The sequence below is a fragment of the Amblyraja radiata genome, chromosome 8, assembly GCF_010909765.2.
Source record: "Amblyraja radiata isolate CabotCenter1 chromosome 8, sAmbRad1.1.pri, whole genome shotgun sequence".
In the NCBI taxonomy this organism is placed as follows: domain Eukaryota; kingdom Metazoa; phylum Chordata; class Chondrichthyes; order Rajiformes; family Rajidae; genus Amblyraja; species Amblyraja radiata.
In genome coordinates this window covers 29,783,150-30,201,241 of record NC_045963.1, presented here as the reverse complement: position 1 = coordinate 30,201,241, position 418,092 = coordinate 29,783,150, and the positions used below count along the sequence as shown (strand labels likewise).

Genomic DNA, 418,092 nt, shown 5'->3' with positions numbered 1-418,092 from the left:
GTGCCTTTTTACTTCAACCCAAACCCAAACAACCATTTGCAGGCAGTGCTTTTTTAGCTCTAATCATATTTTCATTTTCAAACCAAATTAAGGGTACTCACAGTGCTGTAGACATATGTCAGTGCCGTTCAGAGCTCTGATTGAGGCACACCACTTGCAGAGACTGATTGAGGCACACCACTTGCAGAGACTGATTGAGGCACACCACTTGCAGAGACTGATTGAGGCACACCACTTCCTGGTTATATAGTCCCACCCCCTCCCTCCAGCAGGGGCAGCAGAGAGAATGGGGAATTTTGTGAAAACATTAATATCTCTGTCAATTTTCATCGACGGGAAAAATCCTCGGCACACATGCGGCGGTGGGGGGCTCTGAGCGAGATGGCAGCGTACTCTTGGAAATCGCAGCACAGAAAACCAAAACCGGTCAAGAACAGACTTTTAGTAATATACTAGACCAAGTGCAGACCCGTTGGATCTGTTTCCCCAACGGCGTTTGCGGGGGGGGGGGGGGGCTGCGGCATCACACTCACATTAACCACCCCCCAAACACACAGGTGGGGGGGAGGGGGGGTGAGAAGGGGGAGGGAGGAGAGAGGAGAGGAGGGGGAAACGGGACAGATTTGGGAGGGAAGGAGAGCGGGGTAGGGGTGAGAGAGGGGATGGGAGAGAGATGTGGGAGGGGGGGATGGGGAGGGAGGGGAGGAAGGAGGAGGGGAAGAGGGGTGGGGTGAGAGAGGGGAAGGAGTGGGGAGAGTGGAGGGGGAAGGGGGGAGAGAAAGAGGAAGAGTGGGGAGGGAGGAGAGGGGTAGGGGAAGTGATGGAAGAGGGACAGAGGGGTAGGGGGAAGGGGGCGGGGGGAGAGAGGGAAGGGGGTGGGGTAGAGAGGGAAGGGGGGTGGGGGAGGAATGAGGAGAGGGAGAGGGGGAGAGGAGTGGGGAGGGAGGGAGGGAGGGGTAGAGGGAGTGGTGGAAGAGGGACGGGGGAGTGGTGGAAGAGGAACAGAGGGGTAGGAGGAAGGGGTGGGGGAGAGAGGGAAAGGGAGGGGAAGAGAGAGAGGTGGGGGAGGGAGAGGGGTGGAGTAAGGGGAGAGAAGTGGAAGAGTGGGGAGGGAGGGGTAGGGGGAGTGGTGGAAGATGGACAGAGGGGTAGGGGGAAGGGGACGGGGAGAGAGGGAAGGGGGTGGGGTAGAGAGGGACGGGGGGTGGGGGAGAGAGAGTGGAGGGGGTGGGGGGAGAGAGGTGGAAGAGGGGAGGGAGGAAACATAGAAATTAAGTGCAGGAGTAGGCCATTCGGCCCTTTGAGCCTGTACCTCCATTCAATATGATCATGGCTGATCATCCAACTCAGTATCCTGTACCTGCCTTCTCTCCATATCCCCTGATCCCTTTAGCCACAAGGGCCACATCTAACTCCCTCTTAAGTTCCGATTGGACATATGTGAACATTGGGCATTGTGACATCACACAATGGAACGTTCACCAGGGGCTGGGGCTCCTGCAAAGGCATATGTAAATTAATCCATTCCGATTGGACATCTGTGAGCATCGGGCATTGTGACATCACACGATGGAACGTTCACCAGGGGCTGGTGCTGCTTCTATGGGTGAGAAGCCAGTTTATTTTTGAAATATTGGGGGGGGGGGAATTTGATTAAAAACGTGTACTTAAACACGACGAAATGTAATGAGTAGCGGATACTTAGAAAGAAAAGTGAAATCTCTACCGAAATGGAAAAGATGTCGGCGATTCTGCGTCTGGTTTCGGAGTTGCAGTGAATCAAAGGAAGAAATGCAGCCAGCAGCCGTCCATGTAAATGGATCCATTCCGATTGGACATCTGCGAGCATTGGGCATTGTGATTGGACATCTGCGAGCATTGGGCATTGTGACATCACACGATGGAAACAAATCAAAAGGAAGAAAGGCAGCCGGACGGACGGAAGGCGACAGGCACACAGTTTTATATATTAGATGATAGATAGATAGATAGATAGATAGATAGATAGATAGATAGATAGAAAGATATAGATACTGAGGTGCTACAACGCTGAGAACTATATTCCACACTCTGTATCTTCCCCTTTGCTTTATCTATTGACCTTGAGTTTGATTTGATTGTACTTATGTATGGTCCATCTGACGTGTTTCGATAGCATGCAAACGCAAAGCTTTTCGCTGTACCTCGGTACATGTGATAATAATAAACCTAATACCGAGATATTGAGGGTTCAATCTGTATGGAGTTTGCACGTTCTCCCTGTGCCCACATGGGTATCCATTAACATAGAAACATAGAAAATTGAATAGATGATTCTTCATGATCCACAGAACACTGAAGGTGTGGTTTTCAATGCTAATGCTACCGAATGTCAAGAGGCGACTATGTTGTTGAGGATAGTTCTCGTTGTCACATTATAGGGTAGATGTGACCGTGCTGGAGAAGATACAGAGGGGTTTCACCAGGATTTTTCTGGATTGGAACAATTTACTTACAAGGTGATATTGGATTGACCGAGTTTCTTTCTAGGAGGCTGAGTGATCAAATAGAAATATACAAGATTATAAGGAGGTCAGAGAGCAAAAAAAGTGAAGTTGAAGTCTGGAATGTGTTGCCTGGAGTGAGCGTGAAGGCAGATACTCTCACAATATTTAAGAAGCTTCTGGACAAGCACCACAATTGTCAAGGCAAGGACCCAAGTATGCATACAGATTAGCACAGATATGTTCACTGGTCGGCATGGACAGTATATATATATATATATATATTGTGTAGGAGGGAACAGCAGAGACCGGTTTACACCGAAGATATACACAAAATGCTGGAGTAACTCAGCGGGACAGGCAGCATCTCTGGATAGAAGGAATGGATGACGTTTTGGGTCAAGACCCTTCTTCAGATTGAAGAAGGTCTGAAGTGCGGGTCTAGACCTGAAACGTCAACATTTTATAGCCACTTTTAGTCTTCCTAATGTGTTCTTTATATTCTTCCCAGCATCCTTTCTATTTCTCAAGGGCCTGGTCTAATTCCAAGTTCCAAAGCCTTACTTAATATCTTGTCATCCAAGGTTCCCGAACCTTGCCATACCTATCTTTCTTCTTCAATGGGACATGAGGCCCGGGACCGTTGGAGACAGCGGAGGAGGGTCAGGGCGGTGAGTACTTAAATCGGGCACGGGGCTTGTTTTCACAGAGGCCCGGGACCGTTGGAGACAGCGGAGGAGGGTCAGGGCGGTGAGTACTTAAATCGGGCACGGGGCTTGTTTTCACAGAGGCCCGGGACCGTTGGAGACAGTGGAGGAGGGTCAGGGCGGTGAGTACTTAAATCGGGCACGGGGCTTGTTTTCACAGAGGCCCGGGACCGTTGGAGACAGTGGAGGAGGGTCAGGGCGGTGAGTACTTAAATCGGGCACGGGGCTTGTTTTCACAGAGGCCCAGGACCGTTGGAGACAGCGGAGGAGGGTCAGGGCGGTGAGTACTTAAATCGGGCACGGGGCTTGTTTTCACAGAGGCCCGGGACCGTTGGAGACAGCGGAGGAGGGTCAGGGCGGTGAGTACTTAAATCGGGCACGGGGCTTGTTTTCACAGAGGCCTGGGACCGTTGGAGACAGTGGAGGGGGGTCAGGGCGGTGAGTACTTAAATCGGGCACGGGGCTTGTTTTCACAGAGGCCCGGGACCGTTGGAGACAGCGGAGGAGGGTCAGGGCGGTGAGTACTTAAATCGGGCACGGGGCTTGTTTTCACAGAGGCCCGGGACCGTTGGAGACAGTGGAGGAGGGTCAGGGCGGTGAGTACTTAAATCGGGCACGGGGCTTGTTTTCACAGAGGCCCGGGACCGTTGGAGACAGTGGAGGAGGGTCAGGGCGGTGAGTACTTAAATCGGGCACGGGGCTTGTTTTCACAGAGGCCCGGGACCGTTGGAGACAGTGGAGGAGGGTCAGGGCGGTGAGTACTTAAATCGGGCACGGGGCTTGTTTTCACAGAGGCCCGGGACCGTTGGAGACGAGTGGAGGAGGGTCAGGGCGGTGAGTACTTAAATCGGGCACGGGGCTTGTTTTGCACAGAGGCCCGGGACCGTTGGAGACAGCGGAGGAGGGTCAGGGCGGTGAGTACTTAAATCGGGCACGGGGCTTGTTTTCACAGAGGCCCGGGACCGTTGGAGACAGCGGAGGAGGGTCAGGGCGGTGAGTACTTAAATCGGGCACGGGGCTTGTTTTCACAGAGGCCCGGGACCGTTGGAGACAGCGGAGGAGGGTCAGGGCGGTGAGTACTTAAATCGGGCACGGGGCTTGTTTTCACAGAGGCCCGGGACCGTTGGAGACAGCGGAGGAGGGTCAGGGCGGTGAGTACTTAAATCGGGCACGGGGCTTGTTTTCACAGAGGCCCGGGACCGTTGGAGACAGCGGAGGAGGGTCAGGGCGGTGAGTACTTAAATCGGGCACGGGGCTTGTTTTCACAGAGGCCCGGGACCGTTGGAGACAGTGGAGGAGGGTCAGGGCGGTGATTACTTAAATCGGGCACGGGGCTTGTTTTCACAGAGGCCCGGGACCGTTGGAGACAGTGGAGGAGGGTCAGGGCGGTGAGTACTTAAATCGGGCACGGGGCTTGTTTTCACAGAGGCCCGGGACCGTTGGAGACAGTGGAGGAGGGTCAGGGCTTACCAAATCCCGTAACGTTCCACACTCCATAGGGAGGGTTTCTGGTGGAAGCCGGATTGGTGGAAGCAGACTAGAGGAAGCAGCTGATTGGGTGCGCCCTCAGGTTAGCATTTAAGCTTTATGGTTAAAGGTTCAGTGCTTTAGTAAAGGTAAAGTGGGCTAAGGGTACAGTGGGCTAAGGGTACAGTGGGCTAAAGGTACAGTGCTTTTTGTTTATATAATAAAGGTACAGTTTAAAGGGCAAGAGGGAGCAGTTGTTGTGAGTCAGATACCTGCTGATTTCTCCCAGCAGTTTCTATTGTATTGTACTGGTATCGGATCCAGGGTAAAGTGAGAGAATGACAGTCAGAGCAGTGTACTGTTCTGGATGTCAGATGTGGGAGGTCATGGTGTCGGATGGCCCTCCAGACGTCCACATCTGCACCAGGTGCAGAGAGATGGGGCTCCTAAGGGACCGTATTAGGTTCCTGGAGCAGCAGCTCGATGACCTCTGTCTTGTCAGGGAGAGTGACGAGGTCATAGAGGGGAGTTATAGGGAGGTGGTCACTCCAAAACCACAGGAGAGAGACATATGGGTCACGCTAAGGAAGGGCAAGGGGCAGAGGCAGGAACGAGGGAGTACTCCAATGTCGGTACACCTTGCAAATAAGTACTCCTGTTTGAGTACGGATGAGGATGACAGCCTGCCCGGGAGTAGCAACAGCGGACGGGCCTCCAGCACAGAGACCGGCCCTGTTGCTCCGAAAGGTAGGGAAAAAAAGAAGAGGGCAATAGTAATTGGGGACTCTATTGTTAGGGGGTCGGATAGGCGTTTCTGTGGACGCAGTCGGGAGACCAGGATGGTGGTCTGCCTCCCTGGTGCCAAGGTCTCGGACGTGTCTCAACGCATCCAAGATATCCTGAAATCAGAGGGAGAGGAGCCTGAGGTCGTGGTACATATTGGTACAAATGACATAGGTAAAAAAAGTGAAGAGGTCTTGAAGGGAGGATTTAGGGTGTTGGGAGGAGAGTTAAGGAAAAGGACCAAAAAGGTAGCAATCTCAGGATTACTGCCTGTACCACGCGACAGTGAGAGTAAGAATGGAGCGAGGTGGAGGATAAATGCGTGGCTGAAAGACTGGTGCAGAGGGCAGGGATTCAAGTTTCTGGATCATTGGGACTTCTTTTGGGGAAGGTGGGACCTGTACAGAGAGGATGGGTTGCACTTGAACCCGAGGGGGACCAACATCCTGGCGGGGAAATTTGCAAAGGTCACTGGGGGGACTTTAAACTAGAATGGTTGGGGCGAGGGACTCAAATAGAGAAAGCTAGTAGACCGAATGGGAGGCAGGAAGCAGAAAAGGGAAGCACTCGGACACAAGAGGAGAAAGAAAAAAAAGGAAATAAACAGAGAAGAAGAGACGGGGGGTTTCTTAAATGTGCATATTTTAATGCTAGGAGCATTGTAAGAAAGGTGGATGGGCTTAGAGTCTGGATAGACACATGGAAGTATGATGTTGTGGCGATCAGTGAAACATGGTTGCAGGAGGGCTGTGATTGGAAACTAAATATTCCAGGATTTCGTTGCTTCAGGTGTGATAGAATTGGAGGGGCAAGAGGTGGTGGTGTTGCATTGTTAGTCAGGGAAGATATTACAGCAGTGCTTTGGAAGGATAGATTGGAGGGCTCATCTAGGGAGGCTAGGGAAGCGGAAAATCAAAATGTGACAGGAGGATCCAGAATGTGTGAAGATAAAGCTCTAGATGTAAAAGGGGCAAAAACGGATAGGAAGGGTAGTAAAAATCATCTGAAAGTGCTTTATCTAAATGCACGGAGTATTCGAAATAAGATAGATGAATTAACGGTGCAATTAAGTATATATGGTTATGATATCATGGCCATTACGGAGACATGGCTGCAAGGGGATCAGGACTGGGAGTTAAATATAGAGGGGTACTCGACAATTAGAAAAGATAGACAGGAAAGGAAGGGAGGAGGGGTGGCCCTTTTAATAAGGGAGGGAATAACGGCAATAGAGAGGAAGGATATTGCGTTGAAGGATCAGGATAGTGAAACAGCTTGGGTACAGATAGAGAATAACAAGGGGAAAAAAACACTAGTGGGTGTAATTTATAGACCTCCAAATAGCTGTGACGCTGTTAGTCAGAACATAAATCTGCAAATAGTTGACGCATGTAAAAAGGGAACTGCTGTAATCATGGGGGACTTCAATTTTCATATTAATTGGGCAAACCAAACTGGGCAGGGTAGACTAGAGGAAGAGTTTATAGAATGTATTAGAGACGGGTTCCTAGAACAGTATGTCACAGAACCGACAAGGGGGGAGGCAATCTTGGATCTGGTCCTGTGTAATGAAGCAGGATTGATTAAAAATGTCATAGTTAGGGACTCGTTGGGAACAAGTGACCACAATATGGTCGAATTCCATATTCAAATAGAAGGGGAGCAGGTTGAAACTCAGGCTAGGGTGCTTAGTCTAAATAAGGGGGATTATGAAGGTATGAGGACTGAGCTGATCAAAGTTGACTGGGATAGCAGACTCAAGAATAAGACGGTACATGAGCAGTGGTGTACGTTTAAGGATCTACTGTATAACCTTCAAGAAAAATTTATTCCTATGAAGAAAAAAAGGGGTAAGGGTAAGAACAGTCAGCCATGGCTCAGTAAAACTATAAAGGATAGTATTCAGCTGAAGGCAAGGGCATATAAGGTAGCCAGAGATAGTGGGAGGGTAGAGGATTGGGAAGCATTTAAAGGTCAGCAAAGAATAACTAAGAGATTAATTAAGACGGGGAAAATAGACTATGAAAGGAATTTAGCGAACAACATAAAAACTAATAGTAAGAGTTTTTATAGCTATATAAAAAGAAAAAGGGTGGCTAAGGTGAACGTTGGTCCATTGGAGGGTGAGACTGGAGAGTTGTTGGTGGGGAACATGGAAATGGCAAAGGCATTAAACGAGTATTTTGTATCAGTCTTCACCATAGAAGACACAAAAAATATTCCAACGCTGGATAAACAGGGGGCGGTAGGAATGGAGGAGCTAAATACTATTAAGATCACCAAGGAGGTGGTATTAGGGAAATTAATGAGACTGAAGGAGGATAAATCCCCTGGGCCTGATGGATTACATCCAAGGGTCTTGAGGGAGATAGCGGTGGGGATTGTGGATGCATTGGTGATAATTTTCCAAAACTCCCTGGAGGCAGGAACGGTCCCAGTGGATTGGAAAATGGCCAATGTAACACCTATATTTAAAAAAGGAAGTAGACCGAAGGCGGGTAACTATAGACCGGTTAGTCTAACATCGGTGGTGGGTAAAATGTTAGAGACAATTATTAAAGAAACACTAACGGGGCACTTGGATAAACATGACTTCATCGGACAGAACCAGCATGGTTTTGTGAAGGGGAAATCCTGTTTAACGAATCTGCTCGAATTCTTTGAGGAAGTAACAACCCGGGTGGATAAAGGGGAACCGGTGGATGTGGTATACTTGGACTTCCAAAAGGCTTTTGACAAGGTGCCACATAAGAGACTATTGCTAAAAATAAAAAATTATGGGATTGGGGGTAATATATTAGCATGGGTAGAGGATTGGCTGACAAATAGGAAGCAGAGAGTGGGGATAAATGGTTCATACTCGGGATGGCAACCGGTAACTAGCGGGGTTCCGCAAGGGTCGGTGCTGGGACCCCAGTTGTTCACAATTTATATAAATGATTTGGAGGAGGGAACCAAGTGTAATATATCAAAATTTGCGGACGATACAAAATGGGAGGAAAAGTTGGGGATGAGGAGGATAGGAAGAGTCTGCAAATGGATATAGATAAGCTAGGTGAGTGGGCAACAACTTGGCAGATGAAATTTAATACTAATAAATGTGAAGTCATTCACTTTGGGAAAAAAAATGATAGGGCAAGTTATTTTCTAAATGAGGAGGAGCTGCGTTGTAATGCAACGCAAAGGGATCTAGGGGTATTAGTACATGAATCACTAAAGGTCAGTATGCAGGTGCAGCAAGCAATCAGGAAGGCCAATGGAGTTTTGGCCTTTATTGCTAGGGGGATTGAGTATAAAAACACGGAGGTCTTGCTGCAGCTGTACACAGTATTAGTGAGACCACATTTGGAATACTGTGTACAGTTCTGGGGTCCATACTTAAGGAAGGATGTACTAGCCCTGGAGGCTGTGCAGCGAAGGTTTACAAGATTAATTCCTGCAATGAGGGGATTGACATATGAGGAAAGGTTAAGTAAGCTGGAGCTCTACTCTTTGGAGTTTAGGAGAATGAGAGGCGATCTCATTGAAACATATAAGATAGTGAGGGGCCTTGATCGGGTGGATGCACCGAGGATGTTCCCAATGATCGGGGAAACTAGAACTAGGGGACATAGTTGCAGAATAAGGGGGGGCTCTTTTAAAACTGAGATGAGGAAGAACTTCTTCACCAAGAGGGTGGTTAATTTATGGAATTCACTGCCCCAGGGAGCAGTGGAAGCAGAAACGTTAAATATATTTAAGTCTAGAATAGATGGTTTTTTAGCTGCCGAGGGGATAAGGGGCTACGGGGAGAGGGCAGGGATATGGACCTAGGTATGGTTAGTATAGTAAGACCTGAGTGATCTCCTGGACAAGTGTCGATCGCCTGGATTGGGGTCGGAGAGGAATTTCCCGATTTTTTTTTCCCGAATTGGACCTGGGTTTTTATCCGGTTTTTTGCCTCCCCCAGGAGATCACGCGGTTCTTGGCGTGGAGAGGGGTGATAGCGGTATGAAGGGGAGGGTAGTGTCTTGTGTTCTGTGTCTTGTGTCTACTGTTTGTGGGTAAGTGTGTCTGTTTAGTGTTCAGCCATGAGCGAATGGCGGTGCGGGCTCGACGGACCTGGTGGTCTACTCTCGCACCTACTTTCTATGTTTCTATGTTTCTATGCTGCTCCTTAGCTCTAATCAACTGGCTTTTAAAAGACTCCACAAGTCAGATCTGGATTTAGTCCCAAGAAACCACACCAGGTCTTTCTCTATTTCTTGCCTCAGAGTGTGAGAATTAGCCTTCTCCCAATTTAGCGTTTATCACATGAAGATCAGTGTTATTATACATCCTAAATGCTCCCCACAGAAAATTCAGTCACAATAGTTGAGTGAAGATCTGATCATTCGGTAATGCAACAGATCAATAAAATGATCACATCCTTTTCAAACCACTCTCTTGTTTCATCCCTTCATTCATTTCATCTATTATCTTACAACCCACCCAGTTTCTTCCAATTGTGGCCTAATGATCATTCAAGAATATAATCATTACACAACTGACAGCAGCTATCAAGATATTAATGTCATTATTTATTATGGCTGTATTTATCAAGGAATCCTATATATTACACTAAAGCTGACCGTTCAGATCAACTATTCAACGCCAACCAGTGGACAGTCAGCCTTCCATATAAACCCTATTCCCTAGCACTGAGTCCAAAGCCCTTTGTGCCCAAGCAATTAAAATGTTAATCTAAACAATTCTTAAATGCTACCAGCAACCCAGCTGCAATCCACTATCCCTAACAATACACTACAGGTATTTACCACTATCTGGGTTAAGAAGGTTCTCCTCATATTCCTTCTGAATCTCTTCCCCCTTACCTTAAACCAACATCCTCTAGTTTTATTTACCTCTATGGGGATAACTTTACTGCAGTCAGCCCTATCTATATCCCCTCGTAATGTTATAGTTTAGTTTACTTTATTATTGTCACATGCACCAAAGTACAGCGAAAAGCTTTTGTTTGCGTGCTATCCAGTCAAAGAAAATACCCTCTTCCCATCAGAACTGCCCCCTCCATCGAATCTTTTAAGTCGAGACTTAAAACTCATCTTTACTCTCAAGCCTTTCTTGACATCCTCTGAGGGAGGGCTATATATATATATGTATTTATGTATGTACTTAATCTATGAACCACTGTTGTATAACGTTAGTACCTCCACCAATGTAAAGCACTTTGGTCAACGAGAGTAGTTTTTTTATAGAGATAAAAGTGACTTGACTTGACTATGCATGATTACAATCAAGCCGATCACTGTGTACAGATAAAGGATAATGGGTACAACATTCAGTGCAAGATAAATTCAGAGTTAAAAAAAGTTCAAAGGTCTCCAATGAGGTAAATGGGAAGTTAGGACCGCACTCCAGCTTAGGAGACAACCATTCTATTGCCTGTTAACAGCTGGGAGGAAATTGTCCCGAATCTAGAAGTAGGCGTTATCAAACTTCTGAACCTCTTGCCTGAAATCCATGTCCACTCTTAACATCATCCCATCCTCAGCTTTGAAACTCCATCTTTATATCTCTTATCTTAATTTCCCATTCTGGCCTTAAGACATTTGGCTAAACACACTTCTTGGGCCAGGCCCTCTCCTCCACCTTACTCTAATATCACCCCAAAGCTCTGCATCATGAAACCACTTTAAACATTTTGCTATTTTAAAATAGTGTGGTATAAGTATGTTTTAATACAAAGTCTTCCAAACAAAAATAACTTTAAATACTGTACTAGATAATAAAGTAGGAAGTACTCAGATTTCTATGCCATTAGTTTTGATCACAGGCCACCATAATCACCATGGGTGATTGTGCAGGCTTTAAACAAGAAACATTGAGAAATACATTTTAGCAAATAATAAAATGTCCTGATTTTGTCCAACTAACAGCTGACAATTATCCCATTCCTTAGCTTGCATCTGAGTAAAATTTATTTCAAAACGCATTGATAGTTTACTATTATTTAAATGGTAAATGGAGCTTCAGAAGCGTTTTCATTTTGCATGTTAAAACCCACCTGAGAACCATGGGCGATTTTGCAATTTTACTGACGGATTTTTCACTTTTAAAACTTTTCATATAACAAATGAATAAAGATAAAAAGTCAATAATGCCTTACTTTTGATGAAATGCAGCGAGCAAACGCGATAATTCCCGATATTTTCGATCTTTAAATCTCCACGGCAAATGTCCGCTAAGCACTTCCGCTGTTTTTGCACCTTCAGCTCCCTCTTGAATTTACCTTAGTTTCTATCTTTCTTTTGGACTGTAAATTTAGGTAGCTGTGCCTCACGGTCACCCCGACTGGCACAGTAAATTGCAGCTCAAAAACTGGCTGTTTTCGATGTTTTTAACGGGTGTGAAAGTGCGTGTTTTCCCATTCACTAACATGTACCGGAAGTGACGCTTGTACCCGTTAAATTTTGCGGTCACGTGGGTGCGGATCTACGCTCCAGTGACCTTTCGTGAAATCACCCTATTCCATTTTATCTGTTTATTTATTGTGTATATGGTCTATGGTATATAAACACACTGAACATTTTTATGTCCTGTTCTGTATTATGTTCACATATTCTGTTGTGCTGCAGCAAGCAAGAATTTCATTGTCCTATCTGGGACACATGACAATAAAACTCTCTTGACTCTTGACTTGGACTTAAGAAAAGAAAAAAAAGGGTTCTAGGGGAAAAAAGAGGTACCTTAAATTTAGTTGCGTCTGGTTGGGTAACTATGGTAGGGTGAAGACTATTTCATGCTTTAATTGTGCGGGGGAACTCCATGGAGCAGCCAGCAACTCAGGATAGAAGAAATTGGGTGACGTTTCGGGTAGAGACTCTTCTTTAGACTCCCTCTGGTTTTAGTGTCTTTAGTTTAATTTAAAGATACAGCGTGGAAACAGGCCCTTCAGCCCACCGAGTCCACGCTGAGCACTGATCACCCGTACACAAGTTCTTTCCCACACATTAGCGGAGTAAGTCAAGAGTCAAGAGTGTTTTATTCTCTCACGTCCCAGTTAGATCAATGAAATCCTTACTTGCAGCAGCACAACAGAATATGTAAACATAGTACAGGTACTCTGTGAACAATGTTATATACGAGAAAACAAAACGGTGTATATTTATATATGAATATATAACTGTATAAATATATGTGTGTGTGTGTGTGTGTGTGTGTAATAATATATACCCACACACACACACACAATTTCCCTCCTGGGATTAATAAAGTTCTATCGTATAGTATTGTGTGTGTAAGAAGGAACTGCAGATGCTGGTTTAAACTGAAGGTAGACACAAAAAGCTGGAGTAACTCAACAGGTCAGACAGAATCTCTGGGCAAAAAGAAAATATTACGTTTTGGGTTGGGTCTTAAATAGGTTCCTGCACACCTTTGGAATGTGGAAGGAAACCAGAGCACCCGGAGAAAACCCATGCGATCAAAGGGAAAAGAAGCAAATTCCATACAGACAGCACCCATATTCAGGATCAATTCTAGGTCTCTGGCACTTTTAGGCAGCAACTTTATGGCCAGTGTACAGCCCCATTGTCTTGAACTTAATTAAAACAAGTGTAGCATTTCCTGCGGTTGCAAGGGATAGTGCCAGGAGAGGGGGTGGTTTGGGTGGGAAGTGACAAATTGATTAGGGAGTTACAGGGGGAGCAGTCTCTGCGGAAAGCCAACAGGGGAGGAGATGGGAAGATGTGGCCAGTGGTGGGATCCCATTGGTAGACAAAAAGCATCTGTGGAGCGAAGGAATAGGCGACGTTTCGGATCGAGACCTTTCTTCAGATTGATGTCGGGGGTGGGGGGATGACATGAAAAAGAAAGGAAGAGGCGGAGACAGTAGGCTGTGGGAGAGCTGGGAATGGGAGGGGAAGGAGGAAGAAAGCAAGGACTACCTCAAATTAGAGAAGCCAATGTGCATAACGCTGGGGTGTAAACTACCCAAGCAAATATGAGGTGCTGCCCCTCCAATATGCGGTGGGCCTTACTCTGGCCATGGAGGAGGCCCAGGACAGAAAGCGGAATGGGAATTGAAGTGTTGAGTATTTGGTTGGTTATTGCGAACTGAGTGGAGGTGTAGTGTGAAGCGATCGCCAAGCTTGCGTTTGGTCTCACCGAGGTTGATCATACGCCGAATAATCCAACCACATTTTTGTTTGGATGTGGAAAGAAATAATAGAAATTGGATTCATTGCAACGTGTAAAAAGAGTTGAGATACAGTATTATAATTTTGCTGCATGTCATTGTGGTATATATCATGTTTTGATTGATGAATGTTTAGTTTGTGGCTTTATTTGAAGCAGAAATAATATGTGAGTGCTTCATTGAGCATAATTCCGACTGGTGACTACGCACTTCGACCAAGCACATTATCGCACGCGCCATGCAAGCCGTCTTAAATGACCACCTAAACTGTCATTTGGCAACTTAAAAAGCTGCCACGGTTGAATGACCACCTAAACTGTCATTTGGCAACATAAAAAGCTGCCAAGGTTGCCCGGCTGACAACAGAGAAAAAAAAGTGAGAGCCCTGCAAGGTGTATAATATTTTTGACACTGTCACAACGCACTGTAGTCTCTAAACAACCCTTCAGTAATTATCCTTGCCCTCCATTTCAGAATAATAGTGTATTTAGCCAATAACTCGACACTAGCACTGGCAATAAAAAAATAAAGCGCAGCTTTCCAGGCCCTTATCTCATTGGCCACGCTCGGCCGCAAATCGGTGTCAATCTGGTGGACCATCTTCCTCTAGTCGTGGGGTGGGGGTTGGGGGATTGGGGTGGGGGGGGAGGGGGAGGGGGGGCTCACAAGTGGAACAGCTTAGGGCCTCTCTTCGTCTAAATCAGGCCCTGCTTCTGGTGTGAGGGACCACTGTTACCAGTACATATTCAGGAGGTTGGAGCTGCTTCTCTTTCTTTTTCCCGTTTTTTTTGTATTCTAATCTTTGTGATACTAGAACCTTCAACCTTACCATCATTTTCAAAAAAGCTATTCATTTAAAGCATCATACAGCTCCAAAACAGACTTGGCTATCAATTTTTCCTACAGATACTGAGACTAGTTGAATGGGAAGCAAGAGGTAAGTGAACCTTAATACAGAGAATTGTGAAATTACACGTTAGCAAAACAAAAATCAAGGAAGGCAACAGACAAAATGGCACCGTTTTAACAACGTTTTTGGCTTTGCACTTCACTTGAAAGTAAATGGCAAGATATGTTGAGAGACTGGCTGGTCAACCATACAGGATCCTGAGATTTGTAAATAGTAGGCAAAGAGTGAAGTAAAAATAAGGTCAGATTTAATTGAGACAAAAGATTGAATGGACCACAATCGGTGGAATTCTGGTCGCCACACTTTAAGAAGGATGTGATGGTGGAAAGAAAAAAAAATGACTGACCTAGTTAAAAAATTGACTGACCTAATTATAAAATTAAGCCAGAGTAACGAAGGATGACAGGAGAGCAATGACTAATTGGAATAAGGTGAATAGAAAGAAAGGTAGACAAAAATGCTGGAGAAACTCAGCGGGTGAGGCAGCATCTATGGAGCAAAGGATATAGGCAACGTTTCGGGTCGAAACCCTTCTTCAGAAAAGAAAGAAAGTTCCTTTTAGCTGATGGTTCAAAACACTAGAATAGAGAGTTATGTTATTTTGAAAATGTTGCACTGGCATAGATGGACGTAGATAGGATCTGGAATTTACTCTTTGTAGGTGTAGTGGAAACTGAATTAGTGTTTCAAAAAGTAGGTTGAAAGGCAAGAATCTGCAGCAATACCTGGAGTAGAAGTGCTAGGATTGCTCTACTGGGAGACAAAACAAAGTTAACAAAATGAATAACCATCTCTGCTAATACAATTTGTAGAAGTGTTATAATTTTGTCACTGACTACATTTTCAAAACATATCTCAGCCAGAAAACCTTCCTTTCAAGAACATTTACATGATCACTGAGAAATTGTCCTTCCCCACACAAATCAGCACAATGCTGACACCAGAGTGCTTGAGGAAATTAATGGATCAGGCAGCATCTGTAGAGGAAATAGATGGACAACATTCCGAGTCACGGTCCTTTTTCAGAATTTTTTGGAGGTGGGGAGGGGGTGAAAGCTAGAAAATAGTGTTGGCAGTGGAGCAAAACCTGGCAAATAATAGGTGAATAGAAGTAAACATTCAAAAACTTCCAATTCTACATATCTTATCTAGTGGTGGTTTGTCTTTTCCCTATAATGTGAATTGTAATAAATACACATTATACAAATGCACTTCCGTTTAAATTCCACAACCAGTTCATCTGGATGTTCTGGTTATCCATATCCAGAATGACACCTGCTGCTCTTGCGTTTTGTAACTAAGGGACAAACAGGATGATATCTCATGTCATTATCATCTCAAGTGTAAAGCACTAAAACGTTACAATATAACAGCTTAAACCATGAAAGCATATTCCATTTCTTCACATCCCCAAAATATAACAGCAATATATGATATAATAGCAAAATATTTGACAAGAACACAAAATCTACTGGTTCTATATTTGATAAATATATTGATCTTACAGATTTAACACGAACCGTAGGGGTTGCGTTTCGACTCAGAATGTGGTGGGGACATGGAACGGGCTGCCAAATGACGTAGTTGAGGAAGGTATTATAACAACATTTAAAAGACACATTATAGGTACATAGAGAGATATGGGCCAAAAGTGGGCAATTGAGACTAGCTTAGTGGTTAGCATGGATGAATTGGACTGAAAGGCCTCTTTCCATGCTGTATGACTATTTCAAATGTTGGTATTTTGAGTAAGGCTTTAGTCAACCAATAGTTGAAATTAAATTAGATCATTTCTTAAAGTATATTCTTCAATCTTATTTTTAAAGGGATTTTCACGGTATATGGTAATTTTGTCACAGGTAAGTCATGAGGAAAAATAATTTGAAGTACCAATAATTATTCTAACTCATCTTTCTTGCGAATACTATTTCAACTGAATTTCTGAAGATGTAACATAAATCACAGCCGATCCCACAGATGCATTTGTGGCAATTAATTAATTTCCCTGCACCCAGTACTCAAGCAATCAGGACAATTTCAGGATTTGGCACAAATTTACCAAAGACTGTTTTACTAACACCACATCTATAGATCCCAAAGCGCAAATCAACACCTTACCACATGCAGTTAGATATTTAAAAGATTAAACCAGCAGAGGGTTTGAAATCTGTATTTGAGATTCTATACTTGCTATTGAGAATCTCATTACTTGCATTAAGTTAAATTTAGTGTACAAAGTGAACAAAATGTCTAATTGGTGGCTACCTAATAGGAATCTGAGGGATATCTTTTTCCACACAAAGGATCGTGGGGGGATGGAACAAGCTGCCTGAGGAGGTAGTTGAGCTGGGACCATCCCAACATTTAACAGTTAGACAGGTACATGGATAGGACATGTTTGGAGAGATACGGACCAAAAGCAGGCAGGTGGGACTGATGTAGCTGGGACATGTTGGCCAGTGTGGGCAAGTTGGGCTGAAGGGCCTGTTTACACGCAGTATCACTCTATGACTCTATAATAAATCATGAATTCGTAACCATGGTGGTGTCTAACCGAAATCATGCCTTTTTAGAGTGTTACTGAACTCCCAATCTGAAGAAGAGTCTTGACCCGAAACATTGCCTATTTCCTTTGCTCCATAGATGCTGCCTCACCCGCTTAGTTTCTCCAGCATTTTTGTCTACACCCAATTTAACTCTGATAATATACAAAAATGTACCCAAATTCTTTCTGCTGCAATCCATTCTAGAAGCAAACATACCACACAGTTCTTGGACTGTTGTTTACTCTTCTTAGTTTCTAACACATTTCACATCAATCTGAATGTAGGACAAAGGTAGTAACCTAGTTAATGGTTAATTATTCTTTGTTTTTGGTCAACTCGACCAATGCAAATTTGTTCTCTTTCAGTCAAATATAAGGATTCCTGAAAGCCAGTAGTTGATATTAATAGACAAGATATAAACACAAGGCACTGATGACATTATGCTAATAGCCATTAAACATCATTTGTTCAGAAGGATTCTCATATTTTAATGAATACTCTGCAAATCATGTTTGTTAGTTTTATTACCCTACAGATTTCCATACATTGATCATAATAACAAGGAGGAAAATTTATAATAGCATAATTAGAACCATCTTAAAAATAATCTTTACACAGTTAAGCAGCGGGAGATCGACGAGCAAAGTTTAAAACATACTCCATTAAAAGTGCGAGAAAGCTAATTTTAAAATTAAGATATGCTTCAATAGAAATGTTACACTATTTTGGTGTGACCACGGAATCCTCAAAACATTACATAACTTGCTTTGGATCAAATGTTTCACGTTGTTTTAACGGTACGGGATGGAAAGAAGGAAATTAACAACGATCCTGTTGCAATACACAAAATAGTGAAAATATATTCCCGAAACTATACGCCGCATGCAGCTACAGGGTGTAAATTGTATGTCTCCGTCACTAGATGCCCATGATAAACAGCAGGATAATCAAAAGATAGACACAAAACGCTGGAGTAACTCAGCGGGACAAGCAGCATCACTGGAGACAAGGAATAGCTGTAGGAAAGAACTGCAGATGCTGGTTTAAATCGACGGTTGACAGAAAATGCTGGAGTAACTCAGCGTGCCAGGCAGCATCTCCGGATAGAAGGAATGGGTGATGTTTCGGGTATTGACCCGAAACGTCATCCATTCCTTCTATCCAGAGATGCTGCCTGGCACGCTGAGTTACTCCAGCATTTTGTGTCTATCTTCGGGTTAAACCGGCATCTGCTGTTCCCTCCTACACAATATATATACTGTCCATGCCGACCAGTGAACCTATCTGTGCTAATCTGTATGTGTACTTGGGTCCTTGCCTTGACAATTGTGGAAGCTTCTTAAATATTGTGAGTATCTGCCGTCACCCTCTCTCCAGGCAACACATTCCAGACTTCAACCACTTTTTTTACTCTCTAACCTCCTTATAATCTTGTATATTTCTATTTGATCACTCCTCAGCCTCCTGGAAAGAAACCCAGCCTGAAGAAGGGTCGACCTCTTCAGAGATCCTGCCTGACCTGCTGATTTACGCCAGCATTTTGCGCCTATCTTCGGTGTAAACCAGCATCGGCAGTTCCTTCCGACACAGGATAATCAACAGATAACATGGGAGCAGTTATACTTTACAAGTCCTGACATTTGTTCAAAAATATTTAGAAATCGGAGAAGAAAACTTACAGGCATCATTTTGGACCCGAACCGCATTGAAGCAGGATTTGTTTTTCTACTTCTCTCAGCTCCGGAAAGTAAATGGGCGAGAGTGGAGCTGCGGTGGCCGCGGCCTGCTCGACCACCCCGATCCCTCAACACAAACTTTCTGCTTCCTCAGCCTGGTCTCAGTTCAACGTAACCCCCGCCAGCGTGGACTGCTGTGTCTGCTGGTCGTGGTGGTGGCGGCGGCGGTGGCGGGAGGGTGCAAGGAATGTGCCCGCTTGCAGGCTGCGGGCAGCGGTGTGTCTTGGTTGTGTGATCGTTTGGTCGGTCGGTCGATCCCCTCACTCTCCACCACAACAGGCGGCCCCGCGGTGACGCACGCCGCCTGACGTCACTGCCGGAAGTGGGCCGCCCCCGGGCTCTGCGTAGCAACGCTGAGCAACACCGTGCAGGAGCATGAAACCTGCCACTCACGCAGCACCTCTGGAGCAGAGAGTCACCTGTGTTTTATTTGTAGAAACAAGGAAAAACAAAGTGCTGGAGTAACTCAGCGGGTCAGGAAGCATCTTTGGAGAAGAGAGTCAAGAGTGTTTTATTATAGAAATAAGGAACTGCAGACGCTGGTTTACCAAGGAACGACACAAAATAGTGTTGTAAGTCAGCGGGTTTGGAAGCATCTCGAGAAGAGAGTCATAGAGTGAGACAGTGTGGAAACTGGCCCTTCGGCCCAACTTTCCCACACTGTCCCAGTTACACTAGTCTCACTTACCTGCGCTTGATCCATATCCCTCCAAACCTGTCCTATCCATGTACCGTCTAACATTTTTTTTAAACGATGGGATAATCTCAGCCTCAACTACCTTCTCTGGCAGCTTGTTCCATACACTGACCACCCTTTGTGTGAAAAAGATACCCCTCGGATTCCTATTAAATCTTTTCCTCTTCACCATGAACCAATGTCATTTGGTCCTCGATTTCCCTACTCTGGGCAAGAGACTGTGCATCTACCCAATCTATTCCTCTCTTGATTTTGTACACCTCTATAAGATCCCCCTCATCCTGTGCTCCATGAAATAGAGACCCAGCCTACTCAACCTCTCCCTATAACTCACACCCTCTAGTCCTGGCAACATCCTCGTAAATCTTTTCCGAACACTTTCAAGCTTGACAATATCTTTCCTATAACATGGTGCCCAGAACTGAACACAATATTCTAAATGTGGTCTCACCAACATCTTATATGACTGCAACATGAGCTCCCAACTTCTATACTCAGTACTCTGACTGATGAAGGGCAAAGTGCCAAAAGCCTTTTTGACCACCTTATCTACCTGCAACTCGACCTTCAAGGAACCGTGCACCTGTCCTCCTAGATCCCTCAGCTCTACAACACTTCCCAGAGGCCTACCATTTACTGTGTAGGTCCTGTCCTTGTTGGACGATCCAAAATGCGACACCTCCCACTTCTCTGTATTAAATTCCATCAACCATTCCTCCGCTCACCTGGCCAATCGATCCAGAACATGCTGCAATCTTTCACAACCATTTTCACTATCTGCAAAACCACTCACTTTTGTATCATCAGCAAACTTGCTAATCTTGCGCTGTATGTTCTCATCCAAATCATTGATGTAGATGACTAACAGTAACGGGCCCAGCACCGAACCCTGAGGCACGCCACTAGTCACAGGCCTCCAGTCCGAGAAGCAACCTTCCACCATCACCCTCTGCTTCCTTCCATGGAGCCAATTTCTGGATGCTTTCAAGAGAGAGCTAGACAGAGCAGATACAATTTCTGTGTTCAAAAGGGAACTGCAGATGCTGGAATAAGGGTTTCGGCCCGAAACGTCGCCTATTTCCTTCGCTCCATAGATGCTGCTGCACCCGCTGAGTTTCCCCAGCAATTTTAGATACAATTTCTGGATGCTTTCAAGAGAGAGCTAGACAGAGCTCTTAAAGATAGCGGAGTCAAGGGATATGGGGAGAAGGCAGGAACGGGGTACTGATTGTGGATGATCACCCATGATCACATTGAATGGCGGTGCTGGCTCGAAGGGCTGAATGGCCTAATCTTGCCCCCTATTGTCTAATTTGCTATCCATTCAGCTATCTCTTCTTGGATCCCATGCTATCTCTCCTTAGATCGCAAGAGTGTTTTATCGTAGAATCAAGGAACTGCTTTCAACAAATTGTTTGACTTGCTTGATAACCTTCTGTGTTTTATATACTAGAACACCTCGATGCCTTCTGAACTTCACTCATTTGCATTCACTACCTTTATTTAATAACCCCAATTTTGATTGCTCTTACTGTACTGCATGACTCATACTTTTTTACCCAGTCATTCAATCTATTTATATCCTGTGGCAGTCACAATGTCCTCATAACAAAATGCCCTTCCACCTCTTTTTATATCATAAGCTTTTCAATGTATCTCAGCATACATGATAATAATAAACTAAACTAAACTTGACAAACTTGGAAACCTTACCTTTCATTAATAAACTAAACTCAACTAACTTGGAAACCTTACCTTTCATCCCAGGGATGGCAGAGGATGGAGTGTACAGAATTTGCCAGCTGATTTGACCATGATTTATTTATTGAAATCATATTCTATGTCGCTCTTCCAGGGAGATGCTAACTGCATTTCGTTGTCTCTATACTGTACACTGACAATGACAATTAAAGTTGAATCTGAATCTGAATCAGTGTGGATGTCGAATGAGACAAACTCAGCGCTACAGATCCTGGCAACATTGTTGAGACAAGAGCCTTGGAGCCGTCATGGATGCCGGAAGTCGGTCGAGTATGCACCACCAAGAGAACAAAGAGGGACCCGGCTTGGGGGGCCGCCAAGAGAACAAGGAGGGATTCGGTGTGGGGGTAATGCTGAGAGGACAAATAAGGACCATTGGGGATTATATTGAATACTTTTGTAACTTTGTTGGCGTCCTATATGTGGTGACTCCATACTTTGTGTATGTTTTGCAAAACAAAGAATTTCACTGTGACATGCAACGTGTGATAATAAAGTATCTATCAATCAATCAATCAATCATTCCCTCGACCAGACTATTAATGTAAATGGTAAGCAATTGAGGGCCAAGAACTGATCTCTAGAGTATCCACTAGTTACATGACTCCAGCCTGAGAAGCATCCATTCATGCGGGTTTTGAATCCAAATACTTTCCCCAACACCTCAGGGTGTTAATTTGTGCACGGTGCTGGCCACTTATGTTGTGCCTTGGCAACACAGATAGAGGAACGCATCAAAAGTTATAGAGGTGATAGAAGAATCCAAAACTAGAGAGAATATATTTGTATACAGAATATGAAAAATACTGTACATAAATACTATACATCGACTCAAACTCGCACAATAGATAGAACAAAGCATTGCATGATATACAATTCACCTCTATCCACTTACTCCACAATGGAATATAGAGGTGAATTGCGTATAGAAAGGGTATTGAGTACGAATGATACAGCTGTGCATGTCATTGTGAGATCACATTTGGAATACAGTGTGCATTCTTTTCCCCAGGATAGAGGATTCTAAAATAGATTTAATGTGAAACAAAAGAGATTTAAGAGGGATCTTAACTTTTTCACTCAGAGGGAAGTCTGTATCTGGAATGAGCTACCAGAGGAAGCTATAGAACTGGATAAAATTATGACTTTTACAGGTCAATTAAACTGAGTTATGGATAGAAAGGGTTCAGAGGGCTATGGACTAAATGCAGGCAAATAGGACTAGTCTAGTATGCCAAGTTGATCTGCAGGGACACGTTGGGCTAATGTCTCTGTTTCCATAGCTCTATGATTGTCACCCTCATCAACCCTCTTGGTTTCATTAACAAAAAGTTCAAAACATTGAAAAGAAAAGCATATTCTCTTGAAAATCAAGAGGAGACAATTTGTAGCTTAGTGTCAGTAAGGGGCGGTGCAGTGGTAGAACTGCTGCCTTTACAACACTAGAGGCCGTGTTTGATCCTGACTCGCGTGTTGTCTGTACAGAGTTTATAAGTTCTCCCTGACCGTGTGTTTTTTTTCCACGTGCTCCAGTTTCCTCCCACACTCCAAAAATGTACAGGTTTGTAGGTTATTTGGTTTTGGCAAAATTGTAAATTGTCTCTAGTGTGTTGGATAGTGCTAGTGTATGGGGTGGTTTTTTGGTTTGCACGAACTAGGTGTGCCGAAGGGCCTGTTTCCGTGCTGTATCTCTAATGTCTAGAGTAAAGTCTAAATCAAATAAGCTGCCAGGGTTATAGGTCATCAGGACCCCAAGAAAGAGAGTGTGTAGAATGCCTCCGAGATGGATTCTTAGAGCAGTTTGTAATGGAGCCGACCAGAGAAACGGCAATTCTGGATTTGGTGTTGTCTAATGAACCAGATTTGATAAGAGAACTCGAGGTAAAGGAACTACTTGGAGGCAGTGATCATAATATGATTAGTTTTAATCTGCAATTTGAGAAGGAGAAGGTTAAATTGGAAGTGGCAGTGATGCAGTTGAACAAAGGGGACTATGAACGTATGAGAGTGGAGCTGGAGACTAGACTGGAAAGGGATCCTAGCAGGAATAACGGTGGAACAGCAATGGCAGGAATTTCTGGGCATAATCCGGAAGGCAGGATCATTTCATTCCAAAAAGGAAGAAAGATTCTAAGGGAAGTGGGAGGCAACCGTGGCTGACAAGAGAAGTTAGGGATAGAATAAAACTAAAAGAAAAGATGTATAACACAGCAAAGAGTAGCCGGAAGCCAGAGGATTGGGAAACTATCATAGGACAACAGAAGGAAACAAAATGAGCAATACGGGCTGAAACGATGAAGTACGAGGGGCAGCTGGCCAGGAATATAAAGAAGGACAGGAAAAGCTTCTTTAGATATGTTATGGGAAAAAGAGTAGCAAAGTCAAATGTGGGTCCCTTGAAGGCAGACACGGGTGAAATTATTATGGGTAACAAGGAAATGGCAGGAGAGTTGAACAGGTACTTCGGATCTGTCTTCACTAAGGAAGACACAAACAATCTCCCGAATGTACTGGAAGACAGGGGATCTAAAGGGGGTAGTGAAACTGAAATAAATTTTCATTAGGAGAGAAATAGTATTGGGTAAGCTAATGGGACTGAAGGATGATAAATCCCCTGGGCCGGATGGTCTGCATCCCAGGGTCCTCAGGGAGCTGGCCCTAGAAATAGTGGAGGCATTGGTGATCATTTTCCAATGTTCAATAGATTCAGGATCAGTTCCTGTGGATTGGAGGATAACTAATGTTATTCCACTTTTCAAGAAAGGAGCGAGAGAGAAAACGTGGAAATGCAGACCAGTTAGCCTGACTTCTGTGGTGGGAAAGATGCTGGAGTCAATTATTAAAGAGGCAATAATGCGGCATTTGGATAGCAGTAAAATGATTAGTCCAAGTCAACATGGATTTATGAAAGGGAAATCATGCTTGACTAATCTTCAGGAATTATTTGAAGATGTGACGAGTAAAATGGATGAAGGGGAGCCAGTTGATGGAGTGTATCTAGACTTTCAGAAAGCCTTTGATACGGTCCCGCACGGGAGACTGGTGACTAAAATTAGAGCACACGGTATTGGGGGTAGGGTGTTGACATGGATAGAAAATTGGTTGGCAGACCGGAGTGAACGGGTCCTTTTCAGAATGGTAGGCAGTGGCGAGTGGCATGCCGCAAGGCTCGATGTTGGGGCCGCAACTGTTTACCATATATATTAATTAGTTGGATGAGGGAATTAGTGGCAGTGTGAACTGTGAAGAGGATGTTAGGAGGTTGCAGGGTGACTTGGACAGGTTGAGTGAGTGGGCAGATGCATGGTAGATGCAGTATGATATAGATAAATGTGAGGTTATCCACTTTGGCGGCAAAAACAAGGGGGCAGATTATTATCTCAATGGGGTTAGGTTAGGTAAGGGGGAGGTGCAGTGAGACCTGGGTGTACCTGTACACCAGTCACTGAAAGTTGGCGTGCAGGTACAGCAGGCAGTGAAGAAAGCTAATAGAATGTTGGCCTTCATAACGAGGATTTCAGTATAGGAGTAAAGAGGTTCTTCTGCAGTTGTATAGGGCTCTGGTAAGACCACATCTGGAGTATTGTGTACAGTTTTGGTCTCCTAATTTGAGGAAGGACATCCTTGAGATTGAGGCAGTGCAGCGTAGGTTCACGAGATTGATCCCTGGGATGGCGGGACTGTCATATGAGGAAAGATTGAAAAGACTAGGCTTGTATTCACTGGAATTTAGAAGGATGAGGGGGTTCTTATAGAAACATATAAAATTATAAAAGGACTGGACAAGCTAGATGCAGGAAAAATGTTCCCAATGTTGGGCGAGTCCAGAACCAGGGGCCACAGTCTTAGAATAAAGGGGAGGCCATTTAAGATTGAGGTGAGAAAAAACTTTTTCACCCAGAGAGTTGTGAATTTGTGGAATTCCCTGCCACAGAGGGCAGTGGAGGCCAAATCACTGGATTTAAGAGAGAGTTAGATAGAACTCTAGGGGCTAGTGGAATCAAGGGATATGGGGAGAAGGCAGGCACGGGTTATTGATTTGGGACAATCAGCCATGATCACAATGAATGGCGGTGTTGGCTCGAAGGGCCGAATGGCCTCCTCCTGCACCTATTTTCTATGTTTCTATCTATTTCAGCCTCTGTGGGTTGTAAGCAGAGATTTGGAGTTAGTGGCACAAAAGTGGAGTTTATGGCAGAGACCCAAGAGAATGTCTTCAGTTCTCTAATGTTTTTGGTTGAAATGTCTGCTCACTCAATGCATGCCATCAGACAAGTGGCATAACAAAGAAAAGGCAGCGTGCAAAATGAGAGAATTGGTGGTATGATAGAGTTCGAAGACATCAATATACATGGAGCCTCAGAAGACATCACTGAGAGTCATATATAGCTGACAAATCAATGAAGATAGATACAAAATGCTGGAGTAACTGGTCTCCAGAGATGCTATCTCTGGAGACCCTCTTCTGAAGAAGAGTCTCGACTAGAAACGTCCCCAATTCCTTCTCTCCAGAGATGATGCTGCCTGTCCTGCTTAATTACTCCAGTATTTTGTATCTATCTTCGATGTAAACCAGCATCTGCAGTTCCTTCCTGCCAAATCAATGAGATCCTTATGGCACCAAAAAAATGGTCAAGCTGCCAAATGGTCAGCTATTTTGGGAAATTACAGTTAACTTGTTTTTATGTCTTCCATAACCAACATATCATTGGAGCGACTTCAGAAATTTGCTGTCTGGAGTCACTTGGTGGCCAGAACAAGCAACTACATTACTGACAATAAAAGATGTGTAAGAAGGAACGGCAGATGCTGGTTTAAACCAAAGATAGACACAAAAAGCTGGAGTAACTCAGCGGGACAGGCAGCATCGCTGGAGAGAAGGAATGGGTGATGTTTTGGGTCGAGACCCTTCTTCAGACTGCAATAAAAGGCTTGCAGACTGTGCAGAATTGCCCTCTGCAATATTTAAATACATTTTGTTAAGTTATCTTTTATGCAAAACTTCTTAAACTTCCTTTAGTTTTTTTTTGGAAAACTTTTTAGTGGTTTACCCATTGAACATATTCCATACTTTCAATGGAATTGAAAGTTAGCATTCCTTAATTCCTGTCTGACTCTGGAACTCTCTGCCACAGAAGGTAGTTGAGGCCAGTTCATTGGCTATATTTAAGAGGGAGTTAGATGTGGCCCTTGTGGCTAAAGGGATAAGGGGGTATGGAGAGAGGGCAGGTACAGGATACTGAGTTGGATGATCAGCCATGATCATATTGAATGGCGGTGCAGGCTCAAAGGGCGGAATAGCCTACTCCTGCACCTATTTTCTATGTTTTTATGTTCTACGTTTCTATGATTGGAATCTGCAAAGTAAAATCCTGAATCATTCTATACAGGATCCCTGCCTACTTGACAGTTAACTGCCTGTGTACTAAAAACGAATGGATGTAAGGTTTCACTCAAACCTTTCTATACGTAAAGAATTTGGAATCCCTGCTGGAAATTTGCTACATTAACCAGTTTGTCAATTTGAGATATAAGGAATTGCAGATATTGGAATCGTGAGCATAACACAAAATGCTGGAGTAAATCAGTGGGTCAGGTAGATCTGTGGAGGGAATGGATAGGTGACGTTTCACGTCAGGACCCTTCTTCAGACTGATTGTCAATTCCCTGACTGTGTCTGGACAGAGTTTTTTTTATCAGCTTCTCTAGAATAACTCTCAAGCTAAAAGTAAGAGTATGGAAAAAGAGCTTTTAAACTTTTTTTTAATTTAAAAAACCTACAGCTATGCTAGGGTTTATATATTTAAAAAATGCAGGACATTCCTAACCTAAAATTCCTAACGGCATCTCTGGAGAGATGGAATAGGTGACATTTCAGGTCGATCTTGACCTGATCTTAAATGAGCATCTGCAGTTCCTTCCCACATTGATCTGTCGTTTTCCACACCTTCCCTTCCATATAGGGGGGTTCCACGTAAGGTCATAGGTTCAAAGGGCGTGAAGCATGGAGCAGCTCAATCCATGTGGAGTACATGGCAGCTTCCGGCATGTACTGTTAATACACGAAACGCGTACTTTCTTACCGCCGTTAAAAACCGCTGAAATGGTCATTTTTTGCACTGTAAATAATTGTGGAAATCGGGGTAAGTGTGAGAGACATTTATTCTACTTCAGAATTCCAAACGTGAGGAGAAATGACGGTAGAGAGAAGCGAGAGCTGAAGGGACAACGACAGCTAAAGTGGTTGGCGAACATTGGCCGTGCAGATATCAAGATTGTAAATATTGGCAATTATCGCATTTGCTCACTGCATTTCATCAACATTAAGGCATTATTTGTGTTTTTTTCTTGATTCCTTTGGTATCTAAAAAGTTTCAGAAGCGATAAATCTGGCTGTAAAATTTTAAAATCGCCCATGGTTCTGAAGTGGGTTTTTACATGCAAAAAGAAAACACTTCTGAAGCTAAATTTATCATAAAAAAAATCTCCAGACTGACGAGTGGCGTGTAGAAAAGTAATTTTTCTATCATTATACTATTGAGGTATATTTTGGCAAATGATAAAATGTCTTGACAGCTTAAATACCCACTCCCTTTCAAAGATATTGGAAATTTGCTGAGGTTGATTATGTTCAATTAACAGCTAACAACTATGCCATTCCTTGGCTTGCATCTGAGTAAAATGTAATTCAATACCCACGTATGGTTTGCGATTTGTTTTTAATGATGCATTTTGCTTCATAAGCGTTTTCTTTTTGCATGTAAAATTTTACAGCTAGATTTATCACTGAAACTTTTTAGATACCAAAGGAATCAAGAAAAAACACAAATAATGCCTTATTGTTGATGAAATGGAGCAAACGCGATAATTCCCAGTATTTTCAATTTTGATATCTGCACGGCCAATGTTCGCCAACCACTTTAGCTGTTGTCCCTTCAGCTGTCGCTTCTCTCTACCATAATTTCTCCTCACTTTTGGAATTCTGAAGTAGGATAAATGTCTCTCACGCTTACCCCGATTTCCACAATTATTTACAGCGCAAAAATTGACTATTTCGGCGTTTTTTAACAGGTCCATTACATTGGAAGCCATGGTCAGTGCTTACCTGCAGTTCATCGCGTGTACTCCAGTTGGCGTTGCTGGCAACAGTACGGGTCACAGGTAGTGACCTCGACTGCGTGCAACCTCCCTATATCTAGACTCCCTATCCCCTGACTCTCAAACTGAAGAAGGGACTCGACCCGAAAAGTTACCCATTCCTTCTATCCAGAGATGCTGCCTGGAGTTGCCGCTGAGTTACTCCAGCATCTTGTGTCTATCTGCAGCTCCTTGCTGCTGACAGGAATTCCGTGCCTTGTGAATGACGTCAGCAGAGCCGGCGCCGCGCATTGTGGGAATTGTAGTTTATTGATGCGGTGGTTCCGACCGGAAGCAGGACGTCAACAGCCGACGGGTTTTTTTTTAACCTCTTCCCATAAATGGTCGGGGTCGCACACATGCGCAGCTGGCTGCGTGTGAGCGTCGGCCTGTCCATGCCACCGGTGCTTCAGACAATAACGGGTTGCGCCATCGTCGGCGGCTGCTCTTTGTTTGAATAAAAGTCGCCGGCTCTCGCTCCTCGCTGCAAGCGGACTCGCATACGGGGCGCCGAATCACCAGGGGGAGAGGTGCAGTTATGTCGGGCGATCAGATCACGACGCTGTGCGAACAGTTGATGAAGGCGGTAAACGTGATCATGGACGGAGGCTCGAGTTCGCGCTACCGGCTGGAGGCCTTGAAGGCGAGTTCTCCTTCCCGAGGAGACGATGGGACGCGTGCATCACAAATGCATTAATTCGATGCTCCCTCCCCCCTCCCCCCTACTTCAAATCGCACATAATCCGGACACACGGTTTTCGCGTACTGGAGTTGTAAAACTCCTACTGCACCAGCAATCAGCCGAGTTTTAATTTGTCCCAATTAGCGCGCAATGCAAATTTTCCCTTTTGTTTAAAAAGAAAACATTCTCTTTGCAAAGCACACATTTCAAATATAAGGTTAGCGCCATTGCGGCGCGCTTTGTCTTTTCATTCATTCTGTGGAGTTGTTTGATCGCAATGCATTTTTTTTACATCATGGAAGCAGGTTTCCCCGTTTGCTTTCATTTTGACATCCAATATTGCTGGTGTGTGTATTGCAGTTTCAGGTGTTTTTTTAAAAATCCTGGTGACATTGCACACGACTTCCTATTCCGAAAATACGTTTGACCTGCATCTGATAATGGCATTTCATTGCCGCAGTTTTATATTGCCAATAATAGTCATCGAGCGCGCGTTTGTAATAATTATTAATTCATTCAAATGCTTTTGGACCGCATTTGACGTTCGTGCAGAAGTAATTAGATGTTCTTTTGTTTTGTGCATTTATTTTTGTAGGAGGCGTGGGGCAAGGGAGATTAAGATTAAGCTTGCCCTACTTGTATTTTAGCCCAATTTCAAAATTGTGGAAATCAAACTAACATGTATAGCAGTAGTCTGCTCAGAGTAGGAAGAGTGATTTTGGGTTGATTCATTTGCTTTAATTTCATCTATCCAGTGTAGAAATGTTTATATGCTGGCAAAAAAAATGGAGTGAAGTGTTTAGTAAGTTTAGTAACATACCAATCTGTCCGTGACGTATATAGGTGATGTTTCGGGTTGCGACCCTTCTTGATGGTGATCCTATAGGAACCATTGAGTAAATTAGATGTAGCCATGATGTTTTTGGGTAGGGAGATCCAGGCATTTGCAAATGCAAGTCATTTTTTAAATTTTATTTCCAAATAGCTGCCTTATATGTGATTGCACATGCAAAGTTGTGGCATTTCCATTTCCCTATCACTATCTTTACCAACAGTGAAATTGAGAATTTGTGAGTTGTCGAAGTAGACGGGATGTAGCTGCTGAGTTTTCAATGATAACACATTGTAGCAATGATATTATGTCAATTTGCATCCATCCCACTTTATTCCCCACAATCTCCCCTAGATTCTACCATTCAATTGCACAATGGCCAATCAATCTACCAACCTGCAAGTATTGGGATGTGGAAAGAAATCGAAGCATCTGGAGGAAAGCAGCTGCCTCCCAGCACTGGAGATGTGGGTTCAGGCTCAATCCTAACCTTGGATGCTGTCTGTGTAGTTTGCACCTTCTCTCTGTGATTGCATGGGTTTCCTCCCATGTCCCACAGAGGTTTGTACGTTAACTGGCTTCTGTGAAATTGCCCCTAGCGTCTCGGCAGTGGATGCTAAGCATGGGTCGATTGTCAGCATGGGATTGGTAGGTTGAAGGCCTTTATCTAGGCTGTATCTCTAAACTATACTAAAACCACAAGGCCAAATGGATTACATGTGTTCACTACACAGAGAACTCCATTGAAGATGGGTGACCTGAGCTGTGAGACAGTAGCTCTACTAGTTGCAATACTGTGTTGCTCAAAGATGACCATGATTGTGTTCGATGGCTGTTGGAGCACATCCACACAGTTGTGGAGAATGTCTTCTAAATTCTGAACTGTCTGATAAATATTTGGCATATTTCTGGGTAGTCTGGGTAATTAATTTCCTACAGCATACCAACTCTGATCTACTTTAGTTGCCATTGAGTGGCTGGTCCAATTTAGTTCCTGGATAATAGTGATTCTCAATATATTGAGGGACTGGTGATGATTCTCTTGATTTCCAAGGCTAGCTGGTCAAGTCCTTGACCTGCCAAAGATACTTCACAACCTTTTTTTTTGCCAATGGCTTAACGCCTGAGACTACCGAGAAGTAAATCTGTTATTTTGGTTTTGAGCCATTAAGGAACATTTTATCTTTGAGGAAGTTGGTCCTTAATCTTATTGACTTTGTATGGCTGTGGATTTCTTGCAAGCAAGCAGAGGCACAGAGTTGCCTGAGGGAGGTAATTCACAGTTCACTGCCAGGAAGCTAGCTCTGTACTACCACCTGTGCTGCGAAAGATTGCTTATTTGGGTGGATCTGCTTCAGTAAGTAAGACACCAATGTAAATATGATCCAACCCATTTATACGTTCAGCAGTGTAAGTATAGGCACTGTCACTGAAATTATAGAAAGGAGGCTGCTACATTATATCCATTCTGACTAAAAATCAGCCCGCTTATCCTAATTCGTGTTTCCATCTGACATAAGAGGCCATTAAGCCTTTGGCACCCAGTAAAACCATCAATCCCACTCGTCTATTTATTTTGTGGCAACCTATTCTCTCTTGTACATGTGCAACTATATTTTTTCCTCTCTATCCAATTCTCCTATGAGTCCCCTACACTGTTGGTAATTGGCAGTAACCAATTAACGTGCTAATCAGCATGTCTTTGGCATATCGGCAGAAAACAGAGGACCAAGCGGCAAATCCACGCACTCACGGGGAGAACGTGCAAACACCATGCCAACGGCACTGGTGGTCAGCCCCCGCCCCGCCCCCCCCCCCCCGTTGCAATTAAATGTACTGTCAAAGTTACTAGATTGCATGTTCTTTCAGCCCCGGTAAAGATTTGATTGCACAACGGAAGATGAATAACAATGAAAACTGCAATTTGTCAAGTCTTAAGGATAATATAACTTCGTATTCGAATAAGTTAACATGTGAACCAAAAGCTTTGAGCAGTTGGATTTAAGGGAGTCCCAGAACATAGTTGAGATAACAGGTGCCCCTACTTGCAGGCACTGCTCAAGGGTAAAGTTAGCTTTGGTATTTTTTTAAAGTGGTACAGAGTCCCCATGTTTGGGATAAGAGATGGTTACGAAAAGATCTTCTGGCTTGGCAAAGAATTTTTAAATTCAACATCCCGGCTGATAATTGCAATTGAAGGTGGCCGATTATGTAGCAGGAAACAAAGGCATAGATTATGAATGAGATGTATATCAAAACCTGAGGTCAATGAGGCCAACATTGAAAATGGTTAAGGTTGTGGATTACAGAAGATTGTTATGATTGAAAATAACTTTGTTTAAATCGTAAGAACATTACGATTGTTCTTATGGGAATTTAGGAATGGGCATTTAGCTTTTCAATCCTACAGTGCCATTAAACAAGATTGTGGCTGATCTTTTATCTCTACCATTTTCTTGTCCTGTCCCCATAGGCTCTTGCTTCCACCATTGTCTTAAAAATGTATTGACATCTTTAGTGTCCCCAGAAATCTTTCCATTCTAACTGAGCACCTGTAGCCCTCTGGGTTAGAAAATTCTCAAGATTCACTGCCCTTTGAGTGAATTGATTTATCTTTGTTTTGGTCTGCCCTTCATTTTAAGACTGACCCCCTTTTTCTAGATTCCTCAGCTAAGTAAACCTTGTCTATTAACCCTTTAATGCAGTCTCCTCTCATCTCAACTCTGAAGAATGTGGATCTGGTCTATTTATCTCACATGACTTTCCATCCCAGCAACTAGTCTGGTAAATGTTCACTCTCCGCTAATCTATCCCGTTATAGCACTTTGTTGCCCTTTGTAATCCTGTTGTAGACCTTTGTAGCACTTTAAAAAAATCTGCACTTCCATTGCAACTGCAACATATTCTTTCTCTTTTTGCACTCCCTGTCATACTCGTGTACGGTTTGTTATACTCGTCTCTGATGTGATTAGCCTGGACAGCATGGAAAACAAAGTTTTTCTACTGTATCTTGGTATGAGTGACAATAGTAATCCAGTAGCAAAATATGCTGGAGAAACTCAGCGGGTGAGACAGTATCTATGGAGTGAAGGAAATAGGCAACGTATCAGGTCGAGACCCTTCTTCAGACTGATGTGAGGGGGGGGGGGAGAAAGGAAGAGGTGGAGACAGTGGGCTGAGGGAGAGCTGAGAAGGGGAGGAGAAAGCAGGGACTACCTGAAATTAGAGAAGTCCATGTTCATACCGCTGGGGTGTAAACTGCCCAAACGAATTATGAGGTGCTGCTCCTCCAATTTATGGTGGTCCTCACTCTGGCCATGGAGGAGGCCCAGGACAGAAAGGTCGGATTCGGAATAGGAGAGAGAGTTGAAGTGCTGAGCCACCGGGAGATCAGGTAGGTTAATGCGAACCGAGCGTAGGTGTTGGGCGAAGCGATCGCTAAGCCTACGCTTGGTCTCACCGATGTAGAGCAGCTGACACCTAGAGCAGCGAATGCAATAGATGAGGTTGGAGGAGGTGCAGGTGAACCTCTGCCGCACCTGGAAAGACTGCTTGGGTCTTTGATTGGAGTTAAGGAGGGAGGTAAAGCGACAAATGTAGCATTTCCTGCGGCTGCAAGGGAAAGTGCCACGAGAGGGGGTGGTTTGGGTGGGAAGGGACGAATTGACCAGGGAGTTACGGAGGGAGCGGTCTCTGCGGAAAGCAGACAGGGGAGGAGATGGGAAGATGTGGCCGGTGGTGGGATCCTGTTGGAGGTGGCGAAAATGTCAGAGGATTATTTGTTGTACGTGACAGCTGGTAGGGTGGAAGGTGAGGACAAGGGGGACTCTGCCCTTGTTACGAGTGGGGGGGATGGGGAGTGAGAGCAGAGTTACGGAGTATAGAGGAGACCCTGATGAGAGCCTCCTCTATAGTAGAAGAGGAGGACCCCCGTTCCCTAAATAATGAGGATATCTCCGATGCCCTGGTGTGGAACACCTCATCTTGGGTGCAGATCCGGCGTAGACGGAAGAATTGGGAGTAGGGGATGGAGTCCTTACAGGAAGCAGGGTGGGAAGATGTGTAGTCCAGATAGCCATGGGAGTCAGTGGGTTTATAGTGGATGTCGGTCAGTAGTCTATCACCTGCGATGGAGATAGTGAGGTCTAGAAATGGTAGGTAAATGTCGGAAATGGTCCAGGTGTATTTGAGTGCCGGATGGAAGTTAGTGGTGAAATGGATGAAGTCAGTGAGTTGTGTGTGGGTGCAGGAGGTAGTACCAATGCAGTCGTCAATGTATACAGCCGTCACATACAACAAATAATCCTCCGACATTTTCGCCACCTCCAACGGGGTCCAACCACCAGCCACATCTTCCCACCTCCTCCCCTGTCTGCTTTCCACAGAGACCGCTCTCTCTGTAACTCCCTGGTCAATTTGTCCCTTCCCACCCAAACCACCCTCTCTCCTGGTACTTTCCCTTGCAACCGCAAGAAATGCTACACTTGTCGCTTTACCTCCCCCCTTGACGCCTTTCAAGGCCCCAAGCAGTCTTTCCAGGTGCGGCAGACTGCACCTCCTCCAACCTCATCTATTGCATCCGCTGCTCTAGGTGTCAGCTGCTCTACATCGGTGAGACCAAGCGTAGGCTTGGCGATCGCTTCGCCCAACACCTCCGCTCGGTTCGCATTAACATACCTGATCTCTCGGTGGCTCAGCAATTCAACTCCCCCTCCCATTCCGAATCCGACCTTTCTGTCCTGGGCCTCCTCCATGGTCAGGTTGAGGACCACCGTAAATTGGAGGAGCAGCACCTCGTATTTCACTTGGTCAGTTTACACCCCAGTGGTATGAACATTGACTTCTCTAATTTCAGGTAGTTCCTGCTTTCTCCTCTCCTTCTCAGCTCTCCCTCAGCCCACTGTCTCCACCTCTTCCTTTCTTCTTCTCGCCCCCCCCACCCTCACATCAGTCTGAAGAAGGGCCTCGACCCGAAAACGTTGCCTATTTCCTTCGCTCCATAGATGCTGCCTCACCCGCTGAGTTTCTCCAGCATTTTTGTCTATCTTCGATTTTCCAGCATCTGCAGTTCCTTCTTAAACAGTAGCAAAATATCCTACTTTTAGGAGAGTAAATTAATTAAAACAATACACATTGCACTATGTTGTCTCACCGAGGCCTTTCATAATTTTAGTAAGAATATTAAACTTTTGTATTCAAAACCTTTGCAATAAAGACCAACATATTGCTTGCCTTCCCAACAGCTTGCTGGACCTTAGGTTAGTTTTCAGTCTTGTGTACATGGAAGCCTTGATTTCCATGAACTTTAACGTTTCCTATTCTACCTTTTAAAAAAAAAACTTTTGTGCATTTTCTTCAACATTGCATTCCACGTGCCATGTTTAAAATTAACATTTTTGTTCAACAATGGACCATTTTTCCAATATTACTATAGTGACTACACTTCAGAAATAATTAATTGACTCCCACAACTCATCAGTGTGATATTTAAAAATGCTATAAACTGATTGGTGTTTGTGGGCCAGTGGACTGACCTTGTTATTGAATAACTTGGTAGTTGTGATTACTTTCTTGCAAGCAGTCTAACAGCACTGAAACAATCAATCGTGTATTGACAGAGTTTGAGGTGTTATCCGTGCATATTTGGATATAGCATATACGTGGTGTGAAGGCAAGAAGCCTTTTGATGCATCTTCAAGGTCTCATTGTTAACTTGGACATGGGGAACTATTACTAAATATATGTGGTGATAAGGCAGGTGAAGTTGAACAAAGCATGCCTCATGTTTCATTGAAATGAAAAGGCATTATACATGTATAAATAGTTTGTGTGGCTCATTTTGGAAATTTCCTTGAATCGGATATCTCATGCCAGTTTTTTGTAATTCCAGATAATATGTGACATTATGAGGAAATGTATTGTTTGAATCTGTTATTTTGAAGTTCCATAGGCTGTTGTTAACGAAGCCTGGGGAAATCTTTATCTGATGTCCTTTAATCATGTACCACCAAAAATCTGTTCATGCTTATTTATCTAATGTGTCCGGAAGCTTGATCCATGCGTATTGGCTGTCGCTTTACATAAAATGTAGGAACAATTACAAATTGCTTTCCAAGTATCTGAAATAAGAACAAAATGCTCTGAACACTAGAATGTCGAAACGATGAACTGAAGATGCTAGTTTATAAAAGTGATGGAGTAACTTGGTTAGGAAGCATCTCTGGAGAACATGGATGGATGATGTTTTGGGTTGAGACCCTTCTTCAGACTGATTGTGGGGGAGAGGGGCGGGGGAAGAGGGGTAAGAAAGCTGGAAGAGCTAGCAGGAGAGCAGCAAGACTCACAAAGGGAGCAGTGAGCAAGGGTCTCGCAGAACTGTTAGAAAGAGGAGGAGAACCTCTTCAAAGTAGGTTTACCGTGAGGAGATTTCATAGTGGAGCATAAAATGTAGAAATAAGGAATTGCAGATGTTGGTTTTCAAGAAAAAAACCACAGTGCTGGAGCAACTCAGCAGATCATGCAGCATCTCTGGAGAACAAGGATAGGTGGTTGGAGGAGGAATGGAGTGGGGGCTGTGGGTAAACAGGTTGGTATGGGAAGAGGGAACTAAAGTGGCTAGCAACTGTTCGATAAAGCAGTTTCCCAGTTTGCACTTTGTCTCCCTGATGCATTGGAGGCTAAACCTGTCTCACTTGCAAGGGCTGTTGTGCTCTTGAATGGAGGTGAGGGAGGAGGCGAAGTGGCAGATGTTGCATCTCTAATGGTTGCAGGGTAAAGTGCCTGGGGAGAGGAAGAGGTGGGGAGGGATGAACAAACCTGCTGCTATACCTTGAATAGCAAGAGGAGTGTATTGTTAATAAGTCCCATGGCATTTCCCAGGGGCTGTTATTTGACCCGTGCCATGTTTTACACTAAAGGAATAAAATAAAGTCCTTAAATAATCAAGTCAGCATGAGTCAAGAGAGTTTTATTGTCATGTGTCCCAGCTAGGACAATGACATTCTTGCTTGCAGCACAACAGAATATGTAAACATAATCCAGAACAGGAGATAAAAGTTCAGTGTGTCTATATACCATAGACTATATATATACACAATAAATAAACAGATAAAGTCCAATAGTAATAATATACTGTTATTGTTCACAGCTTGTTTGATGTTGTGTTTAATAGCCTGATGGCTGTGGGGAAGTAGCTGTCCCTGAAACTGGATGTTCCAGATTTCAATCTCCTGTACCTTCTTCCCGATGACAACAGAGAAATGAGTATGTGGCCAGGATGGTGTGGGTCTTTGATGATGTTGGCAGCCTTTTTGAGGCAGCGACTGCGATAGATCCCTTCCTGGAGGTCCTGGACGTTCAAGTTACCGAACCAAGCCTCGATGCAGCCAGTCAGTATGCTCTCTACTGTGCACCTGTAGAAGGTTGAAAGAGCCCTCCTTGACATACCGACTCTCCGTAATCTTCTCAGGAAGTAGAGGCGCTGATGTGCCTTCTTTATAATTGCATCAGTGTCCTGGGACCAGGAAAGATCTTCGGAAATATGAACGCCCAGGAATTTGTTGACCCTTTCCACCATCGTCCCGTAGATATATTGTGGGTCGCTATCCTACCCCTTCCAAAGTCCACAATCAGTTCCTTGCTTTTGTTGGTGTAGAGAGCCAGGTTGTTGTGCTGCCACCATTTGGTCAATCTCACTTCTATACTCTGACCCATCACCATCAGTGATTCGTCCCACAACAGTGGTGTCGTCGGCGAACTTGATGATGGAGTTTGCATTATGTCCGGCTACACAGCCATGAGTATAGAGTGAGTACAGCAGGGGTCTGAGCACGCAGCCTTGAGGTGCTCCCGTGCTGATTGTTATCGAGGATGACACGTTTCCCCACACTTTTCTGTGTGTTGAAAGTTAACATTCTGTGTAAATACCTATTGTTAGAGTAGTCTTATTTGTATATTTCTCACATCTGGAGAATTTTAGATGTATCTTAAAAATGGCAAACAAGCTGTGGGAAGAAATTCCACTTGTTGACTGAAAATATTATAATAGTGGTGGTGATCAATTTGGGAAATATCAAGAGCTGAGGATTGGGGTTGCATAAATATTTTGGTTATCAGCTTGGAGGATATTAGAGGGAAGAGTGAGACATGTATGGGATTAGAGGAAAAATGAATTTTACACGGTACATAGAACCTATTCCTGTGCCGTGCAGTTCTTCGGCCCACAATGTCTGTGCAGAACATGATGCCAAGACTAACTTATCTGCCTGCATGTATTCTCCGAAGGATGGTCCCGAAATGTCACCCATTCCTTCACTCCAGCGATGCTGCCTGTCCTGGAGTTACTCCAGCCTTTTGTTTTTATCTTCGGTTTAAACCAGAATCTGCAGTTCCTTCCTGCACATGTATTCCATATCCCTACATACCCTGCTTATCCATGTGCTAATCCAAAAGTCTCTTAAATGCTACTATCATATCTGCATCTACCATCAGCCTTGGCAGCGCATCCAAGCATTTGGCACCTGCTGTGCAAAAAAAACTTGCTCCGTGCATCTCCGTTAAACTTTGCTCCTCTCACTTTAAAGCTATGGACTCTAATATTTGATATTTCTAACCTGGGGAAAAGGTTTTGGCTTTCTCTTGTATGTATTCCTCACTTAATTTTGTATACTACATACTAGTGTCAGATCTCTCAATCTCTGGCGTTGTGGAGACGACAATCCAACCTCAGCCCTGTACTTTTCAGCATGAGGGCCACATTATATATTTGGCACATTTTTGCGGGCTGCAGGAAATAAATAAAGAAATGTCTCACTCTCACTCGCTCTCACTTACTCGCTCTCACTTACCCGCTCTCGCTCACTCTCTCGCTCTCACTCTCGCTCTCACTCTCTCGCTCTTACTCTCTCGCTCTCACTTTCTCGCTCATGCTCTCTCTCTCTCTCTCTCTCACACTTTCTCGCTCTCTCTCTCTCACTTTCTCGCTCTCACTCTCACACTCAAATGCACACGCATATCGAAACACACAGACACATTAACCCGCACACCGACACACAGACACATAGACCGACAGACAGACAGGCTCTCTCACTCTCTCTCCCCCCCTTCTCTCCCTCTCACACACACACACACTCATACACACTCACTGTGATCACCCCTCAGGCATATTAACATTGACCCACGGCACGCATAATGCTCACCCATCGGGCACGCACATACACCGAGCCAGCTACTGATCCGCCGATTTCCGCAGGGCTGGCGAGAGAGGGGGGGGGAGAGAGAGAGGGAGACATACACACATACACACACACACACACACACACACACACACACACACACACACACACACACACACACACACACACACACACACACACACACACACACACACACACACACGGAGGCTTCCGCTGGCTGTGCCGACATGCTTTGGCGGAGACCAGGTCAAAGGGTCCAGGTCAGTGTGGTGAGCAGGAGCTGTTCACGGGTCACCCTCATGGGGATGGAGACCGCTACAAACCGAGCCTGGCTGACCCTGCCGCCAACTAGCACCCCCCTCCACCACGCTCCATTCCCCACATCACGCTACCATTTCTGATATTTCTATCCTGGGGAAAAGGTTCTGACTTTTTCCTGTTTGTATGCCTCACTTAATTTTGTATACTACATACTAGTATCAGATCTCTCAATCTCTGGCGTTGTGGAGACAACAATCCAAATCTCTCCAACCTCAGCCCTGTAGTTAATGCCCCAAATCCAGGGGCCTCCAAACTTTTCAGCATGGGCCACATTATATATTTGGCACATTTTTGCGAGCCGTAGGAAAAAAATAAAGAAATGTCACACTCGCACACACTCTCACTCTCTCTTTCTCACTCTCTCACCCTCACTTTCTCACACTCACTTTCTCACTCCCACTCATTCTCACAGTCACACTCACACAGAAAGGCACACGCATACCGAAACACACAGACACAGCAACACACACATACAGACACAGACACTCTCTATCTCCCCCTCTCTCCCTGTCTCACACACACATGCACTGTGATCATCCCTCAGGCATATTAACAAAGACCCACGCACGCATAATGCTCACCCATCGGGCACGCACACACACACAGAGCTGGCTACCGATCTCCGCAGGGCTGGTGAGAGAGAGGGGGGGTGGAGGGGGAGAGAGAGAGAAGGGGGGGAGAGAGAGAGAAGGGTGGGAGAGAGAGAGCAGACAGGTGCTTTCTGTATGGAGTTTGTACCTGCGTGGGATTTCTCCGGGTGGTCTGCTTTCCTCCCACTCTCCACGTTTGCAGGTTAATTGAATTTGTCCCCAGTGTGTGTAGTTTAGTGCTAGTGTGTACGGGCATCGCTTCGATGGGACGAAGGGCATGTTTCCGCGCTGTCTCTCTAAAGCTGCGCTACCACAGAACCCGCTAAATAGCTTTCTGCACCGAACATGTTAAGAGCTTGCTGCGGGCCGGATAAAATCTCGTGGCGGGCTGGATGTGGCTGGCGGGCCATGGTTTGGAGACCCCTGCCCTAATCCATTCATCATTCGGGTAAATCTCTTCTGCATTCTACCAGTGTTGGGCTGACCGGAACCGCACGCAAATCTTCAAATGTAGCCTAACTTTTAGAATTGAAGTGCGGCTTGCTGCTACTTTCTGAAGGGTAATTAAGGGTATTTTATAAAATGCTGTCTTGACTGTTAAAATAAAAAAGAACTGAGCTTAGTCAGGGTGGTTGGGCAAGAATTAAGTTGTTCCAAGATTGGGGGGTTGCACGGGAGAAGAGAAGTAGTAGCCATAGGAGGGAGACAAGATGGTCTTAATTTGTTGTAACAAAAGTCCATGAGCTTTTTTCTATTGGTGACGTGGAGATAGTTAATTGGAGAGATACGTTTCAGCATGTAAAATCTTTAATCAAGACCCAGCTGTTGGAAGTGAAGCAGCTGGCGTGGTTGGTCAGCCTCTGCAGACATTTTGTCGAAGAGTTGCCGTGAAGGGAGGTTGGCTAGCAGCAATGATGAACTAGCAAAGTTAGCGTTTCTCCAAACCTGGATGAGTGACCTAATATATCGAAGCTGAAAAAGGAAAGCAATGAAAATATTTAGCTGAGAAGATTGTTATGCTTGAGTGGACAGTGAATAAATTAAATGAGAGGCAAGAATGTTGGATTAAGGTGAGATATTAAAGATGAACAAATACCAGCGGAGTTTGTGGATCGACTGATTTGGCAAGTGCAGGAAGCTACAACCTGGTGGGGAAGTTTCTAGATGTGCGCATTCAAATAATTATAACAATAGGGTGATGTAATAAGGTTTCAATATGTAAAATCATATGTGCATTTTGCCCACAACTGTGTAGATCTCTTTTTTTCAGTTTAGCTAATTGAGTTCAGTTTGGGGAAGATGGGTTGAGGTTTTGGGTCGAATTGGAGAAGGTATGGAAATAGTTAGGACCAAAATGAAAAGCAAAAGGCTGCTGGAAAGGGAGAAAAATTAAAGTAAGAGTGATGTCTTTAGATTTTAGCGATAGTTAAAATGCAAATATAAATATACAAGGACAGCAAGCAGTCTGAAGTAGGGTCCCGACCCGAGACGTCAACTATCCATGTTCCCCAGGGATGAAGTGTTTCTTCTGCTGCTGCTGATGTCAAGCTCGCTGGTCTGTGGGTCCTTGTTTTCTATCTGCCTTTCTAATGTAGTGCTGTCTTGCAATCTATGCAAACTGTTATAGAATCTGAAATTTTTAGAACTCTTGGTACTGGGTATTTACACATATTTCTCTATTATTTATTATCTAATTAGAGCAAATATGCCTGAGCTCTTCATTTACTCTTCTGGAATTGCCAGCAGATCTTCTGTGAAGATAGACAAAATATTTGTTTAATTTTGCACAATGCCTTCATGGTTTGCATTTTTTAGATTTAAGACCCTGGCTTCAGATTTAATTGCTCTGTTTTTACATAATTCACTTTACTATAATCATTGTTTTCTCGAGGCTACGCAGTTACAGATTATGAATTAATCTTTTCTCATTGTACATTGCTTCATCTATAATAGCCTGACATCTTGCTTTTCCAGATTAGCACGTTGAGAAACCATCTTTCCTCCTCTGCAAGGCTGTGATGGATATCATTGGGCAAATCGAGAACTATGGGAAACTGGGGGATTTGCATTAGAAAACCATTAACAATAAAATTATATACATTTTTTAAATTTATAATATTTTCTGAACAACAGGCTTATGAGCATGTTCTTTTGGTTTTAATCTTGCAGTTTTGTGAAGAGTTCAAGGAGAAATGTCCGCACACGGTACAGTGTGGACTACGTCTTGCTGAGAAAAACAATACTGGGATAGTCCGCCACTTTGGACTTCAGATTCTGGAACATTCTATTAAGTAAGTGATATTTTACCTTTGTATTGTAATGCTAGTTCAGTTCAAATAAGTAGATTATGATGCAGTTGCAAATCTGATGATCAGTTCGTGAATCCTGATTTGACTCTGGATTTTGCATTTACTTCGTTTACTCTGTCCAGTTAGTTTACTTAACATTTTAAATGTTTTCTATGTAAAATGTGTTCTACTTCTACCTGCACCTGTCCAGCAGAAGGTACAGAAAGTTGAAAGTGATTACCACCAGACTGGAGAACAGCTTCTTCCTCTCTGTTATCAGGCTGCTGATTGGCCCTTTCATCGAGGGTGCCATCCAATTCACCTCTACCCCAATGTGGACTTGGTGGAACTGATGCGCTACAATGCTGAGAACTATATTCCTTTCTCTTTGCTCCATCTATTGTACTTCAGTTTGACTTGATTGTATTTATTTATGGTATGTCTGATCTGTGTGGATAGCATGCAAAACAAAGCTTTTCACTATACTTGGGTACACAAGACAATATTTAACAGGATAGTATTCCTAGTTTCTACAAAGTAATGTGATAAGGTTGATTACCCTTGAAGTTGCTGCAACAGAGAAATCTCTGGTCTGGGGAGAGCAGTTCAACCAAACACAAGGGGAGACAGCACAAACCATGGCCTGGAAATGGTGAGAAGGAATGCAAGGTCCAGAACAGCTGCTGCCAGTCACTGACAATGGTCTGCCCTCACCCTGCTAGCCAGTTTACAGCTCTGAAATCCAACTCTGCACACAATGACTGCACTGCTTGTCCTGGGTGTCCAGACAGTCTCCCCATTGTTTGCCATGGGGCTATTTATTATAAGAGGAGCATCATTGCAAAGCTGTGCTTTGTGTTAAATTTGTGATACAGCAGCAGGTGATCATGCTAGATTCCTTGCATAGTGCATGCACCTGAGGATGTCCAATTAAAAGCAGTAGGATACACATCTGAATTTTCACGCTGGATGATAGAGAGGTGTAATGAATGACTGTCTCTGAATGAGTGCTAAATACGCTAGCTTATTTGTTTTGCCCTATTTCTAAGTATAATGGTAGCAAAATAGAATATTTGGGTAGTCAAGAGATTTTCATTTATGAACCACCATTCATGATCCTTGCAGCTCAGGACGTATTTTTGAAATTTGAATTTGAGAAAATACAGCTGACAATTAATACAGCTGGCAAACATCTCTAGTCATATAATAATTACCAGATGATCTGTTTTTGTGATATATTTGGACAAATATTGGTCAGGCCACCTGAGATGATTCCCAGAGCCCTCCTATGGGATCTTTTGAATTCAAATGAGACTGGATGTTGTCTGGACTTATCGTCTTAGCTGAAAAATGGCATAGATGATGGTGTAGCAGACCTTGGGCACCGTAGTTGTGTCGACCCTGATATTTGCTGAAGAATCTTGAATGGTACTTAAACCTCGATCTCTGAATGGTACTTAAACCTCGATCTCTGTTCCAAATTGAGGCATAGCTGTCAAATTACTCAATCTATTACTAGATCTCGATGTTTTTCCTTTTTGCACAATGTTGTTTTAAAAAAAAGACAATATTAGAATGCTGTGATGTGCAGCATTTTTTTCAGTGACTTTTGTTCTTTTAAAGATTTCGATGGAACGGCATGGTACATCGTGATAAGGTGCAGCTGAAAAACAGTGTGATGACTCTTCTTTCACGTGTAAGTTGGCTTTATAATAATCTCCATTTCTGATCTTGCTCCTGCCATTAGTTTGTATTTACACAAAAATTTGGATGAATGGACTGAGTCCCAGATACTTGTGTTGTACTAGATGCAATGAAGCCATGAGTGAGATAACGAAACATCATACCTTGTAATGCACTTTAAGCAGGTGGATTTGAGGTGATTTGTGTGGGGAGAACATGACTTTTGCCTAATGATGATCTCTAAGCACTGAGTTTGAATGTTTCCAATATAATTTTACTGGGATGGACTGCTGTGGATGCTGTGCGGGTGTAGAGTTATCCAACATTTATAGCATGCAAGGATGCCATTTGACCTGGTGTGCCCATGTCCTAATCCAAAAGGCAGGAGCAGGTACCAGGGGAAAAGGGGCAAAAGTTAATGGCGGCAAATACAAGGGGGCAGATTATTATCTCAATGGGGTTAGGTTAGGTAAGGGGGAGGTGCAGCGAGACCTGGGCGTCCTTGTACACCGGTCACTGACAGTTGGCTTACAGCAGGCAGTGAAGAAAGCTAGTGGAATGTTGGCCTTCATAACAAGGGGATTTCAGTATAGGAGTAAAGAGGTTTTTCTGCAGTTGTATAAGGCTCTGGTGAGACCATATCTGGAGTATTGTGTACTGTTTTGGTCTCCTAATTTGAGGAAGGACATCCTTGTGATTGATGCAGTGCAGCGTAGGTTCACGAGATTGATCCCTGGGATGGCGGGACTGTCATATGAGGAAAGATTGAAAAGACTAGGCTTGTATTCACTGGAGTTAAGAAGGATGAGGGAGGATCTTAAAGAAACATATAAAATTATAAAAGGACTGGATAAGCTAGATGCAGGAAAAATGTTCCCAATGTTGGGTGAGTCCAGAACCAGAGGCCACAGTCTTAGAATAAAGGGGAGGTCATTTAAGACTGAGGTGAGAAAAAACCTTTTCACACAGAAAGTTGTGAATTTATGGAATTCCGTGCCACAGAAGGCAGTGGAGGCCAAGTCACTGGATGGATTTAAGAGAGAGTTAGATAGAGCTCTAGGGGCTAGTGGAGTCGAGGGATATGGGGAGAAGGCAGGCACGGGTTATTGACGGGACGATCAGCCATGATCACAATGAATGGCGGTGCTGGCTCGAAGGGCCTCCTCTTGCACCTATTTTCTATGTTTCTATGGAATCCTAAAATCTGGAAAGATATGGAATTGAGTTTCCTTGGGAAAGAGTGAGCCAAGTAATGGATTTTACTTTCTTGGTATAAGTTTCTCTGACTCGTTTGTTCACTTGCTTCTTGGAAATGTAGTTTGTGAAACAATAAAAGATCCAAAGTGTTTTTGGAGACACTAGCTGAAGCAAATTTACTGATGCTTGTAGAATGTGTGCAGTTTGGAGCTGCTGTGATTTTTATGCCCACAAATTTATATGATTCAAGCATCTTGGATGCTGCCAATGATCTTGTCACTATAAAGATGCTAATCGTTTTCATAACAAAATATCAATCGAAATTACTGCATAGTAGCAGGACTATACAAATATACTGCAAGTAAAGAAAAATAACTGACTAACATGTTGAAGGAAAGAGGCGATTGTAGAATATTTGTCTCATCATTAGGATGGAAAGTGACACAGAGACTAGGGTCCTGAACTTAAAGAAAGGAGACTTAGAAGATATGAGACTGCAATTGACTAGGATAGACTGGCAAATTATACTTAAAGGGTTGATGGTTGAGATGCAATGGCAAAAATTTAAAGACTGCATGGATGAACTCCAAAAATTGTTCATCTGTGTCTGGCGAAAAAATAAATTTGGGATGGCGGCACAACCGTGGTTAAAGAGGGAAATCAAGGATAGTGTTAAATCCAAGGAAAAGGCCAGAGGAAGCAGCAAACCGGAGGACTGGGAGAAATTTAGAACTCAGCAGAGGATAAAGGGGTTAATTAAGAGGGGGGGAAAAGAGCATGAAAGAAAGCTTGCGGGGAATATGAAAACTGACTTTAAAAGCTCCTTTAGATTTGTAAAAAGGAAAAGATTAGTGAAGACAAATGTAGGTCCCCTACAATCGGAGACGGGTGAATTTATAATGGGAAACTAAAAATGGCAGATCAGTTAAACGAGTACTTTGGTTCTGTCTTCACCAAAGAAGACACATCTCCCAGAAATACTAGGGGACCGAGGATCTAGTGGGAGGGAGGAACTGAAGGGAATCCACATTAGTCAGGAAATGCTGTTCGGTAAACTGTTGCGACTGAAGGCAGATATGCCAGGGCCTGATCTGGTTTGCATCCCAGAGTACCCAAGGAGCTGGCCCGAGAAATCGTGGATGAATTGGTGATCATTTTCCAATGTTCTCTCTACTCTGGATCAGTCCCTGTGGACTGAGCCAATGTAACCCCACTTTTTAAGAAAGGAGGGAGAGAGAAAACGGGGAATTATAAACCAGTTGGCCTTGCATCGGTAGTGGGGAAGATGCTCGAGTCGATTATTAAAGATGTTACAGTTGTGCATTTGGAAAGCAATGACAGGATCGGTCAAAGTCAGCATGGATTTATGAAAGAGAAATCATACTTGACTGATCTTCTGGAATTTTTTGAGGATGTAACAAGTAGAATGGATAAGGAAATGTGGATATGGTGTATCTGGACTGTCAAAAAGCCTTTGACAAGGTCCCATACAAGAGATTAATGTGCAAAATTAGAGCACATGGTATCGGGGGTAGGGTATTGACTGGTAGAGAACTGGTTGGCAGACAGGAAGCAAAGAATAGGAATTAATGGGTCTTTTTCAGAATGGCAGGCAGTGACTAGTGGGGTTCCGCAAGGCTCGGTGCTGGGACCCCAGTTATATACAATATAAACGATTTTGATGGGGGAATTAAAGGTGACATCAACAAGTTTACATATCACACAAAGCTGGGTGGCAGTGTGAGCTGTGATGAGGATGCTATGAGGCTGCAGGGCAACAGAAAAGCTGATTATTTGGTGTCAGATTAGGAAAAGGGGAGGTGCAACGAGACCTGGGTGTGCTTGTACATCAGTCACTGAAAGTAAGCATGCAGGTACAGCAGGCTGTGAAGAAAGCTAATGGCATGTTGGCTTTCATTGCGAGAGGACTTGAGTTTAGGAACAAGGAGGTCCGACTGCAGTTTTACAGGGTCCTGGTGAGACCGCACCTGTATGCAATTTTGGTCTCCTAATTTGAGGGACATTATTGCTATTGAGGGAGTGCAGCGTAGGTTCACCAGATTCATTCCCGGGATGGCGGGACTGACGTATGATGAAAGAATGGGTCGACTGGGCTTGTATTCACTGGAATTTAGAAGGATGAAAAGGGATCTTATAGAGTCATATAAAATTCTCAAAGGATCGGACAGGCTAGATGCAAGAAAAATGTTCCCGATGTTGGGGGAGTCTAGAACTAGGGGTCACGGTTTCAGAATAAGGGGAAGGCTATTTTGGACTGAGATGAGGAAAAACCTCTTTACCCAGTGAGTTGTGAATCTGAAATTCTCGGCCACAGAAGGCAATGGAGGCCAATTCACTGGATGTTTTTAAGAGAGTTAGATTTAGCTCTTCGGGCTAAAGGAATGAAGGGATATGGGGGGAAAAAGCAGGAACAGGGTACTGATTTTAAATGATCAGCCATGATCATATTGAATGGCGGTTCTGACTAAGGGCCGAATGGCCTACTCCTGCACCTATTTTTCTATGTTCTATGGTTCTCTGTTTCTATCAATTCTTCCTTCAGTCAGTGACCATTTTTAGAAATAAAGGATATTTTATGCAAATATTTGGGTTGCCTGAATGTGAAATATTGTGTATTTGAACGATTGAAAGTAATATTGGCAGGAGTTCTTGATTTTTCTGAAAGGTTGGGTAGTTTAGACACATTGGGAGGCGGCGTCAGTTCAGTGTTCTGCACTCTTCATTAATACTTTGATTTATTTGGCACCTTTTAATCTGACACACTTGTCGCGTGTCCTAGGACTCTTTTCAGGACTGGTTATCTAACATAAAATTGACCGTTTCTCTTTCAATATACCTAGAGATTGCAAGCAAATTGGAGGAAGGAATAATGGTGAAATGTAATGAATAATGATGAAATGTAATGAATGTCTTAGAGATGTATCTGTGTTGTTTTGCAAATAATAGGATAAATCATGAACCAAAGAATAATTGTTGAGGCTTGTTAGTTGGTTTCTTGTGCTTTTTTTCTCTGCCTATCATGTTCTTTCTTATTTCTGCTATATTCAGAAATCTGTATTTGTTATAGCTGTACGTATTTACTTAATAGGACGAAAGCTTGTTTTTTGAAGATAGATCTGTATTTATTATACAGATCAAGAAATGATTTTCTTTTTAAGCCCGAGTCTAGATTCCTGTAGTTTATATGTTCTTGCTTTCACAGAATAATTTTCTCAATGATAGAGGTAGAAAGTAATTATTTGTTACATGACAGAATGACTGCCCTTATTCTTCTAAGGAACTTCTCAATCGGGTGGAGTTTTGCATGAATCCATGACTTCTTGAACCTTTTGGAGGACATCTGCTTTTGGAGGCGAATCTGTACTGAGGGTCTGCTCAACCACTGTTCAGGAGGATGGGTCATTGCATTTTGACCTGATCTTTATTTCTTGATTCTGGGCTTGTTTACTTTGTTAAACTGCTATGTTTAAATAAATTCCAAGTAGTAGATTCCGTGATATGCAATGCAAATCAACATCCGACATAAATTATGGTCTCTGTTTTTATTTTTGGTTTTGGAATCAATCCAACATGAATTTGAGGATTAGATGTTTTGAATTAGTGTGCATTTTAAGAGGCTGGGGTTTGTAATGGCTGGCTGGCAGTTCCATTCAGAAGCAACGGCTACTCTCAATGCACGTGGCAGTGCATTCCTTACTTCTGCAATTGCGTAAACCATTGGAGAAATTGGAAAAGCACTAAATCAGCTGCAGGTACATCTGACCTTGCTGCACCATCGGAGTCTGCATTGAATCCAGGGGCGATTCTCTCAGGTGATGAAACGAGGGGCCAATTGCAGTTGGTCATTGACCCCTCTGCCTTACAATGGCCGGAGCTGATGCACCTGACACATCTCTTATCCATTCATCTACTGATGTGTGCGGAAAATATAAGTAGAGCTGAGGGTTTTTCAAACTTATTAACATAATATTGGTTTCAAATTAACTTTAAATGTTTACATTTTTTAAGTTAAAAAAATTAATTGTATTTCAACTATTTCTAAATGTTTCTGATTCTAGACATTTAGAAAGAGTGGAAAAGGCCATTGGCAGCCTGTGCTTTCAGGGTGGTCTGGGGGTGGGGCCTCAATTTGTGCTGCCTGAGGCCATGTCATCGCTTTCAGACTGCTCCGCCTTCCAGAACGGCCATGGCAGCAAAGTCTTGAGGACGTTGGGAACTGTGTGGCAGCAAAAGGTAAGTGTGATTACAGGGATCCTGCAGAAGTTGAACGTGAGAAGAGAGCCAGGTTGAGTATCATCTGGCCTACTTTTTAAAACTGTGTGCAATTTTTTTCAATTTGAAGCAGCAATATCTCTTGTGTACACAGACTACAGTTTTGGATACTGTACGTGGGTGAAGTTTCTTTGAGCCATGTGAAGGAACATGGGTTTGGTCAATGTGGGTTACGTTGAGGTAAAAGATCACCTGTGACCTCATTCACTGGGGGAGCAGGCTGCGGTGCTGAATGACCTTGTGCTACTTCTGATGTTCTTTATAAGCTTGTTCTCCACCTTGTAGTCATCTCTGCAGTCGCATACATTGATGTGTTGCCACAGCTAAAATCCAGCATGAATTGCAATAAAGTCAAACAATGCATTTGATTAAATATTTCTTGTCTCATCAGGGTACTCATAACATCATGGTGGAAGAGGCTTACATCAAAGATGCCCTTTCCCGGATTGTGGTAGAAATGATCAAGCGAGAGTGGCCACAGCAATGGCCAGACATGTTAAATGAGATGGATAAATTAACTGCTATGGGAGTAAGTTCAAAACCACTAGAAAAGGGTGGTCTGACTGGAATGCTCATTTGTAAAACTGTGTAAATTTTCAACAATGATTCCAGCTTTTCCTTTCGTTTTTTATCTTTTAAATGTAAAGTTCTGAATATGCAACAGAAATAGATCATTTGACTGAACCTGGCCTTGCCTACATTTGTGCTGCTGTACACTTGAGCCTTTCTCTCTTTTCAGTTCAACTCTATTGGCACTTCCCTATCTCTAAAATGCATTTGGCAAATGTGCTGCCTGCACTGAAGGATGGCACTACTACTTAATTCCTTATTGTTTTCCTCCTGGTTTGGTGGTGTGCTCCGCAAATGAAAATCTGCTCTGCCTACCATCAAACAGTCCAGTCGTTTTGAAAACCTCTCATATCCCTTTTGCTTGCTCTTTTTTCCCCATGGGGAAAAATACCCCCACTTAAATGTTCAGGTTTTTGCTTATCTCATTCTGCATTTAAAATAGTAGAAGTATGTTAGATGCAATTAGAGTTGGCTGTCAAATTGCAGAATATGATCCATGATACATGGTAATCTGAATCATTTTTGATTAATTCCAGCAATTTGAAAGAATTGATTATTGAGATAGTGGATTCTCTGGTGGCCTTCTTCCAAGGTTGTGACGAATTTGGAACTGTTCCTGCAAATTAAAGGGTAGCAAATGTAACCACATTATTTAAGAAAAAAGGGAAAGAGGAAACAATTTAATTATAGTGAATGATTACTGACCTCTTGGCCTAATGCCAGTAAGAAAATACTGGAATCTCTCATGAAGGACATAATAATGTTGCTGTTTAAAGATAATATGGAACAGAATCGCCATTGGTTTATGAAGGGAAAATCACATTTGACTAATCTAAGTTTTTTTGTGGATGAACAATCACCAAGCATTTTGGATGGGGGAGAAACACTGAGACCATGGGAAAACCCACATAGTTACAGGGTGAACATGCAAACTCCATGCTGACAGCACCAGATTTCAGGATTGAACCAAGGCCACTGCAGCCCTGTGACGGTTACACTACTTACATTGACATTGCACCCTGCAGAAGGATCCAGCACTGAAGGTTTGTTAACCAGATTAAAGGATGTGGAATTGTTCGTAATGTACTGACATGGATTAGATAGAAAACAAAGTGAGAATAGACTGATTCTTTGGATGATGAGTTGTGACTTGTAGCCTACTGCAGATAACTGTGTGTGGGGCTCCAGTTATTTACCATGTACATCAATAATTTGACCAAGGAGACAAAAATGATTTTGTTTCAAGTTTGCTGACGGTGGTAAACTCAATATATTTGCATGCACAAAGGAAAATGTAAAGAGGCTTCAAGGAGTATGGGTAAGCTGAGTAAGTGGACAAAAACTGTAGTAAATGACTGAGGAGGGGAAAGTGAGGGCCGCCATTTTGCTCAAAACAGAAAAGCATATCATTTGTTAAATGGAGTGAGATGGAGTTCTGTTGACGTTGAAAGAAATCTGAGCATGTACTCAAGTCGCTGAAGGCCAACATGTAGGTGCAGCAAATGATTAAGAGAACAAATGATCTACAAGACTTTATAATGAGAAGGTTTAATTACAGGAGCAAGGTAATCTTAATGCAACTGTACGTGGCCTTGATCAGACTGCTTAAAGCATTTTGTACAGTTATGTCTCCCTAACTAAGAGGATATAGTTGCCGTTGAAATAATGGAGTGAAGGTGCAGTAGAAGGATTCCAGGTTTGACTATCTAAGGAGGGTGAGAAGACTGAAACTGTGTTCTTTAACGTTTGAAGAATGTAAACGATCCATTAAAAGTATACAAAATTCTTCAAGGGCTTGACAGGCTTCAAGCAAGGAGGATGTTTCCCCTGTCTGATGGCCCTATGATCGACATTTGAGAATGAGAACATTGTGGATTAACATGGAAGCATAGAAACATAGTGCAGGAGTATCCCCTTCGAGCCAACACCATCCATCTATCTATCTATATTACTAAAACTCTGGTCTTGACTGCTTTTGGCCCACTGTGCTGCGATTTCCGACAGCACGCCGCCATCTACGGCCGTCATTTTTGGCCACCTCGCTCAGAGCCCCCCTCCGCCTTACGGGTGCGGAGGATTTTTCCCATCGATGACAAATCAGAGAGATATTAATGTTTTTTAAAAATTCACCATTCTCTCTGCTGCCCCTGCTGGAGGGAAGGGGAGGGACTATAAAACCAGGAAGTGGTGTGCCTCACTCAATCTCTGCAAGATGGATGAAGTCAAGGGTCACGTCTCTGAGCTCTGAATAACACTGAACAAATGTCTACACAACTGAGTACACTTAATGTGGTTTGAAAATGAAAATATGGTTTGTTTGAAGTAAAAAGGCACTGCCTGCAAATGGTTGTTTGGGTGCTTTGGCTTGAAGTTGAAAGGCACTACTTAATGCAAATGGTGGCTTGGGTGCTTTGACTTGAAGTTGAAAGGCACTACTTACTGCAAATGGTGGCTTGGGAGCTTTGGTTTAAAGTTGAAAGGCACTAACTGCAAATGGTGGCTTGGGAGCTTTGGCTTGAAGTTGAAAGGCACTACTTATTGCAAATGGTGGCTTGGGTGTTTTGGCTTGAAGTTGAAAGGCACTACTTACTGCAAATGGTGGCTTGGGAGCTTGAAGTTGAAAGGCACTACTTACTGCAAATGGTGGCTTGGGTGTTTTGCTTGAAGTTGAAAGGCACTACTTACTGTACGTGGGGGCTTGGGTGCTTTGGCTTGAAGTTGAAAGGCACTACTTACTACAAATGGTGGCTTGGGTGCTTAGGCTTGAAGTTGAAAGGCACTACTTACTGCAAATGGTGGCATGACGTTGAAAGGCACTACTTACTGCAAATGGTGGCTTCGGTGCTTTGGCTTGAAGTTGAAGTGCACTATTTACTGCAAATGGTGGTTTGGGAGCTTTGGTTTAAAGTTGAAAGGCACTACTTACTGCAAATGGAGGCTTGGGAGCTTTGGCTTGAAGTTTAAAAAAATCACCATTCTCTCTGCTGCCCCTGCTGGAGGGAGGGGGAGGGACTATAAAACCAGGAAGTGGTGTGCCTCACTCAATCTCTGCAAGATGGATGAAGTCAAGGGTCACGTCTCTCTGAGCTCTGAATTACACTGAACAAATGTCTACACATCTGTGAGTACCCTTAATGTGGTTTGAAAATGAAAATATGGGTTGTTTGAAGTAAAAAGGCACTGCCTGCAAATGGTTGTTTGGGTGGTTTGACGAAGTTGAAAGGCACTACTTACTGCAAATGGTGGCTTGGGAGCTTTGGTTTAAAGTTGAAAGGCATTACCTATTGCAAATAGTGGCTTGGGAGCTTTGGCTTGAAGTTGAAAGGCACTACTTACTGCAAATGGTGGCTTGGGTGTTTTGGCTTGAAGTTGAAAGGTACTACTTACTGCAAATGGTGGCTTGGGAGCTTGAAGTTGAAAGGCACTACCTACAGCAAATGATGGCGGGTGTTTTGCTTGAAGTTGAAAGGCAGTACTTACTGCACATGGTGGCTTTGGTTCTTTGGCTTGAAGTTGAAAGGCACTACTTACTGCAAATAGTGGCGGGTGCTTTGCTTGAAATTAAAAGGCACTACTTACTGCAAATAGTGGCTTTGGAGCTTTGGCTTAAAGTTGAAAGGCACTACTTACTGCAAATGGTGGCATGAAGTTGAAAGGCACTACTTACTGCAACCTGCACACTGCTGAAAGTAGTATGAAACTGCACTTGAATTTGGTGGCCTTGGATCCAGCTTGAAGTGGTATGAAACTGCACTTGAATTCGGTGGCCTTCCACCCTGCTTGAAGTGGTTGGAAACTGCACTTGAATTCGGTGGCCTTACATTCTGCTCATAGTGGTAAGAAACTGCACTTGAATTTGGTGGCATTGCACCCTGCTTGAAATGGTAGGAACATGGATTTGAATTTGGTGGCCTTGCACCCTGCTTGAAATGGAATTTCAAGGAATAGTCATCAGTCAACTGCCAGCCCACCAGCCGTGAGTGAGCTGCCAGCAGATCAGGTTTGAGGGACTGAGCTGCCACCCCAAGAACCCATACCAGCACTCCAGAAAGCCCCCCACTGGCCACCAATATTGGAATTGGTGGAGAGGTGGAATATTGCGTCGGGGGACCAGCCCTCCCGTGTGAACATGGGACCCAACGGGTCCCACTTAGTCTAGTCATTCAATATATTCATAGCTGATCATCTAAAATATGTACTCCGCTCCTTCTTTTTCCCCATATACCTTGATTCCTTTAGCCCTATGAGCTAGATCTAACTCTCTTGAAAAACATCCAGTGAATTGGCTTCCACTGCCTTCTGTGGCAGAAAATTCCACAGATTCATAACTCTGGGTGAAGAAGTTTTTCCTCATCCCAGTCCTAAATGGCCTACCCCTTATTCTTAAACTGTGATCCCCGGTCTGGACTTCCCCCAACATCTGGAACATTTTTCCTGCAACTATCCTGTCCAATCCTTTAAGAATTTTATATGTTTGTATAAGATCCCCTCTCATCCTAAATTCCAGTGAATTGAAGCCCAGTCGACCCATTCTTTCATCGTATGTGAGTCCCACCATCCCGGGAATTAACCTGGTGAACCTATGCTGCACTCCCTCAATAGCAATAATGTTCTTCCTCAAGTTAGGAGACCAGAATTGCACACTATACTCCAGGTGCCGTCACACCAGGGCCCTGTACAACTGCAGTCGGACCTCTTTGCTCCTAAACTCGAGTCCTCGCAATGAAGGCCAACATGCCATTAGCTTTCTTCACTGCCTGCTTTACCTGCATGCTTACTTTCAGTGACTGATGTAGAAGCACACCCAGGTCTCGTTGCACCTCCCCTTTTCCTAATCTGACACCAAATAATCAGCATTTCTGTTCTTGCCACCAAAGTGAATAACCTCACATTTATCCACATTATACCGCATATGTCATGCATCTGCCCACTCACCCAACCTATCCAAGTCGCCCTGCAGCCTCATCGCAGCTCACACTGTCACCCAGTTTTGTCATCCGCAAACCTGGAGATGTCACATTTAATTTCCTCGTCTAAATCGTTAATATATATTGTAAATAACTGGGTTCCCAGCACCAAGCCTTGCGGCACCCCACTAGTCACTGTCTGTCATCCTGAAAAGGACCTGTTAATTCCTACTCTTTGCTTCCTGTCTGCCAAACATTTTGCTATCCATGTCATTACCCTACCCCTAATACCATGTGCTCTAACTTTGCACGCTAATCTCTTGTGTGGGACCTTGAAAACGGCTTTTTCAAAGTCCAATTACACCACATCCACTGGCTCTCCCTTATCCATTCAACTTGTTACATCCTCAAAAAATTCCAGAAGCTTTTACTCAGTTTTTATGTTCCCCGCAAACTGTATTTCATGCTCTTTTCTCCTCCTCTTAATTAACTCCTTTGTCCTCCTCTGGGTTCTAAATTTCTACCAGTCCTCCGGTTTGCTGCTTCCTCTGGCCAATTTATATGCCATTTCCTTGGATTTAACACTGTCCTTTCAAGAGAGAGCTAGATAGGGCTCTTAAAAATAGCAGAGTCAGGGGATATGGGGAGAAGGCAGGAACGGGGTACTGATTGGGGATGATCAGCCATGATCACATTGAATGGCCGAATGGGCTCGAAGGGCCGAATGGCCTACTTGTGCACCTATTGTCCTTGATTTCCCTCTTTAGGTAGCCAAGAAGATAAGCTAGCCAAGAATATAAAGCAGGATAGTAAAAGCTTATTTCGGTATGTGAAGAGGAAAAAATTAGTTAAGACCAAAGTTGGACCCTTGAAGACCGAAAAAGGTGAATTTATTATGGGGAACAAGGACATGGCAGATGAGTTGAACAGGTACTTTGGATCTGTCTTCACTAAGGAGGACACAACCAATCTTCCTGATATAGTAGTGGCCAGAGGATCTGGGGTGACAGGAACTGAAGGAAATCCACATTAGGCAGGAAATGGTGTTGGATAGACTGATGGGACTGAAGGCTGATAAATCCACAGGGCCTGATGGTCTGCATCCCAGGGTACTTAAGGAAGTGGCTCTAGAAATCGTGGATGCATTGGTGATAATTTTCCAATGTTCTATAGACTCGGGATCAGTTCCTGTGGATTGGAGGGTAGCTAATGTTATCCCACTTTTTAAGAAAGGCGGGAGCGAGAAAATGGGGAATTTTAGACCAGTTAGCCTGACATCGGTGGTGGGGAAGATGCTGGAGTCAATTATAAAAGATGAGATAGCCGCTCATTTGGATAGCAGTAACAGGATCAGTCTGAGTCAGCATGGATTTACGAAGGGGAAATCATGCTTGACTAATCTGGATTTTTTGAAGATGTAACCACGAAAATGGACAAGGAAGAGCCAGTAGATGTAGTGTACCTGGACTTTCAGAAAGCATTTGATAAGGTCCCACATAGGAGGTTATTTTGCAAAATTAGGGCACATGGTATTGGGGGTAGAGTGTGGACATGGATAGAGAAGTGGTTGGCAGACAGGAAACAGAGTAGGGATTAACGGGTCCCTTTCAGAATGGCAGTCCGTGACTAGTGGGGTACCGCAAGGCTCGGTGCTGGGACCGCAGCTATTTACAATATACATCAATGGTTTGGATGAAGGGATACAAAGTAACATTAGCAAATTTGCAGATGACACAAAGATGGGTGGCAGTGTGACTGAGGAGGATGCTATGAGAATGCAGGGTGACTTGAACAGGTTGGGGGAGTGGGCACATGCATGGCAGATGAAGTTTAATGTGGATAAATGTGAGGTTATCCACTTTGGTAGCAAAAACGGGAAGGCAGATTACTAACTAAATGCCGTCAAGTTGGGGAAAAGGAGAAGTACAACGGGATCTAGGGGTCCTTGTACATCATTCTATGAAAATAAGCATGCAGGTACAGCAGGCAGTGAAGAAAGCGAATGGCATGTTGGCCTTTATAACAAGAGGAATCAAATATAGGAGCAAAGAGGTCCTTCTGCAGTTGTACAGACCCCTAGTAAGACCACACCTGGAGTACTGTGTGCAGTTTTGGTCCCCTAACTGGAGGAAGGACATTCTTGCTATTGAGGGAGTGCAGCATAGGTTTACAAGGTTAATTCCCGGAATGGCGGGACTGTCATATGCTGAGAGAATGGAGCAACTGGGCTTGTACACTCAAGTTTAGAAGGATGAGAGGGAATCTCATTGAAACATATAAAATTGTTAAGGGCTTAGACACACAAGAGGCAGGAAACATGCTCACGATGTTTGGAGAGTCAGAACCAGCGGCCACAGTTTAAGAATAAGGAGTAAGCCATTTAGAACGGAGACGAGGAAACACTTTTTCTCACAGAGAGTGGTGAGTGTGGAATTCTCTGCCTCAGAGGGCGGTGGAGGCAGGTTCTCTGGATGCTTTCAAGGGAGCTAGATAGGGCTTAAAAATAGCGGAGTCAGGGGATATGGGGAGAAGGCAGGAACGGGGTACTGATTGGGGATGATCAGCCATGATCACATTGAATGGCGGTGCTGGCTCGAAGGGCCAAATGGCCTACTCCTGCACCTATTGTCTTTAGCCACAGTTGTGCCGCCTTTTCCACTTTATGTTTTCGCCAGACAGGGATGAACAATTTTTGGAGTTCATCCATGCAGTCTTTAAATCTTTCCCATTGCATCTCTATTGTCCACTCTTGAAGTATAATTTGCCAGTCTATCCCAGCCGATCCCGTCTCATACCTCCACACCTTCATAGTCTCCTTTCTTTACCTCATACCTCATAGTCTCCTTTCTATAAGTTCAGGACCCTAGTCTCTGAATTATCTGTATCACTTTCCATCCTAATGCAGAATTCCACCATATTATGGTCACTGTTGCCCAAGAGGCATTGCACAACAAGATCACTAACTGATACTTCTTCATTACACTATGCCCAGTCTAGGATGGCCTCTCGTCGATTCATCTACGTATTGGTATAAAAAACCATCCCGTATACATTCCAGGATGTGACGGAGATTTGGAAACCTTGGGCAAATTGAATTGTTACTTTCTTTATTTTTATTTTTTACTCCTTGAGCGTGAGAAATTCTATGTCCCGCCAGCCTTCTTTCAAAATTTAGCAACTCAAAATGTGGGTGTGTCTTCGACGCAGGGGGATACGGTACTTTATTAAGAGATATGGCTTTTGAAGACTTTATAAAAGTCGACTGACAGCTTACGGTGAGGAGAACAATCTGCGCATGAGCAGTTTAAAAAAAATTTAAAGCCGACTTACTGCCTACCCTGAGTAATTACTCACGGCACGTGCCTGCCCTGTTCCTACCCTCACTAGCACGAGGTGCTGGAAGCAACCCAGAGATAACCACCCTTGAAGTTTGAGATTGAGATGGGATTTTTTTAAAAAATTATTGTGCTAATGAACCTTTGGATTTCTCGACTCCAGAGGATTGTAAAGGCTTGGTTATTGTATCATTAAGAAGATAATTTGATAGATTTCTGGACATTTTAGGGAGTAAAGCAAGTGCTGGAGAGTGAAGTTAAGATAGAACTGCAAGGATGCTGATGAAATGTGGCACAGGGTTAAGGGGCTATTTATCTGTGGGCAGGAACTACAGGTGCTGGTTTAAACCGAAAATTAGACACGCAAAGCCAGAGTAATTCAGTGGATCAGATGGCATCTCTGGGGGAAAAAAGGAATGGGTGATGTTTTGGGTCGAGACCCTTCTTCAGTCTGAGAGTCAGGGGAAAAGTAAACTAGAGATGTATCTCTACATCTCTCTATATATCATCTATATCTCTTTTTTCCCTTTCCCCTGAGTCTCGGTCTGAAGAAGGGTCTCAAATCGAAACGTCACCTATTCTTTTTCTCCAGAGATGCTGTCTGACCCGTTGAGTTACCCAAGGTTTTGATGTCTATCTTTGGCCTATTGACCTGGTCCTTTTTTTCTATGGTTGCGTTTTCTTATAGATGGTATCAGTTAAGCAAAATGTTTTAAAAAAGAAAATCATTATTCATCTTGAAATTTTGAAAACATTACACATTTGCTATCTAGTTTGTAATTCCCTTGTTGAAATAACCTATTGTTTGTATCCTAATTTTATAATATTAGCCCTGAACAGTTTTGAAACTATTTTATTTTTTAGGAAACTCAAACAGAACTGGTAATGTTGATTCTACTGCGCCTGGTGGAAGATGTGGTAACTTTTCAGACTATACCCGCTCAGAGGCGCAAGGATATTCAGCACGCACTGACTCAAAATATGATGCAGCTCTTCAGTTTTCTTTTGGATATCTTGCAGGAACACACTCAGAATTACAAACAACTGGTAAATGCTGCATTTTTATTTACGGCTGCTAATCTTGCAAAATGAAGCTCAAAAGTTGTCTTCTAGAATATTAAAGTTTGCTGAATGGTATAATGCAATGGCACGAGTTGATATTTCCAGTTAATGAATGTCAACAAGGCTAGGAGTTTGTTTCAGCTCACTGGAGGAAGGCAGGATAACCTAATGACTAACTGATAGCAGGCGGACATCTACAGAGACGTCTCAGTTCAAGTACACAGGTTACTAAAATGTCATGGACAGATGTAGAAAATAATTGAAGGAGCTAGTGGACTCCTGGACTTGGTTTTAGAGGTTAATGTTCAAAAGGTTGAAGTTATACCACAGTTTTGAAAACCCTGGGTAGTCCATACCTGGAGTACTTTCAGCAGTTCTGGGCACTGCATTTTTGGCGAATTTTGGTGATGTTCTTGGAGGGAGTGGTTTCAGATATGGCAGAGTAGTTCTTGGGCTCCAAATGTTAATTTGTGAGGTGAGATTATGTAAATTAGGTTACGGGATGGCTTGATTCAAGTGTTACCCATTCTGGTGTGTAGAGGTGGGTGGTCCACAAATGTTGGAAGAAGTCTTCTTGGGGAAAGTCTTCTGCATGCAATGGTTGGTATACTCTATGACACTTCCTGTTAAATATAGTTGAGAGGGGTCTTTGTTAATTTCAGTTTGATGGATTTTTGTCTATTTGAAGTACCTGGAGATGTCTGGTGAAGGAGTAGATCCAATAATTGTCACAGTCGTCATAATCACATTAAGTATTGGATCAGACGGGGTAGTAAATGATGTGTTTATATTGTGATTATTTTGTAATTACTGTGAGATTTACTGGAAAATTAATGGCTTTGGGTATAAATAGGATTTGACTACCTATGTCACATTTTGTGAATGAACATTTTGTTGATTGTTGTTCCACTTCTTCCATGGTGTGGAGAAAACCTCTGAAAATTCTTGTTTGGGGCTGCCTCTTGGACAAAATACCTAGTTATCATGGTATTGACATGTGCCTTTGGAGGAGGATAAGGACAAACTTTAGTCAAGATATTCTTCCGCTCAATGTTAGATGCTTATATGGTTGGCTGACCAGTTTATTTACTGGCCCATGGCTTTTCTGGTAAATAGTCACGTGCCTAGACATTTTAATAGTGAATTGTCAGTCTGCTTTTATTGTGCATGGTTGTGGATATTTTGCCAATTCTTTAGCTGATTCCTTTGATTTTCCCAATATCTGCATATATGTGACCTGTTTATTGAGCCACTGTTTTTGATTTATATGCATTATAACTGCTTTGTCTAATATTTTGCTTTCAATTTCTTTCAGAAAGCAGATACTACTCAAGAAAATAAGGTAGGTTTTCTTTTACATTATTTCTTGTTTTATTCACTGTCCTACATGTAACATAGAAACGTAGAAAATGGGTGAAAGGTAGGCCATTGGGCCCTTCGAGCCAGCACCGCCATTCAATATGATCATGGCTGATCATCCAAAATCAGTACCCTGTTCCTCCTTTTTCCCCATATCTCTTGATTCCGTTGGCCCCAAGAGCTAAATCTATCTCTCTCTTGAAAACATCCAGTGAATTGGCCACCACTGCCTTCTGTGGCAGAGAATTCCACAGATTGTAACACAAGATGGTGTGGAGAAACCGACCACAGGGAACCACAGGTGTTTCACAGATGTAACACCAGAATAATAAAACTCAACATTTCTCTGAATAATAGCCCTGCAATTGGTTTTCCTGTGGTTGCAAAGTGTTTCGAAGGCTTGGTTTTAAGATTCCATTAAACAAAAACAAATGCTGGAAATACTCAGCAGATTAGGCTGCATGAGTGGGAAGAGAAAATTATTTAATGTTTCAGGCCGAAGACACTTCATCAGGCATCCATATTTCCAACATTTAAGATAGACACACAATGCTGGAGTAAATCAGTGGGTCAGGCAGCATCTCTGGAGAAAATAAATAGGTGATGTTTTAGGTGGAAACCCTTCTTCAGATTGAATCAGGGGAGGGCGAAACAGTTTCCCTTTCCCCTGCGTCTGAAGGGTCTCGACCCAAAATGTCACCTATTCCTTATCTCTAGAAATGTTGCCTGACCCGCTGAGTTACTCCAGCATTTTGTGTATCTTCAGTGTAAACCAGCATCTGCAGTTCCTTCGTACACATTTCCAGTATTTTCTGTTTTCATGTAGATTTGGATATTTTCAGCATTTTCATGTTAAAGAAGCCTTGATTTTTATTTTGACTCCTAAAACTTATTGAAAGGAACATTGGTAAATATCTTAGTTCTTTCATCCATTGTGGTGCTATGTATGTGTAATGCTGTATCCCGCACTCTTGAAAGATCTTTTAAATATTGCATATGTTTAGTAGTCTTTGAGTTCATTTTCAAAATCTTTGTCCCCTTTTAGGCTAAGGCACACTGTCGTGTTGCAATAGCAACACTTAGTACCCTGGCTGGATATGTCGACTGGGTTGCTTTGCACCACATCACAGCTGATAGCTGCAAGCTACTTGAAGTGCTGTGTATGTTATTAACGGAACCAGAATTGCAACTAGAGGCTGCAGAGTGTCTGCTTATTGCCATAAGCAGAAAGGTAATATCGTCTGGCAAAAGTTAATTTTGAAAATTAACGTTTTGATTTGGGTACTTCGGGAGCTTTTCTTTTCTGGGAGGTCAAATGCGAGAGGAAACTGTTGGTATATATTTTTTGTTATTGCCATGCATACCAAGAAACGGTGAAAATCAGTGTTGTGTGTTATCCAGTCAAATCATCCTATTACATGCCAGTCTGAAGAAGGGTTTTGACTCAATGTCATGTATTCCTTTTCTCCAGAGATGCTGTCTGACCTGCTGAGTTACTCCAGCATTTTGTTTAAGAAGGAACTGCAGATGCTGGAATAATCGAAGGTAGACAAAAATGCTGAAGACTAAGGTAGACACAAATGCTGGAGATTTGACCAGCATTTTGTGTTTATCTTTGGTGTAAACCAACATCTGCAGTTCCCCCCTACACATACCATTACATGAGTACAATCAAACCATGCACATGTATAACGGGTAGTGCAAAGTGAAGAAGACCAGCATGCACAATATAGTGATGCAACATAACAATGTTACAGCTACAGAGAGAGTGCAGATTAAAAATGCGCAAGGGCTGCATTGATACAAATTGGGAGATTGGGACTACATCTTTGGCTTCTGAGGTCCATTGAATAGTCAGATAACACCAGGGAAGAAGCTGTTTCTGAATCTGGTGGTATGTGCTTTCAAGTTTTTGTATCTTTTGCCTGACAAGAGAGGGGAGAAGTGGAATGACCGGGATGTAAGTGATCCTTGATTATGTTGGCTGCTTTCTAGAGCCTGTAGTGTTAATTGTGTTCCGGGGGGGGGGGGTGATAGGGAAGACGTTGGTTTGTTTGATAGATTGGGCTGTATCCACGACTTGCACTTTCTTGCTCACCACATTGAAGCACCCTCACAGGATTTCTTCTATGGAAATTGGCAAGAGAAGTTGGACACATGCTGACTTTCTTTAGTCATCTGAGGAAGAAGATGTGTTGGTATGCTTTCCTGTCCATTGTGTCATTGTGGGTTGCGGCAGGAAATATTGGTGATATTTACACTCGGAATCGTGCAGTTCTTGATCATTTCCACTTCAGCATCATTGATGCGGAATGTACACCAACCCCTATCAATGAAGTCAACGATTAGGTTTGGTTACCCTGGGACTAACTACACACTTGAAATATTGTGTTCATTTCTGGTTGTTGCACTAGAGGAGGTTGTGTAGGCTTTGGAAGGGCGCTGAAGTGTTTCACCAGATTGTTGCCTAAATTGACAATAGGTGCAGGAGCAGGCCATTTGGCCCTTCGAGCCAGCACTGCCATTCAATGTGATCATGGCTGATCATCCCCAATCAGTACCCCGTTCCCGCCTTCTCCCCACATCCCCTGACTCCGCTATTTTTAAGAGCCCTATCTAGCTCTCTCTTGAAAGCATCCAGAGAACCTGCCTCCACCGCCATCTGAGGCAGAGAATTCCACAGACTCACCACTCTCTGTGAGAAAAAGTGTTTCCTCGTCTCCGTTCTAAATGGCTTACTCCTTATTCTTAAACTGTGGCCCCTAGTTCTGGACTCCCCCAACATCGGGTACATGTTTCCTGCCTCTAGTGTGTCCAAGCCCTTAACAATCTTACACGTTTCAATGAGATCACCTCTCATCCTTCTAAACTCCAGAGTGTACAAGCCCAGCTGCTCCATTCTCTCAGCATATGACAGTCCCGCCATCCCGGGAATTAACCTTGTAAACCTACGCTGCACTCCCTCAATAGCAAGAATGTCCTTCCTCCAGTTAGGGGACCAAAACTGCACACAGTACTCCAGGTGTGGTCTTACTAGGGGTCTGTACAACTGCAGAAGGACCTCTTTGCTCCTATATTCGATTCCTCTTGTTATAAAGGCCAACATGCCATTCGCTTTCTTCACTGCCTGCTGTATCTGCATGCTTACTTTCATAGACTGATATACAAGGACCCCCAGATCCCATTGTACTTTTCCTTTTCCCAACTTGACGCCATTTAGATAGTAATCTGCCATCCTGTCTTTGCTACCAAAGTGGATAACCTCACATTTATCCACATTAAACTGCATCTGCCATGCATCTGCCCACTCTCCCAACCTGTCCAAGTCACCCTGCATTCTCATAGCATCCTCCTCACAGTCACACTGCCACCCAGCTTTGTGTCGTCTGCAAATTTGCTAATGTTACTTTGAATCCCTTCATCCAAATCATTGATGTATATTGTAAACAGCTGCGGTCCCAGCACCGAGCCTTGCGGTACCCCACTGGTCACTTCCTGCCATTCTGAAAGGGACCCGTAAATCCCTACTCTTTGTTTCCTGTCTGCCAATCACTTCTCTGTCCATGTCAGCACTCTACCCCCAATACCATGTGCCCTAAATTTGCCCACTAATCTCCTATGTGGGACCTATCAAATGCCTTCTGAAAGTCCAAGTACACTACATCCACTGGCTCTCCCTTGTCCATTTTCCGAGTTACATCTTCAAAAAATTCCAGAAGATTAGTCAAGCATGATTTCCCCTTCGTAAATCCATGCTGACTCGGACCGATCCTGGAATGTAAATTGGAATGTAAAAGTTTCAAAGGTCTTTAATTGTCAAGTGTACCACTTAAGGTACAGTGATACCCTACAGCCATATTAAAAAAGGCAACAAGGCACACAACTATATAAAAGTTAACATAAACATCCACCACAGCGGATTCCCCACATTCCTCACTGTGATGGAAGGCAATAACGTCTATCTTCTTCCCTCATTTTTTCCCGTGGTCGAAGCTCCCGCCACTGGCGGTCGAAGCTCCTGCAGCCGGTGGTCGAAGCTCTCGCGTCGGGGCGGGAGAAGCTCACTTGGAGCTCCCGAAGTCGGTCTCTGACCAGAGACCGCGAGCTTCACAATGTTAATTAGCTATAAAGAGAGGTTGTACAAACTGGGATTGCTTTCTTTAGAGCATCAAAGGGTGAGGGGTGACCTGGTAGAGATGTATCAAAGTATGGGAGGCATAGATAGGGTAAATTAGTCTTTTTTTTTTCTCCCGGGGTGGAAATATTAAGTATTGGAGAGCATGGTTGCTGGAACACACTGCTGCGGAAGGTGATAGAAGCAGATAGGACATCAACATTTAAGAGGCCTTTCGACAACACATGAACAGGTTGGGAATAGAGGGATGAGAACCTTGTGTGGGCACATGGGATTCATTAGTTTAGCCTCAGGGTTAGTATCGATACTGTGGGCGTCAGGGCCTGTCCTTTGCTGTACTGTTCTGTTTTTTTCGGGATGTTACCTGGAGTTTTTTTTAATGATTTTTGTTTTTTTCCACCTGGATAAAATTAAAGTGGTAATGGATTCATGATGTTTTTGAATGGAGTGCACTATGAAAAACTTTGCTGTACTTGTGCACAATAAGTATTTTGGCCACAATACTTGACTGTATCCAGTTAACTTAGTTTGGCAAAATTAAATCTCACTTTTGAGGTTACCACAGTCAAATATGTCTTAAGTACCTATAGCTATTTGTACTGCTTTTTTTATAAGGGACTTCTTCATTTGATTGGCTTTCTTTCCTGGGTTGTATTTACTGTGTATGGTAGATGGTGTAACTGTAAAACTCTAAACCCATATTTACTCACCAGTGTTTTCCACATTTGCTAGGGCAAGCTAGAAGATCGGAAACCTCTCCTCGTCCTTTTCAGTGATGCTGCCATGCACTGTATTTTATCAGCTGCACAGTAAGTGTTTTGTGAGAAGTATCGTAATATAAATTATGATTTAAATGGGTATATAATTTTCTTCAGAATTGGCATTTTAAATTTCAAAATTCTTAGTTCCTAGACTTGTTTAGATGATAAAATAATATGAAACAAACAACATGGTGACATATTTGGCGATGAAGTGCGAAGCAGAGTTTAACTAGAGATAATTTTGAAAGAATTTGGATTTAGGAGCTCTTATAAATAAATAGTTTACTTGATGCAAGGGTTGGGATTGTCATGGGGCCATGATGAAAAGTAAAAATTGAAATATTTCTTGGAGAAAATACAACTACATGATTCATAAATCAAGAGCAGGCCATAATATGCTTAAAGCAAATTTTTGCAATGTATTTTCAGCAGGTTAGGTTTAAAGATTAGCTGAGAGATACAGCGCAGAAACAGGCTCCTTGGCCCATTGAGTCCGCGCCGACCAGCGATCCCCGCACACTGACTATCCTACATGCATTTGGGACAATTTACAATTTTACCAAGCCAATTAACTTACAAACCTGAGTGTAGGAAAAACCGGTGCTCCTGGAGAAAACCCTCGCAGGTCACGGGGAGAACATACAAACTCCTTACTGGCAGCACACATAGTCCGGATGGAACCTGGGTCTCTGGCGCTATAAGGCAGCAACTCTCCCGCTGTTTGACTGTTGCCGCCCTGTGACAAATAAGTGAAATGGGTTTATACAGCAAAAGAAAATTCATGTCTTTGTTTTGTGAAAGAATGCAAGCATTATGATATTTTTAAAGTCTGGGTTACGGAGCATGTCCTTTAAGGTTACAGGGCAAATTTCATAAGCTGGTTACGAAAGCTAGGTGGGATACTTGGCATTTGTTAATGGGATCACTTAATTGAGGGGGGAAATGAAAATTATTTAGACAGGTTACCAAATTTTTGAGGTTTCGGAGATCTAAAAGGAATATTCTCGGTCAATGACCTGGACTGTTAACTCTGTTTTTCTCTTGACAAATATTACGTGATCTGAGTATCAGGCTATATTGGGAACAAGGGAATTCATCCATGTGCTATCTGTTGACTGGGATTATTTTCTTTGGGTCAGAAAATGTTAAAGGGAAATATTAATGTAAAATTGAGAAGTTTATTGAGAATTTTCTCTGTAAATTGAAGGTCAAAGACGAAAATATTTAACAAACAAACCAGGCAGAACATGACAGACTACTTCAAAAAGAATGCACTGATAGAAAGACTGGTGGAATTGTATCCTATGATAACCAGCAAAAAAGCAATTAACCTGATTAATTAGAAATTGTGTTGTGTAATTAAGTTGAAATCTCCTTCAAAGATTAATCTGAGACTCAAGGAGCCAAATGGTTTCCTTCAAATACTGTTCTTTGAGATTATCCATTTTGGAAAGATTCAACGTTTTATTCTTGCAGGACAGCTCATGGAGCAGGGCTTGTGGAACAACACTACATGTTTCTTAAAAGACTTTGTCAAGTACTTACTGCCTTGGGAGGACAGCTGACTGCACTGTGGGTACGTTGAACACGAGTGCCACCTTTGCGTTTTCGTGGTAACTTCATGCTAACCACTGTTTACAGTACAGGTGCACAACCTTTTATCCGGAGTTCCGGAAACCGAAAAGCTCCGAAAACCGGACATTTTTTCCAGGATGTCGTCTGCACACCAAAGCTCGCGTTTGGCGCCAAACTTGACCCGAAACGACCCACGGTCAACCCAGGTCTGTACTACTGTAGCGGCTGCCTCCTCCCCGGAGACCGGGGAGACACTTAAACATCTGTAAATCATTGCTTAAATGTTAGTCAGTTAGTTTGGAGGGCTTTTATGTGAAGGGGAGGGGGGGGTGGGTGAAGGGGGAAACTTTAATTCTTAGTCCCCTACCTGGTCGGAGAGGTGGGGAGCGGGCAATGCCTTACCGGGTCACCGTGCAGTAAGCTCCGGAGCGCTGTGGCCGCCGACTCACAACATCGCGGAGCTGGGGCTGCGGGCGTACGACCGCGGGCGGCGCCGGTTGTAGCTCCGACCCCGGCAACTCTACCCCTGGCTGCGCGGCGCTCCAAATCCAGCGCGGCCCGCGGCCCGCGGCCGGACGCCCGCAGCCCCAGCTCCGCGATGTGTGTCGGTGGCCACAGCGCTCCGGAGCTTACCGCACGGCGACCCGGTAAGGCATTGCCCGCTCCCCGCTGGTATCCCAGCGCTGCGACGCCGCCGACTCCCAACATCGCGGAGCTGGGGCTGCGGGCGTCCGGCCGTGGGCGGCGCTGGATTTGGAGCGCCGCGCAGCCAGGGGTAGAGTTGCCGGGGTCGGAGCTCCAACCGGCGCCGCCCGCGGCCGGACGCCCGCAGCCCCAGCTCCGCGATGTTGGGAGTCGGCAGCCACAGCGCTCCGGAGCTTACTGCACGGCGACCCGGTAAGGCATTGCCCGCTCCCCGCCTCTCCGACCAGGTAGGGGACTAAGAATTAAAGTTTCTCCCTTCACCCCCCCCCCCACCACATAAAATCCCTCCAAACTAACTGACTAACATTTAAGCAATGATTTACAATGATTCCCCGGTCTCCGGGGAGGAGGCAGCCGCTCCAGACTTTTCAAGCCGCCCGCGCTACCTACCTAATCTACGCTAAAAATCTTCCATTCGGAAATCCGAAAAATTCCGAAATCCGAGTAGTGTCTGGTCCCAAGGCTTTCGGATAAAAGGTTGTGCACCTGTATTGATAAATAGCCATAGTATTGTCTCTGGCTATTCCTGATGCACTACAAATGCGAACTAAACTTCTAACTATGAACTGTCATGGTTGCACTTGGGCTTTGGGCTTTTTGTTTTGTTTTGCACTAATATTGGAATATTGGGTTTTTATTTTTTGAAGCAGTATAAAACGCATACAGCATGCCTGCATCGGCCGTGGCATTGAGTGAAAAGTTGCAAAGCTATGTTGTAGCTGTGTAATATTTTGGTGACCCTCATTTGGACTATTGTGTGTAATTTTAGTTAAAGCATTATAGGAGGAATGTGGAGGCTTTGGACAGTGCAGAAGATGTTCATTCAGATATTGCTTTTCGAGTCTTACTGTCTCCGACTACATTTTATCTCTGCTTTGTTGTTGCCTTTTCCCAACTAACAATGATCTATTCTACATTTTCCTTGGCTCCATTCACTTTGTCCTGTTTTCACACCTTACACTTCCTTATCTATACACTTCCTTATCTATGTACCTCCCACTCCCCTGACATCAGTCTGAAGAAGGGTCTGGACCAGAAATGTCACCCATTCCTTCTCTCCAGAGATGCTGCATATCTTGCTGAGTTATTCCAGCATGTTGTGTCTATCTAGCCTTATTTGCCTCTTTCCTTCCAATCATCCAAGGACCCAAAAAGTCCTGGCAGGTGATGCAGCAATATGCTTGCATTTTTTCCAGTTTTGGTGCACATGGTGTGGTCTCCTGCAGACTGAGGGATGCAAATAAATATCAGCGATTGATTCAGAATGAATGCCTGCTTTGCAGATCATCTCCCTGACTCTCAGTCTGAAGAAGGGTCTCGACCCGAAATGTCACCCATTCCTTCTCTCCAGAGATCCTACCTGTCCTGCTGAGTTACTCCAGCATTTTGTGTTTACCTCTATTCAGTTTTCAATTTGAGCTTCTAGTTGCTAGTCACTTGAATTCCCCTGTTCCCATTCTGTCTAAGCTTGAGGTGCATTATCTTCAGTTTGGGCAAGTTGTAGCCTTGGGGCCTCAGTATTGAATTTAACAAATTTGGGTAACGAACATTTATTTTCATTGAAATACATTATTAAAGTATTAATTACAGGAGATTTAGAGAATTGTACTGCAAGTGCAAAATCAGCTTTATTTTGTCAGAGATAAATCATAATGAATAAATATTTTCATTTTTAGGAGAATGCAAAATGCAATGGGGTAAAGAAAATTTTGTTGCAGTTTATTTGCATTGCTGAAAAGTTTTTGTATTTAAAAAAAAAAAAAGAGAATTAATACCACTGAGCTACCCAGGCTACTGAACAGAAATGTTTTGGAATAAATGAGTTATTTACAGTTGATAAGATATAATCATTAAAATGTTGTGATCCTTGTGATTCTGTGGCCTCAGCTATTTTCAAGCTAAATTTATAACTTGCCTTAGGAAAATCAAAGATGTTTTTTGAACACTTATCCCAGTCTTGAATTGACTGACCTTTTGTTTTTCCAGGGTAGTGATAAAGATGTCTGCCAGCCTCCTAATTTCAACAAATATTTACAAGCATTCTTGGCATTCACTAATCACCCCAGTCAGGTAATTCTTCTGTGTATGGTACAGATATTTTGTGGTAATGTATCTTCAATTTACATGGTGGCTCTTGACCAAAGATGATTGCAGAGCTGCTGCAAACTGTCTAATATTTTTGGTACTTGTATATAGTGTCTGCCTTTTGCTTATTCTCTAAAATGTGAAATTCATTTGTTCCGGGTTAATGCATAGTAGGAATGAGTTATTTGCATAAATTGTCTGGCTTTGATGGCAAAGCGAGAACAAATTGTGGCCTAAGAATTAACCATGAATTTTCATTTTTCTTTTGTCTAGTATTTAAGATCTTCAACCCAGATAGCTTGGTGCTCATTTTTAAGATATGAGCACGTCTCCAAGGATCCTGTTTTGCTGGACGTTATCCCACAATTGTTACATGCAACAATGGCAAACCTTCTGAAGGTATGCGTGGTTGTGCGTTTACTCTTTTTTAATATGATATCTTCCCCCTGAGTGTATTGGGAAAACTTGTTTTGTTTGGGGTTATCACTTATGTAGTAGAAACATGATTTGTGGCAAATTTTTGAGGCAGGAAGCTAATTTCCCCTCTGAGCTTGGAATATACTGAAGCAATGAGGTCACTGTGGGAGCTGGAGATTCTATCTTGTGCGGAGTAGGAGGTGCCTGGTGGATAGCTTGTGAGGTGTTGCCATGTAAACTGGGCTTCCATCTGCACTTGATGTGTGGACTAAAAATTCTGAATGTAGAAATGTTCTGAATGCAATTTTAAATGTTTATTCTCCATCCACCTCCACTTGAGCAGTCATAGAGTCATACAGCTTGGAAGCAGGCCCCATGGCCCAACTTGCACAAGCTGACTGCCATGCCCCAGCTACAATCGTCTCACCTGCCTGCTTTTGGTCCACATCCCACTAAACCTACCCAATCCATATTGCTGTCTAAATGTTTCTTAAAGTTATAGCACCTGCTAAATGTTGCGATAGTACCTGCACAGGCATGCATAAGTCAGTGAGTGTAAGCATTTTTTTCAGCTCAGCATACCAAAGTGGACACTAATCTATTGCATGACATTGGTGTCAGATATGCAAACTAAGTGACTTGTCCTGTGGAGCTGACTCGTGCCATTGTGTGCTTCAGTGAACAAATTGATAATGCTTTTTGAACTTTGCCTCGGAATATGTACAAATGCAAGTAACTCACCATACCACAGGTTGATATAGATTACTGTGTCGATCCAGCTTCTGGCATTGGGTCAGTGCAGATTGAATCGTCTCTCATTAGATTAGTCAAGTCAACAGAGAAGTTTGTCGACAGTGATGCGCTGTATTGTGATGATTATAAATTAGGAGAGAATGACAAAGCAATTACTTCACTACTTTGGTTCTCTTATTTAAAAAAAGAATATACTTGCATAGGAGGTAACCAACCAATTTACTGGGCTAATCTCTGGCATGAAAATGTTTGCCCTATGAGTGGCTAAAGAAATTAGATCTATATTCTGTGGAGTTTAGAAAAAATGGAGTGTGAAATGTGCAAGTTCCTGAGGAACATGACAGGGTAGATATCGAGGTATTTTCACCAGTTGGAGTAATCCAACTGTGGGAGCTGGAGATTCTATCTTGCGCGGAGTAGGAGGTGCCTGGTGGATAGCTTGTGACATAATTTAAAGGAGAAGGCAGGAACGGGGTACTGATTGTGGATGATCAGCCATGATCACATTGAATGGCGGTGCTGGCTCGAGGGGCCAAATGGCCTACTCCTGCACCTATTGTCTATTGTATATTGTTTGTCATCATGAAGCAAGCACAAGATGGAGGTAGACCATTGCCTGAGAGCAAACAAAATATTAAAGTCACATTTTCTGTTGCACAGTCGGATATTGGAATTTAACACAGAGCACAAAATTTTGGTTGCAATGTTTTATATTGGGTATTTATGAAGTGTGGATTGTTTCATACCTTCAAGGGTTATTTAAAGTTGAATCTTCCATTCACAAGCTTTTACATGCCAATCAGAAGTATGGAATTCCCATACCAAACTGAAAAATGGATCTGTAATACTATTATGCTCCCTGTCAGAGCCTTGCTGGGAATTATGAAGGTGCTTTGTGATTGAACTAAAATTATGATAATATGTCAATTTCTGGTTGGCTGTAGTTTACCGAATAATTACCAATAAAGGGATTGTCTGAATTTTACGAATAATTACCAATAAAGGGATTGTCTGAATTTTCAGTTTTTTGTTTCAATTCCATCAAAATTTGTGTGGGAATTCAGTGGAAGAAATTGTATGGAGTTGTTTAAACTTATCCTGTCTTTTAATTAGGTTGGTTTTCCTTCCAAGAGTGACAGCCCAAGCTGTGAATATTCCCGTGTAGATTTTGACAACGATGAGGATTTCAATGCATTTTTCAATTGTAAGTAGTAATACCTTTTAACAAAACTATAATGTGATTCTAGTTTTCTTCCTAAACTGTTTGTTATTGAACATTTTCCACAAATCCTTTGCTTCTACCTTGGTGTACAATGGAATTAGCAATTTGCCTCTAAGTAAGAATGAGATTTGATTATCGTATTGGTATTTGTCAATTTGCTTAGCATGCATACAGAGCATGAGCCTTTGGTCCAGCTAGCCACTTGAAGCAATTTCAATTTGATAGTGATAGAAATGTTTATGTGACTTGTGTTTTGCAGCATTCAGAGCTCAACAAGGAGAAACCATCCGGCTCTCTTGCCGTCTTTCACCAATGACTGGATTCAACATGGCTTCGGAGGCACTACAATATCAGCTTACTGCAATCATTGATGTTGGTCCAACCATGTGTAAGCTGACTTAAGCATTGTTTCTCTATTGGATTGTTTATTGTTGTGGTTATTAGAAATAACTGGGAGTAATTAGAAATTCTAAATTGCTGCTTATAATGATTTGGTGTGTGTTTATCGTTAATTTTCTGTACTAAAAAGATGTCCCTGGTTCAGTTTTAAATGAAATGCTGGAAATTTCATTCCAATTAAATGTACACAATTATATTTTCATACTGTGTTTTTTGATGATCTTTGGCTGCCTTTCTAAGTTGATTGATTGAAGAGGATGCTTTTTCAAGTGTCCTAAACTTAGCCAGGCCAGTCGCATTTCTACTGTGGTTTCAGGAGCAGGTCTGACGCTGAGTATCTTGCAGTGAATAATTCACCCCCCTAACATGCTGAGGAAATTGGGAGCGTGATGTAATATTCAACGCTTGTCTATACAAGTGCTGCAATAATTTAATCATCCAGGTCAAAGTAGGCTACTTTATTCCCTCCTTCACCAGTGCACAGTGGTTTCAATGTGTACCACCTGCAAATACACTGCAGTTACCTGCATAGGCTGACCTTGACATAACCTTCTAAATCTATGATCCAAAATATCAAAATGAAAATAGTAGGTAAATGGAAACTCCACTGCATACAGGTTCCCCTCCAAGCTGTACACCATACTGACTTGGAAATGTGTCACTATTTTCTTCTTGTTGCTGAATCTGTGTCCTGGAACTATTCACCAGAGGTGCATTGGGAATACCTCCACCAGAAGGACTGGAATGGTTCAAGAATTTTTGCAATAGGAAAGGACAGTCAATGCTGGTCTGTATAGGAAAGTACTGCAGATGCTGGTTTAAATCGAAGTTAGTCACAAAGTGCTGGAGTAACTCAGCGGGTCAGGCAGCATCTCTGGAGAGAAGGAATGGGTGACGTTTTGGGTCGAGACCCTTCTTCAGACTGATGCTGGTCTAGTCAGTGACCTTCAGATCCTGAAAATGAGAACCATTAAAATCTTGCTTTATTTACCTACTGCCATAATGGTGGTGGATATTTATATCCCGGAATATATTTTGGATTTGTTGATCAATTCATAGGCAACTCTGGCAATATCATGTTTTATCTTTTGTTTTTTGCAGCTAAGACTGGCAAAGGACTTTGTTCTATATTTTCGCCATCTTTTGTGCAATGGGATGCCTTGACCTTCTTCATGGAGAGTGTGATGAGCCAGCTTTTCCGAACAATGGAACCTGAGGTTTGTGTAAATGATGAAGAAAGAAAACAGATTTTCATTAGGCTCACGATCCAAATGGTAGCCAGTGGCCAGGCGAGCAAAACCTTTCTCCGAAATGGTGGCAATCATTGACAAGTCAAATATATGAACCTGAGAAATGAAAGCACTAAGCCAAAGGTGGCTTTAGCCGACTCCACTGTTGATTGAGTATGGTTACATTTCTATAGTGACTACTCTTCCTCTCCCCATGTCTTTTGATTACTTTGGTCCCACCCCACCCCCCCCCCCCCCCGAATAAAATGGGCTTCTGATCATTCAAGGACAGAGTATTCACTGCCTTATCTAGTAGATATTGTGAAGATTCACAATCTTATGAATGAAGAATTTATCTCTTCTCATGGCTGGCCTCTTACACAGAGTGTGACCCTTGGTTTGAAATGCTCCAAGTAGGGGGAAATGGTTTACTTTTCAATTAGATAATCTCTCATTATTTGAAATTCCCAGTTTCTCTCTCTTCCCTTCCACCCTGGTTGCCAGCACTAATGTGTATCCTTCCCAGATACTATTGGTCGTGTGTATGAATTGAGGACGGGGTAGGATGGAAGGAAGTAAGGCAGCCTTTTTAGAGATGGAATATATTTTCCTAAATATGTGAAATGTCTAAATTTGTTGTCAAAATATGTTAATTCTGTTCCCCTTCCCCTCTTTTGGTGTCTCAATCTTTTATTGTGCGTAAAATGCATTTGGATGACCTCTGTACATTTTGAAGCCTTATTTATCCTATCAATAATGAATTTTGCTATATTTTAATTTGAATATTTCAATTTTAATGTGATAAAATATGAACAAATATAAGAATAGAGGCATTGGGAAGCAATATTTTGAAATGTAAATGTGTAATTGCACCATGTCTAACTTTATTAATCAAAAGTGTGGATGTTGCATTAATATACAAGACTCTCTGACTTGATTTCAACAACTTGCAAAAATGCTTAGAAATTAGATTTTGTTCTGCTGAATTTGTATTAGAGCCATAGTATTGACAACTGTTGACAAAAGTACATGGAGTTTTACACAAACTCTTTATTGGAAAATGCAATCACTCGCAGCTTTCATGGACAATAGACAATAGGTGCAGGAGTAAGCCATTCGGCCCTTCGAGCCAGCACCGCCATTCAATGTGATCATGGCTGATCATCCCCAATCAGTACCCTTTTCCTGCCTTCTCCCCATATCTCCCGAACTCTATCTTTAAGAGCCCTCTCTAGCTCTCTCTTGAAAGTACCCAGGGAACCGGCCTCCACCACCCTCCGAGGCAGAGAATTCTACAGACTCACAACTCTGTGTGAAAAAGTGTTTCCTCATCTCCGCACTAAATGGCTTACCCTTTATTCTTAAACTATGGCCCCTGGTTCTGGACTCCCCCAACATCGGGAACATGTTTCTTGCCTTTAGCGTGTCCAAACCCTTTATAATCTTATATGTTTCAATAAGATCCTCTCTCATCCTAAATTCCAGAGTGTACAAGGCCAGCCGCTCCGTTCTCTCACCATATGACAGTCCCGCCATCCCGGGAAATAACCTTGTAAACCTATGTTGCACTCCCTCAATAGCAAGTATGTCCTTCCTCAAATTAGGGGACCAAAACTGCACAAAATACTCCAGGTGTGGTCTCACTAGGGCCCTGTACAACTGCAGAAGGACCTCTTTGCTCCTATGCTCAACTCCTCTTGTTATGAAGGCCAACATGCCATTAGCTTACATCACTGCCTGCTGTACCTGCATGCTTACTTTCTAAGTAAGCTACCTGTTTCCACGATTCAGTTAAAGCGATTGATTTGAGCCATCTTCATCTTTGTTCATTCTTCTGTGATGAAACACTCGGATGATCACAACTTGCACACCATTTTTACAGTAACCAAGTGGTGGGTATGATGACAGAAAATTAGGAAATGTTTACATTTTAAAAGCTCAATTGGGGGAATTATTTTTGGGAGCAAACATAGATCAGTACAGCACAATAACAGGTCCTTCATGTCTATGCTGCACATGATATCAAGTTAATCTCCTCAGCATGCACATGACCCATATCCCTTCTTACCCTGCATATCACCATGCCCGTCTAAACATCTCTTGGACAAAGTCATTACATTACAATCCAGATTCATAAAGGAAATGGTCTGGATTCTCAGTGTTGCACTGAAATGTAATATACTCTCAAATCAACCTGGTATGCTTGATATGTATGACATAAGGTCATTTAACTTTTTTGTTTGTTTTTACAGCACCTACCAGTTGCAGATGGGATTGAACTTCTGAAAGCTGTTTTAAGTTATCAAACCCATGATCCCCTCATCCTGTCTTGCATCCTGACAGCTGTGTCCACACTTTCTCCCTTCCTTCTCCACAATGCCACAGTTCTGCCACAAGTTCTTGAAAAGGTATTTTTGCTCATTCATTTCAATCTAAAATAGTTAGAAAACCAAACAGTTTGAATGATTGAAATGTATCAACAGTATGTATGGTATGAAAGATGACAATTGAAATGCAGTTTGTCCAAAAGACGATTCAACACTGTTCCTTTGTTCATTGAAACATCTTAATGAAACGCAATGACCTGTTTGGCGATGTGGAAAAGTGGTTTTATTCTATTAAAGGTGCAAAATGAGGAGCTGGTAACTGATTGAAAGTTACTGCAAGGAAGCAGGCCCTTCGGCACACCAAGTCCACGTTCTGGTCGAATTAAACGACCATTGATCACCAGTTCAAACTAGATCTATGTTATCCCACTTTCTCATCCACTGCTTATAATTGAGGCAATTTACAGAAGCCAATTAACCCACAAACCCACATTGCTTTGATATGTGGGAGGAAACCCTGGCCATCACGGTTAAAATGTGCAAACTCCGCAGACAGTACCTGAGCTCGGGATCAATTTGGCACTGTGAGGTTGCCGCTCTACTAGCAGCACCACTGTGCTTCCATCTGGCACTCAAATACACCTGGTCCATTTCTGACACTTCCCTACCATTTCTTGACTTCACTATCTCCATCGCAGGTGATAGACTTCTGACCGACATCTACTATAGACCTACTGACTCCCATGGCTATCTAGACTACACTTCTTCCCACCCTGCTTCCTATAAGGACTCCATCCCCTGCTCCCAATTCCTCCGTCTACGCCGCATCTGCTCCCAGGATGAGGTGTTCCACACCAGGGCATTGGAAATGTCCTCATTCTTCAGGGAACGGGGGTTCCCCTCCCCTACTATAGATGAGGCTCTCACTAGGGTCTCTTCAATACCCCGTAACTGCTCTCTCCCCATCCCCCCCCCAATCGGAACAAGGGCAGAGTCCCCCTAGTCCTCCCCTTTTACCCCACTAGCCGTCACATACAACAAATAGTCCTCCGTCATTTTCGCCACATCCAACGTGACCCCACCACTCGCCACATCTTCCCATCTCCCCCACTGTCTGCTTTCCGCAAAGACCGCTCCCTCCGTAACTACCTGGTCAATTCTTCCCTTCCCTCCCGCACCACCCCTCCCCGGGCACTTTCCCTTGCAACCGCAAGAGATGCTACACTTGTCGCTTTACCTCCCCCCTCGACTCCATTCAAGGACCCAAGCAGTTATTCCAGGTGCGACAGAGGTTCACCTGAACCTCCTCCAACCTCATCTATTGCATCCGTTGCTCTAGATGTCAGCTGATATACGTCGGTGAGACCAAGCGTAGGCTTGCCGATCGTTTCGCCGAACACCTCCGCTCGGTCCGCATTAACCAACCTGATCTCCCTGTGGCTCAGCACTTCAACTCCCCCTCCCATTCCGAATCTGACCTTTCTGTCCTGGGCCTCCTCCATGGCCAGAGTGAGCACCACCGGAAATTGGAGGAGCAGCACCTCATATTCCGCTTGGGCAGTTTGCACCCTAGCGGCATGAACATTGACTTTTCCAATTTCCGGTAGCCCTTGCTGTCTCCTTCCCTTCTCAGCTCCCCCTCAGCCTTCTGGCTCCTCCTCTTCCTTTCTCCTTTCTTCGCTCCGCCCCCCCCCCACCCTACATCAGTCGGAAGAAGGGTTTTCCCGAAACGTTGCATATTTCCTTCCCTCCATAGATGCTGCACCCGCTGAGTTTCTCCAGCACTTTTGTCTACCTTCGATTTTCCAGCATATGCAGTTCCTTCTTAAACCACTGTGTCAATTGTTTGCACTGATGAAATTGAAAGTTGGAGAAATAGCAAGAGTAATTATAACAGTGGTTAGGCATTGGTTATGCTACTGAATGGAGAAAGCGAATGGAGAACGAGCAGGCCATTTCGTCCTTTGTTCTCGTTTAAAAAAATAAATAATTGAAACCTGAATTGCATCTGATATTTTGACGACTGCATGTGGTCTATCATTTGACAGCGTTAGATTTAATTATCAATGAAAACAAAGAAATGGCCAAACAATTAAATGGGTATTTTGCACCAGTCTTCATTACAAAGGATACAATTAACATCACATTGCTATAACTGGGGTATTGGTAGCGAGGGAACAACTTGAGGGAAAATTGCCATCACCAGGGGAGTTATGCAATCAAATTATTGGTGCTGAGGGGTGACTCGTGCTGATAGACTTTGTCCTAAAATCTTAAACCAAATAGCTGGTGAGATTGTGGATCCATTGTTTTAATTTTTGAACATTCCTTAGATTTGAGGAATGTATTTTTATTCAAAAAGGGGAGTTCAAAACAAACAGGCCAGCTGACTTACCATATGGAAAATTTTGGATGCTGTTATTTAAAGACATTGTTGCAGGATATTTGGACACATTCAAGATAATCATGCAAAGTCAGCAAGGTCTTGTGAATGGAGAAATCAATAAATTGCTCAAGTATTGAGTTTTTTGAAGAGCTATCAAGTACTTTATATAATAGTTAACCAGTGGTTGTTCTATACTTGGATTTCTGGAAGGCATTTGACATGGCACAGCATCAAAGGTTAATACAGAAAATGAAGACTGGTGTATGAGGTTACTTATTAGTGTAGATATGTTTCTCTGGCAAACAGATGACACCAATGTTCTTTCTTGTTGGCAAGGTTTAACAAACGATGAGCCAGAGGAATTGCTGCATGGATCTCAATGTTTCATTTTTCATCTAAATTATGTAAATGAAGACACATTTTTTGCACTGAAATGTTTAGGTTTATGTTTGTCAGGTTTACTGAGGTACAGTGAAAAGCTTTATTTTTGCATGCTATCCAAACAAATTTGATGTACAATCTGATGATACAAATACAATCAAGTCACACTCCAATATAATTGATAGAGCAAAGGGGAAGATACAGAGTGCCGGATGTAGTTCTCAGCATAACAGCGCATCAGATCTGTGAGGAAAGTCCAATGTCCACATTGGGGTAGAGGTGAATTAACAATGTGGAAGGCCTTTTCAGAAGCTGATACAGAGGGGAACCTTGTTTGAGTCTGAAGTTGGTAAGGAAATAAGGGGGTATAAAGGAAGAACAAGATAGTTAAGTGAATGGGCAAAGATCTGGAAAATGGGGTATATAATAGAATTGTGGAAGCAAAAATGAAAAAGGTGCATATCGTCTAAATTATGAGACACTGACGATATAGAGGCATTTTGGTATCCTGGTGAATGATCTAAATGCCAGGTATAGAAGATTGCGAGGGGAACTTAAATAAAATATGTGAGATTCTTGAGTGTCCTGATAGGGTGGATAAGGAAGGATGTTGACCATATTGCACAGATTTAGTGAAACTATTTCTGAGGGTGAAGTGCATTTCAAACCCTTGAACCAAAAACTAAGTGCTGGAGGAGCTCAGCGGGGTCAGGTGGCAATTGTGTAGGGAATGGACAGACAATGTTACAGCTCAGGGATCTGAAAAGGAGAGGTTGGGTGGAGCAAAGTCTGGCAAGTGATATGTGGGTACAAGTGAGGGGGATGTTTGGTAGATGGGCGGAGTTAGTAACACAGGCTTGAGATGAAAAGAAGACAAAAGGATATAATAAGGAAAGAAGTGGCGTGGAATGTGAGGCTAGATTGAGGGATGTGGATGGTAGGGGAATGGTAGAAGAGAAAGATGTAGGGAATAAAGGGAATTGGAGGACTTGGGGATTGGGAGATGAGGATATGGAGGAAAGAAAGGAGCATGGTGATGAAGATGGTGTGAAAAATGTACGTGCACCACAGTTGGATGGGGAAGTGATGGGGGAAGGGGGGTATTTCTTGAAATTGGAGAATTTTAATGTTTACTCGACCTTTGGGTCCCTGTCACACGGGAGGTCTGGTCTCCCAATGCAATATTCCACCATTGACCCACAGCCCTCAACAGCGCATGCTCAGCTGAAGGGCCCGCACTAACGGCAAAAATTAAAGTAGTTAATAACTTTGCGTATAATATTTCCAGTACCTCGCCATCCCTCTTCCTACCCCAATCCTCCATTCTCCCTCATCCCGCAGTACTTCTCTCCCTGCTCTTCACTCTCCCTCTTTCCCCTCTCCTCCCCTCCTCCCCTCCCCCACTCCTCCCCTCACCTCTCCCACCCTCTCCTTTCCCCTACCATCAGTCACTCCCTACCCCCTCCTCTCTCTCTATCCTCCTCATCTCCCCCCATCCCACTCTCTCGCTTCACCTCTCCCTCTATCCCCCACTCCCTACCTCCCCCACTCCACCCTTCTCCCCTACTCTCCCCCCTATTCACCTCCCCCAATTTCCACCCCCCACTCTCCCTCCTCAACTTCACAGGATCTCAATGTAAACCATCGCCGGCCCTGTTTTCTCCACCACGTCTGCGATGAAGTTGTACTTGAGGCGGGGTCTGTGTGGCGGTGGGGGATGGGCCGATCGAAGATGAATTTGTACTTGAGGCGGGGCAGTCGGGGGGGGGGGGGGGGGGAGCTGGGGGAGGTAGAGGCTGCGGCCTAGTCCTTGCTCTGGGTCCCGCTCCTTTCCCTCCCCGCGGGCCCAGAGTAACAGTCCCGGGTGCCGCTCCTCTCCCTCCCTGTGGGCCCGGAGCAGGCGTTGACTCCTTGCCCTGGGTCCCGCTGCTCTTCCTCCCCGCAGGCCGCAGCAGCAGCGCTGTCACCCCCAGACCCAGCCCCAACCTCAGCGTCGTTGACCCGGGTCCTGCTCCACTCCCTTCCCGTGCTCTTCCTCCCCACGGGCCCGCAGCAGCAGCGCTGTCGCCCCCAGAGCCGGCCCCAGCCTCAACGCCCAGGCCCGGGTCGCCGGCGTGGCCTCTCTCTACCCCCGGAAGAAAACTTACCCATGGAGCCATTGTGTCCCCGTTGTGAGGCGAGGCAAGTACAGATGAAAGGAGTAAAAAATGTTTGTCTGAAATTCTGCAAAGGCCACAACTGCGGCTGAGGACCCATTGGGTGTCGTTTGTGATGCCAGTCAAGTAAAGACGGCAATTTGGGGTGCTGTATTAATATTTTTTTCAGTTTAAAATGTCATTAATTTGTAAAATATGGCATCAATGTGAAGAAAACCTGTTTAATTTACATCACAGGACAATGGTGAGTAAGCTGGGTCAAAAATTGTAGGGCTATCGTGTACCATTTTTGCACAAATATAGGTACACATAGACACAATTATAGAAACAAGATGAGAGTTTTAGTAATATATATATATACTAGACCAAGTGGGACCCTTTGGGTCCCTGTCACACGGGAGGCCTGGTCCCCCAACGCAACCTGTTCCCCCAACGTAATATTGCACCACTCACCCATAGCCCCCACGGGAGGCCTTGTCCTCCAATGCAACCCGTACCCGAAAGCAATATTCCACCACTCACCCATTCCCACAATGCAACCCGTTTCCCCAAAACAATATTCCACCACTCACCCATAACCCCCAACTTCACAGCAGCGGCTCATTTCCACCTTATTCTCCCTCCCTCTTTTTAAACTTAAAAAATCCAATTGCATGTGCTGCCAGGGAAAAAATCCAATTGCACTTGCTTCCAGGACTCAGTGTCGTGGGATTTGCAACATTGTAGCGGGCAGGGCTACAATCCTGTTGTGAGGTCATAGCTGTAACTGCCAGTGCAGATGGATGAAATCTTTCTCAAAGTGCGATTTTGTTAAGTTGAAAATGTGAAAACTTGTAAAATATAACATCAATCTGAATGAAACTTTGATACACCACAGGACAATGGTGAGTAAGGTGGCCCAAAAATTGTAGCACTATTGTGTACCGTTTTGGTGTAATTCAGGGCAAGACGGTCACATACATGGACATCCACACAGACAACCCGTTCCCTAATGCTGTATTCCACCACTCGCATATAGCCCCCAACTGTGCAGGTCAGCTCATTTTTAACGCAATATTCGACCACACACCCATAGCCCCCAACTGTGCAGGTCGGCTAACTTTTTCACCCTCTCATTTTAAACTTTAAAAAAAATGCAATTGCACATGTGATGTAGGTGCCACTGTCAAGGCCATCTTTTGTTATCCAAATCTAATCATTAAACTTTGCTGTGCTGGGTTATAGACCTTCAGCCCAGAGACATTAGGTTAGACAAATTACGTGCCAATGTCTGACTATGGGAGTGTGTAGGGGGTCACCTGAAATTAACTGAATTGGTAGTCTGCCGGGTACCACCCGCTGTGTGTAGACCTGCGGGACCCCGCAAGGGGCCAAAAAATGTGTGCTAAATAGATGAGGTACCACTTAAACCCATTAACATGGTGTGCTCATTGCCACGCCTATATCGACAACACAAACGGCAGACATTTTTCCCGCTGCAAAAGGCCCGCCACAACCCCCACAAAAGGGCTGAAAAAATGATTAGATACATACATGGATAGGACAAGTTTGGAGGGATATGGACCAAGCGCAGCCAAGTTGGGCCGAAGAGCTTGTTTCCACACTGTATCACTCTATGACTATGACTCTGTTATCTGTTGAATTAAAAAGCCACACCATATTAATTTGGAAACAACCACCGAGGTCACGGGGAGAACATACAAACTCCGTGCAGATCCGTGCCGACCCAAGGAGGTGTACTGTTGAATTCTTATTACGTGACCTCTGTTGGTCCGGCAAAACGGATAATCCGGCAAGGGTTTGAAATCAAGGATGCCAGAGTATCGGTGGTGTATATGTACTAAAATTGCCTTTTTTTAAATACTTGCAGCTCTTTGCATCTGCAACGTTTGAAGTGGTTGAGGAAAGCCAGGTAGGACAACTTCCCCTGCTAAAATCAAAGAAAAATTGTTCATTAATCATTTGCTAACAGGTCTATACTTATAGTGTACATTTATTGGGGTTACAGGCGCCAAGGACTAGAGCGGTAAAAAATGTTCGCCGCCACGCTTGTTCATCTATACTCAAGATGTGCAGAGATCACCCAGAGCTGATTATGGTGAGTTTAAAAGGTTGTTGTTATCTGCTTACCACTTTGCTTACATTGAAACATAATCTGAAGCCAGTACACAGGACCCGTTGCAAATGCTTGAGGTTGATGTTTACTGACAGGTTCAGTATAACTTCCTTATAGTTTGAATTTTTTCTTCTTCAATTATATAGCTTATTATATTGCGTTTCAAAATGGACTTTTTGCTTCAGTATCAGTGCTTGTATTTTTCTCTTGCTTCATCCCAGCTAGGCTTATTTCTGAACTTGGGAACTATTGGCTGGGTATATTAGTTATTTTTAATTTTAATTTACCGTTTTGTCAGTTAATTTATCAGATTAACTGCAGTACCCACAGGACCTTCAAATGTATGTACTGTTCCTCGGTTCAAGAACTTTGAGGTTACCCTGAGCAGGCTAATCTTGGGTGGTATTTGGATTTAACCAGGAGGCAAATTAATTTTGGGCCTTTGCTTTCAATGTCTGCCTATTGGTCCTGATGAAATCTTTCTTGTGTCCAAGTGGCGATCCAGCGTCTTTGGCTTTGACCTTGATCGCCAAGTATTTTGTCAGTGTTGTAATTTATAAACTTTGAAAATGGCAGTTTGGGATTAAGCAATAGAGGCTTGTGGAATTATTGCCCTGGAAGAATTAGGATCTTAGAAATGAAGCAAGCAATCAATCAATCAATCAATCAACCTTTATTGTCATCTTGCAAGCAACAGTTGTACAGTGCAAAATGAAAAGACATTTCCCAGGGGATACCGGAGCATCGCACATGAAATTTAAAACATTTCATACATAATAACACTAAAAAACAATCCAGTCCCTGATTGAACAGTATAAATAGTTAAAAGCAGGTAAAACAACAACGTTAAAATGCAGTAAAACCAATCATATAAATGTCTGTGGCAGCTGATTTGAGTGGTCAGTGCCAGTTATTAAAGTGGTCAGTGCCAGTTATTAAAGTGTCCGTGCCAAGCCGCAGAATCAGGTGACTGTGTACAGAGTGACTGTTTAGCAGCCTCACAGCCTGTGGCAGGAAGTTGTTTAGCAGTCTTGTAGTCCGGGCTTTGGTGCTGCGATATCTCTTGCCTGATGGCAGGAGATCCAGGTGTATGTGGAGGGGGTGCAATTTGTCCTTAGCAATTCTCTGAGCTTTTTTCAGACAGCGGCTCTGGAACAGTTCTTGTACCGAGGGTAGGGAGACGCCAATGATCCTCTCTGCTCCCCTCACTACCCTCTGCAGAGCCTTCCTGTCCGAGCAGTTGCAGGTGGAGTACCCCGTATTTATGCAGTACGTGAGTACAGACTCCACCGTACCCCTGTAGAAAGTCCTGAGGATGTTGGTGGGGAGTGAGGCCTGTTTTAGCCACAGCAGGCAAAGGACAGCTTTGCTGTTGTAACTTTCAAAGCTTTTCTGGGTAACAAATGTCTTGAAAGCACATGATTAGTACATGGTCTTGAAATATTTGAACTTGTCTGCTATTTTTGCTAGATGAGTTTGTGTTCTTAATTTGTCAATGGAACTGTGTATGTCTTGTTAGTGCAGTAGTTGGTGCTGTTGTCCCACAACCGTGATGCATCCTTTATCATTTCTGCCAGCTACGATGAGATTCCTTACTGCCAAGAGCTCTCCTTCTCTGTTTAAATAAGATCACTTCCTGCACATCTTTCTTGTCCCCACTTTTATTTAAATCTGCCATTCCCCATTGTACGGTGCTTTCCTGCAACTGGAGCAGGTGCATCTCTCCTTTATCTCTTTCCCTTCCCACTAGTTGCAGGTGAAACAGCAACTAATTTGCACTGCTTCTTATCCTTTATATTGCATTTGATGTGCACATTGTGGCTTCTTGCACATTGTGGAAACCAAATGCGGATTGGGTGATCACTTTGTGGAGCAACTGCACTGAGTCTGCAGAAATACCCTGAGCATCCAGTTGTCTGCCATTTTAATGCACTATCCCACTCTACTGTCCCAGTGTACCACTACACTGGCATCAGGAGAGTGGCACAGGAGTTTGGCGGCATTTTACGTGAAGCTCCTCTATATCACCAGCATGTTAAACAAGTCCTTTTACACTGATGTGATCAAGAATGTGCATCAGTCCATTTACTTTTATAGGCTTCTCAGAAGATTCTGTGTGTCAATGAGCATTCTCTTGAACTTCCGCAGGTACAATATAGAAAGTATTTGACAGGATGCACTTCATATATATATATATATATGAAGTGCATCCTGTCAAATACTTTCTATATTGTACACCTATATATCATCATAGAAAACAGGTGCAGGAGTAGGCCATTCGGCCCTTCGAGCCAGTACCGCCATTCAATATGATCATGGCTGATCATCCACAATCAGTACCCCATTCCTGCTTTTTCCCCATATCCCTTGATTCTTTTTGCCCTAAGAGCTAAATCTAACTCTCTCTTGAAAACATCCAGTGAATTGGGCTCCACTGCTTTCTGTGGCAGAAAATTCCACAAATTCCCAACTCGATGGGTGAAGAGGTTTTTTCTCATCTCAGTCCTAAATGGCCTACCAATTATTCGTAAACTGTGACCCCCTGGTTCTGGACATCCCCAACATTGGGAAGATTTTTCCTGCATCTAGCCTGTCCAATCCTTTAAGAATTTTATGTGTTTACTGTAAGATCCCTTCTCATCCTGCTAAATTCCAGCGAATACAAGCCCAGTTGACCCATTCCTGAAATACTTGCATTTAACAAAGAACATAAAACAATACAGCACAGGAATGGGCCATTCGGCCCACAATGTGCCAAACGTGATACGAAGTTAAACTGATCTCTTCTGCCTGTACATGATCCATATCCCTCTATTCTCTGCACTTCCATGTGCCTAACTAAAAGTCTCTTAAACACCACCATCTAATCTGCCTCCACCACCACCCCCTGGCAGCACGTTCCAGTCCCCCACCACCCTCTGTGTAAAAAAACTTGCCCCACACATCTCCATTAAACTTTCCCCCTCTCACCTTATAGCTATGCCCTCTAATGTTGAACATTTCCACCCTGGGGGGAAAAGGTTCTGACTGTCTACCCTTTCCCTATATTATGCCTCTCATAATTTTATATATTTCCCCTCAACCTCTGACATTCGAGAAAAAACAATCCACCTCCACCTCCCCCGGCTTGGTAGCAGTGGTCCCTCGCAATTTCTCACTCTCAACTCTCACCCAATGTTGACAGCCCTGGGGAACCGTAGGGGGAAGGGGAGGGGGATGGAGGGGGGAGAGAAAAAAAGGTGTTGGTGTACTTTGTAAGCGCTGTAGGTGGCTGCTCTAAGTATACATTGGATATGCAAGCAAATAATTTTAATGTGCCTAGTTGCATGTGACAAAGTACTCAATTTCCTTGTAACCCGTTTAACTGGTCTGCAATTTTTTTTTGTTACTTGTCTGCCATTTCCTTGCTGCCGCCCTGGTCATTCCCCTTTCTGTACTTCTACCTTCTGGGAGAAGATACTGAAGGTCTGGATGTCCGGACTTGAAAATGGTATCTTCTTTACTGCTATAAAACTACTGAACTAATCACATCCTTCATTTTCTCTTCCTGGAGGTGCTACCTTTTACTCTTAACTCTACCTCATTTGATTATTCTATAATTGTACTTTAATATTATTTTGCACAACAATCTTGTACCATTTTGCTGTTTGGTACTTGTTTTATTGTTCTACTTATTACCGTATGTATAGTGTTTACTCTGACAAACTAATCTTAATCTGCACTGTTAAAATGTCATCGAATACAAACTCAAAGAACAATAACTCTCCTTCATTCCAGGAATATTGCTGCCTACAGGACCCTTGCATTCTCCAAATTTAGATAACATGTTCCTCCTTCCTATCTACGAAAGAACCATTATTGCCTACCATCCTTTATTCGTTACCTCGTGTATAATCTGGCCTGCTGTGCATGTCCTGGTATTCCAGAACCATGTTAGCAACAAATGACACTGCTGCAGTAGGTTAATCTGATTCCACCAGCTGCGCTGTATCAGAGAGAGATTCCCTTTTTTCCACCTTTACTTAACTCCAATTTCGCTGCTAGTTTTCAGTTCTGATGAAGGGTTTGTTTTTTTCCTCTGATACTTTCTATCCTGCTGAATTTTACCGCTGCTTTTTATTTTCTGTTTATATCATGTTGACTCTGCTTTTCTTATCCTGCTTGTATAAGTCTGGCCTGCTGGGCAAGACCCAAGGCCTTGCCATTAACAGCACATTGGATGGATCTACACATCCCAGCCGTATCTGACTGAAAATTATTATTTTTAATCTCTTCCCAGATCTGACAAAAGGTTAATTATCTTTCTCCAAATTGTTGCCTGATCAGGGAATTTCGAGCATTTTCTGTTGTTTGCCTCACAGTGACCTACGTCAAATCCTGACCTGTTTGAAACTCCACAGAATTGGTAGTGCAGTGTTCGCATTCTGTCTGACCAAATGGATTCCTTCCAAGTGCTCTGTTTTCCTTGCATGTCATAAAGGCATGCTGGTAGGTTAATCGATTATCGTAAAATTACCCCATGTATAGGTAACTCAGAAGAACTAATGGGGAGTCAAAGGTCTGAGGAGAGAAAATGAGCTGCAGGAGTGGGGGGGGGGGGGGGGGGTTTGGAATCAATGATTGCTCTGCTGGAGGCTGGCACAGACTTGATGGATTGAATGGGTAGTCTCCTGTGTCACAGTAAATCTTCTTATGGACTGCAGTGAAACTAATGAAGTGAACGTGTATTTGAAATATGATTTTTGTTCTTTGAGTAGGATTTATTCAGCTGGATCGTAACAATTGTAACTAAATCTTCTATTTCTATTTAGCCAGTCTTTGAAATGTTCTATGCCCATGTCAAACGTCTGCAACAAGATGAAAGGCAACTGACACAGTTGGAGAAATGTGCTTTAATGGAATCTCTTGTTCTCCTGAGCAATCAGTTCAAGGATTATGCAAGACAGAAAGCTTTCCTGGAGGAGCTTATGGCACCTGTCACCAACCTTTGGTTGTCTGCGGAGATGCACAGGTATATCTTTGATTATATTTTATTTTTACCAATGAACTGTATGACATTTGAAGCAGTTGCCTTGTTTTTGTGTAATACACTAAGGATCACTTTGTGTTGTAGTGTGCTGTCCGATCCAGCGATGTTTCTTTCATACATTGGCGCAGATGTCACTCCAGACGATCCAATTCGAGAAGATCCAGCAGGCATCAATCGATCTAGGGTACGTGCATATCTTTGGTTAAACTATTCCGAAGGAATTGCAGATATGCTCGTGTGCATTACCTCAGGAAAATACTTCATTCAGGATCTTCGAACTGACAGCAATCGATCTTGGGACTACTGGAGAACCATTTTAGTTTTAAGACTCCACTAACCTCTATCCTGCTAACAGTGTAAATGTTTTGGATAATTTTATCAAAAATTATCTTTTATTCAATCCTAAATTTAGAAACCATATAACAAAGGAATCATCTTAAGAGATGGTCATGGAACATATCAAGGCCTGCTGTTCACTGTCCATGATGAAGACTTCTACCACTATTTCTCAACAAAATATTACAAAAAAAAATCAAGAGCTGTAAGGTGTTTTTTCTTTAGGTTGGGTGGGGAGAGAAGTGAAAAAAAGATGATGAAATACCTTTTGAATTACCTAGATGTTTGGAATGGTGATTTTGGTAGGGTGACTAGTAGCGGGATATGGATTGTTTAATATTTATCTGGTGCCATTGTTTTGAGAATCATTTAATTTGTATGTGGCAGAGTTTCATTATGGTGGACAAAATATGTTCTGTTGGAGTTGTGGAGTAGATTCAGAAATGTATTAAGACCTAGAAGTGTAGTTTGTGGTGGTTGTGTTCACTTCAGATATTAGTGGCCAATGTTGCCATTGTTGTGTGTTTTGGGAGGGAAGTGTATGGACTTCCTTCTGAACTTGTTCTAATGCTGTTAATGGCCCAAGAGGTTAGGTCATGTCACGTATTGTTGTAAAGAGGTCAAGTTTGATTTGTCCATTTGATTCTATATTGTTTGTAGAAAAGATTTTGCAGTTTTGTTTTCCGTAAACGCAGATTTAGTCTGCACTCAGCTTTAATTTGTGAATCTGCTCTTTTGACTCAAATTAAAAGATGCATGTTTGACGTGGAAATATAAAAAATTTGCAGAGCACCTGTGTGCAATCCTTCCTTTTGAAATTCTTTGCTCTTCCATGCACGTTGCCTGCGTTTTTAACGCACAATATTCCTGATCGAAGCCCGCTGTTCCTACCTGTTGCAATACAATTAGTTGCAATCAGGGTTTGGCACAACAGTAACCTGGAGGTATTGAGCCGCAGGTACTACTGATGAAGGTCACTGCAACTTTGCCAGAGTTTTCATCTCTGCTTTTTACCTTATTTTGACAGATCAGCTTGTGTGTGTACACCATACTTGGAGTTGTGAAGCGGGCTCGCTGGCCTAGTGACCTGGAGGAGGCAAAGGCCGGAGGGTTCGTGGTTGGATTCACACCCAGCGGGGCTCCGATCTACCGCAACGCCTGCACTGAGCATGTCATCAAACTTCTTGACAACCTGCTCGCCCTGATAAGGTGAATCAAGTTGGCCAAGAGTAGCAACACGTAAACCAAAGCCATTCCACAAAGCACTGGATTTAGGCCAGGAAAATGGTCTTGAATCAGTGAAAAATGAATATCATGACGGGTGCACTTATCAGCCTGCCTGCATAGTGCACTTGCACAGAGTCCTTCATTTGAGCTTGGATGTTGTTGCTTAAAAACTTTTGTATTGCTTCAGGGTAAGGAAGATGAGTAATAATTTAGACAGTGTGATTTGTTTTGCATTGTCTAAATCACTAGAAACCACTAAACTTGGAATTTGTCCCAATTCAAAAGTAATCTTGCTTAACTTGAATTTTTTCGCAATGTTTTATTTTTGCACTAAGAAGTAAATTCAGGTATGTACCCAGTAATGTTGGTTCTTTTAGATTTGACGACGAAAGTATTGGTTGGAGCAAAATCCTACTGGCTATGCTTTAGGAGGATTCGATGTAATATTGAAACTGGCTTTCCACCACAGCAACTCTTCCCATTCTCTCGAAGTAATTTAATTTTAAAATGTGAAAGTTGGAAAGCGTTATGTTCATTTTTTTTAAGAACGCTTTCTTGATGCATTTTGTTCAATGCATTGTATGGTCATTTGCCTCAATATATTTTCCTGTTGAGCAGATATTCACGATTAACCAGAATAGAATTAACCAGAGTAGAATTAAATTCCTGGCATAATGTATGCATTGTTAATGCACACATTGCTAAATCTTTTATGCAAGACTTGCACAAGTTTGCTTTGAAATTCAAGTTTAGGAACAAATTCAGGTTCAAGTTCAGCCCTGAGACCATTCTATATTCTCTGGAAATAACTACATTTTCATGTGCACTCTTGAACCTTTCTTGTTTGGACTATAAAACAATTACTAAATCTTTTGATCTTTTCAGCAGCCAGTTTGGTTAATACTTCTCAATTTCACTTAAAAAAAAATCTGCAATTGTTTGTCAAAACAATTAGAAAACCTAGACTCTTAAAAGATTTAACTTAACCTATTATAAAGCATATTTTTACAGTTGGTGGTTTTAACATTAGTCATAGAGTTATACAGCTCAGAAACAGGCCATTCAGCACAACATTTTATCCGCATTGGAGTACACTTCTTTCCACCCTGCTTCCTGTAAGGACTCCATCCCCTACTCCCAATACCTCCGTCTACGCCGCATCTGCTCCCAGGATGAGGCGTTCCACACCAGGGCATCTGAAATGCCCTAATTCTTCAGGGAACGGGGGTTCCCCTCCTCCACCATAGATGAGGCTCGAACCAGGGTCTCTTCCATACCCCGCAACACTGCTCTCTCTCCCCATCCCCCCACTCGCAACAAGGGCAGAGTCCCTCTAGTCCTCACCTTTCACCCCACCAGCCGTCACATACAACAAGTAATCCTCCGTCAGTTTCGCCACCTCCAACGTGACCCCACCACTCGCCACATCTTCCCATCTCCCCCCATATCTGCCTTCTGCAAAGACCGCTCCCTCCATAACTCCCTTGTCAATTCTTCCCTTCCTTCCCGTACCACCCTCTCCCCGGGCTCTTTCCCTTGCAACCGCAAGAAATGCAACACTTGTCCCTTTACCTCCCCCCTCGACTCCATTCAAGGACCCAAGCAGTCGTTCCAGGTGCGACAGAGGTTTACCTGTATCTCCTCCAACCTCATCTATTGCATCCGCTGCTCTAGATGTCAGCAGATCTATATCGGTGAGACCAAGCGGAGGTTGGGCGATCGTTTCGCCGAACACCTCCGCTCGGTCCGCAGGAACCTACCTGACAGGTGGCTCAGCACTTCAACTCCCCTTCCCTTTCCGTATATGACCTCTCTGTCCTGGGTCTCCTCCATGGCCAGAGCGAGCAACACCGGAAATTGGAGGAACAGCACCTCATATTCCGCTTGGGGAGTCTGCATCCTGGGGCATGAACATTGAATTCTCCCAATTTTGTTAGTCCTTGCTGTCTCCTCCCCTTCCTCGGCCCTCCTGCTGTCTCCTTTCATCCCCCAGCCTTCGTGCTCCTCATTCTTTTTCCTTTCTTCTCCCCGCCCCCCCCACCCCCCTGAAGAAGGGTTTCGGCCCGAAACGTTGCCTTTTTCCTTCGCTCCATAGATGCTGCTGCACCCGCTGAGTTTCTCCAGCTTTTTTGTGCACCTTCGATTTTCCAGCATCTGCAGTTGCTTCTTAAACATTTTATCCACATTGTTGCTCGCCCTGTGATTTTGTGCAAATGTGGCTCAAAATTTGTGGGCAAAGATTTGCTGCTATTCCCTTTTTGCTATTTTTATTTTATTCAAGTTGGCAGTTGTAGAGTCTATGTATATATAAATTGAAAGACCTCAATTTATCCAATTTATGAGATCTTCATTCTATTTATTTGTTTAATGTTTCTAATTTAACCGGTATATCAATTTGGCTCTCAAGTTGAATATGAGAGTGATGGGTACGCTTTTAAGTAACATCTGTGGAATCAACAAAGAACAGCACACCAAATTTAGGGGAGGGTAGGGAGAAAAACTTGGGCTGTCAATATATCAAACTTGCTATGTGGAACATTCGTCCTTTTTGGACAGTTGCACAGCTGGGGATCATCAAAGATAATTTTGTGAATATTTCCACTCAAATTCAGCTATTTACTGTTTTGCAGAGTTCGATTGCCTCTTCCCACTAAATGCCACCCAACAGCTAATGGATACATTTTCCTGGAGACAGCCAAGTCGCTTTATTGGCATAAATGTTTGGAAACAATGAGATTTAAAGTAGTGATCAAACATACTTTTGAATATGAAATTGGAAAAAGCTATCCCTTTAATAATGATCGTGCCTCAAGTCTGCAAATCCCTTCTTTTATCAGTATTCCTGTAATTTCTTTTTGAAAGACATTATTGAATCTGCTTCCATCAGTTTTTGGGCATTGCACGACATTGGTATATTAAAAAAAAAAAAAAAACAACAAATATCTACCCATGGTTCATTAATTGTCTCTGCCCACATATTCTGGTTACCAAATCTCTGCTCCATAAACAATTTTTATTTAATTGCTTCATTAATCTTAAATGCATGTTAAATGTCAGCTTCATGTTCCAGTGAGAATCTTTCCAATTTCCTTAATTCCCCTCCATAAATTTGTGAGCTAGGTGTCTGTTCTTGCCTCTGTAAAAAATAGACTAATTTAATTGTTTATCAGTTCAAAATGTATCACTAATACATTTGTGCATTAAATTTCAGCAATGATGTGACGACACATTTCACCAATCTGACATTGAAGTCTGCCTCTTTCCTCACTTTATAATACACACACACACACACACACACACACACACACACACACACACACACACACACACACACACACTCGAACCATCCATGTCATCAATGCAAGCTAAAACATATAAGTGAGCCAATTCAAAACTTCAGTCTAAAAAAACAATTGTTATTCACTCATGTTTCCTAATGCTATGTCTGTTCTAGCATCATTCTCTTGATCCATATTCATTAATATTGTTTACAGCAGTCTTGTAACTTTTTTGATGTTCCATGTGTTGATTGCTGTCTACCTCTTCATTGAAGGAATCGTCAAGTTTATTGGACAAGTCTGCAATGAGTGACATTAATTAACCAATATTTTCGTCCCCCCCAGTAAAGTGTTCTTAATTTGTTAAGAATTTTGATCAACAGAGGTTTTCCCCACTAATAATGATAGCCTGATTGATCTTTACTGCTTGAAGTTAAGTTGTTTAAAAATGTCTTCATTTGGATATCAGATCTTTTTATAGTTTTGTGTTAGGCTGGGAGAGCCAGTGCAGACAAGGAAGTGTTCAAATTCTCAATCATGGCAATCCTAGTCCAAATGTTAATCCTTCCTTTCTTGATCGCCAGTGCACTTCCAGGGATATTTTCTTGATAGTGGTGACAAGTGGCAATAATTGGTGCTTTGCTATGTATCAAGGGAGTGCCTCCCAAAGTGCTTTCCCTGCCATTCCACCCCCAACGCTTCATCTTGCTTTTTGCCATTACATTTATTGTGGCTAAACTAGCCATTTTTTTTGCACGTATCTTGAAGACTAAAGAATTGCCTGGACCAAATTTTAATTCAGTTGAACGTTGTATACTAAATGCGGGATTTATTGTGAGGAGAGAAAGTATTGAAGGCGTTTATATTTTGATATCTGGAGAAGTTGCAGCTTTACTTAAAGCAGGAGAAGCAGGAAATTCTCCTAGAGATTAGAAAGATAATGTTTGCCATGAGGATGTATCGTTGTACAAGCAGTGCCTTTCTGTATCCTTCATATCTGAAGCATTGATCTAATTTGTAGCTCCTGGAGCTCCTCTTCTAGACGTAAGTTTTGTCAATGGTGTGCCCCTGATTCCAGTAGGTTTTTTCCACGTGTACTTCACATCCAGTCAAACTGTACTTTGATTTCACATGTGATGCCCTGCCGTGAGGCCCACATTGAAAGCTGGCACTGAAAGGATTTGGTCATACTGCTTTTGAAATATAAATTTTTTAAAATTATTTCTAACTTCACTTGTTTAAAGGCATGTGATCTACAATGGAATTGACTAATAATAAATCTGTGCAGTTTAGAATTATGAAGGGGTCTGGGAGGATAGATACGGAGATTTCATCTTTTGGACTTTGTGAGAAGTACAGATGCAAATCTAAGGTCTCGTCAATTGGACTCCAGAATTTAGTTGGGAAATTTCAATATCAAAGTGACAATACAAAATATTCTACCCAGTTATTAGCATGGTTGATTTAAAAAATATATATATATGTGGGGAATTGTTCAGTACACAAGAAAGGAATGAAGGGATTTTTGATGAAATTAGGTGAATTGTGGGAGAAATCTCAAGCAGAGCATGAATACCAGAGTGGACCATTTAAGGTCATCTGGTCAGTCTCTTGTAGATCCTGTAAATATTCTTTATTAATTGAACATTCCACATACTAGTGGAGTACAGATTGCTCCAAACTAAAGTTGTTAACTCACTTTGCTTCTTGGAAACCTTTGCTTTATCTTTCATAAATTGGGTTTAGATAATTTACAGATCACAGAATAACTAACTTATTGCAACTTCAATAGCTCTGTCTGTGATCGGCTCCCTCACATTTTGTTTTCCTTTGGTAAATAATATGTGCTTGTCCGTTTTCAACAAATTTTATTAAGAGTATTTAATATTTCATTTGGATTTTCATAATAATTAGTTTGCAAATTTTGCAAGGTCCTCCATTGCAAAGTGTGTCACTCTGAAGTTCAACAATGCATGAGTTGCAACTTGACAATGTGTTTCCTTCATGTTTACTTGAATAGCATGCTTTCGAATCTTTAAGTATGTCTGGAATTTAATATTCAGGATCCGTCAAATTGGTGCAGGATAGAGTGCTTGGTCTTTCCATCAATTGTAGTGGTTTAATTGTTGACTGCATGTTGGAAAACCGTACTATTTATAATTTGAAGTTTAATTGATCATTTAAAAAATAGTGAGTGCAGTTATATTTGTCGTGTAAAAGGAAATTTAAGAAAGATGTGGCATCTTTTTCTATTTGCTAGTGTTGATTAGTTTGAGTCAGAATGGAGAAGGTGTGCACTACAAAATATATCTGTACAGTGAAATAGCAAACCTGGCTAGATTGTGCTTGATGTATACACAATTGTTAATTCTAAAAAATCAAATCTGATTTTTACCTCCAGTAAACACTTGTGTATCTTGAATCAGGCATTTAATTATTATTCATGAATTAAATTTTAAATGGCGTCTATAAAGTGTATACATTTAATTTTGGATATGCAGGTAAGTGGCATTTTCTCATAATTCCAGTGTATTTTATGTTTAAATTTCATTTTTTCCCCTTATTCTCTATCCATCTTTTTCCCTCTTTCTTCCCTTCTTTCTCATGTTTGTAAACAAAAAAGTGTTCATTGAATATTATTTGTGTATGTAATAAGTTTACTTGCTAGAAAAGGTAGTGAAATATTTGTTTGGAATTGAGATGGGGAAATGATGGATGAAAAAACCTCCCCAAAGGATTTGAATATGTTCTCTAATCCTCCGGGAACAATGTCTTTGTGTGATACTTTTGGGTAACAATACGCTCTGAACCACCTTTTTTGAATGGATTTGGGTGTGGGAAGCTAAATGACCCTTTAAAATGAATGTAGTTGGGCTAAAAAATATATCATTTTTTTTCTAACTGGAACAGCATTAAGGATATTAATATGAAGAATGATTTTGTTAATTGTGGTGACCATCTTAGATTTGGCAGAAGGAAGCGATTGATCACTGACCTTTCCACCCTATTCCATTTCCTCTTCACGTTCATGGTACACAAGTTTGAGATCTGAATATTGAGTTGGGGAAGTGAAATATTGTTTTGATCACATTTGAATGCTTTACCATATGTTCTCGTCAATTGTGTAGACCAAATTTTCACTTTTGGGGGACACTTTACCTTTGTTTATGCTTGATTATATCCCAAATGTACTTGCAAAACAAGAATTTGAACTAATTCAGAATTTTATTTGATCTGGTTTCTCCAGTGATAAAATCTTATTGAATTAAACATTTTTTATAACATATTAGCATATTTTAAAAAATGGACCTTTCTAAAAGAAACTAGTTATAAATGTGCTAAAAATATACAACATGTACAGCCTTTCAATGATAGACGAGCTGGATGAAAGTCTGCTCGTGAGTTGGGTGGAAAGAGTTGGAATACTGGTTAACTTGGCTTTACAGCAAATTTGAATATGAAATTAAACAATATGGATTGCTTTCTTTGTTGCAATTGAAATATTACCTCTCGGCCTTTTGATTTTGAATGGCATTAACCTCAGGAATATTGTGCCAATGATGTTCCGTGTATTTAGAGCCTTTAGTCTGCAGAGGAGTACAGGTGCACAACCTTTTATCCGAAGATCCAAATAACGAAAACCTCCGAATAGCGGCCATTTTTTCGGTCCTTGAAGAAAGGTCCTTGAAAACGTTCACCGAGGGCGGCCCGCAGAGGTGACAGCGGAACCTCCGGTCGGTCCTCGAAGAAAGGGGAACTAAATCCCCATTCATAAAAGAGAAGGTGAGGGTATATTGCGCGGGAGGGTTAATAATTGACAATATGCTGCTGCCTGCCCGCTGAGTTAAAAAGTGCCCACGGTAGACTCACGATACACAGTGTTTCGTGAGTCTTGCGTGGGAACTTTTTAACTCAGCGGGGCAGCCAGCAGCAGACTGTCGCTCGCTTCAGTTTCACCCCACCTACACCCCTCTGCTTCCCGGCCACGTGTGTGACCCCTTCCCTCCCCTCTCCAGCTCCCCGCCCATTGCACCGGCGCGGGGGCTTTGCACTGTCACCGGAGACGTCAGGACCAACGGGACAACGACCCCCAGGCCCACTGCAAGCACGGAGATCCCAGAGACCCACAGCCAGCAGCAGCCCAGCCCCGTTCCAACTCCAGAGGAAAACTGCAAACTGGCCGGAGACGTCAGGACCACCAGAAGCCGTTCCCCGAGCTGCGCCCCCTCATCGGGACACCGACCCCCAGGCCCACTGCAAGCACGGAGATCCCAGAGACCCTCAGCGAACAGCAGCCCAGCCCCGCTCCAACTACAAAGGAACCTGGGTTGCGGATGACGGGGCGCAGCTCGGGGCGTCGTAGGGGCCCATCGGGGAGCGGGTTCCTGTTGGTCCTGACGTCTCCGGCCACCTGCCATCCTCCGGGAACTGTACCGCCCTTGCAGGAGAGTGGGGTTGTTTGCAGTTGCAGAGGGAGGGGGCAAGGGCAGTTCCCAGTCCACGGGGGTGGCCGGAGACGTCAGGACCAACGGGACACCGACCCCCAGGCCCACTGCAAGCACGGAGATCCCAGAGACGCACAGCCAGCAGCAACTCCAGCCCAGCCCCGCTCCAACTCCAGAGGAACACGTAGGGGCAGAAGCTGACGGTGTGCAAGGTACGTCTTGTTCTTGGGGTGGCGGATGAGGGGGCGCAGCTCGGGCTGTGGGCAAACTGCCACTTGTCGCCGTAGCGGCCCATTGGGGAGCGGATTCCTCTGTAGTTGGAGGGGGAGGGGGGTATTGTGCTGTTTGATCGCCCCCTGCTACCCCAGGGACAGGGAGACACAGCGGCTTTTTAGACTGGTGCGCAATCACTTCCAAAGTTCTGCCCACACAGTCAGTACACCTCTCCTACACTGCATTTCATACAAACATTTATTCTGCAAGAAAAAACTACATTGAAGACTCAAACTCGCGACCGAGTTTACTGCCGGGATCAAGGCGCAAACTCGCGACCTTGCGGATATGAGCCGAGCACTCTACCACTGAGCCAGCCATTAAAATCTACGCTAAAAAATTTCCATTCCGAAGACCGACAAATTCTGAATTACGAAAAGTGTCTGGTCCCAAGGCTTTCGGATAAAAGGTTGTGCACCTGTACTGTCATTTTGAATACTCTGCTTCATCTTGGTCTTCTAGCTGTTCTCTCTTTAAATGTGGAGAGCTTGAAGAGATTCTTATCGGTCACCCAGTTCATCAGTTGCCTACCATTTGCTCTCAACAGATGCCTGGCTTCTGCAGAGGAGTGCTGCAATAGAAAGACCAAAACATTTTTTTTTGGGGGGGGGGGCAGTAATCCCTCTATTGACATTTAAGGAAGATAACAGTTTTAATTTCCTGGTTTAATTGCCTATCTGCATCAATTTGTGGATAGGGTGTCTTAAGTCTGATCTTAAGGGCTGCACATCCCTTTTTATGATGGTATTTAAACCACAAGGGATTAAAAATAAAAAAAGCAAATCAGGACTTATAAGTGCTATTATGTTTTCTTGTTTGCAGGACCCACAACAACCTTTGGCTGCCAGAAATGATGGCCCAGCTCAGCCCACACTTCATGAAAGCTCATGACATGCTGGAAGTGGAAAAAAATGCTATCCTTGGTATATATGTGGAAATCTACAAATTAAAACAGAAACAAGTGCAGCCGTATTCAATATAAATAATTCCTTAGTTTTGGAACTTTACCTCGTAATGAATGAATGAACGAATAAGTTTATTGGCCAAGTATTCACATGCAAGGAATTTGCCTTGGTGCTCCGCCCGCAAGTGACAACGACATAGTGACAGTTAGGAATGACACATAAAACATTAAACATTAATAATAAAACATTATTGATTAAATGTGAATTAAATAAAATACCAGAGCAAAAGGAGGCTACAGATTTTTGGGTATTGAGTAGAGCTACTACTCGTGGAAAAAAAGCTGTTTTATGTCTGGCTGTGGCAGCTTTGACAGTCTGGAGTTGCCTTCCAGAATGGAGTAATCAGCTAGTACTTTTAAAATAAATAACTCACCTAATTAATTATAACATTTGGATACTTTTAGTAGTTTCATAAACTGCTTGATGTATTGCAAAAAAATTCAATTTCTTTTTAGAATTTTTAAATTTCTTCATGAGGAGATGCTTGTTAATTTCCATAGGTTTTGAAGCAAAAGGAAGGCTCTTTCAAATGTTCATTTTTCTCATATTTCCAATGGTAGCGATAAAGATTGGTTTATAGATTGATGTATTTTAGTTTGTATTTTTTAAATTTACATCTGGATAAGATTTTTTGGCGTCGTTGACTAATAATTTTGAAGAATGTTATGTTAAATGCTAATTGCTGATATCAGTAGATTAATGCCAATAAGTGTTCTGAAGTTTACTTTCAATAGAAGGAAAGGAACGTTTGTCGGCACTGGGTCTGTACTCGCTGGAGTTCAGAAGAATGAGGGGGGACCTCATTGAAACATACAGAATAGTAAAAGGCTTGGATAGAGTTGATGTGGAGAGGATGTTTCCACTAATGGGAGAGTAGGACTAGAGGTCATAGCCTCAGAATTAAAGGATGTTCTTTTAGGAAGGAGATGAGGAGAAATTTCTTTAGAACCTGTGGAATTCTTTGCCACAGATGGCTGTGGTGGCCAAGTCAGTGGATATTTTTAAGGCAGGGATAGATACATTCTTGATTAGTGCAGGTGTCAGAGGTTATGGGATGAAGGCAGGAGAATGGGGTTAGGAGGGAGAGATAGACAAGCCATGATTGAATGGCAGAGTAGACATGATGGGCTGAATGGCCCAATTCTACTCCTATCACTTTTGACTTCTGAACACTTGCACTCAGCCTCAGTCCTGATGGATCTCCCGGTTGCTAACCTTTTTAATTCATGAAACCCTTCCGATTCCCCTACCAACCTTTCTATATTGGCTCATGCACTGTCAGAGTGAGACCACATGCAAACTGGAGGAAGAGCACCTCATATTTTGCTTGGGTAGCTGACAACCCAATAGTATCAACATTAAATTTTATAAGTTTAGATAACTAACTAACAACAACCCGGTTCCCCTTCTCTCGTATCCTTTCACCTATGTCCCTTCTTCCTCTGGCTTCCCACATCGTGCTTCTTCTCTCCTTAACTCACATCCTTTTGTAGCCTTCCCACCTCTGGCCTATGTACATCCACCCAACTGCCAATCAAACACCCTTCACTGGAATCCACCTATCATTTGCCAGGCTTTGTCTCACCCCCACCTTTTGGCTTTCTCCCTTCATTACAATCGGTCTGAAAAAGGATCCTGACCCAGAGATGCTGCTGTACTTAGTCTTTTTTTTTTGTAAGCCAGCATCAGCGCTTTCTTGTGTCTACATCCTGTTCTTTATGTCAGGTTTTATGCGTTTGAACTAAATTAGTAATCCCACAAACGTGTTCTCTTTAAGTATATAGATCGTAGAACCTATTTCTAATTAACCTTCTTATTCATGCAGGTATTCCACAGCCTTTGCTAGATCATGCTGATGCTCCAGTCTACAAATCTGTGCTGGAACGAATGCAGGGATTCTTCTGTACCTTGTATGACAACTGGTAGGAAGAAATTTTGTCAGTACTTTATTCTCAATATGGTTTTAATTTGAAAATTAATACTCAAATCTTCTAATCCTTTTGGAGCAGCATAGCCTACCATCCATGTTAGATGTGAACTTGCACTTCTGTAGTTCCGGTTTCTGATTTTACCTTCCCTCTTTATATTGTTAGGAAACATGCCTCACCAATTTTATACTCTTTGTCTGTATATTAGTTGCTTATCAACATCCTTTCAGTGTCTTGCTGTGTGCATACTAAATGAACGCGAATTGGGTTATTTAGCTGCAGAGACACCATCTTTGATTAGTTTTTGATGAGCAGCATTGATTAGTTCTGGATACCTTGGACAGAGCTGGCAGCTATAGTGCAACAGTCACAAACTTGATAAAGGGATTAAACAATATGCCGTAATCATTCTGGTCTCTGGATCTTAATGTGACATGCTACATGCTAACCTATTTGAGATTTAGAAACTTTCATTCTTTTTTGTAACTGATTTTATTTCTAATATCTGTTTATTTGTTTCTTGGATGTTAAAAACATTTCCATTTATCAATTACTTTTATTCTTGAACAGTTTTCATATCCTCGGGAATGCTGGACCAAGCATGCTTCAAGACTTTTTCGCCATAAGTAATTTTGCAGAATCTGTCATAAATTCTGCTTTTGTGAATCTGGAGAATATTCCTGACTATAGACTCCGTCCAGTGCTCCATATCCTTTTTGTCTTAACAAAGCTGGGCAGGTAACTTCCTGTTGGGATAAATAAATACCGAGATTAGAAAATTGGTATGCATTTTAGTGTGAGTTTAGATATTTGAAAACAAAACTGCTAATGCTGGAAATCTTTAAAACAATCAGAAAAAAGGCGAGAAAAACTCAGCAGGTTAGGCTGCAGCTGTGGGAAGAGAAACAGAATTAATGTTACAGAATGTTCCTGAAATACTACATTTTTATTTCAGATCTTTGGTAAGTCACCTATTGAATTTAGTGTCTTAATCGTTCATTACAAAAACAGGCCCTTCAGCCCAACCTGTCTATGCCAACCAAGATGCCCCTTCTAAGTGAATGTCGATTGGCCCACATCCCTCTCATTCTTTCTCATTCATGTACCTGTCCAAGTGTCTTTGAAATCTTGATATAGTACCTGCCCCAGTTGCCTCCTCTGGCAGTTCATTCCATATACCCAGTACTGTCTGAGTGAAATGGTTGCCGTTCAGGTTTCTGTCAAATCTTTCCTCTCCTGTTGTAAACCTATATTCTTTGTTTCTTCATATCTCCTAGGTAATGGACTCACCCTATCAATTTCTCTCATGTTTTTATACACCTCTATAAGATTACCCCTTAGCCTCCTGCACTCCAAGGAATAAAGTCTTAATTTGCCCGATATCTCCGTGCACCTCAAATCCTGGAAAATTCCTCGTAATTTTTCTCTACATTTTTTCCACCTTAATGACATCCTTACCATCGTAGGGTGAGCAGAACTCAACGTAATGCTCCAAATGCGGCCTCACCAACATCTTGTACAACTGTAACATAACTTCAGAACTGCTATACTCATTACCCTGACTGATGAAAGCTTTCTTTACGACCCTGTCCACCTGTAATGCCACTTTCCACTCTACCTCTACTCTACAACACTCCCCAAGGCCCTACCATTCACTGAAGTGCCTGCCCTGGTTTGACTCCCAAAAATGCAACACTTCAAGCTTAACTGCATTCAACACCATTAGCCATTCTTCAGCCCACATGTCCAGCTAATCAAGGATTTTGCGATGCCAAGGTGCATGAAAGTTAATTGAGACTGTCTTCATTGTTTCATATTTGTACATTACCCATGAGGGATGGAGTCATACAGTATGGAAACAGGCCCTTTGGCCGAACTTGCCAAAGCTGACCAATAAACCCCATCTACACTAGTCCCACCTGCCTGCGTTTGGGCCATATCCTGCTACACCTATCCGATCCATGTACCTGTCCAAATGTATTTTACATTTGTTCTATATACCTACCACCTTTTGTGTCTATTAAAAAAAAAAAATTGCCCTCTGGTTCCCATTAAATCTTTTCCCCCTCACCTTAAGCCTATATCCTCTGGGTCTTGATTCCTGTACTCTGGGTAAACAACTGTGCATTCACCCTATCTATTCCTCATGATCTAATATACCTCTATAAGATCACCCCTCATCCTCTTTGCATCAAGGAATAAAGTCCTAGCCTGCTCAACCTCTCCCTATAGCTCAGGCCCTCTAGTCCTAGCAACAACCTCGTAAATCCTCTCTGCACCTTTCCAGCTTAACAATATCATCATTCCTATTGCAAGGCGACCAAAACTGAACACAATACTCTAAATTGGCCTCACCAATGTCTTGTACAACTGTAATATGACCTCCCAACTTCTGTACTCAATACTCGTGTTGAAAGCCGCCTTGACGCCATTTTCAAGGAACTAGATCCTCTGCTCTCCACCACTCCTCCTCCTGCCCTGGTTAGACTTCTCAAAGTACAACACCTCACACTTCTCCGTATGCCTGATTGTTGCTGATTTAATTAGAAACATTATTAATTATCCAGAGTTCACTAATGTTGAAAATCTATCATAATTTCTCATTTAAAAATGGCATAAAACCCTGTATGAAAACTTGATTGCTGCATCTTGCCCTACAGATATGGTTAGAATTTTGCATTAATTTGAAGTGGATTTAATTGATTACAGTTAACTGAGGTAATGATGTGAGGCAAGATTTTGACATGTTATGCCATTGCACGGTGGTGTTATGTTGTAGCAAGATCTCCCCAGCAAGATCCCTTCCATGGTGTTATCAAAGTTATGAATTTGATGGAGTGCAAGGATAGAAGGGTAAAATATTTCTTGATGTGTTATTTGTTTGTTACGCAATGTTAGGAAGAAAATGCAAATTTAATACAAGATAATTACTTAACTTGTGCGTACGTGTCTTTGTGAAGCCTTTGGTCCAGTCCTGTCCACCTGAACATTATGAAACCGTGCTGTGCCCAATTCTTGGACCCCTATTCTCCTATTTACTGCAGGTAATTATATTTAAAAGATAGTTCTGAAGGATAATTGTTTAGCTCTTGTGAACTTATACAGCTATACTCTAAAGTTCAAATGTTACTGGGTTTTATTTGGGATGTGTATTCTCAAAATTTGAATGCTTTAAATATTCTGTAGGTTCTATTTTTTTCTCTGGTAGTAATGAGGGAACATTGGGCGGGGTTGTACGAATGATTTTGGGGAGTGCACTGGTCAGCTGCAGTGAACAAGTAGGTGTATTCTAGAATAGCATTTTTAGATTTGCCGTGAGTCATGCAGAAGCTCGTACTCTACTGAGCTGGTGGTGAGGAGTGGTTTGAAGCATTGTATTTCACCCTGTAGCTTTGAAAGCCAATGACCAGTGTACCAGCAGCAATTCCATGCATTTCAATGGGATTGCTAACCTGGTGTGTGGCAAAAGGTGGGTGAATGTAGCTGTTTTGTTTACTTTAATTCATGTTAATGTTTTCAATGGTGATTCAAAATTATCTTTCACGTCATTTTTATTTTTACAATAAAGATATTTACACTTCTCTCTGATCAGAGATATTTAGAGAAAGTGTAAGAAACCTGATAGCTGGAGTTGTTGGAAGATACTCGGATTATGGAGTCGTAGTCATGGAATGATAGTTCAAGCACCCATTTAATGCTTATCCCATTTTTTCCCCTCCAATTCTTCTCAGATTCTGCTACCCACTTCTATACTTGGGAGTAATTTACATCGGCTGATTAACCTGTATCCAACCTGTATATCTTTGGCATGTGGTAGGAAACATTAGGGTCACAGTGAGAATCTGCAAATTCCATGCATCCTGTACTATCGAGAGACAGCAGCTCTATTTTTTTGCACCACTCTGTCACCACTTTGCTGTACCTTGCAGAGTATTCTACTGACAGTGGTGGGCTCTCGATTTGCACTGTCAGCCAACCTGCTATTTGCAGACCAGGCAGCCTTGTAGAATGCTTGCGCTGCCATTATGGGTGTTATGGAGTAACTGGGTATTATGGAATATGTGGTCACAAAATGCATGTGCAACTTTGAACATGGAGGCAAAAGCAATGCAAGGCTGGGATTAAGACCATCTAGAACAAAATAATTTGATACAGTTCTCTCTATTTATGATTGAGTCAAAGATGTGGATAGGTTGAGACTATTTTGCAATGCTATGGAACTTCTCAGATAATCTGAGCAGTTCATTACATGACATGTTGGAGATTGCAAATCTGTTTTCTTGATATTGCGATTGAAATTTTTGTGCTAATGTTTTCACTATTTTACAATGTATGGAATATAAAGAGAAAAAAAATCCAGAAAAATATGAGCACATTGGTCCAATAAAATATCCAACTTTTGAAGTTTAAAAATATATATTCTCTGCATGGTGGAAATATTTGAGGCAATTACAAATATTTTAAGACTTTTGCGTAAATGCCTTAAGATAAATCTCAGGGTAAATCGTTTCTACTTGATTTTTGTTGGTATTTTCACACGTAAGTGTTGGCAGCTTCAGCATTCTTGAGCAAATGGAGAAGCCCTGATCTTGTCAGCTGTGCTGCACTGGTTGCACTGTGCCCTGCTGTACTGCAAGGTTGGAAAGGTGGTACTGAGTAGGAAAGAACTGCTGATGCTGGTTTAAATTGAAGATAGACACTAAATGCTGGAGTAACTCAGTGGGACAGACAGCATCTCCGGAGAGAAGGAATGGGTGATGTTTCAGGTCGAGATCCTTTAGACTGATGTCAGGAGAGTGGGCGGTACAGTTAAAATGTAGTCGGAGACAGTAAGACTGGTCAGAGAACTGGGAAGGGGGAGGGGATGGAGAGAGGAAAAGCTACTTGAAGTTAGAAAAGTCAATGCTCATACCACTGGGGTGGAACTGAGATTCCCTTGGAGTTTGATACTGATACTGTGAAAGGTTATGCCATTCATTTGATTGGTAGTTGTATAGCTACAGGCAAGGTTAAGATATATCTTGATTATTATATTTGTTTTAATGTTCAAAATATTTTTAAATGCCATTGTATTTAAAAATTACCAAATATTTTAATTAATCCCTTTAATACTTAAATATTTCTAATATTTAGAAATAATTTCAATGTATTGGCAACGATGTTAGGACTTTGCTGAATATGGCCCGTGAAGGAGTGGTTTGTTGGGCTGTTTAGATCCACTGAGATTATCCAAAAGTTGTTAGCATAGCCATTGTTCATGATCTGGCTGCTTGGATCCAGGAGAGTCTTGCCTTGCAAGATTAGCTACATGGGTTTAGACTGGGTCAATTTTGGACTGTGGGGAATGTGAGCGCTGAATGTGCCTGTGTATATTGCACTCTCCACTTGGAAAACCTACCTGATCTTCTTTTGCAATTAGAAAAAATTTACTGCAACCAAAATAATAATGGGACGTAAATTTATGACACAACACTTCGGGTCTGAAGAAGGGTCCTGACCCGAAACGTCACCCGTTCTTGTGTTTCTGCATCTTGATGCTGCTAAGTTGTATACACATAAGACGCAAAGTGTAGTTTGTGATAGAGTAGGCCATGGGACAAGTATCTCTTCAGTCATTCTGTAATGGAAAGACTGGCAGCATATATGTTGTAGAAGAGAAAACTGGGGAGATGAGGGGCAATGGGTGTGTGTGTGTGTGTTTTTTAAGGGAAGCTTGGATCTAGAGCTAGTAATTGGAAATTTGACAATTTGCCAGGAAGTGGTAAATTATTCTACATTTTCTTTCATTCTTCCAGAGACTGAGTGGCAAATGGGTTGTCATCAACCAGAGAGGCCTTTTGGAGTAAGTAAATGTCAATTGAAAAATCCAAAACCACGGTAATCATAGCGTTGGAATTGCATTAATATTATACAGAGAAGCTTAAATATTTATAAAGAGGGTTTAGTTTGTTTTGATGAAATTTAATGTTAAGGTCTGTTTTTGTTCATTTCCCTTACAAAGATGTTCACATTTTATCATAACTTGCATCGCATGATTCAAAGTAATGAATCATTGCTCCACTGTTAATTAATGCTGTGGTTTTAGCACAGGTCGCACATTTTGCTGCAGCTCGCCTTGTACTTAATGGTTTTGCCTCACTGCCTTTGACTCCAACTTTTTGATTCCCACTCTACCACCAACAATTGCAAAGCTTGGCTGATCCAAGAGAAGCTGTTAGCATCCCATTTACCATCCTAAACATTTGCACCATTTGCCTTGGTGCAGTGAGTGCCACCTTCAAAAGGCATAAATCCCTGCCTTGGCATATAGACAGCCGTGTACCTTTGAATACTGCCTGCTGTAGGTTCCTCTCCAAGTCATGTACTGTACCAGTTCTGAGTTAATTTAGATACAATGAATATATCGCTGGATCCAAATCTCTGAGTTACTGTCCATTGTCATAGTAGGAGCATTTCTACCTGAAAGACTGCATAAGTTGTTGAGGGCATTTGGCAATTACATGCTGACTACCAGCAACATCCATATTCTGAAAATGAATTTAAGAAAATTAGCTGGTGCATTTAAGTAATATAAATTTGCATTATTTCTGACTTGGAGGGTTATAAGGTCTTTTCTGATTTTCTAGGGCTGAAAGTGGTGGTCCTGAGGAGAATCCAGAATCCCAAGAAATGTTGGATGAGCAACTAACACGCCTTCTCACCCGTGAATCCATTGATCTAATGAGTAAGGAATATAATTGTTTACACAAAGAAAGAAAGCTACCTGGAGAAATAAGTTCCAGACAGATTTAATATAGACTTTTCTATGTTGTCAAAGTAAACATCATCAAATCAACTTAGAGACGTATTTGATCTCCAGAGAGACAATATCAATAATAAGTGCTGAACAGTTCTGGCAAAATCTAAAAGTAAACTGTTGATTCATAAAAACATTCTCTTCTGTACATCAGTGAAGGCAGGAATTGCTTGAGTTTGGACTATTTAAAACAAGATCGGGAGGAGATGACTTTATTGATGTAAATCTTGTTCTGTTTGATTACTTTCATTCTATTTTGCTTCTTTTAATTAAGCCACCTCCCATTGACATTTCTTTACTGTTAACTCTGTCACACCCTCACTATATGCAGATATAGAGAACTGGAGGACAGGAATCAATAAGCTTACCACATTTGTTTACAAGACAAAATGTGTGATCCCACCTAGTTCCCTGTTCAGTTGGGCTCAGTAATTTTCCGATAAATGTAGCATAAAGGGCCTGTCCTACTTGCCGATTTTTTTCGCCGACCTCTGGCATCATTGACTGACGTATCAGGTCACCGAAAAATATGTGGCGTGATGAGGTATGACGTGGCGGTGATGCAGCGTGATGACGTGTGACGCGGCATGATGACGTATGACGCGCGATGGATTTTCAAGTGTCATAACATTTATTTTTGTCGCCGCTGGATTTTGGAATGTTCAAAATCTTTTGGCGACACTGGTATGACGCCGGGAAAATTGCCAAAGTGGGACAGGCCCTTAAAGGCTCGGTTTGACTGTTTCCTTTTGTTTTGCAGCTGTGTGTTGTTGTGTTAAGAAGGGCCCAGAAACTATACCGGGGGATATGGATGGTAAGTTTCCATCACTTAATTTTTCATACTCCAATCTAAACATTACATTGTGTCTCAGATTTGCAGAAATAGTTTTGTATGTTTGTTTTAGATTAGTAATACCAGTAGGCTGCAGGAATGAAATTTTGCCCGATCAGGAATCATTCAAATATATATGCTGCCGAGGGAAGTTAAATTCTAAGGTAACAATGCATGCCTTATGGAAGAAAACCTAGTGGTTAAATTATGTATAATTAACATGAGCTACCTCTTTCATGGTTATGAAGCAAAATTGTTCATTAACTACCATTGTGTACAGTAAAATGTAGGCACAAAGAGCTGCAGATGCTCGAATATGGAGGAATTTAATGGGTCAGACAGCATCTCTGGGGAGAATGGACAGAAGGTGTATTGAGATGGGAACCTTCATTATTCTCAGTCTGATTAAGTGTTGACTCGGAAAATTTCATTGTCCATTTCCCTCCCCCCCCCCCCCCACCAATGTACCCTGATTTCCTCCAGCCTTTTGTTTGTTAACTGTAAGCATGCTGGCTATTGTCTTGCTTCTCAGATCTATAATGCTATATATTTTGGACGGAAACATCAAAAATGTGTTTTGCTGTGTTAAGGTGCAGAGTTCACTAACGAGCAAGTAAACAATATTTTGTATAAAGAAGCTAGATATGCTCAACAGTGAGACAAGTTCAATTGCAAACCAAGAAATTGAATGGAACTTTATCTTTGTCTCTATTGTGAAAATAAAGTGTCGCTCTACCCCACTTGAAATCACTTCATGGATTTAGTTTAGTTTAATTCAGTTTAGAGATACTGCGCGGAAACAGGCTCTTCGACCCACCGGGTCCATGCCGTCCAGCGATCCCCGCACATTAACACTATCCTACACCCACAAGGGACAATTTGTTTTTACATTTACCAAGCCAATTAACCTACAAACCTGTACATCTTTGGAGTGTGGGAGGAAACCGAAGATCTCGGAGAAAACTCACGTAGGTCATGGGGAGAACGTACAAACTCCGTACAGACAGCACCCGTAGTCGGGATTGAACCCGGGTCTCTGGCACTGCATTCGCTGTAAGGCAGCAACTCTACCGCTGCGCCACTGTGACTGCCCTCGATTAAATATTAAAGTTCCCCCTGTTTATTGGAAATAGATTCATGCAAGTATAAATTTCTTACTCTATCTCTAAAGTTGGGCTTTTATTAAAGCTACCAAACATGGTTTTGTGCAGTGCAATGAGTTTCATTTAAATCGAAAGATTGTATAGAAATATTTAGAGATGCTTTTAGTTTCTTACTGTTTTTAATAGTGTTATTGAGTTTGTTTTCAGCGCACCTTCAGGTGCAAAATATTGAGTCAATGCAGCTGTATCATTTCAAATTAGGACGAGTCTTGGGTTTCAAGGTTATAATTGCTGCTCTGAAATTGATAATAGGGTTTATTCTATGACTGAAACAAGCAACTGCTTTCTTTAAATATAAATGCTTTAAGTCATAGTGACCTTTCTGCCCTCTTGTGCCTCTTCCTGAATGTATACAACAGTATTGAATTTACTCTGAAAAGTTATTACTGTATCAAACATATAGCCTTTTCAATAGATGATGAAATGATGAACACAAATGATGGTCCACATGTTGGGTCTGAAGAACTTACTGACCTAGGAAAGTGCCTGCTCAAGTCTGAGGTAAAATAATTTGCACTTTTTTACTGACACAAGATGGATGTGTTTTGAGAAACAGGAGTTACAAACTTGCCTTTATTCTGCATGATTTTTAATATGTAATAGTTGTGTGATTTGATTCTGGGGCAGATTGGGCATTAACTATGATGTTAGTCGTTATGACTGTTTTTCCTAATTTTCTTAATTTTTTTAGGAAATTTGTAAGGCATTGTTGGCAACTGCTTACAGTGCTGTGATTTGGAATGACACCATAACGTGCCAACGAGCAACTCTACAACTCTGCTGGCCATTGATCAAGCAGGCAAGTATGGGCCAAGTGTTCTGTCAGGCTTTTGTTAGTCACTGAAAATTTGAGATCCACAGAACCTTTCTTCAACCTTAAGCAGTTATGCCACCCTCTTGTGAATTTTGCATTTAGTAATGCTTTGAAGGTCTCGAGCTCTTTGCCTTTATATTTTAATATTTCATCCATGTCCTTGTGTTGGTGAGCTCTTGATGTTTGGTCATCTGTTTGTAAATGCAAAAGCCGTCATGTTATTTTGCTATATAGGATATTATATTAATCCTGTTGCAGTTGTGCATTCTTCCTGGCAGGTGATCAGAGTGTAAATGCGCTTAGTCTGTTTCCTTGTTTTCCATATAGAACAAAATAAGGAAAATTCTGAATTTGGAATTAATGCTTTAACCAATCGCCTGAGAATGCACTCTTTTCTACAGTTTTTGCACATTTTCTATAGATTAAATACAAACTTAATTTGAGTACTTACAGCAATGATCTGTTTTTATTTTTGATTTCAACATCTGGCATTTCATGCTTTCAGTCAAATTATCTAAATATTTTCTGGGCAAGCTATGTATTTTCAAATGTTTCTAACATTTACCAGAGTAAATTATTTATTACAACCTCCAGTATCATCTATGTAGTCATATAGGTGCCATTTCATTAGTTAACTTCATGTCTGTCAAAATTAATAAGCTAAAGATTTGGGGGTCTGGCTTGCAACATATTCAACTGTTATCATGCTTAGTCTTTCCGCTGACTGGTTAGCATGCAACAAAAGCTTTTCACTGTCCCTCTGTACACGTGACGATAAACTAAAATCTGTATCTGAATACTTGTGGCATTATCTTGTCCTAGACATTGCCCCAGTTCATATCCACACCTGTGGTGATCACCTCCAAATCCCTGCCACCTTCATTTTTACCAGATGCTGGCTGAGCTGAGTCTGTGCACCCATTAAGTGGGTGTGGATTCTGATTGACTGTGCCTTGAATGTCAGTGTTTTTTAATTATTGGTTGATAAACCAAAGAGTTAATCTGTTTTCTACATGGTTGGTGATCCCAGCACGGTATTCTGATGTAATACTGAGCAGCCAGATGCAAAGTGCAACAAGTCTTCATAAGATGCACGACACAAAAAGCTTGAGTAACTGCGGGACAGGCAGCATCTCTGGAGAGAAGGAATGGGTGGCGTCTCGGGTCGAGACCCTTCTTCAGATGCAAGTTCACCACCCTTTTTTCATTTAGTTGAGAGATACAGTGGAAACAGGCCCTTCGGCCTAACAAGTCCATGCCGACCTGCGATCCCCACACACTAACACTATCCTACACACACTAGGGACAATTTACAATTTTGCGAAGCCAATTTGCTTACAAATCTGTATGTCATTGGAGTGTGTGAGGAAACTGGAAACCCACGCAGGTCACAGGGAGAATGTACAAATTCCATACAGACAGCACCCATAGTCAGGGTCGAACCTGGGTCTCTGGCGCTGTAAAGCAACAACTCTATTGCTGCGCCACCGTGCCACCTTATGGCTAAAGAAATTCCTCCTCATCTCCTTTCTAAAGGTTTCTTTTATTCTGAGGCCGTGTCTTCTGGTCCTAGAATCTCCCATTAGTGGAAACATCCTTTCCACATCGACTCTAACTAGGCCTTTTGTTATTCGGTAAGTTTCAATGAGATCCCCTCCTCTCCTTAGCATATGCGTGCCCTGGTCTGGGTTCACTGGTGAGTGGACAGGAGATCAGATGTGTTGGTATATGACTTTCAGTTCTCCCTTTGGCATCCACATTTGGCTGAGCATTTATAGAAATCTGAGACCTGTTGGTGTCTGAATAGCTGACCACTGTCAGTCAGCCAATGTGTGGCTGTGTACTATGCCAGACTTTTCAGAATAATTTTCCCATGCTCCAATGAAAACTAATACCTACTGCACAAACTTGTGAAAACACTCCCATTTAAAAGAGAATATTCAATTTTATTGACCGGCTTAGTAATTCTTATTCTGTTTAAATTGTACAATTTTTTTCACCTTGTGCTGTTCACAATTATGAAATTTGTTTCTTTTTATTCTGGCCTTTTGATTGTATATGGTTTCTAATTCAAAAGTCTCCCTTTTTAATCAGATTCCTGTTTATTTCTTTTGCACATCACAGCTGATGTTTTATTTTTTTAATAAACCTTGATGTTCAACCTGGATTTTCTTTTACATTCAGGTATTGTCTGCAACTCTACATTCTGATGCAACCAGTTGGTTTTTCATGAGTGTACTTCGAGGGTTGCAGATGCATGGGCAACATGAAGGTTGCCTTGCAGCATTGGTCAATCTTGCTTTCATGATATATGAGGCACTGGTAAGCACCTGATTAAGTAAAATTGTGGGTTCTAATGCTGTTTATATTTCATATTAATTAAGAATATTGACTGAATGGAATGGCTCTATTTTAAGCACCCAGCAATAAATAAAATACTTCTGTTCCAGTTTGCTTTAAAAAGAATGACATATTTTACAAAGTACACTCATTAGTGTAGGGTCAATTTGCATACCGAAGATTCACCATCTGCAGCTGATGACCTGTTCTGAAAGTTAAGACAAGAATTTAGGTTGGGTTTACAGCTTTAATTACAGTGCAGATTGGATAATAGGAAGGATCCTTTCCATTGATCCCAAACTTTGGAACAACCCTTTAACCATTTAACCTCGCTACACTATACATAATTTCAACTTAGCCACAATTAGAACTAGTGAAAATGGACTGTTTACAGGAGTTTTAAATAAGCAAATGTTTACCTTTCAAGGGTAACCTGCAAAAAAACTGCACTAGGAACTCTGGTTCTGTGGTGTTTTACTCCTCACGTCAGCTTCTTTACAGTGGTGAAATGGAGCTCATTGTAGTACAAAATACTAAACTGCACATCTGGTTGAGGGTTTTATTTTAAAAAAGTGGAAGTGGAAATAAGAAATTTAAGGTGAAAAATTGCTAACTGTTTTTGGATTCAATTGGAATATGACTGAAATGTCGAGTAATAAATAATGGAAATTTTCTTAGTCGTTAAATCTGTATTATTGGAAAATAGCATTCTGTGAGTTCAAGGTAGAACATCTTGTTTGTTGTACAATTCCAGAAAGAATTTGCTGTCCTAAATAGTTTATTTTGAATGGTTAAGAGGTGAGCGGTTGAATCTTCATCACATATCACATATTCATTGTCTATTTCAGGATACTAACTTGTTGTGCAGTTTGAGCAGGAGCTTCTCTACATGTCCTCATAAGACCATGTACATCATTGATTTTGCTTCTCTGAATGTCAATGTTGAACAATTTATCTTTGAATTTCTCTTGTAGAGACCACGTTATCCTGAATTGAAAACAGTAATGCAGCAAGTTCCTCAAATCTCTGGTGATGCTTTGGATCAATTTGATTCAAAACTTCTGAACCCATCATCTCATAAAATGGGCGATAAAAGGAGAAAAGATCTCTTCAAGAAACTCTTGTCTGGCTGCATTGGGGTAAGTTATGTATCTGGTTCCTAAAGGAGTCTTTCACATCGGTTATGATATTTTAATAAAGTAACATTAATTTGGACAATTAATTCACAAAACATTTACTTGTCTGTTAACAGTGCCTCTAAAATATTCTGTGCAGATTTGGTCTGACAATAGTTTCACTATTTTTTAAATGTTAAAGATTTTCTGGAAAGGATACAGAATTTGTCAAATATTTACATTGCATACCATCCCATGTATTTAAGCAAAAATTTGTAACATTTGTTGAAAGAATGATATTCTAGAACTATCATCTTCTTAGACTGGTGTGATTATCTTATTCAAAATGTTATGGGTGAGATTACAGAACCAAAAATCATTTTAATAAAGTACAGATTTAGCTGCTATTTCTGGAATAATAGGAATTGTAGGAATCTTTATCCCATTGGATATATCTTGATTTGGGGCAGTGTTGCTAGAATTTGGGATGTGATGAGGAAAATGGATACAAAGTTGATAATCCAGAAGCAAAATACCATAAAAGGACACAGTGCTGGAATAACTCAGCAGTCAAGCAGCATCTCTGGAGAACATGGATCAACGACGTTTTGGGTCGGGACCCAGACACTGCAGCATCTGCAGTTCCTTGGGTCTAGCAAAATACCACTTGTACCTTTACCAAAAACAAGAAAAATGGAAAACCAATAAGGTGAACAAGTTTCCTACCCAAGTGGAGGATATTCTGTCTTGTCTTGTTCCTATTAATATTCTCTTCATTGCATTGTGCAAATGTAAAATCACACTCTGCAATTCAGAATTGCCTGAAAGTTTCCTTTCAGTATTCTGAAGTAAAGTTTCCTCAGGTCATTGTGTAATTCACTGATCTGCCTGTACCAGTAACCACTTCCGTTTTCATGCCATCTTCCTGTATAAACTAATGAATGTGGAATTCATTGCCACAGGTGGCTGTAGAGGCAGTCATTAGGTATATATAAAGTGGAGATTGATAGGTTCTTGATTTGTAAGAGTGTCAAAAGTTATGGCGAGAAGGAGCGAGAATGGGGTTGAAGGGAAAAAAATCTGCCTTGATTGAATGGCAGAGTAGACGATGGGCCGAATGGTCTAATTCTGCTCCTATGTCTTATGATCTCTGACTTGTATCACAACCTTCCTGACTCCGCACTGAAATCGGTAATTTCTATTAATTGGCCATTCCAATCTTGCATCTGATATTCAGCTTTTTGTATCTTTTCACTTCCAAACCTGGTAATTTCAGTCTCTTTGACTTTACATCTTTAAACTCGGATGTGCCTCTTGATATTCACAAGCTTTCATTGCTGTATTTTCAGATAGCTGCATCCATTTTCCTGAACTTGACCAATAGATCTTACCTTTTTTCTTCCCTTTGTGCATGTCTCAATTCCTCCCCACCATCCATTTCTATGTTGCTCAATTGCCTAGATGATTAGTGCATGTAATAGATGGCACATTTTGATCCTCGGCAATTAATGGTGGATGGTGTACCAGTTAAGTGGTTTACTGTGTTCTGGATGATGTTGCGCTTAAATGTTGTTGGAGTTGTGCTCATTGAGGCAAGTGGAGGGTATTCTGTCTTGTCTTGTTTCTATTAATATTCTCTTCATTGCATTGTGCAAATGTAAAATCACACTCTGCACAACATTATGTTGATCTGTCCCATAAGTTTCAAACTACAAAATCATTTTAACCTCTGATCATGCCAAGATAATCAGTCTACATCAATAAGCTTGTACTTGTTTGTAGTACTTGATCAACATGTTACATTTTTAGGAAGTAAAAAAAGCCATTTGACTGAATTGTTGGCCATGTGATTCATGAGATGCTGTATCCTACAATGGTGATTGCATTTCACAAATAATTCAATGAATGTGATGCTCTTTAAGATCTCTTAAGTTCATGATTTAGTCCTAGATTTGAGATTTTACTCAAATGATGGCTAGTATTAGAATTCAATGTAAACTAGCAACACATCCTGTCCATACCTCTTCCCTTGACTCCGTCCAAGGACTCCGACAGTCTTTTCAGGTGAGGCAGAGGTTCATGTGCGTCTCTTCCAACCTCATCTATTGTATCCGCTGTTCCAGGTGTGAACTATATATCGGCGAGACCGGCGAGACCAAACGGTGATCGTTTCGCTGAACACCTCCACTCAGTCTGCCTAAACCTACCTGATCTCCCGGTTGCTAAGCACTGACATTTCTGTTCTAGGCCTCCTCCATTGTTAGAGTGAGGCCCAGCGCAAATTGGAGGAACAGCACCTCTTATTTCTCTTGGGAAGCTTACACCCCAGCAGTATGAATATTGACTTCTCTAACTTCAAGTAATCCTTTCCTTAACTCTCTTCATCCCTCTCCCTTCCCAGTTCTCCGACCAGTCAGACTGTCCCTGATTACAGTTTATCTCTGTTTGCTTTGTTGTTACCTTGTCCTAGCTAACAATGATCTATTCTACATTTTCCTTGAGCTTCACCCCTTTTTGATCTCGTTCTCACACCGTACACTTCCTTATCTCTGTATCTTCCTTCCCCCTCCCCTGACAGTCTGAAGAAGGGCCTTGACCTGAAACTTCACCCAATCCTTCTCTCCAGAGATGCTGCCAGTCACGTTGAGTTACTGCAGCTTTTTGCGTTTATCTTCGGCTTAAACCAGCATCTGTAGATTCTTCCTACACACATCCTTCTCTACTTAATAGAAAAAATATTTGTAATCCCTATTTGAGGGATAACCACGTGTCTTCCACATCTGATTTTACTTGTACTTGAAATTGATCTTTGTGCACAATTAATCTTCGCCCCTTTCTTTAATTCATTTAAATGGCTTTGTTTTACTAACTTCTGTCCTTTTCAGAAACCACTTGGGCAGAAGTTCAAAAAAGAAGTGCATATCAAAAACTTGCCCACTCTTTTCAAGAAACCAAAACCACAGCCTACTACACCAATAGAAGAAACGAATGAAGATAATATTCTTGCTCCACTCTTTGATCCAAGAGCTCAGGACATATAAAGAGTCATTGAACTCTATTACTTCCACTCTTGCTTATTGGGGGAAAAAAATGGACCTTTTTATGTTGATTTTAACTTGTAGTCTGTCTTTAGTTGTAAGGTGTTATCAACATTAGCATAGTGGAAATTAGCATCAAATGGCAACTTTAAGATGACTGCTCAACTGAAAAATACTTTCATGAAGCCAACTATAACAATTTGGTAGCCAGATATTTCTGCTAATTACTTAGTTGATTGCTGATGGTGAAAGTTAAGCCCCCACAAAAAGACATTTCCACCATTCATTCTGAATAACCAACCCGAATAAACTTTGTAATGCATTCTGTGGTGGAAAGAACTATAAACTGATTGTGGTATATTGTTATGAAATGCCTTAACCTTTTCAAAAATTGAATTCGTAGATTGGGTTTGCAGCAATCTGTTTTCCAAGTGTTGTATCCTGACAATGTCTGTGCTCGCTGTATTTAAAAACAAAATCAGAAGAATACATTGAAGTTTTGTTAAAATATTTTGTATGCCATTGTTTAATATTAAACGTGTCTGTCCAGTTTTGTGTATGAAAGTTTATCTTTAATGCATGTCAAGAGAACCAGACCCATGTTATTGCAGAAGATTGATTTTTTTTTAATCGAGTCTAATGAATTCAGAAGCAGAAAATAATGGGAACCAGTAACTTAATTTTGAAATGTTTCTTAGCTTTTGTTTCGCATTATCACCTCACACTTTCATGTGTTTTAAATGTAGATTTTGAAGACAAACTTAAAATTAACATTAAAGCAATGGTTGTTTTTGTTCCAAGAATTCTTGTAAAAGTCTTTTATGGTGGCTGCAATGGAGACCAAGTCTTCACCATTTTTCTTTATTAATTTCCCCAGCTGTGTAGTACCTATCATCTGAACTCGCTTGGCTAGTTATTGATTAAAACCGTGTCCATATTCAGTTTAATGAACGTATTATCTTCTCTCCATTTTGGCATACTATAATTAAATGAAAAACTGTTCACTTTTGGAAGTACAAATGGTGCTAATTCCCATTACTGCAATGACTATTATGATATGTATATTGAAAAAGTTAATCCAAATGGAAACTAATATCATCATTTTAACAGAAAGCATCAGCATTTGGTTACTTTTCCCTACAGGCCAACCTGCCTTCCCATGTTTTAAATGGAACTGCCAACTTTAAAAGAGCATTAAGTATTAAACTGAAACCTGTTCATGTCTGCAACATGGCATGTTGAGTTGCTTCGCTTTTTATTTATACCTCACGGGCAATTGTGTTGCATGTTTCCTAAGGGTAATTTTTAATCTCTGATCTGGCTTTAAACCTAATTGACAACCTACAATGCCCCTTTTGAGTCGAGCACCATGAAATGCTACAAAACTTTGAGTTTTAATTATATTTTTCAAGTTCAAATACAGGAATGATAATGAACCAGAAGAAAATACTGTCATTTTTGCGTTAATTTTTATTTCAATAAAATGAATCATAGACAATGTGCATTTTTTTTTTCTGGCCTGGATATCAATAAATAACTTGAGGGAGAACTTTGGATAATGATTTGCAACAAGTCCAGCTGATGGAGGCAGAAAAGCAAACTTGTATTTATGGCTACGTTTTTATGTTCTTGTTCTATACAACCCACACTGAACAAACATTTCAAAACCCTTCGCATGTTGAATTTACCATTGTAATAATTTATTACAGATGAGAACGTTGTAAATTGCTGTGATATTCTTTTCCCCACCCATCTCACCACCACCCACACACATTTAAATTCTTCCCTGCATTTTGAGAATTCTATACATATTCTTCATCCTGGTAAACACTTTTACAGCTTTTTGTGCAATACAAGGCTAAGAAAATATGGTATGAATAACTAATCCCTTGTAGGCTGCAAGATATGGGGATAAAGTGTAGAAATTGCTTAAGATATAGGATCAACTCTTCAAAAATATGTAGCTTTATATCCTGGTCGAGTGGAATGTTGTTCGCCACAAGACTATCAGTTTATTTTGTGTTATAAAAATCTATACCAAAAGTGGACTATACAGAGTATATGTCTAGATTCTTTAAACACAATTGTTTGTGCTATGTAGTGGAGGAATTACTGTGGAATATTTATACAAGATTGTATACTATCTTTGTAATGCAGACAATGGTGAAATGTTCTGCTATATTCACTGTCAACCAGTTATTACAGCAATTCATTTTTTGAGTAAACCAAAGTTGTTTTTAAAAACACTTGCTTCTCTAAGCTCCAAGTCTGCCCTACAATATGCTGCCTGGTCCATGATTAAATAGCCTGCTAATATTCATCTTGGAAGCAAATCTAGGTCTCAACATTCTGCTTTTGAAATGTCTTTCTCCTTCCTTAACCATGGCTTTTTCTTTGCATTGATGAGCAGAGCCCTTGACTGCATCCCATCTTTGTATAACATATAGAAGATAGCACAACGCAAGAACTGGTCATTTGGCTCACAATGGCTGGGCTGAATACGATCCCAAGACCAACTCTTATCTGCCTGCATATAATCCATATCACTCCGTTCCTGCATATCCATATACCAATATAAAAGTCTACTATTGGATCTACCTCGACCACCATCCCCGGCAGCACGTTCTAGGCACTCATTACCCTCTTTTTTTAAACCTGTCCTGCATATCTCCTTTACACTTTGCTACTCTCACCTAAAGGTATTCACCTGCCAGGTGTTCTGACAGTCCGCCCGATGTAATAACATTATATACTTCTGTTGGTTCTTCCTGCAACTTGCAGTGTTCCAGAATATTTTCCAAAACATCTGCTTTCATCCTTTTCCTCAGGCAATACAAGAACAGGAGCTCCTATGGATTTTACCTTCCACCCTATCAGCCTCCACTTTGAACAGTCATCTTTTGCAATGCCCACCAATAAGATTCCACCACCACCCTTACTTTCTCTCCGAGCATTTTGATGGGATTGCTGCCTTAGTAACATTGAGGATTGCCCTTCCATCCCCCTCCCCCCCCCCCCCCCCCAAGACATCGAAACAATCTTTCTAGGTGAAGCTACAATACATTGTTATTCACAATGTAGCCTCCTCTAACGAGAATCCAAATAGATTGGATGATTGTAGTCATGACCCTGTGTTTCTGGTTGCCTGTTCTTTAATATATCATTCCTCTCTGGCCTCCTGCACTATTACGAGGTCCAAAGGAAGCCCGAGGAACAATCCCTTTTTCATTGCACACGTTGCAGGAAGCAGGGTTCAATCAAATTCTCCAACTTCAGATAGCTTGTACATTTTTTGGAAACACAAGGAATTGCGGATGCTGGTTTATGAAAAAAGACACCAAACACAGAGTAACTCGGCAGATCAAGCGGCATCTCTAGTGAACATGGATAGGTAACATATTGAGTCTGATCTGAAGAAGGGTCTTGACATAATGTGTCAATTATCCATGTTCTCCAGAGACACTGCCTGGTGTGCTGAGTTACTCCAGCACTTTGTGTACGTTTCTTACTTTGTGTTCGGACAAACCTGCCTTTACTCTCTTTCTTTCTTTTCAATAGACAATAGGTGCAGGAGTAGGCCATTCGGTCCTTCAAGCCAGCACCGCCATTCAATGTGATCATGGCTGATCATCCCCAATCAGTACCCCGTTCCTGCCTTCTCCCCATATCCCCTGACTCTGCTATTTTTAAGAGCCCTATCTAGCCCTCTCTTGAAAGCATCCAGAGAACGTGCCTCCACCGCCCTCTGAGGCAGAGAATTCCACAGACTCACCACTCTGAGAAAAAGTGTTTCCTTGTCTCCGTTCTAAATGGCTTACTCCTTATTCTTAAACTGTGGCCCCTGGTTCTAGACTCCCCCAAAATCGGGAACATGTTTCCTGCCTCTAGCGTGTCCAAACCCTTAACGGTCTTATATGTTTCAATAAGATCACCTCTCATCCTTCTAAACTCCAGAGTGTACAAGCCCAGCTGCTCCATTCTCTCAGCATATGACAGTCCCGCCATCCCGGGAATTAACCTTGTAAACCTACGTTGCACTCCCTCAATAGCAAGAATGTCCTTCCTCAAGTTAGGGGACCAAAATGTTTAACTGCCTCTTGACAGCTATAGTGCCCTCCATAATGTTTGGGATAAAGACCCATCATTTATTTATTTGCCTCTGTACTCCACAATTTGAGATTTGTATTAGAAAAAAAATCACGTGTGGTTAAAGTGCACATTGTCAGATTTTAATAAAGGCCATTTTTATACATTATGGTTTCACCATGTAGAAATTATACATTGTTATATATGTAGAGTTTATACATAGTTCCCCCATTTCAGGGCACCATAATGTTTGGGAAACAGCAATGTCATGTAAATGAAAGTAGTCATGTTTAGTATTTTGTTGCGTATCCTATGCATGCAATGACTGCTTGAAGTCTGCGATTTATGGATATCACCAGTTGCTGGGTGTCTTCCCAGGTGATGCGCTGCCAGGCCTGTATTGCAGCCATCTTGAGCTTATGCTTGTTTTGGGGGCTAGTCCCCTTCAGTTTTCTCTTCAGCATACAAAAGGCATGCTCAATTAGGTTCAGATCGGGTGATTGACTTGGCCACTCAAGAATTGAGCATTTTATAGCTTTGAAAAACATTCTTTGTTGCTTTAGCAGTGTGTTTGGGATCATTGTCTAGCGGTAGAATGAACCACCGACAAATGAGTTTTGAGGCATTTGTTTGAACTTGAGCAGATAGGATGTGTCTATACACGTCAGAATTCATTATGCCACTACCATCAGCAGTTGTATCATCAATGAAGATAAGTGAGGCAGTACCTTCAGCAGCCATACATGCCCAGGCGATAACACCCCCACCACCGTGTTTCACAGATGAGGTGGTATGCTTTGGATCTTGGGCAGTTCCTTCTCTCCTCCATACTTTGCTCTTGCCATCACTCTGATATAAGTTCATCTTCGTCTCATCTGTCCACAAGACCTTTTTCCAGAACTGTGGTTGCTCGTTTAAGTACTTCTTGGCAAACTATAACCCGGCCATCCTATTTTTGCAGCTAACCGGTGGTTTGCATCTTGCAGTGTGGCCTCTGTATTTCTGTTCATGAAGTCTTCTACGGACAGTGGTCATTGACAAATCCACACCTGACTCCTGAAGAGTGTTTCTGATCTGACAGACAGGTGTTTGATGATTTTTCTTTATTATAGAGAGAATTCTTCTGTCATCAGCTGTGGGGGTCTTCCTTGTGACTAGTAAGCTCACTTTCTTCTTAATGATAGAAACATAGAAATTAGGTGCAGGAGTAGGCCATTCGGCCCTTCGAGCCTGCACCGCCATTCAATATGATCATCCAACTCAGTATCCCGTACCTGCCTTCTCTCCATACCCTCTGATCCCCTTAGCCACCAGGGCCACATCTAACTCCCTCTTAAATATAGACAATGAACTGGTCTCGACTACCCTCTGTGGCAGGGAGTTCCAGAGATTCACCACTCTCTGTGTGAAAAAAGTTCTTCTCATCTCGGTTTTAATGTTCCAAACAGTTGATTTTGTTAAGCCTAAGGTTTGGCTGATGTCTCTAACAGTTTTATTATTGTTTCTCAGTCTCATAGTGGCTTCTTTGACTTTCATTGGTACACCTTTGGTCCTCATGTTGATAAACAGCAATAAAAGTTTCCAAAGGTGATGGAGGAAAGACTAGGTGCTGATAGCTCTCTTATACCTGCATGAAGAAGGCAATTTAAACACACCTGAGCAATTACAGACACCTGTGAAGCCATATTTCCAAACATTATGGTGGCCCTGAAATGGGGGGGGGGGGGGGGGGGGGGACAATGTAAAAACACAGCTGTAATTTCTACATGGTGAAAACAAAATGTATAAAAATCCCCTATATCTGCTAATGTGCACTTTAACCACGTTTTTTTTTTTCCTATTACAAATCGCAAATTGTGGAGTACCGAGGCAAATAAATAAATGATGGGTCATTGTCCCAAACATTATGGAGGGCACTACATTATTTCACCATTTCAAAGAAATTCCCTTTGGTCAACCCATTGCCAGCTCCACCTTTTCTGCTACCAGGACACACTTGTTTATCTTTCTCAGTTCTGATGTAGAATCACTTGTATCCACCCCTATTACTTGCCAGACGTTGTCCTACCCCTCATCCAACTTTCTTCTCCCCCACCCACCACAATCCTCACCTATTCATGTTCTCCAGAGTTCTGCTGGCTGATTTACTTTAGCACTTTGTGTCTTTTTTGTTGTTGTAAACCAGCATCTGCAGTTCCTGGTTTCTAAAAAGTTCATTGTTTTTCTTGCACAAATGCTTGACCAGTTTTACCAGCATTTTCTGTTTTTAATTCTAACTTGCACATGGATCATTGCAATTCTCGAAACCTCCAAAAAGTGTAACATTCTCACTGCTTTGTTGGAATCTCTGGCCCATAATCACTCAAAATGAAGAAAGAGCATTCAGCTTGGCTTACATAAGTTAAATTCGTCCAATGGTCAAATGGTACCTAAGCTACCATTATCCTCCCTTTGGCCTATATCCCAATATACATTTCCGCTTTGTATACCTGTTCAGAAGTAATTGTAACTAACTGTACCGCTTCTTCTACCAGGTCGTTTAATTTATTTATCACCTTGATTGGGAGGAGGGGAGAGAGAGGTAAGTTTACTTAAGGACGCTTTAAAATATATGCTCTTTAGTTTTAGATTAGTTTACTGCAGGGAAAAGTCTGATCAGTGACCTCGTTCTCTCCAAGTTTAGCCTTCAACCTCGGGAAGGAAAGCCCTCGCCTCTCTACTTCTGTATCACTCAAGCCCTCCAGTCCTGGAACATCTTTGTGAATCTGTTGGCAGGCACCCTCTCCAACTGAATGACACATTTCTTGTAGCTCGGCTGCAAGAGTCGGGGCTTGCTTGCGTGCCCCTTGGTCTGGGACTCCCTGTTCATTTCCCCCACCCATCACGGCAGGTCCGAGGGTCGCCGGCCACCCACAGCCGCCGGGCACGCGCGCGGCCGCCGTCGCCGGAGCCCAGTGCCATGCTCGAGCGGGGGCGGGGGCGCGCCCGGCGGCGCCTGCGCACAGGTGCCCGTACATTTGCATCTGCCCGGTACGGGTGGGCGGCCGCGGGAGGAGCGAGGCCGCCGGTTGCCGCCGGTTGCCGCCGGTTGCCTGGAGTGCTCTCCCTCAACGCCGGCCTCCGTGACCCTGGTCAGCCGCTCGCCTACTCTTCAGCAGTTAACATTGAAGATCCGATGGTTCGCTCAGTGAGTAACGGTACCCGGTGTTTTACTTTTGTTTTCGGACGGACGGAGGGAGAGGAGAGGGATGGGGAGGAAATAACAAGAAGGGGGATTTATTTTAGACCCGGACTGTAGGTCACGAACACTTCAGCATACACTGGGTGTGTGCGGAAAGAGCAGGGCGTCAGGTGCCCGTTATATGCGGCTTCCAACCGATTAGCCAAATGCAGGTCAAGTTCACCTGGCAATTAGCAGCAGACCTCCCATCCCCAAGGTTTAAAGGGAAAGAGTGCAAGGCGTTCAAGTCGACCCATCACAGGGAAATTGTGTTTGGATGCTGTTAACAGTTTACATAAACATATGCAACTTAGCGAGAAAACAAACATTTAGCAGGGCTTTACATTAATATTAACCAATAAATGGGTCAGTTCCACCACACAAGGATATAATAATCAAAGGTTCGACCAAAGAGCTGTATTATGGTGAAAATGCTGGAAGTGCAGTGATTTTAAGACGGAGCTTAGGAGACTTGGGGACATGACATGCACGACAGTTAGTCGCAAGTGGCGGAGGGGATTTAAAGCTAATGATCAACAGGTAAGAACTGGAGGCGTGCAAATATATTACACGGATGTGGAGCTGGAGTAGATTATAAATGGGTCAATCCATTAGAGAAAATAATAAATTCAAGGCTTTTCTTTAATTGGAAACCATTGATATTATAGGTTAGGTCATTTTACTTTGGTTGTGTGTGAAATGCAAGTTATCTTTTAAGGAATAAAACTTAAGAAAGTTGAAGATATCTAATTAACGGTGGTTACCTTTTTAAATGAACATAAATTGCTAAGAAATGAAGATGAGGATAAAGGAAATTAATCAAAAATTGATCAGATGGATTTTTTAAATGGATTTCCTATACTATTATTTAAAATATTGCAAAGATATTTATGTATATCATTCACAAATCAAATGCAAACGCTGGAAGGATTCCAACTGTCAAATTATCCACTCCGCTGGACATTTGCTGTCCCACCCCTGACAGAGTCTGTAGGTTTCACATTGGCCTCAATAATGAAGGAAAAACAGCTCCAATAAACATTTGGTCAAACACTTATACCTTTAACTTCCTGCTGCTAAACTTTCTCTTATCAAGTAACCAGTTCAAGTAATTTGATAATTTTGGGAGGTGTTGTAATTCTTCTGTTGTTTACACTGGGCTTCTGTGTGCTCGTGATGCTCAGACTGGGGATAATGCCATCCAGAATACTTCTCAATTTTGTGGGAATGTTACATATTTCCAAGGAAATTTTGAGAGTATCCTTGAATCTTTTCTACAAACCACCAGTTCATCTTTTGCTATTTTGGATTCAGACTCGGGTGTTAGGCAAGCAAACAATGCAGCCTATTTATCAGGGCTATCGAGCTGTAATTAGGATTTCAGTGCTCCGGATGCCACTCAAGAAGAAAATGCTTGGTTTGCATAGCCTCCCAGTCAACGAGGACAGTTTTGCAAAGGCAGCCTTGGTGAAACCTCCATTGTTTTGAGATGCTTGCTGCATGCAATCCATTAAGAAGAAGCATGTAGGAGGGCGGGAAGTGATCTTCTCAGGTGACCAAACACTATGATACCACATTAAAGGAGATGGAAAATGTCACTACTAACTGCAGCCTGACTTCATTGAGAGGTAACTTCCACAATAAGTCAAGTGTTCCATGTTTTCTTAAGTCTTGTTGTGGATCTTGATTGTTGAAGGATGGTGGACCTGGTGGACAAATTGGCAGATATTAAGTTTCAGGCCTATTCTCTGATATGCTTCAGTAAATGAATTAATGACGACCTGGAGCGTGGCCTGTGAATGTGTGCATTTGCAAGTGCCGCCCACATGCTCTAGTATGACGATTGAACTTGGGTAACCTTGGTTCTATAGTGGAGGTGACTTAACTCAACACTAAAGGCCTTGTTGTTTTTCAGTCACCATATGGTCTTTTCAGCTTCTTGTTGATCAGGAATGGCAACAAGGCTAGAGTGGATAATTTTCTGTGTAATGGATTCAGTAGCCCCGCATCAAGGTTATTGTGGATGAGGAGATCTTCAAAGTGTTCCTGCCAGCAGATGCTGCTGATGTACAGAATTTGAGTTGTTTCTTAGTTTATCTGCATTTTTGGCTTTCAGTTAAGTGAGGTCTTAGGCCATAGATTGCCTTGATAGTACTGAAGCATCTGTGCATTTCCTGGTAATAAGCAGTTTGCTGGACCTCAGTCACCTTTCCCAGCCGTTCTTCTATTCTTCAGATCATAGATTTTCTTTCGGACCTCAGTTTATGGGTGTCTGCAGGAGTTTCATTTCACTTGATGCATGAAGATTTTCTTGTGGAGGTAGAGGACACAAGGGGAATTTAAAAGAAGGATAATAAATGAAATATAAATTCTAAATGAAAATTATTTTGCCAGTTTAACTGTGTACTTGAGTTAATGGACTTTCAAAAAGTGTTTGATAAAATGCCTTGTTTGCAGACCTGTACGTAAACCTGTTGGTAAGGGATTAAGGGAATGGTAGTTTCATTTTTCAGAAACTGATTAATTGACTGATGTGAGTGGTTGTTTTCAGATTGGAGGCAAATATGCAGTGATGTGTCTGAAGGATTGGACAGCTGCTCTGACTTGTATTGTAATCATCTGGAAATGACAACATGGTGTAATTTCAAAATTTGAAAGCAACATAATTTTAAAACGTTAATAGCTCAGCTGGGCATCTTGGCTGGCATGGACAAGTTAGGCCGAAGAGGCTGTTTCTGTGCAGTATGATTCTAAATAATGTACAAAATGGGTCGCTGGAGATAAAGGCCAAATAAAAAGAATGGAAAGAAAGAATTAAGTGCACAGGTGGCATCATGGGCATAGGCAGAACCAAGGAGGAGTAATAAAAATGTAAAACTTCTGTGAGAATAAGCTTTAGATTTCTTAAAGTAGTAATGCAGTAAGGAGATGCATACTAACTGAAATTAATTAAAGATATAACAGAAATCATTTGATTATATGAGATGATTTTAATATTTACATTGTCTTGAAAAATCTGTAAGCAGAAGTGGTTAAAGGCAATAAATTGCTGGAATGTATTTGGGGAGAGTTTTGGAACTGTCAAAGGGACAGGACGTGCTACATTTTGAGATAGATAATGAACAAGGATAAGTTACCGACCCTTGTGACTTATGAATAATTTCATCTAAATTGACAAGTGGCTTTAAACCAAAATTATAAATTTAATCTGGGTAAACTTTGAGGTGAGGAGACTGAGCTTTTAATGGGTGAATATAAAAACATTGGGAAGTATTCAAATAATATTTTGGTGCAGCAAACACTTCAGACAAAACTAATGCTTTACTTCAGTCTGAAGGAGGTTCCCAGGCTGAAACATCACATTTCCATGTTCTCCAGAGATGTTGAGTTATTGACCTGCTGAGTTAGTCCAGCACTTTATGTCTTTTTTCGCAGTTCCTTGTTTTTTGTTTCTACAAAGGCTTCACTTATACAAAAAGCATCTAGAAAATTAAAAGCAAAAGTTTATACAAAATCAAAGAGAAGCAGAAATTCAATTAACAGTTCATGCAAATATAAACAGAAGATATACTTTTGTTGTGTCCTGTTTACAGAAAATAGAAAATAAGAAACTGGTCAGGAAATGTTTGGAATAATCGAGTCTGATAAGAAGCACCAATGAAAATTTGAGCAACAGATAACCTGAGCATGTTCCTGACTGGAAGTAGCTGAGTATTTTTGTAAAGGAAAAAAAGAGGCTATAGATAAGAAGCCTATTTTAAAATTAGATACAGTAGTACAAAGATGTAATAAACTATGTAGTTCTGCCTGAGAGAGACTGTGAGGAGCAGGGCCGGCCTTAAGCCGATTGGACCGATTGCTCCCAATTGGGCCCTGCGCCAATGGGGGGGCCCCCGCGCTAATTTTCCGTATTTCGTATGGAAATACGAATTCGCGTTGCTAAATACAATTTTTTTTTTAAACATTCGCCTTGTTAAATACGGATTTAAAAAAAAAACGAACATGGATAAAAACCACTACACCGGCCATCAGACAAAAACGATGTATTAACTACTAGCACGTTAACAGCCAGTAGTTAACGCGTAGTTATACAATGTGCCATTGCTCTCCCCGCTCCCATTTTGTCTCTCGCTCTCTCACGCTCTCTCACTCCCTCTCTCTCACCCTGTCGCCTCGGCATTCCCGGAATCATTGACGTTTTGCGATGACGGCTGCATCTGCGGTTCCTTTCTGTTTGGGGGGGGGGGGGGGGTCATTGATTTTTGTTGCCAAGGTTTTAGAGTAAAGCATAACTCACTTACCCAATGTGCTGGACAAAACTAGAAGGTGCATTGCCCTGCACTGTTTCACAGACCTCAATGGTTGAAGGGTCTGAAGAAGGGCCTCAACCCAAAACATCACCCATTCCTTGTATCCAGAGATGCTGCCTATCCCACCGAGTTACTCCAGCATGTTGTGTCTATCTTCGTTTCAATGGTTCAAAGGTTTCCATATTATTAGGAAAACTAGAGGTGAGAAAAGGTACCGAACAGATCATTCTGGGGTTTGTTCTGTATCTTGTCATACCTCTAGTTACCCTCTCCCCTGACTCTCAGTGTGAAGAACTGTGTGCAGAACAGTGTTCGTGTGCAGAGGTCGGTGCGGACTCGGTGGGCGGGAAGGGCTTGTTTCCGCGCTGTATCTCTCAACTAAACTAAACAGATAATCTATGGAAACAAAATAGAGCATCTTTGTTGGTTCATTATGACTTCACGGGGCTTTCAAATCTCGCACGAGAAACCTTTGCAGCACGGTGGCGCAGCAGTGCAGTGGCTGCCTCACAGCGCCAGAGACCCGGGTTCTTTCCTGATGACCGGTGCTGTCTGTACGGAGTTTATACGTTCTCCCCGTGACCTGCATTGGTTTTCTCCGAGATCTTCCGTTTCCTCCCGCTCTCCAAAGACGTACAGGTTGTAGGTTAAGTGGCTTGGTACAAATGTAAATTGTCACTAGTGTTTGTGTGCGGGGATTGCTGGTCAGTGTGGACTCGGTGGGCCGAAGGGCCTGTTTCCGTGCTATATCACTAAACTAAATTAAACTAGAGCAGATAATAGAAACATAGAAAATAGGTGCAGGAGTAAGCCATTCGGCCCTTCGAGCCTGCACCGCCATTCTATATGATCATCCAACTCAATATCCTGTACCTGCCTTCTCTCCATACCCCCTGATACCTTTAGCCACAAGGGCCACATCTTTAAACTGTGACCCCTTGTTCTGGACTTCCCCAACATCGGGAACAATCTTCCTGCATCTAGCCTGTCCAACCCCTTAAGAATTTTGTAAGTTTCTATAAGATCCCCCCTCAATCTTCTAAATTCTAACGAGTACAAGCCAAGTCTATCCAGTCTTTCTTCATATGAAAGTCCTGACATCCCAGGAATCAGTCTGGTGAACCTTCTCTGTACTCCCTCTATGGCAAGAATGTCTTTCCTCAGATTAGGAGACCAAAACTGTACACAATACTGCAGGTGTGGTCTCACCAAGACCCTGTACAACTGCAGTAGAACCTCCCTGCTCCTATACTCAAATCCTTTTGGTAATTAGCAGCTACGGTAATGGTTGGAAGCCAGTGGAGCTACTGACAGTCAAACGGGAGCAGGAGAGATTAAGACAGTGTATAATCCATAGCACCATAGTGTACAATTTCATAATATATACTAAATAACAGGGCTGACAGACCTTGGCTGGGAACCCGGGGCTCACCAAAATCGTTCCCAATTGGGCACCGCACCTCCCCTCCCTGGTGAGGAGGGTGAAGTTTCTGGTTGGTCAGGAAACTGGCTTTATTAATCCTGATGATTAACTAGGCTGGGTATTCAGTTTATATGTTGATGACATTGAGGCAGTAGCAGAAGAGTAAGAAAACTGATGTATTGTCAGAATATTCAAGCTTTGGTTGAATTCCATGCTCACAGTGCTTCAAGTGGTGTCTACAATAAATGTTATAACTTCGAAAGATAAGAATTTTAAACGCATAAGCATGTCTCTAATTAAAATCTTAGATTGGTGATGCTCTCTTGCCGCTACTCATTTGGGAAATTCTAGCAGGATGTGTGCATCATGTGATCAAAATCAAAAAATTGTTACATGTGTTCATCTACATGAAGGTTTATTGAATGAATATTGGGTTATTGAATGAAGGTTTATTGAAAGAATAAAGCTCAACAAATTTATCCAATGAATAGTTAATTGAATTATTTAGGCCAGGAAAATGTAACATTTGTTGCAAAAATGTAATGTTCTGTTCTGTATGTTCTGAGTTAAGTTGATTGTATAATTGATAAAGGGATGTTGAAAGTGCACAATGGACAGAATGCACAAGTATTAGAGGTGGAATTCAGATGGAATCATTCCAGAATGCACTGTTTATTCAGTTCCATGTACATTCTTGGGGCTAGGTGTGATGCCTCGAAGGGATCTAATTTCAAGATAATTGCATACTTGATGGTTGTAACTATCACGTGCGGTTTAATTTATGGTCTGTAAAGTGCATCACAACCTTTGTAGTGCTTTATCTTGGGCTGTGAAAGCTTCCTGGATTCCAGTCAATGATTGGCTATTGTTATACGAATATATGAAATATTTGAAATGAAGTACACTTGTACTACATAATTAACACAAAGCGATAGAATTTCACTGTACTTTCTGGAAGTTTTATTTATTATGAAAGGAATTTTGAAGTTTAAAGAACGTGCCTCATGCCCCAGGGCACCTCGTACAGCCAACCTCAGACACCCAGAGCACCTCCGAGGGTGCTGAAGGTAAATCCTCATGTCTGCTCACCTGCAGTGTTCCTTTCCTTCGTCTGCCATCTTAAAGGATCAATCATTAGGGAAAGGTAATAACCCTCAGAAATGGAGAAAAACTTCTTCACTGCTGCTGGCCATAAATCACTTTCCATATCTCTTCAATACAATACAATAATACAATACAATACAAATTCATTCGTCACATGCACCAATTAAGGTACAGTGAAATGAATTTGCCATGCAGCGATACAATTTGAAAAAAAGAACACACAATACACGATAGAATCTAACATAAACATCCACCACAGCATTCTTCACTGTGGTGGAAGGCAACAAAGTTCAGTCAGTCCTCCCCCTTTGTTCATCCATGGTTGGGGCCATGAACCCCCCCGTAGTCGCCGCTACGGACGGCCAGATGTACAGACCCTCTCGTCGGGATGATGCAAACTCTGACGTCGGGATGGTGGTACACACTCCGCGGCTTGGAGTGCCCGAGTCGGCCACTTTCTTACCAGAGACCGCAGCTTCAGGATGTTATAGGCCGCAGGCCGGCGGTCGGAGCTCTTCTCCGGCGATCCCTGGCAAGGGATCCCAGGCTCCGGATGGTAAGTCCATGCCACGCCCGCTGCTAGACGGTCCGCAGACCACAGCCCCATGATGCCAAAGTCACCAGGCCAGCGTTCTGGCGACCCCCAGCAAGGGTTCGCCCCTGCTCCGTGATGGAAAAGTCCATGCTGCGCCCGCTGCTGAAGCTCTGGGCCCAACTCCAGGAAAGGCCGCTCCAATCCAAGCTGTTAGGCCTCGAGAGGGGAGGCGGAGAAGCGACATAGAAAAAGTCGCCTCTCCGTCGAGGAATTGACTGAAAAATGGTTTCCCCTTTCCCCCCACACCACCCCCCACATAAGACATACTGAGAGACACTAAAACAAACATTTGGACATACTTAAAAAAAACAACAAAAAGTCGAAATAAATCCATTCAAATCACTTTCAATATCTCTTCAGTAATGGCTGCAGAACAAATGTAAGCTTTGTAGAAAATGAGATTAGGTTTAGACATTGTGTGAGAGAGTCCATGAGAACAATACTGTAAGCAATGTAAAGAAACATTCTCTTAATTCACTACTCGTCAAGATTCTGTGAGATCAATGGATTTTAAGATTTTAGACAATCGTGGTACAATTACCTGCATTGCTTTTTAAGATCTCGGGAATTCTTTCCTGTTTGGTATTATTGAAGTACAGTTACTTCTGTGATATGGAAATATTGAACTGCATTGACTGGAGACGGCATTATATTGTGTGAATTGTCCAAAAAGTCAAAACATTAAAAATTAATGTAGTTTTGTATCATTTTGTTGTTGACCTTTTTTAAATGGAAGGAAAGATATATTCATATTAGGTCAGGTTGTGTTTATTGTCATGTGCATAAGTATAGTGACGTGTAGGTACAATAAAAATCTTGCTTGCAGCAGCATTACTGGAAATTATGGATGAGCCGTGAGGACCATTCCCAGGTGAAGTCCAAGAATGTAGCTTTCAAGAGATTCATTTACGACCTTTGCATGGCCATCAAGGATGTCAAGCGGGAATACGATACAAAGCTGGAGTCTCGGGATAATCTCACAGACACCCATCGATTGTGGCAAGGCTTGTGGCAAGGCTTGCCTGATATAACAAACTACAAAGTGAAGTCGACCAGTATCACTGGTAACAGCGTGTTGTAGCGGGGACTCGCAGGAGTCCAGCCAAGAATTAGACAAGACACAAAGCTGTGTGATCAAACTGTATTTAATAAGTTAACAGTGCTGCCCCCTTCTACTCCCAGGGCACGGGCGTTGCCCGACCTTATATACCCCCAAGGAAAAACCCTGTGGCCTGCACTTCCCACACCGAGACACTTAATTCCTCCATCCAGAGCCGAAGATTCGCTCTGCCCGTGGCTTGCCACCAGGTGTCATCACATGACCCCCCTCAAGAACCAGAGGCACCGAAACGGACGGGATGCCGAACGAGGCGGCCATATCGTGTAGATACGTCTCTACGCACAGGGGACCTGCCCAGTCTGGAAGAATTTAAGGAAACCCAGGACTGGCGGACGCCCTGCGAGCGTGGACTCTATCTCTGAACTAATCTAACACTAAACAGACTGGGTCAGCTAAAATAGAGTTGTCAGCTAACAGCCATATGCATGTTTTTCAGCTAAATTAACTGTGCCATTTGTCACGAAAGCAGACTCGCTTAGAAAAACAATTAGATGCTTTCGTGCATGCTAAGACTAACTTATAAGAAGCAGTAAATCATGGGGCCTGTGATCACCTAGCTGCAATGACAACTAGCAAGAAGATAAGAAACTTTTACCTTGTCAGAGATATTTGAGATTAACTTGGTGCCTGTTGAAATAACTATTGTTTTCAACACTAATGAGGATAGCCAGTTTTAAAACAGATTAGGCTAGAAGTGTGGGCTTTTGAGTATAAAAATGCCTTTTACACAAGAGCTCATGGGACCTCACCTCAGGTCGAGCTTCTGGAGTGGTGCCAGGACACAGGTTCTTTGAAAGATTCTTGGAAAAAATTAGTCCAAGCTATTAAAGTTATAGCCTTTGAGTTTAGTTTTTTGTCACGTGTACTGAGGTACAGTGAAAAGCTTTTGTTGTGTGCTAACCTGACAGCGGAAAGACAATACATAATAAAGGGAATAACGTGAATAACGTTTAGTGCAATGTAAAGTCCAATCAACAATAGTCCGAGGGTCTCTAAAGAGGTAGATAGTAGCTCATGACTGCTCACTAGTTGTTGGTAGGATCTAGTTGCCTGATAACAGCTGGGCAGAAGTTAAAGCTGAAGGGACCCGGTGTTTATTTGCCATTTACTTCTGCTATTTATAGTTTATTTGTGTTTTTATTATTGCTTTAACTGAAGTTATATTGCTATCGTTTTGTTGCTTGGTTGTTGCTTTAATGTTGTTTTAATAAATGTTGTGCTTTAAGTTCTGAGTATTCTTTCTCCATCATTGATTTGAATTCTTGAAACCTGCTAGTATTCTAAAGGACTCAAAGTGCTGAAGTAACTCAGGCAGCATGGATAGGTGACCTTTCGAGTTGAGACCCTTCTTCAAACTGATTGTGAGGGAGGGAGGGAGGAGGGTTGAAGGAGAAGAAAGCTGGAAAAGGGGGAGGCAGGACAAAGCGTGGCAGATAATAGGTTGACATAGGTTTGGGGGATTTTTTAATAGGCAGATGGTTGAAACAAAGACGATAAGAACAATAGGTGTGAGGCAGGTTTGAAGAGTTGTGCATCGTGAAGCTAGGGGGAGGAAGTAACGGAAGGGTGGGGTGGAGTGGGGGGGGGGTAACTGGTGGGTGTGAGGGAGAAAGACGGGGGGAAGGGGGGGGTTGGTTAGAGGTTACTTAAAATTGGAGAATTCAAAGTTCATACCATTGGGTATAAAGCCGCCCAAGCAGAATAAGAGGTGCTGTTCCTACAGTTTGCATGTGGCCTCACTCTGGTAATGAAGAAGGTCCAGAACCAAAAGGTCAGTGTGGGTATGGGAAGAGGAGTTAAAATGGCTAGCAAATGGAAGATCCAGTAGGCCTTTGCAGACCTAGTGCAAGTGCTCAGCAAAATGATCACTGAGCCTACGTTTGGTCTTCCCGATGTACAGAAGACCACATCGGGAATACCGGATGCAGTAGATAAGGTTAGAAAAGGCGCATGTGAACCTCTGTCTCACCTGGAAGGACTGCTGGTGTACCTGGATGGTGGCAAGGGAGGAGGTTTCAGCACAGGTGTTACATCTCCTCCGGTTGCAGGGTAAAGTACCTGGAGAGGGGGTGGTTTTGGTGCGAAGGGATGAGTGAACCAGGTTGCGGAGGAAGCAGACTCTGCAGAAGGCGGAAAATGGTGGAGATGGGAAGATGTGACTAGCAGTTGGATTACATTGGAGGTGATGGGAATGTTAATGATGTGTTGGATGCGGAGGCTGGTAAGGGTGAAACGTGAGGACCAGGAAAACTCTATCGTTGTTCCATTTGGGGGAGAGGGAGCAAGAGCAGAACTACAGGACACAGGAGATGCGGGTGAGAGATCCATCTATGACAGAAGAGGGAAAACTATGTTTACTAAAGAAAGAGGACATCTCGGTTGTCACAGAATGGAAAGTCTACTAAAGAAAGAGGACATCTCGTATGTCCACTAAAGAAAGTGGACATCTCAGAGGTACACTATAGAAAGAGGAAATAGTATTCTGTGGTAGTCATGTTTCCAATGACTCCAACTTGTATAGAAGGAACTAGAAAGCATCTTATTGGGATGCACCACCGCTTGATTTGGCAACAGCTCTGTTCAGGACAGCATGAAATTGCAGATTTATTAATGTATACCCAGTCTATCACACTGACCTGCCTTCCCTCCTCCTCCAACTCTCCCTCCCCCATCAATTCCATCTACAATTCATGCTGCACTGGGACCACAGTCAACATAATTAAGGACCCTAGTCATTCCCTCTTCTCCTCTCTTATGTCGAGCAGATGATACAAAAGCTTAAAAGCAAGTACCACTAGATTCGGTAACAGCTTATTTCCCATCTGTTTTCAGCCAGTCCTTCCAAATTATAAACAGTTCTTCCATAAGCTAAGGGTGTAGCCCCATCCTTCCAATTCATGTCATTGTGGACATGTCAAATTTTCCTTGTAACTATAATGCTGTATCACCATATTCTGGACTTTATTTTTCTCATTACACTACCATAGCTTGATTGTACTCGTGCATAGTGTACGACTGAACTGCACACACACAACGCTTCTGTATTTTGGTACATGTGACAATAATAAACTAATCCCAATAGTCCAGCCATGTAGATTCAGATGCCTCCATCACAGTGAGGAGGTGCCTGGTGAATGTGGTGGATGTTAATTTGTGTTTATTGTGTGTTTTGTTGTTTATTATTATATGTATGACTGCAGGCAACGAAATTTCGTTCAGACCGAAAGGTCTGAATGACAAATAAAGGAATCTAATCTAATCTAATCGAATCTTTTCTTTGGGAGGCATGCTGTCATGGGCCAGTGAAGCATGGAGCCTCTTTCCTGAAAGGATCGTATACAGTAAACCCTTGTTATCACGGACCTCTTTATAATTGATTTTGGTTATGGCGGATGGACCTACTGACCTTCACCACAAGGATGGGCTATCGACGCTACCCCCAGCATGCATGGCCTCCCCAGCTGTTTCAAGGACGGGCTGCTGATGCCATCCCTGACAGTTTCCAGGCTGGACTGCCGATGCCACCCCCAGCCCTCATAACCTACCCAGCTGTGCTGCCTACACCAACCCTGGCCCACACTCAGGGCCGGATTTAGATGAAGAGAGGCCCTAGGCTATTCCACTTGTGAGGCCCTTCCCAATCCCCCACCCCCACGACGAGAGGAAGATGGAAGAGTCCACCAGATTGATACCGATGTGCAGCCGAGCGTGGCCAATGAGATAAGAGCTGGAAAGCTGCACTTTTTATTTATTGCCAGTGCTAGTGTCGAGTTATTGGCTTAATTCCAATTAAGTTTCCTATTATTCTGAAATGGAGGGCAAGGAAAATTACTGAAGTGTTGTTTTGAGACTACAGTGCGTTGTGACAGCATATGTAAGAAAGGCCTATGACAGTCAAAAATATTATACACCAGGCCTGTATGAAGCTTTTCAAAAAGGGGGGTGGCATGACAGGATTACAATATTTTTATGTGAAATAAGTGCATGCAGCGCATATCACAAGCGCGAAGCTCAAAGACCCTTGCGGCCCTGGAAGCTCTGAGGTTTTAGATGCTCTCTGGTACATTCTGAACCTTATTTTGGAGCATTTTTGCACCACATTTATGACCAATATTTCAGAAATAATTTTGGTTGAGTCAAGAGTAATGAGTGGTTGGAATGGGATGATTGGGATCATTGTTGTATACATTCTTTTAAATCCAGAATTGAAGCTGTCCTTGTTTTAATAATCAAGTTGTACTGTAAAATGTTATGTAAAATATTATAAAGGAGCATGCAAACACTGCAAATAAAATACTGTAAGTTTTTGCAGTAAATAAGACCTTTTTTTAGAAAATGTTTTCTGCGTTGATTTGATTGCCTGTTACTGTTCGACTGTGTTAGTGTGTGCACATTAAAAATATGATACAAAATGAAAGTCGCAAACTATGGAATACATATTTTTCAGTATTGCTATCAAGGAAAAGAAAGCAGTTCCAATTGTTTGATATTATTCATATGGAGGAGAAAATATAATTGCTCTAAAACCTACCTTAATTATGCAATCTCACTAAAGATAATCCCCCTTTCCCTCTCCCCCTCCTCCTTCCCCCTCCCTCTCCCTCCACCTCTCTCCTTCCCCATCTCTCTCTCTCCCCTCCCTCCTTCCCCTCACTCCCCCTCTCTCTCTCCCCGTCCCCTCCCTTTCTCTCCCCCTTCTCTCAACCCCCCCTTTCCCTCTCTCACATCCCCCCCTCTCTCTCCCTCCCACGCAGCGAGGCTCCATCTCCGCTCCGCAGACACCGCAGCCCCCCCCCCCCCCCTAACCCGGAGAAACGGGCACTCCCGCAACGCAATATTTCACTACTTACCTGGAGTAGACACCTAGGATCTTTGGTAGACACGAGGCATCAAGGTGATTGTGTGGACAGCAAATGGAGATCTGAACCCGCCCGGGCCCACTGCGCACGCGCAGAGAGTGCATCATTTTGCGTCGCTACTGCGTCACCGGCTTCCAACTGCGCAGGCGCGGATGGTCGCAATTTTTCCCCCCAAAACTTCCAGCGGGCCGGAACCTGAATTTCGGGTAATTTCCGTCAAAGTGGAAACACTGATAGCGCTCCAATTTTTTTTTTCTCGAGATTTTTTTTACTCTGGGAAAAAAACACCTCGGCCGGAGGCCCCCTAGATTTTGAGGCCCTAGGCTTCAGCCTCTGAAGCCTATAGGTAAATCCGGCCCTGCCCACACTGTCACCCCCAGCCGCTTCCTGGCTGGGTTGCCGATGCCACCCATGGCCCTCACCATCTACCCAGCCACTTCCAGGTCGTACTGCTGACGCCACTGGCCGGCAACGCCACCCCAGTTGCATCAAGGCTGGACCTACCGCCCTAGGCTTCACTACCGGGCGGGCTCCCAAAACTGGTCCTCACTGCCTCCCTGTATACCAGTTCCAGACCGAGAGTCTGAAGTAAGGTCTCAACCTGAAACATCACCTATCCATGTTCTCCAGAGAGGCTTCCTGACCTGCTTAGTTACTCCAGCACTTTGTGTTCTTTTGTGTATTAACCAGCATCTGCAGTTCTATGTTTCCACTACTTACACAATGAAACTCTATTACTCGGTAATCCCTTTCTCGATTATGGCGGGCGGACAATCGGCAATAACGGACACCATTCCCCCCCCCCCTATGATCCGTTATAGTAATGGTTTACTGTACTTCTTTATTGAAGGCTGCATTCTCAAGTTTTCAAGTGGATTGGGGGAAAATGAAAAAAAAGAAACAGAGGAGGAGGGTGCAGGCAGAGGCTGCTTAAAGGAGAACATCTACAAACATACTGTTATGGAGCGTACTACTATATAAATATTCCCTTGGACCTTATTCCCGCTTGGACATGTAGCCAATGGACGATAATAACAACAGAAACTTATTGATGACTTTTGCAATTGCAATGGATTTACAATTGCTTTTTTAAGCCATGAATTATGTCTATAACAAAAGTTGCAAGTGCAAGAAACTGACTGACAGCCAAATGTGTTTCAATGCTCTGCAGGCAGCAATGAAACAGTAAGAAAGCAACATATATATATTGTTTTCATATCTTAAAAGATTTCGTCAATGCTCTCTGGCCTCTGGAAGATTTCTTCCCATATCCATAAATGTCACTATTGTTAAAGATCTTCAGACAATCCAGTATTAAAGTTTTAGTCCCTGTGGATAGACATCCATCTGGCCTCTTTGCTCTCAAAGTGCTGATCGCAGCAGGAAGAATTAATCCACTCTCTCAGCTGAGCTCTGTTGGACATAGCAATTCTTGTGGGTTACTGAACATTTACAAAGTACGTTGAAAATATTGTGAAGTACTCTCCATTTGCCCAGAGGAGTACAACAGTGAAGAAATCCAAAACTATCAAGGACAAAGCAGCCCTCAATTGAACACCAATCATTAAATATTCACTTCCTCTACTACTAGAGCAATGTAGCTGCACAATTGTATAATACATTTTTCAGTGAAGGTGATGAGATTAAAGGGAGCAAGAATTGTATAAGCACTGCAGCTCTGGCTACAAATCTACTCATATTTCTGATCCCTGCTGTTTCAGATCTCAACCCTGACTCTAGCTGCATGTCCAACCCACAATCCTGACCTATGCCTCGGCTGCCCTCTGAACTCTAATTTCTGACTCTGCATACACCTAGCTCAAATAGTAAGATTAAACGAGAACTTACCAGTTTGAAGTTTGATCTTTATTTTATGAGGAGTTACGTTGAGGGACTACGTGAAGAAGACCCCGTCGAGGCACATACGCGTCAATCTTCAAAGCAGCGGCGTGAAATCACAGATGATAATTACCGAAGCATAATAGTAAGCTACGTGAGACAAACATAACTTACAGTTGACCTTTATGAGGGTGGGAGCGGAGGGCACGTAGTCCCTCAACGTAACTCCTCATAAAATAAAGATCAAACTTCAAACTGGTAAGTTCTCGTTTAATCTTACTATTTTACTTCGGAGTCACTTGAGTGACTACATGAAGATTTTAAAGCTTCTGTGATTTCATGCCGTAGATTCAATCCAGGCGTCTCACTGCATTGATTGACTCTAAATGAGTGAAAACAATCAATAATATCCAACCATAACATTAATTTAATCAGTTACTGGTTTTTATTTATCATAACAAAACATTTTTGTCCCCTTTTTTATCGCAGGGGAACATTTAATACTGAATCCAAAACAGCACCACCAAATACCCCAGGGTCTGCAATCTCTTTATGGTAATACTTGTGAAACATCCGTTCCCCTCCCCATCCTGCGGCCGCGAGGATATGGTCTATTGGAACGTCCAAATCCTTGGCCTCCGATGTTGCTGCCGCCCTGGTGGAATGAGATTTAAATTTGTCAGTATTAATCCCTGCATCAACCAGCACCTGCTTCAGCCACCTCGAGATAGTCTGTACTGACACTTTCTTATGTGTTTTTTTATGGCTGATAAATAATGCTGATTCTGTACCTCTTAAGTCCTTGGTGGTCTCAATGTAACATTTTAAATGTGCCACTACACATAGTCTTGGATCCGTAGGATATGCTGCAAAGACCAATTTACACCCCATGACTCCTGGTCTCCTCTGTTTGAGTAATTCATAGACATAGAATGGGATTGCATTTGCTGTCATTACCATTCTATCTATACGTACTTTATGTAATGTCTGTACTCTTTGTGCTGAAACTAATGCCATTAGCATGACTACCTTCATGGTAATTTTGTCTAAAGCCAAATTTGAAATGGGACTCCATTCCCGAAGTAACATCAGCACATCCCTCACATTCCAGATTTCTGTATATCTGGGTCTAGGAGGTTTGGCATTGAAAATTCTCTTCATGTACCTACAGACCAAAGGTTGCGATCCTAGAACCTGTTGTTCTGATGCTCTCCATAAATATGCAGAGAGGGCACTCCTTGCAGTATTGATCGCACTATAACTTAAATTAACATCAAAATGCAGTGTTGACAGAACTTCTAAAACATCTGAGATGTCTGCAGTGTTTTATAAAATATTCTACCTTGAGCAAAACACCTCCCATTTCTTAACGTAAGAAATGTACTGCTTCTGGGTACTATCCCTCCAGGCTCCTGCAATTACATCCATAGTGCGATCTGATAGTCCTCTTCCGAGATATGGCCTTTTTAGAATCTGCAAATCAACAAATCAATACGATCATGTAAAGGATGAAAATCACCAGATACAGGGTGCACAAGTAGGTTTTCTTGTCTTGGAATACCCATAAGAGGTTCTGTGACCATTTTTAGCACTAGTGGGTACCATGGTTGTGTAGGCCAATCTGGGACCACCAATAATCCTGAAGCAGCATCCTGCTTGATCTTTTGTAGACACCTACTAATGAGACAAAAGGGAGGAAATGCATATAAAAACATTCCACCCCAATTTAGCGAGAACGCATCCACCGCTGTTGCACCTGGATCTGGCTCCCTTGAAACATATTGAGGCAATTGGTGGTTCACTCTAGATGCAAACAAGTCAATTTCTGGCATTCCAAAATTTGCAACAATTTTATTAAAAATGTCACGATTTAACATGTTGAGTAGGAGGATTCAAATGTGGGTAGAATTCAATTCTAAACCCCATAATACTGCACAGTATAAATGCATCAGATGTTATTTTTCGCCATTCTTTTAGGAAAAATTGTAACCTTCCCCCAATTTGTGAATGTGAAACATTTAATATGTTTCTTCCAGGACCAGACCCACCTACCTCAGGGTTTGTGGGTGTCAAGTGTTGTACCTTGCCCCTCGTGGGAATGCCATGTCCTCCACACCCTGGAGAATTGCGCGAATAACGCGTATACGGATACGAACGACTTGTTCCTTCACCAGCTCCAGCCACCCTTCGGTATGGATATTGCCTTCGAACTGATCTGCTAAACACCGGTGGTTTAATCATCCCCACGATTTTCGCTTCTTCATTCAGGTATTTCACTCTTTTGGCTAGAGTTTCTCCAAGGAGTAAGTTCGGCAATTGTATATTTGATGGTTTACAAAGCCCTGCAAACTTAGGATGTATGTTAGGTCATATAGCAGTTTTATGAATACAGTTTATTTCAAAGTGTGCATTACACATTAGTGCCAAAACATCCTGTTGTGACGTCACATGTTCTTCTTCCAGGTCTCTGGCAAAAGCCGTAATACTTGACCCTATTAATCACAGCACCCGCTGTAACCTCATTTCTTGTGTGCGTACTGCGGTGCCCAAATAGCCCCATATTACATTATTTACTCCTGGGACTGCTAGCAGTGCGCAATTCTGCGGGATTTCATATTTTTTGACGGTCTCATCCACCGTTAGTTCTTCCAGCTGATAGGAAAGCAAGTAATTTATAGTTAATGCTATTTCTTCTGCCAATGGCTGTCCCTTCAGTCTGGGACCTGAGAATTTTGGGGCCAGACCTGGTACTTTGGGCTCTATTATTGGGCTTTGGTCCTCATATGATTCATTATCAGAATCTTCTGGATATTCCTCCTCATAGTGGGGTTCACCTGATATTTCGTCTTCAGGTGTTTCGTGTGCTGGCTCTCTTATAGGCCATGCTTAGTAAACCCTTTTTCGGGTATTCCTCTCACAGGCTCTTCCATAGAACCATACTCTGGCAGACCTTTTTTGGTTGCTGCTAACGCTGGATCTCCTGTAGACCAACGCCTGTATTGTCTTTCTTCAGACATTTCTGGTGCTGGCTCTCTGCTAGGCCAACACATATATTCTTTTTCATCAGGCATTTCTGGTGCTGGCTCACTTGTAGGCCAAACGTTTCCCAGGACCTCTCCTGGGTGTTCCATACGCTGGCTCTCCTGTAGGCCCGCGGTAACTGTACTCCTTCTGGAGTGTGCCTTTGTAAATAATTTTCCCCATGAGGAATTCCAATTGTGCGACCCGATCTGACATGACCTCCGGGTCCGACTCATCCGAGTCTACTGGCCTGTTTGTTTTCTTTTTGGCCTTACACCCTATAGGTGTTTCAACGGCACTTTTTTTTTTCTATTTTTTTTCTACCGTTTCTGTAGTCGCTGGTTTTTCTACAGCAGACTTTTTAACGGGGCGCCCGCTACTCTCAGGCACTCTGTCCTCTTGAGTTTTAGCTGCGGTGCGCTTCCCTTTACTTTTCCCACTTTTCTCCATATTTAGACTTGCCTGTTTCTCAGCACACAGTCTCCACGGAAGAAAAATGGCCTGAAGTGAAAGTAAAAGTACATACCTTCAGGTTTTCTTTCACGGGAGGCCAACACGGTCGCAGTCGCTATGCGTCTGACGATATGACGCGTGTGCGCCTGGACGGGGTCTTCTTCACGTAGTCACTTACGTGACTCCGAAGTAAAATTCTATATTAATGAGTGAGCTAGATGATGGGATTTCCTAACATTCAGGTGCCAGATTTCTGGAGTAGTAATTTGCACCATCTACAACAAATGATGCAATAAGTCATTCCGGTTTCTTCAACAGCAACTTCTAATCCTCAACCTCTATCACTTGGAAGGACAGCAGGCACATGTGAGCACCTCAGCAGAAAATTTAATTAGAATGAAAATTGCTGAGGAGATCTGAAAATTCTAACCATTCTGAATGAAGTAAAAATGGAAAGTCACTATCCATTGGATAGTGAGCTAATAACTGAAGGATATACATTGAAGCTCTTTGTTGCAAGGATGAGGCTGGTCAGAATGATTTTATCTTAAGGCCTTGCTACATGCTCAACAAGGGTTCAACATAACCAATATTTCCTTTTTTTAAACGCTTTTTGGCTACAATTTGGTGAGATACCATTGCCTTTAGTGTACAGTATATAATGCACTTAGTTGCTTTAGTATACTTGTTTTTAGTAATTACATGCATGAACTGGGTCATCCACTTGATACTCTGTAACAGTGCTCAACTGTTATAGAACACAGATGCTACATTTGCAACACCATTGTTTCGCCTTAATGCATCAATTTAATTCAAGAGTCGTAGTCGTAGAGCAATATAACACGGAAACAGGCCCAACTGATCCATGCCGCCCTTTTAAGCCGATCCTAATTGCTTGCATTAGATCCATGTCCCTCCAAACATTTCCAATCCTTTCCTATCGATAGTTAATGCAAAGTTAATGCTAATGCTTGATTCTAATTTGAAAGTGCAATTCATGCTAATTCAATTTGTTCAAAGAAAATTTTTAAATAGCAAAGAAAACCCAAGTTTCTAGTTATTCAGTGCGAAAACAGGTTTAACATTTGCTCTGTAATTGAAGCTTATGCACTGTCGAGTGCCATGTAACTGTATCTAGATTATCTGTACTAACTCCTCTTGACATTGTGCAATACTGGCCTGATTAAAGCCTTAGGCCTGATCATGTGCATCTTAGGTTTTCAAGAAGGTGGACAGGGAGAGGGTCAATGCTGACTTCCAAAATAAAATCTAGCAAATGTGTCCCACTATTTATGAAAAGAGGCAGGTAAAACAGAATTGCAATTGGTTTTCCCATGATGGAATCTTTTATTAAGGAAGATGACAGGGCTCTTGGAAAATAATAAGGGAATTGGGCAAAGTAAATATGGAGTAAATATAGATTTGTGAAAGGGAAATTATATTTGACAAATCTGTTGGACTTTTTGAAGTTGTAACTGACTGAATAGATAACAAATAATCAGTTGTCATGTATTTTCAGGTCCTTTGATAGGGAGCCAGACAAAGGTCATTAAACATTATTAAATCTCAGTGTTGGGGTTAATATTCTGGCGTGAACTGAGGATTGATTGATGGATGGAAAATAGAGAATAGAGTTTGGAAGTGTGACATGTGGGGTGCTCCAGGGCTCAGTGCTGCAGGAACTTAGCTACTTCAATCCAGATCAGTTATGGGAATGAGGAAATCATGCAATTTATCAAAGTTCCCTGATGATAGAAAGCTTGGAGGAGGCGTAGACAGAGGAGGACCTAGACAGGCTAAGAGAATGGCAATGACATTGCAGATGAAATATAATGTAAAAAATGTGAGATTGTTCACATTTGTAGAAAATAATTGAAAGACGTTATTTTGTTAAACATGAGAGCCTCAAAGATGTTGGGGTTCAGAGGATCCTGTTTACCCTTTTTTATAAGTCGCAACAGGTTAATATGGAGGTTCAGCAGGCAAATTCAGGTGGCAAACAGTATGTTGAGCTCAGTAGTAAAAGAATGAGAACAGATGTAATTTGAATTCAGCTTTGATCTCTATATGAGGTAAGATATGCTTTCAGTAGAGGATGTCAGCAAAGGCTAGCAGGTTTGTCATATGCGGGTAGAGTAAGCAGACTAGAGCTATACTGTCTTGAATTTAAAAGAACAAGAGGTGATCTCATTGCAATATGTAGCAATGTTACAAAATTTTGAGATTTTAAAAATCAAGTCTGTAATTTATCCCATCAGATAAAGCATAAAAATAAGTTTAATTTGACACCTAATTCACTTTCATATCTCAAGTATTTAAAAAGTTATGGCCATTTTCATACTGGGAAATGAGCATCTTGTTCCCTATTGATTTTCTATGGACATAACAAAAAAGCTGTGGTCGTGAACAGTCAAAAGCCCATAACTTTCTTAAAAATTAAGAGAACTGAATGAAATTTTCAGTTATCATAGATTGAAGCATTCTGAAACAAATATAAAATAATCTTACTTGGATGACCTGAAATTAAAGCATATAATTAGTTAGTTACCTAATTGTAGCTAATTTCAGACTTCAATTACTAGATCTAAACATCTATCCATTTCTTAATAAATGATTAACATTTTTAAATAGCCTAAATGTCCAAATAATATTCACAAATAATTCACAATAAAACATGATTTTTAAATCTCATTTACATTAATTTATAGGCCAAATGGAAGGAATTTAGTGTTCAATTGCTGTAAATAAATGCCCATTTAAATCAGCTTTCCAGTGGGTCCCTGTGGAACGCGCTGGTTTAGAACGTTCACATTGCGGTAGATTTGTGCCTCAAATGCCGAGAAAAATACTGCGCGATATAATGGGCCCAAATTGAGCTACTCGCAATATTAAACTTAGTATAAATGGATCTTTAGAAGCCCTTTTTAATGTAAAAATATACAACCTTCCTTCTGCTATTTGCTTTATGAGACCCTGCGGTTGCTGGTGGTCGCGTGTTTAGAGATTGATTTTTAAACTACTATAACTATTATTCAAGGGCTTTAAACCTAATAATAGCTTTTGCGACGGGGTCTTCCAGCGATTTTTCGTTAATAATTAACTAGGCTGAACATTTTCGATTGGAACAGCTTAGAGAAAATCGCGTTTTAAACCCGCCCCCTCTAAACGGCGCCAAAATCGCGCACACCCTCAGCAGCAGATCTTCAACGACGCTTCAGGTAGGCTTTGCAACATACCTACAATATGCAACATTTGTAAGGTTGCACAGGGCATGGGCGGAAATCCTGGGGCAGGGGCGGGGGGACCTGCCCCCCCCCCCCCCCCCCCCCCATGTTTTGAGAGGTGGGGACAATCCCCCTCATGTTTTGTGAAACATGTTGCAGCAAAACCGCCACCACAGCCTCCGAAATCAGCCAGCTCTGTGATGGTAAGTCCACAGGCTCTGCGACTGGAACCCTCAAGTTTGATTCCAGTTGGAGGCTGCCAGCTCCTAGAATCTAGCAGCCCGGGACTAGCTGCAGCTCCCAGGTCGGCTCGCCTGCCCTGGGATTGGCTGTAACGCCCATGTCGGCTGGCAGGTCTGGCTGTAGCGCCCAGGTCAGCTCGCTTGCCCCAGGTTTGGCTGTAGCGCCAAGGTCGACTCGCCTGCCCCAAACTCCAAAGACGTGCAGGTTTGTAGGTTAAATGCTTCGGTAAATTGTAAATTGTCTCTAGTGCTGTCGGATGGTGCTAGTGTACGGGGTGATTGCTGGTCGGCGCCGAAACGGGGGCCAAAGGACCTGCAGTTCCCAGGTCGTCTGCGCGCCCAGATTGGCTCACCCGGGACTGGCTGTAGTCACTCAGATTTGTTTCACTTATAATGCTGGTCCAATTTAGTTCACTGCTGGGAATGAGTTCATCCTCTTGTTTGTCTCGATGTAACTTAGCAGTAAGTATTAGGTGCGTTTGGAAGTTTAACCCAAAACTGATTAAAAATATATATATTTTGACATGCAGCCTTGACTATGGCTGGGACCGTGAAGGTTAATTGGGCCTAACTGTCATCTGAGCAGGGCTCAGTGTTCATATGATCTGAAAGTGCATTGAGCCAAAAAATATTTGGACAGATTCTCAGCACCTGAAATAGCCGCTGGGCTATTTAAAGACGATCAGCGACCCATGAATCTTCACGGTTACACAGTGATAGCGGTTATACTTGTTGGCTTTAATTTCAGACAGTAGTATCTTGTAGTTTTTCAGATAGTTTGAACAATATTGATTTACCCGATTGGATAATTGATGGATAAAATCAGTGTGAGTGACAGTTCCTTTGCAACAGTGCAAGTTTAAACATTTTCACAATGATACAAGCCCGTAAGTATTATGTCTTAATTTCTGTGACTAAAATGGCGTGACTAAAAGTAATTTCAAAGAAACTTATGTATCCGTACAAATTTTTGATGAAAATATATGAAAAGTTCTAACTCCAATTAGAACATTTGTGTTTGTGTAAGTGTAAGTACTTGATGCAGGTCAAGAAGTTAAAGATAATTAGATGTATAAATGATGTATAAATTATAATTAATTTCATGTACCGTTTCAGTACATGGGTTCTCTTGAAATAATTTGGTTTATAATTAATATCAAGTTGCCCATTTCAGTTTAAAAAAAATGATTACGTAGCACTGTTAGTTTTAGTGGTACACCTCAGAAAATTCACTCTTCCCAGGGTAAAATAACAACCAATTCCATGCTATTTGCATCATAATAGGTTGATTAGTGCGTCGTCTTTTGGTCGAATTCCTCTTCTCGTGATCCTTTTGGACTGTTGCATAGTTTATAAGAAAGCATTGTTCAGAGGGAAGACTTTCACTGATCTTTTATAGTGCAACTAGTTTTTTGTTATTCTGTGCTGGACCTGCATCCAAGTAAGGTAAGATCTACTTCATGCCCTCTATCCTTGGGCAAAATCTATCTCCCCCCCCCCCCCCCCCCACTAATTTCAAGACTACATCATCTGATTCCTGTCTCCTGGTGATTGAAGATTAGGATTCTTCTCCCTCCCCACTTCTCATTTAATTGTGTATCTTTAAAAACACTACATCGGTTATCAATACCATATAAAGAAATTTTTGAACCAATTATGTTGCTTACCACAATGCATTAATTCATACAATGACAAATTGTAAAAGCTGATGATATGAGAGACTGAACCAGGCCATAATTTGTTCTTTACCTTCTGCAGAGACCAGCACTGAAATGACGAAAGAAGATCCTTATGTAGAACCTTCCAACGATGAGGACTCTGTAAGTGGAAATTACAACACTATATCCTCAGATTCTGAGAGATCAGTTGTCCATCCAGTAGTTTCAGCACCTATGCCTACAGATTGTGGTAAGTGATTAAAAAAACAAACTAGCCTTGAATAAAATGATTGTTACTCATTGTTTTCTTAAACTAATGAACTCGTTTTAATTGTAGATTTTGTTTTTAATCTATGTACACAGAACATGGATCCTATTTGGATTTTATGTAAAATGTGTAAATGATGCATTACAGGGCCTATATAAACTACTGCACTGATAATGCCAAGAAACATTTTTTTGCTGATAAAAAACAAAATGTTGGAAGGTACTCAAGTCAAGCAGAATCTGTGGGGAGAGGAACAGATTATGTTAAACGTCAATCTTCCCCAGCATTTTTCATTTTTCAGTTTTCCAGCATCAAGAATATTTTACTTTTTGGGCACCATTGTGTTGAATAGTTTCTGAAATGTAGGGTTCTTTTAAAATAGTGAATTTCTTACAGGAATGTGTAGATACTGGCTCTGAGTTTTAAGGGAATTGTTTTTGCTGGCACTTTTGCATAAGTGCCTGCAAGTTTAGAATTTTCATGTATGTGCATATAGATATTTAAGTCCTGAACTTGTGGACAGCTATTTGCTGGCATCTCTTCCACTCAGTTCCGACAACTAGCATGAAAGCACAATTTGCTGGAGATCCCCACCACTTATTGAGAGGAATATGTTCAAATATCCTGTGCCAGGTTTAACCAGGCGGAAGAAACTCTTTATCTTTGTTTTCAATGGAGGCCCGGTACATGGGAGAGACTAAGGTAAATAGAAGTGGTTATAGATTCTTGCTGTTTGTAGTGTGAGGTGTTTGGATTTTGGGTCGAATGTCAAGGTTTATAAAATTATGAGAGGCATTATGAGAGGATTGAAGATCCCCTTTCCAAACTTCATCTCTTAGCTATTCTCAAGTCAAGTCAAGTTTATTTGCAGGGCTGCCAACTCTCACGCTTTGAGCGTGAGAATCACGCCCTCAAGCAAACTCTCACGCCCTCACGCTGATCAGAAATTTCTCACGCTCTGTGGTGAGAAATTCTGTGATCAACGAAAATGTAAAAACTCGGATAAACTGCATGGTCTGCGGGTGTTGGAGAGCAGGGGCTGAGGGAGGGATGGGAGCAGAACCAGCGGCGGGAACAGATGCGGGGAGCCGGGACTGGCGAGTGTTTTGCGGGCTGTGAGTGTTGCGGGGCTGTCGAGTGTTTGCGGGGCTGGTGAGTCGCTCGCTGCAGCTCCGGCCATGGAGCAGTGCAGACCGGGCCGTCGGAAGCGTTCGCGCCGCTGCCGCGAGAGTCTCTGTGCCGAAGGGACAGACTCTCAAAGGGAGTGGGGAGAGAGAGAGAGGGGAAGGAGACAGGGAGACAGTGGGGAGAGAGAGGGGTTTGCGGAGAGAGAGGGGGGTGAGAGGAGAGAGAGGGGAGAGACAGAGGTGGAGGTGAATGGAGAGAGAGAAGAGGGAGCGGGGGGAGAGAGAGAGTAGGGGGAGAGAGGGGGGGCGAGAGTGAGGTGGGAGGAGGGGAAGAGACGAGAAGGGTGAGAGGTAAAGAAAGAGGGAAGAGAGAGAGGGTGGAGAGGAGGAGAGGGTAGGAGAGAGAGGGGAAGAGAGGGGTGGTAAAAGAGAGGAGGGGAAAAGGGAGAGAGGAGGAAAGAGAGAAACGGGGGAAAGAGAGAGAGATGGGGGGGCAAAGAGAAAGAGGTGAGAGACAGAGGAGAAAGAGAGAGAGCCAGGGGGAGAGTGAGGTGGGAGGGAGAAATGGGGGAGAGAGAGGAGGAGAGAGAGATGAGAGAGAGAGGGGGGGGAAGAGAGAGAGGTGAGAGGAGAGACAGAGAGATGGGAGAGAGAGAGAGGGGAGTGTGTGGAGAGGGAGGGAGAGAGAGGGGGAGATAGAGAGGGAGGGAGAAAAAGAGAGAGAGGGTGGGAGAGAGATGGGGAAGTGAGGGGGAGCGAGAGGAGAGAGAGAGAGAGGGGGAGAGAGAAGAGAGAGAGGGGGAGAGAGAAGAGGGGGAGAGAGAGAAGAAAGAGAGGGGGAGAGAGAGAGAGAGGGGAGGAGAGAGAGAGGGGGGTAGAGAGCTAGGGGAGAGAGAGGGGGGGAGAGAGAGAGGGGGGGAAAGAGAGAGGGGGATAGAGAGGCAGGGCTGCCAACTCTCATGCATTGAGCGTGAGAATCACGCATTTCACCAAATTCTCACGCTGATCACAAATTTCTCTCGCCCTGTTGTGAGAAATTCTGTGATCAACGAAAATTTCAAAACTCATATCAACTGCATGGGCAGCAGGGTGTTGGAAGCAGAAGCAGCGGCGGGGACAGATGCGGATGGGGAGCGGGACTGGCGAGTGTTTGCCGGGCTGGCGAGTCACTCACTGCAGCTCCGGCCATGGAGCAGCCTCAGTGCAAGTCCCGGGCCGTCGGAGGCGTCGAAGCGTTGTGCCGCTGCCGTGAGAGTCTCTGTGCCGAATTCGCCCAGGTGACCGGCATGGATCAGGCTGCGGCTCGGTGCATCCTGGAGGACAACCAGTGGCTGCTGGAAGTAAGTACCAAGCACTGGGTAGAAACGGTGGAAGATATTGGACTTCAAATGGGGGTGGTTGGTGAAAGCATCCTACTTGCCTGCTAGATTTTAACTTACTGTAACTGCAGGAAAGATGTTCCCGATGTTGGGGGCGTTCAGAACCTTGGGTCACAGTTTAAGAATAAAGGGGGGGGCAGTTAGGACTGAGATGAGAACAAACTTTCTTCACGCAGAGAGTTGTGAATCTGTGGAATTCTCTGCCACAGAAGGCAGTGCAGGCCAATTCACTAGATGTTTTCAAGCGAGAGTTACATTTAGTTCTTGGGGCTGACGACATCAAGGGATATGGGGAAAAAACAGGAAAGAGGTACTGATTTTAGAAGAATAGCCATGATCATATTGAATGGCAGTGCTGGCTCGAAGGGCCAATGGCCTATTCCTGCACCTATTTTCTATGTTTCTATGCTTGAGTATATGGCAATAAAACTCGATCACTTGATTTTGAAGCATTCATGCATGGTGAAGGTATAATGTAGTCATAGAGTGATACAGTGTGAAAACAGGCCCTTCAGCGCAACTTGCCCCCACCCGCCAACATGTCCCAGCTACGCTAGCTGCTTTTGGTCCATACCTCCAAACCTGTCCTATCCATGTATCATTCTAACTTTTTCTTAAATGTTGGGATGGTCCCTGCCTCAACTACCCCCTCTGGCAGCTTGTTCCATACACCCATCACCCTTTGTGTGGATAAAGTTACCCCTTAAAAAGTTACCTCTTAAAAATACTTCATACAAAAAACATTGAAATCATACTTCTACAGTGCAATAAACCATGATTTTAATACATCAAATTTCAAAAGGTTCCTACCCTGGGAGGGGGGACACCCTTCTTCCACACCCTCTCCCCACTCGGTTGCTCCACTCCCTCACCGGGTACCCCCCAAGGCCAGTGATCAGTGATAGCACAGCCTCCCCCCTTTCAAAAACGCTCCAATCCAATTTAAAGCATATATATTACTTTCAAGTGTAAGTTAAAAGACTCGCTACAGTATGCACCATATTGCACAATTTCAAGCTGAAAAATGCAAATGTTCCATACCAATGGGAGGGGGACACCCTCCTTCCCGGTCGTTATGCTCCCTCGGGCTTGGTCTCTCGCAATTTCTCGCTCCCAACTCTCACCCAATGTTGGCAGCCCTGTATTTGTCACATACACATACAAGATATGTAGTGAAATGAAAGTGGCAATGCCTGCGGATTGTGCAAAAACAACAAAACAACAAAACAACAGAACAGAACAGAACCAGTATTTACATTTTAGAAAAAAAAAGACACAACGGTAAATTAATCCCTGGTGAGATAAGAGTTTACAGTCCTAATGGCCTGTGGGAAGAAACTCTGTCTCATCCTCTTTGTTTTCTCAGCCTGACAGCGGAGGCACTTGCCTGACTCTAGCAGCTGGAACAGTCTGTTGCTGGGGTGGTAGAGGTCCTTCATTATCTTGCTGGCTCTGGATCTACACCTCCTGGTGTATAGGTCGGCCGAATGCACTACTCTCTGAAGAGCCTTCCTGTCCTGGGCAGAGCTGTTCCCAAACCAGATCGTAATGTAACCGGATGTTAGCTTGTTACCAGACAGGATGCTTTCTACAGCCCCAGAGTAGAAGGACTGAAGGATCCTCAGAGAGACTCTGAACTTCCTCAGCTGCCTGAGGTGGTAAAGGCGCTGCCTTGCCTTTCTCACCAGTGCAGCAGTGTGTGTTGTCCATGTCAGACCCTCTGTGATGTGGTATTTAAAGCTGCTCACCCTGTCTACAGTAGTCCCATTTATCTCCAGTGGCATGTACGTCCTCGGTTGTTGAGCCCTTCTAAAGTCCACAATCAGCTCCTTAGTTTTAGTGACATTCAAGAGGAGGCTGTTGTCCTGACACCAGAGTGCCAGGTCTGCCACCTCCTTCAGGTAGGCCTTCTCATCATTATCGGAGATCAGGCCCACCACCACAGTGTCATCAGCAAACTTGATGATGGAGTTGGAGCTGAACCTGGCCACACAGTCACGTGTGTTCAGGGAGTACAGTAGGGGGCAGAGGACGCAACCCTGGGGGGATCCTGTGTTCAGGGTAAGGGGGTTGGAGGTATGTCTCCCCATCTTGACCACCTGGGGCCTGGCGGTGAGAAAGTCCAGGACCCAGGCACACAGGGATGTGTTCAGCCCCAGTTCCAGCAGCTTCTCAGCAAGTCTGGTGGGGACTATGGTGTTGAAAGCTGAACTGAAATCAATGAACAGCATCCTCGCATAGCCCCCCTTCTGGCTATCAAGGTGAGAGAGAGTGGTGTGCAGAACCTGGGAGATCGCATCATCCGTGGATCTGTTCGGACGGTATGCGAACTGCAGCGGGTCCATGGTGCGAGGGAGGAAGGCGCAGATGTAGTTCTTGATCAGCCTCAAAGCATTTCATGACTACCGAGGTGCGGGCTACCGGTCGGTCGTCATTCAAGCAGGCTGGAGAGGCTTTCTTAGGCACTGGTACAATGGTGGATCTTTGAAAGCAGGCAGGGACCATGGACTGGGTCAGGGAGAGGTTGAATATTGTGGTGAACACTGGAGCAAGCTGAGTAGCACAAAACTTTTGTACTCGCCCAGATGTACCATCTGCGCCTACAGCTTTCCTCGTGTTCACATGCGTCAGAGCCCTCCTCACGTCGTGCTCGGACACCAAGAATGTGTGCACATCCCCAGCGGTGGCATTCCCTAATTCAGGAAATCAATTTAAAACTGCATGCATAAACAGAATATTACTTATGCAATAATATCTTGTGAGAAAAAAAAAACAGGCATCTGGAAATTAGGTCACATATTTCTGTGCTGTTAAACATGCCAACAAATTTATAAATTCCACATTACATAATTGAAAATACATGTTTTAGGAAAGAAACCACAAATTATGGTTAAATCAAGAATCGTTTATGAAATTTGACCCACTGTTGCAGGTCATGGTGCACTCCAGGAGTTTGGGTGTAGGACCTGCAAAATCTAATGTCAATGGTGTGCAATACTAATGTTGAGCACTGTCAGGTTATATAAGGCCATGTTTTTTAACTACTCGCACAGAATAATGTTTTCACAATGCTCCATTTATTGCAACTGCATGATTTATAAGACCACAGGTACACTTGGCACTTAACTCTGAGGTTAGCAAAAGAACAATTTGGAGGCAGACTACTGATTCAGGAACCTTTACTATGAAAGCTGCTTTAATCATGATGACTTTTTGGTCATTGCTACTTCTGCACTTTACCTCTGTCATAGTTGGATCTATGATGCCCCTGCTGTGCATATTGCATAACCTGGAGCTGCAGAACAGGAATCAGAAGTGGGAGGACTTACTTAAAGGTCCCAAGGCAAGAGTGGAGGGAATTTGAAGATAAAGTTTCACATGTCCAATGTATGCTGTTTTCTTGCCAATCTATGTGTAGACTTTATCTGAGACACTCCCGCAGCTAAAGGAGGAAGCGAGGAAGGAATGATCATAGCAGGTGACAAGAGAGGTGGTTCTTTGCTGAACCTGTTACCTGGGCGAATGTCTTAGAGATTACATTGACATTGGAGGAAATTAGGGATATGGAAGGGAACCAGAGAACCCAGGGGAAACCCATGTGGTACTGAAGGTCAGGAATGACCCCGGGTTTTCTGGCGCTGTGAGGCAGCAGTTCTAGTTGCGGCACTGTGCTACCCTGAATAAAGAGAAATTACTTAATTTTAACATGCATATAAAATTGCCAGATTTTTAAATTGCTTGTGGAGTCATAGAAAGTTCATTTGTTGCTTTATTATTGTCAGATGTATTGAGATACAGTGAACAGCTTTGTTTTGCGCACTTGCAAGGCACCATACATGAATAATCAGGTAGTGCAAAAGAGAAAATAAATAGATTGCAGGATGTATTGTTACAGGTATAGAGAAAATGCAGATTAAAAAAATGCAAGGACCACAATGAGGTAGATTGGAAGGAATTATTTCTTAGTATATTAGAGGACGTTCAAGAGTCTGATAACAGCAGGGAGGAAGCTTTTATTGAATTAGGTGCTACGTGCTTTCAAGGTTTTATATCTTCCGCCTGACAGGGGATGGAAAAGGAGAAAAGTGAGTGGTCCTTAGTTATGTTGACTGCTTTGCTGAGCCAGCATGAAATATAGATGGAGCTAATTTGATGGGTGGGTGCTGTTGGTTTGTATTGATGGGCTGGGCCATGTTCATAAATCTCTACAATTGCTTGTGGTCTTGGCAGGGCATCTGCTATAACAAGCTGTGATATATCCAGATAAGATCCTTTCAATGGTGCATTGATAGAAATTGGTAAGAGTCATTGGTGACATGATGAATTTCCTTAGCCTTCTTTGGACTCAATGGCAGCTCGTTTGCAGGTGTTGAGGGCGGTATGAAGAGCAGACTGATGGCAAAGGTAATTTTAGAAAATACTAGACTAAGTGGGACTCGTTGGGTCCCAGCATCACACGGGAGGGCTGGTCCCCCAACACATTATTCCACCTCTCCACCAATTCCAATATTGGTGGCCAGTGGTGTGGTGGGGGGGGGAGCTTTCTGGAGTGCTAGTATGGATGTTGTGGGCTGACGGGACTGGTTTCCAGAGGGCTAATATGGACATTGTGGGCCAAATGGATTATTAGGCTGGCGGCTCAGTCACTCAAGCCTGTTGTGCTGGCAGCTCACTCACGGCTGGTGGGCTGGCAGTTGACACGGCAATTCCTTGAAATTCCATTTCATGCAGGGTGCAAGGCCACCAAATTCAAGTGCAGTTTCTTACCACTTCAAGCAGGGTGCAAGACCACCAAATTCAAGTGCAGTTTCATACCACTTCAAGCAGGGTGCAAGGCCACCAAATTCAAGTGCAGTTTCATACCATTTCAAGCAGGGTGCAAGGCCACTAAAGACAGTGAGTCGTGATCTCTCCCTCCTCCATCTTGCAGAGACTGAGCCACGCCCACACTTCTGGGTTTTATAGTCTCTCCCTCCTCCCACCAGAAGGGGCATGGCCTTCATGGCGTGATTGACAGGAGAGAGAATCTCACCATTTTTTAAACACTAATAACGCTTTTATTTTTCATCGATGGGAAAAATCCACGGCACCTGATGAGCAGAGGGGGACTCTGAGTAAAATGGCCAAGAATCACAGCTGTGCGTGGTAGCGTTTTTTCTAAAATCAATATAAACACAAACAGGAAGTGGTCAAGATTAGACTTTTAATTATATAGAAGGAAAGGCAACTTTAATTAGGCAAGGCAACTTTAATTAGGCAACACAGCTTTAGCATTTCCAAACCAAAGGCAACACAGCTTTAGCATTTCCAAACCAAAGGCAACACAGCTTTAGCATTTCCAAACCAAAGGCAACACAGCTTTAGCATTTCCAAACCAAAGGAAACACAGCTTTAGCATTTCCAAACCAAAGGCAACACAGCTTTAGCATTTCCAAACCAAAGGCAACACAGCTTTAGCTTTTCCAAACTATATTTTCAAACCACATTAAGGGCACTGACAGGTCAGTAAAACCACTCACAGTTTAGTAGACATGTGTTCAATGTTATTCACAGCTCAGACTGAGAGACGTGACCCTCTCGCTCCCCCATCTTCCAGAGACTGACTGAGGCACTCAACACTTCCGGGTTTTATAATCCCTCCGGAAGGGGCATGGCCTTCAGGAGAGAGAATCTCAACATTTTTTAAACACTAATTACTCTTTTATTTTTAATCGATGAATAAATCCTCTTGTCCTGCGCAGCGGAGGGGGACTCTGAGTAAGATGGCCAAAAATCACAGCCGTAAGTGGCAGTGTTTTGTCTAAAATCAATATACAGAACAACAGGAAGTAATCAAGATCAGTTTTGTAGTAATATAGATAGCTGGGAAAAAAGTAATTGAATGCCAGAGACAAAGAAAAATGTGAAAACACAGGTAGTTTAAAAACTTCTAGAAGAAAAGTAAATAAAAATATATTTTAAATTTGTTTAAAAAAATTAAGTTAATTAAAACACAAAAGTACTAAAAAGTAAATGAAACACTGAAGAGCTAATTTGATTAATTGTTCAAAACAATTTCTTCACATTTTTTCTTGTTTTGCCATCATTTGAAGAACAACTGCTTTTCTGTGTCATAGGTCCCTATTAACTTCCTTTTCTCCTTTTCCCTTCTCATCTCCACCTCCATCTCCTTCTCCCAACTATTCTGTCCCTTCCATCTCCTCCTCTCTCCCCTTCTTCTTCTTCTATGCAATGTTCCCCTCCTTAGCAATAATTCACAAATAAAAACTTCCTTCTTTTGTTAAGTTCTGTTGACTATAATAATTAAAAAAAAGTAATCAAATTGGGAAGCCATTGCTTAGGTTGGTAGAAAACATTTAGTCGAAATGTGTAAAGGAAGGACCGGAATTTGACAGAATTTGTAAATTATCAGCACATATGGGTTTGATGCATTTCGTAATTTTGTTTTTGCAACATTGACGCAATACAATTGCTAATTTTATTAAATGTTTTCATTTTTAGAATTTTCCTTCTTTGATCCACAAGACTCAGCATGCAAACGAATCCTACGCGATCTTAATACAACTATTCCAGAATTGTTTGCTATCTTGCGTCAGTGGGTTCCACAAGTGCAGCAACAAATTGATGTGATTGGGAAAGAGGTAATCCACAAGTTGCCTTTTCATCATTACTATGCATGGCTTTTAATCACGGTGTTCCTTGTGTATTACGTGCAAAGCACTTGAAACTCTCAGGTCATACCACAAATTATTTGATATATGCAATTAACACTGAGTGAAGGGCTTTGTATAAGGAACTCGATCATAACAGCAGCAGAAAGAAGCCTGTATCCTGGCTTATTCAAAGAGAATTAATTATTTGTGAGTGTCAATTCCATCCATCCAGGGTTGCACATTGTACAAGGTTGAAGATCCTTTTGCGATAATCTTGAAATGACTGTCTCAACCCTGAGGCGAAGATTCCCTTTCACTGTTTTGTAATGTGAGAGCTTTAGTAATTAGAATGCATGGCAAGATGCTAAAGGCAGCTGATACACGACTTGTCTTTCAGCCTGCAGTTTACTTTTAAACATGTGATGGATGCTGTACAAAATCATCATCGTTGAAAACATCAACAGGCATGGTGCCTTACAATGCTATGTACGACAGTGATCACAACTTCTACTGAAGTGTGGATGGCCGTGGCTCGCTAGGAACTCATTCAAGAGAGTTTATTGTCATGTGTCCCTGATAGGACAATGAAATTCTTGCATTGCTTCAGCACAACAGAACATAGTAGGCATTGACTACATCATCTGCCCTTTGACAGTTCTTGAGGGAGGTGAATTCACTTTTGCCTTGAGTAAATAGCATCAAGTAGCTTGGGCAAAGAATTCACTTAGATTGTTGGCTTCCTAGAGGCCTAGAGAAAAACAGACTGCACATGCGGAACTCCAGTTTCAGGATTTCTTCAGCCCAGGAAAGCTTCCACTTTCTGAATATTCATATTTTGTGCTCAGTAGCAAAATATATTTGTGGTCAGCAACTGAGAAATTACATGACTCAATCATACTGTGACTGTCTAATAAGCACACCACATTTCAGCATGACATTGAAACCCTTGTCCCATAAGAGAGGGAAGAGTTTCGTGAGTGTGTTGTAATGGCAATGTGAAACGAGCTTGCCATGGCTGAATAGTTAAAGTCTGTGAAATGTGTAAGTTCTGACTGTTGGGAGGAGTAACATGTGCAAGTGTTGTTGTATCGTTGGCGGTGGATGACCTAAAGCTAACCAGATGGATGAGGCTTTTAATCTTTTAATTCAGCACTGGAACCTTGGAGCATTCACTTCCTCAGTTGTCAAGTCCCCTTTCTGGTTCATTTTGCTCCAGGTTTTGCAACATCTCGCTCCTGAAATCCAAATCCACATTCAGGGTGCTGAGGTCTATGGGTGGCCTGCTCCCAGAAACAGGAAACAATTACATTTAGCTGCCATTTCTAGATTTAGCTGCACTTACTCGGTGCAGAATATATTGAAATAATAGTAATAGCCACTAAAGAATCACTTGGGGGGTTTTTTCTGTAAGAGCTTCTAACATTTCCTGTATCCAGGCAAACTGCTCTGTGTGTGCAGTCTCAGCAAAAGATCACATTCCAAATTTTAGTCAGTGTATAAGCCTCGGGTATAATAAATATTAGTAGGATGAGGTTTTGTTTGTAATGTCTGATTACTGATGAGGATTATGTGATGGAATGCACAATATCTTAGTTAAAGGAGACACAAGGAACTGCAGATGCTGGTTTACAAAAAAGATACAAAGTGCTGGAATTATTCCAGCACTTGATGTCTTTCTTCTTAGTCCACTGGTGATCTTGAGCTTCTTGCTGCATGCCATTCGAACTCTCATTCCCATTCCTTTTCCAACCTGTCGATGTCTGTGGCCCCCTCCATTGCTAATAGAGGCCAAATATAAACAAGAAAAAACAACATATCATCTTCCATCCAGACATTTTGCAACCCTCTGGAATGAAAAGCGGATTATTTCAACTTCAGCTAACCTGTTCTTTATTTGTTTCTCATTGACGTATTTATGTCCCATTTTTAAAATGTCCTGAAAATGGTCAGTATTCATGCTCCTTATCAACAGACCAGTATTAACCTGCCTCCATGTAGACTATAATTTTACACATCACTCCTCCCCAAAGATCTGCTTTGAAAACTTAATTCTCCCCCAGTTCTGAGGAAGGGTCACTAACCCGAAACATTGACTAGTTTCCAGCATTTCTGTTTTATTTCAGAATCCACCATCTGCAGTTTTATTTGTTTCCCTCTTTAGTTAATTGTTGTGAGTAATTACGTATGAAATAAAGGGAATAAAAGAATCATCTACCATCTTCTTTCTGATATATTACTTAAGATTCTGAGTCGAGGATGCCATGTGAATGACAGAGATGGCTTGACAGATATGACACTCCTACATTACACCTGCAAAGCCGGAGCTCAAGGAATTGGTGAGTTGTAAATCAAATATTTTTAGTTTATTAATATTCTTCTTTGCACACTCAATTACTTCAGTGCATCTCATAACATAAGGAATTTTCTAATAGATGATTTCCCATTTAAGTAAAAGCGAATAACTTGAGTGATCAATATTTCTGTCAGGAAATATAGAAGAAACTAGACTAAGTGGGACCCGTTGGGTCCCAGCATCACACGGGAGGGCTGGTCCCCCAACACAATATTCCACCTCTCCACCAATTCCAATATTGGTGGCCAGTGGCGGGGAGGGGGGGGGGAGGTGAACAGATTATTGGGCTGGCGGCTCAGTCACTCAAGCCTATTGTGCTGGCAGCTCACTCACTCACGGCTGGTAGGCTGGCAGTTGACTCACGGCTATTCCTTGAAATTCCATTTCAAGTAGGGTGCAAGACCACCAAATTCAAGTGCTGTTTCTTACCACTTCAAGCAGGGTGCAAGGCCACCAAATTCAACTGCAGTTTCATACCATTTCAAGGAGGGTGCAAGGCCACGAAAGACAGCGAGTCGTGACCTCTCCCTCCTCCATCGTGCAGAGACTGAGCCACGCCCACACTTCTGGGTTTATAGTCCCTCCCCCCCTCTCACCAGAAGGGGTGTGGCCTTCATGGCATGATTGACAGGAGAGAGAATCTCAACATTTTTAAAACACTAATAACTCTTATTTTTCATCAATGGTAAAAATCCTCAGCACCTGATGAACGGAGGAGGACTCTGAGTAAGATGGCCAAAATCACAGCCGTATGTGGTAGCGTTTTTTCTAAAATCAATATAAAGCGCAAACAGGAAGTGGTCAAGATTAGACTTTTAATTATATAGAAGGAAAGGCAACTTTAATTAGGCACAAGCAACTTTAATTAGGCAAGGCAACTTCAATTAGGCAAGGCAACTTTAATTAGGCAAGGCAACTATAATTAGGCAACACAGCTTTAGCATTTCCAAACCAAAGGCAACACAACTTTAGCATTTCCAAACCAAAGGCAACACAGCTTTAGCATTTCCAAACCAAAGGCAATACAGCTTTAGTATTTCCAAACCAAAGGCAACACAGCTTAAGCATTTCCAAACCAAAGGCAACACAGCTTTAGCTTTTCCAAACTATATTTTCAAACCACATTAAGGGCACTGACAGGTCAGTAAAACAACTCACAGTTTAGTAGACATGTGTTCAGTGTTATTCACAGCTCAGACTGAGAGATGTGACCCCCTCGCTCCCCCATCCTGCAGAGACTGACTGAGGCACTCAACACTTCTGGGTTCCATAGTCCCTCTGGAAGGGGCGTGGACTTCAGGAGAGAGAATCTCAACATTTTTTAAACACTAATAACTCTTTTATTTTTAATCGATGGGAAAAATCCTCTTGTCCTGCGCAGCGGAGGGGGACTCAAAGATGGCCAAAAATCACAGCTGTAAGTGGCAGCGATTTTTCTAAAATCAATATACAGAACAAGAGGAAGTGGTCAAGATCTGACGTTTAGTAATATAGATAGTAGGAAATGTGCTTTTACTTAAATGCATTAACAATCTTTTGATTTCCTAATAAACCCTATGGATTTGGTGGACTCAACCCCATCCCGCAGAAGCACAACACTTGGCTGCCTACAAAATGTTGCCCTCTCTTCAGCTTGAGAAAACAAAATTTAGCATTTACCTCGGATTTGGCTGCACATAAAACTTCCCCCCGCATCTTGGCTTCATGATGACTTGTAAGCTATGATCTTAATTTGTGGTGTCAATTACGTTTGTGTTATTGTCCTGACATCTTTTCAACCTTGCTGCTAAGCTGCACCTTGCTTTCAGCAGTCTTCTCATAGGAGTGGAGTTAATCTGCCACATTTAAAAAATCTTGGAAACTCTATTTGAATGACGGTACCTTTATAAAGTGACATTAATATCTTATTAATGTTTTAATATCTGTTAAGTTCCTGGAGTGATCTCAGCTTGAACACTGGGAATGTTGGCTCAAAAATGGTCTGAATTGAGGCTTGGAACATGGGCTAACTGCACGGCCAGAGTTGAGAACCAAGAATGTAAACTAGACACTGGGGCTGGTAACATGTCATTTAAAGTTGGGGGTTGGGAATGTGGGTCAGTTGTGTGGCCAGAATCAGGGCAAAGAACCTGATCCAGTTTTGCGGCCTGAACCAGAAATGTGGTAGGATCAGGGGGCCAACAACATTAGCCAGGTGTGCAGTCTGGTCAACTGGATGGGTGCCAGGGTTTGTGAATGAGGCATGGTGTGTGGCTGGCGCTGGGTGTGTAGACGAAATTGAAGGGGTTCTGTGTCTGAGTCTATTTGTGAGTATGTGTGCATGTGAGAGTGAGTGCATACTGGTACGCCCACTAATTTGTAAGCATTAAATCCCATGCAGCAGATCACCATCTCCAATCATTTTGGTCTCCTTTACCATTGGAATAAGATCTCACCCTGTAAAGTCTGTGTTGTATTGGTGTGTAAGCGCCATCCCAGTTAGAAACTATGCATAGGCAATGTCCATTCAACATTGGGACTTGTCATATGTCCTGAAACAGAACAATGAAATTCTTACTTGCAGCAGCGCAACAAGTCAAGTCGAGTCAAGTTTATTCGTCACATACACATACGAGATGTGCAGTGAAATGAAAAGTGGCAATGCTCGCGAATTGTGCAAAAAACAAACAAACAAACTGCAAACAGAATGGAACAGAATCACATATTCACATATTACATATTTGTGGGAGGAAGTGAAGAAAAAGGAAAAAAACAGCAATTTAAAAAAAGACACCACACAACAGTAAAATGGAACTGTAAAGTTAGTCCCTGGAGAGATAGGAGTTAACATTCCTAATGGCCTCTGGGAAGAAACTCCTTCTCATCCTCTCCATTCTCACAGCATGGCAACGGAGGCATTTGCCTGACCGTAGCTGCTGGAACAGTCCGTTGCTGGGGTGGAAGGGGTGTCCCATGATCTTGTTGGCTCTGGAGTTGCACCTTCTGATGTATAGTTCCTGCAGGGGGGCAAGTGTAATTCCCATAGTGCGTTCGGCCGGACGCACTACTCTCTGCAGAGCCTTCTTATCCTGGGCAGAGCAGTTCCCAAACCAAATCGTGATATTTCCGGACAAGATGCTTTCCACAGCCGCTGAGTAGAAGCACTGGAGGATCCTCAGAGACACTCTGAATTTCTTCAATTGCCTGGGGTGGTAAAGGTGCTGCCTTGCCTTACTCACGAGTGCTGCAGCGTGTGATGTCCATGTCATATCCTCAGAGATGTGGACTCCCAGGTATTTAAAACAGCTCACCCTATCCACAGTATCCCTATTTATCTTCAGTGGTGTATACGTCCTCGGACGGGCAGCCAGCGCCCAGGGATCTTTGGGGTCCGCGCCGGTGAGGACGTCTTCGGGCAGCCGACCCAGGTGGGCCCACTCTATCAGGAGGCTAGACCTTGAACAGCGGCCGGCGGGGTAATGGGTGGGCTCACTCCCCGCTCCCGTGGCCGTCGGGCGGGCGTCGGTGATGCTTGGGACGGGGGGCTGCTACACTCGCAGCTCCTGCAGCAGCCAGTGGGGGAGCGGCGGCTGGTGGGGGAGCGACGGCTGACGGGGGAGTGACGGCAGCCATGGCCTGTCAGCTCCGATGGGCAGCAGCTGATGGGGGAGTGGCGGCAGCCGCGGCCTCTCAACCTCGGTGGTCGGCTCCGGGCAGGTCTTGCGGGAGAGATTGGTGGGCGTCACTCAAGGCCCAGACCGCACCCATTGGCCATCGCACCCCTCGGCATGGCCCACAGCCGGAGCGTCGACTGCGCCCACGGGCCCCACGGCCGGGGTGCCTCCGGCCCACAGCAGGAGCTGCCCTTGACCCTGCTTGCGCACCTTCTTGTAGAAGGTTAGCGCGTTCTATTCCTTCCTCCGGTTCTGGGGGTAGTCCTGTGGCATCAGCTGATAGACAGACCACTTACGGTCAAACCCTCGTCAGTGGTTACAAGGGCTGTCACGTGACGTCATGGGTTTAGGGGAGTGTCCTGCTACATAAGCATATCTCACCTTGAGATTAGCCGAGTTGACGGGTAGCTGAGCTCGAGACAACACCCACGCTCAGCTGCAGCAGCAATGACATAATTATGATTGAGGACCAAACTGTATTTCAAACCTATTATCTCACTGAATAAAGCAACTGTTTATTCACAATGTTTGGTGCCGCTACAAGGTCCCACATAGGAGATTAGTTGGCAAAATTAGGGCAAATTGTACTGGGGGTAGAGTACTGACATGGATAGAAAATTGGTTAGCAGCCAAAGAGTAATGATTGACGGGACCCTTTCAGAATGACAGGCAGTGACTAGTGGGGCACCGCAAGGCTCGGTGCTGGGACCGCAGCTATTTACAATATACATAAATGATTTAGATGAAGCGATTCAAAGTAACATTTGCAAATTTGCAGATGACACAAAGCTTGGTGACAGTGTGAACTGTGAGGAGGATGCTATGAGAATGCAGGGTGACTTGGACAGGTTGGGTGAGTGGGCAGATGCATGGCAGATGCAGTTTAATGTGGATAAATGTGAGGTTATCCACTTTGGTAGCATAAACAGGAAGGCAGATTACTATCTAAATATTGTCAAGTTGGGAAAAGGAGAAGTACAACGGGATCTGGGGGTCCTTGTTCACCAGTCAATGAAAGTAAGCATGCAGGTACAGCAGGCAGTGAAGAAAGCGAATGGCATGTTGGCCTTTATAACAAGAGGAGTTGAGTATAGGAACAAAGAGGCCATTCTGCAGTTGTATAGATACTTTCAAGAGAGAGCTAGATAGGGCTCTGAAAGATAGCGGTCAGGATATGGAGAGAAGGCAGGAACGGGATACTGATTAGGGATGATCAGCCATGATCACATTGAATGGTGGTGCTGGCTCAAAGGGCTGAATGGCCTACTCCTGCAACTATTGTCTACCTCAACGGCCTTAGATGGTTGATCCATAGAGTCTGGTGACTCTAGTTTTTGATCTGTCCCCTCCATTTGTCTCTGGCATCATGGCCTGCTGGGGGTCGAGACTGAGTATGTGGAGAGCACTGCCTCCACGGAGAGCGCTGTGAACCTGCACATAAAAACGACCTCTGGTTCTGTCTTAGTTGTGTAGGCCTGGTGCTCCAACCAGTGTAGCGGTTTCTGCCGCTAGCTTGGTAGGGATGATGTGCATGCCGGTCTTACCCACAGAGGGTGTCTTTACCACACCCACGGCAACCTTGTATTCCTCTTGCAAGTCTTTTACTTGCTTGCTCAAATCTTCTCCGAAAAGATCCTTTGCAGAATGCACGTTACTTGCCCTACACAAATGAGCATATTTTGGGTTCATCTCAGGCCTTATACAATCCTTGTGAATGCAATTGAGCTCAAACTATGCATTACACAGAAATACTAAGGCGTCTTGCTGCAATTCAGACAGTTGATTTCCATCCACCGACCATGCAAACGCCGTAATCCCTCATGAGAAATCTCTGAACTCGCTGGAGTTTTAAGTCTTTTGACTTTTTTTTGCCATTCAGATTGTCCCAAATGGTGTAATTAACCTTCGGAACATCAAGTGTCTGGTAGTTATCAGGACTAGCATACTTTTCAGCAGTGTCCTGCATGTTCTTCTCATTCAACTGGTGGGAAGCCAAGTAAACAATGCTACTCGTCAGTTCTTCCTCTAACGGTTCTCCGATTCGGTGGGCGGCGCGACTTTCGTCAGCAGCGGCCTCTGCAGTCCGTCTGCGTTTTTATTATTTTATGTCTTATGTTTTTATGTAGTTTTTGTTATTTTTGTTGGGGTATGTGGGGGGGGGGGGGGGTGGGGGTAACTTTTAAATCTCTCCCTGCACGGGAGACCCAACCTTTTCTTTGTCGGGTCTCCGTTGTCGTTGGGGCTGCAACGAGGAGCGGCCTCCAACAGGAAGACCGGGGGCTGTGGTGCCGACTACTCACCGTCGCGGAGCTGGCCGAGTCCAGAGCAGGTGGAGCTGTGGTGGACGCTGCTGCGACCCGACCCCCGGAGATTCGGAGGCTGCAACTGCGGGTTTGGCGGGCGGCGGCACCGGGAGCCCGCGGGTCCCTGGAGGGAGACCGCTTTTCAGGGCTTCCGCAACGGCGACTTCTCCCGCCCGAGTTGCGGGGTTGAAGAGCACCTGAGCGGGGCCTTACAGCACCGCCCCGCGCGGCTTGGAATGGCTGCGGGACTGCGAGCGCGCGCCGGGGGCTCTAACACCAAGACCCGGTGTGCGGCCTTGCATCACCCGGCGTGGCTTTAACGGCCGCGGGACAATTCGCCATCGCCCGCCGGGGGCTTTGACTTTGACTTTGACTCTGACATCGGGGGGGAGAGTGCAGTGGAGAGATAAGTTTTTTTGGCCTTCCTTCACAGCAATGTGATGGATGTTTATGTAAATTATGTTGTGTCTTGGGTCTATTTGTTTGTAATGTATGGCTGCAGAAACGACATTTTGTTTGGACCTCAAGGGGTCCAAATGACAATAAATTGAATTGTATTGTATTGTATTGTATCCCCGAGGGGATGGCAAATTTTGTCACGAGTGCTGACAGCTTTTTTGTCGTGAGTTAAAGCATCCGCTTGAGGGAATTCTAGTTCATTGTCGACTTCCCCGCAGTCAGTGTCTACCGCGTAATAATCCTCAAATCTCCCCGCCTCTGAGCGAGAGATATCATAATCCAGCCCTTAACCAGGTATTGCCGCCGCAGACATCTGACTGGAACTACTTGTATCGGTCGCATGTGTGCGGTGCACATTTCATTTGACCAGCCTCTCAATCAGGTTTTTCAGTTTTGAGAGCCGACAGGTGACATCCTCAATGGATGTTGAGGCAGTACCTTCCTGCCGAGTATTGTCCTTTTGGACATTTTTTGCCGTTTTGGCCTTGGTCTTCCCCGAATCTTTTGGAGCTTTTGCAGAAGTTGCTGTGCAGGTCGCGCCTGCTATCATCTCCGAGCTTGATAGAGACGGCCACCGACCTCTCCCATTGCCGTCATTTGCTGCTGAATTTTCAGCTGCCCGTTTCCCCTTGGTTTTAGGCTTCTCCACTCTTGGGACCCGAACCACCATCGAAATCAACAGCTCCTGTGAAACGTACTTTTCGACTTTAATAGTATATTACAGGGAAATCCCCGCCGTCCATTTCCCCATCGGGAATCTTGCGCCATGCGTCGATGTATTAATGCGCATGCGTGCTGGTGGGTTCTTCATGTAGTCTTGTGTTGAGACTTTGAAATAAAATTATGGATAATGCACAAGAGCAGATCATTTATATATTTCAGACAATTAAAGCTGTTAATTTCCTACCAGAATTTATGGTGTAAAGAAAGTTATTGATTATTGTCGGGTTGGACCGGAATCTGGTTGTACCCTCGCACGAGGTTCACCTTGGAGAACACCGATGCTCTGGCCAGATGAGTATTGTAGATTGATGGTGCATGTGAGCCAATCACACACAAGCCAGCACCACTAACTCCACTTCTCCATAACACTTATACTAACACCCCGTTCCCGGCACTTCAGTTCGAGCAGCCAGGATGCATTGATAACCTGTTGTTCTAAGTGCTGCTAAGTGCTCATTAAAGATGTGTTTAAATCACACAATGACTTTGACTCATGTTTACATGGTGTCAGAAGTGGGATTCGAACCCACGCCTCCAATTGGATCCACGAGGGATTTAACCTTTTATATCCTGAACTTTGATTCAGCCACCCTGCTTGGCAATCGTGCCTGTCAGGAGCTGGGGCTGATTCAGCCACCCTGCTTGGCAATCATGCCTGTCAGGAGCTGGGGCTGATTCAGCCACCCTGCTTGGCAATCGTGCCTGTCAGGAGCTGGGGCTGATTCAGCCACCCTGCTTGGCAATCGTGCCTGTCAGGAGCTGGGGCTGATTTCCTTTGACAAAACTGTCCACAAGCTGCAAATTTCATTTGACCCGCTGAGGAAATTCCCTGATCTTTTCGACAACAACCTAGGCAAGTTGCCTGTGGCCTACAAGATTATTACTGACCCCGATGTGACGCCCGTCATCTGAACCCCGCACCGATTGTCATTTGCCATGACTGACAGGGTTCACTCTATGCTGAAGGACATGGCCTCCATAGGCGTAATTGAAGCAGTCAGCGACCCCATTGCCTGGGTCTCGACCATGATTGCCACATTCATGAAGGGAAAGAACGAAATCCGTCTGTGCATCAACCCAAAAGACTTGAACACTGCCATTAAGCGCTCACACCATCCCATGAAGACTGTCGAGGATGTTGCGGCAAAGGTCGGAATGGCCACCCTCTTTTCTGACCTCGATGCAAAGAACTCTTTTTGGCAGATCCCGCTGGACAAGAAGTCATCAAGCCTCACTACATTTGCCACCCCATTCGGCAGATGTAAGTTTCGGAGAATGCCATTCGGAATCAACTCCGCCAGTGAAGTCTTCCAGAGAACTATGGAGCAATTATTCGAGGGCCTACCTTGTGCTATCATTGTTGACGATATCCTCGTATATGGCAAAGACGTAGCAGAACACGATCACAATCTCAGGCTCATCTTGGAGCGTGCCCGCAAGATCAACCTCAAGTTCATTCCTGACAAGTGTAAGTTCCGGGTTACAGCGGTTTCCTACGTCGGCCACATCTTTACTCCTGATGGCCTTAAACCCGATCCAAAGAAAGCTGCTGCCATCACAGAGATGCCTGCCCACTCAGACGTGAAAGGCCTGCAACGTTTTCTGGGCATGGTAAACTATCTCGAAAAGTTCATACCAAACCTCAGCGAATTATGCTCCACACTGCGGCAGCTGACCAAAAAGGACTCTGCATGGTCATGGTTCCTGCAACATCAGGCCGCCTTTGATGTTTTAAAATCCAAACTGACCAGTTCACCTACCCTGATTTTTTTCGACTTGAAACGTCCGGTGACGATCACCTGCGATGCCTCGAAATTTGGGCTCGGAGCAGCCTGCTTGCAACCATCTGCTGATGGCACCCTACTACCTGTCACTTATGCCTCTCGCTCCATGACTGACATGGAGCAGCACTACGCGCAAATCGAAAAGGAACTGCTGGCTGTCGTTTTTGCCTGCACCAAATTCCGTGATTTTGTCCTTGGCAACACATTCACGGTCGAGACGGACCACAGATTCAGATTCAGACCTCGTCCCCAGTAAGCAACTGCGTACCCTGGCCGCGCACACTGCCGCTGACGATACGCTTCAAACGCTCTCCTCCATCATCAAAACAGGCTGGCCTGACAAACGATCCGACACGCCCACAGAGGTACAGCCGTATTTCCTGGTACATGATGAACTGGTGGTACAGGATGGTGTTGTGGTTAAGGGTCACAAGGTGGTGATACCCTTGTCGCTACGAGATGAATACTTCAAAGAAGCACACAGCGGTCATCCAGGGGCCGACTCCACACTGGCACGCGCTCGTGGTCTGTTCTACTGGCCGGGGATGGCCGATTACATTCGGGACCGCATAGCCTCCTGCCCCACTTGCAACAACCTTGCGCCTCATCAGCAGCGGCAGCCCCTTCTGCAACAACCACCACCAACACTGCCCTGGACGTCGCTGGCGGCAGACATTTTCGAATGGTGTGGAAAGCACTACCTCGTTCTGGTCGATTCCTTTTCTAACTGGTTTGAACTTGACGAACTGACCTCCCTCACGTCTGAGATGGTCATCAAGAAGCCGATGAGACACTTCTCCGCCTATGGCGTTCCTGTTTGCCTGAGAACCGACAATGGTCGGCAGTTCACCAGCCACATGTTCCAGCAGAAAAGCAGCTGTGGCCAAAGTTGAGGGAGAATGTGCGAACTCCATGGGTGCGAATAGCGCTCCCGTTCACCGCGGTGAGGAGGGGGCCGCGTTTGCCCGCATGGATGTCATCGATGGAGGGAGGCAGCTCAGTCACCTCTGTCCCATTGTCCACGAGGAACCGACCCCCGGTGCGGCGATCCCAGGCGAAGACGCGATGAATATGGCCAGCCGTCGAAGGAATCACTGACGACCGGCCCCTGCGTTTCCCGGGAACGCACGGGGGGGGGGGGGGGGGGGGGGGGGGGCGACATTGCCTGGCTGCAGCTCCCCAGCGGCGGTAATAATAGCACCAACCCCCTCTGCTGACATCTGGTGGAATAGCAGGTGAAGTTGGCTGGGCTGCACTCTGCTGGCGTCGGATGGAACTGCCGCGGGTCGTGCTGGAGAGATGTGCCTGCGCTGGAATGCCTGATGGCGGCCGGATTTTGCCGCGGGGGTCATCCGGTAGCAGCGGAGACGCGGTTGATAGCGGCCCCGACCTGCTCCGTGCCTCCCAACGCTGCGTGAAGGTCGGCCAGCGCATCTAGGTCCCGCTGACGGGACATCCACAGCTGGTCGGCGCGCTCAGCCTGCGCCTGCATGTCAGCAAAGGAATCGGTGACGAACTGCAGGCGGATGTCAGGCGGGAGCTGCTGAAGGTAGGCATATTTAAATAAAAACAGGGCTCGTGGTCACCCATAAGGGCGAGCATGTCCTCCAGGAGGGCCGACGGCCGGCGGTCACCTAGGCCGTCCATTCGGAGAATCTGAGCTGCCCTCTCAGACTCGCTAAGGCCTAATCTCCTTATAAGCGGGTTCTTACGGCCCCTATATTTGTTCGTTAACGGGGTGGGGGGGGGGGGGGGCTAAGGTAAGTCGCCTGGTCAAGAGCACTGATCATGTAAAAGTACTTAGTTTCATCTACCATCACCCCTCGCAGAGCAAACTGTGCCTCTGCCTGCTGGAACCAGATATCAGGCTCTTCGGTCCACAAAGTCGGGAGCTTCAGCGCAATCGCGTTGTTTTCCATCACGATACGTGATGAACGTCGGGGACACCAGTTGTAGTGGCCTGGATGAGGTCAGGAAAAGGCCAGACGCCAGGCAGGTTCAGAAGTCATTTTTAATGAATCATGGGAAACACAAAGAACGCCCGCGAGCAGGACCCGTGAAACCCTGGGGGCAGACAATCGTCCCTGTCCCTCAAGAGCCGAGGGGGATGACCCAAGGAGTGGCCTAACCCCCAGGGACCGCCACAATATGAACTTATTTCATCTATTTATGTAACATGAATGAAAAGAATCTCATTGATGTGATATTAAGGCTTATCTTTCAACCAGCTGTTTATAAATCAGCTGTGGTTTTGAATAAGAACAGTACGTTCTCCCCATGTTTTAGTTGGCATTTATCTCTCAAACAAGATCACCTGGTCTTCTGTTTATTTGCTGGTTATTAATGCTGCTGTGTACAAATTGAGTGCACTGGTACACCCTTCAGGTGCAGTGGAACAGCATTGAAACAGCACTTCATTGACTGTTAAGTGCTTTGGGAGGTTCTTGGACAACAAAGATTGTCCAGAAAACTTTGTTAAGCATCTTTATTCTAGTTATTTTACTGGGTACAGTAACATAGTGATTATGTTCATAGAACCAGAGTACAAATCCTACCATGGCAACAAGGAAATTTATTTTCAAGTGTTTAAGTAAAACAGGAATGAAAATAAAACTCATCTTGGTAACAATAACTATACTACTGGGATTGTCATAAAAACCTAGCTGGTTCACTAATGGCTTTCAGGGAAAGATATTTATCAAATAAATGTAGCCATGACATTAGACTCACCAGTGTGGTTGACTTGTAGTTGCCTCCCCAGTTCAGGAGCAAGTAAGAATAGGCAATAAAAGTAATTTTCTCAATGGATATGTGGCATGTCCTGAGACAGTCAACGATTATTTAGTGTCCTGTTATAATCCTGTGTACATTAAAGAGACAAGTCCCATAATACCATACTTGATCCAGACATTTGAACCTCTTCATGCATCTTCATCTGAGCAAGAGACCACAAGGATATTTGTGGTCCACAGTGTGATAAAAACATATGGTTATGTAGGGGTTTTGTTTTTCCCTTTACTCCACAAAAGGATTCCCCTAGGTTCTAGACCTCGGAATTATGGTGGGATATGATAAAAGGTTGAATTGACCAGAGTGTGCCGATGAGAGAAAACAGAAACCAAGATGGACTCAAAGCAAGTCTAAAATTTACAGGCTTTATTAAACAATGAGAAATCGAATCTCACCAACACTACACAATGCGTGGCTAAACTTATGCTTTAAACTAAAACTATGGACGAAAACTATCGGGCACGTCGTAAAACTTACTTTAACACAAGTTACTTGCAAGCATACTCCCCCTTGACCTTTCTCCCCTCAACCTCCTATTTCGGGAAATTCACCAGGTCACCAGGATACTCACAGCGAAGTCGATGCAGGCCCACGAGCTGTCCAGCAGAGCAGGAAGAGCAGGAAGAGAGGGAGAGTTCTGGCTTGACTTCGGCTTTTATACCTGAGCTTCCTTTGAAACCCCCAGGTGGTCCTCTGGATAGAAGGGGTTCTTTTGATGTTTCCCAGTTTCGATCTGGCATGAACAATAGGCTTCCGATGATAAGGGGTTTGCTGATGTCATGATCCCTCAGCCTGATCGTTATCATCCCCGATGGTGATTGTGCTTGTGCTGGCCTGTTTACCACCGTCTGCTGAGGCTTGGTTCCTCCCTTTGTGTATCCAAGAGAATCTCGTTATCTCCGTCTCAGCCTTTCCTGTTCACACCGTTGTGTGATGTCCAAGTCCACAGGCCAGACGGGTTTGATTCTTGATGTGTATTGGGGGGGTTTTTTCCGTTGCAGCCAGCAAATTTGTCTTTTAAGATATCCATGTGCTTATTCAATTTCTTCCATAATTTTGGAGGATTTGCCCAAATAACTTACATGCCCCTACGACACGTCCAGGCTCGCACGGACCGTGTCGATTGACAAAGTTAGTGGGCAATCCTCCAGCCTCAAGAGCTGTAAACACTCCTGGTGAGAAGGTGAAATTATGTACCCCGAAAGCCCCCTTAATCGCTAAACTAGGCCCTCGAAGCACATTAACTTACACTATACACCTTTTACTTTACATCAATCCCACAAACCATACAGTACCCTCACGACCATTCCCTGAAAATGCAGGGATTACAACTTATGTACAAAAACTATTGCACTAGAGTACAGACATTTTACAGTGATGGGGTGTCGTTATGGTGACGTCGGGCGGCTCGATTTACCAGCTGTTGTAATTTGGCCATCCTCCTCCGCCTTTTAAATTTGCAATTAATGCATAGCAAATACACCACAATTATCATCTGGCAGATGATCAGAACATGGGACACGATGCGGACCCATGCTGGTACTATGATCCAGGACTCCAGGTCCCACCAACTTGGAGACTTGATCTCTTCGATCTCCCTGGCGATATCCAGAGTCTTTTGTTCCAGGGAGAAGAAGTGTTTGTGCGACAACTCGACCGCCACCAGCAACTCTTTTAATTTTTCATTCACTGGGGGAATATCATACCCAAAATGGGCAACATAGTCAAATAAGTCAGTTACATTTTCTCGTACCGAGAGGTGAACCGAAGAAGGTTCCGGGATGGGTAATATTCGCTGCTGTGCCACATGGACTTCTGCCCTGGGTTTAAAGCAGAAGCTGCTGTGCGGTATCGGGCACCACAGCTGTGATCCGTGCTGATACCGCTGGGCACTTGTGGTGACACAGTACGTCCCACTGCCTATATACGCCACCTGTGGAGGGACATGGTCTGCCGCCATCGCCTCCATGGTGCAGTTTATAGGCTGTGCCCCAACAGTCCTGAACCCACACTGAGGCCTAGCCTCAGCGCCCATGTGCTGGGGACACAGGATTACCTGTGCTCACCGGCTCCGACAACCCAAAAGGTCAATGCCTGTCACAGCTTGCTCCCTCACTATGACATAGGGTGGGACCTTCCCGTAGCGAATATGCACCCCCCCACAAACAACTCCCACGTTCTCCACTCGGTACAGAGGAGCTGGTCGTGCCGAGGTTCCCATTACCGGGATTCGTACGACCACTCCCATTATGGTGTGATTGGATTTTCCGCAATCCACCGGTACCGGGTAGGCCTCGGAGGCCACACGAAGCTGACAAGGACTCAAAGTGCTGTTATAAGGGTGTAGCGCTGCTAGGTGCTGGTTGCTTATCCAGGAGGGGACCCGACCTTGCCTCAGGTCTTCCAGGTTGCTCCTCCCCTCCCCCAACAACCACGCACCATACAGCCCACACACCTCATTCTGTGCAGCCTGATCGGACGCATTCCGGTCCTCTTTAATCAAAGCGTTTATCGTTTTTGCATGTGTATCCAATTGTGCTATGATTTCTTTTAGATGTAGTCATTGCCACCTCTTCGTGTAGTCCCGATCCTACCACCGCATTTTCCTCCCCCAGAACCTTTCTTAACTGGCCCTTCAACTGATTGATCTGCAAGGCCAGTTCTACGTTGTCCATGCTATTAATAATAGACGTCCCCGTGTTAAATGCTGTAAACCCGTCATTAACCACCCCTCGTCTTTGCCTAAGTGAAATCCCCTCCCCCGCGGTACACCTCTTCTATGTCGATGTCCCCAAAATCCAGGTTGTGGAATTTCTGGAACATGTCTTTTAACAGTGCCTGATATAATAATTCCGTCTCGCGGGGGCACCATGCGGGTACTCCTGTGTCCCCGTGACGCGCCACGCACATCCGGAGGCACATCGTTGCCATCATCCATACGGCGGGGCTACTTATCTGGAAAACAAAGCAAAACACCTCCTTGCCTCCACAGAGCTATCTGCCTAATAATGGCATTTGGGGTTTTGATATTGTCTGTCGTGGTCTACCTTTCCACAGCACATCCCTTCGATCCCGTACTGTCTGTCCCTGTACTCCCCTGTAGCTATACAAAACCTTATATCTAATTACCAAACACTACATCTACTTACACACAAACCAATGCTATATACAACGCCACCCGTCTCCGGGTGGCCAACTCATAACTGGTCCCCGTCACGCTGGGGCCACCCCTCTGGTGGGCCCTCCCGTGCAGGCCAGACCTCCTCCTGTCGAGGGGCCTGACTGCCCCTCACCTCCCTTTGCACTACGGGGTTTTGAGTTACCCCTACGTTCCCTGTGGAGACTGGGCTCCCTCCAGCCGCACTCCGTAGTGCCCTGTTTCGGCCACTCTCCTTCCCGGCCCTCCTGTGGCCGGCCCCAGCCCTAGGTTTAATTAGGGATGGGGACCACCTTACTGGGGGTTTAGGGACCCTGTCACTCCTACGTCTGACCGGGGGTTCCCACACCAGAGGTGATACCTCCATCTCCTCTGCTTCTGCTAGTTCTGCCTCTCTTAGGCAGTCTACGGTACCTGCCTGCGGAGGGCTGGAGTCAGCCTCCTTCTCCGCTGCTTCCAGTCCTCGCCCTGGAACACAGCCGGCTACTTCAGGCTGACTACCTGTGGACTCACCTGGCTCCCCTACGGTTTCCACATCAACCCGGGTCTGTTCCTGATCCTGTTCTCTGACATGTACCCCTTTCTTACTTTTCCCTGCCCTTGTGGGGTCAAACAATTTACACTGGTTGATGTGGAACCATTTGACTCTACGGGGAAGCTGAATGGCATACACCATGGGACTGGCTTTGTCCACTATGTTGTATGGGCCCGCATACAAGGGTTCAAACACCCCTACCCTAGCATATCTCCTGACCATTACCTGGTCTCCCACTGCCCACTCGCAATGCCTGCGAGGCTCCAGCAGTAGCTTGTTTCTTTGGTGCTGGGCCCCCATGTTTCTGGCTGCCTGCCAGTGAACCTGTCTAAGTTGTTCAAATAGCCTCTTGGCAAACTTGTCCCGGTTCACTTCCCTGAGCTGTCCCTCTGTTAGGGCTGGGACCATAATGTGCATTGGCGTTCTCATGACCCGACCCGTCATAAGCTCATGGGGAGAGTACCCCGTACTCCTGGACTGGCTGGCCCGAATCCCCATAAGGACCAGGGGTAAAACCTCCACCCACCGGTTGGGTGAGTCCCCTGTTTCCTTCCTTATCCTTTCCTTTATTGTCCGGTTCAACCGCTCTACCGGACCTGAGGACTGGGGGTGGTAGGCCACATGCCACTTGGCCTTGATGCCCAGTATTCTAAGGGTGGACTGCATGACCTGTCCCGTGAAATGGCTCCCCTGATCTGACTCCACGAACTGTGGGAGTCCCCACCTGGTGAACACCTCCCTAACCAGGATTTTTGCCGTACCCATAGCGGTGGCTGCTCTGCAAGGGAAGGCCTCTACCCATTTTGAGAACACATCCACAAGGACTAAGCAGTACTTGTAACCCCCTTGAGCGGTTGGAAGGGGTCCGATGTAGTCGATTTGAATCGACTGCCATGGCCCCTCCACCCTCCCGATGTGTCCCATGGAAACCTTCCTTTTCTGGGGGTCTGGGTTGTTTGCTGCGCAAACCAGACAGCTTGCACAAAAGTCGCGAACATCTTCCCTGAGCCCTGGCCACCATCCTGCCATCTCTACTCGCTGCCATGTGGTCTCTGGCCCAGGGTGACCTGCCCCTGGACCCTCATGGGCTAGTTTTAAAAATTCCCTTCTGTACAGGGAAGGCACTACCCACTTATCTCCCTTGAATAACATGCCTTCCTTCACTGACATGTCTTTACCCCCATACGGTCCCTCTGTTTTCTCCTGCCTGCAAATGGCTGCTGAGGCAGCCTTTAAAATAGGGTCTTGTGCCTGGACCGTGGTCAGGTCCGGAGCCAAAACCACTCCCGCACTCTCCTTTTCACGAGGCTGCTCCCTGGCTGCAGCTACCTGTCCTTCCTGATAGGGGTCCCATGCTTTCCCACTCCTGGCTCCTTCCCTGGCCAAGCCATCCGCCCTCTGATTTCCCTTTCCCCGTGGCTCCGTTTTGGAATGGGCCTTCACCTTATGGATATATCTATCCCCGCCCTTCCCTACGGCTGCTACAATCCTCTCTAATAGTGGTTTAGTGGTCAGGGGCTTCCCGTCTGATGAGGTGTACCCTCGGCGGGACCAGATGGCCAAATATTCCGTGCAGGAATTGCATGTGAACATGCTGTCTGAACATATGGTGTATGGAGTGGGGAAACGCTTGGGATGGGTCACCACGTACATTACCGCCGCCAGCTCTGCCTGCTGGGCGCTTAACGTATGTGGGAGTTTAAGAGCTAGGGCTATCTCTGCCTCGGGGTCCCAGATCCCACAGCCCGTGAGCCGTATGCCCTCGGACACGAAACTGGACCCGTCCACGTATATTTCCCTACCCGTGGGATGTAACCCTGCTCTAAGCCCAAAGTCCACCTCCCATACCCCTTCCACCGAGCAATGGTGTGGCTCCCCTGGGTACACCAAATTGGCTGCGAGCTTGGGCTCACATAGCCTCTCAACCCGTAAGGCCATTTGGGAAAGGAGAAGGGTCCAGCGAGTGATCCTCGCACTGCTAACGGTCCCATCCTTAATCCGACCGTCCAGCAGCATCTGGGTTGGGGTATGGTGGGTCAGGAGGGTTATGGGGGACATTCTTATGAAGACCTGTACCTTCTTCACTGCCCAGTATGTGGCTAGCAGGTGCCGCTCACAGTTTGAATAGGACCTTTCTACCTCTGTGAGGACTCTGGAGGAATACACCACTGGCCTTAACTTGCCGTGCCGTTCCTGGAGGAGCACTGCGCTCAGGCCATCGCTGCTTGCGGCTACCTCCAGGAAAAATTCCTCCCTGTAGTCAATGGCTCCCAGAGCTGGGGCCTTTTGCAGGTCCCGCTTCAAATGGACGAATGCCGACTCGCACTGCTCATCCCACTCCCACTCTACCCCTTTGCGTAGCAGCCGGTGCAGAGGTGTTGCGGTCGCGGCATAGTCCTCTATAAAGTCTCGGCAGTAGCCCGTGACTCCCAGAAATGATCTTACCCCCCCCACGTCCATTGGGACTGGGAGTTCCTGCACTGCCTGCCTTCTTGCTGTATCGATACCCCTTTCTCCGGCCCTAAGGGTCAGTCCCAAGAACTTTACCTCTTGTAACCCTATCTGTGCCTTCTTGGGGTTTATTTTTAAACCGCTCTTACAGAGCAGCTTCAGCAGTTCATTTACTAGGGGCCCATGTTCCTCACTGGTGTCTGTGAATAGCAAAATATCGTCCACATACTGGACGATCTTGTGGGGCTCACTAAATTCCTTTAAACATTCCGCCATACATTGGTGGAAAATGCTGGGGCTATTGTGGAACCCTTGGGGAAGACAGTTCCACGTGTACTGCTGCCCCTTGAATGTAAAAGCAAATTTGTACTGGTCTTCCTTCCTGACTGGGATAGACCAGAAACCGTTCGAGATGTCTAGCACCGTAAATACAGATGCAGACGCTGGAATTTCTGCTAATAGGTCTGCTACAGCTGCCACAGTTGGTGCGCAAGCCGGAATATTCTTATTCAGGACCCTATAATCTACCGTGGCCCTCCAGGAATTGTCTGGCTTCCGTACAGGCCAGAGCGGTGAGTTCACGTGGGTGGCTATGGGCCTCAAAACGCTTTGCTTAACCAGTGAACTCAAGGCGACTTCTAAGTCAGCCTCCGCTTCTCGGGGAAAACTATACTGTTTCTGCGGTCGGGACATGGGATCCCCGTCTATCCTGACCTCTGTTCCTGTGACCCTTCCACAGTCGTGCTTGTGAGTAGCGAATGCGGCCAAATTTCGCTTAACATGGCCTCGATACTCTGTCGGGGTCTGCCTCACTAGGACCTCTAGATCGTACCCCTCTCTGGGCTTCACGACACACAGAGCCCCTCTCTCTGATGCCCTCTCGATGACCATTAACTCCTTCTCTCTCTCAGCCCCTTCTCCTGCTATGCCCCACAAACAGTGGTTCCTCAGGTCCACCAGGACCTGGTGGGCCACTATAAAGTCGGCGCCTAGTATCCCCTTTCCCTCCTGCTCCCAACTCATCAGGACGCATTTCCACTGCGCCTGGAGTGCTCCTAATTGAATGGACAAGGGAACAGAGAAAAACCCCGTCTTCTCATTTCCCGTAAAACCGACAAGACTATAGGGTACCCCACTAGATAGAGGGGATGTACGGGGATTGTCCATGTGGACAATAGTACTGGAAGCACCTGTGTCCAGCAGGTAACTCCCGACCACATCCTGGACCTCCATCTTGACCCAGGGTCTCCCACATGGGCCATACTCTAATGGGCATAGGAATGTGGGCTGTTTCTCTGGCAGTCATAAAGGTGCCGGGGGTGCGGATATGGGCGTGCCCTGGCCTGTTGCCATGGCTACCTGTCCGGATCCTCCCGCCTTTGACTGCAAATAGGTAATTAGATCTCTTACATCTATTGTTACCTCCGGGGCTGGGTTGGCCGTTACCGGGGTCCTATCCCCCACTGCTCTACTTGGGTTTCTGCACTCCCTCTTGTAATGCCCGGGCTTCCCACACCCATAGCACACCAGCCTCATCTCGGAAGAGGTCTGGCTGCCTTCCTGTTTCCACTGCCTCCTTTTGGGGGGTGCCGGTACTATTTCGTGCACCTTGCCCTTGAAGGGCTTCTCCTCACTTCTCTCTCCATTGCGGTACGCAAGGGTGAGCTTCCTGATCACCTCCGCCTCGTTAAGGTTTGGGTCAGCTGGGTCGAACCAGTGCTCGGCCCTTGCCCTAACTCGCGGGAGGCAATTCGCCACCAGAGTCTTCAGCCAGTGAGCTGTTCTCCCATCTAAATTCTGCCTATCTAAAGGCATCCCACACGCTCCCTCATACACTGCCCACAGCCTGTCTGCGAACATGTCCGGGGACTCAGCTACCTGCTGCTCCGTCTCCCCCACCCTGGTGAAAGGACTACCCTGATTCAACCCCATGGCCTCCAGAACCGCTGTCTGTGCCGCTACCCATGTTTCAGGTCTTCCCCCTTCCCTGGAGGTCACTGCCTTGCATAGGTATGAATCTAGGGTCATCAGTAGCAGCTTTACCCGTTCTACCTCATCGCAATCGTTTATTTCGGCTGCCTGCTGCACCTCCATAAAATGCAATGACGGGTCTCCTGCCCTGGTTAACTTGGGAACCTGAGCCACCATCCCCCTCAGCACATGTGCCCCATGGGGAATGATGATATCACTCTCTATGGGCCCCCTATCTGCCTGCCCTACCGGGGGACCATATTTCCTTTGCCGTGCCGGGCACATCTGCCCTACTCTGGGCTGTTGCCCCTTTACCCCTGGCTCTCCCACCATGATCGGTAACCCCACCACCTCGTGGTGTGCTACACATGGCGCGGAAGCCGCTAACTGTGGGTGCTCTCCCGCCCCTCCTTGGGCCTGTCCCTCCCCGGACAACCCGAACCCCACCTGCCGACCCGGACCTATCCCCGGCGCCTCAGGAGGCGGTCTATTCCCCTTTGCCACCGGGGAATCATCTGCTGAGGGAAGCCCTCTGCCCCCGGGGGACCCCCCTGGTCCTACCAGGTGAACCCGTCCCCTAGTCTTGGACAGAGTCTCCTCCAGCTGCGCTATCCTCGCCTGGCAAGGCCCGTGATCACTATTGCCTAGCTCGCTACGGGCCACCCTGTATGCTGCTTGTATATCCTGGAACTTTCCCTCCAGCTCCCTGCACTTCTGTGTACTCTGAGCCAGGAGTTCCTGGGCGTTCCTTTCCCTCTCCTTTGCCTCTACCACCTGGCATTGGAGGAATTCCTGGGCATTTCTGTGGGACTCCCTCGCCTGCAAGATACACTGCCTGGCTTTACTGCATTCCTCAGATAGCCCTTCCCCTTCTCTAGCGCTTTCTTCAGCGCTGGCCCTAGCTTCTCTCTGTTGCTCTTCCAGTCTATCTATCTGTCTCTGCATATTGGCTACCTGCTGTGATAGGCACGCTAGCCAAACTGCCTTTTCCTGCCCTTTATTATACAGTTTGCTTTCCGTCCATTGAGCTGCAGCTTCTGCGGGCTGCTCAGCTCTCAACAGTGCTATCACCCATTGTTTGGTGAGATTGATCTTTTTAAACAGATAAGAGGAGATTCTCTCCTCCATCTTGCTACGTTCTCTCACCCCCTCTGACAAATCACATATCCCAAACCACCGAGGTCCTGCCATGGTCGCCATTCTGTAGGGGTTTTGTTTTTCCCTTTACTCCACAAAAGGATTCCCCTAGGTTCTAGACCTCGGAATTATGGTGGGATATGATAAAAGGTTGAATTGACCAGAGTGTGCCGATGAGAGAAAACAGAAACCAAGATGGACTCAAAGCAAGTCTAAAATTTACAGGCTTTATTAAACAATGAGAAATCGAATCTCACCAACACTACACAATGCGTGGCTAAACTTATGCTTTAAACTAAAACTATGGACGAAAACTATCGGGCACGTCGTAAAACTTACTTTAACACAAGTTACTTGCAAGCATACTCCCCCTTGACCTTTCTCCCCTCAACCTCCTATTTCGGGAAATTCACCAGGTCACCAGGATACTCACAGCGAAGTCGATGCAGGCCCACGAGCTGTCCAGCAGAGCAGGAAGAGCAGGAAGAGAGGGAGAGTTCTGGCTTGACTTCGGCTTTTATACCTGAGCTTCCTTTGAAACCCCCAGGTGGTCCTCTGGATAGAAGGGGTTCTTTTGATGTTTCCCAGTTTCGATCTGGCATGAACAATAGGCTTCCGATGATAAGGGGTTTGCTGATGTCATGATCCCTCAGCCTGATCGTTATCATCCCCGATGGTGATTGTGCTTGTGCTGGCCTGTTTACCACCGTCTGCTGAGGCTTGGTTCCTCCCTTTGTGTATCCAAGAGAATCTCGTTATCTCCGTCTCAGCCTTTCCTGTTCACACCGTTGTGTGATGTCCAAGTCCACAGGCCAGACGGGTTTGATTCTTGATGTGTATTGGGGGGGTTTTTTCCGTTGCAGCCAGCAAATTTGTCTTTTAAGATATCCATGTGCTTATTCAATTTCTTCCATAATTTTGGAGGATTTGCCCAAATAACTTACAGTTATAATAAACTACCTAATCCACTTTTTGTCGCTTATATCAAGATAGCCCTAAAACAGAAAATGGACAAAGACATTGCTACAAGATACCAAAATAAACAGAGAATTTTGAAAGCATGTCAGGCAGCATCTATGGAAATAGAAACTTCAAGGACCCTTTGCCAGGAAGACCCTACATTTGAAAAACCATACAAAAGTCAATGCTTCACAGTGATTTAAAAATTCTTGACAAATAGTTTATAATGCTTGATTCACCAGTGCAATAACTCATTGTTTCTGTACCGAAAAATACAGAAATTAGTTTGACGACATGACTGGAAGCACCATCAAGAATTGGTGTGAATAAACAATTTTGGTCGGTGGGTAATAGCAAGGGATAAAAAACATTTTGGTCGGTGGGGGCGCTGCAAGCCGGCGCCCTGTCAGCAGCGTGTCCGTTTTCCCCCCGCTTTTTTTGTTTTTTTAGTATGTTTTAATGTATGTTTTTAATGTTCCTCTGTGCGTTTTGTGTGGGGGGTGGTGTGGGGGGGTAAGGGGGAAACCGCTTCGGTCGCCTCCTCCACGGAGAGGCGACTTTTTCCAGGTCGCCTCCCCCGTGGCCTAACAACAGGATCAGCACGGCCTTTCCCGGAGAAGCGACTGGGGCTTCAGCGGCGGGCGCAGCGTGGACTCTCGGCGTGGAGCGGGTGAGCCCTCGCTGGGGCTCGCCGGAGGGAAGCGCTCCGTTTCGCTGGCCCGCGGCAGCCTGAAGCCGCGGTCTGCACAGCTCCAGCTGGTGCGGCGTCTACAGCCCGGGATCTCATGTTGGGGACCCGGGGGGAAGAAGAAGCTCCATCGGCCAGCCTGCGGCCGACTTCTACCGCGGGCGCGATGGTGACTTACAATCGGCGGGGATCCCTGGAGGGGAGCTTCGTCTGTCGGCCCTGCGGTCTGCGGTGCTTCTGGCTGCGGCGGGAACTTTCAATCTTCGACTGCCGACCTGCGGCCTACACCAGCCTGAAGCCGCGGTCTCCGGTGGGGAAGAGCCGATCCTGGACTTACCTTGACTTTTACCTTGTCCTTTTACCATCTGGACGCCCGCAGCGACGGCTGCGGAGGGTTGAGGTGGGAGTGGCGGCGCCTAACGGCAGCGGCTCGACTATAGACTACAGTCGTCTGTCTTTTTTTATTTTAAATTTTTTATTTTTGTCTTGTTAAATGTATGTCTTTGAGTTAGTTTTTATTATTTTTTTAGCTGTGTATATGTGGGGGGGTGGTGGGGGGGGGGGGCTGTGGGGGAAACCGTTTAAATCTCTTCCCTGTGCGGGGACCCGACTATTCCCTGTCGGGTCTCGGATGTCGTTGGGCCTAACATCGTGGAGCCTGTGGCCACCTCCGGCCGGGACTAACCTGAGGGCTCCACTTGCAGAGCCTGCGGAACTGACATCGCGGAGCTGGCCAACTTCGGAGCGGGAAGAGCTGTGGTGGCATGCGGCTGCGACCCGACTTTTGGAGTTCGGAGGCACCGGCCGCAGACCCGGTGGACGGGAACATCGGGAGCTCGCAGGTCCCTGGTGGGAGACCGCTTTTCCAAGCTCCGCAACGGCGACTTCTCCCGCTGGAATCGCGGGTTTAAGAACATGGAGCCGGGGCCTAACATCGCCCGGCGTGGCTTAAACGGCCTCAGGACTTACCATCGCCCGCCGGGGGCTTTAACATCGGAGCCCCAGTTCGCCTCGACACTGCAGTTGGACTGCTGAACCGCGGGAGAAGGAACAAAGGGAAGAGATAAAGACTTTGCCTTCCATCACAGTGAGGAGATGTTGGAGACTCACTGTGATGGATGTTTATGTAAACTGAGTTAAGTGTGGGTCTTGGATTGTTTTGTAATGTAAAAAACTGTAGAAATGAAATTTCGTTCAAACCTAGGTTTGAATGACAATAAATAGCATTCTATTCTATTCTATTCTATTCTATTCTATTCTATTCTATTCTATTGAGGTCCTGACCACTGGGGAAATGGAGGAGGACTGGCCAATTTCTGTGCCTTCCACCACAGTGATGAATGCTGTGGTGGATGTTTGTGTTAAATGTTTATTGTGTTTGTGTGTTCTTTATCATTGTACCGCTGCTGACAAATTCATTTCACTTGCACTTTATGTGCAATGTGACGAATAAAACTGATTGATTGATTGACAACTTCAAGGCGAGATCCAAAAACAAATTGCAACCTAGAAACAAAGTTGAATGGAAAGGGCACAGAAGATCTGGTATCAAGTTGGAATGCACAATGTCAGTAGATTCATTAGTGGTGCGATCCGTCTATGGTCCGATCAGCCAAGGATCAAACTCACTAAGAGCCAAGAACTGAGGAGAATTTATTGCGCACAGTCTGTACCTGCAAAAAGGACAACTTTGGAAATCTAAGTATTTGATATGCGTATCCTTAACCGCATTTCACGGGTGCCACACATGCTATTATCCCAGCCTGGCAAGACGTTGTAGGCCGGTTGACAGCTGAAAAAAAAATGTCTATTCACACAACTAAACCATAATGGTGAATACTTGAAGTTTCAATTCTTATGTGTGCATCGGAATCCATTTTCAGTAATCATAATCGCCACCATTTTCAAGAAAGAGACCAGCCCAGTTGCAGTAATTTTAGAGGTCTTCCTGTTCGCTGCCACAGAGAAATAATTGTAAGTATCATCTTCACCTGCCCTGTGACTAAATAGCTCCTTCCATAGTCACAGTGCAGTTTCTGTCCATCAAAGGGCCAATGGACATTTGTTTACCACATGATTTATCTAAGAAGTATGTAGGGAGCAGCATGAAGCACCGTATGTTTTATTTTAGCCTCAGAAAAACTCCATCAACTGAAAGGAATTATCAATCTTCTTCTCAAATTTAATAGTCCTCAAAAACATGTCTGTCTGATCCATGATGACATATAATGCACAATCCTTACCCTAATCCAAGTGCAGCGGGATTATGGTAAGGATCAGACAGATCCATGTGCAGTTGAATTAACTCAGCCTAAATCACAACACTGGTCCTTTGTTCAACCTTTCTTCACCAGCTGAAGTCAAGATATTCCACATGATAAAGTGGCAACTTTAGTCCCCTCCAGAATCAAAATAACAACGTTTACTCATTGAGTATGCAGATAATAGTTGTGTGTATGCACATTCGGAGGCTGAACTCCAAATCATCATTGATTCCTTCACCAAAGCATGCCAAAGGATGAACCTTGCATTGAACATCAAGAAGACTATGGTCCCTCAATTGTTGTTCCACATCATATCAGACCACTAAAGACTTGCAGTCTCTCTGATCTTTGAAATCTGTGCAAATAACAGCATACAACATTCCAAAAACACATCAATTTTCAATACGTACCAGGGCCCCATCCCCGACCTCTACCTCCGTTACATCGACGACTGCTTTGGTGCCACCTCCTGCACCCACACACAACTGACTGACTTCATCCACCACCACCAACTTCCATCCGGCACTCAAATACACCTGGACTATTTCTGACACTTCCCTACCATTCCTTGACCTCACCATCTCCATCGCAGGTGATAGACTTCTGACCGACATCCACTATAAACCCACTGACTCCCATAGCTATCTGGACTACACTTCTTCCCACCCTGCTTCCTGTAAGGACTCCATCCCCTACTCCCAATTCCTCCGTCTACGCCGCATCTGCTCCCAGGATGATGCGTTCCACACCAGGGCATCTGAAATGTCCTCATTCTTCAGGGAACGGGGGTTCCCCTCCTCCACCATAGATGAGGCTCGCACCAGGGTCTCTTCCATACCCCGCAACACTGCTCTCTCTCCCCATCCCCGCACTCGCAACAAGGGCAGAGTCCCCCTAGTCCTCACCTTTCACCCCACCAGCCGTCACATACAACAAATAATCCTCCGTCAGTTTTGCCACCTCCAACGTGACCCCACCACTCGCCACATCTTCCCATCTCCCCCCATGTCTGCCTTCCGCAAAGACCGCTCCCTCCGCAACTCCCTTATCAATTCTTCCCTTCCCTCCCGTACCACCCCCTCCCCAGGCACTTTCCGTTGCAACTGCACGAAATGCAACACCTGTCCCTTTACCTCCCCATCGACTCCATTCAAGGACCCAAGCAGTCATTCCAGGTGCGACAGAGGTTCATCTGTATCTCCTCCAATCTCATCTACCGCATCCGCTGCTCTAGATGTCAGCTGATCTACATCGGTGAGACTAAGCGGAGGTTGGGCGATCGTTTCGCCGAACACCACCGCTCGGTCCGCAACCTACCTGACCTCCCGGTGACTCAGCACTTCAACTCCCCCTCCCATTCCCCGCCCGACCTCTCTGTTCTGGGTCTCCTCCATGGCCAGAGTGAGCAACACCGGAAATTGGAGGAACAGCACCTCATGTTCCGCTTGGGGAGTCTGCATCCTGCGGGCATGAACATTGAATTCTCCCAATTTTGTTAGCCCTTGCTGTCTCCTCCCCTTCCTCAGCCCTCGGACTGTCTCCTACCATCCCTCAGCCCTCGGGCTCCTCCTCCTCCTTTTTCCTTCCTTCTCCCCGCCACCCCCTATCAGTCTGAAGAAGGGTTTCGGCCCGAAACGTTGCATATTTCCTTCGCTCCACAGATGCTGCTGCACCCGCTGAGTTTCTCCAGCATTTTTGTGTACCTTCGATTTTCCAGCATCTGCAGTTCCTTCTTGAACAATTTTCTTCTGATTAACTAATATTTCACAATAATTGAAAATTCTAATTCCAAAAAGTCTCAAACTAACTTGTAAAAAATGTTTATTTCATAATATTTATTTATTGAAATGTCTTTCTGCTTGGAATTGATATTTGACAGTGCTTTTGTTATCTGATGTATCAGACATTGATATCTGAGTATCATCAACATGCATAATTAGTGGGGGCGCCGTCGATTATGGCTGCCCTGCCAGCGGCTGTTAGTCTTCCAACCCTTTTTTTTTAGTTATTTAAAAGTGTTTGTGTTGGATGTCTTTTAGTCTTTTTTATGTGGTGGGCGGGGGGGTGGGGGGAGAGGGGGGGGGGTGGGGGGAGAGGGGGGTGGGTGGGAAAGGGGGAAACTATTTTTCTCAGTCCCTACCTGGTCGGAGATGCTGCTTTTCTCCGAGCCGTGTTTTCGCCCCTTCCTCGCGGCCTACGGGCAGACTGGAGCGGTGTTTTCCTGCCGGGACCGGCCAGGACTTCAGCTTCGGTGGTGGCTCAGCACTGAGGCACCATCGCGGAGCGGGCGATGCCCTGCCAGGGTCGCCATGCAGTAAGCTCCGGAGGGCTGAAACCGGCGACTAACATCGCGGTGCTGTGGTCTGCGGTCTGTGGAGCTTCCAGCCGTGGGCGGCGCTGAACTTTAAACACCGCGGAGCCTGGGATCTCTCGACGAGATCGCCAGGGTCGGAGCTCCGACCAGCGCGGCCCGTGGACTTCGGGAGCCGCGGTCTACGGGGAGGAAGCGGCTGCTCCAGACACTCCGAGCCGCTGAGAGTGTTCACCCGACGCCAGAACTCCATCATCCGGCTGCCGTATCGACGACTGCAGAGGCCTCAATAGGCCCGACTATGGGTGAACTGAGGATGGGACTGGACTTTTCTGCCTTCCCCCACAGTGGGAATCATTGTGGGGGGATGTTTCTAGGTTAACTGTTAAATTCTTTGAAGTTGTGTCTTATCTTTATTTGTGTGCTGTAATGGCAAGTCAAATTTCACTACACCAATTGGTGTATGTGATAATAAATGTCCTTTGTATCCTTTGTAATTCTGAGGATTCAGTTGTCTTCCATCCCCTCTCTTTACTGCTCTTCTTACTCTATCATCCTTGCCAGCCTGTTCATCATCCCCAAACCACTGACAAATGCAAACAATGGGTACTCACTGCTGAAAGGATTTTTAATGTAAGTTCTGATTCGCTCTGGTTCTGTGTTTAGTATATTTTCAAATTCTGGAACTTCTCTCCTGTTGACGATGTATTCTATGTCATTATTCATGGCTTGTATATTACTTTACTGCGACATTAATGTTTTGAATTTTATTTTTACTTTTTCAGGGGATGCAGATGTTGCTGCCAAGTTTGCTTCGCAATTGATAGAGATGGGAGCAGATGTTAATATCCGAAGCCATTGGACTAACATGAATGCTTTGCATTATGCCGCTTATTTTGACGTCCCGCAACTAATAAGAGTAATTATGAAAGGTGCAAATGCTGGAGGTAAACAATTTCATATTTTGTGAAAGCTGTATTGGTATTTGTTGTGCAAACATGTGAAACTAGTAAATCCTAGCCACTTGCATGAGATGTCCTTTGTTTCTTTTTAGATGTATTCTTCATAAAATGGTAACACTAAAAACATAGGTTTGGAATCTAGTTTAACTACAAGACTGATGTCATATACGTATCCGTAAAATTCAACTTGTTCTTACTGGCATTTATAGATGACAAACTGGCATTGTAGTCAGGTACATGCAACTTTCTACCTGGTTTAGTGAACTTAATTCACCTCCCAGCCGATGTTGGTGTCAGAATTTGAAGCACTTTCCTCAGAGCCATTTATGGTTTGGGGGTTTAAATCATACAACTGATGTCACTGAATTCAAAGTTCAAATCATCTCAGTTAGTCTTGGTACAGATGCTTGAATTATTCTCCAGCCGTCTATGATTTTGCAGATTGAATGGCTACTCTCCCACATTTGCTATCAGTTGCTTCAAGAAGACCGCCATCATCCCAGTGCCGAATAAAAGCCAGAACATATGCCTAAACGACTACCGTCCATTGGCCTTGACATCCACCATCATGATATGTTTTGAGAGGCTAGTTATAGAACGCGTTAAATCCAGTCGACCCAGTGGTCTTGAACCACTGCAGTTCCCCTAGTGCCACAACAGGTCAACGGACTATGCCATCGCCCTAGCCTTACATTCCTAGAACACCTGGATAAGAGAGACACCTACATAAAACTCCTATTCATAGACTACAGCTCTGCCTTTAATACCATTACACCATCCAAACTTATCACCAAACTCGCTGGACTCAGCACTTATCTCTGCAACTGGATCCTCGACTTCCTGACCAACAGACCCCAAGTGAGGATAGGGGACAAATCATCCTCTACAATAATCCTCAACACGGGGGCTCTGCAAGGATATGTAATCAGCCCCCTTCTTAACTCCTTGTGCACTCACTACTGTGCAACCATGTACAAATCTAATTCCATGTTCAAATTCGAACACGACACCACCATTGTGGGCCAGATATCAAATAATGATGAGACGGAGTACGGGAAGGAGATTGAGAACCTCATGGCATGGTCTTGAGACAACAGCCTTTCACTTGCACCTCCTCCAACCTCATCTACTGTATCCGCTGTTCCAGATGTCAACTCCTGTACATCGGCGAGACCAAGCATAGGCTCGGCAATCATTTCGCTGAACACCTCCGCTCAGTCCGCCTTAACCTACCTGCTCTCCCAGTTGCTCAGCACTTTAACTCCCCCTCCCATTCCCAATCTGACCTTTCTGTCCTGGGCCTCCTCCATTGTCAGAGTGAGGCCCAGTGCAAATTGGAGGAACAGCACCTCATATTTTGCTTGGGTAGTTTACACCCCAGCGGTATGAATATTCATTTCTCCAACTTCAAATAGCCCTTGTTTTCCCTCTCTCTCCATTCCCTCCCCATTCCCAGTTCTCCCACCAGTCTTACTGTCTCTGACTACATTGTATCTCTGTCCCGCCCACTCTCCTGACATCAGTCTGAAGAAGGGTCTCGACCCGAAACGTCACCCATTCCTTCTCTCCAGAGATGCTGCCTGTCCCGCTGTTACTCCAGCATTTTGTGTCTACCTTTGATTTAAACCAGCATCTGCAGTTCTTTCCTACACAATCTTTCTCTCAATGTCGGCAAGACAGAGGAGATAGTGATCGACATCAGGAAGTAAAGCGGAACACATACCCCAGTTTGCATTGACAGTGCTGAAGTAGAGATGGTTGAAAACTTCAAATTCCTAAAAGTCAACAACTTCTGCTGGACCACCCATATTGAAGCAACGACCAATAAAGCACACAAACGCCTCTCCTTCCTTAGAAGGCTTAGGAAGTTTGGCATGTCCCCAACAACTCTCACCCTCTAAAGGTGCACCATAGAAAGCATTTTATCAGGATGCATCGCAGCTTGGTTTGGGGACATCTCCATCCAAGACCGCAAGAAATTGCAGCGAATTGTGAACGCAGCCTAGACCATCACACAAACCAACCTCCCTTCTATTGACACCATTTATACCTCCCGCTGCCTCGACAAGGCCAGCAGCATAATCAAGGACGAGTCTCACCCTGGCCATTCCCTCTTCTCCCCTCACCCAGCAGGCAAAAGGTATAGAAGTGTTAAAACGCACATCTTCAGATTAAGGGACAGTTTCTTCCCAGCTGTTATCAGGCAACTGAATCATCCTACCACAGCCAGAGAGCGGTACTGAATTACTATCTCCACCTTTAGTGGCCCTTGGACTATCCTTGATCAAACTTTGCTGGGTTTACCTTGCACTGAACGTTATTCCCTTATAATATATCTATACACTGTAACTGGACCGATTGTAATCGTGTATTGTCTTTCGGCTGACTGGATAGCATGCAAAAAAAGCTTTTTACTGTACCTCAGTACACGTGACAATAAACTAAACTAAATAGTATCAAGCTGTGGGTTGACCTCTGTGTGTGTGCTGCTGGTAAAGGGGATTGAATTACCCTATCACTGTTAAGAGGTAGAAAGACTGACACTGGCTGGCAGCATTGTGTTTCGAATAATCTGTGCAGCCTATGTTTAGTGTTTAGTTTTAGAGATACAGCGCGGAAACAGGCCCTTTAGCCCACCAAATCCACACCATCCAGCGATCTCCGCACATTAACAGCACGCTATACACTAGGGACAATTTTAGATTTATACCAAGCCAATTAACCTGCAAACCTGTAGGTCTTTGGAATGTGGGAGGGAACTGAAGATATCGGAGAAAACCCATGCAGGACACGGGGAGAAAGTACAAACCCCGTACAGACAGCACCCGTAGTCAGGATTGAACCCGGATCTCTGGCGCTGTAAGGCAGTAGCTCAACTGCTACACCACTGTGCCATCCAGTTGGTGGGAAGTATACTCCAACATATCCTTGTGCATCAGTATGGACTGCCTCCAAAGTAGTCAGTTTCCTTATGGGTGTTCAGAGCTTTTAGTCTTTTGCAAAAATGATGCAAAATATTCATTATGATTGGAATTAATGCAAAACACTTTCAGTGAATCATCCATCATGAATTTTATAATAAAGTTGGGAATCTCAAACCACTAAATAACTGGTGTTGAGGGATAAAAAGTAAGTTGTATCAAGTGGTGTCATTCTGTTTTTAACTTAAGGTATAGTGATCTCTGACCAAAGATACAGAGTGGTAAAAACTTCTCTGTTTCTTAATCATGATAATAAATCAGAAGTTATACAATGATTGTGTTTGATTGAAACAATATGTGTGAATTTATCTTGTACCTATTATTGACAGCGATAGATGCCACCTGCAGTGACTTCAACTTTGGAACACCTTTGCATATTGCAGCATCAAACCTTTGCTTGTCAGCTGTGAAATGTCTTTTGGAACATGGAGCCAATCCTGTATTTAGGGTAAGAAATTATAGTATTTAAAAATAAACTCTCTGGACATGGCAACAATGACCCAAGTTAATTTGTAAAAATAAAAGTTTAGATTTTTGAATGTTATGAGAAAATAATTTGCCTTCTTAGAGATTAGTATTTTATGAAGTACATTAGAGGATCATAATGGCGCTTTTTCACGGGGCGTCGACGCAAGATGTAACCAGATTGAAGTGGTCGTGGTCAAGCACGATATCACACGATATAACGTGGTGTAGATAAAGAGTTCCCACGGTACTCGGCATTTCCGTTATTTGTGCGAGTGACTTGTCCGTCTCCCGAGCTTTCCCGTTAAATCTTGAATGAACATTGTGAACTACACGTGGCACAAATGATGTCACTTTTTTTTTCACACACTATAAATATCCTCCCTTGGTTGAATTGGCTCATTTGGAGACATGCCTATACTAAGTAGTTTCGAGCAAAGATGGATTACTCTCACGCAAATGTGTAGTACGCTCATGGGCGGATTCATGGGCGATTTTATGACTAATTTTAGCAACCTGCCCCCGCCATCTTGTTCCGCCATCTTGTTCCGCCATTTTGCTCCGCCCTCTTGCTTCCGGCCAAAGATTGTATCCGCAGCGGGGAGAAGGAGTGCGGGGCCCGGGGCAGCGGGGAGAGAGAGTGCGGGGCCCGGGGCAGCGGGGAGAGAGAATGCGGGGCAGCGGGGAGAAGGAGTGTGGGGCCCGGGGCAGCAGGGAGAAGGAGTGCGGGGCTCGGGGCAGCGGGGAGAGAGAGTGCGGGGCAGCGGGGAGAAGGAGTGCGGGGCCCGGGGCAGCGGGGAGAAGGAGTGCTGGGCCCGGGGCAGCGGGGAGAAGGAGTGCGGGGCCCGGGGCAGCGGGGAGAAGGAGTGCGGGGCCCGGGGCAGCGGGGAGAGAGAGTGCGGGGCCCGGGGCAGCGGAGAGAAGGAGTGCGGGGCCCAGGGCAGCGGAGAGAAGGAGTGTGGGGCCCGGGGCAGCGGGGAGAGAGAGTGCGGCGCAGCGGGGAGAAGGAGTGCGGGGCCCGGGGCAGCGGGGAGAAGGAGTGCGGGGCCCGGGGCAGCGGGGAGAAGGAGTGCGGGGCCCGGGGCAGCGGGGAGAAGGAGTGCGGGGCCCGGGGCAGCGGGGAGAAGGAGTGCGGGGCCCGGGGCAGCGGGGAGAAGGAGTGCGGGGCCCGGGGCAGCGGGGAGAGAGAGTGCGGCGCAGCGGGGAGAAGGAGTGCGGGGCCCGGGGCAGCGGGGAGAAGGAGTGCGGGGCCCGGGGCAGCGGGGAGAGGGAGTCCGGGGCCCGGGGCAGCGGGGAGAAGGAGTGTGGGGCCCGGGGCAGCGGGGAGAAGGAGTGTGGGGCCCGGGGCAGCGGGGAGAGAGAGTGCGGGGCAGCGCGGAGAGGGAGTGTGGGGAGAGGGAGTGTGGGGCCCGGGGCAGCGGGAGAGGGAGTGTGGGGCCCGGGGCAACGGGAGAGGGAGAGGGGCATAGGAGGGGGGGAGACATTGTAGTGAGGGGGCAGGCGAGGGAGTGCCGGGGGGGATAAGGCCTAGTGTGTGTGAAGTTGCGGGGAGGTTTACAATGTTTCTTATTTACAATGTTTCTTATTTAATGTCCCTTGTCTAGTGTGAAATAAAGTTCATTATTGGAGCAGAAGAAATATAATTGTGTGTGTTATATGATTATATACATTTATATAATTTTCATGTATGTGTGTTTATAAACATTTTATTCTTTAACAAGAATTAACAGAATTATGAACTAACAGAATTATGAATCTAACCCTATATCACGCACAAAAAGTTCCGCAATGTCAATCACCCTGCGAGTCGGGTCGGTTCCGGTTACTACAAAATCAACTCAAACACTGCTTGTGAACCATTTAAAAAGAAATTATTTAAAAAACATTAAAAAAGACAATTACCAGAATCAAATGTTATTGTTGACAAGAAGTATGAACTGACAGATTTATGAATCTAACCCACACAAACTGTTGCCCCACAACATTGATTACACTGCGAGTCGGGTCGGGTCAGGTAGGCTCAGGTTACTAAAATGGGTGTGGAAAAATGCCCATGATCCCCTCCATAGCGTACTACACGTCAGTCCATTGCATTTCGCAGGAGTAGCCTATCTTGCTCCGCTATAAGATCTTTGGTTTCGAGTACAGGATGGTGGTTTTTTTCATTGACGCGCTGTATGCAGCAGCCCACTATGTGCATCGAGGACGCTTGCGTGAAGGCAGAAGGGAGAGATTAATTAAAAAGAGAATTAAGAGGAAGTCTCACTGGGTGTGAAAGAGCAAAGAGGCCATCTCTGCGCTTACTACAATTCACAATTGGGGAGTGTGCCGTGGCAGAACAGCTATATTGATGGGTAGCCGACCACAGGAACACTACTGCATGTTAGCAGAAATGCATAGCAAATAAGCTGACTTTCTAGTGTTGTCCTCTGAAAAGTGCTTCCTATAAGATGTTCGTCCACAAAACCTGCCATTTAGCACATTGCATTGTCCCTTTTAATGCCTGAGTTTAGGCTTGTTGCGGAGGTTAATGAATATAATGTGTTTAAAATAATCTAGCGTGCCTCATTTGTTGATTTTCGTGTTTGCGAGGCCCTTTTATAGACAAATGTTTGGTGTGATGCACCTTCTCTCAATATGTGCAAGAAGTCGTCTTTTTATATTGTCAAATAGGAATAAAGACTGTCTCACATTTACCGTGCTGATTGGCTTATTTTATTTTCTACCGAGAGGTGAAACTTTCAAACGTTTAAATAGCTCAACAATTGATGGACCTGAACACTCAAAAATGAAACTTATGAAAATGTGATTATATCACCTCCCTTCAACTATTTTGTGTTTCAGCATGAGAGGGATTATAACATTAGAGACATTCATCTTGTAGTGATGTGTTAATGAAGAATTGCAGACATCAAGCTGATAGTAAAAAATATATTTATTTAACAATGAGGTAAACAAGCACTGACAATCAAACTGTTGAGGTAAAAGCTTTATCACACTTCAGGCTATCATAAAATGTGGAGCCACCAACAGAAACAAAGTAATGCCCAAGAGGAAAAGACATGTATTAACATACAGACATTTACAGCAAACCCAATCTGTCGAAGATTGGCACAAAAAGCTGGAGTACCTCAGCGGGGCAGGCAGCATCTCTGGAGAGAGTCTGAAGAAGGGTCCATTTTGTGTCTATCAGTCATATCAATTTACACGCAAATCTTTGATCTTAAACTCATGGTCCAGTTTTGCTGCACAGCATATTATACAAGTTCACACCAGTGTAATATCCGTGCATAACATAACACAATCAATGACTATCACTGCTGCTGTCCTAATTCCCCATTTACTCCCCCAATTCCCCATTTACTGGTGCGTTCCCCAAATTCACCATTTACTGGTGCCCTCCCCTAATTGACCATTTACTGGTCCCCTCCTGTATTGTTCTATTTTCTGTAAAATCACCCTTCTCATTCCCAGGTTTAAAGCTGGGCTGGGATATTAAAACACACGCAGACAGGGAATTTTGGAACGGCACTGCGGCACAATAGTGGAGTTGCTGCCTAACCCAGAGATTAGTGCGGATGTCACAGGTTATGGGGAGAAGGCAGGAGAATGGGGTATGAGGGAGAGATAGATCAGCCATGATTGAATGGCGTAGACTTGATAGGCCGAATGGCCTCATTCTACTCCTATCAGGGAGAGTTAGATTTCGCTCTCAGGGCTAACGGAATCAGGGGAGATGGGGAGAAGGCAGGACGGGGTACTGGTTTTGGGTGCTGCTGGCTCGGAGGGCCAAATGGTCTACTCCTGCACCTGTTTTCTATGTTTCTAAAGCCACACCAACATCTCTCATGGATGGACGGATGCTAGCCACAAGGTAACCTCTAACAACCTCTCTCTCCTCCCATTTCTTACCCTTCCCTCGCCCGCACCCCACCCCACCCCACCCCACTGTGGCCCATCTAGACTCGCACCTCTTTCAGCCCTCCCCTCACCCCTCTCACCCCCCCCCCCCCAAACATTCCTTCCCCATGCTTCACAATCCTATTTTACAGACTATGCTTTAATCTAGGGTCTTTGTTCAAACCATCTGCCCCCTCGCCCGTGTCCATCTATTACCTGAGATAGACACAGAATGCTGGAGTAACTCAGAGGAACAGGCAGCATCTCTGGAGAGAAAGAATGGGTTTAAGGAATGGGTGAGTTTGGGAAACCCATTCCTTCCATCCAGAGATCAAAATGCTGGAGTAACTCGCTGAGTTACTCCAGCATTTTGTGTATCTTCGATTTAAAGCAGCATCTGCAGTTCCTTCCGACACCTGCCACGCTTGATCCTGCCTCCTCTTTCCCAGCTGGAACCGAAACGTCACCTATCCATGTTCTCCAGAGATGCTTCCTGCCTGAGTTATTCAAGCATTTTGTGTCGAAAAGTGGAACTTGCTACGAAAAGTGGAATCAGATACAATCAGCAGGTTTGAGAGACATTTGATTTGAAGTTTGAAATTTCCAAACACTTTTTAATCAACTCGCACCGAACGACTAGTTCCAAAGTTTTCGCCAGTTAAAGGATATTGAGAACACCTTTTTTACTCACCTTCTGTCCCCTCTGTCCAGCTTCCGGGTTTACCGTTCGCAGGAGTTCCCACGGTAACCGCAAGAGTTATTACGGATATCGCACGGATATCGCACTGGCCACTACGTTCATATAAAGTTGCAATGCTCAACCACAAGTGTACAAGTCACTCTTGGAGAAATTCAAGCTTGCTTGAATTTTCTCCCGAGTCACCAAGTTACACGATTACCTGCCGTTAGCGCCACGGTGGTCCACGAATGCCGTACTGTTATCGCACGAGGTTCCCACGATGTTAAACTCTGGTTGACTCTTGCGTCAAGTCGCCCCGTGAAAAAGCTGCTTAAAGAATTGAATGTGACTGCGAAAGGCAACAGAATTAACTGTTGTGCATTGTGCGAGCGACGTGGCAGAAGGATCCCGGTGAGTGCCACGGCAGATGGATCTCGGCGAGCTGGAGCCATACCCTGACATCAGGCCTGGCTCGCCCGCCTCGGAACTGGGAAACAGCCCGGAGACGGAATCCTCCGAGCCTAACCCCTGCTTACCACGAGGACAGGAGACGAGGGAGTCGGAATTGGAACAGATTGGAACGGAATTGGGTTATTAAGTGGACCAGCTGCGGAAGGCAGTGCAGTGCACCTCGATGGTGGAGGCACTGCAGCAGCCTGGGGCTTGGCTGGAATTGTCGCCGTTCCAAGAAGCTGAGCATGTGGACCAGATGCCACCTGCAGCTGCATGAAGTGGTGGAGGTCTCCAACGGCAACACTTGGCCAGGCTGACGCCTCCAAGGCCTTCATGGTCAGCTTAAGAAGCTCAACACTTACTACAACTGGGACTTGAAAAGGGTGGGAGCAGAGGGGGTGTGGGGGGGAGGCGGGAGGGGGGGCCGGGGCGGGGGTGGCGGGCAGCGTGGACTCGACGTGTTGGGGGGGGTTGCAGGCCCTCTCCCTCCCTCTCCTCTCTCTCTCTCTCTCTCTCTCCCTCTCTCTCTCCCTCTCTCCCTCTCTCTCTCTCTCTCTCTCTCTCTCTCCCTCTCTCTCTCCCTCTCGCTCTCTCCCTCTCTCTCCCTCTCCCTCTCTCCCTCGATGGCAGCGCGCGGCATTCCCATCCCCCCGCGGCAACCAGTGTTGATGGAGGGCCTCCAGCGTCCCCGTGGACACCGCTTGTTCCCTCTACAGGTACAGGCGAGCACGGACATAGGCCCGGAAGAGGGGCAGGCAGCCGACTCTGCTGTGACCATCAACCGCCCGCTGCCTGGACCCGCGAATGGGCATCTCGGCCAGACCCAGGAGCAAACCGACAGGGCGATCCCACCGATCGGCCCTCCTCACTCCCTGCCTTGTGTCCAAATACCAGGATCGTGGGACTAAAATGCAACCAGAACTTGAGGAGCAGCCCCTTCAGATATTGGTACAGGGGCTGCACGTCATGCTGCGGTTACCGTTGGCAACGTCCCATTGTTATGTCATTGTGGCACTCGGCAGCTTGAGGGCCCATTGTAATTGGTGCACTGTGAGTTGCATTGTGACATCATCAGTGGAACCTCCTGGAAAAAAGGCTGTCTGAGAAGCTGCGGTTACCGTTGGCAACGGCCCATTGTGATGGCACTGTGGCTGTGTATGAGAACCATTTGTTTCCTTTTTTAAAAAACTTGAATTGTCGATAACTTCGGAAACATAGGTGGAAATGCAATGGGAAGATGTTTATCGCCACCACGGGAACAATGTGAGTAGGATGTGTGAAAATGAGAAGGCTGTGGCCTAGCGTTTGGAAGAAGATAGGAATTAACCAGATTGACACGGAGACAAATCGTGGGCACAAACACAAACAAGACGAAGACTTTTTGTTATAAACTAGACAAAGTGGGACCCCTTGGGTCCCGTCACCTCAATGCGCGATTGCAGGGGGGGGGGGGGGCGGCCTGCGGCGTCACACAGACACTAACCACCCCACCCACACACACATTAACCCCTTGATATATTTATATTATTAATTCACTCCTTTCACCCCATCCCCCACCCTGTCCACTCATGCATAGCCCCCAACTCGCAGGCACGACTAGAGAGGGAGATGGAGGAGGTAGAGAGAGAGAGGGCAGAGAGCAGAAGGCAGAGGGCAGAGAGCAGAAGGCAGAGGGCAGAGTCAGCAGGCAGAGGGCAGAGACAGAAGGGAGTGGACAGGCAGCGGGCAGAGGCAGAGGACAGAGGCAGAGGGCAGCGACAGGCAGAGAGCGGCAGCAACCTCCCCACTATGCGCCGACATGAGGACCCCAAGCGAGGGGGCGGGCGATCTCACCGATTGGCCCTCCCCACTCCCTGCCTTGTGTCCCAATACCAGGATCGTGGGACTAAAATGCAACCAGAACTTGAGGAGCAGCCCCTTCAGATATTGGTACAGGGGCTGCACGTCATGCTGCGGTTACCGTTGGCAACGTCCCATTGTTATGTCATTGTGGCACTCGGCAGCTTGAGAGCCCATTGTAATTGGTGTACTGTGAGTTGCATTGTGACATCATCAGTGGAACCTCCTGGAAAAAAGGCTGTCTGAGAAGCTGCGGTTACCGTTGGCAACGCCCCATTGTGATGTAATTGTGGCACTGTGGCTGTGTGTGAGAACCATTTGTTTCCTTTTTTTTAACTTGAATTGTCGATAACTTCGGAAACATAGGTGGAAATGCAACGGGAAGATGTTTATCGCCACCACGGGAAAAATGTGAGTAGGATGTGTGAAAATGAGAAGGCTGTGGCCTAGCGTTTGGAAGAAGATAGGAATTAACCAGATTGACACTGAGACAAATTATGGGCACAAACACAAACAAGATGAAGACTTTTAGTTATATACTAGACAAAGTGCGATCAGCTCAATGCGCGATTGCAGGGGGGGTGGGGGGGGAGGCGGCCTGTGGCGTCACACAGACACTAACCACCCCACCCACACACACATTAACCCCTTGATATATTAATATTATTCATTCACCCCATCTCCCGCCCTGTCCACTCACGCATAGCACCCAACTCACAGGCGCGACTAGAGAGGGGGATGGAGGAGGTAGAGAGAGCGAGGGCAGAGGCAGAGGGCAGAAACAGAGGGCAGAGAGCAGAAGGCAGAGGAAGAGGGCAGAGTCAGCAGGCAGAGGGCAGAGACAGTAGGGAGTGGACAGGCAGCGGGTAGAGACAGGTAGCGGGTAGAGGCAGAGGACAGAGGCAGTGGATAGAGGCAGAGGGCAGCGACAGGCAGAGAGCGGCAGCAACCTCCCCACTATGCGCCGGCATGAGGACCCCAAGCGAGGGGGCAGGCGAGGGGGCGGGCGAGCGAGCATCAACCAAAGGACCGCGAGCTGGGTCGCTGCAGTCTTCAGTCTTTGGTCTTCAGTCGACGGCCCGATTTCATCTCCAGCTGTGTCTTTTGAATAACGGGGGGGGAGGAGGGAGGGGTGGAAGTGGTGACGTCACTCGCAGCGCGAGAAAGAAGGCACGCGCAACAGACCCATTGTGATCATTGACGAAAGGCAGTCGCTTCTAAATTCAAGTTTTGTCAGATTTTTGAACATTTTCATTACTAACTTGAGAAATAAAGCGTGACATTTTCAGATAAGGCGATTTTTGACTCCAGCGGAAAAATGTCTACTGGAATATGTAAACGTTTTACCGTTACCGCATCATTTTTTCGTGAAGATGTGATTACACACAAACACACACACAAATAAATATACAAGATCAGACTTTTAATAGTTACTAGACCAAGTGGGACCCGTTAGGTCCCTGTCATTCGGGAGGCCTGGTCCCGCAACGAAACGCGTTCCCCAACCCAATATTCCACCACTCACCCATAGCCCCTACGGGAGGCCTGGTCCCCCAACGCAACCCGTTCCCAAACGCAATATTCCACCACTCACCCATAGCCGACAACTGAGCAGGGTCTGCTCATTTCGACTTTTTCACCCTCCCTCATTTTTAAACTATAAAAAAAAATGCAATTGCACTTGCTAGCTAGCAGAACTTAGTGTACTGTGATTTTGAACAAAATGCATTTGCACTTGCTAGGGCGAGCAGGACTCAGTGTACTAGGATAGCAACAATGTTGCGAGCAGGGCTACAATCCCATTGTGACGTCACAGCTGTAAGCACAGCGAATAAGCAGGTTTTTTCCCCCAAGTTTTTTGAGATTTTCTAACATTTTGATTAATCACTCGAGAAATAAAGAATGATTTTTTTTAGATAAGACGATTTTGGACTTCATAGGATAAATCTCTATCGGAATATGTAAAAATGTTACCGTTAGCGCGTCGTTTTTTCGAGAAGATGTGATCACACACACACACCACCCCCCTTGATATTATATTAATATTATTCATTGGCTCCTTTTAATTATATTAATATTATTCGTTGGCTCCTGACGCATAGCCCCCAACTCGCAGGCACGTCTAGAGAAGGAGGTGAGGTAGAGAGAGAGGGGGGCAGAGACAGAGGGAGGGGGGCAGAGACAGAGAGGGGAGGGGGAGAGAGAGGGGGCTGAGAGAGAGAGAGGGAGGGAGAGGGGGGGGAGAGGGGGTGGGTGGGAGAGAGAGGGGGAGAGAGGGGGCAGAGGGGGAGGGGAGAGAGGGGGAGAGGAGGACGAGGGGGGAGAGGAGGAAGAGGAGGGGGGGAAAGGAGGAAGAGGAGGGGGGCGAGGGGGGCGATGAGAGGAGGAGGGGGAAGAAGAGGGGAGAGCGGGAGAGAGGAGGAGGAGGGGAGGAGAAGGAGGGGGGAGAGTAGGAGAAGGAGGGGTTAGAGGAGGAGCAGGGGAGAGGAGGAGGGCGGGAGAAAGGAGGAGGAGGGGAGCGGGGTGGGGGGTCTGGGCTTGCGAGTGGCCCAGGGCTGGGCTTGCGAGCGGCGCGGCTGGGTGACATCATTCTCAGCGCGTGAACGCAGCGTGCAGCCATTGTGGCATCATCACGTCATCAGCCAAAACCAGCGGGTTTTTTTTCTAAGTTATTTGAGATTTTTGAACATTCTGATTAATAACTCGAGAAATAATGCATGAATTTTTCAGTTTAGGCGATTTTTGACCACGGGATAAAGCTCTACGGGAATATGTAAACATTTTACCATTAGAGCATAGTTTGTTTCGAGCAGATGTGATTATACACCCACACACACAGACACACACACATACAAGATCAGCGTTTTAATAGTTATAAGATGGATGGGTATAGATATAGGGATGTAACAGACGGAAAAATACGTTGCATCAATTCATAGTCTATTATTTTAAAAGGTAATATGATTCTATGATTCAAAGATTGTTTATTTTCTTCCTTTTATCTTTCTGGTTCTTATATTTCCTTTACAGATGTATAAAATGATCATGCAAAATGAGTATGCCAGAATTTATAGCTGTTAAAATAAAGTATAGGAAAATTAAAAAATATAATCTTTGTTGTGCAATGTTTGCGGCTGTCAGAAGAAAATTGAAGACATTTTTGAAGGAAAAATATTAATGGTTTGGAAACGAATGGGAATATTAGATAAACTGGCCTGTATTGCAAAGAGGCATTGATGGGCCAAATGCTCTCCTTCCATTGTTAGAATTCTATTTTGAGGTATTGCTCTCGTCAATGGAAAGTTTTCTCATTGATTCACCTTGACTGCAATTTTAATGAGGCTCCATTGATATCCCACTCATTCAACACTGCTTGATGTTCAGAGAAATCACTGGAGTAAATATAGCATTGATTGTATGAAAATAATTTTAAAATAAATAATTTGTTACCTGTAATTGGCAGATTTACAGGGCTCAGAATTAGCTGATACTATTTTGTTTGTATTTAGATGTTTATTATTTATAGATCCTCCCTTTATAAACCCTACTTTTTCTGCTTAAATATTAAGGTGAAATCATAGCCATAGAAACAGAAACAGACCTTTAAACAAATTTGTTCATGCAGAACTATGTGGCTAAGTGTGTGCATTGTTTTTAAACAGCTCCATGCTTTGGGAGTATTGATGTCCTATGGAAAGTAACCACTGTTTTCTATGCCAATATTTAGCCACATTTTAATTCTCTTGAACTATTTGTTTTATGCTTTGTTGTGCCTGCTGAAATCCAACAGTAATAGGCCATTCTCACGTTGCGAGTTGAGACAAGAGGTACCCCGAGTGAAAGACTCGTGGTTGTGTACGAGATTGCAAGTGTATGATCAAGAGTTTAACCGAGTTCCCACGGGTATGACAAGTTTGCCGTTTACTTGTCATTTCTGCGATGTTCCAAGTTCGTCTCCCGAGTTACTCTTGAGCCAATCCTGATTGAAGGTTTGTTTTAATAAGCAACAGTGTTATGTTTTAATAAGCAACAGTGTTAAAGAAGACCTCTCCATCCTGTGGCTTTGTTTTAAAGATAGAATTCAGAGCGGCCGCATCTATTGATGTGACCTACAAAGGGAAACTGCGCACCATCCAGTGCCAGAGCAGTTATACTTATGATTTGTTTGAAACACACAGGTTTGATATGTTTTAATTGAATTTACTGCCATGTCTACACACTGCGGGGAGACGGGAGATTAAATCTTTGAATGTGGACGGATGTGCACATCAGATTGTTGTGAGACGGAGCTCAGGGTTCGCCTCCTGAGTTGCTTCGGTGCCCAGGCGTGAGTTGAGATGGGGGGGGGGGGCGTCATTAATCTGTCTGGGGTGACATGGCTCTTGGGTTAGGCTGGGATCATTCTCTGCGGGGTGATCTTAGTGCGGGAGACAAGTGTAGGATAGGTGTACTGACTGTGGGCAGAACTTTGGAAGTGATTGCCCACCAGTCTCAAAAGCCACTGTGTCTCCCTGTCCCTGGGATAGTAGGGGGCGATCAAACAGCACAATACCCCCCTCCCCCTCCACGCCAACACGAAGGGCAACGATCCCAAGGCTTTAGTGTCAGAAACAGCGGGCAGGCGACAATCACCTGCCATTACGCGAGAGAGATCATGCGCTGTTGTAGGTCTCCTTTGCACGTCGGTGTTTCTGTCTTTCTCCACTCATTGTTGGCCCTATCTATCACCACCCCCACCTACACCCCTCTGCTTCTCGGCCATGTGTGTGACCCCTTCCCTCCCCTCTCCAGTTCCCCGCCCATTGCACCGGCGCGGGGGCTTTGCGCTGTCTTCACGTCGACGATGCCAGCAGGTCAGTGCCAGTCGCACCGGGACAGTCGCTCCCTTCAGTTTCCCAGGGGGTCGGGACGGGACTGGAGTTGGGAGGGAAAGGTGGGGGGTGGGGGGGGGGGGGGATGGGTGGGTTAGGTGAGCAGGAGAGTGGGGTTGTTTGCAGTTGCAGAGGGAGGGGGCAAGGGCGGTACAGTTCCCAGTCTCAGCTCCTGTCCAGGGGGGTGGCCGCAGACGTCAGGACCAACGGGACACCGACCCCCAGGCCCACCAGGCCCACTGCAAGCACGGAGAACCCAGAGGCCAACAGCCAACAGCAACTCCAGCCCAACCCCGCTCCAACTCCAGAGGAATCCGCTCCCCGATGGGCCGCTACGGTGACGTGGCAGTTCGCCCACAGCCCGAGCTGCGCCCCCTCATCCGCCACCCCAAGAACAAGACGTACCTTGCACACCATCAGCTTCTGCCCCTACGGGGAGTGTGTTCCTCTGGAGTTGGAGCGGGGCTGGGCTGGAGTTGCTGCTGGCTGTGGGTCTCTGGGATCTCCGTGCTTGCAGTGGGCCTGGGGGTCGGTGTCCCGTTGGTCCTGACGTCTCCGGCCACCCTCCTGGACAGGAGCCGAGACTTGGAACTGTACCGCCCTTGCCCCCTCCCTCTGCAACTGCAAACAACCCCACTCTCCTGCTCACCTAACCCACTCACCCCCCCCCTCCCACCACCACCACCTTTCCCTCCCAACTCCAGCCCCGTTCCAACCCCCTGGGAAACTGAAGGGAGCGACTTCCCCGGGGCGACTGGCACGGGCTGTTGGCATCGCCGACGTGAAGACAGTGCAAAGCCCCCGCGCCGGTGCAATGGGCGGGGAGCTGGGGAGGGAAGGGGTCACACACATGGCCGGGAAGCAGAGGGGTGTAGGTGGGGGTGGTGACAGATAGGGCCAACAATGAGTGGAGAAAAACAGAAACACCGACATGAAAAGGAGACCTACAACAGTGCATGATCTCTCTCGCGTTATGGCAGGTGATTGTCGCTGGGAAACTGAAGGGATCCACAATCTGCTGCTGCGTGCCCGCTGAGTTAAAGAGTTCCCACGGTGGACTCACGATACACTAAGGTAAACGCAAGGGCCACTACGTTATTACAACGAGTTAAAATGTTTCAATTCTTAACCTCAAGAGTAAAATTGACTCGTGGAAAATTTCAAACATGTTTGATTTTTTGCAAGAGTCGACAAGTTACACGAGTACCTGCCGTTAGCGCCACAATGCACTACGTTGCGTCCACGAATGCCGTACGCTAATCGTACGTTATTACCACGAGGTTTAACTCGGGTTACCTCTCATGTCAACTCGCAACGTGAGAATGGCCTTTAATACTTCTGTGTAAAAATACGGAACTGCAGTTGCCGGTTTACAAAAAAAGACACAAAGTGGAATGGAATGGAATACTCTATTGTCACATGTGAAATTCTTTGCTTCCATACCCAATGTTTACAAATATATCGCTGACAAAGTTACAAAGCACGCCGGCTCCTCCTTTTGTTCTCCCCCCCTCACAACGGCCCCCCCCCCCACGCCGGATCCCCTTTGTCCTTTGTTCTCCCCCCCAATTGTCCATTGTTCTCCCCCCTCCCCATCTCCCTCACGGCAGTTCCTTCGGCCGGGTCCTCCATTGTTCTTCCCCCCACGCTGGGACCTCCATTGGTCTTCTCCCTCCCTCACTGGAGTAAATCAGAGGGTCAGGCAGCTTCTCTGGAGTATTACATGTCTGATATTCTGGTTCTCAATTTGGCTTCCATTTGCTGATACTCCATCACTAAGAATTCCTTGTGATATGTTCCATTGTGATATGTTCCATTCCGCTTGGAGTGCATACTGTCGTTGTGTCCTTGGGCAAGACACTCCACCCACCTTTGCCTGTGTGTGAATGTGTGTGAATGATTGGTGGTGGTCGGAGGGGCCGTAGGCACAGATTAGCAGCCACGCTTCCATCAGTCTGCCCCAGGGCAGCTGTGGTTACAGAAGTAGCTCACCACCACCGAGTGTGACTGAGGAATGTATGAATAATGCGATGTAAAGCGCCTTGAGTATTCTAGAAAGGCGCTATATAAATCCCATCCATTATTATTATTATTATTAATGTGACTTTCTTCCTACTTTTCCGAGGTGATATGGTCCCTTAAGCCGGCTCCACCCATTCATTAAAATTAGAGCTAATTTGATCTAGCAAGACAGCTTCAACTTCCAATATTCCTCGATTCAATGTAGACCAAAAATCTTCCATCTTGACCGTGAATATATTTAGTAATTCTGTTTCTGCACTTGTCTAGGTTCGTGAATTTGAAGGATTCACAATGCTCAGAAAATAAATTTTAAATGAGCAGCTCCTTCTCAAACTCTTTTTCCAGTTCACAATTCCCACAGAGAGAAATATCCTTGCAAAATCCTTTTATAAGGCCTCTTGGGATTTTGCATTTTCTTCTCAGTTTTCTAAACTCACATGCATACAGCATCAATCTACTAATTTTGTCGTCCAACCTAGTGATCATTCTAAATTACCTCCAATGTGAGTTTATCCCTCCTTAAAAGCAAGGACCAAAATCTTCTCTGAAACACAGAATGCTAATTTGCAGATACAGCAAACAAATTCAAAGAAAAATACAATACAAGTGCACAACCTTTTATCCGAAAGCCTTGGGACCAGACACTTGTCGGATTTCGGAATTTTTCGGATTTCCGAATGGAAGATTTTTAGCGTAGATTAGGTAGGTAGCGCGGGCGGCTTGAAAAGTCTGGAGCGGCTGCCTCCTCCCCGGAGACCGGGGAATCATTGTAAATCATTGCATAAATGTTAGTCAGTTATTTTGGAGGGATTTTATGGGGAGCGGGCAATGCCGTACCGGGTCGCCATGCGGTAAGCTCTGGAGCGCTGTGGCCGCCGACACACAACATCGCGGAGCTGGGGCTGCGGGCATCCGGCCGCGGGCGGCGCTGGATTTGGAGCGCCGCGCAGCCAGGGGTAGAGTTGCCGGGGTCGGAGCTACAACCGGCGACGCCCGCGGCCGGACGCCCGCAGCCCCAGCTGGGAGTTGGCGGCCACAGCGCTCCGGAGCTTACTGCACGTCGACCCGGTAAGGCATTGACCGCTCCCCGCCTCTCCGACCAGGTAGGGGACTAAGAATTAAAATTTCCCCCTTCACCCCCCCGCCCCTTCACATAAAAGCCCTCCAAACTAACTGACTAACATTTAAGCAATGATTTACAGATGTTTAAGTGTCTCCCCGGTCTCTGGGGAGGAGGCAGCCGCTACAGTAGTACAGACCTGGGTTGACCGTGGGTCGTTTCGGGTCAAGTTTGGCGCCAAACGCGAGCTTTGGTGTGCAGACGACATCCTGGGGAAAATGGCCGGTTTTCGGAGTTTTTCGGTTTCCGGAACTCCGGATAAAAGGTTGTGCACCTGTACCAGTTTTTCTATTGCTAGGAAATAAAATATGAAAAGGGAGACCTTGCCACAAGAATATTGAACAGAATATTGGTGATGTGACAACTGGGGTACTGTGTAAGGTTTACAACATCTCTCTACATCAGCATTCTTTAGACCTCACAACTAATTTTTTTTCCTTCTATCTAGGAATATAAATAACCTTGCATTTTCTTGCATAATGCTCCATCTGACAGATTCTTGTGCATTGACAATTTATCTATCTATTTATATCCCTTTGCAAGCTCTTTGTGTCCTCTTCACAATTTGTTTTCCCACCTAACTTTGTCCTTCATCTTCGTCATCAACTTAGATTTTAACCTGGATTGATCTCCACAGTGCTGTTCTATGTACAGTCAACAAAGCTAAAAATGATCTGTTTATACTGACTTATTTATTAATTACCCACTCCTATATCCACTCTACATGTGAAAGCCCCAAATGCCTTGAGTTCTTATGCACTAAAATTTATATGGCACCTCATCGAATGCCTTTTGAAATTCCAAATATAGTACACGTTCTGGTTTCCCTTTATCCATCCTGCTTGCAACATCTTGAAAGAACTCATAAATTTGTCATTTAATTTCTCTTTCAAAAATCCATGTTGGCATTATAGAACTGTATTATAATTTTCTGAATTGTTGCTTGTTTAATTTATTAATTGTTGTAGGTCTGGTGTCATTAGCAAGGGTAGCATTTAGTGCTCATGCTTAATTGCTCTCGATAAGATGATGATGAGCCATTGGCTTGAACTGGTATAATATAATATCAAGGGGGGTGGTGTGTGTGTGTGTGTTACCATGTGTTACTGTGGAGCAGAGTATTTCAGGATTTAGACGCAATTGACAATGAAGAAACCAAGATTTATTTCCAAATCAGGATGCTGTATGACTTGCAGGGGAACAAGATCCAGAACATTGTGAAGATGGGTCAAGGAATGAGAAATGGAATTTAACTCTGACAAGTGTCTTAAATCTGACAAACCAGGGCAGTAAATGGTAGAGAAACTCAGCAGGATGGGCAGCATCTATGGAGCGAAGGAAATAGGCAATGTTTCGGGTTGAAACCCTTCTACAGACTGATGTGAGGGTGGGGGGGCGGGAAGAAGAAAGGAAGAGGTGGAGCCAGTGGGCTGAGAGAGAGCTGAGAAGGGAAGGAGAAAGTAAGGACTACCTGAAATTAGAGAAGTCAATGTTTATACCGCTGGGGTGCAAACTGCCCAAGCGAAATATGAGGTGCTGCTCCTCCAATTTACGGTGGTCCTCACTCTGGCCATGGAGGAGGCCCAGGACAGAAAGGTCGGCTTCGGAATGGGTGGGGGAGTTGAAGTGCTGAGCCACCGGGAGATCAGGTTGGTTATTGCGAACCGAGCGGAGGTGTTCAGCAAAACAATCGCCAAGCCTACGCTTGGTCTCACCGATGTAGAGCTGCTGACATCTAGAGCAGCGGATGCAATAGATGAGGTTGGAGGAGGTGCAGGTGAACCTCTGTCGCACTTGGAAAGACTGCTTGAATGGAGTCAAGGGGGGAGGTGAAGCGACAAATGTAGCATTTAATGCGGTTGCAAGGGAAAGTGCCCGGAGATGGGGAGGTTCGGGTGGGAAGGGACGAATTGACCAGGGAGTTAAGGAGGGAGCGGTCCCTGCGGAAAGCAGACAGGGGAGGAGATGGGAAGATGTGGCAAGTGGTGGGATCACGTTGCAGGTGGCGAAAATGTTGGAGGATTATTTGTTATATGTGACGGCTGGTAGGGTGGAAGGTGAGGACAAGGGGGACTCTGCCCTTGTTACGAGCGAGGGGGGGATGGGGAGGGAGAGCAGTCACGGGGTATAGAAGAGACCATGGTGAGAGCCTCATCTATAGTAGAAGAGGGGAACCCCCGTTCCCTGAAGAATGAGGACATCTCAGATACCCTGGTGTTCCACACCATAACTCCCTGGTCAATTCGTCCCTTCCCACCCGAACCACCCCCTCTCCGGGCACTTTCACTATTTTCTAGTTTGATTCCAAAGTATTAAAGTGTAATATAAGATGTTTGTCACAAGAGGTCAGCAATAAGCTACGTTGAATAGCAGAAAATTCCATGGTATCAGTGTACTGCTGGATTTCAGTTTTTTACTCCCTTGCAATGTACTTAACCTTTTTCTATTTCAACTGTGCATGCTACACTGTATGAAGAGGTATTTTTTAAAATCACAATAATGGAATAAAAGCTTTTATTTTATCAGTTTAATTCCATTTCTTTAGCCATATTTCAGTAAAATTGAATGGGGCTGATTTCTGTTTGCAGCATGGTGTAAACTAAAGCATGTGGAATGAGTGAAGAAGTTCTTTGCTGGTAGTAAATGAATGTGGTAATCTGCCTGCATGTAACACTTTTTTCACTGATAGTGATTGGAAGAATGAAAAATCAGGCAGACCAGCTTCATTAGTCCCTACAGTCCATAAAGAGAAGATAAAGCTACTATGGGTTCGTTGTGGTCTATGATTCCTGGGATAGCTGCAACACAAATGAATCGGGGATATCAGATTTTCTGGTATATCAGTAGACATGGAGAAACTCAGCAGTTCCAGATGGTGTATCCTTCTTTGGGAGATGAATATCCAGATAAAGCTCCCAGAAGCTTTGGAGAGAAGTAAATTTGTTGTTCTCAGGATTTGTCTCAGTGCAGGAAATATATTTCTTCAGAGACACTGGTGCATTCTAGTGTTATTTGCTTGCTTTTATTTATCCATGTGAACCTTTGTCTTTCTTTCTTTCTATTATTGAGGTTTGCAGAGGATTTCAGAATTTTCATCCATTTTCCTCAGCTTCTCTTGAAAATGCTGACACGGGTAGTGAAGGGGGTGAAGGAGGTGGTAAAGGAGGCAAGCTTGCCTTTGTTGGTCAAGGTATTGAATACAGGAGTTTGGATGTTATGTTACACCTGTACATGACAGGAAGGCCATATTAAGTGTAAGTTGTACAGTTCTGGTCACTGTTACAGGAAGGATGGCATAGGAAGGATGGTATTAAACTGGAAAAAATGCAAAAAGGATTTATACGGATGTTACTAGGACTAGAGGGTCTGAGTTATAAGGACAGGCTGAATAAGCTAGGATTTTTTCCCTTTCTTGCGTATGGCGTGTACAGCCTAAAGTTGTAAGACAACTTGTTCTGTTTGATCTTCCGTTTGTGCAGGCCAGGTTGATTGCATTCGTCGAAACAGGGTGTGTCAAAGTTTGTTTCTTAAAAAGCAGATAGCAACAAAAACTGTTAAAGGTAAACCGTGGCAATCTTTAATTGATTCGTCAGACGGGAGTGGCAACATTACAAAGAGCACAAACGTTGCTCAGTGCTTCTCGGGCTCCCACTCACAGAACAAAGAAGAGTTAGCACAATTATGCATTTTCCTTATCAGTAAAACACTCTTACCAAGTCTGAATATGGCATGACTGAAAGATTCTGCAGCTTTTCAAAATATAGGAAAAATGGGTCCAAATCAAGCTAATCCAATAACAAGTTATTACTTATCTCAGGAGCGTCAGCTATTTATTTCAATTGTGGCTTCTTTATGGCTTTGAATGAAGCACATGTTATTACTGCAGGATTCCATCTTAATTTCTTTATTGAAAAGACAACCTGTCCTCCATATTGTGTTCCATATAATTTACAAAGTCATTCAGACTTGGCACCGAGCCTTTCTTTTGTTCTACCAGTCCACGCTTTTGTAGAAGAATGACTCCATTTTACATTTGACTATTAGCTCTCTCAGGTGGACCACGTAAAGGTTGCAATCTCCCACCCCTTTTTCCCCTTTGAGCATAGCAGGCTGAGGGGGTAACCAGAAATACATATATAAAATCATAAGGGGCATAGATAAGCTGAACAGTCAGTCATTTCCCCAAGGACAGGAAAATCTAAAATTATAAGCCTAAGGGGAAAGATTTAAAAGGGACCTGACGGGCAACATTTTCACACAGGGTGTTGCGTATATGGAATGTAAGTGGCAGAGACAGGTTTCATTACTACATTTAAAAGATGCTTGGACAGATTCATGGATAAGATTGGTTTGGAGGGATGTTGGTCAGGTGCAAGCAAGTGGAACTAGCTTGGTTAGGCAACTTGATGGGCATGGTTGAGTTGGGCCGAAGGGCCTGCTTTTATGCTACATAGCTGTATGACTTCATCTACACTGCACTGAAATTGGCATTTGTGTGGTGTGCATGAGATGATTCACCTTATACTATGGACAGGCATAATGAGTATCTGGAGCAGCTCAACATTTCGACAATATGCTCTGTTGAAAATTCCATTGGTCCAGACGTTGTGGTGTTCCATTGTTTGTAGGAAAAATGTTGATGCGTCAAAACTGGTTAAAAAGAGCATAGACAATAGGCTTTACTTGTCTGCATTTGCTTGGGAATCTACATAAAACATAACAGTATTAATGCTGAAAATAGTGAGTTTGGTGAGGAATTGATGGCATTTCCCAGCCAAGTCTGGGTTATTGAATATGATTCCTGTAACATATGTGGTTTAAATTTAGAGTGTACTCCTCAAAGAGCTATAGGAAGGGATCAACTAATCTCCATGTGTAGACCCAGGCAGAAGTAGATTTAATTCTGTGGTGTAGGCATAAAGTAAAGAAATGCAGCTCCTCTCTCTGTAACTTCTGTTTAATTTTTTCCATTAATTTTAATTACTGGCTGTTTTCCAAATCTTAGAGAGAGCTCCTGAAACTTGGTGCCAGAAGTGCAGGTTGATGAGACTATGAAATTTAGTCTGTGCCTGAAACAAATGGATGTGTTTCATGAAATGGCGAGCTTTAGCTATTTCAGTGAAAGTGCACAATGGGGCTTATAAAGATGTCTGTGCAATTGGATTTTGAGACAAATAACCTGTCGCAAGATTGGAGACAACAGAGGAATAACATTTATACATCTATGTCAAACTGGTTATGACAGATATACCCAAACAGACAATAGTTAAGATGTTCTTTGTCTCATTGGTCAGAAGGAGAGAGTATTGCAGCATGCCATAAACCGCTCAAATGAGATCCTGGGGAATGCTTTAGATATATTACAAACACATTGCAACCCAGCTAGAAATGAAAGTTGAGCATTAATCGTCTTATTTATTTGTAACTGGAGCAGGAAGAATCCTATGATACTCTTTTCAATGCAGCTAAGATTCTCAGCAGGTACAACAATTCATTGATTTACAAATGCTTGATTATGAATTTGCACCACTGTTTATGCAATTAATTATTGGTATGATGAAAATATTGATACACTCTGCTCACAATGCATTAAAAGAAATGAAAAAGCTGCACAGTTAGCAGACATTAATTATTGCTTAAATTTTATAGCATTGTTGCTGAAAGCAATCCCTAACACACTGACAAATTAAGACTTGATGTGCAAAGTGTTACCTCTAGAAGTGTTACTAAGGGCAGTGACATTAAATTGCGAAGAATGAAAAAGAATAATAAAAATGATGGAAAACCAATAAAATTGTAGATGCTGATCCTAAAGCTAAAACAGAAATGGTGGAAGAACTTGGCCAGGCTTGCAGCATCAGCGGAACGAGAAACCAGTTAACCATTCGGGTCAGGGACCCTTCTTCTGAACTCTAAGGAATCATTAAGTGCGATTTATGGTGCCCAACCCAGGTGACTCTTTGTGTGCTAGCCACAGAAGTGGATCTGCAATCACGTATTACAATCGCTCCACTCTTTTAAATCTCTACTCCGACAGTAACATGTATCTGTACACTGTGGATGGTTCAACTGTAATTATATATTGTATTTCCGCTGACTGGTTAGCACACGACAAAAGCTATTCACTGTACCTCGGTACACGTGACAATAAAGTACACTAAAACTAAAAGTAGTGGTATCAAAATATGATGGTTTGCTATAAGGAGCTTCAGCAATGAAAATAAAGAGAACTATTCAGATTTCTATTTATATTTTCTTCAAGTCTTGTTCATCAGCCGATCAAGAACATTTGCATCTAGAATCGTAGTTATCAGTGTTGCCAGCTCCATTAATCTGACATTCAGCACTATCATCTGAATAAGAGTGACAACTAACTATGTTGTATAACGTTAGTACCTCCACCAATGTAAAGCACTTTGGCCAATGAGAGTTGTTCTTTAAATGTGTTATAGAAATAAAAGTGACTTGACTTGACTTGAACTCTTATCTACCCTAGAGCCACCACGTATTAGGAGCAAGAGACCACTCGATCCCTTGACTCCATTCTACCATTCAATAAGATCATATCTGATCTTGGGAAGCTTCCCTTAAGAGGCACAACCATAGCCACCCTCCACTCTTCTGGCACCTTACCCGTGTCTAATGATAATCAATATATCTCAGCCAGGGCATCTGCAATGTCTTCTCTAGCTTCCCACAATGCCCTCAGATATATCTGATCAAGCCCGGGAGATTTATCTAACTTCATACGCCTAAGGACGTCCAGCACTTCCTTGGGTGTAATACGCACACTCTCAATACATCTCCATTAACTGTTGCAAGGAGTACGGTAGGCGGCGCGACTCTCGTCAGCAGCGGCCTCTGCAGTCCGTCTGCGTTTTTATTATTTTATGTCTATGTTTTTATGTAGTTTTTGTTATTTTTTGTTGGGGTATGTGTGTGGGGGGGTGGGGGTGGTGTGGGGGGGAGGGGGTAACTTTTAAATCTCTCCCTGCACGGGAGACCCGACCTTTTCTTTGTCGGGTCTCCGTTGTCGTTGGGGCTGCAACGAGGAGCGGCCTCCAACAGGAAGACCGGGGGCTGTGGTGCCGACTACTCACCTCACCGTCGCGGAGCTGGCCGAGTCCAGAGCGGGTGGGGCTGTGGTGGACGCTGCTGCGACCCGACCCCCGGAGATTCGGTGGCTGCAACTGCGGGTTTGGCGGACAGTAACACCGGGAGCCCGCGGGTCCCTGGGGGGAGACCGCTTTTCGGGGCTTCCGCAGCGGCGACTTCTCCCGCCCGAGTTGCGGGGTTGAAGAGCTCCTGGAGCGGGGCCTTACAGCACCGCCCCGCGCGGCTTGGAATGGCGGCGGGTCTCTGCGAGCGCACGCCGGGGGCTCTAACACCAAGACCCGGTGTGCGACCTTGCATCACCCAACGTGGTTTTAATGGCTGCGGGACAATTCGCCATCGCCCGCCGGGGGCTTTGACTTTGACTCTGACATCGGGGGGGAAAGTGCAGTGGAGAGAGAAGTTTTTTTGGCCTTCCATCACAGCAATGTGATGGATGTTTATGTAAATTATGTTGTGTCTTGGGTCTATTTGTTTGTAATGTATGGCTGCAGAAACGGCATTTCGTTTGGACCTCAAGGGGTCCAAATGACAATAAATTGAATTGTATTGTATTGTATTGTAAGTTCCCCAATCTTCATGTCTTCCTCAGCCGTAAAAACAGAGGAGAAATACTCGTTGAGGACCTTGCCCATCACCTGCGAGTACACATGGAAATGACCGCTTTAAATGCATTGAGAAACCAACAGGTCTCATAGCCCAGGGGCGGAAATCCCGGGGGGACACGCCCCCCCCTCTGTTTTGAGAGGTGGGGGACGATTCCCCCCCAAGTTTTTGTAATCCGTATTTTAAAACCTGGTGAAATCTCCGCTTTCCGCGAGACAGTGGGGGTGGGACTGCTGATTGAGGGCGCCGATTAGACGAGAGAGATGTCGGGCAGCAGGCAATGGGGGCGGGACATGATGATTCAGCGCGATCATTGGAGGAGGGAGGAGTGGGGGGGGGGGGGGAGACTGAGGATAGAGTGCGGTGATTGGAGGAGGGAGACGTGCCAAAACGCTCTCGGCACAGACCTGCGCCTCATCTGCAGCCAGGATCGATCCCGGCTCTCTGGCATTGTCCCGTCTCCACCCGAGTGCCCCCCCCTCCCCCACGGGTGGCCAGAGAGGTCGTGAGTCAGACCAGACGGGAGCTGTACCCCCAGGCCCACAGCCAGCGCAGAGAAGCAGCGCAAACCCCAGCTCAACTCAGCCTGTCCCGCCAGGTTAACCTACAACCCTGCCTGGGTTTGCAGGAAATATGGCCCAGGTTTGCAGCCAGCGCGGAGAAGCAGCGCTGGTATCCCGTCAGTCCAGGCACGGCTGTAGGTTAACCCGACGAGACAGGCAGAGTTGAGCTGCATTTAGCGCTGGATTGAGCCTCCGAAGCCTCGCGTGCGCATGTATGTGAGTGTGCGCATGCACGCGCGGCCGACAAGAAATTGTGTCCGCCCGGTCCCCTCCATATTTTGATAGCGATTTCCATTCTTGTCATAGCCAGTAAACAAGGGGTGAGATTTAGCATCCACCAAAGGTTCCATTTGCAGGGCAATTCACCGAATTGCGTGGTTTGAGGCCCATACACCTCAAAGCCTCATCATGCGACTTTTGGATGGTTTTCACACAGAAGTATCAGCCATACAAATCAGAACCTTGTTAATTCAGGGTTATACAGAACTTGATCAAGACATGGAAAATGGTTGGACTTTGCATATTCTAGCCATTTCCCTGCAACGTTAACTGTGTTTTACTCTGGATGAATACTACAGACCTGCTGAGTATTCCCAGCATATTTTATTTTTCTAACACTTCAGCTACTTTTTCTATATTTAAAATCCACTGCCCAATATTTATAAAATAGCATAATTCTTCCAAAAGAACACCTTTCTTAACTGTCATAAGGTAGAAGAAATAAAGTTGGAACAGTGTTTAGAATTATTTTTGGACAACATTACTTTCTTACCTTTGTTTAAGAAGGAACTGCAGATGCTGGAAAATCGAAGGTCGACAAAAATGCTGGAGAAACTCCATAGATGCTGCCTCACCCGCTGAATTTCTCCAACATTTTTGTCTACCTTACTTTCTTACCTATTCTGTTCCTATTACTACACGTTTTTGAAAATTTAAAGGACCACCGCATTGCTCCATCGTACTGTTTGTTTCAGTTAAACTACACCTTCAAATGCAAATACAAAGCAACTTAATTTCATGATTGTCAATTTTTATGCCTAAATGGAATGACATAGAAACATAGAAAATAGGTGCAGGAGTAGGCCATTCGGCCCTTCGAGCCTGCACCGCCATTCAATATGATCATGGCTGATCATCCAAATCAATATCCCATACCTGCCTTATCTCCATATCCCTTTAGCCACAAGGGCCACATCTAACTCCCTCTTAAATCTAGCCAATGAACTGGCTTCAACTACCTTCTGTGGCAGAGAATTCCACAGATTCACCACTCTGTGTAAAAAATGATTTTCTCATCTCGGTCCTAAAAGACTTCCCTCATATCCTTAAACTGTGACCCCTTGTTCTGGACTTCCCCAACATCGGGAATAATCTTCCTGCATCTAGCCTGTCCAACCCCTTAAGAATTTTGTAAATTTCTATAAGATCCCCCCTCAATCTTCTAAATTCTAGCGTGTACAAGCCGATCTCTAGCGTGTACCACTAATCTGACATGTTTACTCCTTTGCTGGTGTTGTATTGCCCGATTTTCTGGAATACTGATATTCCATTTAATACCTCAATGCACTTTGAATTCACTCTTGATTTTACACAATACAGCAGTGTAATAAAATTTCCAGTGAATCTGGCAAGTTTCAAGAGAATGGGGATTTTTTTGTATTGGGTGGAGATTGGGCACCCACTGAGCCTGATGGCAAATCAACTGGATTTCTGAACAACTGGAAAGTAGATTATAGTGTTGCAGTAATAGATATGAAAGTAAGAAGCACAATGATGTTTGAATAATTGAGCCAAAGTGATGTATCAATGCTTGAGAAGAAGCTGTAAATCATAACAGAAAGGTTTGATTAATACTTTTGCAGTTGCAGACCAAAACATAATTCTGGATTCTTATGCAGGTTTCCTTTTTTCCTATTTAAATGATACTCCCAATTATAACAAGCTAAAATAATGGTTGTATAGCTCGTGCTTCAAGAAATGTGCAATCTTCTAATTATCTCATCCCATAACCATAACCTGAAGAAGTGCTTATTGTAAGCTTAGTACAGTGTTTGTATTAATTTCTGAACTACGTCCCACTGGAGTTTGTAATGTAAAAAGGAACAGAAAACAATCTGTTGAATGGGTCAAATTTATTTTGATGCACATATAAACATTATGATTGGTAAAATATAGACATAATTTTCATTCTGCATGCTGAAAAACAAATAGTGATATATGCAAAAATACAGTAAAATATTAATTGGTTTTGTTATTGCAGTCTTGTGTAAAATGTGAAATTTAAAAAAATTATGCTTATTTAAAAACTATGAAAACAATTTGTTGCCCATTCTACACAATTGTTGAAGAAGGATTCCCTCCCAATGTGCACTATACAGTCACATCTGAGATTTGATTTTGCATTCTAATGAAAATAAGTTCCAGAAGTCTCCTATTGGCAAGGTCGAATATAAAATGAATTGGGAAAGAGCACAATTTCGCACACGATAACATCAATCTGTACCCTGCTACGAGTGCAAAAAGGAAGCTTCAATGGAGAATGAAAAATATCATACTGGTTTGATGACATGATTGGTTCAAACCACGTTTGGTGTTGAGCAAGGAAAATTTTGCATGTAATCTATTATCTGTAATCTGGTGTAATTTGATGCTGATATTCCTTATTTAAAATACAATTTATTCACTTGCACCTTTTATCAGACTAAGACCAAGATATTTTGTATCTATATATTGGGTCAGTTTGAAAATCTGACTTTGAAGTAGCAATGTTACAAAATTTTGAGATGTAAAAAATCAAGTCTGTAATTTATCCCATCAGATAAAGCATAAAAAGAAGTTTAATTTGACACCTAATACACTTTCATATCTCATGTATTTAAAAAGTTATGGTCATTTTCATACTCGGAAATTAGCATCTTGTTCCCTATTGATTTTCTATGGACGTAACAAAAAAGCTGTGATCGTGAACAGTCAAAAGCCCATAACTTTCTTAAAAATTAAGAGAACTGAATGAAAATTTCAGTTATCATAGATTGAACCATTCTGAAACAAATATAAAATAATCTTACTTGGATGACCTGAAATTAAAGCATATAATTAGTTAGTTACCCAAGTGTAGCTAATTTCAAACTTCAATTACTAGATCTAAACATTTATCCATTTCTTAATAAATGATTAACATTTTTAAATAGCCTAAGTGTGCAAATAATATTCATAAATAATTCAGAATAAAACATGATTTTTAAATCTCATTTACATTAATTTATAGGCCAAATGGAAGGAATTTAGTGTTCAATTGCTGTAAATTAAAGTCCATTTTAAATCAGCTTTCTAGTGGGATCCTGTGAACGCGCTGGTTTAGAACGTTCACATTGCGGTAGATTTGTGCCCTCAAATGCCCAGAAAAATACTGCGGGATATAATGGGGCCAAAATGAGCTACTCGCAATATTAAACTTTGTATAAAGGGATCTTAAGAAGCCCTTTTTAATGTAAAAATAAGCTACATACCTTCTGTGGTTTGCTCTATGGGACCTTGACGGCTGTCGGTGGTCGCGGGTTTAGAGATTGATTTTTAAACTACTATAACTATTATCCAAGGCCTTTAAAACTAATAATAGCTTTTGCGACGGGGTCTTCCAGCGATTTTTCGTTAATAATTAACAAGGCTGAACATCTTCGATTTGAACAGCCTAGAGAAAATCGCGTTTTAAACCCGCCCCCCTCTAAACGGCGCCAAAATCGCGCACACCCGCAGCGACAGATTTTCAGCGACGCTTCAGGTAGGCTTTGCAACATACCTATTTGAAGTTGGTCAATAGAACACCTTTGTTATCAATGTGCAAAAGTAGCTTTTTGTACAACATCCTTATTAATAAATTCTAACTATAGGTAAATTCACTACAAAATCAATACTTTTCTAAAGAAAATAAGATTTTCTATAACAAGATTTAGGTTTCTCATAAGGTTTATCCCTCCAAGATTATTATTATTAACTAGACCAAGTGGGACCCGTTGGGTCCCTGTCACACTGGAGGCCTGGTCCCCCAACGCAACCCGTTCCCCCAACGCAATATTCCACCACTCACCCATAGGTCCCAACTGTGCAGGGAAAGCTAATTTATTCTTATTCATCCTCCCTCATTTTAAACTTTAAAAAAAATGCTGCCAAAAAATTGGATTTCACTTGCTGCCTGGACTCAGTGTCCTGTGATTACAATATTGTTGTGAGCAAGTGTGTGTGTGTGACGTCGCATGCCACCCCCCCAGCAACCGCGCGATGGGGGAACAGACACAACGGGTCTGCACTTGGTCTAGTAATATATAGATGTTTACAATATACAAACACACTTTCCTAATACAGACAGCCATCATCCACAGCTACCCAAATTCTAATTCCGGCTTGCAATGACTTTCTTTAGACCTTTTACTGTGATTAAACATATTAAATTTTGACTCATAATGCAGTGAAGTGCCTTAGCACATTTTAATACTTTAAAGGCTCAAGTTGCAGTTCTAGGATTTTGGGTTCTTGGAATGGTGCAAGCGATGGCTCCTGATAGTTCCCTGTTACTCGCAGATCTAGAGATCTTAATCAGGTGTAAAAATTGCTATTTTTCAGATGAATGTGTGAATCAGATGAATCAAATATTTGATTTGGAGAGGAGCATTATTTTACTTTCATTTTATTCCATTTATTCCATTATTTTTTGCATGACTCTCAATTCTGGGTATCATACTGACGAAGTTTTCTGATAATTTTGAACATTCGAACTGTTGAGGTGAAAGATGTAACATACAAAGGGGGATCTTGCAAGAAATAATTTCTAAGATGCGGGAAGAGGATCTTGCATAGTGAGTGTATGCCTCTGCAGGATCAATAGGTCCCTTGCTGTAACCATTCTGTGCTTCTGTGAGCAATGATACAAGCAGCTGAGGCAAAACCGAAGAGACAGACGTCAGGCAGAGCCTTTGTAGTTGGGGACAACATCGTGAGAGGTTTCTGCGGCAACAGGCGGGAGTCAAGGATGGTGTGTTGCCTCCCTGGTGTCAGGATCCAGGACGTCACAGACCGATTGCAGAGCATCCTCACGGGTGAAGGTGAACAGCCGGACGTGGTAGTGCATGTCGGCACAAATGACGTTGGGAAGAAGGGAAAATACATTCTGCAGTATGACTTCAGAGAACTCTGAAAAGCAGGACCTCCAGAGTGGTTATCTCCGGTTTGCTTCCAGATCCTCGTGCTGGTGAGGGCAGGAACAGGGAGATCTGAATGTGTGGCTAAGGAGCTGGTGCGAGAAGCAGGGATTTAGATTCTTAGACCACTGGAATCTGTTTTGGGGAAGGGTCAATTGTACAAAAAGGACGGGTTGCACCTTAACAGGAGGGGGATCAGCATTCTGGCAGGCAGGTTTGCCACTGCTACACGGGTGGGTTTAAACTAAATAGTGGGGGGTAGGAGATAAACTGGAGATATAAGGATGGAGTTAAAGGGAAAGAGAGTATAAGAAAAGTTAAGAAAGACACCAGAATTAACGGGGCAGAAAGCTCACGAAGGGATAGGAGAGTATGGCCAAGTGAAATAGGAATCGATGTGACGAGTGAGGGGAGTGATGGATTGAAAGTATTCTATATGAGTGCATGAAGTATAAGAAATAAAGTGGTTGAGCTTGAGGCTCGGTTAGAAATTGGCATATGATGTTGTAGGGATTACAGAGACCTGGCTGCCAGAGGACCAGGGTTGGGAATTGAATATTCAAGGGTATACGTCCTATCGAAAAGACCGACAGGTGGGCAAGCTCTGTTGGTGAGGAATGAAATTCAGTCCCTTTCGAGGGGTGACACATAATCAGGATATGTAGAGTCAGTATGGATAGAGCTGAGGAATTGTAAGGGTAAAAATACCCTAATGGGAGTTATCTACAGGCCCCCAAACAGTAGCCTGGATATAGGGTGCAAGTTGAATCAAGAGTTAAAATGAGCATGTCGCAAAGGTAATGCTACGGTTGTCATGGGAGATTTCAACATGCAGGTAGACTGGGAAAATCAGGTTGGTGCTGGACCCCAAGAATGGGAGTTTGTGGAGTGCCTCCGTGATGGATTCTTAGAGCAGCATGTATTGGAGCCTACCAGGGAGAAGGCAATTCTGGATTTAGTGTTGTGTAATGAACCGGGTTTGATAAGGGAATTCGAGGTAAAGGTAGTGACCATAATATGTTAAGTTTTAATCTACAATTTGAGAGGGAGAGGGAAGAATCAGAAGTGTCAGTATTACAGTTGAACAGAGGGGACTATGGAGCCATGTGAGAGGAGCTGGCCAAAGTAGACTGGCAAGATACCCTAGCAGGGAGGACAGTGGAACAACAATGGCAGTTATTTCTGGGAATAATACAGAAGGTATTCGGTTCATTCCAAAGAGGAAGAACGATTCCAGGGGGAGTAAGGGGCGACCGTGGCTGACAAAGGAAATCAAGGACAGTATAAAAATAAAAGAGAAGTATAATATAGCAAAGATGAACGGGAAGCCAGAGGATTGGGAGATTTTTAAAGCAGCAGAAGAACTAAAAAGGCAATACATGGAGAAAAGATGAGGTACGAAGGTGAGCTAGCCAAGAATATAAAGGAGGATGGTAAAAGCTTCTTTAGGTATGTGAAGAGGAAAAAAATAGCTAAGACCAAAGTTGGACCCTTGAAGACTGAAACAAGTGAATTTATTATGGGGAACAAGGAAATGGCAGACGAGTTGAACAAGTACTTTGGATCCGTCTTCATTAAGGAAGACACAAACAATTTCCCTGATGTATTCATGGCCAGAGGATGTAGGGTGACAGGAACTGAAGGAAATTCACATTAGGCAGGAAATGGTGTTGTGTAGACTGATGGGACTGAAGGCTGATAAATCCCCAGGGCCAGATGGTCTGCATCCCAGGGTACTTAAGGAAGTGGCTCTAGAAATTGTGGACACATTGGTGATCATTTTCCAATGTTCTCTTGAATCAGGATCAGTTCTTAAGAAAGGCGGGAGAGAGAAAACAGGGAATTATAGACCAGTTAGTCTGACATCGATGGTGGGGTAGATGCTGGAGGCTATAAAAGATGAAATAGCGGCACATTTGGTTAGCAGTAACGGGATCGGCCGGAGTCAGCATGGATTTGCGAAGGGGAAATCATGCTTGACCAATCTTCTGGAATTTTTTGAGGATGTAACTAGGAAAATGGATAAGGGAGAGCCAGTGGATGTAGTGTACCTGGACTTTCAGAAAGCATTTGATATGGTCCCACACAGGGGATTAGTGGGAAAAATTAGAGCTGTTGGGGCTAGGGTACAGATATGGATAGAAAATTGATTGGCAGACAGGAAACAAAGAGTAGGGATTAACGGGTCCCTTTCAGAATGGCAGGCAGTGACTAGTGGGGTACTGCAAGGCTCGGTGCTGGGACCTCAGCTAATTACAATATACATCAAAGATTTAGATGAAGGGATTCAAAGTAACGATAGCAAATTTGCAGATGACACAAAGCTGGGTGGCAGTGTGAACTGTGAGGAGGATGCTATGGAGGGTGTGAGGAGGGTGACTTGGACAGATAGGTTGAGTGGGCGGATGCATTGCAGATGCAGTTTAACGTGGATGAATGTGAGGTAACCCACTTTGGTGGCAAAAACAGGAAGGCAGATTATTATCTGAATGGTGTCAGGTTGGGAAAAGCGGAAGTACAATGAGATCTGGGGTCCTGCTTCATCACTCACTGAAAGTAAGTGTAGATGGGTTATGCATGCAACCTATAATGTAGCATGCTAAGCTGGACACGGGGGCGAAAGTGAACGTAATGTCAACAAAGCTGTTCCACCAGATAAGGAAGAATGAGCTGCTGATTGCAGATTGCTCTGTTTTGCGTGCATATGGGGGAGAGGAACTAACACCTGTGGGGAGGGCGACCTTCCACTGCGTGCTGCAGAAATCTTCCCAGGACCTGTCTTTCTTTATTCTGGACAGTGACTGTGTGACGTTGCTGAGCAACCAGGCATGCCAGGATCTTGGTCTGGTGTCGTTTGACCGTACGGTCCACGAGGTGAAAGCTGTGATGGATCCACTATCCGAGTACCCAGACTTGTTTGACGACAAGTTGGGGAAGCTGCCGTTGGTGTACAAGATCGTGACTGACCCATCTGTGGTGCCTGTGATCCGTCCACCCCATAGGGTGTCGTTCGCCATGAAGGGCAAGGTGGAGAGTATGCTGAAAGACATGGTCAACATGGGAGTGCTGGAGGCTGTCAGCGATCCAACCGAATGGGTCTCCACCATGGTCGCCACGTTGAAGAAAGGAAAAAATGAGATACGGGTATGCATCAACCCCAAGGACTTGAATATGGCGATTAAACGGCCCCACTACCCCATGAGGACTGTCGAAGATGTTGCCGCCCAGGTGGGACAAGCCACAGTGTTCTCCGTCCTCGATGCCAGAAGTTCGTTTTGGCAGATACCCCTGGACAAACGCTCCACGGACCTGACCACGTTCAGCACGCCCTTCGGCAGGTTTAAGTTTTTGCGGATGCCGTTCGGCATCAACTCCGCCAGCGAGGTATTTCAGCGTTCAATGGAACAATTGTTTGCAGGTCTGCCCTGCGCGATCATTGTGGACGACATACTGGTCTATGGGAGGGATGTGGCAGAACATGGCCGCAACCTCCGACGGATTTTGGACCGTGCTCGGCAGATAAATTTGAAGCTTAATCGGTCAAAGTGCAAGTTCCGGGTGCCTGAGGTCACATATGTTGGCCACATTTTCACGGCCCAAGGGTTGAAGCCAGACCCGCAAAAGACCAGCGCCATCTCAGAGCTGCCCGCCCCGACAGACGTTGTCAGTCTGCAGCGTTTCCTGGGTATGGTGAATTACCTGGGGAAGTTTATCCCCGACCTCAGCGAATTGAGCGCACCCCTGAGACAGCTCACCAAAAAGGACATTGCCTGGGCATGGTTTCCACACCACCAGCAGGCGTTCGACCTGCTAAAGACGAGGCTGGTCAGCACACCTACCCTGAAGTTCTTTGATCTACGGCGCCCGATCGTAGTCACTTGCGACGCCTCTCGCTTTAGACTGGGTGCTGCCTGCCTGCAACCCCACGCTGATGACTCGCTGCTGCCCATCTCCTATGCCTCTAGGACCATGACGGACACAGAGCAGCGCTATGCTCAGATAGAGAAGGAGCTGCTGGCGGTGGTTTTCGCTTGTTCGAAGTTCAAGGACTTCCTATTTGGCACCAGGTTCACCGTTGAGACGGATCACCAGCCACTGGTAACGATACTGAACAAACCTATACACTGTGCTCCAGCCAGGCTACAGCGGATGATGCTGCAGCTACAGCGCTTTGACTTTAAAATCATATATAAGAGGGGCACCGAGATGCATGTGGCTGATGCGCTGTCCCGGGCCCCCCGGGCCTCCTGCGACCGGCACCCCTTCGAGCAGTCGGACTTACAGGTACTGAACGTTAACTTCGTCCCTTCTCAGCAACTACAGTGCTTGGTTGCACATACCGCGAACGACCCCGACCTGCAGCAGCTTGCTGCTGTCATCAAGCGCGGGTGGCCCACCAAACGGAATTCGTTGCCTGCTAGCGTCCACCCCTATTTTTTGGTCCGCGATGAGTTGGTCCTCCGGGACGGCATTATTATCAAAGGACACAAAGTGGTCGTCCCTGCCTCGCTGCATGGCTTGTATTTTGACGCCGCCCACATGGGGCATCCCGGGGCAGATGCCACTATCTCGCATGCCCAGGAACAGTACTACTGGCCGGCCATGGCTAAGTACATCCAGGCCAGGGTGGATTCCTGTCCGGACTGTAACTCTCTTGCCCCGCATCAGCAAAGACAGCCGCTTTTGCAGCAGCCTGCCACTGACATGCCCTGGTCTTCTCTGGCTGCCGATATTTTCGACTGGCGTGGAAAGCAATACCTTGTACTAGTAGACTCTTACTCAAATTGGTTCGAGGTGGACCTCCTCCCTGCCATCACCTCCGAGATGGTGATCAGCAAACTTCGCCGCCACTTTGCCACGTTTGGTTCCCCTGTCCAGCTGCAGACAGACAACGGACGCCAGTTCACCAGCGCCGAATTTCGTGCGTTTGCTGCAAAGTGGAACTTTAATCATTTCACCAGCAGCCCGGAGTACCCGCAGAGCAATGGTCTAGCTGAACGGGCGGTCCGCAGCGCTAAGCACCTGCTTGAACAAACCCGCCTCTCGAACGGGGATTTCTATCAGGGTCTCCTGAACCTTCGGAACATTTCCAGAGACAGTACCATGGGATCCCCTGCCCAGCGACTCATGTCCCGTGTTGTCCGCCCTCCGATGCCTATTGCCCAGCAGTCCCTGATGCCCAAAGTCCTGCAGCCTGCTGATGTCCAGCAACGTATTGCCCAGAAGCACGAAATCCAGCACCGCTCGCATGACAAATCCTGCCGCCCTCTTTCGCCACTGATGCCTGGACAGGTCGTCCGTTTGCAGACGCCTACCGGCTATTCCCGACTTGCCACCGTCGTCGGGTTTGACAGCGCGCCACGGTCCTACCTCGTGGATTTTGAAGGGACTGTATACCGACGCAGCCGCCAGCACCTGTTGGCGGTTAACGAGCCCAAACCACCTCCTGCGATTCCGTATACCCCTCCACCGCGTGTCGAGCCTTCCTCCACTAACGTACCTTCTGCTCCCTGCATGCCACGGTCGGTCCTTTTGCCTCGGGTACCCCCCCCTGCTCCTCCCGGTTTTGCTCCTCAGGCTCTGTTGTCCCCTGCAAGGTCTTCTCTTTCTCCCACTTCTGCTCATTCTACCCCTTCTGTTTCACCTGGCTCACCTGTGCCTCTCCGTTCCCCCTCCAAGCTGGGTTCTCCGCCCACCTTCTTTCCCCGTCCTGTTTCTGTTCCTGTCCCTCCTCCTCTTCTTTCGGGTGGGGAGGGTGAAGGTGCTGTGCGCACTCGCTCGGGTCGGATTGTAAAACCTCCGGCTCGCTACGGAGAGTATGCTTAGCTTTGCAGGTTCTGTATAACAAACCTGCCATTGTTGTAACTTGTTTAAATTGTAAGGGGAAGGATGTAGATGGGTTATGCATGCAACCTATAATGTAGTTACCTCATCACCACTAACCACGCCCCATCATATTAGTATAACTGTAGTATCCTCCCTTTGTTCCTCCCACTAGGTCCCAGTACGCCTGAAGGCTGGATGCAGTCAGTGCTGGGACGTGTGTGCCATGTGCTATAATAAACTACCAGTAAAGGTTACAGTGTGTCAGATATCACTCCTTTACAGTAAGCATGCAGGTACAGCAGGCAGTGAAGAAAGCTAATGGCATGTTGGCCTTTATAACAAGAGGAGTTGAGTTTAGGAGCAAAGAGGTCCTTCTGCAGTTGGACAGTGGCCTAGTGAGACCACACCTGGAGTATTGTGTGCAGTTTTGGTCTCCAAATTTGAGGAAGGACATTCTTGAGGAAGTCTATTGAGGGAGTGCAGCGTAGGTTCACAAAGTTAATTTCCGGGATGGCGGGACTGTCATATGTTGATAGAATGGAGCAGCTGTACTTGTCTACTCCGGCATTCAGAAGGATGAGAGGGTATCTTATTGAAACATATAAGGTTATTAAGGGATTGGACATGCTAAAGGCAGGAAACATGTTCCCGATGCTGGGTCCAGAACCAGGGGCAACAGTTTAAGAATAAGTGGTAGACCATTTAGAACGGAGATGAGGAAAAACGTTTTCACCCAGAGAGTTGTGAATCTGTGGAATTCTCGGCCTCAGAAGGCAGTGAAGGCCAATTTTCTAGATGCTTTCAAGTGAGAGTTAGATAGAGCTCTTAAAGATAGCGGAGTCAGGGAATATGGTGAGAAGGCAGGAACGAGGTAGTGAATGTGGAATATCAGCCATGATCGCAGTAAATGGTGGTGCTGGCTCGAAGGGCTGAATGGCCTACTCCTGCATCTATTGTCTATTTATTGTCTAAAGTAGGCAGAATATTTTGCATGATAAGCACCCTTGCTATGAGTAGCTGATTTTAATAAACGTTCTTGAAATTATCACTCTCTCGTGGTCAGTTTTGTCAATGCAGGCATATTAAGCAAATTGTAATGAGATGTTCCTTTGGAGCTCCTTAAAGCAACCATGACCCATCATTAAGCCATCTTTCACTTTTTAGTGTGACACGAGACTGCAGATGCTGGAATCTTGTACAAAACACATAGTGCTAAAGGAACTCAGCGGGTCAGGCAGCATCTGGGAGGAAATAGATAGGCAGAGTTTTGGGTCGGTACCCTTACTTAGCCTGAAGAAGGATCCTGACCCGAACATTGTTTGCCCATTCCCTCCCCAGCTGAGTTTCAGTAGCACTTTGTGTTTTTACTTATTGGTGCTGTTTCTGATTTGACACAAAACCTGTATTTACAGCACCACCTAATGGAATATTTTTTGAAAGTTGTGACCACACACCAGTTTATTGTTCAAAATAGTGTGAAAAATGCTTGTGATTTTATCAAGTAAGCAAAATAATTATCTGAAGGGAAAGCAGCTGGAGAAACTGAGTGGGCCAGGCACCATCTGTGGAGGATTATAGACAGTCAACATTTTGGCTCAAAACTTTCTGTCTAGATATACTAAATGAAGGGCCTCCACCTGAAACGTTGACTGTCCATTTTCATCCATAGATAATGCCTGACCTGCTGAGTTCCTCTAGCTGCTCTTCATTTTTTTTTGATGTAGAATGCAGTATCTGCAGTCTCTTGTGCCTGATATCTAAAGGAAAACATTTGCCTGATTTTATGAGTTACATATTATTTATCGTTTTTTTCTCTTCTCGGACAGAATGATAAAGGGCAGACGCCAGCTGATATTGTCCCTGACCCTTTGGACATGCCCCTGGATATGGCAGAAGCCGCAGTGATTGCCAAAGAATTAAAGCAGACACTTTTGGATGCGTTACCGCTGATCTGCGACATAACAAAGTCGACACTGACAAACTATGATCACATCTCTGGGAAGGCACTGCTGATGTCACTGGGCCTGAAGCTGGGAGAGAGAGTGATGATTGCAGGGCAAAAGGTAAATAATGAATAAGCATGAGGATGGATTAATGCATTCAAGAACCCTTTGTGCTATTAGTGACGTGTGAATATAATAATTTTTTGTTGCTCTCTGTTGCTTCTGTATAACGTATATTGTTTCTGTGCAATCTATGAGGATTCTTTATCACTTTAATCTTGTGTGTCAGTCTTTGTCTGTCTGCGGTCATGATAACTATTGTAATCTCAGTATATAAATAAAAGTATTAAATCAGTCAGGCATGAATATGGACAATATTGTTAAAATACGTTTTAACAAAATGTATATATAGCGAAAATTAAAATTGCAAGTCTTGAGTTTACCATAACCTCCAAATTCTGATGATAAATAAAAAATTGTGGACAAAACAAATCTTCCTGTAGCAAAATCTTTTATTCCAGCTAGTAACTCTCATAACATACTGATCTAGAAAATCCTCTCTTATTGTTTGTCATTCCCTGATTTTAGTTTTCAAAAGTTTAATTCAAAATTCAAATTCAGTTTGAATGATTTTTTTTTAAATGACGGAAAACTCCATTTAGTACAAGAGAAGGATATCATTCTGGAATTTGGCTCATAGTTATATAGATGTTTTAAACTTGAATCAATGTGGCAATATGTCAGAACAGCGTTGGTCTCTGGCTGAAATAATCAACAAAGATGAAGAAGCGGCTAAAGTGCTTCACCTTATGTATTCGGTCTGCCTTTATTATGTTTAGCTGAATGACATTCTCCCTATAATCCTACGGCTAGAACTGCACACAATACACCATACGTGGTCTCACCAATGTCCTGATAGCTGCAACAGGATTTTCCAACGCCCGCACTCAATACCCTTACTACCGATGGCAAGCCTGCCAAATGCCTTTTCCACCTCACCTACGTGTGCCATCATTTTCAAGGAACTGTGTACCTGTATCCCTAGGTTTCCCTGTTCTACCACATTCTTTAGGGCCATACCATAAGCTGTATCCGGATTTGACTTACAGAAATGCAACGTAATGATGAGTATACTGTTGATGTTTAAAAGGTAGTCAGACAGGTTTGTGGGTAGGAAGCGTTTGGAGGGATAGGAACTAATGCAGGAAAATGGGACCAGCTCAGTTATAAAATTGGCTGGCATGGATGAGTAGTAGCGTTTATAGTGTGTTTTCATATTTCCTGTGAGGCTCCTTTCATTTTCTAATTTTCCATTCCTTTCTTTATTGATGCCTTGGCATTCTGCAAAATATAAAAATTGTCCCCAATTTTTGGGCCTACTTTTTTCCCCAACATTATAAGCCTTTTTTCTTGATCTAAAACTCAAACTTCTCTCGTTAGTCATGGATGGACTGCTTTCCCTATTTCTACTTTTGGTATGCCTGGTAAAACTATGTATTTCAACACTGTCATCCCCGCCAGCTTGATCACCAAACTCAGCGGGCTTGGCATCTCCACCTCCCTCTGCAACTGGACACTGGATTTCCTCACCAACAGACCACAGTCTGTTAGGGTCAACAACCTCAACTCCACCACTATAACACTGAACACCGGCGTGCCACAGGGCTGTGTGCTCAGCCCTCTCCTCTACTCCCTCTTCACCCACGACTGCATCCCTAAGTACGGATCCAACGCCATCATTAAGTTTGCTGACGACACCACGGTGGTAGGACTGATCAGTGACAACGATGAGTCAGCCTACCGAGAGGAGGTCCAGCACCTGACAACCTGGTGTGCCAATAATAACCTCGTCCTCAACTCCAAGAAGACGAAGGAACTTATTGTCGACTTCAGGAAGGTCAGAGGGGGCAGACATACCCCCATCCACATAAACGGGACTGAGGTGGAGCGCGTCTCCAGCTACAAATTCCTCGGGGTACACATCTCGGAGGATTTGTCCTGGTCCCTCAACACCTCCAAGCTGATCAAAAAGGCACAGCAGCGCCTTTACTTCCTGAGGAGGCTCAAGAAAGCCCACCTGTCCCCCCAGATCCTGACCAACTTCTACAGGTGTACCATCGAGAGCATCCTGACCGCCTGCTTCACGGTATGGTACAGCAGCTGCACTGTTGCGGACAGGAAGGCACTACAACGGGTGGTGAAAACCGCGCAGCACATCATCGGCGCCCCGCTCCCTGCCATGGATGCCCTCCACCGAAAACGGTGTCTGAAACGAGCTGGGAAGATCATTAAAGACCCCTCCCACCCCAATCATGGACTGTTTTCCCTCCTCCCATCAGGGAGGCGGTACAGGAGCCTCAGGTCTCGTACCAGTAGGATGAGGAACAGCTTCTACAATCATACCGTCGCATTGCTGAACTCGGAGTCCCGCCGATAGATTCCTCCGGTCCCTCCGTCCCCATTGTTTAATTATTCTGCATTTTCTATTGTTCTGTATCCTCTTTTTTTTTTAATTTCTATATTGCACTACTACGGACTGACGCAAAACTGCATTTCGTTGTACCGATACTCAGTATTTGTGCAATGACATTAAAGTTGAATTGAATTGAATATAAATTGTTTAAAGTTGCAGATATTGAGGGAGAAATGGCAGCTATAGTTTAATCAGGCAAGTGTAAGGTGCTGCACTTTGGGAGGTCTCATGTAAGAGGAAAGTATACTGTTAACACAATATCCTTAGCACTATTGATGTACAGTGGGATCTTAGTGTCTAAGGCCACAGCTCCTTGAAGGTGTCAACACAAGGTGGTAAATAAGGGCTATGGCATGCTTGCCCTCATCAGTCAAGGCATTGAGTATAAGAATCAGAAAGTCATGAAGTAACTTTATAAAACTTCCCTTAGGCTGCATTTAGAGTATTTTTGCAGTTTTGGTCATCCCATTTTAGAAAGGATGTGGAGTATTTGGGGAGAATGCAGAAGAGGTTTGCCAGAATGCTGCATAGATTAAAGAGTATTAGCTAATAGGAGCGACAAGAAACTGCAGAAGAAGGATTATTGAGCAAACTGCTGAAAGAATTCATCAAGTTAGGCAGCATCTGTGGAAAGAATGGACAGACAACATTCTTCAGACTGAGGAGAGGTTGGACAAACTTGGACAAACTTCTGGTAGAAACCTGATAGAAGTATATAAAAGTTTACAGGGCTTAGTTACAGTATACAATCAGAACCTTTTTCCCAGTGTGGAAATGTCAAAGTTTAGAGGAAGTAGTTTTAAGGTCAGAGGTGGAAAGTTTGAAGGAGATGTGCAGGGCGTGTTTTGTACATGGAGAACGGTGGGTGCCTGGAACACGCTACCAGGGGTCGTGGTGTATGTAGATATGATAGCAGCATTTAAGAGGCTTTTAGATGGGTGCACAGATATGCAGGGAATGGAGAGATATGGATCACCTGTAGACAGAGGAGATTAAAATGGCATTATTCAGAACAGAAATTGTGGTTTGAACGGATCCTGTGTTGCACCTTTCTACATTCCATGTGAATGTTAGCCCTTAATTGTTTATTGTTATAACTTTTTAAAATATAGCTTCCTATCTACTGCATATTGCTTGGGCAGCTTACAACCCATCGTTATGAATATTGATTTTCTAACTTCAAGTGACCCTTGCATCCCCTCTCTCTCTGTCCCTCCCCCACCCTAGTTGTCATACCAGTTTCACTGTTGTCCTGTTGAATTTCACTGTCTGTATAACTCGATATCACCTAACCTATAGCCAACAATGCACCATTGAGAGCTCCACCTTTCCTTGAACATCATTACTCTTTGCATATCTCATTCATTTGTTCTATAATCTCTCTATATCACCATCTATATCTCTCATTTCCCTTTTCCCCGACTCTCTGAAGTCTGAAGAAGGGTCTCGACCCGAAACGTCACCTCTTTCTTTTCTCCAGAGATGCTGCCTGACCCGCTGGGTTACTCTAGGTTTTTGTTGTTATCTACTAAAACTATCTCATGCCTCATGTTCATTGTTTGCTTTATTTGAGTTGAACTAAATCACTGTCTGATCATCGATTAGCCATATCCCATTGCATAATACCAGTTTTTCTTCAACGTACTGATCTAGAAAATCCTCTCTTATGCATTGTGAATTTGTTCTGCTTATTTTTACGATTAAGTCACTGCCTGTGAGGTTAAATATTCCTATGATTATCGTATTAGTCTTGTTACATTCATCTCTACTTTTTTTTATTATTTCAATGCTATGCATTACCACTACTGTCGAGGGGGGGCTTTATACAACGCCTATCAATGCATTCTGTACCGTGCTGTTTCTTAGATTTACGTGAACTGAGAAAACTTATTGATCTTTTCTCTCTACTGCCAGTCCAATTCTTAGATCACCCTGTGTTACTTATTTCATTCCAAAGTTAAGTATCCTGAAATATTTCAACCCAACTATGGTCACGTTGAAATTATGTTTCTGTATCTCCAACTAGGTTGCACCATTTTTAAATTTTTGCCATTAATTTGCCTATTGTCATATGAATGGTATATGTATTTAGATAAAGAGCCTTAATTTTGACTTTTTCATCTATTTAAAATTCTATTTTGATGTATACTCCATCTTTTCCCTTCAACTTCCAAAATGTCCCACTTCTAGAAATGCTCATGCCCTCAAGCCCTTCATGCTGTTTTAAGTATCTGCTTCTTTCGCATCAGATCAAATTATTGAATGGTTGGAAATGTCCACATCTGCTGAAGGGACTTATGTTAATCTATCCTCCTGAGTCATAAGATCAAGTTAAGGAAAGAAAGTGATCTTGTTTCGGGATTTCCCCTGAAATTATTGTTGTAAAATTGAGTGATTGACCAGTGACAGTGTTTCCACCAGGAGCTTTATTTTCAGAGCAACAAGCCCTAATTAGATTGATTAATAACATAATTAGGTTTTAAATCTTTTTGGCTGATCCCCAGGATCTAAGATGACTTAATTCCTCAGTAATCCTGTGATTGCTGTTGAGACCAATGAGACCGACAATCAGTTTCTGCTACAGGTGGGCGTCTGATGGGTCAAAGGTGTGGGTTGCTCAGAATGAAACTCAAAAATGCAAACACAAGCAGGTCCTGGATATGAAACGTTAAATGTTTCTCTTTCTACAGATGCGGACTGACCTGTGGGTTGTTTGGGATGTTTTGATCTTTCTGTATCAATGTGCTCATGTCATGGAAATGCCAGGTACTTGGTGCTCTGTGCCATTGCTGGCTGCTCCGCATTTGTTTCGATCAGTTACTGGCCAGAGATTCTCTTGAGTCAGAGGATTTTTTTTTCAGATAGAACATTCTTGAAACATTTTGTCTGTCATTCATGGAATTCCATTTGTTGTTAAGGAGTTCAGAATAGTAGATTTGTTTTAAAACCAAAAACTGCAGAGGATGAAATATTGAAATTAAAATAGAAACAAAATGTTATTATTTCTTATTTTCGGTGTTTGATGCCAGCGAGTTTTTGGCATTCTCACTGCAACAGATTGAGCATAATCAGAGACTTCAAGCTGGGGATGTTGGCCTGGGAGACATATGTGACTCATTTTTTACATATGGTGGATGTCTGGAACACACTGCCCAGGATGGTGGTTGAAGCAGATGATGGTTAATGGCATTTAAGAGGCATGTAGTTAGGCACTTGGATATGCATGGGATGGAGGAATAGGGATCACATGCAGGCAAAAGATGATTAGTTTAACTTTGCATTATATTTAGTACAGACATTGTGGGCCAAAGGGCATGTTCCAATGTTGTACTGTTCTATGTTGCAATAGAGGGAATTTGGCAGTGTTCAGTCCAGTAGTCATGGCACAGATATATAAATGATTAGAAGTTACATATTTGGTATTTAGTTCTTTATCCTACTTATAAACTTTACAGTATTATGGATACATTCCATAGAAACATAGAAACATAGAAAATAGGTGCAGGAGTAGACCATTCGGCCCTTTGAGCCTGCACCGCCATTCAATATGATCATGGCTGATCATTCAACTCAGTATCCTGTACCTGCCTTCTCTCCATACCCCCTGATTCCTTTAGCCACAAGGGCCACATCTAACTCCCTCTTAAATATAGCCAATTAACTGGCCTCAACTACCTTCTGTGGCAGAGAATTCCAGAGATTCACCACTCTCTGTGTGAAAAATGTTTTTCTCATCTCGGTCCTAAAAGATTTCTCCCTTATCCTTAAACTGTGACTCCTTGTCCAATGTTTGTTTTCCATGGTAGTAAATACGCAGCATTGTTTCTGGAAAACTGGTCTCTTATTAGGCCTTGAATCTTTTTTTTTGAGTCTTGAGCTTGATATCGACATCTCTCGCCGTTGTCTTTTGGAGCTCCTTTGTGTATACATTCTGAAACCAGAGTGATTAGATACTGCATCATTTTAAGGATAGCAAGCTGGTGGGATGCTTTCGATCTATGTAGGGGCCTCAGTAATTTACAATCTGCCTATCACCTGCCTCCCCTACACACAATCAGTCTGAAGAAGAGTCTCGACCTGAACGTATCCATGTTCTTCAGGGATGCTGCCTGACCTACTGAGTTGCTCCAGCACTTTGTGTTCTTTGTTTTACTGCTCTTGGCAACTTGTTATATCTTCCTCCATAACAATGATTTCACCTTGTTTAGTATGAAAATACCCTAAGAGATAGGAGCAGCATTAGGCATTCGGCCATCGAGCCCACTGTGTCATTCAATCGTGGCTGATCAAATTTTCCCTCTCAACCCCATTCTCCTGCCTTTTCCCCATAATCATTGACACACTTACTATTCAACAATCTGTCAATCTCTGCATTAAAAACACCCAATATCCTGGCCTCTACAGCCATCTGCAGCAATGAAGATAGACACGAAGTGCTGGAGTAACTCAGTGGATCAGGCAGCATCTTGGAGAAAAAGGATGGGTGACGTTTTGGGTCGGGACCCTTCCACACATTCAACACGCTCTCGCAAAATAAATTCCTCCTCATCTACATTCTGAAGGTTAGTTCTTTTATTCTGAGGCTGTGTCCTATGGTTTTAGACCACCATTACTGGAAGAGTAATGTCCCCTCAGTCCAATTATTTGGAGCCAAGCACTGATCCTTGCCTTATTTCACCGGCTGCCAATTAATATATTTTTTAATCTATGTCAGGCCATTATATCTGATTCAATGTGATCTAATCTTGTGGACCAACCCCCTGTGTGTGTTTGTTTTCTTGAAATTTAAATACACTACATTCACTGGTGACTCTTGTCCTATTCTATTGTCACATCCTCAAAGCCGTGCCTGTGCAGTTGGGCCCTTTGCAGATTTTCAGATTGTCATATTTTTTCCCTTTCACCTGTAATTGCCTGGGCTCACAATGGGGACACGGGTAAGCTTCCTTCTATTTTACAATCGCCTCCACGGGTCTTCTCTTCAATTTATTAACTTTAACTCAATTTCAGCCGACAACAGCACAACTTTGAACGTGGCAGCCGCGCATGAGCAGTTTGGTGGAATATTGCGTTGGGGGAGCGGGCCCAACGGGTCCGCACTTGGTCTAGTAGAAGATAGATAGATGCTGATCCTGGTGAATCCCCAAATGAATAAATATGTCTGAATCCTGGATGGATCAAGAAGTGCCCTTCAATTAACTGCAGAAAATGTCTAAAATAATTTACGGTGTACTCTACAACATAGTGCAGTGGGAAAGTCTGAACCCACAGGTCCTGATTAGATATCAATCTAATCAGTTTAGATTTCTTGACCCTTAGTCTCAGTGGGCCTTCTCATAACAATATTTTGAATATGGAATGAAAAGCTGAACCGGGAATTGAGATCTTTGGGCTCCTCGGGGGAAATTCTCAAGGTATGCAAGTAGTTCATGGGAAGTATAATTTATTTGAGTGGCTGTTAATTAAATGATTAGAATTAACAAGATTGATACTCGTAAATCTAAACACCGAAAAACTGGAACAAAGACTGTGTGTCTTGCATACTCAAAACACATTTAATATGGCTTTTGGTAATTTTTTCATGTTCTATGTGCGCTTCTCATAATTTTTTATATGCCTTGAATTGTTGATGATAGGGGAATCAGCAATGGTATTGTCACATAATATCAAGGATAGGTGATCAGACTTGTTGGAGGTGATCATTGGCTGATGCAAACCTTATTTTCCTCTCATCAGCCTATTCCTGAATGTTGTCTCAGCCTTGCTGCATTCAGCCTGCGTTGCTTCATTTGCTGAGGAGTTGTGAATGGAATTGAACATAGTGCAGTCATCAGCAAGCATGCTCACTTCTGACCTTGTATTGAAAGATAAATTAGTAATGGAGCTGCATAAAATGGTTGTGCCTAACATTGAGGAACTCCTGCAGTGGTGTCCTGGGATAAAACAAATCTGTTGATATTTATTTTGTAGAATGATGCAGTTGTGTGCTGTATTTTGACTTTTGAAAGGTCAAAAAAATGAAATGCTGCACAAGCAATTTTTTTCAACAAAATAGAGGGTGTACTAAGGTTGATTGAACATTGGTTAACGGAAAGGATTAGTGAATGGTTTAATATTTCCAAGTTTGCTGATGCCTGCCAATTTGAGTGGCAATGTGTTTCTGTATACCATTGGCCTTCAGAAATAATCAAAATCTATTAAGGTATTGAAAGAAAATCCAAATCTTTCTGTCTCTAACTGTAGTGTAGAGTGATGGAAAACAGGGAGGCTGGCAATTTAAATCAGATCTGGTGACATTTCTCAGAAATGTCTAGACTCTAGGCCCATAGGTTTTAACAATCAACAAGAGAATAGGCTACATAAGGAACAGGTTGTACTTTATAAAGAACAATGAACCTGACTTTGTTTCTAATCTGATGAAAAGGGAATATCTTCAAATAAAGTCCCTAACATCATTGAATTAGATTTTTGTTTTGTTTTATATTTACGACAAGCTAACTTTGACAGTATGCGATATAAACTGACACCATTAAACTGGACTTGTTTGTTAGTGGGTGAAACTGTACTGAAAATAATTCAAAGAATTGGTTGCTGTCAAGCACAATCATTGTTATCCCTAAAATCATATGCTCGGCAACCACGTTAACAGGTCTGCAGTCTCCTTCGGCGGAAGTCTGTAGGCAAGCAGCTCCAAGTCCATATTGGGAGGCATCACACGTGAGCGTCACCGGTAGGTTTAGATCGAAATAAGCGAGGGTTGGGGCACTGGACAATTGTAATTTAAGGATTTCAAAAGTCCTCGTGTTGTGGGTACCAAGACCAGGCAGTGTCTTTGTGAGTCAATTGTCGTAAGGGAGCAGATATTTCGCTGACGTTGGGAATGAATTTCCCCAAGTAGTTAACAATTCCCAGGAATCTCTGCAAACTTGTAACGTCAGTGGGAACTGGCATCTCGTTGATGGCAATGGTCTTGGAGGGGTCCGGTCTGAGGCCATCACTGGTGAAAACGTGTCTGACGTAATGGACCTCCTTGACATGAAATCTGCACTTCAGAAGGTTGAGCTTGAGATGGATGTCTTTAGCACGGTCCAGTACTTTTTTCAAGTTGGCATCATGTTCAGCCATGTCGCGTCCAGCAACGAGAATATCGTCGACAATGATGGCGCAAGGATACCCCATAAATAATTGTTCCATTGTACGTTGGAATACCTCGCTGGTAGAGTTGATGCCAAAGGGCATCCGCAGAAATTTGTAACGGCCAAAGGGGGTGTCGAACGTAGTGAGATTGGATGAGTCGGGGTCCAGCGGTATCTGCCAGAATGAACTTTTGGCATCCAGAACAGAAAACACGGAGGCACTGCCTAGCTGGGCAGCAACTTCCACCACTGTGCGCATCAGGTAGTGCGGACGTTTGATCACTGTGTTCAGATCTCTGGGGTTGATACAGATTCAGATTTCTTCTTTATTTTTCTTTGTTGCAACCACCATGGTGGAAACCCAGTTGAATGGGTCGGTAACCATAGCAATGGCACCCAGGGACACCATCCGCTGGATCTCATTGTGTACTCTGTCGCGCATAGCATGTGGTATGCGGTGTGGTGCTCGAACCACAGGTAAGACATTTTCATCGGTGACGATTTTGTTTTTAATGGATAGCTTCCCAAGCTTGTCGTCACATAGTTCCTTGTACTGGGAAAGTATCTGCTGGGTGGAGCCCTCGGCAGGAGATATTTGATGGACAGCGGGCGCAAAAGTTCCCAGTCCTAGATCCTGGCATGTGTTAATGCCAAGCAGAGTTGCAACTTTCCCACGGACGATGAAAAAGTTCAGTTTGTGAGATTGGGACTCTAGGTGGCAGTTCAGCACAGCTTCTCCAAGTGGGTGCAACTCCCCTCCCCCGTAGGCTAGCAAAGTGGCCGAAGTGTTTACAATACGTTCGGCATTTCTGATCCGTGTAAATTCGGATAATTACATGATGTTGCATTTGGCTCCAGTGTCGATCTTTGCAACACTAATGGTATTGTTGCAATGGTAATGGTATATGTATATGTATAATACATACATCCTGTGCACAGCTGCCCAGCCAGCAGCTGTCTGTCTCTTCATCTTTTTTTTAATTTTTAGTTAGTTAAAGTGTTTTGTTTGGAGGTCTAAACTTTTTTTATGTGGGGGGTGGGGGGGGGGGGGGGAAGGGGGAAACTGCCTTTCTGGTCGGAGAGGCAGCTTTTCTCCGGCTGCAGTTTCGACCCGTCCTCGCGGCCTACCAGCGGGCCTGGAGCGGCGTTTCCTGTCGGGGACCGCCCAGTACCACGGCTTCGGCGGCGGCACAGCGCTGGAGCGCTATCGCGGAGCGGGCGATGCCTTGCCCGGGTCTCCGCGCTGGAACTCCGGTATGCTGGGACCGGCGATAAAAAACATCGCGGAGCTGCGGGACTGTGGAGCGATCAGCTGCGGGCGGCGGCGCTGACTTTACATCGGGAGCCTGGGATCTCTCGACGAGATCACCAGTTGTGGAGCTCCATCCGGCGCGGCCTTGTTGGCTTCGGAAGCCGCGGTCTCCAGTACGGAAGCGGCCGTTCCAGGTGTCCCAAGCCGCTGTGAGGACTATCCCGACGCCGGAGCACCATCACCCGGCGAGAACGGCCTGGAACATCGGGCCTCCATGGAGGCAACTGTGGAGGCCTCAATAGGCCCGACTATGGGTGAACTGGGGATGGGACTGGACTTTGTGCCTTCCCTCATGGTGGGAACCATTGTGGGGGGATGTTTTTATGTTTAAATGTCTTTATTATTGTTATGTCTGTATTCTTTCTTTATGTGCTGCACGGAGAGGACGCTGGCGCTGTTTGTTCGCCGCTTCTCCGTTTGCTATTGTCTGTTACTATTGTAAAGCGACTTTGAGTCTTAGAAAAGCGCTATCAAAATTAAATTTATTATTATTATTATTATTATTGTTGACATGAAGTAAGACTTCAGGGTGGGGTTGCTTGTTAGTGGAAGCAACCAGAGAGTGTATGTTATGAATGTTATCTTCATGCTCGGGGAGTGTAACTGGAGGAGGCGCTGCTAGCTCTTTGTACTCGCTATCAGAATCTTCATGTTTTAACAGGTGTACAGACTGCCTTGGGAGTGAGCGAGTCCCACGGGTATAGCAGCATTTTAAGAAATGATTCCTCTTTTTGCAATAGTGGCATATTTTTACGAAGGCAAGGCACAGTTCGCGATCCGCAGGATGGGAGCCTCCACAATTAGAACACTTTTCAATAAATCTTTGAGATTGTCGAGATGTGTGGAGCTGAGAGCGCTGGTTATGGTAGGAGGTGTCGGTAGCATCAACACGGTATGAGGAATACAGTCCGGGCCCCAATTACTTAGTGTGAGAGGTCGTGATCTCAGCAATACGACAAGCATGTTCAGCTCGGGCCAGGCTTAGTTCAGTATCGCGGTAATTCATCGCGTACTTTATCACTGAGGATTCCACCCACCAGTCTGTCACGGACGAGTTCATCACACAGATTAGCAAAACGGCAGCATACAGCAATATGTTTCAGAACGCTAATGTAATTCTCCACAGGCTCACCTTGTTGTTGGTTCAGAGCAAACAATTTGGTACGTTCCAGTATGGAGTTGGCACGAAGGTCACACAGCTGTCTAAATTTAGTGAGCAGGACCTCTGGATCATCAATAGTTTCAGCAGGTACCACGATTTGGTTGTTGTGATCCAGAACTGCAGGTGCATAGTCGAAATGCTCAGCACATTTGATAGCTTCAGGGCCAGCGACGTTGAGAAGTATAGCGGCAAGGTGTTCTGGTGGAATGTTGAGATGAGTAGCACGGATGTAATGCTTGAAATCGCGCTCGAAAATCTGCCAACAAGGTCTGAGTCAAAAATAGAGGGTCAGGCTTGCGGAATGAGCTGGCCATGGCAACACGAGAAGATGGACAAAACGGGTGAAAACAAAACACTGGGAATAAAATAAAAACCAATATACTTAAACGCGGAGTGGGTTAACCACGTCTGACACCATGTTGAATGATTCATGCATACCCACTGGTCCGGTACAACAGTATTTATTGAATAACACATATAACACACTACAGCATGTTGCTTCTACCGTATAGCAGCACTGACTGACGCACTTGTCAGGTTGCGATTATATGAATATTGTGGTAGTAGGCGGAGCTTATAATAATAAACCAATAATTGGTTAGTAAATAAAGTAACCAATCTACAATCATGGCTGATTTATCTCTCCCTCCTAACCCCATTCTCTTGTCTTCTCCCCATAACCTCCGACACCTGTACTAATCAATAATCTATCTATCTCTGCCTTAAATTTATCCACTGACTTGGCTTCCACAGCCTTCTGTGGCAAAGAGTTCCACAGATTCACCATCCTCTGACTAAAGAAATCCCTCCTCATCTCCTTCCGAAAAGAACGTCCTTTAATTCTGAGGCTATGTCCTCTAGTCCTAGACTTTCCCACTGGTGGAAACATTCTCCCCACATCCACTCTATCCAAGCCTCTCATTCGTCGAAACTCCAGTGAATATAGGCCCTGTGCCGTCAAACATTCATCATATGTCAACCTACTCATTACTGGGTTTTGCATGCTATCCAAATATATCAGATATACTATACGTAAATACAATCGTCAAACTCAAATACAATAGATAGAGCAAAGGGGAAGTTACAGTGTGCAAAATATAGTTCTTAGCATTGTAGCGCATCAGTTCCAGCGACAAAATGTAAACAAAATCTGACAAAATGTAAAGTATGTTCAAGGTCTCATAGGGCAGTAATTAAAGCAGCCATCCATCTGTTTGCTGCATGAGCTTCAGCTGACTTGAAAATTGTTGGAGATGAAATGGTGCTTGGTGTATTTTTGGCTAAAATATTGTTGAACAAAAAGTTTTTTTGAATTTGTGAAGGTAGGGCCATGCCTGACTAATCAAGTTGCAGGTTTTGAGGAGGTCAATTGTAAAGTGAGTTTTTATGGATTTTGCAAGGATTTAAATTGCTTTGTTTGCTGACATTAACCTCTAAGTCAACTGTGCAACTTCAGTTAGCTGTATCATTTTCTGGACTTTACATTCTCTAGTTGCAGAATAGGGTTTATCAATTCTAGATTCAGCTGTTTGCAGTATAGTATGCAATCTTTAAATATTGAGACAGTAAGCTTACATTACCAGTGTAATCAGGCCAATCTTTTTGGCACACTTGGTTTTAATAAATGCCATTTACACTTTTAGCTTTTCAGTTGATTGGAATTTTCCCCTGTGGGTTGTAAGGGGACATGTATTTCAGTGACATATTGATCAAAGCAAAGATTTCCATATTTTTCAGAGATGTGTGATCCAATTTGTAGAGGTAAAGGAGCATTATTTTTAGAAGCATGATTAAACTCCGAATTCCCAAACTCGTTTTACTCTATATATTCTTGTTATGTGTACATCCAGCAGCAAGCACAGATTGCGTTCGGTACCAGTGTGTTTCCAAAATAGCCTTTATCTCGGTACGTATTTTTGCCTGTATATTTATCATTCTTTTTTCATTCTGGTTCATTTAGCTTCACCTACCTTTCACAGGTTCAAACAATCTCTGATCAATTTTGGTCAAGACGTGGCCTGTGATTATAATTCTGTATAATTGAAAATAATGGGGAATAACTAACATTCTACAATGTATTTTATGTTAATATATTTACTGCAAAATATTAAAATATTTGGTTTGTGAAAATTCTGCAGGCAGTATTATGACTAATTAAAATTTAGCTAAAACCTCTTAAACCTCTCCACTCTGCACTGGACCACTTGGACATTAAAAACACATACACCAGGTTATTGTTTATAGACTACAGCTCGGCGTTCAATACCATCATCCCCTCCACGCTGGTTACCAAGCTCATGGAACTGGGTCTCTGCTCATCTCTCTGCAACTGGATCCTCGACTAAAAAACTTCTTCCTCAATAACAATCAGCGCGGGAGCAACTCAAGGCTGTGTGCTCAGCCCCCTGCTCTACTCACTCTATACTTATGAATGTGTTTCCGGACACCATGCTCTATCCTCAAGTTTGCCGATGACACCACTGTTGTTGAACGAATTACAGATGGTGATCAGTCAGAGTATGGAAGTGAGATCGATCATTCAAAGTAATTAAAAAAAACTGAAATATCACATTTACATAAGTATTCAGACCCTTTACTCAGTACTTTGTTGAGGCACCTTTGGCAGTGATTACAGCCTCCAGTCTTCTTGGGTATGATGCTACAAGCTTGGCACACCTGTATTTGGGTATTTTCTCCCATTCTTCTTGGCAGATCCTCTCAAGCTCTGTCAGGTTGGATGGGGAGCGTCGATGCACAGCTATTTTCAGGTCCCTCCTGAGATGTTCGATCAGGTTCAGGTCCGGGCTCTGGCTGGGCCCATCAAGGACATTCACAGACTTATCCTGCGTTGTCTTGGCTGTGTGCTTAGGATTGTTGTCCTGTTGGAAGGTAAACCTCCGCCCCAGTCTGAGGTCCAGATCACTCTGGAGCAGGTTTTCATCAAGGATCTCTCTGTACTTTGCGCTGTTCATCTTTCCCTCAATCCTGACTAGTCTCCCAGTTCCTGCCACTGAAAAACATCCCCACAGCATGATGCTGCCACCACCATGCTTCACTGTAGGTATGGCATCGGCCAGGTGATGAGTGGTGCCTGGTTTCCTCCAGACGTACCACTTGGCATTCAGGGCAAATATTCAATCTTCGTTTCATCATACTAGAGAATCTTGTTTCTCATGCCTTTTGGCAAACTCCAAGCGGGCTGTCATTTGCCTTTTACTGAGTAGTGGCTTCCGTCTGGCCACTCTACCATAAAGGCCTGTTTGGTGGAGTGCTGCAGATATAGTTGTCCTTCTGGAAGGTTCTCCCATCTCCACAAAGGAACTCTGGAGCTCTGTCAGAGTGACCATCGGGTTCTTGGTCACCTCCCTGACCAAGGCCCATCTCCCCCGATTGCTCAATTTGGCCGGGCGGCCAGCTCTATGAAGAGTCCTGGTGGTTCCAAAGTTCTTTCATTTAAGAATGACGGAGGCCACTATGCTCTTCGGGACCTGCAATGCTGCAGAAATTGTTTTATACCCTTCCCCAGATCTGTGTCTCGACACAATCCTGTCTCGGAGGTCTACAGACAATTCCTTTGTCTTCATGGCTTGGTTTTTGCTCTGACATGCACTGTCAACTGTGGGACCTTATATAGACAGGTGTGCGCCTTTCCAAATCATGTCCAATCAATTTAATTTACCACTGGTGGACTCCAATCAAGTTGTGGAAACATCTCAAGGATAATCAATGGAAACAGGATGAACCTAAGCTCCATTTTGAGTGTCATAGCAAACGGTCTGAATACTTATATAAATGTGATATTTCAGTTATTTATTTTTAATTACTTTGCAAACATTTCTAAACACCTGTTTTCACTTCTTCATTCTGGGCTATTGTGTGTAGATGATTAAAAAGTAGATGATGATAAAGTGAAGGGGTCTGAATACTTTCTGAATGCACTGTACACTAAATTAAAGTGTCCTTAAAGAAAATTGCAAGATTTTTGATAAATACTATTGGAAAAGCCACATAATTGTTTGATATGGGGGCTGCAAAGTAATTAATACACAGATTGAATTGGTATATTTTTTTAATCTGCTTTGCTTTTGTGGAATGCAGGTCATCAAACCATGACTGCTTTAGACAATAGGCAATTAGTGCTGGAGCAGGCCATTTGGCCCCTTGAGCCAGCAGCGCCATTCAAGGTGATCATGGCTGACCATCCACAATCAGTACCCTGTTCCTGCCTTCTCCCCATATCCCTTAACTCCGCTATCTTTAAGAGCTCTGTCGAGCTCTCTCTTGAAAGCATCCAGAGAACTAGCCTCCACCGCCCTCTGAGGCAGAGAATTCTACAGACTCACAACTCTCTGTGTGAAAACATGTTTCCTCGTCTCCGTTCTAAATGGCTTACCCCTTATTCTTAAACTGTGGCCCCTGGTTCTGGACTCCCCCAACATCAGGAACATGTTTCCTGCCTCTAGCGTGTCCAAACCCTTAATAATCTTATATGTTTCAATAAGATTCCCTCTCATCCTTCTAAATTCCAGAGTATACAAGCCGAGCCGCTCCATTCTATCAACATATGACAATCCCGCCATCCCGGGAATTAACCTGGTGAACCTACGCTGCACTACCCTCAATAGCAAGAATGTCCTTCCCCAAATTGCGAGACCAAAACTGCACACAATATTCTAGGTGTGGTCTCACTAGGGCCCTGTACAAATGCAGAAGGACCTCTTTGCTCCTGTACTTAACTCCTCTTGTTATGAAGGCCAATATGCCATTTGCTTTCTTTACTGCCTGCTGTACCTGCATGCTTACTTTCAGTGACTGATGAACAAGGAGCCCCCAGATCCCGTTGTACTTCTTCTTTTCCCAACTTGACGCCATTTAGAAAATAATCTGCCTTCCTGTTTTTGCCACCAAAGTGGATAACCTCACATTTATCCACATTAAACTGCAAATAATAATAATAATAATAATAATAATAATAATAATAATAATAATAATAATAATAATAATAATAATAATAATAATAATAATAAATACTTTATTGATCCCCTCAGGGAAATTCAGAAGTCCAGAAGCCCCCAACCAACAAACCCACGCATTCAAAACGAACGCAGACAGAAAATACATAAAATACCATGTGGACACTACCTGAGAGCAATAAATTCTTAAAAAGACCAATAATTTAACAATTAAAAATTTAAAAAAGAAAAAATGCATCCCCCTACAGCCTAGCGGTCCGAATTATAAAATCTAATGGCTGCAGGGGTGAAGGATCTCCTGAACCGCTCCGTTCTACGTGGCAGGGAGAGGAGCTGGTTGTTGTTCCGAGTGCTCTTTTGACTCTCCAGAATTACATGGAGGGGATGCCCGGGGTTTTTGAGGATGACCTGCACCTTGCGCTTCATACGCCTCTCAAGCACATCCACCTTCCCACTCACCCAACCTGTCCAAGTCACCCTGCATCCTTATAGCATCCTATTCACAGTTCACACTGCCACCCAGCTTTGTGTCATCTGCAAATTTGCTAATGTTACTTTTAATCCCTTCATCTAAATCATTAATATATATTGTAAATAGCTGCGGTCCCAGCACCGAGCCTTGCGGTACCCCACTAATCACTGCCTGCCGTTCTGAAAGGGACTCGTTAATCCCTACTCTTTGTTTCCTATCTGCCAACCAATTTTCGATCCATGTCAGCACCCTACCCCCAATACCATGTGCCCTAATTTTGCCCACTAATCTCCTATGTGGGACCTTATCAAATGCTTTCGGAAAGTCCAGGTACACTGGCTCTCCCTTGCCCATTTTCCTAGTTACATCCCCAAAAAATTCCAGAAGATTAGTCAAGCATTATTTACCCTTCGTAAATCCATGCTGACTCGGACCGATCCTGCTACTGCTATCCAAATGTGCTGCTATTTCATCTTTTATAATTGACTCCAGCATCTTCACCACCATCGATGTCAGGTTAACACGTCTATAATTCACTGTTTTCTCTCTCACCGCCTTTTTTAAAAAGTGGGATAACATTAGCTACCCTCCAATCCACAGGAACTGATTCTGAAACCATAGAACATTGGAAAATGATCACCAATGCGTCTACAATGTCTAGAACCATTTCCTTAAGTACCCTGGGATGCAGACCATAAGGCCCTGTGGATTTATCTGCCTTCAGTCCCATCAGTCTACCCAACACCATTTCCTGTCTAATGTGAATTTCCTTCAGTTCCTCCATTATCCTAGATCCTCTGGCCACTAATACATCAGGGAGATTGTTTGTGTCCTCCTCAGTGAAGACGGATTTAACCAAATTCAGATTGGACTTCCTTCCTTATTGGACCTGACTTTACATGACTTAAACACAAATATCTTATAAGTGCTTTTAATTCGTTCTGTGGCTGTACCTCGGTCTTATTCAAGTAAAACTCCAGTTTTTGAATCTTGATTTTTTTTTAAACTCTGGCTTTGTACCCACCTCTCTTCTCCTCCTTTTACAGGACTCTCTATTTTAATGGGCTAGTGTATTGACATTTTTCACACATCTCTATGAATAGTCTTGCAACATTTTCTGCATTAATTTTGTTTATGGATTCAAACTACTGATGCTGTTAAACAAAATGATGCTGCCTGGATTTATTCCACTTGCTAATGTTGAGGCTAATATAACAATAACTGCAAAAAACAATTATTGTTTTTTACAAAATCATTATTAAATAGAATCTAAACTCATTTCTTTCAACATTGTTGGCGTCATCTGTTATTTATGCCTCAAATTCAGGTCTCAACGCATCTAAGTGGTAACAATATTCCAGCTTTTACTATTCTGAATTTAGAATTGTTCTTTAATTCCTTATTTATAAATCCAGAACAGCCATTTCATATTAATGAGTCCTGGATTTGGCCATCCCAACAAAAGGAATATATTCTTAATAACCCCTCTTAAAATTTATTTTAAAGTCTTCGACCAGGTTACCTCTCGGTTTTTTGTTTTCCTATGAAATGAGCATGAGTGTGTTCAGTATAATATGTTTCATAATTTACTTCAAAAGGAAGTCAATACCCTTCAAAAACAATTTAAGTCAGGCACTTGGAGATATTTCAATGCAAAAACATTATAAAAGTGAAATATTAGTATTAATTTTGTTCTACACAATGGTAAAATATTATCATAAATACATCTCAAAATGTAAATAATTTAACCAACTAAATCCTGCAAGATCATGCTGTGAATTGAAAAAAAAACCCCAGATGTTGTAGATTATAAAGTTTAATTAATTAAAAAATGGCAGCAATTGTTTTGGCGTGAGTCAGACTGATGCTTCAGAGTTCCAGTGACGCAGGTTCAATACTGACCTTTCGTGTTGGCTGTGTGAAATTTGCAAGTTTTCCTCGCGACTGCTTGGTGCTGGAGAGAGATACAAAATGCTGGAGTAACTCAGTGGGACAGGCAGCATCTCTAGAGAGAAGGAATGGATGACCTTTCCATTGGTCGGTAAATTGACTGTTATAAATTGTCCTAGTGTGTAAATGAGTGGAATCTTGTTGAATAGAAGGGCACATATGGAAAATAAGATGGCAGGTTTAGTGTAAATGGGGTTTGATGGACTCAACTGGCTGATGGGCCAGTTTCTATGCTGTATGAGTGTGACTTCTATTTTTGAGTCCAAGTAAGATCACCAAGTCCCAGATACCTAGAGAGTATAAGATTGGGGTTCTGAGGGGGACCTTTGCGAGTTGCACAGGCAATGTCCAATGTCTGCAATGGGGTAAGGGTGAATCACACAGTACCCTAGCTTATGGAAGGACCATCTAGAAGTCTTATAAGGGGAGAAGAAACTCTTGATGGTGGTGCGTGCTCTCAAGCATCTGCACCTTCTGCTGGATGGGAGGAGGTAGATATAGGAATGACTGGGCAACATCTACTGCTCTCTGCAAGCTTAACCTCTCTACTTTGCTATTCCGTTCTCCTCAGAATAAACAATAACATTCTGTTAGCTTTCTTAATTATCAGTATATCAGTCTTTTGTGCTTTATCAGTATACTAGTCTTTTGTGAACCATGCACTAAGACACACAGATCCCTCGGCATCTCAGATCATTGCAGATTCTCATCATTCAGATGGTATGCTATTTTTAAAATAATTTTTGCCAAGATAATAACACTATATGTTTACAAATTATTTTATTTCCCAGATCTTAATAGTAACTTGTTGAGTTAGTAATAGTAAATGCTGAGTTGCTCCAGCATTTGTGTCTAAGTCCGATTAAAGATAGTCCGAGCTTCTCCAATGAGGAAGATAGTAGCTCAGGACCGCTCTCTAGTTTTTGATAGATTGGTTCAGTTGCCTGATAACAGTGGGAAGAAACTGTCCCTGAATCTGGAGGTATGTGATTCAGGGACAGTTTCTTCCAGGCTATTATCAGGCAACTGAACCATCTAATCAACAACTGGAGAGTGACCCTGAGCTACTACCTACCGCATTGGAGACCGTTGGACTATCTTTAATCTGACTTTACCTTGCACTAAACGTTATTCCCTATATCATGTATCTGTAAACTGTGGTTGGCTCGATTGTAATCATGTCCTTCCTCTGACTGGTTAGCTTGTAACAAAAACATTCTCACTGTACCTCAGTACACGTGATATTAAACTAAACTAAACTACCAAAATAGCGACTTTCTTTGCGTAGTTCTTTTCTCCCTGTGATGACATAACCGGAGAAAGATGGTTGTAAGTTATTGTTTGGGACTTCATTTTCACTCTTCATTGATCAGCCTGGGTCATTACACACAGAAAATATCCATTGGTTGTAGCTGATGCATCTTGGAGGACCATTATTGCAGTTATCACCAGCATCAACCGAGGAAATTATGTGCACCAAAGCATAACTGCATCATTTCCCCATCAAGCTGCTTACAAGTGAATATTATACCCAGTGAAGGAAACCAATATACACTAATCTAGCTTTTAGCCCAGAAGTTGTAGACAGTATGTGCTATGGTAATGATGCCTTTATTCTCGCAAATAAATTCTTGACAAAGATTGTTAAATGGACTTTTTGTTAGTTTTAATGCCACACCTAACGTACATTTGCACTCTCTGCTGGACCTGTCACTGAAGTCTTAAATGAATGAAGTTCCATCCCGATTGAAAACAACAGTGATTGCAAAAGTACTGAACTAGTTTTACATTTGTTTATTCATGGTGAGATATGAAGCAAATGTTGTGGATAATGCTGAAAGCACACAGCAAAATCTTGGAAAAAATTATGTTTGGTGTGCTTATGGAGCCTAGCATTTTCTGCTTTTGTTTTGGATATCCAGATCTTTTTGATCACATCTTGTGGAAGGAATTCAGGGTACAGTTTGCCCAGGTTTTAAGCTACAAATCTCTGTTCGATGGTTAGCACGGACCCTGTAGGCCGAAGGACTCATTGCCATGCTGTATCTTTCAATCAATTAATATCCTATACTCGCTCCACAGTCAAAATAAAAGCAATGCACCCCTTCACACCATAAACAATATGAGTGTATTGATGTGAATTCATTTCATCGCTTGGTCTCTTGTTTTGACTGAACTCCTCACTCCATGTGTGTAAACCTCTGAAAAATCCACTTTGAGCATTGATAATTCTAGTCAATCAATTCTGCATAGGATTAATAGCATATGAAACATCTCAACTCTGCATTTATTGCTTGAACATAATTGCCATCTCGAACAATTTGCTGGAGGATCTCAGTGGGTTGTGCACCATCTGCTGGGAAATATACAGTCAACGTTTCAGGTCGGGATCCTTCATCTGGATCTGCATAATTGTCATCTTCATTGTGATACACTGGTTTATTGCCACCATCTTCTTTGTGTCACCTATATACAGGAAATCATTTACTAGCGCACCTCCTCTACCCCTCAATCTCTTCCCTCTACCCTCCCTCTCTACCCCCTCCTCCTCCCTCTACTCTCCCTCTCTACCCCCCTCACCCTCTCCCTCTCTACCACCTCCCCCTCCCTCTCTACCCCCTCCCTCTCTACCCCCTCCCGCTCTACCCACTCCCTCTCTGCCCATCTCCCTCTCTGCCCCTTCCCTCTTAGCTCCCCCTCCCTATCTGCCCCCTCCCTCTCTGCCCCCCTCTCTCTCTGCCCCTCTCTCCCTCTCTACCCCCCTCCCTCTCTACCACCACGCCCTCTCTGCCCCCCCTCCCTCTCTACGGAGTGGTGAGTATTGCGACCAATGGGTGAGTGGTGGAGTATTGCGTTCAGAGACCAACCCTCCCATGTGATACCGCTCGCCCCCCCAACCCCTCAATCTCTACCCCCCTCCCTCTCTACCCCCTCCCTTTCCCTCTCTAATCTCGCCTGTGCAGTTGGGGGGCTATGTGTAAGTGGATAGAGTGGGGGATGGGGGGAAAGGAGCAAATGAATAATATTAATATAATATCAAGGGGGGCGGTTAGTGTGTGTGTGTGGTGGGTGGTTAGTTTGTGTGTGACACTGCAGACCACCGCCCCCCACCCCCACGCAACCACGCGTTGAGGGGACGGGACCCAACGGTCTAGTAGAGTCATAAAAGTCTTACAATACAGAATATCTGTGCACCAGTCAAGCAGCCATCTACACACATCCCATTTTAATTTCCCAACATTCGCACCAATGATACCTAGATTCTACCACTTACCCACACACTTGGATCATCTTACAGTAGCCAATTAACCTACCATCTGGCTACCAATTAACCTACCATCTGAGGAAGGGTATTCTCTCCATTCCTTCTCTCCAGAGATGCTGCCTGTCCCGCTGAGTTACTCCAGCATTTAGTGTCTACCTTCGATTTAAACCAGCATCTACAGTTCTTTCCTACACAACCTACCATATGGTATGTATTTGGAATGTGTGAAGAAACTGGAGAACCTGGAGAAAACTCACATGGTCACAGAGAGAATATGCAAACTTTGCATCAACAACACGGGATGCCAGGATTGATCCAGTCACTGGAACTGTGAGGTAGCAGCTCTATCAGCTGCATCGCAGGTCCTACTGCTTCTTTTGAATTTCTAAAATAACCTGCTGCATCATCGCCAACACTTCCAGCTCTTCCATGGCCATTTTCAGTTAGTCTTGATGCAGTTTGGCTTTGTTGAATTAAGCATTGTACCAAAACAGCTACTTTATAGAGTGCTGACTGAGGGTAAATGATCACGTGGTGGACAGGAAAGGTGTTTCAAAGACTCACTTAGAACATCACTGAAGAGTTTGACATTGACACACATCACCAGGAAGAATAAGCATTGGATCGTCCTGTTTGGCGTAGTATCATTGGCGTATCATAGGATTTAAAAAAAATGCTAGAATGGAGGAAGCAAAGAGGAAAAGAGGAAATCACTGATGCTACGGCATCCCGGTATCACCTTTGTGAATGGAATTTTTAAGCCCAGTTTGGTCTAATAAATCACCTCCATATACATCACAACACTATAAACAAAATGTCACGGTCTTAGTTGAGAATGAGTGATGAATAACATTAAGTTGGCATTTTAAAATTTATGACTCCTGGAGAATCCCACGATGCGTTTGAACTGACTATATATTGTAATTAAAACATCCACCTCAATTTGCGTATGAAACAAGCCAAATTCAGTAATCCTGAAAACAGCGAAAACCTTTTAGACATAGAGCTTTACCCAAATTAGTATAATTTCATCACTTCTCAGGCTACCATCTGTGCCAGCCGTTGATTTGTAATACCGTTCTACAGGACTACACACTTTTGCTTCTCGTCTTGTTTATGAACCTAGCTCATGTCCTGAAATTTCTAGGGATAGCTTCTTGCTCTGTACTAATCATTGAAGTTTGTGAACAATCCCACTATTCTGGAATGGCTAAGTCACTGCCCAAATGACTTGTGCTACCCATAACAGATTGACCTCTCATTGATCCTGTATTCTCTTCATCTTTGCAAGTTGATGTCTTTGTTGGTATCACTCAATCTCACTGTAAACCCAAACCTGGAGAACTAACAATTCCATTCATTTCCAGGTGGTTTAACCACAGTTCCTAGCTATATACCATATGGCTTTTTGATTCATTATGAATTTGACATCTGCATGCTTTAGACTAACTGGCAGTTTACCTATCCCATGTAAGGTAAATATTGGGAATGAAATGGATCTGGCAGGGAAATCCCAAAAGATTCTATGGGTATTTTATGAGTAAAAGAAGGCTAGGGAGAGAATCAGTCCCTTTAAAGGTCAGCATGGCCATCTATGAATGGAGCCTCAGGAGATGGGTGAAACTTTCAACAAATATTTCTCATCAGATTTTACTGCAGAGAAAATCATGGAAGCTCAGGAGTTGAGGCAAATGGGTTGTGATGTCTTAGACCAGATACAAATTAGCAAAGAGGAAGTAAGAGGCAGTCTTGAAACACATTAAGGTGGATAAATCCCCAGGTCTGGCAGAGTGCATCCTATGGGAAGCGAGGGAATAATCTATGGAGGCCCTTGCAGAGATATTTGCACCATCTTTAGCCACTGGGGAAGTTCATGAAAACTGGAGGGTTGCTAATGTTGTAACATTATTTAAGAAGAGCAGTCGCAAGAACCTATGGAACTGCATGGGTAAGTAATCGTGTCTCAGAAATCTGTTAGGTTTTTGAAGAAGTAACATAGAGGATTGCTGATGGCAGGGCAGTGGACGTTGCCTATATGAACTTTAGCAAGGCCTTTGACAAGATCCTGCATGGAAGATTAGATTGCATGGGATCCATGGTGAGCTGGCTAATTGGATAACTAATTGGCTTGATGGTAGGAAGCAGACAAATTATTTGGATCAGAATATTCAAGGAGCCTATGGCAAACATCAATGTGTGTACTACTGCTGTCACAGACTTCATCAGTAATGTGTAGAAGACTAGGTGCCAAAGGAGTGTTCCCCAACTGGAAATCATGGAACCGGAGCCGTGAGATCTATTAACCACACAGACATCCATTGATCATGGCAATAATGGGCTACAAGGTGAAACCGGACAGTATTGTTGGCCACAATGCATACCACCCTGATGAGCTCAAATCATTCTATGCATGTGGTGAGCAGGTGGTCAATGGAGTGGCATTACTTGGCCAGAAATCCTCGAGAACGCCTGTACCCCCGGTCACTGTCGCTGCCTTCAAATTGGGCTTTCTGAGAGTGTACCCAGGAAAATCAACTGGCCTGATGGAGTCTCTGGCGGCGTTCCCAGAACAGACATGGTCCAGCTGGCAGGAGTATTTACGTACATCGTTAATCTCTTCCTACTCCTTTCTGATGTTCACGCCTATTTCAAGAAGACCACTATCATCCCAGTATCAAAAATTCCAAGGTAAAGTATACCACAAAAAGACACAAAGTGCTGGAATAATTCAGCAGGTTAGGCAGAATCCCTGAAGAGTCTCGATCCGAAATGTCATCTATCAAGGTTGTCCAGGGATGTTGCCTGATCCGCTGAGTTACTTCAGCTACTTGTGTCCTTTAGTGTATTAACCAGCATCTGCAATCATTTGTTTCTGCATTAATACTACTGTTTAGTTGCTCTGACAATCGCCATCATGAAGAGATTTGAGTCCTGTCGCAAATCCAGCCTCTCAGACAGTGCTGATCCACTGCAAATTGCCTACCGCTGCAACAGGTCCATGGCAGATGCTCTCTCCCGACCGCTACAGACATCCTTAGAACATTTTGCTAACAAGACCTACACCAAACTTATTTATTGACTGCAGCTCTACCTTCATCACCATAATTCCAACCAATTTCACCCCTTATTATGCACACTATATGCTCACGACTGTGCATCCAAATTCTGCTGCAACTATATTTGCAAGTTTGCAGATGACACCACCATAGTGGGCCGGGCCTTGAACAATGAAGAGACAGTACAGGAAGAAGATAGACAGCTTACATGGTATCAAGACATCAACCTTTCCCTCACTGTCAACAAAACAAAGGAGCTAGTCATCCACTTCAGGAAGAGAGGTGGCAGACACACCCTAGTCAGCATCAATGGTGTCAAAGTGTCAGAGCTTCAAGTTACCAAGTGCAAATACCAACAACAATTTGACATGATCTAACCGCATTAAAGCTATGGCTAAGAAAGCACACCGACCCCTCTATTTCCTCAGATGACCAAGGAAATTTGGCGCATCTCCAATCACTCATTAATTTCTGCAGATGCACCATAGAAAGTATCCTATCGGGATGCATCACAAGAGCACTGGGCCATCTAAGCAGGCTCTCTGAGGCCCATATCATCCTGGCTTGTGCATTGCTGTGACATACTGATTTCCTGCTGAACCCATTTGTAGTATCTATGTGAGTCAACTACTCTGTGGCAAACCACATCATATAACCATTTTTGTCTGCTTGTTGTCTGTGTGCACTTTGGAATTATGCGCTGAACAAAACTGCCTCACGTTTTTAATGACCTCTCCATTCTGACAGCAACTCCCTGAAATGTCAAATCTAATGTATCAAATGGTTTTGTTTGAATTCTCTCAGTTCCTACACTAAGTGCTCCCATAAACATCAATCTGAATTTTCTGGAAATTGCATTTCTCTGACTACTCCATATTCCACAATCATTTCCTCTGATCTGTTGTTGCAATAGTTGCCAACAGGCCCCTATGCAAGCAGTATGAACTTTTAAGCTCTCAGTGTAACAGCAGTGGAGTGGTAACATCCCATTTGGAAAGGATGGGTTAATCACAGACTTAATCTTGGACAAATTGGGCTGAAGGACCTGTATCCGTGCTGTATGACTATGGTGGCATGAATTCATTAACAGTGATTATAAACAAACATGTTGATGCTTGTTTATAAAATTAAATGTGGGTTAGCAGTGATGTTACCCAAGAATGAGAGTTATGCCCACTATTCCTTTTTTTTTTACACGACTTAGACTCGGGTATACAATTAAGAAATATGAATCTTGGTGGTAGTGGCAACAGTCTTAGGCTCTGGGACAGAATAGGCAGAATGGAGAAATGGGCAGATATCAAGAGTTTTAAGGGGTTGCATGAAATTTCACGTAGTTTCCAATCCTCAACAACTGCCGTGATCATTCATCTTGGTTTAATCAAATATTCCTCCTTCCTCCATTTCCTAATTGGTAAGTTTTAGCTTCATGTGATCGGTACTAGCCCCTTTCTAACAGATCAAATTAATGTTATGCCACCGCACTACTGATTGGATATATTAGGCAGTCTTGCAAGCACAAAGAATATCTTTAAGATTACTAACAGTTGCTGGAGCAACTGCCCCACGTGCCTTTATAATTTTAAGGGCCTCCTTAGTTATGTTCATCCCAGAGTTCAAATAATGCCGTTTTGTAGCTACACCTCTTCAGCCTTAGACAATCAAAGCTAAAGGTGACAGATGGACCACAAGGCTTATTTATGTGAGCAAGTGGATAAAGATGGAAGTAAGAAAAGAAAGACCGATGCAACATCTTATAGGTAGTGAAATAAGGGAAACACATAACAATGAACTTCTGGATCTTTCACCAATTAAATGACCTAATCCTTCTTGCAGTTCTGATCATAATAGTCACCAGTTCCTGAATCCTGACTATGCCAACATTAACATCAGCAATGGATTTACAAGTTGGATGCATGATCTGCATCATAAACGTCCGGTTGATCAAAGTGCCCAAGGCAACAAAGGTGCTGTAGTTATTTGTATGAAACCATTTGCTGCCCAAGTGCCAATGCATTGTCCATTAAAAAAAATATTTAATCTTTCTCCTTGTTCCGTGAAATAATGGCTCAGAAGCTTCTGCAGAGCTTGTTTTAAGCCTCTGTGAATCATGTTGAGACTGTGACATGCTTGTAGCTGTTGACCTCCAGAAGTTTAATTGAGTGATGACGTGGCTGGTCACTGCAGTTCTGTGCTTACATTCCAGGCTATCAGTCTCCGTCAGTTGCCATGGTAGTTCTTGATGATCGATGGGAGATTATTGAAATGTGCTACAAATCCTATGAACTGCATAGCAACCATTCCTCCATGAGGAAGTGACAGAGAGAGTATGTTTTAGCAGATTATTGATACCTTTGGCATTCCCAATAAGGTTGTTTGTTAGTCTACTGGTCTTCACAAGGTGAAGCAGATGTTTTGGCTGAGAATCTGAATGGCACCCAGATGAGCTTTAATCAAAGCTTCCAATGTGGTAAGAGGGCCAACAGTTTTGTTTTTTAGTTTAGAGATATAGCACGGAAACATGCCCTTCAGCCCACTGAGTCCGCGCTGACCAGCGATCCCTGTACACTAGCACTATCCTACACACTAGGGAGAATTTTTACCAAAGCCAATTAACCTATAAACCTGTATGTCTTTGGAGTTGGGGGGAAACCCACACGGTCATGGGGTGGATGTACAAACTCCGTACAGACAGCAGGATCCCGTCAGGATCGAACCTGGGTCTCTGGTAGATTCAGATTCAAAACTTTATTGTCATTGTGCAGTGTACAAGTACAGAGACAACGAAATGCAGTTAGCATCTCACCCAGAAGTGCAAACACAGAATAATGGAACAATGATATATATATATGTATATACAGTAGCAGTAGTCCAATTTTCAGGGGTGGGGGGGGGGGGGGGGGGGGGGGGGCAGGGGGGAGATCAGTCACTGGGAGAAGGAGTGTCCGAGGGGGGGGGGGGGGGGATGACTGGCAATCACCAAGGTGCAGAGTTAAGTAGGGTAACAACCGCAGGGAAGAAGCTGTTCCTGAACCTGCTGGTCCGGGAACGGAGAGACCTGTAGCGCCTCCCAGATGGAAGGAGGGTAAACAGTCTATGGTTCGGGTGAGTGCAGTCCTTGACGATGCTGCGCGCCCTTCGCAGACATCGCTTGCTCTGGACAGACTCAATGGAGGGGAGTGAGGAACTGGTGATGCGTTGGGCAGTTTTCACCACCCTCTGCAGTGCTTTCCGGTCGGAGACAGAGCAGTTGCCATACCATACTGTGATACAGTTACTAAGGATGCTCTCGATGGCGCAGCGGTAGAAGTTCACCAGAATCTGAGGAAACAGATGGACCTTCTTTAGTCTCCTCAGGAAGAAGAGACGCTGGTGAGCCTTCTTGACCAGTGTTGAGGTATTGTGGGTCCAAGAGAGGTCATCAGAGATGTTGACCCCCAGAAACTTGAAGCTGGAAACACGTTCCACCTCCGTCCCGTTAATATGGATGGGGGTGTGCGTGCCACCCTTAGACCTTCTGTAGTCCACAATGAGCTCCTTGGTCTTCTTGGAGCTAAGGGCCAGGTTGTTGTCAGCGCACCATGCTGCTAGGAGCTGGACCTCCTCCCTATAGGCCGACTCATCGTTGTCGCTGATGAGGCCAATCACCGTTGAGTCATCTGCATACTTGATGATGGTGTTAGTACCATGTACAGGTGTGCAGTCGTAGATGAAGAGGAAGTAGAGGAGAGGGCTCAGCACACAGCCCTGTGGAATGCCGGTGTTCAGGGTGAGGGTTGAAGAGGTGTGCTTGTCTAACCTAACAGACTGGGGTCTGTTGGTTAGAAAGTCCAATATCCAGTTGCAGAGGGAGGGGTCGATGCCCAAGCCGATGAGTTTGGTGATCAGTTTGGAGGGGATAATGGTGTTAAATGCTGAGCTAAAGTCGATGAACAGCATTCTCACGTAGGTGTCTCTGTTGTTGAGGTGGGAGAGGGCGGAGTGAAGTGCCGTGGAGATGGCATCCTCCGTACTCCTGTTCTGGCGGTAGGCGAACTGATGGGGGTCCAGTGTGGGAGGTAGGCAGCCTTTGAGGTGTGCCAGGACCATCCTCTCGAAGCACTTAGTGATGATGGGAGTAAGGGCAACTGGGCGGAAGTCGTTGAGGCTCGCCGCAGTGGAGTGTTTTGGTACTGTAAGGCGCTACCGCTCTGCCCCTCCACAGAATCCATTCAGCTCCAGCAAATATGTTTTGGGCTCCCTCTGTCACAGCAACTTATAGCTGTAGGACTAAACATAAGACTAAGCCTCTTGTTACTGCTTGTCGCACTGGATGCAATTTTCTCTTATTCATTGCTTGGTCCACCAGTATACCAGTTTTAATTCCCTCCTTTGTATTACCGGTATGTATCGCCTTTTCCTGCTGACAGGGTAAATCGGTACAGTGGAGCAGCTGGTAAAGCTGCCTCCTGGCGCCAGAGACCCGGGTTGGATCTCTGTGGAATCATGCATTTTGGTAGTAGGAATAAAGGCGTAGACTATTTTCTAAACGGGGCGAGAATCCAGAAATCAGAGGTGCAAAGGCACTTGGAAGTACAGGATTCCCAAAAAGTTAATTTGTAAGACGAATCGGTAGTAAGGAAGGCCAAAGCATTTATTCCGAGTGGGCTAGAATACAAAAACAGGGATGTAATGCTGAGGCTTTATAAGGCACTGGTCAGACCACATTTGGAGTATTGTGAACAGTTTTGGGCTGCATATCTGAGGAGGGATGTGTTGGCTTTGAAGAGGGTGCAGAGGAGATTTAAGGGCCTGTCCCACTTTCACGAGTTATCAACGAATTCTCCAGAGTTTTCCCCTTGATTTAAACTCGCAGAATGTTCGTACCGAGTCCGTAGGAGGTCGTAGGAGTTCGTAGACATATCGTAGAGGCCCATTATGCTGGCCGTAGGTACTCGTGGCATCAGGTAATCGGGACGTTTTTTCCAGCCCGGTAAAAAATGTCCACGAGTAAAAGAATGGTCGGGATGAAAGAAATTGCAACTTTTTACTCGTAAGGAGGGCATTGAAATAGTAGTGGGAATTCGTAGACATACTCGTAAGAGTTCGTAGGAGTTCGTGAACATAGTCGTGGAAGGTCGTAGGAGTTCGTAGATTACCACGATCTTGATTTTTTTTTTAAGTCCTTTAAACTCGGCAGAGGTTTTGAATTAAGTCGTGAAAGTGGGACAAGCCCTTTACAAGAATGATCCCAGGGATGATTAGGTTAACACATGATGAATGCTTAATGGCAATGGGCCTGTACTCACTAGAGCAATGTTTCCCAAAGTGGGGTATGCGTACGCCCAGGGTTCAGGGGGTACGCGGCAATTTGCAGCTATGTACTACTGAAACATAGATTCATTATTAGAAAAACATACTGTGGTTACAAATTATTTTATACATAGATATTTGCAAATAAATTATATATTTTGTATGAATTCTCCTACTCAAGTTGTGATAGCTGCTGTATTTGCAGACTCCCGCACAACAACTCAGGGGTGCAATGCTGCCGGAGCTCACCGGAGCGCCGCTCTGGCACCTCTGTAAAAAAAAGCCAAAAAAAACCCAGCAGGAATTTTAACTAGTGGGTGTGTGGTCAGGGTAATCTGGTTGAAAGAGGGGGAAGGGGAAGACCCATCAATACTGAGGTTCCCTGTAGGAGGGGTGGGGGGGTGGGGGGGGAGGAGCAATAGGACCCAGCAGAGTCAGACCACGTGCTGTCTGCATCGTGGAGGTTGTGGGCCTGGTGATGAGCCTGGAACTCTGGTGAGGTGACGGTTCTGGCCCGCTGGTGGCCGGTGGAGAAGCGAGAGTCGGCGGAGTCGCTGGTGGAGGCCCGTGGGGGGCTGGAGTACAGATACGGGTCGGCGGCAGCAGCATCGGTGGCCCCGGGAAGACAGTGAAGGTCGGCGACAGTGGCAGTGGCCCCAGGGAGGCAGTGAGTTGGTTATCGCGACAGTTTCGGTGGTCTGGGCCTGGGTTTGGTCGGGAAGGCGGTGAGGATGTGGATGTTGTTGCTGCTCCTGGTGGTGGCCATCTCGGCCTCGTGGTGGTCGGGCAGGCGGTGCTGCAGTCCAGCGGTGGAGCTCCGGGCCTGCGGGCGGGCGGTCGAGTCGAGGAGTGTCGGTGGAGGGACCTGTCTGGAGGCGGGCAAGCTTGTGATCCTAGTAGAGTCCAGATAGGCGAGGAAGCATTTGTTGAGGGTGTGGATCTGGCATCGAATTAAGTAGAGTTGTGGTCCATTGCAGGTGTGAGTGAGTGGGTGGGTGGGTGAGTGTGAATGGGTGAGTGAGTGGGTGAGTGTGAGTAGGTGAGTGAGTGAGCGGGTGAGTGAGTGAGTGAGTGGGTGGGTGAGGGAGTGGGTGAGTGGATGTCTGAGTGAGTGAGTGAGTGGGTGAGTGGATGAGTGGGTGAGTGTGTGTGTGTGTGTGAAGGCCCAGAGCTGCCGAAGAGTCAGGGCGAGGTGGTGCCGGGCCGGCACCTCTGTAAAAATACATGATTACCGTCTTTTTCTTTACTTGCTTGATGATTATATTTCACGATAATTAGTGAGAGCAACCGTGCACTATTTTGTCATATTATTAAATTAAGTATTATATGTTTTATTGTACTAGTTATACACTGGGATGTAATGAGAGGCTATAATCTTGTTTGACTCTTGGGAGACTAGCTTAAACCCCCCTCCCCCCCAAACAAAACCTGAAATGACGCCCCTGTTTGACAGCTCCAGCACCTAAAAACTCAGCACTGCAACACGCATATTAGAACCGCTGCAACACGCATAGTCGAACCGCAACTGAGGTTGAAATTAACAATTACAGAGCCAAATTTTGCCGAAATATTTTGGGAGAGTGGGACAGTCTAGGACCAGAGTTCACAGCCTCAGAATAAAATGATGTGCCTTTAGAGAGGAGATGAGGAGGAATTTCATTAGTCAGAGGATGGTGAATCTGTGGAATTCATTGCCACAGAAGACTGGATGCCAATGGATATTTTTAAGGTGGAGATTGATAGGTTCTTGATTAGTAAGGGTGTCAAGGGTTATGGGGAGAATGGGGTTGAGAGGGAAAGATAGATCAGCTATGATTGAATGGCGGAGTAGACTCATTGGGCCGAATGGCCTAATTCTGCTCCTACAACTTTTGAACATGAGGCACACTTACCTCTAATGGATCCTGACCTTGGGAGCTGTCTGTGTAGAGTTTGCACGTTCTCCCTGTGAGCATGTGGGTATCATTCCGGTTTCCTCCCACATCCCAAAGGTGTGCAGGTTCGTAGGTTAATCATCCTCAGTAAATCGCCCCTAGAGTGCAGGGAGTGGATGAGAAAGTAAGATGACATAGAACTAGTGTGAACGGGTGATCGATGGTCGGTGTGGACTTGGGAGGCCCAAATGCCTGTTTCCATGCTGTGTCTCTAAACTAAACTAAACATGCATAGCTACAGAGGTGGTAAGTGAATCGTTTGAGAGTGATAAGAAGATGAAAGGGGGAATGTGAATACTGCCAATTAGAGGTGAGTCCAAAATAAAGAAGGACACACGAGAGGAGATACTTATTCAGCAGGAGATGAAGCAACTAAGGGGGAAAGCAGCAGATGAGTTTTAGGGCTAAGCATAAGCGTATGGCAATGTGCCTCTGTTATTTGTGGGTGATAGATGTGAGGGTGATAATTAGATTCAATGTTGCAGGACGAAAAGAGGGTTTGAGCAGGGAACAGGGAGACGCACACTCTCCAGATGTACTTTTCAGATCTACTAATGTAATTGGATTTCTCGTGCCACTAGATTCTAAGCCCTGTGTGGTTATGTTTCTGCTGCTAAGTTCTGAGATTGTCAACCAGGTTCTTTGGACAGACTTTTGAGCATTCCTTTGCCACCTTCACAATCAGAAAACTTCACTTTTGCCCCTGAATGTTGCTAGGAATACCTCCAGGGAGTCATCTGTTAATCTGAGGATGGCCATACCATTCATCAGCAACACATTAATAAATCAAATACTTATATTAGATTTGAATAAATGCAACCTCCCTTTAGCAGGTGTGTTTGTGGTTTAAATAGCAGCCTGGGACTTCTAGTGTTAATTGCACAGTGTAGATGGGATTCAGCCTGCTGCCAGTATGATCATTGACCTGCCCGTAAATCTTATATTAATAAGGCTTGGCAATTAAAAGCTTCCAGGAATTTTTCCTTGTTTGTAACATCCAGCAGCACTATCTGCCATGGTGCGCCGAGCTCTCTTAGGCTTCCTTCCATTAAATGCAGTCTTAGTATTTGAGTGAGATGTGTGTAACTGTGAAACTTTGTTCAACATGTTCAATAGCTATGAGACTAACTAATACAAACTGTATTGCAGTTTACTATTTATTTTTGCTGTTGTGCCTGAGCCATTGAGAATGGCTATGAAATGAGAGATGTAAAGTCACTTGGCTGCTCAGATATTACACAACACAACAAGGGATAAAGCTCTTGTATGCCATTAAACGGATGTTTATTGCATGGAACTTCTGCGCATGATTAAATATTTATAAAAACTTAAAAGAACAACATATTAATATGGCAACAAATCAGTTAAATTAGTTCAGTGGTTATTATGGCCTATGTAAAATTGTGAATTTATTAAATATTCAGTCTCTTATTTTAAATCACTTAATTATATAACCATGTTGTTAAGATTCTGATGGCATTAAACATGGGGCAAGTTGACTGCAATGCTTTTAATCTTGTTCATTTTCAGTTTGAAATGTAATTTACCGAAGCAATGTCAAAACTGCAGGTGCCATTTGGATAGGGCATGGAATATTTTATCTGCAGGATCAATCTACAAGCTTATGATTAATTTAAGAAATTTAGTTTATGTTCCCTTTTGAGAAAAGCCCGTTGCAATATTCTCATATCCTGCTCAATTGCTGCAAAAGGTTTGACAGTACCAAATAAATCTATCCAGTGTTAATATTGAGCATTTCCTTTTCCGATAGTCTTTGGAACAGCTGCACAGACAACCTGAACTGACTAATATGTTTAATCCCCAATTTAGAGTCCATGCGCCAGAGAGACAGTTCTTTATTGTACATATCTTCTCTTGTTCTTTGAGTGAGATTATTGAATAGAAAATGAAGTAGCCGCTCAATGTACTTAAAAACCTACATTATATTATTTCCTTATCAATTCACTCTCCATTCTTTAACATAACTGTGGCTTTTAGTTGGGCAAAAGTTTCACTAGTGCCTGTCAGTCACCAGTAACTTGCTGACCATTATCCATGCAAAACGTTGACAACACTGTTTTACAAGGGAAAGGGAAACCTTTCACTTAATCTCCACATGTGCATTTCCAACTATACCTACACAGAGATTAAAAGTGGGGAATGCAATAATCTCACCCTGATCTTTCCACCTCCACCATCACAGTCCTTATTTTAGTCCAGAACGCAAAGGGCAATTTAAATGAAGAAAAACAGGAAAAAAATAAGAATAAATCTTTCAGGCCTGTGGGGTTCTGTGACTAATTCCGTAAATCTGTCAAGATACCAAAGACTGCTTGTTTAATCTTTGGTTCATAGTCATGTATTCAAAGATTTGCACAAAGCAAAGCCTCCAGATAAACTTTGCACTTGACATGTTAACATAATTTGATGTTTTCCTTGTTATCAGTTCTGCCACATTTTAGCAAGAAAGTGACGTTTTCACAACTTTTAAGATGAAATCAGATGAGCCACCTAATGTCAAGGCTGCTTTTGGGTTAAGGATTGCAGCAAAATGTGATCATCAAGTCTTTCTTCAGAATCCTTCTCCCTGTAAGTTGTGTTCCTTCCCTATCCTGTTCACTTCCTTAATAGCCTAATATATTTCTATGCACCACACGTATCACTACCTTTCTTCCTCTTTAAGTATATGTTCAGCATATGTTTTCTATTCTGTTCTATTCATTCTTTCACAACTCATCCTCAACAATTTATCCACTTCCTACAATTTATGTTCAACTCTCAAAACCTATCAACTGACCAGTGCCTTCTGCAATTTCAATCTGTTTCCCTTCTCATTTTTCTTTTCTTGCCTTCTGTTCCTATCTTATTGTTATCAACAAATCTCTGATTATTACCAAAATTTGTCTTGTTTTATTGTTAAATTAAATTACATTAAGAAAACATCTTACTCACTGAATTTACGGACCAAACATTCATCTTGGCCACTTTTAGTTCCAGATTCATTATCTTGCCCAACCTGCAGGCGAAGGCTGACCTCACTGAAATTGGGTCTTGGGCTTCACTTCAATAAGTTTGACAATCTGCCTGCGGCACCAGCACTGACAGTGCAGCTATTTCAGCATTTGAATTACAGATGGGATTCTTTGACAGCAATGACCTTAAGATAAATCCTTGGGCATGGATCAACAACATGGGAGGTAATCACAATACTACTGCTTCTGACATCACAGTGATGGATGTTCTCTGAAAAAGCTTCCATAGGCTACTGAAGGATCCTACTTTTACTCTTTTACCTTTTACTCTTTTACGGCACTTTTTTCAAGCAATCTTTTAAACAGTGTCCTTTGTTGTGCCTTCTTTGTGCTTGTTTGGCTCATTATAACAGTTTTTGCAACATAAAACTACCGCAGCATATCATGGCAGAGTGGGCGCAATGGTAGAGTTACTGCCTCAGTGCCAGAGACCCAGATTCGATCCTGACTATGGGTGCCGTCTGTACGGAGTTGGTACATTCTCCCCATGACCGCGTGGGTTTTCTCCGTGTGCTCTGGTTTCCCCCCACATTCCAAAGACAAGTAGGTTTGTAGGTTAAATGGCTTCTGTACATTGTCCCTAAATTGTAGGATAGAACTCGTGTACGGGTGATCGTTGGTTCATGTGGTATCTCTAAACTAAAAATAACAACACATTTCCAACACTTTTTCTCACAGAGAGTGGTGAGTCTGTGGAATTCTCTGCATCAGAGGGTGGTGGAGGCAGGTTCTCTGGATACTTTCAAGAGCTTGATAGGGCTCTTAAAAATAGTGGAGTCAGGGGATATGGGGAGAAGGCAGGAACGGGATACTGATTGGGGATGATCAGCCATGATCACATTGAATGGCGGTGCTGGCTCGAAGGGCCAAATGGCCTACTCCTGCACCTAGTGTCTATTGTCTATTGTCTATATGTTTTTTTAATGTTGTTATAGTATCTGCCTCAACTACCCCTTCTGGCAGCTTGTTCCATACACCCACCAACCCCTATGTGAAAAGTTACCCCTCAGTTTCCTATTAAATCTTTTCCCTCTGTCACCTTAAACCTATGTCCTCAAGTTCAAGATTCCCCTACTCTGGATAAAGACTGTGCACTTACCCTATCTATTTCCCTCATGATCTTATACACCTCTATAAGATCACCCCTCATTCTCCTGCACTCCAAGAATAAAGTCCCAGCCTGCCCAACCTCTCCATATACTAGCCCTCGAGTTCTGGTAACATCTTCATAAATCACTGCACTCTTTCCAACATCTTTCCTATAGCAGGGTTACCAAAACTGAGCACAATACTCCAAATGTGGTCTCACCAGATAGGTTATCCAAAAGTAAAATATTGCAATTGCTGGATGTGCAAATGGAAAAGAAAACCCTGGAAATACTCAGCAACCACAGTCATTGACCAGAAATATTATGAATGTCAAGTTGACTTGATATCTTATCATTTAGATGTTGTCTGACTTGCTGAATACATCCAGCGCATTGTTCTATAAACTTTTTGTAATTTGCATCTTGACTGACTGAGTTTGAACATGAATTATATTAAGATCTGAGTGAACAATAGATACAAATAGGTCTCATATTTATCTATGTGTAGGAAAGAACTGCAGATGCTGGTTTAAATCGAAGGTAGACATAAAATGCTGGAGTAACTCAGCGGGTCAGGCAGCATCTCTGGAGAGAAGGAATGGGTGATGTTTCAGGTCGAGACCCTTCTTCAGACTGAAGAACTGAAGAAGGGTTTCGACCCGAAATGTCACCCATTACTTCTTTCCAGAGATGCTGCCTGACCGCTGAGTTACTCCAGCATTTTGTATTTATCTCAGATTTATCTAGTTAGCATACAATTTCAGTAGTCTACAATGGTAATGGAGTTGTTGACTAGGCATGGTTATTAGTCTTTAGCAAGAGATGCCTATTTAAGATGAGGAAAACTCAACTAGATGAAAGTTTTGTGAGCTTAAGGCCCAATGACACCCGTTTATCCCAAACAAATTATGTATGATTATGTACTCTAATTGAAAATAATAGCTCCAAAAACAGAAAAGTAATTTTAATTTGAAAGAATTAACATTTGTTTCCATTATTGCCTGGGCAGCAAACTCCATGGAAATACTTGTTAACTGAAATAATAGAGATGTTATTCAGCTGGCAGAAACTGAATATGGAGAGAAATTAGCATCTGGTTATTTTTCTTTCCCATACTGCCTAATTTGAGAAAGACCATTGCACAGAAGCAGCCAGGTCTCTCTCTTGCATCTACAAATTATGTTCAATTATGTTATCATTTGAAGTTTCATGCTGAGTCCTAACCTGGGGTGTAAGAGAGCAGGATAGAATAGATTGAATAGAAAATGAAGTAGACGCTCAATGTACTTAAAAACCTACATTATATTATTTCCTTATCAATTCACTCTCCATTCTTTAACATAACTGTGGCTTTTAGTTGGGCAAAAGTTTCACTAGTGCCTGTCAGTCACCAGTAACTTGCTGACCATTATCCATGCAAAACGTTGACAACACTGTTTCACAAGGGAAAAGAAACCTTTCACTTAATCTCCACATGTGCAATTCCAACTATACCTTTTATCGGTGCTCCATTGAGAGCATCCTAACATACTGTGTATGCGTATGGTACACCAGCTGCACAGCGGCTCAGAGGAAAGCGCTCCAGAGGGCCATTGCCAACGCCCAGAGGATTGTCGGCTGCCCTCTCCTTACCTTGGAGGACTTACACAGTTCCCGCTGCATCAAAAAATCCCAGAGTATTATAAAGGACATTTCCCACCCCGGATCATACTAAGGGACTGTGGTACACTGTGAAATCGACAGAAGGATGTAGGGTTGGGTGTTTATGCGTGCTATTTTCATGATATTTATTTTAGTTGTTTATCTTTTTTAAATATTTTACCTTGTATGTATCGTTAGCTTTTAGAAATGTTTGAATGGTGCACTGACTGGCTGACATTTTAAAATTTTGTTGTACACGGTTCATGTTACAATGGCAATAAAGAAACTTCTATTCTATTCTATAATTGAGAGGAAATAGCAGTTGATTGGTATTGTCTTTTCCACTGGGTAAAATGTGTCAGGAATAAAAAACATAAAATGCCAGAAACATTCAGAAGGTCAGGCAACATTTAGTTTGGTTTAGTATAGAGATACAGTGTGGAAATGGGCCCTTCGGCCCACCGAGTCCACGGCAACAGGCGATCACTCGTGCACTAGCATTATATTATCCCAGTATCGCATCCTTCACACTTGGGGCAATGTACAGAAGGCAATGAACCTAGAAACCTTCACCACTTTGGAATGTGGGAGGGAACCCTAGCACCCAGAGAAAACCCACACAGTCACAGCGAGAACGTACAAATTCCATACAGACAGTACTCGTAGCCAGGATCGAACCCAGGTCTCTGGCGCACTGAGACAATGACTCTGCTGCTGTGCCACTGGACCACCCTATGGAATTGTGGAAAGCGCAACAGAGTTAACATCTGATGTTGGAGCCTTTTCATCATCATTCTGAATTCACGATTACAGCTGGAGTCTTTTCTGTTTGTCAGCAGCCATACCCACAGATTCCCAGCTGTGATTTCATGTTGTAGTGTCCTATCATTCTGCTCATGGGGCCTGGCTTGCTGATTAGCAAGAGTATACCACATATTATTTAATTGCCTTCATGTTCCCAGCCATCCACATCTAAACCCCTGTGAAGTCTTCTCACGATGATGCACTCTTTATGTTAATGTCAGGGCCTGAGAATGCATGATAGAACATAGAACAATACAGCACAAGAACAGGTCCTGAGCCCAATAATGTCTGTGCCGAAGATGATGCTAAGACAATCACTTATTTAGCTGCACATAATCCTTCCATTCCCTGCATATCCATGTGCCTCTCCAAAAATGTCTTAAATGCTACTAACGTATCTCTTTCAACAACCACCACCCACGGCAGCGTGTTCCACGCACCCGCTGCCATTAATCAGTATCAGTATCAGTATATCTTTATTGTCATTTTCCTGAGTACTCACATACCCAGAGGAAACAAAAAAACGTTGCTCAACCAGTGTCCATTCAGTGTGCAGTACAAATAACAACAAATAACTAGAAATAAAAAACATATATCATGAACAAATTAAATTAAACACTCTACTCTCTACTAAACATCAACAGGCGTTCCGATCGACAGCTGCTGCAGTGTGTCCAGGTTGATGGTTGGTGCGCGATACTTTGGCAGGGGGCTAAGTCCGTTTATCAGTCTTATAGCCTGCGGGAAGAAGCTGAGGAGCATCCTGCTGGTTTTGCAGCTAATGCTCCTGTACCTCTTCCCAGATGGCAGGATGGAGAATATGTGATGCGATGGGTGGTAGGGGTCTTTGATGATGGAGATGGCTCTGTTGATACATCTCTTCCTGTATATGTCCAGCAAGAAAGGAAGTGGAGCACCAATAATCCTGCTGGCGGTCTTCACAATCCTGTCAAGTTGGTGCCGTTCGTACGCCTTGCAGCTCCCGAACCAGGAAGTGATGCCGTTGGTTAATGTGCTCTCGATTGTCCCCCTATAAAAAGATGTGTAGTGGGGAGACCTGCTTTACGTAGTCTTCGGAGAGGGTGTAGTCGCTGCTGGGCTCTCTTGACCAGTGCTGTGGTGTTGGTTGTGGACATCAGGTCATCTGACAGGTGGAGTCCTAGGAACTTCACGCTGCTGACCCTTTCCACATCAGCTCCATCGATGTGCAGAGGTGTATGGTGATGGAAGTATCTGTGGCATTCAGTACTTCAGCTGCCCTGTGAAATATGGTATTGCCATGCCTTGTTTATGTTCTTAGAATGATGATGAGCAGTTACTTTCTGAGGATGTTTCTTAAGCATTTAATAATCATTGTAAACCTCCTGACCATTCGGCAATTAAACAGTACAACCTCTACTAAGCTCTGAACTACATAGACTACTATTGTTATTATTGCACTATTATTGTTTGTTTTTTGTAAAAACTCTTGCCCAGCACATCCCGTTTAAACTTTGTCCCTATGACCTTAAAGCTATGCCTTCTAGTATGAGATTTTTTCATCCTGGGAAAAAGATTATAGTAAAATGCAACTTCTTTATTTTTGGATAAACATTATCCAAAGAACGATATGAAAGCAAATTACTCACCTATGGTTAGTCTCTTGTATTTCACTCTTCATACTTTTTGTCTTAGGTTGGAACACTTCGATTTTGTGGTACCACTGAATTTGCCAGCGGCCAGTGGACAGGGATTGAGCTGGATGAACCAGAGGGGAAGAATGATGGAAGTATCTGTGGCATTCAGTACTTCAGCTGCCCTGTGAAATATGGTATTGCCATGCCTTGTTTATGTTCTTAGAATGATGATGAGCGGTTACTTTCTGAGGATGTTTCTTAAGCATTTAATAATCATTGTAAACCTCCTGACCATTCGGCAATTAAACAGTACAACCTCTACTAAGCTCTGAACTACATAGACTACTATTGTTATTATTGCACTATTATTGTTTGTTTTTTGTATATATACTAGTCTAAGTGGGACCCACATCACACGGGAGGGCTGGTCCCCCAACGCAATATTCCACCTCTCCACCAATTCCAATATTGGTGGCCAGTGGGGGGGGGGGAGGGGTTTGGAGCGCTAGTATTGGTGTTGTGGCCTGAAAAGACTGGTTTCCAGAGGGCTAGTATGGACATTGTGGGCCGAATGGATTCTTGGGCTGGCGTCTCAGTCACTCAAGCCTGTTGTGCTGGCAGCTCACTCACTCACGGCTGGTGGGCTGGCAGTTGACTCACGGCTATTCCTTGAAATTCCTTTTCAAGCAGGGTGCAAGGTCACCAAATTCAAGTGCAGTTTCTTACCACTTCTAGCAGGGTGCAAGGCCACCAAATTCGAGTGCAGTTTCATACCATTTCAAGCAGGGTGCAAGGCCACTAAAGACAGCGAGTCGTGACCTCTCCCTCCTCCATCTTGCAGAGACTGAGCCACGTCCACACTTCTGGGCTTTATAGTCCCTCCCCCACTACCACCAGAAGGGGCGTGGCCTTCATGGCGTGATTGACAGCAGAGAGAAAAAGAGGGGAGAAAGAGAGGGGGGAGAGGGGAGGGGGGCGAGGAGAGGGGGGGAGAGGAGAGGGGGGAGAGGAGAGGGGGAGAGGAGAGGGGGGGGAGAGGAGTGGGGGGGAGAGGAGAGGGGGAGAGGAGAGGGGGGGAGGGGAGAGGAGAGGGGGGGAGAGAGAGTGCCTTTTTATTTCAACCCAAACCCCCCAAACAATCATTTGCAGGCAGTGCTTTTTTACTTTAACCATATTTTCATTTTCAAACCACATTAAGGGTACTTACTCACAGTTGTGTGGACATGTATTCAGTGTTATTCACAGCTCAGAGAAACGTGACCCTCTGCCTTCCTCCAGCTAGCAGACTAATTGAGGCACACCACTTCCTGGTTTTATAGTCCATCCCTCCTGCCGCCAGCGGGGGCAGCAGAGAGAATGGGGGATTTTGTAAAATCATTAATATCTCTGTCAATTTTCATCGACTGAAAACATCCTCGGCACACATGCGGCGGAGGGGAGCTCTGAGCGAGGTGGCCAAAAATGACGGCCGTAGGTAGCGGCGTTCTCTCGGAAATCGCAGCACAGATTGCCGAAAAACCGGTCAAGAACAGACTTTTAGTAATATATATATATATATATATGATCTATATATATGTGTAATTGTGAGTATGTGTATATATATAACTGAACATTTCCCTCTCGTTTATATTGTTTACAGTGTACTATGTTTACATATTCTGATGTGCTGCTGCAAGTAAGAATTTCATTGTTCTATCTGGGACATATGACAATAAAACACTCTTGACTATCCTGACTAGCAATGCAGTACGTGTTAGGGAGAGAAGGATAAACTGTGATTGGCCAGTTAATTTAACATCAGCAGTGTGAACATTATTAAGAGTTTACAATTCAACCTCAATTCATTTAGGATTTTGAAATGAAGACAATGAGCGTGCTGTTATTATAGTCAGATTATGTTTGGCAAATTGACAATTTCTCATTTGATAAATAAAATCAGTTTTACTAGACAGAAAAACTCCTGGCAGCTCTCTATAACTTGAGAATTTTAGATGAAGTATACCCCGAGTGTGCTCTGATACTATGTTTAGCCTTGCTGCAGTTTCTGTACTTGACTGCTTTGGTAAAGAAGGCTGCAAAAAGGCTTCAAGAGAACACAGATATGCTAATTGCTGAGCAACAAGGTTGGTGGAGTACAAGGTGGAAAATTGAGAGCAGTAAACAATAGAAAAATAACGGAAATGTCGAATATTTTTTTAAGAGATGGGAATGGGTAGATTTCAAAGGTCCTTAATCGCCTTGTATATAAATCATTGAAAGCTGCTAAATAGACGCAGCACAGGAAATTAGGAAGGTAAATGGTATGTTGGGCTTTATTGGTAGAAGAGTTGAATACAAGAGTAAAGATGTCATGATAGAATACTCCTTACAGTAATAATAATAATAATACATTTTATTTATGGGCGCCTTTCAAGAGTCTCAAGGACACCTTACAAAAATTTAGCAGGTAGAGGAAAAACATGTAAAGGGAGTGAAATAAATAGTAGAGACATGACTAGTACACAAAGTAAAGACAGAATACAATTCAAAACACAATATGAGGCAATTAATGCACAGATGAAAAGGGAGGGGGAACGTGGGGCTAAGGATAGGCAGAGGTGAAGAGATGGGTCTTGAGGCGGGACTGGAAGATGGTGAGGGACACGGAATTGCGGATCAGTTGGGGGAGGGAGTTCCAGAGCCTGGGAGCTGCCCTGGAGAAGGCTCTGTCCCAAAAACTGCGGAGGTTGGACTTGTGAATGGAGAGGAGACTGGCTGATGTGGATCTGAGGGACCGTGAGGGTTGGTAGGGGGAGAGGAGGTCAGTGAGATATGGGGGGGCCAGATGGTGGAGGGCTTTGTAGGTGAGGATCAGGATTTTGTAGGTGATCTGGTGGGAGATGGGAAGCCAGTGAAGTTGTTTGAGGACTGGAGTGATGTGATGCCAGGATTTGGTGTGGCTGATGAGTCGGGCGGCTGCGTTCTGGACCAGTTGGAGTTGGTTGATGTAGGTGGAGCTGATGCCAAGGAGAAGTGAGTTGCAATAGTCCAGTCGGAAGGAGATGAAGGCATGGATGAGTCTTTCAGCAGCGGGAGGTGTGAGAGAGGGTCTGAGTTTGGCGATGTTGCGGAGATGAAAGAAGGAGGTTTTAATGACATGGCGGATGTGAGGCTCAAGGGAGAGGGTGGAATCAAAGATCACGCCAAGGTTGCGGGCCTTGGGAGATGGGGAGACAGTGGTGCCGTCGATGGTGAGAGTGGGGTTATTGATTTTGCTGAGTGTGGCTTTCGAGCCTATGAGGAGGAATTCTGTCTTATCGCTGTTGAGTTTGAGGAAGTTATGTTGCATCCAGGTTTTTATAGCTGACAAACAGGAGTTGATATGGGAGAGGAGGGGGTTGTGGGGGGATTTGGTGCCGAGGTAGATCTGGGTGTCATCGGCGTAACAGTAGAATTAAATGTGGTCTTTGTGATACCACACCCAGAGATTTGTCGACAAATTTAGGGTATACCCTAGAAGGTGAAGGTTTGCAGCAAAGATTTACCACATGGATTCCTTGGCGGCAAATCAGTTGTATCAAAAGAGAATGAGAAGGCCTACACCTCCATTCATCAGAGTTTAGAAGAAGGAGTGACCTCTTGAATCATAAAAGTTCCGAGAGGGTTTAACAGCATAGGTACAGGAAAGGCTGAAGATCTAGAACTAAGACTCATAATCTCAAATTAAGTTATGTGTGAAATGAGGAAAAATTCCTTAACTCAAAGAGTGGTCAGTCTTTGGAATTCTCTACCTCAGAGAACTGTTTAGGCCCTGATATCACTTTAATTCAGAACTAAAATTTATAGACTTTTGGATCTTGGAGGAATTGAGGATATGGGGAGAGTTTGGGAAAATAATGTTAAGATAGAATTAGCCATGATATTGTTGAATGGAGGAGCAGATGCAGTAGTCTACCACTGCACCAATTTCTAATGTTCTTACATTTTCCCTTGTACAGGATGTGCTTTTAGATAGGAAATGAGGAGGTATTTCTTGAGCCAGAGGGTGGTGAATCTGTGGAATTCATTGCCATAGAAGGGTATGGAGGTCACGTCATTGGGTATTTTTAAAGCGGAGATTGATAGGTTCTTCATTCGTAAGGGCGTTGAAGGTTAAATGGAGTTGAGATCAGCCATGATTGAATGGTAGATCAAACTCGATGGGCCGAATGTCCTAATTTTTCTCCTATGTTTTATTAATCTATGAACTTTGACAAGACAGTACTCCCTTGTAAAAATGAAATTAGTATTTCATAATTCTCTACGGTAGTGTTAATCCAGAAATGTTTTCTCAGAAAATAGTTTTTTAATAGTTTATTGTTTTTTTCAAGGAATTTTTGCGCCACTTTCCAAGATTAGTAAAGTTCCCACAGAGAAAAAGAAATTAAGCAGGACATCTTCAGTTAAAACAATTTCTGTCCGATCTCAAAAAATGGAATTGTCACATGTTGCATCAAAGGTGAACACAGGTAGGCAAAAATTATTAAGGCAAGATAAAATGACATTAATCTTTCCAAAAATTTATTTATCATTAATTTGAATGTTGTTTTGATTTTAATTATTTTTTGTGATAGTTCATTTTATTGATCACTCTATATGTTCTATATGGTCAGATGGTCAGATAACATTGAATCAAAAATGTTATGTCTTGCTTTTCACATATTATTGAGAACTAAACTGATAATGTCATTGCTTGTGTTAAAACATGCTTTTGGATTTCTGACAGTGATAAAAAGAAACAAATGATAAGACGATAAGAGAGAAGAGATCTGAAAATATAGGCTTATGAACAATAAGAATGTATTTATTAATAATACGTTGGGCGGCACAGTGGTGCAGCGGTAGAGTTGCTGTCTTACAGTGCCAGAGACCCGGGTTCAATTCTGACAATGGGTGCTGTCTGTACGGAGGTTGTACGTTCTCCATGTTTTCTCCGGGTGCTCTGGTTCTCTCTCACATTCCAAAGACATGCAGGTTTGTATGTTAATTGGCTTCTGTAAATTGTCCCCAGTGTCTAGGATGGAACTAGTGTATGGGTGATCGTACGGGTGGAGTCAATGGGCTGAAGGGCCAATTTCCATTCTGTGTCTCTCTAAACTGTAAACTCTCTCAGCTAAAAATGTAGGAAAACTCATCAAGTCTGGCGGCATGCATGTAAAGAGAAATCCAGTTCTGATGAAGATCTTGGAGCTGAAATGTTAACACTCCGTCCATGCATGCTGTCCAACCTGCCAATTGTTTACAGTATTTTCTGTTTTATGTTTGAGATTACCAGTAACTGGAGTCATTGTGACTCTTTGTATATTTTATAATGTTCTCAACGGTATTTAGAAGATTACATATTACGGGGGAGGAGGCTACCTGACAGGTGGAGGAAGCGATTCAAGGATATGCTCAAAGCCTAACTGCGAATAGATTTCAATGCAAAAATCTTTCATGTGACATATAAGAGGCTTTTAGATAGGCATATCAATATGCACGGAATGGGGGGATATGGATCATGTACAGGCAGAGATTAGTTTAACTTGACATCATGTTTGTCACATTGTCAGTCGAAGACCCATAATGTCTGTGCCAAACATGATGTCAAGTGTTGTACTGTTGATGTGTTGACACATGATGTCTTGTGCTGCACTGTTCCATGGTCTATCAAGAGATGCAGCATTTCCACGTAATCTCAGTCCCATGACTGCTCTAAGTGGAGAAGGAGCATTTGGGATGGAATTGAGACCCGCAGTGGTTAGAATTGGGAGCACACATGCCCAAGCAGTGCAAAGACCCATTCCCTCACCCATCCCAGTTGGCCGCAACCACCCCATGTGCGGAACTATCGGTTGTTCACTCAGTAGCTAACACAGAAAGCAGAGTGGAACTAAAGGGCCTGCCGACTACCTACAACTGTATGGCGACCCCACTACCACTGCACCTACGTCTACAGGATTATCGATTATCTCTATCGATTTTCTCCATGGCGACCAATTTTTGGTCGCAGAAAATGTGTCAACATGTTGAAATATTTGCTGCGACCATACTGAGGCTGTGACTAGTTCCCAGAATGCGGGAACTCCTCGCGACCATGAAGGAGACTCACCAGAGACCACCAGCGAACATGCGGCAACCATGTGGCGATCATGAGGCGTGCGCAGAGTCTCCTGCGCTCGCCTAAAAAGTCGTCTAATTGGGACAGGCCCTTAAGTTATCCTTGATCCCGAGGAACCATCTGAGAGGAAGACATAACACGGAGTTTGTTTCATTTTCTTTTGGAGCTGATAGACTTACTTCACTTAGTTATAAATTAATTGAATGAATTGTTGGCAATTCTCCATACCTGCAAAATTTATTCAAACTAAGGTACAAAAGTAAAGTGGCAATACCAAAAGTGTTTTTTAAAAATGATTTTATGGTAAGCTGCTTCCTCTGAGAAAATGGTAATAGCAAAGGAGTAAAATGTTGTTATTGCCACTCACACATGTTATTTTTGATTAGTGAATAAATTGGCAATGACATTTTTGTTATAAAAAAGGCAGTAGAAGCATTAGAGGGGAGAAAACATGATGGCTGTCATAAATAATTTGTGATTGTTACAGTATACCACTGGGGCAATTAAATAAGCTACTATGAAGATGAACAATCCTTGGATAACTTTCTGACCTTCAAATGTTGCAAGTATTTCACATGCATTATGAAAGGAATTATTAGCATAAGTAAAAAGATAGCTTGATAGACTCATCTGACTTATCAAAGGCAAATTTCTGTCCATTTATGCAATCTGAGTACTTAGATATACTTTAATGTCTCAGATCCGCCAGCTGTTTAATTATCTTATGTAAATTTTTGGATCTGAACATTACAAAGTAAATCTAGAAGTATTGGAACAATTTGCAATATTGTACCATTTTCAACTTAATCTATAATTATCTGGTGCTGTAAATTTAAGCTTTAAATTGTTTGGACGAAACATCAAACTGAATTGGAAATGTGTGTGATACCATATGCATAAAGATTTATAAAAGTAATCAATGAACACAGGAAATTAAATAAGCATGTTATATTCAACTAAATGATCTGTTGCCCTTTCTTTGTAATGGCCACAATTATCTGGTGGCATGCATTATTGGATTCAATGAATACCTATTTTGCACAATTAATCACATCTTTCATATATCTACTCAGATCAAAATGCCGCTTGCATTCCTCAACGTCCTAGGATACACATGGTCAGGCCTCGGGGATTTATCTGTTTTTAGCCACCATGCAGTCCTCTAGTACCTCACCCGTGGCTAAGGAAGATATAGAAATTTATGCGACGGCCCCTGAATTTTTTTTCACATGCATCTCGCAATGTCCTAGCATATACACAAAGTCAGGCCCTTGGGACTTATCTACTTTTCTGCACTTCAAAACTGCAGTGGCTTCTGGTGTTGACATCCAGTTGGGCGGCATAGTGGCGCTGCTGCCTTACAGTGCCAGAGACCCGGGTTCAATCCTGACAGGTGCTGTCTGTAAAGAGTTTGTACATTCTCCCTGTGTACAAATTCTCCTTGTGACCACTTGGGTTTTCACGGGGTGCTCCGGTTCCCTCCCACACTCCAAGGATGTTGCCAGGGCTAGAGGGTGTGAGCTATAGGGAGAGGTTGAGTAGGCTGGGTCTCTTTTCCATGGAGCGCAGGAAGATGAGGGGAGATCTTATAGACGTATACAAAATCATGAGAGGAATAGATCGGGTAGATGCATAGTGTCTTTTGCCCAGAGTAGGGGAATCGAGGAGCAGAGGGCATAGGTTCAAGGTGAAGGGGAAAAGATTCAATAGGAATCCGAGGGGTAACTAGAGGGTGGTGGGTGTATGGAACAAGCTGTCAAAGGAGGTAGTTGAGGTTGGGTCTATCCCATCGTTTAAGAAACAGTTAGACAGGTACATGGATAGGTCAGGTTTGGATGGATATGGACCAAGCGCAGGCAAGTGGAACTAGTGTAGCTGGGACATTGTTGGCCGGTGTGGGTGAGTTGGGCCGAAGGGCCTGTTTCCACACTGTATCACTCTATAACTCTATGTACACGTTTGTAGCTTAATTGGCTTTGGTAAAATTGTGAATTAGAAACATAGAAAATAGGTGCAGGAGTAGGCCATTCGGCGCATTCAATATGATCATGGCTGATCATCCAACTCAGTATCCTGTACCTGCCTTCTCTCCATACCCCCTGATCCCTTTAGCCACAAGGGCCACATCTAACTCCGTCTAACACTCTCTGTGTGAAAAATGTTTTTCTCATCTCGGTCCTAAAAGACTTTCCCCTTATCCTTAAACTGTGACCCCGTGTTCTGGACTTCCCCAACATCGGGAACAATCTTCCTGCATCTAGCCTGTCCAACCCCTTAAGAATTTTGTAAGTTTCTATAATATCCCCCCTCAATCTTCTAAATTCTAGCGAGTACAAGCCAAGAATTGTCTGTAGTTTGTAGGATAATGCTATTGTATGGGGATGATCGCTGGTCGGTGCGGACCCGGTGAGCCAAAGGGCCTGTTTCCGTGCTATATGCCTAAAATCTAAAGTAAAGTCTAAAAGATTAGGTTAGCTTGGAAAATAGTAAGATCCATTAAATTTGTTATGACCTCTGTGGCCTGGACCAACAAGCAATTTTCGCTCTCTTTTCCTTCCTGTAAATATTAAGACCAGGTTTTTGAAATATACAATGTCAGCATGTAAGGTGGGGAAAAACATCGTTATTTGTTGGTTCCATCTTTTAATAATCAGTGGTTTAGAAAATACAAGTCAATGACTGCAGGCATTCTTGATTTGGAGGTCAGCTGAAATGTTAAGCTTTCCCATGGAGCAATGCTGTCACACTGCAACATTGTGAATGTTACCAATGTGAATTTCTCCAATTAGCTAAATCTATTATTGTCAGCCAGTGGCATTTGTCAAGTTTGAGTTACTCTACTTCTTGGTTGGAAAACTAAAGTTTTAGGACACCAGATGTCTGGTTATTCTTTTTAAATATTACAAGATAGTATTGCTGGATCGTAGGTTATGCTTAGAATTTTTTTCTTCTGAAAGTGGAGATATGGATCTCTTAAACTGTTCTGTTCTATAATTCCATTAAAACCTGTGGCTGTGGGATATGACAGGAAGATAGATCTACCCCTGCAAGTGGGGTTGATTATCGAATGTAAATTACTTTCTTTCAGTAAATTCAATAATGGCTTTGCCAGAATTTGGTTCAACTCAGTCAGCTGGGTGGCGATAGGGGAATTGTAGCAAAAATTGCAAAAGCAAAAAATTGGGAAAAAAGAACAGAAAAGTAATATGTATCTAAAAATTCAATTTCATAACACTTCCTTTCAGCATTGTGCAACTGAAAATCAATTTTTCTTTCATAGTAAATGCAATATCATTTCTGAATCAACAACATCCTCGCGTGTATCATCGACCATCTAATTTGCGAGTAGGAGGAGCTCACCCCATGTGCTATCTCACTAGTTTAAGATCTGCCTGCTCTCATTCTTTGCTTTCTGCCCAATAATGTTCCCATTCCATTTATTAGCCCCAAATGTGTGTGCTGTAACTTTATGTGTGGAATCTTATTGAAAACCTCTGAAAATCCAAAGGTGCCACATCCACAGTGTATTCTATTCGTCAGATCCTTAAAGTGCTCCTATGGATTAGTGAGGAATATTTTCCTTTTGTAAATCTATACTGATTTTGCTCAATCCTATTATTCTGTTCATTCTGCATGTGCATTTTGCATTCCAGATTCTCGGAATTCTCTGCTAGACCAACAAATGGGTCGTTTCCTGTTTTCTTTCTCCATCCTTTCATAAATCATGGTAATACATTTTCAACCCTTCAATCCAATATCTTTTTCAGAATCTATAGAATTTTGGAAGATAATAACCTTGGAGATCACTATCACATTAGCCACCACTTTTGAAAACTCTTGGTTGAGATTATCAGACCTAGGTATTTATCAGCTTTAAGTCTCATATCTCCTCTCAGACTATTTTATTCAGCAATATATATTTTCTTCAGTTCCTTATTCTTTGGAATTACATATAAACTAGACTGGATGAGGATACCAGATTTCCAGAAGCAAAGATTTACCTGATGCAGCCTATCAAGATTCTTACAAGAACAGCCTTTACGTTATTGTCTGAAAGATAATGTTAGGGAAAACTGAAGTTATTACAGGAAGCAGGTTGAGTTTTCTGTTCTGAATTCAGATAGTAGCATTCAAATCTATGGAGATTAAAAAATAACAAGATTACAACCAACAAAAAAGCACAACCAGATGCTTTGATAATTTGTTTGATCAGCTCGGAGAAAGACAGATCATCACAACTCCTGACGTGTCTTATGAGTAGATCAAGTTAGAAGATTAAAAAGATAACTCAAGGAAAGATAGAGCAAGAAGATAAAGATAATTACTAAAATGTATTGTTGATTTCATCAAGTAGGAGTGCAGACAAATGTGTCTTAAAAGTGGTCTAAGGACAGATGCTGAAAGCTGAAAGTACAAAATGAAAGCAGAAGCAAGGAACTGCAGATGTTGGAATCTTGAGCAAAACACAAAGTGATGGAAGAAGAAAGAGGCTCAGGCAGCATCTGTGGGGGAAATGGACAGGTGACATTTCGGATCAGGACTCTTGAAGTGGGCTCCCTAAGTTCGACCATCGTTACTGACCTGAAGGCCTTCTTGGGACTTCTCAACTATTACAGATGTTAACTACCAAATTTAAGCAAAGTGATAGGACCTCTACATGGATTGCTGATCCTTAAAATAAAGCGGAAGTGGACAAAAAACCGAAATATCTTATTCCGAAAGTTGAAATAGTTGCTGCTGAATTCATAGTTTATTTGTTCTTTCAGGCACTATGAGCCCTGTTGTTTTGTGGCATAGAATGGAGGTGGGTGAATATAGACTGATTTTCTATCAAGGTTAATTTCCAAATCAAATAAATGTTATTTACAAATAAACAAAATGATTCAGCTGTAGAGACAAAGAACTGCAGATGCTGGTTTATACCAAAGATAGACATAAAATGCTGGAGTAACTCAGCATGTCAAGCAGCATCTCTGGGGAAAAAGGATAGGTGACTACTGAAGTAGAGTCCCAACCCGAAACATCACCTTTCCTTTTTCTCTGGAGATGCTGTCTGACCCGCTGAGTTACTTCAGCATTTATCTTTAAAATGATTCAGCTATTGGCACAGAATGACAAAGTTCATTAAGTCCTTCTCTTCAGAGATGAAAGGTCTCGACCCGAAACGTCACCTATTCCTTCTCTCCAGAGATGCTGCCTGTCCCGCTGAATGACTCCAGCTTTTTGTGTCTATCTTCGGTTTAAACCAGCATCTGCAGTTCCTTCCTACACAAGTTCATTAAGTACTTGCACGGCTTAGACTTTTTCATGGACCACAAACCCTTGTGAAGTATTTGCAGGGAATCAAAGGGATGCCTCAGATTCCTCTCCACTGGAGTGCAGACTGACATTAACATTACCTGCAGATAACAATGTTTTGTACAAGAGTGAATAATACACCCAAGATGTTGGAGCCCTGAATTGATTGCTAGTTGAAATCTAATACAGGGTGAGATTGCGTCAGGGCTAGAATACAATGATAGTTCTCCAGGCAAAACCCTCAGCTTATAGCCATTACAAGATGTGAATGCCCTTTCATAAATGTACAAATGTATTCAGCATTGAAGTAGGGAATATGACAAAGGGATTATGACAATGGCACATTGTTGCCATGTTACAGGAAGAATATGAGAACATAATAAAAAGGTTTCTTTTGGCTCAGAATATAGTTTAAGATTAAAGCAGCAGCTTTTTTTTTTGTAACTGGAATCTCTAGTTCTAGGGGAAATACCTAACTTGCATTTACTGCTTACAATCTTACATGTTTCAACAGATCATCTCTCATTCTATAAAAACACCAATGTTTAGGTATTAAACACCAATGTAGGCCCATTCTTCTTAAGTCTTCCTTAGTACATCAGTTCTTTGATCCCAGAAATCTTGGTGATCCTTCGCTGAATTGCCTACAAAGCAGGACTTCCTTAATTTTATTCTCCACCCCATTTGCTTTCCTGGATTTTTGCTGTACTTGCTCGTTGCCTTTCCTGCATATTATCTGCAGTGTAACTTCCAGTGTTTCATGTACAAAGACATACAGATCTTTGTATCGGGCAGTATTTTGTGCTTTCTCTTGTTCTCCCGAGATGCTACTTGACCCACTGAGTTACTCCAGCACGTTGTGTGTTTCTTTTGCAAACCAGCATCTGCAGTTCCTTGTATCTCCTCAAAGGTGAAAGACTGGCCTGTGTGCTGGCCCAGCGACATCTCCAACTCTGCAATCTCTTGCGGTCTTAGTCAGAGCTGTTCCAAAACCAAACTGAAGCATGCTGGAGGAAGAATGTCATTAAGTTGGAATGGGTACAGAAGAGATACACCAGGATGTCATCTAGAGTGGGCTAGAGTGAGAGGTTGAATATTTTCTTTGGAGCACTGGTGGCTGAGGGGTGACTATCTTGAGTTGTACAATATCATGAGGCACATGGATATAGTGAATGTTTAAGAAAGAACTGCAGATGCTGGAAAAAATGAAGGTAGACAAAAACGCTGGAGAAGGTCAGCGGGTGAGGCAGCATCTATGGAGCGAAGGAATAGGTGACGTTTCAGATCGAGACCCTTCTTCAGTCTGATGTGGGGTGGGGGGGGGGGGCGGGAAGAAGAAAGGAAGAGGCAGAGATAGTGGGCTGTGGGAGAGCTGGGAAGGGGAGGGGAAAGAAGGGAGAAAGCAAGGACTACCTGAAATTGGAGAAGTCAATGTTCATACCGCTGGGGTGTAAACTACCCAAGCGAAATATGAGGTGCTGCTCCCCCAATTTGCAGTGGGTCTCACTCTGGCCATGGAGGCCCAGGACAGAAAGGTCGGATACAGAATGGGAGGGGGAGTTGAAGTGCTGAGCCACCGGGAGATCGGGTTGGTTAAAGCGGACTGTGCCGAGGTGTTGGGCAAAGCGATCGCCAAGATTGCACTTGGTCTCACCGATGTAGAGCAATTGACCCCTAGAGCAGCGGATGTAATAGATGAGGTTGGAGGAGGTGCAGGTGAACCTCTGCCTCACATGGAAAGCCTGCTTGAGTCCTTGGATGGAGTCAAGGGGGGAGGTAAAGTGACAAGTGTAGCATTTCCTGCGGTTGCAAGGGAAAGTACCAGGGGAGGGGGTGGTTTGGGTGGGAAGGGACGAATTGACCAGGGAGTTACGGAGGGAGCGGTCTCTGCGGAAATATAGTGATTGCTCACCATCTTTTTCACAGGGTAGAGGATTCTAAAATTAAGGGAATAGGCTTAAGGTGAGATTGGAAAGATTTAAGAGGGACCTCAAACCTCAACTTTTTCACTTGCAGAGTACTCCATATCTGGTATGAACTACCAGACAAAGGTATGGAAGTGGATATAATTATGACTATTAAAATATATTTATATATATATATGGATGAGAAAGGTTTAGAGGTCTATGGGCCAAATGGAACTACCCCACTTACCAACTTGTTTGGCATGAACAAGTTGGGCCAAAGGGCCCGTTTCCATGCTGTCCGCATCTGTGATTGAGTCCAACTGTGTATATAATTTTTTTGCATCACTGCATTCAGGTTTTCATTGTTTGGCATTAAGCAGCACAATATCTCCTCCCGTTTACTTCGACATGTATGTGTGAAGGATGTTCCTTCCAATTTGCACCTTAGAATTGGAAGGGATGTCCTTCACACATTCACATCTGGCCTATGAATATGTGAAGGACATCAGACTTCCTGGTGGCATAGGTGTTGAGTTGGAAAACTTGGAGTCTTCTTTATTCTATGTTGCTGTCTTTCATGTACTCTCAATGACCTGAATGAGTTTCAGAATACCTGTCAACCCATGCTACAGCCATTATCTACCTCTTCTTTAGGAGATTTGGGATGTGGTTAATGCAGGATGTGAGAGGCTGCCTTTCATCGTGGAGGCTTATTTAAAAGATGGTGTTCATTTAAAATATTAGGTCCCCTTCTCACTATGTCAGAGAACTAGAATTTAGATAGTTTAGCTAGTAATGCGTTGTTACTGTATAAGTTGGAAGTAATCATTCAAGTTAATTGTCCACTTTGATTCTTGCCCTCATTTTTGGAGGCTTTCCAATTTAACCGCATCGTGAATTAGTTTTGCAGCAAATCTCTCTCCATGATAAGCTGATTAACCATTTTAATAAGATTTTTGATGACATTTGATCACAGGATGTGTAGATAATTACATATGTAAGTGAACAAAAATATAGTCAATAATTTGTGAGATCTTTCTCACTAATTGGTCATCAATAAGAATTTGTTCTTCAACTCTTGAGATTGTCTGTTATGATTTTGAAAGCTTGACTAAATGTTCTTTTCAACATTTCCAAGGCTTTTCAGCTATTATTACAGACTGTGTTTGGGAATGCTCAATTATTATTTAATTCCTTTGACTTAAGTGTTATTTACAAACACCACATTTACATTCTGGAGAGAAAACTAACAAGTGAATGGAAAATATAAAAAAATCCACTTCCAGGTTTTATTCTGTAGGATGCATGATTATTGTTGACATTTGACTGAAATGTATTCTTTGGTGATGAAACGGCAAAAAAAAGATTTATTTTCCACTTGGCCTTTTTCAGCACCTGCATAAATAATTAATTAAAGTAATAAATATAATATTAAAACTAAATTGAACATGTTTAATGGTTGTGCAATTACTAAAAAGAATGGCAAAGAACTCTGTATATCGGGCAATACCTGGCATAGGTGTTTGAGCAGATTCCCCACCGTAAGGCACAAGGAATTCCTGTAACTTTGTGCTCCCTTGCTGGAAGCAATGAGCAGTTCAGAATCAGCATGGAGTTGAAGAAATGACAGCAAACAGCTGTTAGCGATTTCAGGATTTCTGCATTTGTGCATACGTGACTTGAAATTCTGAGCCTGCTAGTTCTTAACTCAGAGCAATTTCACAATTTTGTGCAGAAATGGTGACAGCCTTGCCCATTCATTGGTTTTAGCTGCAAAATCCAAGCCAATAAATACTTCACGCATACCAGTTGTTTTGCTCTGTAACCTTTGCACAACTCTACAAAAGAACTTCATGAGTCTGACAGTGGCAACTCTGATATACAGTGCAAATTCTTCAAAATGAAACTTTGCCAAATGTATTACCCGAACATCATGAAATAACAGGATTATTTAAAACAGCTGATTAAAAATTGGTAGTTCATTTTACTTCTTGGCTGCTTTTCTTTCCCATAGATATGAGTAAGAGAGGTATAAATAAATTAGATAGCCAGTGTTAGTTTCCCATGGTAGGGCAGTCTAAAACTAGAGTGCATAGATTTAAAATGAGAGGCAGGTGGTTGAAAGGATTTCTGAGTGGGAATTGATATCCTGGTGTTAGGGACAGTGATGGAATTGATTTGGAGTTGGCTAAGTCACTGTCAACAGAGAACCATGGTGAAATGTCTTTGTAATGAGAAAGATGAATAGTGGCTTTCCTCAAACATTGATGATAATATCGTTGCCATTTTTTAATTAGAAGCAGGCTCCATTGTGGTTTACAAGAGGGAAATGGTTAAAAAATGGTGAAGAAAAAATTGTCAGGATAAAGTGAGGGGGCTGAGGTTTGGAACTGATCATGTATTCTTCTGGAGAGCTAGTATGTATATAATGGGGCCAAATAGGCTCCTTCTATGCTAGCATGTACCTTTATGGCCTTTTTCAGTTGATGTCCACTTGAAGACAGCTTTACAACATTTAACTCATAATGGCTTCATTGGAGTATGCTACAACAATTACAGTCAAATATATCCTGATATTTTAAAAAGTGTATTTTACCATTTGCATTTAAAATATATCTGGCAGTTTAATCTATGTAAAAATATTCCTGCTATTTTTAACCTTTCATTTGATTATCAAATAATTTTTCCATCAAAAGGTCTACATCCTTCCAAAAAGTATGTTTCAAAGCCCCCCATTCCTGTTCAGGATATTACCAAACCTCAAACCGGAACGGAAGGTATACATTGATAATGTTTATTTGGAATTGAATTTGATTCTTAATTTAAAATTAACCTCCTAACTGTTTTAGCAAAAATAATTAAAATTAATATTTGCATACAAAAATGCTCGCTTTGAAATTCTTTTTTTTTGACAAGATTGCAAAAGCATGATTTCTGCTGTTTCTTTGGCTTTTCATGTTAATTATTTTACTAAATTTAGGCAAGATAATGATTCAAAATTAGTTAACCTTCCTAATTGTTGGCTCCTACTTTCCAATCTCTATACCTATAAAAGTCTCATCTTGTGCATTGTTTGTGTGCTGTATGTTTGTTTTTTTTGTAAATTCCTCAAAACGCTACGTGCTAGCTCTTAAATTGTTACATAATCTGACACATTTTTCCCCTCCACGTCTTAATTAGGTTCACTTAAGATTTCATCCTATATTTATTCGCGATTAAAGTTAAAAAAAAGAAGTGAAAAACCACTTCTCACAGAGTCTTTTTCAAAGCAGCTTCAAATGATGATGACAAAGGCAGGCCCTATCAGGGGGGGGGGGGGGGGGGGCAACGAGTGCTATTTGGCTCTGCTTCAAAGGGATCTTGATTTGGGGGCCTCTAAAATCGAGGGGCCTCTGCTTGATCTTGGTTTGGGGCCTCTAAAATTCAAATTGACCTGGGCCTCATCTCATCTACGAGAGGGCCTGGCCGAGGGGGGGGGGGGGGAAGGGGGGGGCAGAGAGAGAGACAGAGAGACAGAGAGAGAGACAGACAGACAGAGAGAGAGAGAGAGAGAGACACGAGGTGGCGGCGAAGTAGAAACTGTTCCACGTGTATATGGAGTGTGTGAGGTTGATGCCCCTGGACGAATATCTGATGGGGCTGCTTCTCTATTTCTTACTACATTTTAGAACCACGATCCTGGTGTTTGGACACAAGGCAGGGAGTGGGGAGGGCGATCGGGGGGGGGGTGGAATCTCCCTGTCAGTTTGTTCCTGGGCCTGGCCAAGATGCCCATTCGCGGGTCCCCCCATCAGCCCCCCTCAACCCCCTGCCTCCACACCCCACCCCACCCCCCGCTGCCTCCGGGGTGAGCGCTGACATTGCACCCCCCCGCGTGGGGGGACGAGGCCCAACGGGTCCCACTGGGTCTAATGTTCTATAAATTTATTAAACCTATTTATATTATCAGGACCAGTAAATGAGAAGGAAAGTTTCATGTGCTTTAAGATTCGGAATCTTAAATTTGCAACTAACACACCCTATCAACTACTAGAGTTGGCTGGTCACTTTTTCTTGCGAAAAGTACTTGTTAATTTTTCTCTCTTTCCCTTTCTCTTTCCGTTTAGTGTTTCTTTTTTAATTAACTTTCTCCTCTACTTTTTGATCTTCTCTGGTTTAATTGTTATGCCTCTTTCCTCTATGCCTAATTTCAGTTTAATTTTATTTCACTCCCCTCTTATTTTTCTAGCTTTCTATTTCTCCCTAAATAATTTAATTCTATACTCTGCATCATGTAGTTGGATCTTTGGGTGGGGGTGGGGGCAGGGGAGGTAACTGGGCAGGTCAAAGAATCCGTTTACGAATGGAACTATCAAAAACATAGCAGGAAACAAACACAACATGGAGAGTGTATCAAGCGTATATTGGGCTCTGCTATGAACTTTCACCCACCAATCTTCTTACTGTTGAACTACACTTGATAGTCTAATGTACCAAAGTTCCTTGAGATGTTATTTTTAGTTTCCTGCCTATTTTGCTATTTTCCCATCAAGCATCACAGAAACAGGCAAGCGTCACCACAACCAGAATGAGCAGAATCTCAGGTAGCTAGATCTTGCTGGGGCCCAAGCATAAAAAGCAAATGCAAGTAATTTTTTGTTTGACCCTTCTCTGTGGCACAAACTCTACCTGCTACGTCAGCAGGTTAAAGTATGATTTAGGCCTTAATGCTGCAGTCAGATTTCAATATTTCAAGTGGGATTTGCTGTATTATTAGTACCTGTGGAAAAAAAACATTTGGAATAGCAGAATGCAGGAAGGCGGCCAAACATGTCTGAGTATATGTCCTGAGTAATATTTTTTTTCTATTTTGTTCCTCCTGGGAGACTATTAAAATCTCACATTTGCTTTCATCATTGATTAAGCCACATAAGATATACATCTTTGTAAATATATGAACAGGAGCTGGCCTTGTAGTTTGTTATGTCATTTAGTTAGGAAACTCCCGATCTATATTTTGAGTTCAGCTACATACCTTTGTTCCATAACCCTTCATACCTTTGTTAGGTAGGATTTCAACAATTGCAATTTTAATATTTTCAATCAACTTGTCTCAACAGCCAGTTGTGGGAGAGTGTTCCAGATTTTGATTACCTTCTATGAGAAACAATGCCTCCTCACTTTGCCCATGAAAGGCATGGCTGCAGATTAGTTTTCATCCCTTGTTCCACTGTCTCGCCATGTGTGGAAACAGCTCATCCTAATTTACTTTATCAATAATTATTTTAAATAGTCCCATTAAGTTACTCTTATGTTCCCTGCAATAACGTTCATTGTCTGCAATTTAACCTCATAATTTAAACTTTAAACCGTGGATCACTCTGGTTAATTGTGCTCCACGCACTCCAACGCCAATCTGTCATTCATGTGTTGTGCCAAAAATTGAAAAAGTGGTTTATATAACTGCAAGAGATAATGTAAATATAGCCTTTAATAAAGTAAAATATGATGCCAGTAAATAATATTACTGAAGAACGCCACAAAGAGTGTTTTTCAGAGAATATTTAATAATGTATGCAACATATATGTACAGTATACTAGGTATCTCTTTTCCTTCAATAACATTTTATCATTTTAATTCATTTACTTGGCATTCTTGCTGATCCTTTGATTCATCTAGAACTTAATATTGACCCATAAATTCTTATTGACACTGAGATTAATGGGCACGGAATTAATTTTGATTATATTTCTTTGCAATATAGAGTGAAACATTATTCTACTCAGACAGCAAATTAATTTTGAATTGCCCTTCACCTATCTCGGCTACTTACCTGATCACTGTTCCAATCTTTGGATTTGAATTTCAGCCACTCCTGATGATCGTCAGCTCTTCCAATTCTCAGACATCCCACCCTTAGTCCCCATCGCCCCACTGATCTTTGCCCCCAATCCTCTTTCCCCAGTCCTCAGGACATCCATAATAAAGTTTTAAGAAAGTCAAGAGTCAAGCGTGTTTAATAGTCATATGTATAGACATCAGAACAAATAAATTCTTCTTTGCAGCAGCTTACAACCCCGTAAATGCAATACACTCAGATAATACATAATAATTTTTAAGAATTCAATAAATTCAGTACACTTATAATAAGTTCCCAGCCATATCATATTTGGTGACCTGACCTCTGTTCACCTCTAGCCTTTGTCCGACCATCTGCCAGTCAATACCCCCCCACTCACCTGTATCCACTGATCACTGTCAGGCATTGTCCTAGCTCCATTTCCCTTCCAGCTGTCTTCGCCAACCACCACAATTAGTTTAAAGAAGTGCCCTGACCCAAAACGTCACCTATTTATGTTCTCCAGAGATGTTGCCTGACCTGCTGATTAACTCCAGCCCTTTGTGCCTTTTTTTTATCAACTAGCTTCTGCAGTTCTTTGTGTCACCCTGTTCTCCAGTCACTGGTCTTCTCATTCTGCCTCCCCTTTGGATTTGTAGCTGGGATACATATTTATGGTTTCTAGTTTTGATACCTTTTTGTGTAATATGCTTGGACCTATTGTTTAAAAAGCTCTCCAGCTCTATGGCTTTTATTGTGCCAGCACAATAAACTAATTCACCTGCCTAGTCAAAACACAGACTGAGAAATATCAATTAACAACTCCATAGACGTAGACATTCTTTGGGATTGCGAATCAATAAATTGAACAATGAGCAGTATGTGGTTTAATTTAATTTAAGGGACTGGATTTATCCCTGGGTCTTTGCTGGCTTATGAAGTGATGCCTAAAAAAATGCTTTTGATGTCTTTTGGGTGAAATTTAGCTGAGTACAGGAGGCCTGTGGATGTCCACACATGAAAGCAATTACTAATTGGAGGCTTCATGTCTGCCTTAGCATTATTTAAAAATCTTGCCCATATCGAGCCACAACTTTCTTCTGCCATGGGCCTCCTTTAAACATTTGAAGTTTCTGATTATTCCCACCTGCCATCTCACTGTTCATCCCCATAGGTAGCCTAGCCACCATTTCTTATTGTCTCTCTGTGTACTGCCCCTCATCCCACCAGATCATCTCCCTTACTAACTGATACCTGATCATCTTCTTGAATTATCCCTCCTACAGTCATCTATTTGCCTGACTAACAGCTCTATGATAATCATCACAATTGACCAGGTAGCTTCTCAGTTTGCTCCCATCATCTCTAAGGTCGGATCCTCTCCACTTAGAACCCTAGAGTCGTACAGCACAGAACCAGGCTCTTCGGCCCAACTTGCCCACGCCAATCAATATGCCCCATCTACACTCGTCTCACCTGCCAGCATTTGGCCCACATCCCTCTAAACCTATCCTATTCATGTACCTGTGTTAATGTTTCTTAAACATTGCGATAGTACTTACTTCAACTACCTCCTCCGGCAGCTGCTGAAAGACTCATCCATGCCTTCATCTCCTCCCGACTGGACTATTGCAACTCACTTCTCCTTGGCATCAGCTCCACCTACATCAACCGACTCCAACTGGTCCAGAACGCAGCCGCCCGACTCATCACCCATACCAAATCCTGGCATCACATCACTCCAGTCATCAAACAACTTCACTGGCTTCCCATCTCCCACCGGATCACCTACAAAATCCTGATCCTCACCTACAAAGCCCTCTACCATCTGGCCCCCCCATAACTCATTGACCTCTTCTCCCCCTACCAACCCTCACGGTCCCTCAGATCCACATCAGCCGGTCTCCTCTCCATCCACAAGTCCAACCTCCGCAGTTTTGGGGACAGAGCCTTCTCCAGGGCAGCTCCCAGGCTCTGGAACTCCCTCCCCCAACTGATCCGCAATTCCGTGTCCCTCACCATCTTCCAATCCACCCTCAAGACCCATCTCTTCACCTCTGCCTATCCTTAGCCCCACGTCCCCGTCCCTTTTCATCTGTGCATTAATTGCCTCATACTGTGTTTTGTATTGAATTCTGTCTTTACTTTGTTTACTAGTCATGTCTCTACTATTTATTTCATTCCCCTTACATGTTTTTCCTCTACATGCTCAATTTTTGTAAGATGTCCTTGAGACTCTTGAAAGGCGCCCATAAATAAAATTTATTATTATTATTATTATTATTATTATTCCATACACCTACATACATTTGTGTAAAAGATTTACCCCTCAGGTCCCTATTAAATCTATGCCCTTCTCACCTTAACCAAACACTCTCGACACTCCCACAATTTCTTGACTCTTCCCCCTGAGACTCATTATGGCTATTCATCCATCCCCATTATACAACCCCACTTGGGATCCTCTTTCACCTGAGGAATCTCCCACCCATCCATACATCTCTGCTCTTCTTCCATAGTCATGTTTACCCCTGGCGACTCCCAATCCAGTACCCAGCTCACTTTCTTCATGATCTTCACTACTTGCAGGATAGGAGATTTCTGAATTAAGTGACGCAATTTTTTTCTATGGCAAGCTCATTTCTAATGTTTGATAGATTATCACAGCTGGAGTGAGGCTTTGTGGATCACCATTGCAACATATGCTGTTAGATGTATTACAATTTAATGGATATTTAGTGTGCCACTAAGAATTTAGAAGTTGAGAAAATTTGTCAATTGCTATTCATGAAACATTTCTAAGTCAATGAATTTGAAGAATCAAGACAAAAAGGTTTTATTATTTTGAAAAAAGTGAAAAATGTCCAAAATGGCAAAATGAGTGAGAGAAAATGACAGAAATAGAAGTGTATCTACAGAGGTTCCGATGTGCTGAAAAAAATCTCTTCAACTAACTCATTGAATTGAAATGTGTATAATTTGCATGTCAATGTATGATAAATCTATTGTGCTTGCTTTTGAATTCTGTACTTTAGAGGTTTAAATATGTCTTGGTCTCTTTTATGACACTCTTTCTTTCTCTGTTACATTGTATATCACCTACTCAGCTTCTCTGCCTGGGTCATCCTGCTCTTCCTCTTCCTCTTCCTCTTCAATAGAGAGTAGACAATCCAGACAAAGGCAGCTACTGACTCGACAACGGAGCTTGACCCACTCAAAGAAGATGGCAACTAAACTGGTACCTGCCATCACCAAAAGCACCGCAGGTATTTATATTCACAGAAGTCAAAGCTATTGTAAGCAAGAAGAAAACTGCAAGGTACAGTGCCCTCCTTAATGTTTGGGACAAAAATCCATCATTTATTTATTTGCCTCTGTACTCCACAATTTAAGATTTGTAATAGAAAAATATCACGTGTGGTTAAAGTGCACATTGTCAGATTTTATTAAAGGGTATTTTTGTCTGTGAACTGAGGCCCAGGTCAATTTCAATTTTAGAGGACCCCAAACCAAGATCAAGCAGAGGCCTCTCAATTGTGGAGGCCCCCAAATCAAGATCCCTTTGAAGCAGACAGGCATGAGGCCCATGCCAAATGGCACACGTTGTCCCCCCTCTGATTGGGCCTGGGTATGTTTAATTGCCTCCTTAATGCAGGTATAAGAGAGCTCTCAGCAGCTAGTCTTTCCTCCAGTCAATCCATCACATTTGGAAACTGTTATTGCTGTTTATCAACATGAGGACAAAAGTTGTGCCAATGAAAGTCAAAGAAGCCACTATGAGACTGAGAAACACGAATAAAACTGTTAGAGACATCAGCCAAACATTAGGCTTACCAAAATCAACTGTTTGGAACATCATTAAGAAGAAAGAAAGCACTGGTGAGGTTACTAATCGCAAAGGGACTGGCAGGCCATGGAAGACCTTTACAGCTGATGACAGAAGAATTCTCTCTATAATAAAGAAAAATCCCCAGACACCTGTCCCACAGATCAGTAACACTCTTCAGAAATCAGGTGTGGATTTGTAAATGACCATTGTCCGCAGAAGACTTAATGAACAGAAATACAGAGGCTACAATGCAAGATGCAAACCACTTGTTAGCCGCAAAAATAGGATGGCCGGGTTATAGTTTGCCAAGAAGTACTTAAAAGAGCAACCACAGTTCTGGAAACAGGTCTTGCGGACAGATGAGATGAAGATTAACTTATATCAGAGTGATGGTAAGAGCAAAGTATGAAGGAGAGAAGGAACTGCCCAAGATCCACAGCATACCACCTCATCTGTGAAACACGGTGGTGCGGGTGTTATGGCCTGGGCATGTATGGCTGCTGAAGGTACTGGCTCGCTTATCTTCACTGATGATACAACTGCTGATGGTAGTAGCATAACAAATTCTGAAGTGTAAAGACACATCCTATCTGCTCAGGTGCAAACAAATGCCTCAAAACTCATTGGCCGGCGGGTCATTCTACAGCAAGACAATAATCCCAAACATCCTGCTAAAGCAACAAAGGAGTTTTTCAAAGCTTAAGAGTGGCCAAGTCAATCATCCGATCTGAACCCAATTGAGCATGCTTTTATATGCTGAAGAGAAAACTGAAGGGGATGGCTGCAATACAGCCGTGACAGAGCATCACCAGAGAAGATACCCAGCAACTGGTGATGTCCATGAATCGCAGCTTCAAGCAGTCATTGTATGCAAAGGATATGCAACAAAGTACTAAACATGACTGCTTTCATTTACATGACATTGCTGTGTCCCAAACATTAATGTGCCCTGAAATGGGGGGGGTTATATATAAACACTGCTGTAATTTCTACATGATGAAACCAAAATGTATAAAAATGGCCTTTATTAAAATCTGACAATGTGCACTTTAACCACATGTGATTTTTTCTATTACAAATCTCAAATTGTGGAGTACAGAGGCAAATAAATAAATGATGGGTCTTTGTCCCAAACATTATGGAGGGCACTGTAAATGGATGATGGATTTAAGCAATGCAAGATTGAATTGAAGGACTAAATGTATACCAAGGCATACTTGGTATCTTGTCGAGCACTTTGTACATAAAGAAGCATTGATCTGAGCACTTCCCTTTCCTCTGGTGCTCAACTAAGGAACATAAATCACTCAATCTTCACACGGTACAAAATTGATAGTTCCACATTCAGATAGACAGGGGCTCCTTCGTTAGGAATGGTCTGACTTATGGTACTGATTTTACTCATATTCGGCCATATATGTTTCAAAGCATTTTTCACGATAGTAACAAAAATGGTAAAATGTTTTGTGATATTTATTAATGGATGAATACTGTATATGTTATGGATATATGTTAGGAAGATTATTCAGATGAAATCAAAGGGTTATCACAAGTGTAAGTAGAGGGATATGATTTGCATTATTGTAGAAAATTGACTTTTATGGAGAAATTAGCTTATTGATTATTCTCAAGAATGGAACCCTTACATAACCCGGGGTCCAACTGTATTTATAATGACCACATTCAGGACCACTCACGGAGATTGTTCAAAACCTCAACCTGCACTATTTAAATGGATTGTCATTTACTTGTAGGTTTATTAAGACATATGTTGCAATAATCTATTGTGAACTTTACTGCTGTTAAACCTTGGGATATTTCATGCCATTTTGGTGGTAAAGCCAATGTTTACCCCCCAAATAATGATTGGCTTATTTAAGATCCAGCTGGATCTCCACTCCACCAGAAGCAGGAAGAAAGGGGTGGAGGAGCGTTATAGTCTAGGTACAATGGTTCTCACCAGAAACCCTTCATGGACTCGGTGGGCCATAGAGCCTGTTTCCATGCTGTATCGCTAAAACTAAAACTAAACTAAGATGTTGCATGACCTGCTAAGTTACTCCAGCACGTTGTGTCTTCATTCTGTATCATGAGAGTGTACTCTTTATCTGCCATGCAGAAGTAAAGTCAAAGTCAAAGTCAATTTTATTTGTCACATGCACACAGTGAAATGAATTTGCCAGCAGCGATACACTTAAAAAGAACACAGAATACACAATAAGATTTAACACAAACATCCACCACAGTATTCTTCACTGTGGTGGAAGGCACAAAGTTCAGCCAGTCCTCCTCCCTTGTTCACCCGTGGTCGGGGCCATGAACCCTCTGTAGTCGCCGCTACGGACGGCCCGATACAGGGAGCAGAGAAGGAAAAATAAAGTGTCAGCAGTTGGTAGTGAAAGGAGTTTCACTCCAGAGGTGCTGTCACGCCAAGCTTTGTAACCCTGAGGTAAACATAGAAGTGCCACTCCATGAATAACAATGCAGTCCATGCCAAGCTTGTAATGCTGAAGGGCAGGTTAAAATTGCACTCAAATAAAAGACAAAAATTGTGGGAAGAAAACAGTTAATATTTCGGTTCTGTGTCCCTTTGTAAGTACTGAGAAAGAGAAAGAGACAAGTTAATCATCATTGGGAGAGATGGTGAGGGAGGAGTATGCAGAATAAAAAGAATGCTACATATAGGGCAAGTTTGAATGGTTTGATGGGGACCGTTACCAGAACAGTGAGGCGTTTGGGACTTATACAAATAGGACAAGACAAACTGAGCCACATAATAGAAAAATGGAACATGGTGAAAAAACACAGCAGGATAGGCAACATTTGTGGAAAGAGAAGCAGTTAGTGTTTCAGATGGGAGACACTTCATCAGATCTGAGAAAGAGAAAGTTAAGGGCCTGGCCCATTTAGGCGACTTTTTAGGCGAGTGCAGGAGACTCTGCGCTCGCCACATGACCGCCACATGTTCACTTGCGGTCTCTGGTGAGTCTCCTTCATGGTCGCGAGGAGTTCCCGCATTCTGGGAACTAGTCACGGCCTCAGTATGGTCGCCACAAATTTTTCAACATGTCGCCATGGAAATTCTTTTTCCATGGTCGCCATGAAAAAAATAGATACTTTTGTAGTCGTAGTTGCAGTTGTAGTGGGGTCGCCATTTTTAGTCGAGCTAGTCGTAGATAGTTTTAATTAATCGCCTTTGTTGACCGGGCATTTTCATTGGCTCATTGGGGGAAAAAAAACATAAGCACGAGTTTTCAGAACCAAGGATAACCGACCGGTAATGTTAAATGCCCCCCAAACTTCACAGCTGTGTATCTCTGGCTTATTAAAAGTTGTCTCCACTCCTCCTCCTCCCTTCTCCCCGCCCCCCCTCCTCCCCTCTTTTAAAGGACTTACCGTACACTGTGCTAGCCTTCTTAACCTCCCTGTTCATCGCGGTGTGTGTCTGTATCACCTTGGCTTTCCACCGTGTGAATTTCAGAGAGTGCTCCCCCGCTTTCCCTGGCCTCCGCCTTTGCGATGTGTGTGTGTGTGTGTGTGTGTGTGTGTGTGTGTGTGTGTGTGTGTGTGTGTGTGTGTGTGTGTGTGTGTGTGTGTGTGTGTGTCTGTGTGTGTGTGTGTGTGTGTGTGTGTGTGTGTGTGTGTGTGTGTGTGTGTGTGTGTGTTCCACTCTGACACTCGCCGTTCCACTTCCCGGTTTGTCAGCGAGTGCCGCAGACTTGACAGTCGGCAGTCCGCTGAAAAATCACCCAAGTGGGACAGGCCCTTGAGTCGAGCTAGCAGCAAAGATGGGAGGGTGATGGGTGGAATAAAGAGAATTTCTCTGATAAAGTGAAGGCATGTGACAGTTGGGATTAGATGAATAAGATGTGTGACAGATGGGATCAGATCAAGCTACCATGGCTATGTAGTTCTGATTCTGGCATACCAGAGCATGTCCAGCAACAATGCTATACACAGATGTAAAGAATAATGACAGGTAAAAATGGTTCATATTGACAGGAAGATGAGCATATTATCTCAGGTTTGAGAATTCAATATTAAGTCTTTAGAAACATTCCTTTTGTTCTACACATCCCTCTTCTACCTCTCTCGTACTTGTATCTCTCTTTTCCCTGCTCTGCCAAACGGTTGCAGACCCCAAAAATTAGCTCTGTTTCTTTCCCGAAAGATGCAAGCTGACCTGCTGAGTATTTCCAACATGATCTGGTTTCATTTTAGATTAACAGCATTTACAGTTTTGGTCTGATTTTCACCTAACATTGCAATGCCCTACCAGCTGGCAATGATGATTTCCATCAAATGGGAGTCTCGCCATTTTATTTCATCATTTAGCATTGAGCATTATCATTTCTCTCTTCCCATTAGTGACATCCCAAGGACCATCACTCATGACTGTGGCTGCAGTAACACATCAGCGATGGCCCAGGGGTGCTGCACTGAGCAATTCAGCTCTTAATTTTTTTAAGCTGTGTATTACTTAACGTTGTGAGATAAACTATATATAGCTCAAATGATCGTGAAGAATGCTTTCTTGTTATCTCTGAGTGTTGCTTAAAAGAATTGAAGACTCTAAATAAATCTGACTCTAAATAAAGCCCAAAATATATTGAAATGTAAATATAGATATCTTTACCTTATTCAGCACAAAGCAATCTGCTGCAAAGACACTCTCATTAAGCGCTCTGAATTTCATTACATTAACACAATGCCTGCAGTGTTCAGCATGTGCCAAATGGATGGTAGCAACTTGTTAAAGCTTCTGCACTGTAATAAGGAGAAGCCTCAAGTTGCACCATCTAAAAATACAAGGGCAGATGTCACATGAATTTAGGCTCTTGGTAAGTTCGGCTCTTGGTCACACACCTGCCCTATTTATTTTCATTAAATTTTATTGAGCCATCAAAAAATGGTTACAGATTATGTTGCCATATTCAAGTTCATTTTTTTCAAATGTACATATCAAAACAGAACATTTGGGTATTATACAAACAATATGGACGGGCATGTTTATAAAAACAACACTTTAAAGAAATCAATTAATTAAATAATGGGTGAGGGAAAAAAGTAAATAATAAAAATAAAAATAAATAAATACATAAGTAAAGTGCAGAAGGCGACTACAGTACATAGGGAGCAGTTCAGCATAATAATTTTTTGTGAAGACTCTTGTTTCTGAAGCTTCTAACTCTCTTGTCTTCTATCCCTTACTCATAATTTCATTAAAATGGATGATTTAGAGTGTAGATAGGTTTGTGTTATGTGTCAATATTCTTCTGTGCAAGAAATGACATAAATGGTTGCCCAATTTTATTAAATTGGTTGACTCTATCCTTTAGAACATATCTTATTATTTCTAAATGTAATATACTGGTCAAGTCATGAAGCCACATTCTGGAATTGGTAGCTGTTGTTTTTTTCCATGATATGAGCAGTAGTTTCTTTGCCATAATGAGACAGTAGGAGAGGAATTGTCGTTGAGCAGTTGTGAGTTGTCTTGATGTTTCAGATACCCCAAAGATGATTAATAAGGGCTCTGGGTTCAATCGGATGTTAAGAATGTCTGAGATATTCTTAAATATATCAGACCAGAAAAAGGTGAGTTTAGGGCACGATACAAAGTTATGAAAAAGAGTAGCATCTGAGGCGTGACAAGTAGAAGAAACATTTGGATATATACTGTGTATTTTTGCCTTGGAGTAGTGAAGTCTATGTATCATTTTGAACTGTATGAGGCAGTGTCTCGCATTGTTTGAGCACCTATGTATAAGTTTGAGGCTTTCCTATATTTCATCTGGTATTTGCACATTTATGTTTTTTTCCCAATTGATCTTATACTTGCTAGAGGATGGAGAGGTTATTGATAGAAGGACATCATACATATAGGAGATGAATTTGTCTTTATGTGGTGATGTTTTAAGGCAGTCATCTATTTGAGATGCCTCTCAACTTCAAACCCCGAGAGATGCTTTCGTATATAATCTCTGATTTGCAAGTATCTGAAGAAGTTACTATTTGGGAGTTCAAATTTCTTTCGTACCTGTGTTAAGGTGCCAAACGTACCATCGATATATAGGTCTCTGACACTGTGGATTCCTAATTCACTCCATGTAGAAAAAATCTTATCTAACATAGATGGCTTGAATGTGGGATTGTTTGCTATGGGCAAAGCGGGAGATATAGGTTTAAGTTCAAAATGGGTTCTGATTTGCTTCCATATACGTATCAAATTGTGTATAACAGGATTAAATCCATTATGTGATCTATCAATTGAAGTAGGAGCTAGTAGGATGGTACCTATTGAGTATGGGTGACAATCTTCTTGTTCTATTTTTAGCCAATTCAGAGGGATGTTTGAGGTGTCAAGCCAGAAAGCAAAGGACTTGATGGCAGAAGTCCAGTAATATAATCTGAAATTTGGGAGACCAAGCCCGCCCTTAGTTTTTGATTTGTAGAGCTGATTTTTGTTTATCCTATGAGTTTTGTAATTCCACAAGAAAGGTATCTAATCTCTTAAAAAATGTTTTTGTAAGAGAAATAGGAATGTTGTGAATTAGATATAGTAGCTGGGGTAAGAAGATCATTTTAATGATATTCACTCTTCTGAGTAAGGAAATTGGAAGAGTTTTCCAGAATTGGATTTTGCTTTTTAGGTTTTCTAATAAGGGAAGCAAATTGGCCTGTAGAAGGGAAGAGTAACGCTTTGTAACCTCAATCCCTAGATAGGTAAATTTATCTGTTGTTACTCTGAAAGGAAAATTCTCCAATGTATCTGAAGAGATAGTATGAACTGGCAACAGTATACTTTTATTCCAGTTAATACTGTAGCCTGAAAATGTACCAAACAGGTTAATTTTTCCCAGTATCGCTGGAATAGTGATTTGAGGTTCCGTTATGTACAGGAGGATATCATCCGCGTACAAAGATATTTTATTTGTAATCTCTTTCGTGTCGTAGCCATGAAAATGGGGATCGAATCGAATACGCTGAGCAAGAGGTTCTATAGCAAGGGCAAATATTAATGCTGATAGAGGGCAGCCCTGTCTTGTTCCCCTGAACAAATTAAAGGGATATGAGAGCGTTTGGTTTGTGAGAGTTCGTGCTGTCGGATTTTTATACAGAAGCTTAATCCATTCCAAAAAGTTGTATACAAAGTTAAATCTCTTGAGGAGCTTGAATAAGTATGGCCATTCAACCTGGTCAAATGCTTTTTCCGCATCAAGCATTAGTATAGCTAAGTCGTTGTTTCCTTCTCTTTTTGTGTACATGATATTAAACAGATGTCTTAAGTTAAAGGTGGATTGTCTACTAGGTATGAACCTCGTTTGATCTTTGTGTATTAATTTACTTATTAATGGGCTTAATCTATTGGCTAAGATTTTAGCAGTTTAGCATCTATATTTAGTAGTGAGATCGGACGGTATGAACTTACTCCTTGGGCATCTTTTCCTTTCTTATGAATCACTGTAATTGTTGCTTCAGTTAGTGTTGGTGGTAGGGCGCCGTCCGATTGTGCTTGTCTATACATTCTTTATATATACGGTGTCAGAGTATCATTAAATTTCTTGTATAATTCACTTGGAGGTCCATCTGGGCCTGGTGCTTTACCAGTTTTAAGAGACGAGATGGCCTTTTAAATCTCTATAACATGGAGATCAAAGTTAAGACCATTGCATTCTTCTTCACTCAATTTAGTGAGATTGCATTTATTAATAAAGTTATTCATGACAGGGGAGTTTGTGGTGCATCTGGGTGTATATAGGCTGGAATAAAACTCTAGGAATCTATCATTTATGTCTTTGGATTTTGTTAGCGATGTTCCATTGTTACTCTTAATTTTATGTATTGTTCGGTCAGTCTCCATTTTTCGTGTTTGGTGTATAAAAACGTCTTGCTTATTTTCGCAGGGAGTAATTGATTATATTGATATATCAAATTTTCTATTTTCCTATGTAAAGCAGGAGAGGGAAAGAGTGCGTTATCCCAGTCCAATTGTTGGATCTCTTTTTCTAATTCTTCTATTTATATTTTATTGTTTTTTTTTCTTGCAATTTTGAATGAGATTACACATCCCTTCAAATAGGCTTTAAAGGCCTCCCACAATGTGGCAGGGGTGGTTTATGGCATATCATTTGTTTCAAAATAAATATTAATTTGGGTATTTAAATATTTACAAAACTCCTTTTCAGTTAGTAGCTGCGGGTTCAGTCTCCAGGTTCTATATGATGAGGTCATGTTTTCCAAGTGCAGCGAAAAAGTGAGAGGACTGTGATCTGAGATCCCAATATTGTGATATTTAACATTTGTTGTAAAGGGTATTAATTTTGTATCTACCAGGAAGTAATCGATTCTACTGTATGAGTTATGTACTGAGGAGTAAAAAGAGTAGCGGTGGTACTCGATCTGCCATACCTGAAAGATTCATATTTTTGAGGAACATATTTAGGAGTTCGCATCAATTGTTTCTTGGAGTCTTTTTGGTGGATGATCTGTCAAGATATGGATCCAAATTATTATTAGGTTCGTTTGAGATATATCAGGTATACGGGCAAAGACCTTTTTGAAGAATGAAGGGTTATCTATGTTGGGTGCATATATATTATCTAGAGTTAAGGATGCATTGTGTATTTCCCCTGTCACGACCAGATACCGTCCAAACTTAAGAAGTTTCTCTACTAAGTAACTGTAAACCTTGTTTACCTCCGTTACTTCTTACCTTAAAAATAGCTTGACAACTTTCCAAAAATATAAGAAACAAAAACAACTGATTATAACATAGTATCAATGAATTAGTTAACAACAGTTAGAGAACTTGTGAAACACAAACATATATAATAGAGAGGTTGGACCATCCAGTGTATTATATGTTTTTTGTCGTGTCTGACCGTGTTCCAAGGATGTGTTCCGCATAGTCCTGGGCTTTTTGGGGATTGGTGAATGAAGTTTGCTCACCTTTGTAGGCCACCAGGAGTCCCGCTGGGTAGAGCAGGCCGTATCTGATGCCGGGTTGGTCCCGAAGCATTTCTCTGATTTTAGTGAAGAGTGCTCTCCGTTTCGCAATGGTTGGTGGGTAGTCGGGGAAGATCTGGATCTTTTCACCTTGGTATTGGATGTTTCTTGTCGATTTAGAAACCTGCCTTATTTAGAAATATATTTTTACTCTCCTCTGTGCTCACTCGTTCTTTCACGAACATAGAAAAATAGAACAGTGCAGCACAGGAACAGGCCCTTCAGCCCACAATGTCCGTGCCGAACATGATGTCAAGACAAACTCTTATCTGCTGCATGTGATCCATATCCCTCCATTCTCTGCATATCCATGTGTCGATCCAAAAGCCCCTTGAATGCCACTGTCATATCTGTCTCCACCACCAACTTTGGCAGTATGTTCCAGGAACCCACCACCCTCTGCTAAAAATAAGTTTCCCCTCACATCTTCTTTAAACTTTGCCCCTCCCACCTTAAAGCAATGCCTTCTAGTATTTAATATTTACATCCTGGGATTCTAACTGATGGCATCCACTTTGAAGCATTATAGTATTATAGGTGGTAGTCTTACCTTTCGAAGGGCCACATAAACATAGACTGTTTTGTTTTGCACAACTCGATGGGGAGAGAGGACGATGTGTAAATAATAATCGTATTAAAATGTAATTTAACTTCCATGTGTTTTTTTAATTCAGGTTTGCGGAAGAGAGTTCCATCTGTTGGCAGCCTGGACTGTGATGAGACTCTTAAAGCTGATATGCAAATTGGTGATCGTGCCGTTGTTGTTGGGCAGAGGAGTGGAACGATACGCTTCTATGGGAAGACAAATTTTGCACCAGGTAGTCTAATTGGATTGGATTTAATGAAACAAATAGATCTATACTGGCTATAAATAAGTATGAATGTTCATTTGTTTTCATGAAACTCTACGTTGCCTGTCATAGAATCATAGAGTCATACAGCATGAAAACAGGCCCATCAGCCCAACTAGCCCATGCTGGCCACCATACTCCATCTACACTAGTCCGACCTGCCTGCACTTGACCCGTAACCCGCTAAACCTATCCTATCCATGTCCCTGTCTAAATCTCCAACAATAGCACCTGCCTCAACCACCTCCTCTGGCAACTCTCCCTCTTGCTCAGTGTAGGCCTTTTCCTTGCTCACTTTACATGCTACCAAGGGCTATTTCTGTCATTTTTGTCCGATCTACCCTTTGGGAGCTGCCTATTTTCTTTTCTAGTGATAATGCTCCTTTACTTTTCTGCAAGACCTGCTTAGGCGAACAGCAGCTTCCATTTATAAGACACCTTAATGTAGTAAATGTATGAAGTTGTTTCACTAGATCACGATTATATCAAGCAGGAACAAAGGCATTTAATGAAACCATAGTCCAAGGAATGGGCTTTATAAAGCTTTTTAAAGGAACAAAGGGAGGAGGTTGAATATAGAGAAGGAATCAAGTGGCCTAGGCACGTAAAAACATGATAGCCAATGGAGGCGCAATTAAATCATGGATAAAAAAATTGGTATTGGTATTGGTTTACTACTGTCACGTGTACTGAGACACAGTAAAAAAACTGCTGTCCAATCAAATAATTCCATATACAAGTAGAATTAAACCATGCACAAGTACAACAGGTAGTGCAAAGAGAAAAAATATAGTATTACAGTTACAGAGAAAGTGCAGATAAAAAAAGTTCAAGGACTGCCACAATATAGGTTGTGAGATCGTGACTACACACTTATCTTATGAGAGGTCTGCTAAATAGTCTGTTAATATCAGCAAAGAAGATGTTCCTGAATCTGGTGGCATGTGCTTTCAGACTTTTGTATGTTCAAAATTCACAACGGTTGCATGCTGGAAGAGACTATAAATTTTGAAACGGATGAGTGAAATTTAAAAAATTGGTGCATTGGGAGAGTAGTAGCCAATACTTATTCGAAAGCATTCGTAATGAATGAATTTGCAGTGTAAGTCAATATGCAAGCTTTTTTTGGATAAGCTCGTTTTATGGAGAGTGCGAGAAAAGAGAACGTCAGTGGAGTTTTAGAATAATACTGTGTAGAAGAAGCTGTGGCAGAGAAAGTTTGGATAATGCTCAGGAAATGGAAATAGATGGCCAGTGATGACAGGTAAACTCATGCAGATTCAGATGTTGCCAACTGTCTGATACAGCTTGAGACAGACACCAGAGGGAGCAATCTGCTCTCTTCTGTACGGAATTGACATTTACTATGAATATTATCTCTTCAACTTTACAATATTGTTCTGTAATTTTTTAGGCCAATTGTAAACTAATCCTTACATTCTATTTGTTTAAGAAGGAACTGCAGATGCTGGAAAATCGAAGGTAGACAAAAATGCTGGAGAAACTCAGCGGGTGAGGCAGCACATATGGAGCGAAGGAAATAGGCAACGCTTCGCAACCTCAGCTCAGTTCGCAATAACCAATCTGATCTCCCGGTGGCTCAGCACTTCAACTCCCCCTCCCATTCCGAATCCGACCTTTCTGTCCTGGGCCTCCTCCATGGCCAGAGTGAGGGCCACCGTAAATTGGAGGAGCAGCACCTCATATTTCGCTTGGGCAGTTTGCACCCCAGCGGTATGAACATTGACTTCTCTAATTTCAGGTAGTCCTTAATTTCTCCTCCCCTTCTCAGCTCAACCTCAGCCCCCTGGCTCCACCTCTTCCTTTCTTCCTCCTGCCCCCCCCCCCCCTCCCATCCCCACATCAGTCTGAAGAAGGGTTTTGACCCGAAACGTTGCCTATTTCCTTCGCTCCATAGATGCTGCCGCACCTGCTGAGTTTCTCCAGCATTGTTGTCTACCTTACATTCTATTTCCTACTTTATGAATTTTACAGTCATGTTTGATAATGTATATTTGTTGAAATTTTAAAATAATTTCTCAATGGTTTAATGGTTCTTTTATCATCATGTGTACCAAAGGTAAAGTTAAATCAATTTTTTTGCATAGAGGTCAGTGAGATTATTGCCATACATAAAGACAATCCCCGATTAAGTACCCCTTGCATGGAAACAGCCTACTAAGTCCATATGCAATAGTCGCCAGATTTTGGCGCCATTTTGCACAGTCCAAGCTGCAGCAGGTGATAAAAGCCCATTGCAGCCATCATTTTTAATATTAATGATTGTTTAATTACTAACATATCTTTAAATCTAAGTTTCCAATCTCCTTGGCCGAGTTCCCTAGCTGATTATATACTATATAACCAGCTTTGTTTGTTCATATTTAAAATTTCTGCTTTGTATTTAACTAAATCACTCTCAAGCCAATGTGGACATTTTTCATTTTATGATCACCATGATCTGGGCTGTTAATTATTAAGCTATTTATGAACATGTCTTGTGGTACAGAACTCGATTTAAATTAGTCTTTTCTTTGATATAAAATGCCATAAAAATGTCAAACAAAATATTCCTACTAATTTGCTTTGTCCAGAATATATGAAGATTATATAGCCCATGAGATCTTGCTTGTTTCATGCACTTTTAATTGTGGATGTACACTGTTCCTAATGTCATACTACAATTGGGGCACTGTGACATATCGATTGTATCTCTGAACCTTGCAGCCTTTCTCTCTATTTGTTTCTTTGCAATCAAAATGAAATTAATTTTCTACTTTGCTTAATCTTCTAAAAGTCACTATCCTGGAAATATTCCTACAACATGCTGCTCTGCACTCATGGAAGACATTTATTTTGTTGAATTATGCTATTAATTCATCTGATTTAAAATAAGAATATTTATTTTAAATAGTTGCATATGTCAACACTGCATATCTAAATTTAACTATTTTCTAATTTTACTGATCACTATTGGCTTTAAGGTATCTCTCCCTTTTTCACTTTTTATTCATCAAGTGGCTGCTCTGCTTCCCGACTTTGTCTTTCCTCTTTCTTCTTTTGAATGAATCCTTTGCTGGACTTCACCCATCTATTCACACCCATGTTTAGTTTAGTTTAGTTTAGAGATAGTGTGGAAATGTGCCAGAATGCTAGAATGGCTGTTTTTAAATGGTTATTTATTTGGTTTCAGTGTTCAATATTACAGCTTATAAAAATTGGTGGGTACCGAGTAGCAATCACAGTGCAAAATCAATTCGCTGTTCCAAGTTATTATTTTACGAGGTCACAAGACTCACGGCATGAACTTAAATACTATCTATATGAAATGAATTGGCTGAATTCACTCCAGCAGGATTGCAGTCTTCAAAATGTCAAGCTCAGGGTCAACTTGTTGCAATGTTTGTTCCCCATGGTTGTCACTACTGATGTCTCTGATAGCCCTTCTATAATACAGTTTCTTCTCCAATCTTTGTTCCTTCTTCCAACTCAAGACCCTCATGTCTCTGAAATTAATCATTTCAAGTTGTCATTCATTCAAGAACTGGATAAACACAGCACTTCTGTTTCAATTGCTCATTCTCCCATAGAAACAGAAAAATAGGTGCAGGAGTAGGCCATTCGGCCTTTTGAGCCATCACCGCCATTCAATATGATCATGGTTGATTATCTAAAATCAGTACCCCATTCCTGCTTTTTCCCCATATCCCTTGATTCCTTTAGCCCGAAGAGCTAGATCTAACTCTCTCTTGAAAACATCCAGTGAATTGGCCCCCATTGCCTTCTGTGGCAGAGAATTCCACAGGTTCACAACTCCCTGGGTGAAGAGGTTATTCCTCATCTCAGTCCTAAATGGCCTACCCCTTATTCGTAAACTGCGACCCCCGGTTCTGGACTCCCCCAACATCAGGAACATTTTTCCTGCATCTAACCTGTCCAATCCTTTAAGAATTTTATATGTTTCTATAAGATAACCTCTCATCCTTTTAAATTCCAGTGAATACGAGCCCAGTCCATTCGACCCATTCTTTCTTCATATGTTAGTCTCGCCATCCCGGGAATTAACCTGGTGAACCTACTCTGCACTCCCTCAATAACAATAATGTCCTTCCTCAAATTAGGAGACCAAAATTGCACACAATACTCCAGGTGCGGTCTCACCAGGGCCCTGTACAACTGCAGTAGGACCTTGTTCCTAAATTCAAATCCTCTCGCAATAAAGACCAACATGCCATTAGTTTCTTCACTGCCTGTTGTACCTGCATGCTTACTTTCAGTGACTGATGTACAAGCACACCCAGGTCTCGTTGCACCTCCACTTTTCCATTCTGAAGAAGGGTCTCGACCAGAGATGCTGTCTGTTCTGCTGAGTTACTCCAGCATTTTGTATCTACCTTCAATTTAAACCAACATCTGCAGTTCTTTCCCACACCATTCAGATAATAATCTGCCTTCCTGTTCTTGCCAAAAAGTGGATAACCTCACATTTATCCACATTATACTGCATCTGCCACGCATCTGCCTACTCACCCAACCAATCCAAGTCACCCTGCCGTTTGATAGCATCCTCATCGCAGCTCACACTGCCACCCAGCTTTGTGTCATCCACAAACTATAGACTCCTGAAACTTCGTCAGTTCTGTACCCAGTGCCTTATCCCTAAAGGCATGTGTATCTTTTAATCCCTTCAAATTCCTGCTGATGCCATTCCACATTTGGCTCCTTAATTACCAGAGATCTGTTCGTGCTTTTGTAATTCATCAAACAAATTCTCTCGCAGGATGGCAGTTCTCAAAACTTTCTTATCTATTTGTTCTGTGCTCTGGGTCGATTCTATGTTAACATAACTCTATTTCATAGTTTATACTGTATAGTTTAGTTTATTGTCATGTGTACTAAGCTATGGTGAAAAGGTTTTTGTGTTGTATGCTATACACTTGATGGAAGACGCATGTGTAAAGCCAAAAGAGGAGCTTGCCAGCAGCATGGAGGACAGAGATGTGTGGTGCGTCCGTCACCGTGGTCGTCAATAACCGGCACCACTGCGTCGCTAATGTTTTCAACGATTTAATAAATTATAATAATAATGCTATGTAGTCAGCGGAGGGACTATACATGATTACAATCGAGCCATCCACTGTGTCCAGCTGTTGATCATATGACTTTCCTTCACTGTGCTCTTTGTTCTAACAAACTGTAGTATGCTACTGTGTATTTGTCTGTACATTAACATTTAGATTTGTAAGTTACCACGAATGCTGCCCTTGCAAAAATATTTCAAATTCACTGGAAGGATAACCAATCCAAAGTCGGCCATTGTGAGTCCTGCCCATGTTAGACTTCCCAAAATGCAATTAAATTTCATCACCCATTCCTCAGCCCACCCCTTGACTCTCTGTCTCTTGGGGCGGCGCCTGATCCAGTCCAGCCCCTGTCTGCTAGGAATTGAAGGAAACCTTCATCAACCTGAAGTGACACTGAGCACAAAAGAAGATGGTGGTCATTGTAGAATCTAATAATCTCAACCTCGACCACATCAATGGATGGGCTGTGCCTCTTGAAGCTCTTTAGTAATATCTGAATTAATGAACGCTTGCACTATCTTAATGGAAATGAGCAACAACTCGGCCTCTTGTGATATTCACAGTGATGTTTTCCACTAGAATTGTGGATAAGAGAATAACTATTAATGAGATTTATTAATTTTCCAAATACATTTAGGTAGGCTTTGTTGTCTCTTCTGGCAGCTCTCTCAATGCACAGACTTCCTGGTTAGAAGCATTTCTAATATTGTGACTTACAGGTAGCTTTCTGACTCATGACATTCCAAACTCTCTGACTACCCATAAAGACAAGTATTCTCTTTGACAGGCAACATGTCAGCAAAGGTACCATCAAAAGAATGAGACACTTTGCCATTATTGCAAAATTGGTTTAGAGATAAATGCTGGCCATGGGAACAGCAAGAACTCTCTTGCACTTTGTTAAATTGTGCATGGGGACCTTTTCCATCCGGCTCAATGGGGCTTTAGGCTATAATCTGAGAATCCTAACATTTAGTGCTTCATCAATGAGGTGTTGAAGTGTCAGCCTGGATTATAGACTCATTTTCTAGTGAGAGTCTGGAACCTAAAACTTTCAAGCTGCAAGATTGCCTGCAACTGAAGCATAGCTGACATTATAGTGAAATGTCATGTTGTAAAGAATCATAGCAGCTACATGGATAATGAGCTATATTATACATTAGAGGGTGCTGATTGAAAAACGGCTGAACAATCAGTATAAAAATCTTTCCTGTTGAGAATATAGATTACGCCCAAATTGTAAAATATTTAAAGTTGAACATGCACCATTAAAAAAAATTAAGCATCAATTGCGAGGTATATTTATAGACTTCATACCACAAATTGTAATTGTCACAAGTCCATCAAAGACATTTGCAGTCGTAATGATAGACACAAAGTGCTGGAGTAACTCAGCAGGTCAGGCAGCTTCTCTGGAAAAAAAGAATAGGTGGCATTTCGGGTCGGAACCCTTCTTCGCAAGGGTCTTAAGATGGGTTCAGACCTGAAACATCACTCATTCCTATTCTCCAGAGATGCTGCCTGACCCGCTGAGTTACTCCAACATTTTGTGTCTATTATTGGTATAAACCAGCATCTGCAATTCCTTCCTGCACATGAAGTCAGAGAGTGGTGAATCTCTGGAATTCTCTGCCGCAGAAGGTAGTTGAGGCCAGTTCATTGGCTATATTTAAGAGGGAGTTAGATGTGGCCCTTGTGGCTAAAGGGATCAGGGGGTATGGAGAGAAGGCAGGTACAGGATACTGAGTTGGATGATCAGCCATGATCATATTGAATGGCGGTGCAGGCTCGAAGGGCCGAATGGCCTACTCCTGCACCTATTTTTCTATGTTTCTAAGTCGTAACGATACCTGGGTTTGCTAGTAACAAAATATTGCTAATTTTCAGAATAGGTCATCTATGACTAAACAGAAATTAACAGTTGAATATAAAGCACATTCACAAAAATGTCACCTATTCCTTCGCTCTATAGATGCTGCCTCACCTGCTGAGTTTCTCCAGCATTTATGTCTACCTTCGATTTTTCCAGCATCTGCAGTTCCTTCTTAAACAATTAATTATACCTTCTTCTTTATGAAGTGCCAGTCTTAACTCAGTGGTTAGAGTCATGGAATCATATGGCACAGAAACAAGCCCATTTCCACAGTGTCTAAGCCGACCATGTTGCCCAAATGCATTAATTCCATTGTCTGCTGGTTGTTATTGCTCATTGGTTTCTGAGCTGGAGGTCATAGATTTAAGCCGCAGTACAGACAACTGAGCATATACCCAGATGGCCACTTTAATGCAAAAGGAGGGAGTGCTTCAGTATATTTGGTGTTGAATATGCTGAAAATCAAGGGCTTATATTGTCGATCCTGTGGTACTATTTGAAGTCTTCAGGGAATTTTCCTAATTTCCTAGCCAACATTTATCATTTACTCAAACATTACAAAAACATTACGAGGTCATTTATCTCATTGTTGTGTGTAGTTTGGTTGTTTTATTTATCACATACTACATGGATGATTGTACTCCATAAGTAATTTACTGGCTTTGAATTGCCTTGAGAAAATTTGCTAGACAAATTAATGCACCTGTGTTTACTCTCATTGGTCCATGTCACAAAGGGAAAAAGCTAGTGACCTGATCTTCCAACTTTTCCTCCAGCCCGATCTGATTTCCTTTGATAAAATGTGGTCAGTATTAGATGGGACAGGTTCATTATCACATTTTTCTTTAGTAAGACACCATAAGAATAAGCGTAAAAACAATGTTGCCATTCTTCTGTGCCTCTGTGTCCCTCTCTGTACCTCTGTGTCCCTCTCTGTGCCTCTGTGTCCCTCTCTGTGCCTCTGTGTCCCTCTCTGTGCCTCTGTGTCCCTCTCTGTGTTCCTGTGTCCCTCTCTGGGCCTCTTTCTCTCTACCCCCCAACCAATCCACCACTCCCCCCCGCCCCCACACCACTCAACCCCTCCTCCCCCTCGCCAACTTGCAGGCGCGGCTAGAGAGGGAGAGTTGAGGGCTATGCGTGAGTGGATAGGGCGGGGGGTGGGGTAAAAGAAGTGAATGAATAATATTAATATAATATCAATGGGGGTGGTTAGTGTGTGTGTGTGGAGGTGGTTAGTGTGCGTGTGTGTGTGGGGGTAGAGAGAAAGAGGCCCAGAGAGGGACACAGAGGCACAGAGAGGGACACAGGGGCACAGAGAGGGACACCGAGGCACAGAGAGGGACACAGAGGCATAGAGAGGGACACAGAGGCACAGAGAGGGACACAGACGCACAGAGAGGGAGGGGGGGGTGAGAGGGAGCATGAGGGGGGCAGGGAGGGAGGGGGGCGAGAGGAAGCGTGAGGGGGCAGAGAGGGAGAAGGGGGGCAGAGAGGGAGAGGGGTGGGGGCACGTCGTCACAGGGGAGGGCTGGTTCCCGAACGCAATACTCCCTTGCTGCCGGCTCCCTCGCTGCAGGCTCCAGGCTCCAGGCTCCAGGCAGGGCCCAAGAACTGGGGGAGTGGTCGGGGGGTGAGTGGTGGGGGGGCAGTGACGTCTCTCGCAGTGCGAGCAAGAAGACAACGGGGGTTTTTTCAAAGGTATTTCAGAATTGTGAACACCTGGGCTGGGCTTGCGAGCGGCACAGCCGGGCGACGTCACTCGCTGCGCGTGAACACAGCGTGCAGCCATTGTGACATCATCACATGATCAGCCTATGCCAGCAGTTTTATTTTCTAAGTTATTTGAGATTTGTGAACATTTTGATTAACAACTCGAGAAATATTGCATAATTTTTTCAAATGAGGCAATTTCGGAGTCCACGGGATAAATCTCTATCAGAATATGTAAAAATGTTACCATTAGGGCGTCTTTTTTTTTGAGCAGATATGATTATACACATACACACCCGCACACATCCAAGATCAGAGTTTTATAGTTGTAAGGATAAGGATAAGAGAAGTAATCAAACCGAGATAAGAATTTTCAAATTGCTTAGCCTGGAGCCAGGCTAAATTGGTGGATGTCTGGGACTTATTGTGAGTTAGGTCGCAGAAAGAAGAGTTTTAGATGACTTCAAGTTTCCAAAAGACAGAACAAGTGAAAGTGGACAGGAAAATGTTGAGATAGACAAGTCAAGAAAATGTTCTAGGTTCTGACAATTGACAGATGGAGGGGTGAAATTGGTGTGCATCAAGTGGAATTTATAGAGAATACTGAATGCAGTGGCTTTATTCTTCCAACATTTGGTTAGGGAGCAATCTCCACTCTCCGGTACTGAATGTCAAACAAGCATTGTTCAAGTTCAAGTTCAAGTGAGTTTATTGTCATGTGTCCCTGTATAGGACAATGGAATTCTTGCTTTGCTTAAGCACACAGAAAATAGTAGGCATTTACTACAAAACAGATAAATGTGTCCATATACCATGATATAAATATATACACACATGAATAAATAAACTGATAAAGTGCAAATAGCAGAAAGTGGTTATTAATAATCAGAGTTTTGTCCGAGCCAGGTTTAATAGCCTGATGGCTGTGGGGAAGTAGCTATTCCTGAACCTGGTTGTTGCAGTCTTCAGGCTCCTGTACCTTCTACCTGAAGATAGCAGGGAGATGAGTGTGTGGCCAGGATGGTGTGGGTCTTTGATGATACTGCCAGCCTTTTTGAGGCAGCGACTGCGATAAATCCCCTCGATGGAAGGAAGGTCAGAGCCGATGATGGACTGGGCAGTGTTTACTGCTTTTTGTAGTCTTTTCCTCTCCGGGGCGCTCAAATTGCCGAACCAAGCCTCGATGCAACCGGTCAGCATGCTCTCTACTGTGCACCTGTAGAAGTTAGAGAGAGTCTTCCTTGACAAACCGACTCTCCGTAATCTTCTCAGGAAGTAGAGACGCTGATGAGCTTTTTTGATAATTGCGTTAGTGTTCTCGGACCAGGAAAGATCTTCAGAGATGTGCACGCCCAGGAATTTGAAGTTCTTGACCCTTTCAACAATCGACCTGTTGATATAAATGGGGCTGTGGGTCCCCCTCCTACTCCTTCCAAAGTCCACAATCAGTTCCTTGGTTTTGCTGGTGTTGAGGGCCAGGTTATTGCGCTGGCACCATATGGACAGTTGCTCGATCTCCCTTCTATATTCTGACTCATCCCCATCAGTGATACGCCCCACAATAGTGGTGTCGTCAGCGAACTTGATGATGGAGTTCGCACTGTGGTTGGCTACGCAGTCATGGGTATAGAGTGAGTACAGCAGGGGGCTGAGCACGCAGCCTTGAGGTGCTCCCGTGCTGATTGTTATCGAGGCTGACACATTTCCACCAATACGAACAGACTGGGGTCTGTGGATGAGGAAGTCGAGGATCCAGTTGCAGAGGGATGCGCAGAGACCCAGTTCTGCGAGTTTGGTAACCAGTTTGGAGGGGATGATTGTGTTGAATGCCGAGCTGTAATCGATGAATAACAGCCTGACATATGAGTTTTTGTTGTCCAAGTGGTCCAGTGCGGAGTGGAGGGCCAGCGAGATCGCATCCACCGTTGATCTGTTGTGGCGGTAAGCGAACTGCAGTGGGTCCAGGTTTTTGTCGAGGTAGGAGTTGATTTGCTCCATGATCAGCCTCTCAAAGCACTTCATCACCACCGGCGTTAGTGCCACTGGTCGATAGTCATTGAGGCACGTCACCTTACTCTTCTTGGGCACCGGTATAATTGATGCCCTTTTAAAGCAGGTGGGGACCTCAGACCTCAGAAGTGAGAGGTTGAAAATGTCCGTAAAAACTCCCGGCAGTTGGTCCGCACAGATTTTTAGAACACGACAGGGTATACCATCAGGACCAGGTGCTTTTCGGGGGTTCACCCCTCTGAAGGATTTCCTGACGTCGGCCTCTGTGACAGACTGAAATGCCATCACAGCGAATGGGGGATCGGGAAGGCACATCAGTATTCTCCCTGTCAAAGCGTGCGTAAAACGCATTGAGCTCGTCAGGGAGTGATGTTTCACCGACATTCGAGCTGCCTCCTGGTTTCGCCTTGTAGGAGGTGATTGCATTCAGGCCCCGCCACAGCTGCCGAACATCTGTCTCATCCAGTTTGGAGCAGAAGTCCCTTTTGGCCTTTTTGATGGCCTTACCAAGGTCGTATCTGGACTTCATGTAGGCCACTGTATCATCGGACATGAATGCCCTGTGTCTGGACTTTAGAAGAGTGCGGATCTCAAAGTTCATCCAAGGTTTCTGAGTGGGAAACACTCGGAAGGTTTTTGTAGGGATGCAGTCCTCCACACATTTCTTTATGAAGTCTGTAACGACTGTGGCATATTCGTTCAAGTCCGTAGCCGAGTCCTTGAACATTGCCCAGTCTACAGACTCCAAACAGTCCTGGAGTTGTTCTTCTGCCCCCCCCCCCCCCGACCAGCTCTGTGCTGTCCTCACTTCTGGAGGTGCGCTCTTCAATTGCTGCTTGTAGGCAGGAAGAAGCAGCACCGCGGTATGGTCGGACTTACCGAAGTGAGGGCGAGGGATAGAACGATAGGCATTCTTGATGGTGGTGTAGCAGTGGTCGAGGGTGTTAGATCCTCTGGTGCAGCAGGAGACATGTTGGTGGAAGTTGGGGTGTGATTTCTTGAGGTTCGCCTTATTGAAGTCCCCAGCAATGGTGGTAAATGCCTCGGGGTAAGACGTCTGGTGTTTGTTGACCACGGCGTGCAGCTCCTCCAGTGCCAGACGGACGTCTGCCTGGGGTGGGATGTAGACCGCGGTCAGGATAACGGAGGTGAATTCTCTTAGGAGGCACTTCACCGCCAGATGTTCGAGGTGTGGAGAGCAGGAGTTGGACAGGACTGCCACGTCGGAACACCACGCAGAGTTGACCATGAGGCAGACGCCCCCTCCTCTCCCATTCCCAGATGCCAGGCTACGGTCCATACGGTGCTGGGGAGCTGGGGGTGAGCCATGTCTTTGTGAAACAGAACACAGAGCATTCCCTCAGCTCCCTTTGATAAAGCAGTCTTGCCCTTAAGTCCTCCACTTTATTTTCAAGGGACTGTACATTAGCCAGTAGGATAGTAGGGAGAGGGGGCCGAAGTCCCCTGCGCTTCATTCTGACCTGGAGTCCTGCCCGTCGGCCACGTTTCCGGACACAATGGAGGCTTCCCCTTTGTTTCCAGGTACTGTACTTGCTGTACCTGCTGTTTCTGCGGACCTGCGCTGGAACGGGGATTCCTTCACAGACGGCAGCTCCAGCTCCGTAACGAACGGGGGTTCCCTCAAAGTCGGCAGCTCCAGCTCCGTTGTTCCTGGGAGATCCAGCCCGTCGGCTCTGGGGGGTCATCCTGGGGTCTCCAGGTACCGTACCTGGGATCCTCAGTCGGGTCGGGAGTTCCACAGCCAGCGTGGGAAAGTTTAAAGTCCGGGGTTCCCGCAGCTGCGGGAGATCGCAAAATTGCGAGAGCCTTGAGGTGCTCAAGCAGCTCGTCCGAAACGGCACCGATTTCTGCCGTTTTTCTGATCCAGGTAAGTTGTTGGAAGTTGTAGTTGAGCCTTTTATTTTCCGGAGCTCCGCAAAAGTCGCCGCAGGCAGGCGCCATCTTTAATGAGCATTGTGCTACTTTATAAACAATGAAGAGTAGCAAGAGTGGTATTTGTAGGTAGAACTGTAACAGTGGCATACATGTAGAAACTGATGCTACATTTTCAGATCTTGTTGATTTGGGATAGTATGTAGTTGAGAGGTAAGTAGGGCCAAGGATACGTCTTTGGAACATGAGAGTTAATGGTGCAGGCATGAGATGTAAATGATTGCCTAATTCTATAACTAGGACTGGATAGCTAAGAATGGAACCGGGTACATGCAGAACCACCCAGGTAGATGATGCTGGAGAGGCACTGTTGGAATCTTGTGTAGTCAACTGTGTCAAATGCTTGGGTGAGAAGGATCACGTACAAATGTAATTTTTAAAAGTAACTGATTAAATATATTGGAGCCACAAGAGATGTCAGGCGTTGGAGGTACACAAAAATGCTGTAGAAACTCAGCGGGTGCAGCAGCATCTATGGAGCGAAGGAAATAGGCAACCCTTCTTTCGGGCCGAAACCCTTCTTCAGACTGATAGGGGGTGGGGGTGAGGAGAAGAAAGGAAAAAGGAGGAGAAACCCGAGGGCTGAGGGAGAGATAGGAAGGGGAGGAGACAGCAAGGGCTAACAAAATTGGGAGAATTCAATGTTCATGCCCCCAGGATGCAGACTTCCCAAGCGGAATATGAGGTGCTGTTCCTCCAATTTCCGGTGTTGCTCGCTCTGGCCATGGAGGAGACCCAGGACAGAGAGGTCAGGATACGGAATGGGAGGGGGAGTTGAAGTGCTGAGCAACCGGGTGGTCAGTTGTTGGATTCTGGTGCAATATACAGTCTGCAGGAGGAACACATTGGGTCAATCAGTATCTTTAGGAGGGGTGGAGGGTGGGGAATTGTCAATGTTTCGGATTGAAATGGATCTTGATGCAGGATTTTGACCTGAAACATCGACAACCCCTGAGCTCGTCCAGCAGATTGTTTGTTGCAGAATAAATACCTTTTCAGCATGTTTAAATAACCATTATTTCTACATGTTGCCATCACATATGTAAATCATCCATTTTTGGAGAATAAGTCCTTAACCATTTGTCTTATTAGCTGTGGCCTAAAATGTAAACGTAGTCAGGATGGGGGAGTTGTGGATATAAAGTAAGGGATAGAACGGGAGATGGTGATGATAATGGTGTGAGTTAGCTATGGGGAGCAATTAAAGAATGGTAATGCAAAGGGCGTATTTTTTGCTTGGTTCCACAATAATTTTTAACAAATTGTGTAAGTTCTAAGCAGACCTGATCTAACTCCTACTTTTTCTCCAGAGATGCTACCTGACCCGCTGAGTTACTCTGGTACTTTGTGTCTATCTTTAGCTCCTACTCTATTCATCCCTGTTTCTTTACCTTGTTAGGTGTAAGACAGTCATCAACCTCCTCAGTTAATGATGAAGGAGCCATATTATATTAGGCAGCCAGCGGGGATGCTCAAGAAAATGGTCTGTTCCACCACTGAATGGAACATCTTACAAGTATAGTTTGGGTTCGCAAAAATGATAACTTGCAAAATTCAATGAGAGTCAAATACCACCTTTGTCTATTCAATTCAGGATGGACATAGATAGAATTATGTTATTAATGCTGTGCAATTCTTTTTTATATGTCATTTCGTAGGTTATTGGTATGGGATTGAATTGGATAAACCGAATGGCAGAAACAATGGCTCTGTAGGGGGCGTGCAATATTTCACCTGTCAGCCAAAGCATGGTGTGTTTGCACCTCCATCGAGAGTTCAGAGGTAAGGATTGCAAATTCTACACTCTTGGCATGCTCTAAGCATATATTTGAATACCAAAGTAAATCAGTGTATCCTAACATTAAAAAATGTATATACCAGTGCAGAACCTGATTTGTGTTATCAATTGTATGACCTACGATAAAGTACTGGAGTAATTCAGCAGGTCAAGCAGCACCTCTGGAAAAAATGGTAGACGACATTTCAGGTCTTGAACTGATACATCACCTATCCATGTCTCAGTGGTAATGCCCAACCCACTGAGTTATTCCAGCACTGTTGTCTTTTTTTGTAAACCATCATCTGTAGTTCCTTATTTCTACAGTATAAATGACCACACTTTTTGAAGAAAGTCAAAATAATAACTTAAACCATGCCATTTGTTTGATTACTGAAAACTGCATGTTCTCTGGATTCAGTACATAAATAGTCACACAGCACGGAAACAGGCCCTTCGATCCAACTTGTCCATGCCGACCAAGATGCCCCAACTACACTAGTCCCACCTCCCCGCGTTTGGCCCATATCCCTCTATACCTTTCCTAATAACCAAAGCAGCTGTTACATAATTCTTGCTTGCATTCTCATAGACAACTATTCCATAGAACAGGGGTCGGCATCCGGATCCGGCCCGTAACCCGAAATTATCCAGCCCGCATGCGTATTTTTTTTCAATTAGTTTTCAAATCCCAGCCAATCCCGGGGCACGAAGGCAACCTGGGCACTACAGCCAGTCCCAGGGCAGGCGAGCCGACCTGGGAACTGCAGCCAGTCCCGGGGATGCGAGCCGACCTGGGAACTGCAGCCAGTCCCGGGGATGCGAGCCGACCTGGGAACTGCAGCCAGTCCCGGGGCACTCGAGGGACCTGGGAACTGCAGCCAGTCCCGGGGCACTCGAGGGACCTGGGAACTGCAGAAAACGAATTAAAAAACACGTGAAAATGAATGCGAAAAATAACACCAAGCGTTACACAATGGCGATCAATGTGGCCCGCCATTCGCTCACAGACGTGGGTCCTGGCCCCTATGCAGAACAAGGGCGAGAGATCCCAGACTCCGCGATGTTTAAGGTCAGCGCCGCTGCCCGCAGCTGGCCGCTCCACAGTCCCTCCACAGATGGAGGAGGTAGAGGTCACGACACGCTGTCTTTAGTGGCCTTGCACCCTGCTTGAAGTGGTATGAAACTGCACTTGAATTTGGTGGCCTTGCACCCTGCTTGAAGTGGTAAGAAACTGCACTTGAATTTGGTGGCCTTGCACCCTGCTTGAAATGGAATTTAAAGGAATAGCCATGAGTCAACTACCAGCCCACCAGCCGTGAGTGAGTGAACTGCCAGCACAACAGGCTTGAGCCGCCAGCCCAAGAATCCATTCGGCCCACAATGTCCATACTAGCCCTCTGGAAACCAGACCTTTCAGCCCACAACACCCATACTAGCACTCCAGAACCCCCCCCCCCCCCCCCCCCCCCCACTAGCCACTAATATTAGAATTGGTGGAGAGGTGGAATATTGTGTTGGGGGACCAGCCCTCACGTGTGATGATGGGATCCAGCGGGTCCCACTTAGTCTAGTATAATATATAGATTGAAAGACATATAGGTAAATTGTTGTTTCACCTGAAAGGACAGTGCATTTTCCTGGCCAGTGGGAAGGGATAAGGTGAAGGATTTTGTGCTGCATTTTCCGTTGTTGCAGGAGAGTGCCGGGAGTAGTTGGTGGAGATGAAAGTCACAAAAGGCATAGTCCCATCTAAATGTTGAAAGGGAGGGAGAAGAAAGAGGTGTGGATCATAAAGGAAGATGGTGCTAGATTTATGTTCTCACTGTGAATCATCTTAATATATAGTGAATAGGTCTCCAAAGTACATTGCAATGTGGTAAAGTCACTGTAATAACTAAAGAACAATATTAGCAGGCAGTAATACTTCTGCTGATATGCGATGAACATAAAATGTCTTGACACCAAAAACAAAGAACTTGTATTTCATGGTGATGAGCTGATTATTCAGGCTATTGAGACCTGACAAAATAGTCAGACACACTTTTTAAATTTTCAGAATCTGCAAGTATCCAAATAATCAATCTCATTTCTTATAAAATCTTCAAAACATGTATTGCATTTGTGTAGCCAAAAAATGCTGGAGAAACTCAGCGGATGAGGCAGCATTTATGGAGAAAAGGAGTAGGCGACGTTTTGGGTCGAGACCCTTCTTCAGACTGATGTGGGGTGGGGGGGACAGGAAAAAGAAATGAAGAGGCTGGGACAGTAGGCTATGTGGGAGGGCTGGGAAGGGGGAGGGGAAGGAGGGAGAAAGCAAGGACTACCCGAAATTAGAGAAGTTGACGTTCATACCGCTGGGGTGTAAACTACACAAGCGAAATATGAGGTGTTCCTCCAATTTACGCTGGGCCTCACTCTGGCAATGGAGGAGGCCCAGGACAGAAAGATCAGATTCAGAATGGGAGGGGGAGTTGAAGTGCTGGGCAACTGGGAGATCAGGTTGGTTAGTACGGACTGAACGGAGGTGTTGGGCAAGGCGGTCGCCGAGTCTACGCTTGGTCTCACCGATGTAGAGAAGGTGACACCTTTGACAGCGGATGCAGTAGATGAGGTTGGAGGAGGTGCAGGTGAACCTCTGCCTCACCTGGAAAGGCTGTTTGGGTCCTTGGATGGAGTCGAGGGGGGAGGTAAAGCGACGGGTGTAGCATTTCCTGCGGTTGTTGGGGAAAGTACCAGGGGAGGGGGTGGTCTGGGTGGGAAGGGACGAATTGACCAGGGAGTTACGGAGGGAACGGTCTCTACGGAAAGCAGAAAGGGGAGGAGATGGGAAGATGTGGCCAGTGGTGGGATCTCGCTGGAGATGGCGAAAATGTCGGAGGATTATATTTTGTATACGCCGGCTGATGGGGTGGAAGGTGAGGACAAGGGGGACTCTGCCCTTGTTACGAGTAGTGCGATGGGGAGTAAAAGCGGAGCTGCGGGATATAGAGGAGACCTTGGTGAGAGCCTCATCTATAATAGAAAAGGGAAACCCACGTTTCCTAAAGAATGAGGACATCTCCGATGCCCTGGTCTGGAACACCTCATCCTGGGTGCAGATGCTGCGTAGACGGAAGAATTGGGAGTAAGTGATAGAGTCCTTACAGGAAGCAGGGTGGGAAGAAGTGTAGTCAAGATAGCTGTGGAAGTCAGTGGGTTTGTAGTAGATGTCGGTCAGTAGTCTGTTACCTGCGATGGAGATGGTGAGATCAAGGAACGGTAGGAAGATGTCGGAAATGGTCCAGGTGAACTTGAGTAATTTGTGTAATCATATTACCATCAAAACTAAAAAAAATAATAATTTGAGAATGACTGAAAAAGTAGATTATTTTTAGTATGTTATAGCAAGATTCAGATTTGTAAACTTTTTTAAATTGTCGTTTACAACAAAATAATAGTTTCAGGAGCAAACCATATGGTCTACTACTATCTATTGCTGCTTTCCCTATCCACTCGATAAGGGGCAGCACAGCGGTAGATTTGCTGCCTTACAGCACTAGAGTTTAATTTTTAAACCATGATTCTTTGTCTGAGATTTCCCAACCAGCATGAATTGCTTTACTCCCTGTCATAAATGTCATAATGTTCCCTTTAATGTAATAAAAAAGTAATTGTATCGAGCTTTAATCTGGATTCTTAGGAATAGTTACTAATTCATAATTTTCGCCTTGGAGTTCAGGTATCATTTTGATAAATTAACTCTGCATTCCATCAGAAAACAATACATACTTGCTAAAGTGCAATGTCCAGTGATGTATTGTGTTCAAGATATAATCTAAGCATAGTTTATATATCTGTAGTCTCGTTATCTCTAGAGGATTGGAAGATACAGAATGATATTGCATCAGCTATTCTGATAATATTCTGCATCTGTCCATGTAATTTTAATGATCTACGTACATTGCCCTAACTCTCCTTGACCCACCACTATTTCTGAGATATATTTTCTGGTCCTTCTTCACTCTTGGGGTTCACCAAATCCACTAATTACACATCCTGTTGAATAAATATTGTGCTATGAAGAAGGAGGAGTGAGGAGATGTAGGAAATGTTGCTGACTAACGTCATTGGTCTATTTTTAGTTTACTTTGGCTGAAGGCAGCCTTCTTAACAAAGTTACATCACTGCCATGGGAAAAGAGCTATGCTAACTAGTGTTTTTCTCCTTAATGGTGATGGAATCAACTTCCAAGTAAAATAACAATTTTAGAATTGTTTGATTCCTTAACCTTGATTGTAAAAGACAATACACCAATTTTATTTTCAAACGAAGCAAGCCCTTATGTTGTGCTTAAGACTGTTGACCATGTCGAAGGATAGTACACGATTCCTTTGGACAGTGCATTGATCCGTGTTCTTGACTTGCTCCAGGAATTATTTCAACTCATCTTTACCTACCTGGAATATCAACTCATTAGCGCAGGAGAAGAGTGTAGGAAACTTGAATCCTATTCCTGCTAACTGAAACTTGGAGACAGGAGACAGAAAGGCATCAGCCAAAGGATTTATTTCTGGCATTAAGGAGCACTTTGTGGCATTAAGGCCACAAAGTGCTGGTGTAACTCAGTGGGTCAGGCAGCATCTCTGGAGAACATGGAGCGTTGACATTTCGGGTCAAGACCCTTGTTCAGACATGATATTGTTCACCATTCAAGAGTCTGAAGAAGGGTCCCGGCATGAAATTGTTTCTACTGGGAAGGCAAAGCTTTGGTTTGGCATCTCATTCAATAGATGGTACCTCCAATAGTGCTGCATGTTCTCAGCACTACAGTCACGTAAATCTAGATCTTTGCATCAGGCCTATTGAGTCAAGGGGCTGTCCCACTGTTCGAGCTCATTCAAGAGCTCTCCCGAGTTTAAAAAAAAATCAAACTCGTGGTAGCACGTAGAATGTACGTAGCGGGTACGTCGGAGCTCGGGACGTCTCTTAGCGGCTCGTAACGCTAACGGCAGGTACTCGGGAAACGCGGTAAGCTCGTGAAGACACGTGAAGATTTTTCAACATGTTGAAAAATGTCCACGAGAGCCCCGAGTACCTACGAGCGGCTATTACCGTAATTCTCCGAGTTCGAATCAGGAGAAACTCGGAAGAACTCTTGAATTAGCTCGTACAGTGGGACAGCCCCTTCAGGCTTGACATTACAACTTTGTTTCAAGAGTGCTTTCAGCTGAGTCATGGCTGACACTCATTACTTTATCCATCCAAGAGTAGATATTTTTACATTTTCTCTCAAGATTTTGAATTATTCGTCTTTTGTATTCCTGTGGTGTGTCTTGCAAAGAAGGGGTTAAAAAAGCTATTTTCTTTCATGTTTTAAATTAAGATTAGTTTTCACGTCCTGAGTAAAATATTGAAAAGTGGAACAACAAAGTATTTCAGTGGCTCATTTCCAGATAAATGATTTAAGTATTTGGCAACACTTTCTTGTATTGTGGAGTTCATTTTCAAGATTATCATGAAAGAAAGTGAGGCCAGTGAGATGGTGTGAAACACATTCAATCCATCATGTTATCAGGACATGAAAACTAATCTTAATTAATTTACTGTCAAGTAAATAGTAATATAAAAAGTCAAAGATGTTATTTACAATTTAAGGGAGAAATTGTTCTCAGTCAACTTTCCTTTTTACGAAGTGATCTTCAATCAAATCAGAAACAAATCAGGGCAGCACAGTGGCGCAGCAACAGACTTGTTGCCTCACAGCGCCAGACCCAGGTTCGATCCTGACCAAGTGAGCTGTCTGTACGGAGTTTGTACATTCTCTCTGTGACCGCGTGGGTTTCCTCCCACACTCCAAAGATGTACAAGTTTGTGGGTTAATTGGCTTTGTGATTTGTAAAAACTGTCCCTAGTCTGTGGGATAGTGTTAGTGTATGGTGTGATCGCTGATATGCGCGGACTCGGTGGGCCGAAGGGCCTGTTTCCGTGCTGTATCTCTAAAGTCTAAAGTAAAGTCGTAAGTGAAGCATAATAAAATACAGCTAATATATTCAACATTATTACACATTGCACTTTTGTGTTGTTGCTGCTAGTTATTTTGGCTCTTCATGCAGCGTTGGTTAGTTTTGCTGGGCAGCATAGTCATTGCCTTAATTATATTGTTCACAGCTCCCGAATAATGCCAGGGTCTTTCAATCACTTGACATTGAGTAGGGTTATGGGCTTTAAACGGTTTCTGCAGTGGAGTAGATAAATAATGAGTGGCAGGTGTGACCTCATTAGGCAGTGATCCCTTCATCAATCAACACATGGATTGCTTGATGACCCTGATACATTGCAAATCTTTCAGACTATCAGATACCATTTTGTGCAAGGATACATCCGTTATCTTCTGTAATTATATGCCTGGAAAAAATAACATTGTTGCTTAACCAATACTATTTCTCATTAGCAGCTTACTTGAGATCATTTGTCACAATTATATGCTGCTTCATCACAGCCAGACTTATAGTGCAAGTGTTGCAGGTACCTGTTGCTATGCAATCAAAATATTAATCGAGGAATGGTTTATGCAGTCGCATTACATCCATGGTTTGCTATTTTAACAAATACATTTAAATTATTAATTTTAACAGGTAGCATAATTAATAAATTTCACGCTAAAATCACTAACTGTGTAATGTTAAGATTTAAGAACTTGATATTGTCCAAGCTGTACTCCTGTGCTGGCTGTAGAATACCTCTTTCAAATCACTGCTGTTTATCCATGGAAATACCACAGACGAAATGTGTAGGAAGGAACTGCAAATGCTGATTAACACTGAAGATAGACACAAAATGCTGGAGTAACTCAGCGGGACAGGGTAGCAACTCTGGAGAGAAGGAATGTGTGATGTTTCAGGTCGAGATCCTTCTTCAGACTGAAATACCCCTGAGATTGCTCCATCATTTGATAAGATCAGGGCTGAGCATCCACCTCATGTTCCTGCCTGATCCATAATTCCCTGGGATTCTAGTAAACTACTGATCCAGATCTCAGACCTAAATGTCCTTAGCATGAATATCCCAAACCTCCAAACCCCTTATCATGAACACCCAAAGTCACCTAACTGCCATTTCCCTTACTAACCACCCTTCCCGACCCTCCCTATGATCCATGTACTTATTTGTCCAATCCATGAAACTCTCTCCTCATAAAAACTCTGTTGAGCAGCACTCAAAGTCTTGATCCTTGGGGCCTATTTACTTGCCACCAACCAAGGCATCTGTGGCCAACCTTGTTGTGTTTGCAGATGCAGACCAAGTTAAAGATGATTCTAGATGTGGAAACAAGGAACTGCATATGCTAGTGTACACAAAAGGATACAAAGTGCTGGAGTAACTCAGCAGGCAGGCAGCATCCCTGGAGAACATGGATAGGAGATGTTTCGGCTCGGGACCTTTCTTCAAGCACCAGATTTTTTTCCACACATTCTCTCAAATTTCCCTTATTCTTGCCCACTCACTCCATATTGTCAGTAATCAATGACCCACAACTCCTAATTTTACTGTAATGCTTTCTGTGCTCTCTCTGCTTGAACATCACTCTCCTTTGAAAAATATTGTCTGCTCTGCGTCTGCCCCAGTAGAAGGGCCAGGACCAGGACAAGAAATAGAACTAATGACATTTTAGAGTATTTTTGCCTCTAGTCAAAACTGATTATCCATTTTCAATCTGCACTCAATCTGCCCAGTCCATCACAGGTAGTCACTGTCATGATGATGAGTCATGATAATGATATGCAAATATCTTGACCTTTGTATCAGCTGACTTGGAGGTCAGGTCGATCGCATGTGCGCTGTGTAAGCCAAGGCAGGAGGCCATGGCCGGGGGAGATAATAAACATAGAGACAAAGGAATATAACCTGTAAATATTTTGTCAGTATTATTATTCCACATCTTAGGCGAAGATGTGACATTGGCGACGAGGATATTTTGAATATTTTGGATTCTGAATCCGTGGCTAGGAGCTGGAAAAAGGTTAGAAAAATGTTTCATAATGGCAGCCGCTGGAGCTGATTTGTTCGCACTTCGCCGAGTTCCACACTTCGATCCGACGGGTGATGTGAGAACCGTTAACGTGAAGTGGAATGCTTGGCTGGAGGAATTCGAGGCCTATGCCGACAGTCTTGATGAGAGTATGCCGGGGCAGAAGGCGCAACGGAGAGCATTGCTTCTCTTCACCGCAGGGCCAGCGGTTCGAATGTTTAAAACACTCCCTGACACTGGAATGAAGGAAGACTATAAGAAAGCCGTTGATGCATTGAACAGTCACTTTGTGGTGGTACCGAATGCTACATTTCATCGCCATTTATTCCACAAAACAAAGCAGGAAGAGGGCGAGACTGCTTAATTTGTGACAAGACTCAGACAGGTGTCTGTAGGATGCAAATATGTGGTTGCTGATGTGGAAAACCAGATATTGGATCAGGTTGTCCAGCATTGCAGGTCAGACAAGCTCAGGAGAAGGCTGCTAGAAAAAGGGGGTGAGTTAAACCTTAATGATGCTTTGTCGATTGCAGTGGCAATGGAAGCTGTTGAGGGACAATTTCACAGCATGAAATTGAAAGATTCCAAGACTGGGCAAGTTACCCAGCTGTCCTATGGTAGACCAAGAAGCAAGCCTGAACGTGAGATCGAGTGTTACAGGTGTGGCAACAAGGGTCACAGAGGGATAGATGCATGTTGTCCAGCAAAAGGTAGAACATTTTGCAAATAAATTTTGCAAAGAAATGTAAAAGTCAGGCCAGGTACAAGACAAGTAATTACAACAAGAGTGAATCTTCCAAGGCAGGGTCCAGTGAAAAGAAAGACAGACCTTGGCAGAAAAAGAAAGGTCATGTCCGTCACGTAGAAGGGGATTTCGGAAGTGAATGATAGCCATCACAAGAAAGATGCAGTGACCATCGGAGGTGTTACAGTGCCAGTGATTGAAGATTCTGGTAGCGACAGCAACGTAATTGACAGATCACTTTGGGAATACTTGAAAAAGCAGAAAATCAAGTGCACGTCAAGGAGGTGTTGTAGGAAGTTATATCCATACACCGGAACTAAACCATTGCAGACCATTGGATGTTTCACGGCTAAAGTAGGTCAGAGATAGAGAAACTGAAGCAGAATTTGTGGTGATAGAGGAGCAGGAGAACCCTTGCTCAGTAGAAGTACAGCTCCAGAGCTGGGAGTGCTTCACATCGGAGTGCATTTCAATTCAGTGCAGTCATATGATGACATGAGGCAGGAATTTCACTCAGTATTCCAAGTTGTTGGAAAATTGAAAGGCCGGCAAGTGAAGTTAGCCATTGATGAAGCTGTCAAGCCAACAGCTCAAACGGTGCGGAGAACGCCATTTCGACATCATGGAAAAGTAGAAGCTAAAATCAAGGGGTTGATTGATCAGGACATTATTGAACCAGTTGAACGTTCAACACCATGGGTGAGTCCAGTAGTGATTGTGCTGAAACCCAATGATGACATTAGACTGTGCGTTGACATGAGGAGAGCCAATGAGGCAATAATCAGGGAAAGACACCCAATTCCTACGGTCGATGAGTTGCTACAAGAGTTATCAACCAGTAAAGTGTTTTCCAAAATTGATCTCAAGTGGGGATATCATCAGTTGGAATTACATCCAGAGTCAAGAGAGGTGACAGCATTCGTCACTCACTGCGGATTGTACCGGTACTAAAGACACATTTTTGGAATCAATGCTGCTCCCGAGATCTATCAGTATGAAATCCACAGTGATTCAAGGTGTACCAGGCGCAGCAAACATATCAGATGACATCATCGTCCATGCATCATTTCATGAAGAGCATGACAGGAGGTTGAAGCTAGTGTTGACTAAACTTCAAGAAGCAGGACTCACTGTGAATGAATTCAAGTGCAAGTATGGAGTCTCTGAGATGGATTTCATGGGACACAGACTCACATGTGAAGGTGCTGAACCCGGCCAAGGCTAAAGTGAAAGCTGTTGCAGATGCACGTGAACCTCAGAATGCAACCGAGATGAGGCGTTTTCTAGGACTGGTCAATTATTGTGCAAAATCTATTCCAAATTTTACTACACTGGCAGATCCGCTGAGAAAGTTGACCAGAAAAGATGTACCATTCCAGTTTGGTAGTGAAGAGAGAGAGGCGTTCAAAGCACTGAAACAGTGTCTAATGAGTGCAGAAACCCTTGGATATTATGATTCAGCTGCACCAACAAAAATCATAGCAGATGTTAGTCCGGTCAGCTTATGAGTAGTGCTGGTAGAGACACATGCAGATGGACCCAGAATCATAGCATTTGCCAGTAGATCGCTAACCAGCGTGGAGAGAAAGTATTCTCAAACAGAGAAAGAAGCACTGGGACTAGTGTGGGCCTGTGAAAGGTTCCATGCTTACTTGTACGACATTGAATTTGAACTTGTTACAGATCACAAGCCGCTGGAAGCGATCTACTCGACAAGGTCTAAGCCATGTGCCAGAATAGAATGTTGGGTGCTGAGACTCCAACAGTAGAAGTACAAAGTAGTCCACATTGCTGGGAAAGCAAACATCGCGAACCCGCTGTGGAGACTGTTGAAGGATGAACAGCTGAGAGCAACATTCATGTTAGATATGGAAGCAGAGAACCTTGTGCGATTCGTCGCAATTCAGTCAATGCCAGGAGCCGTGACAACGAAGGAAGTTGAAAGGGAATCAGAACATGATCCTGAACTCAAAGATATCAGAGAGCGTATTCACAGTGGGCAATGGGATCAATGCCCTTACAAAAGCATATGTTCCCATACAAGATGAATTTTGTGTAATTGGTCAGTGTGTGCTGAGAGGTAGCAGATTGGAGATCCTGCAGACACTACGAACAAGGATTGTGTCATTAGCTCATGAAGGACATTTAGGCATCGTCGGTACCAAACAGAATTTGCGGAGTGTAGTGGCCAGGTTGTGAGAAAGATGCCGAAAAATTAGTCAAGACCTGTCACAGATGCCAAATCACAAGCAGGAGCAACCCACCAGAACCAATTAGGAGTACAAAGTTGCCAACAGGACCATGGGTTGACGTAGCTGTTGACTTTCTTGGACCACTTCCAATAGGTGAATCAATTATGGTAGTGGGTAGACTACTATAGCAGGTACTACGAGTATGCAGTGATGAAGTCAACTACAGCAGAAAAGTCTGGGCAGGCATTAGCAGAGATCTTCGCCAGACACGGGTTGCCTATTACGTTGTATTCTGACAACGGGCCACAGTTTGTTCCCGAGACGATTGCTGAGTACATGAGAATCACAGGGATCCATCATCACAAGGTGACTCCTAAATGGTCAAGTCTCCAGAAAGTGTAATCTATAAGAGAAATGTATCGAGTGTCAAAAAGTACATGCCCAGAGACACACAAAACGAGGTGGCCCAAAATCCACCAAGAGCTACTGATTCAGAGGGGCCAGATGACATCCCTGAGGTGGTGACCGGTGTTCCTGAGCATTCAAGGAACCTACAAGAGTTGCTGCCTCAAAAACGCAGCCAGCATCATTTGAGACCCACACCACCCAGGCCATGCCCTCATTTCTCTCCAGCCATCAGGAAGGAGGTATGAAAACTGTAATGTCCAAGTTCAGGAACAACCTCTTCCCTACAACCATCAAACTATTAAACACTACAACCTCTAAATAAACTCCGAACTACATAGAATTGGGGCATTTTTTTTGTCTTTGCATTATGATTGTTTGTTTGTTTTTTATACAAGTATATGCTGAACCTTTTAATTGTTTATTATGGTGTTTACCGCGTACTATGTTTAGGTCAGGTTGGGGGGAGTTCCCCCCGCCATGGGTCCCGTGCTACTTGCTCCATGGTCAGATAGTCGGTGACTAAACCGTCTCCCCCACCTGGTTTGCCAGGTGAGGAGGGGGCTATGGACCTCCAGCAGGACCAAAAACAAGACCTGTCAAAGGGCGGATGAGCTCCTAGCGAGCCAACGGCCATCCACACTTCTGTAAAAGTTGCGATCAGTATCGTACATAGCATTGTAAGGCACCGTGCCCGTTGATGTTTTCAATGATGATGATGATGATGATCATGTTTACATATCTGTTGAGCTGCTGCTAGTAAGAATTTCATTGTTCCTTATCGGGACATATGACAATAAAACTTGACTCTTCCCTTCAAAAATATGCATATCCTAAATTATATGCATTTGATTAGACAGTTCTTGTTAAGGTCATTGATAGTGAAAATATTTATTTTAAAACTTTTAAAACTTTTTCTTCACTAATATTCAAGGGTCAGGAGTGTTTGATTGGCATATGTATCGATAATGAAACATTGAAATTCTTACTTGCAGCAGCTTAACAGGCTCATAGACAGAATAAGCGCAGGTAAATAAAATATTCAAAATAAAATCATTAAATTAAGTACCATCATTCCAGTGAAAAAAAGGAACCAAGTCCATAATTGCCGAGGTTAATGTAATTTAGTCTTCAAGAGCCTGATGGCTATAGAACATAAAACAGTGCAGCACATGAACGGACTCTTGTGCCCACAATGTTTGTGATTGTGCTTGACATGAGGCCAAGTTAAACTGATCTCATCTGCCCGTACATGATCCATTTCCCTCTATTCCCTGCACTTCCATGTGCCTATCCAAAAGCCATTTTGTTTTTTACTCAGGAATAGTTGGGCTGATTTCAACTGGTGGCCTGTGGCTAGTGGTGTGCCTGAGGTATCGGTGCTCGGCCCATTGCTGTTTGTGGTTTATATTGACAATTTAGATTAAAATATGCAAGGTATGATAAGTAAGCTTGGAGATGACACTAAAGTAGCTGGTATCATGGACTGTGAAATGAGTTATCAAAAATTACAGCAGGACCTAGATCTGAAGACTTGCTCGGTCCTCAGCTGGGCATGTGACTGAGGAATGATTAATGGGCTTTAATGCAGATAAGTGCGTTTTGGGAAGGCAAACCAGGGCAGGATCTTCACAGTGAATGGTAGGGTCCTCTATAGCAGAGGGGCTTAGGAGTTCGATTACATTGTTTGTTGAAAGTTGTGTCACAGGTAGATTGGGTGGTTCAAAAGACATTTGGTACATTGATCTTCATCAGTCAGGACATTGAGTATACAAGTTGGCACATTCTGCTACAAATGCATAGCACATTGGTGAGGCTGTATTTAGAATCTTGTGTTCAGTTGTGGTCACCCTGCTGTAGGAAAGATGTTATTAAGTGGCGAGGGTACAGCGATGATTTATGAGGATGTTGCCGGTACTTAAGGGCTTGAGCAACAGAGAAAGATTGGGCAAGCTAGGACTTTTTTCCTTGGAGGCAGGTGGCCAAGGGGTAATCATAGAGAGTTATTTAAAATTATGAGGGGAATTGATAGAGTGAATACACAGACTTTTATCCAGGGTAGGGGAATCAAGAACCGGGGACATAGCTTTAAGGTAAGTGGGGAGAAGATTTAATGGGAGCCTGAGGGCAATTTTTTCAATCACAGGGCTGTCAACATTGGGTGAGAGTTGAGAGTGAGAAATTGCAAGGGAGCGTAGTGACCGAGGGGGGAAGGGTGTGGGAGGGGGGCCCCCTCCCATGGTAGGGAGGTTTTGCATTTTTCAACTTGAAATTGTGCAATCTGGTGCATACTGTAGCGAGCCTTAAGCTACACTTGAATGCAACATTTATGCTTAAAATTGGATTACTAATTGTACTTATTAATCGTACCTACACGCCAGGAACAATTTACAGAAGCCAATTAACCTACAAACCTGCACATATTTCGGATGTGGGAGAAACCGGAATATCTGGAGAACACCCATGTGGTCATAGGGAGAATGTTCAAATTCTGTACTGACAGAACCCGTAGTCAGGATCAAATTTGGATCTGTGGCGCTGCAAGGCAGCAACTCTACCGCTGCGCCACCATATTAAATTATTTTTTCTGTAATATATTTATTATGGTGTCATGTCAATAAAGATGAACACATGATTCTGATTTCTGCCCTTAGTTGGATAACACACATCTCCAGTCATTGTGTTTTATGGCTGGTTTTCAACCTCTTAAGTCTGAAGGTCTCGACCCAAAACATCACACATTCTTTCTCTCCAGAGATGCTACCTGTCCCGCTGAGTTATTCCAGCTTTTTGTGTCTATTTTCAGTTTAAACCAGCACCTGCAGTTCCTTCCTGCACTCTTTGTTAAGTGAAACAGCTCATAATATTATTCACCTCAACTAAGTATTTTCTTCACCTCCGTTGCTGCAGAGAATGCAATCCCAGTTATCAAATCTTTCTTCAAAGTGAAAAAAAAATTCCAGCCCTGTCAACATCTTCATAAATCGCCCCTGGATCCTCTCCAGAGCAATTGCACCCTTTCTACAATATGTCATAGTCTTTCAGCATGGAAACAGGCCCTTCATCCCAACTTGTCCATGCAGATCAAGATGCCCCATCTAAACTAGTCCCATTTATCCGCATTTGGCCCATATCCCTTTAAACCTGTAGTGTGCCAGTGTGTGTGTGTGTGTAAGGGTGTGTGTCAGAGTGTGCTAGGTTGTGTGTGAGAGTGTCTGCCAGTTTAGCGGCGACAATACCCGGAATAAGCGGTTGGCGATGTCCGGGGAGCGTTTCCCTCTCTCCCTCCCCGTCTCTCCCCCCCCCGTCTCTCCCCCCCCCCCCCCCCCCCCGCCGGGAATGCGGGCCAGCCCAGGTGCTCTGAGGCCAGCTGGGGTCAGGGAGAGGCGAGGGACAGTGGCTCGGGGCTCCGGGAGCAGAGCCTTAGCCCGAGATTCATCCCCGCAGCTCCGGAGGTGGCACCGACGCCCCCACTCACCTGGTCCGCTCCTGGCTCCGGGCCGGGGTTAAAACTCCATGGGGTATGGACAGAGCGGCCAACGGACACAGAGCCGCCGGAGGTGAGGGTGGGAGGTGTGAGCAGTGCTCCAGCCAGGAGTCGGTGCTGGGACCACCTATCACACCATCTGCATGGGAATGTGTAGCTTAGTTTAGATGAAACTACACGTTGTGGAGCTGCGGACAAAAATGCTGGAGAAATGCTTGAGTCTGAAGAAGGGTCTCGACCCGAACTGTCGCCTATTCCTTCGCTCCATAGATGCTGCCTCACCCGCTGAGTTTCTCCGGCATTTTTGTCTACCGTGCCATTTTAAATAGTGTGCGATGGGCTTAAGCAAATCAAATTGGTCTTTCTTTACGGGAAACCCGCCGACAGAAAACTATTCTCATTGGTAAGTGTGGAGAAGAGCTGGAAGCCTTCAGTTAATTGAATTCTTCGTGACTTTGTTTATTTATTTATTTAAAATGTGAGGGTGCGAAATTCTGTGATCAGCGTGAGAATTTTGTTAAATGCGTGAATCTCACGCTCAATGAGTGAGAGTTCAGCCCTGTTCTAATCAAAGGGTGCTGGTTGTATGGAATGAACTACCAGAGGAGGTAGTTGTGGCAGGTACAATCATAATATTTAAAAGACACTTGGACAGGTACATGGATTCAGGTACGGAAATCGCTATCAAAACCTGGGGGGGACCGGTCGGTGGGACACAATTTCTTGGCGGCTGCGCACGCATGCGCACACTCATACACACACACGCGAGGCTTCGCAGGCTTCAGCCTTGGGCCCTGTGGAGACCCACTGTCAAAATAAACTTAAGCGAGAGAGGTGGTGGAGTGAGCACTCGGTGCTGGTGCTCAGTCGGTTCAGCAGCAAGGGTGAGATCAACATCAGACAAGGTGCGAATGGGGAGAAAAAGACTCCGTACAGACAGCGGCCGGAGTCAGGATCTAAACCAGTGTCCATGGAGCTGTGAGGCAGCAGCAACGCGCAGACCGAGTGGCCTCTCTCTCTCTCTCTCTGTGTACCTGCTAGCAGCGGCGGTGACCCGGTCCCGGTTCCCTCTGCTCATCGGGCGCCGACTCCACGCTGTACTGAATCACCCCTGAGTCAAGCTGTGCGCTGGGCTGGAGGAGAGAGCGAGATGCATGCGAGGCTTCGGCCGTGGGCTTGAATCGGCCTGTTCACGGGTCTTTCATCAGCCGGCGGAGGCTTCACCATCGGGAGCCTTGATCGTCTCGATGCAGCAGTTTGATTTTAAACCGCGACAGGTGCTGAAAGGCCCCGCGAATGGGCCGATTCAGCCCTTAGAAAGCGGCTGATAAAGTCCGGATGACAAAACATGGGGGGGATTGTCCCTCGCCTCTCAAAGAATGGGGGGAACGTGTCCCCTCTGTACCCCCCAGGATTTCCGACCCTGTATGGATTGGAAAGGTTTGAGCGATATGAACAAAATGCAGGCAAATGGGACTAGCTCCGATGGGATTTCTTGGTTGGCATGGCTAAGCTGGCCGAGGACCTGTTTCCTTGCAGTATGACTCTGTGTGGTATGAGATATGAGAATCATGTGGGAAAGTGGACTAGGCACAAACCTTATCAAATACTAGAGGCTTGAAGGGCTGTAAAACCTACTCCAGCTTCTTATCTTCTTAGATTGCACCCAGGCATTTAGCGTGAAAGAAGTAACATATTACTATTTGTTCATCTCCAATGACCGATATAGCCTTTTTATGAACTATTCTGAAACTAATGAAGAATATGGAAATCATAAACTTTGTAATTGCTACTTTGTAGCACCTGCATTTTTCTCAGTCTAATGTTTTATCAGTTAATATGCAGTTTATACTATGAAAGTTTATCTCACCTGTTCAGGTCATCACATTTTGAAGCACAGGAAGGTAATTTAGTGTTGATTGGTCCATCAGAGAGCTTTCATTAAGCTCGTTATTGACGCATCAGCCTGACGTTATGATGTATAATATCTGTTTGCTCCAACCTCATGGGCCCAAAAATATATGTAATAATTAAAAGTAAATTACAATTACTGGATAAGTGTGTGCAAATTGATGCTAATTGTGGTAGCTGTGACAGCACTGATATGCTGGTAAATCTGACTGCTCCTGTTTCCTGCTTTGAGTATATTGGTAGATAAGTGCATAATAAAAGTCTTCCTTTAAGGGAAGGTAACCTGATTCACCAAAATCTTTGGGGAGAAAGTCTGCCCTTTGTAAATGATTCCAGAGCTTGGGGACAATGTTATACTAGATACCGTTGTAGGAAGTTATTAAGAAGACAAAATTGTCTTGAAAGTGATGATTAAAATTCCATCACCACTGAAAAGGTACTTAGATGACATTTATGGATTGTTCTGGGCAATTATGAATCATTTACATAATCTTTTTATAGGAAATGAAAAGATTCAGAGCTAATTTCTAATTGCATATTCCTTACCTCATGTACAACAATTAAGAAAAAAAGGACTTTTAGGATATCATTAAGGCTGCACATACAAAAAAAGGATTGTTTATACTGACTGCACGACACAGTGAGAGTATGGTGTGAGAAAAATTTGGAAAGTGTGTCTCAAATGCACAAAGAACTCATTTAGCACAGAAGAGAGATGGAGGTCCCATCATAACTCTTTGGGGGGCAGGCTTGGATTTAGGAATCTTTTTGAATGCAGCTGATGGTGGTGGTGATTTACAGCAGAATATTCCTGAGCACGCTGCCTGTTATATTGGGCACAGCATCAATGAATGTTTTGATTATGTTTTTCTCAAGTTCCCATCTCCAGCTGTGTGCTAGGTTTACTTCCTATCGGGTTTCACTGGGTGTGGTGGAGATTTGCTATCATACATACTCATCAGCTAGAATAATATGGAGCACCACTCTGTCTTCTAGTTATTGGAAAAGCATACCTACATTTCAAGTGGTGCCTCCAACCATTTGCTCCAAATATGTCCTTTCTTAATCTTTCCTGCCCCATTAACATTCTAAGTGTAATGTTAAGATGAAAGTCAACATTATAATGCCTCTACATTGTTCTTGAATTTTAAGATGTGAATAATATTTATATTTATATTTTAGTTTGTACATTGTTTCTCCTGTAAGTATATTGTACCTGTTTCAATCTGTAGGGTGACTGAAGCAATGGATTCCTTCTCAGATATTCCAACCAGCAAATTCAATCGATCACTTATAGGTAGGTAATTTTCTTGTTGCCTTCATTACATGGAATCTGATCTCTAGAACAAAATACTACATCTGACTCAATGTCAAGCTTAATATTAGGTAGCTGTATCACAGAGTAATCAGAGCAGCATATTATTGGTTTCCAATAACATGAAATACAAACGACAAGAATCCCTACATGACACAATTTCCCACACACAAAGTAATGCTGACAATTCCTAATCAGTCCTTGCATTTCAAAATACATGCAAATCTCATCTCTCAGCAAAACTCATCAAGTTTCATGTCTTCAGGGGAAATAATGGAAACAAACCATACTCATTGCCACCTGCCTCCCTCTGCTTACATTTTGAACAATTGTTTTCCATACTAAGCTTTTTAACAAAAACAAGTGCAAGAACCCTATTTAGATCAAGGATTATCAGTTATCCTCAACTGCACCTGAAATGTTAATGTTTTTTTCTTTCCACAGATGCTGCCTGACCTGTTGAGTGTTTCAAGCATTTTCTGTTTGTAACTCTCTGATCTATACTGCCTATACTGCCACATGGTTTTGTATCATCAGCAAGCTTGGACTTGGACTTGCCCTTTTTGCACTTGATCCAAATTTATCCAAATTTATCATTGCCTTCCAGATTATGAGATGCTGGAGAGCAATCACTAATAGAGTCAAGAGTGTTTTATTGTCATATGTCCCAGATAGAACAATGAAATTCTTACTTGCTGCAGCACAACAGAATATGTAAACATAGTATGATATGATAAACAAGAGAGAAAAGAGTTCAGTGTGTATATATACACATACTCCCAATATATTATATATATATCCACACATACTCAAAACCCCCCAAAATAGTGCAATAATAATAATAATAATAGTCTATTGTAGTTCAGAGCTTATATGAGGTTGTAGTATTTAATAGCCTGATGGCTGTAGGGAAGAAGCTGTTCCTGAACCTGGATGTCACAGTTTTCAGGCTCGTGTACCTTCTTCCTGATGGCAGTGGTAGGCCAGAGTGTGAGGCCAGGATGGTGTAGGTCTCTGATGATGTTGGCTGCCTTTTTGAGGCAGCGATTCCGATAAATACCTTTGATGGTAGGGAGGTCAGAGCCGGTGATGGCTAGTGTTCACAACTTTTTGCAGTCTTTTCCACTCCTGGACGTTCAAGTTGCCGAACCGGGCAATGATGCAACCAGTCAGTATGCTCTCTACTGTGCACCTGTAGAAGTTCAAGAGAATCCTCTTTGACATACCGAATCTCCGTAATCTCCGTAATCTTCTCAGGAAGTAGAGACGCTGATATGCTTTCCTTATAATTGCATCAGTGTGCTGGGCCCAGGAATTTGAATTTTTGACTCTCTCCACCACCGTCCCATTGATATAAACAGGATTGAGGATCCTCATCCTTCCTCTTCCAAAGTCCACAATCAGTTCTTTGGTTTTAGTGATATTGAGAGCCAGGTTGTTGTGCTGGCACCATTTGGTCAATCGGTCGATGTCACTTCTAAAACTCTGACTCATCACCATCTGTAATTCGTCCCACAACGGTGGTGTCGTCGGCGAGCTTGACAATGGAGTTCGCACTAAGTCCGGCTACACATTCATGAATATAGAGTGAGTAGAGCAGGGGGCTGAGCATGCAGCTTTGAGGTGCTCCCGCACTGATTGTTAATGAGGGTGAAGGTATACAAAAATGCTGAAGAAATTCAGCTGGGTGAGGCAGCATCTACGGAGCAAAGGAAATAGGCGACGTTTCGGGTCGAGACCCTTCTTCAGACGGTGAAGGGTGAAGTATTTCTGCCAATTTGAACATAATGTGGTCTGTGGATGAGGTAGTCGAGGATCCAATTGCAGAGGGATGCGCAGAGACCCAGTTCCGTGAGCTTGGTAATCAGACTTTTATTTTTGTATCAAAAAATAATAATTTATTTAATTTTCTTACGATAGAAAAGCCAAAAAATACCAAAACTGTGGTGACATACCCACCACCATATTACAGAATCACCAAACTATTCAGACATTAAATTACAAACAACTATGTTACAGATAACACCAGCCTCTCCAACACCACTCGGGCGCGGACGTAACCCCGGTAAAGGGAAAACATCTGGCTCGGGCATAGCCCTCTTCTACCTGGCACCGTGACTCGCGGATGGCCAGCTTGGTCAGGCCTAAGAGCAACCCAACCAGGACATCTTCAGCCCTGCCCATTCCCTAGATCCCATCACCGGTCCTTCGGTCACTGACAGCAGAGCCACTCCTTCCCCTACGGACCCTAGGTGGAGTGGCGGTGCTCCTTGTCCTCTGGACCCTGGCTACAAGGGACACTCTACTGATCTCTACCCTCAACGTGAACGACACTGCTCTTGGTCTTGGCATCGTTCTTCAGGTCGTCCAAGAAGGACCTGAGCTGACGCCGGTCGTTCCGCTTCACCCCTTTGCCCTTCCCCCTCCTTCTGAGGATGAGGGTCAGAGAGCTGGTGAGCCCGTGTAGGTTTGGCCACCGGAGGGAGGCCAATCTGGGCTGATGTTGGGCTCCATCGGTGGCCTGGATGAACTTGCGGATTTCCTCCACTGGAATGAGTGGAGTGGCGTCGGGGAGAGCGAGAACATCCGAATCAGAATCAGAATCAGATCAGAATCAGATTTTATTCGCCAAGTATGTTTTGCAACATACAAGGAATTTCACTGGCCAGGTCAGTCATACAATTAAAAGCAACAGACTCAAAAACACATTTTAACATGAACATCCACCACAGTTACTCCTACACATTCCTCACTGATGGAAGGTGAAATATAGTTCAAGTCCTTCCTTTTTATCTTCCTCGGTCGGGGTCTCCGAGCACTCCGTTGACGGGATGGTCTTGACTCCCGTAGCCAGCGGAGTTCGGGTCGTCCGCGTCGAGGCGTTCAGCTCCTGCATTGGGGGGTTGTCAGCTCCCCCGCGCCGAGCGATCGAACCTCGCGTCGGGGCTGGTCGAGACTGTGAGCCCTTGATGGTAAGTTCACAGGCCTCATTGTCCGAGGAGTCCCCTTCCACCTGCTCACTGCAGGTGGAGACACCATCCCCATCCCCGGACACAACCTTAGTGCCCGATACTCCCAGCTCACGCTGTGCGGCGGTTGCCTCTGCCCCACCCGATGGTCTCTCCTCCACCTCAATCCCATCCCTGGGACCAGTGGCAGAGGGGCCTTCCGCCGATGTACCTGGGGAATCAAGACCATCGACAGTGGGGGCGACTATCCCTCTCTCCCCTAGTTGGGTCCAGAGTGGACTCTGGTGCACCAGACTCAGGGAGTCCCTCTGGAGCCAGGTCCTGAGGGAGAGAAGGGCTAGTTTCCCCAACCCCTTCCCCGCCTACAGTCTCTACATCCAGAGGCGTTCTCTGCGCCTCATCCTGGGTGGTGTTGCTCCTGGGCTTCCTCGGGTGCCTGATGTGGGACTCCCTCCCCAACAGGAATCTCCTGCTCCATAACGCCCGAGAGGTCCCCATCGCCATCCTCCCCAGAATCCCCTCCATAACATGGGACCGGGGCCCGAACCAGAGGGCGGGAGTCTTCCTCCACCACAGTACTCCCCTCCTCCCTGGAGGATCCCCGTTCGTCCCCCTTCCGCTCCTCCATAGAGAGATTCCTCCTTCTCGATTTCGATGGGTAGGAGCTCACAGACTCTGGGGTCACCTGAGCAACCTTCCTCTGCGGCACCCCCTCCTCCCGCGCGATCCCCACCGCCCCCGGCTGGAATGTGAGGCTTGCAGACTCCCTAATGCAAGGTGATGGGATGGGTGGAATGTACTTGTCTCTGGGAGTATTGTTCCCTATGTGTTTAATCTTCTTTGCCACCTTGCCCCCCTTTTGACCCTCCCCCCACTCCCTCTGCGCAACCCCAGGGTTCCCTGATTCAACTACAGGGGGGGGGAAGAGAGGTTAGTGGCACCGGAAGCGGAGGCCTCCGCCCGGGGTTTGGGGCAATTCCTCCGAATATGCCCCACTTTCTTACAGGAATGGCACCTTGGGCGCTCCGATGTCCAGTAGATGGTGAAATCGCGGCCATCCTGCTGGACACATTAGCGCCCGTCAACTACCTCCTCCCGGTTCAGCAACATCATCAGCTGGCGCTGGAGGGAAAGAACGTGCCGCAGCTCCTTCCTGCGGAACCCCTGATATCAAGGCCGCAGAAAGAGGTCAAGACGATGCAGGTGCAGAAAACCTCCCACACCACATGAAAGCAAGACCGGCCCGGACAGCACCGACGAGGCAGTAAGGGGGGTTGTTCTGGACGTAGGTGTTAAAGTCCAGAAAGATTTTCTCTTCCCTTTTGGTGAACCGCAGTTCCTGGCAGGTTGCCAGCAGTTGTGGGAGCTCGACAGTTCGTTGATAAGATTGCTCGCAATCCCAAAAACAAGCAGAAACTTTAAAACAAGTCTCTGCAACGACGCAGCAATACACAGAGATGTTTAAATGTGCCTCCTCCGAATTCCAAAAGATGTTTTAACACACTTGTTCTTGTGTTTGGATGAGAGCTCCGAATCACCACACCTCCTCGCATAACCAGCTTGGAGGGGATGATGGTATTGAATGCTGAGCTGTAGTCAATAAACAACAGCCTGACATAAGTGTTTTTATTGTCTAAGTGGTCCAGTGCAGAGTGGAGAGCGGGTGAGATCAATAGAGCAACATAGAATAGTACAGCGCAGGAACATGCTCTTCGGCCCACAATGTCCTTGCTGGGCAAGATGCCAAATAATGCTTACAGTACCCTACGAATCACCATCGTCCTTCCAACTGTTCCATACTCATTGTTTTCTGAATATTAACCAGTCCCGTAGTCCACACCACAAAATTAGTCCCAATCCCATGCACTCTAATTGTGTCTTAAATTATCATGTATAACCTTTTTAAAGACCTTCTTAAAGTCCAACGACTAGTTCATTCTGTATTCTACTAGTTACAACCTCAAAGCATTTCAATAGATTTATGAAATGTGATTTGCCCTTATAAATCTACATTGACTGTGCCTCATTTACTATTTTCTAATACCCTATGTCTTCTTTGAAAACAGATTGCATCATTTTTTTCTAACAGATGTTAGACTAACTGGTCTGACATCCTCTGCTTCCTTTTCATAAATAATGTAGCATATTTATAGTTACCACCTTTTAATGTGTGTGATCTATTCAGGAGTTTATGAAATTTTGGAAGATGACAAGTCGTGCATCCAGCATCTCAAAATCTTTGGATCTAGGTCATCGAGGCCTAGACATTTATCTCCTTTAATTTCCGCAATACTTTTTTTAACCATTGCAAATGGCCTTTACCCTTTAATTTATCCTGGACCTGTAGACCTCCAATGTTTCTGGAAGATTTTATGTGTCCCAGCCGTTTCCTTATTCCCCTGTATAAGTTCTCCTATCTCAGTCTGCAAGGGACTCGCATCACTTTCAGCTAATCTTTTTAATTTTACTAATCTATAGAAGGTTTTACAGTCTTGCAAAAAACAAACATTTTAGTCTGTAAGTTAGACAAAAATGCTGGAGAAACTCAGCGGGTGAGGCAGCATCTATGCAGAAGAACTGAAGAAGGGTCTCGGCCCGAAACGTCGCATATTTCCTTTGCTCCATAGATGCTGCCTCACCCGCTGAGTTTCTCCAGCATTTTTGTCTACCTTTGATTTTCCAGCATCTGCAGTTCCTTCTTAAACTTTTAGTCTCTAATTTTTACAGTCAATTCTTGCTTTTCTTATTGAACTACTTTTATTTTACCTTTTATTTCCTTATTAATGCTTTGATCTTTGCTGAAGACTGATTTTTTAAAAATCCTCAGGCCTACTCCTTTGACAGCATTATAAACCTTGACTTTTAAGTTAATATTTCCTTTAACTTCTCTTGATAGCCTTTGCTGACCCACTTTTTTTTTTTTTGCCTTAAGGGAATTTGCAAACTATGTATTCATTATTTAAATGGAGTCATATGTCGCAGAAACAGTGCCTTTGGCTCATCATGTTCATGCCAATTATCATGTATCTATCTAGACTAATTCCATTTACCAGTACTTGGCGATTCAAGTGCTTATCTAGGTACTTCTCAAGTATTTGTCTTCAATAGCCACCCAGATGTGCATTCCAGATGTTAACCAAGCTCCAGGAGAAAACGTTCTTCCCTGTAACATCATACACCTTACCTTAAACCCATCCCTTGTATTTTAGGTACTTCTCCTAAGGGGTACAGTTTCTTACAACTCAATTGATTTTTGTATACCTCTATTAGTTACCCATTCCCAGCCTCCACCACTCCAGGAGAAACAGACCCAACCTATCCAGCCTTTCCTTATAAATGAACCATTCAATCCCAGGCAACATCCTAGTGAATTTCCTCTTCACCATTTCCAGTGCAATCACAACTTTCTGATAATACGGCAATAAGAATTGAAGGCAGTCTATTGTATCAGTTGTGACCTAAACAATGTTTTATAAATTTGTGTAGAACACAAACTGCTGGAATAACTCAGTGAGTCAGGCACCATCTCTAGACGTAATCTCCCTGCTCTTTTATTCTAAGGCCCAGCCAATGAAAGTATCACAGAAGCCTTCTGCCCCTGTCCCACTTAGGAAACCTGAACGCAAACCTCTGGAGACTTTGCGCCCCACCCAAGGTTTCCGTGCGGTTCCCGGAGGTTTCTGTCAGTCTCCCTACCTGCTTCCACTACCTGCAACCTCCGGCAACCACCTGCAACCTCCGGGAACCACACGGAAACCTTGGGTGGGGCGCAAAGTCTCCAGAGGTCTCCGTTCAGGTTTCCTAAGTGGGACAGGGGCATACCTCATCACCTCATCTGTCGGTGCTGCAACAATCTGGGATTCTTGAAGTTGTACACAAAGATCCTTGTTTCCTCATCGTCCCCTTGGGCAGTACCATATGTTGTTACACATCTTTTGTTGCTGTAATATCTGTTCACACCATTTCCTTATTGAAATCATACATCTTGTCTTTGTAGTTTGCTTTATTTAGATTGAAAATCATTGTTTTCAATTGAACCAGAACATTTTTAAATAAAGTTATCATATTTGGTTGCTGTTCCCTAAAGGCTCTTTAACTATTCAGGTTCATATTTCTCTTTACACAGTACTGTACCTAAAATAGCCACGGCCCTTGTTGATTCCTCAACATAATGATTTAAAAGGCTGTAAAGGCGCTATGTGATCCTTGAATTTATCTTTGCTGCAATGCTTCCAGTTTGATTTGTCTTGTCTATCTGTCAATGGAAAGAAAGTTAAGTAAAGATTATTGTTATATGCACAAGTATGGTGAGGTACAGGTGCAATGAAAATATTGTAGAAACAACGAACTGCAGATGCTGGTTAATGCACAAAAGGATACAAAGTGCTGGAGTAACTCAGCGGGTCAGGGCAATTGAACACCTTGGACTACTTTCTGCAGGAGGGTCTCGACCTGAAACATCACCTATCCATGTTCACCAATGTTACCTTTGCTACCTGACCCGCTGACTTACTGCAGCACTTTTTGTTAGCAATGAAAATTATATTTGGAGCAGCATCACAGGCACATACACTCAGACAAAACAGGAAACGAAAAATTACACAAGACAGTGAAAAGAAAGACTAGAAAAACAGAATTAAAATTCCTCGCTAGTGCATGAGGTGGTCCACAGTGTTCCATTGCTGAGGTAGGATTAGGGTTGTGCAGGTTGGCTCAAGAACCTGATTGTTGTAGGAACTGAAGCTACTGGTGTGGAACTTCAGGGTTCTGCACCTCCTGCCTGATGGTACCAGTGAGAAGAGGGCATGGTCCAAATATTGTGGGTTCTTTATAATCCTTATTCGTGTAGCGGTGCCTTATGTTGATTCCGTCAATGGTGAGACAGGCAGAACCCAATGGTGAGACGGGCTAAGTTCACCACCCTCTGCAGCCTCTTACATGCCGGTCATGTCATACGGAATTTATTTAAACTTCCAAGAAAGTGGTGGGACCCTCTTTGTGATGACATCTATGTGCTGAGTCCAGGACAGATAATCTGTGATGATAATGCACAGGGTTTTGAAAATGCTAACTCCAGCTGCTGACCCACCAATGAAAATTAGCAAGTAACCTCTCAATTTTCCCTTCCTGAAGTCAACAATTAGTTCCTTGGTTTTGGTGGTGCTGAGCGAGAGGTTCTTGTTATAGCACCACTCATCCAGGTGCTCTATCCCTCTCCTGTACGCTGATTCACAGTATAATAACCTTGTTGCATGTAATAACCCATAATTTCCTAATTTATATTATTACTGAATTACTATTACTCTTTGGGAATTTACAGTGTTTTCTGCTCCTCACAATTGCTTAGCTCTGCCCCAACTGATTCGACTCCTTGATTTTGTGGACAAAGATTCTTTATCCCATTCTTTCACATCAAGGCTGTCCTGCTTCCTTTTCCATTTGCCAGTTCCTTTCTGAAAATTAAAGCTACTGGAATATATAGTTTTCAACCTAGTTCACGTTGCAGACACGTATCACATTGGCTATTGGATTGTAAGCATTTATATCTATTAGTTTCATTAATTCTTCTGCCTTCTTACAAATACGCAGTGCATTCAGATAAAGAGCATTCAGTTTTGACCTTGTCCCAATTTTCCCGTTCTAATTCTAACAGGAGGTATATACTGTTATTTTTGCATACACAGCTTTTGCTGACAGCCTCAATTTATCACAACCATTTTGCTAATCTGCACTTTCACTTTGTCAGTTCTCCTAAACTGGTTTCCAAGAAATGGAACTTGAGGAATCAACTGTTCCAATGGCGAACTTAGTGATGATGTTTGATTAGATTCAAAGAAATGCCATTGACCCAAAGTGTTACTTCTGGTGCTGGAGAAGCTTAGATGCTGCCAAATCTGCCGAGCATTCCGACATTTTATTTTTTATTTCAGATATCCAGCATCTGCAGCTTTTTGCTTCTACAGTCCTGATCAAGCCCCTATTACCTTAAAATTAAGAGTGGTTTCAGAAAATAATTCTTCATAAAGAGGCAGTGGAATTTGGAAACTAACTTTCGTAAAAAGATGCTGAGGCTAAATCAATTGACTGGATTTTAGGCTTTTTGCAGGTTGATAGAGAAGGTACTGAGCAGTCATAGTTATAAAGCATAGAAATAGGCCCTTCAATCCAACTTGGCCATACCAATCAATATACCTTATCTAAGCTAGTTGCATTTGCCCCATGTTTGGCCATTATACCTCTCAACTTTTCCTATCTATATACCTGTACAAATGTCTTTTAAATGTTGTTATTATACCTGCCTCAACTACTTCCTTTGGCATTCACCTATCTATTTCCCCCTTGATTTTATGCACTTCTATAAGACCACTCTTAAGCCTCCTGCGCTCCAAGGAATAAAGTCTTAGCCTGCCCAGCCTCCCTTGCATTTAAGGCCTTGGCGTCCTGACAACATCCTCATAAATCTTCTCAATACTTGGTTCAATGGCATCTTTCCTGTAGCAGGGTGACCAGAAATGAACACGATACTCTCTGTGGCCTTACCAACATGCTGTGCTACTGTAACGCAAATGCCCCAAATTCTATACTAAATTTCCTTACTAATGAAGACCAATGTACCAAAAGCCTTCTTCACCACCTATCATCTGCGATGTCAGGTTCAGGGAACTATGTAATTGTACTCTTAGATCCCTCGGCTCTACAATACTTGCCAGGGCCCCATCATTCATCACACAAGTCCTGCCTTTGATTGACATCCTGAAATGCCACATCTCACTTTTATCATCTGCCATCATCTATATAGTCTGCAAACAAACTAATCATGCCTTGTACATTCTCATTCATAGAAGCATAGAAACATAGAAAATAGGTGCAGGAGTGGGCCATTCGGCCCTTCGAGACAAATTCTTATATAGTTGACAAACAACAATGGGCCTAGCCCCGATCCTTGAAGCACATCACTAGTCACCGGCCTCCAGTCCGAGAAACAATCTTCCACCGTCATCCTCTGCTTACTATCATGAAGCCAATTCTTTATCCAATTGGTTAATTCTCCTTGGATCCCAATGATTGAACCGTCCAGAACAGCCTACCATACGGAACTTTATCAAAGGTCTTGCTGAAGTCCGCATGGACTACACCTACAGCCCTGCCTTCTTCGACCTTCAAGATTACATCTTCAAAAACCCAATCAAATTTGTGAGTCATTAACTCCCACACACAAAACCATGCTATTGCTAATGCATGTATATCGGATCAGTCATCAGTTGTTGCAAAGTGTGACAGGGTCTTGGAGCTGAATGTTCCTGTCTTCCGGAGTTGGTTGAAAAAGACGATAGCGGAAATGACAAAGGTTCCAATTTAACCATGTGGCTGAGATACTGTGTAGGCAGTCAAGTGTCCCATATGTAGGAACATAATCACCTACAATTATTCAAATGTGAATTGATGGAACAGTAAGATCAGCTGTATGAATACCTTCAACAATGTTGGAACTTGGAAGTAAAGGGCCTGTCCCACTTACGTGTCCTTGGCACGCAAATTACGCGATGTTGTGGTCACGTTGAGCCGAGACAGTCGAGCGAAGGTTGGGCGCGATTACATGCTTACGTACAGCCGTCCGGAGCACGCGACGTCATTTGAAGATGGACACAAAGCTGGAGTAACTCAGCGGGACCGGCAGCATCTCTGGAGAGAAGCAATGGATGACGTTTCGTGTCGAGACTCTTCTTCAGTCTGCATTTTTCAGACTCCTGCATTTTGTGTCTATCTTCAATTTTCTTGGCCCCGCTCTGGGAGTAGAAGTGGGGGCGGATTCGGACTGCAACGGCTGTGAGCCCCAGGCCGAGCTCGGCGATCATTTGCCTGCTTCTGCTGCTGTTGAAGATGAGACGTTGCGTCAAGCCAGGGACTTGGGCCTGTCCCACTTTGGCCGTCAGTTCCGCGACAGGCCGTTGGCGCACGAAGATTTCGTTCACTGCAAGAATTTCGGAGCCCCGCTCGATGTCGGGACCGGCCCTGCACAACTCCATACCCCTCTAAGTGGGACCGGCCCCGAGCGGCCATACGGTGCCCGTACGCCTCAAGCGACCACAAGGTTGTGTAATTTGCGAGCCAAGGACGCGTAAGTGGGACAGGCCCTTAAAGTGATAGTGCTACTGATTTGTTGCTAAAAACACTATCATGCCAAGCAGCATTTAGAAAAGCACCTGATGATGTACCGAACAAAGGGTTTTCAAACTGAAATGTGAACATAGAACATAGAACAGTATACACAGGACCAGGTCCTCTGGCCCATCATATCCATGCTGAACATAATGCCTAGTTAAACTAATCTCTGCCTGCACGTGATCCATATCCCTTAATTTCCTTGAACCAACCAGCATAACCCTAATCCTATCTCAGCAACTCAGCACTACGAATCGTTTCTTGCAGTCTCCTCAACCTCCGACATTCCAAAGAATACAATCCAAGTTTGACCAACCTCTCTTTATAGCTAATAGCCTCTAATCCAGCAGAATTCTGGTGAAAATGGTCTAAAGAAGGGTACCAACCAGAAATATTCCATGTCCAGAGGATGTTTACAAGAATGATCCCAGGAATGAGTAGGTTAGCATATGATCAGCGTTTGATGGCACTGGGCCTATACTCGCTGGAATTTAGAAGAATGTGGGGGAACCTCATTGAAACATATAGAATAGTGAAAGGATTGGATAGAGTGGATGTGGAGAGGATGTTTCCACTAGTGGGAGAGTCTAGAACTAGAGGTCATAGCCTCAGAATTAAAGGATGTTCTTTTAGGAAGGAGATGAGGAGAAATTTCTTTAGTCAGAAGGTGGTGACTCTGTGGAATTTTTTGTCACAGAAGGCTGTGGAGGTAAAGTCAGTGGATATATTTAAGGCAGAGATTGATTCTTGATTAGTAAGGGTGTCGGAGGTTATGGGGAGAAGACAGGAGAATGGGGTTAGGAGGGAAAGATAGATCAGCCATGGTTGAATGGCCTAATTCTGCTCCAATCACTTATGATCCATTCCTCCCCAAATGCTGCCTGCCCACTGAGCTCCTCCAGCACATTGTGTTTTGTTCAGCATTCTGGTAAACCATGTCTGTGCTGTCTCCAAAGCCTCCACTTCCTTCCTGCAATGGGGTGACCAGAACTGAACATAATACTCCATAGGTATTCTAACCAAAACCCTATAAAGTTCCAACATTACTTCTTGACTCATACACAGTGCCCCAACCAATGAAGCCAAGCATATCATATGCCTTCTTTACCACTGTAGTTGTGTGGCCACATTCAGTGAGCTATGAACCCCTAGATCCCTCTGTACATCAATACTGTTAGAGGCCTTGCCATTAATTGTATACTCTCCTCTAACATAACCCAAACTGCAGCACCTCATGTTTGCTGGGATTAAACCCCATCTACCATTTCTCCATCCATTTCTGCAGCTGATATATATCCTGCTGTATACTTGAACAGCCTTCCTCACTGTCTGCAACTTCACTAATGTTGGTGTTTGCTAATTTACTATCCCACCCATCTACACTCATGTCCAAGTCGTGTATATAGATCATAAACAACAGAGGTCCCATCACAGATCCCTGTGGAACTCCACTAGTCATAGACCTCTAGCCAGGACAACCCTCTGATTTCTATGAGTAAGCCAATTCTGAATCCAAACGATCAAGTTATCGTGGATTCTATGCATCTTAATCGTCTGCTTCAACCTACCATGAGGAACTTTATCAAATGCCTTACTAAAATCCGTGTTGACAACATCCACCACCCTACCCTCATCGACCACCATTCTCACCTCAAAAAACTCATCAAGTTTGTAAGACAATACAGGTACATACAAAGTCATGCTGACTGTCCCCTCCATTAGCTTCCCTACCACTGACATGAGGCTCACCAGCTGTAATGTCCTAGATTATCGCTACTTCCCTTCTTAAACAAAGCAACAGCATTTGACCATTCTCCAGTACTCCAGACCTCGCCTGCGTTTAGAGAAAATGCAAAGATTTTTGTCAACTCTTTTTCTCTTTCTCCAAATGCTGCCTAACTAGCTGTTTTGGCCATTTCAGTTTTTATTTCAGATTTCCTACATCTGCAGTTTTCGATTTTCTTTATTCATAGCTGGCTTCAACCAGTTTGTAAGCATGAACAGCATGCCAGTTCATGGACATAACAGTCAGTTCATAAATGCTGACTTTAATGGAGGAATCTTAGTCCTTCGGAAGAGATTTGCTATCTGAATGGCTTTGCTAAAAGAAAAAAAAAATCTCAAAAGTGAATGCATCTTAGATGTGAGGCTAATAGAGTTTGGAGTATTGCTTGAAAGATAGAAGTTTAAAGACATAGGAATCTGTTTGTTGAATTATTCACTCCTGAATTTAAAATAGATACTTTCCAAAGAGTTTGACTGTATACTGTGTCTCCCCATTTCTCAAACAATTGGATAGAGCACACTAGATTGATCATACTATGCATAGTCATTCAGCCTTATTATACCTTTGGTGGCATTGTTAATATTGGCCAAATTAAAAACACCATAAAATGGAGGATCCCTGCACTTGTCAGAATTGCTTAACCCTTGTCAGCTGAACTTTACAGGCTTTGAATGGCGCCAGCCAGTCTAGGCTCAGACCGGTATGCAGGATGGTGAGGGGTCCAGGTCTTCTCCTTGTTTCTCCTAAATTGATAAAATGTATAGCAGTTTTGCAAACAAACCCTAATTGCATCATTTCGATTGGATCGCTGCAAAAGCATTGTAAATAGTATAAATAATGTTGCAAGATGGTCATCATGTTAATCGATGATTGGTCGAACTGTTGAGCCTTGGAGAAACTGGTTGAACCTCAGGGCACGTGTTTCAATGTTTATACGTGTTTGCTTCCTTCTAGGGGCTAGTGGAGTCAAGGGATATGGGGAGAAGGCAGGCACAGGTTATTGATAGGGGATGATCAGCCATGATCACAATGAATGGCGGTGCTGGCTCGAAGGGCCGAATGGCCTCCTCCTGCACCTATTTTCTATGTCTATGTTTCTAGAACTTTCTTTCAAATACATTGTATTAGTTACTGTATTATTGGGTTAGGGAAATGTCTATCATATACTGTGTTAAACAATATCTGTTATTGGACTGTATAGAGACCAACCCCATGTGGTTCGGCCCCTCAAGGTTCAGGGACCTATAAAAGTCTGCTCCCACGAGGTCCTGTGTCGATCTTCTGGGAGAGCGCTTGGGACTGCGTGACCTTCTGGAGTGTCTCTGCTTGAGCGAGGCTAAAGAGGGCTTGATCAGGCAGATACGAGGATCGAACCCACAGTGGTTAGGTACAGTAGTGGGAACTGTAATTGTGTTTTGTCAAAATAAAGTTTAGATGCGCAAGTGCTTGACTCAGTGATTTTTGACTGAAACTAGACTGGGGGGGAAGTTTAGAACGAGCTATTTACAGCATTATCTGTTGGATTACAATGATTGTTGCATAAAAATTATTGAAATATTTTTTCTATATTGACAATAGGCTTACAAAAGAAGAATTTGAGTTTAGGTGAATAAATGATTTGTCTTATGCTAAAAAAAATCAGAGACATGCTTTGAACCGGAACGCTTGAAATTAAATAGTTAATTATAAAGTCTTTGTATTCTGCATATTATGCATTTAATTGAGAGGTGCATTAAAACCAATGAGCAATTCCTAGCTTTTATTGCAATATATTGCCTACCCTTTCGGTTAAATCAGACATTTCTTTGTTTTACTCGGTTCCTTGCTGCGTTTACACTTCCCAGTGGAGGAAAAGATCATAAGATTCCTTATCAACATTCATTTCACAGAGTGATGTTAGTAAGGGTACTCCATTTTTCTATTTGATACACGTATTGTGACTGGGCTAAATTGACAATGATTTATTACGCTGTTAGAGTACATTAGGTATTCTTAACAGTGGGTTGCATAGCCAGATAATAGTAGAACTCTCGATAAAAATCCTTCAGTTTAATGGAGGATCCTTAATGGAGATGGCGCTGTATAAAAGTTCAGCTTAAATTAAATTTGACTTTTTCTGCTTAATTTGTTCAGCAGTAATTTATTAACATTCTGAACTTGAATTAAGGTGGCCATCCTTTGTTTTCATTCATAATGAGGGACAGAACAAGTTGAATTTGTACAGTGCTACTCACATTAAATAATCTCAATGTGTTTAATTGAAAGAGGAATGTCACTGTAAAAAGCAAATTAAGAGGGAAGCTGAAACCCCAAGAGATGAATTTTGTGAAGGATTGTGCAGAGTGGAGAAAACTTGAGCCATGGGATTTGTTTGAGTAAGGATTGAATCATGCAAAGTATAGACTCCAATTACCCTTTAGGTTGCAACTGATCTGATCTTGTTGCTAAATTAGATTGTTATGTAGAGGAAGAGGATTTAGGGTTGCACATGTGAGTAATGCACATGTGGATGCTTTCAAGAGAGAGTTAGATAGGGCTCTTAAAGATAGCAGAGTCAAGGGATATGGGGAGAAGGCAGGAACTGATTGTGGATGATCAGCCATGATCACATTGAATGGCGGTGCTGGCTTGAAGGGCCGAATGGCCTACTCCTGCACCTATTGTCTATTGTCTAATTGTTTTGAGGGAATTTGATAGCCGTAGTACAACAGCCAAAATAGAACTGGCCTTATCTAGAGCGAACTATGAAGGGCATGGTGGGAGATTAGACTCTGTATCTTCTCCTTTTCTCTACCTTTTGTATGTGAGCTTGACTAGACTGTATTTTGGTACAGTCTGATCAGGTAAACATGAAAACAATGCTTTTTACTATACCTCAGTACACAAGACAATAATAAGCATAAACCTAAGCCCAGCAGGAAAAGAAGAGAGTGCCCATTGTTGGCTCTGGTGAGATCAGTGAAATGTTCTTAGCTTTACTCTGTGCTCCTGCTGTTTAAGAAGTTGAGCACCTCTTCCAGATGGCATGAGTACCTTCTGTATGTCTTGTTGGTGCCACAAGCAGGAGTCATGGGCATCGTTGGGATTTGGGTCTGTGAATTTGTGCTCTTCTTGATTGGGAGCTCTGCCATTCTGAGCGCCCCAGTGTAGTTGTTAGAAAATTAGGTGGTTAAGGCATGGGCTGTTCCACCAAAACTGATGGATTAATGCCCAATCTGTTGGAAACCTTTATAGGAGTCTTACACTGTTAAAATGGGAATTGATAACCTAATATAAAGATTTAATCTATTGGCATAAGTTTTTTTAAAGGAATGATTTAAAAAAAAAATTTGTGAGAATACCATCACATTTTGCATTTTTGCAGACATTTCTTATTGATATTTAAATTGAACATTAGCTCTGTGTAGGATTAAATACACCCTGCTCATTAGAAGGCTTGTTAAGAAAAGCAATGATAATTTTCTTAAAATCGTTCGTCTGTTGTTGTTGGTGTATAGGTTTCCATCGAAGTTACAGCACTCCATCTACTCTTCTGTCACCAGGGGAATGCAAACAAAAGAACTCTTCAAACAGGTAACATTCAATGCTAGAAAAATCATGACATTGATTATTGGGTCTCCATTGCATGGGACAGTCTCAGTGTTGTTTGGTGTTCAATATTTGATTTGATTCAACTTTATTGTCATTGTCTTCAAGTAAGAGACAACAAAATGCTATTTCCCATAGTCCTACGAATAAAAAAGACAAAAACACAGAACACGATAGTCCACAACACAAACATCCCCACAGCGGCACCAAAATTCCCCACTGTGAGGGAAGGGCCAAAGTCCAGTCAACCTCCTCGCTGATGTTCGCCGATGTTCACCCGTGGTCGTGGCCTCCCGCGACCCCCGCAGTCACCGTTACAGGTGGCCCGATGTTCAGGCCCTCTCGCCGGGAACGATGGAACCCCGACGTCGAACGGAAGAACATCCTCAGCGGCCTGGACCTCTGAATCTGCCACCTCCCACCGGAGTCCGTGGCTCCTGAAGTCCACAGTCCGAGCTGGGCAGAGATGCAAAGGGTCCCAGGACTCCGCGATGTTGGTCAGCGCCGCCCGCGCTGGGAGCTCCACAAACCACAGCTCCGCAATGTCGATGCAGCAGGCCCAACACTCCAGAGCCTCAAACGGCGATCCCAGGTGAGGCATCGCCCGCTCCGCGATGTATCCAGCGCTGCGCCGCCGTTGCTGAAGCTCTGGTCCGGATCCCGGCAAGAAAGGCCGCGCCAATCCAGTAGGTAGGCCATGAGGAGGGGGCGAGGGCGCGACTCGGATAATAATCGCATCCTCGCCAGGAAATGACTGAAAGATGGTTCCCCCCTTACCCTACCCCCCTGCCCCACATAAAGTACAAAAAAAACTCCAAAAACAAACTTTAAACAACTACAAATAAAAAAGACAAATAGACTCTAGGCGGAGGCAGCCATCAACAGCGCCACCTGATGTCCCAGCATCGCCATATGTATGCTGATGGATTATAACAATATATGACTCTAATCTCAGTATTTTGTGATGCATTCCTTGTGTGTGAAGTTATTTACAGTAGATTGGAAGCGAATTTGTAGTAAGTAATCAATAGTTCCAAATAAAAGGAAATGGTGGGGATACACAGAGCAGGCACATCCTTGGAGAGAAAAACAGAGTTAAGGTTTCAGGTTCAGAACCCAAATTGCTGGAGGATCTCAGCAGGTCAAACGGGCAGCTGGCTATGGTACTGAGTCGAGGTGAGAACATTGTCAAAGATCAGAAGATCAATGAAAATAATGGAGGGAGAACAGTGGGAGAAGGATTCACAAAATCCCTGGCAAAGGGAGCTGGAGAACTTCTTTAAAGTGGGCGTACAACAAAACATTGCAGTGAAATGGAGATGAAAGAGACTATTGGTGCTGGAGTCTGGTCACCTACAGAGTTCCTCCAGCAATTTTTTTTTTGCTTCAGGACAATGTAATAATTGCTTTCTTACTTTTATTGACCTCAAACTTTAACTCTGTTTCTTTCTCCACAGGTGATGCGTAACCTGCTGAGTATACCAGCATTTTCTGTTTTGATTTCAGATTTCAAGCATCTACAATTATTTTGCTTTTCAGTTACTAAGTCAATTTGTTTCATAAAATATATTTTGTAACTAGCGTTGGTTTGAGGGGATTTTTCTTGTTCGATAACTCATTTTCTCCAAACATCAGAAACCAATAACCAATCTGCCACTGAGCTTCTCTTTAAATCCATTATTGCAAACTTTGGATCTACAGTATCTTGCCAGATGATGCCAAGGTAGAAAAGGAAAAGTGCTTTCACTGGAAGGACCTATTTCTCAAGAATCATGCGCGAGCAACATTCCTACATGCACATATGAACAGGAACAATGGGAGTTAAGATTTTTATAGGCAGTGATAGCACCTGCTGCAACCAGAGTTACAATGGACATCCTTGCCTGGATTGCTCTCCTGTAGTTGTGAACGCTTCCAGCTCATTGTAGGTGGTGTAGATAAGACATATACACGTCATGTAATTTTAGATCATCTTTAATTTACATACAGACTTAACAGCACAATAGCATGTTAGTTGTCACTGCATCCTGCCTACCCGAACTGCGTAGCAAAGGAAGTGGGTGTTAATATAAATGATACAGTAAGGCGGGGTTAGTGATGCTAACCTATATATGATTGGTTGCATGCATAAACCAATCTACAGGTGGCAACAGCTGATAAATGCTATATTTCATATCACATGCAATCTTGCTTGATGGAGGTTTTCTACTCAATGGAAAAGGAGGCTGCGCGCGGCTGTCCATGCTCCCGGGAGGCCGTGGCTCTTGCACAGACGAACTTAAGACCCTGCGTATTCAGTGGGAGCCCACCGAGCCGATCTCCCGCGGCCGACGGAAGATCCGGCGGTTCACGTCCTGCAGGAGGAAGCCGCTGAGTCGGTCCACAGCTCATCCCCTGAAGTCCAGAGACTGGGACGATGGAATCATCAATTATGGACGCAATGGGCTAAGGACAAGGTCGGTAGGAGAGGAGAAGAAATTAGGGTCTGGCCTACTGCGCCCTCGAGGTCGGCTGCAGGAGGCATCCCCAGAGAGCAAAGGTGGACGGGTGAGGAGAGGGACTTGGCGTCCAAGGAAGGAAATGGCAGGAGGCCCCACAACAGCCTGGGATTTGCTTGCAACAGGTTAATAAGAACTTGAGCGTGGACTTTGAAAATGGTGCCAAAACATGGTGCCTCTTGCATGCGGGGTCTGTAGATTATTTCTGTACACTCGCTAATGGAGGATCGGGAGTATGGCAATACTCTATGGACTCTTTGTATGAAAAATAATTTCACTGTGTTAGCACTTTGCACATGTGACAATAAAAGCACAATTAAACCACTGATCCATTGATTTCTTCTCCTTCTCCTTCAGTAAACAGCAAAAGAGAAGACACACACAGAATTTCAGACAGCAATCTTCTCAAGGGTGAAGGAAATAGACTGCATACATTGGTCTAAGAGCTCAATGCGTGCATTTTGACTTTTCCATTTTTTAGAAAAGGTTGTTCACCAAGTATGTTCAAGCTTGTTAAAGATCCTGGTGGATCAGGGAAGCATGAATTACTTGTATGTTCCATGCCACTTTTCATCCACTGCAGCTGGCCAACAGATCCTTCTGGAGGATGAGGGTTCTCCTCTTTATGGATTGATTGAATTGATTGAAAGATACAGCGTGGAGGCTAGGCCCTTCAGCCCACCGTCCAGTTTGACCATCGACTATTCTATGTTATCCCGCATTCCCATCCACATCCTAAACATCAGGGGCAATTTCACAGATGCCAATTAGCCTACAAATCCACACGTTGTTGCGATGTGAGAGGAAACTGGTGCACCCAGAGGAAACATTCAAACTCCACACAGAAAGCATCCGACGTCATGATCAAACCCAGGTCTCGGGCATTGTGAGGCAGCAGCTCTTAACATTCTTGCTCTATCCTTGCCCCCTCACCTCTATGTGGTTGCCAGGAAATCATTGGTCATTTGACATTTGATAACTCATACTTTCTCATGACTGGAGGGCATTTTGCCCATCGAGTCTATGCTGGCTCATAGTATTCCGGTCAATCTCACTCCCTTGTTTGCTTTCCTATGACTTATTCTCCCTCACATCTACTCCTTCCTGATTCTTCTGCCACCCATCTACACTAGAAGAAAATTATAAAGACCAATTAACTGCCTAGCGTGTACTTTGGGATGGGGGGAGGCGGGACCAGAGCATCTTGGGGAAGCCTATACATTCACAGATAAAACTCCACACAAAGTCAGGATCAAACCCAGGTAAGCTGAACTATCTGCTGTGACTCTGTGCTGTCCAGTGTTGGCAGATAATGAAAAACATAGCTATTGTCCACCAGGAACGTTGTGGAGACTGTCATCATGGTCTTCAAAATAAGATCCTGCCACCTGTACAGGTAGGAGATTCTCTGCTGTCATCCCCAGAGATTATTTGGTTGTGTCTTTCAAAATATTGTCATATTCCAGGCACACCCTTGCCCATTGCAGGAGGAAGAAGAAGAATTGCAGTGAGAAGGGTCTCGACCTGAAACGTCACTTACTACTTTGCTCCATAGATGCTGCCTCACCCGCTGAGTTTCTCCAGCATTTCTACCTTCGATTTTTCCAGCATCTGCAGTTCTTTCTTAAACAATGAAAATGAGAGGTCCTTTTGACCCATCATCCGTTCAAAGTATGAAATCAAATCTCTGTTTAATCTGATTTCCCTTATTTTTAGGTCTCTTATGGGATATGTCTATGTAAAGCACAGCTACTCCATTTTCATTTGTAATCTTTTTATTTCTGTAAGTTTAATTAAGAACTGGTTGATTCATATACTTTGATTTAAGTGCTTTAATACCTTCTGTTGTAGTCTAGATGTGCCATCTTGCCAGCCCTATTAATAGACCAATTCATGCTTAGTTTTTCATTTTCTTTGTTATGAATAATCTGTTCACAATGACTAAACTTATGAACAGTGAATATATTTAGTTGGAAATAGTTAATACATTGTTTAGCACAAATAACACTAGAGTGTTTTGTGCTTGTGCCTGGCTGTGATTTACCTTTTGTTAAATCTGATTTCCACTCAGTTCTTGCTTGACATCTTATTGTGTGCCCAAACAAACAAAGTTCCACTATTCCATTTCACAAGTGCATGATTTAGTCGGGGTTCCCAAAGTTCCGAATGACTAGTTTCACAAAAATTTGATTTTTATGTAAATTTCCCCATTCATTCTTAAAGCATTTTTCCAAACTAGTAATAATAATGATGGAGGCACTAGAGACTGCAAGAGCTGGAATCATGAGCAAAACACAAAATGCTGGAGTAACTCAGCAGGCCAGACAGCAGTTCTGAAGTGAATGGATGGCGACTTCAGCTCAGGACCTTTTTTCAGACAGATAATAATAATAATGATATTTCATGGTATTTAATAAGGACTGGATATAATATATATTCCATTAGGTTAATTCCAGGTAGTGTTAAGATGATTATTCAATGAAATTAAAGACTTGTAGTGAGTGTATATATACTGAAATGATCTGGGTAGGTATACCCAGGTAATAGGTAAACTGGATATTCACAAAATACTGGAGTAACTCCACGGGTCAAGCAGCATCTCTGGAGAAAATGGAGAGATGATGTTTCTAATAATTTGTGTCTTGAAAAAGGGATTGTTCTCACTTCCAGTCTCCACCCCCCCCCCAAATCAGCCTGAAGAAGGGTCCCGACCCTAAGCACCACCTATTCATTTTCTCCAGAGATGCTGCCTGACCCGCTGTGTTATTCCAGCATTTTCTGTCTATCTTTGGTGTAAACCAACATCTGCAGTTCCTTTTTATCTATATAACTAAAACTCTTTGTTTGTGCCAGCAATGTGTCACTCTGCTCTGCTTTTTCCTATCTTCTTCCATACGCTCGGCCACAGCCTTCCCATTTTCACATATTCTACTCACATTTTTCCCGTCAAAGCCATAAACATTTTCCCGTCGCTTTCTGACCTATATTTACGAAGTTATTCATGATTTAAACTTTCAAAAAAAGCCAAAACCGCATTCTCAGAGAGCATCCAGTGATGATTTCACAATGCCTCTCACAGTGCACCAATCACAATGGGCTCCCAAGCTGTCCAGGCCCTGGCGCTGCTCTATGACCTGGGTAGGTCCTGGGGCAGGGAATGGAAGTGAGGGGAGGAGGATGAGGGAAATGAGGAGGAGGGAGATGGGGTAGGGTCTCTACCCCCTTTCCTCTCTGCCCCTCTCCCTCTCTATCCCCCTCGCCCTCCCTCTCTACTCCCCTCCTTCTCCCTCTCTACCCCCGCCACCTCCCCCTCTCTACCCCCTATCAGTAGATAGTAATTGATATGATTTTCCACAGAAAACATTTACAAAGATTGCAGCAGAATTTGTGTAGGGAAGAGCATGAGATGCAATTTAGGAATTCATTGAATCTACAGATGACGAAGGAATAGGTGTCACTTTCAGAAGTAAAGTGGGGGAGGTGAAAAGTTATGGTAGAAATGGGCAAGATTTAAGTGATTGAAATTTGCATTCCAGACACTCTTCTACCAAAGGAACTGAAGCTGAGTATGTTGAATAGGTTATGTATTATCTACTAAGCCTGTTATTTTAACTATTCATAATTTCAGTTTTGATGTATAGGTCATGTTTAATGTATTATGCCATTGAAAATACTTGAATTTTCACAATAGCTTATTAATGATTGGGACAAGGTGATCCATACTTTAAAATGCTATGTCTATCCTATCAACCAATTAGTAGTGAAAATGTCGAATGAATTTAGATACCTGTAGTTACAATGTTACACTGGGTGCCAAAAAATTCAATGCAATAGTGTTCTTTTCCAGTACCATTCAACTGAAAATTAATTTTGTAATAAGGGAACGTGATAAGAATTGTTCCCAGATTGTTCTGGGTATGTCGTAATATTTAATGGGCATTTCTAAACATGCGCAGCAGTAGAGTTGCTGCCATACAGCACCAGAGTCCTGGGATCGATCCTACAGGTGCTGTCTGTGTGGAGTTTGTACGTTCTCCCTGTGAATGTGCGTATTTTCTCCCGGAGCTCCGGTTTCCTCCCCCATTCCAAAGATGCTGGTTTGTATGTTAATTGGCTTTGGTAAAAATTGTAAATTGGCCCTATTGTGTAGGATACTGTTAGTGTATGGGATGATTGCTGATCAGCACAGACTCAATGGGCCGAAGTATTTCCTGCACTGTATCTCCACTGTAAATCTAATTCCCTCTTCCCTTCTGGGCCGCTGATTCCCCATTCACTGTTTTCAAACCCCTAAACTCCAATCTCTATCTCTTCCCCATGCCGCAACAATAAAAAGTCATTACCAGCTTCCCAATTGCCAATTGCTATCCATCACATCCTCCAAGCATGAGAATATCTGCGCTTCGATTGCCAGCAGCAACCTTAATGCGATGTCAAAGGAAAATAATAAATGATAGGCATTCATTAACTTGGCTTAATCCTAAACCTGGGATGGCCATAGAATACAAACTGTACAGCATGGAATCAGACCCTTCAGCCCAACTAATTTGATTTAATGGGCTAGTCTAATTGGAGTGTATTTGGTCCACAGCCATCTAAACCCTCTTATCCAAATGTCTTTTAAATGCCATAATGGTATTGGCTTCTTTAGCTTCCTGTGGCAGTTCATTCTAGTTACAGACTGCCCTGTGAATGACATAGTGCCCCTTCGGACCCTCTTAAGTTTCTCCCCTCTCACTTTAAACCTATGCCCTCTAATTTAAGAATGTACTACTCTGGGGAAAAAAAGACTGAGCATTCACTTTATCCATGCCCCTCGTGATCTTGTACACTTTACGGTAAGGAGGGCCTATTGACATGGGAGTACCATCTAACGTGCACTCCAAGGATACAAGGCCAAGTTTCCTTACAGTTCTCCAGGGTTGTAGAGGTGACTTGTCCCCCAGAAGTATTTGGTTGAATTTCCAGAGGTACACAAGTAGTAGAATTTTCAGAAGCATTACATTGGAATACGAAAAAGAGCTTTATGCAATTAATTTCTGGGCATCGGCATTGGGAGATTTATTATTTTATAACTGTGAGATAATGTCAACATTGTGGAATGGAAAATGTGATAAGGTACATTGAATTCCTAGCAGGAATGAATAAATAGAAAGCACTTGATATATATATTTGCACGTTAGCTTCATCATCAGTACCTCAACACTCTTCAATCCACAATTATTTATGTTATTATTAGCCTTTTATTTTGTTTCTACTTTTACTTATTTTTTCTATTTGCATTGTTTGTTTCATCTTTTTTTCCGTGTCTCCCTCTGCCACTAACCAGAGCCGCCTATTTATGTCTGCTAACTTATTAATTGTTTTTATTGTGATCTATGTTCTTCAATATCTGCTTGACATATTTCCAGGTTTCCGAGGCAGATTGAATTTTATGTAATTTACTTCAGCACTTAAGATCTAAAATTTGTGTTTTGAAAATTGTGGTATAATTCCTGAAGTCTATCCACAGGGTCACAAAAACAAAATGGTAGTACAAAACAAATCTTTTTCTTCACGGAGTAAAATAGAAAATTGAGACATTGAGATGGAGTTGGGAATTAAAAGCATTGTTATCTTTTATTGGAATTGGGAAAAGAAATAATAAAAACAAGTTTTGTTGCCAATATAGAGCACATTACCCATAATAAAAAACAGAAAACTTCCATCAGAAAGAACATTTCCTAAAAATTGAAAGAGTAAAAAAATAATGTTTATGTGCAAGCTATTCAATAAAAGCAATTGGTACATGTTTTTAAATGTTTGCCCCGTGATGTCTAGCTCAACAGGGAATTGGAATAGGCACCTCATGTTATGATTACCCTAATAGTGTGGCACAGTTATTAGAACCGCCGCCTCAGCACCAGAGACCCAGGTTCACTCCTAAACTTGGGTACTATCTGTATGGAGCTTGATCTAAAATTTGTGTTTTGAAAATTGTGGTTTGTGGCTTGCGGCCCTTGTGAACCATTTTACTAACAGGTTCATAGTCATCCCGTGGCTACGTGGGTTTTCTCCCACATCCCAAAGACGTGCTGGTCAGTAGATTAATTGGTCACTTAAAATGGCCCCTAGGCTGTAAGTGAGTGATAGAATCTGGGGTGTAGATAGATTGTACCGCGAATGACATGAATGTAGGAGTAATGTTAATAGCTGGGGATAGATCATTGTGGAGTAGGTAGGCTGAAGAGCCTATTTCCATGCTGTATCCCTCTAGGATGTTATAACGTAGGTAATTTCTCTGTTGTACTTTTCACATTGTAGTGATGCTATCAATATGTGTGAGTGCACATTTCTGACTTTATAACAGAAAATTGATTAATGGATAGGAAAGTTTTAAGGCAGGTGGGATTAGCATAGATGGGCAATCATGGTTGGCATGGGCAAGTTGAGTCGAAAGGCAGGTGGGATTAGCATAGATGGGCAATCTTGGTTGGCATGGGCAAGTTGAGTCGAAAGGCAGGTTTCCGTGCTGTACGCCTCTATGACTTTATAACTGAAAAATAGTTCAAATCATTATTCCTGCATAGTTAAACAAGTAAAGCATTATGAGCTTGTTGGAGAAAAAGGATAGGATATAGTAAATATATATATATTTTTGCACATTTAGAAATGTAAGATGTAAATGTAAGCAGGAAAGAAAGGGAAGACAAATGAACAGAAATATTATTAAGATTTAAAAAAGAAATAATGAATAGAGGAATTCATCAAAAATAATTGACTTACTGATTGCAGGAATATAATGGGGTCTTGGACGTCACAAATCATGATGCCATGACACCTACTTCAAGGATGAAAATCTATGCAGATTAATTATTCAGAGCATTTTTCTTATATTCTAAATGCCAATTACAGTTACTTTGAATAGATTGGCGAAAGTAACTGTTTGAAAAGGCTATTTGAAACTTCTGGTGCATTTACATCATGATTTTTTTGTGAAGGCTTTCTCAATATTAATATATTGCTTATTCTGTCAGTAACTTGAAGTTTCCTGCTTCCGATAAATATACAATTAAGAAAAACATAGATGATGGGGATGTGCGGGGCAGATTTTTTACACAGAAAATAGTGGGGGCCTGGAACGCATTGCTAGGGGTGGTGGTGGAGGCAAATACGATAGTGGCATTTAAAAAGCTTTTAGATATTTAGTTAGTTCCTGTGCTTTACTGTTCTGTGCTGTATGTTCTATTATAGTAATACAATTTCGATGTAGTGCTCTAAATTCTAAGTAGTTAAAAACCTTTAAATTCGGATTTTAAAAATGAATTAAATTTCTCGTTATAACATTTCTGATTAATTATTGTTGATTGAGTTGATAGCAAAGGTTTCTGTATTCATTCTGATAAGATTAATTTGTGATGATACATAAAAATCTAATTTCAAATAGATATCAGCTTATGTGCTTCTTAGTTACAACAAGATAGTCTTATATTTCTATAAACCTCTTCACAGCAAAAAATAATGTTAAAATACTACAAGATTAAGGATACAACCATTTCCAGTCAAATCAAAACAAATTTTGATTTTTCAGATTCCTATATAATGGTTTCTTTGGCAAGTTGTAAATTTTCCCTCTCAAACGCAGGGTAGTATTTTATACCATCTAGTTCTTGATATCTTTACCAAAGGAAACATTCTGCCAGCATCCAGCTTATATGTTTCTACAAGATCATCCTTTATTCTTATACGCTTCAGCTATGCTGCACAACCTATGACGAGAGGTTGCAACCCCCAATTCACTTGTAGAGTACACTAGAATTCTAGGCTGCTATGATTTACACATTCAGTTTCAGTTTAGTTTATTGTCATGTGTACCGAGGTACAGTGAAAAGCTTTTGTTGCATGCTAACCAGTCAGCGGAGAGACAATACATGATTACAATCCAGGTACATCATAAAGGAGATATCGTGAATAACGTTCAGTGCAAGATAAAGTCGGTAAAGTCCGATCAAAGAAAGTCTAAGGATCTCTAATGAGATAGAAAGTAGTTCAGGACTGCTCTCTAATTTTTGGTAGGATGGTTCAGGAGCTATTATCAGTCTTTACTTGAGATACCTGTACCTTAAAAGGAATGGATAAAACAATATACAGACTCAAAGCTTCTCTTCTTTCTGGCCGTTACATCTGGAACTTAACCACACAATGTAGGAAAAAGGAAATAGGAAAAAGATACACATGAACAAGTTCTGCTTACATTATTAGTATGGTCTATTCAATTATTTTTATGAACATTTTTGTCAGAAGGATTTATAACTAAATAAAAGATCATATTCCCGAATAGTGTTCTCGTTGGTGAATTCTAAAAACCCATCAGAGTATTTGGAAGCTTATTCCTCGAATGAATTAAGGATTCATCCTGTCTCCTTGGCAAAGCATTGCATAAATCATATTAATACATTTTCTGTTCTGCAAATATATATACCATTCTTTAAAAACCCATTTGATGTGGTTTTCTTGGGTTGTATTTGTATTTGTGCAGAAAATTTATGCTGGTGTCATCACTTTAAGGCATTAAATTGGCACTGGGCCATGATATGGAATGTAGACTGGAAGAAGTCGTACTAAATTTCTACAAGGTTGTTACTACAACATTCTGCAATCTGGTGGCTTCCTTAACAACATTCAGCTTTTTATGCCTTTAAAGAATTTCAAGTTAGACAAGTCACATTTATTGCCATGTGCACATGGTGTAGGAACAATGACAATCTTGCTTGCAGCAGTGTCACATAGACTCAGACAAACGTAAGAACATAAATTGTGCAAGACAGCAAAGCAAAAATAAAAAGACATTTGTGCAAAACACAGTAAAAAATAAATCCAAGGTAGTGCAAGAGGTGGTTCTGATCTCGAGGTAGGATTAAAGTTGTGCGGGTTGGTTCTAGAACCTGATAGTTGTGGGAAAGTAACTGTTTCTGAACCTGGTGGAGTGTGACTTGAGGCTTCTATACCTCCTGCCTGATAATGAACTTCAATGTTGCAACCACTGGGCACCCAATGTGTTTTATTTAGAATCATAAAAGTCAAACAGCTCAGGTTACATCACTGATGATGTGTTCAGGAGCATCAATAGATGTATTTTTTATCAATATTTAGAATCATAAAAGTCAAACAGCTTCTTCAAAATATGCTATTTTTGAGATATCGAAGTTGGCGAATTCATGGCGTCATTTTGGTGTGAATAAAAAAGATTTTCACTTTGTTGACAAGATACATTTTCCACATCCTGCATTCTGGCATCGATAGCTAAGCGAGTTTCATTGGATACATTCCATAAACTCTATTCCCCATAACTGTCTGGCTAAACTAGATTGTCTACAATCATAGCTTCACCTCAATAACATTAGCGCTTCTTATTTGCAATGGGGTTGTGCAAACAATGTAAATATACTGTATGTACATATCTTAACTAATTTTCCCACTCATTTATCCATCTTTATTATGAATGAATATAATCACACAGATTTCTCAAGCCAAGAATTTAAAGGCTTCACTGCTCACTAAATGAAAAAATTCTTCTCATCTTAGCCCTGAATAGCCAATTTCTTATTCTCAAATTGTGCCTTCTGGCCCAAAACTTCTCACTCGAGGGAAATATCCTCCTTGCTTCTAGCCTGTCAATCTCTTTTACAATTGTGTTAAGTTTCAATAAAATCTCCTCTTATTCCAAACTCGAAAGAATATGTCCCCTTGCACACTATCTCTCAGACAGCAAACCCACCAATGCTGGAGCTAATCCATTATGACAGGTACATCCTTCCTTGGGTACAAATATCAAAACTACAGAATATTCCAGGTGTGGTCGCACCAGAGCTAAAAATAATTGCAATTAGACTTATTTACTGTTGTAATAAAATCCCCTCTTAATAAAGAACCCTCCTACCAATAGTTACATTTGTTGCATTTGCATCTTGACCTTTAGTGACTTGAAGGAATCTGCCTCTTTCCTTGCTGACTTGGTAATTATCCACCAAATTAATTGCTCTTCATAGTTCATAATGTGCTTTTACTATCCAAGCCCTGCTATTTTTTTCCATATGTGATAGGAGCAGAATTAGGCCAATTGGTCCATCATGTACTCCGCCATTCAATCATGGCTGATTTATCTCATCCTCCTAACCCCATTCTCCTGCCCTCTTCCCCTAATCCCTTTTCCACCTCTGTAGCTCTCTCCTTCAAATTCCTTTTAAAAATCCATTTATTTTACCAAGCTTTATATCTTCAGCTCTAATATCTTGCTGCGTGGCTGGTGTCAAATTTTGTTTCTTTGCACATTTAAGATGCTTTGCAATGTTTATGGTGCTATTTAACTAAATATTGTTGTTCTTGTGGTTATAGTAGGATACAGATTCAATTATTTTCTTAGTTTCACTGTTCTAATGTAAATTTGACATTCATTTGCTTTGCTTTTGAAGCATCACTGTGCATAGCATCCTTTCCAGGAGATGAACTAAATATTATGCTAATAGTTTCACCATGAAAACCAATCTCCCCCCCCCTCCCCCCCATGAATGCCAGCCTTATTTTCCTATCTCTCATAGCTCTTATAAGGCTATTGTCTAGTTAATCACATTAGTAGATCTGGATGTGTGTGTGAAGGAACTGCAGATGCTGGTTTAAACGGACGATAGACATAAAATGGTGGAATAACTCAGTGGGACAGGCAGCAACTCTGGAGAGATGAAATGGGTGACGTTTCGGGTTGAGACCCTTCTTCAGACTTCAGTCCAGCATTTTGTGTGTATCTTTAGTAGATCTGGAGTCATGTATAAACTGAGATTTATAAACTGTGGTAAGGAGGGTAGGTTTCCATCCCTGTAGGATATTAGTGAACCAGGTAACATATAATAACAATCTTGTAGTTTTGTAGTCATCATGACTATTATTTGTTTTAATAAGTTACAGGGCAGGAAATGTTTTAGAGTAAAGTATTCTTCTTTTGAATGATAGACTTATTAATACATCCCTATGGATTTGGGTAAAGAATTTCTAAAATGCAAAGGAGAATATAAAATGCAATATGTGACTTTCAAGTACTTGTCCAGAAATTCCTGGAAGCAATCTAAGCCTTGTGCTAGGTAGCACTCTACTTTTGATGTATCTATGTTTTAAAGTGTTGTGGGGCAAATTTCCATCAGGTTTCTCTATGCTCTCAATAGTGTCAGCAGAAACTACTGCACATGATTTCATTTTAAATTTTAAGCTATAGACTACTAATTAATAAGAATATTAATGCAGCATGAGGGCGGCAGGGTGGCATGGCGGTATAGTTGCTGCCTTGCAGGGCCAGAGACCCAGGTTTGATCCCGACCACGGGTGCTGTCTGTACAGAGTCTGAACATTCTCTCTGTGACTGCATAGGCTTTCTCCGGGTGTTCCGGTTTCCTCCCACATTCCAAAAAGGTTAATTGGCTTCGGTAAATTGTAAATTGTCCCACGTGTGTAGGATTGTGATGATTTACGGAGTAATTGCTGGTCGGCGAGGACTCGCTGGGCCAAAGGGCCTGTTTCCGCACCGTATCACTAAAGTCTAAAAGTAAAGAATGAAAAATTGTAACTACATATGATATGGCAAATAGTAATTCATTAGCTAATAGTATCACACAAAGATAAATTTTATGCATTAGATAACTAGTAGGGAAGATATTGCCATTAAGCTTTATGCCTGATTTCAGTACCTCTCTGCAGCAGGATGCACAGTGAAATACTGGCTATAGAGAAGGTAGACTGGGCAGAAGTTGGAATAAGAACATTTACACGCTGCAGCGGCCCCATTATACCAAGTCCTTCTAATCCTAGCACCACAAAAAAAATGGAGCATTTCCTTTTTTCAGAGTTCATCCTCTTATCTACGAGATTTTAATCAGCAATGTTTTATAGATAGACTTCACGACTGATTCCTCTGTTCAGAAATAATAATTGGTATCTTTTCTTAAGATCCCAGTTTTCTTAGATTAATGAGGTTGATATTTGATTCAGGAACGTACCTTGGTTGTCCGGATAAAGGTGGAACAAAAGAGCAAGAACATAGCAGTAAGTTGACCAGGTTGCAGTATGAGCCATTTCCACTGGGTGGAGATAGTTAGAACGTTTTTGCTAGTAAATAAAAGCAACTTCCCTAGCAAGGTACAAAATATAACATTACAAATAAAGAGGGATCGTTGAAGCGATCATGCTACTTAAGAGGAACAAAAGAGTAAGAGAGATGTAGACCATTTGACCCCTCAAACTTGCTCAGTAGATCATTTGATCATAGAACCAAGGAACTGCAGATGCTGGTTTACACAAAAGGACACAAAGTGCTGGAGTAACTCAGCGAGTTAGGCAGCATCTGGAAAACATGGATAGGAGACATTTTAGGTTGGGACCCTTCTTCAGATTTCAATGTTCTAGCAAAACACAAAGTCAGTGGGTCAGGGATATTCAACTATATTTTAACTGGCTTTTGCTTTTGCCAGTAACAGAAAATTCAAATATTGAAGTTATAAAATGTTTTCAAAAATGTTGTCAAAAGTATATGTTAAATGTCTTTCTTTGAATGTACTTTTTGCTCATCTTTATTCATTTTCTCTGGTTATATTCTATTCATTTGAAAGTGGATGCAATGTCTTTCCTAAACTGGATGTTCTAATATTTTATTTGTTCTAATGAAATTTCTTTGTTATCTTCATTTTTCATGCCATAAGTCCAAACCTCAATCTTTCATTGTCTTTAATATTTATTGTATCTGATATCAAACTTGTAACAAAATCAGAAATTCCTGGTAACTGTGAAAGGAAAAACAGAGTTAGTGTTTCAGATTGATTTCTGATTTTGTAGTTGCTGATTGTCATGCTTGTAACCTTCTGTATACCCTTTTTAATGTAAGCAAATCTTCTCTGTCTCCGGAGCCCAAACAGTTGTGCACATTTTACACAGTACATGAATTAACGCATTACAAAAAATTAGTGTTACTTTTCATTGCAGTGCTGACTCTGAGGAAGCGTTGTACTGTCAGAGGATCCATGATTGAGATTCTGATTGCTCTTTTGGGACTGGGTTGCGTTAGCTGTCAATGGTTTCTCGCAGTCTTTGGCACAGCAGTTCCAACACCAAAATGTGAATGAATAAACAAGCATCCTGCCTGATGGGATGCTTTCTAGGAATGGGTGACGTTTTGGGTCGAGAAGTTTAGGGTCTGAAGAAGGGTCTCGATCCGAAACGTCACCCATTCCTTCTCTCCAGAGATGCTGCTTGTCCTGCTGAGTTACTCCAGCTTTTTGTGTCTATCTGAGGTTTGTAGGTTGATTGTGTTTGGTTAAAATGTTTTAATTGTCCCTATTGTGTATGGAGTTGGCAAAGACCCGGTTGGGCTGAAGGGCCTGTTTCCACGCTGTATCTCTAATATCTAAAATAAAAGTCTATCCTTTTGAATATATAGAAGCAAGCATAGAAAATAGGTGCAGGAGTAGGCCATTCGGCCCTTCGAGCCTGCACCGCCATTCAATATGATCATGGCTGATCATCCAACTCAGTTCTCTCCATACCCCCTGATCCCTTTAGCCACAAGGGCCACATCTAACTCCCTCTTAAATATAGCCAATGAACTGGCCTCAACTACATTCTGTGGCAGAGAATTCCAGAGAAATGTTTTTCTCATTATGGTCCTAAAAGATTTCCCCTTTATCCTTAAACTGTGACCCCTTGTTCTGGACTTCCCCAACATCGGGAACAATCTTCCTGCATCTAGCCTGTCCAACCCCTTAAGAACTTTGTAAGTTTCTATAAGATCCCCCCTCAATCTTCTAAATTCTAGCGAGTACAAGCCGAGTCTATCCAATCTTTCTTCATATGAAAGTCCTGACATCCCAGGAATCAGTCTGGTGAACCTTCTCTGTACTCCCTCTATGGCAAGAATTTCCTTCCTCAGATTAGGAGGCTAAAACTGTACGCAATACTCCAGGTGTGGTCTCACCAAGACCCTGTACAACTGCAGTAGAACCTCCCTGCTCCTATACTCAAATCCTTTTGCTATGAATGCTAACATACCATTCGCTTTCTTCACTGCCTGCTGCACCTGCATGCCTACTTTCAATGACTGGTGTACCATGACATCCAGATCTCGTTGCATCTCCCCTTTTCCTAATCGGCCACCATTCAGATAATAATGTGGTTTTCATCACTGCAGCTCTGGCAGCTGTGCCCCCAGCTACTTCTATACCACTTGGAGTCTATATTTGTTCAAGTAACGCAACCTATTGTGGAGTGCTGGCAAAGCTGAGCTTGGGTGCCATGAATATCTGAGAGTTTTGATACGCGGAGGTACAACCAGGTGAAGTTACAAAGATGTTTCTGGGAATATGACTTTTGCACTTCAGCTTGGGGTGAAACAGGACACCTAAATAATGTGCTATTAAGGTTTGGCTTTGTTAACAATCAGAGAGGGACATAGAAAAGAGCTTAGATACTGGGTAACAACACTATGATTTCGGACGCAACTATGACAAATGGTGCTGGGAAGTGGAGTGTAGATAAAGAAGATAATTTCCTAGGATGGATCCCTTGAGAGCTAGGTAAACCTTGCTTTTCAGCCTTTCCTGATTTCAAATGTTTAATTAAAATCTAATTATTTGATCAAACCTTTGGTCATATGCCTCTGTTTTGTATCTTGTCTGATAACAATTCTCTCTTGCACCTTGAGATACACATTGAAGATACTATATGAATTAACTTGTTGGTTGAATGATAGGTTTGAACATTAAAGTTTCAGGAAATGTTGTACGTGATGAATATTTGATAATGGATAAATATTTTGACAATCTGGACTCCATACTGTGCCTGCAATGAAGCTTACGCTGCTTCTAACATTTTATACAAAAAAAATATAATGCTATTTTTTGATAAGGGCAGGGTGCTGCCATCTAACTGCTGAATTCCATCAGTACCATAATATTTTGCAAGCATTTTGTTTCTTTGAAGAAGCATGATGATAATGAAACTGCTGAATTGTAATGTTGACGAAAATGAGGAGCTTTAGACGCCACGATGCCTCCAGCTGGGAGTGATTTGTTTTATTGCCTTTTATCATTACACAAGACTATGTTATGGAAATGCCAGCATATTTTTGATAATGCAGCAAATAGTGGTTGTATTTATGTGGTCACTCATGAACAAAATATTGATCTAATTATTTTGCACTCTTACAAAACATCAATCCCAGTTGGTAACGTACAGTGAGTGCCCTCCATAATATTTGGGATGTATTTATTTGCCTCTGTACTCCACAATTTGAGATTCATAATAGAAAAAAAATCACGTGTTTAAAGTGCACATTGTCAGATTTTAATAAAGGTCATTTTTATCATTTTGGTTTCACCATGTAGAAATTACAGCAGTGTTTATACATAGTCACCTCATTTGAGGGCACCATAATGTTTGGGACACAGCAATGTCATGTAAATGAAACTAGTCATGTTTAGTATTTTGTTGCATATCCTTTGCATGCAATGACTGCTTGAAGTCTGCGATTCATGAACATCACCAGTTGCTGGGTGACTTCTCTGGTGATGCTCTGCCAGGCCTGCATTGCAGCCATTTTTAGCTTAAACTTGTTTTGGGGGCTAGTCACCTTCAGTTTTCTCTTCAGCATATAAAAGGTATGCTCAATTGGGTTCAGATCGGGTGATTGACTTGGCCACTCAAGAATTGACCATTTTTAGCTTTGAAAAACTCTTTTGTTGCTTTAGAAGTATGTTTGGGATCATTGTCTTGCTGTAGAATGAACTGCCGGCCAATGAGTTTTGAGGCATTTGTTTGAACTTGAGCAGATAGGATGTGTCTATACACTTCAGAATTCATTATGCTACTACCATCAGCAGTTGTGTCATCAATGAAGATAAGTGAGCCAGTACCTTCAGCAGCCATACATGCCCAGGCCATAACATCTCCACCACCGTGTTTCACAGATCAGGTGGTATGCTTTGGATCTTGGGCAGTTCCTTCTCTTCTCCATATTTTGCTCTTGCCATCACTCTGCTATAAGTTAATCTTCTGACTGTAACCAACTACCGGAGCACCCCACCCTCATCCGCAAGTGCCGGCACCTCCCTAGCTGATGACCTGAACTCCTTTTACGCTCGTTTCAAGATGGGCAACACCACCCCAGGTCTGCCGACTATCGACAATACCGCCAGCGGGCTGGCTACCGAAGCTGAAGGGAGGAATGTGCCCACATTCTCGCTGTCCGAGCACGACGCGAGGAGAGCTCTGACACGAGTGAACACGAGGAAAGCTGTAGGCCCAGATGGCATCTCGGGGCGAGTACTCAAGTCCTGTGCTACGCAGCTAGCTCCAGTGCTCACTACAATATTCAACCTCTCCCTGGACAAGTCCATGGTCCCTGCCTGCTTCAAAAAATCCACCATTGTACCGGTACCAAAAAATGCCTCCCCAGCCTGTCTGAATGACTACCGTCCGGTGGCCCTTACCTCGGTAGTCATGAAATGCTTTGAGAGGCTGGTGAAGAAACACATCTGCGCCTTCCTCCCTCAGAACATGGACCCGTTGCAGTTCGCATACCGTCCGAACAGATCCACGGACAATGCGGTCTCCCAGGTTTTGCACACCGCTCTCTCTCATCTTGACAGCCAGAAGGGGGGCTACTTGAGGATGCTGTTCATAGACTTCAGTTCAGCCTTCAACACGATAGTCCCCACCAGACTGGCCGGGAAGCTACTGGAATTGGGGCTCAACACCTCCCTGTGTGCCTGGGTCCTGGACTTTCTCACCGCCAGGCCCCAGGTAGTCAAGATGGGAGGGAATACATCGAAGTCCCTCACCCTGAGCACAGGATCCCCCCAGGGTTGCGTCCTCAGCCCCCTATTGTACTCCCTGTACACACATGACTGTGTGGCTAGGTTCAGCCCCAACTCAATAATTAAGGTTAATGATGACACTGTGGTGGTGGGCCTGATCTCAGACAACGATGAGAAGGCCTACCGGGAGGAGGTGGCTGATCTGGCACTCTGGTGTCAGGACACCAGCCTCCTCTTGAACATCAAAAAAACGAAGGAGCTGACCGAGGACATACACACCATTGAGGATAAATGGGGATCCTGTGGATAGGGTGAGCTGTATTAAATATCTCTGAGGATATTACATGGACATCACACGCCTCAGCACTCGTGAGTAAGGCAAGGCAGCGCCTTTACCACCTCAGGCAATTGAGGAAATTCAGAGTGTCTCCGAGGATCCTCCAGTGCTTCTACGCAGCGGCTGTGGAAAGCATCTTGTCCGGAAACATTACCATCTGGTTTGGGAATTGCTCTGCCCAGGACAAGAAGGCTCTGCAGAGAGTAGTGCGTTTGGCCGAATGCACTATGGGAACTTCACTTGCCCCCCTGCAGGAACTATACATCAGGAGGTGCAACTCCAGAGCCAACAATATCATGAGAGACCCCTTCCACCCCTGCAATGGACTGTTCCAGCTGCTATGGTCAGGCAAACGCCTCCGTTGCCATGCTGTGAGAACGGAGAGGTTGAGAAGGAGTTTCTTCCCAGAGGCCATTCGGACTGTAAACTCCTATCTCACCAGGGACTAACCTTACTGAACGTTTTTCCTTCCAATATTTAATATGTAAAATAATATGTGTGTGTTTATGATTGTGTTTATAGTTTGTTTGTTTGTCTTTGTGCACAAAGTCCGCGAGCATTGCCACTTTCATTTCACTGCACATCTCGTATGTGTATGTGACGAATAAACTTGACTTGATCTCACATGTCCACACGACCTTTTTCCAGAACTGGGTTGCTCTTTTAATTACTTCTTGGCAAACTGTAACCTGGCCATCCTATTTTTGAGGCTAACCAGTGGTTTGCATCTTGCAGTGTAGCCTCTGTATTTCTGTTCATGAAGTCTTCTGCAGACAGTGGTCATTGACAAATCCATACCTGACTCCTGAAGAGTATTTCTGATCTGTCGGACAGGTGTTTGGGGGTTTTGCTTTATTAGTGAGAATTCATCTGTCATCAGCTGTGGAGGTCTTCCTTGGCCTGCCAGTCCCTTTGCGATTAGTAAGCTCACCAGTGCTCTCTATCTTCTTAATGATATTCCAAACAGTTGATTTTGGTAAGCCTAAAGTTTGGCTGATGTCTCTAACAGTTTTATTCTTGTTTCTCAGTCTCATGGCTTCTTTGACTTTCATTGGCACAACTTTGGTCCTCATGTTGATAAACAGCAATAAAGGTTTCCAAGTGTGATGGAAAGACTAGGTGCTGAGAGCTCTTATACCTGAATTAAGGGGGCAATTAACCACACTTAAGCAATTACAAACACCTGTGAAGCCATGTGTCCCAAGCATTATGGTGCCCTGAAATGGGGGGACTATGTATAAACGCAGCTGTAATTTCTACATGGTGAAACCAAAATGTATAAAAATACCCCTGAATAAAATCTGACAATGTGCAATTTAACCTCATGTGAATTTTTCTATTACAAATTTCAAATTGTGGAGTACAGTGGCAAATAAATAAATGATGGGTCTTTGTCCCAAACATTAGGAAACACTTTTTCTCACAAAGAGGGTGAGTCTGTGGTATTCTCTGCCTCAGAGGGCGGTTCTCTGGATGCTTTCAAGAGAGAGTTAGATAGGGCTCTTAAAAATAGCAGTGTCAGGGGATATGGGGAGAAGGCAGGAACGGGGTACTGATTGGGGATGATCAGCCATGATCACATTGAATGGTGGTGCTGGCCCGAAAGGCTGGATGGCCTACTCCTGCACCTATTGTTTATTGTCTATAATGGAGGGCACTGTAGCTGGTGACAGGACCATACAAATGGAACCAAGGTTGGTAGTATGCCAGCTGGTAGAAGAGTAATTAATTTTTTTAACCACAATTTAATTGGAGTTGTTTATGAAATACATAACCGCTGACTATGTTCTCATGGCCCTTCCACAGTCTTATTTAGTGTGCAGCACTCCCAATCAAGTTGAGAAGTGCCACCAACAGCAGCTTTGCAAAGTGGCTATTAAATTGTCGTCTTGACCTGCATTATTTTAACAATGCTAAAGATAGGTGTAATTAAAAAATACAGCAGTTTACCAGTGCCTTAATGCCCTGACATGCTATTTCTTTTTAGTATACCTCTGAATAAAGGAAGACACGAAGCAACGTGAAGCTAGTTATAGGGTATATTTAATAACATATTTTACTCTAGCTATTATATGCAAATTTGTTGCATGTTTCTGCTAGTGGAAAGTATAATGCGCAATGGGGTTTATATATTTAAACATTTCTTTTGAATTAGAATCTTTTTAGGTGAGCAGAAAAATACTTTTATTTAATATTTTTTGAACATTCAAATATTGATTTGATCAAACTTTGAAGATAAATATTGTGTTTGGCAATGCAATTTATTCTCCGCAGTGGTAAAGTATAGGTTTGCAATCTAAAAGCAATGATTTTCAATTGTGCCTCTAAAAGAAGGGCCATGTGGAATCTGAGCTTTTTCACGCAGCAGAGCTGTTGGATTTGTTAAAATATTTATTGCCTTTTTATAACAAGTTTCCAGCAGGGGCGGATCTACTATGAAACTAATGAAGCTTAAGCTTCAGGGCCCCTAATCCCGCAGGGGCCCCAGAAGCATATTCTTCCGATTTAAATCCCGCAGCCCCTCCTACGGGGAGGGGCGCGGCCACCGTGGGTGGGGGGGCAGGGCTCGAGCTCGACGCAACGTCATAAATAGAGTGAGCGGGAGAGAGGTGGCGATTAGTTGAGGCGCGGATTAGGTGCGAGGTGGGAGGTTTAGTTAATTTGAGGTGGGGTTAAGGTGTGAGGTTTATTTGAGGGGCGAGGTTTAGTGAGGTATGGTTTAGTCGAGGAGAGGTTTAGGTGTGAGGAGAAGTTTGGTAGTGAGCTATCGTCAAGGCGAGGGGTTTAGTGAGGCGAGGGGATTAGTCGAGGTGTAGGTGAGGGGAAGTGAGCATAGGTGAGGTGAGGAGAAGTGGGTGTCTGAGCTCATGAAGGGAGACCGAGGTGCTGCTGAAGGAGACGAGACCACTGCCTTCTGTGGCAGAGAATTCCACATATTCACAACTGGGTGTAAACGTTTTTTTTCATCTCAGTGCTAAGCAAAGAGACATTTCAGGTAACATTTTTTGAAAAGATTTTTTTAGCTGTATGAGGCCATTTATTGAAACATGTAAGATTATTAAGGGTTTGGACACGCTAGAAACACAAAGCATGTTTCCAATGCTGGGAGAGTCCAGAACCAGGGTCCACATTTTAAGAATAAGCGGTAGGCCATTTAGAACGGAGATGAGGAAATACTTTTTCACACAGAGCGTTGTGAATAGACAATAGGTGCAGGAGTAGGCCATTCGGCCCCACAAGCTAGCACCATTCACTGTGACCATGGCTGATCATCAACAATCAGTACCTCGTTCCGCTATCTTCAAGAGTGGATTGGCAGTGGAGGCCAATTCTCTGGAGGCTTTCAAGAGAGAGATAGATAGAGCACTTACAGATAGCAGAGTCAAGGGATATGGGGAGAAGGCAGGAATGGGGTACTGATTGTGGATGATCATAGAAATGTCTATTGTCTATTTCATGAAGTATATATATTTTGGGGGTTATTTTACTGCTTATGTGTTAGAAAAATTCTTAGTTTCTGTTATGTAACCAAACCAACAACCCGACAACCAAAATTCATTTTGTGAACACAGACTTGTTAAAAAAAGGCGAGGCAAACAATTGGGCTGCAGACACCTGACAACCAAAATTCATTTTGTGAACACAGACTTGTTAAAAAAAGGCGAGGCAAACAATTGGGCTGCAGACACCTGACAACCAAAATTCATTTTGTGAACACAAACTTGTTAAAAAAGGCTGCAGCCACTTTACAGCCGCATCGAGGGGACTCACCGTGGAGTAGACGTGCGTTCAGTGTTATACGTAGCTCAGAGAGCTGTGATCCTCTCGCTTCCTGGTCTGGCAGAGACTGAGTGAGGCACGACATTTCCTTGTTTTATAGTCCCCCACCCCCCCGCCGCCAGCAGGGGCAGCAGAGAGAATGGGGAATTTTGTAAAAACATTAATATCTCTCTCATTTTTCATCGACGGAAAAAATCCTCCGCAATCATACGGCGGAGGGGGGCTCTGAGCGAGGTGGCCAAAAATGATGGCTGTAGGTGGCGGCGTTCTCTCAGAAATCGCAGCACAGTTGGCCAAAAGCGGTCATGATCAGAGATTTAGTAATATAGATTATACAGCAAGGAAACAGGCCCTTCAGCCTAATTTGCCCATGCTGACCTAGTTCTTACAATATCTGCTGGAAGTAAGTTTTTTTAAAATTTTATTATGTAATCCAGTCCGATATCCAAAAATTATATAATGTAATCCTAATTAATGTCCAAATGCTATAGCAGCATTCATATGAATATCTACATTCCTGCAGATTAAATTACATTTAACTTGGTAAAATCAGTTTCATCTGAGACAGTACTTCTCTCAGCCTTCCTCCTTGAATATTAAAGTCAAGATGTGATTCATTGAACTTAAAAGAAGTACAATGCTGAAAAACAGATAAAAACCAAAAATGCTCGAAATGAAGAATGTTAACCCTCAGGTCCAAAGGAAAGATGGGCTAATATCTTGGGCAGAGCCCTTCCAGAAGAATTTTCATTATTCACGATTTACACCTAACAACAATTATTTCTTGTTTTCAGGCCAAAAAATCCAAGCATGAGACGAAGTTGGAGCAGCACAAGTACGACTGAGAGAAATGTGAAGTTACACGAAGGGTCACAGGTACTGCTGAGCAGCTCCAGTGAGATGGCGATCATTAGATACATCGGACCCACTGACTTTGCTCCCGGAGTTTGGCTTGGACTGGAACTGCGTTCACCTAAGGGAAAAAATGACGGCTCCGTGGCAGAGAAACGTTATTTTACTTGTAAACCAAATTACGGAGTTCTGGTACGACCAAGCCGTGTGACCTACCGAGGTATTAATGGGACAACATTAGTGGATGATATTGAGGGGTAAATGATTTATTTTTACCAAGGTAAGGAGAATGTAGGAAAATGTGAATTTAACATGAACCTAAGCCTGGAGTTTCCTCTCCAATTGCACACTGATTATTCAAAACAATTCAAACAAATTCCATAATTTTTAAGGCTTGGGAAATTTTGGTTAGTAGTCATATGGATAACCTAAGTCGCCCACGTTTCCTTCATCCTTTCCATTTGTTTGTAAACCGGACATTTGGCCGCAGCATGAAACACATGCTTAGGAAGTATGGCAGTGCTATCGTGCTATATACTTCCATCCGCACTTTGTATTCAGCCTCTGAAATTCAATTGAATTTGGCACCTCCAATCAGAAATTAATTTCTCGACAAATGGTCCTACAATTGCAATTTTTTGGGTTTTTTTTTTTTTGCATTTATCCTCACCCGAACTTGCTTTATATTTTCTGCTTTATCTGTGTGTTGAGGTATCAGGAAATCTACACCACATTATTCTCACAAAAATCAGTGGTAACATAACAAAGTTGTCACCTCTTAACATTTATGGAGAGATTCACTCATTTTGCTCAAAATATTCACCAGTTTGTAGATATTACTCCAAGAAATGTACAGAATTTCATACATGACAATGTGTTTTCAATCTATCTCACTGATTTTGATCATATATTTCACTCATGTTTCCTTGAAGGTGACTGCTCTGTATGATACCAGAACTGAGAGGTTATAACTATCAAAGAAGATTGAACAGCCTGGGACTTTTTTCTTGATGTGACAAGGCTAAAGGATGACTGAGTAGAGGTCATTACAATTATGAAAAGGTTTGATCTTGTGGAGGTAGAGATGATATTGCAACCTGTGAGGAAGTGTAAAACTGGGAGTCATAAATATATGATTGCCACCAGTAAATCGGAATTTTTTTTTAGGAGAAATGTCTTTATCCCAGAGAGTTATTAGAAGGAGAAACTTGCTGCCATTCGGTGTAGCTGAGACGATGAACATAAGGCTTTTAAGATGAAGTTATCTAACAACACGGGGGGGAAAGGAACGATGGATGTCTATGCAGGGATAGATTAAACAGATTGGAAGGGGCTATTTGCAGCAGAAATACAAGCATGAAATAATTAGGCTGAGTGGCCTGGTTCTGTGCCGTAAATTCTGCTTATTTTTATGTAATTCCAGTAATGACTTTTGACACTAAAAAAAAGAATTGACCATTCATCCCTTAAAGTTGTTCTGCCATTCTGTTATATAAGGTCTAATCTATATTTTATTTTCACTTACTCATCTCTTTTCATATCTCCTGGTCATCTTAGCTATTGAAATTCCATCACTCTTAGACGGGAACATTTCAAATGACAAACTGCATTTGAACTGCAGGGTGAATTCCAAATCTACTGCGTCCTTTATGTGAACATGTGATTCTGATCTCATTGCCAAATGACTTAATTCTAATTGAAAAATTGTACCCTTTTTCTCTGATTTCCCCCTACAAGATGAAGTAGTCTCACCATTGATTCTGTCACATCCTTTTCATATTGTAAAAATCCTTAATTACATTCTCTCTCAACGTTCTAACCTCAGCAAAAAGGTAGTCAAGTTCACGCAATGAGTCCCCATAATTTAACCCTTTAAGCCCTAATACAGGCTAAATGAATCTGCTTTGTCTTATTGCATAATAATTCAACATGTTCCCTTGGCTGATAAAGAAGACTGATAACTGAATTATCAAAAACTTACATTTTAATGATCAAATAAATCATATACTGGTGTAGATTCAGTGTTCATTTCTGCTGATTATATTAAACCAGTTAATTTTAATAAATTTTGAAGGCTATTTTAGGCATAAATTTACACAAATAAAATACCATGGCTTGCAAATATTGTAGTTATTCCAGTTTCATCCAAAGAGGAATGTCCAGGCTTAGGTTTTTCACAGAAAAGTGATATTAATTTGAAATAATGGGTAAAAGTTTTGCAATGCAGTTTGTAAGCATGAATATGTCTCAGTAATTGATACAGTCTTTTGCACTCTTGATGAAGGTAATGCTCTGTCTTGTACCTGATTATCAATATTGGATTTATGTATGGAAAGGCAATTGTGTTACTGCTTATTAGTACATTTTAGCATCTGATGCCTCGTTGTGTGTACAGTAAGTGCCATAGAGTATATACTCGGTACAATGAATGAAAGGAAGTGAAAGCACGAACAAAATGTGATGTTCCGGTTAGGTCTATAAGGTTATTTTAGTTCCCCATAATAGTTCTAATCATCAACAATTGTGCGTACACAGCCAGTGCTGCTTTATTGCTTACTGCTCACAGCTACATTTTCCAAACAGAAGTTATATACAATTAATCTAAGCACATGTATTTCCAACAGCATCTCTAGATTTACCTTTAAAAAATCATTACATCAGATATTTTGTGAAAGAGTGGTTCAAACTCAGTACAAGACAGGAAGAAATGTGTTGCACTTTGAATTTTTTATAATACATATTATATATTTAGATTTTTTTCAGAAAGAATGGTTGATATTTTTGAATATAAATGTTATAGTGTGTATAACACAATTTGTGCTGTTATATTTCACAGTACTGAAGAAGCTACTTAATGAGAATGTACTTGTGTTAAATAAAACACGTTTTGTCTATGAATTCCTATGAGCAAGCTGCTTCAGAAGTATTGTATTAAACTCAGAAAACGCTGAAAACGATTGGGAGATCAGGCAACGGAGAGAGAAAAAAGAGTTTATGTTTCAGGGCAACGCTCCCTCATCAGTAATAATGTGATCTGATCTAAATTAGCAGTGCCACTTCCTGCAAATGACAAAGAGCTGAAGTCAATGGCCCATTATTACCACTGACCTCTGAGAGAGAGAAAAATTGACTCAGCTGTGATGCATTTGCTTTACTGCCTCATAGCAATAGCACCATTGTAAGCAAGTTAGTGAGAGTCCCTGAAAAGATAATTTTCAACCTTGCTCAGCAATGGGGTGACAGCATTGTCAACATTGTAGTTGCTGGCTCCCTTCTCTAGCTATGGTCAGGTTGAAATTAGTTTTTCTAAACAATTTCACAGCAGTTGATATAAACAGCTTTGTGTTCATGCAGTTTTATTGGATTTTATTTTACCTTTTACTTTGATTCTGTTAGCAATGGGAAATCTGATGGGTGGTAGTAAAACTGCCTCGGATATGTACAATGAAATGCAGCTCTGCTTTTGTTGCTTGGTCGGACAAATAGTCATGATTATTTGCTGACACTGACTTTAGTGTTAGTGCTAATTACGTTTATATTGCCGCCAGAATCATTAGCGTTGGATTAGTAATATAGTGATACATAAAGGTTTATAATGTGCCATCTATGTTTCATTTATTATTAAAACAATCAATGTTTGAAAGGAAGTACACCATGATTTTTTAATTCTAAAAAATACTGATTTGGTTTAATTATGTACAAACTAAATCTGACTATTGTTTTAATTTTAAGTTCCTGTTCTTATTGGGTGTTATAATTAATTGATAATTAATTAATTTTAATAATAGCTCTGTCTCAGTAGATCCTGTAAGCATTATCCCCCTCAATGTAATTTATGGGGAAGAAATCCAAAGTAAATTAAATGTCTAGCTTTGGCTGGATCAGATTTTTTTAATACAAGCAAAATATGCCAGGTATACATCTCAGATTAAGCAGTGGATGTGGACAAAGAAATAATTAATATTCTGAGTGGTTTTAACTTCAATTTACATTTACTGCATTCATGAAATTCACTTCATTAAGTGTGTTAAATTGCACAATGAAAAGTAAGTTGCCCTTATAGACAATGCCTCTCTAAAATGTTTAAATGTTTAAAATTAAGTTCACTTTCTTCATTAACTTGAAGCACTTCTGTAAATAAGGTAAGGTATAAAAACTGTGCGAAACATTGCAAAAAAAGGGAAATAGTGAGGAGTGGTGACATATTAATATGAGCATCAGTTCTTGATCCAGATTCAACACGGATGATTACAGGCAAAATCATGCCTGAAGAGTCAATATATGCAACAAAGGTTCGGTGGTACAATGGCTAGGTGACTGGACTGGTGTCCATTCTATATTCAAGCTGCACAGTAGCCAGTTGTAGAATTGCTGCCTTACAGCACCAGAGACCCGGGTTCGATCATGACTACTAATGCTGTCTGTATGGAGTTTGTACATTCTCCCGGTAACCACTTGAGTTACCAGGTGCTCCGGTTTCCTCCCACATTCCAAAGATGTACAGATTTGCAGGTTAATTGGCTTGGTAAAATTGTCCCTAGTGTGTGTAGTATAGTGTTAGTGCGCAGGGATCTCCCAGATGTACTGGAGGACAGAGGATCGAAGGGGGTAGAGGAACTGAAAGAAATTTGCATTAGGCGAGAAATAGTATTAGGTAGGCTAATGGGACTGAAGGATGATAAATCCCCTGGACCCGATGGTCTGCATCCCAAGGTCTTCAGGGAGGTGGCTCTAGAAATAGTGGACGCATTGGTGATCATTTTCCAATGTTCAATAGATTCAGGATCAGTTCCTGTGGATTGGAGGATAGCTAATGTTATCCCACTTTTCAAGAAAGGAGCGAGAGAGAAAACGGGGAATTACAAACCAGTTAGCTTGACTTCGGTGGTGGGAAAGATGCTGGAGTCAATTATTAAAGAGGTAATAATGGGGCATTTGGATAGCAGTAAAAGGATTAGTCCAAGTCAACATGGATTTATGAAAGGGAAATCATGCTTGACTAATCTTCTGGAATTTTTTGAGGATGTGACAAGTAAAATGGAGAAGGGGTGCCAGTGGATGTAGTGTACCTAGACTTTCAGAAAGCCTTTGATAAGGTCCCACACGGGAGACTGGTGACTAAAATTAGAGCACATGGTATTGGGGTAGGGTGTTGACATGGATAGAAAATTGGTTGGCAGACCGGAAGCAAAGAGTAGGAGTGAACAGGTCCTTTTCAGAATGGCAGGCAGTGGCGAGTGGAGTGCCGCAAGGATCGGTGTTGGGGCCTCAACTGTTTACCATATATATTAATGATTTGGAAGAGGGAATTAGGAGCAACACTAGCAAGTTTGTGGGTGACAGTGTGAGCTGTGAAGAGGATGTTAGGAGGTTGCAGGGCGACCTGGACAGGTTGAGTGAGTGGGCGGATGCGTGGCAGATGCAGTATAATATAGATAAATGTGAGGTTATCCACTTTGGCGGCAAAAATAAGGGGGCAGATTATTATCTCAATGGGGTTAGGTTAGGTAAGGGGGAGGTGCAGCGAGACCTGGGTGCCCTTGTACTGAAAGTCGAGGGGCCGAATGGCCTCCTCCTGCACCTAGTTTCTATGTTTCTGACTTGGTGGGCCGAAGGGCCTATTTCCGCACTGTATCTCTAAACTAAACTAAACTAATGTATAGATCTGGAGTTTGAATTCCATCAGGGCAGCTTTGAAACAAATACAATTAACTAAATAAACTCTGCACAAATGCCTAGCCATCAGTTATAGTTGTCATGAAACTCCCATATTGTCATTAAAACCTATCTTGTTTCACTAATGTCTTTCGGGAAGGAAATCTACCAAGATTACCATATAGATCTATTCTGTATTTGACTCCAGTCTCTTCAATGTGGTTGACTCCTAGCTGCCTTAACAGCTCAAGGGCGATCATAAATAGAAAATAAATAGCCAGTCTTGCCAGCGTAATCCAGATCCTTGGAAAATAAATTTAATACATGAAGGTGGTCATCTTTAACCTTGAATGCAATACCCACAAAATCTTTTAAACATTGACCTAGCTGCCACAGTAACCAGCAGCCCAGGTGCGCAAGCTACTTGTGCTAAGACTGCTCACACAGATCTTTCTTTGCTGACAGCCACATAATGCAGCTCAAATTGGGCATGTTATACAACTGAAATTTAGAACTGAACTGCTTGAATGATTTCACATGTAAACCCTCTGTAATGGAATCTAGCTGCATGCTTCGGTCACTTTGTGACACGCTTGAGCACTTCAGATTTGGCACATCTGTCAATTTGTGTTTGTTTCCACATCTCACATGTGCTGGATAATTCTCTGCTTACACCCAAAAAAAACACATCTAAAATATATAGATCTGAAGTGGCGAAGGACTGAGAATGATACCTTACAGGACACTCTGAGATTCTTTCATGGCTTAGACCATAGAACAGTACAGCACAAGAACAGGTCCTTTTGCCCATATAGTCTATGCCCAACATGATATCAAGACCATCTCTTATTTACCTGCGCAAGAACCATATCCCTCCTATTCGTGCATATCCAAAACTATTATCTAAATCTTTTCAGTTACCCTTTCTTACTAATAAAGATGTACCTTGGATACCATTGTAATGACCAATTTTCTGAGCATGAGAGGCAAAATGTAGCACTTCACAAATCCTATATATCTGGTCAAACAGAATCACACTTCATTCGCCAAGTATGTTTTGCAACATACGAGGAATTTCATTGGCCAGGTCAGTCATACAATTAAAAGCACCAGATCACTCAAAAAAACATATTCGGGCCCTTCGCGTCGAGGCGATCAAGCTCCCGCATCGGGGGGATGTTAGCTCCCCCGCGCCAGGCGATCGAACCTCACGTTGGGGCTGGTCGAACCTTCCGCGACGTTGGAGCTCCCGACTAGCCTCACCCGAGACTGCGAGCCCTTGATGGTGATTCTGCGGTGGTCACGATCCCAGGCAAGGGATCAGCTCCAATGTTAATTCCGCGCCCCGCGGTGGGGCTCACGACAGTCCGAGGAGGCTTCCAGCTTTATGAATGGTAGGCCGCAGAGCCTATTGATCACATCTCCGGGAAGGTAAGAACCTGAAAAAAAGTTTCCCCCGATCCCCTCCCCCCTCCCCCCACATAAAACAAACCAAAGATCATTAAAACAAACTTTTAACGCACTAAACAAATAACAAAAATAAAGAAAATACGAACAGACTGCCGGCAGGACAGCCACCTCCCAGTGCCCCCTGGTGCCATTGCACATAGCAGTGTAGGTGCATATGCTGTGCAGAGGAAGCTCTACATATTCTAGTGATACAAAGGTAAGAGAGAAGTAGAACTAACTAGACAGTATTAGGGATTCTTTACTTTAGACTTTAGAGATACAGCGTAGAAACAAGCCCTTCGGCCTACTGAGTAGAGTACCAGCGATCACCACATACACTAGCACTATCCTACACACCAGGGACAATTTACAATTTTACTGAAGCCAATTAACCTATAAACTTGTACGTCTTTGGATTGTGGGAGGAAACCGGAGTACCTGGAGAAAACCCAGGTGGCCACAGGGAAAATATACAAACTCCATAGAGACAGCACTCGTAGTGAGGATCGAACCCAGGTCTCTGGCGCTGTAAGGCAGCAACTCTACCACTGTGCCACTGTCCTTCCCCTTGTGGAAAAAATGATTTGCACTTTCAAAGCATATTTTGGAACCCCGGTTAGTCACAAAACTTTCACCGTACTTTCGAAAATACAGCACTGGTCAATTGTAACCTTTCCGTTGTTGCTCAGTAGTGCCCACTGATGAACTAATTAATACTATGCACCCAGAAGCAACACATCAGTTGTTGGTGTAAACAATGATTATGCCAGCTTGAAACGAAGCAAGGTCAAGAAGTCAAATGTGTTGGCAGCCTTGCTTACCCATAACTGGTAACTTGTTGTTCGTGTCAGTTGAATGTATCATAGAGTCATACAGCATAGAAGTAGGCCCATCGGCCCAACTTGTTCATGACAATCAAGATGTCCCATCAAAGCTAGTCCCATTTGCCTGCACCTGGCCCATATCCCTCTAAACCTTTCGTATCCATGTACCTGGTCAAATGTCTTTAAAATGCTGCTATTGTACTTGCCTCATCTGATTCCCTTGGCAGATCGTTCCATTTACCACCATCCTTTGTGTGAAGTATTTGCCCCTCAGGTACTTATTACATTTTTCCCCTCTCGACTTAAATGTACGCCCTCTAGTTCTTGTTTTCCATATGCTGGGAAAAGGACTCGATGCATTCACACTCTCTGCTCCCATCAAGATTTTATACACCTCTATCAGGTCAGCCTCTTGCACTTCAAGGAATAAAGTCCAAGCCTGCCCAACTTCTCCCTGGAGCTCAGGCCCTATACTTCTGGCAACATCCTATTAAATCTTATCTGCACTCTTTCCAGCATACCGAGGGAACCGGTAGCACAATACTGTAACAATATTCCAACATCATCTTAACTCATGTAGACACCATTTGTTGGCCCAAATTAAGTAAATTCATTCATGCCTCCTGTAGCTGATAGAGAGTTCTGTAGGTGGTTACTGTTTGGTTCTAATTGACTTTCTTCTTTCTGGAATCTTCATTTCTCTTGTGCTCATTGACTCCATCTATACTTCATGCTGCCTTGGCAAGGCCAACAGCATTATCAAGGGCGAGTCTCACCGCAGACACTTCCTCTTCTCCCCTCCCCCATCAGGCAAGAGGTACACCTTAGTTAAGTGTGAAAACGCACACCTCCAGATTCAAGGACAGCTTCTTCCAAGCTGTTATCAGGCAACTGAACCATCCTATCAACAACTAGAGAGCAGTCCTCCACTACTATCTACCTCAATGGAGACCTGCAGGCTCTCTGTGATTGAACTTTACTAGAATTTATCTTGCACTAAACGTTATTTCCTTCATCCTGTATCTGTGGATGACTCGATTGTAATCATGTAATCATGTATAGTCTGGAGAGCAAGCACCAAAAAAGCCTTTGACTGTACCTTGGTACACAAGACCATAAACTAAACTAAACTAAACTAGGTGCAGAAAGTGTTTAGCACAATTGGACCTCTCACGAAACCAAACAGTAGTGAGTATCACTGCACAAGCTGCCAATTTACTTACTGACAATTAATGTGGAACAAGATCAAGCTGGCACATTAATACATTGACAACCCATTGCCACAAACACATTAATTTCTCCAAATATGACACACAATGCCTTCGAACCTGGCAGTTGAAATCATGTTTTACTTCTTACTGAGGAAGGTTATTCAAAAAAAAATCTGAAACAATAAATAGATTTACATAGGGAAACACATTGCAAGAAATATGTCAATGGAGTACCTGGAGCAGTAGAGTTGCTGCCTTACAGCGCCAGTTAACCGGGATCGGTCCTATCTACGGGTGCTGCTGAACAGAGTTTGTACGTTCACCCTGTGATCACGTGGGTTTTCTCCGGGTGATACAGTTTCCCCCACATCCAAAGACGTACACGTTTGTAGGTTAATTGGCTTCGGTAAAAATTGTAATTTGTTCCTAGTGTCTAGGATAGTGCGTGCAACTTGTTCCTGGCGTGCAGGATAGTTCCTAGAATGCAGGATACGGTGTGTTGGTCGGTGCAAACCTGGTGGGCGGAAAGGACCTATTTCCGAGCTGCATCTCCGAAGATTGTGCAAAATATTCATACAGATTTTGACTCCATCTTAATCTTTCTCCATGTTAACTATCATGGATGAAGTATTAAGTAAGAAGTTTTATACAGTATTATATTACATATCAAACTCTATTCTGTATAAGGTCCACCCTCTCTAGCCTGATCTCACCCAATTATAACGACACACTATCCTTACTATAAATTGTCACATCTTGGTGTCAAACGTGAGCTAATTGCTGTAGGTGGGAGAAGTTTATGGATTGGCAGCACCAAATAATTTTGGAAGAAATCAGTTTATAAAAATATATATTTTTATTTTAACACAATAAAACCAGATGTCCACATGTCGTTTCATAAGCAATTTTCTGCTGTTTTTGGAAGTGAACCTATCTGGGGAAATGTGGCAAAGATTTTGCAAGAGTAAGGCATGATTGATGCGCTAGACACAAGGCTTTTATTCAGATGGATTAGATTTATGATGGCCTAGTGGCTTCAGTGTAATAGGAAACTGGGATTCAAGATCTAGCTTTGAAGCCATGAATTTCGATGCCTCTGAACTGTCATTCTTAAATTACACAGATTCACAGGGCAAGACAATTCAAAATATATTCTATATATTCCTAATTAGCTTTAAGACATACATTTTCAAAAAAAGGAACTAAACTTTACAATGAATTTCTATCTGTATTTCTGAAAGCAATGGTCATTTTGTTTTTCCTATATCCTCAACCACTTCTCTCGTGTATTACATGAGAGACAACCAAGGCCAAGAAAAATATTTATCTCACATGCACGATAAAAAATAACCAGTTGCTTCTTTGAAATTTATGATCAAAACAGAACTAGTGTATTTCAATAAATTCAACAGCTTTTCACAGAATTTGTGTTATTTTGGATATTTCAATGGTTATTTTGAATTATAGTGGCACTTCAAGAGAGCTAATGCTTTATAAATAAGATTAAAAAATTGCAGTATATTATTGTATGAGTTTAAAAAAATGTAAATGTTAGATGAGAACTATTTTAATGTACAATTCTTTTTCTTAAGATGCCTGTCAATGAGCTGAGATAGACCAATTTTATTTTTAAACATGTACAAGTATAGATGTCAGACTTACAAATGCTGTTACAGATAGCCCAATTAAATATGCTTTGCTCAGTATAACCCTGATTAGAATCATGCATTATTTGTATTGTTTTGTGTTAGGTGACATATACCTACTTCTATAATGGCTAAAAAAAGTCAAATAATTTGTTTCCCTTCCTACCCCCAAACAAAATAAACATTTTTGAAACCTTGCTGTTCCTTGAGTTCCATTCACACTTGGATGTATTGAAGTCCCATGAAGGATGTATTTCATTTTCAGAATTCTTTGCCACATGAGCAAGGCTGCTTATTTTCACGATTTCATTCAAAAATTGTCATCATTTAGCTCCAAAACAATACCCCATTTTGTAAAGTAAAAATTGTTTTATAATCTGCCCCACTAACCTTGATCGTCAATTTAATTTAGATTTCCCTTAATGTGGCTCTTACAGAAGAAACTATTACAAAGCATTTAAGACATCTCAAGTTTAAGTTAAGAGCTTTCCCGAGTTTAAAAAAAAATCAAACTCGTGGTAAGCACGTAGAATGTACGTAGTTGGTACGTCGGAGCTCGGGACGTCTCTTAGCGGCTCATAACGCTAACGGCAGGTACTCGGGAAACACGGTAAGCTCGTGAAGACTCGTGAAGATTTTTCAAGGTGTTGAAAAATGTCCACGAGAGCCCCGAGTACCTACGAGCGGCTATTACCGTAATTCTCCAAGTTCAAATCAGGGGAAACTCGGGAGAACTTTTGAATTAGCTCATACAGTGGGACAGGCCCTTATGGGGTTTGGCACCATGAATAAGGATCATGTGAAGGCAATTGAACCCTTCTGAAAATGCTTAACCATTTAATTAGAGGAACTCCACCCTCAACTACATTTATTATTTCAGTATGTTTGATATAATTGGGAAAAAAATATTAATTTCAATCATGAAAATGTATTTTTAATTGTTTTGGGGCTCCGCCGATGGGGTTGGTTTCACTGCAGAGCCAACCCCATCTCTATCTCTACATCTCATATCGCACCGCCAATTTACATTTTGCAACTTCGTCCTTTCAAATGCTCAAGAAATGTAATGTGATCAAGTGGTGCAGGAACAGGAAGAAAACAGCTATGATGAAGGTACACTGTCACTCGATTTTACAGTCACTAACTCATATACCGAAGCTGTACATAATTTTGAGCCTAGCGCTGGAGATGACAGACTGGTTATGTGTAGCTTGCAGCTTGGACAGAGGCCAGACTAATGAAGAGGACTGGAATGCAGACTTTAACGGACAGGCTACAGTAAAAGACCTGATGTGCATCAAAAATCCTTGGTGCATCGGGGTCCTGCAGAAGAGTATGGAATATCAGAGGAGTCTGGTATTTGTTTGCTACTGGGCTTCGTACAGAGATTGTTGCCCACTGCTTTGAGATGGGATATGTCTTTTCACAGAGCTTTGGAATGGACCATGATTTGGCATTGTGTAAGAAGGAACTGCAGATGCTGGTTTACACAGCAGATAGACACAAAATAATGGAGTAACTCAACGCGTCAGGCAGCATCTGAAGGAAAGGAATAGGTGACATTTCAGGTCAAGACTTCATGAGACACTAAATATTTTGTACTTTTAATTTCTATTTGACAACATCTGCAGTTCTTCACTTTCATAGATTATCTTCCTGTCGTGCATCCCAGACCACTGCCAGTGTGACTGGATTAAGAAGTCCAGTGGGCTTGCAGGCCACCAAAGCAGTATATCCTGCCACAGATTAGTAACACGAGGTGTTGCCCTGGAACTTGCCTCAATGGAGCAGGAATCTACTGTCAACTTTTGTGCTGACAGTGTTAGTGGTCCCATCCCTTCCCTGCTGCCACCAGGACTGCTGCTACCCATGCTCAGATGGTGCAATCTGCAATTGCGTATCGAGCCCCTGAGTCGCACGTTATTGACTCTGCAAGCTTAGGAGGTCAGTGGTATTCTATTAATCAGCTAGCTAGCACTTTCCAGCACTAGGGTACGCAAGGGAGGAAAGAACAGGCATTGACATATAGTGTGGAAGCAGGCCCTTCAGTCCAAATTGCCCATTCGACCAACATGCCCCATCTACACTAGTCCCACCTTTGGCCCATATCCCTCTAAACCTATCCTATCCATGTACCTGTCCAAATGTCTCTTAAATGTAATGATAGTACTTGCCTTAACTGTCTTGCCCGAAGCGCCAGTAACCGGGAACCTTGAGCTGCCAGTCCTGCCCCTTTCTTAACTAGGTTTCCGTGATGGCTTCAACGTCCCAGTCGTCCATACGTGTCCATGCCATGGTGATTCGTTTATTATTATTTACTTTTTATGGATTTGAGCATTGCTGCCAAAGCTAGCATTTATTTACATCCCTCTGATCAGAAATGACACGGAGGAGAATTTTCTCACCAATAATTTGCTCCGTGATGCCTGGTTTCGCTTTTGATAGGACTACTCCACCTGATTCAATACTTGAAGCAAAGAGCTAGATTCTGGAGGTGTGGAGAGAGGGACTGAAATCAATGGGCAGTGAAGGGAAAATATGCCAGTGGATGGAATCAAATGAAGATGGCTATGGTTGTTGCAATGCACTGTTCCACTTACGGCCATCTTCAGCTGTTTGAGGAACACCAGCAACAATAGGTGCTGCAATCTTGAGCAGGACTCAAAGTGCTGGACTAACTCAGTGGACCTGGCAGCATCTCTGGAGAAAATGGAAATGTGACTTTTCTTCAGATTCATTTGATTTGCTCTGTTCTTTTGTGTACAGGACTGATCTGGGAAACTCTCCACGTTGTCAGGTAACAATACTAGAATGACCCGGCTACAGGCACAGCAGATTCTGGAGCACCATGCACATTTGCACATATGCACATTTGCATTCAAATACCATAAAGCATAATTCCATTTTATATTGGCTGAAAAATGTTCATTTTCCGTTGGCTTTCATTATTGCAGTGTGACCAAGCAGAATTTACGGCAATCAATCAGTGCGGGGAATTAAAGTGTGAAATTGTTGGGAAATGGGGAATTGGGCTTGCAGTTAGCAAATTAGCTACTGAATTAGTTTGTCATGCAGAGGAAGAGACCTCCACCTCCAGAAAACCTTCACAAATCTGTGCTAATTACTTTTAGGTATCTTCAGAGGGGGGCAGGCAGCTTAAGTGTTGCTTCGGCATGCCAATGGCCTGTCATATTTCATGTGGCAGCGTAGCTGTCACTATGAGCCTGGTGCACATGTGAATGCTGTTAGCTTAATCAAGTGACACTAATTGTCTGCTAACAGATGCCTGGCATGGGTTCCGCCAGGAACACTTAGCTCCTTGCATTGCTAAAGCCTGAATTCCAGAAATGAGATGAGGAGAGCATGATTACCCTTTGTAGCAAAACAGCATTTGGCTGCGTGTGGCAACTAGGAGTGTAGGTAGAGCTGATATCCCTGGAGATGAGGTGAACATTGACAGGAGTCATATCTAGATGAGAAGAACATGATGTGTTGTTAAAGGCAAATCATCTGCTGTTTCATCGATGCTTTCTCTCCGTCACAATGGGCAACACAGTGATGCAGCTGGTAGAGCTGCTGCCTTGCATTGCCAGAGACCCCGGTTCGATCCTGACCTCAGGTGCTGTCTGTGGGGAGTTTGCATGATCTCCCTGAGACTGTGGGGGTTTCCTCTGGGTGCTCTACTTTCCTCCCACTTCCCAAAGACGTTGGGTTTTTAGGTTAAATTTCCTCTAGTGTGTAGGGAGTGGATGCGAAAATGGGATAACACAGAACTGGTGTGATCGATGGTCGGCATGGACTTGGTGGGCCGAATGACCTGTGTCCATGCTGTATCTCTAAACAAAACTAAACTAAACTAAGTGGGTAAGCTTCCTGATATTTTCACATGTTCATTTTTTTTAGCAACTCCCCAGATTATGAAATAATTTGTGCCTAGATACAGCAAAACTTGGATAACATCCATGTTTTCCACAAATAATATATAGCCTAATTAGATTTGTAGGAAGGAACTGCAGATGCTGGTTTAAACCGGAGATAGACACAAAAAGCTGGAATAACTCAGGCAGCATCTCTGGAGAGAAGGAATAGGTGACTTTTCAGGTTGAGACCTTCCTTCAGACTGAAAGTCACGGGAAAGGGAAACGAGAGATATAGTGAGATATAGAGCATTGAATGAAAGATACGCAAATAAGTAACTATGATAAAGGAAATAATCCATTGCTAGCTGTTTGTTGGGTGAGAACGAGATGCTGGTGCGAATTGGGTGGGGGGGGAGGGGATGGAGAGAGTGGGAATGCAGGGGTTACTTGAAGTTAGAGAAATCAATATTCATACCACTGGGTTGTAAGCTGTCCATGCGAACTATGAGATGCCGTTCCTCCAATTTGCATTTATCCTCACTCTGACAATGGAGGAGGCTGAGGATAGAAACGTCAATGTGGGAATGGGAAGGGGAATGAAAGTGTTTATCAACGGGGAGATCAGATAGCTCCAGGCAGACTGACTACATCGCCACAGACTTGGCTTCGATCCTGACTATGGGTGCTATCTGTATGGAGTTTGTATGTTCTCCCCTTGATCTGCGTGGGTTTTCCCCGGGTGCTCCGGTTTCCTCCCCACATTCCAAAGACGTACAGGTTTGAAGGTTCGAGACCCTTCTTGAGTTACTCCAGCATTTTGTGTCTAAATTTGTGTTTATTGTGTGTTTTTGTTATTTTATTATATGTATGACTGCAAGGCACGAAATCTCGTTCAGACCGGGAAGGTCTAAATGACAATAAAGGATTATTTACTTTTACTTTACCTTACCTTCGATTTAAACCACCATCTGCAGGTCTTTCCTACACAGGTTTGTAGGTTAATTGTCTTTGGTAAAATTGTAAATTCTCCCTAGTGTGTGTGTAAGATAATGTTAGTGTGCGGGAATTACTGGTCTGTGCGGACTCGCTGGGCCGAAGGGCCTGTTTCTGTGCTGTATCTAAGCTAAACTAAATTGCACTAAACTAAAACTTTCCAGGAAAGTTCTCTGTTTGATTGACAACTCCTCCACCACCTGGCCAGGAGTGGACTAACTTATTTTCACTTGATGGGAAAATGAAAGGAATTGGAAATGAAACTTCTTCTGCCTGTACAATTGCAAATAAATTCCAATGTTGAAATACAGTAGTTTACTTTATGATCTTATTTACGCCGGCTACAATTTGTGTAAGATTCTTTAGCAGGAGCTTACATAACGTAGGACTTTACAATACAGCACAGAAACAGCCCATCGAGTCTATACCAACCAGCGATCACCACATACACAAGTTCTATCTTACACACTAGGGACAATGTACAATGTTACTGAATCCAATTAACCTACAAACCTGCACGTCTTTGGAATGTGAGAGGAAACCAGAGCATCAGGAGAAAATCTACGCGGTCATGTAGAGAACATCCAAACTCCGTACAGACAGCAGCCGTAGTCAGTATCGGACCAGGTCTCTGGCGCAGTAAGGTAGCAGCTCTACCACTGTGTGCCCCATTTCATGCAGAGATTTCTCAGTGTTGTCATATTTCCTTACAGCATCGAAGGAGCCATTGAGCCACTGTGTCTGTGCCAATTCTCAGAACAATCTCATCAACTTCATTCCCCCACTTGTTCCCTCTACAGCAGGGATAAGTAGCCAATGAATCAGCATGTTCTTGGCAGATAGAATGAAACCAAACCACCTGGGAGAAGACTACAACTGCACAGGGCGAATGTTGAAATTTCATATAGACAGTGCAGGAGTCAGGATTGAACCTGGGTTGAAGGGACTGTGAGGCAGCAGCTACAAGCTGTGGCATTAGGCCAGCTATCCCCACATCCAATGAAAGTCTATTCTCCCAGTGCAAGCTACATAATCATGTGGTGGACTAGCCTACAATGGGCCATTATGGGCTCCACCCTTCCTTGATCTTCTGTTGCCGGCCCTGCCCTGTTCTGGCTTTCTTTTAGGTTCACTCCCCGAAATGTCACCCATCCTTTTTCGCCAGAAATGCTGCCTGACCCACTGAGTTACTCTAGCACTTTATGTCTTTCTTCAGTATAAACCAGCATCTGCAGTTCCTTTCTACACACTCATGTGGTTGGATTAGATCACTTAAAAGATAAACTTTGATACTCTAATTTGAATAATGGTGCTCCAATTGGAGAAAGCTATTGCAGAGTTTTTCTTGATTTTAAAATGATCGGAGAAAGATTTAATAGGAACTTTTTTAACTCAGAGGGTGATGGGTGTATGGAAGGAGCTGCCAGAGGAGATAGTTGGGGCAGGTATTATAACAACATTTAAGAGACACTTGGACAGGTACACGGTTGGGAAAGGTTTGGAGGGATATGGGCCAAATGCAGGCAAATGGGACTAGTGTAGATGGGGCACCTTGGTCAGGATGGATGGGTTGCACTGAAAGACATGTTTCATTGCCTAATGACTATAATTATTAGATTTAGGAAAAAAATAGACTAATCAACGATAATAACAGATAAGCATGATTGTAAAATGGCTGATTTACATTATCTCACTTCATTCATCTTGGCAATTCACATTAGATCTCTGATCATTTAAATTAATAACCCATTTGAGAGTTTCTGCACTATCAAAATGTAATTATTAATTGATAATATAGTACTGCTTATTATATTTTGATCAAAGCCAAAGCAGGCAAATATTTTTTCCCAATTTTTGAAAATAGTTTAAAGAAGGATTCAACATAATCATATTTAAATACATTTTAAAATGTTCCAACTGAGAACCATCAAATTACTTGATCGAATGACGATAGACATTCTGAACTTTGTTTCTAAGAAAGAAACCAATCTGAATACTTACAGAGTTTTTCTCGACTTGACCAATGCTGTCAATATTGTTCAGTGATAGTTGGATGCTCTGTGTAAAAGACAGGTTGAGGAGACTCCATACAATTCATACAGTGAAACATTGAGATTAATGTTGTTCAACTGACCTTGAAATTCACAGCAAGTTTTGGATGTTATTTGTATATTATTTGATATAAAGATTGGTTGCAGTCATACGTGGTAATACTTGAATTCTGAATTGGTGTATTATGTTCAACCTTGATAGCAGATGGATCAAAAATAATAGTTGAAACATAATATATATGATTTTAAGAGTAATCTGGTGCATTGGGAAGATGCCAGTGTTATTTTCTGGAAGAATGAGATATTTCAACCCATCTTATGAAAACAAAGGGTACTTTAATGCTTTAGATCACGGTGGCGCAGCGGTAGAGTTGCTGCCTTACAGCGAATGCAGCACCGGAGACCCGGGTTCGATCCTGGTGCTGTCTGTACGGAGTTTGTACGTTCTCTCCGTGACCTGCTTGGGTTTTCTCCGAGATCTTCGGTTCCTCGCACACTCCAAAGACGTACAGGTTTGTAGGTTAATTGGCTTGGTAAATGTAAAAATTGTCCCTAGTGGGTATAGGATAGTGTTAATGTGCAGGGATCGCTAGTCGGCAAGGACCCGGTGGGCTGAAGGGCCTGTTTCCGCGCTGTATCTCTAAACTAAACTAAACTAAATTAAAACCACACTAGAATGATGGGCTAGAAGACTTGATGTATTTACACTGACCTGTAGTTATGAATAGAAGGTAGACTTCTCACAGGCTGTTACTAATTAAAATAACTGTGGGTCAGCAAGGGTGTTAACACTGTTCAGAGCTTGGCAAGAAATGTATTCATATATATAGGCATAGATAGCTATGGGTAAGTCTTCATATACCTTAGGAGTTTGAAGGATGCCTTAAATAAATTGTTAAGAACTAAATGATTTTTTAATTAATAATAATATGTAATGGTGTTTAAATGTACATTGGTATAACTGCTGCTGAAAGTTCTCATTCCCAAATATGCACTTGCTAAAATTAACACATATTTAGTCTAAAAAATGTACTTTCGGCAGCAATAATCTTAAGATTGAAATCATTATCATTGTAAAGTGAGATATTAATTTTTACAGTGCAACCATCCAATGGCAAATTATTGTCCACAATTTCACCTGAGATGTAATTGCATTTAAAATAAAAAATAGACTCATTAATGCCTCTATTGAAATAGCTGATAAATAAATTCATACAAATGTATTAGGCAATCTTACAGCAATAATGTAATTTTTACATTTTATTTATTTTGATTTTAACATCCAGCTTTTTAAAATACATAACTTCAAAACCTATTCATTGTAACTGAACTATGCTCCATGTAAAACAATCAAAGGGCCATGCACCTAAGAGTAACTTTACAATGCCAACTGATCACCAGGGAGGAGTTGCAACCGATAAATCCTATGCAGAGGTTGCACATTGACACCACCATGTTCTAAGAAGTAATGAAGTAAAATGGCTTGGTGACCATGCAGTCAGTAATGAGCGATCTTCACTATTGACAAGAAGTTTTTGAACAGTGTAGAAATAGACATAATGAACATTTACATTTTTTAAAGATTCCAGTGCCTTCGGTAGAAGTGGTCGCTCCCTGCAGCTTGTAAATCCCGACCCAGTGTGGAACATTGATCTTTCAATCTGTTTGCTCTCTGTCAGTAAGTTCAAATTGTTGCTTTTGGCTTATCAAAAACTGGCTTCCTATTTATTAACAGATCAGATCTCTCTGAGGCAGCAGAAAGTTCAGAGCATCAAATGATAACCTTTTTTTTGGGAAAGGTGAGATGAGTGTACAAGTCTAACCCGAAGTGTCTCACAGGACTTTTGCACAGGAAATGTATTCTATCAGGGAAAGAAAATAGATATTCACATTTTATGGACCATCAAAACTTCTCAAAGTGCTGAACACAATCAATTATTTTGGGGTGAAGTAAACGTAGGCAAATGTTTCTTTATAATCGGAAATGATACTTAAATAAGTAATAATCAATATTCAGGAACACACACTCACTAAACTTCTCCCCATCCCCTAAAATACCTACCTTTCAAATTAAACAAGAGGAAGGAATGGTAAAGAAGTGAGATAAGATTTAACAATCATAACCAGAATTGGGAAACATTATTCTGGAAAGGATTAAAACAAAGTGTATAATATGATGAAGATACTGGCTTATTTCTTGTGAAAAGTCAATAAGGAATATGGTGGAATTTTCAAGTTGATTCATGAAGAAGGTACTGGCTCGGTGGATTTTGCTGCTTCTTTTGTTTCCCTACTAACTTCATGAACTCCAGAAACAGCAGCTTTGAGTTGAAACTCAAGGAAGGCCAGGGAAGGGTACCTCCCGTTACTACCCTCAGCCCAGCAATGGAAAGTGACAAGCATGCACGTTGGAGCCTGGAGATTTGCAAGTTTGGTGGGTGACCTGAATGCGGGGAGGAATGAGTGTTGTGCGGCTGGGGCACAATGTGGGCGTCAGACAGAAGGTGAATGGCACAAGGTGTCTCCTGTGGAGGACTGATAAAGGAGAGAATCTCTGCTACATTGCTGATCCTACTCTAGACTTTAACTTACTTTAGACTTTAGAGATACAGCACAGAAACAGGCCTTTTGGCCCATCGGGTTCGTGCCAACCCGCAATTACCCTGAATGCTAGTATTATCCTACACAATGAGGACAATTTTTTTACAAATTTACCGAAGCCAATAAAACCTACAAACCTGTACGTCTTTGGAGTGTGGAAGGAAACCGGAGCTCCCTGAGAAAACCCATGCGGTCACAGGTAGAACGTACAAACACCGTAAAGACAGCTCCTGTAGTCAGGATCAAACCCGGGTCTCTGGTGCTGTAAGGCAGCAACTCTACCGCTATGCCCCCGTGTCGCCCTCATGCCTTATTAATATTCCTATTAATCAGTAATCTGAAACATTTACAAGCAAATGATGTGCAGGAGTTTCTGCTAACGCTGCACTGAATGCATAGAAAAAAATAGATGGAAATTTTACCCCACAATACTTTAAAACATAGATTCATCAAAAGTAGAGTGCTACCTAGCACAAAGCTTGGATTGCACCAAGACATTTCTGGACAAGTACTTCAAAGTGGCATGTTATATTCTCCATTGCATTTTACAAATTCTTTACCCAAATCGAACCCAAATGAGGCATGAGGGAATTTTACCTAAATCCCGGGTACTCAGAATTGGACCCGCTGTAAGGTGGCAGATTTACTGCCACGACACTGTGCTGCCCATACTCGCTCAAAAGGAAATTTGAAAATAAATTAGAATTAATTTGATCAGAGGTAGAGTTGCTGCCTTACAGCGCCAGAGACTCGGGTTCAATCCTGACTAGGGGTGCTGGTGTTATGTACATTCTCCCTGTGACTCCCGATGGGTTTTATCCTGGTGCTCCGGTTTCCTCCCACATTCCAAAGACATGCATATTTCTAGGTTAAGTTGCTTCTGTAAAATTGTAAATTGCCCCTCGTGTGCAGGATAGTGCTGGTGTATGGGGTGATTGCTGGTCGGTGCAAACTTAGTGGGCCGAAGGACCTGTTTCCACACTGTATCTTTAAAGTCTAAAATCTTAAGGAGATGGGAGTTCGCTTTTCAACCTCCTACCAACCCTCATTCAAGATGTATCTTTTATGTAAATTCAATATTTTCTAGACAAATTTCGTATCACTTCTGTCCTGAATGGCCAATTTATTATTTTCAGACTATAGCTACCAGTTCTAGAAGCCCAGCCTAGGAAAAACATTGTCCCAACAGTAATCCTGTCAAACTCTAGTGAAATGTTTTAGATTTAAATGAGATCATCTCTCATTCTAAATTGAAGAAGGTAGGCACAATTTACTTATTCTCTCCTCATAATGCAAACACACCATGCCAGGAATCAGGGAAGATGAACCTTTCATGATGAACCTTAGTTGCATACCCTCCATTGTAGAGGGGTCTGGAGAACAGAACTGGAAAATAATCTCTTAGAAACTACATTCTCAAAAATATACGTTGGAATGCTCTGGGTGATTTCCTTGCCTCCAAGGCATGGTAATGTAGGACATCCATCTTCAAGATCTAAGTGAACCGAAATGGAGTCGGCACTATTTAAGAGGCAAGGGATTTTCAATAAAGAAATGTAGAGTTATTCAATAAAGATAATGATAAAGTTATTCAATAAAGTTGGGGATTGATAGATTCTTGATTCTGAAGGGAGCCAGCGGTTATGGGGAGAAGGCAGGAGAATGGGGGGGGGGGGGGGGGAATTAGATCAGCCATTGTTGAATGGCAGTATAGACCTGACGGGCCAAATGGCCTAATCCTTATCCTAGAACTTATGAACATGATATAGTTTGAATATCTAAATCACTAACAACTATAAGGTGCCTATGCAACACAAATTGTAGAGTTAAAACAATTAAAAAGTACATGAATGTGGAAAGAGGAGAATAGGGCAGAGTCACACTTCCACATACTAATAATATAAATATTATTATCTGGTCAAATCCAAGGCTGTGAGCTTGCTGAAACAACACATCAATTTTTAACAAGATTCCATTTTGTGTACCATAGATTTTGATCGGAGAATTCATAACAATTTTTATCAGAAGTTACATTCTATTTAAATGAAGTGCACGTCCAAATTAGTTTACTAGCAAAAAATAAAATAGCAACTACTTATGCTTAACATTGCAAATATATAAGATAATTCTGAGATACTGAGCAGGTCAGACTGCATCTGTGGGGAGAGAAGAAGTCAATGTTTCATGTGAATGATCTTTCACCCGTGTATGGTCATCAAACCTGAAACACTAACTCTGACTGATCTGCTGAATATTTCCAGCAATTTTGATTTATTTTAGTTTATAACAAATATCCATTAACATCAGTGCTTCATGAAACATTGCTGTTTGCTGGAGAATTTGAAAGGAATTGTAAATATTTTAAATGCAGCAATTGTGATTGAGAAATAAATTTGGATTAGAGGTAAATAGATATCAAATATGATCTGAAGTAGGCACCTGGATAACAGTGGTTTTTGCTTGTTTGTACGAGTGGGAATAAAAACTTGTTTGTCTTTTCATTCCAGCCTTAAGATAATAGTGTCATAGAGTCTTATAGCATGGGAACAGCCTAACCTGCCCTCACTGGCCAACATATCCCATCTACACTAGACCCACTTGCCAGCTTTTGGCCCATATCCCTCTGAACCTGTCCTGTCCATGTTCCTGACTAAATGATTCTTAAACATTGCGATAGTACTTGCCTCAACCACCTCCTCCAGCAGTTCGTTTCATACACCCACTACCATTTGCGTGAAAAAGTTATCCCTCAGTATCCTAATGAATCTTTCCCCTCTCACCTTGAACCTACATCCTCTGGTTCTCGACTTTCCCTACTCTGGGTAAATGACTCTAGTGATGAGCAAAAGGTGCAGAATATAGGCCAGTATCTCAACAGACTAAATACAGGACTAGTGCAGTATGTGTAGGGAGGAACTGCAAAAACTGGCTTAAACTGAAGACAGACACAAAAGGCTGGAGTATCTCTGTGGGTCAGCAGCATCTCTGGACAAAAGGAATAGGTGACGTTTCGGGTCAAGACCCTTCTTCTGAAGAAGGGTCTCGACCCAAAACGTCACCTATTCCTTTTCTTCAGAGTTGCTGCCTGACCCACAGAGTTACTCCAGCCTTTTGTGTCTGTCTACAGGACCAGTATCTTGGTATCCCCAACTTCTTGGTCTTGTGAGAATCCGAGCCATCATTCATCCCTTTCGGTCCGTTGTATGGTGGAAAGTTGCAGCCTCCATGTACTGGAAATTGCTCCAATCCTAATATCACAGATAGCCTGTATTCGCAGTCTGATGATTTGTTGTAGCTTGGTTCTAGATATTATCTTGGTGGAACTATCTTGGTGGTCTGAATCAGAAAAAAAGGCATAAACCCCTGAAGATAAAATCAATTTTTATTTTTAACTTACATGCACTTGCTTACAAAGTGGGCTGTGGTGTATTGCTTACACCTGGGGAGAAGGTACACCCTCCCTGGACAAATACTTATCACGGTATGTTGCAGCATCCTGGGTCTAGTGGGCATCTGGATTCCAACTCTTGTGTAGTGTGAGGGTGCCTGTCATTTGTGGAGGTGATACCCTGACACTACACTGAGTGCGTTAAATCACACATGTTGCACAAAGACCGTTTCATGTTGGTTTTGGTCTATTGTAAAAGTGGCTACCCTTCGAAATTGGTGTTAAGTACTTTGAGACGTTGAGATTGTGAAAGGTATGAATGCAAACAATTTCTTCATTTTGAGATCACAATGCCCCTCATAGACTTAAATTCCGATCTGCCCCTTCCTTTGATGTTGTGGTTCCTACCTTTTTGCAGAGGAATTAAACCCAACAAAATTAGTGACAAATTCTGTCTTTCGGATTTAGCTTGATTTGGAACCTTTACTAAAAAAAAACATTATAAATTAACTCACTGGGTACTGAAATGGCTTACTTACAATGATGGCCCAAATTTGCCAGTATGTATGCTTGATACTTTCAAATACATTGGCTGTATTGGATACTTTCCAATGCATTAGTGGTATTGGGGATAGACAGACAGTTGGACATAGATAGACAGTTGTATTGGAGCATACTTTGCATTCAGTTATGTCTCGCATTATATTTTGGACTTAAAACAAGAACCTGTGCTAGTCCTGTGAGCCAAATGGTACTTGCAACTGCTTTTATTAGGTCTGACACTTGCCGAAATAAAACCATCTTTACGTTTACCTCCATTACAGTATAGTAACATTTACATCCTCTGCTAGAGAGAGTCCCGAGTCCCATGTGGGTATATTGGCAACAGGATGTACACGTGGGTCCTGCTGGATGGGTAAGCCCTTGCTAACATGTGAGTTGTAATCTTCCTTACAAGAAGCACAAGCAGATGTCGACTCAGAAGACAGTCCTTGGTGATGGTGGTTCTGCTGCTGTTGGAAGGCGTAACTCACATTCCCACACGGGAACTGGTGCAGCCGGAACAGAGGCACATCCAACGTGTTGGCCACGAGGGAAGAAGGTTCTAGAACAACCGCGGAGGCCTGCAGCCTGGGCGCTGGGATGGGAGCAGAGGGAACGCTGCTGCTGCTGGCCCGGAAGCCAGAGTCCTCTCTGTCGGGCGGTCGGTTGTCAGTCAACGTGCTGCAGTTGATTTGCACAACAGGTTTTTCCGTGAACCAAGACCCATAAGTGGGGTTCCAGAGGTTGGTTGGATTTTTCCGGGAGCCCCTACCTTGCTGTAGTGTGGAGGAGCTGTTCATTTGTGAGTATATCTTGTTGACATGAGGCCCCCCCTCTGCTGGACCTCCAGCAGGAACAGCGGCCGTGTCGTTGGGAACGAGTCTCATTCGATGCTCACCAAGGCAGAGGCTGGTGGGACGCTGGGGTGACGGGGAAGGGTCAGTGGAAATGTGCTCATTCTCCGTCCCTTGGGCAGGAGAAACCAACAGTGGTGCCAATCCATCAGGGTCATCTGGCCGCATGGGAACATTCCCTTCTTCTTCTGCAGGAGGTCCGTATTCCACCGGCAGCAAAGTGTTAATGACATCTGGATCCTAGGGAGATTGCAACAATGAATTCTTAACCACGGAATCACAGAACACTTAACAAATAATACATTTTATTTATGGGCGCCTTTCAAGAGTCTCAAGGACAAAAGAACATCAGTGAACTGCTGATGAAGTCAGGAACAGGGTACTGATTGTGGATGATCATCCATGTATGGTCACAGTGAATGCCGGTGCTGTCTCGAAGGGCCGAGTGGCCTACTCCTGCACCTATTGTCTATTGTCATCATAATGATGCCTGGATTTTGGAATATTCGCTACAAAGAGAGTTTACTCTGGAACACCAGAGGTTGAGGAGAGACATGATAGAAGTAGATAGAATTATGAGAGGCAATAATAGGATAGACAGATAGAACATTTTTTGTAGGATGCAAATATCAAACATTAGAGGGCATAGCTTTAAGATGAGAGGGGTAAAGTTTAAAGGAGATGTGCTGGGCAAGGTTTTTAACAGAGAGTGGTGAGTGCCTGGAATGCGCTGTCAGAGCTGGTGGTGGAGGCAGATTGGATAGTGGCGTTTAAGAAGCCTTTGGATAGACACATGGGTATGCAGGGAATGGAGGGATCTGAATTATGTAGAGGCAGGTACATAATGGTCTTGGCATCATGCTCGGCACAGACATTGTGGGCTGAAGGGCCTATTCCTGTGTTGTATTGTTCTATGTTCCATTTCAACTTGAAATGTTAACTCTATTTTTCTGCTCCCAAATGCAGATTTTCCTGCTTAGTATTTATAACATTTTCTACATTAATTTAGATTAGGGAAGTAGAACTACCAGATCATTGTGATGAGAGGGGAAATATTCAATAAGAACTTGAGGGGAAACAAAGGATGGTGAGTATATGGAATGAGATGCCAGAGAACGCAGTGGCACAGTGGTGCAGCGGTAGAATTACTGCCTTACACTGACAGAGACCAAGGTTTGATCCGGACTATGTGTGCTGTCTGAACGGAGTTTGTGCATTCTCCCCGCGCCCTGCGTGTATTTTCTCCATTCGCTCCAGTGTCCTCACATACTCCAAAGATGTACAAATTTGTAGGTTAATTGGCTTGGTAAAATTGTAAATTGTCCCTAGTGTATGTAGGATAGTGTTCGTGTGCGGGGATCGCTGGTCGGCACGGACTCGGTGGGTCGAAGGGTCTGTTTCCGCGCTGCATCTCCAAACTAAATTAAACTATCGCACTATTTAAAGGACATTTGTACAGGCACATGGATAAGATGGGTTTAGAAGGTTTAGAAGGATATGGGCCAAATGCAGGTAGGTGGGACTAGAGGCACAGGGTATCTTGGTTGGCGTGGGCAAGTTGGGCCGAAGGGCCTGTTTCCATGCTGTGTGACTCTATGATTCTATGTCTGCAGTGAACCCAAGGGTGCAGGAGTGCAGATACCCATGGGGAGCAATCCCAGTGTGAAGAACCATCTTCTGGGAAGGAATTGAGTAAAAAAATATTTTAAATAATTTGTATAACTCTGAAAAACAAAAATTAGCCAGATGCCAAATAATCTACTGCCTAACAAGTTATCTTTGCCACTCACAACTAGCATCACCACAGTGTTCATTTAACTGAAGATCACCATATCTTGGTATTACACTCTCTCACCAGGTGGGCCTTGGTTACCAGCCATCTGCAAGTGCTGAGCCATAGAAATCCGCACACAATATTCTAGCTACCCCTCAACAAACTGAATTGTTAACGACACAGAGGGAAAATATTTGGTTCAGGCAGCATTTCCGGAGAATATCGGTAGGTTCAGATTGTAACCCTTCTTCAGACGGATTGGAGTAGCGGGGAGAAAGCGGGCGCAGTACACAACACTAACCTCCATTGTGAATTATAGACTATCTTTGATTGCACTAAGGACTTTTTTGCACTAGTCATGGAACATACAGCATGGAAACAGGGGCTTTGGCCCAACTTGCCCACACAGACCAACATGCCCCATCTACACCGGTTCCACCTGCCTGCATTTGGCCTATTATCACTCTAAACTTGTCCTATCCATGTACCTGCCGGAATATTTCTTAAACATTGCGATAGTCCCAGCCTCAACTACATTCTCCGCAGCCCGTTCCATACCCACCACCTTTTGTGTAAAATAATTACCCCAGAGGTTCTTATTAAATCTTCCCCCCCCCTCACCTTCAACCCATATCCTCTGGTTCTCAATATTGGGGTTATTACGCATTGATGTTGTCTTTTTTATACATGAACTATGTGTCTTGTGTTTACAGGCTTGTTGTGCTGCAGCAGGTAAGAGTTTTATTGTTCCATCGTTGATACAAAAGACAACTAAATACTCTTGATTTGACTATGGTGTTCTATTTCTGTTTCCTGCAGGCATCTTTAGTTGGGCACTTTTGAAAGTTATGATTAAGCCTCGCCAACAGTCTGTCAGTCCCTTCCTTCTTTGTTGTTTTTTTAGTATGTGTTAAATGTATGTTTTAGTGTTCTTTTGTTTGTTTTGTGTGGGGGGTCGGGGAAACTTCTTTAATCTCTTACCACGACGGAGATGTGACTTTTTTCCGTATCGTATCTCCATCCGCACTGCGGCCTAACTGAGGAGTTGGCGGTGTTTGTTGGAGACCGACTTCGGGAGCTCCAACCGCGGGAGCTTCGACTGCCCCGGCGTGGGAGCTTCGACCGCCCAACAGCGAATGGTTTGACCCAAACAAACCGCGGAAGAATAAAGGGGAAGAAGATTGGACTTTATTGCCTTCCATCACAGTAAGGAACGTGGGGAATCATCTGTGGTGGATGTTTATGTTACCTTTTATGTAGTTGTGTGTCTTGTTGCTTTTTTTTAGCATGTCTGTATGGTAATACGAGTTTCACTGTACCTTAATTGGTACATGTGACAATAAACTGACGTTTGAACCCTTTGAACATTTAATAGGATTCATAACATTATCCTATTCCACTCAAGGATCAAACTGACATTTGCAGGGCTAGATCAATGTAGTTTTGCCTTGAGATTATAATTACCTGTGTACAGTAATCTATTCTTTCCAATATGGTTGCAAAATTGGGTCTGTCTTCTGGCTGATGCTGCCAGCACTGAGTCATTATTCGGTACCTGAAATAATCAAAATTAAATTAGGAAGAATAGTTTTCCAGGTTTCTAGTATTTACTTCCAGTTTTAGGATACGATAAGATAGAACTTTACAATTAAATGTATTTATTTTTTTACATTCCCTGTTAATTTCTTTCAACCTTGGTAATACTATATCATTGTAAACCTGGCGTTTTCACTAAGTTACTCAACGAGCTGGTCATCTGGAAAATCATCATCTTCCGATGCACCAAGCTAAACAGCATGTGGCACCATTGAGCCCTTTGAGTAGTAATTTGTGCCTTTACGGTGACAATATGATTGTGGCTGGGTAGTGCTTATTTAATGGCATTTACCATTGGCCTCTACAGGAAGCAATAACGGATGTCTAGGTATATATTTGTGCACAGCTGCAATTTCAACTTGCAATAAACCTTCAGAGTTATTGCAGAAGATACTTGAAGCCTTGTTATCCTTCAAGACATGGGAAGAAGTGACAGCCCTACATTAAACAGACATCAACGTGGCTCCTGATATAGTCAAGGCTGGAGGTCAATATTTTGGGTACTTCAAATCTTGATCTGTGGGCAGAAACAACGCTACACATTGACATGTTAAATTATCCATTTTGTTCTCAAACCATTCCCAACATCACTGACACAGGAACAAAAAACATAAAACAGCTTGCAAATTCCCTTTAATTACAGGGGCAAAGTTAAAGTAAAATTTGGTGTGATCTGTCAGCTCTGTGATCAGGACCATGGATTACTAGAGGCTAAAGACTCTAATTATTTTCCCATTCTCAAATGACAATTCAAATTATTCGAAGTGGCTACTAAGAAAGTAATTACCGGTACATTTTTTTCAGGTGTATGTAGATTCTGGATTATTTCAGAGCTAAATACATCTTCCAGCAAGACAAACTTGCATGTGTATCCCTGTTGACTTAACATTTTCTCAATATACTAATACTTAGTTCAATTCCTTTATTGTACTATATATATAAACAGAACATCCACACTTTAGACTAGAACACTACAACTGTTTTTAATTTCTTTTAGTACCTGAGATTAGGTGATGAAAACCAATTTATGTTTAAAATTCAATCCTCTATAGCACAGCGCGGGGCAGCCTATGTATAGCTCTGACTACATGAAACCTTTCCAACATACATAGAAGATTGTATATAAGATTATACAGGATACATTCAGTAATGCTGCATCTCACAGTAGATAAGTCAAATATGAGATACATCATTACTGAACGTATCCCCTATAAATAGGATCATCTTAATCCCTTCTCCAATTGGAAGACATGCTCATAAGTCATAAGAGCAGAATTAGATCATTTGGCCAATCGTCCTCTCCTATCTACCTTTCCCTCTCAACCCCATTCTCCTGCCTTCACCCGACAATGCCTGACACCCATACTAATCAAGAACCTATCAATCTCCACCTTAAAAATATTGATTGACTTAGCCTCCAGTCTTCTGTGGCAATGAATTCCACAGACTCACTAACCTCTGACTAAAGAAATTCCTCCTCTTCTCTTTTTAAAGGTCCATCCTTTTAGTCTGAGACTATGGTCTCTGATTCTAGACTCCTCCACTAGTGGAAACATCCTCTCCACATCCACTCTATCCAGGCCCTTCACTATTTTGTAAGTTTCAATGAGTCCCCCTCATCTTTCACAACTCCTAGTTAACGTCAATTTTAGAAGTGAAAGGTCATCTAACTTGTTCGATTCACCTCTACCCTATCGCCCCATTGAGTATATTGTGCTTTGTGCAATGCGCTTCAACGCTGAGAACTATATTCTGCACTCTATATCTTCCCCTTTGCTCTACCTATTGTTCTTGAGTTTGAACTGATTGTATCTATGTATGGTATATCTGATCTGTTTCGATAGCATGCAATACAAAGCTTTTCACTGTACCTCGGCACAAGTGACAATAATAAACCTAAACCTCGGATAGACTAGAGAAAGTGAGATTTTTCTACATGGTAAGGAAATAACCTAAACCTAACCAGTGATCTCTGCGCACAAACCTGCAAGTAGCTTCACCTGCGTGATGACGATAAAATAAAATTATACCAGAGATTGCAAATTGAGGGTTTGCACACATGAAGGTTTAATTTGTCCGGCAAATACTTCTGGGGAGAGATGCAGAGCAGTTTGAGAATAATGTACGTACACTGGGCCAGGACAGTTCTTCGGGGGGTCCATTCGGCCACCATTAGTGACAAACTCCAGCACCTCTTGGTTACTCTTGCTGGGATATGGCATGTACCCGAGTGAAAAGATTTCCCACAGTAACACTCCGAAGGACCTGCAACAAAACAACAATGCTCAGTCTTCCAAAGTCCTGCGGTGCAAAGGCACTGCGGGAGATTCATGCAGTCACATGGAGAACATGCAAACTCTGTGCAGACAGCACTTGAAGTCAGGATTCAACCTGGGTCACTGGAGATGCGAGGTGCTTTTGTGTTGAGAGAAATGAGACACTGCTGTTAAGCAGGTAGATTCAATGTAGTGAATGCGTAAGCAAGAGCAAAGGAAAGATATATGTTTACAAGTCATCAAGTAATGAAACCAGTTAATTGGCTATATTTACGAGGGAGTTAGATGTGGCCCTTGTGGCTAAAGGGATCAGGGGTATGGAGAGAAGGCAGGTACAGGATACTGAGTTGGATGATCAGCCATGATCATATTGAATGGCGGTGCAGGCTCGAAGGGCCGAATGGCCTACTCCTGCACCTGTTTTCTATGTTTCTATGATTCCTGGAGTTCATTTGTTACACACAATGTGAGGCTTTAATTTTAGGAATTATTTTACATGCTACAATTCAAACACATGCTATGTTATTGAATTTCTAGGCATGATAACTAAAAAGCAGTGAAATGATGGTCCTCTGGCTCACCGAGTCCACGTGGACCAGCGATCACCCTGTACACTACCACTATCCTACACACTCAGGAGGATTTACCATCTTTACTAAAGCCAATTAGTTTTCATCAAATATCACAGGAGAGACTTCAGCTGCCTGAGGAAAATTAAATGCATGCTGACTGTCAGTTATGTTCATCTCCATTCCTGTCTTTTTTAAAGCATGCTGATTTTTTTAAAGGTGAATTTTGGTACTCGTCAATATGACAACTGTCAGTGCTGAGGAATGAGCCTTCCACTATCACTATTTAGCAAATCCATATGGCAATTAAAGCTGAACTATATTTAACCTAATTTCAGAAGAGTCCCTTTTCTCTCTCTCAAAAGCACCAGTGGGATTTTTATTTCACTTCCGGAACAGTTTCCATGCTTCCAACAGTTTTATTTTACTCCCAGTTTCCTCCAGGTGCCAAAGACGTGTGGGTTTGTATGTTTGTGTGCAGGGAGTGGATGCAAAAGTGTGGTAACATACAACTAATGTGGAAACAAGGAACTGCTGATTAATACACAAAGGGACAATGGGTGCAAGAATGTCACCGTGCATCACGTAAGTGATAAGAAACAACCATTGAACCATTTACTTCATGATCACCATTGGCAACAATGACATTCCTTTTAAGTAAATGTTGCAGAGGCATCTGATGAAATCTGAACCAAAATAAAGAACAGTGCTCAATCCAAATAGACTTTCAATTTCTACAATCCATAAGAGATTTATTTCTCCTTTGGAGTCTGTTGCTTTGCATTTCTATCAGCTTAAAAATGTTTCAACATTTAAGAAACATTTAGACAGGTACTTGGACAGGATAGGTTTATAGGAATATGGCCAAACGCAGGCAGGTTTGACTAGTGTAGATGGGACATGTTGAGCCGGTTGGGCTAGTGTGGGTGTTGGGCCGAAGGGCCTGTTTCCACGCTCTATGACTATGATTCTAGATATAAACGCAAGGCGTGTAGTTTCAGTGGTTATCCACTTATTTTCACATTTAGGAAAGACACATGTATGTATTGGAACATACATACCAGGTGTCGGTTTTTGAGGTAAATATTCCTTCCAAGAAAGCTTCTGGTGGCATCCACTTCACTGGGAGCATGGCACGTCCTCCCTTCCTGTAATAACTAGCCCTGCAGGGTGAAACAACAAGCACCAGTCAATCCCACAGTCATTGAGTCAACAGTCAGTAGTGAAGAGTGTTTTATTGTCATATGTCCTGAAACAGAACAATGACATTCTTACTTGCAGCAACACAACAGATATGTAAACATAGAAACATAGAAAATAGGTGCAGGAGTAGGCCATTCGGCCCTTCGAGCCTGCACAGCCATTCAATATGATTATGGCTGATCATCCAACTCAGTATCCTGTACCTGCCTTCTCTCCATACCCCCTGATCCCTTTAGCCACAAGGGCCACATCTAACTCCCTCTTAAATATAGCCAATGAACTGGCCTCAACTACCTTCTGTGGCAGAGAATTCCAGAGATTCACCACTCTATGTGTGAAAAATGTTTTCCTCATCTCGGTCCTAAAAGATTTCCCCCTTATCCTTAAACTGTGACCCCTTGTTCTGGACTTCCCCAACATCGGGAACAATCTTCCTGCATCTATCTTGTCCAACCCCTTAAGAATTTTGTAAGTTTCTATAAGATCCCCCCTCAATCTTCTAAATTCTAGCGAGTACAAACCGAGTCTTTCTTCATATGAAAGTCCTGACATCCCAGGAATCAGTCTGGTGAACCTTCTCTGTACTCCCTCTATGGCAAGAATGTATTTCCTCAGATTAGGAGACCATAGTACTCTGTAAACACCATAATATAAAAGAGTTCTGTAAATACAGTATATACTGATGGTTGTAGGGAAAAAGCTTATCTTGAACCTGAAAGTTACAGTTTTCAGGATCCTATACCTTCTTCCCGAAGGCAGGTGTGAAACGAGCATGGCCAGGGTGGTGTGGGTCTTTGAGTGCATGGTCAGAGTGGCGTGGAACTGATGCTGGCTGCCTTTTTGAGACAGTGACTCCTGTAGATCCCTTTGATGGTGGGGAGGTCAGTACCCATGATGGACTGGGCAGTTCACCACTTTATTCAATCTTCTTCATTCCTGGACATTTGAGGGTGAACTATGCCATGATGAAACCAGGGCAATGTACTGAGTTTTGCTGAGCCTTGGCCTGCCTTGTCGGACTGTTGCTATGTCCGCAAGATCGATCGATCGTACGATCCGTGCACCCATGTGGTCTGGAGGGGCAATTCGACCTCGGTTAATGCAGTGCAGGTCTTGTTCATCAACACCCCTGGCAAGCTTCGACAGGAGGCAAAGTTACAAATTGCCCTACAGCACCAGAGGCTCGGGTGCGATCCCGGCTACGGGTGCTGTCTGTACGGAATTTGTACATTCTCCTTGTGACCGTGTGGGTTTTCCTCTGCACCTTCGGTTTCCTCCCACACGCCAAGAACATACAGGTTTGTAGGTTAATTTGCTTTGGTAAGTTGTAAAATTGTCCCCAGTTTATGTAGGTTAATGTAAGGGGTGATGACTGGTCGGTGCGGACTTGGTGGGCTGAGGGGCTTGCTTCCACGCTGTATATCTAAACTTTGAAGTATAAAGAATGCAGCAAGGAGTCTCCTGTAAAATATATCACAGAGAACTGTGTCAATCATGACACAGATCAATAAGACAGAGTGCTGGAGTAATGGGTCAGGCAGCATCTCTGGAGAACATGAATATGAACATTATGGGTCGAGACCCCTCTTCAAACTGAGATCTTATTGACTTTGACCAATGTGGTTGAAAATCCCACTGGAGCCAAATTTGAACAGCTGTCGGCAGCATTTGGTTAAAGTGGATGCCAGGGGTAGTATCAGGGCACATGGATTTCTCATAGCTCTCAATCCTTCCTCATTAGAAAAAAGGCATGCGCAAAATCAGTTAATATCACGATAATGCAAATTCATTTGAATACTGTGCAAATGTGTTCTATACTATATTGAATGATGTAGCTCTTAAGTGGATGAATATTTAAATCTTTACTTTTGGCCAACTGAAAGAATATTGAAAGAGGCATTACTGCCTTGCATTACATTGCTACATCTCTGCTGAATAACATTGCCCGGAAAATACAGTTCTTTTCTCACACAGAAAGAAAGTAATTTTGATAAACATTTCTTCCTTTAATACAACATCAGAGCAGTCACTTAACTGGTTTTGCTATTTCTCTCTGGCGTGAGATTAGCGTTCTTAACTCAGTTATTTTGGAAGGTTTTATACCTTTGCTAGATACAAAAATCCCATTAGCATCTTTGCACCTGCATCCCACAGCATCATCTCGAAGGCTCTGCATTCAAGATGCTTGCTCCTGATTTTGAAATGTGTTATTGAAGAATTCTTCTGTGTATTAGTTATGACAAAACTGCAAACAATTCTCCTCAAATAAATGTGAGCTTTGGATGTGAGAGAGCAAATTTATTTTGCATCAACTCAAAAAATCACCTGTCAATTAAGCGAAACCATTTAGTGATAGGAAATGATTTACGCAATCATTTATCCAAAATTCAGCAGGTTTGGGGCAAAGTGGGGAACAGTGGATGTTTTTTGCTTCACTTATTGACATTAACAAAGCACTGGGCCATAATCTAAATTGAGAAAATGTTCACGATACACCGGTAAACGGGGAAAGATGTTTTCTGACTGATGCACAACAGAAGCAATTTCCATGTGCTCTGGGTCACTTTTTCTCTCATTTTTGGATTGGTTTAAAGTATCACTGCTATACATCAGTGCCTTCTGGCCAACTAGGATCAACACAGGGTTGTGTATTTGGCGACTTATCCATTAGCGATCTTCTGGTGCCTATCCGTTTTTGAATTGAAAATGACACTGGGGAGGTAAGGATTGAAAATAATCAAGAAGATTATTCAAGAGCAGAATGTACTGGTTGAGGAAGTAGGCTAGGAAATACTGAATGGAATTCAGTGCTGACATAAAATAGTGAAATTAGAAAAGAAACGTAACCACTGGATTAGAGGGTATTAGATTCACATATACATTCACATCCAGTTCCGTGCACACGGCAGCCAGCCAACAGTTGATCGTCTTTTCTATTTTTTAACGTATTTAATTAATGTATCTTGTGTTTTATGATTGTGGCAGACCAATTTCTCTCCTGGGATAAATAAAGTTCTATCGTAGAAGAAATGGGAGGAAATCGCTTTCAAAACATGGGGGGGGGGGGAGGGGACACAATGAGGTCTGACTTCTAGTACAGGGGTCGGCAACCTACGGCCCAGATCTGGCCTGTGACCCGAAATCAACAGCCCGCAGGCGGGTTTTTTTCAATACGTTTTCGCGACCTGGGAACTGCAGGCAGCTGACCTGGGCACTACAGCCGGACCTGCCAGCTGACCTGGGCACTACAGCCAGTCCCGGGGAAGGTGAGCCAACCTGGGCGCGCAGGCGACCTGGGAACTGCAGGTCCTTTGGCCCACCGTGTCCGTGCCGACCAGCAATCACCCTGTACACTAGCACCATCCGACACACTAGGGACAATTTACATTTTACTGAAGCATTTAACCTACAAACCTGCACATCTATGGAGTGTGCGGCAGGCGAGCCGACCTGGGCACTACAGCCAATCCCAGGGCAGGCGAACTATCCAGGGCGCTATAGCCATTCCCGGGCGGTTTTGCTGCAACTTGTTTCACAAAACATGGGGGGGGGGGTGTTGTCCCCCACTTCTCAAAACATGTGGGGGGGAGGGGGGGGGGGGGGGACAGGTTCCCCCCCATCCCCCCCCCCCAGCATCGTGTCCTATTGTATCGTATATAAGGAGAGGTTGGACAAACGTGGATCATTTTCTCTTGAACTGCGGAGGTTTGGGGATAGACCTGATAGAATTACCGGTATATAAAAATTATGAGGGGCAGAGATACGGTAGGCAGTCAGAACCTTTCTTTCCCAGAGTAGAAATGTGAAAGACTAGAGAGTATAGCATTAAGGTGATGTGGAGAAAGTTCAAATAAGATGTGAGTAGCAAGTATTTTACACAGAAAGTGGTGGCTGCCAGGTTTGGTGGTGATGGCAGATTTGATAGTGGCATTTAAGAGGTTTTTAGATAGGCACATGGATATGCAGGGAATGGAAGGATATGGATCACATGCAGGCAGAGGAGATTAGTTCAACTTGGCATCAGGCATTGTGGGCTGTTCTGTGTTCTGTGTTCTATGGGCTGTATCAAGCTCCACTGGTTTACACTGGAGATGAGATGCTGTCCATCCAACTCACCAGAATCCACAACTGCTCCTCATTGTACTGAGCTGAAGGTCTGGATATGCAGCACGCATTACGCCACACATTGGGAGCAGCCAGGGCTGTCTTAACAGCAGTATAGGCCCTCGGGCAAAGCCGTGCACTGGGGCCCCTACACTTCCAGTTTCTTTATGCCGAATCAAATATGTCGTCATGCACTTGCGATGTTCTTCTCCGTTTTCATGTTCGACAATAACATTCTACAATACATAGATTAGCATGGGGGCCCTATGCTTGTGGGTCCCCGGGCAACTGCCCAGCGTGCCCACGTGCCCTGGGAGCAGCCTAGTTTATTGGAATAGAAAGGAAGTGAAGCACAACTTTTCAAATAAATAATATTGCTTCTAATTTAGAAGCAAAGAACTGCAGATGCTGGTTAGTACACAAAAGTACTCAAAGTGCTGGAATAACTCAGTGGGTCAGGCAGCATTCCTGAACAACATGGATAGGTGACGTTTCAGGTTGAGGGATCCCTCAGGCCGAGGTTTAAGGTGAAGGGGGAAAAGATTTATTGGGAACCTGAGGGGTAATTTTTTTACACAAAGGGTGATGGGTGTATAGAAAGAACTGCAGGGTGAGGTAGTTGAGGCAGATACTATTGCAACGTTTAAGAGACATTTAGACAGGCACATGGATAGGGTGGGTTTAGAAGTTTATGGGCCAAAAACAAGCAGGTGGGATTAGTGTAGATGGGGCTTGTTGGTCGGTGTGGGCAAGTTGGACTGAGGGCTGTCTCACTCTTTGCCTCTATGACACTGAGTTATTCCAGAACTTTGTGTCCTTTTGTTTTGAATTCAGATACGTGGACTATGGTTTTAAATTGATTCATCATGCCTTAATATTTTCTATTTTAAAAATTGTTGATTTTTTTTGTCAGCTGTTTTGAAATGTCTCTGCCGATTTAGAGGGGAGGACCTACTGACAGGATGAGCTGACAGCACCTGGATTGTGCATTGGGTCTTACCCTCTGCCTCTTGTGGTCTCATTATCATGTATAGAAGCCTTCGTACCAGCGAGGCTGGCAGAATGTCAGGAGCCGCACTGCTGCAAAAGAAAATCACCACCACAGGCAACATCGGCACAGACTGGGTCCCGTGTGATGAATTTATAAACTTCCTACCTGCTATTGATTTCTTGAAAAGCAGTTGGATTGAAAATGTTGTGAAATACATCTTTTATCATATGGTAGAGCAGGACATATTCAGGAAAAAGAGCATTGAAAGGGTTTTGATCCTAAACGTCACCTATTCCTTTTCTCCAGAGATGCTGCCTGAGCTCCTGAGTTCCTCCAACATTTTATGTCTTTCTTCAGCATGAAGCAGCATCTGCAGTTCCCCCCTACACATTGAAATCAGATTGTCGGGATTGATGTACCAAGAATTGAATTTTAATCATAATGTGGGATTAGCAATTTATAACATTTATTAGCTGATCCCTGACTGAACTAGTTTAAGTTTAGGCTCGAGATACAGCGTTGAAACGTGCCCTTCAGCCCACCAAGTTTGTGCCGACCAACGATCTCCCATACACCAAAACTATCCTACACACTAAGGACAATTTACCAAAGTCAATTAACCTACAAATCCATAGACTGTGGTACGAAACCGGAGCATCTGGTGAAAACCCATGCGATCATGAGGAGAACGTACAAACTCCATACAGACAGCACTCGTAGTGAGGATCGAACCTGGGTCTCTGGCACTGTAAGTCAGCTCTACTGCTGCGCCACCATATTATACTGGTGTGTGTAGTTCTGGGCTATATTGCAGCAAGGATATTATGGCACTGAGAAAGATTATCAATCTTATATAGTTATTAGAATGGTTAAAACACGAGACATAAATGGGAATTTTAACTTGTTTACATTTGGGAAGATAATACTTAAAGATTAACCTTTTAAGATATTATGTTTAGGTTTATTATTGTTACTTGTACTGACATGGATAGAAAATTGGTTGGCAGACAGGAAACAAAGAGTAGGGATTAACGGGTCCCTTTCAGAATGGCAGGCAGTAACTGGTGGGGTACTGCAAGGCTCGGTGCTGGGACCGCAGCTATTTACAATATACATCAATGATTTAGATGAAGGGATTACAAGTAACATTAGCAAATTTGCAGATGACACAAAGCTGGGTGGCAGTGTGAACTGTGAGGAGGATGCTATGAGGATGCAGGGTGACTTGGACATGTTGGGTGAGTGGGCGGATGCATGGCAGATGCAGTTTGATGTGGATAAATGTGAGGTTATCCACTTTGGTGGCAAAAACAGGAAGGCAGATTATTATCTGAATGGTTTCAGGTTTGGAAAAGGAGAAGTACAAAGAGATCTGGGAGTCCTTGTTCATCACTCACTGAAAGTAAGCATGCAGGTACAGCAGGTAGTGAAGAAAGCTAATGGCATGTTGGCCTTCATAACAAGAGGAGTTGAGTATAGGAGCAAAGAGGTCCTTCTGCAGTTGCACAGGGACCTAGTGAGACCACACCTGGAATATTGTATGCAGTTTTGGTCTCCCAATTTGAGGAAGGACATTTTTGCTATTGAGGGAGTTCAGCGTAGGTTCACAAGGTTAATTCCCGGGATGGCGGGACTGTCATATTTTGATAAAATGGAGCGGCTGGACAAGTATACTCATATACTTGTATATGAGAGGGGATCTTATTGAAACATATATGATTATTAAGGGTTTGGACACGCTAGAGGCAGGAAACATGCTCCCGATGTTGGGGGAGTCCAGAACCAGGGGCCACAGTTTAAGAATAAGTGGTAGACCATTTAGAACAGAGACGAGGAAATACTTTTTCACACTGCCTCAAAAGGCAGTGGAGGCCAATTCTCTGGATGCTTTCAAGAGAGAGTAAGATAGAGATAGCGGAGTCAGGGGATATGGTGAGAAGGCAGGAACGGGGTACTGAATGTGGGTGATCAGCCATGATCACAGTGAATGGCGGTGCTGGCTCGAAGGGCCGAATGGCCTACTGTATTGCCTATTGTATTGTACTGAGGTACAGTGAAAAGCTTTGATTTGCATGGTGTGCAATCAGATCAGAAACTGCAGGTAAATACAATCAAGTCACATGATACATACAGTACCATGTTTACATATTCTGTTGTGCTGCTGCAAGTAAGAATTTCATTGTTCTGTCTGCGACATATGACAATAAAACACTCTTGACTCTTGAGATAGATTTAAGGGGACGATATACAGTGCAGAATAAGTTCTCTGGCATGTTGTAGTGTATTAGTTCCATTGACAACGCATCCTCCAGCACATTGTGTTTGCTGATGTTTAGTTTAGTTTATCGTTATGTTTACCAAGATACAGTGAAAAGCTTTTTTGTTGCGTGCTGTCCAGTTGGCGGAAAATCTTAGCCCTGAATAGCTGACCAAAATATGGATTTGTGCACTTTCGAAGTGCAATTACAACCCATATTGTAATGTATCAGATACAGGGCAGAGATATCATGGAGACTGTGAATATGTGTTAAAGCATGGTAATGCATTAGTTCCAGACACAAAGTTCAATGTCTGCAATTGGATAGAAGTGAATCGGATAATACCCTAGCTTATGGAAGGACCGTTCAGAAGCCTGTTTAAAAAGGGGAAGAAGCTGTTCCTGAGTCTACTGGAAGAACCGTTCATATTGTAACACTTTTGTCACATTTATATAGTCGTCGTTTCCTTTTGCACATGATAATATTGATCGGCATGTTATGCTGTAATTAATTTCTCCTGCTAGTGGCAGTATTGCAGTGCCTGATGTCTGTGTCTGTGAGATTCTCCATTTGAACTTTCCTGCAAACATCTATTTGGCTTTATTTTTCATATTATCATATTTGGCCACTTTTAATTATGCTAATATCAGATAACAAGTACAGTTTTAAATTAGTCATTTTCCACTCATGATCCAATTATCTCTGACATCTGAAACTGCTTTAGCTGACGTTATGTTTTTTCTTGACTGTGTATGATATTGTTAATCCTGGTCAAATTGGAGAGGCTAGGACCCTAAATTTGAGTAAAGGCTTCTAGGCTGCAAAGCCATTTGGTCAATTTAAATGTGCTTTCTGTAGAAATGGGACAAGCTGCAGAGTGGTGCCAGTTTGTCTGGAGCCTAGATCAGAGCTGCAAGAAGAGAATGGGAACATCTGCAGACCCTGACAATTAGGTGCAAAATGCATAGAATGGATTGGATTAATGCAAACCGGACATAAACATTGTAAATAATGTTGCAAAGCTTTACTTTGCTGAATGTTGATTAGATTAAGTATTGAGCCTTGTCTGATTTTCTTGCATATCAGGGCAAATGTTGCGATGTTCGTTTCCTCTGAGAAACACTGTTTGAATACAATGTATTAGCCACTGTATTATTGGGTTAGGGAAATGTCTGTCATGTATGGGGTTAATCGATATCTGTAATTGGATTGTAAAGAGAACACCCCAATGTGGTTCGGCCCCTCGAGGTCCGGGAACCTATAAAAGTCCGCTACCACGAGGTCCTGTGTCGATCTTCTGGGAGAGCGTTTAGGACTGCGTGACCTTCTGGAGTGTCTCTGTTTGAGCGATGCCAAGAGGGCTTGATCAGGCAGATACGAGGATCGAACCCGCGGTGGTTAGGTACAGTAGTGGAAACTGTAATTGTGTTTTGTCAAAATAAAGTTTAGATGCGCAAGTGCTTGACTCAGTGATTTTTGACTGAAACTAGACTGGGGGGAAGCTTAGAACGAGCAATTTACAATATCACACGAAAAAAGCTGCATGTCACCAACGTTTCAATGCGACTGCTTTTCAAAAATCAGGGCGATAGCTGGAACCTTATCACATAGCTTTACTTCGTTTTGTTTAAAAAGCAGCACAATTGTTAATAAGCTAATATTACCGATACACAGATGTGCAAAACTTTCCTTGCTGGTACAATAAGCAAAAGCAGATTGGACATTCATAAATAGCATTTATTTTCACAATAAAATAAGCATACAAATATATTTGGAAGAGTGGTCAACCATTGTGCCTCATGTGAGCTTTGTTTTGCCAATCCATTATCGATCTCAAGAGCACTGAACGTAAAATAATAATTCTCCTCAATTACCTGTATATGTCACGAGCCATTCCAAAATCTCCAATCTTAGCCACTCTTCCTGAATCCTTGAATGTAAGCAGGCAATTTCTTGCAGCGATGTCCCTGCCAATGAATAAAACACAGAAAGGTAAATTTCTACTCTGATTTTATTTTTCCTCAGTTCTTTATCTCTTTTCTCAAAGGAATTAATTTATTTTAGAGGAGGTTTCCAGCAGCCATCTGGTATACCCCTCATTCTTCACGGAGTAAGTTAATCGGTCATACAGTTTGCAGAAGCTTCAGAGACTTCAGTCATCCTGCCTCGCCTGGCATCTGGTAAATGCACTCTATAGGGATCGCATGATGCTAATTCAATGCAGGGATCCTGCCTTTCATTTCTCTCCTCCTTTAGGCTCTGGAAATATCAATGGGCACAAATGTTAGCTTACTTTAGATTTTATAACATGGGAAAGATCAGAAATTATTCATGAGACTGCAGACACAAGGAACTGCAGATGTCGGTTTACCAAAAACGACGCAAATGCTGGAGTTTATAGAAAGTTTATAAGAGAGTTGTCAAGCTGGGACGGGTGCTGAGAAGATTTACAAGGATGTTGTCATTTTTCTCGACAGCTTGAGCTATAGGGAGCAGCAGAATAGGCTGGAACTCTATTCCTTGGAGTGCAGGCAGATGAGGGGTGATCTTATAGAGATGTATAAAATCATGAGAGGAATACATTGGGTAGATACACAGAGTTTCTTGCCCAGAGTAGGAGACTCGAGAACTAGAGGACATAGGTTTAAGGTGAGGGGGGCAAGATTTAATAGGAAACGTTTTCATACAAAGGGCAGTGAGTGAATGGAACGAGCTGCCAGAGGTGGTAGTTGAGACAATGTTAAATAAACAGGTTTGGAGAGATATGGGCCAAATGCAGGCAGGTGGGACTAGTGTAGATGGGACATGTTGGTTGGTGTGGGCAAGTTGGGCTGAAGTGCCTGTTTCCACTCTATATGATTCTATAACTCAGCGGGTCAGGCAGAAACTCTGGAGAACATGGAGAGACGACGTTTCAGGTCAGGGACCCTTCTTCAGACTGTTTTCCAGATGCTAATTGGTGACACAGAAGCGCCAGAGTCCCAGGTCTGTTCCTCACTAAGGATACTGTCTGTGTGGAGTTTGTACGTTCTTCCTGTGACTGCGTGGGTTTTCTCTGAGTCCTCCGGTCTCTTCCCACACTCCAAAGACATATAGGTTTGTAGGTTTATTGGCTTCAGTAAAATTGCAAATTGTCCTTAGTGTATGGATACATACAGGAACTGATTGTGGACTTTGGAAGGAGTAGGAGGGGGACCCACAGCCCCATTTATATCAACGGGTCGATGGTTGAAAGGGTCAAGAGCTTCAAATTCCTGGGCGTGCACATCTCTGAAGATCTTTCCTGGTCCGAGAACACTAATGCAATCATCAAAAAAGCACATCAGCGCCT

The 418,092-nt window shown here is 43.3% G+C and overlaps 4 protein-coding genes and 1 long non-coding RNA gene across 13 annotated transcripts in view; 2 read left to right on the top strand and 3 right to left on the bottom strand.

Moving 5' to 3' along the window:
* Window positions 1-19,132, bottom strand: part of tp53bp2 (tumor protein p53 binding protein 2) — an 82,591-nt gene extending 63,459 nt beyond the window's left edge. The window contains exon 1 of one of the 2 annotated variants that reach the window (XR_004412838.1): window positions 18,755-19,120. Coding sequence is in view for 1 of the 2 variants with exons in the window: in XM_033025482.1 (XP_032881373.1) it covers window positions 18,755-18,781 (27 nt within the window). In the remaining variant the exon portion in view is untranslated. Of the gene's footprint in view, window positions 1-18,754 lie in introns of both variants that reach the window. The other variant, XM_033025482.1, reaches the window with a different exon arrangement.
* Window positions 19,133-28,754: 9,622 nt separating this feature from the next.
* On the top strand, window positions 28,755-118,443 carry xpo5 (exportin 5). 2 transcript variants are annotated; one of them, XM_033025481.1, is made up of 32 exons: window positions 28,755-29,049; window positions 42,195-42,316; window positions 43,937-44,009; window positions 49,878-50,015; window positions 59,163-59,345; window positions 60,676-60,702; window positions 61,765-61,950; window positions 65,587-65,663; window positions 67,092-67,191; window positions 69,882-69,965; window positions 70,254-70,379; window positions 72,264-72,354; window positions 72,632-72,760; window positions 73,873-73,988; window positions 76,253-76,408; window positions 83,121-83,162; window positions 83,259-83,348; window positions 88,178-88,377; window positions 88,480-88,579; window positions 89,759-89,940; window positions 98,777-98,877; window positions 100,745-100,841; window positions 101,418-101,554; window positions 103,794-103,891; window positions 106,643-106,689; window positions 107,474-107,571; window positions 108,404-108,457; window positions 110,054-110,139; window positions 110,330-110,437; window positions 112,637-112,774; window positions 113,767-113,931; window positions 116,793-118,443. In XM_033025481.1, exons 1-32 carry the CDS (start codon window positions 28,945-28,947, stop codon window positions 116,946-116,948), a joined length of 3,612 nt encoding a protein of 1,203 aa, XP_032881372.1. In that variant the 5' UTR covers window positions 28,755-28,944; the 3' UTR covers window positions 116,949-118,443. The 2 variants fall into 2 exon arrangements, with proteins under 2 accessions (XP_032881372.1, XP_032881371.1); XM_033025480.1 differs by having other exon boundaries at window positions 83,250-83,348.
* Window positions 118,444-124,047: 5,604 nt separating this feature from the next.
* clip4 (CAP-Gly domain containing linker protein family member 4) lies at window positions 124,048-377,813 on the top strand. Of its 7 annotated transcripts, none has more exons than XM_033025474.1 (16): window positions 124,048-124,218; window positions 148,200-148,349; window positions 157,375-157,514; window positions 159,769-159,862; window positions 187,851-188,012; window positions 191,338-191,456; window positions 227,487-227,723; window positions 268,868-269,003; window positions 273,159-273,296; window positions 284,829-284,909; window positions 291,059-291,217; window positions 301,464-301,607; window positions 315,929-316,052; window positions 334,031-334,095; window positions 350,529-350,604; window positions 374,858-377,813. In XM_033025474.1, exons 2-16 carry the CDS (start codon window positions 148,214-148,216, stop codon window positions 375,174-375,176), a joined length of 2,130 nt encoding a protein of 709 aa, XP_032881365.1. In that variant the 5' UTR covers window positions 124,048-124,218; window positions 148,200-148,213; the 3' UTR covers window positions 375,177-377,813. The 7 variants fall into 7 exon arrangements, with proteins under 7 accessions (XP_032881365.1, XP_032881363.1, XP_032881367.1 ...); XM_033025472.1 differs by having other exon boundaries at window positions 124,048-124,228; XM_033025473.1 differs by lacking the exon at window positions 124,048-124,218 and adding an exon at window positions 147,178-147,328.
* On the bottom strand, window positions 199,897-218,851 carry LOC116976008. The gene is made up of 4 exons (XR_004412837.1): window positions 218,838-218,851; window positions 213,335-213,342; window positions 208,795-208,800; window positions 199,897-200,001 (listed from the first exon to the last, which is right to left on the bottom strand). It is a non-coding gene; the product is annotated as an uncharacterized LOC116976008 (long non-coding RNA).
* A 20,555-nt stretch (window positions 377,814-398,368) lies between the features above and the next one.
* alk (ALK receptor tyrosine kinase) overlaps window positions 398,369-418,092 on the bottom strand; it is a 288,715-nt gene continuing 268,991 nt past the window's right edge. Inside the window, exons 17-21 of the mRNA XM_033025471.1 lie at window positions 416,636-416,728; window positions 407,267-407,368; window positions 405,491-405,625; window positions 403,229-403,319; window positions 398,369-400,230 (exon numbers count right to left, since the gene is read on the bottom strand). Of these exons, the coding sequence (XP_032881362.1) occupies window positions 399,412-400,230; window positions 403,229-403,319; window positions 405,491-405,625; window positions 407,267-407,368; window positions 416,636-416,728 (1,240 nt within the window). The 3' untranslated portion in view covers window positions 398,369-399,411. The remainder of the gene's footprint in view (window positions 400,231-403,228; window positions 403,320-405,490; window positions 405,626-407,266; window positions 407,369-416,635; window positions 416,729-418,092) is intronic.

What these genes read in the sequence shown, in the direction of transcription:
- xpo5 (XM_033025480.1), top strand. Translation starts at nt 28,945, where the DNA reads ATGTCGGGCGATCAGATCACGACGCTGTGCGAACAGTTGATGAAGGCG. An exon ending in TTATTGCCATAAGCAGAAAG is followed by an intron (nt 61,951 to 65,586) that starts GTAATATCGTCT and finishes CACATTTGCTAG; the next exon opens with GGCAAGCTAGAAGATCGGAA. An exon ending in TGTATTTTATCAGCTGCACA is followed by an intron (nt 65,664 to 67,091) that starts GTAAGTGTTTTG and finishes TTATTCTTGCAG; the next exon opens with GACAGCTCATGGAGCAGGGC.
- clip4 (XM_033025472.1), top strand. Translation starts at nt 124,207, where the DNA reads ATGGTTCGCTCAGTGAGTAACG. An exon ending in TTGATGTGATTGGGAAAGAG is followed by an intron (nt 157,515 to 159,768) that starts GTAATCCACAAG and finishes ATATTACTTAAG; the next exon opens with ATTCTGAGTCGAGGATGCCA. An exon ending in CAGCTGCCCTGTGAAATATG is followed by an intron (nt 269,004 to 273,158) that starts GTATTGCCATGC and finishes GTTTTTTTCAAG; the next exon opens with GAATTTTTGCGCCACTTTCC.